The sequence below is a fragment of the Chlorocebus sabaeus genome, chromosome 21, assembly GCF_047675955.1.
Source record: "Chlorocebus sabaeus isolate Y175 chromosome 21, mChlSab1.0.hap1, whole genome shotgun sequence".
Classification (NCBI taxonomy): Eukaryota; Metazoa; Chordata; class Mammalia; order Primates; family Cercopithecidae; genus Chlorocebus; species Chlorocebus sabaeus.
The window spans coordinates 39,845,676-40,422,391 of NC_132924.1; the positions used below are offsets into that span (position 1 = coordinate 39,845,676).

The following is a 576,716-nucleotide window of genomic DNA, read 5'->3' on the forward strand; positions in this document are numbered from 1 at the left end:
TCAATGACGCTTGAGTTGTTTTCACCTTTGGCTAGCGTGAATCATGCTACTATAAACGTGGGTATACAATATCTCTTCAGTATCCTGCTTTTAATTCTTTTCAATATGTACTCAGACATGGAATTAATGAATCATACAGGAATTCAATTTTTAAATTTTTGAGGAACTGCCATATTATGCTATTTATCCCATTTTAAATCTGCACCATTTTATATTCACCAACAGAGCACAGAGTTCCAATGTATCTGTATCCTCACCAGTACTTAGTTTCTGTCTTTCTTACGGAAGCCATGGGTGTAAGGTGATATTTCATGTAGTGTTGATTTATAGTTCTCTAATGATTAGTGATGTTGAGCATCTTTTCATATGCTTCTTTAGGCCATTTTTATAAGATCTTTGGAGAAATGTCTATTCAAGTCCCATGCCCATTTTTTAATCAGGTTTTTGTTGTTGCTGAGTTGTAGAAATTCTTTATATATTCTGAATATCAACCCTTTATCAGATATATGATTTGCAAATATTTTCTCCCATTCCATAGGTTGCCTTTTCACTCAAAGGATTGTGCCCCTTGATGCAATGAAATTTTTAGTTTTGAGGTAGATTGATTTGTCTATGTTTACTTTTGTTGCCTGTGCTTTTTGGTGTCATATCCAGGAAATTCTTGCCAAATCCAGTGTCATGAAGCTTTTCCCCTGTGTTTTCTTCTAAGAGTTTTATAGTTACATATACACAATTCTTTAACAAGTTTGGCTATGTAGGAAAGGAGAAGGGGGGAGAATCTGAAACCAGGGAAGAATTATTTTGAGATGAGCAGAGATGTATCCTACTTCTAAGCTAAGAGAAAATACCAGAGCAGAGCTAGAACTTAAAGATACAGAAGAAAGAGAATAATGAGTGGGTCTCAGACATCATGGAGGTATGTGTGTGAGGGGGAAGAAGGTGATGTCCAAAGGCCAGAAGAAAGGGGTGAACCAGATATAAGAGAAGCATCTTTTCCTCTGACAGGAGGTGAAGGAGGTAGGATGAGTGTGGTGGAGCTGAGGTTGTTAATTGAAGGCATATTATGGCAAGATATGCTTCAAGAGGGCTTCCATTTTTTTCAGTGAATCAGTCCCAACATCATCTAATGAGAGTCATGGAAGAGATGATGGTAAATGGTGAAGTTGGGGAGAAGTTGCTTAGGGAAACAGGAAGGGGCTGCCCTTGGACATGTTAGAAGAACTGTGAAACCCATTAGGCCAATGGATGTGAATTGGTGCTGGTACCAACCCCACGTAGTTTTATCATACAGTCCCTAGCAGCTCAAGTGGAGGATGAAGAAGTCAGGCTGTTGGATTGAGGTTAGTGTCAGGGTTTTCATCTCTGACGTTGTATTTTTCATCTTTAGAAATTTAATTGAGTCTTTTAAAAAATATCTTTCACGTCTCTGTGTAATATGTACATGCTTTTGTCTATCTTAACATAATGTTGAATTGTCTTGTCTACAAATTTTATCATTAATGCCATTTCTAGGTCAGTTTCTATTGATTTTTTTTTCCTCCTCATTACAGACCATGTTTTCTTGCTTCTTAACATGCCCAGTAATTTTTTATATAATCCAAGTTGTGGTGGGTTTTATTTATACATTTTCCTTTTTTTTAGCTTTTATCACAAAGTTATCATTTAATATATGTCCAACACCAGAAATTCTGAAAGCATAGAAAGAAATATACATTTCTGACAGGTAATAGAGCACAACATTTTCATTTCATAGAAATTTAAACTTATAATTTAGACTCTTTGTATATTTATTTTAAACAATTGATATTATTACAGCTTTTATCTTTGATTAATACATACAATTTTTCAAGTAAATCAAAGCCTGAGATATATATTGTTTATGAAATTGCTCCAAATATACATGAAATTTTATTTTAAGAAGGAATAATCAGTAATTTTTCTCTCACCTTTTTTTTTTTTAAATATCTAAAGATACCGTATGGTACAGTGGAAACAGAAAGAGATTGGGGAAATTGAGAAATAGTTGAGTTTCAATCTTGCCTTCGTTTAATATTTCTCTGGGCTCAAATCAATTACCCTTCTGCATCTCATTCTCTTTATCTATAAAGTGATAAGATTGGAGTTAGTATACTGAAGTTTCCTTGTATATCTAAAAGTGCATGATTCTAACATAAATATTTTTAAAATATTGAATAATTCTTGAAAATATGTATATACACACGAATACCAAATAAACCCTATATAATTATCAGGAAAGCCATTGTAGATTCCAGTCTTCTTTCTTTCTTTTTTTTTTTTTTTTTTGAGACAGAGTTTCACTCTTGTTGCCCAGGCTGGAGTGCAATGGCACAATCTCGGCTCAATGCAACCTCCGCCTCCCGGGTTCAAGCGATTCTCCTGCCTCAGCCTCCCAAGTCGCTGGGATTACAGGCATGTACCACCACACCTGGCTGTATTTATACACTTTTCAAAATTTGTAAAAATAATCTTGAGTCTTGTTCTAAGATGCAGTTAACTTACTTCGTAACACCCATTTATTTAATCATTCATGTGTTTGCTCTTGCTGTGTTTAGGGAAGGCCATCAGGCAGGGACAGGGCGAAGGAGAAAGGACAGTACTACTTTACACTTTCTGGGAGTCTGTGCAGAGGTTTACCAGTAACGAACTGAGCAGACCTATATTGGGAAGGAGACCAGGGGGTTGATACCAGTGAAATGGCTGAGACATGTTATTTAAGATGTGACTTCATGCCCTGTGACCTACAAATATTGAGTGAGACCCCAAAATTCATGCTATGCTTAGTGTGATTGGGTTTCCTGTAGAATCCAGCAGGAGACGTCCATGTCGCCACAAGGCCAAACCAAGGTGGCCCATGAAGACTTAATTTGTGAAATAGAGAAGATTAGGAAGAAATAGGTCTGAGTTTGCAAAAATTATGAGGAGGATAGAAAAGGTACAGTTCTTCTGTTCTCACACATGAACGTGATGTTTGGATCTGCTCGTACACGGTAGATAAGCAGGGGAATAAACCAACAAAATGCGGTGTTAGTCTGAGTACCCCCGAGAAGGAGACATCACAACAGAATTAAACATGCAAGAAACTTACAAGGAGAAATGTCTGTCACAGAAAATGGGGAGGGAGAGGCTGGGAGAATCATCAGACCCTGAGTGAATCCCTAGTGCAGGAGAGAGGGAAGGAAGGAGGGGTGTGTGGGTGGAAGTGTCTGAGACTTCCTTAAATTCTATCAGGAATTTAAGATGTTTAAAACTAGGATCACATTTTTATTGGGCCGGGGGAACCTGGCAACACCACGAGGCAGTCTTCTAGCCAGAGTCACCTGATAGAGGATTCTTGTGTCTCCTGGAAATTAGCCTGCCTCGTTATCACTGTCACCAGAAAGAGCAGATAAGGAGGTGACCATGCTTTCTGCTTGTGTCAGCAGAACCAAAAAAACCCATGACCTCATTGAAGACATTGACCCATGGAGGAGTGGACCATGCACTGAGGCACACACGCAAGCACACAGAGCCTCATCTTTTTCTTCTTAGCCCAGTTCACCTTCCCTGTGGTTATCTCACATTGTTGTCTCACGTTTGTATAATTTTCTTGATGCAAATGTTTAATAAATGTGCCAATGTCAATTTCCTGGTTTGGATCACGTACGATAGATGTGTAAGTTATCACTGTGGTGAGGAGGTGGGGGCTATGTGAAGGTTCTCCTAATCTCTCTATTATTTTTGCAACTTCTAATTAGTCTATAATGATTTTGAAATAAAAAGTTTTTGAATAATGTTTAACACAGAATCCCAAACATGAGTAAGCCTGCTGGTTTTAAGAACACAATAAAAACACACAAAAAAGATAGCCTTCATTATGGAAGCAAATCTCGACATAATAAAAGACATCTGAAAGAAATGATAGAAGAATGAATGTCATACCACAGAGCAACAGGTCTAAAGGAATATATCGTGTGCCTTCAGAGACAAGGACGCAAACTTAGCAGAAAGGAGAATGGAACACATCACAGTTTTCCTGGCTTTAAGTGGGGTTGAACAGCATTTGAAGTGGATTGAAAATAATGACTATGATGTTAAGCCCAGCAGCCTACCATTTCGTGGAATCTAGTTTTGCTTGGAGCCATATAAGCTGCTGCTTTAAGAAAGGAAGAAACCGAAAACAACAAAAGCAGGATTTCTTTTTGAATCCAGACCAGAAGAAACAAAATCAGGGCAAATGAGTCATCTACCTCTGCTACTGCACATCTGGCTTCTAATATGACGGTCCTATTCACCACCTCTTTCTCCATCCTTTGGAAGCCACAACATCTCACCATATCACCATATCACTCTCAACAAGCAAACGTCACCTCTTTTTTTTTTTTTTTTTTTTTTTTTTTGAGACGGAGTCTCGCTCTGTCGCCCAGGCTGGAGTGCAGTGGCCGGATCTCAGCTCACTGCAAGCTCCGCCTCCCGGGTTTACGCCATTCTCCTGCCTCAGCCTCCCGAGTAGCTGGGACTACAGGTGCCCGCCACCTCGCCTGGCTAGTTTTCTGTATTTTTAGTAGAGATGGGGTTTCACCGTGTTAGCCAGGATGGTCTCGATCTTCTGACCTTGTGATCCACCCACCTCGGCCTCCCAAAGTGCTGGGATTACAGGCGTGAGCCACCAGGCCCGGCCACGTTACTTCTTTTATCCAGGCCTAGTCCTACATTTATTCTATTAGGAATTCAAACTGTTTAAAACTAGAGTCACATTTTTGTGGGAGTGGTTTATTTTAATTAGTTTTTTCACATATTACTCTTGAGATTTTACTGTTGAATTTTTATTTTTGAAGGGGGAGTTTATTTTTTGTTTGATTTAGAGCAAGGGTCTCACTCTGTCACCCAGGCTGGAGGGCAGTTGCCCAATCATAGCACGATACAGTTTCAAAATCCTGGGCTCAAGTGATCCTTCCACCTTAACCTCCCAAGTAGCCAGAACTATAGGCACATACCACCACAATCAGCTAATTTTAAAATTTATTTTAAAGATGGAGTCTCACTGTGTTGACCAGGCTAGTCTCAAACTCCTGGTCTCAAGTGATTCTCCCAGCCTCAGCCTCCCAAAGTGCTAGAATTACAGGCATGAGCCACCATGCCTGGCCAAACTTTATAGTTTTTAATGTTGTGTCTGTAATTCCTTTTTCCCATCAGCCTATTATTTATATTGTACAAGATCCAATAATAACATGGTGATTTTTAGTAATACATATCCCAGGTTACTATTTCTTCTTATATTTTAATTTGCATTTCCCTGGGTACTAAAGTCATCCTTTCTTGTATTTTCTGGCCATTTGTGTATCTCTTTTGTTGTGACACAGATAGCCTAAATTTTTCTCATTTTTCTATTGCCTTATTACCTTTCTAATGTGTCTGAGGTTTTTGTTTTTGTTTTTTGAGACAGAGTCTTGCTCTGTCGCCCAGGCTGGAGTGCAGTGGCATGATTTCGGCTCATTGCAACCTCCACCTCCCAGGTTCAAGTGATTCCCCTGCCTCAGCCTCCTGAGTAGCTGGGATTACAGGCACACGCCACCACGCCCAGCTAGTTTTTGTATTTTTAGTAGAGATGGGGTTTCACTGTGTTCATCAGGCTGGTCTCGAACTCCTGACCTTGTGATTTGCCCCCCTCAGCCTCCCAAAGTGCTGGGATTACAGGCGTGAGCCACCATGCCCAGCCATGTGTATGACTTTTTAAAAGTCTACTCTGCCTGTAATCCCAGTACTTTGGGAGGGTGAGGTTTGCAGATCACCTGAGACCAGCCTGGTCAACGTGGCGAAACCCCGTCTCTACTAAAAATGCAAAAATTAGCTGGGTGTGGTGATGCATGTCTATAATCCCAGCTACTTGGGAGGCTGAGGCAGGAAAATCGCTTGAACCTAGAAGGTGGAGGTTGCAGTGAGCCAAGATCGTGCCACTGCATTCCAGCCTGGGCAACTGAGAGAGACTCCCTCTCAAAAAAAAAAAAAAAAAAAATTCTACTCTGGAAGTTCATCTTTTATCTATCATATATGATCCAAATGTTTTAACAGTTCCTCTTTATTTAATGTACTCTTTTCTTGCCACTCTGCTTTTAATCAAGATATGTGCACACAGTTTAAAAAACAATAAGCTCATGCCTAGAAGTAGATTTCCCTTGACGCTAATGAAGCTTAAACTTCAGGGCCTTCACTTGCAAGGCCCTGGGAGAGGCTCTGTTATGAGGCCATAACAGTGTACCACATTGTCATGAGTTTTTGTAAAATTTGCAAAGCAAGATGTATATTAATTTCTATTTTTGTTTTGTGCAGGTTTGTTACAAGGGTATATGGTATTGATGCTGAGGTTTGGGCTTCTATTGATCCTGTTGCTCAGATACTGTGAACATAGTACCCAATAGGAAGTACTCAATAAAGTTCCCATCTTTATATCTGTGTGTATCCAAGATTTAGCTCCTACTTATAAGTGAGAACTTGTGATATTTGATTTTCTGTTTCTGCATTAATTTGCTTAAGATAATGGCCTCCAGCTACATTCATGTTGCTGCAGAGGATATTATTTCATTCTTTGCTGTGCCTGCATAGTTTTCTATGGTATATATATACCACATTTTCTTTATCCAATCCATGGTTGATGAGCACCTAGGTTGATTTCTTGTCTTTGCTATTGTGAACAGTGCTGCCATGAACATATGAGTACATGTGTCATTTTGGTAGAATGATTTATTTTCCTTTTGGTATATTGTGGGTCCAATGGTATTTCTATTTTTAGTTCTTTGAGAAATCTCTAAATTGCTTTGCACAGTGGCTGAGCTAATTTATATTCCCACCAACAGTGTATGAGTGTTCCCTTTTCTCCGCAGCCTCGCCAACATCTGTTATTTTTTGACTTTTTAATGATAGCCATTCTGACTGCTGTGAGATGGCCTATCATTGTGGTTCTGATTTGTATTTCCCTGATGATTAATAATGTTAAGCATTTTTTTATATGTCTGTTGGCTGACAAAGTAAGATATATTAATGACAATCTGTTGCGACTGCTGCCTCTTCCTTCCTTTGTGTTTAGTGGTGTTGGAGCAGCTGCTGGAATTATTGGGATCTGGCCAAGGGGATACTGAATTGGGGACATATGCTGTTTGGGTTTAGTGAGATACATTTATGTGGTTCACAGTCACTTCCACATATAGTAAAGTTATTGTTGGATATCTTGGTGTAGGTGTGGCTTTCAGAAATACATCTGCTCATCATGCTAACTCACTTAGCACTGTGACACTAAGGTTTGGGGCCAGAGGTCATACTGAGATATAAATGGGTTCTATTCTCCCAGCACTGGAAGTATGTGAGTAAGGGAGGAGAAATGAGGTTTGAAATTTCCATAGAAACTAGTCTATGGAAAATCCTTCCAATGTTCGGCTATGTAAATTATAAACAGAGGACAAGATTCTCATCCATGCCTGGTCAAAATGGAAGTTCTCAATTGTAATAATGAATCATTATATCAATACACAAAACAATACTACAAGGAGAACATAGATAACAAGTTGGTTTGTGAATAGTTTCAATTCAGAATATTAAGATTAATCACTACACAAGAAAACTTTAAATGCCCTGAAATTTTACTGTTCATGTATTAAAGAAAGTGAACAGAGCTTTTCAAAATTTTTCATAAATTCTATTAAATTAAATGGCATTACCAGTAGCAAGGTGTGAGCTTAGAGAAACTTTTCTGTCCTTTTCTTTTTTTTAAGAGATAGGTTCTTGCTCTGTCATCCAGGCTGGAGTACAGTGGTGTGATCATAGCACACTGCAGCCTCAACCTCCTGGGCTCAAGTGATCCTTTTTCTTCAACCTCTGAGTAGCTAGGACTATAGGCATGGACCACCATGCCCTGGTAATTTTTTTTTTTTTAATTTTCTGTTGTAGAGACAGGGTCTTGCTATGTTACACAGGCTGGTCATGAACTCCTGGCCTGAAGTGGCCCTCCTGCCTCAGCCTCCCAAAGTGCTGGAATTACAGGTGTGAGTCACTGCTCCTGGCAGAAACTTGACTAAACGGTCAATAGTAAAGAACAATTTCAGTTATCTGTGCTAAGTAAGGACTGTTTTATTCCTCCAAAAGAAATGGTGTGACATTATTTTTATATTACAAATGAAGAGGCAGTCAAAAAATGTGTACCAAAAAATCAGGAAATATTTTAAAGGAATGTGTCAGGTAGTTAATGAATAAAAATATGTTTTTTCCCCATATTTTGTGGTGTCTGTGGATTTGTATTTTTAAAAATTTGTAACTTTTGTGTTTTTTAAATTCTAAATATTCACTTTTATAACTATTTTTATTTATAAATGTTTACTGTTTTGTTTAAACAGGAATCCCCTCTCCCCATATTGTAAGAACCTCAAGTGCCATAGAACCCAGATGTGCCCTGGTAGTATTTCAAAAGCTTATAATAAAAACAAGAAGTCTCCTCTGCTACTTCTCCATCCTTCCCAATCCCTAGAGTCATATATATATATACATATTTGCATATATACACACACATATTTTTTTAGACAGTCTCGCTTTGTCACCCAGCTGTGATTCTATTAGTAATTTTCATATTCCAAAATAATACACTTATACTATTTCTTGATTTATCCAATTTTAGGTATTATGTAATGGCTTCTCCCTTGACAGATTCCAATTTAATCTAGTCATCCACTTTTACTCCTTTTACCATCTTTACATATTTCATCATTACTTTTAGTCAAATAAATAATGGTGCAATGGTGCAATCTCAGCTCACTGCAACTTCCGCCTCCCAGGTTCAAGTCATTCTCCTGCCTCAGCCTCCCAAGTAGCTGAGACTACAGGTGCCTGCCACCACACCAGGCTAGTTTTTTGTATTTTTAGTAGAGATGGGGTTTCACTGTATTAGCCAGAATGGTCTCGATCTCCTGACCTCATGATCTGCCCGCCTTAGCCTCCCAAAGTGCTGGGATTACAGGCGTGAGCCACCACGCCTGGCCCATATTTTTCTTTTTTTAAAGCTGTGATTCTATTAGTAATTTTCATATTCCAAAATAATATGCTTATACTATTTCTTGATTTATCAAGTTTTAGGCATTATCTAATGGCTTCTTCCTTGACAGATTCAAATTTAATCATCTACATTTACTTCTTTCACCATCTCTATGTATTTCATCATTACTGTTAGTCAAATAAATAATCAATATTTATGTCACAACTCTGCAAACATCATACATTTCAGAACCAAGACTTAAACCACAATTACAGCTTCTTTGTAATACAGCTTCCGTGTTTTTGTTGAAGTTTCAAGTTGCTCATCTCTTTCCTTGTATAATATGCTATTCTCTAGTTTCCCTAATGCTTCATTTGATCATTCGCAGTTTTCAATTTCCCCTCTTTTCTAGGGCTCTTCCCTTTGGAGTCCTCCCCTCTGCTCCAATCTGAGCTGTTACCTCCTCTGCCTGCTTTATAGCTCCTGTTCAAGATTTTCCTTTGACGTTGTCCTTATTGGATCCATATCTACTAGGTCTCTGTCTAATTTTCCTCCCGTTTTCCCTGAGATAATCCGCTAATATATGAGAAGTAAATTTTCATGTATCAAATAATGTCTTTATTTTATACTTATATCAAACTGCTAGTTTTGATAGGTATTTAATTACAGTTAAAAATCATTTTCTGACAGGGTGTGGTGGTTCATGGCTATAATCTCAGCATTTTGGGAGCCTGAGACAGGAGGATCATTTGAGGCCAGGAGTTCGAGGCCAGCCCGGGCAACATAGCAAGACCCCCCCCCCATCTCTATAAAACATTTTTTTTTTAATTAGCAAAACCAAAAAACAATAATTTTCTCTCTGTACTTTGGAAATATCGCTCCTTTTTCTTCTAGATCCAGACGACCTGCTAAGAAGTTTGATATTATTCTGATACTTGTGATCTGTTCTTTCTGTAAACTTTAGGATCTTTTTTTTTTTTTTTTTTTTTTTTTTTTTTTGAGATGCAATCTTGTTCCATCACCCAGGCTGAAGTTCAGCGGTGCAATCTCAGCTCACTGCAAGCTTACCTCCCGGGTTCACACCATTCTCCTGCCTCAGCCTCCTGAGTAGCTGGGACTACAGGTGCCCACCAACAAGCCCAGTTAATTTTTTGGTATTTTTAGTAGAGACGGGGTTTCACTGTGTTAGCCAGGATGGTCTCGATCTCCTGACCTCGTGATCCACTGGCCTCAGCCTTCCAAAGTGTTGGGATTACAGGCGTGAGCCAATGTACCCCACCAACTTTAGGATTTTCTTTTCATTCCTTGTGTTCTGAAATTCTGTGATGATTTAGAATTGCATGAAGGTGAGGATATATCATCACTTGTTATGTTAGCTAATCAGTGGATTCTTTCTGTCAGGATATTTAAGTTCCCATTTCTGGATTGATTTATTTGCCTGTTTGTCTATATATGCATCCATATATCCATTTATCTACCACTCTATCTATTTACTTACTTACGTAGTTCTTCCTTTTCTATTTTCTCTGTTCTCTCAAACTCCCTTAGTCAATATTGGAACTCCTGCATTCATTCTATACATTTCTCATCTTTTCTCTAATACTCTCTACCTCTTTTTCTTTTGCTTTACTTTGGGAAATTTCCTGGACCTTATCTTCAAAATCTTTCATTGAATGTTTCTTTTGACTGTTATATGTTTAATTTCTAAGAGCTCTGTCTTGTTCTATTTTGTTCCTTTTTCATAGCATCCTGTTCTTATATATGAGTATAATCTAACTTTTCTGAGGATATAAAACAAAGATTTTAAAAATGTTTCTTCTAGTGTCTATTATTTCCTTTTTTGGCGAGTTTATTTTTCCTATTGGTTTTGTCAAATTTGTTTCGTGCTGGAGCATTCCCAAAATTATCTGGTATTCCTTGTTGTATTGTATTGTTTATATTCAAGAGTAGCCCATATCATGCTGATTAGAAACTCTGGTGGCATGGAGCTGACATCTTGGCCACTGGGCTTCACTTTTGGACAACAGAAGAGAGCACTGAATATTTCACTTGAAGACCCACAGATGTCAGTGTGCGTGTGTTTTCCTCCCCCGTTGTCCAGCCTGCAGGTTGGATTCCAGACTACTGATATACTGCATGAGGAGTAAAGGAAGAAGTCTCGGGTCCAATCATAGTCCATGCAGACTTCGAATCAATTTCTCTGTTTTCAGAGCCTCACTTCTCCCTGCCCTAGGCCATACTTAGCCATACTAACCCTCTTCTGGTTGTTGGAGTAAATTGTATCTCTTCTCTTCCATATCCTTCTCAGGATTTTGGCTGCAAATTCTTCCACTATGCTAAATCAGTTACCAGCCATCCATTTGCTGTGATTCTTTGAAAAGTGGATTGAAATATCTCATCCTGATATCTTTTCTTCTATATATTTTTTTGCTCTTGTGGGTTTATACTTTTGTTTATAACTTCCCAATCATTTTAGTGAAGCCTTGAGAAAGAGGAAAGATAAAAACAGTCAATCTAGCATCTTTAATAGGAGGATTGCTTATCTTTTAACTTTGCTATGGTGATTTCTTAAATACAATTTTTAAAAATGTTAATATAAGTAAACTCGTCAGTTTAATGTAAAAAATTTCCCCCAAATGGCTCAACAATTTTCCCAACAATATTTGTCGTAGTCTTTACTGCCCCCATTAATTGTAAATGTTGATTTTTGTCGTATACTAAAATCCCTTATGTACGTGGTCCTCTTTCTCAATGTTCTATTATTTTCCCCGTAATAATGATGGCAGTGGTTGCTGCCATCATTCTGGCTGCAGCTGGGAGGGGTGCTGGGGTTGCATACTCCATGGAGCCTGTGGGAGCCCTGCCTCTTCTGAGTTGGGAGGGACCCTCCCTGTGCCACTGCAGCCATCCAAATCGCAGCGGCAGACCCAGGCCTCCTACTCTAAGGAGCAGGCAGGATCCCTGCCCTCCTGGGTGGGGCTACAGCCACCCAAACTGCAACTGTGGATCTGAGCCTCCCTGTGCTCTTGAGGGAGCTGGGAATAGGTAGGATCTGCCCTTTCAGGTGCAGCTGCAACCGCTGCACCCATGGCTGCAGACCTGGGCCTCTTGCTCCAGGAAGCAGGCAGGAGCTGGGGACAAGCGGAGCTCCTGGATGCAGCTGTGGCTGCCCTCCTGGGTGCAGGACCCAGGTGTCTCTGAAGCCTGCACCCTCAAGCGCCCCAGGAAGGACCCCCTGTCCCTTCAGGCTCAGGGGTGTCTGCTCCCACTACCTGGCCTCTCTCCACTCTCAGCGCTAATTTCCATCTGGGTTGGAATGGCAGCAGGAGGCAGACAGAGTCCTGGGTGGAAAGGGGTGGGGTCCCCAGTAAGGCCCCACCCTCAGGTTAGGGAGGTCCTGAAGGCTGGGGGCTGGGCTGCCAGTCCCAGGGACCTGAGTTGGGACTCGTGGTGCCTCTTCTGGGCCCACCCATGGCCACCCATGGATCAGTCGGCACACACGTCCTCCCCTCTGAGGTCCATAAAAGCCCTGGGCGCAGCTAGAACAGGGCAGAGGAAAGCCAGGGACAAAGAGAGCAGAGGTTGGAGGGACGAAGAGACGACCAGCTGCAGAAAGGAGTGGCCTCTCGGCTGATAGCTGGAGACGATGGGATGACCAGCTACAGAGAGGAATACCCTCTCCACTGAGAGCAGCAGCCGCAGCAGATAGCTGCAGAGACATCAAATGTCTTGTCTGCAGAGAGGAGCCACCCTCTCCAGGGCCTCCTTTCTGCTGATAGCTGAACACTAGAAGGAGGACCTGACTATAGAGAAGAGCTATCCACCCCTCTGAGCTGTTCTAACACTAAATGAAGCTCTTCTTCTTCACCCCTCACTTGTCTGCGTACCTCATTCTTCCTGGATGCAGGACAAGAACTCAGGCAAAGATACTGTGACCACAGTTTCTACCCAGAAAAATTGACACCCCAGAGATCCCGTAACACTGATACTATAATAATTACTCTATATAATATGTTTTGGTCTTTGGTGGGGTAAGTCTCCTCTTTTACAGTTCTTTTCAATTCCTGAAGTCTCTTCTCACATATAAATTTTAGAATTCAGGACAGACACAGTGGTTCATGCCTATAATCCCAGCACTTTGGGTGGTTGAAGTAGGAGGATTGCTCAAGGTCAGGTGTTTGAGACCAGCCCAGGCAACATAGCGAGACCTCGTAGCTACAACAAATATTAAAAAATTAGCCAGGCATGGTGGGTGAGGAGCCTTAGCTACTCGAGAAGCTGAGGTGGGAGGGTGGCTTGAGCCCAGGAGGTTGAGGCTACAGTGAGCTATGATCACCACTGTACTCTAGCCACTCCAAAGAGGAGGCCTTGGAGAAGGTGGCTCCTCTCTGCAGGCAAGTCATTCGGATGTCTCTGTAGGTCTCTAAAGCTCTCTGCTGTGGCTGCTGCTCTCAGTGGAGCAAGATCTTGTCTCAAAATATATATATATATACACACACACACACACATATACATACCCATATACACACACATATGTGTGTGTATATATATAATTTGTCAATTGACACACAGAATTTTGTTGTATTTTTAATTATGGTTATTTTACTTTACACATTAAATACAGGATTTTGACGAATGGAGTTTTCTCATTCATCAGTATAGTATATCTGTCCCTTTATTCAGATCTTCTTTTACATATTTCAGTAACACTTTTTTTGTCATATACTTCATTTATGTATAATGGTTTCATCATGTAGAGGCATTTAATAACCCATTTCAGTTTTCCAACAGCTCTTTTGATTTTTGAAGATAGGCTGTGTGACACAACCACTTGGCATTCTTTTGGGCCATGTTTTCTATTGTTGGCTGGTAGAACATGTACCCTAGATGGAATAACATTAGGTTCAAGGTCCTAATTAATTAAGATTTGCCCTGTATAATGCTAGCTGCAAAGCCTCTGAAATAAGAAACAAAATTCCAAATCCAAAGAGACACGGGCTTCATTCAGAACACAGCAGACTCCTCTTGCTCTGTGGACAGGGGCCTGATATAGTCCATCTGCCAGCAGCAGGGAATGCATATGCATTTGAGATTGTGCCTGATTATATTTGCTTTGTCCATGTTCTGTACCACCCTTTTGGTGTTTGACCAAAGAGACCTACCTCAGCATGACCTGCAGCCTGCCATGCCCTGACAGCCTATGAACCCACTTGACATTCTGCAGGTTAATAAAACATTCATTGTTATGTACTATTCAAACTCGACCTTGATAGGACCCCATTTTCCGCCCAGTAACTGTTGAGCTCAAATGCGGTCTATTTTATACTCCTCAATTGTTCATGTCCACTTGGCGTTATTGCACCTTTGGAAGTTATCCAGGAGTTGCTATGAACCTGTGCCAGATGGTCCACAATCATGGCTGGCCACACTTTGCCCTATAGGCTGACTGTCTTCTGTTCTTCCCACTTAGGTGCTACAAAGTTGGGCCACAGAGAGGCAGCTTTCCATGGACAGCCTAAGGCTATCAGTAAACCAAGCAAAGGCTATCAGTCTAAGGCTATCAGTAAACAAAGCTGTGGCTTGTAACTATTAAAGAAGAATCTCAGCCAGGCCCTGTGGCTCATGCCTGTAATTCCAGCACTTTGGGAGGCCAAGGTGGGTGGATCGCTTGAGCCCAGAAGTTCAGGACCAGCCTGGGCAACATGGTAAGACCCCCATCTCGATAAAACATACAGAAATTAGCTGAGCGTGGTGGCATATTCCTGTGGTCCCAGCTACTTAGGAGGCTGAGGTGGGAGGATCCGTTCAGCCTGGGAGGTCTAAGCTGTAGTGAACCATGACTGTTCCACTGCACTCCAGCCTGGGAGACAGAGCAAGACCCTGTCCTGTCCTCCAAAAAAAAAAAAAAAACACGAACAAATCTCAGTAGTATAGCCCATTGATCCGCAGATGGAGACCACCATTTGGATTTCATGAGACAGCACTACAGCGTCATCTCTGAGCTCTGCTGGGCCTTATTCAAGAGCCTGGTTCTCTCTACCTAGGACTCCCATTTGGCATGTTCCTGACTTCCTGGCAGCTCCTTCTTATGTTAAAGTTGCTCTGACATACCCAAGACATGACTGAAAACGGCGAGGAGAGTAATAAAATGCCCATCAGTAGTTAGTGTGAGCTCAAATGAAGCTTAGTAATAATCACAACAGTGATAATGAATGATAATATTGAAGGCTTACTCTGTGCCAGGTGCTGTTGTGTTTTATATACGTTAACTCATAAAATTCTCACAACTACCTCTATCATTATTCTAACTTTACAGATTATTAAATTGAGGTACAGAGGGCATAAGAAACTGGCCAAAGGTAACACAACCAGGAAGTACCAAAGGTAGAGTTTAAATCCAAGCCAGCTGGCTCCTGTGTCTTTAGATCGAACCACTTTCCTCCTTCCAGATTTAATGCAAATCGTGAATATCAGTTTCCGGGAGACACCGGGTTTGAAGCCACTGCTACGCTGCCCACTGTCAGGCTAAGAAGTCGCAGCTGATGCCCCAAGCTTCATAGGATCATGTGGTTTGGCTCCCGCAGTACAGCTCCTGTCATGGCCTTTTGGGAATACCCTAGAGCAGCTTCTACTCAGTTCCCCACACAGTCAGTCTTCTTTCCAACCTGGAGGTCAGGACCCAAAACAGTCCACGATCATGGGATACAATTTTGCCAAAATCGTAATGGTCTTACCAGGTGATGGGCTTATTGCATGGATTTGGGCAGAATCAGGGCTGAAAACTTATTCTTTTTTTTTTTTTTGGGACGGAGTCTTGCTCTGTCATCCCAGCTGGAGTGCAGTGGCACAATCTCGGCTCACTGCAGCCTCCGCCTCCCAGGTTCAAGTGATTCTCCTGTCTCAGCCTCCTGAGTAGCTGGGACTACAGGCATGCACCACCACACCCAGCTAGGTTTTGTATGTTTAGTAGAGACAGGATTTCAGCAAGTTGGCCAGGCTGGTCTCAAACTCCTGACCTCAGGTGATCCACCCATCTCGGCCTCCCAAAGTGCTGGGATGACAGGCATGAGCCACCGCACCCAGCCCTAATAACTCATTCTCGACTGCATGTCCCTCCTATTTTGTTCCCTAGAGCAGGGCTGACATCCACTGGGCACAGAAGGCTGAGGCCTGTGATACTTCAGGGCCTAAAAAAAATGTTTTAATTTTGTCTAAAATCAGAAGAAAAAAATGCATATAATAATAATGAATCCAGCCTTAATTATATTAATATTTGTCTTTATATCAACATAGTCACGAAATATCATTTTTAACATAGGTTATGGAGGAGGGCACCTACAAAGGCACAAGGGTCGAGGGTCCACAAAAGTCACCATGCAGCCCTGCCGGTGTGTATTAGTTAGTTATTTTTTGCTGAATTATCCTAAAATTCAGTAGCTTTACACAACACACATTTATTATTTCATGCTGTTCCTGAGGGTCAGGAATCCGGGAGTGGCTTAGCTCGATTGTTCAGGCTCGGGTTTGTCCTAAGGTAAGGTTGCAGTCACCTGAAGGCACTGCCCTGGGAAGATCTGCTTCTTAGCTCACTCCTGTGGTTGTTGGCCTCAATTTCCTCCTGCCTGTTGACCAAATACTTCAACTCCTCATCACTGAGCCTCCTCACAAACTGCCTGATGTGTTCACAAGGTGGCAGCCGGCTTCCCACAAAGGGAGTGAGCCGAGAGAGGGAGAGAGAGAGAGACAAAGATAGGAAAAGGAGAAGACACACAACTGTGACAGAAGCCAGTTTGTGCATTTGATGTTGTTTTTGTTATTGCTTTTGCTTAACACAGCAAAGCTTATTTCTCACGTCTGCCACATATATGTCGTGGGTGGCCAGTGAGGTTCTGCTCATCGCGGTTGCCCAGAGACCCAAGCTGATGTAAGTTCCATCTTGGCAATATGCATCCAGAACTGCAGAGCCCCAGAAAAGATGTTGAACCACATGCTGGTTTAAAACATTATTTTTTTTATGATTTGAAGTAATTATAGACTCACAGGATGTTATAAAAATAGTACTGAATTTTTAATGTTCCACTTAGAAAGCAAGTTCTTCCAAATAGAAAAGTGCCTTGCAAGACCCTGACCTCTGAACTCTGTTTTAAAACTCAGTTAGCTTCACCAAACCATATAGTTCCAAGGACTCCACTCATTTATTTATTTATTTATTTGTTTGCTTGTTTGTTTGTTTATTGGAGGCGAAGTCTGGTTCTGTCACCCAGGCTGGACTGCAGTGGCCCTATTTTTGCTCACTGCAAAAATAGCTGGGATTACAGGAGCATGCCATCATGCTCAGCTAATTTTTGTATTTTTAGTAGAGATGGGGTTTCACCAAGTTGGCCAAGCTGGTCTTGAACTCCTGACCTCAAGTGATCCGCCCACCTCAACCTCCCAAAGTACTGGGATTACAGGCATAAGCCACTGCACCTGATCTCTCTCTGTCTTTTTTTTTTTTTTTTTTCCTGAAGCTACAGGTTCAAATATGAAAAGAATGGGAAGATGGTTTCATAAACATTAAAACAGAAATTCTTCTTAAAAGTAATAATGTGACATATCTGTAAATACAGATGAAAAAGGCCTGGGCAGACACATACCTTTGATTCAAGATCCCCCCTGGGTGTCTGTGTGTGGGGGGGTGGGGAGTTGCGGGGAGAGGTGACCGAGGTAAAGAGGAACTGTAACGTTTTCTTACGCTTTGAGTAAGTTCATGCAAATGTCTTCGTGTGCTATATGTGTAACTAAATTTCTAAAGAAAAATATAGAGAAGTCAGTAAAACTTTCATTTTTTCATCCTAATCGAACTTCCTCTTTTTTTGATCAGTCACACAGGTAGAGTCACATCAATTAAAATATTTTTAGTTTCATTCTCATTTTACCTCAAAAACATCAGCAATTATCTAATTTCTGCCTGGAAGTCTCCATTCAGAAGTCTAATGGGGGCCTGAGGAGCCCTCAACCGCTAGATCTTTCCTAATATCATGGCCCAGGTTTCAGATATTGGCGTTCACTCAAGGTACCTGGTCCAAACTTTAAGCTTCCCCCTCACTTCAGGGATCCTTGGCTACTTGGCTGTGTGCTTCTGGGAAACCAGGGAACCATATCTGGGGTAACTCTGCCCTCAGCTCAGATCTCTTTAACCACTGAGCAGGACCCGTTGGAGTTAGGAGGAAACTGGGTAAATTCCATTAACACAATTCCTTCAGTGGCACAAAGGCTAGCCTGTCTCTACACAGGAGTCCTCGGCATTTTTTTCTTCAGCTTCCAGATGTTCCTTCCAAATATAACTGAGGGGAGGTGGGGGCTGGGGGTGAGGCCAACCCCAGTGATGACACCAAATACAACGTTTAGTGACTAAGGGGAGGACACACACACACACACAATTACCAATTTATGCTCCAAAGTCTTAACAGAAAGGAAGTGGCCATACGGGATAAGGGCAGATACAGATAAGATCATCTTATTTTAGGGCAGTTTCCCTTAATCCTTGAAATCCTCTACGAGGAATGTGAAGTAACCAGAGACATTGACAATGTCTGGTGAGAGGTTTGGGACAACTGGGAAGCCTCATTCTGTGCTTTACTGCTGACCTTTTTACATCACTGCTGAGGAAGAACTTGCCTAAATACAGTGCTCAATGCTTCTATTTAAGGAAGTGCTTTAAGACCTTGGGCTTTCCTATGTCTTCAACCAAGCTGAGCACCGGAAAGGTCTCCCTGTCACTGGAGGGAAAAAGCAGTCAATGTTGCTGTCTGAATCAGTATCTCTGCCTTCGGCTTTCCTGGGCTCAGGAAAGTCCACAGCCTGAACAGTATTTGCTCTTGTTTGCGTCCAGTGGTTCTTTATCTTTTCTCTCTTTTTGTCATCATCAGTCTTGTCAGAACTTTGTAGAAATTTGTGTCTTTTCTAAGAACTGGCTTGGTTTTTTACATTGCTTTTACTCTTTGCTTTGTTAGGTGTTATTTTTAATCCTTATTATTTCCTTGGAATTCATTCTGAAATGGGACAGTTCTCTAGCCCCCCCTCGCAGGACGTGTGACAGGGGTTTGGCTCTCTGTTCGGCCACCATGAGCTCAAACCCCTTACGCGAGGAGGAGCACACAGAGGAGCAGGTGCTGGAGCTGGGGTGAGCGCTTTGGGCTCCGGCCCCATGGTAGCATCTAGGGGTGGGTGTCTGTGACTCTCAAAGCCCAAGTGGGCATGTTACAGCGTCGCTTTTTTAGCTTTGCTGTCCGCAGATGGCTTAAGTGTTAACCTGTTTAGTCCCCTCTTGGTATCCGGGTCCTTGTGCAGAGTCCAGGAATAATCAGGTCACACACGGGCTTGAAGAGTGAATGCAGGGGTTTTACTGAGGGTTGAAGGTGGGATGGATGGAGAGCTGGAAGGGGGATGGAGTAGGAAGATGATCTTCCTGTGGAGTTTGGCTGTCCAGTGGCTGGTCTTCTCTCTGATAGTCCTCAGCTGAACTCCTCTGTGTTCAACATTCCTTCTCTTCTCTCCTTCTCTGTTGTGCTCTTCTGCTGTTTGCTTGTCTTCTCCTGGAGCTGGGGGTTTGGGGTTAATATGGGTACAGGTTGGGGGTGTGGCAGGCCAAAAGACAACATTTGGGGCTTGAAAACAGGAATGTCTGTAGCCATTTAGGGCCACGGGTTTCCAGGCTTGAGGGTGGGGTCTTTGCTGGGGAGCCACCCTCTTCTACCCAGTATTTCCCTGTCTCCTGTCTGTATCAATTCTATCCCTTTTTTTTTTTAACCTTCAGATGAAGATTAGCTCATTTATTTTAAATATGTATTGTATACTAATAGATGCATTTGAAGTTTTTGAAGTTTTACATTTTCCACAAGTTTGTCTTTAGCAGCATCCCCCAAGTTGTGACTGGCAATACTTTGGATACTTTTTGGTGCTATTTCATATTTTTTATTTTATTTCCTTTGAAATTATAAGTTAGTCAGAAGTAAGTTTTTGGTTTCTAAGAATCTGTTTTTGGTTTCTTTTTCTTCCTGTTACTGATTTCTTTTTTCTTTTCATTGAGACTAGAGAATATGATAGTTGTGATTCTGAGTCTTTGCAAATAATTGATACTTCCTTTATTCCTACTGAATTTTTAAATATGTTTTAGGATATGCATATTCTACATGTACACAAATGTATATTTTAGATCTTTCTTAATATTTTGTAAGCTTGATCAAAAACTTTCCAGAGATAGATTTAAAATTTCTCACACTAGCTTTATGGATGTGTCAGTTTCTGTATTAGGCTGTTCTTGCATTGCTACAAAGAAATACCTGAGACTGCGTAATTTATTTTAAAAAAGAAACTTGCTTGGCTCTTGTTTCTATAAATATCTCCCCAGCAATGTTTTTTCACCCAGGCAGCAGCAGTTCCTTCCCACAAAGGCAGCAGAATCCAGCTTGGGATTTTCTTTTTTTTTTTTTTTTTTTTTTGAGACGGAGTCTTGCTCTGTAGCCCGGGCTGGACTGCAGTGGCCGGATCTCAGCTCACTGCAAGCTCCGCCTCCCGGGTTTACGCCATTCTCCTGCCTCAGCCTCCGGAGTAGCTGGGACTACAGGCGCCCGCCACCTCGCCCGGCTAGGTTTTTTTTGTATTCTGACCCTTGTAGAACCAGGTGTATTGGGCCCACCTCAGCGACATCAGCATCAGCTGAGCAGCATGGCCCTTCAGGGTGTGTGAGTTTCATTCTTCAGGCCCTTGAATTGAATTGAATTGAACTGAATTGAATTGAATTGACATAAGATAGATTAACCAGGAGAAAAGCACACAAATCTATTTAACACAAGTTTTATGTGACAGGGGAGTCCTTATAAGGGAATGAAGACCTGAAGTTACAGTCAATCACTTACATGACAATTGGACAAAGAACAGTGAGGTGTGAAATAAGAGAAGACAAAGAGACTTGGGCTAAGGTAGTTAATTGGGTGGAGAAATGACTACGAAGATAAGAGTTGGTTTAACAAGGTTCATGGCATGCAATGGCTCACACCTGTAATCCCAGCACTTTGGGAGGCCAAGGCAGGTGGATCACCTGAGGTCAGGAGTTTAAGACCAGCCTGGCCAACATAGTGTAACCCCATCTCTACCAATAATACAAAGATTAGCCGGGCGTGGTCGCTCACGCCTGTAATCCCAGCTACTCAGGGGGCTGAGGTAGGAGAATCACTTGAGGAGGTTGCAGTGAGCCGAGATCACACAATTGCACTTCAGCCTGGGCAACAAGAGTGAAATTCTGTCTCAAAAAAACAAATAAATAAATAAAAAATAAACCAGATTTGTTTGTACAGATTTTCCTTGGCTTCAATTTTCCATCTTTGATAAGAATGCCACTTTCTTTTCAGGGTAGAGAGGGCATCTTCCACATGGGAATTTCATCCCTGGCTTTTGAGAAACAGCATGAAGGTCACAGTGATGTTCGTGTACCTACTATGTATTTTTTTAAAGTGCCTTTAACTTAAAATAGTGAATATGCCAGAGCAGCATATTTTGGAGTGACATATTCTAAACTCCCTTAATAGTGTGGGCTGGCTGACTGTACCAGGGGCCTTTTTCCCTGCGTGTGACCGATACATATTTGATGTATTAGTCAGCTTGAACTGCCTTAACAAAATACCATAGACTGAGTGGCTTAAATAACAGAAGTTTATTCTTTCACAGTTTTGGAGGTTGAAGTCCAAAATTAAAGTGTTGGCCAATTGGGTTTCTGATGAGGGCTCTCTTCCTGGCTTGTAGATGGTCACCTTCTCACTGTGTCCTCATATGGTGGTGGGTGGGGGGCGGGAAGTGGTGGGAGGGGGAGAGAAAGGGGGGAGGGGGAAAGAAAGGGGAGAGAAAGGGGGGAGGGGAGAGAGGGAGAGAGAAGGGAGAGAGAGAGAGGAAGGAGAGAAGGAGAGAGAAGAGAGAGAGAGAGAGGAGGGAGACAGGGAGAGAGAGAGGGAGAGAGGGAGGGAGGGAGGGAGGGGGAGTGGGGGGGAGAGAGAGAGAGAGAGAGAATATTTTCCTCCTCTTATAAGGCCACAGTCCTATCAGCTTAGGCTCCCACCCTCATGACTTTATTTAACCTTAATTGTCTCTTAAAAGCCCTGTCTCCAGATACAGTCACATTGTTCGGGCTTCAACATATAATTTGGGCATGGGTTGGCAGGGGCACAATTCAGTGACTCTAGTTCACAATTCATTCAAGCATTCATAATATCCGACACAAATGTATGAGTGTGCAGTTACCCCATACAATGGGGCCACAATGAAAACATATAAAATGCTTATTCATTCAACCCTGTAAGAAGCACTACATTGTTCATCCATTTTTTAAAAAACCACATCTGTGGACCACTATTTAACATTCTAAATAATGTCCAGGTGCCAGATGTTGTGGTCATCAAGAAGGAGAGAAGGCACATGAGACAGAAAGGTTGGAGAGGCATTTTGCTCTTTACCAGAGCCTAAAGCTAAAGTGAGAAGCATTTAGAAAATGCAAGCATTTTAAATGGCAGTGTTATTCAACATTGTACTAGCTATTGCAATAAGGCAAGAGAAAGAAATATAAGACCATTCGAAAAGGATAAAATAAAATTTTGTCTATTTGAAGATGAGATGATTGTCTACTTTGAAAATACCAAGGATTGCCGGGTGTGCTGGCTCATGCCTATAATCCCAGCATTTCGGGAGGCCAAGGCAGGCAGATCACAAGGTCAGGAGTTCAAGACCAGCCTGGCCAACATGGTGAAACCCCCATCTCTACTGAAAATACAAAAAATTAGCCGGCCGTGGTGGCACGCGCCTGTAATCCCAGCTACTTGGGAGGCTGAGGCAGGAGAATCACTTGAACCCAGGAGGCGGAGGTTGCAGTGAGCCAAGATTGCACCACCACGCTCCTGCCTGGGCAACACAGCAAGACTCTGTGTCAAATAAAAACAAAAAACAAAACAAAACAAAAACCCCAAGGAGTCTCCAAAAAACTTCTAGGACTAAGTTCAATCAGGTCATAGCATAAAAGATCAACATACAAAATCAACTGTTTTCTATATAGTAAGAATGAATGAGTGGAAACTGAAATTAAAAACTATAGGCCAAGCATGCTGGCTCACACCAGTAATCTTAGCACTTTGAGAAACTAAGGCAGGAGGATCCTGAAGCTCAAGAGTTCAAGACCATTCTGGACAACATGGCAAAATCCTGTCTCTACAAAAGAATAAAAAAATTAGCCAGGTGTGGTGGTGCATCCCTGTTGTCTTCCCAGCTACTCAGGAGGTTGAGGTGAAAGGATCGCTTGAGCCCAGGAAGTTGAGGCTGCAGTGAACCATGTTCATGCCACTGCACTTCTGCCTGAGTAACAGAGTGAGACCCTGCGTCAAAAGAAAAAAAAAGAGAAACTACTTATGATACTGTTGTAAAAGTACCACTTACAATTTCTCCAAAGAAAATAAATACTTAGGTATATACTTAAAGAGCATATACAACATGTATACTCAAAATTACAAAATGCTGATTAAAAAAATTAAAGAGGATGTCTTAGTCCATTTGTGTTGCTGTAAAGGAATACCTGAGGCTGGGTAATTTATAAAGAAAAGAGGTTTAATTGTCTTATGATTCTGCTTGCTAGATTGGGCATCTGGTGAAAACCTCAGGCTGCTTCCACTCATGGTGAAAGGCAGAAGGGTGTGCAGAGACCACATAGCAAGAGAGGAAGCAAGAGAGAGCAGGAGGGGTGCCAGGCTCTTTTTAACAACCAGCTCTAGCAGAAACAGAGTGAGAACTTGCTCATTACCACAAGGACACCACCATTCATGAGGCATCTACCCCTATGAGGCAAATACCTCCCATTAGGCCACACCTCCAACACTGGGAATCAAATTTTATTTTATTATTTATTTATTTATTTTTGAGATGGAGTCTTGCTCTGTCACCCGGGCTGGAGTGCAGTGGCTCGATCTCAGCTCACTGCAACCTCCGCCTCCCAGGTTCAAGTGATTCTTCTTCCCTCAGCCTCCTGAGTAGCTGGGATTACAGGTGCCTGCCACCACGCTCAGCTAATTTTTGTACTTTTAGTAGAGATGGAGTTTTACCTTGTTGACCAGGGTGGTCTTGAACTCCTGCCCTCGGGTGATCCACCCACCTCGGCCTCCCAAAGTGCTGGGATTACAGGCTTGAGCCACTGCGCCCGACTGGAATCAAATTTTAACATGAGGTTTAGCGGGGTCATATATCCAAACCATAGCAGAAGACATAAATTAACATACATACCTTGTTTATAAATTAAAAGAATCAACATAATAAAGATATAAATACTCTGCCAATTGATCTGTAGACATAATACGATTACTATCAAAATTCCAGTAAAGTTTTATGTAGACATAAGCAAACTTATTCTAAAATTTATATGGAAAGGCAGAGGCCCTAGAGTAACTAAAACAATCTAGACAAAGGTGAATTGAGTAGGAGAGCTCTATCTGAGGTTAAGGCCGAGCTACATAGCTGTAGTATTGAGACAGTGCGATATTGGTGGAGAGAGAGACACATAGATCAATGTGCCAGAACAGAGAACCCAGAAGTAGACCCACATAAATATGCTCAACTGATTTTTGACAAAAATGCTGATATAGTTTGGATTTATGTTCCCACCCAAATCTCATGTCGATTTATAATCCCCATTGTTGGAGGTGGGGCCTGGTGGAAGGTGATTGGATCATGGGGGTGGATTTCCTCCACTGGTGCTGTTCTCATGTGATCTGGTTGTTTAAAAGTGTGTAGCACTGGCTGGGCGCTGTGGCTCACGCCTGTAATCCCAGCACTTTGGGAGGATGAGGCAGGCAGATCAGTTGGTCACGAATTCAAGACCCGCCTGACCAACATGGTGAAACCCCATCTCTACTAAAAATACAAAAATCAGCCGGGCGTGGTGGCGGGCGCCGGTAATCCCAGCTACTCGGGAGGCTGAGGCGGAAGAATCACTTGAAACCGGAAGGCAGAGGTTGCAGTGAGCAGAGATCGAGCCAATGCACTCCAGTCTGGGCGAAAGAGCAAAACTCCCTCTCAAAAAAAAATAGAAAAAACTGTGTAGCACCTCCCCCTCTTTCTTCCTTCTGTTATGGCCACCTAAAACGTGCCTGCTTCCCTTTCTGCCATGGTTGTAAATTTCCGGAGGCCTTCCCAGCCATGCTTCCCGTACAGCCTGTGGAACTGTGAGCTAGTTAAACCTCTTTTCTTTATAAATTACCCAGTTTCAGGTGTTTTTTATAGCAGTGCAAGAACAGACTAACAAAAGCAATTCTACAGAAGAGAGATTTTGCCTTTTCACCCAATAATGTTTACACATTTCGATAAAAGCCAAAAATAAGCCTTAACCGAAACCTCATCTTATAAAAAATTAACATAAAATGGATGATGGACTTAAACATAAAATGTAAAATGATAAAAGTCAAAAAAAAGAAAGAGAGAGAAAATCTTCAGTATCTAGGTCTAGGCAAAGAGTTGACACCAAAAGCAGGATACTTAAAAGGGAAATTGGCCAGGCGCAGTGGCTCACACCTGTAATCCCAGCACTTTGGGAGGCCGAGGTGGGTGGATCACCTGAGGTCAGGAGCACCAGACCAGCCTGTCCAACATGATGAAACCCCGTCTCTACTAAAAATAGAAAACTTAGCCAGACGTGGTGGTGCGGGCCTGTAATCCCAGCTACTCAGAAGGCTGAGGCAGGAGAATCTCTTGAACTGGGGAGGCAGAGGTTGCAGTGAGCCAAGATCACACCACTGCACTCCAGCCTGGGCAAAAGAGCGAAACTCCGTCTCAAAAATAAATAAGTAAGTAAGTAAATAAATAAAATGGAAATTGATTAATTGAAGGTCATAAAATTGAAAACTTTTGCTCTTTGAAATCACCTGAAGAACATGAAAAGACAAACTAAAAATTGGCAGAAAATACTTGCAAACCATGTATCTGACAATGGACTAGTATCTAAAACATATAAAGAATTCCCGACTGTGCGTGGTGGCTCACGCCTGTAATTCCAGCACTTTGGGAGGCCGAGGTGGGTGGATCATGAGGTCAGATTGAGACCATCCTGGCTAACATGGTGAAACCCTGTCTCTACTAAAAATACAAAAAATTAGCTGGGTGTGGTGGCGGGCACCTGTAGTCTCAGCTACTGGGGAGGCTGAGGCAGGAGAATGGCGTGAACCTGGGAGGCGGAGCTTGCAGTAAGCCCAGATCCAGCCACTGCACTCCAGCCTGGCCGACAGAGCGAGACTCCATCTCAAAAAAAAAGAATTCTCAAAACTCAATAGTAAAAAGAAAATCCAATTAGAAAATGGGCAAAAGACATTGAATAGTCAATTAATCCAAGAAGATATACAGATGGCTAATAACAAATGGAAAGATCTTCAATATCATTAGCCATCAGGGAAATGCAAGCTAAAAACCACAGTAATCTATCACTACACATTTCTCAGAATGGTTAAAATGACAAATAGTGACAATACTGAATGCAGGAGAGGATGCATTTGGAGAAGGATATTGGAATCCTGGAGACTGGATAACTCATATATTTTAGTTGGGATGTAAAACAGTATTGCCACTCTGGAAAACAGTTCAGTAGTTTCATGTAAGACTAAATTTCAACTTTCATATGACCCAGTAACTACTCTTGGGCATTTACCCCAGAAAAATGAAAATTACATTCACACAGATATTCATACAAGCCTTATCTGCTATACCCCGAAACCAAAATCAGCCCAGATGCTCATCCACAGGTGAATGGTTAAAAACTGGTGGCACATATATACCATGGAATACTACAAAGGAACCAACTGACTAATATACATTGCTACTTGGATGAATCTCCAGAGAATTGTACTGAATTTTTTTTTAAAGCCAATTCCAAAATGTTATATACTGCATGATTCCATCCATGTAACATTTTTTAAATGAAAAGGTTTCTGAAATGGAGAATAAATTAATGGTTACCAGGGGTTAAGAAAGGAGGAGGGGATATGGGAGGAAGGTGGATGTGGGCAACAGGGGGAACCTTGTGTCCTCCTTGTGGTGGTGCATGGACAAACCTATACAGGTGGTGCCCACGACAGACAAGTAGAACTGAAGAAATCTGAGTAAGTTTGGTGGATCCTATCAATGTCAGTATCCTAGGTGGGACAGTGTACTGTTGTTTCCCAAAATGTTACCACTGGGGGAAACCCGGCAAAGTGTATACATAGAGTCTCTCTGTATTATTTCTTACAACTGTCTGTTAATCAGCAATTATCTCAATAAGTATTGTAATTAAAAAGGACACTTCTAGAGGTCTATGTCAACCTTAATATTTGCTCCCAAAGAGGATGAAATAAGAAACAGCTGACTTACAGCTTTTGCCACAGGAGTACAGGCTCTGTCATGTATTTGTAGCTGTAACTTGGGGATTTCTAAAGTTTAGAGATCTACAGTGAGTACCAAATGGTCAGTAAAAATAAGAAACAAGGTTGCACACCAGCCCTGTTGCTGGAAGTGATCAAGATGGAGACACTGAAGCAGAAGCTGTTAACACAACTGTTTTTGCTCACCTCCTGGGTTTCAGTTAAAAGATTTCATGAGGATGAAGAAAATCTAAACAGTTTCAAGCAATTATACTTTTGGCCAGAAGTTAATAAATTTCAAAACTGCTGATTTTAGCCTATGACTTCTGCCTAACCTAGTTTGATACATTTAGTTTGCTTTTTTTTTTTTTTTTTTTTTTTTTTTGAGGGAAAGGAGTAGAAAACCAAAGATAAATTTATGATGTCAAGTAAATGGCATGTTTACATTGCGGTTTCTTTCAGTTTTTCAGCCTTGTAGCTCAGTTCCTTTTTGTTTGTAACATAGATACTTCTTTACTTTCTCTTCTCTTGGAACATGGTCTATAAATGTCCCAGGCACTAGTAAGTCAGAGAACACAGGCAGTTTCTGGGGAAAAAAAAAAAAATAGAACTCCATCTCCAACTAATATTATTATCACTTTGACTTTGTTTGATTATCTCTTTTCTTTTCTTTTTCTGTTTTTTTTTTTAGACGGAGTCTCGCTCTGTCGCCAGGCTGGTGTGCAGTGGCACGATCTTGGCTCACTGCAACCTCCGCCTCCCTGGTTCAAGCAATTCCCCTGCCTCAGCCTCCCGAGTAGCTGGGACTACAGGTCCTCACCTCTAAGCCCAGCTAATTTTTTGTATTTTAGTAGAGATGGGGTTTCATCTTGTTGGCCAGGATGATCTTGATCTCCTGACCTCGTGATCTGCCCACCTCGGCCTCCCAAAGTGTTAGGATTACAAGCATGAGCCACTGCGCCTGGCCTGTTTTGTTTTTCTTATTACTTTGGGGAAGCTTGTTTCAAGTATGATAGATTTCTGTCTTGGCCCTCACATGCCCCACCTTTCCTAAGAAACTGCAAAACCTATGCTTCCTTCCAGAAAAAATTCATCTATGCCTCTCCTGATCCCTATGGAGAACTGCAAGTTCTCTTATAGAAAATGCTTGAGAGTTTCAGAGTGTTCTGAAAGAAAATGGAAGCGAGAGATGGAGTGGGAGCAACTGCAGGAATGAGGCAGGGAAGCTTTTGTTGCTTATGTTGCTTTTCTTTAAAAACAAAAAGACTCAGACTGTAACATCATTACATTTAAGTTTACTTGTTCAGAGTCTGATGGAAACAGAACACCTCCTGTTTGTAAGAGCACTGTGGAAAGGCTGAACATAACAAGCCAAATTTAACATGCTTTTAGACTAGCAGAATTTGTTATATTTCATATACAGATATGATTTGCTTTGGAAGTAATGGCCAGAAATGCCAAGTCCTGTTGTACTGAGCCCATCTCGGAATTTATGGTTATCAATTTCATGAATAGTCTTAAGATTAGGCCTTGAATTTTATACTGTCAGAAATCTCCTGGTGCTGGGCTATAGTTAGCAAGGTCAGGAGCTTGTTTGGATTCAAAAGCTATAAAAGAATCCAGACATGACTTGTAGGTCAGAGCTGAAAGCTGTTAAAGACATGATGATCAGATTATCAGATTCGAGTAACCAGCTGGGGCAAATTTTACAGCATTAAAGTCTAGACTATTTGTGGATTGCAGAAAAGAGAGCCAGGGGTGTGTGCGTGATGAAGTGGATAAAGTCTTTTGAAAAGAATTCAGGAATACTGTTAAAAATGGCCTATAAACAGATAAATAATCATTTTTAGAAAGAAATAGGGGGAAGGTATCAGAATTCTAGGCACAGTAAACAAACAGGTTGGGATGGTAGTATGTAAAGGACCTAGTTCCTTAATTTTATTATTTTGTTTATTAACTTGATCTTTTAATTTAATGCTTTTTGAGATTTATGCTTATTGATTGATAAATGTAGACCAATTTATTCATTTGAACTGATATACAGTATTCTAGTGTATAAATTAAACAGTTTACATCTATATGTCCTGATAGACAAATTAGGTTGTCATTAGCCTTTTAAATATTTTTAGTTGACATGTAATAATTGTACATATTTATGGGGTACAAAGGGATATTGGACACATTTTATACAATGTGCAATCCTCAAATCAGGGTATTTAGCATATCCATCACCTCAAACATTTATTATTTGTGTTGGGGACTTTCAAAACCTTCTCTTCAGCTTTTTAAACATATACAATAAATTGCTGTTGACTGTATTCACCCTACAGTGCTACAGAATGCATAGAACTTATTCTTCCTCTCTAGCTATAATCTTGTATCCATTCCCAGTCCCATTTTAATTCATTAATTATATATATTTTTGAGTCAGGGTCTTGCTCTGTCCCCCAGGCTGGAGTGAAGTGGTGCCATCACAGCTCACTGCAGCCTTAACCTACAGGGCTCAAGCGATCCACTTACCTCAGCCTCCTGAGTAGCTGGGACCACAAGGGCATGTTACCACACCTGGCTAATTTTTAAAAAACTTTTGGAGAGATGGGGGTCTCACAATGTTGCCCAGGCTCCATTTTTAAAATTGAAGTTTGAATCTCTTTTCCCTCTCTCTGAGGCTATCTGAAGAAAGGCAAAAATGTGAGAGGGTATAGCCTGATAGTAGCACAGATCTGAGTTCTAACTTGGCTCTGCTGGGTCACCCTGACCAAGTGTTTTAAACCCTCAAAGCCTCAGTTTCCTCATCTGAAATTTAAAAAAAAAGATGATATTCTGTACAACACATGTTTGTGGTAATGACTGAGTGGTATAATGTGTCAACAGGTTCTGGAACATGGTTAGTGATCAATAAATGGAAGGATTACAACTATTAATACTACTTTAGAAGTGTAAAACACTCTAGCTTTCTCAAAATACAATTGCATTTGATACTACGTGTTCATCTTTGTAAGAATACTGTCGAAAGGGGTGGGAGGACTGGGGAGATGTTGGTCAAATAATGCAAAATTTAGATTTGACAGGAGGAATGAGTTCAAGAGGGCTCTTGTACATCATGATGACTATAGTTAATAACAAAATATTGTGTATTTGAAAATGCTAAAAGGGCTGACTGTAAGGTTCACAAAAAGTGTCAACTATGCAAAGTAATGCATATGTTAAATAGCTTGATTTAGCCATGCCAAAATGTACACATATATCAAAAATCTCATGTTGTACACATATAAACATATACAATTTTTACTTGTCAAATAAATAAATGAGAACCTTCACACACATACAAAAAGAAGAATACTGTTGAGGGGGTTAGGCAGGTATATAGTATCCCGATTTTATAGATGAGAAAAATGAAGCTCAATGATTAGTCTCTAGATTGCCTGGTCGGTGAGCAGTACACCTTGGATTACAACTACAGAGGTTTGTAAATTTCAGTGAGGATAAGAATCACTAGAATGGTGACCAAAGTCCAGATTGCTGGGCTTCACCCCCAAAAGTTTCTGATTCAGTAGGTCCAGAAGGGGGCCCAAGAATGTGAATTTCTTACCATAGCTCAAGTGATATGGATGCTGCTGATCTTGGCACACTTTGCAAGCCACTGAGCTATACTACAGCAATGATTCTCAAATATGCCTGCTCATTAGAATCAGCTGGAGGCTTAAAAGGACTAAATAAACCCATAACTGCCTCACTTCCATACGTGTTCTGTTATCACAAATGCCATCCAGCCTTATCACTAGCATACAAATACTTGATTATTTCAGGAAGGATAAGTCTGTAACAACTTTGGAAATTCTGCAAAGCCTGGAAAGCTGTTTTTTTTTTTTTTTCTCTCAGGAATTTAGTATTACTATATTCCTTGGCCGGGCGCTGTGGCTCATGCCTGTAATCCCAGCACTTAGGGAGGCCAAGGCTGGTGGATCACTTGAGGTCAGGAGTTCGAGACCAGCCTGGCCAAAATGGTGAAACCCTATCTCTACTAAAGACACAAAAATTAGCCAGGCGTGGTGGGACGTGTCTGTAATTCCCACTATTCGGGAGGCTGAGCCAGGACAATCGCTTGAATGTGAGAGGCAGAGGTTGCAGTCAGCCAAGATCGCGCCATTGTATTCCAGCCTGGGTAACAGAGCAAGACGCCGTCTCAAAAGAAAAAAAAAAAAAAATATATATATATATATATATATATATATATATATATAGTATTATTCTATTTCTGATCCCAAATTTTCCATTTTATAACCCAAGATTTTCTATTTTTGCCTGTCAAATACTGAATTGGGGCTAGCAAATAGAGATTACTTACCATACCTGAAGCAATAAAGTTTTCCAAATATTATAACAAATATTAATACTTTGACTTTAGTTTCTGAAATACTATATGGTTGGTTATTTTAGCCTTGACAAAATAGAAATTAAAAACTGCTTTTTAAAATATCCTGCATTTATCTATTGAACTAATGAAATATTTTATGACTTTGTTATTTAAGAAGTAATTTAAAAGTCATTTTTATACATTTATTCTGAACTCTGTATATTGACATTTTATAGATTATTTTAAAGTATACTGCCTAAATGATTATGAAGAAAAATGTAGTTCTTTAAAATCTATGTACTAGAATGCTTTTGTTGATACCACTAATTGGAAATTAAAAATTTTCTTTTATAAGACCTAAATTCATAGAAAGATAAGAATTATTGAATAACATGTTTTCATTTTCACTCATTTATTGTCAGTGCCTAGTCAAAATAATATTTTATGTTCACATACTAAATGATAAATAATGCACTATCTATTGCAAAGACCTATGTAATACGGATTGCATTAATCGTATTTGGAGTTTACATAGCATCTTTAAGAAATCCCAGATACTTTAAAAATATTGTTTTACTTACTTTTACAGCACTAGTTTTGAAAAGATGTAGAACTCTCAGTTGAAGGATTCAAGGAGGGAACAGATTCAAAGGTTAATTCAGCGCAGGGCTTAGAGCATGGTGAGTACTCTTTAACTTAGCTGCTATTCTTGATATCACTATTACTATTGACTTTTTGAAAGACCACAGGCATTAAAGTTTCATCATGATGTGTATTTTTCTGCATCTGGTATATGGACAGATCTGATTATTGATTGTCCAGGTTATTTTGTCATAAGCCATAGGGCGATTTTCATCAGAGTGTACTTACATTGTGAGATTGTGACATCATCATCTTGACATGCCAAGTCAGGAAAATGGAATACCAGGTTGTAATAATAATAAAGAAAAACGTTTGAGAAAGGCACCCAGTCAGTATTAGATGATGATTTTACAAAAGGCTCAATTCTAGATCTTTGATTCTTAGCAACTTGGAAATTTTATATTTGAATGTTTCAAATTTAGGGAGGTCTCCCCCTTCTAGGGTAGGTGTTATCTAATCACAATGAGATGGAAGTTTCAAGAGACCAAGAGCTAGAGAACAACCAGTGATGCTTTCTTGTTTAACCGTCACTTTATTTATTCATGACCACATACAATGCTAAGTGGTACTCAGATACTGTTACCAGCTAGGTCCTAGTGTGTTCTTCCCTGAACAGTAAATCAATTACTGTGACAAGAGTTTTGCAATAGAAAAAAAAAGGTTTATTCACAAGGACATGGAGTGAGGAGGTGGGAGAAGAGCTCTGAAATAAGCCTCCCTGAAGATAAGGCTTAGGGATATTTATGGTTTAGGGAAATGGGGTGGTCTGAGGTATGGGGAAATGTAATTGGCACTGGGAAAAACTGAAGTAACAGGCTCATCCTGCACAAACGTAGCCAGAGTTCATGGCATTATATAGGACGTGTGTACAGAAAAATGGCAGTGTTAGCATAATCTGAGGTTGGAGTTTTTGACCCTCTGACATCTCTCAGGCACTTGAAGAATTGGTGGTCTCAACCAGTTTGAACTGGACAGAAGCTGGCCTAAGTTTCTGGAAAAAAAAAAAAAAAAAAAGGAAGCAACAATTACCTTGGTGACCTACGAATATTATCTATAAAGTAGCCAGTGAGGGTTAAGTTTCAGTGTTCAGTGGCCCGGTGTTCAGCAACTGCAGTCTTCAACTTCATGGGAAAAGGATACAACACCAAGAGGCAAATGACCAAAAGCAAGCAGGGGAGGCAGACCTAATGAAATTACCTCTCAGTTGCTCATGCTGCTTCCAGCTCTCTGCAGAAGGTAGATTCTCTGGTGAGTTGTCCAGAGCACCAAACCAGCACGATTTTCTGTTATGTGGGGAGGACTAGGGAGTTTGCCCACAACTAAGGTCTGTGGGGAAGGCAGAGATACTACTTCAGATAGAGGAGAGATGTTTGGGTTCCTTTCACAAAGCAAAAATTGTGGGCCAGGGTTGACATCCAATCACAGCTCTCTCACATCATTTAATGAGGTTAAATAATGGCTTTGTAGGGGAGTAAAACTTCATCTCCATCCTTTTGAGTCCTGGCTGGGTCTGAGGATTAAACTGACATAAAATAGATGAACAAGATAAAAGCATATAGATTTGTTTAATCGAAGTTTTATGTGGCATGAGTGCCTTCTTAGGGAAATGAAGACCCCAGGATGAAGTTCGAGTTGGACATTTATATAGTGAATTGCACAGAGTAGTAAAACTGAAAATGCAGTAAGGCAAAGGGGCATGGGCTAGTGTAGTTAATTGGATGGAGAAGTGTCTAAGAAGATAAGGGTTAGTGTAACAAGGTTTGTTTGTACAGATTTCCCTCAGCTTCAGTTTCCTGTCTTTGATAAGCATGTGGCTTTCCTTCTTGTGTAGGGAGGACATCTTTCACAGGGGAATTTTATCGCCTGCTTTTATGAAACAACATTAAGTTCAGAGTGATCTTCTTGTACCTGTTTTTTTTTCCCCTTTTAAGTGCTTTTAACTTAAAATAGTGAATATGCCAGAGCAGCATATTTTAGTGTGGTGTTATTAACTCCTTTGGCTTCTAATCACAAATTTCTTACCTTGTTCAAGGTACTGGGGACCAAGATTTTACTCTCTCATAGAAACATTTAAAAAGCAATCAAGCATAGATTTCTGACAGACTTCTTAAAGGAAGTTGCAAACATTATGTCTGCTTTTTCTCTGTTGCAATACGTACACTGTTGCATCTGGGAAGGGACACTCATTCTTGCAGTGCCATGATGAAACCCAGTGTTCACATCCTGGGAACCCTATCAATAATAATTATTAGAAAGTATTACTGCAGTGTGATGTTAAAATCTTCTGGTTCCTTAGGGATTTTCCCAAAGCCTGACCAAAACAAAACACACCACTATATAACCAATTACTAAATACCATCAAGGGTGCACAGGCTTTGCTAAGCCCAGGAAGAAAATTTCCGGGTTGTCATCTGAAGACTTAGGGCTGGTTATGGCAAATTTCTGAAGAGAAAGGCTCAACAGCTTATAGGTTTCCTGATATAAAAGTAGCTAGGCTACGCTGCTTCAAGTGCTTTGCAAAATCTGACCTCCTTCAAATTTGTGCTCCCTTTTCCAAAATGGATTTGATTTAACCTACAACGAAAAGGAGTGCAAATAAGATCAGTAGTTCCTGAGGAAGCAATTATCTAAAAAAAAACCCCAAAAAACAAACAAACAAAAAAACAAAAAACAACAAAACAAAACAAAACAAGGAAGAAGAGCTCTGATTGAATTAATTTTCACTCTAAGCTTCCTGGCAGCCAAAGGGAAAAACTACAAGAAAGGGAAAGAATGTTGGATCTGGAGGAATAAGGAATGGTTTTCAGTTTGGCAGTCTGCTGCTGTCACTTGGTGGCAGGGTGGCAGGGATCTCTTAATGTATTTTCTTAGATTCTGTTTCCTTATTTTAAAAATGTGGACAATAAGAATCTGGAAGGATATTGAGAGGATTCAAGGAGATACTGCATGTGAAGGAAAACTCTAAAGCATAATAAAAATGAAGTAGCTACAATGAATAATTAACATTATCCAACAAAAATAAAACATTTTAAGTTAGACAATGTTGTATTGGTCTTACTACTACCAGGAAGTAAGAACACTGAGGGCTGGAACATGAGAGTACATAACACATGTTGTTTGCTGAACTAACCAAAGGAAGGAAACCTTTTCCATGTTTTCTCTTAAAGCTTGAGTAAATGTTTAGCAAATTTCATTCACTCACTCAATAAAGATGAACGTCAGATCCTAAGCAGTTGAGAGGGGCTGCAGAAGGTCCTATGCATACAGGATGCTCTATTGTAAACCCATGACCACGGTTCTAAATAGGCGTTCGACACTGCCCAGCAAACCTGCTGTGATTTCAGGACAACTTCATTTACCATTCTCCCCACTCTCTACTTCAAGTCTTGCACAATTTCCACAAACTTAATTCCTCACTCTTCATACCTGAGATCTAAGAAGTATTCCCTGACCTCTCCCAGATTGTCTCCCTATTTTACACCACCATAATACCACTTGCCTTTTTTCTCATGGCATCATCGCTCCAAATTGACATTTATTTTCATCATCATTACATTTGTCATTGCTAGTGGTATCAAATTAATATTAATTATAAATCTAATTTATAAAATTTACATCATTGTTATTATTACGCTTGTTTGCATCATTGTTGTATTTATTTAGAATAATGCAATTAGGTTGGTAACTGGCTCTCAGGCTGTAAACTCCAACAGAGCAGGGGCCTGTTTTTGTTCACCCTTCTGTTCCTAGGACTAACCCAGTGCCTGATGCTTAGTAGGTGCCGGGGTCAATTCTGCTAAATTAATCAGCATTCCTGACCTCTTCAAACTCTGTTTGGTGGGTGTGGAGACCTACTGTGTAATGGCCGTTTAAAGTTTCAGGGGGGATTTGCAGTATCCACCTGGGCCCTGGTAAAGAAACCTGGGTTGCCTGTTTTGCAAAGTGAACCCTGTAGCAAATGTTTTGGGAGATGGAATCCTCCCAAAGAGAACGCTGCCTCTTTACAACAACAAAACAAAACAAGCCCCAAAACCGCCCTTCAATATTTTCCTGGATCAGAGACAGGGGTTGCAGCAGAAGCTCGAGCCCCGGGGCATGACCTGGAATAAACCCTGCCAAGTATCCTGCGCGCGTGCCAGCTGGAGGCTGCGCCGGGACAGCCCCCTCATTTCTCCCGCGCTAAACCCCGCCGGACGGCTCCACTCCCTCCCTCCGCTGCAGGGGGGAACCCGGCGCCCTAACACTGGTAACTGCTCATGCCGCCCCCAACTGCAGCCCCCTCTCGCGCCGCCTGCGAAGACAAGGTCAGTGGCCGCGAAGTTGGGACGGTGGTCGGAGCCACGAGGCCCAGTGAGGCGGCACCGAGCGGGCAGCGCGACGCGCTCCCCCTGTCCCGGGCGCCGAGTGCGCCCCTCCCGGGGCCCGCCTGTGCTCCGGGCGCTGCGCGTTGGCTGCTCGGGCGCGGGGCGTTCTTGGTGCGCCGGGCCGTGGCGAGTCCGGGCTCCGGTGGCCGCGTGCTGGGAGGAGACTGACGCCCCGTCAGGAAGCATGGAGTTGGCGACTCGGTACCAGGTGAGGGTCCGGCCGTCCGCCGCCGTCCGGAAGCACCCACAGTTTGACTTCCCTTTGCGACTCGGTCCTGCTGGCCTTGGGCTGGAAACGTGGCCCTTGGCTGCTGTGCTGGGAATCTGGCGCGCCCAGCCGAGTGAGTGCCGGAGTGGGCGCGCCCTGCAGGTGTGCGCGGTGGGTCACGTTTGTGCCACGCGGACCACAGAGCCCGGTCGCCCCGGCACACAACTGCGCTCAGCCTGGCGCTCTGCTCAGTCTCGGGTGGCTGCCGGGGGTGCAGGCGGGGAGCTAGCGGGGCGCAGCGCCTGCGTTTGCAGCCCTTCTGAGACGGGGGAGGGGCTTTTTTGTGCACTCCCCACGCTCTCCGGGAATTGGCACAGATCAGGAAGCTTAAGAAAGTTGTATTTTTTTTTTTTAAATAGTCGATCGCCAGACCAGTCCAACTTGGATAATGGAGTTTAAAAAGAATAACTTTAGTGTTTATTCTAGAACTTTTGTAAATGTTCTCAAGGAATTAGTAACCATTTGGGGGAAATGGTAACGTCATTGGGCCAAGTTAAACAAGCTGCAAGATCCCAAATCGTATGCACAGCACGACCCCAATTACACTTTAAGGGCCTAACTGTCCTTTAAAACTCATTAGCAAACAGTTGATTAAGTTCTCCCAAACGTTTCAGTGAGTGGTGGGAATGTGAACGTGACTTCAGTTTTCTCTTTTTACTTCTTAAAAGAGCTTTACTCTACGTTATCGTAATGGAGGTGTTTACTTAGAAGTAAGCAATAAAAACATTTATCAAAAGAACTAAAAATACAACCTTTAAAAAGGGAAACAAGCAGCCACGCCTCTGCTTGTGGGAGCACAGAGATGCTTTGTGCGAGGATTGTTTTTTTTTTTTTTTTCCCACTTGTTTTTGTGCGAGTCGCTAGACTCACTGCTTCCACTTTGCCTCCGACTGGTGTTTACTTTCCTCCACCTGCGTGCCTGGCCGGGGAGAAGGGGAGGCGGGGCCGCCAGCATTGGAAGGCGCAGAGTGCCAGGTGCCCGAGCCCAAGCCGTGTCACCTGCCCGAGTCTGGAGGCAAAGACCGAGCCACTAACGGTAGCTTTGGCCTTTTAGTAGTTTCTAAGCCTTCCTGAAAATGGTCGTTTGAGAAAAATCTGTTGTTGATGTTTCTGAGACTATTTAAAAAATGCCTCCTGTGAGAGAAACTATTAAAAGCAAGGGAAGCAAACAGTAAAGCCTAGGGAATGAGACAGGGTTCGATTTTTTAGTTTTTATTTTTTGCCATTAGCTTTTACCGTGCTAATTTTAATACCGTAAAACATTTAATTACCGTGCTAATTTTAATACCGTAAAAAATTTAATTACTGTGCTAATTTTAATACCGTAAAAAATTAGCATCCAATTTTTTTTTTTTTTGAGACGGAGTTTCTCTCTTGTCCAGAGTGGAGTGTAATGGCGCTCACTGCAACCTCCGCCTCCCAGGTTCAAGCAGTTTTCCTGCCTCAGCCTCCCGAGTAGCTGAGATTACAGGCGCCCGCCACCACGCCCAATTGTTTGTATTTGTATTTGTATTTTTTTTTTTTAAAGTAGAGACAGGGTTTCACAATGTTGTCCAAGCTGGTCTTGAACTGCTGACCTTAGGTGGTCCACCCGCCTCGGCCTCCCAAAGTGCTGGGATTACAGGCGTGAGCCACCACTCCCGGCCAGCGTCTTAACCTTCTAGGAGTTTCTGCTGCTACAGGACTCAAAACAAAACAAAACAAAAAACAAACGCTCTGGATGGAGATTTGAGCTCCTTGTGAGTTTAATTAGGAAATGTATCTGGAATTTATCCTGAGCTCCTTGTGAATGTAATCAGAAAATGTTTCTGGAATGTATCACTCCTGTTGTTAGGCTGGAGAATCCTTTGTACTTCCACCACTGATATTCATAATTCATGCTTAGGAAACTCAGAAGTCCCAGAATGTATAGTTGGAAGTGAACGTTTACTGCCACATAATGAGGCTAATTTTTGGTAGTTCTAAAATGTTAAATAAACTATTTATCATGTAGGGGTTACCCACAAATTATATCCGATCCATTATGCACCAATTAAGGCAAATTACTATATGTAAGATGATCAGGGTTTTTTTTTTTTCTTTTCTAAAGACCTAATTGGCAGTGCAAATCAAGATGTGTGATGATTTTTCCCGTGGAAATGTTCCTGTTCATTGTAATTTAAATGTGCACAGATTATAGTCGCTAAATTAGTGGAGAGTGGTTCTATGGGGTGGGCAGGTGACTGCAGATAAGAGCACTTAATGAACATTTCAGGCACAGCAAGATGATGTTAAATTCGTGTGGTTCCACCCTGTCTCCCAGCCTTATGAATAAAGCTATGTGATGAACCGCCCGAAGTGGCATTGCTGCACATCGAATGTCATTCAGCTCAGTGTGCAGTGGGTTCTAATCTCACATTGGAGTAAGTATAATTTCTATCGCTTGGAAAGCACTGAGCTAAGTGTTTCAGCAAAGCAGCTTAGGCCTAATGTTATGAGTAACAAGCAAACAAGGAGACTCATTTACTCTGAACTCCTTTCAAGTCTGCTTTCCTGTCATCCCACCAGTGTGTTGGATTTGATGTCCTCTGACAGTGATTATGCTTTCCACAGGCTGTAGTCTTGTTCTGACCACTGAGTCTTTGTGCTTTTATATGTAAAATGACAGAAATACCTCGTAAAGGCAAGGGTGTGATCTCTTACTAAGAGCTGTCAACAGTGCAGCTTCCTAGGAGAAAAACTGGTAGGCACTGAATGTCAGTGTTCTCCTGGTACTCTCTTCTAGCTCCGGAGTACAGGATGGCCCATTTGAGAAGGAAATGATGCTAAATGTTCTTGTAAATAGGCAGGAGCATGCTGTTGAAGGGGTAAAGGGGAATTTTTCTGGTATTGATCTCTCAGCTACAAAATGCTCCCATCTGATCCTGTTGCTTAACATGTAATCACGGAGCCCCAGAAGCTGGTCACAGAAAGGACAATGATTTGCCACTTTAATAGTCCTGTATTTAAAAGGCTCCTTAGTTGGTCTGTCTGTATTCTGCTGGCCACCCCATCCATAGCAGAGCAGGATTCTCAAAAATCAGGAGAAAACCTCAGAGATCATAACGATTCTGATCAGGTACACAGGCCAGGAAACAGTGAGATAATTGTGGCCTAAAACAATTATGAACATTAGAGTAAATTAATAAAAAAGATTAGAACATCATTGGAATAGAATAAGCCAGGCATATTACATTTAAACCACTCTTGAGAGTTTTCCTTTACTCAAAGTTATGGTTTAGAATTTTTACCTCCAGTATACAGTTTCGTTTTAGAAAAGACTCAGCTTTATTCACTAAAGTAGAATAGATACAGGCTACTGGAAGTAGGTGGGGATAGAGATAAGAAAGTATTACTGGGGCCATTTTGTTTTCTTTTTGTTTATGAAAAGCAGTGTTTTTTGGAGTTTTTTTGGAAATGGGACCATTCAGAGGCATATTTGGTAAATATCACTGAAGTTAACACTCAGAAAAATGTATCTTCCGTAGTAGTAAATGCTAGCACCCTGTATGCAGCACAGAAATAAGCTGCTGGAGTCTCACAGTGCAAGGGGCCTGAACTTTAGTTCAAATAAATAGATGGTGCTTCCTGCCTGTTTTCCTTCCTGATCATCAGCTGAGGACAGAGGGCTTGCTGATTAGTCCACTGATCACATACTCAATTGAGCACCTGTTATGTGCTAGGCATTGGTAGGGTGGAAGAACAAAGACACAGAAAACACTCCTCTTTCCCCACACTCTACCAGAAGGCCACGCTTGAACTCCCTTCCTCTTTTGCTTTTGCCAAAGCTTAGCTGGCTCCTGCTCTGTGCTATGGGGACCTGGGGGACCTTGGGTTTGCAGAGTAGAGGGAGACCTTAAGAGCCATCCATTTTTGCCCCCAAGGAATGGAAACTATCACTTCCTTTTAAAAGTCATGCTGTGCTAGGTGCTTAAAAGTCATCAAATTTAATCCCCACTGTAGTTCTGTGAAGTAGTTTGTGTTATCTGCATTTTAAAGATAAGGCTAAATTGACTAGTTTGCTCAGGGCAATTTGTAAGGAAGGTTACTCAGCCAGGATTCTGTCCCCAGAGCCTCTGCCTGGCCCTTGCTGCTGGAATCATGGGGCCTTGGCGAGTCAGGAAACTTGCCTTGTTCCCTCCTCCCTTTAACTGGAAGGGCTGGAGTTAACAGCAGCTAGCATGGTTCTTTTTAAGGAACGCACCAGATTATGCTTTATAAACTGCCTATAAAAGTCAGTTTGGGAATGTGAATAAGATACACCAAGCTTTTACATAGGAATGACTTTTATGTGAAATTTGCATTGTGCTAAACAATAACATGTTACTGTAAGCTGCACTGAACCACTTCTCTGCTTCCCCTACTCTCCATGCCCCATTTTCTGCAGTTTCCATGTAGTGTTTGCCTGTAGCACAATCGTCATCTTTGTCTAACCTTTACAGTATGATTGCTGTTGGAATCTGCTTTCCTTAGCACTGTCAGCATTACTTTTCCTAGTAGCTTAGAGGTCTTTACAGTTTTCATTTTTAGTGACTGTGTAGTGTTTCCAGATGTATATTTTATATCTTTTTCTGTTGAAAAAAATTTTTCTTTATTAGAGGAACTTTGGTAAATATCTCAGGGTGGTATACTGTATATCTTATGGCTTGTGTTGGAGTCTGCACTATTTTTAATCACTCTTTATAATGTATTTAATATGTCATAAAGGGAATGTGCCTGATTTTCAATGGTTAGGAGCCTCTGACACATTGTTTTCCTAGGGCATTTCCCGTTTTGTTGCACTGTATTAGCTGAGAGAAAGCAGTTTTTGCTGAGGTTAGAACCAAGCTTATGATAACTGGACTGAAAGAATGTTGTCTCCTTGAACTTAGAGCATCTCATAGAATGTTCTAGTTGGGGGGAAAGTGGAGAGTAGTCCTAGAGATCTGTTCTTTACATCTGGTCTGCCTAGAAAACCAAGAAAACCCATAAATGTGTCAGTGGACATTTAATGGAAGTGACTGGATTAGGGCTATGGGGAATTTGTGCAAGTTGGTCTCATTGACTTGGTGGAAGGCAGAGACACCCCATCCAGAGCTTCAACATTCATGCTTCCACCTGTGCATCTATAGCAGGTTCTCCAGGGTGACTGCATCCTGCAACTGTGTAGGTTACTGCTCTTGGAAGTCTTCCTGACCATTGCCCCCACCGCTGGCTCAGGTGCTTGCCCTGGGAACTTCTGGAGTACCTGGGCTGACTTCCCTGATCACATTTATCATACCACACTGAAATTGTTTTAAAGATTGTTTTCTTACCCTACCACTTACGACTCAGTTTTCATCAGATCTCTTAGCATGGTGTCTGGCATATATTTGATGCTTAGGAGATGATGTCCAGTACGTATTAGATGCTTAATAAGCATCCATTGAATGGATGGAAGGGCAAAGTAGTACTGTTACCAATACACTTGTAATTAACATTTATATAGCGTCTTCTACTTTTCAGAGCACTTTGCAGGCATGGTTTGGAAGTCATCAGGGCTGGTTCTTTTCTTTCCAGGTAAGTGGTAGGGTTGCACTTTCCTGGCCCTGAAGCAGACAAGACTATTTGACTTGCTTTGGCCAGTGGAATATGAGAAGTACTGTGTGTCACTTCTAAGTGAATTATTTAAATGCCAGCATACCACTTCCTGTATCTCATTCCCTCTGCCGCTGCATCTGCCAGCATTCTGCAGAGCGGTAGCTCTATCAGCCCAGGTTCTGGTGTGAGGACAGTGTGGAATAGAGCCTTGGGCTGGCCTGTGATGGACATGTAATGTGAACAAGACAGAAGCCTTTTTTTTGGTTTTAAGCCATTGATTGAGATTTAGAGTTGCTTGCTACTGCTCTATAGCTTGTCATATCCTAACAGACCAGGACGCTTATATTTCAGTTTTGGATTCATTCACTCTGAGTGATCTGGGGTCATGGTAGTCGTGGTAACAAACGTGGGTGGGTTTCTTTTTGATTGTTAGAGTGATGAGGGTGATGGGAATGCCCCTGGTAAGTGGTTTGGAGTTCAGGGATGTTAAGTACCATATGGCAGGCAGGAGAGTCCCACAGGATGAAGCAGTTGTTCTGTCCAAAATGTCAATTGCACCTTGTGGGAAAACACTGAGAACAGACTTGTCCAATTTGATAATCTTTTACTTAGACTCCAGAGAAATCTTAACATTGGCTTCACATGTCCTATCTGCTGACCTCCTTGGAGGAGGAAATTACTTCACACTTCCCAAGTGATTTGGTTCACTTCACTCCCAGGATCTCTGCCAAAATTCTGGTTCATTAGGTACTCATCTGCCGAATAGCTCTTCTAAGCCCTCTGTAAATACATGTCTGAAATGTCTCCCCATTTATACCTTCTCTTTTAAATGTAACATTGACAACCTTGCAGGGCTTTTTATTGTGGTAAGATATACATAATAAAATGTACTCTTTTACCCTTTCAGTGTTATTAAGTACAGTCGCATTGTTGTGCCACCATCACTGATCTCTCATGAGCTTTCTTCATCATTCTAAACTGAAACTCTCTATCTACTAAACAATTACCCCTGTGACCTCTTCCCCCAGCCCCTGGTTACTTCTATTTTAGTTTCTGCCTCTGAGGATATGACTATCCTGGTTATCTTATATAAGTGGAATCATATGGTATTTGTCCTTTTGTGACTGGCTCATTTCACTTAACATAATGTTAAGGTTTGTCCATATTGTAGTATATATCAGATTTTTTTTTTTTTTAATGATTTTTCTTTTGAGACAGGGTCTCACTCTGTTGCCCAGACTGGAGTGCAGTGGTGCTATCGTGGCTCACTGCAGCCTTGACCTCCTGGGCTCAAGTGGTCCTCCCACTGCAACCTCCCGAGTAGCTGGGACTACAGGCATGTACCACCCTACTTGGCGAATTTTTCTTTTTAAAATTCTTGTGGAGATGGAGTCTCTCTGTGTTGCCCAGGTTGGTCTGGAACTCCTGGGCTGAAGCAATCCTCCTGCCTTGGCTCCCAAAGTGCTGGGATTAGAGGCGTAAGCCACTGTGCCTGACCTCATTTCTTTTAAAGTCTGAATAATACTCTATTATATGTACATACCACTTTTATTTACTCATCTGTTTATGTTGTCAGTTGTTTCCACCTTTTGGCTATTGTAAATATCTATCCCGGCCCGCGGGATCGTCGAAGCAGGCCCTGGAGGAGGGAGTGGGAATTTGGGGAACAAGAGACACGAGAAATGGAGACAAGACAGTGCTCTGATCAAGTCTCGTTTAATGGCAGTAATGCAGTGCCTTATATACACTTGGAGAGGAAGGGGTTGGGCCAAGGCGGAAATGATCTCATTTCAGAGGGCGCGGCCAGGCAGGTTTCGGTTTCAACGGTCGTGCGCTTGCGCTAGGAAGTAACCATTTTGCTACGAAGTAACAATTTTCGCGCGCGCGGGAAAGATGGGTGAAGAAGAAGCAGGAAGAGCGCCATCTTGTGTGAGGTATTTAATACAGGGAAAAAGACAAATCTGGGAAGGAGGTGAGAGGTGGAAATGAATAGAGCTCAGGCGTCTAATCGTCAATAATTACTCGCTATGGCCGGGGCGCGCAGCTCCGGACAAATATCAATGAATAAACATTGGTATACAAATATCTGCTTGAGTCCCTGCTTTCAATTGTTCTGGGTGTATGTACCTAAAAGTAGAATTGCTGGGTTATATGATAATACTAAATTCAGTTTTTTCAGAAACCACTATACTGTTTGGCACAGTGGCTGTGTCATTTTATATCATCACCAGCAGTGCACGAGGGTTCCAGTTTCTTCACATTTTTGCCAGCCCTAGTTCTTTTCTGTTTTTTTGATGATAGCCATTCTGATGTGCATAAAGTGGTATCTCATCCTGATTTTGTTTTGCATTTCCCCAATGATTAGTGATGTTAAGCATTTTTTTCTTGCGCTGATTGGTCACCTGTATATCGTCTTTGAAGAAACGTTAATTCAAGTCCTGTGCCCATTTCTTAACTGGGTTTTTGTAGTTGTTAAGTGAGTTATTTATATATCCTGGATATTAATCCCTTATTAGATATTATGATTTACAAATATTTTCTCCTGTTCCTTAGATTGCCTTTTTACTGTCTTGATAGTGTCCTTTGCACAAAAGTTTTTCATGTTGATGGTCTAGTTTATTTTTCTTTGTTGCCATATCCAAGAAATTATTGCCAAATTCAGTGTCATGAAGCTTTTCCCCTATATTTTCTTCCATGAGTTTTATAGTTTTAGCTCTTATATTTAGATCTTTGATCCATCTTGAGTTAGTTTTTATAGATGGTTTAAGGTAAGGGTCCAACTTAACTGTTTTGCGTGTGGATATATCCAGTTTTCCCAGCACTGTTTGTTGAAAATACTGTTCTTTGCCATTAGTCTTGGCATCCTTGTTGAAAATCAGTTAACTGTATATGCAAGGGTTTGTATCTGGGCTCTTAATTCACTTCCATTGATATATATATCTGCCTTTATGCCAAGACCACACTGTTTTGATTACTATAGCTGTGTAGTAAGTATTGGAAGTCAGGAAATGTGAGTCCTCTAACACTGTTCTTCTTCTTCTTTTTTTTTTTTTTTTTTAAGAGATAGAGTCTTGCTCTGTCCCCCAGGCTAGGGTTCAGTGGCGTGATCTTGGCTCACTGCACCCTCTGCCTCCCAGGTTCAAGCAATTCTGTTTCAGCCTCCCAAGTAGCTGGGACTATAGGCGCATGCTGCCACACCTGGTTAATTTTTTTTTGTATTTCAGTAGAGACGGGGTTTCACCATGTTGCCCAGGGTGGTCTCGAACTCCTGAGCTCAGGCAGTCTGCCCACCTCAGCCTCCCAAAGTGCTAGGATTACAGGAGTGAGCCACCATGCCTGGCCTGTTCTTTTTTAAGATTGTTTTGGCTATTTAGGGTCCTTTGAGATTCCACATTAATTTTAGGATGGACTGTTTTTGTTTTTACAAAAGAGGTCGCTGAGATTTTGAGAAGAAATGCGTTGAGTCTGTACATAGCTTCAGTTAGAATTGTCATCTTATATTAAGCCTTCCAATTCATGAACATGGGCTGGTTCTCCATTTCCTTGTCTTCCTTGATTTTTTCGGAGATGTAGTTTTCAGTGTACAAGGCTTTTTTCAACTTTTTGGTTAAACTTATTTCTAAGTACTTTATTATTTTGATGCCACTGTAAATGGAATCATTTTCTTAATTTTCTTTTCATAGAAAAGATTCTTTCATACAATTCTTTTCATAATTGTTTATTGTCAGTGTGTAGAAACATAGTTGATTTTTGTGTTGATTTTGTGTTCTGCAATGTTGAATTGTTAGCTCTAACTACATTTTGTGTAATCTCTAGTGTTCTCTACATATACAATCATGTCTCTTATAGCAGAGATAAATTTTGCTGCTTCCTTTCCGATTTGGATGCATTATTTATTTTTCTTGCCTGATCGGTCTGGCTAGAGCTCACAATACTGCATTGAATAGAAGTGGTAAAAACAGGCATATTTGTCTTGTTCCTGATCTTAGGGGAAAAGCTTTCAATCTTTCATTCATCATTGAGTATCATGTTAGTTGTGAGTTTTTCATATATGGCCTTATGTTGGTGAGTTTAAGTTTCCTTCTATTTTTTTTTTTCCTGATGATGGAAGGGTGCTGAATTTTGTCAGATGTTTTTCTGCATCAATTGAGATGATCTTTGTTTTTCCCCTTTATTCTGTTCATATGGTGTACTACGTTAATTGATTTTTTTATGTTTGAACCATTTTGCATTCCTAGAATAAATGCCACTTGGTGATCTTGTATAATCCTTTTGCTACACTGCCAAATTTGTTTTACCCGCATTTTGTTGAGGATTCTTGTATCAGTATTCCTAAGGGATATTGCTGTATAGTTTTCTAGTATCTTTCTCTGGCTTTGGTATCAGGATAATGCTGGTCACATAGAATGAGTTTCAGGTGTTCCTCCTTCTTCAAGTTTTTGGAAGACTTTGAGAAAGACTGGTGTTAGTTCTTCTTTAAGTGTTTGGTAGAATTTACCTATGAAGCTATCTTGTCCTGGAATTTACTTTGTTGGGAGGTTTTTGATTACTACTTCAAATCCTTATTTCAAATATATTCAGATCTTCTATTTCTTCATAATTTAATCTAGGTTATTTCTAGGGATTTATCCACTGTATCTAGATAATCCAATTTGTTGGCATATGGTTGTTTATAGTACTCTTAAAATCCTATTTATTTATTTATTTATTTCGAGACGGAGTCTTGCTCTGTCGGCCAGGCTGGAGTGCAGTGGCACAGTCTCGGCTCACTGCAGCCTCTGCCTCCCGGGTTCAAACAATTCTCTGTGTCAGCCTCCCGAGTAGTTGGGATTACAGGTGCCTGCCACCATGCCTGGCTAATGTTTTTGTATTTTTAGTAGAGATGGAGTTTCACCATCTTGGCCAGGCGGGTCTTGAACTCCTGACCTTGTGATCCACGCACCTCTGCCTCCCAAAGTGTTGGGATTACAGGCATAAGCCACTGTGCCTGGCCAATCCTTTTTATTTATGTAAAATTGGTAGGGTAGTAATGTCCAATTTTATTACTAACGTTAGTAATTTGAGTTTGCTGTGTATATTTTCTAGTCATGTAGCTTAAGATTTGCCAATTTGTTGATTTTTTTTTTCGAAGGGTAAACTTTTGGTTTCATTGCTTTTTCTCTATTCTTATTCTATTATCTATTTTATTTATATCTGTTTTAATCTTTGTTTCCTTCCTTTTGCTAACTTTGGGTTTGGTGTGCTGTACATTTTCTATTCTTCTAATGTGTACAGTTTGTTTGTTGGTTGGAGATCTTCATTTTTATCGTGTTTACAGCTATAAATTTACCTCTTAGCAGTGCCTTTTGCAGCATCCCATACATTTTGGTAAATTTTGTTTTTGTTTACATTTGTTTCAAGGTATTTTCTAATTTCCCTTGTGATGTCTTCTTTGACCCATGGTTGTTTAGGAATATGTTATTTAATTTCCACATATTTGTGAATTTTTCATTTTTCCTTCTGTTACTGATTTCTATTTTCACTCTATTGTAACAAAGGATAGTTTTATTTCAGTCATTTTAAAATGTATTCACACTTGTTTTGTGGCCTAACATATAGTGTGTCCTGGAAAATTTTCCTTATGTACTTGAGAAAAGTGTTCATTCTGTTGTTGGGTCGAGTGCTCTCTGTATGTCTATTAGTTTTATTTGGTTTACAGTGTTGCTCAAGTCTTGTGTTTCCTTATTGCTCTGTCTTGTTCTGTTCACTATTGAAAGTGGAGTGTTGAAGTTTCCATCTCTTGTTGCAGAACAGTCTATTTCTTCATTCAGTTCCGTCAGTGTTTGCTTCATGTATTTGGGAGCTTTGATGTTTGGTGTGTGTATATATTTATAATCTATCTTTTAGTGAATTGGCTCTTTTATCAATCTGTAATGTCTTTGTCTTTTAAAACAGTTTTTGACTATCTATTTTGTCTCATATTAGTATAGCCACTGCATCTCTCTTTTGGTTACTATTTGCATTGAGTGTCTTTTTCTATCCTTTTACTTTCAACCTATTGGTGTCTTTAGATCTAAAGTGAGTCTGTTGTAGACAATGTATAGTTGTATCCTATTTTAAAAATATCCTTCCTGCCAATCAATTTCTTTTGATTTAGAGTTTAACACATTTAAATTTAAAGTAATTACTGGTGGGGAATTACTTAATCTTGTGATTTAAAAAATAAGTTTTCTGTATATCCTATGGCTTTTTTGTCCCTCATTTCCTCCGTTATTGCCTCCCTTTGAGTTTAGTTGATTTCTTGGTAGTGACACATTTTGACTCTCATTTCCTTTTCTTCTTAGATACTTTCTGTGTTACCATGGAGATTACGTATAACATTCTAAAGTTATAGCAATCTGGTTTGAATGATACCAGCTTCACTTCAGCGACATACAAAAATTCTACTCCTATTGTAGCTGTGTCTTTTTCCATCATTTTATGTAATTGAGATAAGAAATTACATCTTTATGTGTTGTGTATCCATTAACAGATTCATAAGTATTTTTAATCCTTTAGAAAATAGTGGAGTTATAAGCCAAATTTACAACAATACTCTAGTTTTTGTATTTGTCCATGTATTTACCTTTACCTGAGAACGTCATATTTTTGTATGGCTTTGACAAAGTTACAGTGTAGTGATTTTCATGTCAATGTGAAGTACTCCTTTCAGCATTTTCTGTTGCAAATGCCAGTAGTAATGAATTCCCTTGGCTTTTGTTTATTTGCGAATGTCTTAATTTTTATCTCATTTTTGAAGGGCAGGTTTTTGTTTTTTTCTTTTTTAACCAGATAGAGATTTTTTTTTTTCCCCTCAGCATTTTAAATATGTTATAAATGTATCATCCTACTGCTTTCTGGCCTTTAAGGTTTCTGTGATAAAACAGCTGATAATCTTTTTTTTTTTTTCTTTTTTTTATACTTTAAGTTCTGGTATACATGTGCTGAACGTGCAGGTTTGTTACATAGGTATACACATGCCATGGCAGTTTGCTGCACCCATCAACCCGTCATCTACATTAGGTATTTCTCCTAATGCTATCATACCTCCTGTAGTTCCCCACCCCCGACAGGCCCCCGTGTGTGATGTTCCTCTCCCCATGTCCGTGTGTTCTCATTGTTCAGCTGCCACCTATGAGTAAGAATATGTGGTGTTTGGTTTTCTGTTCTTGTGTTAGTTTGCTGATAATTTAGCTGGTTTCCCGCTTCATCCATGTCCCTACAAAGGACATGAACACATCCTTTTTCACGACTGCATAGTATTCCATGGTGTATATGTGCCACATTTTCTTTATCCAGTCTATCATTGATGGGCATTTGGGTTGAACAGTGCCACAATCAACATACGTATGCATGTGTCTTTATAGTAGAATTATTTATAATCCTTTGGGTATATACCCAGTGGTGGATTGCTGGGTCAAACGGTATTTCTGTTTCTAGATCCTTGAGGAATCGCCACACTGTCTTCCACAATGGTTGAACTTATTTACACTCCCACCAACAGTGTAAAAGTGTTCCTATTTCTCCACATCCTCTCCAGCATCTGATGTTTCCTGACTTTTTAATGTTCGCCATTCTAACTGGCATGAGATGGTATCTCATTGTGGTTTTGATTTGCGTTTCTTTAATGACCAGTGATGATGAGGTTTTTTTCATATGTTTGTTGGCTGCATAAATGTCTTCTTTTGAGAAGTGTCTGTTCATATCCTTTGCCCACTTTTCGATGGGGTTGTTCTTTTTTGTCTTATAAATTTGTTTAATTTCTTTGTAGATTCTGGATATTAGCCCTTTGTCAGATGGATAGATTGCAAAAATTTTCTCCCGTTCTGTAGAGTGCCTGTTCACTCTGATGGTAGTTTCTTTTGCTATGTAGAAGCTCTTTAGTTTAATTAGATCCCATTTGTCAATTTTGGCTTTTGTTGCCATTACTTTTGGTGTTTTAGTCATGAAGTCTTTGCCCCTGCCTATGTCCTGAATGGTATTGCCTAAGTTTTTTTCTAGGGTTTTTATGGTTTTAGGTTTTATAGTTAAGTATTTAATCCATCTTGAATTAATTTTTGTATAAAGTGTAAGGAAGGGGTCCAGTTTCAGTTTTCTGCATATGGCTAGCCAGTTTTCCCAACACCATTTGTTAAATAGGGAATCCTTTCCCCACTGCTTTTTTTGTCAGGTTTGTCAAAGATCAGATGGCTGTAGATGTCTTATTTCTGAGGCCTCTGTTCTGTTCCATTGGACTATATATCTGTTTCGGTACCAGTAGCATGCTGTGGTTACTGTAGCCTTGTAGTATAGATTGAAATCAGGTAGCGTGGTGCCTCTACTTTTGTTCTTTTTGCTTAGGATTGTCTTGGCTATACGGGCTCATTTTTTGGTTCCATATGAAATTTAAAGTAGATTTTTCTAATTCTGTGAAGAAAGTTAATGGTATCTTGATGGGGATAGCATTGAATCTATAAATTACTTTGGGCAGTATGGCCATTTTTACGATACTGATTCTTCCTATCCATGAGCATGGAACATTTTTCCATTTGTTTGTTTCCTCTCTTATTTCCTTGAGCAGTGGTTTGTAGTTTCTTTAAAGGGGTCCTTCACTTCCCTTGTAAGTAGTATTCCTAGTATTTTATTCTCTTTGTAGCAATTGTAAATCAGAGTTCACTCATGATTTGGCTGTTACTCGTGTACAGGAATGCTTGTGATTTTTGCACATTGATTTTGTATCCAGAGACTTTGCTGAAGTTGCTTATCAGCTTGAGGAGGTTTGGGGCTGAGATGATGGGTTTTCTAAATGTACAGTCATGTCATTTGCAAACAGAGACAATTGGACTTCCTCTTTTCCTATTTGAATACTTTTTATTTCTTTCTCTTGCCAGATTGCTGTGGCCAGAACTTCCAATACTATGTTGAATAGGAGTGGTGAGAGAGGACATCCTTGTCTTGTGCTGGTTTTCAAAGGGAATGCTTCCAGCTTTTGCCCATTCAGTATGATATTGGCTCTGGGTTTGTCATAAATAGCTGTTTATTTTGAGATCCGTTCCATCAATACCTAGTTTATTGAGAGTTTTTAGCATGAAGGGGTGTTGAATTTTATTGAAGGCCTTTTCTGCATCTATTGAGATAATCATGTGGTTTTTGTCATTGGTTCTATTTATGTGATGGATTATGTTTATTGATTTTCATATATTGAACCAGGCTTGCATCCCAGGGATGAAGCCAACTTGATCCTGGTGGGTAAGCTTTTTGGTGTGCTGCTGGATTCGGTTTGCCAGTATTTTATTGAGGATTTTGACATCAGTGTTTATCAGGGATATTATCCTGACATTTCCTTTTTTTTGTTGTGTCTGCCAGGTTTTGGTATCAGGATGATGCTGGCCTCATAAAATGAGTTCGGGAGGATTCCCTTTTTCTATTGTTTGGAATAGTTTAAGAAGGAATGGCACTAGCTCCTCTTTGTACCTCTGGTAGAATTCGGCTGTGAATCTGTCTGGTCCTGGACTTCTTTGGTTGGCAGGCTATTAATTACCGCCCCAATTTCTGAACTTGTTATTGATCCATTCAGGGATTCAAGTTCTTCCTGGTTTAGACTTGGGAGGGGGTATGTGTCCAGAAATGTATCCATTTCCTCTAGATTTTCTGGTTTATTTGTGTAGAGGTGTTTATAGTATTCTCTGTTGGTAGTTTGTATTTCTGTGGGATCAGTGGTGATATCTCCTTTATCATTTTTTTATCGCGTCTATTTGATTCTTCTCTCTTTTCTTCTTTGTCTGGCTAGGGGTCTATTTTGTTGATCTTTTCAAAAAACCAACTCCTGGATTCATTGATTTTTTTTGAAGGGTTTTTCGTGTCTCCTTATCTCCTTCAGTTCTACTGTGATCTTAGTTGTTTCTTGTCTTGTGCTAGCTTTTGAATTTAATGGCTCTTGCTTCTCTAGTTCTTTTTTTTTTGAGATGGAGTCTTGCACTGTCGTCTGGGCTGGAGTGTGCAGTGGCACAATCTCGGCTCACTGCAACCTCCGCCTCCCAGGTTCAAACGATTCTCTTTGCCTCAGCCTCCCAAGTGGCTGGGATTACAGGTGCCCACCACTACGCCCAGCTAATTTTTTTGTATTTTTAGTAGAGACGGGGTTTCACTATGTTGGCCAGGCTGGTCTTCAACTACTGACCTCATGATCTGCCCGCCTTGGCCTCCCAAAGTGCTGGGATTACAGGCATGAGCCACTGCACCCAGGTCACTCTCTAGATCTTTTGTGATGTTAGGGTGTCCATTTTAGATCTTTCCTGCTTTCTCTTGTGGGCATTTAGTGGTATAAATTTCCCTCTAAATGCTCCTTTAGCTGCGTCCCAGAGATTCTGGTATGTTGTTTTTGTTCTCATTGGTTTCAAAGAACTTATTTATTTCTGTCTTGATTTCATTAGTTACCCAGTAGTCATTCAGGAGCAGGTTGTTCCCTTTCAATGTAGTTGTGTAGTTTTGAGTGAGTTTCTTAATCCTGAGTTCCAATTTGATTGCACTGTGGTCTGAGAAACTGTTATGATTTCCGTTCTTTTGCATTTGCTGAGGAGTGTTTTACTTCCAGTTATGTGGTCAATTTTAGAATAAGTGTGATGTGGTAATGAGAAGAATGTATATTCTGTTGATTTGGGGTGGAGAGTTCTGTAGATGTCTATTAGGTCTGCTTGGTCCAGAGCTGAGTTCAAGTCCTGAATATCCTTGTTAATTTTCTGTCTCTTTGATCTGTCTAACAGTGACAGTGGGTGTTAAAGTCTCCCACTATTATTGTGTGGCAGTATGAGTCTCTTTGGAGGTCTGTAAGAACTTGCTTTATGAATCTGGGTGCTCCTGTATTGGGTGCATATATGTTTAGGATAGTTAGCTGCTCTTGTTGGATTGATCCCTTTACCATTATGTAATGCCCTTCTTTGTCTCTCTTGATTTTTGTTGGTTTAAAGTCTGTTTTATCAGAGACTAGGATTGCAATCTCTGCTTTTTTTTTTTTCTTTCCATTTCCTGGGTAAATATTCCTCCATCCTTTTATTTTGAGTCTGTGTGTGTCTTTGGGTGTGAGATGGGTCTCCTGAATACAGCACACTGATGGGTCTTGACTCTATCTAATTTGCCAGTCTGTGTCTTTTAATTGGGGCATTTAACCCATTTACACTTAAGATTAATATTGTTATGTGTGAATTTGATCCTGTTATTATGATGCTACCTGGTTATTTTGCCCGTTAGTTGATGCAGTTTATTCATAGTGTCGATGGTGTTTATAATTTGTATGTTTTTGCAGTGGCTGATACTGGTTTTTCCTTTCCATGTTTAGTGCTTCCTTCAGGAACTCTTGTAACGCAGGCCTGGTGATAACAACATCTCTCAGCATTTGCTTATCTGTAAAGGATTTTATTTCTGCTTCGCTTATGAAGCTTAGTTTGGCTGGATGTGAAATTCTGGGTTGAAAATTCTTTTCATAAAGAATGTTGAATATTGACCCCCACTCTCTTCTGGCTTGTAGGGTTTCTGCAGAGAGATCCACTGTTAGTCTGATGGGCTTCCCTTTGTGGGTAACCTGACCTTTCTGTCTGACTACCCTTAACCTTTTTTCCTTCATTTCAACCTTGGTGAATCTGATTGATGATTGTGTGTCGTGGGGTTGCTCTTCTCAAGGAGTATCTTTGTGGTGGTCTCTGTATTTCCTGAGTTTGAATGTGGGCCTGTCTTGCTAGGTTGGGGAAGTTCTCCTGGATAACATCCTGAAGAGTGTTTTCCAATTTGCTTCCATTCTTCTCGTCACTTTCAGGTACACCAGTCAAACGTAGGTTTGGTCTTTTCACATAGTCCCATATTTCTTGGAGGCTTTTCCTTCCTTTTTCATTCCTTTTTCACTCTTTTCTTCTCTAATGTTGTCTTCATGCTTTATTTCATTAAGTTGATCTTCAGTCTCTAATATCCTTTTTTCTGCCTGATCGATTTGGCTGTTGATACTTGTGTATGCTTCATGAAGTTTTCGTGCCATGTTTTTCAGCTCCATCAGGTCATTTATGTTCTCTAACCTGGTTATTCTCGTTAGCAATTCTTCTAACTTTTTTTCAAGGTTCTTAGCTTCCTTGTATTGGGTTAGAACATGCTCCTTTAGCTCGGAGGAATTTATTACCTACCTTCTGAAGCATACTTGTCAATTCATCAAACTCATTCTCCATCCAGTTTTGTTCCCTTGCTGGCGAGGAGTTGTGATCCTTTGGAGGAGAAGAGGCATTCTGGTTTTTGGAATTTTCAGCCTTTTTGCGCTGGTTTTCCCTCATCTTCATGGATTTATCTACCTTTGGTCTTTGATGTTGGTGACTTTCGGATGGGGTTTCCAAGTGGAAGTCCTTTTGTTGATGTTGATGCTATTCCTTTCTGTTTGTTAGTTTTCCTTCTAACAGTCCCCCCTTCTGCAGGTCTGCTGCAGTTAGTTTGCTGGAGGCCCACTCCAGACCCTGTTTGCAAGGTTGCAGAACAGCAAAGGATTGTTGCCTCTTTCTTCCTCTGGAAGCTTCATCCCAGGAGAGGGGCACCCACCAGATGCCAGCCAGAGTTCTGTATGAGGTGTCTGTTGACCCCTGCTGGGAAGTGTCTCCCAGTCAGGAGGCATGGAGTCAGGGACCCACTTGAGAAGGCAAGTCTGTCCCTTAGCAGAGCACGAACACTGTGCTGGGAGATCCGCTGCTCTCTTCAGAGCTAGCAGGCAGGGACGTTTAAGTCTGCTTAAGCAGCGCACACAGCTGCGCCTTTCCCCAGGTGCTCTGTCCCAGGGAGATGGGGGTTTTATCTATATGCCCCTGACTGGGGCTGAACAGTTGATAATCTTATTGAGCGTCACTTATATGTGACAAGTAGCTTTTTTCTTACTACTTTCAACATTGCCTTTAGGCTTTTCATATTTGATTATATGGTGTCTTTGTAAGGATCTCTTTCGACTTGTCCTACTTGGAATTCATTGAGCTTGGATGTATTCCAGTTCATGCCTTTCAGCCAGTTTGGGGAGTTTTTGCCCACTGTCATATCAAATAATATTTGTCTCTTTCTCTCTGTTTTCTTTCTGAGTCTCCCATCATTCCTATACTGGTGTGCCTAAAGAAGTATTTTAGGCTGTTTTCACTCTTCTGTATTCTTTTTAATTTTTTCTCCTCTAATTTTTTCACCTTTGACTCAGTATTTTCAAATGCATTATCTTCAAATTTGCAGATTTGCCTGCCTCCTCAAATCTGTTTTTAAACCACTCTAGTGAAGTTTTCAACTTGGTCATTCTATTTTTTTCAGCTCTATAGTTTCTTTTGGAGTCCTCCTTCATTTCTCTTTGTTGATAGGCTCATTTTGCCCGTTTTCCTGATTCACATTAGTTTTTTGTGTCTTTTGTTCTTTCAGCATAGGATAGTTGTCTTTGTCTAGTAGGTCCAGTGTCTGTCTAATAAGTCCAGTGTTTTCCTCTGGGAAAGTTTGTCAATTTATTTTGCTTCTTTGAATGGGCCAGGGTTTTCTTCTTTTTTATATGTCTTTGTTCTTTTGTTGAAAATTAGATATTTGAGAAAGTGGCCACCTCTTCCAATCTTTGCAGACTGTGACTCTGTGCTAGGGAAATCTTTAAAAGATTGACTGGGTATGTTCTGTGTCTGGAAACTGAAGATCATCTTAGATCTTTTCTGAACATTTTGTCTTGCCTGGACCTGTATGTGGCTTTTTTCAATTCCCCATGGCTTCTATTCAATGTCTTTATTATTATCGTTATTATTATTATTATTATTATTATTATTCCTCTGTCACCCAGGCTAAAGTGCAGTGCCTTGATCACAGTTCACTGCCGCCTCCAACTCCCGAGCTCAAGAGCTCCTTTTGCCTCAGCCTCCCAAGTAGCGGGGACTCTGTAGTCCATCCACGTAGTCCATGTGCGCCATCATGCCCAGCTAATTTTTAATTTTTTTTTTTTTTTAGAGATGAGGTCTTGCTACATTGCCCAGGCTGGTCTAGAACTGAGCTTAAGTGGTCCTCCTGCCTCAGCCTCCCAAAACGCTTGGATTACAGGCATGAGCCACTGTATCCAGCCAGTATTGCCTATTTTTGATTTGCAGTTCCTTAATGACCGCTGATGTGTGTATTTTTATGTACTCGTTTGTCATTTGTATATCTTCCTTGGAGAAAGGTCTATTCAAATTCTTCACCTATTTTTTGATTGGTTGTTTGCCTTTTTCTTGAGTTGTAAGAAATCTTTATATATTCTAGATAGTAGATCCTTATTGATACATGATTTGTAGCTATTCCTCCCATTCTGTAGATTTTCTTTTCACTTTCTTGCTGTCCTTTGATGCACAACAGTTTTTAATTTTGATGGAAGTCCAATTTATTATTTTCCTTGAATTGTTATTTGTGCTCTTGGTGTTAACATGAGTTTGTATTTTTTTTATTAACTGCTGAATACTAAATAATATATAGTTACAGAAAAACAGATGGTTTTCCTATGTAGATGCTTGGAAATGTTTTTATGTAAGGACATTAACAAGCTACATGCCTTTGAGTAAGTCCAACTGTGGTTGCCCTAATTTTATTTTATTTTTATTTCTTATAGAGATAGGGTCTTGCTTTGTTGCCCAGGCTGAAGTTGAACTGGACTCAAGCTATCCTGTCTAGGCCATCTGAGTAGCTGGGACTACAGGTGTGTGCCTCTGTGCCTGGCTGTCACTCCATTATATGAAGAGAGACGCACAAACTGATGGATGAGATCCCTGATGGATGATCTCCCTGATGGATGAGATCCATCTGATGATCTTTTTTTTTCTTCTTTAATTGTTTGAGATAGGGTCTTCCTCTGTTACAGTGGCAGATCATAGCTAACTGCAGCCTTGAACTCCTGGGCTCAATCAGTCCTCCCTCCTCATTCTCCCAGGTAGCTGGGACTGCAGGCACATGCCACTATGCCTGGCTAATTTTTTATGTTTTGTAGAGCTGGGGTCTTACTGTGTTGCCCAGGCTAGTCTTGAACTCCTGGGCTCAAATGATCCTCCTGCCTTGGTCTCCCACTGCACTGGGATTGCAGGCATGAGCCACCTCACACTTGGCCTGATAATCCTTGATTTTATGATTCTCTTAACTGCTAATAGTAATTCACGTACTCCTTCACCCTGAGTTTAGCCACATTTTCCTGGCAGTCTTGAAAATTGCACTGTATATAATTTTTTAAAAATTAACTTGCCCTATTTGAGATGTATATGATGATACTTAGTTTCTGAAGCCTTGGGTTCAGTGTCCTCATACCAGTTCTGTATAGGAGTGTTTGTCTCCTCACACCTTCCTCATCATTGAGCATGCCCTTAAAAACGGAACCAAAATGTTGCTAAATTGCTAGATGAAAAGAATACTTGTTTAACTTAACATTCTTTTCATTACTAGGTAGGTTGAGGACTTTTCAAGTGTTTTTAGCCTCTTTTGGTTTCCCTATTCAGTGAGTTTTCTTTGTTTTGCCATTTTGTCTGTGTGGCCTTGGTGTATATTTCATTTCATATGAGGTTTTTAGCAGTTTTAATAATTTGTCATATTTTTGTCAGATCTTTGCCCTACTTTTTTTGTTTGTTTTTGTTTCTGAGTTTTCTTCTTTTAAGTAAGAAGCTTTAAATTGTTACATGGTCAGTGATATACTTTTCCATTTTGGACTCCTTTACGTGGATGGTGAAAGTCCTCACCATTCAGAAGTCAGATGCATGTATGTGTTAATTTAATTCTCTTTTGTGCTCATTTACCATTTAACTCGTCGACCATCTGATTTATTTGTTTTCTTTTTATTGAGTTTTGAGCATTCTTTATATTTTCTGGGTGCACATCAGCAATAGCATTTTCAGATATTTTCTCCCAGTGTGGGACTTTCCTTTTCATTCTCTTAATGGTGTTTTCTGAAGAGCAGAAGTTCTTAATTTTGATTGTTTAATTTACACATTTTAAAGATCTGTATTGTGCTTCTGGTGTTGTATCTTAAGAATTCTTTGCCTAAGTTAAGGTCACAAAGATTTTCTCCTCTTCTAAAAGTTTTCCAGTTTTATATTCAAGTTTGTGATCCATTTTGAGTTAGTTCTTGTGATTGGTACATGGTATGTACTTTTCTTATGGGCCAACCAATTTAATTGTAAAAGATTTAAATAAATGATTTTGCATAAGAAAATAACACAGAGTTCTCACCCTTCATGGTGTGTTAAAGAGGAAGGAATGTTCTCCTCTTCATAGATGCAAGATAGTACACCCTGCAAATTCTGCTGTCATTGCTATCAAAATTGCTTTCAAAACACTTAATAACGAAAATGCAGTAGTGTGCATAAATATCTTTTGTCTGCTTTGTAAATCTTAAAATGGAGCTTGTTTCTAGGTGAAATGTACATTGAATATTCTTGGAGTATATAAAAATCAGCCCTTGTATCAGTTGGCCTAAAAAGTGAATCTTATTTTCTTTCTCTTCAAAAACTAATACTGATAAATGTGTTCCTTCTGGGTAGGAGGTTGTATTTTTTTAATCCAGGAAGGATAAATTTAGATATCATTGAGATATGGAAAAGCTTTAATTTAAAAACTATTATATTTATTTTCACTGTATAAAGTTTTAAATTAACAATACTTCACATTAAAATATTTTCAAAGGTAAATACTTGAAAACCAACTGACAGTTTGACCATCTTTTTATAGCTTATTAGTTTTTTAAACTGAATTTTAATGGAGACTCAGGCTGACAAAAGTCAAAATGATATGGAGACCTCCAAAGCACTGCTTTGTATGCCTGAAAGGCACCTACTCAAGGAGAAGCCAGCAGCAACTCAGCAGGGTTTATTTTTATTAGTATAGCTTAGCAGGGATAGAGCAAAGCTGGATTTCAGCCAAGTGTGGTTCTGCAAACAGCTCTGTCCTCCGGACTATCAGTTATCTTCTGGGCTTACAGGCTCAGATACCCGGTTGGTCAGACACTAAAGCTGAAGCCTTGGCACCTATGATAATGTATCTGAACCTTCCTTAGGTGAGAGAGTTGGGTTCTCAAGCCACATGCCCCTGAAGTGGCTTAAGTGGTAGCATTAAAACTAGGCTAAAGTCTGGACTTGTTCTGTCAGTTTGGAAGATTCCATTCACTTCAGGAAGGAAAAATTCCCCTCCACCCCAGTTTTTCTTTCTTTTTCTTTTAGAGACAGGGTCTCGCTGACGCCCTGACTGCAGTGTAGTGGTACGATCATGGCTGACTGCATGCAGCCTCTAACTCGTGGGCTCAACCGATCCTCCCATTTTAGCTTCATGAGTAGCTGGGACTACAGGCACAGGCCACCACAACCCGGCTACTTTTTGTATCTTTTTTGGCAGAAACGGGGTCTCACCATGTTGCCTAGGCTGGTCTCAGACCCCTGGGCTCAAGTGATCTTCCTGCCTCGGCCTCCCAGAGTGCTGGGATTACAGGTATGAACCACCATTCCTGGCTTAAATTGTCTTTCTTAATTTGCCTTTTTTCGTTTTACTCTTTTTAAATTGTGCTAAGATACATATAGAATCTACCATTTTAGCCATTTTTAAATGTATGGTTCAGTAGTGTTAAGCATATTTAAATTCCAGAACTCTCTTCATCTTGGAAACCTGAAACTCTGTATCCATTAAACAGTAACTCCACGTTTCTCCCTCCCCTCAGCATCTGGCAAGCACCATTCTGCTTTCTGTCTCCAGGAATTCAACCACTCTAGGTACCTGTTATAAGTAGAATCATACAGTTCTTGGTTTTATGGAGACTGGCTTATTATTTAGCATAATGTCTTCAAGGTTCATCCATGTGGTGGCGTGTGTCATAATTTCCTTCCTTTTTAATGATGAATAATATTCAATTATATGTATGTATCACATTTTGTTTATCCATTTATCCATCGATGGATACTTGGATTGCTTCCACTTTTTGGCTCTTGTGAACAATGCTGCCATGAACAAGGGAAAGGATATAGCGTTTTTCTTAATCTTCTTAACACTTTGATGCCCCCTACTGTTACTACTAAGCACTAGTAGATATATTAATACTGTTGGTAATATTTGGAATTCTGGCATTTACAGTTTCCTTGGTGTTCCACAAAGCCCTATGAGTTCCACTAAGCCCTATGAGTTCCACTGGGCGTGTTCCCTGAATAAGTTTGAGATCCAGTCTGTAGATGGGAAGTTTCTTACCAGCACTCAGATTCCCAGATTCTCTGGGAATGTTGGAGGTCAGGCACACTAGACCCCTGTTCCTGCAGGGCAGTGATCAGCTGGAGTGGAGGAGTGGCCTCCTTTCCTGGAGATATGTGTTCAGCCCACCAGTCAGCACCATCCCATATTTTCCTACAACTGACCTACCACCCTGTTGCCCACCTGCTTGGCCCCAAAGCCTGTTGAGTTTGCATGATCTATTTCAGAGAAAAGCTCTCAGGTAATCTGTATGGCTTATAAGGGAAACCTGCAGTCCTTTCTGAAAGGGGAGCTGTGAATATGACTGCTTTGTAGATAGATGTCCTAGGATTCTGGGTGAAAATTCTTAATTCCCCTCATGTAGGAATGTCACAGATTGTACCTTTTTGACTTAGTGTTTTCCTAGTAAAATACACCTTTCTTAAGAAAATGACCACAAAGTCAGATGCATGTAAATGCTTTCAGCCAGGGTTTATTGTTCATTTGCTTTAGGCTGGGCCCTGTGTTAGGTGCCCTGGGATTCCTTTCTAGTACCTGTGTTCTTAGGGAGTTGAATCCTGGTCCTCCACATGACTTTTGATGATACTCATACTGTTAATTCCAATAAAGACAGAGTAGACAAACAGAAACTGTGCATGAAAGTTAGGAATAGCATAAAGTTGTCGATTTTTAAAAAGTATTGTAAATAATGAAATGGTCTTTTCACTTTCAGATGAGAATTTTCCCTTTTTTTGGTTCACTAGATTGTAGTTATCCTAATTTTGTAGAAGTTCAACTAATGTAAATATCCAATGATTGAGAAATTTTGTATTTTTGTTGTTTTCAGTTACTTGCTGTAGTTTTCTTTTTGGTGAGTCTTACGATTGGCATTATTGTGATAGAATGGAACACAGACTTTGAAAAAAAAAAAAAAAGTCTGTTGCATTTTGTCTAGACTGTGCAGCTACCCAGTGGATCACTGCTGAATGGAACAGGAAAGTGACAGATCCTTGGGCCTAATGTATTGCTATGTTGTGGAACTGGTCATTCATTAGAAGAGGTCCCTGTGTATCCTTTCTATCAGGTCCTTCTCAAATAAATCTTGCTGCCTTTGTTGCATCTGTTAAACGAATCAGTTTGTTGCATTGAGGACACTTGAATATTTTACAGAGTTTTTTTTTTTTTTTTTTTTTTTTTTTCCCCAAATCCTGAAGCTTGTGACCATCTGAAACTCTTAATACGTTTTGAAGGATCGAGCCCTGCATATCCCAGGCATGCACCCTGTTTTTTTGAAAGTGTGCTCTTTCCTTTTGTTCCTAATCAGTAATTACAGCCCCCTAATGGTACCTCTGGAGCAGATGCAGAAGTCAAAGATGCAGGAGGAGGAATTAGCTAGGTGGACACAGGTTCGCAGCAGGGGTGGGGCTGAACACAGTACCACGGGGACTAATGCAGTTGCCGCTGGAAGCAGTTTATTCCTATCACCAACACTCTCCATTCCTTATATGTATTTCCATTAAATCCGTAAATGGGGTGCTCCTCCTCCTTTAAACCATTTATGTTAAAAGAAGCTTCTGGGCCAGCAGGGCTTTTTCATTTTTGTTGAATGCTGAGAATTTCAAAAGAAAAAGACTGAAGTTGACACACTGTCCCTCTCAGTGCCTCAGTGGCTATTATGTAACTACAATATGGGCACACTTTCATAAGTATTGTCTGTGTTTCTCTAGTCTGGGTGTTTTCCTTGTGTATTAGTTCTGAGTTCTGAGTGCTAAACAACAACAAAAGGTGTCTTTGAAAAGATAAGGTGGCAAACATTGTTTAACATACCGCCTAGAGAAGAGTTTTAATATTTTCCCCAAGAATGATGTCAGAGTTAGGCTTTGCTAGTGCTGCCCTACATGTGGCTGGTAAAAAAAATTGTTAGTGGAACTCTACTTCTGTAAGTGTTATTCTTGTGTGTCCCTTGCAGTGATTTTATTAGGTGGTGGGAAAGTGTTTGTATTAACCCTTCAGCATCACTGAACTTGGGGTATCCCATTTCTGTATTTATGTTATACTTCCTTTGATTGGACCATTATTTTCTAATTATTTTTAATCAAGAAGCATTAAAATAATGATGAAAGTAAATAGATTAAGGATTACCAATTTCTTAAATGGAACCTGACTAAATGTAAAATTAAGTCAACACACCCACACAGAGAATTCCAAGAAGCTAAGTAGCTTTTGAATACACAGCTCTGTGTATGCTAGCACAGTGGTCAAAGTGTGAGATGGAGGACCCTGAGACCCTTTCACGGGTCCATGAGGGCAAATGTAATGTCATAATAATACTAAGATGTTATTTGCCCTTTTTGCTGTGTTGATATTTGCACTGATTGTGCAAAAGCCAAAGTGAGAAAACTGCTGACCTTTAGCACGAATCCAGGTGGTAGCAGTAAACTATATTAGTAGTCATTGCATTATTCACTTCCATGCACTCAATTTACAAAGAAAATGTCAATTTCATATAAGAATGTTCTGATGAAACAGTAAAAATTATTAAATCTCAACTGTTAAGGACATCTTTTTAATATACTGCATGATGAAATGGGAAGTACACGTAAAACATTTCTGCATAACCATACTTTGTGCAGTGATCATCTGGTTAACTGAAGGAAAAGATCCTGTGTATAGTGAGACTATGTTCCAGGGCTAGAAAGAACCGCAAAGAAATCTTGAACTGCACTGTTTGTTGTTGGTATATATTGGTGGCGTCAGTTTGGCACTATTTTGTATTTATTGTAGATAGAGCACCACATGGATAAGTATATTAAAAATTTTGGGGATTGAGGGTTTTCCTTATGGTGGAGCGGCGATGCTAATGTGAAATGAGGGAGCAGAGGAAGAAGCCTCCGTGTTGGATTTGAATTCAAGGTGTCAGCATGAACTTATGATTTACCTATTTAAAATATCCTTGCTCTGTCCAAAGAGCCTACAAGCAATGATATTTCATTAACCGAGGTACACCGTGTTCTCCGATCTTGGTTTTTAAATGCCATTTCCCAGTGAAAGGTTTCAGGGCTCCTTGGAGAAATGGCTGATTTGAGGTCTGGGACAGGAAACATACAAGGTTAGTTTGCCATGCTCGTTGAGTCAGAAAGCAAGGAGGTGTTGAAAGACCCCTAGTGCCATGTCAGAAGGACAGAGGATGACTTAAAGGAGCTCCCAATGGCCAAATTTGGGATAGTCAGAAAGAATTATGAGAGTATGGATTATAACACATTGAATAATACTTTTAAAAAATCCATGGATGTGCATGGTAGAAGAAAAGGGGGAGAGTGAGAGAAACACTATGTTATATAAGAATGCCAGCTACTTTATGAAGGAGAGAGAAAATCTGAAAATTTCTCTTTTGCAGTTCCTAATGTAATAATTGATTCAGGGCTGCACTGGCTCATGCCTGTAATCCCAGCACTTTGGGAGGCTGAGGTGAGAGGATCACTTGAGGCAAGGAATTTGAGACCAGCCTGGGTAACATAGATCCTGTCTTTATTAAAATAAAAAATAATTTTAAAGAAAGCACTGTCAATGATTGCTGAAACTATTGAGCGAGATGTTATCAGGGAGGATATTCACAGAATCTCAAGTATCACTCTGCATATTCCTTATTAGTGACAAAGAAGAAAAGATGTTTTTTGTTGTTGTTGTTTTGTTTTATTTTTTTTAAAGCAAAGAACAAATCAGGCTGATTCCACTATAACTTATTGACGAAACAGCAACACCACTAAAAAAAGAGACAGCCAGACCTTACGTGCTTTCCAAAGGAAGAGCACAGCACTTCCTACAAAGTAGTCTTGGCAAAAGCAAGCAAACTAGAAGTGAGCCTCCAGATTCAACTCCCAAATTGTAAATCCAGATGAGTCTGTTACATGCCACCTTGGGGCTGCAAAAAAATAAAACTTCAGACTTGGACAAACTCCACAGTCAAATGACCCAGTTTCTTCAAAAATAAACTGCAAGAGAAAAAAAGATAAAGGAGTGAAGAGAAGGGATGTAAGAGCCATGTTGATCAGTGTGTGAACCTTATTTGGATCACGATGCAGATAAACTAAGTTTTTAAAAAATGAGGCAGAAGAACTGTGAATACAGACTGCACATTTGATGATACAGAGTGACATGATACTATGTCTACAGTTACTTCACAATAATTTGGAAGAACGGGAGTTGGGTCGGGATACGGGGGAAGCACAGTTAGCCTTGGGCAGATAGCTACTGGGAGGATCAATGTGTGCTCATTAAAATATCTTCCTGTCTACTTTTGAAATACCTTTGCAAGTTTTTATAATGAAAAATTAAAAATTAATTAATAGTGGGATAACTTGGTATTTTGTGCCCCCTTATGCAACGCATTGATGAGTACATGTCACCTATGTAGAATGGTGCCAAAAATACATAACCTGAATCTAATCATGAGGAAACACTCAGATAAGCTCAGAATACATGACATTCTACAAGGCAGTTGTCGTGGTCTATCTAAAAAAAAAAGTCAGTGTTGTGAAAAGCAACAAAAAACAGTGTCACAAAAATCAAATAGAATGCAAAACCTTGCTTGAGTGGATCTTATTGTCTCCAAAAAGTTATAAAAGACACTTTGGGAACAGTTGCAGGTATTAAAATATAGAATTACAGTAAATTGTACTATTAATGTTAATTATTTTCGGTACGATTATGGTTTTGTGGTTCTATGGGAGAATGTCCTTATCCGTGGGAGATATATGCTGAATTATGAGAGGGCCAATCAATACAATATCTGCAAATTACTTTAATGTGGGTATATATGGATTAGGTTGGCTCATATTAAATTGCTGTTTTCCTAAGTTAAAAACAGCCAAATATCAGCAAATGCCCATGGTTCAACCTAATATTTGTTGAAACAGAGAAAGAAAGCAAATGCAGTGACAAATAATGGGTCTAGATAAAGACTCGACAGGTGTTTGTACTATCTGTTCACCTTTGTGTGTGTGTGAACTTTTTTTAAAACAAAGAATTGGGAGAAAATAGTCAACTTACAAAAATGAACTCCAGCAGATACATATGTGTGGATTAAGTGTGCTGACACTGTTCCCTCTGGGATCAGTTATCCCCTAATAGCATTTGAATTCTGTTAGAATTAATCCCCAACTACTTACGTTGACTTACAATATAGAAAAGAAGGAAAACTACTTATTTCATTGTATGAACTTTCTACTTTCTGAATCAGCCTATGACAAAGAAGAGAAAAATAAATAGTGTAGCTGAACACTAAAAAAAGAGCTTAATAATATTTTATGGCATCTTTTTTATGTAGATGACATTTAAAGATGCATCCACTGTAGGAGAAAAAAGAGAACGTTGGTTCTCAAACAATTTTTCTTTTTGTCAAGAGATCAAAAATGTCTTCTCTATGGCCTGGTTTTAACATTCTCTGTAAAATAGGATATATCTAGAATTTTAAGTTTTATCTCCCCCACCCACCCCACACCTTATTTTGCCATGAGTTCTTAGCTGAAGCGTGTTTTGCTCAGGGTTACTGGGGACTTCTGGGCAACTGTGGCAGTTGGATGAAGTAATGAGATCTCTTACTCCCCTCCAGAAAATGTCCCTAAGTGATTAGCAAGAGCCCCTGGTTTAATCCTGCCTCTTTTGAATCCAAAACAGATCCCTAAAGAAGTGGCTGACATCTTTAACGCCCCCAGTGATGATGAAGAGTTTGTCGGCTTCCGAGATGATGTTCCCATGGAAACCGTCTCGTCAGAGGAGAGCTGCGATAGTTTTGACTCACTGGAGTCAGGGAAACAGGTACGGATGATTCCTTCCAAGTAGGTGTGCGCATCTGGAGGCCTGAATCTTGGTTTGGATGTTCTTTTATTTGAACATGGTGTGAGATTGGTGATATCCGTTCATTGTCTAGCATTTTATTTTAGAAACATTATGTCTTCCTGTTTTAAAAAACTGGTGAGAGAACCTAGTTCACTTTGTTGTGCTAATCCTTCCCTGTACCATAATTCTTTTTTTTTTTAAAATGGACTTCACGTGATCCAAGTGCATGTTCTTGGCTGCCTTGGGGCTGTAACCTGCGGCGAGGCTGTGTTCAGTCTTCCCATAGAGGCGAGGCTGCGGCGAGGCATGAGGGATCGTGTGGTTACGGGGAGACAATTGCACCTCTGTGGTCCTGTGGTGCAATTCTGTTGGCATGTCACTCTTGGGATTGCTGGGGAGAGCCTTATTCTTGCGTTAATTACTTTGATCTCTAGCACACGCAAGTTAGTTCTCTGAGAGGTGTAGATTCCTGGAGGGTCATATTGTGTCCTGTAGTAGAATGGCCAATCAAAATCTCTACCCTTCAGTGGCATTTTCTTCTGAGTTCATTGCAGCACTCAGAATTCCTCATTCTCCCTTGACCACGGGCCTCTCCAAAACGGCAGCAAATTAAATCCACCTTGCCTCCACTGGGCAAGTACAGGAAGGGGAGCAGTTAATTATGTAAGTGAAGTGCCTGCTTAGTTATGCGGGCCGCTGTAAGTTCTGGCCTGGGTGGGAGCTGTGCTTTCTGAGATCGCTGGGGGCTCCCTGGTCTGTGCTGTCCTCATCTCATTTGGCATCTCCACAGCAGTTGACCCCACCAGCCACCTCCTTCTAGCCCCCTGAGTTTCTTCCTCTCTCTTACACCTTTTTCTCTATTATTATTTTCTTTCTTTCCAAGATGGAGTATCACTTTGTCGCTCAGGCTTGAGTGCAGTGGTGTGATCTCAGCTCACTGCAACTTCCACCTCCCGGGTTCAAGCAATTCTCCCAGCCTCAGCCTCCCAAGTAGCTGGGATTACAGGCTCCCGCCACCATGCCTGGCTTCTTTTTGTATTTTTTTTTTTTTTTTTTTTTTAGTAGAGAAGGGGTTTTGCCATGTTGACCAGGCTGGTCTCGAGCTCCCGACCTCAGGTGATCCACCCGCCTCGGCCTCCCAAAGTGCTGGAATTACAGGCGAGAGCCACCGCACCCGGCCTGCTCTTTGTTACTATCGCTTGTTGTCCCTGTCCCTGTCCCTAAATGCGGATGTTCTCTAAGGTTTTGTCTTCAATCTTCTCACTTAGTGAACTTGTCTGTTGTCCTGCTTTGAGCTGTTACCGTATTGTTTTGTGGAGCTTGTCTTCTCTCTGCAGCCCCAGGTGGTTTCTGACTACCAGTTGGACTGGTCCTGGTTGCTAAGGGAGATCCAAAGCTCACTTCTCCTTCCCTTGGTTGTCTTTCTGGCTTCCCCCTTTCCCCATCTGGTTCTCCATCTTTTGTTGTTCTTGGACTTCCTTCGCCTCTTCCATCTCCTTGACTCCCGTCCAGGAGTTGATGAAACTTCTGCTGTGTTCCTGGTGTCCATCTTTCCCTTCCCTCTGCAGCTGCCGTAGCCCTCGTAGCTCTTACCTGAATGCTCATCCCTTCCTACTAGGATCTGTTATAGGATTGAGCTGTGGTCAGCTCCTCCCTTACTCAGCCCTCCATCTGAGCACAGTCAGGCAGTGGGGAGAGCAGAGCCTGTTGGATCCACCTTGAGGAGCATTTGAGCAGGGCAGAACATGTCTAAAGGGCCGAGGACGGAGCCTGGCAGGCACCGGGCATTAAGAAACAGAACAGCTGCTTCTGCTGCTATGATGACTACTTTTGTAGTCAGGCGTGTTCTCCCCGGGGAGGACAGTGTGCCAACTGCTTTTCATACAAATATTGCATTTAATCCACAGAACTCCCTGGGAAGCTGCAGGTGCTGTTACTATCCCCATTTTGCAAGTGATGAAACTGAAGTTCAGTAAGGTGTAATGACTTGCCCAAGGCCCCACATCTGGGAAGTCCCAAGCTGGGATGTTCCAAATCCAGGGCCACCACTTCTCAGCCTCTTACCCCCTGGGTCTCTTTTCTACCTGCTATGCTGCAGGACGCAGGAACTGAATTGACATGCTCATTATCACTGTTCTGCCCTTTCTGCCCACTGGTCCATGCTGTCCTTCCTGCCTATCTGTGCTGTCACCATTTTTCTAGCCTCTACTGTGGCTCTCATCCAGTTATGCTATTTCTTCCATGAAGTCTTACTGGATTTTCTTTCCCTCCATGTGCCATATTGCTTGTGTATCCCTTAGAGCACTGACCCTCACCAGGGTTATTTGTGGACCTATCTGCTTCCCTGTTAGATTGTAAACTCCTTGAAGAAGGGGGGACCTCGTACTTGAATGGTGCTTTGTAGCTTCCCTGGCTCTGACTTTTCGTCCCCATGTATTGTTCCTTTCCTCTCATTTCAGGCATCCAACACCCCACGTGACTGTATACAGTGAGCACGGGGGTTGTTGTTTGCTGGGTGCAGTTGAAATGGGGTGTTTGGCTGTCTGGTTCAACAGGCCATTGCTCTCTAGTGTGTTTCTTCATGTCACATGGATTTCAAAATAAGTTTATCTACCTATGTTAGCTTCTCCTCTGATGTGTTACTTGCTTATTGTCCTGATCATGGTAGATGACCAAGGCCCATAGCATAGTGCCCAGTATTGATTTTGAAGGAGAATGAACCAGTGCCAGAGAGCAATTAGCAGCGCAGGGGTTTCTAACTCAGAATGCAGTGGAGCAGTGTGGAGTGGAGGTTGGCATCATACAGACCCACATGAAAAACAGTATTTACACACTTTGGAGTAAGGAAACTAAAGCATAGGCCTCAGTTTAGGACAACGGTAAGTTGTTTTTCTCTATCAGGACTGACCATCAAAGATGGTGATCTCTCCCAGGATGCCCATTGCCCTGTGAGGCCAGCACACAAGATCAAAATAGCCAGAAAAACTGGAAGATGGGAACTCACTGCTTCAAGGCTTGCCCTGTTCTCTTCAGGCCCTAGGCAAGGGCTTTAGGTAGTTGGAAATGTACACACAGAAATACCGCCCTAAATTAGCCTGCAGGGGCTGGCCCAAGGCTCTGTGAGCCAGATGTTTCTTGCACTGAGAGGCCTCAGGTGCATGGTGGGTTTTCTTAGCAGCAGCTGTGTACCATTCTTCCTTAATAATCAAGCCCTGGCTGCTTCTCTATCCTGACCCCACACACTCATGATCCATTTTAACCAATAGAGAGAAGCTGTGCGAACTTGCACACAGTATGTGTATGCTAACTCTGGTCTCCCTTAAACACGATTTGAATTTCACTTTAAGAAACTTCCCTTTTGTGTGTGCAATTTTTTTTTTCAAGCAGCTGCACTACAGCTATCAACAAAGGAACAAAGTAATTTAGCTCTGAGCAAACTCACTCCAATTACCCATAATAATTCATAGGAGACATTTTTAAGCTTACAGAATGCTAGATGTAGGCATTTCTTTGTGTGCCCCTGTAAGTTTTTCCACTTGTCTATCTATTTTTCCCCAGAGATATATGAGCCCAAAAAAGTATATAATTAAAATCAGGGAAAGGCAGGGGTTAGATACAGATTCTCAGCCAAGTGTGGTGTTACAAGGGGTCATTGCTGTATCAGGGATGGAGGGAAGAGACGTCAGAGGAAACTGGGGACAGACTCGAACACTGATGAGGCGTGGCGGGCTTACAGGAGGCTGGTCTCATGGGTCTCCCTTTGGTCTGCAGTTTATTTCCTCTTTCTTTCAAGCATACTTTTAAGAGAGCTGAGTTTCCTTCTTTGCCCTATTTCAAAAGCAAGAAAAAGTATTAGAAAATGCCTTTTCTTAAAGAGTCACATTGCATCTTTCCTTCTGCTCACTTGCCACCTAACCATGGTGGTTCACCTCTCACCTCCTGCAGGAGAGAAACTCCTGGGGGTGACCTTGGGTGAGCTTTCCATCAGGCCGCCGTGGTGTCTGCTCATGGAGCAAGTCTAGGCTCTCTGGTGTTGGGCAGTGAGGGCTGGGAGAGGCCCCAGCCTTTTCCTACAGAGAAACTCACGGTTGGTGAATGGGAGGCATGCTCACCCACTTGGAGGAGACTCCGGCTTTGAAAGGCTGTTGGAAAGGGAAGCCAGCATGTGGGAGGGAGCCAGGTTTTCTCCTCATGTCTTCTTTCCATGTGTTTTGGTTCTGTGTGAAAGCAGACGTGTCTGGTTGCCAGCTTTGGCAGGAGAAGCTGAATTCCATGAGCACTTACCAGTCACATTAGAAGCTGATTGAGACTACACCCAATTTTTAAAAATTGTCTGATTTGTAGGTCTGAATTCTGTAAGCTTTAGAAAATGTGTATATATGTAATTTATCTATGTATGTGGGTTTTTTTGAAAGAGGGTCTCGCTCTGTCACCCAGGCTGGAGTGACAGTGGTGTAATCTCGGCTGCAACCCAGGCTGGAGTGCGGTGGTGTGCAGCTCACTGCTGCCTCGACCTCCCAGGGTTGGGTAATCCTCCCATCTTTGCCTCCCAAGTAACCGGGACTACAGGTACACGCCACCAGACCCCAGCTAATTTTTGTATTTTTTGCAGAGACGAGATCTCACTATGTTGCTCAGGCTTGAACTCCTGAGTTCAAGTGATCTGCCTGCCTTGGTCTCCCAAACTGCTGGGATTACAGGGTGAGCCACTGCACCCGGCCAGTGTTTGTTTTTTGTTTTTTTTTTTATTGTGGTAAAATACACATAACATGAAATATACCATTTCAGCTGTTTTTGATGTGTACAGTTCAGTGCATTAAGTACGTTCACATTGTTGTCCATCCATTTTCGTCATCTCCATCAGAAACTCTGCACCCGTTCAGTAGCTCCTCATTGTACCCTTCCCTGGTAACCTCTATTCTACTTTCTGTCTCTGATGTATGTGTGTCTTTAATTTAGCAGGATGTGCGCTTTCATTCCAAATACTTCACAGAAGAGCTAAGAAGAATTTTTATAGAGGACACTGACTCAGAGACTGAGGATTTTGCAGGATTTACGCAGAGTGATCTGAACGGAAAGACTAATCCAGAAGTAATGGTAATAATTACAACAGGAAGGGATGTGGGTGGTAATGTTTTTAATCCTGTTTCTGAATTAGAGTTTTACTTTCAAGAAGTCACTTCACAAGTGAAAAGATTTTACTTTTTCTTACATATTTCTTATAAGCAATTCACATAACCTAAAAAAATTGCTCCTGGAAGGCTAATCCCTGGTCCACCAGTCCATTATTCTCTTAGAGAAAATCCATTAATTTTCTCCTCATGACTGTGGGGTCTGGGGATGTGTCCCAGGCATCCTTTAATGTCCTTCTCAAATAATTTCTCTCTCTCGGTCAGGCGCGGTGGTTCATTCCTGTAATCCCAGCACTTTGGGAGGCCGAGCTGACCAATATGGTGAAACCCCGTCTCTACTCAAAATACAAAAATTAGCCAGGCATGGTGGTGGGCACCTGTAATTCAGGCTACTCAGGAGGCTGAGGCAGGAGGATTACTTGAACCTGGGAGGCGGAGGTTGCAGTGAGCTGAGATTGAGCCACTGCACTCCAGCCTGGGTGACAGAGTGAGACTCCATCTCAAAAAAAAAAAAAAAAAAAGAAAGAAAAACAGAAAACATTATCTCAAGAGTTTCTTAAACCTCTTTTATCTAAAAGTTTATCTTAGAGTGACAACTTCCTTGAGATACTTTCTTACTGTGTGTGAAGTGACAGTTTTTGGTTTGAAGTTAATTTGGCAAAAATGTGGCTGTGGTACAAGCTGGGTGTTCCCCATGCATTGTGGATTTGGATTTGTCATGCTTTTTAGTGTTAAAGGTGACCCAGGCCGGCCTGGATTCTGGAGGGAAGTCTACTCTCAGCACTTCCTATGAACAGACTTGTGAGTTGATTTGTTTTATCCTGCGCAGTTAGGCTAGTTTACTGCCCACTCGTGTTTGAATCTGAAGGTAACTTTAAGGCACAGCCTTCGGATTTAAGTGCAGAAATGTTTTCTGCTAAAAACAGCATACATTTATGCAAAAAATAAACATGCTACAGTATGAAGATGGAACGTAGAGTTTAAGCCTCTTCACAGTCAGAAGCTGCTAAGGACTAAGTTTTGGCAGAGACTCTGCAGAGGTTAAATAAGCTGTGACTCCTAGGCCTGTCTCATCCTTCACCTGTCCTAGGAGAGAATGTAGAGCATAAAAGCCCACATGGTAGGCTGCTTTGTTTGATGGTGATTTTTTGCTATGAGTAGCAACATAGAGCTGTGCCAGCCTGGAGGCCCCAGGTCTCCTTTGGCTTTCTTTGCAGAAGCTGTTTGTGTGGCAGTTCATCAGTTCTGGCCAGCAAGTCCCCAGTTTTTTGCCAGCACGATATTAAAATCCTTCTAAAACCCTAATGGGCATCATTTGTTAGCGACGTACTTATTTTCTGTTCTTTAGTGAAGTGATGTCTGGTTATTTGAAGCATTTGTGTTTCTAGTGAGAGAAAGTGAATTACCCCAGAAGTCTTCCCTCCCACCTGCCCCCAAGTCTGTGGACTGTGACGTGTTACATAGATCATGATATAGCTTACAGTTCAGCACAGGCCCCTGCAAATTTTATTTTAGAATCCAGTGAGAAGAAAAGCATTGTTGCCTCCCAGCCCAGCCCCCTACCCACCCCTGTGGGAACTGGCGAGCCTATCTTTCCTGATAATGGGATAGTGCTGTAACCTTGGTTTCCAGGGGTCTGCTGGCCGGATGCGAAATAGCCACAACCACGTGCTAGACTTGTGCTCTTCTGTCGGGTCTGATTCTGGGCTGCTGTGGACAATTTGTTCTTTCCTTCCTTCAGGCCTCTGTAGTGAGCCGTTCTACATCTGTTAAGGAGAGGCCTGTAGATGATGAGGATGGTAGATAAATAGATCAAAACTGAAGTTCTTTCCTGACAGTGTCCCCTAAAATTGGGTTCCTTTGCCGTACACCATTTTGAATTCTGAAGCTATTAATATGGAAAGTTCAGGGTATTAAAAAAAATAGGTAAATCAGTGCCGTATAGTCTTTTTTCTCACTTGGCTTGGTGTGGATATACCAGGGTTGGCAGTTATCTGCATTTTTTTTCTCCCTCTGTCTTATTTCTAACTTTAGTCCAACGAGAATTTGGGGTTGGTGGTGGTCACTGGGGAAGAAGCAGAGTCCCTGAACTGATCCTGGGCCCATATTGGTGCCATTCCACGCTCTTGGTAGATTTTCAGAATTCCCAGATAATGGTTCCCAAAGTTTTCTAACTTGTGGTCATGGAAGGATGCCCAGAAGATGTCCTGGATCTCACGTACTTAAACCTGTCTCTGTACCACTAAAAGTCCCGTCACATCTAAGCCGTCACCTAGGTGATGTAACCCTGTTACTGCCTTCCATATTTACTGTGTTCTCACTTGTAAAACGGAGCAATGTTTGAATGCTGGAGACCTCTACCATGTGGAATTTGAACACGTCAGGTGAGGATTTATGGAGTTTACTGAGTGGTGTTTTGCTACAACCTGTCGAGGTTCCTGACCTGGTTTCACCTCATGGCTCTGAGGGTTCCAGGGAAGGGAAAGGTGCCCCTTGACTGAGGACCCAGTGGCAGGTCATCTGCCTGTCCTGGGTCACTGCCCTGAGGTGCAGTCAGCTCTCCCGCCCCGTTACTCAGGAGTCTGGTTCCTGCATTAGAGGAGACCAGTCAGCATTTTCCCCCCATAGCACCCTTTCCTGTCTGAAGATCACATCTGTCAGGCATACCCTTTTTTGTGACTGTCTCTCCTCTTGCTGGCGCTCCTTGGTCGTCCCTCGGTGGAGGAGCCCACCCTGTCAGTGTTTCGCTTACAGCCCTCACGCTCCCAATGAAACCCAGTTCTGTCATGGGTATGACAGTGCACTGTTCGGTAGTAGGTTGCCTGCTCTTTGATTTTATTCATCAACCAATTTCTTGGACATTTAAAGGAAATTCAGAGGGAACTCATAATATGAAGGGAAAGCTTTTCATTTTTCATGTTTTTTTCTCATATGCTGTCAGAGTTGTTTTAAATGCATGTCTTTTTTGTGGGTCTGTAACAGTGTCTTTGTGCTTTTTCTTGCTCTTATTAGGTCGTGGAGTCAGATTTGAGTGATGATGGCAAAGCATCTTTGGTGAGTGAGGAAAAGGAAGATGAAAAAGAAGATAAGGCTACCCCAAGAAGAAGCAGGTCTAGAAGAAGTAGTATTGGTCTTCGAGTAGCCTTTCAGTTCCCCACCAAGAAGCTGGCTAACAAACCAGATAAAAACAGTTCTTCCGAGCAGTTGTTTTCTAGCTCACGCTTACAGAATGAGAAAGAAACAGTTCTTGGAAGAAAGAAAGGCCGTAGACAGGTGATGCAAAGGGAAGATTCTACCTCTGAGTCTGAGGACGACTCTCGGGATGAGAGCCAGGAGAGTTCGGATGCTCTGCTGAAAAGGACCATGAACATCAAGGAGAACAAAGCCATGGTGAGGCTTCACGGAGGGCGCCTTGGGAGTTGGCATCAGGCTCTGGCAGCAGTTGCTGGGCTCCCAGAACCACTTTGAACCACTTTGCTTCTATAGGTGCTGCTGTTGCTTTGGCTTCTGTCAGGAAAATGTACTCTGGGTATTGTGTATCCTTTTTCTTTTCCAGAACCCAGAGCGACTGTTACATGATCAGCTCTGGTTTGGGAACAGAAAGAGAATCCCCAGGACCATTTTTAGCCCTTACATGGTGCCATCATGCTGCTTACTGTTGACCAAGCTAAGTTCTAAGTATATAGTTGTGTTGGGGATGACAGGGGCTGAACAACTGGCCTGTTCCCAGCAGAGTAAAGCAGGGGAAGTGGGATGTCACCAAGTCCACTGAGGAGCTGTGAGGAGCAGGTTGGGCAGGTAGCTTTTCACCATGGAACCACTCTTCTGTGGTGACCGGCCCTGGTTCTGAGACTTCTCAAGGAATGGAAGAGGTCTAGGAATTAAAACAACCTCAACAGTGTTAATTCACTCTAAAATGTCTTCATTAGAACAACGAATGGAACAAGGTGAAATCTTTGTTACATATATTTGGTTTTTCTATATGTAATCAGTTACTGTTAATCTGATCATTGTAGAGAATCATTGTTTGCTTCACAATTGCTTATCTACAGAGTTTTTTTTTAAATAGTTCTACCACTTACCACTTTTAGCATTTTTGTGTTTTTTTAATCTTTTCCTTTTAAAAAAATAATGATGTAGTGATACTGTATATGCAAGCTTATATGTCTAATATAAATTACAAAAATGGAATGCCTACTTTTGGGTTATTTTTATCCTAAGAAACATTTTTACTTAGCTAAGGGAAATTTTCAGCACTGTATCCATCTACATCTTTAAAGTAAGAGCTATTTTCTTTATGATTTTTTTGGTGGCACTCATATAATTGTATAAACTAAAATGAATCCTAATTAAATTCTCTGGCATATTAATGCCTATTATTTGGTGTTATTAGTTGTTCACTTAGGAATATCTTCATAAATTACTTTGATAATTTATTTAAAGAATCAGATTTTTGGCGCTCTAACCATCGAAATAATCTTAATTGAGCTTTTTCTTTTTTGAACATCCTGAAACTTGAGACTCACATGTGCAAAATGAATTGTCCCAGGGTCACACTGCCTTGGATTAGCCTCCGAGTCAGGATCGGAACCTCATGCTCTAGGTCTTGATCATTCCAGGACTGTTTTCCTGGTGTTGTGTTGTCCTTATATATAAGGAATAGGCTAGTGTTCATTCATATGAATGATGACATCAGCATCTCAGGTCTGGAGATAAAATCTTTACATGTGAGGTTAAAAGTATAACTGTTGTGGGTTATGTAAACTATTCAAGTTAGGTTTCTTATGATAGCAAAATGGAAGACTTGAGATAGGTGTTGGATGACCTAACCCTGGAGCACTATTTATGTAGATCCTTTCTTATGTTCTGAACTTCAGCTTGCCCAGTTATTGGCGGAATTGAACTCAATGCCAGATTTCTTCCCAGTACGAACCCCGACCTCAGCTTCTGTAAGTAGAACTCCTTATAATTATACCAATACTGATATATGGTGATCAGCCACCAGATGGCTTTTATTCAAGAGAGTCCCCAGTTGCCTCTGTCTGTGCTCTTGATTTCAGAGGAAGAAAACAGTGAGGCGAACCTTCTCGGAGGGACAGATCACGCGGCGCATGAACCCGACCCGGAGTGCACGGCCTCCTGAGAAGTTTGCTCTAGAGAACTTCACTGTCTCAGCCGCCAAATTTGCAGAAGAGTTTTACAGCTTCCGAAGAAGGAAGACAATTAGTGGGGTATTTTCTGACTAATACGTGAATTCGTTTTGTCTGAGCTACCGTTCCTCCAAACGTGAACGCACATCACTGTCACCCCAGGGCTGTTTCTGACCCTGTGGGTCTGCAGCAGCTGAGAACTTGTATTTCTATCTGCTTCCCAGGTGATGCCATTGCTCCCGAGATCATACTTTGAGAAGCAGCCCTGGTCTAAGCTGGAGGTCACAGAGAGAGTCTTTTATCCAAGCCGAGCTGAGAAGCAGCTCATTTGTTAGGACCCTGCTTGGATCTCTGCTGCAGGCAGTAAAGGCCTGTCCACAGCTCCAGTTAGCTTTGTGGTGTCCACTTCGTGGAAAAGTGCAGTGATTCCTCCTTGCCTTTCTATTTTAGGCATGAGGCATTTCAAGCGATTTCAGTTTGGAGGGAGAAACTTTGGACTCATTTGTGGGTTTAGCTGATCAGTGTGGTTCACCTCTTCACAGAGTTTACAGCAAAGAACCAAAAACCTTGATTTTCTCCTTCATGACTGTATCGCCTTGCTGAGAAGGAAGCTTGGCAGGTGGCAGGAGCTCAGTAAATAACTAAATGAAATGGCTGCAGGGAAATAGAAGAGGGACAGGGTTAACATTAATGGATCTTTGAGAGTTTAAAATATTTATAATTTTTTTTATAACTGCTCAAAACATCTCACTCCAGGTTCTGCCTGTGTTCACTGTGCAGGGGAAATGCCGGGAGTATAGACGACGTCACCGTATATCTTCTTTTCGGCCAGTGGAGGATATCACCGAAGAAGACTTAGAAAATGTTGCCATAACTGTTCGAGATAAAATCTATGATAAAGTTCTGGTAAATTATATCTTATGGGTAATTTGCATGATTGTCATTCTTATTAGGAGTCTAAAGCATTGCTATTTGAAATCTCACTTGTTTTTAAACTCTATCAGGGCTTATGCCATCTCACCAAGGGCTCAGAGCCAGGTTCTGAATTGGAGGGTCAAGGGTCAGCTGTACCTGGGAGGCAGCCTAGTGCAGTAATTCCCATCAGGACAGCAGTCTCTCTTAGGGATGCGTACAGTCTGGGGGAAGGGAAGGGTATAGTTTAAAAGGGATTTTTGTATGTGACTTATGGTTTAAATATTTATATAGTTTTATGTTTTAAATACTGAAAAAAGTTAGTGTATTTGGGGGGTAATATAACCATAGAAAATAAAGTTTGGCAGAATATCTGGTAGGAAACAGGTTACATTTCTTGTAAATGGTGATTTAGAGGGAGGCTTTGTGTTTTGCATTTTTTTGTGTTTTTCTGGATAATGGGCCACTGTCAAGATAGTATTAAAATGCTTTAAATTTAGTTGTCAATATTAAAAAAAATAAATAGATTTCACATTGACGATATGCAGGTGTGCAGAGGTAGGCTGGGGCCAAGGTGATGCCACCCAAGGCTCATTGCCACTCAGTCACTTGTCACCTTTCAGGGGCTCTGCCACCCCTGACTTAAGCTTTTCTCTGGTCTCTCTTCCTGACAGCCTGATCATTTCATTCCTTCTGGGTCTCTGCTCAGCCTCATCTGACCTAATAAGCTTCTCTGGCCACAGACCTGTGATGGTTACATTCTAGAGTAGTAGTCCCCATCCTTTTTGGCACCAGGGACTGGTTTTGTGAAAGACAATTTTTCCATGGATTTGCGGGGTGGGCAGGGGATGGTTTCAGGATGAAACTGTTCCACCTCAGATCATCAGGCATTAGATTCTTTTAAAGGGTACACAACTCAGATCCCTCACATGCACAATTCACAATAGATGGTTTGTGCTCCTATGAGAATCTAATGGTGCCACTGATCTGACAGGAGGAGGCAGAGCGCAGGCGGTTATGCTCGCCCACCCGCTGCTCACTTCCTGCTGTGCAGCCCGGTTCCAAACAGGCCACAGACTGGTTCTAGCCTGGGGGCTCGGTACCCCTTGTCTAGAGACGATGCTATGGTTCTTAGGAAAACAGTCCTGCTTCATTTGAGGAGACAGGTGGTACTTCTTCATACACTTGGAAATGCACATGATGGCATCTGGCCTCAGTGGGCATCAGAATATCCCTGTGTTCACCTGCTCACTGCCTTCCCCCCGTAGGGTAACACGTGCCATCAGTGTCGCCAAAAGACCATCGACACCAAGACAGTGTGTCGGAACCAGGGTTGCTGTGGTGTGCGAGGACAGTTCTGTGGACCATGCCTGCGGAACCGCTATGGGGAGGATGTCAGGTCAGCGTTGCTGGACCCGGTAGGTGCAGTGTTTGCATTTGTTGTAAATTGTATTGATGAAGGAAGCAAGCTGAGGATGGGCTTCCTGGGTTCTCACTGGGAACTGGGAGGTCCAGAACTCTGGTTTTTCCCTTCCATTTGTGTCTTAAGGCTCCAGGGAAAATGAAAAATAGGGATTCATTCTGGAAAGAGAGCAAGCTGACCAGTGAATAGAAGAATTTGTTAGATTTTCCATTGTCAGAGCAAAACTTGCTTACAGTCCTCTAGTTTTAAACAAGTAATCCCTGTACCTGTCCTTCAGCAAAGTGATTTCCCTCTCATTTGTTTTTCTGGGCCAGGCTGAGAGGGAGGTGTACACTGCAATATTGAGTGCTTTCTGTGTGCCTGGCACTGTGCAAGCTGTCGCTCACTCTTATAAATTCGTTTAATCCCATGAAATAGGTGTATAACCTGTCTCTCTCTCAGCTCCCTTGGTAAAATGAGACATAGTATCATGGTGAGTAAGTACGACCTTGAGCCTGGGGCAGTCCTGCTCCCAAGTGTGGCATCTTAGGCAGCAGTCATGGGGTAAATATATCGTCCTCAATTGACTAGCATAAACTGCTGCTCAGGTTAGTCATTCAACAATAAGCACACATTGAAAGGGCTGAAATTCACACCTTGATCTTTTGGAAACCTTGTGTTCCTAAACCAGGGCTGACATCCTAGGCCTGTGACCTGCACACTCACACAGGGCCCTGTGCTTGGCCAAATGCTTGTGAAACTCTCCATAATTTTTAAGCTGGGAGCCCTGAAAGGTGTCATTTTTCAGTGTTTGCATGTGACGTGGGGTGATCAGCCTTCCTGCCTCGTGAGGAGCCCCCTGGGACGTAGACTGAAAGATGCCATGTGATTAAAGGTTGGAGGAGAGGCCAGCTGAGCCAGTCTGGATCCGAATCCCAGTTCTTGCCAGAGCCTGTAGATAATGAGCGAAGTGTCTGCTGTCATCTCTCTGTTAGGATTGGGTGTGTCCCCCCTGTCGTGGGATCTGCAATTGCAGCTACTGTCGGAAGCGTGATGGCCGCTGTGCCACAGGAATCCTCATTCATCTGGCCAAGTTTTATGGTTATAACAATGTTAAGGAATATCTGGAGAGGTAAGTCTCTAGCAGCTTAAAAACAGCTTGAAATCCCGAGGCTGAGCATGGGCGATCCTCTTGGCAAATAGTTGTTGCCTTCCTCTGTGACTTATATAAACCACGAGTGCCATCTATTCTGTATCTCTTTGCATTGGAAAAGCTCAGGCCTGATATTTTCCCTATTAGGGAATATTCTCCTTTGCTAGATTTTTCAACTCAACTCCATGTTGCCTGTAACCAAAATTTCTCCTTGAGGTGTATGACAGAAATGGAAGGAGTAAACAAGGCAGGCTGAGGGGAAACGACACAGATTATGAAAAGGCAGCCATAATCCTAGTGCAGAGAGAGAGTTCAGGGCAAGAGGACAGAATGTGAGCTACAAGTTTCATTAATGTGATAAACTCTGAATCGTGGTTCTGGAATGCGGGAGTGAGGCAAGTCGTGCTTTGAGCGTACTGTACCGGAGGGTGTACCGATATTGATGCAGAAAATGTCAGGATTTCGAGTGTCAGGAGATCTGGGTTCTGGCTTTGTACTCTTAGATGATTATAGAACCTCTCAAGCTTTGTACTAATTACTTACCAAATATTTCTCATCTTTTTCTCAGCTTACAAAAGGAGCTGGTAGAAGACAATTAAGAGGAAAACAGAACCAGCCACCTAACCATAGAGTACTCCAACAAGACATGCATACCATTTGTGCCTAAGATTTTTTACGGTTGTGTTTTTATACGGAAATTCTTTGTAGAGATTACCGTTTCTAAATACTATTTTTTTTAAGATTGTTTATATGCTTACAAAGATTTCTCAGGAAGACAGCAGAGCAGAGGAATCTATATAGATGTATGCACAGACCTATTTGTATACTGAACTTTGTTCAGTGATTAAAAAGCACAGTTTAAATGGGGTGGGGTTAAAGTTTGGATAAGTTAGAGAGAAAACATTGTATGAGCAGCTCCTGCCTTGATCTATCTTTGGCTTCCCAAACAGTAACTCCAGGCCAAGTTTGCCTTAAGCACAAGTGACCACAGTTTAATAGACCACACACATCGTTTAACCTGCTCTTGGTCATTGAAAATTTACACTGAACAAAGTGCAATTAACTGCAGAACAGTTTTATTAAAACTTGACTGAACAAAAGGGGACCGTCAACATTGTAGACACTGGAGGCCTCACAGAGTGCTAGCCTCTTCCTTCAGGACTCACCTGGGGCCTGCTGCTTTTATATTTTGAAAGAGTTTAAGGGCTAATAATTTTTAATTTAATTGGTTAAGAACTAAAATCTCCCTTCTTTCTGGCTGCATTGCTTTTGCATGTTCAGATGTGATATACGTTTTTTTGAGATGGAGTCTTGTTCTGTTGCCCAGGCTGGAGTACAGTGGCGCAACCTCGGCTCACTGCAACCTTTGCCTCCTGGGTTCAAGCGATTCTTCTGCCTCCTGAGTAACTGGAACTACAGTTGTGTGCCACCACACTCTGTTAATTTTTTGTAGTTCTGGTAGAGATGGGGTTTCACCATGTTAGCCAGGATGGTATCGATCTGACCTCGTGATCCACCTGCCTTAGCCTCCCAAAGTGCTGGGATTACAAGCGTGAGTCACCGTGCTCAGCCCTGAATAAGTTTCTAATATTTTGTCTGATTTTCACTCTCCTTTCTTCACTTTTTAAGGATAGCGTTGAAAAAACAATGCACGTGTGAGTTACTAAAAAGTTGTAATAGAATACATTAATGTGCATGGGAACAGTGCAGCAACACAACAGAAAATCCTCACTGCACTCCAGCCGAGGCTAGAGTTCTTACACTTCTAGCAGCAGAGCCACTCCGGCTAGAACCCATTTTGCGGTCTTCTCTTTGCTCTTCAGCCTAAAGGTCCAGATGTAGCTGGGGCCTCTCAGTTTGGTTCTGTATACAGGGCACTCATATGTCTGTTTCGTTTCTTGTCTCTCCACGGGGGTGGCTTTTGCAAAGATGACCGGCATAGGGCATGTCAGCTCCTTGAGACGGGCTTCGACAATGGTTCCTGATTGGGTGTCCCAGCGGGCGCCTATAGCAAAAACACAATGGTTGCAATTGTGTGGCAGGTTGCTACTGATGATCAAGTTGTTTGATGCAATAAACATTCTGGTTTTTGTCAGATTTTTTTGCTTGTCAGTGGTATTTTTACTGAGCTGGCCAGACTGAGCTTTGACAGGTAGGTTACCCTGCCTGCAGTGGAGGCGCCGCTTTGCTTCCATGCTTAGTGGCTAAACTTTCCTGTGGAAGTAAGCTGATTTTATGAAGTGGGATTCTAACAGAATTCACATACATTAAACTAGTTTGCCCTCCCTTTAAATCTGCAGTTCAACACATTCCCTCCCCGTCGCACCTTACTCTCTTACACCAAGTTCCAGTCGTTCATTTATGTCAGAACTTGTGGCACTTGCTTTAAAGTGAAAAAGGAACATCTTGGTGTAGGGACTAAATGTCCTATAGAATAAATACGTGGCCAGATAAATTTGGAAAATATTGCATAGTGTAGCCCCCTCTCAGAGATTCACCCTACACAGTTGCATCTTCAAGGCTTAGAGAAGTCTTGTAGTAAAATATTAGAGCAAATTTACGGACAGTTTTTAAACAGTAGAAAAAAGATTTTGAAATGATTATATTGAAAAGCCAAATAATGTGAATTCGGTCTAAGTCTAAAGTTATTCAGTGGCATTACCACCCAGATATATTTGCAAAATTTAAGTGGAAGAAATGAGATAATGACTAGCATAAGGTTACTGTGTGAGTGAGGAGATGCTGAGCAACAGTAAGAGGACAAACAACCGATCTGAACCTGAGTAAGAAAAGGTTCCCCACTTACTCCTTGGGGTGTCTTACCCTCCATGAAGAGTCCGTGGAGGTATGCACCTTCCCTTGGCGGGTGGCCATAATCTTCCTTTGTTTTTTTGGTAACATCAACAGTCAAGCACGTTTTATCCAGTGGCCACTCATTTTTTCGAGCCATCGTCTGCATGATTGCTTTGGAAACATAAACATTGAATAGGATAAAAATGTTGCATGTAAGGTTCCCAGGAGCTACCAGTAAATTGAGGCATCCTTTAGTCCCATAGGGTGTTTTAGGTTCTTGGGCATTTGCACGTGGCTGCGCTGCAGCAGGCTTTGACCAACTAAGGCCTGCAGGACAAGCTCGCTGTTTCTGTAAATAGTTTTATTGGAATAGCCACAGCCATTTGTGTATTGTCTGTGGTTTTTGCACTACAATAGAGTAGCTATGCGGCCCTTTCCAGAAAATGTTTACTAGAGGACACCGTGCCCCACCTCACTTGGCTGCTCTTGCTGCTATAGGAGGCCCTTTCCCTCCTGCTGCTACTCGCCTGTCCAGGACTTTGTTTCCTCTGTAGCTGCTGGTCCTTTCTGTAATGGCTGCTGCTTGAGGATTGGTTAGCAGGGCAAGGAGATGCCATCATAGGTAAACAGGGCAGGGCTTCTGGTAGGGTATGGTCCTGTCTGCATCAGGGACTGCACTGCCTCAGCCCTTACCCGTTAAGAAGGACTGAGGGTTGAAGAAGCCAGAGAGCCACACGACAGCCGGAAGGGCAAGGTCTTGTGTCCAAGTATCGAGTTCTCGGCATCGCAGGAGGAGGTCATTGAACCTAGTTTACGGGAGGTAGGAAGAAATAAACGTGTTCAGTAAAATAGCCATTTTCCAATATGTTCTGGTGGTGGGGGGCGGTTACGGCAGGGTGGTGGTAGAGAAGTATACCACTGGTAGCTGGTCAAATCCTTCCCTGACAATTTGCAGGGCACCACCCCTTTAAAGGGCTAGTTTGTTTCCCATTGGAGACATGATGCCTGTAGCTCTTAACAGTAGGGCAAGATACACTGAGGAGTGTGGAAAACTCATTTCCATTTATGCAACAACTTCTATTAGAGCCTCTTCATGCTATATGGTGACTGTACAAAGGTCCTCACCCTGTGACTTGGACTGACAAATGCCAACTTGGAGGGATGGACAGGGTGTCTGCGGACCAGGGATGGCAAGGCTGTGATGGTGGTTACAAGACCAGAGTTGCCAGGAAAGCCAATAGGCAGAGGGAACAACAAGTGCGGAGGCAGTGGAGCACGTGACAGCAGTCTAAGCACGTGCAGTAGCTGCCTGAAAGGGGGGAGGAAAAGGTTAATCAGGAAAACAAGTCAGCCACGAATGGCATGCCAGTGGTTTGAGAATTGCTGCTGTTACGTACATGTTCTCGGCTCCTCACAATTGGGCAAGGTAGGAAATATCTGCAGTTGACCTATAAGGAAGCTGGCTCACAGAGGCTAGGGACAGATGAACCTCTGATAAAATTAAGAGACAAGTGACACCTTGAATCGTCAGTTTCAGAGGCTGCCTAAAGGGGACCAGGAGAATGGAGTAGAGAGAGCATAGCCTCGGTGTAAAAGCCAGAGTTCTCCAGAAGGAAGGGCTGGCACTGAAGTTTTCTAGGACCATGTCTGCTTCAGAGTTGCAAAGGAAGTGGGGGTGAATGAGGAAACACCCTAACAAACCACATGGCAGAAAATGTCTGCCTGAGATACTTGGCTGACTAGGCTGTGAAGAAGAAAAGGTTCAGAATACTCACGTTCAAACTTATGTCACCACAAGGACAATTCCTGTGCCTGGACCTATATTAAATTCTTCCAGATAGCTAGATCAGAAAAAGCATACTTGACGGTAAGAAGAAGAAACAGCATAGGCACCACACAAAGGAAAAAGGCGAAGAACAAGAAAAGCAAAGGCAGGCAGCCATTTCTCTCAAAATGTTGCCATCATGAGGATAAACACTGCAGCCAATTTGTAACAACTAAAACAAGTGATTGTTGATACAAACAAGATCATGACTTAGAAGGGATCAGGTAGGAAAAAGTAAAGAAATTAAGTTTGAAGACCCCAGAAAAGAAGTAGAAAATATAGAAATGAAGCAAAAGGTGAAACAGCATAAGGGAGAATAACAAAAATAAATGGAAGTGAAGAGGTAAAGGGTTAGAGTGAAAGCAATAAAATGAAAGCTGAAATGAGGCCAGACGTGGTGGCTCACATCTGTAATCCCAGCACTTTGGGAGGCCGAGGCAGGTGGATCACTTGAGGTCAGGAGTTTGAGACCAGCCTGGCCAACATGGTGAAACCCCATCTCTACTAAAAATAACAAAGGTTGGCTGGGCATAGTGGCACATGCCTGTAATCCCAGCTACTAGGGAGGCTGAGGCAGGAGAATTGCTTAAACCCAAGTGGCAGAGGTTGCAATGAGCTGCGATCACGTCACTGCACTCCAGCCTAGGCAACAGAATGAGAATCTGTCTCAAAAAAAAAAAAAAAAGTAATTCTACAAAATTTGAGTTTTCCTAAATTATACCTTTGAATCTATATAATCAAGGGCACATCATGTTCCAAGAAAATTTGGTAGAGAGTAATCAATACTAATATAAAGAATAATATGAACAATAAAGATAAAGAATCCCTGGATGGCCAGGGGAAAACATGAAGCCATTTGTAAAGGGAAAAGAAGTATGCTAGCTTTTGACATCTCCATGGCAGCATTTGACAAGAGGAGAGTGATGGCTACAAAGGCCTCCAACTGAGGGTGTTACTATTTTTTAATAACTAACCAAACTGTCATTCGGGTATAGACAGAAAAGTATATGGCATGAAAAACCACCAGCAAATCCAACAAACAGGAAGGTTTATAACCTAGGAAGTAGAGAAGTCTTGAAGAAAATACTTATTTGTAAGTATATTTCAACTTCTCAGGAAAAGAGAATAGTCATAAGATAGTCATAAGAAGGAAAACAGGAAATTATGAAACTAGGCTGAGCACCCTTCCAAAAATATAAACAACCTGGAACTGAAAATTATGGGCAATGAAATACATTTTATTTTTTGAGACAGGGTCTTGCTCTGTCACCCAGGCTGGAGTGCAGTGGCATGATCATGGCTCATTGCACCCTTGACCTCTTGGGCTCAAGCAATCCTACCACCTCTACACCTTGAGTAGCTAGGACGGCAGTTGCATGCCACCACACCTGGCTAATTTTTATTTTATTTATTTTATTATTTTTTTTAGAGACAGGGTTTCATTATGTTGCCCAGGCTGGCTTCGAACTCCTGGGCTCAAGTGATCCTCCTGCCTTGCCCTCCCAAAGTGCTGGGCATGAGCCACTGCGCCCAACCTGGACAATGAAATGTAAATAATTAAGAGAAGAAACAGATTGGATACAGTTGAAGATATAATGAAGATCACCCGGAACTGATGAAGTCTGCAAGTATACAGCTAAGAGACACTGAAAACGTTAAGAGGTCTGGCAGATAAATGTAGACATGAGGAGAATAGGGACAAAAACGATATTCAGAGAAAAAAGTGCTAAGACTTTTTCAGAATACAAGCTATGGATGGAGTCTCACATTTATAACAGGACTTTAAAAATCCACACCTCAATACGATAGTAAAATTGTTGAACATCAAGGGTAAAGAGAAAACATTTTAAAACTTTACTTGGGAAGGAATGCAAATATTTAAGACCAGACCCACCCTCTACAATCAATGCTAGAAAACCATGGAGTTAGAACATCAAAGTCCTGAAGGAAAAATAATTGTGTCCTGGAATTCTACGTATAAGTAAACTATCAATCAAGAATGAGAGTGCGGTGAGGACAGTTTCAGATACACAAGATGATTGCATCCCCCGCCCCCCAAGCCCTGCTCTATATTTTATACTCTGATTTAAAAAAAAAAAAAAAAAGCCCAGAACAAGATACAAAAAAAGCAATGGTGAGCAAAGAAATCAGTACAGTATATTGAAGCAAAAATAATGATTGATCACAAGCAAAACAGAACAAAAATAATGTGGTTTAAAATAAGATGGAACTACAATTCCAGACCAGAAGGAGGCTGGTGTTCAGAGGGAAGCTGAAGGGTCTAACATTGTGTTAGGAAAATCAAAAGTGTGCGTGCTACAATGTACAGAGTCTCCACTAATATAATAGGAATGGTACAGGGATAGTTGAGGTTCATGGAATAATGATTCAGGAAAGCAGGGGGAAAGAAAGCGCTGAAAACCCAGGAATAAAGAGTTTTGTGAAACTTCCTGAATTGTCTGCCAAGACCAAGGAGCAATTAGGTGTAACACCAGCCTTCCGTGATCTGTGAATTTCTGCCCTAGCTTTGTGACACATCTCTGCAGTTATACCCCCAGTCTAGTTTACTGCATACTGCATACCATATTACAAACTTTCAAAAGTTGTCTATGAGAAGGCATAGGAATCTCAGGTTTGCAAAGTAAAGTTACAAGATGACACAAAGGCAAATTCAAGTTGCTTTCCATGGCCATTTAACTCTTACAACAACTCAGTGAGGGGATTCTATTGCCATGTACATTTTTCAGATTTAAAAAAGAGACAGATTATTTTGTCTAAGATCATATACCCAATGAGTGAGAGGCAGAATTTGAATCTTGCTCTGACCCTGTCTTTTAACTGATTTTTGCCTTTGATTCAATATGCCAAGTAAACTCAAATGAAATTAGTGGAAGAGTTTTTACAGTTACAGGTTGAGTACAGTCACAAAGCCCAGTCTGCACAGTTCTTAGGAAGCATTATTCAGAACACTAACCCAGCACTGAGGCTGCTCAGGGCCAGTGGCAGTGAGGGTGGGGTAGCTTACCACTGGGCCAGGCCATAAGTAGAAGGATAAGCCAGTTTGCTCCAAGTGTCTGGTACCGTGTCATAACTCAATGCAAACTGCTGGGCTTCCAGAGCAGGAGATAATGCCAGTTCCCCCTTGCATGGAGAAAAAAAGCCACATAGTGAGTATCTTCCAATGTGCTGAAGTCTGCTATAGCCTCACTTTGAGCTTACCTTCAAACTAAGGTCCAGTTGTTCAAGTGATATACGTATTTCCCGAATGAGAATATTCATCCTCTCACATTCTTGGAAGCAAACAAGAACATATGGGCTTCTATTTGAATTTTTTTGCATTATCTCTGCCATGTTGAACTCTTCTGGAAGTTTCTCCAAAATGTCATCCAAGACATTCTTAACCTTAAAATATTAAAACAAAGATTTAGCTCCTTTCTATTTCAGTTTTGGTCATGGTGACTATGAATATCCTCTACTTTTTGAAGTTCCAGAATATATCATACAACTTCTGAAGGTGCCTGCGAATGCATCTGAAAGATGCTTACGGCTCCCAGGAGGTGGGCGGCGTGTCAGTGCCAACTCCCTCAGCTGCCTCATTGGTGCTTCTGCACCAATGCCAGCACTCCCCCTTCCATGGAGCCGCAAATCTAGTCAAGAAGGAGCTACAGTTATTTGCAATTTATTCACTTAACATTTAGGGAGTACAGAACTGTCATCAACTACATGTTATTTATATGTAAAGATATCAGAGGAAGTAGAAACCTATTATTTGGGTACTGTATTTTATAATCTGCTAAATTAACAAGATCCTTTTAAAAGCCATGCAAACCAGGGGTCGGGCACAGTGGCTCACGCCTGTAATCCCAGCACTTTGGGAGGCCAAGATGGGCAGATCACGTGAGGTCAGGAGTTCGAGACCAGCCTGGCCAATCTGGTAAAATTCTGTCTCTACTAAAAATACAAAAATTAGCTGGGCATGGTGGAGCGTGTCTGTAATCCCAGCTATTTGGGTGACTGAGGCATGAGAATCGCTTGAATTTGGGAGGTAGAGGTTGCAATGAGCCAAGATGGTGCCAATGCACTCCAGCCTGGGCAACAGAATGAGACTCTGTCTCAAAAAATAAAAAATAAAAGTCACATAACCCAAATAAGCCTTTTAAGCATAAGCAAATTCTGGTGAACTATGATGCTGCCCTCCCAACCACGGCATCCTAAAATTCCTAGAGCAATTTAGATCAACATTTTTAACAAAGAAACTTCTATCTTCTGTAGTTGCTCTGAAGGAATGAAAGATTTATATATTAAAAGTATGAGTATGTACATGGTATTCATTCTATCTAAACAGTTCCACTGAGCTGGAGAAACCAGTCAGTATCTAGAAAGGTGAAAAGATGGAAGAACTTTGCCTGTCCTTAGCCTCAGGCAGCTTTCCTTCTTTCCTTGGTTTCTCAGACTACTGCCTCTGGTTCTGACATCATGCCTATCAGCTGGCATCACTCTGACAGGTAATTTATCTGGTCCTGAAATCTTAAACTTATTTACAGCAGGGGTAGGCAGTATATCCAAATGGCCATAAGCATGTGAAAAGATGCTCAATATTATTCCTCAACTGAGGACTGCAAAATTAAAACCACTATGAGATATGATTACCCTTACAAAATCACAAAAGATAGAGCAACTGGAACTCATATGCACTGCTGGTGGGAGAGTAACTGGTACAACCACTTGAGAAAACTGATTGGGAATACTATTAAAGCTAAACATTATACCCTATTATCTGGCAATTCCACTTCTGGGTATAGAGAAATGGGTAGTATGAATGGATGCCTTTGGGAGTTACCTTTGCATATTGACTGTAGAAGAATGTTCATGGTTGTGATATTTCTATAAAAGTGAAAAACAAGAAACAACCCAAACATCCATTCATAGTAGAATGAAGAATTTTATATTCATATGAAATTCAAAACAAAAATGAACCATTGGTACATGAGCAACATGGATAATCTCACAAATGTAATACAGAATGAAAGGAGTTAGACATGGATGAATGCACACTGTATGATTTCATATATTTGGAATTAGGTAAAGCTAATCTGTGATGATGGAGGTAAAGATACTGATTATCTCTGGGGGAGATGAGGGGTATGTTGACTGATAAGGGGCATGAGTATCCTGGAGTGTTGGAAATGTTATTTTCATCTAGATGGTGGTTAGATGAGTATAAACCTAGGTAAAAACTTATTGATTTGCACAATTAAGATTAGTACACTTCAGTACAAGTAAGTTATACCTCAATGAAAAAGAAAAGGAAGGAAAAGTTCTCTACCTTTTCTTCTGTAGACTGCCCCAGTTCATCACCACTGAGTACATTCCTGGGCTGCATCTCCAGCAAAGTTCTGAAGAGAATGTTGGACGTCACTGTCAGGAATTCTATTTCAGCATTTGGGTGGAGGCCGTACAGTGCCGGGCTTTCTGGAGGAAGCATCTCCTCTATGTACTGGTGGTAGCCTGCATAATCTAGGTAGGGTGGGGCAGCAAATCCTGGTGCCAGCATCAGTTCATCTTCAATCTTCAACCACAAAAGAAAAGTCAGTTATTCCAAATGTAGGTAGGCATCCATTTTCACTTCCTCAACACTTCGAGAAGACCCTGACGAGAAGGCCCCAGCACAACGCTGGCTGGGTAGCAGGCTCCCTAAACTGTTTTATAATCAACCATTCTGCTCTATATGCAACACCAGACTGATCTCTGGGGAGGATCCCAAGGAACACACATTAATCCTATCCCTAAGAAGACTCAGTTTGCAGTGTGCATGGGGCAGTGTGATACATGCACATAAAAGGAATGAGCCATCACAGAGCCTGGGCTACCCTATAACACACTCCTATTCATTGATTCTCCCAACCATCCCCATTCCCCAGAGAGGAAATCAAGACTCTGATTGAATTTGCTGAGGTAGACATTTGAATTAAATCTTAATTCTGAACTCATTTTAGTAGGACTCTATAGCCTGTACTTCCCCAGGGCACCACACTTCCCACAGTACTGCATCCCATCATTTTATATATTATGTGAATTTATATACCTGAATTTTATAAATACAAATAATGATACATGCATTTAATGAAAAATGTGTGTGTATAATAAGTACCATTTATAGGCCATATATACTAAGAGTCAAACGGATGCTACCTTCCCAGGACTTTGAGCTACTCACAGCAGAGTCTGTCTTGTTTAGGATCCACAGACCCTGAGAGCTAAATACAGTTACCTACTGAGTGAAAGGATGGAGAAAGTGGGCTTTTATCATGCCCACCTACTTTAATAAGGCTGGGGCAAGAGGGTAGACATTCCATTTAGAGGGAAGTTTTGAACAAAGGCAATGTGAATAGCAATAACAAACCCTCTAAACATTAGAACGTAGAACTTCAAAATGTAACAAAAGAATTTATGAGCCTGAGTCTCTGACCAGCCATAAACACAGAGTCAATCAAGTGCTTACAATTTTCTAAGTAACAGTATAATCTCAGATTTATTTTTCCCTGATTGCTCTTTGGGACCATTAACCCCTCTGTCTTAATTCTCCCAGTCTCTTGCACCATAAATCCTGTCTGTATGTGCACTTAAATGTACAGGGGAATGTTATTTTTAAACTATCACCTAATGTAACTATTTTCTGCCTAGTTTTCTAAGTGGGTTTCTGAAATGGATTTGTAACTGTGTATGCTACACTGTGGTCCCTTCACTATCACCTGGAGACAAAGTGAACATTCTTTAATTAATTTAGTAATATGTACTCACCACCCAGTACACTACAACAAACCTTAGAAGTACAAGCTCCATATGACCTCGTTATTAAGGAACTCGGAGTCTAAAGAGGACAAAGTAAGTGTGAATTTCCATACAATTATGTGTGTAACAGTGGTTTTCTCTTTCCTTCTTAAACCTGCAATCCAGGTTATGTAGAAAGCCTACATCCTTAATAAGGATGCTCGACTGCTTTCTGTGAATTCCAAGCGCATTTTAAATATTCGACTCAGCATATTTTTTTTTATTTTGTACCAGGAGGATTAAGTTATCTAATCCTTCATATTGCCAGAAATGGAAATCTTGACCCAATGAATATGGAAAGGAAGAAGTTGGACTGTTCCACCACCAGTATCCATTGGCTTGGTTTTATTTATTCACATTTGTATCATTTCATGTTTATATATGAGAATCATCAAAATTTAAATGTCACCTGGCTCAGGGTGACCAAAATAAAACCATGCAGGAGAGTTAAACTTGTCATTATTAGTCTACGATGGATAAAGTAGCCAGAATAAAAATATGAGCAAAATATGAATAAGAAAACCAAAACCTACGATCCACACATCCCAACTGAACATTGTTCCCTACAAACAAGTACTTGATCTTCTCTGTTTGTGCTTACTAGGAAATTGAAAGAAGTTTCGGAAGCCACAGTTAATCTGTCCTTAATAAAAACAAAAAGTTAAAAACAGAATTTCAAGCAAAGAAACTGACCAAAACCAAAACCACTTGGAAAGGTTAAGCTGCCATGGGGACATTTGTTTGAATGCATGCTCATGTACTGTTGATGGGACTGTAAATGACCCATGCTCTTTGGAAAGAAAATTAGTCTTTATAGACATGTGACAAGTGCCTTCCATATGGTAGGCAATGAGCAAAGCAAAAGAAAACAGCCAACTCGAAACGGCCTGAGGTTTACAGCTAGACAGCCTGGTTCAGCTCCCGTCACTTAATGGGTTGGTGGCCTTAAGAAATGACAATTTATCTGCATTTCAGTCTCTTTATCAGTAAAATGTTGCTCATAACAGCAACCTAATGGTTGTGGCTATAAGAATTTAATAAGCTATGCAAACAGCTCAGCACACAGCAGGCTCTTATGTTAGTTTTGGTTTTCCTCGTACCCTAGCAGCAGACTTGATTTTAGTACATCTTGATTTTTCTAGAAGGAAAAAAACAAAACCTGGGAAATGTCCTCCATATAGAGACTTGTGTTCCCTTTTACTTAAACTGTCAAGACGTTAATATACTCAAGGAGCCCAGTGAATCCTGAAGCCGAATCTAGACTTTCTCCTTTCCCACTTAAGAGTTTTTCTGAAAAGCTGCTTTTTGCCAAAGGGCACATAGTTGTAGAGCTCTCTCCACAGTGGTCAACTTTCTTGCCTTGGGGGAGGTTTGTTTGAGAAAGCTGTTATAAAGCCTCAAAGAAGCAAAAATTCTAAATAGACATTTCTCCAAAGAAGATAAACAAATAGCCAATAAGCACATGAAAAGATGTTCAACATTGTTAGTCTTCAGGGGCATGCAAATCAAAACTGTAATGTGACACCACTGCACCTCCACCGGAATGGCTAAAATAAAAAATGTGGACAGTAGCAGTGTTGGGGAGGATGTGGAGAAAATAGAACCGTCATACATTGCTGCAGGGAATATAAAATGGTGCAGCCACTATTTAAAAAACAGTTTGGTGGTACTTGCAAATGATAAACATAAAGTTATCACTTAGCCCAGCAATTCCACTCTAAGGTACATATACAAAAGAAAACATATGTCCACACAAAATTTGTACGTAAAAGTTCATAGCAGCATTATTCATAATAACCAAAAAGGAGAAATAACTCAAATGTCCACTGAGAGATGAGATAAACAAAATGTGGTATGTCCACACAATGGAACATTATTCGGACTTAGAAGGAATCGAGTACTGATACATGCTACAGCATGGCTGAAGCTTGAAAACATTATGCTAAATGAAAGAAGGCTACATACTGCATGAAACCATTCATATAAAATGCCCAGATCATGCAAATCTATACAGACAGAAAATAGATTAGTAGCTGCCATGGGCTGGGGAATAGGGGAATATGGGGTGGGAAATAAATGGTGACTGACTGTTAATGGTTACAGGGTTTTTTTTTTTTTGTGGGGGTGGGTAATAAAACTGTTCTAAAGCTGGTAATGGTTGCAGAATATACTAAAGACCTTTGAGTTGTGTAATTTAAATTGGTGTGCAAATTATATCTTAGTAAAACCTTTTAAAAAAATAATCAATAGAATCATGCTCACGCAGAAAGGACCTCCACATCATGAAAATATCATCAAAAATTTGGATGATATTTTTGGGCGTGCACAGTGGCTCATGCCTGTAATCCCAGCATTTTGGGAGGCCGAGGCGGGCAGATCACAAGGTCAGGAGTTTGAGACCAGCCTGACCAACGTGGTGAAACCCCATCTCTACTAAAAATACAAAAATTCACCCAGCATGGTGGTGCATTCCTGTAATCCCAGCTACTCGCAAGGCTGAGACAGGAGAATGACTTCAACCTGGGAGGCGGAGGTTGCAGTGAGCTGAGATCATGCCATTGCACTCCAGCCTGGGCAACAGAGTAAGACTCTGTCTCAAAAAGAAGGAAAAAAAAAAATTGAAATCATCTGTGTTGAAATCAGGGGCAGGGATAGTTACTAGAAACTGGAGAACCAGCATCCAGCCCCACTATGTTGGACTCCATGAGATTAGTGTCCTTTTTACATTTTCCTTTCTGGCATTTAATAAAAAACCGGCCCCCACTCCACTGCCTCTCCAAGTAGTGTTGGTAATGACAAGAAGCTCTAGTTCATTGTGAGTTTAAACACATGCGTTTGCCCTTGGCCTTTTGGGTCAAAAATGCCATGGCCCCAAAGTGCTGTTAGGGATTTTTAGATATTACTCAAGGTTGAATGATCATAGTGTCTTGAGAATGAAAAGGTACACTGGTGATTTTCCAGGCAATACCTTAATTTTACAAATGAATGAACTGAGGCACAGGAAAGCCATGCACAAAGCTAGACAGCAAGTCAGTAGTAGAGCCAGAACTCTGGTCTTCTGTATTGCCCGTGTTGTTCTCAGTGTCGGCCTGTACACCATCTACATACAGATACAAGTCATTGTTTTGGTGACCTGTGCTACAAACAGCTCAGCACTCCAGCCAGGGCAGTATGGTGCAGAGAAAGACCAGCCTTTGGAGTCTGACTGTGAGTTTAAATCCTGGTTCAGCTGCTTGACCTCTCTTAGCCTGAGGTTCTTTTTTGATTAAGTGGGATAATACTTATTCTTCCAGATTATAGTAAGAAGAAATCATACATATAAAGTGTGTGGTAATGACCCTTGGCAAAGAGCAGGTATTTACTAAAGGATTCCCATTGTTATCACAGATTAATGTACAGCCAGGTATTAAATATATATAATGAAAATGTATACTTCATAATAAAAAGATTTCCCATCTATTAAGCATATTGTTCTAGCATTGTACCAAAGTTTAAACCTGACAGCAAACCTGTAAGTTGATCATTCTTGTTTTGTAGATGATGAAACTGAGGTTAAGAGAGGGTCAATTACATCATACGGCAAATACATAGAGGTACAGAGAGGTACTTCAATGGTGTTTTTTGTTTTAGTTTTTTACTTCAAAGCCCAGATTCTTGTTATTCTATATTACTAAAATAGTATTATATAACTTTAAGATGACCTGGTACCTTATTCTCTGAAAGTTATTTACTGTATTTCTTAATTAACACTGCCAAATACATGCTTTATGTGAGAAAATGTTTTCTTTCTTAACTTTGGCTGGAGACCCTCTAAGGCCCATTGGAGAACTCTCTCTGAGCGCAAACTCATTCATTCAACAAGAAACTCACTGATCCTCCTAACAGCAAGATACCACTGAAAGCACTCTGATTCTTTTGATAAGAGCAGCAGAACTTTAAACCCCACACCATGAACGTGTTGCTTTTTGATCATGTTCCATTGCAACCAAAGACACTAATTTCCAAATATGTTAACCACTTGTGGGAAGTGGCAAAAAGATGTCCTGCAGATGAAGTGTTAGATCATGTTGCTAATCATATCAACAGCATGAACAGGAGAAATGTGCATGAGAACGAAATAACTGGGATTTGCAGCCTCTGACAGCAAGTCAGTTAAGTGCTTTAATTTCCTTTGGTGAGTTGAGGAGGTACCTCTCCAGTGAGGATGCCAGTTTGCAAATGAAGCATTTCAATCCTGAAAACCTCACCAGATCTGTATGGAAGGTCAGGTACCTAAATTTCTGAAGGGCTTACACACACCACTGATGCCCCTTCAGGTTTCATCACCTATATTTATTTTACAGTCATTTGAATGGGAGTTCAGGCTTGTGAAGGTTAATGGACTGCTGCATTTGACAACAGTAATTCTCCCCTCAGCCACAGGCCAGAGCCAGGGGAGGGACCATCCGCGGGAGCTCCTCGCGGGCCCCTTGCCCTCCACCATCATTCAGAGAAATCAGCCTCTGTAAAGGTCGCATGCCTGGCACTGTTTAGCTTTCCCATCTCCATGGTAACTTGCTCCCAGACCTCTCCTGAGGAGTGACTTCCAATTGTGCTAAATTGGAAGTCTCTCTCTGACATGTGAAGTCCTGCTCATTAGAACTAAGGAAAGACCATGAGACTCTCCATCAAAAGAAACAATTACATAACATTGTGCATTTTTTGCACTCTCTCCAAATTGTTCCACATTATTAAAATTAGTAACAAAATAATGTCCCCAGTTTTCTATATTAGACTAAAATACACTATGTTTTCCTGGTGTATTTTAGTCTAAAATAGAGTAAATATTAGACTAATATGATTTTAGTGATTTAATCTAATATAGACTAAATATTAGACTGATAATATGATTATATTACTTCTCAAAATGAACTCGAGGAAGGTAATCAAATCTATATAATGCTTCTCTGAGGTGAAAGTTTCAGAGAAACTATAAATAGGACATTGCTCAAACTGTTAAAAGCATTGCTTTAAACAGTTGGTGTCTCACCCAGCTGGAAATAGACATGATATGGTGTACGGGTGCTTTAGGTTTCCAAGAAATAACCAGGAATGGCCATGAACCTGGATGCCATGAGAGAGAGAGCATGAGAAAACTACAGCCACCACACTCAGCTTGTGCAGTATGAGAAGCAAAAATGGAGTACTTTTTCCAGAAAACACAGCCCCGGACTGGAACCATTTCTACATAGACACAGGATTACTAAGATGAGAAATGGGACAAGGATGCCTGGTCTTTAAAAACTCCACCTATAGGGGTGATCTGCCTCTTCCTCACGAGAGAAGGAAGAATGAGGCTCTCAAATCACCATACTTGTCTTTTTAACTGACACATAATAATTGTACATATTGATGGAGTACAATGGGATGTTTTGATACATGTATATGTTGTGTAATGATCAAATCAGGTAATTAGCAGGCACAGCATCTTAAATATTTCTTATTTCTTTGGGGTGGGAACATACAAAATCCTCTCTTCTAGCTATTTTTAGATATACAATATTGTATTGTTGACTGCAGTTACCCTGCTGTGCAAAAGGACAGACACCAGAACTTATTCTTCCTTTCTAGGGATGGTAACTTTGTATCCATTGACGATTCATTCCCCATTCTCTCCCTCCCCAGTCTCTGGTAACCACTGTTCTATTCACCACTTATAGGAGATCAGCTTTTTAGGAGTCTATGTGAATGAGAACATGTATTTGTCTTTCTGTGGCTGACTTATTTCATTTAACATAATGTCCTCCAGGTTCACCCTGGAGGATCTTTTCTCTTTTAAAAAAAAAAACTATATTACTTTATTATCACACATAAAATATTAACAGGAATTCTATATTACCATGATAGGTTAATGTTAATTTCCCATCGTGTCATAAATGTCTTTTTTTTTTTTTACAGTTCATTTGGAACAAGATCCAAATAAGGTTCTTACCTTGCACTTGGTTGATATAATCTTTTGGACTATCTTGTTAGATTTAATTTTATTTCAAATTGACAAATAATAATTATATATATTTATGGGGCACAGTGTGATATTTTGACACATGTGTACATCATGGAATGGTTAAGTCAAGCTAATTAACAAATCTATCACCTCACATACTTATTCACCACATTTTTCTAGAGCACATATTATAATCGAGTAACTGATACTGGTCAAACTGTAGACTATTCTCTAGGACTTCTATGACAGGCAAAAAAGAAACTTTAGTGAAACGAACTCTGGAATATAAATCAAAACACTTCTATCAAAAGACGCACACATCTCTTGCCCATGCCAACCTAGTGGCCTGGGGCAAATCCCCATGTTTCAGCATCTCGGCCTATAAAATGGAATAACAGCGTCAACTCTGCATACCTCATAGGGTTTTTATAAAGAACCGATGAGTCAGTGCATGTGAGGGTGCCTCACGCTGGTACACTCTCTAGCACGCACAGAAATCACCTGGAAGACTTGTGAAAATGCAGATTCTGATTCTGTAGGTCTGGGATGGACCCCGAGATTCTGCTCTGTTAAGAAATTTCCCAAGAGGCCAAGCATCCTCAATAACATTAAGAATTACCCATAGTATAATTCGTTTATAAAATTCTTACCAGAATTTTTTCCTCAGTGAAATTAATTTACAAATTAATTTACAAATATCTTACCAGAGATGGATTCATGAATTCTTCTAAATATACCCGACACAGTTTGCGATCCCAGTCATCTGTGATGTGGCCTCCATACATGATCTCACCAAAGAGATAACGGAGATCTTCCCATGGGACCTGGGGGGAGAACCACACAAATACTCACTGCTGGGTGCAGAGTCTGCCTCAGAGTAGCCAACCAGTGGCACGTGCCCCTTTAACATAATGCCCTCCAAGCCTCTGTCAATAGGAGGATTTAAAGGTGGTTCAGAAATTGTCTAAGTTTCTCAGATAATGTCTTGGGAGAATTATTTTCAGTGTCTTCTAATATAGTCAGTGAAAATTCACTAACATTGAGCTGTTTTTGAAGATTGTTTTTCTTTAAGAGATGAGGTCTGGTTTTGTTGCCTAAGCTGGAGTGCAGTGGCACAATCACAGATCACTGCAACCTTGAACTCTGGGCCTCCAGCAATCCTCTCGCCTCAGCCTCCCAAGTAACTAGGACTACAGGCACAAGACACCACATCTGGCTAATTTTTCAAAAATTTTGTAGAGACAGGGGTCTCACTACGGTGTCCAGGTTGGTCTCGAATTCCTGGCTTCAAGCCATCCTTCCTCCTTGGCCTCTCAAATTACTGGGATTTACAGGCTTGAGCTGCCACGCCCAGCCTTATGCAGATTTTAAAAGAAACTGAGTCATCCCTAGAACATGTTTGCAGGGAAAGTTTATACAGTCAAAATCTCATCTAAAAATTATGAAAGGATGTTGGTTCATAAGGCCTTTGAAGTGTGACATGTTTTTATTATCTGATTTATATCAGCTTGTATTATCAGATTCAGGAAAAGAAAGCAACATCCACACAAGGTGAATTTGGGGTGTATTTAGAATCCTAGTACTTTCCAAAAGTCCAGGCAAACAAATCCCCTTGCCACAGATGGGGTTGAGGGATTGTCTTATGGCATGACTGGCCTAATGATTGTTGTAAGGGTTGTAACTAATGATTCTACCATGTTTTATTCAAGAAATCACTGTATCTCCTCTTTATTTGGCTGAGCAGGGTTTGAAGCCTCTCTTTACTACCCTTTAGCTTCTTCTGGGTTTGCAAAACATGCCAGTGTGTGATGAAGCCTTTCTAGACAGGAACCTTTACACCCTCGGGGGCAGTATACTGCCTCCCAACAGTTCAAGTAAAAACGTAATTATAGCCTTTCGCTTGTTGCGTGATGTGACAGAACAGAACAAGTAAAATTGCTCCAACTATGCCAACGTACTTGCTACAAGTTTATTTGAATTTGAATAAATGAACTTCAAATATGTCTTTTAAGCTGGATTGAGGTGAATGAAAAATAAGAGAGGGGTGCCTAGACCACAACATGCTCTCTCAACCACTGCATGCACTACCTTCCAAATGGCTGAAATGGATGGAAAACAAAGGCTTCTGACTTTTAGTTCTTTTTCCGCTTACATTTAATTGATGCTTGCTACACATTTCAGTATTCGATATGTATCTTTTTTCAATTTTTATTTAACTAGGGATCTGTTCTTTTCAATAATTATTTATTTCAATAATTATCTGTTCTTTTTGATAATTACTTAGCTAAGGATTTGCTCTTTCCTCTTGTTTTTGAGACAGAGTTTTGTTCTGTTGCTCAGGCTGGAGTGCAGTAGTACAATCTCAGCTTACTGCAACCTCCACCTCCAGGGTTCAAGCAATCCTCTCACCTCAGCCTCCTAAATAGCCGGAACTACAGGCACACACCACCATGCCCAGCTAATCTTTTGTATTTTTTATAGAGACTGGGTTTCCCCATGTTGCCCAGGCTGGTGTAGAACTTCTGGACTCAAGCTATCCTCCCACCTTGGCCTCCAAAAGTGCTGGGATTATAGGCATGAGCCATCATGCCTGGCCTCAGATCTATTCTTTCTCAATAATAGATTCTCTTTCCCTCAATCCTGGTCTTTGTTTTTTACACATACTTTCTGGAAAAGGGCATTTTGTACAACTAAACATTTGCTCACAGGAATTTAATTCCCAAATCCTGATAAGTCGCTTTATGATGTGCAGAAAATGACTAAGCTCAAGACACCTGAGAAACATGAGAATGTGTTAAAAACTTAAGGCTGTGCTGATCCTGGAGCCACAGGATGAAAAAAAGTAGGACACAGTGCAACTCAGTTGGTCAACTGGTGTTTCCAAGACTCAGGATGTAAGAGCTGGAGAGAAACGCGTGTGTCCACTTCCCTCTTCCTCCCCTTCCTTTCCACCTCAACTGTGTATAGGATTCAGCTGAAATACGATTCTATTCCTGGTCTCAGCCTCACAGGACAGTTATGAAGGACTTGAATCAAAGTCTTAAATGGTCCATTCCTTTTTCTACCTAGAACTATTATTATTTTAAGTGCAATAGTTTAGACAAAATGTGCTGGGAATCAACACAAAACTAGTACTATTAGAATGGTCAAAATATGCCCAAAGTATTCAGAATTACTTTTTAATTCTATAAATTAAAAAATGAGGCCGGGCATGGTGTCTCATGCCTGTAATCCCAGCACTTTGGGAGGCCGAGGCAGGTGGATCATGAGGTCAGGAGATCAAGACCATCCTGGCTAACACAGTGAAACCCCATCTCTACTAAAAATACAAAAAAATTAGCCAGGCATGGTGGCAGGTGCCTGTAGTCCCAGCTACTCAGGAGGCTGAGGCAGGAGAACGGTGTGAACTGGGAGGCAGAGCTTGCAGTGAGCCGAGATCGAGCCACTGCACTCCAGCCTGTGAGACAGAGTGAGACTCTGTCTCAAAAAAAAAAAAAAAAAAAGAGAGAGAGAGAGAGATATGGAACACTGAACATTAAATACCATATTAAAACCATGTATTTTGGATATAACTTATTTAAAATTTGTTCCTTAGGAAAATACACCTATGTTAGGTACCAAGGATATCTATTCTAATAGCAATAAAATCACCACTGAAGCTTGAGAAAACTGACAACAAAAATTATAACAATTGTTGCTGAAGGAACATAAAACAATAGTTTCCATCTAGAAACAGGGACGGGTGATTTTTAAAACGCTTTATAGAAAATGTGGCCTAGAGTACAACACTTGATTGGTTTTGACACATGTATCCTAGTTTTAACGGATTTAACTTAATGAAAAAAGTCTCCCTTGTGAGGATTAAGCTAGAAAATCCTTAGGAATGAATGGTTCTTGCTTTTTGAAATCCAATCATTGGGTTTATGAGAATTTACACAAATGTTCTTGATGAGGCATTCCCATTCCCATCTGTAAAACACATTTTAGCTACGAAATAAAATCATTCATCTACCTTTAACTTCAAATCAAGGGGAACATTACTGAGAAAGTCACAACAAGGTGGCATCCTTAATACATAATAATGACATATGCAGGAAATGCACCATTATTTATACATGTGACGCGCTGTAAATTGCTTCCATCATCAGAACTAATTGTAGTGATTATTAATGCAGTGTTATGAACTGTCAGAATTGCTGTATGTAATTACATTTGTGCAAATGCTTCATTACCTGCCTAATGAATCTGGCATATACGCACATGTAAACCACTGTTTTTGTTAACATAATGAAGGACATTTTTTTTTTTTTTTGGCACTAAGCTGCTGATGTAGAACTGGTTTGACCTATCTTATGAAGTTCGAACATCCACTGCTGGAAAACCTTTGATCTGGTTTATTTTCACACTTGGCAGAAGATACAAACATAGTGTCGGCTATTTCAATAATAGCTTCAAAAGAGAAATTATGATCAATTTTGATAGTGCCCAAAGACTGACAGTTTTGTAAACTCCTTGGAAGAGGTTATTTGACCACCAGCACTTACTTTAGGGTTTGCCTCTAAGTAGTTGTAGAGGACATTGGCACAAATGGTGAGGTCTCCAGGATTAAAAGGATAGTTTCGGCTCCAGCCCTGGGGGCCAAACCTCAGTCTCCCAGCAACACAGGCATGGAAGTAGCAGAGAGAAAAGAGGATGCTTTTAAACTCCTGCTCCTTGGAGCATATTTCAAGTGTATCCTGGGAGAAAAGAGAAGAAATACTTGATTATTCATCCATCTGTATGGTTTCCAAGAGCAACGGTCTGAGTTTTCAATAATCTTGTAAAGAACTTAAGAGCAAGATGCTACAGAGGAAATACGTAGTTTTCAGCATGGCTACTTATCCTGTGAGAGCACAACAGGAGACGAATGGGCATTTGCCAGTCTGTTGGCTTAAGAGGAATACTTTTATTTTGCTTCAGTCATGCTTCTAAATGCTTCTAAGTTTACTAGAAAATGAGACACTTCATTTTAACCATTTCATACTGCTTGACATCATTTTCCCCTGCAAAACTTTCCTTGTAGAATCTGGATGACATAAAGCCATCATCTTGATTTCATCACTGTAGTAGAACGCTATTAGAGTTTGGAGAATGCTAGTTAACCACAGCTATCCATTCTTCCCTAGTTCCATTGCAGTAGAGATCGCCTGGGCACACGGACACCCATGACTGTTTCCCAGCCTCCCTTGAAGACATTTGTATCATAGGACCAAATTTTTGCCAACAGAATTTCAGCTGAAGTGTTGTGTATAACTTCCAGGTCATTTGCTGAAAATGAAATTGCTCGTGTTGTCACTCTTCCCTTTTTCCTGACCTTTTTTTTTTTTTTTTTTTTTTTTTTTTGAGATGGAGTCTTGCTCTGTCACCCAGGCTGGAAGGCAGCAGCACCATCTCAGCTCATTGCAACCTCTGCCTCCTGGGTTCAAATAATTCTACCTCAGCCTCCTGAGTAGCTAGGATTACAGGTGCATGCCACTACACCCAGCTACTTTTTGTATTTTTAGTAGAGATGGGTTTTCACCACATTGGCCAGGCTAGTCTTGAACTCCTGTCCTCAGGTGATCCACCCTGCTTGGCCTCCCAAGGTGCTGGGATTATAGGCATGAGCCACGGGGCCCAGCGAACTCTTTTCTTTTCTATGGCTACAAATGATGACGATTGGACAAGTCTGGAAACCTTGAGTCACGTATGGCAGAGGCACCCATCAGTCTGGGCGTGTGAATGATCTCATGGAACAAAGCTGCCTAATATGTGAGAGAAAAAAACTCCTATCTTGTTTGAATTCCTAGAACTTTGATTCTCTTTCTTACAGCAGCTTAGCCTGTACCTTTAATAAAATCATCTTAATGACACATTATTTCCTTCCAATGAACTAAAAGTAAAATTCATTGTTGGGATGGCTAGGTGACATATGGAAAATTGGGAAACACGTGTCTAGACCTGTGAGGTTTTTTTTTTGATTTTTGGTTTTGCTTTTTTGGGACGGAGCCTTGCTCTGTCACCCAGCGCCCAGGCTGGAGTACATTGGCACTATCTCGGCTTACTGCAACCTCTGTCTCCCGGGTTCAAGCGATTCTTCTGCCTCAGCCTACCGAGTAGCTGGGACTACAGGTATGCGCCACCATATCTGGATAATTTTTGTATATATTTTAAAATAGAGATGAGGTTTCACCGGATTGGCCAGGGTGATCTCAAACTCCTGACCTCATGATCCACCCACCTCGGCCTCCCTTAGTGCTGGGATTACAGACGTGAGTCACTGCGCCCAGCCTAGACCTGTGAGATTTTTTTTAGAATGCAGATGGAAAGTGGAATCCTGGAATGCTACATTGATATGGTTAATGCTCAACAGCCATAAACTTAAAAGGAGAAAAATAGCTGTCCAATCTATGGCTTAAAAGTCATATTTCACCCATGTTCAGATTTGGCAGTTCTGTGAGGCAAGGAAAGGAAGTTGAGGACTACTCCTTCAGTTGGCATTGAGCAATAGGGGAGGAAGAGGCCAAAATCTGCCCTTCCCTGCTTACTCCTTTAAAATGGGCAAACTATAGTCAGTTCACATTTGAAATGGATCTGACAACTTGGGCCATATATGAAGTATACGTAGAACCAGTGAGTAGGAGTTCAGACCTAGTCTTCCAGAGGACTTGTGGTAGTAAACCAAGACCAGATTTGTTCTGTGTAGGCCAGGACCAGAGAGCTTAGTTTCTTTAGACAGTGCTTTTAGCAGAATCCAGGGCTTCCACCAAATATGGTTCTAGAATTGGCCAGGAAGGATGTAGTGCAGATCCAATTAAATCACTAGGTCACTCTAAATCGTTAGGCCATTTTTAGGTCATTTATGGGGCTTGGAAATATACAATCATTAAAAAATAACTTTTCCACAAATAAAGGACAAGCTTGTGAAGGCAGAAAAGAGAATTTGTATAACTGGAATTAACCTTGAAGGGTATAAAAGAATATTACTTTTAAATGTAAGAAATTTCTAGGAGATCCATATAAGTATCAAAATTTCACTTTGGAATTATGATCTAACAAATCATTTAATACCTTTCTAAATTACAGGTAGTCCACATAAAACCCAAGGCACTACAATAATTAAGCACATCACTTCAATCTGTATTTTATATAACTGACTTGGCTTTATCCTCAGTGTTAAAAGAAACAAGTCAATCCATTTCATTGTGTTCTGATAACATAAATGATGTAGGAAGAAAATATGAATCAATCAGGCTTTCTGAAGAAAAGGTATGAGTGTACCTACCAATCCACATTTCAGGCCAGTAGTATTTTTGCAAACCAAGTGATAAGCAAATTAATATTTTACAAATACAGACTGCATTGTGAACAGAGAACAGGCATCTGCATACACATAATAGTGCTATTTGTATACAATCACCAATTTTATATGCACAATGATCAGTTACTTGTTTTTGCCTGCAAATTTTATAGAAACAGAAATCTATATTCTTACTCTAAAAAATATAGTTATCTGGGTGTGAAGGGAGCCAAAAGAGTACTCCTTTATGATATTTTCCTCAAGAGGCTCTTTAGCTGAAAGGTGTAGGTAGATGGCATCCTACAAGAAATGGTTCTTTATATCTTGGTCACTTAATTAAATTTACAAAAATATTATGCAATGCTCGGGATAATAAAGCACTAGTATTAAACGAACTGTTCATTTTGAATACACACGCCAAAGTTTGGAGGCAAATTCTAATTTGCGAGGAACGATTAAAAATATGGATTTAAAAATCAGCCAGGCATAGTGGCATATCCCTGCAGTCCCAGCTACTCAGGAGGCTGAGGTAGGAGGATTACTTGAGCCCAGGAGTTCAAGGCTGCAGTGTGCCACTGCACCTCAGCCTCGGTGACAGAGCAAAACAAAAAAAAAAAAAGAAAAAAAAATATTTAATTAGATTTGAAAAATATCCTAGCAGTACAGTTGGCTTGTATAAACCTCTTGGATATTTTACTCCACTGTGAGGGACACCCAGGCAACAGGAACAACTGGTCCTCATTTACCTAACCCATATGGGTAACAAGAGAGATAGCATTCATCACTCTATCCATAGACAGGCTTTAACAAGATTGGACCACGGCGGCAACACAGAAGACCCAGGATAATAAAAGGAGATGTGGGAAAGGACATCTGGGATGGAGACTGCTGACTGCCTTCCTTAAAAAATCTTCTTGCTAATTTTTAGCTGGGCATATGGTTGCTTAAGATAAATACACTTTTCCTAGCCTCTCTTGCAGCTAGGTAATGCAATGTGACTAAGTTTGACCAATGAGATTAAAGGAGAATTTCTATATGTTAACTTGTAGGAAGCACTTGCACACCAATGCAAACACAGTATTTTTTCTTTTGTCATCTTCTTTGTTTCTTCTTTCTTCCTCCTGTCAGGAATGTGGACATGGAGGCTGCAACTCCTGCAGTCACCTGGGACCATGACAAGCCCATACTAGAAATGGTGAACCATAAAGAGCCAGACTGATGACAATTTGTGGTAATACATGAGTTCTGAATGGACTATCTGTAAAACTCTTATGTGGCAGAACTACTTTTTGGCCTTGTGTATAAGCCACTGTTATTTTATAAGAACTTCTTTCAAAAGTAGCCAACCCAACATTCTAACTGATAAAAGGGTAATGGGAACTTATTCACAGAGAGCCAGGGAGCACAGGCTAAATCCCTTGAATTATATAATCTGATTAAAAACTGCATTTTGTTTTCTAACATAATGACAGGTCAGCATTCATAAAAGACTAACATTTTAGATTTTCTGCAGAGTTTTTATTTTTTTGGTTGGTTCTGGCTAAAACAGGTTTGATGAGAAGATTATTTAGTGAATCACTTTGGTTATCTTTGCTTTTGCTACTTATTATTAAATTCAGTCTTAATATTTCAGAGGATCCTCTCCACTAAATAAGAAACATTCTTCCTTGAAGTTCCTAAAAGTCTTTTCAATAAATGTAACCTTCAATTAATAAAAGTGGCTTTCCAGATAGCAGTCAAAAGAACTGACAGGTTCATGAAAAGACCAGAACAGGTGTTCTTAACTAGGGAATTCATGCATAGGCTTTGGGGGAATCTGTGAATCTTCATCATTATATGCAACATATTTTTAACAGTTATTATTTATTATTTTTTGAGACACTGTCCCACTCTGTTGCTCAGGCTGAAGCACAGTGGTGTGATCATAGCTCACTGCAGCCTCGAACTCCTGGGCTCAAGTGATCCTCCTCTCAGCCTCCTAAAGTGCTGGGATTGTAGGCGTGAGGCACTGTGTCTGGTCCAATATGCAGTACATCTTTGAATGTGTATTTCTCTGGGGAGAGTGTCCATAGTTTTATGAGATTCTCAAAGTGATCTTTACCAAGAAAACAAAACAAATGAACAAAAAAGCTGAAGGATAATTGGGCTGAAGCATATTTGTTCATGAAATGTTCACTTTCATGAATAAAGATAATTATTTCGGGGGGTAGATAAATCCTATTTTAAATAAATCAAATCAAATTCCTCTTTGTACTTACTTTGGGGAATAGCTTGAAAATGTCATAAATAGCCAGAAATTATAAATTAAGGGATGATTAAAAACATGTATGTCTGTCATAGTGGATTACATAAGGCATATTGCAAATATTTAATAGTTTCAAAAGATTTTTTGAGTCCTACTATTTACACAATCTTCTGTCTATATATAGGATACAAATTACTCAATTATTTAATGAAGTAATTAACTGCATTCTTCAACACTGTATTCTTAGGTAGTCAATTATCATAATTCCTTCATAATGTTGGTTTAGGTATTGACCCAAAAACTACTAGAAACGAAGTTAAGGATGTTGACATGCTTCACAGAAAACGATATTTCTAGGAGGGGGCTGAATATTTATCACCAAATCATATGTATTTCCTCTTTAGAGTTCATTCTACTCTCCTAACAAGAATGCGATTTATCAAGGATTTCCAAAAAATTCGAGGAAGGAAGGAAGATCTCAGAGCAATATCAAGAAAGGAAACTGAAAGACTTGATAATGATAGTGATAAATAGGATAGTTTGGGTAAAAAGAGTAATGGTAATAAAGGTATCATTAATTTATATATGTATTCAGCCAGATGTGGTGGCTTACACCTGTAATTCCAGCACTTTGGGAGGCCAAGGTGAGCAGATCACCTGAGGTCAGGAGTTTGAGACCAGCTTGGCCAACATGATGAAACCCTGTCTCTACTAAAAATACAAAAGTTAGCCAGGCATGGTGGTGGGCGCCTGTAATCCCAGCTACCTGGGAGGCTGAGGCAGGAGAATCACTTCAACCTGGGAGGCTGAGGTTGCAGTGAGCCAAGATTGTGCCATTGCACTCCAGCCTGGGCACAAGAGCAAAACTCTGTCTCAAAAAAATAAATACATACATACATACATACATACATACATACATACATGAATTTTTTTTGTCTTATCTTGCAAAAAACATGAAAATATAAATAAGGTGTCATAGATATAACCCGGAAAGCGGGCTTTAAATTTACTCATATCAAACCAGGGCTAAAACATTACACTGAAACTTTTACCATGTCATTACTGTCGCCATGATCAACAATAACAACAATGACTTCTCCTCTTTCTGTGGTCAGAGATACTAGTCTGCCACATTTGTTTTCAAGAAGCAAGTTCCGGCTGGGCGTGGTGGCTCATGTCTGCAATCCCAGCACTTTGGGAGGCTGAAGCAGGTGGATCACCTGAGGTCAGGAGTTCAAGACTAGTCTGGCCAGCATCGTGAAACCCCATCTCTACTAAAAATAAAAAATTAGCTGGGTGTGGTGGTGTGCACCTGTCACCACAGCTACTCAGGAGGCTGAGGCAGGAGAATTGCTTGAACCCGGGAGGCGGAAGTTGCAGTGAGCCAAGATCATGCCACTGCACTCCAGCCTGGGCAACAAAGTGAGACTCTATCTCAAAAAAAAAAAAAAAAGCAAGTTCCTTAAGAAGTTACCTAGTTTGCTTTCCCTACACAGTAGCTGAAGTTTTCTTAGCGTTAGGGTGAAACTGAAATATATTTACTGGTCATTAGAATAGGAAATGATGGGGCAATTCTTTCAAGAGATTAAAACACACCCACCCCAACCCCTCCACACGCGAACACTGAGAACTTGTTTCATCCCTCTCAATGACCTGCCTGGGTTGATGCTGGGCCCACAGTGAGAAAACTCTGACTTCATTGTCTGCCTAGCATGCTTCACTTTCTTACCTGATCAAAGTTGTAGAGGGCAGCATGCAAATTGGCCAGCATCCCTGTGGGGGGTTCATTAGTGATCTTAATGGAATTTTCCAGCAGTCCTTGAGGGATGATGTGCTCATCTGGTGTAGGTGCTGACTCGGCACTCATGAAAACCCTGTAATCTCTGTGGCTTCCTTGGCTGAATCTTTCAAGGAGCTTCTCCAAGGTTCCTAGCCACTTGGCTACCAGATGAACATTCTGAAAGACAGTATGGTGTGTAATTCCTGTGAAGGTGGAGGCATATTACTTGCATTATAAGATTACATTTTCCTATATATAATTGCACTGAAAACTCAGAGAACCATGATTCAGCATTTTCTTTATCAATACATCATAGAAAGGAAAAAAAAAAGCCAAAAGGAAATTGAACCTTGAACATATTAAATGTTGCCAATCAATACAGATTGTCTTTGTAACCCAAAATCTCATGCAATACACATACCTACTTCAAACACCCACCAGTCACTTCTGAGATGCAGTTGCCTAGTACTTTTCTTTGTTATGGTTCAAATCCAATTACTGAGATGTATCGGGGTTAGTTTGAGAAAATATGAAAACTAAAAGCCAGAAATGTGCCTGATCATCCACTTCATTGGTTTCTGATGGAAACCTCTTCTACTCAAACTCCTGCTCATAAGCATACGGACTTAAAAGGATACAAGGGAAGCAAGGCTAGCTGAAAGAAAGCAATCATTCATTGTTAAGATACTTTGTGTATTCCTAACAGATGATTTTCCTTAAATCCTAGGGCTGTCAGAAATCACACACAAAAAATTAAATGCCACCACCGTCATCATTCTTTGCTTTTCCATTTTATGATTCACATATTTGCTCCTGCAATACCAAACACCCACAGGGTATAGCTTGGTAGTTGGTGCTGGGAGGGAGGTATAAAGGCTGTACCTTACGCGCTCTCTGGCTTTGGAGAAACCCTTGATATAGTCATTGAAACATCACACCCAGATATATATAATTATTTCCAACAAAGAAAAACATTTAAGATCACGACAGCCACAAAAATACAGAGAATGAAGGCAAACATGGAACAAAATAATAATGCAGGTATTCTTTAAAATTTCTATTGCAAAAAGACCTAAGCCGACTCAGTCATTCACATTACTGGCTTTTATTCCCTTGGCAAATAATGAACATCGGTAGATGTGATGGGCTGAATTGTGTACCCTCAAATTCATATGTTGAAGTCTCAACCCCCAGCATCTCATAATGTGACTGTATTTGGAAATAGAGTCTTTACAGAGATGATGAAAGCTAAGTGTGGTCCTTATGAAGGGTCTTAAACCAATATGACTGATGTCTTTATGAGAAGAAGGGATTAGGACTCGAAGACACAAAAAATTGGCCGTCTACTCTAGCACAGTAATACAGTAGGTAAGGGCTCTAAGTTCCCTCCTTTACATGCTTGTTAACACGTTATAAGGAAAGAGTATTTCTCACTCCTAATTGTGCCAATCATAAAAGAAAACAAAAGAAACAATAATAAAGCCTGCTTTGTAAACTCAATTATATCTTCATTCTCTGTCTTATGGGGTACAGCAGTACCTTACTTGAAAAGTTTACTTGAAACAAATGTAAAAATATTCAAGGCAGTGACTTTGGAGTTACTGAAGGGGAGAGAAAAACCTCCAAGCGAGCCACCGTGGAGCACAGGCACATGTCGGAATCTAGCTTGGCAGCTATTCTTGAGGGTACTGGCTTCGGGACTGGCTAGATTCTTATGCCTATTTTTCCAAGAACAGCAATGCTTGTTTAGACAATCTATGTGTCTTGGAAACGCATGAAAAATGGTCATTTTGCCCTTGAAAAATGGTTTTTATGTTAATGGTTTTATGTTAATTCACAAACCTTCTGGTGTGCATATGAGATAAAGATAGTTGCCAGCCTGCTATTTTTATGATAGTTTTCTTTGGAACATAGACTTTTGATTAACTACTATCTAAACACCTTTAGAGGGCTCTATCTAATCATAAGAATTGATCATATTGGGGCTTGGGTAAGAACTAATTAACATGTACATACATATCATATACCCATGTTAATATAATTTAATGTAAATTATGAACAGTATAACAAGTTTCCATTATGTTTGTCTTCTCTTTCTTCAAAGTCCTGCTTCTCTTTTTCCTGCTGATCAAACGATACTAGAAACTTCTAGACACTGGGATGGCCTAAAGCCTGGTATAATCTCTCCTTACCAATTACTCTATGTGGGTACAGGGATGCCAAGTGAAGAGGTTTAAACAGTTACATTCTTGGTTACCGGCTTAGCCCTAAGAACAAAAATCAAAGGTCTGAAACAAATATCCAAAAGTAGATCCTTGACAAAATAAGATCTTTTACGTTTTTTTTTTTTTTATGTTACAACTTACAACTTGCAATTTTAGGGACAACAAGTAACTCAGCATAGGTACAAAAGTAATGGAAACAGTTATTTTGAATATGTTCTTTTGAGGATGACTATAGCCCTCCTAATGTTCTCTCCAGTCTGAGCCACTGGGAGCATGAGAACGCTCAAAGAGCTCTTTCCTTTCTGAGACAGTCTTAAAATTTACCAAACTGTCTAAGCCTCAACTGTTTTCTCTGAAAAAGCCAACCCTCCTGTGTTTCTGATTCTGAGCCTCAGAAGGGGATGCACCACACTGCCCTCAAGTCCCCTTACAAAGGTCTCTATGAAGGCCCCATCGAAGCAGTGGGTATTGTCCCAGAAGGTTACATTCCTGCAGTCATAAGCCTGCTTGGACTCTGGAAGCTTCTTTATGAATCCAGTTGCATTTCAAGCACAAATGCCAAAGGCACCGAGTCTGGATACTGGAGACACTAAGGGAGGCCAATGCTGTATCTTGCATGAGGGTGGCTATTTTCAGGACTGTCGCCTGCTGCCAAACAGACCTAGTCTCAAGTACTAGCTCTGCCATCCAACCAGCCATGTGGCCTTGAGGCTCTCCAGCTACTAGGGTGCTCGCTTTTCTCATCTTTATATGGAGAATGGCGACTCTACCCTTGGAGCTTTGTTGTAATGATCCGAGATAAGGTAGCCTGTGAATTGCCTACTGAACCTTTGCATGACTGAGCTGAAAACTAAACAGCCATTCCTAGACCTGCTGAGACAGCTAGCAGAGCGTGCTGTGGATGGAGTCAGCACATTTCTCAGGTGCCCCCTAATGCTGGCCTTTGCTCCACTGGTTCCTGTAATACTCAGCCAAGGGGGCCATCCCAGAGGACACTGGGGTGGGAGAACCATAGGTCTGTATGATGCTTGCCTGAGAAGGGATAAGGGAGTTTTCTACTCAAATTTCTTTAATTTTTAATCAAAGGGAATGTTACACACCAGGTAGGGGCAGAGTTGGGCTTGTATGAGATAATGATTAACGCAGGAGCCAGGTATCGGGGAGGGTCCCCAGAGAATCTCTGACCTGCCTGTGCATTGGGAGAACGCGGTGGAGCCGTAGGAAATTGGCACCATTTGCAGCGGGGAGGAGCCTGGCCTCTACAGCTCCTGTGCGGTGGCCTGGTATTCAATCTGTGAGGTCGGGGTGTGTTAGCAGGATCCCCTCTCACTTTGCTGAGATTATTTTTTTTCTTTTTCGCTCAATAAATTCCATTCCCCCCACCATTCAATGTGTCTGTGTTCCTAGTCCTTTCTGGTTGTGTGACAAGAACACGGTTTTAACTGAGCTGAGGTGCAAAATTCTGCAACAATAATATACATTAAAAAGAGTTCTGTCGACTCTAACGTCAACCCAGATACTATGATAACAGTGTTGGCAATCTAAACGAGCTTGTTTGTTCTCAGGCAGTATTGAGTGTTCCAGATATCTCTAAGTGAAGGGAATGATGAAGCTCTTCCTAACAGTTTTAATTTTAGAGCACAGTGGCGAGACAGTCTCTCAGAAGATGACAGCCATCACTGTCCGCAGAGCCCCTCACCGTCTTTGCAGGCCATCATGAACACTGACAGAATTGGCTGGACTCTGCAAATCGCCATGTTAGCGGGGCATTCTGATGGGCTGGACAGCTCTGCCCTGGCCCTCCTCTGTGTTTATGCCCAGTGTCTTCCCTGAAACTTAATACTCACTTGGAGGATGACCCAGTGTCCTCCTTTGGAAGCTTTCTCCAGTGCCATTTCTGCCACCGTCTCCTGACCTTGTCCTAAAGACACGTTGTGGAATTTTCCAGAGTCAATTGTAAAGCCAAGTCTTTTGCCTGTGGGAGAATACACCATGGTGAGAGGAAACATCTATGAAGGACGGTAAGAGGAGCCTGGAATTCTGTGGTCTAATGCACATCTGTGGTCACCACAGCCATCTTCTGGGTGACTGTCCTGAAGAATCCAAATGAAACTTCTGTTGTATCCACAAGCAGCATTTTGAGCTCTCCACAGCTGCCTCACTGCAAGCATTAGAAAAGCCTGTGGAAGCCAGTTCCTTAGGTTTTATGATAATGAAGCTTTTGACATTTTGATAGATGGCAGGCATTGTTATGGAGCTTTATAAACTCTTGCAGGAGTAGCAAAGCATTTCTCTCATAAAAAGGAGCAACATGTGGTAGATATCACATCATTTTTTTCAATGGATCTGTTCATTGGGTAAACGCACAAGCCTCTCACCTTGTGAGGCTGCATTTAAATTGAGCACAGTCAGGTCACAGCTATATTAACCTGGTATTCTTGGTGCAGGCCGTGGGGAATGGTAATCCAGAACACAAAGGCGACAGTGCCTTGTGCAATCAAATACACTTGCTCTAATGACCATTATTTAGTCACAGGGGGCACAAGATTACATGAGCATGGGGAAAATTGCCCTTTGGCCCTCATATAGTCAAAAGGTGGAAAACAGTACAAAGGAAACTTGCATTATGCCAGCCAGAGGAATGTTCCATTTCAACATTTCTTCAGACTATGGTGTTATTAGCTTTATATTTTCCATACATCCAATCTTCAACAACAACAAAAAAGAAACTAAGATCACCGTGAACTGAAAGGAAGGGAAGGGGGTGGCGGGTGAAAGGGAGGGAGGGAGAAAGGGCGGGCCGGTGAGCCTCCCTGCCACTCACCAAGAATCTCCAGGTCTTTAAGGGCATCTAGCCCTGGAGACAGGATGAAGAATATGGGGGTGGCCGGGCTGCTTTCTTTGAATGCTTTAACTAAGTCCAATCTGGTCCTCTCTACATACTTTGCACCCAGTTTTTCCTCTACAAAATTTCTATAAAAAACAAGAATACAAAAAAACATGATCAGTGGTTTTGACCTTGAAGAGAGTCACCATTTGGATAAGCTTAAACCACACAGGCACAGGATAGAAGTAACCATGTTTATTATGTGGGATGTCTTGTTAGAATAACAATATGAATCCAACTAGATGTATGGGGTAGGTGTGTTAATGAAATCCCTCTCTTCCTTAGAAGCTCTGAAAATCAGAAGCCTACAATTCCATTTTGGGGGGCTACTGAGACCCCCCTCTGAGTGTCATCAGCTGTCTGCTATGGCTTTGTATCCCCCAAATCCCCTGCCAGATTCCCCCATTACTTATTAACAGTTCATTAGATTTGCCACAGTGCAATTTTCCAGCCTGCTGGGCTTCTCATGAATATACAAATGCTTTTTGGGGTGTTTCTAACACAGGGAGGCTCAATTAAGCAAGTATTTTCCAGCAGCATCAGATTTAGCAGAAAGTAAGTACTACTAAGCAGAATTAACTTGTAAAGTAGAGTTCAGCAGAGGCTTCTGCAAAGGGAAAATTGGCTGAACTAGACAAAGCAAAGGAAAAAACCTGAGGCACATGAATATTACTGAAGAAACACAATAGGGAAGGAAGTTGAGAACTCTTTCGTTGGTGAATTCAAATTAGAATAAGACTTGTGTGAATTAAGCAGCACATTACCATTTAGAAGCCAAGAGGGCAAAGAAAAAGGACACTTAAACCAAGATGTAGACAAGGGTTTCTGCTTTGAAATTGCATTGGTTGTAAAGTTAGAGGGACTATGAGTGACTTCATGAAAGGAATTCATTTTGGTTTGACATGCAAAATCTTCAGAGCCAAAATGCCATCACTGAATGAAAACGATGGAAATTATACTTGGATAATGCATGAATGCATGTTCCTGGCCTCTGAACTCTGCTGACACCCATTTCTCTTCCAGGAGTATTTTCATCAGTCCCCTGTCTCCCCTCTACTGATTTCAGAATTAAGTTTTTCAGGAAGAATGTGCTGAGTCTGCCTAGCACATGGTTTAGTGTTTAGCAAATTTTAACAGTAGCAATGATTATAATATCAAAATCTCAGCAGAATCACTCCCCATCAATATGGATGGTAAACACTTCCACCAGATCCTCCTAACTCCTCAGACTACATTTCCTCTATGTTAACTTGTGTTTCCAAAAATGCTGACCACCCCACCTGAGAGCATATGTCATTCTGTCCGGGCGCATTGCTCTCAGAATAATCAGCTTCTGTATTAAACTTTTCTTCTTCCATTCTTGAGGTAATTTTTCTTTTTCTGGACACTCGGATTCTACCCACTTCCTCCACTGCTTGGCAGATCCTTCCACATCTCGGTCTATGCCTTGAAATTCTTCCAAGAGGGCAATTGCCTGTAATATGATAGGGAAACAAGTAGGAATGGTGTGAACGATACTTTATAGTTTGAGATGAAGACTTGTGAATGTATCTAATCTTATGTAAAAAAATCGTGCTGGATAGTGTTCACTTTCCTCTCCAGATTTCCTAGTTTTGCTTTTGTTTTTGTTTTTTGCTCTGTGGAGCGGGTGAGCTCAAAGGACACTTGAGCTAAGTTCCCTGGTTCCCTGACCTAGTTGGGTTTGGCCAACAAAATGCAATGACAGGAGCCTGGAAGACTGGAGAAGAGAGAGGTGGGGGTACTTCTGTCAGAGGCGTTTGAACCAGAGCAACTCCATCTTGAATAGGAGTTGGGTAAATTGAGGCTGAGACCTGCTGGGCTGCATTCCTAGGACGTTAAGGCATTCTAAGTCACAGGATGAGACAGGAAGTTGGCACAACATACAGGTCATAAGGATAAAACAGCCTGCAGTAAGGAAGCTGGCTAAAACCCAACAAAACCAAGATGGTGATGAGGGTGACCCCGGTCGTTGTCACTGCTACACTGCACCAGTGCCATGACAGTTTACAAATGCCATGGTAACGTTAGGAAGTTACCCTATATAGTCTAAAAAGGGGAGGTATGACTAATCCACCCTTTGTTTAGCATCAAGAAATAACCACAAAAATGGGCAACCAGCAATCTTCAGGGCTACTCTGCCTATGGAGTAGCCATTCTTTGTTCCTTTATTAACAGACTTGCTTTCACTTTACGGACTTACCCTGAATTCTTTCTTGCACGAGATCCAAGAGCCTCTCTTGGGGTCTGGATCAGGACTCCTTTCTGGGAACATTTCCACCCCAGCTCTTTCTCACAGGAATGTGGTTTGGCAGGGAATATGTTTCTCCGCCACAGGCCACAGATCCCCTACAGTTGGCTCTCTCCCATAACTTCATTTCTCAGTAGTTCCAGTAACTGTCCTTTTCCTCCTTTTTCCTACCCCATCCCCTGGCTGATTTCCTAATCCTTCTTGCCCATACTATGAAAATAGACTCTGGTTAAACTTTCTTCACCACCCTTTTGAATGTGCCATCTGTTTCCTGTTGACACCCTGACTGATACACATTTGAACTTGAATTTTGAATTCTAAAGTTACAATCTAATTACAAATACTAATTTAAAAAACTGAACATATATAAAAATAAGAGGTAACAGTTATTTTCAATGCAAAGAAAGGTTTCCTTCTTAGAAAAAAGAGTAGGGCAAAGCTTAGCATATGCTGAACATCATTAAGATACTCCAGATCCTGGGAGAATTAACTCCTAACAATAGGGCCTTTGACAGAAAAATGCAATGAGCATTGATGATTGAGGTTTAAGGCAACTGTCACTTTTTTCTCTACAATATTCTGTTTTGCTTAAACATTTTACAATGAGAATAAACGAACCTATTGTGGTGTAATTTAAAGAACTATTTAGAGAAATGGAGAAACAATTTAAAAAGAAAACAAAGTAGATTTAAGGAAATTTTAAACAATATTCATTTGTATCACTTGGCTTTTATCAAAGGTCCTGACAGATTGTATATGTTTATTAACTTTTCCACCCATACGTAAGTTAAAGGCTCCTTTACATCTAAATGAGAAATTAACCAATTTAATAATACAAAAATTAATAACATTACATGATATAGGGCATTTCTAAACTGAAATGGTGCTTAATACATCACCTGTATTCTTTAATGTTTACATTTCAACACTGGAGAGAGCTAGTATTTTAAATAAGATCCAGAAATTAAGAAACTGTATTCCAAACATACCTTGATAGCACTCCATGACTGAGAAGTTAGGAAGTCAACAGGACTCAGATGAGTGTGTTCAACAGTGAATCGAAGCAGGAAATCCAATTCAAGGGGGTCTATCTCTTTCTTTCTCAACAAAATCTTGAGAGTAGACAGAATTGAAAAGGATTATTTGGTTTACATCAAAATCATGACACAGGAAGTAGTCACACATTTAACAGACATGACTGAGTAGGTAGAACCACACCTGCTGGGAAGTCCAGTTGATATCTGTTCTACTGTTGAAATAGTGAATCTCAGATTATGTCAATGATCTCAAAACCATGATCAGAAATCTAACAGAAAATAATTATGAAGGCTGATTTACTCCAATTCTAACACCTATCTCTATTAGCAACATATTTAAAATAAGCATTCATAAGTGTTTTATTATTAGATCAAACTTGTCTTAACACATTCAAAATGAGAAAGCCTCTGGTGACAATGGATTAAATTACTAAACAGAAGGTAGAACCAGTATTATTAGTTAATTCTGGTATAGTAGTTATTCAATAAACTATGAGGTACATGAAGTTTAATATGTAAGATTATATTGAGAATGAGAAAACCTTTTACAGGTACAACTAAACACATTGTGAAGTGGAGTAAACTTTAGATATTCTGCTCACAGAACTGATAAAAAATCCATAGTATATTTTGGAGAGGACAAATGAAGTATTCCTAATTTTCATATAAAAACCGTAACACCCCACAAAGCTAAACAGGTAAAATTTTTGAGCTTTATCTTAAAATTCCACATATTTTCAAAAGGTGTTATGAGGATAACATGCATTAAAATATTTTATATTTTTTCTTGAGTTTATTTCAACAAACAAGTAATTGTCCATATAGTTATGAAACTTTGATTTATATAGATTGTCAGGACTTGAGGTTATGATACAGCTATGGCTTCCAAAAGGAAGTTTTAAATAGATGTTCATGTCATGTACTATCATCCCTGGCCTTTTCCTATTAATGAGCAGTACATACAAAACAAGTATTTCACGGCTGTAATCCCAGCACTTTGGGAGGCAGAGGCGGGTGGATCATGAGGTCAAGAGATCAAGACCATCCTGGCCAACATGGTGAAACCCCATCTCTACTACAAATACAAAAATTAGCTGGGTGTGGTGGTGCGTGCCTGTAGTCCCAGCTACTTGGGAGGCTGAGGAAGAATTGCTTGAACCTGGGAGGTGGAGGTTGCATAAGCTGAGATCGCACCACTGCACTCCAGCCTGGCAATAGAGCGAGACTCTGTCTCAAAACAAAGAAACAAAAAAACAAGTATTTCATTGTGTAATGCCTTGCTCCTGTTTATTAGATACATAGTTCATCATTAGCTGCGGGTGTGTATAAAGTGCCTTCTTTGGCACACACAGAATAGGTAAGACATAGACATTTCCTTAATATTTGGATAGAAAAAGACATAAAGCAAACTAGCTGATAAAAGGACAACCTGCTTATTTTATCTAGGAATGTAGTCTGCAAGGGTTTCTTTTTTCTTATCATGAACACTTTTTTTTTTTTTTTGAAGATGGAGTCTCCCTCTGTCACCCAGGCTGGAGTGCAGTGGAGCGATCTCGGCTCACTGCAAGCTCTGCCTCCCAGGTTCACACCATTCTCCTGCCTCAGCCTCCCGAGTAGCTGGGACTACAGGCGCCCGCCACCACGCCTGGCTAATTTTTTGTATTTTTAGTAGAGACGGGGTTTCGCCATGTTAGCCAGGATGGTCTCAATCTCCTGACCTTGTCATCCACCCACCTCAGCCTCCCAAAGTGCTGGGATTACAGGCGTGAGCCACTGCGCCTGGCCACAAATACTTTTATTTAAACAAAGTCTTTCATAGAAATTCATGTGAAAAAGGAAAAAAAAAAAAAAAGGAAGCAGGTTTCACTGAAGGTGTGGGCAAGAAACCTGGAGCTCTCTTTACCTATTCACTGCTGTCATTTTCCTAATTTTAATTGACAAATAATAATTATATATATTTAAGTGGTCCAGTGTGATGCTTTGATACATGTTTATGTTGTAGAATGGTTAAATTAAGCTAATTCATATATCCATCACGTCACATACTTATCTTTTTTGTGATGAGACTTAAAATCTCCTTTAGCAATTTAAAAATACACATTATTAACTACACACAATGGAAAAAAAGGAAAATTCAGTCATTTGTGACAACATGGATGAACCCAGTCGCTATTTTGTAAGGAGACTCTGAACAACTCCCAGCTCCACTCAGATCTGGACTCATAACCCTCATCTCAAAGAACCTTCCTGGTAGGGCCTGGACGGTTCTTTACAGGACCCGAGAAGGTGAGAAGAATGTCTCATGAATGTTTTTCAGGGTGACCACTGTGGTAGAAGTGTAATGTGTATACCCACCCCCCAGCGCCCACTCCCCAAACCAAAGCACTGGGACCTAGGAGAAGGCTGTCACACGCCCAAGTTCCCCGTGGGAGGCAAATTCTCCTCATGCCACCAAGAGCTTCTGAAAAAGGTGTCTATTATATTTTGCTTCAACAGAAAATATATAATATTTTATATATTATATAAAAATATATATACTATTTTACATAAAAATACATATATAATATTATATATATATTTTTTATATATATATATAGAGAGAGAGAGAGACACAGAGAGAGAGAGAGAAAGAGAGAGAGGCATCTGCCTTTGGTTCTGGGGATCCTTTTTCAAGTAACTGATCTCCTTACCTGAAAAGCCATCTGGGACAAGAAGGTGAGCTTGTCCTTCTCAAACAGCGCCTGGCTGGTGTAGAGGAAGACAGCGTGGGTGATGCTCTCCATCAGGATAGAGATGCGTCCCTGCATGTCTTCCACCTTGTCAGCCTGCTCAATCACTCTGTGGAATAGCACGTTAAATGCCTGGGAAATTTAATATGACCATTAAAATGTGACAATTGGCACCTGGATATCTAGCTAGCCCCAGATACACAGGGCGATGGTTTAAGTTTTATCAATAGGAAGTGAGAATGAGGCAAAATTTTTAGAAGGATTATAGTTTCTGGCACATGGTACATGCTCATTAAATGTTTGCTGTCATTACTGTTATTATGAATATGATTCCATGAAATCCATTCAGTCTCTTTCCAAGCAACTGAATTGCATCATTTTCTCTCCTTCTGCCCATGTACTTAAAACAATATTTTAATATTTAATTGTGGTAGGATACATATAACATAAAAGTTACCAACTTAACAATTTTAAGTGTACACACATTCAGTTCAATAGTGTTAAGTATATTCACACTCTTGTGTAACCAATCTCCGGAATTTTTTTTTTCATGAACATAAATTACACTGGTTAATGCAGACTCAAGGCCATACATTTTTGGGGGAGTAGGTTTTACTTGCAGTACAGATTCTCTTCACGTAAGATTACAAAAATACAACACAATGTGATGAGTCCAATTTAAACATTACGTGTGGCAGTCCATATTAACACAAATAGCTCCCAAAGAGGAACAAGAAAAGCTAAATCTTGTGTCACTAGGATGCCATAGCTTTTTCATTTTGCAAAACTGAAGCTCTGTACCCATTAAACAACTGTATATTCTTCCTTCCCCCCAACCCTGGCAACCACCTTTATTCTACTTTCTGTTTCTATGACTTTGACTATTATAGGTACCTCACTGATACGGTTTGGCTGTGTCCCCACCCGAATCTCATCTTAAATTATCGCTCCCATAATTCCCATGTGTTGTGGGAGGGACCTGGTGGGAAATAACCGAATCATGGGGGCGGTTTCCCCCATACTGTTCTGGTGGTAGTGAATAAGTCTCATGAGATCTGATGGTTTTATAAGGGGAAATCTCTTTCACTTGGCTCTCATTCTGTCTTGCCTGCTGCCATGTAAGAAGTGCCTTTCGCCTTCCGTGATGATTGTGAGGCCTCCCCAGCCACGTGGAACTGTGACTCTCTTTTTCTTTATGAATCACCCAGTCTCTTGGGTATGTCTTTATCAGCAGTGTGAAAACAGACTAATACACTCATACAAGCAGAGTCACAGTCTTACTGTGACTGGCTCATTTGAGTTAGGATAATATCCTCAAGGTTCATCCATGTTGTAGCATGTATGAGAAATTTGTTCATTTTTAAGGCAAAAGAATATTCAACTGCATGGATATACATTTGATCAATCTATTCATCCCCTGATGGACACTTGGGTTGCTTCCACCTTTTGACTATTGTAAGTAATGCTATTATGAATTTGGGTGTTTGGATATCTCCTAGAGACCCTCATTTGATTCTTTTGAATAAACAGCTGTAAGTGGAATTGCTTGATCATATGGTCATTCTATTTGTAATTTTTCTGAGGAACTGCTACACTGTTTTCCACAGCAGCTGTACCATTTTGCATTTCCACCAAAAGATTCCAATGTCTCCACGTCATCACCAACACTTGTTATTTATTTTTTTTATAGTAGCCATTCTAATGTGAGGTGATATCTCATTGTGGTTTTGATTTGCATTTCCCTAAAAATTGGTAATGTTGAGTATTTTTTCATATGTTTGTTGGTCTTTTTTTTGAGACAAACTTTCATTCTGTTATCCAGCCTGAAGTGCAGTGGAGTAATCATGGCTCATTGCAACCTCAGCCTCCTGGTCTTAAATAATACTCCCACCTCAGCCTCTTGGGTAGCTGAGACCACAGGCATGTGTCATCACACTTGGCTAATTTTTAAATTTTTTTGTATACACAAGGTTTCTCTGTGTTGCCCAGGCTTGTTGACCATTTTTATGACATCTTTGGAGAAATGTCCACTTACGTCCTTATCCTATTTTAAAATCTGGTTATTTGCCTCTTTTTTTTGGGGGGGGGGTTCCATGTACTTTCGGGATGCCCTTTGGTCATCTGTTCTTCCTTTAAGGATTACTCTTGATATTTATTACTCTCGTTCATGCCTTGGTGATAATGGCATTGTATGGATTGCTATATCTCTCTATATAAATATAAATTTGAAAAATATATCTATATATATATAAATAGCTGTCAATATAGAAATATTTATTTATTTTTGGATGATAGGGACCAGAGACCACAGATTAATTCACCTTGAAGTATGTATATTTGAGTGAAAGTAAAATCCTACAATGACAGATATATACAGTAAACACTGGTAAGAAGGCATTAATGAAGGATAGCTTGAATATGTCTTATCTGAAATGGTTGGGGCCAGAAGTGTTTCAGATTTTGGATTTTTTCAGATTTTTGAATATTTGCATATACATAATGAGATATCTTGGGGATGGAACCCAAGTTTAAACACAAAAGCATTTATAGGTTGGGCTTGGTGGTTCATGTCTATAATCTCAGCACTTTGGGAGGCCGAGGCAGGTGGATCACCTGAGGTCAGGAGTTTGTTACCAGCCTGGCCAACAGGGTGAAACTCCATCTCTACTAAAAATACGAAATTTAGCCAGGCATGGTGGTGGGTGCCTGTAGTCCCAGTTACTCGAAGGGCTGGGACAGGAGAATTGTTTCAACCTGGGAGGTGGAGGTTGCAGTGAGCCGAGATCGCGCCACTACATTCCAGTCTGGATGACAGAGTGAGACTCTATCTCAAAAAACAAAACAAAATGAAAAAACAAAATACATTTATGTTTCATATACACCTTATACACATAGCCTGAAGTTAATTTTATACAATATTTTAAATAATTTTGTGCAAGAAGTGCTTGAGGTCAGGTGTAGAATTTTCCACTTGCGGCATCTTGTCAGCATTCAAAAAATTTCGTATTTTGGAGCATTCTGGTTTTTGGATTAGGATGCTCAATCTGCACTAACCTGATATTTACACTTTTTTTGTTTTTGAGATGGAGTCTCGCTCTGTCACTGAAGCTGGAGTGCAGTAGGGCAGTCTCAGCTCACTACAAGCTCCGCCTCCCGGGTTTACGCTATTCTCCTGCCTCAGTCTCCTGAGTAGCTGAGACTACAGGCGTCCACCACCACACCCGGCTAATTTTTGTATTTTTAGTAGAGATGGGATTTCACCATGTTAGCCAGGATGGTCTCAATCTCCTGACCTTGTGATCCGCCCTCCTAGGCCTCCCAAAGTGCTGGGATTACAGGCATGAGCCACCATGCCCAGCTGATATTTACACTTTTTTAAAATCAGTTTTTCATTTACACACAATAAAATGTGCCTATTATATGTACAGTTTGATGAGTCTTGACAAATAGATATATTCTAATAACTGTAGCAACCAAGATATAGAACCTTTCTACTTACATCACCAGAAAAAGTTCTCACGTGCCTATTTACAGCCAATTTCCACCACCATCCCCAGCCCCAGTCAATTACTGACCTGCCTCTGTCCCTGTGGAATAATTTTGCCTTTTCAATAATTTCACATAAATAGCATCATATGGTATATACTCCTTGGTATCTGGCTGCTTCTTTTCAACATAATGTTTTGGTGACATATCCATGTTGTTGTGTACACCAACAATTCATACCTTTATGTTTTGAGTAATAGCCTACTGTGGGAACATGCAAAATCTGCATAACTATTAATGTGTCAGTCCTTTGAGTTGTCTTCATACTTTGACTTTTATGAATAAAGTGTCTCTGAACATTTGTTAACAAGCTGTTTGTAGGCATACATTTTTACTTCTCTTAGGTGAATGCCTGGAGTAAAAGTGTGAGATCATATTTTGTAACTGTATATTTACCTTTATAAGAAATTGCCAAACTGTTTTCCAAAATGGTTTATTGTGCTTCCTCCAGCAATGTGAGAGTTGTAGTACCATATCTGTGTTACACTTGCTATTAACAGTCTTCTAAACTTGTAGCCCCCCACATTCTACTTTTATTTTGAATTTTTCTGATGCCTGATGAGCATTTTTAATGAGCTTGTGGATAATTCATATGTATTATATGTCTGTTCAACTCTTATTACTGAGTTGTACAAGTTCTTTATATATCCTAATACAAATTCTTTGTTTTATATGTATGTATTGAGAATATTGTCTTTGCTTGTCTGTGGCCTAACTTTTCATCTTCATATCTTTTGAAAACCATAAACTTTTAAGTTAGATAAGGTTCAATTTATTAATTTTTTATTTTTCTATTGGGTCCTAAGAAACCTTTGCCTAACCCAAAGCCCAAAACTTTTCTCTTATTTTTTTCCTAGAAAATGTATAGTTTAATCAATTCATTTTGAATTTTTTATATAGTATAATAGTTTGAGGTTTATTTTATGTTATGTGGGTATCCAAGTGTCCCAGCAACATTTGTTGTAAAAACTAGCCTATCCTCATTGAATTGTCTTGGCACCCCTACTGAAAATCAACTGACCATGCATTTGTGGGTGTACTTCTGGATTCTCTAATCTGTTCCATAGATCTATGCATTTTTCTTCAGGCCAGTACTACAACATCTTGATTCGTGTAGATATGTCCTTTCATTTTTTGAGACGGAGTCTCACTCTGTTGCCCAGGCTGGAATGCAGTGGCATGATCTCATCTCACTGCAAGCTCCGCCTGACAGGTTCACGCCATTCTCTTGCCTCAACCTCCCGAGTAGCTGGGACCACAGGCATCCACCACCACGCCCAGCTAATTTTTTGTATTTTTAGTAGAGACGGGGTTTCACCGTGTTAGCCAGGATGGTCTCAATCTTGTGACCTCATGACGCCTCAGCCTCCCAAAGTGCTGCGATTACAGGCGTGAGCCAACGCACCTGGTCACAGATACAAGTCTTAAAAACAGAAATTGTAAGTCTTCCAACACTGTTTTTTTCTTTTTCAAAATTATTTAGCTATTTTAAGTCCTTTAAATTTTCACACAAATTTTTAGGATAAGCTTGCCAATTTCTACCAAAAGGAAAAAGGCAATGTCTTCTGGTGTTTTGATTGGGACTAAATTGAGTCTATCAGTTTGGAGCGAACTGACATCTTAATATTGAGCATTCCAATTGATAAACATGGTGTATCTATTTAGTTAAGCCTTCTTTAATTTTTCTCAACAATATTTTGTAGTTTTTAGAATACAAACCTTACATATATTTTAATAAAATTATTCCTAACAAGTTTTATGGCTTTGGAAGCCACTGTAAACAGTGCTAAGATACTGATTTTATTTTCCACTTGTTTCTCATGTATAGAAATACAAGGTACTTTGTATATCGACCTTATATCCTGCAACCTTGCTAAAAATTCACTTCTTAGTCCTAGCAGGGTTTTGGTGAGTTTCTTGGGAGTTTCTATATACATAATCAGGTCATCTGTGAAAATATAGAGTTTTCCTTTTTCTTTTAAATATCTTGCCTTCTATCGTCTTATATTACCAACTGTAACTTCCAGTGCAGTGTTGAATAGATGTGCTGAGAGAAAGATATCCTTGTCTTGTTCCTGATTTTAGGGAAAAGCATTTCATTTTCAACATTAAGTATAAACTTAGGTGTAGATTTTTTCTAGATGCATTTTATCATGTTGAGAAGTCACCATCTATTCATTAGTTGAGAGTTGGTTGTTGTTGTTTTTAACTAATTTGTTGAAATTTTTCAAGTTCTTTGCATCAATTAAAACGACCATATGAGCTTTTTTTCTTTTATTCTGTTAACTGATTAATTACACTTCGTGATTCTTGAATGTTAAACCAATTTGATTCTTGGCATACATTCCACTTGGTCATAATATGTTGTGCTTTTTGTATATGGTTGGATTCAATTTGTCAACATTTTCTGGAGGAGTTTACCAACAATGTTTACAAGGGGGACTGACTGCCCAGTATTTTTCTTTTATTGTAATGCCTTAGTGTAGTTTTGGAATTTGGGTAATACTGAGCTGACACTGATGATTTAGTTTTATCCTTCTCCTCATACACAGTTACTCTCAAACTCCAACCACACTGTGCTTGTTAAAAGTTTTGCATACTAGTTCTGTACTCTTAGGAAACCTGCTAGTTATGCTCGATCCTTTCCTCTTTATTATTGCCCATAACCAGTCCATCTCCAAGAGTCAATGATTCCAGGTTCAAATCATATCTCAGGTCTGTTCATGTATCTCTGAGTCTTTTGTCATCACATCAGTTATCTGCTTGAAATCATCCAATGGCTTCTTGTTGCACCCAGAATATAATCCCCAAATCCCACACACAGTGGTCTACAAAACTCTGTGTGATCAAGTCTTTCCCACCTCTCTAGATTCATTTCTTGCTACCTTTCCCCTTGCTCATTACCCTCCAACCACAGAAATTCACTCACTACCTGGAATCCCTGAATTCTTTCATCTCACATTCCTGTTTTCTCCAAACACTCTTTACATAGCTAAGTCCTACTTATCCTTCAGAAATAAATGTTACTTCCTCTGGGAGGCCTTCCCTGAGCCCCCAGTAAAGCAGCCTCTCCACCTCTATCATGCTCTCTTACAGTACTTTCTACTTTTATAAACTAATGTGTGTTCATAAAGGTGGAACTATATCTATGTGTACATATATATCTATATGTATCTACATATAGATATAGCTCCACCCTTATGTTTTTTCCAAAACTATACACTCAAGTGACAAACATCTGACATGATGATTGATCATAATAAACATTTGTCTAAAAATGGATTAACAGGTGAACAGAATGAATGAGCACTGCCCAGCAGGCAGCAGCATGACACAAGGTATGGAGCATGGGCTCTGGAAACAGTTACAGGTTGAAATGCTGGCTGTAAACAATAACAAATATAATTTCTTGGGCAATGTATTTAAAGTCTGAAAATGTCATCCTTATTTTTTTAATAGGGATGATATTATATTCTTTATTGAGATGTAACAGGGATAAAGAATGAGCCAAAGTATAAAAATGCCTTGCATGCAATAGTGACTTAATAAATAGTTGTTCTTATTATTTTTCTTTCTTTAGCAAAGAAATATAAGCATTCTCTTTCCAAGACACATTTTCACAAAGACAAAATAGGAGCCTCAAGAAAAATTCCCTTACAGTTAAGAGTCGGCTGGCCAGGCGCTGTGGCTCACACCTGTAATCCCAGCACTTTGGGAGGCCAAGGTGGGCGGATCACGAGGTTAGGAGATCAAGACCATCTCGGCTAACATGGTGAAACTCTGTCTCTACTAAAAATACAAAAAAATTAGCCAGGCGTGGTGGCGGGCACCTGTAGTCCCAGCTACTAGAGAAGTTGAGGCAGGAGAATGGCATGAACCCGGGAGGCAGAGCTTGCAGTGAGCCGAGATCGCACCACTGCCCTCCAGCCTAGGCAACAAAGGGAGACTCCGTCTCAAAAAAAAAAAAAACAAAAAACAAAATTAAGAGTCTACTCAGGAGCAATACACCAATATAATATGATACCATATCCATAGTTTAATTACTTCAAAGCCTTACTGAAAATTATAAATGAAAATTCCTGAGAATGAGGATTTCGCTTTTGTTATTTTGTTAACCAGATCCTCATGACTCCTTACTGGGTATACACTGATCGCTTAAAAATACATTCTGGCCACGCGCAGTGGGTCACGCCTGTACTCTCAGCACTTTGGGAGGCCGAAGCAGGGGGGATCACTTGAGGCCAGGAGTTCAAGACCAGCCTGGGCAACGTGGCAAAACCCTGTCTCTACTAAAAATACAAAAATTAGCCCGGCGTGGTGGCGCACTCCTGTAGTCTCAGCTACTCAGGTGACTGAGGCATGAGAATTGCTTGAACATGGGAGGCAGAGGCTGCAATGATCATGCCACTGCACTCCAGCCTAGTTACAGAGTGAGACTCTGTCTCAATAATAATAATAATAGTTATTATTAATAAAATAAATTCCAAATTTCCAGAAACAAATTGAACTCCTAAAGTTTTCCATATTTCTTAGCTTATTTAGCATTACCTTCAAAGAGAACTGGTAGATGGGGTTGATTTTTTGGAGGTCATTAATAACAAAATAAAGAAGAGATGCTCTTGCTGCCACTGGTCTGTAACATTCTCGGGCCTCGTTGATTTTTCTTTCATTTTCTTTGGCTTCAATCACCTATGGTGGGATCAAACAAAATAAGTAACTTATTTATTCTTCATATTCTCTACACATATCCAAGGAACGGAAGACGTACCTGAAATGAAAAATTATGAGTATTAAAATAGATAACATGCATGGCATCCATGTGCATGAGCTTTTCTAAAATGTTTACATTCATATTTTAAAATAATTTTTTAATAAACTGAGTTTCAGTGAGAATGGACATAACTCTAGTGGTTTTCTAGGATTAAACAAAAACCACTAGAGTTTCAGTGAGAATGGACATAACTCTAGTGGTTTTTACAGATTAAACAAACCTAGTTGTTTTCGGTTCTACAGAATTTGTTTCTGAGTAATGTCACCTTTCTGCTTCCTCTCTCTCTTTCAAGGCTTAATAACCCAGCTATATCACCTCCCAGGGATGGCTCTTAAAAGTCTGCTGGGTCAATTCAATGCCAATAACTTTATTAGGCAACAAGGCATACAAAAGCAGTCAAGGTCAATAATATATCCGGTAACTATGCTTACTAAAAAGCCTTAATATAAAGACTCTCATGCCTAATTCTAACTTTGCACTGAATCATCCATATGTCCATATATTTCCATTAGTTTATCTTTATGTATTAGCCTCTGGGCACATTCAGAGAGATAATTAAAAAAGAAAAACCACCACCACCATCAACCAATATATTCAGTTTTACCCAAGGCTCAAATATCTATTTATTTTATCCAGGACTACCGCTGGTCCCACAGGATACAGTATTTTCTCCAACCTTCTCTACAGACTTGACTCATAATATTTGTGTATAAAAGGAAATAAAATGTAGGGCAGAGAAGGAAGTCACTACATGGTGATATATGAAGAAGACAGGAAGACACATTTTAAGAGACAATTAGAAGTTAACTTCAAAGCTAAGTTAATTTACTTAATTGTTCTAACTTTACCATCTTAGGAGCTGCCTAATATTCACTTACTTGAAAAGATAGAGAAATTTGGGATTCCATTTCCTCACTTAATTTAAAACAAATATATAGGATGTGTAGTGACACAGCTTCTGCTGGGTAATTAATAGATTACTTAGTAATAAGGGTATTCCAGAAAGCAAATAAGGGTCTAATTCACATTGAAATGATGGAATTTTAAGGGTTAATAGTCATTTGTGAAAGTCCAAAGTGCACATCACACATAAGGCATATTGGGACTCATGCTGGATGTTAGCAGGAAGCCTATTTCATAAAAATTTCTACTAGCTTTTAGGAAATGTCATTTTTCCAGGGGTGAATAGTGCATTTGAATATAGCAGGAGACTATCATTTGCTCAGTATCCTGCCATGGTAGGCCAGTAAACAAAACTTCCACTCTAAGAATTTCTTTAAAATGTCCAACAGCTTGGAGAATCTGCAGAGAAGTTGTAGGATATAAGTTCGGTAGAGCCGGATGCTAAGGCTTTTCAGATTTTCAGCCATAGAAGCCAGCAGGCCTCAACTTTCTTTACATTTGATCACCCAGGAAAAATAGTAGCTGGACAGTGTCTGATTTGAATGAGATCTCTATGGAATTAGGAGAAGCACACATTCAACCATCTCCATCTCCATTTAGAATCCCACACAGTCCAGTTGCAGCTTATTAAATCACCTGAATTCCACACACTGGTCCTCTTAGAGGAATTACCAAGTCTGATTACACTGCCCGCCCCACGTGTCTCATTCAAATAGACCATTAGAATCTGCCAGGTATCCTCTGCCTTTCCTACCTTGTGCTCTATCTCTGCCGCAGTGGCCTTTGTTGCCTCCAACCTCTCTACCAGTTTGGTGTCATCCAGAAAGCTTCCCTCTGCTGCAGAAAGGCGCAAAAGGAGGTCGTCTTCCAGATACTTGAGCTCAATCTTAAAATCATTTTGGTGCTTTGTCAATACCAACTAATACAAACCAAGAAAAGTGTGAGAAATGGTGGTTAAGTACGTTTATTTATTTATTTATTTATTTTTTTTTTTTAATTTTTTTTTTTTTGAGAGGAAGTCTCGCTCTGTCACCCAGGCTGGAGTACAGTGGTATAATCTCGGCTCACTGTAACCTCTGCCTCCCAGGTTCAAGCGATTCTCCTGCCTCAGCCTCCTGAGTAGCTGAGATTATAGGCACCTGCCACCACAACCAGCTTTTTTTTTTGTATTTTAGTATAGACAGGGTTTCACCATGTTGGTCAAGCTGGTATCGAACTCCTAACCTCAAATGATCCACCCACCTTGGCCTCCCAAAGTGCTGGGATTACAGGCATCAGCCACCGCACCTGGACAAGTACTTATTTTTAAAGCAGTTTCCTTAATCACAAATTTCAAGAAATCAGTATATAATAAAACACCCTTAACATTGAAACCATACCAATCATAATTTTTAGAAGTTCTTTAAAAAACTTCAGAAGGTATGTTAAGATCTAGTTGCACTCCAGGGCGCAGAGTATAAACACTTACAATAATTTAACATCATGAACCATAGGAAGAATCTGTTTAAGAAAACATCAGAAACTTCTGGTTTCTGCTCAGATGTATAAAGGCTTAGAAGTCTCGTTTCCGTTCTCAAAATAGGAAAAACACTCATCAACAATTCTTCTTACATGCATCAGAAAACTGAGGTCACAGGGCAAATTGCCATCCTAAAAATAGGCAAACAGAATCACAACTTCTCACGAACACTGACATGGTAATTGGCTAATTGCTGAAGGTAGAACTTGAGTTAAAACTTCAGCGGGGCCCAGTCTTTGGAGTCTCTACACTTCTTTGAGTTTTACCTCCAGGAAACGCCATCAGGTTCTTACAGTGAAGGTCAGATAAAATCTACACCTGCTCTGGGCTCAGGATAGGAAAAGTAACCATTATGGCATAAGCTCAGAGGCAAAGTAATTATTTTAAATATGTCCAGAGCTTTCTGTTCTCCTTAACAAAATCCTGCCCACAAAGGAAACTACTTGGTCAGTGTCTAATATGACCTAGATGTATTAGTCTCTTCTCAAATTGTGATAAAGGATTTCCTGAGACGGGGTAATTTATAAAGAAAAGAGGTTTAATTGACTCATAGTTCCACATAGCTAGGGAGGCATCAGGAAACTTATAATCATGGCGGAAGGGAAGCAAACATGTCCTTCTTTCCTTGGCAGCAGGAGAGAGAAGTGCCCAGCAAAGGGGAAAAGCCCCTTATAAAACCATCAGATCTCATAAGAACTCACTCACTATCACAAGAACAGCATGGAGGAAACCAACCCCATGATTCAGTTACCTCCCACTGGGTCCCTGCCACAACATATGGGGATTATGGGAACTATAAGTCAAGATGAGATTTGGGTGGTATCATAGCCAAACCATATCTCTGGGGAAGGGCAGACTTCCTGTGCTTTAAAAAAGGCTAAGTAACTCTTCTGAAGGTCACATTCCAGTGATTCAGGGCTCCTAAAAAACCCTGAGATTTAATTATAAGATAAAAGAATGCTTCCCGTCCATAATACCTTACCAACACATTGACAGACTCCAGTATAATATCAGTGGATTATAACTGAGAGATTTGCCAAATCAGTTTTTAGGGAAACCTAAAGACAACAGAGGAGACAAAAACAAGGACACTAGATAAAACTGAAGTCTACAATATGAGCAGCTACAATGAACGTGAAACACAGCCTTAACTTCTAGCCCTAGAAACAAAACCTCACACTAAAATGGTATTTACTTCTGTGACAATTATCTAACACACCATGTCTGGCTTTCAACAAATAAGTACAAGGTGTACTAAAAAGCAAAAAAACAGAACAAAACAAAAAGAAAACAAAAGACAAACCAGAAGAGAGAATGCAAACCTCAGCACAAGACTCAGATGTGGCAGAAATTTTGGAATTATCAGACTGGGAGTTAAAAGTAACTACTTAATGTGCTAAGAGCTTTACTGGAAAAGTGAACACCATGAAAGACCACATGGGCAATATAAGTAGAGATAGAAATTCGATGAATAAAAAGGAAATGCTAGAAATAAAAAACAATGTAACAAAAATGAAGAATTTTTTTTTTTTTTTTTTGAGACGGAGTCTCGCTCTGTCACTCAGGCTGGAGTGCAGTGGCATAATCTCGGCTGGGTCTTGATCTCCTGACCTTGTGATCCACCCACCTCGGCTTCCCAAAGTGCTGGCATTACAGACATGAGCCACTGTGCCTGGTCAAAGAATGTTTTTGATGGGCTCATGAGTAAATTAGACACAGTGACAAAAATCAGTATGCTTAGACATGTCAGTAGATACTTGAAAAGAAAAAAAGAATAAAAATTAAAAAGGAAAGAATATCCAAGAACTGTGACATGCTTACAAGGAGAAGAAAGAAAAAAAATGATCAGAAGAAAGATTGGAAATAATGGTAGCTAAAAATTCTTCAAAATTAATGAAAGATACCAAACCATAGATCCAGGACACCCATAGCACGTTAAGCAGGATAAATGCCAAAAAATCAACTCCTAGGCATTTAATATTCAAACTGCGTATCAAAGACAATGAAAAAACCTTGAAGGAGTCCACAGGAAATAAATTACCTTACCTATGAAGGAACAAGGATAAGAATTACATGGAATTTCTCTTGAGAAACTATGCAAAAAGGAGAGTTGAGTAAAATATTTAAAATGTTTAAGGAAAAAAATTAACAAATAATTTTGTATCTTGTAAAATTATCCTTCAAAAGTAAAGCAGTAATAAAAAGCTTTCTTAGACAAACAAGACTGAGGGATTTTGTTGTTAGTAGACCTGCCTTACCAGAAATGTTAAAAACAAAAATTCTTCATAGAGAAGAAAAATGACATAGGTCAGAAATTCACATCTATGTAAAGAATGAAAGAGTACTAGAGAAGGAGTAAATGAAGATAAAATAAGTTAGTTTACTAATTGAGCTGTCTTTTCAAAACAGTAATAACAGCAATATAGTCAGTGATTATAACTTATGGAGAAATGAAATGAATGACAACAATGTTATAAAGGATGAGAGGAAGGAAATGAGAATAGTCTCATTTTACCTGCATTGGTAATGCGGTATTTTTTACCTGCATTACCAATGAGGCAGTAGTGTTATTTGAAAATGGAGTTAGAGGCTGGGCACAGTGGCTCATGCCTGTAATCCCAGCACTTTGGAAGGCTGAGACGGGTGGATCACCTGAGGTCAGGAGTTTGAGACTAGCCTGACCAACATGGCGAAAAACCATCTCTATTGAAAATACAAAATTAGCTGGGCATGGTGGTACATGCCTGTAATCCCAGCTACTTGGGAGGCTGACGCAGGAGAATTGTTTGAACTGGGGAGGCAGAGGTTGCAGTGAGCTGAGATTGTGCCATTGCACTCCAGCTGGGGCAACAAGAGCAAAACTTCATCTCAGAGAAAAAGAAGAAAGAAAAAAAAGAAAATTGAGTTAGATTAGTTGTAAATGTATACTGCAAATGCTAAGGTAACCACTAACAATTTTTTTAAAAAGAAATACAATTTATATTGTACTTATATATAGCAATATATTTTGTTAAGAGAAGATACACTAGAATCATATAAAATGCTTAATTAAAACCAAAGGAGGCAGAAGAGGAGGAAAAGAAAAATATTACACATATAAAATACATATATTTATACTGTAATATATAAATATTACAGCAATATATACATATATATAGAAAGAGTGCGTGAGAGTGAGCATGCAATATATACAGCTAAGACAGAAGAGACACTGGAATCATAGAAAGTGCTCATTTAAAACCAAAGATGGCAGAAAAAGAGAAAAAGACAAAAAAAAAACTAGTGAGAAACAAGTATAATGAATAAAAACCAATAAAATATGGTAGATATTGATGTGATTACACAAACAATCTCTTTAAATGTGAATTATATTGACATAGTGGATAAAAAACAAGACCTAACTATCTACTGTCTATAAAATCCATTTTAAATATAAAAATTAAAAGGAGAGAGAGAGAGAGAGAGAAAGATATATCATGTTAACACTAATCAAAAGAGAGTTGGGGTGGTTATATTAATTTAAGACAAAGTAGTTATCAGAATAAGAAAAATTATTGAGAAGAAGTGCATTACATAATAAAGGGGTCTACTCTCCATGAAAGCATAACAATCTTTAATGTGTATGCACCTAATAACAGAGTGTCAAAATACACAAGGCAAAACCTAAGAGTTGCAAGGAGAAATAAACAAGGCCACAATTATAGCTGGACAATTCAAAACCCTTATATCATAACTGACAGATCCAGCAGGCAAAAAATCAGCAAGGATGTAGCTGAACTGTGCAACATCATCAATCATCTGGATTGAATGTCACTGACTACTTCATCCACCTACAGAAGAATATACATTTTTCTCAAGCTCACATGGAACATTCACGAAGATGAACCAAATAACACACCAAAAAGGCTTAAAAGAATAGAAATCATACAAAGTATGTTCCAGACCACAATAAAATTAAATAAGAAATCAATAACGGAAAGCTTAAAATTCAAAAATATTTGGAGATTAAACGACACACTTTAAAATAACACATGGGTCAAAGAAGAAGTCTCAAGAGAAACTTAAAAATATTTTGAAAGAAATGCAAACAAAAATACAACATATCAAAATTTGTGAGATGCAGAAAAAGCAGTGGTTAAAGGGAAATTTATAGCATTGAATGCATATATTAGAAAAGTACAGAAGAAAACCTAAAGGTATTTATCTAAGCTTTTACCTCAGAAAATTAGATAAAGGAGCAATGTAAATCTAAAGCAAGCTTATGAATACATAATAAAAATCAGAGCAGAAGTCAGTAATATTTTAACCAGAAAATCAATAAAATCCAAAGCTGATTATTTGAAAGGATCAACAGAATGTATAATTCTCTAGCCAGGCTAGCCAAGAGACAAGAGGAGGCACCAATTATTGGTATGAGAAATGAAAGAGGGGCATAAACACCAATTCCATGAACATTAAAGGATAATAAAAGAATCTTATAAACCATTACATGCTTACAAATTTGATAACTTAGATGAAGCGAATTGATACTTTGGAGGGCAGAATCTACCAAAAACACATACATAATCTGAAAAGGCCTATATGCATTAAATGAATTTATATTCTTTCAAAACAGAAAGCACCAGGTCCAGATGATTCCACTGGAAGAAAAGAGTTAAGGGGGAAATAGTATCAATTCTCTACAATTTTTTTCTAGAAAACAGAAGCAGAAAGAACACTTCCTATCTCATTCTATAAGGCAAGCGTTACTCTAAGACCAAAACCAGATAAACCCACTACAGGAAAAAACGAAAAAACTACAGACCAGTATCTCTGATGAGCATAGATGTGAACATCCTCAAAAAATTAGCAAATCAAATCCAACAATGTACAAAAATAACGAAACACCACGACCAAGTGGAATTTATTCCAGGTATGCAAGTCTGGCTCAAAAGTGAAGTAATGATCTATAACAAGCTAAAGAAGAAAAAATGTAGTCATATCAATCGATATAGAAAAAACATTTGATAAAATTTAACAGTAATTTAATGATAAAAACTCTCAGCAAATTAGAAATAGAGGGGAACTTTCTTGATAAAGAACATCTAAAAGAAGAGAATCATAGCTAACATTGTACTTAATGGTGAGAAGCTAGAAGTTTTTGCCCTAAGATCAGGAATGAGGCAAGGTTCCACTCCTATTCAACGTTGTACTAGAAGTGCTAACTAATACAGTAAGACAAGAAAAGGAAATAAAAGGTATACAGAATAGGAAGGAAGAAACAAAAAATTGTCTTTGTTCACACATGACATGATAATCTATGTGGAAAATCCCAAAGTATGAACATAAGGCCTCTTGCAACCACTAAGCAGGTAGAGCACATTTGCAGGATACAGATTAATATACAAAAGCCATTGCTCTTCTATACACCAGCTTTGAACAATTGGAATTTGAAATTTAAAACACAATGCCATTCACATTAGTACCAAAAAACTGAAACACTTAGGTACAGATTTCACAAAGTATGTTGAAGATCTGTCTGGAGGAGTAAAAAACTCTGATGAAAGAAATCAAAGATCTAAACAACGGAGAGATATTGCATGTTCATGAATAGGAAGTCTCAATATTGTTAAGCCATTCATTATTCCTTTCTGAAATTCAGCACAATATTATTCAAAATACCTGTACATTATTTTGTAGATAGTGAAAATTTGATTCTAAAGTTTATATTAAAAAGCATAAGATCCAGAATCATCAAAAATATACAGAAAAACAAAGTCAGAGAATTGACACTACTTGGCTTCCAGACTATCAAGCTACAGTAATCAAGGTGGTGTGATATTGATGAAAGGATAGACAAACAGATCAATGGAATGAAACAGAGAACCCAGAAATATGAACAGATCCACAGAAATATGGCCAACGGATGTTTAACAAGGATCAAAGGCAATTTAAGGGAGAAAATATGGTCTTTTCAACAAATGGTGCTGGGACAACTAGATATCCACATGCGAAAGAATGAAGGTGTACCCCTACCTCACACCATGTACAAAAATTAACTCAAAATGTACAACAGAGCTAAATGTAAGCACTAAAACTACACAGCTCCTAAGAGAAAACATACATCTTCATGAACTGTCAGTTAATGATTTCTTAGATATGATACCAAAAACACAAGCAAGAAAAAATAGATAAATTGAACATTACCAATATTAAAAACTTTTGTGCTTCAAAGGACACTAACAAGAAAGTGAAAAGACAACCCACAGAATGGGAGAAAATTTTTATAAGTCATAGATCCAATAAGAATCTGACATTCAGAACACAAGAACTCCTGCAACTTTTTTATGCTAACAGAAAAAAAAAAATACTATTTTCTTATATGGTCTGGTGGTGCCTTGATTACAGACATGGTCCCTGATCCAGCCTGGCAATTAGTGCACAAGGCAGCAAGCCAGTGGTCCTTTGAATTCTGACTTGGTGGATGACTCACTCCTGGCATGTTGCAGTTCCACTGAATGTAGCACATTTGTAAGGTGGCCTCAGGGAACCATGTCCACTCATACCCAGCCTTGATCTCACAGCTGTCTTTGCCTACATGGCAACTGCTGCAGTGGCAAATCCAAGTAAAGCAGCCTCACAAAGAGTGTAAGCATGGACCAGAATTTCTTGCATGGCTTAGTAAAACATGATTGCTGGACCCCCAACCAGAGTTTCTCATTTAGTGGGATCTGGGCTGTGGCCAGATAATTTGCATTTAAAGCATATTTGTATCAGCACCAGCTGATAGTGATGCTGCTGCTCCAGGACCCCCAGTTTGAGAATCACTGATTTATACCAGGGTGGCAATCTTTTTCTGGAAAGGGCCAGATAGTAAATACTTTTGGCTTTGTAGGTCATAATGTATCTGTTGCAACTACTCAACTCTGCCATCATAGTGCAAAAGCAGTCATAGACAATATGTAAATATATGAACAAGTCAATTTTTTGTTTGCTTTTGTTTTTGTTTGGGACAGAGTCTTGCTCTGTCCTCCAGGCTGGAGTGTAGTGGCACTATCCCCGCACACTGCAACCTCTGCCCCTGGGTTCAAGTGGTTCTTGTGACTCAGCCTCCCCAGTAGCTGGGGCTACAGTTGTGCACTACCACACATGGGTAATTTTTTGTATTTTTAGTAGAGATAGGGTTTTGCCATGTTGGCCAGGCTGGTCTCAAACTCTTGGCCTCAAGTGATCCAGCCTCAGCTTTCCAAAGTGTTGTATTACAGGTGTGAGCCACTGTGTTTGGCGATGGCTGTGTTTCAATAAACTTTATTAACAAAAAGAGGTGATGGGCCAAATTAGGTATGGGAGCCACAGTTTGCAGACTCCTGATTTGTACTAAGAAAAAGTATTCTAGCTTAGTTTTTCAAAATATGAATAATGTTGTTCATCTGTGGGAAGAAATCCTTTCAAGTTCCAAAATGTAGGCCATGAATCTCTAACATGTGAAATATAAATCCTTGTTTTAATTCTTAATATATCTCATTTAAATTTTTGAGACACACTATTGCCAAATTTGCCCAGGTTAGCATGTAAATTCTTTTTAATTTTCACATCACCATTTCAATATTCAAATTTATTGTTAGAAAGCTGGGCACAGCATGACCAGGCATGGTGGCTCATGCCTGTAATCCTAGCACTTTGGGAGGCTGAGGCACGAGGATCACGAGGTCAGGAGTTTGAGACCAGCCTGGCAAATATGGTGAAACCCCATCACTACCCAAAATACAAAGATTAGCTGGGTGTGGTGGTGCATGCCTGTAGTCCCAGCTACTTGGGACACCGAGGCAGAAGAATTGCTTGAACCCGGGAGGTGGAGGTTGCAGTGAGCCAAGACCATGCCACTGCACTCCAGGCTTGGTGACAGAGCGAGACTCCCTCTCAAAAAAAAAAAAAAAAAAGGAAAAAAGAAAACTGAGCACAGCATTCCTTTATAGTTTATAACCTCTGTGTGTAGTTATGTGCCTTTGTCTTCTTTTACTTGCCTTTTATCTTTTATTCTTCACTAGTCCTTATGGAGGTATATCTACTATATCACTTCATCACCCCTTCTTGCCAAAGAACTAGCTTGTTTATTTTGTTAATCTTTTCTGTTTCTCTATTTTCTGATTTTATCTTTATTATTGCCTTTCTTCTACATTTTAAGGTTATGTTGTTTTCTGTATACAACACTAAATTTCATTATTTTCAGCATTGTTTCTTTTTTTTTTTTTTTTAAGATGGAGTCTCGCTCTGTCGCCCAGGCTGGAGTGCAGTGGCCAGATCTCGGCTCACTGCAAGCTCTGCCTCCTGGATTTACGCCATTCTCTTGCCTCAGCCTCCTGAGTAGCTGGGACTACAGGCGCCCGCCACCTCGCCCGGCTAGTTTTTTTTGTATTTTTTAGTAGAGACGGGGTTTCACTGTGTTAGCCAGGATGGCCTCGATCTCCTGACCTCGTGATCCGCCCGTCTCGGCCTCCCAATGTGCTGGGATTACAGGCTTGAGCCACCACGCCCGGCCCTTAGCATTGTTTCTTAATCTACTTAGGGCCACAAATGTCCCTTTGAATACTAGTCATAACTAGCTACCAGGTCCTTAATTTTTCCAAGTTTTCTTCATTACACCTCTTTTTTATTCTTTAGCCCAGGCTAAATTAGTCGATTACATTCCAACCTACCTGGGCATACCTCTATTTTACATGACTCGTATGCCTCTTTGTTTGCTGTCAGACAAGATCCAGAGCCACCCTATCTCCTACTTGTGGCATAACCGTAACAATCTAGCATTTATGAAGAGCAGCTTTGAATTGTTTAACTTTTAACATGTATACTTATTTTTCCCAATTAGATTGCAAGATGCTAGTGGGCAAGAATCCTATTTTATACTTCTGTGTCTAGCAGTATGATTTGTGCAAAGCAAGTGCCGAATAAGTGTTGGTGGTGACGCAAACATTTTTACCTTAAGTTTCTCCAAATCTGGCCTCTCAATACTGACAACCTCTGCCAGCAGCTGGGCTTCTAGACCATCTTCTGTGACTGTGAAATTGAGAAGAGTTGTCTGAGCCTGTAATTCCGGCTTGTAGTGAGGATTTGCCAATTTTGTGTGAAGGATAAGGCGAAAGTTCTTGTGAAATTCGCATTCTTTATCTCCAATCCTGATATACCTAAAGGGAGCAAAACACAGACTTTCAGGAGACTCCTATGACCCATAACTGATACTAAGGTGTCATTCCATTCCTGTATTCTTATAATGGACCTTGGCCAGAAGCTTAGGTGATTTAGAATTTTTCAGCTGCTCCCAAATTTCCTAAAGTACAGCAGAATCAGCAATCACCCACCAAATCTCTATATGATTTAGTTTCTTCATATGAGAAATATTGACAATAATAGTACTCACCTCATAGTGTCACTGTAACAATTAAATACAATCATATAAAAGACCTATAACAACAAGTAGTAGCTTTTATTATTATACAGTAAGTCCTTGATGTCACTGATAAACTTGCAAACTGTGACTTTAAGCAAAACAACATATGTAGAAACCAGTTTTACCACTGGCTAATTGATACAAACAAGAGTGAAGTTTCTACGGCATGTTCCTGGTCACAAAAACATCATCAAACTTCTAACTAAAGGCCCCAAACACTTCTAATATTAAACAGTGAAATAAATGTGAGCTACACATACATTTAAAAAGGTTAATAAAAACAAGTAAGATAATTATTTACTCAGTTTTTGGTGCGTTAATGAGAAATGGTGGGCATAATGGGGGTAGGTTAAATTGAGAAATAAATGTGTACGAAGCAGAAAATCTTAAGCAGCACCTCCTACCACCACACAGTTCAAAAGCAATGACAGATCTGGCAGGCTTGAGAAGGCCTTTCGTACTGCAATGTTTAGTGTCGTGCATTTGTATGATTATCGTCTAATTTACAAATTTTTATTTGACAACACTTTGTATTCACTCATTCATTCCTTTTCCAACCCACTGATTCCAGTGCAGGCTCATGGGTGACTGGAGACTACCCTGGCAGCTCAGGGCGCTGGGTGGGAACCAGCCCTGGACAGGATGTCATCCCATGGCAGGGCCATTCACACCACCCCCACCCCCCGACCGTCACTCACTCACACTGGGACCATATAGACATTCCAGCTCACCTAACGTGCTCAGCTGTGGGATATGGGAGGAAACAGGAGGACAAGAGAAAACCTAGGCAGACATGGGGAGCATGTGCAAACTCCACACAGACAGTGGTCCCAGCAAGCAGGAAGTGATTTGTTTTTTTTCCCTCATCAACATTAAAAGGAAAGGATGTTATTTCAGGACCAGCTCTACTTTCTGTGATTAAATGTACATTAAATACTGCTATTCTTTAAGGATAAGATAAAATGTGTATGTATGTGTTTATGTGTATCTGTATATATATGTATAATGCATCTTAAGTGTATATTTAATATACTTATGTATGTTAAATAATGTATTAAAATATTTTACTTTTATAAAGATGAAATGTTAAAAACACATATATTCTTTTTTTCTTTGGGACAGTGTCTCTCTCCTTCACCCAGGCTGAAATGCAATGGTACGATTTTGGCTCACTGCAACCTCCGCCTCCTGGGTTCAAGTGATTCTTGTGCCTCAGCCTCCTGAGTAGCTAAGATTACAGGTGCACACCACCACGTCCAGCTCATTTTTGTATATTTTTAGTAGATGTGGGGTTTTCCATGCTGGTCAGGCTGGTCTCGAACAACTGACCTCAGGTGATCCATCTGCCTTGGCCTTCCAAAGTGCTAGGATTACAGGTGTGGCCACCTTGCCCAGCCCAAAACACATACATTTAAAAAATTACTTTCCAATACTTTCTGCATTGGCTTCCTGTAACTGCAAATCCTTGGTTGCCTCAGCATTTTCCTCTGAAAATTATTTCTGTAAATAGTCACTAGGCTAATTCTATTCAAAGCTCCCAGCTTAATTCATGTTATTTTTTAAATTTAAGGGTACATAGTAATTGCATGTGTTTATGGGGTATATGAGATGTTTTCATACCAGCTTCATGGTCTCTTTCCTGCTAGGAACCTGCTGTGACGATCTAGTAAATTCTAATTTCTAATTCATGCAAGAGACAGAGAAGTCAAAACCACAAATACTGGAACTTCTCAAAGTGGCCTGAGCTGCTTAGAGTGAAACTTCTTATGAGACCTAGAGGCATGGTTGCAGCAAAAAGTCTCTTCTCAGTCTTCTATTTTACCTTACATATGAAAATTCTGGATTCTTCCTTCCTTCAGTGTATAAAATATTTAAATTGTATAGATACCACCATGACAGAAAATTAGACAGACCCTAATTATTTTAATTGAAATTACTTTAAATAGCCATGAGAAAAAAATATTTATTTCCCATCTCATTGACTTCCAGGTGAGATGTTAATTCACTGAATTTGTCAGTTTTGAACAACTGGGTCAATTCTAAAGCAAAGACATTCTATCACATTCAGACAGGGCTCCTTTTTATCAAAATGTCACAATATTAGCAACAATTTTTAATCTGAGAAGCAATATCCAGAATGCCATAAAGTGGCAATGTTTTATGTGGTTCTTGGAGGATGTTTTATAATTATGTCTTGCTCAGAGATTAGGTCTCTTGTGTCTATGGTAAGGAAAGTGCCTTTGAACCACTGGCTGTGTTATTTGACTGGAAACATTTTTAATGAGACAACTGGTTTTAACATGTGAAGACTATTTAAATATATAATTTTTCTTACATTACTAAAGCTTTTGTTGCCTGAATATGAATTTAAAATCCCAAATAACTGATCAGACTTATGACCTACTATCTTCATCTAACTCTCAAATTTTGTTTTCCCTGCAGAGTGATCTTACACCGGCAACAAAAACCTTCCGAGTTGTTGATTAAGTGCCTAAACTTGAAAAAATTCTGACAAATAAGCCACTTTTGAAAACCCTGTTAGTTGAATGGTGAATTTATTCACTTTATTCGGTTTGGATTTGTTTTTACCTTGTCAGTATCTCTTACTATTTAACTGTTTTCCAAGAGGAGAATAAGCAACTCGGTTAGCAACCCTCTTCTGTCCCAGCCAGTCCCTTTTTTTGTTTTGAGACAATCTCGCACTGTCACTGAGGCTGGAGTGCAATGGCACGATCCCGGCTCACTGCAACCTCTGCTTCCCGAGTTCAAGCTATTCTTCTGCCTTAGCCTCCCGAGTAGCTGGGATTACAGGCCTGTGCCTCCACGCCTGGCTAATTCTTTTGTATTTTTAGTAGAGACGGGGTTTCACCATGTTGTCCAGGCTGGTCTCAAACTCCTGACCTCATGATCCGCCCCCCCTTGGCCTACCAAAGTGCTGGGATTACAGGCGTGAGCCACCACATCCGGTCAGCATCAACTTTTAATATACTGATTTATTCTGTCATCTGTTCAGCCAATAAATATGTATTCAGTCTGAAACCCCGTCTCTACTAAAAAATACAAAAAAATAGCCGGGCGAAGTGGCGGACGCCTGTAGTCCCAGCTACACGGGAGGCTGAGGCAGGAGAATGGCGTGAACCCGGGAGGCGGAGCTTGCAGTGAGCCGAGATCCGGCCACTGCACTCCCGCCCGGGCGACAGAGCGAGACTCCATCTCAAAAAAAAAAAAAAAAAAAAAAATGTATTCAGTCATGTTTCTACAATTTGATAGGCATACAGGGATCAAACATCTGTACAAGTGAAAGATGGGTAAAAGAACTAAATAAATATTTCTCCAAAGAAGAAATGCAAATGACCAATAAGCATATGAAAAGATGCTTAATATCATTAGACATTAGGGAAATGCAAATCAAAGCCATAGTGAGGTACCACTTCACACCCATGAGAATGACTATAATAAAAAAACAAAGACAGTAACAAGTGTTGGTGAGGACATGGAGAAACTGGAGCCCTCATACACTGCTAATGGGAATGTAAAATTGTGCAACCGCATTGGCAAACGGTTTGGCCATTCCTTAAAATTAGCATGGTGTGGTGGCGTGCACCTGTAGTCCCAGGTACTTAGGAGGCTGAGGTAGGAGGATCACCTGAGCCTTGGGAAGTCGAGGCTGCAGTGAGCTGTCATCAGGTCACTGCACTCCAGCCTGGGCAACAGAGACCCTGTCTCATAAATAAATAAACAAACAAACAAATAAATAAATAAATAAAATAGTTTAAAAATCCAAACAATGAAATATTATGGAAAAACCCACAATTACTTTTGCACCAACCTAACATTTGGCCATAGAATGGAATGAAGTATTGATATATGCTATGACACAAATGAAACCTGAAAATGTACAAAGTGAAAGAAGTCACAAAAGATCACAAAAGATATTACATGACTCCACTTATGTGAAATGTCCAGAACAGGCAAATACAGAAAGACACAGGAATTTCAATTCTAAAACAGACTGTGCTGATGGTGGCCCAACTCTGCAAATATACTAAAAACCATTGAATTACACACTTTGAGTGGGCGAATTATATCATATGTGAATTATATCTTGCTGAGGATGCTACCAAAAAAATGGAACAATTATCAAGAGGTCAAATCATTAACATTTGGGCTTTTATCATTCTGTAAGTTACCATGCTAATATAGTTTCTCAGAGGTTCATGCTTGTCTTTTGAGTATAGCAATGTGTATCACAGGATGATCTTGTTTGATAAGGACACCTTTCTAAATTAACCTGCCTCTTTTGACTGACAATCTAGTCAAATATGTCTACAATGGAGAGCATCGTCGAAATTTCTCCTATTATTTGAGTTTCCTCTCTCCAAGGATTTCCAAAATGATCCCGTAAGTAGCTTTGAGAAAATCTCTGTTAGTGCTGTTCACTGTATAGTTCACTGCTAGTTCTGTTGACTCAGCCTAACTTCGGGATTTGTATGATTGACTTTTAAAAAAACTATTTTTAATTGACACATAATTGTACATATTTATGGGGCCCCATGTGATGTTTCAATACATGTATACATTGTATAATGATCAAACCATGGTATTCAGCATATCCATCATCTCATTGATCATTTCTTTGTGGTGGGAATATTCAGAATCCTCTCTTCTAGTTATTTTGAAATATACACTACAATATTGCTTACCATAGTCACCCTACTGTGCTATAGAACACAGAACATATTCCTCCTATCTAACTAAAAACCACTGAATTGCACACTTTAAGTGGGCGAATGGCATAGAGTATGTGATTTATATCTTGATAATGGTACTACCAAAAAAAAGTAACCACGATCTGTCAAAATGATCAATGGGCAATTTTGTAACCATTGACCAATCTCTCCCCACCATCCCCTCTCCTTTTCCCTCCCCTGTCTCTGGTAACCACTTTTCTACTCTGAGATCAGCTTTTTTAGATAAAAATGAATAAGATCATGCAGTGTTTATCTTTTTATGCCTGACTTATTTCACTTAACATAATGTCCTCCAGGTTCATCCATGTTGCCACAAATTACATGATTTTATTCTTTTTTATGACTGAGTAGTATTCTATTGTGTATATATACCACATTTTCATTATGCATTCAATTGTTGATAGGCTGATTCCAGATTTTGGCTAATGTGAACAATGCTGCAATAAACATGCAAATGCAGATATCTTTTTGACATGCTGATTTCATTTCCTTTTGATACATCATAATAGAAATGCTGGATCTTAAGAACTGGTAGTTCTTAGTTTTTTGAGGAATCTCTATAGTTCTTAGTTTTTTGAGGAATCTCTATACTCTTTTCCATAATGGCTATACCAATTTACATTTCCACCGATGGTGTAGAAGCATCCCCTTTTCTCCACATCCATTCTAGCAATTGTTAGTCTTTTTGATAATATCCATTCTAATTGGGGTGAAATGATATCTCATTGTGGTTTTGATTTGCATTTCCCTGATAATTAGTGATGTGGAATATTTTTCATGTACCTGTTGGTCATTTGTATGTTTTCTGAGAAATGTCTATTCAAGTCCTTTGCCTGTTTTAAAATCACATCCTTTTTTTTGTTGTTGTTACTAAATTGAGTTCCTTACATATTCTGGATATTAAGCTCTTGATTGTCAGAGACATATTTTGAAAACATTTTCTCCCGTTCTGCAGGTTGTCTCTTTGTTGGTTATTTCCTTTGTTGTGCAGAAGCTTTTTAGTCTGATGTAATCCCATTTGTCTATCTTTGCTTTTGCTGCCTGAGCCTCTGAGGTCTTATCCCAAAAATCTTTGTCCACATCAATGTTATAAAGCATTTCCCCAATGTTTTCTTCTAGTAGTTTTATAGTTTCAGGTATTACATTTAAGTGTTTCATCCACTTTGAGTTGATTTTTGTCATTGATGAGAAATAGGGGTCTAGTTTCATTTTTCTGCATGTGGCTATCATTTTTCCAACACCATTTATTGAAGAGACTGTTCTTTCCACAATATGCATTCTTGGTAACTTTGTTGAAAATCAGTTGGCTATAAGTGTGTGATTTCTGGGTTTTTTATTCTGTTTCATCTGTCTGTGTGTTTGTTTTTATGCAAGTGTCAAGCTCTTTTGGTTATACAGCTTTGTAGTATACTTTGAAGTCAGGTAGTGTGATGCCTCTAGCTTTGTTCTTTTTACTCAAGATTGGTTTGGCTATTTGGAGTCTTCTCTGATTCCATATACATTTTAGGATGGTTTTTTCTATTTCTGTGAAGAATGTCACTGGTATTTTCATAAGGATTATATTGAATTTGTAGATCACTTTGGGTAGTATGGACATTTTTACAATGTTAATTATTTCAACCCATGAACAGGAAATAATCTTTTCATTTGTTTGTGTCCTCTTCCAATTTATTTCATCAATGTTTCATAGTTTTCTTTGTAAGGATTTTTCACCTCCTTGGTTAAATTTCTTAGGTTTTTTATTTATTTGGTAGCTTTTGTAAATGGAATTGCTTTCTTGACTATTCAGATAATATTGGTGTATAGAAACACTACTGATTTATGTATGCTGATTTTGTATTCTACAACTTTACTGAATGTGTTTATTAGTTCTAACCTTTTTTTTTTTTTTTTTTTTTTTTTGAGGAGTCTTTAGGGCTTTCTATATATACAATCATGTCATCTGCAAACAGGGACAATTTGACTTTCTCCTTTCCAACTTGGATGCCCTTTATTTCTCGTACTTACTTCTGCCTAGAACTTCCAGTACTGCACTGAATAGAAGTGGTGGAAGTGAGAATCCTTGTCTTGTTTCAGATTTTACAGGAAAAGCTTTCAGTTTTTCCCTGTTCAATATGTTAGCTGTGGGTTTGTCACATATGGCCTTTATTGTTTTGAGGTATGTTCCTTCTATATACAATTTGTTGAGAATTTTCATCATGAAAGGATCTTGAATTTTATCAAAGTTTTTTCTGTGTTGATTGAAATAATTGTATGTTTTTTCACCTTGACTCTGTTAATGTGATGTATCACATTTATTGATTTGTATATGTTGAACCACTCTTGCATTCCTGGAATAAATTCCACTTGGTCATAGTGAATGATCTTTTTAATGTGCTGTTGAATTTTGATTGGTCTTATTTTGTTGAAGATTTTTATAGCTATGTTTATCAGGCATATTGGCCCACAGATTTTTGTGTATGTCCTTATCTGGTTTTAGTATCAGGGTGATGCTGGACTCAGGTTGAGTTTGGAAGAACTACTTCTTTTGTGGGTTTTTTTTTTTTCTTTTTTCTTTTTTTGGAATAGTCTGAAAAGGATTGCTATTAGTTTTTCTTTAAATGTTTGATAGAATTCTGCAGTAAATGCATCAGGTCCTAGGTTTTTCTTTGACGGGACACTTTTGACTATTGATTCAACCTAATTTCTCATTATTAGTTTGTTCAGATTTTCTATTTATTCATGATTCAATTTTGATAGGTTGTACATGTCTAGGAATTTATCCAGTTCTACATTTTCTATTTTGTTGGTATATACTTGTTCATAATAGTCTGTTATTACTGTGGTATCAGTTATGTTTTCTTTTTCATCTCTGATTTGAAACTTTTGAAAATTTTAGTCTAAGTAAAGGTTTGTTGATCTTGTTTATGCTTTTGGTTTTTTGGGACAGCATCTTGCTCTGTCACCCAGGCTGGAGTGCTAGACTGGTGTGCAGTGGTGTGATCATAGCTCACTGCAACCTTGAAATTTTAGGCTCAAGCTATCCCCCTGCCTTGACCTCCAAGTAGTTAGAGCTACAGGCATGCACCACTATGCCTGGCTAATTTATCTTACAATTTTTAAAATTTTTTGTAGAAATACGGTTTCTGTTGACCAGGTTGATCTCAAACTCCTGTCCTCAAGCGACCCTCCTGCCTTGGCCTCCCAAAGTGTTGGAATTGTAGGTGATTTTGTTTATCTTTTCAAAAAGCCAACTGTTTTGTTATCTTTCGTCTTTCTTTTAGTCTCTATTTTGTTATTTCTATTCCGATCTTCATTACTTCTTTTCTTCTACTAATTTTGGGTTTAGATTGTTCTTTTTTTTTTTTTTTTTTAAGATCCTTGAGGCATAACCATGGGTAGTTTGAGATCCTTTTCATTTTTTGATGTAGGAATTTATTCCCTCTTAGAACTGCTTTTGCTGTGTTCCATAGGTTTTGGTATGCTGTGCTTCTATTTTTCTGGTTTCAACAAATCTGTTTTAATTTCCTTTTTTGACCCATTTGTTGTTTAGGAGTACATTTTTTAATCTCCAAGTATTTGTATAGTTTCTAAAGTTTCTCCCGTTATTGATTTCTACTTTTATTCTGTGTGGTCACAAAAAAGACTTGACATAATTTCAATTTTGTAAAAAAATTGTGTTGGGACTTGTTTTGTGGCAAAACATATGTCCTATCCTGGAGAAACTTGCATTTGCTGATGAGAAGAATGTATATTCTGTGCTATTGGGTGCAATGTTCTGTAAACATCTGAGGTTCATTTCGTCTACAGTGTGGTTTAACTCTGATGTTTCTTTCTTGATTTTCTATCTGGATGTTCTGTCCATTGCTGAAAGTAAGGTGCTGAGGTCCCCTATTATTATCATTTTGCTGTATTGACTGACGTTTAAATGAAATTTCAAGAGTGAAGGTTTCAAGTAATTAGGGCCAAGGGTTCTCACAGATAAGCGATACCAACATTTATACTCATTTGCATCTCTACAATAAAACTTATATTTTAAATACACCTCTGTGTACATCCTGTGATTTCTTTTTTTTCTTTTTGAGGTGGAGTCTTGCTCTGTCACCCAGGCTGGAGAGCAGTGGCGTGATCTTGGCTCAGTGCAACCTCTACTTCCTGGGTTCAAGCGATTCGCCTGCCTCAGCCCCCCCAGTAGCTGGGATTACAGGTGTGTGCCATCGTGTTGGACTAATTTTTATCTAGTAGTAGAGATGGGGTTTCATCATGTTGTCCAGGCTGGTCTTGAACTCCTGACCTCAGGTGATCCATCCACCTTGGCTTCCCAAAGTGCTGGGATTACAGGCATGAGCCACTGCACCCAACCCATCCTGTGATCTTTTCATTGCCACTCTACCTTGGGTGGAATTCATTCCTCCTCTTGTGGAGAGTCTCAGAGAAATTCCAGTCTGTCACCACCTTCCATCATTTCAGGTTGTTTGAATATTTCCTCACTTGCTTAAGAATTTTCACCAGGTTTATGTTCATACTTCACAAACTTCCTGTTTCAACCAGTAACATATATTCCCCAATGAAAAGATAATTTATACATTCCTATAATTAAAAATTAAACAAATATAAAACGTAAATTTAGGTCAAGAACACTGAATCAGAGAAGACTAGAATTTTTGTTATTGTTCAAGGGGACAGTTCACTGTCATGGGATTAGGAACTGTGGTAAGAAGTCAGGTTTATTTAGAGATTTGTGTGGTATGTGTGTATGTGTTTGTGTTTATGTGTGTGTATTCACATAAGCATGAGAAGCAGCACAAACCACCAGCAAGATGATTAACTTATTTTTTAAAGTAGCAGGTGTTCAGGCTTCAGTGAGAAATCCCTCTAGAGCAGGGGTTGACAAATTTCCCTGTAAAGGGATCAGAGAGTAAATATTTTAGGCTTTGTGGGTCATATACATCTCTGCCATATATTCTTCTTGTTTCCAATCCTTTAAAAGCCATTCTTGGCTTCTGGGTTGCACCAAAACAGGCCCCTTGTTCAGTGCCACTCTAGAGGATCACATTGGCTAATGGTACTAGTGTAATCTCTTCTCAAAGCAATAGGAGCTAATTTTTCTAATTACCCACAATGTATAACGATGCTCTTTCCTCTAGGCTTTCAAGAATAAATGTGTGAGACTAGTCATCAGGAAGCATGAGGTTCTCAGACACAGTTTGCAAATTGGATAAAGAGTCAAGATCCATCAGTGTGCTGTATTCAGGAGACCCATTTCACGTGCAAAGACACACATAACCTCAAAATAAAGGGATGGACGAATATTTACCAACCAAATGGAAAGCCAGCCAAACTAAGCTTCATAAACAAAGGAGAAATAAAATCCTTTACAGACAAGCAAATGCTGAGAGATTTTGTCACCACCAGGCCTGCCTTACAAGAGCTCCTGAAGGAAGCACTAAACATGGAAAGGAACAACTGGTGCCAGCCACTACAAAAACATGCCATATTGTAAAGACCATCGACACTATGAAGAAACTACATTAACTAACAGGCAAAACAACCAGCTAGCATCATAATGACAGGATCAAATTCACACATAACAATACTAGCCTTAAATGTAAATGGGCTAAATGCCCCAATTAAAAGAAGCATGAGGTTCTCACACTTTTGCTTCTGTGTGCAAGTGACAGAAGCTTTTTTTGTTTTTTGTTTTTTTAGATGGGGTCTCACTTTGTCACCCAGGCTGCAGTGCAGTGGCGCAATCTCAGCTCACTGCAAGCTTTGCCTCCTGGGTTCAAGCAATTCTCCTGTCTCAGCCTCCTGTGTTGCTTGGACTACAGGTGCCTGCCACCACACCTGGCTAATTTTTGTATTTTTAGTAGAGATGGGGTTTCGCTTTGTTGGTTAAGCTGATCTTGAATCCTGACCTCAGGTGATCCACCTGCCTCAGCCTCCCAAAGTGCTGGGATTACAGGCATGAACCACTATGCCTGGCCAACAGAAGCTTTTAACTGGTTAAATGTTTAATTAAGTATCTGAGTTAACCTCCATAAGATGCTTCATGGATGACTTCCTCCCTCTGTGTCTCTCTTGCATATCTACATATACCCTGAAGCATTCAGAGATTCCAGTTTGAAAAGCAGAAATGCATCTGCTTGGGGAACAGGTTTGATTTTCTGTGTGAAAAGAGAGGTTGATAGAGGGGAGGAGGATGCTGCTGTGCTGTTGGAAATGAGAAGGATGTCTGCCTATAAAACTGGGTTTTATATCTTGCTCTGAAACATTATTTGATATGTTTAGATTTCCCAGGGATGGTAAATTATCCTCAATTGGGGTGTTTATGATCTATGAAAGGCAAAAATTGTATAATGACTCAGTGGGTTTTATCATTGCTGCTAAATTAATTTTTGGTTAATTTCTTATCTGGGAAAATTAAACAGACTGCTAATGTTCTCTCATGACTTGAAGGATCAAAAAGCAACAAAGTTAACCGGAGGGGTGGGAAAAGCAAACAGAATCACTTTGTTGTTTCTGCGAAAGACATGAATCCAGAGGTTATGACTTCTAGAACACTAAAGGTAGCTATGAGCTCTTGAACTTAAACTCCAAACAACAGCAACAGCAGGTGTGAAGAGTAACATAAAACTTGGAAGAGTGGCTACTTTCTTAAAAAGAGCTTCTTAATCCATCTTCCAGCTTCACCCCCCACAGGAACAAAATATACTGGCCCTTGTCACTGCATCACACTGAGAGTCAAGTGGGTGTGAATCTCCCAATCTGGCATGGGGCTCTGCTCCCATAGGATTTTTATACATCCCTCTGCAGGAGTGAGCTCCTCTGTCTCTTCCCACTGCCTGAGATTTGCTGGTTTGGAGGTGAGAAGCTGCTTATGCAATCTCAGAACAGAAATAAAATTATTTTTCTGAGTACAAATACCATGGTTTAATTGGCTAGGACATGGGGTGAGTAAAAGAACATGCTGTTTCATCTAGCAGAGCATAATTTTAGACCAAGAAGAGCCACTAGAGATCATCCAACTGATTTCTTTTTATGGACCTCAAGTGTTTATGGCTTGGCCAAGGTCGCTTAGCTCAGTGGCAGAGCTGGGACTAGAACCTGGGGTCTCTAGACTCCTAGTATAAAGTTCATTTCACTGCATAACATTGCAGGTTAATTTGCTCTGACAGTGGCAGCCTGTAATGTCAGCCTCTGTCAACCTGCCTGACTTTCTATCACAAGAGGGTACTGAGAGAATATGACTAACTCAGTACCAATCAACAGCCACTAGAGAAAAACAACAGACACAGTTCAGAGCACATGCCCTGCTGGTCTTTGGTCAGAAACTCTGTCCTTGTTTATGAAGGAGAACAGCACAACTACCGAAGCATTAAATCTTAATCTAAGATCTACAATTTCTGGTCAATAGATTCATAAATTGAATTATTAATTCATAATATTTTTTACAATAAATAATTCAACTTATATAAAAGTTTTCTCCTGTTTACCTCTCAGGGAAAGAAAATATATTAAGTGTGCCAAAATGTTTGCTAGTTAACCAGATGAATTATTTTATAATAACAACAGCCATCTTCAAACATAAATCATCTATAAATTAACCTTTCATACGTTAGGTTTGCATAAAAGCCAGGTACACTGGAAATATCAAAATGCTTTCAATGTTTATTTAAAACTCAGCCAAAAAGTGAGTGTCCTGGAACAAAAAAAGTGGTCTAACTTCAAATCGTGGACAGTTGTTACCGTTGTGGAAGATAGCTATGGAAATTACGTTAACAACACTTGGGAATGATTTCTTGCCTAGTTTTCAAAGGACTTCTGTGATAGAACAATTCAAACACTGGTCCCAATTATCAGTTTCCTGAAAACCAGAATCTCTGTGAGCTGAGAGAGGAACCATTATCTTAATATAACCAAGATGAGAATTTCAATTTAGCGATTACAATCTGAAATTCTTATTTCTAAAATCTTCATCTGAAAACGTCAGACGTCCCTTGTACTTTATTGGAAGTGTTCTCAAGATTTAGTATAGTTACTGTTGGAAATGCCATCAGTATTGATTATAAAACCAAAATGCATTTATTTAGCTATGAGATAGTCTGAGTATCTGAACAAACACCATCACTATTTTTCATTGCTATCTAAAACCAAACATGGAAAGCAACATATTTAATTTGGAATGAAGACTTACTACTGTGGCAGACCAGAGTCTAAAATAGCAGTGGCTTTATTAGAAATGGCTGCAGCAGGAATCTTTTCAAAAGATTTGCAAAACCCGCTGTTTGGAGAGAAATTTCCTAAGATATTGTATTATTATATTGAAGATTCTCACTCTAAGTTGGACAATTCAGATAGCCAACATGTTCTCTGAATAGGAGAAATTCCATTTTGGAGGCTTCAACAGAGCCATTTTGTCAAGGTAAAGAGATAGTAGCTGCTTTTTAAGATAAGCAAATAATATAGCCTACTAGTTGGTGGGGGTGGGGGGAACACATTTAGGAGAAGAAATAAACTTTTCAATGGACATCTAAAAGCCTTACTGCACACCCTGCTGTTTAAAATTAAAAGCTTCTAGATTAGACTTGGGAGTTCCAACAGCTACAGTCAAGAGTACAGCAGAAAAGATCAGGTGTAGCAAATGTAGCAAACCACAAGAGGGGAGTTGTTACTTAGCAACCTCAGCGGGAAGGGCTGTGCAAGTTGGTCAAACCCGTTTACCGAAGAAAGGTTTTGGTTGAAAGCTGCACAGCTGGCAAGATGTTCAAGGAAAAGAAGGAAAGAAAACCCTGAATAGAAATGAGTTAATTGTCTTGCTACTTCATACAGTTAATATAACCAACACGTCCTTCTAAGATAAAAGCAAACTTCAACCAGAATTAAAGGAAAAAAAACAAAACAACATTGGTGTTTCAGGATTCCAGGTAACATTGTACAGGAAAAAAAAAAAAGAAAAAAAAAACCCAGATAACTAAAAAAAAGTCATAGATTATTTCTCTTTTGATACACACATACACACACTTCAACATATCCATATTTAAACATCATAATGTAGCATCAAAAACAAAGAAAATTGCATTTGTTTGTTATTTTATTGGAAGATTGCTTTTTAAAAAGAAAATAAAAGAATCTGAGGATTCTTTATCTGAAGTCCTGTTTGGTATTTATTTTCAGATAAAGTCAAACAACTATTACCAAGATGACTGAATGTGAGAATGCTTTATCTGCAAACGCTAAAGATTACACTATTAAGGAAAAAAAAAACTTTACTAAATTTAGGAATAGAAAAGGTGTTGGAGATTTGTGGCAATTAAATTTTATTTTGAATTTGGAAATTAGAACAGACTAGAATGCTGAATTCTATTATAGGAGAGCATGAATGAACTTGAAAATAAGTCTATTCTTACCCGCAAAGGAAATAATGAGGGAACTACATAACTCTAGAGTTTATTTAAAATCCATAAGCTAGGCCAGGTGTGGTGGCTCATGCCTGTAATCCCAGCACTTTGGGAGACTGAGGAAGGCAGATCACCTGAGGTCAGGAGTTCTAGACAAGCCTGACCAACATAGTGAAACCCCGTCTCTACTAAAAATACAAAAATTAGCCAGGCATGGTGGTGCAGGCCTGTAGTTCCAGCTACTTGGGAGGCTGAGGCAGGGGAATTGTTTGAACCTGGGAGGCAGAGGTTGCAGTGAGCCAGGATTGTACCACTGCATTCCAGCCTAGGCAACAGAGCAAGACTCTGTCTCAAAAAAAAAAAAAAAAATTAAAATTAAAAAAAATTCATAAGCTTCTAGCTCAAGACAGTACAGTCTACTACAGCATAGGGTTCAGTTTAACATGGTCCTGTCTTAAATCTAACCTAATTTTTCATTTGAATAGATCTATAGTCAACTATAATCACATGGCATCAACTCCAAGAGCAGCAACATAATAATAGTTAATAAACTGGAAACTTGTTAACTGAAAGCAATTCTTCTTAATGTTAGCATAACTTTCAGGAAATCTAGTCATTATAAAATAAATATCTGTAAAATATCATCTCCCTCTTACCACTTCTATAAAAATATTTAAAAAATCATATAGCTAATATTTCTATTAGCCAATTTTAAGTTCCTTTCTAGGGCATGCTACTTTAAGACTTATTAAAATAATAACTGTATGAAAAGTAAATACAGAATGAAGTATAAAATATCTTTTAATAATATGTGTACATGCTCCAAAACAACCTGAAATACATATTGCAGTAAAGTTACTCCAGTCTTTAAAAAATTATAATACTTAATAGTTTAAAAAATTCGTTAACATTTAGGGGTATTTGAAAGATTAAAGAGAATTTTATGAAGATGCTTCACAGATCAGCAACTTCGCCAATATGTAAGCCAGTAAATTTGCTCTGGAAAAATTACATGTTGATAAATCTTTCCAGGTATGTTTTCTGTCGATTGATATAAAATATGTTTTATTTAAAATTAGGATTGTCTGGAGCTTGGTGGATTTAATTATTTGTAATTACCCAGCTGTTGTCGGCCTGTGGCCATTTTATGACAGTGGTATCCACTGTGTGGGCCAGGTTCACCTGTATATCTTCTCAAACACAGATTTAATGTGCTATTGATGAAACCATTACTCGAACCAAATTAAAGTCTGGGCTGATATATTGGTCCACAGGGAGCTGTCAGACATGAAAGGAGTAATTAGTATTCATTACTTCATACTCCACAACACTCCAATTATTAATGAACTTCAACTTTTGGACTATGCTGTATCTATCACAAACATTTCTCAGACATTCATTATTAGGAAGAATAAACTAATGCTGGTTTTAAAAAAAAAACACAACTCCCCCAAGCAAATAGAACTAGAATAAACAAAAACACTATTGATAGCCAAAAACTTTCTGAGGGATGTGAGTTTCTCAAAGGAGGATGGTGTTATCCCACCTGAGTTTGAGGATATGATAAAGATGTTCTGGGTGAATGTGGCAGATCAACAGTCCCTGCAGGCTGTTTTCCTTGCTCTCTCTCTTTTCAATGCTATCTCTTGTCTTTACAATACCAAGGAAAACGTTTGTAAACCCACAGGTTACATAGAGATAGAGTCACATAGGAAAAAAAAAAAAAAGAGGACAGAGAAATCAAGTAAAATGTTCATTGTTGGAAGTAAACAGGAAGATCCATTATAAAATTTACAAACATGTAGATTAATTTTCAAAAATTTTCTGTTCCTGTTATAACACTGCAAATCAGTACCTCTATTATTAATTTTAATTTTAGCAACATTTTCCCATTAATTTTCTTTTCTATTTTCTATTTTCTCCCAACTTCTATTGCATTGAAAAAAGAAAAATAATTCCTATTTGTACCAATCTAATTTTTATTTTACCATATCTCTTCCTACTTTGCATATGTATGAATACTTTTTAGTTTCTCTCCTTTCTTTTAAAGAGTTAGATGAGGAAATAAGAAAGCCTTTATTTTGTTTCAAAGATATTTCTTATCAGGCAAAAACAATGCAATAACAAAAATATCAAAATTTATTCAAAATGCATTTGATGAAAATGATTTTTATAGATTTAGGGGCTACAAGTGCAGCTTTGTCACCTGGATATATTGTGAGGTGGTGAAGTCTGTGCTTTCAATGTAACCATCATCCAAAAAATATACATTGTGCCCATTAGGTTACTTCTTATCCCTCACTCCTCTCCCATGGTCCACCTTTCAGAGTCTCCAATGTCTATTATTCCATTAAAGCACTTTTTAAGCATTTGTAACAAAACTATTTTGAAAGTTTAGAGTGCCCTCAATTTGTTCATTCAAAACTAAAAGTGGGGAAAAAAGGGAGGCAGGAATAGTTTGTCGAAGAGGTGGCTAATAGTATTAAATATGGGAAATTGTTTGGATTATAAAAACAGCAGAAGCATAAAAGTCCCTCTCAGTTCTCTGAAAGACTCCACAGTTCTTACACACTACTAGTGAGCATGTACATTTCTAAACACTTTGGAAAACAATTCGGCATTATCTTTTAAAGTTGATTGTGCATACGTTCTACAACCTATCTTACTACAGAATATAAACACTGAAGAATCTTGCTGTGTGTACCTGTAGTTGTATGCATGAATGTGCGTACCTGTAGATGTATATATGAATGTGTGTGCCTGTAGATGTATACAGGAATATTCAGTAATATTCACAGCAGTGTCATTAATAGCAAAAAATCTAAAAATAAACAAAATGATCTTCAATAAGAATGTTGAATAAATTGAGGAATAGTCATATCATTGAATATTACAGTAATAGACCTAGCGTGGTGGCTCATGCCTGTAATCTCAGCACTTTAGAGGACGAAGTAGGTAGATCACTTAAGGTCAGGAGTTCGAGACCAGCCTGGCCAACATGGCAAAACCTGTCTCTACTAAAACTACAAAAATTAGCCAGGCCTGGTGGCAGGCGCCTGTAATTCCAGCTACTTGGGAGGCTGAGGCAGGAGAATCGCTTGAACCTGGGAGGTGGAGGTTACAGTGAGCCCAGATTGCGCTACTGCACTCCAGCCTGGACAACAGAGCGAGACTCTGTTTCAAAAAGAATATTATAGTAATGAAATTGCAAGAACTAGAGCCAGAAGCAGCAATGTAGATTAAATCTTAGAAACATATGATTGAGGGAAAAAATCAAGTCCTTTTAAACTATATACACCATAATGGTGTTTTTATAAAGCTTCAAAAGAATATGTTGTTTCAGAATATACACACATATGATAAAACATTATTTTAAATAAAACAATGAAGTGATAAGCAACATTCAGAATCTTCACCTTCCTATGTCTTTGATTTGCATGTCCCTGATGACTAACAATGTTGAGCATATTTTCATGTGCTTATTAGCTATTTGTATTTCTTTGGAGAAATGTCTATTTAGATCTTTTACTTATCTTTTAATGGGAAAGATCTTTGATCTTTATATGCCAGTCACATTCTAGAAACTTGACTAAATACATATTTATTGATTGAATTAAAAATATATTTAATGTATGTTATTTAAAATATTAAATAAACAATATTTACTATGTCCTCTCTGTTAGGCCTTATGGAACTGATCATATCATTCCAATATATGAACACTGGTTACCTTTGGAAGTGGAGGCAGAATTGTCAAGGAGGGGAGCACAAAGGTAGCTTAAAGGATATCGTCAATAATTTGAATAGACATATACATGTCTAATTTATTATGCTTTATAACTTTATATATTATGTATTTTATAGGTATCAGTATTAAATAAAATTAAAGCACACTAAAAACCCAAAATACTTCTTCTAGGATGCAACTAGGATAGGACATTTTTTCTGCCTCTTCTCAGTGCCAAGCTAGAAAAGGAAAGTTTTATTGATTTAGTAATTATTTGTGTGTGTTTATTAACAAATTTACCCTTAAATGGAAGGAGTGTCCTCTAGCTTCATACAGGAATCTCTTAGCAGACTGCATATCCTGAATAGGCTCTAGCCTTCTCCAAGCTTTGTACATCAACAAAAGAGAACCCCAAGGTCATCAGTTTTTTAGCAGGCACCCTCAGGAAGGAAACCATCTTTGGTGTTCCTTGTCTCTCTGAGTTCCTGCTTTTTGGTTGTACTTTTTTTTTTTTGTCCACTCATAATACATTTCTAAAGGTGTTTTAAATATTTTAACTAACATATTTAGTTTTGTTTTTAGTATTTGAATACCTAATCCGCCATAGTAAGAGAAATAAAAGTTTTATGTTTGTATTGTTCTATTTTTGTTTTGGTTAACCATCTTTTTAAAGACATACAGTATATGATTCTTATCCATAAAGAACTTATAATCAATTACAGTTATGTATGAGTGAAAAAAATTAAGCATATTGTAAGGGGGAGAAAAAAACTACAAAATGACACAAGGAAAATATACTATGTAAAGGAGACATTAAATATGGAAAATTAAAATGTCCAGTTAACACTTAACTGCTATTGGCTAAATAGCAGTTAAATCCTGAATGTAGTGAATTTAGGTTGTGAAAAGAACAGTTAAGTAAAATAACATATCACAGGAGGGGGGATAATCTGTGGCATGAAGAAATGAAAGGCCTGGGCTATATTATAGGCAACTGTAGGTATGAAAAACATAGTTTCCAAAACAATGATGGGGAAATAAATGAGGCTTAGGAAAAAACTGAGGGGGGAAGAGTTAGACTGGCAACATGGCACTCATCAACACCCTACCAAAAGATAGTAGTGCCTGTTTATTTGCAAAAGCTTGCCAAAAGATAAAAGGTTTTGGGGATAAGACCTCAAGAAGAACAGCAACAAAAGCAACAATATATAAATGGGATTACATCAAGCTAAAAAACTTCTGTACAACAAAGGAAACAATCAATGCAGTGAAGAGACAACCTACAGAATGGGAGAAAATATTTGTAAACTATCCTTCTGATCAAGGATGAATAACTAGAATATATAAAGAACTCAAACAACCTGATAGCAAATAAATAAATAAATAAATAAAAATAAAAGCAAATAATCTGATTTAAAAATGGGTAAAAGAACCGAGTAGATCTTTCTCAAAAGAAGACATACAAATGGCCAACAGGTATATGAAATTGCCCAACATTATTAATCATCAGAGAAATGTAAATCAAAACCACAATGTGGTACCATCTCATCCCAGTTAGAATGGTTATTATCAAAAAGACAAAAAAATAACAAATGTGAGAAAGGGGAACACCTGTACACTGTTGGTGGGAATGTAAATTAGTACAGCCACTATGGAAAACAGTAGAGAGATTCCTCATGATCATGCCACATGATCCAGCAATATGGCTGCTGGGCATACATCCAAAATAAATGAAATCAGTATATCGCAAACGTATCTGCAATCCCATGTTCACTGCAGCAATATTCACAATAACCTAGATAAGAAACCCTTCTGAGTGTCCAATAATGGGTGAATTGTGATATGGTTTGGATATCTGTCCTCTCCAAATCTCATGTTGAAATGTGACTACCAATGAATGTCGGAGGTGGGCCTGGTGGGAAATGTTTGGGTCATGGGGGCAGATCTCTCATGAATGGCTTGGTGTCCTACCCTGTGAGAATGAGTTATCTTGAGATATGGTTGTTTAAAAGAGCCTGGCTCCTCCTTCCCACTCTCTATTGCTCCCTTTCTTGCTGTGTGACATGTCTGCTCCCCATTTACCTTCCACCATGACTGTAAGCCTCCTGAGGCTTCACCAGAAGCAGATGCAGGCACTATGCTTCTTGTATAGCCTACAGAACCATGAGCTAAATCAACCTCTTTAAAAAAAAATAATAAATTACCCAGTCTCAGGTATTCCTTTATAGCAATGCAAAACAGATGAACACAAATGGGTAAAGAAATTGTGGTACATATACACAGTGAAATACTCTTCATCCAGAAAAAGGAATGAAGCTGTCATTTGCAGCAACATGGATGGAACTGGAGGGTATTATGTTAAATGAAATAAGCCAGGCACAGAAAGACAAACATGGCATTTTCTTACTCATATGCAGGAGCTAAAAAATCGGATCTCATGGAGGCAAACAGCAAAATGGTGGTTACCAGAGGCCAGGAAGGGAAGTTGGCGGAGGAAGGGAAGTTGGTGGGGGAAGGGAAGTTGGTGGGGGAAAAGGAAGATAAGGAAAAGTTGGTTACTGGGTACAAAAATACAGTTAGAAAGAATAATTCTAGTATTCAATAGAATAGTAGGAAACTTACAGTTAATAATTTATTGTATAGTTTGATATAGCTAGAAGAGAAGAACTGTAATGTTCTCAACACAAAGGAAAGTATTTGACCCGATGGATATCCCAATCACCCTGACTTGATCATCACACATTGTATACATGTATCAAAATATCTCACGTACCCCCAAAATATGTACAACTATAAGGTAGCAATTAAAAAACACAAAAAAGAGAAAAACCTGTTTAAGAAACTAGGTTTTCACATAAACTTCATATAGTTATAAGGTATGCAAGAGGACATTAATGTCTCTGGGTCCCCATTTTTCTCATGGGAAAAGGGCAAAGGGTAGACAGGGTACCCCCTGTATTTTTCTGGCTATATAGAGTCTCCCTAGATAATCACATCCACCATGATGGCATAACTCCACCAGATAGATATTCCCCAATCTACATGGTCAACCAATATCCTTTTATTAAGCTCCATACTCACATATCCAACTGCTTTTCAGACTTCTGTTTTAGAAATGAGTGTTAAAGAAGTACCTCAACCTTTGCATATCTAGTAAGAGAAATTATTAGTTCTTTCCCTACACTTACTCTTATTCCTATATATACCTCACCATAAAGCACAGTATCATTTACCTGACAGAAGGCAGAAGAAAACATCCTCAAACCTCCTTTTTTACCACGAATAATATCCAATTAATTACCATAAACTGGTGGTACTAACTCCTTGATACCACACTGATTTGTCCTCTCCTCTCTTTCTACTGTGACTGCCTAAGTTTAGGCTCATACCATGTCTCAAATGGATTACTGCAATTATTTACTAACTAGACTCTGGCTCTAGGTCCACACCCTTTCAGTCAATACTTTCAGAAACATTAATCTGATCACATTGCTTCCAGTGTGCTCAAGAGTTCTTACTAGCTTCCCCACTAACTTATGATCATGATACTTGAGTGAAAATATGGAGACTCCAGGAAGGCATGGTCCTTTAGTTAAAAACAATTGGTATTACCAACTAGTGTAACTGATAGAAATAGGCCCCTTGAGCATACTTAGGAGGGGTTGGAAATTATCAACACATAGCAAAAGGCCAATGTAGGGATCAACCAAGGAAGTCTGTGTTCTGGGTCCTGCTCTCCTCTCTAGTCTCATCTGTCCCAGTCCACATCCTTCTCTCTTCCTCCCCAACACAGACTCTCCACCCATTTGGATTCTGTTTGCAGTTCCCCAAAGCTGTTGGATTGTTTTGTGTGTTTTACTATTTGAAATTAGGGCTCTCTGTCCAGGATTCTCTTTTCCCACTTGTCTACCTCACAAATACCTACTTAACTTTTGAGCCTTGCATTAAATAAAAATGTAATCAAAGGTAATTTTTTCCAAGAAGTCTTTCCAAGTCTCCACTATGGAACTGACAACTCCTTGCCATGTATACGTCAATCACCACACCAACGGTTCGCTTGATTGTTTATAGGTCTGTCTTTCCTTATGGAAATGTAGCTTCCTCAAGTGCAGGGTCTGTATCTTACCACACTAAATCTGCAGCCCCCAGTATAGTACCTGGCATATAGCAGTGCTCAGAGAAGGTTTACTCAATGACTGACAGGATATATAAGGACTCCACTGGCACTCATAGTCTCTGGGTGAAAATACTCTAAAAACGTCTGCATGGAAGAGGGAAGGAGGAAAAGCTGAGGATAAAGAGTTGAGATTTACTCACAAACAAGTGGTTTTTCCCACACATAAGGGTTTAAGAGCCAGGATTAAGGTAACAACTGCATGCAATCAACACCATTTGTTACATTCTTACAGATTATCTTTAATCTTCTGGGCCTTAAAAGAAATGCTAGAATGATATTAAGGGAGGAGACTACCCCTCATATTGTCTTATGCCGAATTTCTGCTTCCAAAGAAAGAAAAAGTAAAAACTAAAAGGCAGAAATGAAATCCACAAGCAGGCAGCCTGGCACCACACCCCGGGCCTGGTAGTTAAAGATCGACCCCTGACCTAATTGGTTATGTTATCTATAGATTACAGACTTTGCATACAAAAGCACTGTGAAAATCCCTCTCCTGTTTTGTTCTGAGCTAATTACCGGTGCAGGCAGCCCCCAGTCACGTACACCCTGCTTGCTCAGTTGATCACGACCCTCTCACACGCACCACCTTAGAATTGTGAGCCCTTAAAAGGGACAGGAATTGCTCACTTGGGAAGCTCAGCTCTTGAGACAGGAGTCTTGCTGATGCCCCCGGCCAAATAAACCCCCTTTTTTTTTTTTTTTGAGACGGAGTCTCGCTCTGTCGCCCAGGCTGGAGTGCAGTGGCGCTATCTCGGCTCACTGCAAGCTCCACCTCCCGGGTTCACACCATTCTCCTGCCTCAGCCTCCAGAGTAGCTGGGACTACAGTCGCCCACCACCTCGCCCGGCTAGTTTTTTGTATTTTTTTTAGTAGAGATGGGGTTTCACCCCTTCCTTCTTTAACTCGGTGTCTGAGGAGTTTTGTCTGCGGCTCGTCCTGCTACATTTCTTGGTTCCCTGACTTGGAAGCGAGGTGATTGGCGGATGGTCGAGGCAGCTCCTTAGGCAGCTAAAGCCTGCCCTGTGGAACACCTCTGCAGGGAACTCTGACCAGCCCCAGCGATGCGGATCCTGAGAGCACTTCTGGGTAAGCATTTGCCTCAGTGGGATGCCTCGCCAGAGCAGTGTGTGGCAGTGGCAGGCCCCCGTGGAGGATCAATGCAGTGGCTGAACACTGGGAAGGAACGGGCACTTAGAGTCTGGACATCTAAAACTTGGTAAGACTAGTCTTTGAAACTTGCCCACTCTGTTTGAGTGGAAGCGTGGCCTGATCACCCACGGTGTGCCTTTATTGGCACTTTTTGGTTTTGGTTTTGACTTGGTTTGAATTGCTTGACAGGACCGGTCTTGGAAACTTGCCCACTCCATTTGAGAGGAAGCATGGCCTGATCACCCATGGTGTGCCTGTACCAGCACTTTGGTTTTTGTTTTTGACTTGACTTGGATTGCTTGATACTTTGGTTTTGGTTTTGACCTGGCTTGGATTTCTGGATACTCTGATTTTGTTTTTGATTTTGGTTTGGTGCAAACTGCAAAAGTGTGTGTGTGCCCTTTTAACCTGTTCTTTGTTTTGTGGTGTGCGTGTGGTGTGAGCGCGATGTTTTGTCTCATAGAAGCATAGGTCAGACACAAATAAGCCCACCCTACTAGGAACTATGTTGAAAAATTTCAAAAAAGAATTTAAGGGACATTGGTCTCAGCAAGTGTCACTTGTCTTTTTACTGATTGAGTAAACCAGTACTTTTTACTGATGGAGTACTATGACACCAGGAAAACTTAAAACTTTGTGTAAGATAGACTAGCCAGCATTAGAGGTAGGTTGGCCATTAGAAGGAAGCCTGGACAGGTCTCTTGTTTCAAAGGTATGGCACAAGGTAACCTGTAAGCCAGGGAACCCAGACCAGTTCCTGCACATAGACACTTGGTTACAGCTGGTTTTAGATCCCCCGCCCCCAACACACAGTGATTGAGAGAAGAGCAGCATAAGCGGCTGGCAGAGGCAAGGAAAGACCAGCAGAGAGAGAGAAAGGAAAGAGACAGAGAGGAAAAGAGGCAAAGAGAGAGAGGAAAAGAGGCAAAGAGAGAGAGGAAGAGACAGAGAGGAAAAGACAAAGAGGGAGTCAGAGAGAGAGAGAGAAAGAGAGAAAGAAACAGGCAGAGATAGAAAGAGGAAGAGACAGAGGCAAAAGGAAAGTCAAAAAGAGACAAAGTCAAAATGAGAAAGAGAGATATGCAAGCAGTTAAGAAAAAAAAATAGTGTACCCTATTCCTTTAAAAGCCAAGTTAAATTTAAAACCTACAATTGATAATTGAAGGTATTCTCCAACCCTATAATACTCCAATACCACTTTGTTATCAGTGTAAACAAGGGCGTATCCCAAAAGCACTGATCCTTAACCTATCAAAAATCCTTAACCCAGTAACTATGGGATGGTCCAAATGCATTCAATCTGTAGCGGCAACTGCTTTGCTAACAAAAAAAAAAAAAAAAAAAAAAAAGTAAAAAAAAATAACGTTTAGAGGAAACCTCATTGTGAGCACACCTCACCAGTTCAGAAGTATCCTAAGGAAAAAAAAAAGGAAAAAAAAAAAAGGTGGGGGGTGGGGGTGGAATTTATATAAACAGAGTATTATATGGTAAATTCTTGTCCTGAAATAAATTAACTGCTTGTTTAAAGAAAAATTGTAATAAGTCAGAAAGTTGAGGCATGTCAAAGAATTGCAAAAGTCATGCAAGAGAAAAATGTTATAAAAAAGATTTTATGCAAGAAATGTTGTATAATTCAAAAGTAGGCCTCCTGCATGTAAAAATACTGAAAAAAACAAAAAAACAAAAAAAATAGTTTACATGCAAGATGTATAAGAAAAGTAAAATATACCTTTGGTAAAAGGATTATAAGGAGGCATAAGAATGTACATTTTTACCTACATTAAAAAGTCAAAAAATTACTGTTTTGAAGGTTTAAGCAAGTTTTAAAATGTTAATTGTAAAGAAAATTCTGTGTGTAAACATATTAGCTAAAGTTAAAGAAGTATCATCCAGTTTTTCTGTAAACTGGACATTAAAGTAAAAGCATAACAGGTTTTTCTTAAAGCACCAACCTGCTCTTTAGCAAAAATTATAAAAGGTTAAAAAGAGTCTATAAAGTCTTACCTTACGGTCAAACATTAAAAATTAGATAAATATGTCTACAAGGTTTTATTAACTAATAAAAATAGGTGCTAAAGGAAATTTCTCAGTAAAAATGCACTAAGGACTATGAAGTCCACTGCCAAGGTTCCCACATTTAAAACAAAAGGTCAATTTCTTAAAAATTATGTACTTGGTTTATCTTCCACTTTCCTTTCTCTCAAAAACTAAAAGTCATTTAGCACATGTACCACCCCTAAAATTTCCAGTAAACCAGCACCAGCCTGAAGATCATGTTCTCATCAAAGGGTGAAGAGAAAAAAAACTCGAGCCAGTCTGGGAAGGATCCTACCTTATGCTGCTAAGCACCAAGACTGCTGTTCGTACAGCAAAAAAAAAAAAAAAAAAAAAAGGATGGGCTAATAACACCTGAGTCAAGAAAGCGCCACCCCCTCCAGAGTTGTGGGCCACAGTCCCAGGGGAAAACCCTGCCAAACTAAAGCTAAGAAAAATTTAACTCTTTTCATCTATTCTATTACTGTTTCTTCTTTCCTCGTTCTAATGCTAACCATCAAGTTATTAACATAACCAAGTCAATTTCGCCTCAAACTATTGCATTTAATGCTTGCCTTGTTATGCCCTGTGGAGATTGCCAAGTCAAAGACAGCTTTCTACTTCAGAAAAGTACTTCTGTCCCTCCTGATTCTCCTCAGACTGGGCATTAGTAAACTAGGACCATTTAATCCAGTGAGATTTCGATAAAGACCCCAGTGCCAACCAGGAGTCTTGCCCCCTGATGTAGAGCTTTCATGCCATAGTTGGCTCAACGTTCTGTGGACCACTAAAGAGCAAGGATGGACTGCCCCAACCAGTATTTGTAATTTCCTAAAACCATACATTCATTTTACTAGAGGATCAAAGAAGTTAAAGACTTGAAACAAACTTTGGCAATTAAGACAAGATACCAAGATGCAAATGCCTGGTTAAAATGGATCAAATATTCCATCTGCACATTAAACAAAAGCAATTGTTACGCTTGTGCACATGGCAGGCCAGAGGCCCAGATTGTTCCCTTTCCACTAAGGTGGTCCTCTAGTGGATCAGGTGTAGGCTGCGTGGTAGCTCATTTCCAGGATTCTACAGCTTGGAGTAATAAGTTGTGCCAAGCTCTTTCTGCTATATCCCAAAGTCCGGCACCCTGCGGGTCAGCCCCCAAGGGGCATCCAGCCTCTATCTCCCAACACTAAGTTCACTTCGTGTCTCTCACAACAGGGAGGAAACTTAGCCTTCTTTGGAGACCTGAAAGGATGCAGTGAGTTTAAGAATTTTCAAGAGCTTATCAATCAGTCAGGCCTTGTTCATCCCTGAGCAGATGTGTGGTGGTATTGTGGTGGGCCTTTACAGGGCACTCTGCCGAATAACTGGAGTGGCACTTGTACTTTAGTCTAATTGGCTATCCCTTTCACCCTGGCATTTCATCAACCAGAAGGAAAAAACATAAGAAGACATTGTAAAGCGAGAGAAGCCCCTCATGAGTCTTTCAACTCTCATGGCTATTTAGGTGCAACTAGAGTCCCACAAGGAATACCAGATCAATTTAAAGCTTGAAATCAAATAGCTGCAGGATTTGAGTCAATATTTTAGTAGGTGACAGTTAACAAAAATGTAGATTAGATAAACTATATCTATTACAACCAATAGCAATGAGCTTTTCATGAGTTAAAAGAAAAACTCGTGTTGTCCCCAGCCCTGAGGCTACCATACCTGACAAAACTCTTTATACTCTATGTGTCAGAAAGATAAAAAATGGCAGTTGGACTTTTAACTCAGACTGTGGGGCCCTAGCCAAGGCCAGTGGCCTATCTTTCAAAACAAAGACAGGGTTTCCAAAGGCTGGCCCCCAGGTCTAAGGGCCCTAGCAGCAATGGCCCTGTTAGCACAAAAAGCAGATAAACTAACCCTTAGGCAAAACCTGAATATAAAGCCCCCCATGCTGTGGTAACTTTAATAACTACCAAAAGACATCATTGGTTAACAAATGCTAGAGTAACCAACTACCAAAGCTTGCTCCGTGGAAATCCCCACATAACCATTGAAGTTTGCGACACCCTGAACCCCACCACCTTGCTCCTGGTATCGGAGAGCTCAGTTGAACATAACTGTGTAGAGGTCTTGGACTCAGTTTATTTTAGCAGGTCCAACCTCCGAGACCATCCTTAAACATCAGTAGACTGTGAGTGGTACGTGGACGGAAGCAGCTTCGCCAACCCCTGCAAAGTGACTCTGAAGATGACAAGCCCTGTTCCAGTCACACCCGGAAGCTGACTGGTCCACGCATAGCCGAAGCATGAGGAAACTCATCACGGGACTCATTTTCCTTAAAATTTAGACTTTTACAGTAAGGACTTCAACAGACCTTCCTCAGATTGAGGACTGTTCCCAGTGTATACATCAAGTCACTGAGGTAGGAAAAAGGTTGTTACGGTCCTATTATTTTATGGTTATCAAGTGTACTGGAACTCTAAAAAGACTTTGTTTGTATAATGTTATTCTATACAAGGTATGTAGCCCAGGAAATGACCAACCTGATGTGTGTTATGACCCATCTGAGCCTCCCATGACCACAGTTTTTAAAATAAGATTAAGGACTGAAGACTGGTGGGAGCTCATAAACGATATGAATAAAGTGTTAGCCAAAACAGAAGAAAAAGGGGTGCCCAAACAAGTCACCTTAAAATTTGATGCCTGTGCTGTCATTAATAAGTTAGGAATAAGGTTTTTCTCTTAATTAGAAAAGAGGCTATATGGCAGAAAATAAGTACATCTGTCATAAATTAGGACTGTGTGGAAATAAATGTAAATACTGGTCTTGCGTCATTTAGGTCACTTGGATTAAAAAAAAAAAAATGAAAAAGATCCAGTTCACCTTCAGAAAGGAAAAAATGGCCCTTCCTGTACTAAAGGACAATGTAACCCCTTAGAGCTAGTAATAACCAATCCCCTTGATCCTCGCTGGAAAAAAGAGGAGTGTGTGACCTTAGGAATCGATAGGGCCGGACTGGATACTCCAGTAAATATCTTGGTTCGAGGTGAAGTTTACAAACGCTCTCCTGAGCCAGTGTTTCAAACTTTCTATGATGAACTAAATGTGCCAGTACCAGAAATTCCAGGAAAAACAAGAAATTTGTTTTTGCAATTAGCTGAGCATGTAGCCCAGTGTCTCAACGTCACTTCATGTTATGTATGTGGAGGAACTGTAATAGGAGATCAATGGCCATAAGAAGCCAGAGAATTAGTACCTACAGACCCGGTTCCTGATGAATTCCTGACTCAAAAGAATCACCCTGATAATTTCTGGGTCCTAAAAGCCTCAATTATTAGACAATATTGCATAGCTAGAGAAGGAAAAGAATTCACTCACCCCGTAGAATGACTTAGTTGTCTGAGACAGAAACTGTATAATGGTACCACAAAAACAGTCACTTGGTGGAGTTCAAATCACACAGAGAGAAATCCATTTAGTAAATTCCCAAAGTTGCAAACTGTGTGGACCCACCCGGAGTCCCACCGGCACTAGACAGCCCCCACTGGATTATAATGGATATGTGGGCATAGAGCTTACGCCAAATTACCTGACCAGTAGGCAGGTAGTTGTGTTACTGGCACTATTAAACCATCTTTCTTCCTACTGCCCATAAAAACAGGCAAACTCCTGGGCTTCCCTGTCTATGCTTCCCGTGAAAAGAGAAGCACAGCTATAGGAAATTGAAAAAAAATAATAAATGGCCCTGAGAGAATCATACAATATTATAGGCCTGCTACTTGGGCACAAGATGGCTCGTGGGGATGCCATACCCCCATTTACATGATCAACCGAATCATACGGTTACAAGCTGTCTTAAAAATAATCATTAATAAACCCGGCAGAGCCTTGACTATTCTGGCCCAGCAAGATACTCAGATGAGAAATGCTATCAAAATAGATCAGCTCTTGACTACTTGCTAGCAGCTGAAGGAGAGGTCTATAGGAAATTTAACCTTACTAATTGCTGCCTACATGTAGATAATCAAGGGCAAGTAGTTGAAGATATAAAGATATGACAAAACTGGCACATGTGCCCGTGCAAGTGTGGCATGGATTTGATCCTAGGGTCATGTTTAAGAAATGGTTCCCAGTGCTAGGAGGATTTAAAACTCTTATAATAAAAGGTATAATAGTAATAGGAACCTGCTTACTGCTCCCTTGTTTGCTATCTGTACTTCTTCAAATGATAAGAAGCTTCATCGCTACCTTAGTTCACCAAAATGTTTCAGCACAAGTGTACTATATGAATCACTATTGATCTGTCCTGCAAGAAGACATAAGTAGTAAAGATAAAAGTGAGAACTCCCACTATTGATTGAGAGTCTCAAAGAGGGGGAATAAGGGAGGAGACTACCCCTCATATTGTCTTATGCCCAATTTCTGCCTCCAGAGAAAGCAAAAGTAAAAATTAAAAGGCAGAAATGAAATCCACAAGCAGGCAGCCTGGCACCACATCCCGGGCCTGGTAGTTAAAGATCGACCCCTGACCTAATTGGTTATGTTATCTATAGATTACAGACATTGTACAGAAAAGCACTGTGAAAATCCCTATCCTGTTTCACTCCAATCTAATTATCAGTGCACGCAGCCCCCAGTCACATACCCTCTGCTTGCTCAATCAATCACGACCCTCTCATGCGTACCTCCTTAGAGTTGTGAGCCCTTAAAAGGGACAGGGATTGCTCACTTGGGGAGCTCGGCTCTTGAGACAGGAGTCTTGCCGATGCCCCCAGCAGAATAAACCCCTTCCTTCTTTAACTCGGTGTCTGAGGAGTTTTGTCTGTGGCTCGTCCTGCTACAATATGATCAATTTTACAAGGCTTAACAGAGAGTACATATTCAGTAAATATTATTAATTTGAATTAAATTGTTCTGGCCTGATATTTGTGATAAAGACTTGAAGCTCTATGTAAAATTTGTTTCTAAAATTGAAGACCTCTAGAATCCTCACTGATAGTTAACTACATCCATACTGAGAATCATGACTCAAATTTATCAGTCTTTGGAAATTTCAGATTGTCCAACTATATATGTAATAAGAGTCATCAAATTGCTTACACCTAAATTGTGCTATTGAAGTTGAAGTTGAAGATCAGAGAACATGCATTTCACTGATAAAAATTTTAGGTCTTCATAATAGAGTCAGAACCTTAATAACAAGGATTTCGCTTCAGTGACATTCAACATTTTACACTATATTTTTAACACATCAGACACAGCTACAATTATATTTATGTTAAGAGTTGCAGTTTGTCAAGTGGCTTGTTAGATTGTTCTAAATGTGTGCCTGGGTAAATTTTGGTTTATTAAACAATTATAAGTTGTCAGTCACTCTAAATGGATTTACTTAGTGAGTTGTATGATAAATACCACACTAATCAGTTAGAGACCAAGAAGTTAGTCATCCTGATGTAGGCCTATTTCCACTTAAAATTGACAAGAATAAGCTAGTGATGAAAAAGGGGACAGATACCTTAGAGGCAGAGCGTGGGCGTTAAGGAAGAACAGGGTGGGGAAAGTTCTGAAATTATATCTCTTTGAAGAAAAAAAGAAGAGAGGGAAGGAAATTCAGTGAATTAAGTCTAATGAATGTTGGTTGCTTGTGTGAAGAGGCATAAGGAGTCTCTGGAGTACCAGTTTCCCCTACGCCCACCCAGACTTGATTGCTGCACCTGATTGGTGCAGTTGACCAATCAGTTGCTGCACCTGACCTTTCACACACTCATAGGAAAGTGACATGATGACTCCTCAGAAATGGCTTCAAGGCCCCTGAGAGAATGTTCTGGAAAGTACATTGTCTTGGGGGAATGGCCACCTCTTAGAAAGTCACATATAGCTCCTGGAGGGGTAGGGGGAAGTATTTCTCTGTTGTTGATAATCCAATATTGCTGGCATAAGGGATGATTTCAGGGATCCACTAATTACCTCTCCTTTTCTGAATGGTTACATTTTAAATATATTAGGAAAAACAGAGCTAGCACAGTAAACCCATGCTGATTTTAAAAAATAGTGAATGGATTTAAAACCTAGTTAAAGAAAAATATTAAGTAAACAGGCACAAGTGATATGTAGATTGGCAGCCATATTCAAGGTGTTCTGCAAATTACTGAAGTTAGAGAAACGTTGGTATAAATTTTAAAAGAGGCAACTATTCTCAGATTTATAACAATGCATTTTTTTGGCCTATAGATCAGGAATTGGATAAAACAAATCTAAATCCACCAAATAAATACTCTGAAAGTCTGGATTATGTTGCGGTTGCTTTGGTCTTGGAGTGTAGGTGCATGAAATGGAAACTCAGAAATATCACTAAGATTTCAATAGACTGCTTGATTATGAAGCTGAGAAATAGATGCTGCTGCTGAAAATCATTTAGCACGATATATATGTTAAAAATTCAAGAATACTTACTTTCCTTTTTTAATTGTATTCCTGCCAAGTAGTGGATCCAGGACTGGATCTATTGTTTCCTCGAGATTTTCAATTAAGATGACATCACCAAAGGCCAAAGCAGTTTCAATGGCATTCACAAACCTTAAAAATCATTGGGATTTGAGATAATAAAATGTAAATTGGCACAAAATGTTCAAAATTTTTCATATGATCAAATTATATTTAATATAGATATTCTAAATGGGACAAACTTAGAGAAAACTGTTTTATAAAGTAGTAGTTTCCTTTAACTAGATTACACAGAAATTAAATATGAAATTTTAAGATACATTTTAGTTGTATCTTCCAAGTGAAATTTAATAGTTTGAACTAATAAATCTATATATAGATTAGTTGCTTGTAATAGCAACCATGGTTGAAATAAGTGTAAGTTACCCAAATATCATACATGTAAATTCATTTGATGGGTCTTTCTAAAGTAAAATTTCATGTATGAAATGCTTTATAACTTGATCAAACTTTTATTTTTTAAATCTTTAAGTTTAGTCACTTACAATGGTGAGATATCATTTTACTTTGGTCTTACTCTCCAACAAATATCTCCCTACCAAAAATAATTTTCTGCAAGTATTCAGATAAGCAAAAACTACATTAAAAAAAAAAAACAAAAACAAAAAACAAAAAGACAGAGATGGCAGTCTCACTCTGTTGTTCAGACTGGAGTGCAGTGGTATGTTTACGGTTCAATGTAGCCTCCATTTCCTGGGCTCAAGTGATCCTCCTGCCTCAGCCTCTCAAGTAGCTGGGACTACAGGTAGGCACCACCATACCTGCCTACATTTTTTGTTGTTGTTTTGGTAGAGATGGGGGGTCTCACTATGTTGCTTAGGCTGGTCTCAAACTCCTGGCTTTAAGCAATCCTCCTGTCTCAGCCTCCTAAAGTGCTGGGATTATAGGCATGAGCTACTGCACCTGGCCTAAGAACTACATTTCCTTGTATAACTACAGAAATTTATCATTTCACTCTATGTATAAAAAGAGGATGGAAGGGTCAAGTGAAATACCCACAGTTCTAAAATAATTTATTCAACATTAACTGAATAGCAACTGCATACAAGACAGCTTTCTATCTATCAGACAGCATTATCATGATGACTTAGTAACAGAAATTCTTGGAGTAGATTCAGTTCTCAAAAGTGACATGTAAATCTTGACTAAGATAATAAATTAACTTCAGGCATCCAATGTTGGGACTTGTAGCCATGTTAAGATCCTTCTATAGGCAGAGTATAGATTTAGAAATATGACCGTAAACATCATTAAGCCTGGAGGCACCATTGACAATTCTTGTGTTACTATCCAAACACTCCAGAGAAGGAATGTAATATACATCCATTGTTGGCTTTAGAAAATTCACATATTTTTCCCCACAGACACAATGTTTGTTCTAACCTTCAATTTTATCTCTTCTTCAGATAATTGGATGCCATTCAACAAGAATGCCTTTTCAACAGAGATACTTTATATGAAACACGAGCGAGATACTTTATATGAAACACAAGCAGGCAGATAAACAAATAGCACCAAATTGTAATACATCGGCGTGGTGGAGAGGTCTAAGAAACATCACGACTTTATACAAATGAGACTCACTTCACAGCAGGTAAACAGAAAGCCAATCTCTTCAAACTTCACATACCCTTTCTGGCCCAAATGTGTGACTTTCAGGTCCGTTCCATACTTATTCTTGATCCACTTAATTCCCTGTTGCTGGGGATCTATCAGCAGAGGCCAGCGCTCACAGTGTATTAGGATAGCAGCATTTTCGGTGGACATTCTGTCACTGGGCAGCCCTTCGTTATTCCAGGTGGCAACTGTGGCATCATCCGTCAACATGGAAATCAAGTCCAGGCCTTCAGTTAGTGGAATGGAAACCTTTAAATTCAGAGTTGAATGCAACAAATTGGCCATGTGGCAGAGAGAGCAGACAGACAAGAGAAGAAGAGAACAAAGCCATGAGAAAGTAACTCTAGGTAAACACATGATAATTTTCTGTGGATTCTCAGAAGCCAAACACAACTCATCATTAGATGCAATTTGACTTGATAAACCCAGTATTTTATATCTCAGAATTCTGTCAACTGTGGGATTCAACATCAGTTTTATCAATTGCATCTACTGGGCTTCAACTGAGAGAGACTTTGCCCCATACTTAGGTAAGAGAGAATTGACACACCAGGAAGAACGGCAGGACACCAGAAATGTATTTGCCCATGGAGCAATCCACACCCCCACCCCCGTATAAGCAATGCTAAAATTCAGTATCTTGTTCAGGTACTTCATTTTTTTTTCTACAGACCAATGCTACAAAGAGATGACCTCTCTTTCTGGGATGGGTTAATGAAAAGCACTCAGTTCCCTGGAACTCCATCCACTCCTCAGTTGTGCAAAGGAACTTAGGATGTCACTTCTAGGCTGAGAGGAAATTATCCTTGCCTTGATTGCATTGGAAACTAAGGGGCTGGGGAAGGGCAAGCAAGGAGGAAGGGGCAAGCGGGGTGGATAGAGTGATCCATTTTAAAGAATAAACATAATTCTTTATAAAAATTGACAACAAATAATGTTGTAGCAAAAATCGTATTAAAGAATGTATTTGTTCACTCCTCCAGTCATCAATCACCAAACATTTATTGAGCATTTTCCACATACATGAAACACTGTCCAGAGACACCAAAATGTGCAGGATGAATACCGAGCTAGTCCCCCAGCTTGGTGGGGTGGTTATGCCTCCATAAGAGACTGTAGTAAGAACCCTACCTGTAGTAGGTAGGGGAGGCTATATCAGCAGTAACAGTTTGGTTCATTGGTTTGTCACAGAGCTTCAAAACAAAATGCTGAAAGGATTCCCACATTAAGGCTGGGACGCAATTTGACATGAATATAGGAAAAGTAGCACAATATTCTTACTGCCTCTGACTACAATGTTATCTTAAAAATGAATCAAACCCTATCTCCTAGTGATATTGAACAAATCTTGGTATCTGACTTGATACATAGTTCCCTTAGAGACATAGGCAATTTGATCTTTTAGAATAAGCACTTTTCTATTGGCAAGAGATATGTGCTTTGTTACCTTCTACTTAATACAAACAGCTGAAACACTTGGGGGCTGTGAGTAGCTTTGATTTCTGAAGGTCTAAGGATTAACAGAAGGGGCACCTGCAGATTTCATATCCAAAATCAATGGTGTGAGTACCTATTCTGTGCAGAGTAGAGAGCCAGGGATCAAAGAGAATATCAATCTCCCCCTTTTTTCCTGGTCAGTAGGGGAAATAAAACCCATCTCAATATAAATGAAGAAATAAAACCCATCTTAATCTAAATGAAGACACCTACGTTAAAGAATATCATAACGACAATGACTACTTTGAGACTCAAATTTTTAGGATGTTTTAATAGTGTTGTGTCCAAATAACTAGGAGCATAGCCACATACAGAATTTTTTTCATCAAAATATTTTTTGATAGTTATAATACAGGCATCATTTTCACAATGAGTATTAACCGAAATGTAGGCTGAGGAAAATAAGCCTCATTTCATACACAGGCATGCGCCATATGATATTTTGGTCAACGATGGACTGCATATACAAAAGTGGTTTCATAAGATTATAATGGAGCCGAAAAATTCCTATCACCTAGTGACACTGTAGCCATCATGATGTTCTAGTACAATTACATTATTTTGAAAACAAATTTTGTGTAGACTAAGGGTACAGTGTTTACGAAGTCTACAGTAGTATACAGTAATGTCCTAGGCCTTCACATTCACTCACTGACTAAGCCAGAGCAATTTCCAGTTCTGCATGCTCCGTTCACGATAGGTGCTCTATACAGGTGTACCAATTTTAGTCTTTTATGCTATATTTTTTCTCCATCTTTTCTATGTTTGGATAGATTTAGATGCACAAATACTTATCATTGTGCTACAACTGCCTACCGCATTCAATAAAATAACATGCTGTGCAGGTTTGCAGCCTAGGAGCAATAGGCTATGCCATGTAGCCTAGGTGTGTAGTAGGCCGTCTCATCTAGGTCTATGCAAGTACAACAAAAGGCATTTCTCAGAACATATCCCCTTCATTAAGTGACATATTAGAGTACACCTTTTTATCATAATTAACTTGTCTTGTCAGAATTTCTTGGAGTCTGCAGCAAGGAAAATGGGTTTGGAAACCAAGTGTAAAGAGGGAACCCTTTAGTTCAAAGTCTGCTTCTACAGTTAGCCTGTTGCGAGGCTCCATCTAATTGCTCTATTAAGTAGGGTCAACATGTTGTGAGTCAGGATGTTACTATGAGGTGGAGCTGAAAGAAAAAAGGAGGCTCACTCTTTGGAAAAGAAGCATTTGCTAGAGAGAAAAGACAAGGCTGGAAGCACATGCCATGAGCCAAAGTGAAATTAGTCATAACACCAAATGCCCATCTGGCCTCTAGAAACTGACCAACTGGCATATTGCTAAGATAAAAGGGTAATTTCCTGTGGAGGTAATACTCCCAGTTTCTCCTAATGTTACAGTAACATAACAACTCATGTGTACATAAGGTTTTACCTGTTCACAAAATTTATTCATATAGATTCATTCTTGCCATTTTTTCATTTAACCCTTACAAGACTTCTTCAAGGTAAATATCTCTATTTTATTGCATAGGACACAGAGGCTTAGAATTAGTGCTTGTAATAACTAATTAATAACTAATAACTAATTATTGGCACAAATAACTCCACATATTTGCTCTGTCTGTAAACTGCTGGGTCAAAGCAATGAGTGGAGTGCAAAGGCTGCCTTGAACTTGCCTATGATTCTGTCCATCTGCCCAGCAAACAGCAATTTTGGATGGAAACAACTTTGGAAAACTGTAATTTGGACCCTCAAGGCTGTGCACGCCCACAGTCCCTGTCCTTTTCAGCCACTACCCTCTGTGTTACTGTTTTCTCCCTGTCCCATCCCTCAAACTCATGCCCCAGTGGTTGTACTTTCTGACAACCCTTCCCCCATACCCTTTAGTATCTTAGTCCTGTTTGGACCAAATTGCCTTATCTTCTCTACCTGCTTGTCTTAACCAAAACCAGGCTCTCCCCCAAGGGCAATGGCTGTCAACCTCAGGCTGGATATAGTACTTATGGGAGAACTTTAAAAAGCTGCCAACAGGCATAGCCCTTCCCCCAAGTGATTCAGTATCAATGGGCATCAATACATTTCAAAAGTTCTCTCTCACATGATTTTAATGAGAGGCTGGGGTGGGGTACAAGAGTCATTGTTCTAGAGTCTCATTTCACTTGAGGGCCTTCGGAAGTGGAAAGAGTTCATTTTCCTCCCTTCCCACCTCTCTCTCTCTCTCTCTTTTTCTTTCTTTCTGAAATAAGGTCTCACTCTGTCACCCAGCCTGAAGTTCAGTGGTGCCATCAAAGCTCACTGTAACCTCTAACTCCTGAACTCAAGTGATCCTCCCTCCTCAGCCTCTTTGCCACCACAACTGGCTGGGTTTAAAAAAATTTTTTTTGTATAGATAGGGTCTCACTGTGTAGCCCAGACTGGTCTCAAACTCCTGGCCTCAAGGGATCCTCTTGCCTTGGCCTCCCAAAGCACTGGGAGATGTGAGCCACCACACCCAGCAGACAGTTCATTTTCTTAATAATCCCATTGCTGAAAAGTGGGCATGGGAAAGAGTTGCCATTCCTCTTTCTTTCCTGTAAGTCAACCCAAATCATGATTCTTCCATCTTTAAGTCAAAATGCCACCTTTACGACCTGTGGACTCCAGATATACAATCTCCGATCTATTTCCTCATCTTTTGAATGATATAGCTATTGTTCCTTCTCGCCTTTCCAAGTTCTGCTTTCAATCCTTGACAACCTCAGTGCCCAAGTAGATGACGAATCCCCTCTCTGACCTTGACACCTTTCATGTTAAAGCACTGTACTTCCTTTCTGCTCCAGCATGCTGGGGGAATTGGGGGAGGAAGGGGATGATATCAGAATCACCTGGGAGGATTATACAACACCCCCATCCCTGGCTTCCGATATGCACACCCCCTCCTCCCATGATGGTGATATGTCTTTGGAGTGGTATTAGAGTGCCTCCTTTTTTGACGGGAAATGTTGTCCCAGACTTTGTAACAATCTGAAATTATTTCATCATTGAAAGCTAAAATTCCTGTACCCAACTCTTTGTGATTGTCTACATCTCTTTCACATCTTTAAACATAACATTTATTCTAACAAATACTATGAATACACCAGGCCTTTACCCTATTTACTGTTTTACTTTGGCAAAATATACTTCACGTAAAATTTGTCATTTTAACCATTCTAAGTGTACAGTTCAAGTGGCATTAAGTACATTCACATTGTTGTACAACCATCATCATTAGCTATCTCCAGAACTTTTTCATCTTCCCAAACTGAAACATACCTATTAAACAATAACTCCCCATTCCTCCCTCTCCCAGCCCCTGGTAACCACCATTCCACTTTCTGTCTCTATGAATGTGAATGCTGTAGGTCCCTCGTAAAGTGGAAGTATTTGTCCTTTTGTGACCGACTTATTTTAATTATTATTATTTTTTTGAGATGGCATCTCACTCTGTCGCCCAGGCTGGAGTACAGTGGCGCCATCTCGGCTCACTGCAACTTCCGCCTCCTGGGTTTAAGCAATTCTCCTGCCTCAGCCTCTTGAGTAGCTTGGATTACAGGTGTCCACCACCATGTCTGGCTAATTTTTAGTAGAGACAAGGTTTCACCCTGTTGGCCAGGCTGGTCTTGAACTCCTGACCTCAAGGGAGCCACCCGCCATGGCCACTCAAAGTGCTGGGATTACAGACATTAGACACCAGGCCCAGCTGTGACTGGCTAATTTCAGTTAGCTCAATATTGACAAGGTTCATCCATGTTGTAGCATGTACCAGAATTTCCTTCATTTTTGAGGCTGAATAACATTCTATTGTATGTTTATACCTTATAAACATAAGATAAAATCCATTCTGTCCATGGACACATGAATCACTTCCACCTTTTGACTATTGTGAATAGTGCTGCTATAAAAATGGCATGCAAACATCTGTTTGAATTCCTATTTTTACTTCTTTGGGGTATATAACGACAAGTAGAATTTCTGGATCATGTGGCAATTCCGTGTTTAAGGTTTTGGGAAACTTTACCATATTTTAACGTTAACTTCTGGCTAACCTCCCATCTCTTTTCAGCCGAAAGTGCTCCTCCCATTCCTTAACTGTTCTGCTAGTCACTGCAAGACTTTCCTCACCTCCTTTCTTTCTGGCTTACCTGCCTATAAACCTGGCTGGATTTGGCATTCTCTTTCCCCTTTTTTTACTCCTATACTTTGAATATTGCTGATGAAAACTTTATTACTGTGACTATAAACTCATCTTGTCCAAATACATCTTGGGTTTCTTAAAGCTGTGTGGCCACTCTTACCATCTACTCCCCTGTTGCCCTTCACAGGTATTTTTGATATTTTTACCACTCTCCTCAAAGCTGTTCTTCTAATTTCAATTTTCTTTGGTTTGGCCAGCTTGCATTGCATTTTCCTACTTCCCTGAAGTAACAGAGACTAGCAGGTGTGACTGCTTCAATTTTCTATTAATATCTGTACCCATGTCCATCTTTGTCTCCATACTCCAGAAAGGGCTAGATATATAAACTAAGAATCTGTTTTAATCAACTGAGATGACAGTGTTATATAGAAAATAGAGTCATGGAAATCAGGAGGTCTGATTTTCTATTCTCTATGACTGAAGTGGAGTCATTTGTCTGTTTTCTCATTTGTACAAGGAGTATCTTAAACTAGATGATTTTACACTGTGCAAATCTATTATTTCACTTGACTTATGGGTTTGAATTTTCAAATTTAGGGTAAGCTACTTTATACTTACATACAAAATGCTACACTTTAAGTCTGAAAGTAGCCTTTTAAAATCTCTAACAAATAACCCATAATATTAGTAAGAAAACAAGTTTCACGCTATTCAATAACATAATGATCTGAGTTTGTTTTCAGTTATCACTTCTGTTTAAAGCACTTTTCCAACTGTAACTCTGTAGTTTACATAATTAATTTTTATGTTCTTGTTGAAACCATCACTAAAATAAGAAAAACTATTTCCATCTTTCATCATAAGCAAAAATCAAATCAGGCCAGGTGTAGTGGCTCACACCTGTAATTCCAGCATTTTGGGAGGCTGAGGCTGGTGGAACACCTGAGGTCAGGAGTTTGAGACCAGCCTGGGCAAATGGTAAAACCCCATCTCTACTAAAAATACAAAAAAAATTAGCTGGGTGTGGTGGCAGGTGCCTGTAATCCCAGCTACTTGGGAGGCTGAGGCAGTAGAATCGCTTGAACCTTGGGGGCGGAGGTTGCAGTGGGCTGAGACCGCACCATTGCACTCCAGCCTGGGCAACAAGAGGGAAACTCCATCTCAAAAAAACAAAATGAAACAAACAAAAAGCAAAACAAAAACAGAGAATCAAATCAAAATGGATTAAAGACTGAAATGTAAGACCTGAAACTATAAAACTTCTATAGGAAAAATTGGGAAAATGCTTCAGGACATCTGGGCAAAGATGTTTTGGGTAAGACCTCAAACAAACGCAAAAATGGGATCGTATCAAGCTAAAAGGCTTCTGCCTAGCAAAGGAAACAACCAACAGAGTGAAAAGATAATCTAGAGAATAGAAGAAAATACTTGCAAACTATTCACCCAACAACGCACCAATAACCAGAATACATAAGGAACTCAAACAACTCAATAGCAAAAAAAAGCAAAAACTTGATTGTGAAATGGTCAAATGACTTGAATAGATATTTGTCTCAGAAGAAGATGTACAAATGGCCAATAGGTAACATGAAAAATGCTCAACATCACCGAGTCATCAGGGAAATGTAAATCCAAGCTACAATGAGATATCATTTCACCTCAGTTAGAATGGCTATTATTAAAAAGACAGAAAATATTAAATGCTGGTGGGGATGTAGAGAAAATGGAAAGCTTTTGTACTGCTGATGGAAATTTAAATTAGTATAGCTGCTACAGAAAACAGTATGGAGGTTCCTAAAAAAAATAAATAACTACCATATGATCCAGCAATCCAGTTGCTGAGCATATATGCAAAAGAAAGGAAATCAGTATGTCAAAGAGTATCTGCACTCCTATGTTTACTGCATCACTATTCACAAGAACCAAGATATGGAATCAACTTAAGTGTCCATCAACAGATGGGCAGATAAAGAAAATGTGATATATATGCACAATGGAATACTATTCAGCCATAAAAACAATGAAATCCTGTCATTTCCAGCCACATGAATGGAACTGGAGGACTTTATGTAAGTGAAATGAGCCAGGCACAAAAAGATAAATATCGTGTGTTCTTACTCACATGTGGGAGCTAAAAAAGTGGATCTTATGGAGGTAGAGAGTAGAATGATGGTTACCAGAGAACTAGAGGGAGGGAAATAGGTGAGAGGGGATGGAGAGAAGTTGGTTACCAGGTACAAAAATACAGTTAGATAGAAGAAGTAAGTGCTAGTATTCAATAGCACAGTAGGGAAATCGTAGTTCATAATTTATTGTATATTTCAAATAGCTAGAAAGGAAGAATTATAGTGTTCCTAACACAGAGAAAAAAATAAATGTTTCAGGTGATAGATATCTTACGTACCCTGACTTGACCATTACACATTGTATATAGGTATCAAACTATCACATTACCCCGAAAGACACATGAGTATTATATATCAATGAAAACATTTTTAAAATAATGAAATATGAATTTTGTATAAATAAGAAAAACTGCAGCACATAAGACACACCTTCACCGTGGAGTTTCTGGTCAGTTTTCGTTACAAAGGTCCAAAAGTGTCTGGCATACATGTGGGTTTTACTACTGAAATCTCAATATGATCTACCTGTTGGCAAGGTAAGGAATTGAACTTACCTTCTGTTGAAGAAAGGGAACCCACTCGCAGTGCACCAGCTCCTGGCGATACTGCTTTGTAAAGGGTCCGACATAAGACACAAATGCTGCCGTGAGAAGAACATCTCCACAGAGTGTCTTCTCTTGAGCTTCAAAGGACTTAATGGATTGACCCCAGCGAATCTTCTCTGACTGAAAGATGAAATTACTCAGCTGTAATTGCAGGGTGAACATCAACTCCACAAATGCTTAATGCAATTACCTTATGGCACAGTTTATGTCCTTCCACACAGTCACTAGAAGGAACAGAGTGTAATGGTTTGGTGTGACTATTACAATCTTTCATGTGTTTGAAACCCATCATTATGATGGAGTTCTCATACTCTCCTCAGTGGAGTTTATCACAAAGTGACATTAGTTCTTTAACATCTCTTCTCACTGGACATCCCAACTCTTCCATTATGATTGAGGTCCTTCTTGAAAGGCTGACAGTCTCTCCCCTGTCCCTCTGGGAGTGGAGGATGACCAAGAGCTGTGGCCAAGAATGAGTGATGTTAGGATTACTTATTTATTTGACAAGTTTTGGTTCTATCACCCGTGATGGAATGCCGTAGCACCATCTTAGCTCATGGCAACTTCTACCTCCTGGGCTCAAGCCATCTTCTCACTTCAGCCTCTCAAGTAACTGGGACTACAGGCATGCGCCACCATGCCTGGCAAATTTTTGTATTTTTTTTGTAGAGATGGGGCTTCGCCATGTTGCCCAGGCTGGTCTCACACTCATGAGCTCAAGCAATCCACCTGCCTTGGCCTCCCAAAGTGCTGGGATTACAGGCGTGAGCCACCACACCTGGCCTGATATCAGGATTTTTAATGTCAGCCTAGCTGCTCTCCATTCTTCCCACTACACTGCCCTAGTCAAACTTTTTATTTACTTACCTATTTTTAGCATGCTGGCAATGGTCTGATTACAGACAAAGGGAAATGACAAACACAACTCTTCTTGATTAGTTAAAACATAAAGCCAAAATAGCCATCTATCCTGGATTCTACCAATGAAAGAATAGCATTAGTAGTTACTAAAATCAGGTTAGTTTTCTAATATAATCATTAAATCAGTGGAGGAAGCTATGATCTATGTAAAAAGGTGGAAATCAGGACTTCACAACACTCTCCAAGAACGCTGTTGAAGTCCTTATATCTAGTTGGATGGCCATTTAAAATCTGATTTACAGGTTAAATATCTGAAGCCCTTAATATTGGATTTGAATAAAACTGCAATAAATATGTATGGATTGACTGAACTGAAGGGTAGTTTACTAATTTATTTTGTTTCAATGTACGCTAAAAATACAACATTTTAAGAACATGTAAATTAATGGAACCTGAAAAGAAATCAGCAATTTGTTAGTACAAGCAAAGAGGCACCCTATGAAATTTTGCTTTCCCCATGAAAGTAGATTGACCACAGAAAACAAAAATGATGTCATAATGGATTGGAATGCCAGTTCCCTGCAAGCCATCTTAATATCTACAACACTGAGGTCGGAGGTCATGAAATTAGCATGTGAAAATGGTTATCAAAGTGGTTTCAAGATCATCTCCTTGCTTTGCTTGATAAAGATCACCGCAAGTTAACTATATAATTAAACACTAAGGAACTTCAGCTCTCTAGCCCTCTACAGAATTTATTACTTTCCTTCCTCAGCCACAGACAACATATCCATTAATTTTCAGGAAGAATCTCTCATTCACCTACCCTCCATCTTTGTTGTTTTTGGTTTGTAAAGGATAAACAATAAAATGTACCCACCTCATTCTCCAAAACAGCTTTGAAATTTGAAGATTTACTAAACATAGACTTGTTGGCTATTGAAATCGTCAATAATTTTGCTATAGTATCCATGCAACATAAATCATTACTGACATTGGCTAAAAAGGGTTTAAGAGTTGGAACATGTCCTGTAATAAATTTCTAGACAGTTAAAAATCACTATAATTTTATTCTAATGCATTATAGATTGCCTGTAATGTCATCCTGGCTGGGGTGACCCATTTCTAATTTTGAACAGCTGCTCAACTCAGGAGTTAGTTAATGATTAAATATAAATTGCCTGATTTATTAGTCTGAATGGCTGAGCTTCCAGGTCAATGCTATATAGACAAAATCATCAGTCTTGATGTTTTTCAGAAGTTAACTGTCTCCTGTTCTAGTCAGAAAGAATTTATCCTGAAAGAAAAAGATCTGACATCTTCAATTAATCCTTTAAAAATATATATTTTTTCTTAGTTAACATACTACAATCTTCTTTTCCTTTCCTTGTCTAAATCATCATGAGTAAGTAAAGCCTTTGGAAATATTGCTATATGTTAGAGACACATGGTAGGACCTGCTTTCCCCTTGATAAAACTTGCAGACATTCTGTAACTAGTCCAGGAAAACAGTCTAATTATATGACACTTTTTCTCAGGTACCTCAGAAATGGTGAACTCTTCAAACTGCTTACCACTTTAAATGGCAGTAGTTTCTAAGTACTAGTACTGGTGAAATTTCTCAACTCACCTAAGAAAAGCAAGTCTTCAAAAGGCTCCAGAATTTTAATACAGGAGGCTCCCAAAACTCACCCATTTATTAATGTATTCATTCAGTAAATATCTTGTGATGCCGATGACACGCCGGGACTATTCTATATGCTTGGGATCAAGCAGTGCACAAAAAAGGTGAAGTTTCCTGTTCTTGAGAAGCTCATATTTCAGTCGGGAAAAAAAAAGACCGAAAAAAGTATTTGTGCGTGTGCATACATGTACAACTATGTTCATGCAATAAATGCTATCAAAAAATGGTAACAGAGCAAGTGGAGAAAATAGAGATGCGTATGTGTGCTTGTATGTGCATGTGTGAATGAGTGGGGGGACTCGTGTGTTGGATGAAGGCTCTTTTATGTGGGGAGGTCAGAGAAAACCAATTGATAATGAGAACTTTCAGCAGAGCCTGACAAAGTGAAGAGCCAGTGACGTGATTGCCTGGGAAAGGCTAAGGCACAAAGAAGGAGAGTGCCTGGAAGTATGAGGGAGAGACAGAAGGCCAGTGAAGACAGGGCAAGAGGGAAGTGGCAGAGGTGAGGACAGGGGGGTATCCAGGAGACAGATCATCATGTAGGGCCTAGTAGGTCAGTAAAGCCTTTAGACTGGACTTTGAGTGATTAATTAGTTATCGGGGAGTTCTGAGTGAAGGGGTGATGGGAATGTACTTAAGTCTGTAAAATATCACCCGGCTGCAATGAGGGAAATAAGCTTTAGGAGGTAATGGTGGGGCCTGCAGAGGCACCCTAGGGGAGACATGCCAGCAGTCTGGACCAGCATGGTGAGGTGAAGAGAATGCCAAGTGCTGGGATTTGGAATGAACCTGAAAAGCAGAGTCAACAGAAAATACTGATGGACTGGATGTCAGAAAGAGTCATGGGTGATTCAAAAGCTTTGGGCCAGAAAAACTGGAAGAACAGAATTGCAGTTACTGAGATGGAATGGAGAGGGGATTTGCAGGGTGAATTATGAGTTTCTGCATAATGAACTATGCATTTCAGAGAGAGAGTGTATTTCAACTTCTGGTGAATTAAATTTGTGGTAATAATTTAGGGTTTTAAAAATCTACTATAGGCTGGGTGTGGTGGCTCACTCCTGTAATCCTAGCACTTTGGGAGGCTGAGGTGGGCAGATCATGAGGTCAGGAGATCGAGACCATCCTGGCTAACACGGTGAAACCCCGCTCTACTAAAAATACAAAAAAGTTAGCTGGGCCTGGTGGCGGGTGCCTGTAGTCCCAGCTACTCGGGAGGCTGAGGCAGGAGAATGGCGTGAACCTAGGAGGCGGGGTGAGCCGAGATCGCGCCACTGCACTCCAGCCTGGGTGACAGAGCGAGACTCCTTCTCAAAAAAAAAATAAATAAATAAAAGGCCGGGCGCGGTGGCTCAAGCCTGTAATCCCAGCACTTCAGGAGGCCGAGACGGGCGGATCACGAGGTCAGGAGATCGAGACTATCCCGGCTAACACGGTGAAACCCCGTCTCTACTAAAAAATACAAAAAACTAGCCGAGCGAGGTGGCGGGCCCTGTAGTCCCAGCTACTCCGGAGGCTGAGGCAGGAGAATGGCCTGAACCCGGGAGGCGGAGCTTGCAGTGAGCTGAGATCCGGCCACTGCACTCCAGCCTGGGCGACAGAGCGAGACTCCCTCTCAAAAAAAAAATAAAAATAAAAATAAAAAAATAAAAAATAAATAAAAAATAAATAAAAAATCAAAAATCTACTACAAGAAATGAGGCTATCATCTAGCTATCCTAAAACACGTTTCTCCCTTTCTTGCTAAGAGAACCCTGAATCTGAATAGGATGGTAATGCGCCCAGTTCCATGAGATGAACGGTGACTTGCTAAGCCAATGATGATAGCCCCATTCCCCCTTTTTCAGACATTTTTTTTGGGGGGTGGGCAGGAGGTGTGGGGTGGAATTAAGAGTTTATCTAGTTCTGACTAAAGAAACTTAAGTGGGGGTCTGTCAGAGACATTTCCAGAAAAACATAAGATTTTCTCATAAATGGAGAAAACCCCAGCTGATACAGATTGTTCCCTTTCTCTATTGTGTCTCTGAATCTGAAGGTGTAGCAACTGTCTTGAGACCATGAGGCAAAATGCATGAGGGTGAATGACCACTTGCTAAGTGTGGAGAGGCAGAGGGCAACAAAGAGCCTAGGTGGCTGGTCACTAATCATCTGGATCAACACTGATAATGGTCTAGCCTTAGCATTTTTTGTAATATGTGAAAAATAAGCTCCCATTTGTTTGAGCCACTGTAAAAGTTAGATATCACCTCCAGCCAAATGCATTTTCTAATAGTGCAGTTACGTATTTTAGTGCAGTTATACGTTTGTCAGCTAAAGGCATTTCTAATAATACAATTATATACTTTTTAATTATACACTGTTACTACTTTTTAGTTATATATTTTATATACTTTCTAATAGTGCAGTTATAGACTTTATACTTTAAAAAGTAACTACTTTATTGAGATATAATTCACATACCATGAAATTCACCCTTTAAAATATACAGTAGAGTGGTTTTTACTATCTATATAAACTTGCACAATTATCTCCTCTAGCTCATTTTAGTACATTTCCCTCACCCCAAAGACAAACCGTGTATCCAGTAGTAGTCACTCCCCAAACCCTACACCCTTGTCCAGCCTCTGGCAACCATTAGTCTATTTTGCGTCTATAAATTAGCCTGTTCTGGACATTTCGTACACAGGCAGAATGTGCCTCTGTATGATATATGATATCACATATCATGTGATATGTGACCTTTTGTGTCTGGCTTCTTTCTTTTAGCATGATATTTTCAAGACTCATACATTGTAGCATAACTCAGTATTCATTTTTATAGATGCATACTATTACATTATAGGGATATACATTTTATTTATCCATTTATCAATTAATGGACATTTGGGTTGTTTCTATTTTTAGCTATTATGAATAATACTGCCATGAACATTTGCATATGAGCTTTTTAATGGGCGTTTATTTTCATTTATTTGGGGTATATACCTATGAGTAGATGATTGCATCACATGCTAACTTTATGTTTAATGTTTTGAAGAACTGCAGGACTGTTTTCCAAAGAGGCGGAACCATTTTACATTCCAACCAGCATTTCTCCATATCGTTTGCCAATACTATTACTGTCCATATTTTTTCTTATAGTCATCCTGGTGGTTATGAAGTGGTATCTTGTTGTGGTTTTAATTTGCATTTCCCTAATGACTAATGGAGTTGAGCATCTTTTCATGTGCTCTCTGCGTATCTTGTATGGCAAAATGTCTATTCGAATCCTTTTCTTATTGTAAAATTTGGTTATTTATCTCTTTGACTTTTGTTAGGAAATACTTGAACATACATTATTTCTTTTGAACATTATCGCAACCTTGTAAGGGAAACATTATCCACAACCCTGTTTTAGACACAAGAAAACAAAGTTGAAGACGTTCGGTGATTTCCCCAGAACTGTCGAATGCCACATTGTAGAGCAAACACAATCTGTGAACACTGATGTCACAGAACAGATGTTCCTCTACCACTCACTTTCAAGCAAGAGAATGTTAATAAGAATTATAAAAACCTTTACCTAATGGGATAACTATTAACATTAGCATGTCAGTTACCTATAAAAAGATGTAACAACAAAACCATAAGCCAACCAGGTTTAACTTGAAAGAAATCTTTTGCTGGTAGAATTCAATGGCAAATGTATATTAAAAGAATCAGACAACAAACAGTTAAATTTCACAATTATCTAGCAGCCATCCTGAGTTTTATAACCTACTTCAAGAAAACCATGCTTTCTTTTTGTTTTTAAAGGATTTTTTTCACAATGTGGTAAGAAAGGAAGGAAGGAAGGGAGAAAGTAGAATAAATAAATACATAACCCACCCACAGCTGATGTCCTCCATTGTCTTAAAGTGGATACAAGACCACTAACTTCTGATAAAGTATATGTCTTCCCTGTTTTCATTGGAGATCAGACTGATGGCACACTGAGTTCAGGACTATATATTAAAAGATACGTACTTGATCATTTCTTCCTTCTGGTGAGTTAGAGCCACAGTATGAGTGATTTTTAAATATTATCCTTTGTTGTTAATTCCATGTCTATTTAGTTATTATTGGTGGCAAATAATAAAATTCCCACGAGCGGATCTGAATATTTTAGTTAGAATGTTTGGAAGAAAAGGTTTAACTTGCCTCAAGTTCCTTGACAAGTCTGTTAGCTAATTTGATGGTTTTGTCGGTTTGGTTCACCTCCTCTTGACACCGGACTTTCTCAGCTGTTGCTTTTTCAAATGATGCTGTGAGTGTGCTCAGATTTCGATCCAGATCCTGAATCAGAATTGAATTAACTTTTCAGTCATTTTTAGTTAAAACAGAGAGATTACAATCATCGTAAAACATCTGTTACTGTAAGGTAAATGGACAAACCTCTTCCCCCCATTAACCTTTGTCCCTTTACCATACATATTTTAGGCAAGAAGGAAAAGAAGGATATAATGAAATAAACACATCAGTGCCACTATAAACTAACAGCTCACGATGTGGTCTTCTTCCCTTTCATCTCCACTGGGCAGAATGCAAGGAGCCACTGGGGTGAATGGATGCGCCCTGAAGATGCAAATGTGCTGTAGGTGCACTATCATTCCCCTCTGCTCTTCTTGCACCTAAGCCTCATCCTCCAATACCAGCTTTATTAAAGACAAGAGTGACTTGTTTGGTTTCTCCACCTACTGATTCTTTTCTCTTTGGGTTCATAATTCAGGCAGTGAAGAGGGGTGTTAATTACTAAGCCCTTTAGACCTGGCTAGGCCAATCAGATTTTTCTTTTTCTTTTTTTCTTTTTCTGGAATGAGTATTGCTCTGTTGCCCAGGCTGAGTGCAGTGGTGCAATCTCAGCTTGCTGCAACCTCTGCCCCCCAGGTTCAAGTGATTCCTGTGCCTCAGCCTCCTGAGTAGCTGGGATTACAGGTGTGCACCACCACGCCCAGCTAATTTTTGTAGATTTAGTGGAGATAAGGTTTCGCCATGTTGGCCAGGCTGGTCTTAAATTCCTGGCCTCAAGTGATCCACCCACCTCGGCCTCCCAAAGTGCTGGGATTACAGGCATGAGCCACCATGCCTGGCCCACATTTTTCTCTTCTGGAGGTAGGAATTGAAACGCAAGAGATAATCCATTGTCTTTAGCATTGAAAGATCTTGGAGGATGTGTGAATCAGAGGGCTTCATTTAAAAGGGAACACCTTCCACCAGGGCACAGAAAAAAAAGAGAAAACCATTGTGGAGAAAGAGAAAAGGATGAAAGGGACGTACAAACAGAAGCAAGATGAGAAGTCACACAGCCCTAGAGACTCCAAGAGAAGTTCATGGCAGCTTCTTGTTTCCTAGATCTCTTGGGGCCCCTGGTCACCTTTTGTCCAGGAGTTTGTCTTTGTGTCCTTTTTGGCTAAGGTGTTTTGAATGAGTTCATATCACTTATAGCCAGGAAGTCTTGACTGAGATGTCAAATGCTTGTGAGACTCCTCACTATGGTATCTTGCTAGCATATTAAGTTCCAACAAACCTAATAAGATTTATAACACTGCTTTTGTAGATGCATGTAAAGTTCCTAGAAACTTTAACAAGAAACTTGGCAGACTATAACCTATTAATAATTTAGAGACTATATTTGTCGATGACCCAGTTATTTCACCATTACTTTATATTGCTAAAGCAGTATATATATATACATAAATATGTATATACATCAAATTTAAGATTAATATGTAAAATAGCATCAAATTTATGAGAATTGATGGAGATATTATACATCATTAGTTAGAAATAAGTTTGAAATATGGCAGGGTGTGGTGGCTCATGCCTGTAATCCCAGCACTTTGGGAGGCCGAGGCGGGCGGATCACGAAGTCAGAAGTTCGAGACCAGCCTGGCCAACACGGTGAAATACCATCTCTACTAAAAATACAAAAATTAGCCAGGCGTGGCGGTGGGCACCTGTAATCCCAGCTACTCGGGAGGCTGAGGCAGGAGAATCGCTTGAGCCTGGGAGGCAGAGGTTGCAGTGAGCTGAGATCGAGCCATTGCACTGCAGCCTGGGAAACAAGAGCAAGATCCTGTCTCAAAAAAAAAAAAAAGAAAATTGAAATAAAAATATTACAGGTCTATTATGGGTTATTAAGGGTACTTACAGTTTTACCAAACACAGAAGCACATGAAAGCTCTAGTATCAGACTCCGTGGGTTGATATTTGAATGCTGCTACCAGCTAAGCAGTATCAAGTTGGGGCTATTTATTTACCTTCTCTATGCTTCAACTTCAGTATCTTAAAAATGGAATTAATAACATTACCTAGCTCAAAGGGGTGTTTTTTTGAGGATTAATTTTGATGATTCATAGAATAATACCTAGGACAGTGGAAGGCAATGGTTATTAAAATTTTTGGTCTCAAAACTCTTTTACATTTAGACGCCTACAGGGCACTGGTTCATACAGATGATATCAAGTAATATTTATGGTATTAGAAGTTAAAACTGACAAAAATTTAAAAATTAATTTAAGAATATGAATAAACTCACCATATATTAACATAATTTTATTAAAAATAACAATATTATCCAAACAAAATTAATAAAAAATGGAATTTAGATTTTTGTGAACCTAATTTTAATGTCTTATTTAACAGAAGACTGTCAGATTCTTACACCTGCTACTGCATTCAATCTGTTGAGGTGCTGCATGTCATACAGCTGCTGAAAAGCTCTGCTCTATGCTTGCTGGAGAATGAAGGTGAATAAAGCAGACAATGCGTTATATAACTTGCAGGAGAGGAAACCGAGACAAAAATCAGCTGAGTGATTTGCTATAGTTTCACTAGCTAGTGAGTGAAAAAAACAAGGCTATGAACCCAAACCTTCTGAGTCCTGGACCAATTTAATGGAAGGCATTTAACAAAATAGATGTTTGAGAAGGTCCAGTTGTGAAGAGACAGAGCAAATACTTCCAGGCTTCCCAGTCAGATCACACATGGTGTACTGTATAGTTAACAGTATCCAGCTTTGAGTTTAAAAATGTCTTGGTTCTGCCAGATATGGTGGCTCACACCTATAATCCCAGCACTTTTTGGGAGACTGAAGTGGGTGGATCACCTGAGGTCAGGACTTCAAGATCAGCTTAGCCAGCAGGGTGAGACTCCATCTCTACTAAAAACACAAAAAATTAGCCTGGTGTGGTGGCGCATGCCTGCAGTCCAGCTACCCGGGAGGCTGAGGCACAAGAATTGCTTGAACCTAGGGGTCAAGGTTGTAGTGAGCTGAGATTGTACCACTGTACTCCAACCTGGATGATGGAATGAGACTGTCTCAAATGAATGAATGAATGAATGAATGAGTGAATGAATGAATGTATGTATGTATGTCTTGGTTTTAGTTCTTCTACCTCTTACTGGTCCTGGTGGTGTGGGCTTATTTTTCACTTTATGTGAGCTTTATATTTTCTCATTTGTAAAATGGGACTACTACTACTAATACCTACTTCATAGATAGGTGTGCTATGGAATCAAATGTGTGTTAATGCATGTAAAATATGGACAGCACATTCAGCAAGCACATGTGAAGTTAGCTTGGTCTGCAAATATCACTGGAGTTTATTTCAAATGGGATACAAATTCACTCTGGTTCATTTTTTCATTGAATGAAAACATAACTTAATGGCAAATGTTTGAACCTGGGAGGTGGAGGTTGTAATGAGCTGAGAATGCGCCACTGCACTCCAGCCTAAGCAACAAGAACGAAACTCCATCTCAAAAGGAAAAAAAAAAAGTTCAAAGCAAATATATAATCATCAAGATGATTTTACTGTAAAATAAATAAGATTAGGTTTCCAAAATATTTTCTGAGGGTCTTAATATTGCTTGTACTTTTCTCCTTGTTTTCAAAAAATTTTTCTCTACAGAAAACTCTATTCTTGCTGTTTTTCTTTTCTTACCACCCATTCTCTCCTTCATCTATTTTAATCTGACTGTTATTTCTATCACTTTTTTCTTTTTCCCTACCATTTTACTGAAACATATGTGATACTAACCACCTATGAATCTGATAAACAAGCTTCATTCTCTCAAGTTATTAATCATTGTTTGAAAAACAAACCAACAAACAAATAACAACTAACAGTTACTGATCCTCTAGCAAGCACCCAGCACTATTCTAAGTATTTTCCATGTGTTAATGCATTTGATCAGTTTGGTAAGTCTCAGAGAGATTTTTTCATTTTATAGGTGAGGAAATTAGAGAGTTAATAAGGCAAAAAAGTTACTCAAGCTCACACAGACGGGAAGTACTGGGCTAAGATGTGACACGTGATGTTTGGCCCCACAGCCTATGCTCAGATGCACTGTGGTATCTGCCCTCTTTACTGTGTGTTCTAGGTGATGGTTCCCTTCGGCCCCCATGACAACAATCTCTCCTGGCCCCTCATTCACCTTCCTAATCATCTCTTTTTCTTGCTCTTTCAGGTATCATCATTCTGTATCCAGTTTATAAACTGTTTGTAACCCAAGTTTCTCTCCTTGACTTTGTTTTCATTCTGCTTCCCTCACCCATGTTCATTCTACCTCCAGTATCTTCCCCTTTGTTTGTTGGCCCACAGTTATCTTTCCAAAAGGTAAATGTGATCAGTTTATCCCTCCTGCCCCCAACGGCAGTTCTTCAATTGCTCTCCCTGTCTGACAGCGGCAGTTCTCGTATATGGCTCACAGATCCCTACTGGGGCTAGTTTATTCTGCTGCGGCTCACTGAATCTACGTTTGCCTTAGTCATTGTCTGTAACATGGTTAAAAGAAAATATAACTACTATTCATGACTGTCTGGGACTTTTTTTTGGCATTAAGAGTCTTCAATATTAGGGAGCTTAGTATATTCTGGCCTACAGGACAAATACTTACTTCTTAACCAACCCCTTGCAATTTCCTGTGTGATCATGTCCCTGCCTTGCTTTTTACCACAAGTGACCCCACACAGTGACATTTATACGCTACTCTTCAGCCATGTTGAGGTACTCATTGTCCACAGGACACAAGACCCTCTTTCTTGAAATACCCTTTCCCTATCTTCTGGGTGAAAACCTATTCATCTTTTAAGACTTGATTCACGAGGAAACTGCTTCTCCAAACCTTTCCTGAGCACCCAACCACAACCTCACCTGCAGAACTGACCAACGCCATTCTTTGTGCTCCAGTGGCAGCCAGTGTAACCTCCCTTGGCAGCACTTAGCAAATTAAACAGCATTTAGTAAATCTGTAAGATTTTTCAGAGCAGGGACTGAGCCTTCTGTGTCCCCCAGACTCCAGTGCCTAGTCCAGTGTTACAAAATGTTTGTTGACTGTTAAAAGAAAAGTGAGTCCTTCAACTAGAATAAACCTTTTAGTTAAAATATAAAATATGGTTCTGTTTGTCAATTTAACTAATAGTTTTTGAGTTCCTCTCATGTGTCAGGTGCTAGGCATAAATGTTAGAAGACTTTAAGGAGCTCACAGTGTGGAAGACAAAGGAAATGAAAGTTCACATGTTAGGATGAAGTGTACAACTGATGTGTAGGGTGTGGGGAATAACAGGGAAACGGATCAAGTATTTTCTCCAAGGAGTTCCCCTAAAGTCCAAGCTTGATCTAGGAGAACAGCGAGAATTAGCAGATGATAAAGTACCAGATCCCAAATAGCTTTCAGTGTTAGTACACAGCACAGGTCAGTACCCACTAGGTACTAGGTACTAAGACCCACACACGAAATCTAGCAGTCATCTGGTTTCATGTGGCCTATGAGTAAAGAATGGATTTTACATTTTTAAATGTTAAATGTAAAAAATATTAACCTTTACCTGAGAATAGTTGTGCAAAGATTTGAGAACACAGAGGGATATCACCAAAATGGCAGAGTCGAAGTAATCTGGCTTCACTCTCGCCTACAGAAAACCCAAAACAAATATCCAGAGCTAAGACTATCACCAGCAACATCCCAGAACTCTAATCTGAGGCGGAGACATTACCCAGAGCCACAGAGAAGTAAAAACTTTGAGCAGCAGAAGAAAGAACGTCTCTATTTGCAATGCCCCTACCCAAATTTACTCAGGCACTGCACGTAGAAAATGCCCCCCAGACTCATGGTTTCTACACTGGAGAAAGTGAGACTGAGGTGGGCAGTCATTTTCCCCACTCAGCCACCTTACATTCCCTTGCAGGAAAACTGCTTTTTACCTCAACCCGTGGGAAGTATTCCAAGTGTCTATAGAGATAAAAATCCCTGAAAGCATCTAGTGATAAAGAGGGAAGGTGAGACTAGCAACTGCAACCCATGAAACTCTGCTCTTTATCTCAGCCAAAGGAGATGCCAAATCAGAGTGGCTTTTCAACAGCACCACACTGTACGAGGACCACTCCATGGGTCTTCTGGGCACAAGGCCCCTAGCTAGCTTTTCCACAAAGTCAGAGTATTTTTGGGGTACCCCTTACCCTCAATTTAGTATGGTCAGTACTTCGAGCATTTCTAAGAGTCAAGGCAAACCTGGGCTTAATGTCCCATATAGTGCTGAAAAGGAAGCAGTGATCTAGAATTAAGGAACTCAACAGGCGAATACAAATAACCTCTAAGCAAACATACTCTAGAAAGACCAAAATAAGCCAGTCAGCAAAGACTGGCATAAATAACTGATCCTTCAGTGTAAAGCCATAGATGTATGTCCACAAGAAACAGCAGCAAACAGGGAGCCATGACCTCTCCAAACAAAGCAAGGAGTGAATGACCAACTCTAATAGGATGATGATATGGGAGCTCTCAGATCAATAATTCAAAATAGTAGTTTAAGAAAATTCAGCCGACTCCAAGATAATACAAAAAAGCAATTCATAAATTTATCAGTTTAAGAGATTGAAATAATTTTTAAAAAATCAAACAAATCCTGGAATTGAGACATACATTTGCTGAAGTAAAAAATGAATTTGAGGCTTTAAAGAGCAGAATGAGTAAAGCAGAAGAAATAATCAGTAATTTCAAAGACAGGCTATTTGAAAATATGCAGAGGGGAAAAAAGGAAAAATGATGAAACGAACAAATGTCTACAGAGAATTACCTCAAAAGAGCACATCTAACAGTCACTGGAGTTCAAGAGGGAGTTTGAAAAGAGAAAGATGCAGAAAGCTTGTTCAAAGAAAGAAGTATATGTAGTACATGAACGGATCTAAGTGGAGAGATAGACTGAAATACAGTAATAGTAGGGGACTTCAACACCCCACCCTCACTAATAGACAGATCATCCAGACATGAAATCAACAAAGAAACATCAATGATAAACTAAACACTAGACCACATATGTCTAAGTGACATTTATAGAACATTTCATTGAACAGCTGCAGAATACAAATTCTTTCCTTTTTTTGAGACAGAGTCCCACTCTGTCACCCAGGCTGGTGTGCAATGGCATGATCTCGGCTCACTGCAGCCTCCGCCTCCTGGCTTCAAGCGATTCTCCTGCCTCAGCCTCCTGAGTAGCTGGGACTACAAGCACATGCCACCATGCCCAGCTAATTTTTGTATTTTTAGTAGAGATAGGGTTTCACCATGTTGGCCAGGATGGTCTCTATCTCTTGACCTCGTGATCCGCCCACCTCAGCCTCCCAAAGTGCTGGGATTATAGGCGTGAGCCACTGCGCCCAGCCTGACAAATTCTTTTCATCAGCACATGGAACATTCTCCAGAACTGACCACATATTAGCCCACAAAACAAGTCTCGACAAATTCAAAGAAGTAAAAATCATATCAAGTACCTTTTCTGATCACAATGGAATAAAACTAGAAATCAATAACAAGAGGAACTTTGGCAACTATATGAACACAGGAAAGTTAAACACGTTCCTACTCAGTGGGTCAATGACATTAAGAAGGAAATTTAAAAATTTTTTGAGACAAATTAATATGGAAACCCAACATATTCAGTCTATGGAATACAGCAAAAGCAATACTAAGAGAGAAGTTTACAGCAATATATCAAATGCCTACATCGAAAAATAAAAAACATTAAAATAACAAACCTAATGATACACCTCAAGGAACTAAAATAGCAAGAACAAATCAAACCCAAAATTTTTAGAAGGAAAGAAATAAGAAATATCAGAGCATAAGTAAATGACTGAGATTAAAAAATACAAAATATCAATGAAATGAAAAGTTCATTTTTTGAAAAGATAAAATCAACTAACCTATAAAGAAAAAAAAAAAAAGGAGAGAAGACCCAAATAAAATAATAAATGAAAATGAATATATAACAACTGATACCACAGAAATATGAAGGATCATTAGAAACTATTATTAACATGTACATGCCAACATATTGGAAAACCTATAAGAAATAAATTCCTGCACATATACAATCCACCACGATTGAATTATGAAGAAATAGAAAACCTGAACAAACCAGTAATGAGTAATGAGATTGAAGCAATAATAAAAAGTCTCCATCAAAGAAAACCTAATGGCTTTACTGTTGAATTCTACCAAACAATTGAATAATACCAATTCTACTCAAACTTTTTCAAAAAATTGAAGAGGGAATACTTCCACACTCATTTGATGAGACCAGCATTACCTGACACCAAAACTAGACAAGCACACAACAAAAAACTACAGTCAGTATCTCAGATGAAGACAGATGCAAAAATTCTCAACAAAATACTAGCAAACTGAATATAACACACACTGAAAAGATTATTCAGCATGACCATGTGGGATTCAACCCAGGGATACAAGAACAGTTCATATGCAAATGAGTAAATGTGATACATCTTATTAAGAGAATAAAGAACAAAAACTGTATGATCATTTTAATAGATGCTAAAAACACTCAACAAAATTCAATATCCCTTTATGATAAAAATGCTCAACAAACTGGGTATGGAAGGCACATACCTCAACACAAAAAAGGCCATATATGACAAAGTCACAGCTAACATCATACTTAATGCAGAAAAATGAAATTTCTTTTCTCTAAGATGTGAAATAACACAGGACATTTTCACCACTTTTATTCAACATAGTACTGGAAGTTCCAGCCAGAGCACTTAGGCAAGAGAATGAAACAAAGGACATCTACGTTGGAAAAGAAGAAGTCAAATTAGTCTTGTTTACAGATAACCTGATCTTATTCCGAGAAAAACCTAAATAATTCACAAAAAAAACTGTTAGTAAAGTTGAAGGATACAAAATCAACATACATTAACATTTCTACACACTAACAATAAACAGTCTCAAAAAGAAATCAAGAAAACAATCCCACTTAAAACAGCTACAAAAAATATAAAATACCTAGTAATAAATTTGACCAAAGAAATAAAAAATCTCTACAGGAAAAACTACAAAATTTTGATAAAAGAAATTGAAAAGGAGACACAAAAATGGAAAAGTATCCTATGCTTATAGGTTAGAAGAATACAGTTAAAATGTCCATACTACCCAAAGCAATCTAAAGAGTCAACACAATCCCTATCAAAATACCAATGACATTCTTCACAGAAATAGAACCACCACCCTAAAATTCATACAGAACCACAGAAGACTCCAAATAGCCAAAGCAATCTTGAGCAAAAAGAATGAAGCTGGAGGCCTCACACTCTATGATTTCAAAGTATACTATAAAGCCATAATAACCAAATCAGCATGGTACTGGCACAAAACTGACACATAGACCAATGCAGCAGGACGGAGAACCCAGAAATAAATCCACACATTTATAGCCAATTCATTTTTGCCAAAGTCACAAAGAACATACACTAAGAAAAGGACAGTCTTCTCAGTATATGGTAGAGAGAAAATTAGATAACCACATACAGAAAGTGAGGCTAGACCTCTATCTCTCACCATACACAAAAATCAAATAAAAATGGATTAAAGACTTAAATCCAAGACTTAAAACTGTAAAACTACTAGAAGAAAACATTAGGGAAATGCTTCAGGACATTGGTCTGGGCAAAAATTTCCACTGTAAGACCTCAAAAGCATAGGCAGCAAAAGCAGAAAGAGACAAATGGGATCATATTAAGATCACACAGCAAAGGAGGTAATCAAAGTGAAGAGACAACCCACAGAGTAGGCAAAAGTATTTGCAAAGTATGTATCTGACATGGGGTTAATATCTGGAATATATAAGGAATTCAAACAACTGAACAGTAAAACAACAAATAACCTGATTTAAAAATGGGCAAAAGATCTGAAGAGATATTTTTCAAAAAAAGATACCAAAAAGGCCAACAGGTATATAAAAAATGCTGAACATCACTAATAATCAGGGAAATGCAAATCAAAATCACAATGAGATGTCACTTTACCCCAGTTAAAATAACTCTTATCAAAAACACAAAAAATAATGGATGTCAGTGAGTATGTGGAGAAAGAACATTTAAAAGGAAATCATCATATTAAAAAGATATCTGTGCTTCCATGTTCATTGTAACACTGTTCATAATATCCAAGATGTGGAATGAATCTAAATGCCCCTCAATGGATGGATAAGAAAATGTTGTATACTGACACAATGGAATATTATTTAGCCATTAAAAAATGAAATTCTGTTATTTGCAAACATGGATAGAATTGGAGGTCATTATACAAAGTGAAATAAGCCAGGCACAGAATGATAAATACTATATGTTCTCACTCATATGTGGGAGCTAAAAAAGTGGATCTCATGGAGGTAGAGAGCTGACTGATGGTTATCAGAACTTGGTAAGTGTAGGAGGAGGTGGGAGATAAAAAGAGGTTGATTAATGGGTACATAGTTAGAAAAAAATAAGATCTAGTGTTTGATAACATAGTAGGGGGACTACAGTTAAGAATAATTTGTTGCATAGTTGACAACAGCAGGAGGAGAGGAATTAGAATGCTCCCAAAATAAAGAAGGATAAATGTTTGTCGTGATCAATGTCCCGATTGCCCTGATTTGATCATTACAGACTGTATGCATATATCAAAATACCATGTACCCCAAAATATATGCATTATGTATCAATTTAAAAAGGTAGTAGAATATGTCCAAGCTAGCTCACGAATTAGCTAGCTAAATAAAGTTTTTAAAAAAGAGTTGAGAACATTGATTCCTGGCCTACAAAGCCTAATATATTTACGATTTACAGAAGAAATTTGGTTATCTGGTATAGAGTAACAGTCACCCATCACGGCAGACTGCCCTTGCTCCAATTCTAGCTCTATCTTCCTCCTTGTGATGTTCATCTGTAAACTGGAGCTGAAAACAGTTCTTTCTTCTTAAGGTTTTTGAAGATGACTCTATTAAATCACTGTATGCTTAGATCTGCATCTGGCACAGAGCAGGAGTCCTTTAAGTGTTAGCTATGATGATGATGATGACGACGACAATGACGACAACATACTAAATGAGATAGGATTTTGAAACCAAGGTCTAACCTGACTAGGTCCACCAAACTTTACTTGCCTCACTTGTTTTTAATCACTTGCTTTTTGTTGATTTAAAAACCCTATATAGCTAAAAGTCACATGGCTGAATAATATATATCTAAATTCCCACTAGCTTCCTTATAGATAACATCCCTGAGGTATAGGTCACCACAGTAATGCTTGTTTTTCAGGGACCTGGAGTCCACTCTTGCCCAGTTCAAACTGGCTGAGCCCCCCTATCATTCCACTGGGCTTGCATGAGTGTCTGATGGGTGACCTTTTGACATCAGTGTGCCCAAAACTCCACCCTCAGATCATGCTAACACTGCCATGTTCTGAACTTGTGTCCATGAAGAGCCATAAATTCTGACTATGCTTGTGAAGACTGCCAATTACCTCACTTTTCCTTACCTCCAATCACCTTCCCATCATAGACCATCCTGCTTCTTTATCCCATAAATATCCCTAAAACCTGTATTCAAGCAAGTAGATGTGCAACTTGTTCTCCCATTTCCTTACTTTGCTGCCTTGTGAATAAACCCTTTCTCTGCTGCAAAACTCATTGTATCAGTGATTGGCAAGCTGTGTGATGGGCAAAACATGCCTGGTTCAATAACAGTTTTACCAAGAGGATGGTATTGGCTGAATGGAATATTTTTTTTATATCCAAGTGATAGGGTCAAATTTGTACTGTATAAAAGTTCATTTGAAAGGACAAGAGACCGGCACTAGGGAAATCAGTGAGGAGGTTATTTTAGCAATCCAAATTAACATGAATCCAATTCACTGTAAATCAGAAGATGGTAGGGCCAAAGAGATTGAGATAGATACACAAGAGAGTCTTGACAGTGATTTCTTAGAGTGAAATCTCCTGACCTACTAGCATTGGGATCTTCTGGAATTCTTAATTAAAACTCAGATTCTGGAGCACCCAGTTGAAAACTTCAGAATCAGAGTTTATACTTGTGTGGCGTCTAGAAAAGTGTATTTTACAAGCTCCTTGGGTGTCTTTTTCTGCACACTAATATTGATGACCTCTACTTTGGGAGTTAAATTTATCAGACTTTGGTGACTAGCTCTCCAGTTTGAGGGAGAATAGAGGTTTTGCCTATGTTTCTTATTTGGGCACTGGAAACAGAATAGGATATGTGGTAGCTGTATAAGTCTCCATAGAAAGTGACATTAGTGACTCTGTTGCTTCACAGGAAATACCCTCCTAGCTCCACACTGAGATGCACAGCCCTTCAAGATTGAAACAGAATGACCTAAATACACATAGAGCTAAGGTATAAAATGACACGTGTCAGTTCCCTTCATAAAGTTGGAAAAAGGAGCTAGGTGTTGGGAGACCACAGTTTCCTTTGTTTCTGTGCCTCTCGTGAAGAAGAAATGGCAGCTCTTGTTCTGGATAATCTAACAATATTTGGAGAGATCATGGGCTTGAAAGACAGAGATGTTGTTTCCCTGGAAGTAGGAGACAGATTTGTTACCCAACCACAATACCAAAGATAATGTTTCCATCTGGGGCAAAGGTTCAGGAGGTTTGCCTGTGGTTCTCTTTATTCTGGGGTTTCCTAAGCTTGGGATTTCTCATCCATGACATAAACCCACTGTGTATGTAGCATCCACCTATCTTCTCTGCATCATTCCCACAGGACTTGGGAGGTAAGCGGAACTGGTATGAACACGAAGCTCAGTCTCCTTGCTGTGCTGTGAGTAATGAAATCCTTTGGTCTCTGACCTACGAGTCTCATGTCTTCTTCCATCATCCATGAAACTGTGGCAGACTAACTTGTTATTTTGCAAGTAGGGTAAAATGTTGGTGCCTTCACAGTTCTTGACAGACTCTGGCCTCTCAGGTTCTAGAAGTAAATAGAGTGAGGAAGGAGGGACTTGGCCCAAGGATTTGAGTGCACCAGAAACCCTAAACCAGTGGTTTTCAAACTTGAACATTCATCAGAACCACTCAAAGTGCTTGTTAAAACCAAGGTTCCTGGGCTTTACCACCAGAGTTTCTGATTCAGCAGGTCAGGGATTAGATCTGAGAATCAGTATGTCTAATAAGTTTCCAGGTGACATTGACACTGCTGGTCAGGGAACACACTTTGAGAAACACTGCCCTAAAGAGACTGAATTTGGATTTTACTCAGAGTAAGCCTTAGGCCCTGTATGTTTGCAAGACATGATGGTCTTTGTTCCACCCAGCTCAGCAATTTTTTTTTCACTTCAATATGAAGCCTTCTTTTAGTCCAAATTTAGAAACAAAGCCTCAAAAGAACAAATACAGAGAGATCAGCCCACTGGTATGAATGAATTTCCATTGCAGCATAGATGCTGAAATCAGGCATATCCTGGCTTTGTGAGGCATGAAGGCAACAGGAGGCATAAGATCAGCAGGAGGGAAAGTTCATGGAGGAGGAGAAACAAGAGGCTGGAGCAAATGAAGGCAAAGCTAGCAAAAATTATACCTTCACATGTGCTCAAACCTTTATCTGACTGCATCCCAACAGGCAGAAACTATTCAAAGGTACCTTGTCCTTAGCATAACCAGCCAAATGGCCTTGGTAGAGACTTAAACCTTGGTGGGAACTACAGCCAGAGGTTTTGTCATACTCATATCAAATCCACTCTTGGTAGGGGGACCGAGGTGACCCACTCTTCATAAAGCTATTTTGATTATTACTTTGTGCTCCTTTTCTCCATATTTGAAAAGTTAGTTCTGAGGCTTATTAATATGTAAACTTCTGTTTAAAATGTATATCTCTGAAAATAATTGGTATGAATAATTCTTTTCAGCCAGTTGCAGGCTACATCCAAAGGATTACTAGTTCTGTAATCACAGAAAAGTATTAACTGTATGGTTAACTTTATGGTTGTCTTAAGTATCCTCATATTTTTCCTATAAACATTTAATTACTTCTAATATTGATATGAAACCACTAAGAATAGATAACATTTTCTAAAGGTTTTAGTTAAGTTGAAAGGGAGAATTTTGACTAATGAACAAAGGTAATTTCTACAAAATTAATATGTTTATCCTAAACTCGTCTAAACCAGCAGTTGTTGTTGCCCACTTTTCTTTTACCAGTCACCAGGTATTTATTGAACAGTATGCTTCATGCTACAGTAGGAATATGCCCTGCCTGGAGAGAGAGGAGGGGATGGTCAGGTCACCTGGCCAGGGGGTGGTGGTCAGGAGGGCCTAATAGAAACAGGAGCCTTAAAAGATAAGAGGGAGTGCATTATTATGAGAGGGGCTGAAATTATCCATCTTGTAAGGAGAGAGCTTTCGGGACTGTTAACCATCTTATTAAAATAATGTCATAAAAAGATGCATTGTAATTATTGAAGGTCAAAACGAGAGTGGCAATTTAAGCCCTTTCTGGTATATTTGAGAAATCAGTCAATGCCTTGGGCTCTGCTCTGACAAGTTGATCTTATTCTTCTGCTTTTGATAACTTGCCCTGAAATCTTGGAGGTGCTGTTAGAAAATGTCCTTCACCTTATTTTTATTGCCAAGTTGCCAAGTAGTGGCCCCAGCCATAAGCAGGTCAAATTCAAACCCCATTCTATAGGAAGCCCGGCCTGGCTGCCTGGCCACTCTGGGCACCATATTCTAGACTGCAGTGGCTGCCGAGTTTACCTCCTCAGGGACCAATGGCAGGACTTACTTTGAGTTAGAAGCATCCTCCCTGAGGTCTACCCCAAGTTCCCATTGCTTCTTAATCTTCACATTTTCATTGGGCAATATTTCTACACACATGATCTTTACACCAACTAGTATGGTTTGAATCTCTGTCCCCATCAAATCCCAAGTCGAATTGTAATCCTTAATGTTGGTAGTGGGGCCTGGTGGGAGGCAATCGGATCATGAGGATGCTTAGCACCCCATGAATGGTTTAGTACCATCCTCTTGGTACTGTCCTTATGACAGTGAGTGAGTTCTTGTGAGATTTAGTCATTTAAAAGCCCCTCCCCATCTCTCACTCCTGCTTCTGCCACGTAAGATGCCTGATTCCCCTTTGCTTTCTGCCATGGTTGAAAGTTGCCTAAGGCCCCACCCAAAGCAGGAACTGTGATGCTTTCTGTACAGCCTGTAGAATCACGGGCCAATTAAACCCCTTTCTTTATAAGTTACCCAGTCTCAGGTATTTCTTTATAGCAATGCGAGAACAGATGAATACACCAACCATTCCCAAATATATACTCCTGACCCAGGCTTTTCTCTCAAACTCCAGTCATGACTGCTGCACACTTACATACGGATTTTTCTATAAGAAGAGGGTGGGAACTAAGATTTATGAAGTGTCTACTGTGTGCTGCACACTAAATAGTATCTTAATGCATCAGGAATCATAGGCGGGAATGATGGAAACCACTTCTAGCTAATTTAAGCTGAAGGGAGCTTGCCAGAAGTAGATGGGGGAGCTCTTAGGAGGGAAAGAAAGGCTGAGAACCACATATAGGCACCAAGGTGTTCCAGAGAGTCTTGGGAGCAGGAGCTGTTTACAAATCTCATCAGGACATTATCTCTGCAATGTCATGGACTCTGTTTTCAGTCTTTTATTCCTTTTGCTCACGACTCAAACCCTAGCGATGGGGAGATCAAGTTGGGAAAGGCTGGATCATATATCGAGTCTTTAGCTTGAAAAGGCAAGGTCATTCCTGCTAAAAGCTCCGCCTGAGTACATCCAATGCGGAGAGATTCTTCCCTAAAGAAAATCAAGCTGTTTTCACTCAAAGTTGGCAGACTGGATGCTGAGTAGTCCCAAATCACACATGGCCACCGTGAGAGGTAGTTTCTGTTACCACTACTTGACAGATGAGAAACTGAAGCTCCAGGGGTTTCTCTAAGCTGCCAGGGTTGTGCCGCCTCATCGCTCCGCTGGCTGTCCTCCATGCTGCCCTGCCAGGCACCTCACGCTCCTCATCCTGCTCCTGTATTCCTCCCATCTCTCTGTATCCCTTCAGCCAGGCTTGAGCGTATCTCCCTCCCTCCATCATGGCTGCTCCTGCCTGAGCTGAGGTCCTAACGGGATCCACAGCAGTGGCTTTCTCACTTGTCTGCCTGCCTCTAGGTTCTTTTCTTCTTCCAGCATCGATTCACTTCGGTTGTATCATTAACTTGTTAAAATCTTTCAGAGGCTCAGTGTCACCAATCAGATAAAATTTAAATTCTGTAGCATGAAAGGCAAAGAAAGCCTACGCTCACCTTTGCAAGTTCATTTTTCATGATTCCCTGCTACTCTCCAAAACCTTCATTGCAGGGCTCTGGCCTGCTGGACTCTTCAAGTGTCCCAACTGCTCCTTCCCTCTTTTCCTTGCTTTCTGTCAGGAAAACCTTTCCCATCCTAGTTATCCTGGTGGTTCCTAAGCAACATCTAAAGCCCATGCCAACCCACCTTCACTAAGTAACTTCCTCTAATTTCTTTGGGCTCAGTACTTTTTGGTGTGTTCTGTATATAGACACATATATAGATAATGCCAGACTAGGATGACTGGTTTACATATTTGTAAAAACAGTAGTGGTATTTAGTAGTACATATAATATTCATTGAAAATATTTTCTTTTTTTTTTTTTGAGATGGAGTCTCGCTCAGGCTGCAGTGCAGTAGCGCGATCTCGGCTCACTGCACGCTCCGCCTCCCAGGTTCACGCCATTCTCCTGCCTCAGCCTCTGGAGTAGCTGGGACTGCAGGTGCCCACCACCATGCCCGCATGTCCAGCTAATTTTTTTTAAAAATATTTTTAGTAGAGATGGGGTTTCACCATGTTAACCAGGACGGTCTCGATCTCCTGACCACGTGATCCACCCACCTCGGCCTCCCAAAGTGCTGGAATTACAGGCGTGAGCCACCACGCCTGGCCAAAAATATTTTCGAACCTCTTACTATGTGCCAAGTACCATGGCAAATTCTTAATATGAATTACTCTTATTTAATTCCCACAGTTCTATCTAAGAAATGGATGCTACTCCGAAAAAATAGCTAATGCATGATAGGTTTAATACCCAGGTGATGGGCTGATAGGTGCAGCAAACCACCATGGCACATATTTACCTGCATAACAAATCTGCACATCCACCCTAGAACTTAAAAAAAAAAGAAGGAAGGGAGGCAGGGAGGGGAAAAAGAAAGAAAGGAAAACAAAAGGAAGGAAGGAAAGAGAGAAAGAGAAAAAGAAATGAAAAGGAAGGAAGGAAGGAAGGAGAAAGAAAGAAAAAGAAAGAAAGAAGGAAGGAAGGAAGGAAGGAAGGAAGGAAGGAAGGAAGGAAAGAAAGAAAGAAAGAAAGAAAGAAAGAAAGAAAGAAAGAAAGAAAGAAAGAAAGAAAGAAAAAGAAAGAGAAAGAAAGAAAGAAAGGAAGAAAGGCTTATTATCATAATACCTATTTCGCAGATGAGAAAACAGAGGCTCATAGAGGTTAACTACTTTGTATGGGATGCAACAGTAAACACTGGAGCCAAGATATAAGCCAAATAGTCTGACTCCAGAAGACTTGCCTGGAATCACTATGTGCTGCCCTCCCCTTTCTGCTATCAGACTGCAAATGTTTCTTAGCTGTAGAAATCATGAACATTTGCACTTTCCCAGTTCAGTGTCTAGCATAGAGCAGATAAGAAATACCTACTGAATACTATATAAGGAAATACACTCATGGAAGATGGAATTCCTTTCTGCTTGATAGGAATCAGATATGGTGCTGTCTGAGGGTGGAATCCTAAGGTGGAGGCAGGGATCACCTCTTGGGAACCATTTCAATGTCATAGTTTGCACTTACCACAAGCTTTTTCCTGATAGCCTCTAGTTTTTCAGTAGCTGCAGCCAATTCTAAGTTTGCTTGGGCTAATGCTTGGCGTTTTGGCTCCACATCACAGTAGACCTGAAAATTCATGAATTCATAAAGATACAAAGAGGGTAAGTAATCATTGAATCCTAGATAGGATGGATGCTTTACAATTAAAATCTCTAATTCATTTAGCAATTTCTCTTTTTTTATTGAGATGGGGTCTTCTCATGTTGCTTAAACTGGTCTTTAACTCTGGGGCTCAAGGGGTCCTCCCACCTCAGTCTCCCAAAGTGCTGGGATTACAGGCATATGCCACCACACCTAGTCTGTTATTTTTCAGACATGGTACCACCTAAAGGCAGAGCACAATCCACATAGCCTTCCACATTCTCTCTGGTCCACCATTATTTTACTTACTTAATCTGGACCTTAGAGTTACAAGTACTTGCATAAAATGTGATGTAAATCAAACACCATTAAGATACTAAAATCAAGTGTCATAAAATGTGAAGATACTCCTCATATTACCAGAAATTACATCATGCAGAAACCATAGCCAAAGCCGAGATCATGTCTAGCCTTTAAGGCAGAAAATAACTGTGGGAAAATTCTCAACACAGAAAAGAGAGTGGGAGATATCCACACAACATCAACCACATTGTCACTTTCTTTTCTAAGTTCCCGACCACTTTAAGCACACGTTGTTTGAATGGACCATCTGAGAATTTAGGTGGATCAATTTTTCTGCTGGTAGGGAGAGAGGAAGACAATTAAATTTTCTTTCCTATTTTATAGCAAAATAAGACAGAATGCAGCCACAGTCAAGCTCTATGCTTGTCTTTTCTCCTATTGTACAAGTAGAAGACAGGGCTGAGACATTTCATTATGGAGAGAGGCTGTACATCAACCACAACCTGTCTAAACTCTTGCTTTATGAAGATTACCACTAAAGAGAGAGATCAAGACAGTCCTATTCTTATGGGCCCCACAGTATAAAGGAAATAGCCTGGCTTTATGAAAATTACTTTGGGAATTGAATTGACTATATTGACTTTTTCTAATTCCGTATTTGAATATAACATATGACCCTTCTAGACAAAGATGAGAGTTCTTCAGAGTCGTGGGCCATGCATGGTTCCCTTATTAGATCAAGTACTCTGCAAAGTGCTTGGGATACAGTTGGTTGGCGATAAATATTTGATAAATAAATGCATGAAATTATAATCTATCTCTACACTGCCGAAAAGTACAAATTTTAGATTAGATCACATATAGGCACAAAACTTACCTGTCATTAAAATACTAACACAAAGAAATGGTTATTTCCTTATCTCACTATGTCAACAATACAGATGGTTTGAATATTTGCTTTGAGTGGAGGGGCTACATTTAATTTGAGATGAATTCAGATTTGCAGTTGTTTTAAGTCAACAGGAATTAAATATTTAAATGTAAATAAGTAAAATTCATATATAAGTTTTCATCTAACTACTTATTGCTCTTTAATATAAAGCAGCCAATCACTCTACCCGAAAAAAAGAGTTTCTAACATTTCAAATAACCTCCTGTAGATAACTGTTTACTCTAACATGCTCATGTGTTATCCTTAGAACTATATATCCTTATTCAGAAAACAAAATAACAAATTTTACTCTTTTTGCTGACCTAGAAATTGATGTGTTTGTGGCCCTTTGTGGATAACATCTGTAAACACTCAATTTAGGATTGATACCTCATAGAATTTAATGATGTTGATGACCCAGGCACAGAGGCCAGCTGCTGCAAAAGATTTGGTTCGAATCAGGTTTGGATTAAACTCTGGGTCTTTCAAATACTGTTCATTCACCACTTTTAGACAGTTCTCTGGAATGTGCTCTTTGTCGTAGTTAATTAATGCTTGCAAAAAATCATCAACCTGCAAAGCAAAAAGATTTATTGCAATGAACCCATTTTGGCTGCAGAGAAAATTCCAAGATCGAAAGTTAAAATCAGCTTTTAGGACTCACATTACAAAAGCAAAATTGGCAAGCTGCATTTATCCTACTGTTCGACTTTTTCAGTCTTTATAGTATGAAGTTAGAATTAGCAATGGACACTTTTAAAACCTCTTCTATCCCGGGGTAAAATATTCAGTCCCAGCACAGGAGGTATTCACATTTTGAAGAAAAGGCAGGCAGAAAAGAAAAAGCAAAAACACACCAAAAAGCCCCTGTGCTTCACCTTCCTGTACATTAGTAACATTTTTCCAACCTAAGAAATCCATGTAATTTTCTCCCTCCTACACTTAACTGCTTTCATAATTTTGCAAATAATTAGCAACCTTCCACCTGCCGCTGGCATTGACTTAGGTATGCCATAACCCAAAGCTAACCTCCAACTTGGCAAACAAAAACTGTAAGTCTAGAGAACATATACAGTAGATTACATTCGGCAACTGTGAAGATGATTTCTTCTGACCTGAACATCTTTTGCTATTAAGCATAACCATAGTACTGAAAACAGTATGGAAATTATCAGGGTTTTCATCTTGCCAGGCTACGCTGATACCTTTCCCATGAAGACTTTAGCAGCTTTCCAACTTCGGTCTTTGGGCACTCTTCCCCGAGGAGCCAGAAGGACCATCACGGCTGCAGTAACATTGGTAACTGCAATGGGCGGGTTGGGAAAGGCTTTCAGCTCACTGAGGTTGACCTGAAGAAAAATACGCATGTGCGCACACACACATAGACAGACAGACAGGATTAGGGGAGGTCTGGTGAAGCTCTGTAAGTTGTCATGCTAGTCTTCAGTGGCCTACTCTCCTTATCAAACCAGTCTCAATTTGGCAATTCTTTGCCACCTGGGGACTCCACCTTGGAACTCCAGGAGGTTCAATTCTTGCTGGGAACTTCTCTGATACTCTGGAGACATCACTGCCCTTTCTTGCCTCCAAGAAAAATGATCTATATATCAGTCCTGCAGAGCTCTGCTCACTGAGACCAGGATACGCACACACGTGTGTGTATGTGTGTATATGTTGTAAGATACTTATAGGTTCTATCCCACTATGTAATAGATTTGCATCTTAACCAAACCCCTCCCAGACACATAATTCCTTAATTCAGTGTCTCTTAGGTTTGTTTTTCTGCCTTACATGTACAAGCAAGAAATATCTTCCATTACACTACAGGGACTCTCAACTAGGAGAGGGCCAAGATAGGCTGAACCTTCTTCTCCTTTATCTCCTCAGGTCAGACCATTGATTAATCCAACAGATGATGTTAATAGTATAAATTATATGGTATCAGGGCAAATACTTTGAGGCAGGAACTAGCACATATAAGAAGTTCATGTAGGCTTATGATATTTAATACATGATTTAAAAACCAAAACCAACCAGGTATTTCCTATGATATTTTATGTGCTACGTAATACACTCTTGCTTATAAAACCTTATCAAATGTTGAACCTGATTCTGCTCCCTTATCAGAAGCTGCCTATTTATTTGGTATATGATTACAAAGAATGGAAAGACAGTGAAAGCAAGAACAAAAACAAATACTTAAAATATGCTAATAACTGAGAGCTGGCTAACCAAGATTCTTTTATAATTTATAAATATACATAGCTTTATAAGTGGTGCTATTTTGCCTGAGTAAAGAGTAATTATTCAGAGAAAAATTTGCAAATTTAGAGAAACACAATAAAGAAAATAAATATTCCATTACTCAGAGATAACCAATTAATCTTACTTTTTGCCAGTCTTTCTGTGCACATATTCTTACCAAAAGAATTAGTCATGTAAAATACCCTATTTTATAATCTGCTTTATTCACTTAATATATCATGGTTAATGTGTCACATTGCTAATTAGCATTTAACAATATTATTTTAAAGGCATAAGGGTATTTGAAGGTGTAATAATTGGAATTCTATCATGGTATGTTTCCATTTAAAATTTTTCAGTTTTATGGATATACTGTAAGAAATACCCATGTAAGTATCTCTTTAGTCACAGTCAAAATTATTTTCTTCAAAAAAATACTTAGAAAACGAATTCAGTATTTCTATAAAGAACAGTGAAAATCTAGATTCTTTACTTTTTGAAATGAAATCTTGAGAATCTCAGGCCCAGTGATTTCCCGAGCTCTCCCCAGAGGACTGGGAGAAGACCCCAGGATGAGATTAGCTGCAGGCTCTTAAAAGAACATTGCCTTCCATTTCACTTTCCCTAACAATATGCTTGTGATGAACACAGCTTACTTTCTAAGAATTTGAGTGCTTAGGGAGGTTTCACCAACAACACGAAACTCAAAGAAATGGTGGGGACCAAACCTACGTATCTTTGCTCCTATTGTTCTTTCCATGAGGGTCTCTCATCGGTGCTACTCTTTATATTCCAGAGGAAATAAAGAATCCTTGGCCTAGTTCTTAAAGCAACACATGATATGAAAAATTGGATTTGGGTCAAATCCAGTTACCAACAATCCAGTTGCCTTTCATAAGAGTATAAATCCCATGCTGTTGGAAATATTCAAAAGGAGACTGCGTATTGGGTTGCTGTAGCACAGAGTCCTGGATGGCAAAAAAAAGTTGAACTATAATGACAACCTCAAAGGTTTGTTTCAACTTTAATATTTCATGGGTGTTTCTTTCCTTTTAAAATACTTTTTCGCTGCATGGGCTACACTCTCAGCTCAGTTATTCAAACTCTAATAAGCTTTAAATATTACTTTGAGGAAACTCAGGGACCAGTAAATCATCTTTACCCTGTTGAGTGTATTGAGTGCAGCTGTAGCAGCCACCAGTGCAGGCTCAGCCTTGAGTAAGTCAGCCTCACATTCTCTCTGTTTCTGGAACACTTCAGTCCGAATGGCTGTCACCTAATTAGAGACGAAAAGCACACAAAGCCATACAAATTATCACAGATATCTCTAAAGAGAAATGGAGGTTGACTCAGATGCACTGCTAAATAATTCATTTCTCTGTACTTTGAACAGGTGAGGAATTTGTTAAATAGACTAATTTTCCTTTAGACACAGTATCAAAATTTTGTAAATGTAAAAAACACACAGTAACAAATCTCAATATAAATGGATTCAAGTTTCAAAATGCTCCAAGAAAAGCTTTGACTCATTTAATTATAAGGTACCACTAATAGTAAAAGCAAGATTAAGTGATTCCTCTGTTCTTCAGTTTTCTTTTTCAGAGAGCCCTGGATTAACAAACATCTGGGTTAGCTTAGTAACCTAGACCACAAAATATTCTTGCTAGGATTCTCTAATTTTTGCTAACTTTTGCTTAGAAGCCATGTTGGCTATTACTAAAGAACAGATTTGAAGCTCTTTTGATCAACTGTCTACAATAGATTCTATTCTGTGGTTGTGGATTGCATGCCTAACTATAAATAAAATTTTAGTGAAGACTACTGGTTGCTCCAAGGACATGGTAAGAAACCACAGATGCAAGAGCCCACATCTGCCTTTGGTATTGGAACGATAACATTGATACCCACTCTCCTCTTGTGGATCCGGTGGCACCTCTTCCCAGGACACAGAGGGTGCTGCATCAGCCTTCTGACTTGATATATAATATAGAGGAAACTCAAACTGGTAAACCTGAACCAAACCAAAATGAGAAGCGAGGGCGGAGGTGGGAGGTGGCTTATCCTCCTCCCCTTAAGAGACCTATAGAATCTGAAAGGCCAGGAAGAGTGAATTTTTAGTCCTCAGTAGAAATTTGAATTTCAAAGCTGTGGCACTGGGCACCAGGATCTAGCCACCATGGGAGATGGTTCCTGTGGTGATGGTGATTGTGGAATATAAAGTGTGAACAAAAGTATATTTCTTCAGATGTGTTTGAAATGAACAAGTTTAACTATACCATAAAATTAAACACTGCTCACAACAAATTATGTTGTCTACTACAGCTTTATTAGCAGTAATTATGCTTCTCCTGATTAACCATTATTTTGCTGTGTACTGTACCTTTTATGAAGATAATTGGTTCGGGGTAGATATGTGACCTCCTGCTAATACACACACAGCTATCATTAATGTAAATAAGAAAACCCTGCATGCTTACTGAGAACTACTCAAAAACCACAACCCTAAAAAGCTGCCAGGAATGGACCATGAAAATTTTCTGTATGCTACAGAACACTGCTACAGATAAATGAGTTTATGTGAGCAAAGGAGTTATCACCTCAGGTTTATTTAATTACCATAAGGATACAGTGAATCTATAAATGCTATTTGTTACCATTTATAATGGCATCATTAAAAAATCATTTTAAATTGGACTCAGGATCATAGGTTTTTAGTACTGGATAAAACCTTAAAGAGTACTTCTTTTAAGTGCTCTTTCCTTTTTTTTTTTTTTTTTGAGACACAGTTTCGCTCTGTCACCCAGGCTGGAGTGCAGTAGCATGATCTTGGCTCACTGCAACCTCCACCTCTTGGATTCAAGTAATTCTCCTGTCTCAGCCTCCTGAGTAGCTGGCATTACAGTCACGCTCCACTATACCCAGCTGATTTTTTTATATTTTTACTAGAGGGGTTTCACCGTGTTGGCCAGGCTGGTCTTGAACTCCTGACTTCAAGTTATCCGCCTGCTTCAGCCTCCCAAAGTGCTGGGATTACAGGCATGGGCCACCACGCCTGACTAAAGTGCTATTTCTATCAGCCTAGTAGCTGCAACTCATTTCTGACTCCTTTACTGTTAATGGAGTATTTTTCGTTTGGATAATTTTTATAAACAAAACAATTTTGAACATTAAATAAAAACCCACTCATAAAAATGAAGAAAATTCTCAAGTTGGTCAACTTATTTCTCATTCTCAATACCTCTCACCCTAAGGTGCAACAATACTAGAGGAATGAAAATTCTGTATATCTCAGTAAGCTGTTAAGCCAGTGTACAATTTCCTTTGCCCAGTGGCTCCTGGTCAGCAATGCTCAACCTATAAAACAAGAGAAGAGTTGCATGGAGTGCCTAGAGAGCATGCTTTCCCCTTCCCACTGTAAGTTAAAGCAGGAATTTGGAGACAGTTTCACCCATGGGCAGACAAGAAATTCTCTGCCTTGCATTCATTGACAGCCCCTTGCAGAAGTTCTTAAGATTTAGTGGTGAACACAGGGAGAGGATAAAGAGAATAAAGTCCCAATAACTGCCTGTTATGAGCTAAACTGTGTCCCCCCCAAAATTCATATGTTGAAGACCCAAGCTCAGAATGTGACTGTATTTGGAGACAGGGCCTTTACAAGGTGATCAGGTTAAAGTGAGGTCATTAGGGTGAGCCCTAATCCAAACTGACTGGGGTGAGAAGTTCGGACACACACAAGAGACATCAGTGGAAATAATTATGGAGAAAAGATCACGTGAGGACACAGCAGAAGGCAGCCATCTGTAAGTCACAGAAGGAGAAATCTAACTTACCAATACTTTGATCTTGGACTTCCAGCCTCCAGAACTTGGAGAAAATAAACTTCTACTGTTTAAGCCTCCCAATCTCCCAAAAGACCCCATGTGGTATTTTTGTCATGGCAGCCTTGGCAAGCTGACACAGTACACTTATCTGCCTTTGGATTGTAAGAATTTCCTTATGATCCTCTAACACCCAGGCCCACCCACATTCAGAACAGAAACACACACAAAAACTGATAGCCATTCCAAATCAAGATTGATGCTCAACTTTTGAAGAGATGATATTAGCGCTTCAATTTAGAAGGTGCCTCTACTCATGAAGGTTTACACTCCACTCAAGGGAGAGCACAGTTTGAAAGCAATCAGAGAATTCTTAGCATTTTAGAATTTGGAGCTGAGAAGCCAAACCAAGGTGGAAGAAGAACTAATTTTCACAGGCTTGATGATGCTTGTGTGACTTGAAGTCATTGCTGGCAATGCCAGTGGTTCAAATCGCCCTTGATTACCTTCTAGATTTGAAGCAATGATTTCAACCTGCTTCTCCACATGGCTGTTGAGGTTCATGGCAAGACATTCTCTAACCCCAACATTTGTTTAGTCGTATTAAACGTGGCTGTGTACTTTGTGAGCTGTGCAGCATTACTTTTAAATTAGTGCTCGTGTTTGAAGACTTGAGACCCCAATTTCACAGGACCAGAAACAGTCCATATTCACCCCCTTTAGTATAGCATAGCATAGTATCTAGCACATTGCTGAACATATGACAAATGTGAGCCCACAGCATGGACTCAGGTGTTGATGAATTTCTAGATGCTTCCTAGTTTAATTACGAAAGAACTTTCTTCCATGAATACCCAATTCACAGTAGTTCCTTCCCACCATCATGTCTCTCTACTTGATTTTCATCAGAGCACCTATCTCGATATATCCAGCTTCTCAATGTGTGACTTGTCTCCTGTCAGTCTTTTCCATTGCAATGTAATCTACACGAGAGCACCCTGCTTGTCAAATATCCCTAATAGTCTACAACAGTGCCTGGTGAAAAAATAGACGTTAATATTTGTATTTATAATTAAATTAAGCTCCATGGATAAAATGAAAATGCTTAGAAGTATTATTTTTATGTCTTGGTATGGATTAAATATAAAAAATAGTATGTGCCTTCTTTGTGTTTGAAGTTCACTAAACAACCTGTCAGATGAGTTCTAATTTGCTAAAACTTCTTTCTCCTTTTATGAGGGTATTTTTTCCTTAAGAATTCACATGTAAAAATGCAAAAAAAAAACCCCTCTATTTACATTTTAGGTTTCCAAAAGTATCTGTGATGATAGGTTATGATATAATAACCACTAGAACATCACACGTTTGTGTAATACCTGAAAAATATTCCCTGGGTAGAATTAGCTCATGGTGATTGTATCATGTGTGATAACTAATTGCTCAATGTAATAATATACTTTGTCTTTTTTGCTCCTCTTTGATGGAGAATGGGGTCTCATTATGTTGTTCAGGCAGGTCTCAAACTCCTGGGCTGAAGCTATCCTCCTGCCTCTGCTTCCCTAAGTGCAGGGATTACAGGCATTAGCCACTGTGCCCAGTCCAATAATATACTTTTAAGGACATTCTCCACTTACCTGTAACTCAACAGAAACATTTACAACGCAAATTAGGAATTTTATGACCGCTGATCACATAGGGCATGCCAAATGTGTCTTATCTTCAATTTTAAATGCCATAATCTTATTTCTTAAAACTGTCTGTTTACAGTTTTGATGTTCAACAAACTTTTCAACTCTTTAGTTGTGCAAGGAAGACACGCTCAATACACATTGGAAAAAAAGAAAAACAACTCAATTGTATATGAATGGCAACACCACTAGAAAAACTCAAATATTTTCAGGTAACCTAAAAGGTAAGAAAAATGGCATAATCACTACCGATTCAATGGCTGTGAGAATGTTAGCAACTTACAACTTTTTATTAATTAGGCCCTGATTATAATCTTTTGTCTAAAATAAGAAATTTTTACTTTAAACATATACACTCAATTTTTAAATAAATATTTATTAAATTTTTTGTTTACTATGGTATTTCTTTTGAGAAATCAGATGTACAAAACTATGTCTTCCATTTGTAGCTGATGTTTTGGTAAAAGAAGATGACAAAAGACATTGTATTTATTTCAGAATTGCTAGAAACCTGAGTAGAAAGCAAGCAGAATCTATATAATGTTAAAAGGAATTATTTCCAACAATAAAACACAATACAGAATGCCAGGGCCTCAATCGAATCAAAAAGAACAAATTTAGCTTAGGACTTAATAATAAACTCCAGTTGTATTATTAAAATGCAAAATTTGAAAACCATCTTGCAAAGTGATGGAATGGGCTTTGTTAACAATTGAGTTGTTCAATTTGCCTAAAAAGTGGAAACCTTTAAAAACCTCAGAGGTGACTTCCTGACCTTTACTGTATTACAAATAGGCCTGATGTTCAAGATCCACATCCATTATATGCTTGAATGAGCTCAGTATTTATTGTTCTTTCATATCATTAAAAGAGCTAAAAGGTTGGGGAAATGCATAATGTAAAGAAAGGTCAAGTGGTAATCACGGTGTGAAATGCTGTTACATGTGTAACTATAATAATTCTTTAGACTTTACGCTCCCTGGAGAGGAAGTTGTTCAAAATTGTTCACCTACCAAGGTTTATTTTGTGCTAAATATAGCTCAGTACTCTAAATGGTGGAATTAGCCTGACCTTTCGCTCCTCAGCATCAGCGACGGTCTTTTCCCGGCTCACTTTCTCTGTCTGAAGGCCGATCTTTGTGATCAGAGCTTCCGCATCGTGATTTCTCAGTTGCAACTCGGCTTCTTGAGAGGCAAGTCTGGCTTTTAGATCTCCCACCTAAAGCAAAAGTCTTACATCACTGGCCTTGTTCACAACAAATCCCAGGTAGAGCTTATGATTGGGAATGAATTCAGGGATTCCTAACAATTTGTATCTTGCATCTGTCTCTACCCTGATTTTCACTGTCTTCTGATTTGCACAAATGCAGCCACATTGCTTTTCTCCACGTGAGAACAAACAGAAGAATATTTTCCAATGATTTTGCAGGACATATAATTATTTTTTGTCAGTACTAAGAGGTTGAGTCGGGAAGTTGCTCTTCCCTCCGTCTGACCGCATGCTCCTTCACCCATGTCTGCTTTTGGGTCCTAGGCAGCTCGGGCTCAAGGAAGCAGAGGTCGTGGGAAGACATACTTGGTCACGACCTGGAAGAACTATGCCTCTTCACTGTCCAACAGAAGGTTGCTGGAGGCTTCAGCAAGTTGAAGACATGAATACTCCTTGCCTGACTGCAGATTAATCGGCTGCATATTAAAATGCCCACTGTGGCCGCCGCGGTGGCTCACGCCTGTAATCCCAGCACTTTGGGAGGCAGAGTCGGGCAGATCACGAGGTCAGGAGATCCAGACCATCCTAGCGAACATGGTGAAACCCCGTCTCTACTGAAAATACAAAAAAATTAGCTGGGCGAGGTGGCGGGCGCCTGTAGTCCCAGCTTCTAGGGAGGCTGAGGCAGGAGAATGGCGTGAACCCGGGAGGCGGAGCTTGCAGTGAGTGGAGATCGCGCCACTGCACTCCAGCCTGGGTGACAGAGCAAGACTCCCGTCTCAAAATAAATAAATAAATAAATAAATAAATAAATAAACAAACCACATAAAATGCCCACTGATAGGTCTCACCTCTTCCCATCAAATGGAAAATGACCCTCTTGATTTTTTTCACCTCATTGATGATCGTGAAGCTAACCCAATATTCAACTTAATACCTACTAAGAAGAGCAAACCATGTGTTTGAGGTATTACTATGCTGTGGCCAAAACTCAGTGAGCTTCAGGGATATACATGTCTCCCATTGGTCTATCACTAAATAACCTTACTGAGCTCTTGGAGAACTTAGCCTTCCAAGGAATCCATAAATTCATCTGCTAAAAAGAACTGTCCACTTTTTTCAGCTAAAATTTCATTAGGTTCAGAAGGCATTACTAGGTTCCTCAGTTTGAAGGTCATGTAACTAAAAGCAGAAGTGAGGTAATAGAGAAAAAGACATGACTCAGTTCTCAGAAATATCTGAAAGCAGCTTTATACATCACAATAATTCTCTCTCCATTGCATTTCTCTTCCAAAAGTGTAAGTATTACCATTTTTAAAAATCACAGCAGCAAAGAACAATCATAACCATTTATTTTAACTCAATTGCTAAAGACATTTCAGTGGTTTCATCTTGTGGAACAACATCCCATTACTATATCCAAGTAATCTTGTAGTTTCCACCCAACACAGTATATTCACACTCTACCTAAAAAGCATGATTACTACTATGACTGCTACTTGTACTATTATAGATTAAGCTATGACTGATTTTTCAGTCTCTCTGTGAATTCAGGGTAACTTTGCATACTGACATGCTTCTCCATTCTTTTTAGCCATATGAAACTAGTGTTATGTTAGGCCATAGTCAAAAGAATCATCCATCAGGAAAATGCAAGTAAAAACACACCTATTAGAATGGGTAAAATAAAAATCAGAGATACCACCAAATTATTGCAAAGAAGCTGAGAAACTGGCTCTCTCATACACTGCTGGTAGTAATGTATAAAGTCACAGCCATTCTGGAAAGCATTTGCCTGTTTTCTATAAATGTAAACATGCAGTACCAAACAATTCATTTTTGGTCATTTGTGGATTTATGTCTACAAAAGGAAACCTATACATGAGTATTCATAACAGCTTTATTTATAATAGCCAAAACCCAGAAATAACCCAGATGCCCTTCAGCAGTTGAATGGTTAAACTGTGCTACCTTCATTCTGTGGAATACTACTCAATAAAAAAGGACAAATTATGGATACACCTAATACCTTGGCTGGATCTCAGGGAAATTATGCTGAGCGAAGAAAACCAATAACCAAAGGTTACATATTTTATGACTCCATTTGTATAGCATTTTTGAAATGACAAAATTACAGAAATGGAGAATAGATTTGTGATGGCCAGGAACTAGGATTCAGGAGGTGGGGAGGAAGTGGGGGTGACGTAGGTGTGGTTATAAAATGGTAACATGGAATATTTCTGTAGATGGAACTTTTCAGTGTCTTGACTGCGTGAGCACCCAGACCTACATGTGATAAAACTGCATAAAACTAAACACACACACACACACACACACACGTACGAGTAAAACAGGAAATCTGAATAAGGTCTGTGGATTGTACCAATGCCATTTTCCTGGTTTTGACATTGTACTAGTTATGCAGGATGAACCTACCATTGAACCCATAAGATGTGACAGGGACCTGTCTGTAGTATGTTTTGTAATTTCTTCTCAATCTATTATCATCTCAAAATAGAAATAAAGCAAAAAGAATCACCCAAGAGACTAGGACAAAATTATGTTATTTCAAGCCCTAATTTCAGTTTCTAAGGAAGCTGTTAACTCTGAAATATTCAAAGTGACTGAAGCTGTGGAAGCAAGGCTTTATCTATGAAGAAAGGTCACTAGGACTATCTGTGATGACCTAAGCTGACTTCTAGAGAGAGGTTATTTGGCTATAAAAGGGGCTTACAGCTTTACTGTAAAGAATGAGCATTGCTAAGGTTTTCAAATGACATGGCATTCCTTAAGGCAGACCCTTAGAGGATGCATGCCCCAATACATAGGCATTACGCTCTTCATACAACCTGATCTTACGCTATATGGCTCTCCAATTCTCCACATAGGAAACCACCCTTCCTTTTTATAACCCACTTATTTCTAAAACTGTCATGTAGCTGTTGAATATTCCAACCACGTTTTTGGTATTAGGAGCATTCTATGCACAAATACCTAATGAAAAGAAATCACCGTCAGTCTTTCCATCAAGACTTCATGTGTCAATCAAGACATCTTTTGTCTTTATAGACTTTCTGCCTGGGGTTCTTAGCTAAGGGGGAGTAAAGAGACTCAAGCAGCCCTGGACTTGGCAGACACAGTGAATTAGCTCTCCCTTCTCCTGCTCCTCGCCCATCCCCTTGACTCATCAATATATAACTGAGGTGATTATTAAGAAATCACAGTCTCTCTCCTCTTCTTTTTTCCTATGACTGAGATGCTGCCACCACTGCAATGGTTCAGGATGGTACCCCACTTACTTTTAGCTCTGTCATTTGGGAAAACAACCATTTAAGTATGGCAGAAGCACTTATTTCTTTGCCAAGGATGCCCCCACAGTATTGAAAGCTCAGTTTGGGTAACAACACTATCATTTCCTGATGGTGGGCAAAGTCAACAGGTTCAGTTTGGGATGACATTCAAAGGGATATAAATGCTTTGTGACACAGAGCTCCTTCCTTGTCTTACTTAGCACAACAAGACTCCAGGGAAAATCTTTCTTACAGAAAGCCGTCTTGATTTAAATGAGATAGACAGATAGAAGAAAACAGACATGGAGAGGGGCAAAAGACAAGAAAGTAAAATAAAGTATGAATAAAAAGAATCAGGAAAGACAGACTTTTTTTTTTTTTTTTAAGACAGGCTCTTGCTCTGTTGCTCAGGTTGGAGTTGAGTTACCCAATCAGCACACTGTAACCTCAAACTCTTGGGCTCAAGGGATTCTCCTGCCTCAACCTTTCAAGTGGCTGGGTGTACAGGTGCGCGCCACCATGCTTGGCTCATTTTAAAAAATTTTGTCGAGATTGGGTCTCATTTTGTTGTCCAGGCTGGTCTCAAACTCCTGGACTCAAGCAATCCTCCCCCTTCAGTCTCCCAAAGTGCTGGGATTAAAGGTGTGAGCCACCGTGCCTGGCCTAGATAGGCATCCTTTGAGAGGAAAGGAGAAGGTGCACAAACATGGATATGCTATTTGTGGGTTTCCTAGAAACTATTCTTAATGCCACTTGATCCCAACCATCGTGAAAACTTCCTCACTCTGGTTTCTCTTTCCTAATTGTGGTCCATCTACTCTCTATTAGTACAGATCACAGTGTTTTGAACACAGAGTCATTCTCGGTATAGAAAACTAAGAGGGAAAGAGGCAAGTGGTGCTTTGGCCCAGAGTGACTGAAGGACATGGCCAGAGAGCCCTTCAGAGTGAAAAGGTGCTCCCTCCTTCGGGTCTCAGTTTATTTCAAGCCTAGCCACAGCTGGGTTATCCAGGCCACTTGGGGAAACCACTGGCCCAATCCTTGTAAAGCATATCAGAGTCTGACCTGATAACATTCACTCTAAGAAGGCCACCAGTATTTCTAGTCTTGAGGTGATCACTAGAGAGAATTCTTCTCACTCCAGCTCTAAGTCCCGGCTGGCTCAGAGAAAGGCTGGGCCACTCTTCAAAGTCTCCAGAGTCTCTCATTCCAATCTCTTCTTTCCAGCCACAGAGAGGCAGCATGGTGCCATGGACAACTCACGGGCATCAGCGCACCACATACCTGGGTCTAAAACCCAACCTCACTGACTCTCTGGCCTTAAACTCTTTACGCCTCACATATAAAATTATAGTAGCAACACCTACTTCATGAAATCCTTTGTTTTTAAACAACTAAATAATGATGATATGTGTACAGACCCACACATGATTAACATCCTGTGCTGATTCTCTCCTGATTTACCCCTGCAAGTTAGAGACATCACCCTTTGAGGGAGCAGGGGCCTTAAGACTGAGGACACAGATGAGCCTGGACACTTTTATCTAAGAGAGCTGGTGGCTAAGAGGAGCAGACCAGTCACTGAGGTAGGAGAAACGACTCTACTTTGGGATCTCGCCACAGTCATTAGCCAGAAAATGATGCCCTCACTGGAGGTTGAGAATCTGAGACTAAAAAAGATACTGGTCCATCCTAGGATGATAAAAACTTTGACAACAAGTACCGTGCACTGAAGAAGTCACAGACAAGTGAGGCAATCCGCTGTGTCTGCTCCTTCAGTATTCCACATTGCCTTGCACTGAGTCAGGCCAAGAAGAGAAGGTTTCTCCCTAATTCAGCTGTGACACAGTAATCAGCCAATTCCATTGTAGGCTTTGGAAAGCAGTAGCAGTGTGTTCTTGGTGTCATGAAACTGTAAATTTCACCAGTTGGCATCTTATAGAAATGGATTTGGGGGGAGGGGGGAGGGATAGCATTAGGAGATATACCTAATGTAAATGACGAGTTGATGGGTGCAGCACACCAACATGGCACATGTATACATATGTAACAAACCTGCACGTTGTGCACATGTACCCTAGAACTTAAAGTATAATAATAATAATAATAATAATAAAATAAATAAATAAATGGATTTAGTAGTGCTTCAAAAGGAAATATATTTTTCTATTAAACAGCATAAATGTCACTCAGTAATAACACATCCTGGTCATACCTGAGAGGCTGTGGTTTTTAGTTTTTGGATGCCGTTCACCAGGTGTTCTTTTTTCTTGGATACCTCATTTTGCTTCTTCTTCAACAGGTTCTTAAACAGTGATATTTGCTCTAGAAAACTCTTTGGGGTGGTATAGTTGTGCCTTCTCTCATTCTGGTAATATCTGGTGCTCATTTCATTTACAGTGGTGTGAACATGTGCCATGAAAAGGCTAATAGAGTCTTTGTGCGGTGGCTGAAAACGTAAACATTACAGTTCATGTGAAATCCTTTCAAGTTAAAAATACAACTAAAAAAAAAACAGAAGAAAAATCAAGAAAATGATCATTTTTTTCCTAAAAGTCAGAAAAAGATTATAGTATAACCTAGGAAAACTTATTTAATCTTTAAGCATTATCCACAGGATTTGGGAGATTACAATAAAGCATTCAGCTTGACTAACCTTCTTCTTGCCAAGTAGGACAAAGGGTTTTTATGTGCTCCACATACCAAACGCAAAAGCCAACATATACAGCTCTTCACAACTTGATTTTTATCTACCAAGTGTGTGAAAGAGAAGGTGGAGAAACAGACATGACATCCTGAGAAATATTTCTGCCACTGCTTTCAAACTAAGCTTTAGACAAAGAGAAGCAATAACCCTGCAAAGTCACTGAAAAAAAAAAAAAAAAAAAAGCCAAAACTTAGAAACTCACAGTTTTGTGAGAAATCATGTAAACACAAACTGGATAGCAGGGTATAAATGTCACTGCTGCTGGGAGAAAAATGTCATGACCATTTCTATTCTTATTTGGCAAAGAAAACCCACAAAAGAGCAACTCTCCTTCAGTGAGTTACTGAAGACCCCCCACTATACATTCCTTCTATTTTGTCCTCTATGACTTCTGAAGTAGTTAACTTTTTAATTTGTGGAGTCACATCTCCCTCATTTTAATGATTATTTATTGCATTCTGTACAAGATGAACCAGGTTCAATTAATCAAGGGAAGCCTAAAAATCAATTAATATGAATTAAATGAGCTACACCAACTCTTAGGAAAGTCACACATAATTTACCAAAGTGTTGTCAATAATGCCCAGACATCTTTGGGAAAACTGCATGCAAGTGGCTGGTGATGCAGTTAAACGTTTCAAACCTGCACCATTAATATTACAAGCAGAGGGGTGAGGAGAGATAGGTCAATTCTTGTTGGTGAAAAACAACTGCTCCTGAACAATGTCTTTAAACAATCAACTTTCCAACATCGTGACAAATTCCCCAGTGGGTTTTAAATACCTCCATATTGGATTGTGCTGCGTATTAAAAATCCATCTCACTAGTAACTGAGATAATGTATTACTAAAACAAAAGTTAAAAATAACGTGATATAAATTCTGAATATTCTTGGTTTCTAGTGGACCCTATCGATACAAATATATTTCCAAACGGTGGACTCAGAAAAATAAAATTTATGAAGAAGTTTATATAAACTTCATATAAATCATAATCCTTTGGAGACTTTCTTTTTATAAGAGCTTGACTTCAATACAGACATGTGCAGGAATTTACTCCTGTCCTGTCTTGTTTTAATGGGAACTAAAGGTACATACATACCTTTCTACAATACAGATAAATAATTCCTCAGCCAAGTGTAACCACCTTACAGGAAGGGAAAAAAAAAAAAAAAAGAAAGAAAAAAAACCACTCTGGCCTCTGCCCAGCCATGATCCTTATGAGGAGGCTCCTTGGAGGCGCTGAAAGCTCTCTTTAACAGCAGTTTCATTTGTAAATCGGGGATGGAAGAAGTGGTTTCCGGTAGAGCTGAAAGTGGCCCGAGACAACTTGTCTCAATGGGGCAAAATAACTATTGTTATCGGGCTTAACAAAATGGCACAGCATGGGAGACTCGCTGAGCCAGGGAGCAGCTGGTTGTAATTCACACTGTTTTTCAGAAAACTCTAATCGTTCCAGAACAGACCTCTTTGATGACTGGTCTTCCCTGCATTCTCAATTTGTCACTTTCTCTTATGATAAGGTCAGTAGTGACAGCACTTCCTGACATTAACAGCTGTGGCTTTTAAAAGGGTCATTGTAGAACTACTAATTGCAGTAATTTCATTAGCATAAATTATTTATTCTGCCATTCATTTATCTCCAGTTTTTTTTTTTTTTTTTTTTTTTTTTTTTTTTGGTGGGGGGCGTGGGGGAGAGTTGAGAGGAGTTGCTGCTGGTGCCGCTGCAGCGAGGGCTACACAATGCTGTATTTTTCACTTTGAGAGACGTGAGGGGAGAATATCATTCCTGCTAGATTTGGCCTCTTAATAAAAACCAGTTGATAACCATTTATAGTCATTTAGCAGCTAATCATGATGATGGCAAAAATAAAAATAAGCACAGTGCCAGGATTGAATGGTTATAAACTCAAGGTTTCCTCACTAAGATGTTCTGGAAAGTGATGCTGTCTCCAACGCATAATCAAATGCAAAGATGAAACTGCTTTTCCCCACATTAAGAAAATGTGTTTAATTTCTGCTCTCTCAGTTGGCTCACTGTAAACACAAAAACAAACAGATCTCTGCTATTTGGTGTGACAGTTCTCGGGCAGTCGTAGTCTCTGCCACACCAAGTACTCCAACCACCTGGCACTTCAAGCAAGTGCCCAGTATATTCCTCTTGAAAATGACAAACAGCAGGGTAGAATGTAAACCAATACCCCGAGGTCAGTACTAAGTCAATTTAGGATTTGATACCTTCCCAAGACCAGTAAAGAAGACTACACTGGTCTGTAATCCTAAATTTGGGCTTTCAAAAGCATTGTATTCAAGGGAGGGAGGGAGGACGGGCAAAAGAGAAAGGGGCAGGTGAAAGAATCTACTTTCTCTCTATTTGAAGTTTAACTTGGGGACAATTTTGTCACATTAAATGCCATATACCTACAGTAAGTCTTGAACATTTTTCTCAGAAATTATTTCTGTGTTAATTTTTAAATATGTCAAACTGATGTGCTATACAATCTATCTGATCTTCTTGCTCTTTTTAGGGCTGGTAAAAGAATATATTAATAAGATATTTGTGGTTGTATGATGGCTTATAAAAGAAATAAAACTTACTAATGCATAAAATGAGCAGTGTTGCGTTTTAACACTTGTCCTAAGCTGTTCATAGCTGTTTCACCCTGAGAAGAAGATTCTGGAGGGAGCCAGGGACGCAGGGCTTGAATCCTAGGACCTGGGCTAGATTTCCAGTTCTGAAAAATCTAGTAAGATACTGCATATCCTCCTGTACTTCTTCCTGCCCACAAAATTGCTCCTTTAAAAATTCTGTTTCCTTTCTTCTTTTAGCAGGAACTGGTTGAGCATCCCTAATCTGAAAATTCAAAATCTGAAATCCTCCAAAAGCCAAAACTTTTTGAGTGCGAACTTAACACCACAAATGGAAAATTCCACATATGACCTCATGTAATGGGTCACAGTCAAAACTTTGTTTCATGCACAAAATTATTCAAAATCTTATATGAAATTACCTTCGGACTATGTGCATAAGGAGTATATAAAACAAAAATGAATTTTGTGTTTAGATTTAGGTCCCATCCCCATGATATCTCATTATGTAAATGCAAATATTCCAAAATAAAAGAAAATCTGAAACCCAAAATATTTCTGGTCCCAAGTATTTTGGATAGGGGATACTCAACCTGTATCAGTTCTGCTGCTGTGGTAGAAGTAGCACCAACAGCAGTTGCAGTAAGATTACTACCATTACACAGGGCAGCGACAAGTGTTAAATGTAGCACCAAGTACAATTTTCTAAATCGTATGCTGGTTTTTTTGTTTTGAGTTATCTGGTGAGTGCATTATATTGTTATTTGCTTATGTTTTTGTATCTTTCCTTTAATTCTGGAGCTCAACTACTGGTCAGAGGCAAGACAAAGTCCAACAGAAGCCAATAATTTCCTAGGTGAGTTTTCAGTCATTGAAAAACGTACCTTCAATGGTTCTCTGCCAGAAAGTTAAAACGAAGAAGCAATTGAAGACTCAGAAGGAGTGGAGGAAAAATGAAATCCAGGCCAGGCACGGTGGCTCACGCCTGTAATTCCAGCACTTTGGGAGGCGGAGGCAGGCAGATCACCTGAGGTCAGGAGTTTGAGACCAGCCTGGGCAACATGGCGAAACCCCTGTCTCTACTAAAAATACAAAAATCAGCAGGGCGTAGTGGTGTGCACCTGTGGTCCCAACTACTCAAGAGGCTGAGGCAGGAGAATCACTTGAACCCGAGAGGCGGAGGTTGCAGTGAGCCGAGATCGCGCCACTGCACTCCAGCCTGGGTGACAGAGTGAGACTCCGTCTCAAAAAAAAGAAAGAAAGAAAGAAAGAAAAAAAAAAAAACAAAGGAAAAAAAAAAAAAAAAAAAGAAATCCAGCTGCCTCTTTTATAAAAGAGCAGGAGATGGTGTGAATGGTGTGGCTGCTTCTGGTGAGGCCAGCACCTAGAGAAAAGCCTCAAAACTACAAACTTACGGTGACAGCTCCATTTAAGTCAATTACACTTTCAGCTGAATATGCATGTCCAGATTCCTAGGCAGCTACAAAGTCTGGACCCTACTTATGAGGTCAAGGCCTGAAGAATGGGGAAGGATGTTTACAACTACTTGGGTCTTTCCTCAGCCATCTGAAGATATGCTTAAGCCTGGGCAAGACTGCATTCATCAGGAATTATCTCAAAAATCCAGAACTGGCAGCCAGTGAGAGGTTCTTCTACACGGCTTTGCACCTCCCGCATGCTCTGGTCACAGACAGGACTGGGTTGGTAAGAGGGCCTGATGGAACCATGCCAGGCCCAGACACAAGTCTTAGAAGATTTAGGCAGAATCAAGATAAATTTGGTTGCATTTGTTTTTGTCTTAATATTTTTAAATGGCTTCAATATTCCTTAGAATGAGAATTATTTTCCTCAAATTCACACAATTTCTATTGCATAAGGTTATCTTTCTACTTTTTATTCATATTGAATAATCCTAATTTATATTTCAAGGAAAGAACTGTGCTTAAAGTCATTAATATAATAGAAACTCTGCTAATATGGCTATCACTGACAAAATGTTGTTTTATACCCTTTGTGTTTGGCATGCCATTTTAAAAATGAATTGACAGACCATTGGAGAAACAAGTCTTTAAATATAGCAGTAAAATAACTGTCCTCTTAGAGTGGACTTTCTCACAATCAGTTGTGGAAAACAGTAGTAAAATATTTCCTTCACAAGCTACCAAACTCTTCAACAATTGAAGGGGTGATTGCATGGAAAATAACTGCTTTTCCCTGAAAAAGCTGATGATACAGAGTTTGTGTCATTACTTTTAAGTGGCACCACATAAGGACAGAGAATTTTAACCCATTGGTTGGTCAACATGCCCCCAAAAGATGACCTCTTTCACCTTGCTTAGATCTACTCTACACCATCCAACACACATCTCACTCCTTCACCAGACAGCTCACTGTTTCATTTCCATTCAGTAACTTCTCCTTTCATTTGGCCCCACTTTCAAAGACGTTTATGATTCATTTTACCTTGAAAAGCAAAAACATCACTTGTTTTTTAACACCCCAGCTTCCCTTGAATTTTCGTTGTAGAACCCATGTACTAATCACCAAAGTCTTCACCCAATTCTCTCTCCAATGAGCTTCTCACAGCCTTTCCAACACTGTGGCCAGGTTTACCCAGAGGGCTTTTCCTTCTCTCCCTCCTTACACACCTCCTCCCATCTCCATTTCAAAATCTCCTTGGAGAGGTAGTGTGTGTTGACAAAGTCTTCAGATAAACACTTAAGTGTCAAACTGTTTCGGTCATTACTTGTCAGCTGTCATTTAGTTCAATATTAGGCAAGAGAAAAATAGCACAAACATTTATTTAGATGCAGTCAACCCGTACCCCTGGGTGCTGAGTGTGTACTGATGGAAAATTACATGTCAACACACACAAAACTGCTTGCCTTTAATGAATCCTTTCTCTGTGGCCAAAGGTGGTCACCTTGTATAAGTACCTTACGCTCAGCAAATGAGGTCAATAATTAAGAAGTGCCTAAATTATGCCGATACCTTTCAGTCTTAAAAAAGGAAATTAAGACTAAAAGGGTGATCAAATTGTACTCATTCAAAAAACTTAAAAACTGTTTTTGACCTCTACAGAAAAGACACCACACGTTTTTAGAAGACCATGGACACACTGTACTCTGAATTAGAATTATTGCTCCTGCGCAACAATTTAGGAAGGTGGGGAAGTTAAATAAGCACCTTGCACTGAAATGAAATCTAATTTGTTTTGAGGCACAATTCAGTTCATCAGAAATGGTAAAGTGCTTTTAAAATTCCTATTTGGCGCTCAGCATCCTATAGGAGGCGTTATGACACCATCAGATCGAGCTTAGCACCTGACGGGAGCCCTCTGCACTTAACATGATGCAAGTCCTGCCTCATCCAGCAGATGTCAACGGTCACTGGCATATCAAAGCTCCTTTAGCTGTTTTCAAAGCGGCGCCCACCTGGACAAGAAAAAGCCTGCAAAGAGCAGCAAAGGGAAGGAACTTCAAAAGGCACTGTGCCAAATGCCAACTTAAACCATGCTACTAGCTCTAATTTCCTATCATTTGAGAAAGCAATATGCAGAAACAAAGTGCCTTTCTCTTCTCTTCCTTACCAAACCAGCCTGATAAAACAGAACGTTGCTATCGGAAGATACATACTGACTCTCTCCCTGTAATAAAGCAGCATTTTGAACCCTTCTTGTAACTATCACAAGATAAAATGAGGCCCTAGAGAATTCCAGAAATGCAACAGACCTGGAAATTGCATAAGAAATTTGTGTTAATATTTATGACAATTATTTGTCATATTTAATGATTTTCCAGATGTTAGAGTACAAAATGTTCCTGGCAGACTTTAGAAGAGATAATTTCTTATTTTCATTTATTTGTGGAAATGTTTTAAGTGTAAGTGTAGAGGAGAGAAGGAGAGGGGAGGTAGTGGAATATCCTAAAGTTTCTACCATATATATAATATATGTGTATGTGCATATATATATGTGTGTGTATATATATGTATGTGTATATATGTGTGTGTGTATGTGTGTGTGTGTATATATACATATGTATCTTCCAAGTTAGACATTGCTTGACAGCTCTTCCCTAGCAATCCAGCACCAAATAATTAGATTAATAAACATTTCAGGAAAAGACTAAAGGAGAAGAGGTCTCCCTCCACAAAATTCTGTAGGTATTGGTGAATACCTGCATGTGTACTTACCTCTATAGCTGCTTTTTTTTGTAGTAGAAGCAAAGGAAAATGATATTATGAACAATAAAGCTAGCTGCATACAAACAATTAAATATGTAAATATGACCAGGTTTTTAACCATATGGCTGCCGAACGATACAATATACAACAAAATGTAAAAGGACTGCTTTGGAAAGGTGGCAGTTATGCCTTTTGGAGTAAGGGTGGGACTACAATGGGTTGTACCTGTTCATGATAATCTTTCAACTAGAAACAGACATCATTCCTTACATATCTCCAGTTCTGTGTTTGCCTCTGAGAGTCACTTTCAGTGTCTGACCTATTCTAGGAACCTTTCACCTTATCACTCAATGGAATGAGAAGACAAAGCTCCCCGGGAAATGTCCGCAATCACTTTTCCAAGCTATGTAATCAGAGAGGCACTAGACATGAATAAAACTTCATCTTCAGGAAATCTAAATGATAACCTCATATCTACATCCTTTTTCCCTCTGAATCTGAATGTTTGAAGTTTTTGTTGTTTTGTTTTGTACAACCATTTTAAAATGCCATGGGAGGTACAAATTTCATCATGAGGAAATGACAAATATAACCCATAAATCTGTAAAACCATAAGCAGATATATTATTTGACTTACTGGTTATGGGATATGGGGGCTGATTTTTCAACTATCGATACTATGAAAATAATCACAATTCATTGCCTTACTTGGTTAAGAAGCAAGCAGTGCATGGCTACGGTAACTACATTTCTGTTTGGGCTTTTAGTTTGGACTTAAAGGATTTATAATCAATAAGTCCCATTATGATTCAAGGAAGTAATGATCCTGAGCTTCCAGCGAGTCAGTGCAGAGTAAGGACATACTCAAGTGCTGTGTGCATGCCCGTGTTCACACACGTCTGCACATCCTCCTCAATACGTATGGCAAAAAAAAGGTCAGCCATCATATTCCTTAGAATGTAAACTAACGGCTAAGTTTAGCGTCTTAAACAAATCAGGATAACTTTCTGATAGGAGATGTATTTTGGAAAGTACTTATCTACTGAGGATTTTCAGTGTGTGTGTGTGTGTGTGTGTGTATGTGTGTGTGTGTGAGACGCAGGCTGACACAGCATACCTCAATACCCTTGGTTTCCTCAATGAACCTCCTGCTGACAGAGACCAGAGCCTCCTGCGGCCACGCATGAAACCAGTCAATAGCCGTGCAGTTAACTATGGCTGGGAACTTCCGAGCTCTAACTCTCAGCGTGTGACCAACTGGAGAGAAACACAAAATGATCTGTGGAGACACGGGGGCAAGGCAGAAACAGGCGGGTGATGAGTGAGCAGAGAATTACATTGCAGTCTTAGACAATGAGAGAAAGGAGTGCAGCCAACCGTGACATTAAACTACCCTAAAGCCCTAGAGAGTGGACAGCAACATTAACCTCCTTGCTAATCAAAGTATAAACCTGTCCAAAGAGGCTGCTCAACTGGACACACAGAAACACTGCTGTGTGCTTTCCTTAAAATTTGTCTCTCTGTGCTCAAATATTTTTGATGATTATCATTAATGGGGGGAAATTTTATTCATTTACATCACACAAGTAACATTATAATAAACAATAAAAATTAAAAAGAAATCGCCATGATACAATAATACCAATGTTTTCATCTTCTGTTCCTTCCATTTTGTAATTCATCAGGCTCCATAAAGCTGCATAATACACTTTATAAACAATGTTTTATCATCTTTAATGTTTATGTTTCCATTTAAAATGAAATAATCTATGTGAGCTCCATTTCAGATTTTTAAAGGAATTAAAAATTGTTTATACTATCACACTCGTCTTTAAGAAAAGAAATCAGTTTAAACATTCTCGTGCTGAGAATTTTTTAAGTTTCTGCTGTAAATCTAAAGTTTTGTATAGTCATGTAACAATTTAAAAGTTAATTTAAATCTAAATATATTTCCATAGTTTTTTTAGGGACACAAGGGATTCTGTCAGGAGTCGCGAGGGTGGCTGTGACATCTGGCTATGACAGTGGGTCACAGAAACTCAGTGAGAGGAGCACCTGGTCAGCTCCTGTGTGTTTCAGAAGGTTCATCAGAGACACCTTGTGTAAATGCTAAAATAAAGGAGGTGTTCAGTGAGCATCCTTTCCTTCTCTGCTTTTCTTCTCAAGTCCCTGTGTACGTGAGGACACTGGGAAGAGAACTGTCAATCGGGGTAAGGTCTGAGAGGGAGACTCTTGGTTTCCTCTTCTCTAGAAATGGCTCAGACCTGATGATCTCAAACCCCGTGGCTGCCTCTAAGTCTCTAACACTTTGAGATCGGGCAATTGATGAAATCATTTTTCAAAGGATGTGATTTTTTGTTTACCTACAGCATTTAAAAAATCCATGTCATAAAAAATTCCAGCATATATGAACCCATATAGTATCTCATTTAACAAGTGTTTTATGTTTATTTTATATGCCATGTGTATTCAACAATTCAAGCTATATAAACATTAAGATCAAAATGTTTTCTTTTATTGTTCAAAAAACATGAGATCTACCCCCTCACATTTTTAAGTGTATGGTACAGTTTTGTTAACTGTAAGCCCAGCATTGTGCAGCAGATCTCTAGAACTTTTTCACCTTGCATTACTGAAACTCTACACCCATTGAATGGAATCTCTCTATTTCCCCTCCCTCTAGTTCCTGGTAATCACCATTCTACTTTCTGTTTCTAGGAGTTGGACTACTCTCAATACTGCACACAAGCAGAATCATACAGTAATTGTCCTATGACTGGCTTATTTCACTTAGCATGATGTCCTCAAGGTTCATCCATGTTGACATATAACAAGATTTTGTTTTACAGATGAAAATATTCCATTGTGTGTGTGTGTGTGTGTATATATCACATTTTCTTTATCTAGTTGTCTGTTGATGGACATTTTTGTTGTTTGCATGTCTCAGCTATTGTGAAGTGAACATAAAAGTGTAGATATCTCTTCAAGATCCTAGTTTCAATGTCCTTGGCTATATACCTAGAAGAGGGATTGCTGGATCTTATGGCAATTCTGTTTTCAATTTTTTGAGGAACCACCAGACTGTTTTCCATAGTAGTTGCAGCATTTTACATTCCCACCAATAGGGCACAAGGGTTCCAATTTCTCCACAGCTTCACCAACACTTATTTTCTGCTTTTGTTTTTTTAATAATGACTATCCTACGTGAGGTGATGCTTCATCATGGTTTTAATTTGCATTCCCTGATTAATAGGGATGTTGTATATCTTTTCCTATATCTGTTGGACATTTGTATGTCTTTTTTTTTTTTTGAGACAGAGTCTCGCTCTGTTGCCCAGGCTGGAGTGCAATGGCGCAATCTCAGCTCACCGCAACCTCTGCCTCCTGAATTCAAGTGATTCTCCTGCCTCAGCCTCCTGAGTAGTTGGGACTACAGGTACGTGCCACCACGCTGGGCTAATTTTTGTATTTTTAGTAGAGACAGGGTTTCACTATGTTGGCCAGGCTGGTCTCAAACTCCTGACCTCATGATCCACCCACCTCAGCCTCCCAAAGTGCTGGGATTACAAGTGTGAGCCACTGCACCTGGCCTTGTATGTCTTCTTTAGAGATATGTCTACTCAAGTCCTTTGCCCATTTTAAAATCAGATTTTTAAACTTGAATTATAGGAGTTCCTTATATATTTTAAATATTAATTTCTTATCAAATATACAGTTGGCAAATATTTTCTCCCGTTTCACATAGGTTGTCTTTCATTCTGTTGATCATTTCCTTTGCTGTATAGAAGCTTTTTAGTTTGATGTAGTACACTTGTCTGTTTTTGCTTTTGTTTCCTGGGATTTTGACGTCATATCAAAGAAATCATTGACAAGATGAATCTTCTGAAGATTTCCCCTATATTACATTTAAGTCTTTAATTTATTTTGAGTTGATTCTTCCATAGGTTGTAAGATAAGGTTCAATTTCATTTTTTGCATGTGGTTTAATGGTTTTTAATGTTGCATAAGCTGACCGATCATTTTTTCATTATATAAAATTCTAATTACAAACTAAATAATTGCTGTAATATTTAATGTGCTAACTTAAAAAGTCTTAGTTAAAATGCATAGTTTTTACTTATATCTCAATTCTTCGGTTTCTTCTATCAGCTTTCCCCCATACTTGAATATTTATCCTTTCTTCCCAAGAAGTTGGTTTCCCACACCCAACTCATCTGTCATATGTGCCAATTTTAGAAATGTAATTTACACATAATGTTAGCAAAGGCAGAGGAAAAAAAAGCATCTTTTATTTGACAAGATCCCAAGTATTTCCATCACTTCTACACTTATTTCCACGCTTGTAACTGGCATAGTATCCGATCTTAGGAATGTGTTAGAAAATACTGTATCTGAACCATATTTGTTCAACCTCAGGCAAAAAAACTTTCCCTGAGTTACTTGAGTGATAAGCCTTCATTATTGGTATAGTTTGCCTCTGTGTCCATACCCAAACCTCATCTCGAGTTGAAATCTCCATAATCCTCATGTGTCGAGAGAGGGACCAGGTGCGAGGTGACTGGATCATGGGGGTGGTGCCCCCATGCTGTTCTCATGAGATATGATGGTTTTAAAAGCATCTGGCATTTCCCCTGCATGCACTTCTCTCTTCTGCTGCCATGTGAAGAAGGTTCTTGCTTCCCCTTCTGCCATGATTATAAGTTTCCTGAGGCCTCCCCAGCCATGTGGAACTGTGAGTCAATTAAACTTCTTTCCTTTATAAATTACCCAGTCTCAGGTATTTCTTTATAGCAGTGTGAGAATGGACTAATTATTTATTGAAAAATAATATAGAATGGTCACTTAGAGAACTATTTTTCTTTTCTACAATTTTATTATTGAAGATATTTTCTCCTATGTTATGTATTACTGCTTAAATAAGGATCCTTACAACACTATGTAAAATTGCATATTGTGAGTGGGCCTGGGAGGGTGGCATGGAGACCAGTTGTTCTCAAAGAACTGTCTAGGAGCTGGTTAGAAATGCAAATCCTTGGACTAACTCCAGACATAAATAATCAGAAACTCTGGGGGTGGGACTCAGCAATGTGTGCCTTCAACAAACACTCTCAGGTGATTCTGACACCCACAGTGACAGCCTGATAGTTTTAAATTGTCTACAGGAATACTTAAATGAAACATTGACTTTTTCCATGTTTTTGCAGTTCATTAAATATGCATAGAATCTAGGTCTCTACACACAGAGTAAGATGAAAAATTTAGAGAATTTTAAATACATAATTATATGTAATCTAAATTCTATCAGCTAAACTAGACTCTGGGAATTAAATTACAGAAATATACTTGTTCATTAGTAATTCCTTTGAAGGGAAAGGAGAGTGTCACGCTAGCCTTGAAAGTGCAGTAATTGACCCAATTCACTGCTCAGTAATTTCTAGTTTTGCTAAAAATTGAGCATAAAATTTCTCCTGCCATGCAGCTTTCCTTGGTAGTGGTGTCATGTGAGATTTTTCCAGAAACCCATGCTAATGTCTAGAAACCATTGGTTATTCTGCTCTTTTCTAAGATAGTTTACACAACTTTACAGATAACCTGAGGTAAACCCCAGTTGTCACAAGGAACATTACTGTGAGGGAAAAATCATTCCAAATAATTTTCCCATTATATTTCCCTTAATTTAATGAAAACTTAATATAGCAAAGGGCTTATAAGAAATAAAAACAAAATAAATAACTTTAAAAGGGTGTTATATTGTCTATAATTTAACTAGTAGTATAATATGCATGTGAATAGTCATTTTATTTTACACCTTAGGGGCTGTTGGTTAATATCTGGCATATACCACCAAGGGCTACACAGACTGGTGGGGAGGTGGCTAATCAGTCTTGCATGGACTCTAATGGAAGCCCACACTGCAGAGCCAGCTACCAGAAGCTCTTAGCCAACTACTTCTCTTATCAACATAAATGTTTGGTTAGGCAGCATCATGGATGGTAGACATGATTTTTCAGTGAGGAAATAAGTAATGTTCAAGATATATGAAGCAATATCTCCCCACCAAAAATGTGTGCATAGCTCTGCCAAGGTATGAACAAAATTCAAAAATCTAAGTATCAGGGTATCTCAATAATTATATTTTGGGCAGTGGCCCTTGGGATTTTGGAACTTGACCAGTCCTGTGGTAAACTGCTTATAAAGAGTCTAGCCTTTTGATGTGATTCCAACGAGATCAGCTGAATCTTTCCATGGAAATATTGCCACATCTGCCCCAAAGAAACCTCCAGGGATGGGCAACCCAGGTCCCCAGAAGAACAGAGCTGGGATTACACTAAGATTATAGGGCAGGTTGTAAGGCTTCTGTGTGTGTCTCCTTATTATCACCAATCAACTCTCTGTAGCAGGCTTCAGTCTGAGACATCCGTTCCTGGAAGCATACCTTGAGTTGGGAGATTTGGGGAAAAAGTCCTCTCCCTCACCCAACAGATATCATCTACCTTGAAGTACCTAAACTCACTGAACTACACCGTCCTTTCTCCTCCCACCCCCACCAAAAATTCTTGACAATTGCAAGTGCACAAATTGGCTTAAGTTAGTTTCCAACAGTGGGATTAGAAAGGAAAGTCAGTGGAAAAAAAAAAAAAAAGTTAAAAATGCCTCTGGCAGCTGTGCTTTTTTCTCAAAGAAAATTCTCACAAGTAAAAAGCAAACCCTGAAATCACCATCTATGTACTTCCTGCAGCTCTAACATTTGGATGTCAGGAACTTGCTTTTGGAATTCATACCATAGAATTTTCTATTCCTTTTTTTTTCTTTTGCCCACACAGGTGTTATGACTCATTTGCAGGAACACACTTTTCCCCATGCTTTGTAATATGTTTTCATTTCTTTTAGATAAGATCTCATCGTAAGTACGTATTTATTTGTAGATCACTAACGGGACTCAGTCCATTTCATCTGGTAATGAAAATGTGAATTGCTACAGTCACTCTGTATTTTTTTTCCAGTTGATACAGTTTATTCTCAGATGGTAGTAACCCTCCCACATATTTACTTCAGAAGCTTCTGTTCATCACTAACGTTTGCATTTATCCTCAAAAGTCTCAGTATTTTTCAAGAATAATCAAGTCTAAAACTGAGGAAACCCTCGCAGGAATGGAGGTTTAGTGGGGAAAACCTTCCCAGGTTTGACTGCTTCAGGGTCACTTTATCATGGTCCTCATATCTTCTTGTATCACCCCCCTATCTAATTACCTTTCAATTTCAATTTGTTCTTAAAAGATCCAATAGCTTCAACATGTGCACACTCAATACATTTTCTTATTTATTTCCCTTTTAGATAGCACACAATGAACTCATTCCCATAACCTTTGACTTGTGTAAATATTGGACATTACAGATTTTTGCTAGAAGAATGTTTGACATCAGGGAGTTTTAGTTAATTTTTCTTTCTTTTTCTGAACAAAAGTCTCCTATTCACAAAGAAAACTTTGTGAATATTTGTGTGGAATCCCAACAAATAGCAAAGAGCAAACCTATTACTGAGGGGGAAGACAGGAAGTAGAGCCCTTGTCTCAGCTGCCGTGCTTGTCACCAGCGCCTGCACTGGTCACAGACTGCGTTCCAAGCCAGTCTCTAGCCCCATAACAACGTATAAGTTTTGTTTTGTTTTTAAAGAAAATCAGATGCCTATTTTTCTTTCTTCTGGCTGGGGCTTTATTTGAATTGTGTCATGCCAAGTCTCTGGCTTCCGATCAGCACTGCTCTGTTAGAGTAGCCGGTGTTTCTGCTGATGCAGTGGGGTAACTCTACACACATGCATCATTGCAAGAACAGGCCTCAGACTCTACCAGCAAGCCCCACAGCTGAATGCTAGCAAAATGAGAAAAGCACGACATGCTTTCCAAAATGCAAAGGCTATTCAACACACAATGATATTCTTACTCAAGGGATTAAGGACTGGATTTCTGGTGTAAAAATTTTCTTTTACAATATAAAATAATAGAAAGACTTCTATTCATGCTTTGGAACTCTCTTCTTGATCACTATTTTTTCGTGACACCTTCCTTGCCCTGTCTTCTGTTATCCTACATAACCTTTATCTCTCAAGTACATCGTTGTGATTTTACTTTTTGTGTGTGATTACTGGATTGAATGAGGTGGCTCTAGGTGGGCAGTGGCTGGGTTAGCCTTTGCTCCCTGTCACATTCCAAGGACTCAGCACATCACGGGCACTCAGTGCATATTTGCTGAGTGATGAATGGCTAAATGAATGAGTAAACATATAGCAGCTTGAAAAAAGCTTTTCTGGGCAAAATAAAACATTGATATTAGTGTCCTAATTTTTTTGAGGTTTTGTTGTTTTATCTAATCTTAAAGAGGGTGAACCTCAGATACAGAGTACAAGGTTGCACCTTTTGTCTTTCTCTAAAGTTCTTTTCATTCTACTTACATCAAATAATAACAGAAAATGGGAGAACAGAAACTAGAGCACTGTATCCAGAGAGATGTGGTCCTGCAAAGCAAAACACAGTTGGCAGCATAGAAACTCACAGAGCTCTGGAACCAGTGATGGGCAAGCCGGCTATTAGATTGTTTCTTGTTCCTCATTAGTGCATGTGTCAGGATGTATGGCAGGAGGGGTGAAGAGTGCCCCCCTCATGAATGAAGCCGTCGAGATGGCTATCCGCATAAGGGAAAGAAGTCAAACGTTCTGCTCCTCAGCCAGAGGTAGGTTTGAAGAGACTCGACTACACAATCTTATAAGGATAAGGTTCTGTGATAACTGATTTTCCACTGGCCAGGTGAGTAGTTGAGGTTTTACACAAAATGAAAAACATACCCTGAAAATTACTCGCGTTACTACTAAGTCTTTTGGCTTATGCCATGTGTGTCTGTGTTAATCTGTTGCTTGCATACAAGTGGGCTTGACATTTTTGTTGACACTCTCAGGTCCCTGCACATGACGCAGCGTGAGCCAGGAGGAAATCACCCACCTTGTCTGTTGCCATACTTTAGCTGTGAATTGCTGTCTCTACTATCCAAGAAGGAAGAAGAGGGAAGAAGCCTAAGTGGAGCCAGAGGAAGAAATACTATAAAACCAAGAAAAACAGAAAAGCTCCTGCAGACTGAAAGGCAGCTAATTCCTCTGAAGTTGATTTAATATAAGAACCTGAAGAAAAGAATAAAAACTTGCATAGCACTCTCAAGAGGTTGGAAGGAAAGAAAATAATAGAAATCCATAGTAGAACTGGCCAAGATGAAGAAAGAAGATAAAAGAAGGGGGTTTAAATAAAAACGAATAGGATAAACTGCAACACCTTTTCCTAAAAAATATTTAAAATACCTCAGGCCAACATTTCATCCAATACTCAATGATGGAAAGTTAATGGCATTCCCATTACATAAATAAATAAATGAATAAAGATGATCACTATAGTTACTTAAAAATTTTAACTGTTATTCAGAAAGTATAACTGTCCCAAGATATAGGAAAGTGGTGATTATTAAAAGGATTAAAAATTAAAAGATGATCTGTCTACTCAGCAAACTCTAAAGAACAAAATGCAAAAGCTAGTGGAATTAATGTGTGCACTGAATTGGTTGGTAAAACAAACACATAACTAAATATCCATCATTCCTCCTTCCCTCCATCCAATGGCTTTCTTTTATGTCCACAGTGATCAGTTAGATATTTGGCAGGAGTGGAAAATGCTACAAAATATTGAGAAAAGAACTTAATGAGAAATGTGTAAAATGAATTGAAGACAATTAGTTGCTTTTTCAAAGCTCAAAGACATTTTGACTAAAGGAAGAGATGTGCCACATTCTTGGAAGAGGTCAATTATTATAAAGATGCTAATTCTTCCCATATTCATTAACAAATTTTAGGTGATTCTAATAATTCCCAACAGGATTAGCAGAATTTAGCAAAATGATTTTAAAGTTCAGCCAGAATAAAAACGAGTAAGAAGATCAAACGATATCTGGAAAAATATCCTTTGTGTTGTGAAAGAATTCACACTATCAAGAATAAACCTTAAATTATAACAAGGAAAACAGTGTAGGTGAATGAATAAAAATATTCAATATTGTAATTATATCCATTATCTCCCAAAATCAGTCTATACATTTTCATTGAATTTTTTTAAAAGCCGTCAAACTGATTTCATAGTTAATCCAGGATATTAAAGGTGCAAATAACTAAGTAAATGTGGAAAAGGAAGGTGATCTTGCTCTCCTAGATTCCAGAATATACTATAAGGCTATAATAAACACACCAATTATGTGTGTTTATTATGCAGTGTGGCAATTATGCAGAAACAAATTTATGGGACATAATAGACAGCCCCAAATAGAATCTTATATATTTAGGAATTTAATAGATGAGATAAATAGCATTTTGAATCAGTGATAAAAGAGAGTTTATATAATAAATGGCATTGAGGGTATTCAGGGGTGGAATAGTAGGAAAGCCATCTTATAATTTACACAAAACTGTCTGGCTGAACATTAAAAATATTATAAATTAATGTAAAGAAAATTCAGAATAATATTTTTATAACCATGGAGTGCAAAAATTGCTTCCTAAGAAAGCCGTAACACATGAAAGCCATAAAATAAAAATTTAACATTTTTAACACATATGAATGTAAAACAGGAGGTCATCATAAAGTTAGCAGAATTATGATAAATTAAAAAAAGAACTGGAAACACCATACCAGAACATTCTGGACATATAAATAATATCCACTATATAAAGTGCTCATATAAAACAATATGAAGTTACAGCAAACCAATAGGAAATTTGGAAAAAGCTATAAACGGATAAAGGATATTTTCTACAAAGAGTTGTTTAGAATAAAGTGCATTTCAGTTAAATAGTTCATTCCATTCACCAAATTCTTGAATCATTTGATTTTTACCCGCTATGGGAGCCTTCTAATCAGAAAAGGAAATGGGTAGGTAATTAAAGAAGACTGCGTGAGATGTGAATAAAAATTTTTTAGTTCTGAATATATACTTCATGTTTATATGCACTTAGAAAACTGAGAGGAAAGATACCAATATGTTATGTCTAGGCAATATTATTAAGGGTAGTTTAAAAATATTGTTTTCATGTTGTTTTGTATTTTTAAATTCTCTCCAATGAGTATATATTTTTTTAATGATCAGAAATGGATCCTATATATACACTTAAGTAGGTAGATAACGAGGCAAATATCTAAAATCTTGGGAGGGAATCAGAGGCTGCCACATAAATCAAGTGTCCTCTGCACTACAGCATCAGATGGTCAGGAAGGAAAGTAAGAAAGAAAAGTTACTGGGTTAACTAAGGTCCACCAGAGAGGAGACGGAAGTTCTGTGTTCTAGCTGTAAGATGAGAACTGTGTGGGAAAAGATGCACATAGACAAATGTGAAGGAGAGAAGGCATCTGGCATTGCTATTCATTGGCTTATTTGAGGCAATCCAAGGACACACATCTGATGGTTGTTAATGGGAACTGCCCTCTGGGATTCAGAGGTCACATTTTGCATGCCAACAGGTTCTCATTGTCTCTGCATTCCAAGTGGGAACTGACTTTGGGTGGTGAGCATGGGTAATGGGGTGGCAACTTCACATCATTTAGCTTGACCTGCCAGGTGTGCTCACCAACCCCTTGTAACACATTAAGCTTTCCATGGTGCCCGGCTTGGAATGTATGCAAAGGAGGTATCAGCTCATCAGAAATTCTGAGTCTTTAGTACACACTGGTGAGTATCATGCTATCTGAAAATAACATAGAGCAATTTGGAATTCTTCTTTAAAATTCCAAGGATGTGGGGGTAATATACATAAATTAAAAGAAAGAAGTTGGCATTTTCAGGCTAAAATACTACTCATTTTTACCATAATAGTTCTCCTTCAAGGTGAAGAGGTCATGGTGCTGACCATCAGCCTTCCGCAGGATGGATCGAACTAAGTGACAAGGCCAAAGGGGATCAGAAGTGGGATCCCTTCTTCTGACAGAGATATCCTATTTCTACTCGATGTTAAAAACAAAATAGCACATAACAAAAACAAAACCAACCTCCTACTCATTTTAGTAGGGAAGAGATAAGTCACTCAATTAATAGTCCTGTGATGATGGGGGGTAGGGGTGGAGAATTATCCAAATCTAACTCCAAAATAAATTCCATCTTGCATTGAGTTAAATACTAAAAAATGAGACCATAAAAAGGATTAGACAACAATAGAGATGAATATAAAATTGACCTCAGTTTCGGTAAGGTCTGCCTACACACAGACCCAAAGGAAACAAAGAAAAAGGCTGATGGATATAAAAATATAAAAATGTAAAACTTCCGTATATCATTCTGTATTATGTGAATATTAGTAAGTACAAGGAAAAAAACATATACATATCTCAATAGATGCTGAAAATGAATTTACTAGGTTGATACTTCTTTGACAAGATACATATTCTAAATCAAAAGCCAACATAAAACCTAACTGTGAAACATGAGACACATCCCCATTAAAGTAAGAATTAAGAGAGAATTCCCACTATTATCAAAATTACTTAATGGTCTGCAATATTTACCAATGCAATGAGGGAGGAGAGCAGAAAAGCAGAATAGCAGGAAAGACAAAATATCTTTACCTGCAGGCTATATGATATCAACCAACTACTAGAAACTATAAGAGAGACAGTAAGGTAGCTGATTATAAAGTTAAAAATCAATAGCTCTTCTATATACAAACAATACACCATTACAAAACTTTATGAAACAATCCTTCTATAAAAGCAATAAAAGACATTGTACCCTGAAGATTAAATTCTAATATAAAATAAGCATTCAGCATGATTTCAATCAAAGTTGACATGGAGTGTGTTGAGAATTTGACAAAATGATGCTAATACTTATCCAAACATATAAACACAGGAGAATAAGTAGAAAAAGCTTAACAAGAAAGAGCAACTGGAAATGAAAATAAATGATAAAGCTTTACTAATTTATAGTGCAATGCTGAAATCAGTAGCAGAGAGTTAACAAGAAAACAGAACAGAGAATTTAGAAACAGACGCAATTAATACGGCTATTGGACACACACTAAGGATGGTATTTGAAGCTGGTAAGGAAGCAACACATGGTATTTAGACAAGAAGACATCTTTTTGGGAAAAATAACCTGAAACCTCTCAGCTCACACTTCACCATATTTAATAAAAAATATATTTCAGAGGTAGCAAAGTTTTAAACAGAGCATGAAAGCATACAGGCACTGAAATGACTGATACTGCTTCTTTTTAAAACTATTCCAAAACCCATTTCAAATTTTACTCATAAAGGCAATGTCCCCAAATTAAATATTTACTCCCGCAGACCCCTTAGTAGCTGGAGACAGCATGGGAAGCATTTGAGGCCAGTCAGACATCAGCTTAGGGTTTTGGGGAGGAGCTTAGGTTTCCTGGTACAGAGTCTCCAGGTCCTCTTCCCCTTCCGTCCCCCTGCCTGGAACATAAACATACCCACCTGTGATCAGGAGGCAAGAGGCATCACGATGAAAGCAGGCAGAGGGGAAAGACAAGAGATGAGCATCTTTTCTAAGGGGCCTCTAAGGGTAATATTCAGCCAGTCTGGACTTGCTATTGTGAAAGGCTTCAAGAAACTGTTGAGTTTTCTCTTACTGTAGCTCAATGTGAGTTCCAGCTGCTTCTAGTAAAGATTATCTTGCTCATGCCTGTAATACCAGCACTTTGGGAGGCCAAGGCAGGTGGACATGAGGCCATGAGTTCGAGACCAGCCTGTCCAACATAGTGAAACCCTGTCTTTACTAAAAATACAAAAAATTAGCCAGGTGTGGTGGCCGGCACCTGTAATCCCAGCTACTTGGGAGGCTGAGGCAGGAGAATCGTTTGAACCCAGGAGGCGGAGGCTGCAGTGAGCTCAGATCATGCGATTGCATTCCAGCCTGGACAACAAGAATGAAACTCTGTCTCAAAAAATAAATAAGTAAATAAATAAAAACAAAAAATAAAAAGATTATCTTGAAGAGTAAAATACTTTTCTAAGAAATGGATCTGAGGATCCATTAAGGAAAAAACTGATTAATACATAAACCTTTAAAAAATTGGAAAGTTACAGACCTATAAATGAACATGTGCCATAAGTACATTTAAAAGACAAAAGAATAGGAAAAATATACATGAGACACATATATAAGAATAATTGCCTAAATACACAGAACTCTTATAAACAAAAATATGTACAATCCAATAGAAAATTGAGCCCTTTATGACTTAGCCTTAGTTGTTGCTCAGCATCACCTCTGACATACTGGATATTAGCTGAAGATTCATAAGCTCCCCACCCAAATTCAAGAAGAGGGGATCTAGATGCCACCTGTGAGTAAGACGAGCATCAAAGAATTTGAAGGTATGTTTTAAAACTACCACAAGCTGTAACTATTGAATCTAGCAATATCCATTCTAGGAATTTATCCTGTAGAAGCAAGCAAAGTTGAGCATGCGAGATATATACAATGTTCATTCTAGCACTATTTATAACAATGGCTCTTAAATTTCATCATGCCTCTGAATCACCTGGAGGCCTTGTTAAGAGAGATTTCTGGGGCCACCCAAAGTTTCTGCTTCAGGAAGTCTGGGGTGGAGTTGGAGAAACTACAATTTTCAAAAGTTTCTTGTTGATGTTGATTCTGCAGCTCTGAGCAATAGATTATGAGAACCACTGATTTATACTATTACTACCTCAAATTCTAACATTATACTTGTTTTCCCATTCAATAAAGAAAATTTGATTCTAGTATATCACAATGGAACAGGAAGAAATCCCTGGCCTTGTTCCTAGCTGACAAATGTATTCTTAGTCTATTTTTGATGGGGAGAAAGCTCTTTGGGCAACTGAACCTTAAGTTCTAACCTTCTAACCTCAGCCCAGAATTGCTTAGTAAAATTAATGTGAAACTTGAAATAGCAGAATGTTGGAGAAACTTAGTGACTCTGCTCCCTAACGTCCAATCAAAGGCATATTCAGGGCCAATGCCAGTCCCCATCTCCTGTCCTTAAATACTCCAGCACTATAGCTGCCACAGCCTGCCACTAACTTGACAGGCATAACAACATGAGAAGCAACAGTCAAGTAGCAGCTTTCCTAGATTACTAACCATTCCATACTAGACAGTCTGAATTTTCCTAGCAGCATTCTTAAATTGGCTTCCTGATGAGTTTGGAGGCTCTCCCTGTTATCTTGTGATACTTGACCTTTATTGTTCTATTATCTGGTTATATTGTCTGCCTATGTGATACACTATAGCACAGAGCAGCCAATGAGGAAGAACATTGGGGTAATCCTTCAGAACATCTGAGCATTACTTCTTTCGTTTTTGAGACAGAGTGTCACTCTGTCACCCAGGCTGGAGTATAATGGCCTGATCTTGGCTCACTGCAACCTCTGCCTCCTGGGTTCAAGTGATTCTCCTGCCTCAGCCATCCTAGTAGCTGGGATTACAGGCATATGCCACCAAACCTGGCTAATTTTTGTATTTTTAGTAGAGATGGGGTTTCATCACGTTGACCAGGTTGGTCTTGAACTCCTGACCTTAGGTGATCCTCCCGCCATGGCTTCTCAAAGTGCTGGGATTACAGGCGTGAGCCACTGCGCCTGGCCCATCTGAGTGTTACTTCTAAATTCCTTTCCCTGAAGTTACTGACATCATCATCACTTTCTTAATTCAAAACTCTCCTCACTATTCACTTCATGATTTAGAAACCTCTTATCTCATTCCAATTTACTTTTCCAGATTTATTGATCTCACTCTCCCTATAAGAACTCTATGTTCCAGGCCTTTAGAGGTAACTTGGGTTTCTCCAAATGTGTACCATGCACTTGACCTTTATATAAATGCCATTTCCCGTCCCTGAAAGCTCCTCCCTTTGAATTCTTCTCCATGCTTGACATGTGGCCCATCATTTCCTCCAGGATGACCAGCTCCAGTGACGAAGGATACTGCGCTCCTCTGTAATCCCACAGCACTGTTTACATTTATACTGTATGATAATTATTTGTGATGTCTCCTGTGTTCTATAATAGTTTAAGTTCTTCAAGGGCACAGACCACAGGCGCTTCAGCTGAGGACTGCACACACTGCTCAGCAGTGCTTTGCAGGAGCCCAGCATCATGGGACACTTCAGGAAGGTACACTCCAGATACAGGTGTGTAAAAATGCACACATCCTTTCAAAATGCATTACTGAAATCCAAACTCATAATAAAAAACTCAGAATAGAACCAGATAGTTGCAATAGCAGGTTTTAACTAATATGCCGATTAAGCAAGTATGTCTTACTTTGAGCTGTAGTCGCACCCTGGCCAAAAAGAATTTCCAACAGTTTTCTCTGGAGTCCACCATGCCCAGAGCATGAACTTCATTATGAATTCCAGAAATTATCTTGTCCACATCTTCATCGCTGAACAGATCTGGGATTTCTCCTGCCCCAAAGAATGAGTAGAATTACTAAAAGATCATTGCAATTTAAATTTTACATATAACTTTTAAACGTTTGAAATGTTTTACAAGACAAAGTTCAGCATAAATGATGAGTTTAAAATCAGAAATGTCATGTTTCTTTTTTATTTACAAGACATACAACACATATAAGCCATGATGAACACACCCTCTACACCCACACATGTAGGAATAACATTTACTTCACTGAAGGTCTTCTCATCCATAAACAGACTAAGAAAGCAATACACCTCAAATTAGTTATGTTTATGGGTTTCTCCCCAAAGACTGCCCAGCAAACATCTCAAAGACGAATTCTCTCTCTTTAAAGTTCACAGAAACTACAGATAATTTGTCATTGGGGAAGATCTTTCAAGAAATGTGTTGGTTTAATCACCTGATGCCAGCAAGTCATTAATCAGCATGAGGAAGCTCTCATCTAGAACCTGGGCATCTGTCAGCAGGAACACAGTGGGCATGTTCTTGGCTCCAGTTCGGACGTACAAATTGGCAAGATCTACCTGTAAGGAAAGGCCATCATTCATGTTTTGTTAAAATGCTGATGCGGCGTTGAGAGGATGCGTGTGAGTGCCGGGGAGAACTGAGTAACTGTATCGCCATAGCACTGTGGGGTGCCTTTCACCGGTTCACATATTCCTTCTCCGAGAGACCCCATTCTAGGGGACAGCAGTGCGACACCACCTCCATTTCCGACATGTGAGGATGAGTGTTGTGTTTCTGGCTTACTGCAGCAGAGAGATGAAAACAGGCTCAGATCACCAACTCCCTTCTCACTGAGTACAAGCGAATTCATTGACGTCTTTTTCAAGCAGTGCCATAAAAAGAAGTCCGCTCATTTTAACAACTGTCCTATTTTACTGAAAATGGGTTTTATTTCATTAGTAATATTAAAAATATGTGATTTTTTAAAAATTAAAATATCACTTGGCACAAATTGTAGGTACTATTTTGTAAGTACATTTGTTACTAAAAAGCAAAGCTTGAAAAACACACGAGAGTTTCCTGAACGTGTTATTCCTATTGCATCATCTTCTCCTATTCTTATCCAATGTGGAAGAAATCTATTTTCACTTGTGAAGTTAGTGTCTTTTTTCCCCAACCTGTCATATAGGAACACTAATGGCGATAAGCATCAGGTTTGATTAATAGAAAACAGAAAAATATTTGTGTAAGCAAGTATTTAAGTAAATATTTTCTAAGCCAGGTTTACATGTTATTAAACCTACATAAAACTTGTAAAAATTTATTATTACTAATTTGACCATAAAGGCAAAACTGCCAAAGGTCAATTACTGCTCTAAAGAGCTCCCGCTGTCCTGTGGTTGGGGAGGCCTTGGCCAAATCTGGGAGTCACAGCCCAGGTGGGCGCACTGGGAGCCTCGGCTTTATCTGCCGAGCAGAAGGGTCAGAAGAACTGCCTGTCTCCTTTACTCACCCGAAGTTCCTGGATTCCATAGCCCTCGGTCAGAGTGATCTGAAAGACCTCAAGGCCACAAAGGTAAGCTGCCAGCCTGGACAAACTCTGCTTGCCACTGCCCCCCACTCCAACCAAGAGAGCACAGCCCTGAGGGGTTCGTAAGATCCGGCTGATGCGACACCTGGGGAAAGAAAGCGCCCATCGTGGCACAGAATCAAAAATGCCCTGGGACTATGTCTGTTTTGTTTATTTTTATATATTTATTTATTTTTGAGATGGAGACTTGCTCTGTCGCCCAGGATGGAGTGCAGTGGTGTGATCTTGGCTCACTGCAGCATCTGCCTCCCGGATTCAAGTGATTCTCCTGCCTCAACCTCCCAAGTAGTCGGGATTACAGGCACCCACCACCATGCCCCGCGCATTTTTGTATTTTTAGTAGAGATGGGATTTCACTATATTGGCTAGGCTGGTCTTGAACTCCTGACCTCAAGTGATCCACCTGCCTTGGCCTCCCAAAGTGCGGAGATTACAGGAGTGAGCAACTGCACCTGGCCTACGTCTGTTTTGTTTATTCTTTAGATAAATAGTGAGAGACTAAATTCCAGTTTTTACTGGAAACCTCTAGTCCTTGTTCATTTGTTTCCCCATCAAAGATGGTATCTTCACCCTCACCCTTGAACTGCTCCCATGACAAACCATCCTATGCTAATAACATTTTGAATTCTCTTAGTGCTTTGCTATCACCACCAAAAGTCCAAAAAGAAAATATATGCAAAGGCCTTGTGTTAAAGTCTTCAAAATATTTTGATTGGCAAGAAAGATCCGAATTCCACACCAGCATCCAAGTATGAGGACATCAGAGGAGGAGTAGCCTTGTGCCAGAAATCTTTGCTGTAGAATTATTTTGGAAAGAATGGATTTGTTTAGACCAACAGATCTCTCCGTGTGACTTACTCAGCAAATGAAGCACTTGTTTCTTAATGTAATTTTTGCTTCCTTCACACTAGAGCCTTCCCTTGTAACTACACCATTCTAGAATAATTTTCTGAAGCCATTCAGTACCGCAAAGTTAAATTTCCACCAAGGCCAACTAATCCCTTGTTCTGTAATATCCAAGGCATTCTGAATGCTTAATCTATTTATACTACTGCTATATTTTACAGCTATAAATAAACTGGCTTTAACATTAACAAAAGATGGGTTTGGTTGAATAGTTCATAATTATGTGAAAAATATTAAGAAAATCAACAAAACAAAATATAAGCATGTAGATAGTAAAACACCCCAAATTTGATGCCATCATTTTGCTCTAGGTTGCTTTTCTGAAATGAACTTAAACTTCAGAACCTGAATAATCTACATAAATTGTTTTAAATAGTGCTTTTTGAAAAAAATTAAGTTGGGATCACTTATATTAGGACCAGCACATGTGAACATTTTCTGAAAACCTCCAATAACAGAAAAGATAGGTTATTTTTACAAGCTCAGTCATCACACTAAATTTTACTTCACATGACCACACAACAAAACAACCTTGGGGAAAGCTATAAAATTACTCTGACATGAGAGATACCCCAAGCTATAAAGCAGGGTTTTCATTTCATTTTAATGTATGCTTTGAGGTTTTTAACCTCACAAGATTCACTAAGTGGCAAAGTCCCTTTCTATAACACTCAAGGACATGCTCTTAAATCACCTCTAATGCTGAGTAAATCAGCTTCTAGCTCATAATCCCCGATCAAAGAAACAGCCTTACCTTTTAGGCCACTGAAAATTCCGTACTGAGGGATTATATGGGAAAGCGTCTCCTCAGTATCAATGGGAGGTTTCTGTTTCACCTGAGCCAGGACGCACATGCACAGTGACTGTATATTAACCCAATGACAGATAGCATTGCTAATAGTTGATTTAACACCACGGTCTTAGATTCCAATTGAAACTTCCTTTGCATAGTCAGAGGAAGGATCACAACTGCAAAGGGATCAATGAAACTACCAACACTTAATTGTGATGACAGGAAGGGCTCTACAATTTTTGTAGGTTCTGGGGCCCAACATAAGTTTAAAGATTAATTCTTCTAAAACCTGAATTCTCCACATCTTATTTTCTCTGGATTTTTCCTTCTTCTTTTCTTTTATTTTTGAGAGATAGGGTCTCACTCTGTTGCCTAGGCTAGAGTGCAGTGGCATAATCCTAGCCCACTGCAGCCTCAAACTCCTGGGCTCAAACAAGCCTCCCTCCTCAGCCTTCTGTGCAGCTGAGACTACAGGCACATGCTACCATACCCAGCTCATTAAAATAAAAAAAATTGTAGAGATGGGGTCTCACTACATCATCCAGGCTGGTCTCAAACTTCTGGCCTCAAGTGATCCTCCTGCCTCAGCCTCTCAAAGTGCTGGGATTATAGGTGTGAGCCACCACACTCAGCCTCTTCTTGTTTTCAATGATTTCTTTTTTCTTTCTCTTTTTAAGTCTTTGGCTGTTGTCACTTATTTAAGTCTTTGCTGGTGTCAATGAGAGATGAAGGTGACTTGGACTACCAGAGCAGTATCAGATGTAAACATGTGATCAACTTTCTATACAGCAGTGGCAATGTTAAGTTGTTTAGCCCAGACAATGAACTGTGTCATCCCCATGCTAAAATCCATCCAACCACTTCTCACTGCACTTAGAATAAAATCAAACTTCCTTCTTCCGGTTACAAGGAAATACTCCTTATTGGTAAGGCCATTTCCTGCCTCTCCATTTTTATCATATTTTTCTCTATGCTGCAGCCTAACAGGTCTTCTTTTCTGTAACTCAAACATTCTTGCCTTAGGGTCAGATGCAATCTTATCTCTGTCTAGAATGTTCTTCCTCCAGATCTTTCCATGCTTAGCACCTAGGTATCATTCAGGGATCACTTTAAATGTCACCTCTTCACAGAGATGCCCAGTCCCTCTTTGGAAATTTACATATTGTATTTCTCACAGAATCAACCTATTTTCCTTCTTGGCATGACACATCGCTTTCTGATATTTTTCTTGCTCACTCTCTTGCGTAGCGGTTCATGTCCTCATAGACGTCCATCTCCATCGCTAACATGTAAGCTCAACTACAGAGGGGACTGCATCGTGCTCACTGCTGCTGGATCTCAGCACCTAGAACAATGTCTGATAGGAGGGGCTGTAGATGGCTGCACAGTCTGTGCACTAAATGAGGTACCAGGTCTAGGAGGTGAGCCAGAACCTTATCAGCCATGCTCTAGCCAAGGACAGGTGCCTTTTTCTAATTTTCTGCCAACACAGCATGAGCCCTCCCCCATTTTAAATAATGTGCACAAAATTGCTGAACGGCTGGCAATATTCCTAGCTGGCACTCAACAAAACCTCCTTAATCAATGAAAATCAGTCCTTTGTCCCTGATGAACTATGTGACTTTGAACAAGTAATTTACGTTTCCACTTTCTTAATATTCAAGTAAAATAATGGATGTGATGGCATCTCAGAAAACAGTGTGCCTATGTAAGACATTATTAAGAATGTGACATTAAAAAGCAACCCTCTTATACTTTAAAATTATATGTCAAACAGCAGATAAGAACTGGTGGTTCAGAGTGCTTAGTATGATCTATTGAAAAATGACAGTTGTGGATACCCAGCCATTCTTCCTTTTATGAAAAAGCATCCTAACTCACACATGTTGCATGGCATCTTCAAATAAAACTAGGTGCATGGCAGCATTTAGTTCGTTGTAGTTGTCTAAGGTTTCCATAAGAATCATCTTCAGCACTTCCCAGTCCTTCACTGGCATGTAATGTGGGTCCTTCCCTCTGTTGGCAAAGTGGCAATAGATGAGGGGCTGTTGAAGTAGCATGTGACTATCTATACCCTGCAGGATGAGAAAGAGAAAAATACGGCATGTCAACCATCCACAGAGGTCCGGCTGCGGGCAGCACGGCCTAGCAAGAGAAATGCTTGCAGACCCATGCGTGGGTAGGTGGGTGGAATGTTCCCAAGCATAGACCAAGTGTATTCTGGAGTCACAGCCATTGCAGAAAGGTAAGCCCTTGTGCACCTCTCTCATATCCTCATCTAACTTTGGTCCCAATAACCAGTTGGAGTAAGTAGTGACCTCTGATATTCACACACTTACTTCAAAATATTTATAAGCAGTTTCCAGCATTTTTTTCTGAAACAAATCACAATCTTTTGTGTCTATTAGTTTGTCTCCATAAACACGGGCAGATTCATGAAGCCACAGACGTATTAAATCAAGTGGACCTTTTAAACACTCAGGAGAAGCAAATAAAATCCCCTACAAGGCAAAAATGGGGGAAAATAACTTAAATTCAGAGGTTGATGACATTCCAAACAAGTTTAACACTTTTTAAACTAAAATGTGAATTTAGCAAATGCTTAAGTTAAAAGAAATATCAATAGTAATGTGCATGTTTGTGTATAAAAGTAGGTTTACTTTTTGAAAAGTGCAATATTTTAAAATTTTAGTACGCTTATACCTATTTTTAGGTATGCAAGTAAGACCATTTCAAGAGCCAGCACAGGCGTGAAATATCACATCTGAGTACTTTAGCCTATTAAGCCTTACAATGGACTAAGTTTACAAAACCAAAGTACAAACAGAAAGTCACAGTACTAACATGAAAGTCACAGAATCGTTTTTTTTTTTTTACTATCAAATCATTTGATATCAGTCTAATCATTTCACAGATGAATACAAGACCCAAAGTAAAGTACCCAAATTCATACTTTATGGGTAGATCTGGGTCTAGCACCAACACACTGTGACTCCTGTGCCCACTCATGGTGCTTTCAGTATCTTAGGTTCACATCCACTCACTCCTCATGGAGAGAGGTAGCTTACTCTGGATGCACAGGAGAATAGTAAGGGGGTTGTAGAGAATTAAGTTGCAAAAGGCTAAAAACTTATTTGGCAGTGTCAGGTGCAGCTGACAGGCTGGATATGAAGAGTGAGGAGGCAGTCCTCTAGTCCCATTTCACCTATGACCTCTCTTCCCTGTCCTTCCGAGATTAAAATTCTGCTTTTAAACAGCATGGTATTAAGCAATCTTTCCGGCAGGAGCTAGATACACAGACATGAAAAGAGCTGCTCTGTGTTCTTAAGAAGCAACCGACTAATGCTGTGTTATGGACTTGAGGCAGTTGTGGAGTGATACCGAAAAGACGGTTATAAAAATATAAAGAAGTCCTACGGAGTTTTCATATTTAATCAATACACCACCTCTCTCACAAAAGAAATTTCAGCCATCCATTTGTACTGTACAGAGTAGACCGCATTAGTTGGATTTAAAAAAATAATTCCAGACTTTCAATTCCCTTTTCAGAATTTCCTAAGTCAAATACAAAAACACTGTCCTTTTACCAGGTAAGTAAGGAAAGTTTCAATATTAAACCAAAATGATCCAATAATTTAAAAATTACTATTTCTCTTAACATATGGTTAAAATCACACATAAATGCCTTATGCAAATACATGATCAATTATCCTTCTTACTTGGCACTCAGAACAGTAAGCACTCACTCACTCAATCTGAAGAGCCCAGACATCTACCTTTGCTTCCACTGCCAAGTCACCATATGCCTGGCCTGAATGGCCCCTACAATTCATGTCTTGAAACTTAATTGGCAATGTGACAATATTAAGAGGTGGGGCCTTTAGGAGGTGACTAAGTCATGAGGGCAACATGATCTTATGAAAGGGGTGCTGGGCATTTGCCCCATTTGCTCTGTCCCTTCTGCCCTGTGAGGATGCACCACGTAAAGCACCATTTTGGAAGCAGAGACCAGGCCCTCACCAGACACTGAATCTGCCAGTGCCTTAATCATGGACTTCCCAGCCTCCATAACTGTGAGAAATAAAATTCTATTATTTACGAATTACCCAATCTCAGGTATTTTGTCACAGCAGCACAGACAAAGACATTATATGACTTGAGGAGAAGCACTGTTCTCATTGATGCAATGGGAATAATAAACCTGCCATATTTACTTCCTGAGAAGTTTATGAGTAAAGTTAAAGAATACATATGAAAGTATATAACCATAGTTTTAAGCCGTTTTATAAATGAACACCGTTAACAGTATGGCATGGTTTGGATGTGTGCCCCTCCAAATCTCATGTTGAAATGTGATTCCCAGTGTTGGAGGAGGGGCCTGGTGGGAGGTGATTGAATCATGGGGGCAGATCCTTCATGAAAGGTTAGACCATCCCCTCTGTAATAAGTGAATTCTCACTCAGTTAGTTCATACAAGATCTGGTTGTTTAAAAGTTTGGGGACCTGCCCCGACTCACTCTCTTGCTCCTGCTCTTGCCATGCAAAATGTGAAATACTGGCTCCCCATGACCTTCCACCATGATTGTCAGCTCCTGAGGCCCTCACCAGAAGCAGATGCTGGGGCCATGCTAGTCCAGCCTGCAGAACCATAAGCAGTTAAACCTCCTTTCTTTATAAATTACCCAGCCTCAGGTGTTTCTCTACAGTGACACAAAAAGTGGGCTAATACATAGTATTATAATTATTTGTCTACTCAAGAGGCATAACATAGAGCAGTCAAGGTACCTGGAAGACGTTTGATAAATCTCTCAGATTAAAGATGTAGTGGAATTTAATAGCCGTGGGTAAAAAGTTACACATCATTGTCTGATGGAATGCTATTGTTGCCTGGATCAAAGTGGGGCCACTCCTGAGAACTGATGGAGCAAATGCTTGCCGTTGGAAGTGGAAACTAAAGATTTGGCCATAGATGGTGTTTAGTGCATCCAAAGATGGAAAATTGAATGCAAACACTGTGAAATGTCTCTGAAAAGAAAAACAAATATAAGAGTGTAAAGATTACGGTTGTATCAGAAAATTGCAAAGACCTGATTTTTTCACTCCTCCCTGTATCCAGGCCCATTACCATGTAGCTTTTCAGTGTTCCACTCTGACTCTGGGGCAGGCCATGTGATTTACTTAAGCCAACAGAAGGAGGTGGAAGTGACAGTGTGCCAGTCGTTGTCAGAGGTGTGTATTTCTACTTACTTTGTTAAGCCTCTGACTTTGCCATAAACTCTACAGGCCCTAAAGTACGAGAGACACATAAAGCAGGGCCATGTTGTCACAGTTACTCCAGCCAAAGCCACATCAAATTAACTGACAGTTTATCCCTAGCATGCACAGATGAGCCCAGCCAAGATCAGCAGTCACTGAGCTCAGTCTCAGCTGAGTCCAGATGAATAAGCAACCACTGTATGCTACTGAATGTATGTTGGTGGTAGCTGTTTCTGTTGTCATGATTAAAAAGCTTATATGCGTACACAGAACCTGCACACAAATGTTTGTAGCAGCTTCCTTCATGATTGTCAAAAGTGAAAGCAACCAAGGTGTCCTTCAGCAGATGAACGGACAAACAAGCTGTGATGCATTCATACAGTGACTACTGTTCAGCAATAAAAAGAGATGCACTATCAAGCCATGGAAAGACATGGAGAAATCTTAAGTGCACAGTTAAGCTAAGTGAAAAAAAGCCTATTTGGAAAGACTACATATCCTACGATTCTCACTACATGAAATTCTGGAAAAGGCAAAATTTATAGAAACAGAAAAAATATCAGTGCTTAAGGGATTAATATCCAGAATACATTGAGGCCTCCTAAAACTCAATGACAACAAAATAACCCAATTTAAACATGAGCACAAGACTTGAATAGACATTTCTCCAAAGAAGATACAAGAATGAACAACAAGCACATAAAAACATCACTAATCACTGGGAAAATGCAAATCATAACTACGAGATACTGCCTCACACTCAATAGCATGATTGCTGTCAAAAAATAAAACAAAACAGAAAATAAATGTGTGTGAGGATGTAGAGAAACTGGGACTCTGATGCACTGTCGATAGGGAATAAAATAAGGTATAGTTGTCATGGAAAACAGTATCATGATTTCTCAAAAAATTAAAAGTAGAATTCTGATACAATTCATTAATTGTATTGCTGGGTGTACACCCCAAAGAATTAAAAGCAGGATCTTGAAGATATATTTGTTCACCCATGTTCACAGCAGCATTATTTACATTAGCCAAAGTGTGAGAGCAACCCAAGTGTCCATCAACGAATGAATGACTAAGGCAAATGTGGTAAATACATGTACTAGAATATGACTCAGTCTCAAACAGGGAAAAAATTCTGCAACATGCCACAACTGGATGAACCCTGGATATTATGCTAAGTGAAATAAGCCAGCCACAAAAAGACAAATACTGGATAATTCCACTTATATGAGGTACTTAAAATAGCCAAAATCATAGACACAGAAAGTAGAATGGTGGTTGCCAGGGGAAAGTGGGGAGGAGAAAAAGGGGAGCTCAATGGATACAGAGTTTCAGTTTCACAAGACGAAGTTATGGAGATGGGTGGTGATCTTGGCTGCCCAACATTATGTATGTAGTTAATATTATTGAACTGTACACTTGAAATGGTTAATGTGGTAAATTTTATGTAACATATATTTTACAACAATAATAATAGTAAAGAAAAGACAAAAGATCAATTGTTACCAGGGACTCAGAGGGAAAAGAGAGAGGAATGAATTGGTTGAGTACAGAGATTTTGGGGCAGTGACACTATTCTATATGATATTGTTAACAGATGATACTTGTCATTATACATCTGTCAAAACCCATGGAATATATAATAGAAAGAAGGAATTCCAATGTAAACTCTGAACTTCAGTTAATAATACTGTGTCAGTATTGGCTGATCATTGCAACTAATGCAAGATGTTAATAATAGGGTAAAACAAGTGGGGGCATTAAGAGAGTACATAGGAATTATTTGTACTTCCAGCTGATTTTGCTATAAACTTTGATATAAAAAGTAAAGTCTACTAATTAAAACAAAAAGGCTTATTAGAACCCCTGTCTATTGTTAGTGGGAATAAAATATGGTACAGCTGCCATGAAAAACATGCTTAATCAGATGTCCCATAGGAATCCTAATCTGTACTCAAAAGCAATACAATACAGATCTACAGTTTTTGAGTGCAGTATTCAACACCCTACCTGTAGCCTAGGATTGATGGTGAAGCTGCCCACCATCGGATTCATGCAGGCGACATACTGGCAGTTGTGGATTTCTTTAAGCATCACCTTCTGTCTATCATACCTGAAAGACAGAAAATAGAACCTTAAATCCAAAAACTGGAGATGACAAAACAACAAAATATAACAGTTCATAAAGGACTTCATCACAGATTATCTCCTTATCTTTATAATCACTCTGTGAGGTTGACCTTGTGAGACTTATTTGAGAGACATCAAAACTGAAGCTCAAAAAACTGAAGGTGACTTAACTCCTTTGATGCCAAAATCAAGATCAAGAGCTGCATCAATATAAACTATTACTGCTTATTGATTCTCATGTTACTCTGTAGAAACTACCTTGTATCCACAGCAAGATTCCAATGGATGGGCTGGGGGCTGTCCCTATAGTTAACTGTCAGGGATTGATGACTACAGTGCCCAAACATTTACACCCTGCCAAATCTGATCAAGTTTCTCTTAAATAATTTGGTGTGAGTTAACACTTAAAGAGGACGTGATTTCTGGACAGTCTTAACATTTCTGAGATACTTTTCAATCCAATCTTCCAAAGATACAAAGGGAAACTATTCCATTTAATATAATGAAAAGAGATACAAAGTAAACCCAAAAGATATTCCTTAGAAGAAACTGGTGATAATTCCACTTGAATTCATCCATAATAATTATTCATAATAATTCATCCATAATTATTATACATAATAATTATCAGATTTTGGGAGAGAGTAAACTACAGAGAATTGCTTACCAATGTCCATAATCAATATGCTGCCGGATCAGGGTATGAGGCTGAACAGTGCCATATAAGTCCACTTCAGGCATGTTCATGTCATCGATAAAATAAATCAATTTTTTATTTCCTCCAGGACCATAGTTATGACCAGCTTTTTTCTCTAGGGGTTTCTCAAGAATTTCTGAAATAAACATATATTTCTGTCCACCAATCAATAGAATGTAAATGTTCTGTTTAGTCATTTTTATCTTGTTCTTACCTTCTTCTGTTGATTTCATCTACCCCATGGTTTCAGGTATCACCTCTTCATAGGTTAAGAGACCTGAGATGTGTCTCTGGCCCCTCCTTTTGTGTCATGCTCTCCTGCCAATCTCCCTCCTGTTGCCAGAAGTCACTCCACCTCTCCTTTATGGAGACTGCAACATATGCAGCATGACATCACCTTGTCCATCACAGCTGAAACAACCCAACTCCTGATCTGTGTACTTCCTCCCCTGTACCCATTCTATATGGCCACTGCTAGTCCAGCTATGGCCTGGTCTCTCAGTTCTCTTCTCTTATCATCTCTGCAGGAGAGTCTGAGAACAGCTCAGGAAAGTCTCCCATACCTGTCTTCTTAGGTGGCTGGAGTGCAGAAGCACAAGAACAGTGTACGTAGACACTATCCACAATGTAGACACCATCCGTGTATAAATAAAGTTACATTTCTTCCTATGTCTATATGACTTTGTGTCTATTTTTTAAAGTCCTGGGTGAAGGAAATCCAGAACAGTGTGTGTCTGAGATGTAGTATCTAATTATTTGTTGACTCTCCAAACAGACTGTAAGTATTTTGAGACCAAGGAACTATGTCATATTCGTTGCTATACCACCGACAATGGCCACAACAAATACTTTTTTAAAACGAGCAAACAAACGAATGAATGAACAAAGAATCATACAATAAATAAACACCTTTTCCAAGAGGCAGACCCACATTTCCAAACACTTGCTGAGCACTAATTCTTACTAGCCATTACCATCCAACGTTCAGCCAACACTAAATCTGCCTCTTTTCCAACTCAGCTTAACATCTTCTCTTCCTCACTCATAATTCACCTCTTCCCTTTTGCCTCTGTGCTCTTGCTTATGGGGTTAACACGCCCAGTCAGCCAGATGCAAAGCCTCCCAGTAATCTCTCTCTCCTAGTCCCGTGTTTTCCAACCACAGCCTATAAATGGTACTTCATGTCATTTCCATATGTTCCTAACTTGCCACCTCCTTTTCTACAACTCTGGTCCAGGGTCACATTACATATAGCTCTTATACTATTCAGGGGGACTGATCTCCCCACCTCAGATCTCTCTTCTCAAAAGACAGTGCCCAACTTGTCAGTTACTTGCTTCCCTATCAATAGTTCACAATCCCCTCATTTTGTGTCTCAGCATTCTCTCCAGTTGGTGTGATCAACCATCAGTGGTTGCCTGGGACCGTTCCAGTTTTAACACTACAAGTCCCATGTTCCAGAAAACACTTTGGTCTTTTGGCGAACTGGATAGGTGGTCACCCTATCTGCAGTATAACTCCACATCAATAGCTTAGCCTTTTCCGTATCTTCCACCCAATCACCATGCTTCAGGCATTACAGAGATTCAATTCATTGACTGTGTCCCACAATTTTCTTTCTTCCATGTCTTTCCTTAAGCTGGTCCTTCTATCCTAATCTTCTTCTTTGCCCAATTGTCGCCCCAACTCAAATGTTTGAAACCATAATTCTCTTTAGAAGTATACTGACAATCATAGCTCTTTCTACTCCTCATACTAATAGGCCATCTCTAAATCTTATTCATGCCTGTATTCCTTTTAGGAATTAGCAAGATGCCCTCACATCATAGTCAAGTAATTTGTTCAACTACTGAACTGTAGTCTAATCTTCCATTTATAAATCATAGAGTCTCTCTTTCATATCTGCAAATGAAAAACATATACCCCACACAATGCTTGGGAAAAAGTAGGTAAATAATATGTATTTTCTGAAGAGATGAATGAAATAACTGGCTCTTTTTGGGGGACAGGTATCTCAATACATTTCCCAAGCTGGACTCAAACTCCTGGGCTCAAACAATCCTCCGACCTCAGCCTCCTGAATAGCTGGGACTACCAGCATGTACCACCACACCTGGCTTGAGTTGACTTTCTAAGGGTTCCATTCATAAAGATAAGACCAAATGACTAATCAAAAGTTGATAGAAAAATCACTATTGGCTGTTAATGAGGTCAATGAGTAAGAAAATGTATTATTATTATTATTATTTTTTGAGATGGAGTCTCGCTCTGTCGCCCAGGCTGGGGTGCAGTGGCCGGATCTCAGCTCGCTGCAAGCTCCGCCTCCCGGGTTTACGCCATTCTCTTGCCTCAGCCTCCCGAGTAGCTGGGACTACAGGCGCCCGCCACCTCGCCTGGCTAGTTTTTTGTATTTTTTAGTATTATTAGTCTCCACTGATATAGCTAAGAAAACAACATATATCCACATATAAACAGACACCTCGGAAACCCACATTCAGGACAACTCAATGGTTTTAATAAACAACTGGACCTCAGAGAGTTTGGCTGCCCCCCAACAGAGCCCCCTTTCCCTGCTGGAGAGTGACTGGCTTTCCAACATCAGCTCTGTGATTTCCCCTCTACTTCCCATGTCTCTTGCTCACCCTACCTAACTCTGGGAATGCCCCAGATCTGTGAGGTTCTTTTGATTACATTGATTAGTTATTCAGTAGTTCAAAATTAGTTCTAGTGACTTTAAGATTCCATTAATGCCTCTTGGTTCTGTCATTTACTCAGTTTTAATGAATTTATCCTAAATTAATCTCTTACTTGAAAAAGTAGCCAGAACATACCTCCTTGAGTATACCCTTATATTGGTAAGACTCCATACAATTAAAGGCAACCAGTGGTTTTGAGGTACCACATTAACACTACTGATGTATATTCTTGCTGCTCTAAAGCATAATCACCCAAATAAAGCCACGAGTGACATAAAAAGCCAAAATCACAACAATATTTAAAGAACGTATATTTAACAAGGATGATAAGTACGAATTCGTCTGAGGCCCAAGCAACCACTCTAAATTCTAGGGAAAGGTATTATTAGTCTTTTGGGCCACATGTTCCCACCTTGATGATTTTTGATCCCTTGTTTCTGGAAAATAAACAGGTGCACTTACTTTGCAGAGCTGCGGATGTTGTGTAGTAGTTGAAAGGCACACGTGATACTATGTAATCCTGAGAGAGACTTGCCAATGTGTCACCTACAAAGACTGTTTTTCCCACTCCTGCATTTCCTACTAGCATTAGAGGTTTTCCTTTCTCAAGCAACAACTCCATGAAATATCTAAGACGAATTGTCTCTGATGTGTGAACCAGAACTGTCTGGGAGGAGAAACAGAATGGAACAAAAATCAGAAAGAGAGAGCAAGCTCATGTGAGCGAGAGGCATTTCAAAATTATTTATCAAACTCAACACAGTCACTTTAGAATTGAGATCCAAATAATTCATAGTTCAGATTAGCACCCAATGGGAGAGATTCCACCTTATTTTCAGTTTTGAATGGTCGTTGTTCAGACTTTGTAGCTTGAGGAGAGCAATTAGATAATGCCATCAACGTACCATAAAGTAAACAACTGATTTATCATTTCCAAATTAAGTACTAGCCCCCAAGGCTCCTTATTTCAGAATACCTACCCTACCCAACATTGTGGTAAGCACAGAAGGGAATACAGTAAACATATAAGAAACTATCTACAACATTTCAGGAGATGAGAAAATGTTCGAGAAGTCAAGACACACACAAACGAAAATGGGGACCAATTCCTTGGCCTCATTAGATTAAATGGCTAAATGATTCAGCATGCTAAAGGAGTTCAGTGTGGGAAGAGACCAGTTTAGGGAGAAATGATGGCTTTTAAGTAGAATATGAAGAAACCAAAACACATTTGAAACATATCATGCCTTGCTTTGTTAAAAACTAAAACTTAATTTTTATGTTTCAAAAATTGGCTATTTATGCACTATATTACTTTACAAACAATTTGAAGTGGCTTACCGGAACACAAATAAATAAAAATCAAACTCAGGGAACACATTACAATGTAAGATCAGAACAAGAAGTAGATGTAGATATGCAGTAAACAGAATTTTCCTCAGTGATTAAAAGATAGGTGATTCTGGGTTTTGGCACCAAAACAAAACTCAAAATACAAAAGATAATTAATGATTTGTTGCATTTCTTGGTGTTCAAATTTAAAAGTAGGGGAGAATCTACCTGCAAGATTCATATTGTTTGTAAGAAATCCACATAAAGTCTATAATGGATGCAATTCTTCTCTACCTGGCTAGCATATACTACACACAATGGAATATTGTGAGGTTTTCTTTTGTTTTTTGTTTTTTGTTGTTGTTGTTTTTGAGATGGAGTCTCACTCTGTCACCCAGGCTGGAGTGCAGTGGTGTGATCATGGCTCACTGCAGCCTTGACTTCCTGAGCTCAGGTTATTCTCCCACCTCAGCCTCCCAAGTTGCTGGGAATACAGGCACCTGCCACCACACCTGGCTAATTTTTTGTATTTTTAGTAAAACGAGGTTTCACCGTGTTAGCCAGGATGGTCTTGATCTCCTGACCTTGTGATCTCCCTGCCTCGGCCTCCCAAAGTGCTGGGATTACAGGCATGAGCCACCGTGCCCAGCCCCATGAGTTTTTTTAATGACTTTTTTTTTTGAGACAGGGTCTCACTCCTACACCCAGGCTGGAGTGCGGTGGCATGATCATGGCTAACTGCAGCCTCGACTTCCTGAGCTCAGGTTATTCTCTCACCTCAGCCTCCCAAGTAGCTGGGACTACAGGCATGCACCACCATGCCCAGATAATTATTTTGTATTTTTTGTAGAGACAGGGTTTTGCCATGTTGCCCAGACTGGTCTCAAACGCCTGGGCTGAAGCGATCACCTGCCTCAGCACCCCAAAGTGCTAGGATCACAGGTGTGAGCCACCAAGGCTGACCCAACTGAATATTTTATACACAATTCAAGATCATCTTCATGACTGAACATGTACTCTAGAACTTCATTTTAATTCAGCGATACTCTTAGGGTTTACTAAAAGACAGAACTGTTCTGTGCTACATTAAACAGTTCTAGACTACTCTTTAATAAACATTTGAGCTGCATCTCATATTTTTTTCTCCTTTCTTGCTGCTAGTTGTCATCATTTGCTTTTAAATTTGTCTGCTGGCCTTTTTTCATATACTAATACCAATAATTCACACTTACTGGGAAATAAGTATGTAGGTGTGGCAGGTACCATGCTAAGCACTTTACATGCATAATGTCATAAGACACCCATAACAAACCTATAAAGACAGTTGCTATTTTTATTTCAGAGGTGATGAAACTAAAGCTAAAAGAACATAACTGACTTGGTCAAGGTCATGGTTACTAGTAAGTGGCAGTACTTCGATTCAAACCCAAGTCTGTCAGAGCCTGACCTCTCTCTTATCTACACATAGAATGCTCTTCAGAGCATGGACTCTGGAGCCAGGCTGCCTGGCTGTGAATCCTGCTTTGCTTGTTTTAGTGTGACCAACTCTTGTTAGTTTGCTAGGGATTTCCCAGTTTTAAAATTTAAAGTCCAATGTTCCTGAAACTCCTTTAATCCCAGTCAAACTAGAACTGTTGGTCATCCTATACTTACTACCTGTATAGCTGTGGATATATTTCTTCTCTTCGTGCCTGTTTCTCCATATGTTTAAAAAAAAAGGGGGGGGGGGAGCTAGTGACAGTCCCTGCCTTAGAAGGTTGCTATAAGGATTGCTTTATGTACAGCATTCAGTAAAGCGCTTGACATATAACAGCATAATATTAGTATTTCTATTATTATTGACTGCCTATGGTTATCTTCCACTATATTAAGACGCTGTTAATTAAGTAATCACATTTAGTACAACTGTGTGGAAAGAAAGAGCACAAACTGCTCATAGGTTCTCTGTTGAATACAAGATATCATCACTAAGGTGCATCAACCTTGTGATAGCAGTTTTCAGGTCTTCAGCAGTTCTTGGTTGATTACAGGTTCTCAGCCTTCAACCAGCTAGATCATACTTGTAGATAGCTGAATTCTAGGTAGCTTGAACAAAAAGCAAGATTTTCAAATAGATAAAGTAGATGGAGCCAACACTTTTGACTTCTTTTTTTTTTTTTTGAAATGGAGTCTCGCTCTTGTTGCTCAGGCTGGAGTGCAATGGCACGATCTTGGCTCACTGCAACCTCTGCCTCCTGAGTTTAAGCGATTCTCTGCCTCAGCCTCCCAAGTAGCTGAGACTGCAGGCACCAGCCACCACGCCCAGTTAATTTTTTGTATTTTTAGTAGAGAAGAGATTTTACAATGTTGGCCAGGCTAGTCTCAAATTCCTGGCCTCAGGTGACCCAACCCAACTTGACCTCCCAAAGCGCTGGGATTATAGGCTAAGTCACTGCGCCCGGCCTTCCCTGCTTCTTCTTTGTTGGGAAAGACCCCACTTTGTCCAAGTCCTCACCCCTCCCCCACATAGCCATGTGCTCCACAGGAAGCTCTGCCTGGCTCCTGCAGGATGTGAGGACTCATCAAAGCCTATCACAGCAGCCCCGCTGCCGAGGCCTGAGACTGGATTAGAGGTGGCACATGGCCCAGTCTGTAGAATTAGATGCAGGAGGCAGTCAGCTCCAGACTTCTGAGGAAGGTTTCCTCACTCTTAATAAAAAGATATGAGAAAGTCCCTGCCTTCTTTGAAGTTGTTTTCTGGAACCACTAGAGACATCTTGAGACAAAAGGGATGACTGTCTTAAATTCAAGTCAATGTTAAGAAGAGCAGTACAGAAAGACGGGATGATCAGAATCCTTGGTGATGCCGCCAAGTCACAGAATTAATCTGCATTGTGGTTATTCGACCTCTGAATTCCTTGTTTGTGAAATAATAAATTTCCTCATTGTTTGGGGTTGAACTGTCTCCTCCCCAAATTTCTATGTTCAAGTCCTAATCTGCAGTATCTCAGAATGTGATGTTATTTGGGAATAGGGTTGCTGCAGATGTAAATGAGTTAGGATGAAGTCATACTGGAGTAATATTACAGGCTGATAATGTTGTGTCCCCACAACATTCATGTCATAAAGTCCTAACCCCGGTATTTCAGAATGAGACTGTATTTGGAGACAGAGGCTTTAAAGGGGCGATTAAGTTAAAATGAAGCCATTAGACTGAGTCCTAATCCAATCTGATAGGTGTCCTTATAAGAAAATTTGAACCCACAGGGAGACATCAGGGATACATATGCACAGAGAAAAGCCATGTGAGGATGCAGAGAGAAAGTGGCTATGAGGAGTGAGGCTTCAGGAGAAGCCAAACTTGCTGACATCTTGAGCTTAGAGCTGTGAAGAAAGAAACTTCTGTTGTTGAAGTTGCCCAGTCTATGGGATTTTGTTATGGCAGCCCTAGCAAACTAATACAGTTGTCCTCCTTTAACCTGGGCGAGGTATGTGCCAAGGCACCCAGGGAATGCCTGAAACCACAGATGGTACAGAACCCTATATATACTGTTTTTTCCTATACCTGTATACCTATGATGAAGTTTAATTTATAAATGAGGTACACTAAGAGATTAACAATAATAAAGTAGAACAATTCTGTCAGCAGCACTATTCTTGCACTTTGGGTCATTATTATGTAAAAGAAGGGTTACTTGAACACAAGCACTGCAATACGCAATAATTGACCTGGTCACCAAGACAGCTGGATGAAGGGATGGTTACCATCCTGGGTGGGATGAAGTGGGGTGGCACGAGATTTCATTCTGCTACTCAGATCAGTGTGCAATTTAACTTATAAATTGCTTATCTTTGGAATATTCCATTGAATATTTTTGGACCACTGTTGACCACAGGTAGCCAAAACCTCAGAAAGCCAAGCCATGGATAAGTGAGGGACTACTGTACAGATTTGCTTGTTTGTTTGAATTCTTATTTGTAAATTTATGCAACCAGTTTCAGAATATACAGATTATTCTGTAGTTTGCTTTTTTCAATCAACATTATACTTTTGAGATATGCTCATATTGGTGTATCTAGGTCTAGGTAATTTTGCTTACTGCTGTGTAGATTTCCATTCTACTAATACAACTTAGTTTTTCAATTTTCCTTTTTTTGGTTGTTGTCAGGAACAACATGACCATGATCATCTTTGTATGTGTGGTTGGGTTTCTCTAGGTTACAACTATAATTAATTTTTTTGGATCACAGAGCTAAAATATGCTTTTTTTTAAAAAAAGTTAATTTTTAATTGACAAAATTATATATATTTATTGTGTATAACCTGATACTTTGAAATATGTATACATTGTAAAATGGCTAAATCCAGCAAATTAACATACACTTACAATTCACATAGGTTTTTTTTTTTTTTTTTTTTTTTTTTTTGAGACGGAGTCTTGCGCTGTCGCCCAGGCTGGAGTGCAGTGGCCGGATCTCAGCTCACTGCAAGCTCCGCCTCCCGGGTTCCCGCCATTCTCCTGCCTCAACCTCCCGAGTAGCTGGGACTACAGGCGCCGCCACCACGCCCGGCTAGTTTTTTGTATTTTTAGTAGAGACGGGGTTTCACTGTGTTAGCCAGGATGGTCTCGATCTCCTGACCTCGTGATCCGCCCATCTCGGCCTCCCAAAGTGCTGGGATTACAGGCTTGAGCCACCGTGCCCTGCCAGGTTTTTTTTTTTTTTCCTGAGATATTTTCACCCTTGTTGCCCAGGCTGGAGTGCAATGGTGCAATCTTGGCTCACTGTAACCTCTGTCTCCCAGGTTCAAGCAATTCTCCTGCCTCAGCCTCCCATGTAGCTGGGATTACAGGCACATGCCACCACGCCCAGCTATTTTTTGTATTTTTAGTAGAGACGGTTTCGCCATGTTGGCCAGGTTGGTCTTGAACTCCTGACCTCAGGTGATCCACCTGCCTCAGCCTCCCAAAGTGCTGGGATTATAGGTGTGAGCCACCGTACCCAGCTCCACGTGTTTACTTTTTATGGGAAGAATACTTACAATTTTTTCTCTTAATGGCTTTTTAAAAATACTATACATTGTTATTAACTATAGTTACCATGTACAACAAATCTCTTGAACTTATTTCTCCTGCCTAACTGAAATTTTGTATTCTTTGACCAACATCTCCCCAACCTCCTAACTCCAGCCCCTGGTAGCCACCATACCACTCTCCACTTCTATGAGTTCAACTTTTAAAATTTCACAAATAAGTGAGATCATGCAGTATTTGTCTGTGTCTGACTTATTTCACTTAATGTACTCCAGGTTCATCCAAGTTGCTGCAAAGGACAGGATTTCCTTCTTTGTAAAGACTGAATGGTACAAGTTGAATATTCCTTATCTGAAATGCTTGTGATCACAAGTACTCTGGATTTCAATTTTTGGGGGTTTTGGGATATTTGCATTATACTTACTGGTTGAGCATTCCTAATCTGAAATGCAAACTATTCCAATGAACATTTTCTTTGAGCATCATGTCAGCCCTCTAAGTTTTCAATTTTGGAACATTTTAGATTTTTGAATTAGAGATGCTCAACCTATATGCCATTGTGTGTATGAACCTCATTTTTTTTGTCCGTTCATCCATTGATGGACACTTAGGTTAACTCCATATCTTGGCTATTGTGAATACTGCTGCAGTAAATATGTGAGTGCAGATATTTTGTTTCCTTAGGATATACACCCAGAAGTGGGATTGCTAGATTATACGGTAGCTCAATTTTTAATTTGAGGAACCTCCATACTGTTTTCCATAATGGCTGTACTAATTGATATTCTCACCAACAGTGTACAAAGGTTCCATTTTCTCATTTTTCTTGACAACACTTGTTATCTTTCATCTTTTTGATAACAGACATTCTAACAGGTGTGAGGTGGTATCTCATCATGGTTAACACAGATTTTGATTTTGAGAAGTGGGCTGCTGTTGTAACAGATACCTAAAAAAGTGGAAGTGACTTTGGAACAGCATAAGAAAACAGGATAGAATAGCCTTAAGGCGCAGGCAAGAAAATGCCTAGATTGCATTGAAGAGATTGTTGATGGAAATATGGACATTAAAGAGGCTTCTGGTGAGGCCTCAGATGGTAATAAGGAACATGCTACTTGACACTGGCAGAAAAGCAATTCTTGTCATAAAGTGGCAAAGAACATGGCTGAATTGCATTCTAGTGTTCTGTGGAAGATAGAATCTGTGAGTGATTCGCTCAAGTACTTAACTGAGGAGATTTCTAAGAAAAGTGTTGAAGGTGTGACCTAGTTTCTCCTTATTGCTGGCAAAATTAAAGAGGTGAAAGACATATTGAAGAAGTAACTGTTAAGCAGAAAGGAACTAAAAGATTTGGGAAATTCTCAGCATCTCCATATGCAGAACATGAGAAAGTGTATTCTGGAGAGAATACCAAAGTGTGGCCAGAAGATGACTCCATAAAGAAATTATGAGTGTAATTCTTAGACAAAATCAGCTATTTCAAAAGAAGTCAGAGATACAGATGTGGTTATACCAGCAGAAATATTGCCAGCTTGGGGTACAGAGGATGAAAACAGGACAAAATGAAGGAAGGTGAGAATTCTAGGTTCTACAGGACAAGACAATTTAGCAACCTGGCTGCAAATGTGTATTAACCTCCAAGAAAAGGGAAAGTAACTCCAACGGCAATTCAGAGATCAGCAGAACATCCACTGATGCCATCACTGGCCCAAAAGGTACAGATCAGGGAGATGAAGCTATTTCTCCCTCACTTTCAGGGAGTGGGGTCACTACTTCTGTCAGTGAGCTAGGATGCTATTGCCCAGTGCCCCAGGGACAGGGCTGCTGCCCAAGGCCATGGAGGTGGGGTTGCCCTCAAGGGCAACACTGCCGCCTCAATGGGTCCAGAGGCAGGGCCATCATCCCAGTGGGCCCTGGTATAGGGCACTGAGCCAAAGAAGATTATTCTGAAGTCTTAAGAATCTAAAGGAATTTGCTCTGCTAAGTTTTGGACTTCTGATTTCTCCCTTTACGAATGGAAAGGTCTATCCTATGCCTGTTCTACCACTGTATTTTGCAAGCAGGTAACTTCTCTGGTTTTGTAAGTTCACAGCTAGAGAGGAATTCTGCCCAGGATGAATTGTACCTCAATTTATTTCATGAATTGATAGATGAAATGTATCATGTAGATGATATTTGGATTATATTTGGGACTTAGAGTTGATACTAGAATGGATTAAGAATTCTGGGCTGTTGGTAGGCTGGGTGTGGTGGCTCATGGCTGTGATCCTAGCACTTTGGGAAGCCAAGGTGGGTGGATCACTTGAGGTCAGGAGTTCAAGACCAGCCTGGCCAACTTGGTGAAACCCTGTCTCTACTAAAAATACAAAAATTAGCCGGGCATGGTGGTGGGGTGCCTGTAATCCCATCTACTAGGGAGGCTGAGGCAGGTGAACTGCTTGAAACCGGGAGGCAGAGGTTGCAGTGAGCCAAGATTGCACCATTGTACTCCAGCCTGGGCAACAGAGTGAGACTGTCTCAAAAAAAAAAAAAAAAAAAAAAAAAGAATTTTGGGCTGTTGGAATGGGTGAATATATTTTGTATGTTAGTAGGACTTGAATTTTGGGAGTCAAGAGGGCACATTATTACAGGCTGAATTATGTCTCCTCCAAAATTAATCCCTTAAAGCCTCAACCCCTCATACCTCAGAATGTGACTGTATTTGGGAATAGGACTTATAAAAGAGATAATTAAGTTAAAATGAGGCTATTAGGGTAGGCCCTTATCCAATGTGACTGGTGTCCTTAGGAGAAGAGGAAATTTAGACATACAGGGAGACAGTGACCATGAATGTGCACAAAGAGAAAAGGCTATGTGAGGTCACAGCAAGAGATGCCTATCAGCAAACTGAGGAGAGAGGCCACAGGAGAAACAAAACCCCTTGGTATCTCCATCTTGGACTTCTAGCCTCTAGAACTAAGAGAAAAACACGTTTTTACTGTTTATGCCACCTGGTCTTTGGTCTTTTGTTATGGCAGCTCCAGGAAATGAATGCACTGGGCTTTCTGTTATTTGGCACTAACTGCCTCCTAATAAATGCCACAGAAATCACCTATATGCCACTCATACAGCACTCCCAAAATAATAAGCTCCAAAATGAATCAGAATGACATGATTTCGAGGAAGAAATAAAATGAAAAGGAAAACACATTGAGGCAGAATAAGATGATCAAAGAATAACTGAATCTAAGGGAAATGTAGAAGAGTGATCTATGCAAAGAAACAGTGAAGAGAGAAAGTTTCATTTGGAGCATCAGCTGTCACGTGACTTTGAAATGTGAGGAGATTAAACATATTCATTTGATAGCTGGAGGGTATAAGAAGAAAGTTATATGTGAAAAGCACTATCTAAGAAATTTACAATAAGTTCAGAAGAAAGAATCACTGAACAGAAATATGCCTTCAATGTTTACAAACTCACAAAGTTTCTAGGAAAATATAAAGAAATTATTTCTTTATATTTTATAGTTATTGCAGATTTAAGCTGTACTATTTTTTAAAAAGAGGATGCAGAAATATAACAGCCATCTCACTAAGCATTCTTATAGCTGCGATTCTTCTCTCCCAGTGATATATGTCATATGCTGAGCATATTAACACAATAACTTATTCATCAGGCAAGAAAGAAAAAAAAAGATTTTTTTTTTAAAGGGATCACATCAGCACACTTCACTTGAATATTGGTGATGTGGTTTGGATCCGTGACCCCACCAAATCTCAAGTTGAATTGTAATTCACAATGTTGGAGTTGGGGCCTGGTGGGGGCGTGACTGGGTCATGGGGGCAGTTTCTCATAAATGGTTTAGCACCATCCATCTTGGTACTGTTCTCATGATAGTGAATTCACTCTCATGAGATCTGGTCATTTAAAAGTGTGCAGCACCTGCCCCCTCAGTCTCTCTTGTTCCCGCCTTGGCCAAGTGAAGTGTCTGCTTCCCCTTCCCCTGTGATCTCTTGAGGCCTTCCCAGAAACCCAGCAGATGCCAGCATCATGCTTCCTGGGCAGCCTGTGGAATCATGAGCCAATTAAACCTCTTTTCTTTATAAATTACCCAGCTTCAGGGTTTTTAAAAAATATATATAGCAATATGAAAATGGACTAATACAATTGCTATGTTCCACACACCTACCTGCAGAGGCACATCTGGATCCATAGTAAATTGGGCAATTTTGTCAGCCCAAGGCAATAATTTCTTCGTTTTGTGGTCCACATAATAATCAAAGATTGTTCCCTGGGATGGAAATTTCACTGCTTTCATCTCTTTCTGCCACCACCGGCTGAAGTCAGCTTGATAATCAGAAAGCTAAGGAGAACAAGAGAAATACTTATTGTAGACTCAAAGGTAATTAAAACTATGAAAAAAAAACAAGAAACAAATTATCATAGGAGTAGAAGCCTAAAACTACCATATACCCATCAAGCACAAATTTTGTGAAATAATTAACTTAAAAAGCAAGGTAAAGTTAGGTGAATGCCAGATTATCTGTTGGTTATTCAATCTAATGACAACATATTATGGAAATTACTGTGCTAGGTAGTCACTATTGAACAGTGGTGTTCACTTCTACCAATGTTCACACCAATTTATGGGAAAATGGGAAAAATAAGAATGGAGTACTTTTAAAAAATTAATAACATTATTTGATTTAAATACTGTCCTTTGTTCTGAGCTTATAGCTTTCCTGGCCCTTTCAATAATAAAATAATTTTCCCTTATAAAATTATGGTGATAAATAGTTATTTTTATAAATGCTCTTGCTTAGAAAAGTAAACAACTGGCAACTCTATACCATTCCTACACATCATTATTGAAACTCTGTTGATCTCTGGAATTCTAAACCTGGGAATCCCTGCCATGAAAGATGGAGGAATGGAGAAACACATGGACCTGTTTTCCCACCAGACCAAATCTAAGGGTTGTAGTTGAAAACTGCATAGGGACCAACTTTCAGCCTCCAGAGAGATTCATAGTAGCACGAAACAGACTCTCTTTACTGGGAGGTGCTTGTTTTAATATGAGTATAGATATAAGTAATTTACTGCTAGATTAGGGTTTGGAAAATAAAGAGGAGGACAACTGTGTGCAACAACTAGAAAAACCCTTCTATATCAACAGGATGACCTGGCCCAGTGATGCCCATGTCCACAGGATGACCTGCCCCAGTGATGCCCATGTCCACAGGATGACCTGACCTGACCCAGTGACTCCTATATCCACAGGATAATCTGGCCCAGTGACTCCTATATCCATAGGATGATCTGTCCAGTCACTGCCATAGCCACATGATGACCTGGTCCAGTGACACCTCTATCCATCCACAGGAGACCTGGCCCAGTTACTCCCATATCCACAGACGACCTGGCCCAGTTACCCCCATATGCACAGATGACCTGCCCCAGTGACTCTTGTATTCATAGGATTACCTGGCTCAGTGCCTCTTATATCCACAGGAGACCTGGCCCAGTGTATCCTATATCCATAGCATGACCTGACAAAGTGAGTTTGATGAACTTTTAAAAATACTGTGTGTATCTACTGCTTTCAGCAATCTCATTTTTATCTATGACTTCAACTGTGATTTTTTCCCCAGAGAAGTTTTTAAACCTGCTTTTACTTTGATGTCCCTCTGTCATGGATTATGGCCTATAAATTGGGCAGGGGGGTGTGATCAGTGTTTGCAGGGAGAGCTTGCCCCACCATCTTCCAAACCAGCTGAGAGCATCCTTCTACCACCCCATGCCTGAGTTATGCATTTAAGTTCATTTAAATTATTTTCAGATTGGTGGCAGAAGACATTTCTTCATCCTATAAAAGTTGGTCTTGAGCCAGGACAGTTCAGATGATATCACTTATCTGGCACCATTCTCTGTAGGCAGACTACATTTAACTTTTACTTTACATCAAACTTTGCTTCACCTAACCACTACATAGGCAAAATGATTTTGGTGACAAATCTTTCATTCATTAATTCATTCAACTAAAGTGCATTTGTTCTAAAGTAGAAAAGAAAACAAACAGGGTCTCTCCTCTCACGGAGTTTATGGGGAAGATAGAGGGGAGGAACATGAAGATGTGTCATCCAGCTGAGGCTAAGTCAACAAATGCAGAAATCAACAGTTGCCTTGAAAGTGGTTTGCTATAAGTGAGAGTAACAGAGGCAATGTATTTTAATTGGATGCTCAGGGAAGTCATCTTTAAGTGCCATTTCAGGAAGAGTCCAGCACATACAAAGTTCCTGTGGGATGAAAGAACTTGGTGTGTTCAAGAAACTGGACCCCGTAGCTGGTGGGCGGGCGGGTGGCAGGCGGGGGGTAGGGGAGGGCGGGGAGTGGGGGAGGGAGTGGCAGAGGAAGAAACAGGAAGAGCTAAGCAGGGCTAGATTCAGAGGCCTTATAAATAGAATTAAAATTTGAAATGTTATCTTAAAGGCAATAAGGAGCCATTCAAGTGTTTTCAACTCTGGAGTGTATAATATGATTTCATGTGCATTTCAAAAAATCACCCTGACTGCTGAGTGGATGATGAATTATCAGAACAAATGTAGAAACAGAAAGCCCAGTGAAGAGGCTACTTCAGAAGCCACGTGAGAAATGATGGCGGTTTATGGGAGTTCAGATGAGCTTGAATTGAAACTCGTTTTGGAGGTTGGCTGCAATGACTAAAGAACACAGGTCCTAAGTCAGTCAGCTGCTGTTTGAACCTGGCTGAGGCATGGGTTAGCTTTGTACCTGGAAGCAGATTAATATACCTTTCTAAGCTTCAGTTCCTTATTTGTAAAAGAATAGTTGTACCAATCCATATAGGGTTTTATTGTTTTTGAAGATTAAATGAGGTACCCTATGAAAAGCTCTAAGCATATTCCCTGACACATATTAGGCACTCAGTTTGTTAAGCTACCAAGTGGCTATCCTGAGAACATTCCTTGTGTCTGTTTCACGCATATTGCCAACATCATGGCCTGTCTTTTGAATGCTTTGTAGTTAGAGCCCTTTTGAAAATTTTAAGCTGCTGCCGCTGCTCATGTTGACTATTAATTACTGAAAGGAAGGTGCCAGTGATATCCAGCTTCTAGCTTATATAACTAGCGGGGGGAAGGCTGATACATTTGGAAACTGGAAAGATTAAGAGGGTCAGCTGGGAGGGAGGTGAGGGGTTATGAGCAGGTGGGGGAAGATGTCTGCTGTCAACATCCCACTGATTTTATAGTCCTAGTAAGCGAGGAAACTTGTGGTAAATATTGAAAGAAATATCTGGTGGATGAGGAGGGTTGCCTTCTGTCTGCATGTGGCTTCCATAAACAAGAAACCCACACATGTTGTAAACCGTGCCTCTGAGAAAGCCACATGAAGTCCCTGACACAAACACTTGACTCTCACTCACATAGTATCGGCTGCTAATCTTTAGAGAGCACTTGGAAATTACAGAAGGAATCTGGCTTCTGAGAATGGCTGAAATAAGATCTAGGAAGCCAAGTGAATTCCAAATATATTATTATAATAATAGGCGCGAGTTATGGTAACTTAGTGGCGAGAAGTGGAACTGGCCAACAGATTATATCAATCATTTATTTTCTGATCTACAGTGAGCAAACCAACAGCAATATAGGTCACTCTTGGCTGTGATGCCTTTCAATGTAAATACCCCATTTACACATGGAAAGAGCAAGGAAGCCTGGAAAACGTGTTATCTATTTTTCGTGTAAAAATTCAGGGGGTACCCATAGAAGCACTATGAACCATGAGAGGCCCTGAGGTACCATGGAAGGTGTGGCTTTTGGAGAAAGACAAACTCGGGTGGGAATCCTGATGTTGCCATTTCCCATCAGTGTGACTTTGGACAAGTTACTTTGCCCCTCTGAGCTTTACTTTACTTGTGCAATGAGGATAGTTTGAAGAATCATAGTAAAGATCACAGGAGAAAAATTACACATAGAGGTACAAGGTGGCAATTAGATCTGCAAATTTCTAAAGTTGAATAATTCCCACTTTGCACTTTGGTAAAGTCTAAGCAGTTCGTGGGATATGTGTGCTGGTGCAAATGTTTGTCTCAAGTGTTAATCAGAAGCACAAAAGGGCTATGCAAGCAATCTGTACAGGCATGAATATTTCACTTTCAGCTAAAAAAAAAAAAAAAAAGACCAGCAAAAAAGAAATTGGCCCAGGGTTGACTATGGTTCACAAATGACTATCTGGGAATAGTGTGTGAGACTGGTTAGAAGCAAGAGGGACTGGAGACAGGGAGACCAATTTGAAGGTTATCATATGCTACAACCGAATTGTGCCCCCTCCATGTCCCACCCCCAAATCCATATTTTGAAGCCCTACCCCTCACTGTGATGGTATTTGGTGGTGCGGCCTTGGGACATAATTAGATTTAGACGATGTCATGAATATAGGGTTCTCATGATGGGTTTAGTGTCCTCGTCAAAAGAGAAACCAGTATGTCTTTCTCTCTCTGTCACTTGGGGACACAGCGGGAAAGTGGGGGTCTGAAAGGTGAGAAGAGAGTCCTTGCCGGAACTCAACCATGCTGACACCATAATCTTGGACTTTTAGTCCCCAGAACTGTGAGAAATAAATTTCTATTGCTTCAGCCACCCAATTTGTGGTATTTTGTTATGGCAATCTGAGCTAGTAAGACACTATGATAGCCAGGGCAACCTAAAGATGCATTGTCCCTGAATTTAGGCTGCAGGGATGGAGAAGAGGGAACAGGGTTGGCAGCTATTTTACAGGTGCAACTGAAAAGGGTCTGAGATCATAGGACACAGAAATCAGGAAGAGTGATGTCTCCCACGTTTTTAACTGGAGCTACTGGGAAGAATGTACCACTGAGCAAAAGAAAAGAAGGAAGAGCAGGGGCAAGTTGGAGTATGGGGCAGAGGAGACGGTCTGTCTCAGGCACACTGAGTGGGATTTCTTGTAGAAGAGCATGCTGGAGGTGAAGCCCCAGAGGCAGCTGGAACACAGAACTTTCAGTTCAGAAGACACAGCCAGGCTGGAGGGTATGGATTTGGCATCGTCAGCTGGGGTTAGAACCATCAGGGATGGGACTACCCAGAGAATGCACAGACTTAGGAGAGAACAGGGCAAGTAGTATAGACCTATAACATAACAAAAAGGTATGGATCACATATTTTAACCTCCCCCTGACCCTGTCCCACACAAGACTGGAAACTGGTCCTGTAAACTACTTCTAAACATACCTGATCTTGTAGCAGGGTGCCTCCAAAAGCCCAGATACAAGCAAATACAAAATAGACTTCATAAACTTCTTTTGGACTGTCAGAAGGTACATTTTCAGGAGTTAGCAAGCACTCCAAAAGAACACATATAGTCTAAAGAAAAAGAAATAGTCAAATAAGGCAACATCTTTCAAATAGTGGTGTAAGTTCAAAGAATATTTTTACAACTCCACTTTATCCTTAAGAGAGTACATCGTTTCCCAATTGTGATTTGCTACATTGGGAGAGACAAAAATTACCACCTTAGGTGTCTAAGTTAACAGTAGAAAACTTGTCACTTTCGGCCAGGCGCGGTGGCTCAAGCCTGTAATCCCAGCACTTTGGGAGTCCGAGGCGGGCGGATCACAAGGTCAGGAGATCGAGACCATCCTGGCTAACACAGTGAAACCCCGTCCCTACTAAAAAATACAAAAAACTAGCCGGGCGTGGTGGCGGGCGCCTGTAGTCCCAGCTACTCGGGAGGCTGAGGCGGGAGAATGGCGTGAACCCGGGGGGTGGAGCTTGCAGTGAGCCGATATCGCGCCACTGCACTCCAGCTTGGGGCACAGAGCAAGACTCCGTCTCAAAAAAAAAAAAAAAAAAAAAAAAAAAAAGAAAACTTGTCACTTTCAACCAAAATGATCTAGGTAATAACAAACTATTTTTTAAAAATAAAAATTTAAACATTCCAGTTAATAATCCGTATACAAACCAAAATCACATATAAGCAAAAAAAAGGGCATATATCTATATTCACTTCTTTATAAATAGGAAACCATTTTCTAAATAGTATTCTATAATCCACTTCCTCGACTAAAAACTGAAGACATCTTTCCTTATCAATAAGTGTTGCTCTACACCATCACTGGAATGGATGTAGAAGATTCCATTGGATGAACAGGCATTTATTTTACTATTTCCTTCTTGTTGGACATTTAGATAAACCACTTTCGGTAAGTGCTTTGGCAGCCACTTTCCCACCTGTTGTCATAAATTTAGAATGTTGGACTGGCAGCTTAACCCTGTGGCAGTTTTTTGGACACCGAACTAAATTTAACCTTGAAAGAAATGCTGTTCAGGAACTCAGGCACGTGTTCTTCATACCCTCCAGGTGAAATGGCAACATGCTGGGCGGTCCTAATAGACCTACCCCATGCTTAGGGCAGTTGCGTCAGCAACGAGGGGAATGCGGCTGCTACAGGGGACTTCACCATGTGAAATAATAACCAGTAATGAACAGGTTTGGGGGCTAGTTCTCTAAAGCACAGAAAGTTGTCATTAATTAGCACTGTTACAGATCCTAAAAACTCAAGAGACTTTTCCCCCAGTTTTTGCAGGCAAAGATAGATTTTCATCTCTATTATACACACAGCAACGCGAGCTATCACAAATCAGGTCAGCACTGTGTGTGTGCCTTTCCTTCCTTGCCACAAAAGATGGGGAAATACTTTTCATTTAAATTGTTAGCACTTACTACATTTTTAAATCTTCTTTCTTGATTTCTATTATTTCACGTTGTGCCACATTTGCCAATTTGAAATAATCTTTTAATAGAATAAAACTCACCAATTTGCTATTAAGAAACACAGTGTAGGCCGGGCGCGGTGGCTCAAGCCTGTAATCCTAGCACTTTGGGAGGCCGAGACGGGCGGATCACGAGGTCAGGAGATCGAGACCATCCTGGCTAACATGGTGAAACCCCGTCTCTACTAAAAAATACAAAAAACTAGCCGGGCGCGGTGGCGGGCGCCTGTAGTCCCAGCTACTCGGGAGGCTGAGGCAGGAGAATGGCGTAAACCCGGGAGGCGGAGCTTGCAGTGAGCTGAGATCGGCCACTGCACTCCAGCCTGGGCGACAGAGCGAGACTCCGTCTCAAAAAAAAAAAAAAAAAAAAAAAGAAACACAGTGTAAAACTGAGGCTTTGTTACTTTTTAGTAGAAGCCATGTTGTTCTAAGGAACTGTTGAAATCAAAACAAAAAAGACTGAAGGGTCTCAACGTGAGGCTATCTGCTGAGATGAACACATGAATAAGGCCATGTTTCTTCTATTTTCTCCCACAGTACTTGAAAAACATTTTGAGTTCTGTGTCAGCACTTAACATACTTTAATGCACAATCCAAAAGAGTTAATACACCTTACCAAATTTAAAGAGGCATCATACATCCGAAAACAGAGTGCATTAATTTCTCAAGATAGCCATTTCAGGTTACTATCTTCTTACTTTCATTTTTGTCTCAAATTTCCATACTTATTAGTAACCACAGAAGAGAAATTACTCTATAAAACAACAGCTTAAAAGGAGCTAAAAATTAAATGCCATTTCTGAATACAGTGAAAGAAAGAAGTAGAGCAGAAGTCATATTAATTCCTACTGACCTATTTTCACACTACTCTTGAATGGAAAAGTTCACACCACAGAGAATCACACAAATACATAAGTCAACTTGAGAAAGAACACGATCATGCTTTTTTGCAAGTATTACACCAGAGGAAGTCTAATTAGGCTAACTACATAATTAATTCATAATGGATAAATTCAGACCTGCTTTCAGAAATAAATTATACCTCAGATAATTACTGTTGAAGACTATCGTTTATTTAATTGGCGTGTGAATTATCAAAAAACCTGAACTTTCTCTTGTTATGCTTGTGACTATGTCTAATTTTGCATCAAACAAATTTGGTAAGGCACTCATTTAATGGTAACAAAGCACTTAGAAAGCAATTTTGCTCCTATAGGAAAAAAAGGGTGTGGGGGGTTTTCGAATTGTAAACCTTTCATAAAGTTTTTTCTTGTAAGGGCTGGGGATAGTTTCTCTTCATGCTGAGATTAAGATCACAGCCTTCATTTCTGTGTGCTGTGAATTATTTTCATTGGCTTCCATGACAACCTATCATGTGTGCCCTTCACTCTTATCATCTGTCTCTAGATGAGGATGAGAAAAAAATATATCCCTGGGATATTATGAACTCTTCATCCAGACTGACACGCCTCCATGAATATTTTTGGGAGGGGGAGGTCTGTGAGCGGTGGCACCTAGGTGTAGAATTCAGAGCCTTTCTCTTACTCACGGGCTGGCATCTTTACTTGCACAAATTTATTTTATTCAGAAAACATACTGAGCACCTTCTCTGGGCAAGTTACTTAGGAACCAGAAAAATAAATAAAGTTACTGAAACTTTGTTGTTCTAATTATGTGCAAAGACACTGGAAAGGAACACAATGGTTCAACAAACACATATCTGGCACCTACTATGTGCTAAGAGCTATCTGGGGATATTAAAAAAAAAAAAATCAATAGAACTTGGTTCCAACCTTCATTCACAAGATTGTGAAAAGAAGGACAGCACAAACTTAAACGCTAACAGAATGTGATAGAGGTTTGCAAAAAGCTCCAGAGAACACGGGGGGTGGGGGCAGGGGCTGGAGGGTTGGGGCAATCTAACAATTCCAGAAATCTTCTCATTTTCTTGGGCAAGCAAGAACTTCTGTTGTCTTGATCAACAAACACTACCGCATCAGGACTGGAATGTTAAATGGCGTAACCGAAGACAAACCTGCACCAGGCTACTCTCAGGAATTGAAGTGATGGTTTTAAAGCTTGTTCTCAGCTTATCCAAGCATGCGGGGACATATTTATCAAAAAGAATAGTCAAATTGGCCTTTTCTGATTGATGCCGCCTTCTGTCTATCCAACTGGCTACATACCTGAAAAGGAACACAGAAAAGCTTTTATTGAACACTAGGCTTGAAAAGCAGAATTTCACCAAGTCAAAAGTTTCCTCCTTCAACACAGCTTGGTGCAACAATTGAGGGACACGTTTAGTGAGTTCATTCTATTTCTCAAACTGCAAATATTTTAAAATGGTCTTTAAAATCTTGTTTTAATGGCCATTTTACCTTAATGAAAAGACTGTAAAAGAAACTCCTAATAGCACTTAGAAGCCAAACATAATGGAATATAAGTAGACCATTACTGAGCATTTATGAGGAAGTGCAGTGTGTCATTTCCTGAAGGGCTCAAACTATTCCCATAGTGTAGGCCTTATTTATGAAAACAGCTTGCGATTTTTCTTGATTAATCTTGGCATCAATTATTTAGTAATGAGAAATCAGCTACAAATAAAAAGATGAAAAATCCATAGGGGCTATTTCAAAGTGCCTCCTTTTTCAATGGACTGAATGTAACTCCAATCTGATAGCTGCAAACGAGTTTCCAATAGGTGGCTCTGATACGGCGTTTCATGCTTGGGGGTGTGTGTGTGTGTGTGTGTGTGTGTGTGTGTGTGTGTGTAATCTGAAACATAAAATGTTATCAATTTGATACATTAAATACCCTTAATGTATTAGTAAAATAATACTTATCAGTAAAACAAAGCATGACTTAGTAGCACCTATAGTAGTCTACAGGGCAAAAATGTATGATGTTAAACTAAAAATAATCCCTCAGAAAGTTCTCATTAAGGATGAAGCAGGGGGAATAAATCCATTTAGCAGTCAGCAGAGAAGCAGTATGACTACAGGTCAATTTCAGCTACACCTTGCATTTTGAGCATCAGGAGACATTAAGGCAAGATGATTATCTGACAAAAGGCCCCTTTCACTTTTCGCAAGGCTTCACAATAGTTTATTAAACAGTCAGTTATGTTACACTCTGATGAAATTTATAAAATGTCAACTGTCAAAACTTTTTCAGGTCTAAGATAAATGGGTTTCAGTAGAAGTCCAATTGTGTAAGAGTAACCTGATAGAGTGTCTCTGTGTGCTAGTGACAGTGGGAACTGCGGAATGATGGAAAGCAGGTGTCAGTGTCTGGGGACAAAGGAATGAAGGCCACCCTCTCAACTACTGATTTTACCCTATATCAGCTGCCAGAGTGGAAAGTGGAATTTTTGTATCTAGAGCTTATCAAGAAGGGGGAAAGAGGATTGCTCAGGGAAAGGAAAGTCTAAAGTGAGACTGCCTGGATACGCATCTCCGTTCCACCATTTTTAAATTGTGTTACCTTGGGCAACTTACTTAACCTCTCTGTGCCTCAATTTTCTCCTTTGTAAATGGAGATGGTAATAATATGAACCTCCTGGGGTGGCTGTGAGGATTGTGTAAGTTTGCATGTGCAAAGTGCTTACATTAGCATCTGACAAATTCTCAATAAATGTTACTCATTAGTACAGAGTTGGTGGCATTGGGAAACTCAGGATTAGATCACGGCTCCATCTCCCTGTGTTTCTCCTAAAGGCAGTAATGTCCCATTGGGCACAAGAGTTGGCATCCTGGATTCTGATGGATATAAGAAAACCCACACCCCACTTCCCAACAAAGTTTCTTCCAGGTTTCTGTGGGAGCAGAAAGCCATGGCAAGGATCACTAGGAGCAGTAACTTCAAAAAGTAGCCCAGAAGGAAGAAGTGGGCTTTGCACTTAGGGTGCAGGTAATAGCGACTTCATGGAGTCACATCAGCAGCAACTAAAGTCTCAGAGAAAATCCACCGAGCCCACTAGCAAATGATGCTTTTGCACAAATTACTTCCACAAGTGAGAGTTGCTCCAGAAAAAAGTCAGTCCAACCAAACCAGGAGATGTGGTAAGAGCTGATTCTGCTTGAGAGGAAAAAAAAAAGTGTGTGGGGGGGAGAATCAGATAAATGACCTCTACTAGGGATCAATCACACCACACAGCACAGGATAGAGAGTAAAAATGGCTATGTTGCTGGACAGCTTAAAAATTTATGTAGAAATTATTGCTAAACTTTCATAGCTTAGGAATAAAATACACATTAAAAGATGGTAAATTTAGAAGGAGAAACTGTTACCTTCAGCAAACACTGAAGCTATAGAGCTGCACTTGTGTGCAATTCTTGCAACACTGCTTCACAAAAAAACTTCCTTATGATTTTTAAAAGATGTGATAGATGTGAACATGACTACTATTATATTACATACAATTGAAAATGGCATACTAAAATGGCATATTTTTTCCTTGCCCACAGAAAAGATCACCCACATTGGTGCCCCACCTCAGGAAACGGGTACATTGTAATGCCCCAATGTATCATCTTAATGGCAACATGCAGGTTATTAACAGAGAATTTTGGCTTTCCAGAATTTGCAAAATGAGTCCTCCTATCTGCAGCTCAGTTGTTTCTCCTTCCTCCAGAACTGTTCCAGGTTTATTAAGTGAAGTCTAAAACCCTGTGGTTTCTAAACTTTCTAGAGTAGCCAAAGTTCTCAGATCTCTGAAAACTTTTTATTTATTACTTAGTCTTCTGGGGTTGGATCCTGTTGTATCGGATAGAAGGAATTGAACAGACTGTAAGTCTACCCTCAGAGCAAGCTTCGAGTTCTCTGTCATTCACCATGGCCTGGAAAAATGGTAGACAGTTAGCAGCACATGCTGACTAGCAGTGTATACCAATTATTTCTGAAGTTGCATGTTTATAATATATACAGTATCCAAAGATGAGACATTGGGATTGTAGGGAAAGAAGATAATACGCTCATTTGATATAGGTGAAAGTATTAGTGATACAAAGCCAGAAGAATATTTTAAGCTCAAGTAATAGAAGAAAGAGGATGATCTAAAGCTGTGGCTTCCAAGAGTCATCTAGCAGTATCTAGTCTTTCGTAATCAGACTTAGGGATGACTTTTTTTTGTTTTTGAGACGGAGTCTCGCTCTGTCGCCCAGGCTGGACTGCAGTGGCGTGATCTCGGCTCACTGCAAGCTTCACCTCCCGGGTTCACGCCATTCTCCTGCCTCAGCCTCCTGAGTAGGTGGGACTACAGGTGCCTGACACCACGCCTGGCTAATTTTTTGTATTTTCAATAGAGATGGGGTTTCACTGGGTTAGCCAGGATGGTCTCAATCTCCTGACCTCGTGATCCACCTGCCTCGGCCTCCCAAAGTGCTGGGATTACAGGCGTGAGTCACCGCACCCGGCCAGGATGACGTGTCTTAATGTCTCCATCTTAGTTTCACATATCTCAGCAAACATTAATAAAAGTAGAAAATGTGCCTCTATGCCAGAGAAAGAGAGAAAGAGAGATAGAGAAAGTAAAAGTGGTGAAATGGTTAGTGGTTGCAGGAAAAGCGCCTCTGCTGTGCATTGTACTACCTTTCCAACTTTTCTATAGCTTTGAACTTTATTTCAAAGTTTTGACTCTGAAAAAAGTATTGCTGAAAACTGAGACTTAAGAGATTCGCTTGGAAAACTGGGCTAATAATTATGTCTATTTCAGAAGGTAACTGAGTATTAAATGAATTAATATGTATAAAGCTATCATTTTGTTAATATAACTACATTGAAGTAAGATGTTAAGGTCTCCAATAACTATGGAGAGGAAAAAATACCCTTTATCCTAAAATAGCTATTTCCTGACTTATTGAAAGTTTATTGCAATGGGAGGTGAAAATAGAAAAATACCTTTTAGAGAAGATTTCCATTATTTTGGAAAATGACCTGGATGAATTCTTTGGTCACACCCATGAAAATTAACACCTACCCAATAATTTTGGATAAAACAAAACAAAAAAACCCAAAAGCAAAATCGAATGGTGAAGACAGAGTTGTTTGACTCTCTTAGGAATATAAATTGAGTGTCTCTTTAGCCAACCCATGACCTTTGATGTACTGCATGAAAGTCCTTCTTTAAACAGAGATTTGGACCAAGCTTTTGTTAGCACAAATCTCCACAGGATAGGATTGAGATTGAATGACATATGCCTCGGGAGCTGTGAGGTTCACTACTGCAATCAGAGCACACCCAGGAGGGGTAAGGGGTCTCATGAAGGAAATGAATGCTGCCATGCACTGCACTGCCCAGGTTCTCTGTACAGAGGGAGTCAGGGCTGCTGCAGAGACCCCCTCAGGTAGCTCCCAACCAATAGAAGCATCCCAGGAGACAGAATCCCAAGTGTGGAAAGGAGTTATTATCCCAAGAAAAACACTCCATTTAAGACTTTTGAAAATCACTCCTTCTCCGAAACATATCCAATAAAGACTTTGTCAAAAGCAAAAGCCTGGGCATGGCTCTACTATGCTGCAGAGGTAACGAACGAGACTTTTAGTGAGCACGTCAGTACACACAGGAAAGGCAGCCTGGAGAAGTACATCAGTTAGGCCTCTGGCAGGAAACAGATGTCATCCCCAAATCACGATAATAAGGGAAGGATCAATAAAAGGACTAGTTACAGAAGTGTGGGCAAGGAGTAGAGAAAACGGAAGGGACAGTACAATGCCAAGAGAGTAATTACAAGGAGTGCTTACTGTACCTATGCCCGTAGGGACAAGAGAATGAAGGATTGCCAGAATCTGGGAGGAAAGAGCCTTAATGGAGAGATATAAGAAGAGCTGTGACCTGCAGTCACAGAGGGACAGAACCATCCTGACATGACCCTGCTGGGAAGGAGAATAAATAGCTTGACCTCACTGTCCTCTCTCCCTCTCACTTCCTGCCAGGATTCATTAGCCAAACCAACCAGAAGCTGGAAAGCAAGGAGCCCACTAATGTGGTCCATACAGACCACAGAAGAGGGTAAGAAGGCTGGAGAGTGTGTCCAGAGAGGTAAACAAAAGATTTCTGACATAAGAAGCATGCCAGGCACAAGCATGGGTTCACTGGCAGAGCTCAGGGATTCCTACGGTTCTGAGTGCAAATGCTGGAGGTGACAAGTTACAACCAGAATGAACTGCAGAAAATGTAAGCATTTGAGGAGTAAGCAACTGGGCACCGTAAAGTTGCTCTAAATCAAAGCATTACAACTGTTCATATATGCATAGTATATATACATGCAAACATACATAACCTAAGTGATTTCTTTTTATATAAGTGTTCCATATAAGCTTTCATTATTTATTCACTTACTCAACAAATATTTACTGAATTCTTAACATCTTCAAGGTATGTGAATCAGGTAATGTCTAAGTAAAAATGACAAAGGCATTCCAGTGCTAACTTGATTACCTTTAAATTAGCCTAATTCATTAGTCTTAAATTTAATTGCTAATACCTTCAAGTGAGCATATAAATATTTATAATTTTATACTAAGATTTTAACAAGATCCAGGCACAATTTTAAAAAGTACTGAATAAAAATGGGCAAAGAACTGATGTGAACATTTTTTCAAAGAAGACGTACAAGCAGCCAATAAGCACATGAAAAGATGTTCAACATCACTAATCATCGGGGAAATGCAAATTAAAATGAGATATCACCTCATGCCCATTAGCACGGCTACTATTAGAAAAAAGGAAAATAACAAGTGCCGGCACAGATGTGGAGAGATTAGAAGCCTCGTCCACTGTTGATGGGAATATAAATGGGTAGCAGCTGTGGAAAACAATGTGTCAGTTTCTCAAAAAATTAAAATTAGAATTAACATATGATCTAGCAATTCTTCTGAGTTCTACCCAAAAGAATGGAAAGCAGGGTCTTGAAGAAATATTTGTACACCCATGTTTACAGCAGCATTATTCACAATAGCCAAAAGGTAGAAGAAACCCGTGTTCATTTATAGATGAATGGGTAAACAAAATACAGTATATACACATAATGGAGTACTATTCAGCCTTAAAAAAGGAAATACTGCAATATGCTGCTACGTGGATAAACTCTGAAGACATTATGCTAAGTGAAATAAACCTGTCACCAAAAGACAAACACTGTATGATTCCAATTATATGAGGTACCTAGAGTAGTCTAATTCATAGAGATAGAAAGTAGAAACAAGGTTCCCAAGAGCTGGGAGGGGACAATGAGGTGTTATTGTTTAGTGGATAAAGAGTTTCAGTTTGGGAAGATAAAAAACTTCCGGAGATGGATGGTGGTGATAGCTGTGCAACAACATGAATGTGCTTAAGCAAAATTTATTAATTACGTTACATACAATTTACTACAATAAACAAAAAAGAAATACTCACGGATTCCAGCCCAGATCTTGTGGGTTCACATACAGAATACCAGCTCTGGAAACAGTGGCTGGGGTTGCGCTCCTTAAGTGATGTATCTCAAACAGAAGCCTCATGAAGGGAGTGAGGGTGATGCGCTCATTGCTGGCGAGGGTCAGCACCTGGAGTGAGCAGCACAGCGGTGCACAGAGGTGCACTGTCACCCATGGGCAAAAGCAATGCTCCAAACATATAGAAGCAACAAGTACTTTCCCCTATCAGAAGTACCACAGACTGTGCATTCATTGTCCTGAATCAGAAGTGCAGTCTGAATAAAGATCTAAGCTCACCCCTGAGATGACCTGACTGACCCTTGAGGAACAAACTCACCTAAATGGGCTTGTGAATGGCAACCTTTACATAATTGTAGTAATTTTATTACCAAGCCAAATATAAGACTTTTATTATAAAAATTAATCACATGAAAGGACCTGAATACCATAAAAAAACTTTCTTTAGAATCTGAAATACCATGATTATCAATTGTCCAAAGAAACTTACACAAGTATAAAGATCCCAAACCTGTATTTTATGATGAACAGTGTCTCAGTTGAGTAAGCAGTAATTACTGTTAATTCAAGGTGGTTACTAAATCTATTCTGGAGTAATGATGATTACTGATCTCTCTCTGCTGACCCCAACAATAGACCCTGTGTTGCTTGAATGATATCTCACAGACCTGTACCATCACCTTTTGTTTTTGCTGGGAATGCTGAATTAACTATGGCAAAAAGCTTGGAAAAACATTTTAATTCAATCCATAGCCATAGGAACTAGTTAATTTCAATTATCATATGGCACAAACCCGTTCTTTCACTAAGTATTTATACTTAAAGATGACAAGACATAATAATTTATGCCTACCTCTTAGAAAGTGGTAAGATGTGTAAACTAAATTCTTAGATCTGTATCTAACTCTCAGTAAAGGTGGCTGCATTCAAAGAAACAAAGAGAACATATTCCTTGAAATTCTTTAATGGTGAAATTAAAAAAAATTATCAGGAAGACAGCACTTATTGAAATAATAGTTAAAGAATCCCAGGTTAATGAGCAAAAACTAGTATTAACACCAACAAGTGAATGGAACTTTTAATACACTCAGGATGTTATATTTAAGGTTTACAACTGAAGTTTTGTTCACCTTGTTATCATCCATTACAGTATTGAGTGATTCAATCCACATGGGGTCAATATCTCCATCCAGGACTATCCATTTTGGTCCATCATTCTTAAGATTTGCTTGTTCTCGCAGAATGGATGAAAAGAGACCTATAAAACAAGAGTAAACAATCCTAATATATAAAGTCATTGAGTGCTGTTTATTTCTACAATAGATTGTTATAATTCATCTTGGAAGCTCTTTTATTAACTAAATAAAAACGATTTTGCTGCCTCTTTCTAGCGAGCAGTGTGTAACACCTTTTGAGTCACACATGGGTTCCAGACCCAGCTCTATTATTTACCAATGTGCAAGCTTCACCCCACTGAGAAGGACCCTTAACTTCCACGACTGAGCTTCCCCATATGCCAAACAGAGATAACAAAAACTTTCCTTCATGAACAGTTGTGGGGATCTGTAGAAGGTAACGAATCTAAAACTCAAAACTTACACCAAATGAAGACATGATCCTTCTTCATACACGTATGCTCAGTATTCATTTTAGATCAAATATTTGTTTATTTTACCCTTTCTCCATTTTTCTATACCAATTTTCACGGGCACAATTCTGAAGCTAAAGCATTCAGAAGCACTATACATCTCTTACAGAAATGTGTTCATTGGGATAGTGACTCATCATTCCTTAACAAGATGTATACGCAATAACATTTTAAATCTACAGTCCTTTTTGCCATTAGTACATATCTAAGCATTGTGTGTTTGATGTGACAGATTTAACAGTTGCAAATTTTTCAAGCTCTAGTAAATCTAATAGCACTGTGAGCAAAATTGTTTTGATACATGTATGATGTTTCCTCTGTGACATATTTTGTGCCAAAAGTGACAGTATCTAATGGAACTTGCCACCACGATTCATAAAGCAGCCAGTAAACTTTTCTAATAGTCACTGATTTGAAGAGTTTCCACAGTTTTTCAGCCTAAACAGATATGGTTCTCTCCCTGCCATAGTTCTTTACAAAAAGACAGAAGCTAGCCTGAGACAGCAAAAACTGTGCCACAGAAAAAGGAGTGTACACAAGATGAGAGGATAGAGAATGACAAAGGGTGTCCTGCTTTATTATTACTGTGTTTTAAATTTCAACTTTTATTTTACGTTCAGATGATACACATGCAGGTGTGTTGCATGGGTACACTGTGTGACATTGAGGTTTGGGATACAAATGGTGCCATCGTCCAGGTAGTAAGCATAGGAACCAACAGGTAGTTTTTCATCCCGTGCTCCTCTCCTTTCCTCAAGCAAGCCAATAAGCACATGAAAAGATGTTCAACATCACTAATCATCGGGGAAATGCAAATTAAAATGAGATATCACCTCATGCCCATTAGCACGGCTACTATTAGAAAAAAGGAAAATAACAAGTGCTAAACGGATAAAAAACCCCTACTCACAGTGGCTTTGAAAAAACGGATAAAAAAAGGAAAATAACAAGTTCCTCTCCCACCTCTAGTAGGCCTCAGTGTCAATGGTTCCCATCTTTATGTCCACATGTACCCAATGTTTAGCTCCCACTTGTAAATGAGAACATGCAGTATTTGGTTTTCTGTTTCTGCATTAATTCACTTAGGATAATGGCCTCCAGCTACATCCATCTTGCTGCAAAAAACATGATGTTGTTCTTTTTTATGGCTACATACTATTCCATGGTGTATATGTACCACGTTTTATTTATCTAATCCACCATTAATGGGTACTTAGGTTGATTCCATGCCTTTGCTATTGTGAACAGTGCTGCAATGAACATACGAGTGCATGTGACTTTTTGGTAGAACAATTTGTTTTCCTTTAGGCATATACCCAGTAATGGGATTGCTGGGTCAAATGGTAGTTTCGTTTTAAATTTTTCGAGAAATCTCCAAACTGCTTTCCATAGTGACTGAACCACCAAGTCTATAAGTGGTTCCTTTTCTCCACAGCCTCACCAGCATCATTTGACTTTTCCATAATAGTCTTTCTGACTGGTGTGAGATTCTATCTCATTGTAATTTTGATTTGCATTTCTACTTTAGATCAGCCATCAGGGAAGTCTTCTCTGATGTGACGTTTGACCAGATGCTGAAATAAGATAAGGAAGCAAGTCATGCAGGCATCCAGAAGAGTGTTGCTGATGGCAGGAACATGAGGTGCTGAGGCCCCATGATGGGAACAAGTTCAAGGAATAGCAAAGAGGCCAGAATGAATGGATTATAGTAAGTGGTGGGAAACGAAGTCAGGGATGGTGGGATTTGGGGACGGGGGCAGGGATCCAATCACATAGAGCCTTAGAAGCCGTGGAAAAGGTGGGATTCTAAAGGTGATTGGAACCCACTTGAAATCAAAAGCAGAGAAGTAACATTTGAAGCCCCTCTGTCTGCTTTAGGTCAAATGAACTGCAGGGAAACCAGGAGGAGGAGATTACCCACTGCCGTAGTACAGGCGAGACATGATGGCGGCTTCGACTAATGTGGCATCTATGGAGAAGGTGAGAAGAACCGGAATTCACATACATGTTAAAGGTAAAGCCTATAGGATTTGCTGTGAGGTTGGATGTAGGGTGTGACAGGGAGACAGGCCTCAAGGATGATGCCAAGGTTAGTGCATTTACTGCAAAAGGAACTCCTAACAGATTGTCACAAAGGGATCTGTTTGCTCACAAATACTCTCAGGGCAGGAAACATGCCCTATTTACTTTTGTCTCTGGCACCTGGAATGTCTGCCTGAACTTCAGTCAGTGTCTCATATCAGGTACTTTATTGATGTTTCCTGAGGCATTCATGTTGACTTCACTCCTGATTTACAGGGAGCCCTGACATAATTGACGTGGGATAAAATACAACAGCTCTGAGTACAAATCTGCTGAATGCAAATCAAGTACTTATTGAAATCTAGTTTTAATTTATACATTATAAATGCTGTTGTGATCTGCTATATTTCCAATAATGCCAACATATAAACAGTGAGTCTGTGACTATGACTAAAATTGGCTTGTATTGAAAAACGGCTTTCTGGATAGAAAAAAAAATTTTAGCACTTCTAAAGGGGAAATACTACTTGCCATCTTTCCATTCTCGGGTAGCATGATGTATGAAACCAAAGAGTTCATCTGTTGTCACAGCTTTAGGGTTTAAGTCATTCCAAACCGGCTTCTGTTTCATGTTAACATATGTTCGGTTCAGTGTTCTCAAAATCTGAGGGGAAGGAGGAAAGAGCCAAAAAAAAAATTAATACTAACGTAAGCCAAATGGAAAGTAAAAGATTTCCGAAGAGTTTTCCTTATTCATTATATGCTCCTAGATGCTCTGTGTGTGCTAAGATCCAGAAGGGGAAAAATGCACATATGTGCATTTCCATTACCATCTTGAAAAGCTTCATCTTACAAATACTCAGCGAGACAGAATCAGTTCGACTCTTTGAACCATTTAGAGTAAAGGGAGTCACTTTCTCATTTGAGATTTTTAATCATGTGTGCCAAGTGGAGGACCATACATAAATAAGCATTCATGTTGATTACAAAATCTGCCCCGCCTGCTGCACTCCAGCCTGGGTGACAGAGCGAGACGGGGAAAAAAAAAAAAAAAAAAAAAAAAAAAAATTCTACCCTGCCTGAATCAGCAAGATTGGTTTCTCTCAAAATGTAGCCTACATCAGAATTGCTTGGAGGGTGTTAAAATACAGATTGCTGGGCCCAATCCCAGAGCTTCTGTTTCAGTAGGTCTGAGGTGGGGCCAGTAATGTGCAGTTCCAACAAGGGCCCAGCTGATGCCAATGATGCTGGTCTGGCCATGCTTTGAGACCTAGCAACTTAGGGCAGTGGTTCTCAAAAACAGACTGTCTTGACTAGGGGGAAGAAAGGGGAAGGGGCTTCTGGGTATCTAGTGGATAGAGACCAGGGAAGTTGCTAAATATCTTTCAATGCACAGGATAGCCCCCTATAGCAGAGTTACCCAGTCCAGAATGTCAACAGTGCTGAGGCTGAGAAACACTGATCCTGATAACTGAGGAAAAGCCTTGAGAATGCGAACTCACAGAACAGGTGCTCAGTGTATGTCTATTCAATTAATTGATACTTTCACTCAAATATCTGCCCTTACTCTCCCTTTTGCTCCTTTGAAAAGCTGTGGCTTTTGTCTTAGATATTTATCATGCTGACAAAACCCCTACTCACAGGGGCTTTGAAAAAACGGATAAACAATTGACAAACACTTTGAAATGATAAGATGCTACAGAACATCACCCTGAGCTTCAGTGGTCCGGGTATCTTGGGTTACGTATCTGTTGAGTAGAACAGAACTGGTGAAGACTAGAAGAAAGAAAGTAAATGCCTTAGGAATATTAAGCTTATATTTTTAGAAACCATTAATCTACTGGAAAGTATGGAATTTAATTTTATCCTTCCTTGAACTGTGGCCTACATCTGTAACTTACTCTAACAAAATAATTACAGGTCTATCAGTTATCTACTTTAATATTTCATTTATTATATTTTTCACTAGAAAAATGTCTACACAGAGATTTTTTTTTATCTTACAGTTGTTCCACTTTGGGTTCTGATCTAAATACTGGCAAGTTCCATATACTGCCATCCTCTAAAATCTCATATGCTCAATCTGATTATTTTTAGCTGTTGGCTACCAAGTATGTTTATACCCAAGCATCCTGAATTAAAATGCATGCAGTTCTGCATATACCGTCTGCCAACCAAGAAAATAAGTATGTTGCCAGGACTGTCAGTAAGACCAAACAAAATCAAGCGGTGAACTAAAAATGGGGATAATAACACCCATAGTATATCATTGTTGTGCAGAGTAAATCATACATAATGCACCTAGCACAGCATGTAATAGGTACCTCAAAAATGTGGGTTTTGCCACTTCCTTTTATTTTTAGGTTTTGTTTGGCCATATAGAGGGTTATATTTCTGAGGGAGTACTGAAGGAAAATATTTGGGTTTGTTTTTCTGAATGATATGGGGAGGAGAATCAAGGATGACTTGGAAAAGAAAATAGGTTTGATAAAAGTGGCTAGGGCCAATCAAATCTTCCAGCCAGATATCTTATTCAACAGTCTCTTAATATGTTTATCTTTGATAAAAGAATCCAAGCATAAATGTACTGAAAGGTGCATAAGGTAGGATGGCGTGTATTGAAATGCCTTCATCTGATGCTGAAAATCTCATGTGGAAAGCTCAGTCTTCATGTTGGCTTGCTTTTCCTATGTGAATGCAATGCTCTATTTGTTTCTTGTTCTCCCCACTGCTGACCCAATATAAAGGAAAAGATCAGTTGATCAAGCAGCAAGATTAGAGTCTCAGATTCTGACCCCAAATTATGGCAGGCTTCATGGTGGGGAATTCTTTTGAGTAGCATTGAAAATAGGCCAAACCACAATAACGGCAAATGTTCTTTCCATAGCTGTAAGCTATTAGGCAATTTACTATACCTTACTCTTCCCTGTGCCTGCATTTCCAACCACAAAGACCGAGTGCCGCACAGCCAACAGTTCCTCAAGCTGGACAACCTGCAGAGCAAACAGCCAGTTGCTGGTTTCCTTTAATGAGTTAGTGACAAAAAGATAACCTACCATTTTTGCCCAATTCTTCTTTCCTTACACCCAGACCAGCCCCCACTGACAATAGTACATTCACAGAAAGTTAAAATAGACCATAAGTGAAAAGTATAGTTTTTCCTGGATTTCCCATGTAGACCACAGGGATAAGACTAAAGCCAAACCGTGATTTTATGCAGTACTCAGTATATGGCAGGTGTTACTTACAAAAATCGTTAACTCTTCATGAAGTTTTGAACAAACACTGTACATAGCCAATCACCATCTACAACTGAGTAATGATTTATATCGTATAAAATATCTAAAATGGATAATGTGTACAGTGTTTAATGTCCATGCATTCACTGAATTCAAACTGAATAATATGCACAAGGCTTTGATATGTCAGATAATATCTATCTAACTTATTCTCATACATGTTGTCATTCTTCCCTCATTAAAAGCATACACTAATGATTTTACTTCCAATGTTCTCTAAAAAGGAGGAAAGAACAAAGTAAATTTTTAGTGCATGTCTCCAAGAACCAACAAGTTTTTAAACCTAACTAAAAGTATGCTTACATTTAAAGCCATGTCAATCATATCTGTTTTCACCTTACAGAGTGGGGCTACTAAAATACTTATGTCTACTTAATCCTGCCATATGAAAATGCTTGAAAGCATATATTAAGATCCTATTAAGCTTAGGGTACAAGTTAACATCTTGCTTTAGCATCAGTTAGCCACAATTATTTCAACTGACAATCCCAACAGCTGCCACGAAAAGCAAATGCTCCTTTTACTTTGAGGATGAAGCTCTCTTCAGGCTGCAGGCGGAGCTCCAGGGTAGACTGCCTGACCATCTGTTCAAAGTGCAGCTTCCTCCTCCGGGGCACATCCAGGGTTGGACACAGGTCACCGACCAGGCCGAGAAACACTGGGATGTCGTCAGTCACTATCTTAGGCATATTGAAATCCCTTAATGCTCTCATGAGTACCTAGGGGAAAAAAAAATTTATAAAAAAGCCAAAACAAGTTCTAACAAACACCTGAAGAACTAAAGATGTTTGTTATTTTTAATCCTCATATGTGAAGCATGAGATATTGGTACTGTTCTCCATTAAGATGGCATTCTATCAATAGGGAGGTTAAATGTTTAAAACTGAGGTATCAGAACATGAGAAGGCTGAACTGATACCATGGACAATCCTTAGAATAAGAACAGCAAAGAGGCCTTTTCCTTCCCTGCCAATGATCTGTTTTGATCTTTAGGAACAATCTAAGGGCCTTCTCTCTTGAATCCTCAAACTCCAGAATTTAAATTAATCAAGCTCATCAGATCATTTTCTCCAAAGTCCTCTGCAAATCTTAGAATGATAATCTCAAACATTTTTAGTTTTGTTGTTGTTGTTCTATCTGAGCTGTAAGCCAAAGATTTTAAAAGCAGTAACTCAAACGTCAGGATAACTTTTACAGAAAGAGCTAAGCATTCCAACAAAAATTTTAAAAAGCAAGATAACAAATAAACGAAAGAAAATCTTGACCTAGTACTAAATTACAAGGAAATTAAGAGGAAAAGAGAGAAATATTGGCAAAGTAGAAAAATACATAATAAATATCCCTCAATTAAAAAAGGACACAGATTTTTTTTTTTTTTTTTTGCTATTTCTCTAGTCATATTGCACATACACATGGTGATACATATTGATATGGTTTAGATTTGTGTCCCCACCCAAATCTCCTGTCAAATTGGAGGGCTTAGTGGGAGGTGATTGGATCATCAAGGGGGTAGATTTCCTCCTTGCTGTTCTCACGAGATCTGATGGTTTTAAAGTGTGTGGCACTTTCCCCTTCACTCTCTCTCTCCCCTGGCACCATGTGAAGAAGGTCCGTGCTTCCCCCTTGCCTTCCTCCATGATTGTCAGTTTCCTGAGTTCTCCCAGTTACGCTTCCTGTTAAGCCTGTGGAATTGTGAATCAATCAAACCTCTTTATAAATTTCCCAGTCTCAGGTAGTTATTTGTAACAGTGTGAAAATGGACTGATAACACATAAATCCATTGCTCTCGCTACTTAAGGGAAAAATCCATGATGTGTTATCATTTCTCTCCAGGAATGAGAGCAGAACATTTCTCCAGTAGCTCTGACCAACCAATCAAGCATTTCATTGGTGTTAGGCACCCTCCTTTCCTGTTTCATTCTGCAAGCCCATCTTACATCCCATGAAATGGATGTTCTTTCTCCCATTATGTCTTCACTGACTTTCCAGGATTAACATCCCAACTCACTCAGATTTCTTAAATGTTCCTCAGAGGAAATCAGTGATTACTGGATTACTTGATTATGACTGTCAAAATACTTTTTGGGGCTATTTCAAAAGTACTTGTAAAATCACATTTTCTTTTCCAGATTCATATCTTTGTACTCAAGAACACTTGTGACCTCTTATAAGGAATGCCAATCCTCACATCTCCTGCATTAACAATAGATGTTATGCTTTTTAAAAGTTGTGCTGTGCATGCCCCACCATCTAGGCATATACTTTCATTTCTGTGAAGCTGGCCAGCTACTCACTCAACAAAATCATATTAGCATTGCAGTACCTGATCTTCAGGTCTATTTTTATCTCCTCGTTTCAGAGAGCCAGCCACAACCAAGACAGATTTAATAGCACGAAGTCCCCAATCATAATGATCCTAAAATCAAAACATAGGTTTATTTTCTCAAAAATTGTATGAGGGAATAAGATTCTCGTTCCAGAGGTAAGAGCTGAAAGTTTAAAAAAAGGAGTTCAGATAAATACACCCTTTAATAATTCAAAATACCATTTTCTTCTCCTCTTTGAAATTTTGAAAATCATGTCCCCGTAGTGTCGTCCTGTTTCTTTCGCCTGTGTTTTTTTGGTTGGTTGGTTGTTTTTGGCCTCTGTCAGCAAATCTCTTCTTTCCATAGCACTTAACTGCAACATTTGCCCAAGGCTCCATCCACCTCCCTTGCTGTACTCTCTCAATAGACCTGCTAACTCAGTAGCTCAACAAATTCCACCTTTTCACCTCCAACCAGAAGCACATTTCTCCACCTGTGCTGCTTTCATCAAGGGCCCTGATATTCTACTTCTCCCCAGACTTCGATCCCTAATGGCTCTAATTACTCCATCTCTTAATCAGACACTTCTGCCTAGATGCCAGCACATAATATAATAAAAACCATGTCCTTAAGATTCAATTATCTTTTTATGAGACTTCAACATTATCCCTAAGACTCCTCCCACAGGGTCTGGGCTCCTGGAGGATCTCAGAATATTACTTCTGAGATTGGATACAATTGCAACTCCATGCTCCCTGGGTCCAGTTACATTTTTTCTTCTGTTTTTTTCTCATGCTAAACTTATTTCCCATATATTCACTGTCTTCTTGGGGATAGCACAGTGCATGGCACAGGGTAGGTGCTCAGTAAAGGTATTCCAAATGAACTAACTGCTTACACGGGACTGGCCTTCTCTTTTTCGCCATCCAGCTACAATCCACATAGTAACAACCCATCTCACAAATGTCTCTCAGCTGTGTCTGTGGGAAAGCCACTTTACCTCCCAGAGCCTCAGAATCATCATCTATAAAAAGGCAGATAAAAGCATCCACCTACTTTATAAGTGGTTGTAGGAGTAAAGTGAATTAATGTGAGTACAATCTTTTTTTTGTGGGCAGTGAAACAATGTTACATGCGTAAATATCCCATTTACTACATTAGTGGATAATAAAATCAGTTTAGTAGGTCTTGACCATCATTTTTGTAATAAAATGGAACGAAATGAAAAACACCGTGGTGTGGTGCAAATAAGAGCAAAAAGTGGCTGAGTGTGGTGGCTCATGCCTGTCATCTCAGCACTTTGGGAGGCTGAGGCGGGCCGATTGCTTCAGCCCAGGAGTTCCAGACCAGCCTGGGCAACAGGGGGAAACCTCACCACTGCAAAAAATAGAAAAATTAGCCGGGTGTGATGGTGCACACCTAGAGTCTCAGTTACTTAGGAGGCTGGGATGGAAAGATCGCTTGAGCCAGGGAGGTCGAGGCTGCGGTGAGCTATGATCACATTACTGTACTCCAGCCTGGGTAACAAAGCGAGACTCTCTCTCAAAATAATAATAACAAAAAAAAGGAAAAAGTGTTTGGTGAAATGTATGGTTCAGTTGTATATGTATGTATACACTGAGTCGCGACAGAAGAAGTATTTTTTACTGTGGGTCATGGTAAAGACCATTTGAAAGCCACCGATGGAGTAGGATGAGGCTTGAAGAGGAAAGGGAGGGGAAAGAACCAGAGGTTTTGTTGTTGTTGTTTACTTTAAGTTCTGGGATACATGTGCACAATGTGCATGTTTGTTACACAGGTATACACGTACCATGGTGGTTTGCTGTACCCATCAACCTGTTATCTACATTAGGTATTTCTCCTAATGCTATCCCTCCCCTAGCCCTCCACCTCACAACAGGCTCCAGTGTGTGATGTTCCCCTCCTTGTGCCCGTATGTTCTCACTGTTCAACTCCTACTTACGAGTGACAACGTGCGGTGTTTGGTTTCCTGTTCCTGTGTTAGTTTGCTGAGAATGATGGTTTCCATCCTCATCCATGTCCCTGCAAAGGACATGTCCTTATCCTTTTTTACAGCTTCATAGTATTCCATGGTGTATATGTACCATATTTTCTTTATCCAGTCTATCATTGAGGGGCATTTGGGTTGGTTCTAAGTCTTTGCTATTGTGAATAGTGCTGCAATAAACATATGTGTGCATGTGTCTTTATAGCAGAATGATTTATAATCCTTTGGATATATACCTAGTAAGGGGATTGCTGGGTCAAATGGTATTTCTGAGAATCAGAACTTTGAGGACTCAATGGGAAGTCGCTAATTTATGCAGTAACAATAAAAGGAGTGGATGCAGAAGAAATTTTGGACCACAGATTTCAGAGGACTTGGTGCCTCTGCTAAAAGTTTAAACAATGCAAATTGCTAAAAGTATCTTCACAATTTTCATCATATCATTCTATTGGTCAAAAATGTCTACTGATTCTTTTCCCAAATCCATTTCTATAGCACAGAAAGGTATCCTTGAATTGTGTTCCTAACACAGCTCTTCTGTCCTGGCTAGATTTCTTTCTGCACATCTCACTTGTGACATTTCTGAGTTAGCAAACTCTTTTCTTCTTTGTTCTACCTGTACTCCTAACACCTTCCTCTTGTAATTGGCCACAGGTGTGTCTTAGACAGAATTAGAAAGAATTGAAGTCAAATCTTGCTCTTACCACTTGTTAGCTATACAGACTTGGGACAGGTTGCTTTGCTCAGTTTTCTCATATGTAAAACAGGGCTAATAAAATCAAACTTGTAAACTTCTTTTGACAATCTTGTAACATAACACATAGTACCCATTCAATAAGTACTGGTTCCTTTCTCCCTTGAAAACTCTGATAATCTTTTCATTCTCCATTGTCTCCCAATTTTTATGTCATGTAAACTGAATTACCTAAATTCTTCAAAGTCATAAATCTGGGTATGTGTTTCATTTGTTTTGAATCTTACCCATTCATCATGGTCAGCAAAAAGCACATTACTTAGATATACTAGACGCTCATTAAATGTTTAAATATTACTACTGAAAATGGATACAGTTGAAACGCCACATTCCCTGGGCTCTATTACATTTTTTCTTCTGACTTTTTACCATGATAAAATTAAAATTGGCTCATTAAAAGACAAGAATAAGGAAAAAAAATACCCATAATCTTACCATCCAGAGACAACTGTTAAAAATTATGATTCCACCCACTCAATGTAAATTCACAGTTACTAAAAGGACAACATAAATCACTCTCACATTCCATATTTTGCCCTAACAATGAGCAAGTTAAAATGAATATGTGGCAGTAAGGTAACTAAGTGGTTGCAACTGTGGTATTTTGATACTTTCATTTTGACTACAGAATAATGTCACCAGTAATTAATGAAATGTTATCAAAAGATCAAAAGTCAAAAATGATCATACAGCTAAATTTTAAAATATTGATGCTGACATATACATAATTTCTGTGGCTTATCAGCAGCTTCAATACATCTTCAAGAAGCTTATGATTGGAGAGTAGAGAGTATGTAAATTTGACCCATTTTAGAGACAAGGAAATTGTAGAGCAAAAATTTAAAAGAACAGAGAATCAGTCAACCCTACCTTTAAATAAAGAATTACCAATAAAAGAGAATAATTTTAACATTCCCTGAGATATTCTTCAGAAAATTATCCTTATCTTACTCTTATGAATACTCCTGCCCTATCTTACTAGAAAATATTTTCACGAAGAAAGGGAGGCAACATAAAATTCCATTTATAATTACAAAATTGACAAAGCTAAAGAAAATCACACAGCTTGTTGGTTTAAAAAAGTATTAATACAAATAAAGTATCAGAACTAAAATATCTCAAATTTAACTTCAGAAAAAAATAAAAATTATAAAATAAGGTTTTCAAAATTTGTAGAAAATATAAAAATATTTCTAACATCAAATCAAATGGTAGTTCTAGTTTTTAAAGGAATCCCCATTTGATCCAGCAATCCCACTACTGGGTATCTTCCCAGAGGAAAAGTAGTCATTATATGAAAAAGACACTTGCACACGCCTATTTATAGCAGCACAATTTGCAATTGCAAAAACACAGACTAGCCTAAATTTCCATCAGCCAATGAGTGGATAAAGAAAATGTGGTATATACACACCATGAAATATTACTCAGTCATAAAAAGGAATGAAATAATGGCATTTGCAGCAACCTGGATGGAGGTGGAGACCATTATTCTAAATGAAGTAACTCAGGAATGGAAAGTCAAATATCATATGTTCTCACTTATAAGTGGGAGCTAAGCTATGAGGATGCAAAGGCATAAGAATGATATAATGGCCTACAGGGACTTGGGAGAAAGGTGGGAGGTGGGTGAGGGATAAAAGACTACACACTGTGTACAGTGTACACTCCTCAGGTGATGGGTGCACCAAGATCTCAAAAATCACCACTAAAGAACTTATCCATGTAACCAAAAAACATCTGTTCCCCCAAACTATTGAATATTTTTTGAAGTACAAAAAATTTTTAATATCTAATGTAATATGAATGATAAATTACCTAAAATCCATACTTCAAAAGCTTTTTCAATTGCATGTAAAAACCAAGAAAATGTAACAAATGATCCCTCACCTGCTTGGAGAGGAGCTCCTTGCAAAGCGTGTACAACATAATGAACTTTCTGGCTAATGCACGTGCATCCACAAAACCTTCAGCAACTAACATGATTTCACAGATTAGTTCAATGTCTGGGGCCACCATGGCACAGGGTCTAAAACGTAAATATGAATTTTAGTTTTAAAATGTGACAAGGTGATAAGCACAAATTGCTGAAATCAACTGATTATTTCGTACCAACATTGTAACCATTCCTAAGCAGATCATAATTATGTCTGTCAATCACAGCTAATAAGACCCTTCATTTCAACTTAAAAAATGTCCACTCGTTACTGGACACAAAAAATGATAGAAAGTCTGGAATGGCAGAAGCACAGGTGTAGGAGTTCAAATAAAATCCATGAATACATTCCATAAACTTCTGGTATAAGTTGTCACTGCAGAAAGAGGAATAATGATGTTTTGAGCTAGGGCCAAGGCTTTACCTGTGGTTAATGGTGTGCTAGTTAATGTTTTCACAACCGGCTGTCTAGAAAATAGCATTTGCTTATTTCCATGGAATAAACCCTTCCACTATGGCTGATTCCAGGATACCAACACAGCATCACTAAATGTGGAGCTGAGAAGTATACCACCATATATAGACACAACAGACAGAAATAACCTCAAGAGCCTAAATCTCAGTAAAATAAAGTGACCAGTTTGGAGTGTTTATCACCTTTGTTTTTAATACAACTTATTGAATCAAAAGTTGATATAATTTAGTTTTCATTAAAGAACCAACTCAGAACATTCATGAAAACTTAACCATCAGCTACCAAAAGCTTGTACCAGCCATCGCCAGCACACCACTACCTAGGACCAACTTGGATAGACTTTTAAAGGGACTTTCAGAAAAACACAACTTCAAATCTCCTTTCTTTTGGTGAGGGACTTCCAAAAAGTCCCTCTCCAAAGACAATTGCTATTCATAGCAATGTTTGAAAACACTCCACTCAACTGAAGTCAAGTGCAAAGAAGAAGGAAGAGTAAATAAATAAGCTCATTATTTTAGACTTCGTAAAGTATACATTCCAATACCTACCTACCTGTTTTTGTAAATATAATTGTAGTCTACTTCTTGCATACCTAATTTTCATCCCAAACATCCAACCTTAGAGTATCTTTGGATCTAGGTTATTCTACATCTCTTCTATGTAAACTAACCCCATATTTCTTCACACATTAATTACTCTTCGTGTGACACCAGAAGATGAAGAGTAAACGGAGAGAGAAAAGGCTAGCATATCTACATATTTTATATTTACATTAATAGAGGCAACTAATTTTTACTGAGCACTTCATACCATATTGGGTGCTAAAATCTTTTTATGCATTCTCACTTAATCCCCACAACACTATGAGGTGTCCACTCCTCTTATCTTCATTTTACAGAGATGCAGTCTGATGTTCTCAGAAGTTCGAGCACATGCTGTAGGCCTCATGGTTGGTGATTGGTGGAATCAGAATACTCCAAAGGCACAAGCATATGGCCTCCATGCGTGAGTAATACTTTCATCACCCACTAAAGTTATTAAAAAATTCACAAAACAATTTCAAATTTCAAGACCCAAATGAAAGAAAGTATGAGATAAGTTGGGTCACAAATAGGATACTGGAAAGGCACACAGTTTTCAAACAAAGCTATTCTGTAGTTATTACATTTATTTCTAGAATGGTTATTCTCGATCTAGAATTTTTCAAGAAAGTTAGACATTATAAAATCATTATGCTAGAGAAAGTGGTTATTATGAGGAAAGAAAAACATTCAATACACAATGTTAGAATAATTGATTAACTATTAGGGAAAATAATTGTTTAAACATTCATTTCGTATTATCAACCAAAATAAGTTCTCATCAGATTAAATTTAATAAGTACAGTAATACTATAAAAATTAGAAGAAAATACAAATAAAATATGGTTAAATATCCAGATGGATGGACAAGCAACTTTAAGTTTGAAAGAATGGAAGGAGATCACACTAAAAACTGTAGAGGTTCTTAGATTATATGTGAAGTGGATTATTATTATTTTAAAAGCACACTGAATAGTATTGAGCACACATATTGAGCACCCTAATAAAAACCCAAAATAAAACTGATAATCCTCTAGCTTATCATGGAGGAAAAAGGAAGAGAGACAAAATACAAGTTACCCATGTATCAGGCATGGAATTCAAGACATCACTACAGATAATAAGGGAATACTGGCCACATGAATGTCTCCTTTTGAGAAGTGTCTGTTCATATCCTTCATTCACTTTTTGATGGGATTTTTTTCCTCGTAAAATTTAAGTTCCTTGTATTCTGGATATTAGACCTTTGTCAGATGAGTAGATGGCAAAAATTTTCTCCCGTTCTGTAGGTTGCCTGTTCACTCTGATGATAGTTTCTTTTGCTGTGCAGATGCATTTTAGTTTAATTAGATCCCATTTGTCAATTTTGGCTTTTGTTGCAATTGCTTTGGTGTTTTAGTCATGAAGTCTTTGTCCATGCCTATGTCCTGAATGGTATTGCCTAGGTTTTTTTCTAGGGCTTTTATGGTTTTAGGTTTTATGTTTAAGTCTTTAAGCCATCTTGAGTTAATTTTTGTGTAAGGAAGGAGTCCAGTTTGTTTTCTGCATGTGAATAGCCAGTTTTACCAGCACCATTTGTTAAATAGGGAATCCTTTCCCCATTGCTTGTTTTTGTCAGGTTTGTCAAAGATCAGATGGTTGTAGATGTGTGGCATTATTTCTGAGACCTCTGTTCTGTTCTATTGGTCTATATATCTGTTGTGGTACCAGTACCATGCTGTTTTGGTTACTGTAGCCTTGAAGTACAGTTTGAAATCAGGTAGCGTGATGCCTCCAGTTTTATCCTTTTTGCTTAGAATTGTCTTGGCTATACAGGCTCTTTTTTGGGTCCATGTGAAATTTAAAGTAGTTTTTTCTAATTCTGTGAAGAAAGTCAATGATAGTTTGATGGGAATAGCATTGAATATATAAATTACTTTGAGCAGTATGGCCATTTTCAAGATATTGATTCTTCCCATTCATGAGCATGGAATGTTTTTCTATTTGTTTGTGTCCTCTCTTATTTCCTTGAGCAGTGGTTTGTAGTTCTCCTTGAAGAGGTCCTTCACATCCCTTGTAAGTTGTATTCCTAGGTATTTTATTCTCTTTGTAGCAATTGTGAATGGGAGTTCAAATTTATGGAAAAAAGTTCATCTTCACTGGTCATCAAATGGAAATCAAAACCACAATGAGATACCATCTCACGCCAGTTAAAATGACAATCATTAAAAAGTCGGGAAACAACAGATGCTGGCGAGAATGTGGAGAAATAGGAATGCTTTTAAACTGTTGGTGGGAGTGTAAATTAGTTCAACCATTGTGGAAGACAGTGTGGCAATTCCTCAAGGATCTACAACCAGAAATACCATTTGACCCAGCAATCCCATTACTGGACATATACCCAAGGGATTATAAATCATTCTACTATAAAGACACATGCATGTGTATGTTTATTGCAGTACTATTTACAATAGCAACGACTTGGAACCAACCCAAATGTTCATCAGTGATAAACTGGATAAAGAAAACGTGGCACATACACACCATGGAATACTAAGAAGCCATAAAAAGGAATGAGTTCATGTCTTTTACAGGGACATGGATGAAGCTGGAAACCATCATTCTCAGCAAACTAACACAAGAACAGAAAACCAAACACCACATGTTCTCACTCATAAGTGGGAGTTGAACAGCGAGAACACATGGACACAGGGAGGGGAACATCACACACCAGGGCCTGTCAGGGGGTGGGGGGCAAGAGAAGGGAGATCATTAGGACAAATGCCTAATGCATGGGCGGCTTAAAACCTAGATGATGGGTTTAAGGGTGCAGCAAACCACCACTGCACATGTATACCTATGTAAAAACCTGCACATTCTGCACGTGTGTCCCAGAACTTAAAGTATAATAAAAGTAAAAATTAAAAAATAATAATAAGGGAATATTAAAATGATATGGTTTGGTTCTGTGTCCCCACCCAAATCTCATGTTGAATTGCAGTTCAATGTTGGGGGAGGGTGAAAGGTGACTGGATCATGGGAGCAGATTTTCCCCATGCTTCATGAATGGTGGTTTTCATGATGGTGAGTAAGTTCTCATGAAATATGTGGGCTGAAAGTGCATGGCACTTCCCCACCTCACGCATGTTCTCTTTCTCTCCTGCTCCACCTTGTAAGACATGCTTGCTTCCCCTTAGCCTTCTGCCATCAGTGTAAGTTTCTTGAGGCCTCCTAGCCATGCTTTCTGTACAGCCTCTGGAACTTTGAGTCAATTAAACGTCTTTTCTTCATAAATTACCCATTCGCAGGTAGTTACTTATAGCAATGTGAGAATGGACTAATACAATGAACGAATGTGTGCCAATAGATTCAACTAGATAACACCAATAAGTTCCTTAAAAGATTTAAATTATCAAAATCAAATCAAGAAAAAATTAAAAATCAGAAAAACCCTATATCTATTAAAGAAACTAAATTCATTATTAAAAAGATTCCAATAAAAATCTCTAGGTCCAAATGGCCTGATTAATTCAATCAAATACTTCAGGATTAAATAATAGCAATTCTACACAAACTCATGGCCTGATTAATTCAATCAAATACTTCAGGATTAAATAATAGCAATTCTACACAAACTCTTAAGAAGATGGAGAAGAAAACACTTGCCAACTTATTTCATGATGTCAGCACTACTCTGATGCCAAAGCCAGAAAAAAATTTTATAAGTACACTGTAGAACAATATCCCTCATGGCATAGATTTTTAAAAATTTCTTAACAAAAGAGTGTCATATTGAATCCAGCAGTACCTATTAATAAAATACCTCCTGACCAAGTGGAGCTTATCTCTGGAATGCAACACTGTAGGACTGTTTAGCCTTTGAAAATCAATCAATATAGTTCAGCACACTGAATAAAGGAGAAAACCCATATGAAAACTATAAAACAACAAAGCTTATAAAATAAAACATACTTAAAAAATTTTGCAAGCTTGGGCTAAGCACATTTTCTCGAATAGGATATTAAAAACAAAAACAAATTGATAAATTGTATTTCATCACATTTAAAACTTCTATCTTTGATGGGCACAAGAAAATGAAAAGGCAAGCCACAAATTGAGGGAAAAAATATTTGCAATGTATGTATCTAACAAAGGAACTGTATGCAGAATACAGCATTTCACAAAAGATGGTATAGCAATAGACAACAAGTATGTAAAAGAGGCTCAACATCATTAGCCATCAGGGAAATTCAAACTCAACCTACGATGACACACTACTACCTATCTATTAGATTGGCTAAAAATAAAAAAAGGCTGACAATATCAATTTTTGACAAGAAATTCTCATACATTGATGGTGAGGATGTAAACTTGTAAAATCACTTTGGAAACCAGACTGGCAGATTCTTATGAGTAAAACATACATTTGCCATGTAGACTAGCAATTCCAGCCATAGATATCTGTCCCAATAAAAATACATGTTCATATAAAGATTGCACATGAATGTTCATAGCCGCTTTATTCATAATAGCCCCAAACTGGAAACAGCCCAAGTGTCCATCAACTAGTGAATGGATCAACAAATTGCAGTAGGTCTATATAATAGAATACTAATCAGTGAGAAAGAGGGGCAAACTACTGATACGCTCAACAACTTGGATAAATCTCAAAATCACAATGCTCAAAGAAGCCAGATGCAAATAAGTACATATTGTCTGCTTTCATTTACATGAACTCTAGGAATGACAAATTTAATCTATAATCACAGAAAGTACATCATTGGTATGGCAGGCTCACTTCAAAGAGGCAGAAGAGAATTTCTGGGGGTGTGAAAATATTCTGTACTTTGATTGTGGTTATGCTTTCACCAACTGTACACTTGATTGTATTAAATTATACCTGAATGTTTTTACTATCATCTGGGATGGTGATAAACTTTATAATTTTATCTCTAAACCTGATCTCTCATTCTCTAATAAAACATAAACCATATTTCAATTCTGTAAAGTTGTAATACAGAGTTTTCTGGAAAACTGAACCAAAAAAAGTGATACCTGAATGAAGTTGACTTAAATTATAAATGAATCATAACTGATACTAGATGTAGTAATACGTGTTCTCTTATAGACTCCTGCTAAGTGCATTGGCAGAGTACTTTTGAAAAGGAGGTCATCAATAGAGATTTTAATCATTCACTTAAGTAATTCTACATTTAGAAATCTATTCTGAAATAAGAGTAATTTTTCATGTGAATAGAAGTTTACAGTCTGCTACTTCATTATAATAAGAAAAAGGAAAAGAGAAACCCTACGTGACAGACAACAGTGAATGGTTAAGACATTTATGAACGAGGCATTTCTAAAGGTTTTTTAATAATACGATAAAATATGTATGTCAAAATATTAAATGAAGAGAACTAAGGAAAAATCGTGCCTACTGTAATATCTTAATCCCACAAAATATAAATTATAAAAGAGGCTAGAAAACATAACAATCATTATTTCTGGATGGTGATGTAATTTTTTCTTTATTCTTTTCTATATTTTCCAAATAGTTCATAATTTATGAAAATTATGTTTATAATAAAAATATACATTACAAAATAGCTAACAGTAAATATGCAAATATACCACGTAACTTTTAAGTACAGATTTTGAGTCCTGGTTTTATAATTCAAAAGGGTTAATTTATAGTAGTGAAAGTTCTATCTGTAAAAGGAGCCCAAAGAAATAATACAGGGTTTTCCTTAGGAATTTTCAAGCGAAAGCAAATCACTTAACAGTGCAGACCAACAACATTAGGTGGCATGAGTGCACCAGATGCTAAGCCACAAAGCATAACACTTGCCTGAAAAGAGCTTTGAGATTTTCCGGTAATTCGGTTCGACCAGCATAACCCGGGTTCATAGTAATAAATATTCCAACTGATGGCTTCAGTGCGATAGCTTCCCCAAGAAATACAAATCTACCATAAAAAGAATGTTGATGAAATTAAATGTGTTCATTGAATATGAATGCACATTGACAAATGCAAACCACTGCAAAATGCAAATTATTAGGAAGCTGTTTATTCTGTGTAATTTTCTTTAAAATTCATAAGCATACATATTTTGAATATGTTTTGAAGCATATTTATTAAAAATACCCTCCCTTTTCCCAGAGGAATTACAAAAATGGGAAGTATTCTTTTTTTATTTTAGCATAGCCTTACTTGATTATTTTAACATTTAATGGAAGGTGATGTCATTTTTACCTTCAACATGGGCTGCAATTCCTTGAATGGGATGCTGCATAGAGAGAGAATGCCCAAACTAAGAGGAGAAAGGCATGTCCTATTCAGTCTTAAATTTTGTCTATTTCTTCAACTTCTCTCTCTTCCTCTTTCCCTCCATACCTTCCACTGACTCAAGAAAAATCCATTAAATATCACTAAGAGGTACAATAGCTCTGGAGCCAGACTGTGAGTATTCAGATACCAGCCATATCACTTTAGGCAAGTTGATTATCCTATGTTCCAATTCCCTCATCTACTAAAAATAATAATCATATTACCCACCTTATTGGATTATGCAAGGATTTAAAGGGATTATAAATATAAACGGGTAAAAGTACAATGCCTAGAACATGGAAAATACTCAAGAGATGTTAGCTATGACTAATGCTATTACTGTCACTTAAAGGCATTGGAGAAACAGTGAAAGATTTGCATTGGAGAAATAGTGAAAGGTTTTCACAAAGATTTGCGAGGACCCAAGTGGGTTGTTGCTGGCCAGGGCAATGAATGGTAATGTGCTATGGGAGCCATATTGAGAGATAGGTAGAAGGAAACTTTCCAATGAGGGTAAATGAGACAAAATATAAGGCTGATCTCTTGCATTGCTGAGAGGGAAGGGCTGAAACAGTTAAGGAGCTCGGTCTGCATCATGAAAGAGAGAAGACAGAAACCACAGTTTTTAGGACTAAGAGTGTCTTAGATACTAGGTAATTAGGAGCAGGTGGATTTTGTATAGTCAAGATAAAAATGGGGAAAACTTCATTTCCCAGAATGTCAGGCTAGGGAAGGTAGATAGGCTGACAGAGCTGCTCACACACAGAGAGGTGGCTCTTGCCACAGGATAACTGCCTCCTCTCCCACTGTACACAGGAGAGACAGCCACGGTCAAAGGTGTGGACCTCCAGAGGGTAGAGCTGGCAAGGCACTAGAAGGCTTTGTAACCGAGGCATGGTCCCATCTCTTAAATCTTCACGTGTAAAGAGAATTTAATAAGCTCATGAAATAAGAAGGAGCAGAGCTGTCTGCATATGGGCTAAAATAAGATGAAGAGAGAAGACCCACAGACATTCAGACAAGAGGAGACTACCAAAGAGTATTCTTGGCAATTTTCAGAAATCAGTACATGGATCAGTTACATAAATCTCCATAAGAAAGGATGGCCTCAAATGACACTGGGTTACAGCAAATAAAAAGATTTTGACTAAAAGCTAGATAAAATATAGCTGGAGATCTAAGAAGAAAGAACTGAGCTTCTCTGTCACGGCCTTAGAGATGGGGCAGGTCAGGAAACAGACACCTGAACATGTAAAACTGGGGCCCAAGGTCCACGTGGCAGAAGGGCTGAGTGAGATATTTTCTAGAAGGCAGAAATATCCAAATATATCTACTGATAACCTGGAAACTTCTACAACAGGTACACAGTCCAAGAAGCTAGATAATCCCTGGGAGACTGAAAATGTTCCTATGGACAAGATAGCTAGCTGAGAAAAATATTCTAAAAACTAAGAGGGCACAGGTAGGCCAGATAAATAAGATTGCCCTGTTGATAAAAATGTTAAAAAGAGAACCAGATTTGTGCTGCGTACTATATTAATTTATTTCTCAAATTAAGTCATCAAAGGTAAGTGCCAGTTGTGTTTCGCTTTTTGGAGTGTGGCATCGTGTTGAGAAGCATTTAGATTTCAAATATAATTTGAAAGGTCTTGGCCCAAGTTACTGGAAGAACATGAAGGTATAACCTATTGGGATGAGACAACTAGCAAAGAAGGAGTTGGTGTAAGGACTAAGATTTTGATTTTGGATATATTAAATATGAGAAGCCTAGGAGACCTCCAGTAGAGTCTTGTGATGCTCCAGGCAGTTGTTTAGGTCAGTCCAGAGATGAGGAGAAAGGAGGCCTGGGCATCTGGTACTCAGCAGCATTGACAGAGTTTTTTAAAGCCCTGGGACTAGTTGAAATCAACGAGGGGAGAAAATATAAAGAAAATAAATCCAAATAAGGGCCTGTGATGTCTAACATGAATTGGCCAGGAAATAACAACAATAAAACATAATAGCAAACATAGATATGGTGCTTACTATGTGGTAGGCATTTGTCCAGGTACTTTGCATTTAATCATCACAGTAGTCTATAAGGCAGGTACTCTTCTTTCCCCCATTTTATAGATGAGAAGAAACCAGCAATGAAGCAGCTGTGAGGGGAGAGAGATGTAGGAGAGGTGTTGTCCTCAACCCACGTGAAGAAAGTGTATCACGCAGTGGAGAATGACCAACTGCATCAGATGCTGCCAGAGGTCAAGAAAGATGAGGACTGAGAACTGATCAGTGGAATGAGCATCTTAGAAGTCTTTTGGAATTTTGGAGAAAGGGTCTTGCTCTGTCTCCCAGGCTGGAGCTCAGTGGCACAAACATAGCTCACTGCAGCCTTGACCTCCTGGGCTCAAGCAGTCCTCTTGCCTCAGCCTCAAAAACAACTGGGACTATAGGCACATGCTACCATGCCTGGCTAATTTTTAAAATTTATTTATTTTGTAGACACCAGGTCTCGCTATATTGCCTAGACTGGTGTTGAACTTCTGGGCTCAAACAATCCTCTCACCTCAAACTCCCAAAGTGCTGGGATTACAAGCGTGAGTCACTGTGTCTGGGCAATCCTAGAAGTTGTTTGTTTTTTAAGTGATTAAAGCAATGTAATACACATGGGTTGTACTCAACACTTAGAAACCACTAATAAAAATGGGAGACCATTCAAAATAATTCCCCCAAATCAACCAGACTCTTCCTTTATCTATTTCATGAGACAGGGAGAGGTAGCAATAGACAGTGAAGGGGAGGTTACCTTCGTGGCTCCATGCTTTTCTATTTGTAACAAGAGACAACCTACATGGCACTCACCTCTTTTTCCTGTTTCGGATGGCATCATGAATCATTTTCACCTGCACTGCCACCACTGACAGAACTTCCACAGAGATTCGGTTGAACTCATCAAAGCAGCCCCAAGCTCCTGTCTGCACCAATCCCTTATAGATATTTCCTATGGACTAAATGATAAAGTGAGGCACTCAGAATTTAACAGAAGGGGTTTTTACGCTGTTATACTGAATAATTCCCAATCAGGAATAACGTTATAGAATACGGTTTTACACATTATTACTAACTTACTTTGTAGTCCATTTGCTCTGAACAGTTGAATACATAAACCATCATGCCAAGGGCACGTCCTAGGTCTTTGGTGGTCTCTGTTTTCCCGGTACCTGCGGGGCCCGCAGGAGCCCCACTCATGGTTAGATGAAGTGATTGAGTTAAAGTAATATAACACCTTTAAGCAACAGAAAACACAAATATCAAAGTCTAATATGAGATTTTCGTAAAACATCAGAGGCAAAACATTAGGAAAAAAAGTTTACGAAGCTCTAGAATGTGACAGTAGCATCAAATACTGATATACTTCTCATTTGTTCATGGCAATAACGAATCAGAATATTTTCTATCACATTTATTTTTAGGCTAGCTGTCTAAAAATACAAGAATGTATTTCTTTGTTTATTGATCTCATTTCCTAAGAGCTGTGTAGTTGAATACCAATAACACTGGATTGTACTACTATTAAATTTCTGATATTTCTAGGTGAAGATACTATTAATACAGCAGACAACATCTCAAACTATTGTTTATAAAGGAAAAGTAGAAGAGAAGTCTTAGATGATGAATGAATTAAACATTGGCTGAATTAAACTGCTACTTAATACATTAAGAAATATGTAATGTCTATAAATACATAGCATACAAATAATATATCCCTATTTCAATATATAAAGCAAATATAAAAGGGCAATTTATTGTATTTAAATATATTTTAGAAATTGCTTTGGAATGTGTTGCTACATGCACTTAGATTACCATAATACTTATTTTTGCAGCAAAGACTCAGAGGTTCTTAGAAAATCATGAAATAAGAATATCTAATAAAAGAAGACAAAACACATAGCAAGGACATCAAATGGCTGTATTCTTTATCTGGGGTTTCCTCCAATGCATAAATTGTTTTTCTCTTAGTACAGACAGCAGGTCTAGTGAAATGATACACACACGGAGGTCAGGAGACGAGAGACTAATGTCTCCTTTGCCAATCATCAGATGCTAATATTAAATAAGTCTTTTGACATCAACACACCTCAGTATTCTCCTCCATTAAATGAGGTTAATTGTAGGAAAATATTCAGAAGGCCAAAGGTAAATGCCTTAAAAAATTGAAAGTACTATGCAAATAGAAGTAATTAATTATGAAAACAGAAAGTGTTTCTGCATTTTATATCCATTGCATGTTTAAGTGTATCTTACAATGAATGAGTGAAAAGGCTCCCAGACTAGGAATCAGGGTACTTTTTGTAGTAGAGATTTTCGCCTTGTAATTTTCTCCAGTGGTTCCAAGTTTTGGGTAGGCATATGGCAGCCAGTGCTTCGAGGCTACATTTCCTGCCTTCCTTCCAGTCAGGAGTTGCCAAGTGACCAAACTCCAACCAATGGTATATGTGCAGAAATGATTAGTGCCATTCTTAGAACACTTCCTTGGAGATATTTGACCTGGACTCTCTTTTTTCCCTTTTCACTGGCTAAAACACATGTGGAAACCATGTTTAGCATGTCAACCAACTGCCAGTCTGTACTGCTGTCCCACTCACCTCTGGATTGTGAGACACCCGCTTCTGTGTTATTTCAGCCATTGTGTTTTGTTTGGAATATCTAACAGCAGCTTAACTGGCATCCTCCTAGCCAATACATAGTTGACTTAAGTCTCTGAACCTGCCCACATATGGAAGGAGACACTCTCCCCTGCCTACCTCACAAAGGGATGGTCAGCATCAAATGAAATATAATGGAAGAATTTGAAGGGCATCATTTTGTCAATGTAAACAATTAGTAAATAATTCAAAGAATGAAATGGAAATGGAATCATTTTATCCAATGCAATTCACACTATTAAAAGGAACATTCATCTTCCTTTTAGCTCCCAAAAAACCCACATAGTGATTCTTCTAATTTTGAAGTTAATAAACTATCAGGCCTCACATAACTATAAACTTTAAAATGCCTCTTCCCTTTTTCTCCCATACCCTGGGCCTCCCTTTCCTCCTTCTCTATGGACAATGGGATGCATACAGTAGACTCTTCACATTTGCAGTTTTGACTATTCTCAAGTGACTTTGTCAAGCTCCAATTTTAATCCCTCTCACTGAAAGCAGTGCATAAATTAACTAATGAGGACAGTGAATGCTGACTTTTAATCAGAGACAAGTTAGAACTGAATTAGATACAATTATAGAAACTATACAATTCACAAATGTTGCAATTATGAGATTAATATGTGCAAGAACAATCACAAATGTAGTGTGAGGATCCTACCAGCCTCTCAGGACTGCCATAACAAACCAGCTTTATAGACTTACATTTGAAACTGTCTACACTTCGGTGATAGTGGACAATTGGGCCTGCTGCTGTGACCTTGAGGTGCGATTTCTGCTTCATGAATGCCAAAGATTAAATGTGCTGTCTCCCATCAAACAGGTCAGCAGAGATTGGAATACTAACAAAGAAATTTCTCTCGATGTGACATATTCTTATCTCTGCAATATTCTAAGTATGTATTTACTTGGAGTCAAGTGGAAATGAACTATTAATAATAGTAACCTCTTGCCCCCTTGAAGTACTTGAGCCACACTGGCTTTCTTTCTATCCCTGGAACTGGCCACGTGTCTCCCCACCTTGGAAACTTTGTCCTTGCTGTTGCCTGTAACTTTCTGACCCAGGATCCCTGCCTAACTGGTTCCTCATTTTTTAGGTTCCAGCTCAAGCTCTCCACAATGGTAGGCTCTCCCTTCAAGATAATTTTAAACACACTGACCTTTTTAAAATTTTTGTCATAGCATATATTACAGCCTAAAATAATTATATTAGTTAATTTATTTGTTCATTGTTTCCCTTTATCCCCACTTATTAGAAAGTAATCTCTGTGACAGCAGGAACTCTGTCTGTTCAACACTGGAATAGTACTTAGCAGAGTACTTCAGAAGTACTTGTTGAATCATTTAATGAATGCTTTGTTCTTCCCCTTCCCTTCCTTTCACTGTATGCAATTCCTCAAATATGAATTTGAACACAGGCAATTCCTAGTTATTTTTACGCTTTCAATAAAGGAATCCTGTGGGGATGGAGGGAGGTGGTGATAGATCCTGATACCAGAATGTTAGTTGTAGATAACTGGGCAGAACCAAAAATGTTTCCTTGAGCCATATTAATCCACTCATGATTTCATCATTTGTGCATTGTGCAGCTTCTGTAATTCTGTTTCTCTAATTCAGTTCTCTTCACCTTTTCCTAAAGTCAACATTCACTACCTTACATTATTTATTACTTTACATACCACTTTTGCATAGTTCATTGTTTGTTCATGGTTTCCTCCCATTCCTTCCTTTTTATTCTCACACATCTCTGCTCAATCTAGGGGACTTTTTTGGGTTGGTTTTTCCCATCTGGATGGAAACTTAGAATTGTTACCTGTCAGTCAGAGGAGTGATCACCAGTCGAGGACTGTTGCCTAAGTATTCATAGAAGTACTGGAATTGGGCATCACAAATATTAACAAAGCAGTGTTTCTGGGTATCCTCCCATCGGTGACGAAGTTGAGACAGCCATGTAAAAGTTTGGGGACTGACAACCTAAAGGCATTGCATAATCATCACACGCAGGACACTGGTAGTTTGGGGGCAACAAATTATTAATCTAATCAACTCTACTGCTTCACACTTTATTTCTAAAATTATCACAAATGGGAAATCTCTTGCATGTTATTGCAAATTATAATGGCACATACATGGTTAACTACTTAATAAGAAATATGCATGTAATAAATCTTCATTTTAAACTTTTATATAAAACAATATGAATTTCTTCAAGCAATGCTTTTTCCCCCTTTTATGAATCGCCCCAGGGGATTAGATAAATTTTGTAACTTTATACTCATATCACTGAAGTCAGATGGAAAAATACACTATCCATATTTAAATGATACATAATCCATAATTTCTGCATTGCAGAGGCATAAATAAACTACACTTTCAACCAAGTTCAGTCTAAAACCAATCTGCTTTTAGTACAGAGATTTTCTGCTTCATTTTTAATCACATCAAATAACAGTATTTTTCATTGCTATTCTTTCCTATCTACTCAATCCTAACCATCTTCCAGTTAAAAATCCCTGTCTCTTTCAAGATAAATGTGACCCTTGGATTTCTTGAGAATCAGTTGAACTTACCAAAATTACTGTATACTAATTTGTCTGATGACTACATAGGTTTCAGCATTGCATATTCATGTATATAAGATGGTTTGGAATTAGACAAAAGTATTTTTAGTACAAAATAAAGGACATATTTTAAATCAGAATTTATCCTACTGCAAATCATCAGACTTATAAAACAGAATAAAATATATAAGAAGATACAAGACCATATTAAAGGAGTAGTTATCAACAGTTCATTATTAAAATGAGAACACATGGTAAGTGATGTTTTGCAAGGAAAAGTTTTGGACTAGCAATTAAAGAATATCACTCACTAGTGGTCCTGAAGCTGGATCAAGGAATATTAATGTATGTTTATGGTTTACACGAAGAAGCATTTTCTTGCACTTTATACAAATAATTTAAATTCACTTTGCTTTTAATAAATTGAGAAAAAGAAACAGAAAAACCACAGAAATATTTCACAATACATACAGGCATTCGAATTGTGAAAGGAATTGCCTTGTTTTAGTACTACCAAACAAGTGTAACCCAGTAGACAAGCATATTCCTGACTTCTGTAAATAGGAATATATTTTGGAAAGAAGGATGACAAAATTCTCCTTTCACGTTAAACACTGCCAACACTTAAAGATACACAGACATTTTAAAGATATGTAAAAGAAAGGTTATTAGTATACTAAAAGAATTAGAAAATAACTTCTTACAAGACAATAATTTAGTTGTTCAAGGAAGAGACAAAGGATTACCCAAATGACAACCTAGAATTATGACCAACACCTCTTTCGTCAAAGGGGAAATGTATCAAAGGCACACAGACATGGTTTAAATTACATACACATAATCTCACTGCTATTGGCTGTGTAAATCACAGAGGTGAGGCTCACAGGCCAGTGACCAAGATGGTCACACACAGAGAGATGAACACAGTGATTTCTCATGGTTCTTCCATTGTGATAAAATTTTTTTGATGATCTGATGTTCCTAACTTGGCAAAACCTTTTGGGATATCACTTGGAATAAGTCTCATCAGGATAATATATTGGCTAACCAAAACCAAATGCACCCAAGTAAACCACAACCTTTCAGGACTAATTAAAACATACGAACTTTCAAAAAACAATGACTTTCTTGGAACTACTCTGGCAATAAACATCACTTTCAGGAAACAATAATGAATACATAAAATTTCTACAAACAACTTGCCTTCTGAGAAATAAGTTTTGCCACCACGTCTCTGGCATGGACATCTATGGTACAAATTGTCATGATCTTCTGTCTGTCTCCAGGTGGAAGTTCTCCCAGCAAAAGTGTAATCAGTGTATTCAGCTGAGAAATCTAGAAGGAATCATTTTTTAAAAAGGAGGGAAGGGTTACAAATATAAAATTTAAGAGCCCCAAATTCTTCATATTTGTAAAGACTGATTTAGTTTGCAAAACAATTTCTTCCTTTCTTTTTTTCTTCTTCGAGATGGAGTCTCACTCTGTCACCCAGGCTGGAGTGCAGTGGCACGATCTCAGCTCACTGCAACCTCTGCATCCTGGGTTCAAGCAATTCTCCTGCCTCAGCTTCCCTAGTAGTTGGGATTGCAGGTGCCCGCCACCACACCCAGCTAATTTTTATATTTTTGGTAGGGACACGATTTCACCATTTTGGCCAGGCTTGTCTCAAAACTCTTGATCTCAAGTGATCTGCCTACCTCGGCCTCCCAAAATGCTGGGATTACAGGCATGAGCCACCATGCCTGGCCACAAAACAATTTCAAATGTGTTACCCCAGCTGGTCCTCAAAGAACCTTGGTATAGGAATGACAATATTATCATCCCCTCACACAGATGAAGGACAAGAGAACCTGTGAATAATGACAAAGCCGGTGCAGACACAGGGTTTCCTGGCTGCACTGAACTGACCCTCTACCCTAATGATAATCTGGTCCATAACATTGTTGAAATGGAAATGACCACAAATCTTAAAAGGCCAAATTAGACTAAAAAAGCATAGTAAGAGCTAAATGACAAATTCTATTTTTCTTTAGAGAAGCATTCACCTAGCAATCTGTGTTTGCTTTGGTTTTTAAAAATACAAGATAGTGATGATTACTGAAAAAATATTTAAAATGTAGAGCTGAAGAATGTCCTCCTTTACTCGTATTTACATCCCTATTCTTGTTTAGGTCCATCGAACTCGTAGATAAGTATTTTTCAAACTGCTGGTCTTTTTTTCATAGAATGGAAAGGAATAAAATGGAATGCCACGAATAACAATTCATTGAAGTGACTGGAATAGAAAATACAGCATTACAGGTAGTAAGAGAATGTATTGTTTCATGCTGTTTTATTTCTGTTTTGACTACCTACATAAACATGTGAGCTTGGATCTGATAGAAAATATTTCTTATGGTGAATTGTGGTCAGAGAGGTTTGAAAGATTCTGTCTTAGGTGGTCATTTTGTTAGTATGGTTATTTACACAAAAAGATTTCTGCCTTACTCAAGCCTTATTTACAAAAACAGTATTTCTGCCTTATTCCAGGTATCATACTGTGAAACAATACCATCCCCTTTTCTCTTCAGCTCTGCAAAAGGACAGTCAATGACGAACTGCTAGCACCTGAGAAAGCTGGCGGTAAGTGAATATGACAGATCACCAGAGACTCAACCCTTTGTAGCCTACTGTCAAATACAGGTTCGCTATTGTACTACTATCACGCCCCGGAAAATGCAAAAACCTGCACACTTCCCTGAGATTGCCGTGCAGCTGGAGGCCGGAGAAAGTCATACAGCTGGAATAAGAAGGGAGAAGAAAGGCAGGAAGAGACAACCGTAACATGCGCAATTTCCATGAAATGAGAACACAGAAGGTTCCAGGCACTGACTAAGCACGTTGCTGATCTCATTGCACTTAATCTTAAGACAATCTGTTATCCGAACTTTGCAGATGAGAAAATTGAGTCAAAGGCCTATTAACCACATTTGCCAATCCAGGGAGGGGAAATTCAAATTCCAACAGTCTGACTTCAGATTCATCACATAGACCCTCTCCAGCCTCCATAAGACCTACCCAACCCTTCAGGTCTGAGAAACTGTAGCTGTGCAAGAAGCATTCAGGACAGACTCAAAGTCAAACACAAAGGAAAGCTGGCTTAAAGAAATAAAAATATTATTATAGATCCCCTAGACACTCAGGATACACGACAGCTTTAGCATTTGTCCTATTTCCCCCACCCTCTGGCTTTATTGAGGTATGATTGAAAAATAAAAATTGTATAAATTTAAGATATACAATGTGATATTTTGATATATGTATATATTGTGAAACTATTACCCCAAGGAAGCTAATCGACATATCCATCAGTTCACATATCTTTTAAGTGAGAATATTTGATATTTACTGTCTCAGCAAATTTCAAGTGTATACTACATTATTATTAACTATAGTTGCCATATGCTACATTAGGTCTCTAGAACTTATTCATGCTATAACTGGAAGTTTGTACACTTTGACCAATATCTTCTGTTTTCCTCCCCCGCATCCTCTGGTAACCACCATTCTACTGTTACTATGTGTTAGACTTTTTAAAAAAATCCACTTATAAGTGAGATCATGCAGTATTTGTCTGTCTGTGTTTAGCTTGTTTTACATAGAATAACGCCCTTCAGATTCATCCAGGTTGTCACAAATGGTAGGATTCCTTCTTTGTAAAGGCTAAATCATATTCCTTGCTGTGTGTGTGTGTGCATGGGTGCTTGCATGAGTGTCTACACATTTTCTTTATCCATCTATCAATGAATACTTGGTTTTTTTTCCACATCTTGGTGATTGTGAATAAAGTTGCAATGAACACGGGAGTGCACATATCTTGTCAAAATAGTGATTTTATTTCCTTTACCTATATATCCAGAAGTGAGATTTTTGGATCATATGGTAGTTCCATTTTTAATATTTTGAGGAATGTTCATAATGTTTTCCATAATGGCTATACTACTTCCTACCGACCACCAAGGAGGTCAAAGATCTGTACACTGAAAACTACAAAACTCAAAGGAAAAAAATTAAAAACAAAAATAAATGGAATGATCCTATGCCCTTGGGTTAGAGGAATTTATGTTTGTTAAAATCTCTGTACTGCCCAGAATTCTCTGTAGACTTAATGCAACTGCATCAAGATTTCAATGGCATTTTTTTTTTTTTTGCAGTTGTAGAAAAAACAATCTTAAAATTTGTATGGAATCACCAAGGACTCCGAATAGCCAAAGCAATCTTAAGCAAGAAAAACAAAGCTGGAGGCAGCACATCTCCTGATTTCAAATTATATTACAAAGCTATAGTAATCAAAACAGTGTAGTACTGGCATACAAAAAGGCACAAAGACCAATGGAACAGAATAGAGAGTTAAAAAATAAATTTTTCAACTAATTGTTAGCATAGGAACCAAAAACAGTGAAGAAAGAAGGCTCTTACATAAACGGTGTTGGAAAAAACTGGATGTCACATGCAAAAGAATGAAATTGGACCCTTACACTATACACACACACACACAAAAACAACTCAAAATGGGTCTAAGACTTAAAGATAAGACCTGAAACTGTAAAACTCATTAAAAAATGTGGGAAAAGCTTCATGACTTTGGTCTTGACAATGGTTTTTTGGACTTGACACCAAAAGTATAGACAACAAAATAAAAAAATAAAAAACAAGTGAACTATATCAAACTAAAAAGTTTCTGTACATCAACAGAAAAAATCAACAAAATGAAAAGGTACCCTATAGAATGGAAGAAAATATTTACAAACAATATATCTGATAAGGGGTTAATATCTAAAATATATAAGGAGCTCATACAACTCAATGGCAACAAATAGCCTGATTAGCAATGGGCAAAGGACCAGAATAGCCATTTTCCCAAAGAAAACATACAAATGGCTAACTAGTATATGAAAAGATGCTCAAAATCACTAATCATTAGAGAAATCAAAACCACAATGAGCTATCACCTCACACCTACTACAGTGGCTATAATAAAAAAAGTCAAAAGATATTGTTGGTAATGATGTGCCTTAACCTACTACGAGAGTGACATAAAAGAGCACTGATCACAGGCCGGCCGTGATGGCTCACGCCTGTAATCCCAGCACTTTGGGAGGCTGAGGTAGGTGGATCCTTGAGGTCAGGAGTTCAAGACTAGCCTGGCCAATGGGGTGAGACCCCATCTCTACTAAAAATACAAAAATATCAGCCAGGCATAGTGATGTGTACCTGTAATCCCAGCTACACGGGAGGCTGAGGCAGGAGAATCACTTGAATCTGGGCGGTCTAGTCTGCAGTGAGCTGACATCACACTACTGCAATCCAGCCTGGGTGACAGAGTGAGATTCTGTCTCAAAAAATAAAAAAGATTACTGATCACAGATCACTATGATAGATACAATGATAAAAAATTTAAATATTCCAAGAATTACTAAAATGTGATGCAAAGACACAAAGCAAGTTCATGTTGTTTGAATAATAATGTCAATGCCCAGCATAGAGGGGGTTGCCACAAATCTTACAAAAATAAAGCAGTATCTGCAAAGCACAGTAAAGCAAATCACAGTAAAATGAGATACACCTGTATTTTAATAAACTGCATCTTTAAAAAGTAGTTAAATGCTTAAAAAGCAGATGTGATTATTGTTTTATGTCTAATATGTTCACTGCTCATCATCCCCTAGATTTTATGTTCCATAAAGTCAAGGACAGCATCTATCTTATTCGGTGCCTTTTCCCAGAGCCACTGAAGAACTGTCAGAGTGTGGGTGCTCAATGTGTATCTGCTGAAAAGATGAATTAATGTACAATAACAACCCATGCCTACACAAGTTTCTAAGGAAAATTAATATACACTTTAGTGAGAAAAGAGTTATTTAGGCCTTGGATATTTTCTCACCTGGGTCAAGATATCCGGTCTTTGCAGTATCCAATCTTATACCGCTATCAGTATTTGGTTAAAAAGAAAAAGTTGATTGCAACAACAGTAATAATATCGTATACCTTATAAGAACATTTATAATTTTAAGTGCATTCACATGCATTGTCTTATCTGAGCCTCCCAACAACCTGTGATTTCTGCATTATTGATTCATTTTTCACAGAAGTGCAGTCAAATGGAAGATGATTAAAAACACAGCTTGTCAACATAATCTGCACAGCATCATATGTTGGGGATCTTATACTGTATATCAAGATTAAACCTTCTCTGATGATACTCTTTAGTAAGTAATAAAATTCTGTACCCATAGTTATGTAATGTAGTTAAAAAATGTCTGTAGTATTTGGGCAGTGGCAACAGGTAGCAATCATCATGGTCAGTACTGTACTTGCATATAAGTTTATGGTATGTGACATATAAAACATTCCTTAGCAACTTTAAGAAAATATACCCTATCGTGTAATCAGTACATATTCTTGCCACTGATTGCAATAGTGTTACATGATTTTCTACCGGATCAAGGATGTCTGGCTCAAGTCTACCTACGTCCCTTTGAAACTCAAGTGTCTGTTTTCCTGGTACATCTTGGCTTCATTAGAGTGCAAGTACAGCATATATCTTGAACTAGAAATAAGCCCAACTTAGAGTAAAATCCAAACTTTTGTTCCTGGAGTACAAAGTCTTCCATGACCTCACACCACTCCTTTCCTATCTCACTTCAGTAACCATGCTGGCCTTCCCTCTGTTCTCCTATCACAGCTGCTTTAACGCCACAGCAACCATTTCATGTGCCTGGAGTCATCTTCCTTCTAATCCTTGTATGATTGGCTTCCTCTCATTATTCAAAGTTGTAGTTCAAATTTACCTCCTCAAATTGGCCTTCCCTGGCCATTCTATTTACTATTACCCCCTATTTATTCTAAATGCTTCTATTTTATTATCTTTATGGAACTTATGAGCATCCTACCAATCATGTATTTCTTTGTCTGTCTCCTCCACCCTAAGCTCTAAAGGAGCAAGGCCCATATCTATCTTATTCTGGGCTGTATTCCCATGCTTACCATAGCAGCCAGCATAAAGAATGTGTCCAAGTCAACACTCGCTGTATGAATTGATGAAGGAAGAAATGAACAAATGAACAATAGCAACAATACACACCAGAACAACAGTTTTTTGTTCTCTCATTCACTCATTCATACAAGATGACAAATGTGGTTCTTGTTTCCAGACCTTACAGGACAACAAGGAATGCAGATAAATAATTAAAATTGTTTTGCTAGGGCAAGTAGAAAGTACTCTGACAGCACACAGAAATAGGGCTTGCCTGATCTAGGGCTTAGAAAGGCACTTTAGAGGAATGTATACTAAGACCTAAAGAATGAGCAAGATTTAGGTTGAGAAGAATTTAGGGGTTGGCCAACAGGGAGGCAGTGGTTAAGCCACTGGGAGCAGCCTGCGGAAAGGCCCTGAATGGACAGGTGGCTCTGTGGAAGAACTGAAAGAGGTCACCCATGGCAGGAGTGGGTGGCAGAGGAAGGACAGGTGTTTAAAGATGCTGCAGAGGAAAGCAAGTGCCCAAGTGTGCAGGGCTTACCCAGCTCAGTTAGGACAATGAGATGGTGCTGAAAGGTCTAGAAGGCAGGGTGATAATGAGATTTGTGTTATTAAATGATCTCTCTGGCTATGCTGTAAATAATGAATTGGAGGAAAGTAAGACTGGAAGAAAAAAGACCTGAGAGGAGGATGCTAGTCATTTAGATGAGAAAAGAGAGTGGCTTGGTCTAGGATATTATCAAAGCAGCTGGAGAAGGCAGTGAGAATAGGGATCTTCAGGACAGTTAAAGAGATTTGGTGGTTGATTGGCTATTGAGCAAAAACAGAGTCAAGCGGGCTTCTAGTGTGAGCAACTAGTGAAGAATGTTGGGGTTTTTGTTGTTGTTGTTCTTCTTCTTCTTCCCGCAGCTGGGCACATTGGGAGGCAAGTTTGAGAAGAGCAAATGTACACTGGATCTTTTAGGTTGGGTGTGCCTATAGGACTTCAGTGAAAAATCCCTATCTGTTTCTGGCTGTGCTTCAGGAGAGAGATGCAGACTGGGGTAAAGGAAACTGAGTAGCCATAAAAGTGGATGAAATTAGTCAGGGATGTGTGGAGAAAGAAAAGAGGAAAAGAAAAGAGGAAAAGAAAAGGGAAGGAAAAAGAAAGATTGTGGGAGGCTAAAGCAGATCTAGTGATCCATCTCTTGATCAGGCCAGCATGGTGAACATGGCAAAACCCTGTATCTACTAAAAACACAAAAACACTAGCTGGGCATGGTGGTGCACACTTGTAACTCGTTACTTGGGAGGCTGAGGTACAAGAATTTTTGAAGCTGGGAGGCAGAGGTTGCAGTGAGCCAAGATCACACCACTGCACTCCAGCCTGGACGACAGAGCAAGACCCTGTCTCCAACAAAACAAAACAAAACAAAACAAAACACAAAAACAGGTCAGGCACAGTGGTTCACATCTGTAATCTCGGCACTTTGGGAGACCAGGCAGGGGGATCACCTGAGATCAGGAGTTCAAGACCAGTCTGGCCAAGATGGTGAAGCCCCGTCTCTACTAAAAATACAAAAATTAGCTAGGCATGATCACGCCTGTAATTCCAGGTACTTGGGAGGCTGAGGCAGGAGAATTGCTTGAACCTGGGAGGCAGAGGTTGCAGGGAGCCGAGATTGCACCACCTCATTCCAGCCTGGGTGACGTTGTCAAACTCCATCAAAAACAAAACGAAACAAAACAACCCCCCACCCCCACCCCACACACACACACAAACCAAAACAGAATACAGCCATAAGGAACAGGAATATTTAAGGAGCAGGAGGAAGACCAGCCAGGTGAAGTAAAGAGCAGCCCAAGTTTTCTAGTTAGAAAACTAGAATTCAAAAAAACATGAATATAAAGGAAGAGAGTATGTCAAGAAGTAGGAAGTGTTTTCTAAGTTAAAGAAAATAGAAATAGACTCAATCAAGTGGTAGAAATAGGTTGTGGTGAGGAGAAAAAGGAAAGAACAAGTATAGACATTAGGTCAGCAAGCTTGATTATAAAAAAGGTTACAGAGATAAGGCAGGAAATAAAAGATGTGTCATGAATGAACAATTTTTAGTTATTTTGAGTAATGAGGGAGTTGGGCATGTTAATTACTGATGGGAATGAGCAAGAGGGAGAAATTGAAGAAACGGGAGGAAAGTCAGGGCAGCCTTGAGAGAGGTCAGAGCAGAAGGGACCCAGAGCAGAGGTGGAGAAATGCTCTGGAAAGTGGAGGTCACCCTTGCCTCCTACCTGGAGGATGGTATCGGGGGAGGGACATCAGCCTGATGGCCATTGCTCTAGTTCCTCTCTGATGATGTCAGCAGATAATAAAAGCACTGACTGACAGGCATTGTATGTGTACATGTGTACTGTGTGTTTTCTAATTTAATCATCACAACTTTATGAAGTACGCACGATTAGTATTCCAGTTTTACATATGAGAATATGAGATAATCTGCCCGAGATCACATAGTTATAAATGGTGGAGCCAGGGGCTAGTACACAATTCTAAGATCTTACTGTTTATTTTACAAATACAAAACCTTCTTATGTGGATAACACAGCATCAGACCAGGCAAGTGCTCGCCTCCAATGACTGTGGTGAGGAGAGAGAGATAACTCAGTATACCCCACCTATGAATTCTCTTATTTATATAAACATAGAAATGCTTCCTAACAAAAAGAAAAGATCTTACACCTTGTACGTCACACACCATGAAAAAAAGAAAAAGGAAAAGGCACGATCTTGACCACCATTGGGGTTTATAGGATACACATATCTAAGGGACTACAGTGTTCCCAAAGAGGGCCAGAGAGCGTGGTAGGATGATGGTGCGTTCACCATGTAGGACAATGTCAGACCTAGAAAGTAACAGACTCAAGGTCAGAGAGAAGCAGTGATTCCTGATACATAGTGGTGGCTGGTCCCCCATTTTTTTCCGTCCTGGCTCCTATGGCATCATGGTAGAAAGAGGCCATACTGTGAATTTAAAGAGTGTATCCCTAAATAATATAGGTTTAAATCAGGCAACAAAGAAAAATAAAGTCTTCCTTGCAGCAGAAGCATTGCAGTTTTGCCAGCATCAGTCATGGCATATCTCCCAACATGGGGACACCCAAGCCATGGTGGCAAAGAAGCTGGAAGAGGCCACTCTGCAGAAAAGTTGAGATCTGGAGGTCAGATTTGGTGGCTCATGCCTCTAATCCCTGTGCTTCTGGAGGCCAAGGAGCAAGGATTCCTTGAGGCCAGGAGTTTGAGACCAGCCTAGGCAACACAGCAAGACCCCATCTCTACAAAAAATTTAAAAATTAGCCAGACATGGTGTCAAGCCTCTGTAGTCCTAGCTACTTGGGAGACTGAGGCAGGAGGACTGTTTGAGTCCAGAAGTTTGAGACGGCAGTGAGCTATGATCACGTCACTGCACTCTAGCCTGGACAATAGAGCGAGACTCAGTCTCTTAAAAATAGAAAAGTAGTCTGGAGCTAGAAGTCCTCAGCTTAGCAGATCAAAGTGAACATTACAATATAACTAGTATAGCACCTTGGGGATCAGCTACCAGAACTCTCAATCCCTTTCTAAGAGGACATAACACTGAAGTTCTTCTTGTTTTATAACAGCAACAAGGACCTCTAATCTTGAAACCTACCAGTTTCACCTTCAGCAATATCAGAAACAATGAATTTTCATTTCCACCAGCCAGAGCAAAGGAAATGACAAAGAGACCAAGTCCCATGCTCTTAAAACTATCAGAACATGGGTTGTTGAATCTCAGTTTGTTGTCCTCCTTTCCAATGCTCGCTTCCTACTTCTCCTTTAATACTACTGCTAAAACTACTAGTGCAAAATTGAGTAATGAACGTCAGAGATAGTGAGCTTAATTACCTCATTCTTGACACTAATGGAAACGGTTCTAATGTTTCACCATTAAGTATGATTTTCTCTGCAGGTTTCTGGCAGATATTTTTCAAGTTTTAAAAGTTCCTTTAAATGCTTATATTCGAATAGAAAAAGGTATAAAGTCAATAAGCACCCATCTTAAGAAACTTGAAGAAAAGGCACAAATTAAGCTCAAAGTAAGAAGAGGAAAGGAAATAATCAAAATAAGGGCAGAAATAAGTGAAATATAAAACAAACTATAGAGAAAACCAATAACGTCAAAGGTTAGTTCTTCGAAAACAGAAATAAAATTGATAAACACCTAGAAAACCGAATCAAGAAAAAAAGGAGAAAAAAATTACCAACCCCAGAAATGAAAGTAGGACATCTAGGCAGACCTTCCAGATGTTCTGAGGATAATACTGAAATAGCACGACCAACTTACATCAATAAATTGAAAAGCGTAGACCAAGAGTGACCCCTTTTCTGTGAAGGACTAGATAGTAAATATTTTTGGATTTGTAGACCATGTAGTCTCTGTCACAGCCACTCTACTCTGCCATTGTGATGTGAAAATAGCCACAGACAATAGACACTGGGCCAGATTTGGCCAGAGGTCTGTAATTTGCCACATGCTGAATTACTTAAAATGGGCAAATATCTTGAAAAATACAAACTTCCAAAACTGACACAAGAAAAGAAGAAGCCCAAAAAAAACTAAACAGCTGCATATGTATAAAAGAAATCAATTTATGATAAAAAATGTTCTACAAAGAAAACTTCAGGCCCAGATGCATCTCAAGTGATGTCTATCATAAACTCTTTCACAAAACAGATATAAATGGATCACTTTCCAACTCCTTCTAAGAGTATACCCTGATTTCAAAATCTGGCAAAGATATCATAGAAAAAGAAAATTACACACAAATGTCCCTGATAAACATAAATGTAGAATTTGTTAACAAAATAATAGCAAATAGAATCCAGCCAAAGATACACACACACACACACACACACACACACCCCTACACACTTAAAGGATAATTCATAACCAAGTGTTTATTATTCAGGAACGCAAAGTTGGCTTCACTTTCGAAAATTCACCACAATAACAGAATGGCATGGTCATCTCATGAGATTTGAGAAAGCTCAATGCTGATTTAAGATGCAAACTCTCTGCATGTGGTAATGGGAAGGACTTTCCTCTATCTGATAAGGGGCATCTCCAAGAAACATTCAATTAACATCATATTTACTGGAGAAACATTATTCTTCCCAAAGAATGTAAATGGACAAGGATGTCTCACTACCTCTATTCAACATTGTGCTGGAGGCCCAGTCAATTCAATAACTCAAAAAAAGGAAATAAAAAACAAAAGGAAAAAGAATGGAAGAGAAGAAAACTGTCATTATTTACAGATGATGTATTTCTGTACATAGGAAGCCCTGTAGAGTATACATATATATATATATTTAAAAACTACTAAATGTAGTAAGTAAATTTAGCAAAGCCCCAAGATATAAGGTGAATATTTAAAAATCAATAAATTTCTATATACCAGCCAAAAACACTGGGAAATAAAATTTTAAAATTAGTATATAAAATAGAATAAAAAAACATATCAGCTATCTAAAAATAAATCTAATGAGAAATGTGCAAGACTTCTACATTGAACACTAAAGAAAATATTGTTGAGAGAAGGTAGAAAAAACTTATATAAAGAGATATACCATGTTCTTTGGTTATAAGAACCATAATTATTGAGATGTTCATTCTTCCAAAATTTATATTTAGAGGCTGCCCCAGTCACAATTTAATTAGGCTAAAAATTAATTAGGTTTGTAAAAATAAACAACGTGATTGTAAAATTTATATAGAAAAGAACCTCAAATAGTCAAAACAATCTTGGGGAAAAAAATGAACAAAGTTGAAGGATATATATAAAATGACTTTAAGGATTACTATAAAGCTACGGTAATTAAGAAAGGTGGATTTGGCATGAAGGCAGAAAAATAGATCAACGGAACAAGAGAATCTGAAAATAGACCCACATAAATATATAGTCAGTTGACTATTGACCAAGGTGTCACATTAACTCAATAGAAAAAGGAAAGAGGTAAGGACTGTAGACCTAATGGGAAAAACCCAGAACCATGAAGCACCTTGAAAGAAATAGAAGTATATTTTCATGACTTTTGGACAGGCAGTAACATCTATCTCTCTCTCTCACACCCACACACATACACACGCACACACAACACACAAAAAGAAAAAAATGTTTAAAAAGACACAAAAAGCACTAGCCATGAAAAAAAAAATTTGATATACTACACTGCATCAAAATTATACCTTTCTGATAAAATATGCCATTAAGAAAATTAGTCCATTTTGTAACAGAAAACTTGTATCCCAATAAATAAAGAAATCCTACAATCAACAATTTAAAAAGACCAGGCACCGTGGCTCACACCTTTAATTCCAACACTTTGGGAGGCTGAGGCAGGAGGATTACTTGAGGTCAGGAGCTCTAGAGAACCTGAGAAACACAGCAAAACCTGCAAAAATAATTTTTAAAATGTTTAACTGAATATGGTGGTGCTTGCCTCTACTCCTAGCTACAAAAGAGGCTAAGGCAGGAGAATCGTTTGAGCCCAGGAGTTTGAGGCTGCAGACTATGCCACTGCACTCCAGCCTGGTTGACAGAGTGAGACCCTGTCTTAAAAATGTATCAGGAAAATCATCCAATTACTTGAACAAGGAGCAAAAGATCAAAAGATCTTAATAGATGCTTCACAATAGAGGATGTACGAATACTAATTGCCCCATGAGAAGTTGCTCAACATTTTTAGACATTAGAAAAATGCCAATTAAAATCACAATGATATACTATTTTATACCCACTGGAATGGTTGCAATTATAAAGACCGACAATATGAATATGGGCAAATATGTAAAGCAGCTGAAATTCTGTTACATTGTTCATAGGAGTATAACAATAGAGAACTGTTTGGCTGTTTCTTAAATGGTTAAATGTATACTTTCACTGTGATCCAGCAATTTCACTTTTAGGTTTCTACCCAGGAGATATGAAAATGTATGTTCACAAAAAGACTTTATGTTTAAAGCAGCCTTAGAAACAATAACCTCAAACTGGAAACCCAAACATCAAGTAACAGGATGGGTAGAAAAATTGTGGTACATGTATACAATGTAATATTAGTAAGCAATAAAAAATAATGAACAGCAAATACATGAAACAACAGAGATGAATCTCAAAAATATGTTCATTGAAAAATGTGAGGGATCTGAAATTTTATCCTACTTGCAGGCTAACAAGTCATGGATGCTGGCAGAAGACATGAGACTCCTGGGTCAGAGATAAAGGACAGTTTATTACAGCAATATCATGAGTAATAGTAGAACATAAGCATTTGTACTATCTCTGAGTACAAATTTTCAAAGGATATTCAAAGAGGGCTAGCACATGCAGTGAGCTGTGTTACAAGAGAAACGTTCTGGATTTAGGGAGTGCAAATCTTTTATAAAAGACAGCATGTCTGACATTTGCCCTAGGAAGAGATATTATTTTTATTATACTAAATAATAAGTCAACATACCCTTTGCTCTGGAGAGAGATAGTGTCTCTATTTTCAAGAATGTTCACTATAAAAATATATCTGGAACAAAGGGCAGTCATTACCTCTGTTCATAAGATGTATACAAATTTAAGACCCATAAGGACTGTCTCCCAATGTTAAGTAAAAAATCCACACAAAAAAGAAGATATGCTAACTTAGGAGATTTGCGGAAAGAATTTTCCTTTGTATTTTATCATTGTGTGGCTTTTGTATCAAGTGTATTAGAACTTTATAGAAGGAGTGGAAAATCCTTACGTCTCTGTTTACATTCCAGAACAGTTGATGTAACATGGTGTTTATCTTTCCCATGACAAAATCACTGAAAAAGGGTCCTTTTTAGGAAGGAGTGCCCATCTTTGACTACCATGACTACCATTTCAATTATTCCATTGTTAATGGTCTACTTGAGTTTTCTAAATTATTTTGATTCTAGAAAAAGTATTCATAGAAAAACATCCATTTACTTTAGATTTCAACTTAATTATCAGCAAAAAAAAAAAAAAAAAAAAAAAAAATCACATACTTACACAGTCATTTAAAAATCTCTTACTTACAAGGAGGATTTTTCCCTATCCCTTTATTGTATGTTTTTTTATTTCTTCTCTGAACTGCAAAAATTTGTCGGCATTATTGGTCTGTTCAAAGAACCAACTCTCATGTTAATGGATCATATTGAAATCAAATGGCATATATGGGTGACAAATCCTTTTTTCTCTTACCTCCATCTCTCATTGTGGGGATTTTCAGTTACTTCAGGATTTGTTCTGCTTCTTTCTCTAAAGCAAAGGTGGTAAACTATAGGCCATGAACCAAATTTGGCCCACCACCTGTTTACACAAATACCATTTTATTAGAACCCAGCTATACCTATTCACTTACAAATTACCAATTGCTTCTTTGCAACCACCACAATAGACATGCATGCATGCAAAATACACTATGTGGCCTACAAAGACAAAAATAATTACTACCTGATTCTTCCCAGAAAAAGTAGGCCAACTCCTGCTCTTCAGTCGAGACATATTCATGACAGAAGCCCTCTATAAATGGCTCACTTTGCTTGCAAAGCATTTCTCAGGGCTTTGTACTGGGGACAAACACTTCTACTAATAGCCTCTTGGGATATATAGGGGAGAGAAGCGGCTCCAGTTGTCCATTTCTTCTAGATTTAATCCTTATCACTAACCATAAATTCCACGTTTCTTATATTTGTTTAAGTTGAGTTCATAATTTATCTGAAATTTTGCTGGGTGAAAATTGGCTTACCATTGCAATAGCTTCCTCTTTTTATAGGTTTGGACTGATTTTCTCTGTTCTTAGTCAGCTATCAAATCAATTTCATATGTTTCCTGGCATTCCTCAAATCATATGTTCCTGTATTTCTAGGAACAATATGTTTTTTTTCATATATCTTACCTGTCATTCAATGTAATATTTGATGAGAGGGGATGTAGAGACTATGTGCTCTACTCATGATCTTGTGAGTTACTGCTAGATTATAAAGCATAAAGCTATCAGATCACGTTGTTATATAAAGGTCAAAAAAAAAAAAAAAAATACTTGTGTCCAGTATACACTTCGTAGCTCCAGGCTTGACAGGCCTCTCTATTCAGGTAATAGGGCTGAAACAAGATAAGAATGCTACCAATATTGTATCCAAATTTTTTAAAAGAATTTCTTAGCAACTAAAAGTGAGGCCAAAAATTGACTTTCAGCAGCAAAATGAGGGTCTCTTTCTTATATGTATACTGGTATTTCTGAGTCTTTGTTGAGAGGGAGAGGATGGTTAATGAGAAAAATTTTATATTATTTATCATGAGTTCTTAGCAAAAGTCTCTGGGTAATGTCACTGCACACTACAGATATTAATTTTTTCAAGTTTAAAACACTTCTATCTCTCTTTTGATGATTTTCACACAGCTCAACAATAAAAGCGGAGTAGAGAAACTTTCTTACCATATCCCAAGCCTCCAAAACAAAACACTTTCACCAAGGAACCTTCAAATTTGAGAAATTAAATTGATCATACTTGCCACTTTTTTCAAAGACTCTGACAAGGCAGTGTGTGTGTGTGTGTGTATATATATATATATATATGATCGATATATATTCAAAATGCAGTATTTTTGCCTTTAATCCCAATACTAATATGCAATCACCATAGATCCAGGGGGAAATAGAGCTTAAAATTATTACCTTGGTTTATTTATCTCACTACAATTTGGGATAACCAAGGAAAGGAATTACTTATAATCATCAATTATATACAACTCTGATACAAGTTTTAAAATTAAGTTATTTTAAACCACTAAAGCTCATTAAACAAACTGCTTGCAGTATTAGTAAGAATAATTTTAATTAAAAGTACACTCCAGCAGATGGTTACATTCATTTTGAAAGGAAGAAAACTGAAAAGGTTTCAACTTAGATGCAAATATTTCTCATGACCCAAACCACAGCTTTAGTAGAGTTCAAATATTAGCTTCTGTAATATACATGTTAGTGCCAGTCACAAAACTGAAACACTGTAGTAAAGGCATCTGTTTGTCTGTTCTGTCAAACACTTCAATTCATGCGAGAAGTGTTTTATAATTATGTGGATAAATGCTTTCTTCACAAATCATCCCCCCTTTCTCTACTTCTCATCCAACATGAAAAAAGAAGCACTGTATAACTCTTGAACAAAGTGGAAAACTTTTAAAAGATTTTAAGAGATGAACACTAAATTCTATGAGTCAGTTGAACAAGCCAAAGCTACCGGGATATGAATACCTTTATAAGAATGAGAAGAAAAAAAAGAACCAGTCCAATGTTGCTGACAGGGGAAGGAGTGGACACTTCTTATACACTGATATTGGGAAAGTAAATTTGGCACTATCTTGCAAAGGCTTTGATCTAGCAATTTTACATCTGGAAATTTATCCCGAATAAATAAAAATACATGTGACATGTCTACACAAGGCTGTTCCTTGCAGTATTATTAACGATAACCAAAAATGAAAAAGCAACCCAACTAGCCAGTATTATCAACAATAATAATAATCATCATAATAGGTGGTATTGCAATATATTAGATTAAATGAGCACGGACAATTTATTAACACAGAAATATTAAATAAAACAGAACATACCTAAATACAAAGTACATAGCCAAACATGAGAAAGGTGGAAAGGGAGAGGAGAGAGAAAAAGGGGGAGAGGTCAATAGTGGAGTGAGAGAGAGGGAGTAAAAGGGAGGGAGAGGGAGGGAGAGGGAGGGAGAGGGAGGGAGAGGGAGGGAGAGGGAGGGGGAAAGAGAGAGAGAGTGAGTGAGGAGCAAGTGAGTGAGTGAGTGAGTGAGTGAGAGAGAGAGAGAGAGAGGAGATTGATCCCTTCCTGACAATAGGAATGAGCCTCAAAGTGAAGAGGTACGATGAGGTTGATAAGTGAATGCCATGGCAGCTCAAAGAATTTGTATAGAGAGTCAAACATCCAAAGCTGAGGTTTAAACTGCCACATAGGAACAGAAATGTTCCCATTTCAGTTGTGCTCATACTCCCTCGAGCAAGGCAGAAAGTTGGAACTGAGATGTTGAACATAAAGTTGAGATACTGAAAGTGTTACAATTCTAGAAAAACTCTACCCGTCAGCTCAAGGAGCAACATGAAAGCTGGAAGTATCTGGAGGCTTTGGACCAGAAAATATCTCTTAAATCAAAATATCACATTTATACCATGTGAAGCTGTGGCATCCAAATTAACCCTGCTAATGTGATCAGAAAATCCTAAACTGAGTAACTGGAAAATTAATCTACAACTGGCCAAGGCAGTGGTTCACGCCTGTAATCCCAGCACTTTGAGAGACTGGGGTGGGAGGACAGCTTGAGGTCTGGGGTTCAAAACCAGCCTGGTCAACATAGTTAGACCACCTCTCTACAAGAAAAAAACAAAAATTAGCTAGGTGTGGTAGTATGCACCTGTGGTCCTAGCTACTCAGGAACATGAGCTAGGAGGTGAGAGGTCAGCTTGAGCCCCGCAGTTTGAGGCTGCAGTGAACCATGATCACTCCACTGAAATCCAGCCCAGGAAAAAGAGCAAGACTGTCTCAATCATAATCCTAACCATCATCCAGAACGTACAAGATCTATAGAGACCTGAAAGAATTGCGGGGCCGGGGGAGGGGAGATACACTGCAGGGATATTTGCTCAGTTTAGGGAAGAAAATTCCTACAGAAAAAAAACAAACATAAAGATAACCTTTAAAAATGAACATTTAAAAACAAATCAAATTTAACAGGAGATCCAGCCTCAGAACTAGAGCTAGTAGAACAATCTAAGTAAAACTATTAAACATCTCTTTAAAATAATTAATGAGATTAAAGAATAGAAACCACAATGAAAAGATAGGTCATCATAAAATTGATTTTTAAAGAAGCAAAAAAAAACAAACAAAAAACAAACAAAAAAAAAACCAACTTTGGGAAACTGAGATACAATAACTGAATTTAAACTGAAGAATTGGGTATGTAAATTGAAGTGTTTGAAAAGGGAATCCTTGTACACTGTTGGTGGGAACGTAAGTTAGTGCAGCCATTATGAAAACTAGCATAAGGTTTTCTCAAAAAATTAAAAATAGAATTACCATATGATCCAGCAATCTGACTAATGGAGATACATACAGAGAACTGAAATCAATATGTTGAAGAGATGTCTGTATCTCTTCAGCATTATTCAGAATAACCAACTATGGAATCAACCTAGGTGTCCATCAATGGATGAATAAAGAAAATATGGTAAATATACACAATGAAATACTATTCCACCTTTTAAAAAAAAGGAAATCCTGTCATTTGTGACAACCAGGAGGACATTATGTCAATTGAAATAAGCCAGGCATAGAAAAACAAATACTGTATGATCTCACTTATATGTGGAATATAAAAATGCCAAACTCTATAAATAGACATTTTTCAAAAGAAGATATACAAAAACCAAAGGACACATGAAAAAATGCTCAACATCACTAATCATCAGGGAAACGCAAATTGAAACCACAATGAGATACTATAACAGAAAGAATGGCTATTAAAAAGACCAACAATGATAACAACACAGATGTTGGTTAGGATGCAGAAAAAAGGGAACTCTTATACACTCTTGGTGAGAACATAAATCAGTATAAGCCCTGTGGAAAACAGTACGGAGATTTCTCAAAGAACTAATAACAGAACTAGCATTTGACCCAGCAATTCCATTACCAAGTATCTACTGAATGGAAGATAAGTCATTGCATTAAAAAGATATCTGCACTCCTATGTTTATTGTAACACTATATACAATAGCAAAGTTATGGAATCAACCTAAGTGGCCATTGATGGACGAATGGAAAAAGAAAATGTGACATATATACACAATGGAATACTACTCCACCATAAAAAAAGAATAAAATCACGTCTTTTGTAGCGACATGGATGGAACTAGAGGTCATTATCTTCAATGAAACAAGTGAGACATAGACAAATATCACATGTTCTCACTTATAAGTGGGAGCTAAACGATGTGTACACGTAGATATTGAGTGTGGAATGATAGACAATGGAGACTGGGAATCGTTAGGGGGTGGTAAGGGGTGGATGATGAGAAATTAATGGACACAGTATACACTGTTCAGATGAAAGATACCCTAAAAGCCTTAAATTCACCATTACAAATTCAATGCAGGTAGCAAGATTGAACTTGTACTTCATACATTTATGCCAATAAAATTTTTTAAAATTTTAAATGAGAAAGTCCAATTTATATAAACAGCAAAATAGTGGTTACCAGAGGCTGAGGGGTAGAAGGTTTGGGGAGATATTAGTCAAAGGACACAAAATTTCAGATGGGAGGAGTAAGTTCAAGAGGTCTATTGTACATCACGGTTACCTCAGTTAGTAAGAAAATAACATATTTTTGAAAAGTGCTAAGAAAGTACCTTTAAACATACCACACAAAAAAGTATGTGAGGTAATGCATATGTTAAATACCCTGATTTAGGCATTCCATGATACATACAGATATCAAAACATTATGTGTACCCATAAATATACATGGTGTTTACCTTTAAATTAAAATGTAAAATTTAAAATAATGAAATATTTAGGGGTAAAGATTATGGTATCTGTAACTTCCTTTGAAATGATTCACAGATACAAAATGAATTGATGGATGGTTATAGGGTTTGATAAATGACATGTGATAAAGAAAATAAAACAAGATAGTAATTATAGAATCTAAGTGGTAGGCATACATGTTACAAAATTCTTTCAGCTTTTCTGTATGTTTGAAAACTTTTATTACAAATTACTGAGAAAAATCTATTAAATGAGTTGTGTATCACACTGGACACCATCGTCATTATTATCATAGCACTAACAACAGCAGCAATAGCCAGCCCTTATATAGCACATCAACACTATTTAAAAATAGTATTTGGCTGGGCATGGTGGCTCACATCTATAATCCCAGCACTTTGGGAGGCCAAGGCAGGTGGATCATCTGAGGTCAGGAGTTCGAGAACAGCCTGGCTAACATAGTGAAACCCTGTCTCTACTAAAAATACAAAAATTAGCTGAGCATAGTGGCAGGAGCCTGTAATCTCAGCTACTCAGGAGGCTGAGGCAGGAGAATTGCTTGAGCCTGGGAGGCTGAGGTTGTAATGAGTTGAGATTACGCCATTGCACTCCAGACTGGGCAACAAGAGTGAGTGAAACTCTGTCTCAAAAAAAAAAATTATTTTCCATATACTAACTAAGTAATCCTTCTAATGATCCTATGATCCAAGTACTGTCATTGTCCGTGTTTTGCAGATGATGAAACTAAGGCACAGAGTAGTTAAATAACTTGTCCATAGTCACACAGCTAATAAATAGTAGAAGCTGAGATTTGAGTCTACTTAATCTGGCCCTGGATTCCTCTTTCTTCTTGATCGTATGCTACAAGGAAAAAAAGTTTTATCAGAACCACAAAAAGAAAGAAATCTTAAAATTATTCCAAAACAAGACAGACAGCTTATAATGGAAAAATACTTTGAATGACATAAGATTTTACAATAACAACAATAAAAGCCATAAGATAAATGGAAAAATATTTTTAAGGTATTAAAAAAATTATCAACTTAGAATTATATACCCAGCTACATTATTAAAAAGGAAGTCAAAATAAAGACAAGGAACCAGAAATTTTCCTGTAACAATTCATCACTGCACAAACTGCTAAAATATATTCTATAGAAAGAAGACAGCTGAATTCGCAAATAGGGAATCAGGTGAAAAATAAATAGAAAATGAGCAAAGTCATTGGTAAATATGTTGGTGAATCTAATTAAGATCTGAAATAATACCACTCCCACCCTAATTAATGGATAAATTTTTAAAAATAAGGTTTAAATGACTGCATGTAAGATGGGGAGTGGAGAAGAGAGTAAATGATCCTAAGATTCTTGAGGAGAGACGTAAGATCTATTAACAATTAATTAGAATGTAAGTGTCTGAGTGGAGGAACATCACTGCTAGAACCACAGAACCTAGAACAGTACCTGATAAGAAGTTCGACAGAGTAAACTGAAAGAAAGGAGAAGAAAGAAAATGAATTCTGGTATACCTATATAAAGAAATAATATTCAGTCACTTTTAGTGTGGATCGATGTATATTTATGACAAGAAAAAATGTAGATAATATATTGAGTGAAAATATACAGTAATCAAATAAATGTATGGAATGTAAAAGAATTTTTAAAAATGTATATATATAGACACAGATACATAGCTACATAAATAACTACACTAATATATAAATAGCTAGAGATTTACACATGCTTATACCTATAAATAGGGATGTCTATACATACGTAGGGAAATACAGATAAACAGTAAATAGAGAAAAAACTTTTGATGTTTGCATGCTGAAATGTTAATAATTTTTCTCCTGAAAATGAATTTATGGATGTTGTTTAAATGTTATGTCCCTTCTTTTCATTTTCTGTGACTATTTTTGCTTTATCATCTTTAACAGCAAACAATAACAAAGAAACCATAAAATAAAAATAAAGCTGACATAAATAATACCCATAAAACATCATTTAACCTTGTAAGCAATAAAATAGTCTAGCAACAAAAAAAGACAAGTTGGAGATAAGAGTTAAGAGAAAAATAACAGAGTAAAATAAGTAGGAATATGCTTGTAGAAAGATTTAAGTTTGAGTAGTGATTGATAATAGCTGAAATTTAAAAGAGGATATTATTTTAACCAAGTATTTTTAAATGTCCTTAAATGCATAATGTAAATGGTCATAATAAAAGCATAAATATCAATAAATTAACCAGAGGCTATTTTATAAGAAAGGCATAATAGAATTGCATTTAATTATCTCAGTTATTTATGTCCATGAAAAAAAATTTAACTACTCAGCTTCAGCAACCAAGTGGCAGTTACTAGAATTGCAAAGATGGCACCCTAGGAAGAAACCAGCCACTTCTTTAAATTGAATCCTGTAACTTCAAGTCTATTAAACAGAAACCATTACCTTACCTTCCTAAAAGTGTAAAATCAAGAATTTCTTTTTCTCCAAAAGTAAGTGGTACAAAAACTTCTTTAGTATTATAAATAAGCTGGGTGGTCACTATGCAAGATTGAAAGAGCAAAATTAAAAGGAATAACCTACACTGGAATCTTCAAATGTGTTAACAATACAAGGATCACTCGCTATCTAAATCCATTTGATTCTTAAGGTATTGAAGTAAAAGTACTGCTAAGGCAGAAAAGGGGTGATAAGGAACATTGGGAAGCATTTTAACTCAGTACCAGGAAGAGGGTGCAATCCCACCAGGTTCACTTATAAACTGTGCAACATTGGGAAAGCCACTTCATATTTCTGGATTCAGATTTTATCCACTGATAACCAGAAGAGTAGACGAACTAATACTTAAACTCCTTTTCAAGCCTAATATACTCTGATTCTATAAGCTCAAAGAAAGACTACATCTCTGAACTGTTATATAGCTCACAGCACACAGTAAGATGAAAGACTTAAGGAAAGGTCACAGGGTAACTGGGATCAACAGAATTCGAAACAGATTATTTTTCAAAGTTCTCATCTGTAATTTATAATTAACAGAAAACCAAAGCCCATGAAAATATTTGCTCTTGCTAAGCCACCCTCCACCATTTTGAATAATGCAAATCATGCACATGTTTTCTAATAAATACATGATCTGCCTAGTTGGAGAGTCTTACATAGAAGAAAATAAGTATGTACAGTATCTAGGATGAGTGCTATCCTAGAGTCTTAGAAGACAATAGACATGATGTACTTTTTAAAAACCCATATAGAAATTTAGAAGGATACCACAAAGGTAAAAAAATGATTTAACGACTGATTGCTAAAATGTTCCCAGCATAGTATTTTGCACACAGAAGACACTCTGTAAATGAATGACTAAAAGAATGAATGAAGCAAGCTTACATCTTGAAGTTCCTTTATGTCTCAAAATCACAAATCTATAAAATACCTGTTTTTTATGGAAATCCTTCAGGGCTGTTTCGTAGCCTTCTTCCAGTCTACTGAAGGCTATTCCTACATCTGTGGTCCACCATATTTGTGAGCTGGTTAGTGCAACTTGAGCCGGGAAATCAAAAATCCACAGTTCCCTAGGTTTTTCCTCATAGGCCACTATGGCTTCTGTGATAGAATGACGCACTGTGTCTTGCATAGTCTGTTCAAGTTGCAGAAGCCATGTTTCCACCTTTGGAAGCAAGTTGAAATGTTATAACCCAGGATTAACTACGGAAGGATAATTTCATCCTCCTACTGGCTCTAAGGCCATGCAGCAGGTAATACCCCAGGTGGATTCATTTTAAACCCAGGTAGAAAACTGCAAGAGGGATAACTCATAGAGGAAAGTGAACAACTGATGGTGAAATCTTTCTCCTACATGAACCTGTCTTCTCCCAGGAATAATGCTCATCTTACTTTACCCACCAGCTGGCTAACAACTTTCAACAGCTTAAACAGAAAAGGGGTTCTCCATTACTCATTTCTCAGCTTTGAAAGCAAGGAGGTTCTAGACCAAGATTCCCCTCTGGTAACACACAGTGTTTTCAGAAACCAAATGTCACAGACACCTGTAGAGGTATGCGTCATATTCTAGAGCTTTAATAATACAAATTCAGTTAAAATTTTTTCCTATTAATTTTTAAATCTACTGAACTCTTCTTTAAAATCTTCATAGTTCATAGTTTTAAGATAAAATGTTTTCAGCAAGTACCTTATTATATCCCCTACTGGTTCTAATCTTCACACTTGTCAGAAATTAGACCACAGGAGAGTATGATAGGACAACTGCTGACTTGTCAAACTTAATCTTTTTTTTTTTTAATTGAAGCTTACTTTGCTCCCACAAATACAACTTAGCCCGTTTTCCATCCTGTCAAATGTATTTTGTTGTTTCCTTGGGATATCATATAATTAAAAAGATACACATATTATTTGCAAATAATTGACCATAGCAATAAAAGTGACTATAATAAATAAATACCAAGAATCACATGAGATTCTTAAGATGATACAACTGATTTCTTCCTCCACCCCTGTGAAGAGAGCAGCAGCATTCCTAGAACCTCTGGAGAATTGGGATGGAGTGATACGTGGTTAACAAGCTGACAACCTCCTCTCTTCAAAGAAACAGGAAACACTGCCCTGGCAACAGCCTCAGTATCTCTTCTTAAGGGCCTTCCCTCTGGCTTCACACTGTGCTTTGTTAACAAGCGGGAGTTCAGATTAATCGAATTAGATCAGGTTGTTCTGATCTAACCAATGGGGTCTGGTATCTCTGCCTTAATAACTAAGGGTAACTCTTAATGTCACCAAGCAAAAAGTTCCCTCACTAATTCAGTCATTATTGGACATCTCCTGGATACCCTGGGATCCACATCCTCCACACGGCCACCTGTTCTCAAGAACTCTGCAGTCCATTTGGGAAGACCAAACACACGTATATGTCAATACGTCAGCTCACATACAGATGACTGTGCCAACAATGACAACCTAACTCAGTATGCTTTGAGAACGAAGCTCTGATGAGGTGCTTGCTGGATCCTTCCCTTTTTGGTACTTCTCAACCAACCCCCATAACAACAATTGCTACCGCCATTATTATGTGCATATCCATTTTCTCAATGGGCCTAAGAGCTCCTCGAAGACAAGGGCCATTTCTGAACTCCCAAAAGCCTGGCCTAGCATCTGATGCACAGTAGGTATTCAATACTTGCTGAAGAATATACTAATGGACTAAAGTGGGGGGAATCCAATTAAAAGAGTGCAGAAATAAAAAAAAAGCACCAAATTAAAAGCATCTTTTTATAAAAGGCAGGCAATTAGAGGGTGAATTTGTATATGTTTACAAGTCTCTAGCATAAGTTGCTTATACAGAATAAATTACAGCACTATAAAAACTTTCAATATCAAGGGTTCCTGCTAGTGACAAACACATCCATCAATTGGACTACCCCCTCCGGGCATTATGCCAGTCAGCGAGCAGTTTGCTGGGAGGGAGCAGACAGCAACACACTTTTGTCAAGAGAGTTTATGGCAACTTTTTCTAATCATTATAATATCATCCTAAAAAGCCCAAGAGATCAAAAAATATATTTTAATCAAAGTATTCCACCATCTGCTTCTCCTTCATTTGGCAGGATTTTTCTGGTACAATATTAAAAAGGAACAGAAAGGAGTAAAGAAAACCCTTGTAAAACAAGGTTGTAACTCGCATTTCTGCAAATACTTTAAGGAACACCTGCCACAACCCAAATGGTTCTCCAATAGATGCTATTCCTTCAGTCACTCTGTGGATTAACCCAAGCTATGCGAGCATCATCATAAAAAGATGCAATTCCCCTAAATCAGATGAAAACACCAGAAATGCTTTCATAAATCATAATGAGCCATTCTTGTGGATAACTGTTAAGAATATTTTTGAGGTATTTGGCTGCGAGAGGAGAGAATATGCTAACTTAATTCTGTGCACATGGTAATTAGAGTATAGGACATCAGCTTGCTAGACTCAATCAACTGTATTTACGAGGAGCCATTTATAACATTCACAATGGACTACTGAACCACAAAGCCGCTTTAAAACAAGCTTTATTGCAAGGTGCTGCTTCACTATAACCCTTCTCTGTTCTCTGAGCAGTGGTGAAAACAGAATACGCTTTGTAGGAGACTCAGTCACTGAGTTGCATTTGCCACTAATTCTGGGGTCACTCATTCAATCTGTGACAGTTGCTTCCGTCTAGTTCAATTCCTAGCATCTCTGAGACCCCGCTGGGTGCCAAAGCCACATGAGTAGAAACTGGGACGCATGGCAGAAGAGCCCTCTGTCACAGTGGATACAGGTAAAAAGGAACCTCCCAGCCCAAAACTAAGCAGAGCCTGATTTGACCTGAGTTGAATTTTTTTCTTGTTTAATTCAACCTTCTAAGAGTATGCTGAAAATACTCCCCTAACATGAAAAACCTCATAATCAAATCTTACATGGCCCACACATTCACACTCGGCTTGGAATGGGACATACTCCTTTTCTTTGCTGTACATTCCAACTGCCCTGTGTGCGGAAACATCCTGATTGTCTTCAAACTGCAGATCTGCAATGCTGTCGAAAAGTTTGGCAAGGTGATGTGTTACCTAAAATGAGAATATTAGAAAAGATAAGAGCATTTCTTACTGTAGGTGTATTCTGATAATCTAGAGATGATGCCATATGAAGTCATGAAACTTTATGGAGTTAGAGTTTTCTCAAAATGTTTTCCCTCAAGATAAAAGTTACTTCTAAAATGTCAGAGCTTGAAAGGATCTTGGTGGAGAAGTGGCCAGGCACTCTGGTCAAATCATCACATAGTGGCTGACTAATGTTTACCATGAAAAGTGACCTATTTTCTACTTGATGACTGGAGGTTTACTGACTTCTCTATCTCTACCGTATTCCTGTAGACGTGCATCCTGCTGGGCCTTCTGTAGTCAAGTTTTAAAAATTCAAATTCACAGCATTAGTGTACACTATGAAAAAGCTATTAAAGTGTCTGAAATGAAAAATGTCAATTAGAAAGAATCTTACTTTTTGGGGGGTTGTCTGTTAACATGCACTTGCCTTGATACTTTTGTGAGCCCCACAGTATCCTTGGTGCATAAGAAAGGTGAGTAGGATTTCCCCCCTTTTCATTGATAAGGAAATTGAAACTAAAATATTAAGTAAATTCTCCAAGTTGACATATAAAAGTAAGTGGCAGTTAAACATTGAATCTATAATTCTAGGCCACACCTATACAGATCAAGTTCTTCTGGTGTCATAACCTCTTACATCCTAAGTTTTGCATTCTCCAGTACAAAACCAGTAGATAGCACATTGAACTCTATGCAGGTTCCAGACAATTTGGGAAAAAAAACCCACAAAAACCAACAACAAAGATCAGATGAAAGACAAAATATTAGCATTTATTTTGCAGAAGTCAGTTTGAAGAACAAAATCTAACTGGCCTCCAACCGCAATCCCAGCATGTACAACACTTATTCATCTCATTATGTTAGCACAGACCAGAGGAAGCCTCCTCTGGGGAGCACTGTCCTATGTTTTTGTCATGGAGGAAAGGAAACAATGACATGTGTTGTGTAGGTAAATTGACACCCAAGGGGACAAAAGAGAACAGACTTTATTAATCAGAGAAGTTACTCTATCATCTCTCTTGGAGTAGACTGAGTAAAGGGCAGGGGTCGGCCCAGAGGAAGTATCAGAAATGGGAATACATGTTCCCTTGTTATCATGGTGCAAATAAAAGCTGCTAAGTGGAAAACAGTTTTGTGGTTCCTCAAAAACTTAAACAGAATTACCAATGATCCAGCAATTCCTCTCCTAGGTATATACCCATAGAGGTGAAAATGGGAACTCAGACAGGTATTTGCACATCTCTGCTCATCGAAGCATCATTCACAATAGCCAAAAGGTGGAAACAACCTAAATGTCCATCAAATGATGAATGGATAAACAAAATGTGGTATATCCATACAATGGAATATTGTTCAGTCATTAAAAGGAATATTACTGATACACGCTGCAACTTGGATGAACCTTGAAAACATAAGCTAAATGAAAGAAACCAGTCACAACATACCACATGTCATACCTTATATTATCCAGTTTAAATGAAATATCCACAGCAGATAAATCCATAGATACAGACAGCAGATTGGTGGCTGCTAGGGGCAGGAGGGAGGGGTATGAGAAGCTACTGCTTAATGGATAGGCGGTTTTACTTTCGGCTTGATGAAAATGTTTTGGAATTAGATTAAAGGTGGTTGCATGACACTGAATGCACAAAATGCTATTAAATTGCATACTTAAAACAGTTAATTTTATGTTAAATTTTACCTCAACAGAAAAAAATAAATACGAGCTGCTGATAACCAGAAGATAGGGTTTAGCAATACAAAACATTTCCAAGCATATAGGCTCCATTGCTGTAACAAACTTTTCTTGAAATGCAGTTTAACCAGACATGGTAAGTATATCACAGCAGCTTCTAGAAACAATAGCAACCTGCCTAAATTTTCCGCATGACAAGACCAACACCAATATTGGTAAGGAACTTCTTTAGGGTGATTTAATCTTTGACGCTTTCAGCCTTTTCATTTTTGCTGTACATGCAGTTTTAGTATCAAAGAAAATCACAGCAAGAAGTCCTCTGAGTTTAAAATAGATGAGTTTTTGAGACTCTCGCTTACTTTAAACACAGATAGAGTGGTAGCTGCCTGATCACAGCTTGGGTTCTGTTTTCCTCCATCCCTGTACATTACCCAGAGGATATTAATATAGAGAAAGTCTCCAATAATCTCATAAATCACTCTCACAGCTGAAGTGGCCAGGAAGTACACAGATGTTGAATGGCTTCTACTGTGTAATGGGCCTAGATAATACTCAACTGAAAAGCCTTCGGATAAATGAGACTTCAGCCATCAGACACCCTCACACATTATTGCTTGGGTGAGAAAATAATTTCGAGAACTTCTAGCTCTGTAGTAACTCAATGACCAGGAAGCACAAACCTTAGGCAGAGTTTTCCTATTTCTTATATATGGCATAGTTGAAGTTAGATGTTTTCATATTGTCTTCTATTTAAACTTTCTGAGGGAACAAGACTATTTTTTTTAACTGGTGTGGACCCTGTTGCCCTCAGATTTGTTCTATTTTTAATGAGATCTCTTTGTATTTGTTAACCCAAAATTAAAATTCCTTCTTCCCAGTGAGCTGTTTGGAAAGGCCTTTCATTTTACAACTTAAAAGAATAAATTAGGCTGGGTGCTGTGGCACATACCTGTAATCCCAGCACTTTGGGAGGCCAAGGCGTGTTTATCACCTGAGGTCAGGAGTTCAAGACCAGCCTGACCAACACAGTGAAACCCCGTTCCTGCTACAAATACAAAATTATCCGGGCATGGTGGCGCATGCCTGTAATACCAGCTACTTGGGAGGCTGAGGCAGGAGAATCACTTGAACCCAGGAGGCAGAGGTTGCAGTGAGCTGAGAAGGCACCACTGCACTCCAGCCTAAGCAACAACAGCAAAACTCCATCTCAAAATAAATAAATAAATAAATAATACTTCGTAGGCCCCTCTTTTGATAGAGAAAGGATATGAGCACTTCAAATCATTTTTTATAAAGAACCAATAACTCATCATGTATTTTAAGTAGGTTTCTAAAAGATTAGTGCAAAAATTGAATACACTTAGTCCTGGCTTTGCAGAATAGTACAAAATCATAAAAATGACCACACCGGCTGAAATCACATTATGCAATCTGAATGATCAATGGGAGAAACCTATGATGGGACAACAACCTTTACAAATTTTTGTCAAAACATATAAAGCTTCTCACTGTTTGTTATAAACATACAGGGTGATCAAAAAAATCCTTCAACTAATATTTTGTCGACTGCATTTTAAAACACTAAACAGTTTTCTCTGCAGAAAACTTAAGTTATTTGAATAGCACTTGCCTCCTTCTCATCTTACTACTTAAGGTCCAGAACAAGCATCTTTTCTCTGCCTTGACAAACTCATACTCCCCTTGAATTTGTATCCTGCCATCAACATTTTATCTTTCAAGCATTCAATGTCATGAAGTTTCTTGTAAATCTCTTTAAGGTGAAGTCAGTTTTTGTTGTTTGGGGGGGTTTGTTTTATTTAATGTGTTTGTTTTTGCTGGCATCATTTTCTCTGGTACATTTTCATCCTTTGTGTCAAAACCACTGTTGTCATTCATGTTCCCAAGTTTATCTTCACTAAGTTCCCCTGGCTGCATATCACTCTCTCCAGTGGTGTTCGGTTGTCACTGCCCATCATCTCTCTCTTCTGTGACTCCCATCTATGTTCAATTCCATTTCTGCTTCTAGCATTATCAATTTTCATTTCTTTGCTATACTTCCAACTTTGTTACTATTTCCTTCTGTCCATTAACTAATGAAAAATGTCATGTAGGTTCATCATAGAACTAACTACAAGCTTAGCTGCCTGTGTGTGGAGTAAAAGCAGCACAGTGGCTGATCACTGACAGAATTAGAAAGATGTGACATGACTGTCACTGATCATGATGCACATCTGTTACTTAGGCAGTGATTTTTGTGGGCTGAAGAGTTAGTAATCAAGTATGTGCTTTATGCAATCACTCAGAGTTAATATACCATAGTATCTGAAATGTGAACCGTGTTGTCAGGCACTAGCGTTATTTAATCAAACCTTAGTAACTGAAATTCATAAATATCAGAACTGTGCACAGGGAGAACCTCTTATGAAATAAAAGAATTTACATTTATCTAATTGTAAGTAAACTGAAAATACTTAATCACTAGGTAATTTTATAATTTAAAATGCATACCAGTACAGTGATCAGTTGATCTACGTTCATGACTTACAGCTACTGTTCACTTAGAAAACAAAGGGAAAAAAGATGAAATTACAACAGCTTACAATTATATTCTCAAACCTTAATGCTTGCTTTCTGCCTATATCTAAGTTCGTATTTGCCCTATCTACCTAAAGATGCAGCTGCTGCTTATAAATGGGATAAAATATACACCAAGTCTAGTGCCACTCCTGGCCCGGTGAGCACCTCAGGACTCATTCATATGTCTTAACTGATTTATTCATAATGACAATACTCACAATAATAATATTTGTAACAATATAAATCACGACCCAAATATGGGCAACCCTGGTCTTTTGTGGATGATATCTCTAGAATGAGATAAAGTGAGTCCATGATTTTTACTTGTGTAAAAACTTAAGTCAATGTGTCAAAATAGTAAATGGTTGCGTGTGTGTGTGTGTGTGTGTGTGTGTTTTAAATAACAGTTTTGGGCCAGGTGCGGTGGCTCACGCCTATAATCCCAGCACTTTGGGAGGCAGAGGCAGGTGGATCACCTGAGGTCAGGAGTTTGAGACCAGCCTGGCCAATATGGTGAAACCCCATCTCTACTAAAAATACAAAAATTTGCTGGGTGTTGTGGCGTGCACCTACTCTGGAGGCTGAGGCAGGAGAGTCGCTTGAACCCGGGAGGCAGAGGTCGCAGTGAGCTGAGATTGCACCACTGCACTCCAGCCTGGGCGACAAGAATGAAACTCCATCTTCAGAGAAAAAAAAAATAATAATAATAATAATAAAATTAAATAACAGTTTTGGTCATGGTACAGGGAAATAGGCATGCAATATGGTTAAGAGACTAAATCTAAAAAAAAAAAAAAAAAGCCTTCTAGAAACTAGTTAAATCAGTATGGCACATTCATAAAAATGAAATCTCTTATAGCTACAAAACATCAAATTATAGAGGAATATTACAATTTTGATTAAGTATATATGTTATAACTCACAAACACAGACACATTTAAAAAACTATGATCACTCAAAAATAGCAATTAGTATATTAATCTCATTTTTAATGTATTTCTATATTTTTCAAACTTTCAATAATGAACATCCAATTACTTACATAATTCAGATTTGCTTTTACCAAAAATAAAATCACAGTATAATATTTTGTAATTTGATTTTTCACTTACTACTGTAACTTAAACATATCCATGTATCATCAGTGCATATAGGATTGATTTTGTGTTTCTTTCATAAAATGTTTACATGTATGAATTATATAATTTTGTATAAATGTGTTCACAACACAAATGCTGGCTTTTTAAAATAAACTTTTGGAAATTGGAATACATATGCAGAAAAACGGGAAAATATCATGTGTGTACAACTTAATAAATTTTAACAAAGCAAGCACAACTCTTGTGATTACCACAAGATTAAGGAATAGAATAGTGGCTGGGCATGGTGGCTCATGCCTATAATCCCAGCACTTTGGGATTACAGGCCAATGCAGTCAGATCATCTGAGGCCAGGAGTTTGAGACCAGCCTGGTCAACATGGCAAAACCCTGTCTCTACTAAAAATACAAAAATTAGCTGGCCGTGGTGGTGCACACCTATAATCCCAGCTACTCAGGTGGCTGAGGCATGAGAATTGCTTGAACCAAGGAGGTGGAGTTTGCAGTGAGTTGAGATTGCACTATTGCACTCCAGCACTCCAGCCTGGGTGACAGAGTGAGGCTCTGTCTCCAGAAAAAAAAAAAAAGAAAAAGAATAGGATACCAGCACCCATAAGACTCCTCATGATGCATGCCAGTTACTATTTCTCTAAAAGGGACATTATCTCTACAGAAGTGAATTCACATAGTATGCACTCTTTTGCATCTGCCTCCTATGGTTCAATATTATGTCACTTGAATTCATTCATGTTATTTGGTATAGCACTAGGTTTTTTTCATTTTTATTACTACATGGTATTCCACTGTATAAAGACAATACAATATATACACTATATTTAGCCATTCCACTGTTAAGGGACATTTAAATTGCTTCCCGTTTGGGACTATTATAAAAAAGCGGCTATGAAAATTCTTGTATACTTCTTTTGGTCCATCTATGTATGTATCTCTGCTGAATGTACACTGAGAAGGTGAACTGCTAGATAAAAATGTATGATATATTCCTATTTAGAAGATGCTGTTAAACAGTTTCCCTAAGTAGTTGTGTTAATTTATAATCCTGATGGCTAGATATGAACATTCTCATTACTCCACATCCTTTCCATTGTTTAGTGAGTTTTAATTTTAGCCTTTGGTGAGTTTGATCTTGATATCTCATTGTATTAGCAAGCATACGTGTTTTCTGAATCCCAAATCATATCAACAATTTAGGAAATATCCACGCAAATTAAAAAGAGAAGGGAAAATGAATACTAGGCAGAGTATTTCAGTCTAGTAAAGAGAAATACATTAACTTATGATGTTTTCACCAATCTTCCCAAACTCACTGATGTCAAAACAATGATATCAATGTATTCAAGAAGGGAAAAATAAAAGAAAATAAAAACTTGAATTAGTACTTGATTTTAATAAATTTTTTGCTTTGTTTTTAAATTCCAAGTAAAATATTTTAAATCAGTAGCACATAAAGTCTTTGATATTGATGACTATATATCCACATACACATATATAAATATGTAAACACATAACATATATTAATTAACCTTGCAGTATAACAAAATACCCCAAGATTTACTGGCTTCTTCATGAGCCACAATTCTGTGTGTTGGTTTTGGGTTGCCCCAGCTAGTCCAGCTGGGCTCTCCCACACATTTGTAGTCTGCTGGTGATCGATGGCTTCTCTCACATGTGTGATGGTTGCCTAGCTGGTAGCTTGGGTACGGGCATGTTCATCTCATTATCCAGCAGGCTAGTGTTGACTCATCCATGATGGGGTGATTACAGGTTTCCAAAGAGCAGCAAAAGGGCAAGTGCTGGTATACAAAAACTTTTCAAGCTTTTGCTAATGACACAGTGGCCAAAACAAGTGATATGGCAACCCAAATGGAGAATTAGTATCTAGCCTTGATAAATACTGCCACATCACATTGAAAGGGCATGGATACAGGAAAGCAAAGAATTTGTGGCCAATTTTACAATATTATATGTTATGTACTTTTACTGGTTCTTTATGCACTTTGTTTTGCCTGTTACTTAGAAGCCAAAGAGACAATACCTAATGCTTTCCCCATTTGGTATATAAGGATATTGAGGTTCAGAAACGTTAAGCAGTAACATTGCCAGTAATCAATAGGGCCAGTATTTAAACTTACATATATATTATTTCAATGTTCCTATTTTTTTGGTACCATTCCATCTTCTAGTGATTGGCTAATGCTCCAATTTTGTCTACTTCCATACAGTTGACATTTCAGTGTTCATAATTTTTTGGTATAGATCCAAATTTCCATCTAGTGTCATCTTCCTTTTGTTTGAAGAACTTCCTCTAACATTTCTTGTAGTGCCAGTCTGGTGGTGATGAAATCTTTGAGTTTTTGAATGTGTTAAAACATCTTTATTTTGCTATCATTTTTTAAAAAGGTATTTTTACTGGGTATAAAATTCTAGGGTTACAGGCGTTTTTTTCTTTCAGTACATTGAAATTGCTACTCCATTGTAGGCCATGCATGGTGGCTCACATCTGCAATCCCAGCACTTTGGGAGGCCAGGGCAGGTGGATCACAAGTTCAGGAGATGGAGACCATCCTGGCTAACACGGTGAAACCCTGTCTCTACTAAAAATACAAAAAAATTAGGTGTGGTGGTGGGTGCCTGCAGTCCAAGCTACTTGGGAGGCTGAGGCAGGAGAATGGTGTGAAACTGGGAGGTGTAGCTTGCAGTGAACTGAGATCAGGCCACTGCACTCCAGCCTGGGCAACAGAGCGAGACTCTGTCTCAAAAAAAAAAAAAAAAAAAAAAGAAAAGAAAAAAGAAATTGCTACTCCACTGTCTGCTCACTTGCATTGTTTCCAATGTGAAGTCTGTTGTCAGCCTTATGTTTGCTCACTTGTATAAAATTTGGTTTTATGGATGATTTTGAGAATTCCATATTGTTTTGACCAATTTGAGCAATTTGGTGTAGTTTTCTTCCTGTTTTTGTGTGTTTGGGCTCATTAAGTTTCAGGCAAGAAGGTAAATCCAGTTCCTTTCATCTTGGCCAGAAACAGAAAATATACCTCTTGTTGTGGTTTTAATTTGCATTTTTCCCCGATAACTTTTGAAGTTGAGCAACCATTCTTATGTTTACTAACCATTAGAATCTTTTTTTGTGAACTGTCTAAGGATTCTGCCCACTTTTATATTAGATTATGTGCCTTTGTTCTTTTGTAGGAATTCTTTATATATTCCATATATGAGTCTTTTGTTTGTATTGCAAACACCTTTTCCCACTTTGCAGCTTGCATTGTTATTCTCTTAACAGTATATTTTGATAAGCTAAAGTTTTAAAATTTTAACATAGTCAAATTTATCCAATATTTCCTTTGTAGTTAGGACTTTTGTGTCCAGCTTAAGATATTTTGCTTATTCCAAGATCATGAAGATATCCTTCCTCACACGTTGTATATTGTTTCATTGTTTTACTTGTCACATTTAGATCTACATCCATCTCGAACTGATTTTTAGATATGGTAGAGATCTAATTTTTAGATATCTGATTTAGATATCTGATTTTTAGATCTAGTAGATTTCTCCTCCCCCAACCCTGGCAAATTTCTATCCAATCCACCTTAGAGCCATTTATTATTATTGTTTGATTATCTGTATAATATCCTCCTTAACAGGGTCTGAGTTCCAGTTTTTATTTTATTTTCCTCCTTCTTTCAAGTTCCATGAGCCTCCTGAAACCTCTGATCAGCTTCTCATGCCGTTGGCCACATCTATGAATTATCAAATGTCTCAAGGAGAAAAGCAGCATCAAACATTAGGCAAATCTCTTTGTGCTTTCTTCTGCTGCTATCTTAGCCCCTGAAACACTAACTTCTTCAATGCTCTTTAAATGTTCTTCAGTGCATTTAAACAGATTTAGTTAAATATTTTAGCCACTTTTCTAGTTGTTCCCAAAAAGAACGGTACTCTGTTAAAAGCTAATTTGTTATAGCTGGAAGCTCTACCCACTGAGTTTAAGCTAGAACTGGACAACCTTCATCAAGTGGCATCAAAGCAAGGCTGAGACCAGAACAATTTCATATTCCATACAAGGGCCTAGAACTCCTTGCTGGCAGGACCCCACATTCACAACATTTAATTTTTGGATCTCATAACATTGAAGTGATATTTTACTTTAACCTCACATTATAATAACCCTAATGTTGTTGTATAACTTATACATTGGCCATGGAGAGAATTCCGAAGGGGCTACGACAGAATACAATGCAGTGGCAACACATATGTGAAATGAAGAAAAAATTGTGCATATTGTTATACAATTTGTGATTAACCACATATTTATGATTTTGAGAAGATAATCAAGGATAATCTCCATGGGATATATAATTTGACATTTATTTTGAAAGTAGATTCTCTATTTTCTTGTCATATACCTAAATACCTGAACCTCTAAGTGAATCAGGCTGCATTTTTATTAAGGTATCCATTTAAAATATTACACATTCCTAAGTCATGACAAGTAGAGTTGCTCTTATGCTGCACTTTCTGTGACAGACTACCCTTTCACGAGCAGCTTCTAATCCTTGCTCCTCAGCTGCAGGTACATAGAGCCAATGGCAAGATGGTCAAAACCACGACCCCTTTTCTGTGCCCTTTTGCTCCTTCTTTCTCATTCCTTCTTCAGCCCCAACTTAAACTCAGGAGCAACCGCTTCCTCCACTTTAGACACCTCATATCTTTCCAGCTTTCTAGTTCCTTTAGGAAAGTTAGAAGTTTTTTATTGATTTCATTTTAACTAAAATTCATTCTTGCATGCCCTCAACTTACCATGTACATTTTGAGTCCTTTTCCTATTAATTTTCTAAAGAAGAATCTCCTCCTGTCAGCAAAGGTTTTGGTATACTATGAATGATCATTGAGCTCCATCCTCTTGAAATTCATATGCTGAGACACTTTTACTCCATCAGGAAGATAACCAAATGGAAGCTCTGCATAAAAACATACTGTGCTTGTGGGAATGTGGGGTCTAGATATTTGCTCCTTTAAGATCCAATGGTGCTTTTCATCACCTAATATAAAGCTCATTTCTCACAAGCACCTTTTTGAATGCCAATATTTACAGTCTATTAGAGGTATCAGTTGAGTGCCATCTGTCTCATCACTGCAATTTAGGAGATTTCTCCAAAGACAAGTTGGCAGATTTCCTTGTGTGTAGACTGATGCAGATGCCCTTGAAGGGCATTTCTTCACGCAAACATTCAGCATTCCTGAGTGTATGTATCTTGTCATTTTAGAGAATGCATTGTGGCTTCAATTTGCACAGCTACAACCATCTAACAGCCACATTAAGTCATATTTTAAAAACGTGAAATTAATTTTAATGTATATTTAATCCAGTATATCCCAAAATATTATCATTCAACATGTGAGTAATATAAAAAGTGAGATCTTTTCCATTATTTTATTTGCGGCAAGTCTTTGAAACCAGGTATGTATTTTATATTTACAGCACAGCTCAATTTGGATTTTTCATCTATGAAAATGCTACACCTGTATTTTCATTTCATAGAATACGCAGGGGCAAAGGTAGATTCACACACCCAAGTTGTTTCAAACACACAATGTTTTCCGACAACTGAATCAAATATCAAGGTTTAGATTTAAATCAATTGCAATTCATTACAATAAAAAGTCAGTTCCTTAGCTGCCACATTTCAAGTGCTCAGTGGCCATGTAAGGGTCACAGCTACCCCATTAGAAGCACAAGTAGAGCCGATCACGTTGACAGCAAGTCTTTCTTTAGTATAAGCTCCATTGTGGGTTAGCTTCTCCAGACCTCACCTTCATGGAGAAGTTAAATGTTTCATAGACGAGAGAAAGAAAATGTGTAAACTGTTCTCAGACAAAAAGACCTTTCACATTAGGAATCAGTGGCTACAAGCACCTTGATTGCCCAAAGTTTTCAGTTATTTTAAGGTAGTATATAACAACCTGAAAGGATGCAAAGGGGTAAACTGATATTATTTTGTCTAACTTTAGCCACTGTACTAATTCAGTTAAAAAATACAAATTTTTTCTGAAAGGGGAAAAAAATACCAAAGAACGTTAATACTGAATCCCATAAGGATTCAGGTCAGTTGTCCATAACTATTGTACCATGTCAATGAATCGTGCAAATACACCTTTAAGTTTTATTTCTACAGTAACTACGAGAGAGTTTTACCACTGAAGTTAAGCAGCACCTGTATCCACCATCCTTTAGTTAACTGATAACCTTGGGAGGTCAGGCTGAATTTGGGGGGAAGAAAATTTTTAAAACTTGATGTTAACCAAACTTACCAAAACCTAATAATTACTGACAGCATTCTAGACACACCAATTTTATCCCTCTACCATTCCAACTCTTGTATCATAAACTGGGGGTTTCTGCTTACAGAATGCGGGTTGTAGTGGTTATCAGACCTCCCTGGCTGGTCTATTCAAGCTGATCACATTCCACAATTAACTACAGAAACTCTCACTTGGACCAACACTCTTAAATGGAGTGTGGGTGGGTAAAGGAGGGGGGGCTGGAAAATTCAAGTCATTCACAAGATGTCAAGATGAGTTATCTACCCACAAAGGGCGCCTTTTATGGGAAAATTGCATTGTTGCTCCACAAGCTGCAGTTGCCATGTTATCTCGGTCACACTACAGGGAGCACATTCAGGAATGTTAGCACACAAGGCATAGACGGAAAGACTAAGTCTGGTGGTCTGAAACTGATTCTAATATTGAAAAGAGGGTAAGAGAGTGTGGCAAGATCACACTATCTGGCGTTAACAGCCTGTAGCATTAACTATTCCATAGTTAGTGAGCAAGAATTAAGAATGCATGTTGAATTTGCAGAACCATTTCTTTCAGGGAAAGAAGCCGGCTATTACTCTAGATGACTCAAATGGCCCTTAGCTCCTTTTCAACATCCACTTTTGGATGGTTATTTGTACCACAAAGGCTGCTAAACACTTCTTCCAATAATAGACCTTTAGTAACAGTGTGATAGCATTTTATGTAAATTTTAATTGTTCAAAATTTAAGTAGTGTACACAAAAAGACCTCAATGAAATCACATTTTGAGCACAACTTGAAATACAAATTTTCTCAAAATTTCAAAATACACCAAAAATATATCTAACCACTTCAAATCTGTGTGTCAGAACTGTAAGCATGTTTATACTGTGGCCACAGGGCTAGATCCTATTAGCTGGCAAGAAGAAATACCCACCTCCCTTTGTTAGCGTGGTGGCATTTATCAGCACAGCTGTGAGGGAGTTTGGAGAGCTCCATGCTGTGATTTTAACATTCAGCTTCATCATAATTTCAAATGTTTCAAAAGCCTTATATAATCTAGTCATTCATTAAGGAGGGGTACTAGTACTGAGCAATGTACCTGGAATTCACGGATTTAGAACTCATGGCTAAAATGCTATGAATGTGGTAGGTGAGGACACATCCACAGTAAGTCACACTGATAAAGGAGAAGATAGCACTCTGTAAAATATGGAAGTCATGTTGTGAAAATTTTTTTAAAGGGTTTAAAAAACACATCATTGAAATCTGAAAAATAAACCGGCATCAGGGATGCAGAGACTGTGAGTCAATACGTAGTTTAGCTAAGGCACGAAGGATTTTTTGAGGATTTAAAAGGAGGGTGAACAGAGTTGGTGACAAGAATTCATTGAGAGATCGTTTCCTCTAGCACAGAGTAGGACATCAATTAAGGACAAAAAGGTAGTGAGTATGTGCACATTCTGAAGGTAACGGATGTAGGTTAGGACAGTTAGTCGCTCCAGGGTTTGGTAAGACACATCTCAATACCCCACCCTCCTCTACCTCCATGCACGCCCTCTACAGAAAGTACCATAGGGAGGAAGAGGGCAAAGGAGGCCATCTGCACAGTGTGAGTTATCAGCCACGATGGGGAGGCCATGGCATCTCCCTCCCCTTTTGTGGGTAAGATAGAAGACTGGGTCCCCCAACCTCCACTCTAAGGTCAAGCAAGAGGAATAGGAGAATCTATCATAAAAACTCTGGGTACCAGTAGGAAGTGAATCTTTGATGTGCCCCTTGTTTGGACACCTACCTAGGTAGAAAAGGAGAAGGAAGATGGAACCAGGTGGCTGGTTACACTGCCAGGAGCAAGAACTGGAAGGATTAAAGTGGGGGTGGCTCTGGCATATACATCCCTGGGGAGGTTCCCTTTGTCCAGAGGACCTGCACACATGTTCCACCAGAAACCCAGCATGTGGATCCTTGCTGTTAAGGGTGAAGATGGACAGTCACTGCTGGCGAGGGAAGCAGGAGAAGTCATTAAGAAAGGGCAACAACAGACAGATCACACCCCTAAACCCCTCTCCATGATAAATGGGCAGAGACGGGGGAGGAAAGGGCCAAAGTCTCCCTCTCAACCCCAAGTTATTAAATGAAAGCTTAGCCTTGACATGGAGTGAGATGGAAATTTCCAACTAGAATATGATGAGTTGCTTTTGGTTTATTTTTTAAGTTTTTAATAAGAAAGGAAGACCAGGAAATTACAATACCTGCCCGAGATATTATAAAGGGGTCTGCTACGGGTGCAAAGAGATTCAGAAGGGCACATGTGAGATTAGTAATTGCAGAAAGATAAAACTGTTTCATGACTGTTATTCCATGGAATTAATATTATTCAATAAACCAGTCACATTGGTGTTTGTTGTGTTTAAATAATATGATTAAAAGAAAAAGAACGCTTACCTATTTACAGATTTATGTACCTCTCTGCTAACTTACTTATTGAAAATTCATTTGGCATTGTAAGCATGTCAGATTTGAAAAGTATTCAGAAACATGTACTTTAATGAAATATAATACCTGCTACCCTCATATAGTCACCCTGGGCAGAGGGTTCAGCTGCTGGTCATGAGGATACCCTCAGGGGCTTATGGAAGCATAGTGTAGTTACAACTATTATGTTTCAAAATAATTTTTTAAAAGACATCTAACTGTGTGCTAATAAGTATGTAAAAGACGGATATAGTAGATTCATAGTCAGTTTAATCACAGAGATTTTATTTGCAAAGCCATCTGGAAATTAGCATGAATATACAAAACAATACTACCTGAGTGGTGACCCTGAACACGTTGCCCAAACTGTCCAACAATTCTGTTACTAATAGCACAACTGCACTTATATTACCAACAACAAGAATAGCCAACCAATTGAATTTAGGTTCAAAGTTAAATGACGAAGAGAGAAATCATTAAGATAAATACTGCGCCCAAAGAACAGCAAAATTCAGGGAACTGCAGTGTGAAGAGACACACATTCCAAAGAAAATGGCATAAAAAATATCTAGAGAAAAGTTTTTCCAAGGAAAAAAAACTGGAGAAAACTCCACAATTATATAGCACAAGCTTGAGTTTCAAAATAATCTGTAATACACAGTCAATTCTAGGAGCGCCCAGCTACGTCAGCCACAACAACTGTAAGATCTTAGTGAATAGGAAAGATTGAGTAGGTCTAAATGAAAGACAACATTCTCTTAAAGTTTATAGGAAGTAGTGCTTTGGAATTTGTACAAAGTTTGTCTCTGATCTGAGCTCCCAGATTACACATGATAATATCTGTTTTGATTTGCTTTAAATATTGACATGGGAATCAGCAAAAAAGTGATGCACTATTTTTGCACAGATCGGGGAAAATTCGAGGGTTAATTCAGGATGATCCTGAAATTACACAAATCTAACTTGGACAGCACTGAAGATTAGCCCAATGTCGTAATTATGAAGGTGACTCTGGAGGGAGGAGTAAGAAGGTACCAGCCATGATCTCTTTCCAAGTGACCCTTTCTCCCCTAGGAAAGCTGCTAACCAGGCAATGGATGCCCCAGCTCTTGTCCCAGAATTCTGGGGGTTTTGGCGATAGTGTTTCTTTCCATCAACTTCTTTCAGCACTGTAAGCCTTACACATTTAATATCGTTCCTCTTTACTGAGCACCAGACAGTTATTCTTCCTACTCCCTTTTGCACAGCCTCTCACATCCCTCTGATCCTGCATTACAAATTTTAACTGCAGATTTTCTAGTTCCTGGCCCACGTGACATGACAGGTAGCATCTGACAATGATAGAGACACTATGACTTTCCTCTGCTAACACAGTATAATACGAGACTTTCAAAGAAATATTACCTGTTTAGGCTGAGCTCCTTTTGAGAGAATATCAAGTAAATCACCAGAAGAGATGAAATAGAAGCGAGGAAAGGCTATGCGCTTGGTTTCCAAGTATTCAGTGAGAGCTTTTTCACAAAGAGAAAGCCTATATGAATGAAAAATCTTTTTAAGCATATCTTGTCCATTCAGTCATTAAAACTTCAGCAAAACAAAACTCAAATCCTGTCCATTCATTACAGTAAACTTACTGTTTAACAGGTAGCTTACTTCCTTCTTTTTGACACCATCATCTATCTTGCTTATGACTAATATACAAGTTATGCCAAGTAGAAGAGGACTATGCCAAATACACACACACACACACACACGCACGCGCACACACACACACCCCATTAGTTGTGGCTAAATATGAATTAGACTTAGGATTACGTTATTCATTGCTTTTCTGAATGACACTCCTAAGCAGCAGTGGAGAAGACCAGGTTGCCATCCTTCAACCTGAGAGCAAAATGCACTAGTAAGATGTAATTGGTTTACAGTCTTCTTTTCCCCCACTGGATGTCTACAAAACACAAGTGACTTCCCTCCTGTCAGGTATTCAGAGGAGTCATAAGATCCAGAATTGGTTCCACTTTATTGCCCTCAGCAGAGCAGAAATGACCCAGAGGCAGAGCCCCGAAGCCCCAAAGAGCATCACTCAACTGAAATAATTAACTTTGCCCTTTTCATTACCAAAAAAACTTTCAGACTCTAAAACTGCTTTGTTTATGTAATATAAAATTTTATCTAGGTCTTTCCTTACCTTGCAATAAAAAAAGGATCGCAGTTCCACAACCCATCATTTTAGTAGCAGATCTGACCATTTTTAATCAAAAGCCAGAATTAAATGTGAAAATTATTTTACAAATGGCCCTTGGGACCATGATTTCAAAAGTGCTACTGTGCTGCCTCAGGATAATTTCTAATCAAATGAAACGGTACAGAAATTAAAGGACTACATCAACAGAGTGCAATCCCAGTTCCTGGCACCAGTAGGTGCTCAATCAATATTTACAGGATAGTTTGATGAAAGAATTGATCAATCAACCATGTCAATTCTCTTGATAAGAAGATATATTAGCATAATACTCCTTTCAGAAAACAAATATTTTTGGATTTACATTAACTTACTATATGTATGTTCCATGTACAAGACAACTAGACAATTATAAGCAAAATTACAAAATAATTTACAAGAGGTTGCACCTCCATAACACAGTATTAAACACTATTAGGTATGTGAAAGAGACTTCATAAAATTACAGTAAATTGATCATCTTCGATAGCTTTATTCTTACCTGGACTGTAAATCTTTAAGTTTTTCATAGAGATTAGGTCTGCATGTTGCTTCTAACACATTTTCTACTTTGGCTGTCTTGAACATTAACTCCTGTATGAAAGTGCAATACGGAGCCGTGGATATTAGAACAATCTTTTCTAAACTTTTAAACGTTTCGAGAATTAAAAAATGAAGAACAAAGAATGAAGAGGCAAGGTTAAAGATACTTCTAAGAATGTCTGATACCACATCTGTTTACTTTTGCTTTTCAACTCTTAGATGAAGATCAAAAGCATGTATAAGCACACCGTTTTTATCAAAATAAATGTGAGAAACTCTGTCACCACTTTAGGCCCACACAGAATTTTTCTCTTCTAAATCAAACGAAACAGAATAAAGAAAGGCAAAAGGAGAAAGGGAACGGAGAATGGGAAGAGGAAAGAGAAGAGAAAGGGAGACAGGTAGGAGCAGTGTGGGGGAGGAGAGGGAGAGGAAAAGGGAGAAAGGGAGAGGAAAAGGGAGAAAGGGAGAGGAAAAGGGAGAAAGGGAGAGGAAAAGGGAGAAAGGGAGAGGAAAAGGGAGAAAGGGAGAGAAAAAGGGAGAAAGGGAGAGAAAAAGGGAGAAAGGGGGAGAAAGAGAGAGGGAGAAAGAGAGAGAGAGAACACGAGAGCACCCAGAATCTTAAAAAGCACACCTACATATAAAAATGAGAGAGACCTAAACAATCTATTTTTCTTCCTCAAAAGTGAAATGAATTAAAATTTATCTGTGACTTCTACTTTAGGTAGAAAGAAAAAACATTTAATCTCAATTTTTATGAGAAAGAAATAGTCATTATCCTTTGCTAGAAATCTCTCCAATCAATTATCATTATGTGCACCATGCCACGTGCTTTCTATGGCTTTTACAGAAGAGAAAAACCGACACTAGTAGTATTACTTTCTACCTGTTGTCTTTTCTCAGTCTTTCACCTCTGAGGATGAATCTGTTTACCTTTATTACCACAAGGGTCGGCAATCTATGGTACCTGGGACAAATATGGCCTGATGTTTGTTTTGCATGACCTAGAAGCTAAAAATGGTTTTTACATTTATTTTGGAGATAGGGTCTCATTCTGTCACCTGGGCTAGAGTGCAGTGCTGCAGTCATAGCTCACTGTAACCTCAAACTACCTTGGCTCAAGTGATCCTCCCACCTCAGCCTCCTGAGTAGCTAGACAAGCGTGGGCCACCTTGCCCAGCTAATTATTACAAAGGTTTTAGTAGAGAAGGGGTCTCACTATATTGTCTAGACTTGTCTCGAACTCCTAGCCTCAAGTCATCCTCCTACCTTGGACTCCCAAAAGGCTAGGATTATAGGTGTGAGCCACCAAGCCTAGCCTACATTTTTAAATCACTGAAAAAAATAACCGGCCGGGTGCAGTGGCTCACTCCTGTAACCCCAGCACTTTGGGATGCCAAGGTGGGCGGATCACAAGGTCAGGAGTTCGAGACCAGCCTGGCCAATATGGTGAAACCCCGCCTCTACTAAAAACACAAAAATTAGCCAGAAGTGGTGGCGGACGCCTGTAGTCCCAGCTACTCAGGAGGCTGAGGCAGGAGAATCGCTTGAACCAGGGAGGCAGAGGTTGTAGTGAGCTGAGATTGGGCCATTGCACTCCAGCCTGGGAGACAGAGCAAGACTCTGCCTCAAAATAAACAAATAAATAAATAAATAAAAATAAAAATAAAAAACAGTATATTTTGGGACACATGAAAACTATGCGAAATTCAAATTTCAGTGTCTACATGTAAAGCTTTATTGGCATACAATCATATCCATTTGTTTATATATTACCCATGTCTTCTTTCATGTTATAATAGCAGCATTCAGAAGGTGTTACAGAGGCTTCATGATCCACGCAGCCTGAAATATTTATTACCTGACCCTTTGCAGGAAAAGTATCCTGACTCCTGCTTACTCATGCAAAAATAGATTCATTTTTATAAATACGATGCTCCAAATCATGTTTCTTTACAAAACTTTGCTAGAATAGCATACAACCTGTCTTTGACAAACCTTAAATTCAGCATCCACCCCATCAAATCTTCTAGCATCTTTCACAAGCTGGATTCGAATATCTTCTGAACAGACAAAAATGCTTTCCAGGTGAGACCAAGTTCGCTGGACTTCCATCCAGGTGAAGATGACCGAGTCTGCTATGTTTAATTTATTTTGCCAGCTTAACACTTGCTCAATGAAATATTCTATATACTTGCTTTGAAGAAGAGTCTGCAACTGAACCTAAAATAAAGGCGAAGAATTTTAAATAGTAGCTAAATTTAGTAGAATGTGAGTGCTATGAGGGAGGCACTATATCTGTTTATTGCCGGATTCTTAGATGTAGCATGTACTATCTGGAACTGGCATTTAATAAGTTTTTGCTAAATGAGTGAATGAGTGAATTAATGGTAGTAAATATTCATATTAACATTTTTCCAAAAAGAAAAAAGATAAATATAAGCAGCTGTATCTCATATATCTTCCTCAAAAAGGCCCAGGATCTACTGCCACAAAAAAATTGTGTATCGGGGTTCAGCATTGGGAATTAAACTGTTTCTTTCATTGCTCTTCCCCTCATCCCTGCCTATTAGTCATGCCAAGATTGTGTAGGTATGTGTTTATTAATCTTAAAAAAATAGGCTGGGCGTGGTGGCTCACGCCTGTAATCCCAGCACTTTGGGAGGCTGAGGTGGGCGGATCACAAGGTCAGGAGACTGAGACCATCCTGGCTAACACGGTGAAATCCTGTCTCTACTGAAAATACAAAAAATTAGCTGGGCATGGTGGCGGGCGCCTGTAGTCCCAGCTACTCCGGAGGCTGAGGCAGGAGAATGAAGTGAACCCGGGAGGCGGAGCTTGCAGTGAGCTGAGATCAGGCCACTGCACTCCAGCCTGGGCGACAAAGCGAGACTTCGTCTCAAATAAATAAATAAAAAAATAAAATAAAATAAAACAAAACTGCCCCCCACCAGCCTGCTAGGCCCTCGAGCTTTCACTTTCCTCCCTTTTCAGTTACTGCTAAGCTCCACAGCTCTCCTATCACCAGTGCTTGTTTTTGTTTTTTGTTTTTTTTCAATTATTGGTTGCAGTTTTATTTTGAAAAGAATGCTATAATTAATGTGGTTTTTGTTTCTCATGTTTATATTAAAAGAAAAGCTAACAAATTAGATTTTAATTAAAATAAGTCTAGTACGTCTGAAACGCTTCTATCACAGAGCATTACATATCTGCCTAACTTAAATGTTTTAAGTCTGTCCTCATATGTCTTTTTTTCCCTTCCAATATTTATTTTGGGTTTGGGGGGCACATATGCAGGCTTGTTACACAGGTAAATTGCATGTTGTGGGGGTTTGGTGTACAGATGGTTTCATCAGCAACGTAATGAGCATAGTACCTGTCAGGTAGGTTTTTGATCCTCACCCTCCTCCTGCCCTCCACCCTCAAGTAGGCCCCAGTGTGTATCATTCCCTACTTTGTGTCCATGGGTACTCAATATTTAGCCCAGCAGCACTTGTTTTAATGCCATGCAGTCTAGCTAGTACTTCTCACCATTCTATGACATTGAAATCTCAGAAAGTCACTGAGTAGAATGACCTCTACTCCTCATTTTTCTCTACTCTAGGTATTTAACATTCTTGACTCCTCTTTGAGGGAAATCCCTTGACTTTTCTATGATATTACAGTATCCTGTTTCAACTATTTCTCTTACCACTCTCTTGCTGCCTCATTTTTGTCTTCTCCTCTTGTTCACCAAATTCAGCCTTTTCCAATGCTCTATCCTCAGCTGGCTTATCTCCTTTACTCTCTATCTAGTTCATCAAGTCTCAAATACTGACAGTGAACTCCCAGACACCAGTTCTTGGCTGAACCTCTGTGTTGAGCTGTGGTCTGGTTTCACCTTTGCATAAACGGCTCTCACACTGAATAAACCAATAACAACAGTGCCATCTCTCCAAACCAGTTTCTTTTCCTAAATATCTCACATCTAGTAATAATACTACTGTTATTTCCTCTGAATAGTTTGTCTCTTCCACATTTCTTCTCATGTCTGAAGAGACGCTAACACCTACGATTTTAGAATTCAAGACCATACAGCACGTGCTCAGACTATCTGTCCAGGCCTACCTTTTACTATCCCCATAAAGAAAATCTGTATTTCAAGGAAACTAGAGTCTTAACATTACCTTTGAACGCTAGAGACATCCTGTCATTCCAAGGTGCTACTAATATTGTCCTCATTGCCTAAACACCCTTTCCTGACTGTCATTTTTTGAAGAATAATAGACTGAATAATAGAGTATCCGTCAAGTCTCAGCATAAGCACCATCATCTTCTAAGGCCCTCCCTGGGTCTTTCACCCACCTTAATCACAAAGCCTCCCTGTCTCCTCTGAGACTCCTTGGAGTCCTTTTGCTTGTCTCCCTACTCAAGTGCATCTTCCTAGAGAACAAGTGTTCATAACTTTAGATCACAAATGGTATCATACTGGAGCCGGTAACAGTTAGATGCTCAATGAATAAATAAATACATGTTGAGTATTAGAACTAGAAAAAAGTAAAAAATCACAATTTAAAATAAAATCTGATTTAAACTGCATATGCAACCAACATCAGAGAACCTAAATATATAAATCAAATATGAACAGATCTTCAGTATGAGATAGACTGCAATACAATAATAGTAGGGGACTACAATATTCCACTTTCAACAATGAATAGATCATCTGGACAGACAAGAGAGAAACAGTGGACTTGAACACCTTAGGCCAAATAGACCTGATGGACATAGACAGACTATTTCATCCAATAGCAGAATGCAGATTTTTCTCAAGTGCAAATGAAACATTCTCCAAAACAGATCATGTGTTAGGCCAGTGATATGGTTTGGCTGTGTCCCCACCCAAATGTCATCTTGAATTCCCATGTATTGTAGGAGGGACTCAGCAGGAGGTAATTGAATCACGGGGGCAGGTCTTTCCCATGCAGTTCTCATGATTGTGAATAAGTCTTGCAAGATCTGATGGTTTTAAAAAGGGGAGTTTGCAGGCACATGCTCTCTTCTCTTGTCTGCCGCTATGGAAGACGTGCCTTTCACCTTCTGCCATGATTTTGAGGCCTCCCCAGCCACATGGAACTGTAAGTCCAATAAATCTCTTTCTTTTGTAAATTGCCCAATCTTGGATATGTCTTTATCAGCAGCATGAAAACGAACTAATACAATAAACTGGTTCCAGTAGGGTGGGGTGCTGCTGAAAATATACCTGAAAATGTGGAAGCAACTTTGGAACTGGGTAACAGGCAGAGGTTGTAAGTTTGGAGGGCTCAAAAGAAGACGGGAAAATGCCCAGGCAGAAGTTTGCTGTAGGGGCAGTATCCTCATGGAGAACCTCTGCTATGGCAGTGCAGAAAGAAAACGTGGGGTCAGGGCCCCACACACAAAGGGAACATTTGGAACTTCCTAGAGACTTGAATGGCTTTGACCCAAATGCTGACAATGACATGGACAATGAAATCCAGGCTGAGGTGGTCTCAGATGGAGATGAAAAACTTGTCGGGAACTGGAGCAAAGGTGACTCTTTTCATGTTTGAGCAAAGAGACTGGTGGCATTTTTCCCCTGCCCTAGAGATTTGTGGCACTTTGAACTTGAGAGAGATAATTTAGGGTATCTGCAGAAAAAATTTCTAAGCAACAAAGCATTCAAGAAGTGACTTGTGTGCTGTTAAAGGCATTCAGTTTTATAAGGGAAGCAGAGTATAGAAGTTCAGAAAATTTGCAGCCTGACAATGTGATAGAAAAGAAAATCCCATTTTCTGAGGAGAAATTCAAGCTGACTGAAGAAATTTGCAAAAGTAACCAGGAACTGAATGTTAATCCCCAAGGCAATGGAGAAAATGTGTCCAGGGCATCAGAGACCTTTATGGCAGGCCCTCCCATCACAGGCCTGGAGGCCTAGGAGGAAAAAGGGGTTTCCTGGGCCAGGCCCAGGGTTCCCATGCTGTGTGCAGCCTAGAGACTTGGTGCCCTGCATCCCAGCCACTCCAGCCATGGCTGAAAGGGGCCAACATAGAGCTCAGTATGTGGCTTCAGAGAATGCAAACCTCAAGCATTGGCAGCTTCCAAGTGGTGTTGATCCTGCCAGTGCACAGAAGTCAAGAATTGAGGTTTGGGAACCTCTGCATAGATTTCACAAGATGTATGGAAATGCCTGGATGCCCAGGCAGAAGTTTGCTGTCGGGGCAGTATCCTCAAGGAGAACCTCTACTATGGCAGAGCAGAAAGAAAATGTGGGGTCAGGGCCCCCACACAAAGTCCCTACTGGGGTACCACCTAGTGAAGCCATGAGAAGAGGGCCACTGTCTTCCAGATCCCAGAATGGTAGATCCACTGACAGCTTGCACTATATCCCTGGAAAAGCCACAGACCCTCAACACCAGCCTATGAAAGCAGGTGGGAGGGAGGCTGTACCCTGCAAAGTCACAAGGGTGGAGCTGCCCAAGACTGTGGCAACCCACTTCTTGTATCAGCGTGACCTGGATGTGAGACATGGAGTCAAAGGAGATCATTCTGGAGCTTTAAGATTTGACTGCCCTGCTGGATTTCAGACTTGCATGAGGCCCGTAGCCCCTCTGTTTTGGCCCATTTCTCACATTTGGAATGGCTGTATTTACCCAATAGCTGTATCCCCATTTTATCTAGGAAGTAACTCGCTTTTGATTTTACAGGCTTATAGGTGGGAGGGACTTGCCTTGTCTTGGATGAGACTTTGAACTATGGACTCTTGAGTTAATGCTGAAATGAGTTAAGACTTTGGGGGACTGTTGGGAAGGCAAGATTGGTTTTGAGATGTGAGGACATGATATGGGAGGGGCCGGGGCAGAATGATATGGTGTGGCTGTCTCCCTACCCAAATCTCATCTTGAATTCCCATATGTTGTGGGAGGGACCCAGTGGGAGGTAATTGAATCATGGGGGCAGGCCCTTCCCGTGCTGTTCTCCTGACTGTGAAGAAGTCTCAAGAGATTTGATGGTTTTAGAAATGGAAGTCTGCCTGCACAGCTTTCTTCTCTTGTCTGCTGCCATGTGAGACATGCCTTTCACCCTCCACCACGATTGGGAAGCCTCCCTAGCCACATGGAACTGTAAGTCCAATAAATCTCTTTCTCTTGTAAATTGCCCAGTCCTGGGTATGTCTTTATCAACAGCATGAAAACAGACTAATACAGCCACAAAACAAGTCTTAACAAATTTAAGAGAAAAAAGAATGAAAAGCAGTAAAGATTATCTACAAGATAAATAATATTAAAAACTTTTGAAAACCTGAGAAAGATATAAATATCCAGGTACAAGAAGGTCAGAGAACACCAAATAGAATGGACCCAAATAATACTACTCCAAGTCATATAATAATCAAACTCTCAAAGGTCAAGGACAGATAGAGAATCCTAAAGCAACAAAAGAAGCGAAGCAAATAAGATATAAAGGAGCTCCAATTTGACAAGCGACATCTCAACAGAAAGAATACAGGCCAGCAGAGTGGAATGACATTTTCAAAGTGCTAAATGTAACAAAAAAACAACCCTGCTAACCAAGAATACTGTGTCCAGAAAACTTATCCTTCAAATATGTGGGAGAGATTAAAGTCTTTTCCCCAACAAACAAAAGCTGAGCTAATTCACTACCACCAGACTAGTTTTACACAAAATGCTAAAGGAAATTCTTCTCTTTGAAACAGAAAAACACTGACATTAAACAATTTGTTTAAAGCCATAAAACCCACTGGTAAAATTAAATACATGAATGAACATAGGATATTCTAGTACTATAACTATGGTGTGTAATCCACTCATACCTCTAGCATGAAGCCCAAAAGACAAATCTATCAAAAACAATAGCTACAGCAAACTGTTAAGAGGTAGATGATATTAAAATATGCAAATTGAGACAACTAAAGTGCAAAATGTGGGGTAGGGGGAAGGAATGGAGTTTCTTCTTCATTTTTTCCTTAGTTTTTTTTTCTTTGTGATCTAACAGAAGTTGTCATCTCTTTAAAATAACTTGTTATATTTTTTCTAAGCCTCGTGGTAACCACAATGCAAAAACCTATAATAGATTCACTAAAAATAAAAAGCAATTAATTAAAACATACTACCAGAGAAAATCACTTAACCATAAAGGAAAACAGTAAGAACGTAAAAAAGAGGAATTACAAAGCAACGAGAAGATCAGTAACAAAACGGCAGTAATAAGTCTTTAATAACACTGACCATAAATGGACTCAATTCTCCAATTAAATGCATAAAGTGGCTGAACAGCTAAAGAAATATAACAGAACTATACAGTGCCTACAAGAAGCCCACTTCACCTATAAAGACACACATAGACTGAAAGTGAAAGGGTGGAAAATGATATACCATGCACCTAGAAACCAAAAAAGAATAGGAGTAGCTACAATTAGATCAGATAAAATACATTACAATCAAGACTGTAAAAAGAGACAAAGAAGGTGACTACATAATGATAAAGGAATCAATTAGGCAAGAGAATATAATAATTACAAATATTAAATATCTGTGCACCCAACACCTAAATTCCCAAGTACATAAAACAAACTTTAATAGACCTAAAGGGATAAAGGGAAAGATAGACTGCAACACAATAATAGTACAGGACTTTAACACCCATTCTCAGTAATGGACAGATCTTCCAGATTTCAAAAACCAACAAAGAAACATCAAACTACACACTAGACCTAGTAGGCCTGACTGACACAGAGCATTCTGCCCAACTGCTGCAGAATACACATTCTTTTTGTCAGCACATGGATTCTCCAGAATAGATTATATCTTAGGGCACAAAACAAGTTCCAAAAAATTCTAAAAAGTAGAAATCATATTGAGTACCTTTTCTGATTACAATGAAATAAAACTAGAAATCATAACAAGAGGAACCTTAGAAACATCACAAACACATGGAAATTAAACAACATGCTCCTAACCAACCAATAAATCAATGAAGAAATTAAGAAGGAAATGTAAAAATTTTCACTCTTCATATTCAATATAGTACTAAAAGTCCTGGTCAGAGCAAATAGGCAAGAGAAAGAAATAAAAGGCATTCAAATTGGAAGGTAGAAGTCAAATTAGCCTTGTTCTCAGATTACATGATCTTGTACCTAGAAAAACCTGAAGATTCCACCAAAAAAAACTGTTAGAACTGATAAACAAGTTTAGGAAAGTTGCAGGATATAAAGTAGACATACAAAAAACAGTTGCATTTATATGTACCAACAGAAAACATTTGAAAAAAGAAATCAATAAGACAATCACATTTACAGTAGCTACAAATAATATCAAATATGTAAGAATCAAATTAACCAAAGAAGTGAAAGATGAAAAGTGAAAGTTTCTATATGAGAAACATTATGAAACACTAATGAAAGAAACTGAAGACACACACAAAAAAAGAGAAAGATATTCCATGCTCATGGATTGGAAGAGTATTGTTAAAATGACAATACTACCAAAGCAATGTCTAAATTCAATGCAATCTCTATCAAAATACCAATGACTTTTTTCCCACAGAAATAGAAAAAGTTTCAAAATTTATATGGAATCATAGAAGACCCTGAATAGTCAAAGCATCCTGAGCAAAAAGAACAAAACTAGAGGCATCAAACTACCTGTCTTTGAAATTTACTACAAAGCTATAGTAGCCAAATCAGAATAGTACTGGCATAATAACAGACACAGAGACCAATGGAACGGAATAGAGACCCAAGATATAAACCCATACATTTACACCCAATTAATCTTCAATAAAGGTGCCAAGAACATACAATTGGGGAAAGGACAGTATTTTCAATAAATGGTGCTGGGAAAACTGGATAACCATATGCAGAAGAATGAAACTAGATTCCTATTTCTCAATGTAAACAAAAATCAAATCAAAATGGATTAAGAGTTGAATCTAAGACCTGAAACTATAAAACTACTAGAAGAAAACACTGGAGAAATGCTCCAGGACATTGGTGTGGGCAAAGGTTTGTGTGTGTGTGTGTAAGACTTCAAAAGGCCAGGCAACAAAAGCAAAACTGGACAAATAGGATCATGCCAAGACAAAATGATTCTGCCCAGCAATAGAAACAATTAATGAAGTGAAGAAGCAACCTACAGAATGGGAGAAAATATTTGCAAACTACTCATCTGATAAAGGATTAATAACCAGAATACATACGAAATTCAAACAACCCAGTGGCAAAACAAAACAAAACAAAACAAAATCCCAATCCGATTTAAAAATTGCCAAAAAATTTGAATAGGCATTTCTCAAAAGAAGACATACAGGCTGGGCTCGGTGACTCACACCTGTAATCCCAGCACTTTGGGAGGCTGAGGCAGACAGATCACGAGGTCAGGAGATCAAGACAATCCTGGCTAACACAGTGAAACCCCGTCTCTACTAAAAATACAAAAAATTAGCCAGGTATGGTGGCGGGTGCCTGTAGTCCCAGCTACTCAGGAGGCTGAGGTAGGAGAATGGTGTGAACCCGGAAGGCAGAGCTTGCAGTAAGCTGAGATCGCGCCACTGCACTCCATCTGGGCGACAGAGCGAGACTCTGTCTCAAAAAAAAAGACATACAAATGGCCAACAGTTATATGAAAAAAATGCTCAACATCACTAATCATCAGAGAAATGCAAATCATAATACAATGAGATATGATCTCACCCCGATTAAATGGCTTTTACCAAAAAGATAAGCAACAATGGATGCTGCTGGCAAGGATGTGGAGAAGGGGAAATGCTTTTACACTGTTGGTAGAAATGTAAATTAGTATAGCCACTATGGAGAACAGTATGGAGAGTTTTCAAAGAACTAAAAATATAATCCAGCAATCCCATTACTAGGTATATACCCAAAAGAAAGAAAATCAATATGTTGAAAAAACATCTGCATTTCTATGTTTTTTACAGTACTAATTTATAATAGCCAAAGTATAGAATTGACCTCAGTGCCCACTAACAGATTCCAGAATGGTATATACAGTAGAATACTATTCAGCCATAAAAATAATAATGAAGTCATGTCATTTGCAGCAATGTGGATGGAAATTATGTTAAGTGAAATAAGGCAAGTATAGAAAGACAAATATCACATATTCCCACTCATATGTGGGAAATTTTTTTAAAAAGTGGATCTCATAAGACCCACTGTTAGATAGATCAGTAGGGTGGCTACAGTTTACAATAATCTATTGTGTATTTCAAAAGAGCTAGAAGAGAAAAATTCCAATAGTTTTAGCACAAAGAAAAGACAAATATTAAAATGATGGCCATCCGAATTACACTGATTTGATCTTTATGTTTTATATGAATATATTAAATTATCACATGTACCTCCAAATTATGAACATCTCTTATGCATCCATATGAAAAACCATAAATGTTTTTTAAATCTGCCAGATAATCTTAGATAAAAACTTAAGAAGATCAAAAATAACATCAAGTATTTTTCCAGTCACAGTGGCATAAAAGTAGAAATTAATAACAGGAAGAATTTTGGAAACTCACCAATACATGAAAATTAATAACATGCTACTGAACAACCAATGAGTCAAAGAAGAAATCAAGAGAGAAATTTTTAAATATATTGACACAAATAAAAACAGAAACACAACATACTAAAACTTATGGAATGCAGCAAAACCAGTTCTAAGAGGGAAGTTTTTAGCAATGAATGTTTACAACAACAAGAAAATCTCAAATAAACAACTTAATGCTAACCCTTCAGGAACTAGAAAAAGAAGAACAAACTAAGCCCACAATCAATAGTAGGAAAAAATGATAAAGATCAGAGCAGTAATCAATGAAATAGAGACTACAAAGACAACAAAAAGACCAATGGAATGAAGAATTGGTTTTTTGAATAGTAAACAAAATCAACAAACCTTTAGCCAGACTAAGGAAAAAAGGGAGATAACTCAAAATCAGAAATGAAAGAAGAGTTATGACAACTGATACGACACAAATGCATAAGAGACTACTATGAACAGTTATACACCAACAAATTGAAAAGGTTAAGTTCCTAGAAACACACAATCTACAGTGTCTGAATCAAGAAGAAATAAAAGGTCTGAACAGATGAGTAAAGACACTGATTTGATACTAAAATATTTCCCCTCAAAAGAAAGGCCTAGAACAGAAGGGCTTCATGGTGGAATTCTGCCAAACATTTAAAGAAGAACTAATACTAATCCTTCTCAAACTCGTGCAAAAAAACTTAAGGAGAAATACTTGCAAACTCACTTTATGAGGCCATCATTATCCTGATACCAAAGCCAAACAAACACTCCACAAGAAAAGAAAATTAGAAGCTAATATCCCTGATGAATATACATTTTAAAAATCCTCAGCAAAATACTAGCAAACTGATTTTAATAGTACACTAAAAAGGATCATTCACCATGATCCATGGGATTTATCTCAGGAATGCAAGGATATGCAAATCAACCAATGGGATATACCATATTTAAAAGGACAAAATGATATGAACATCTGAATATATGCAGAAAAGGCATTTGATGAAATTCAACATCACTTCATGATTAAAAACTCCCAACAAATCTGGCATAGAAAGAATGTACTTCAGCACAATAAAGGCTGAACATGAAAAGCACACAGCTAATATACTCAACGGCAAAAAATCGAAAGCTTTTCGTCTAAGGGCAGGAATAAGAGAAGGCTGCCCACTCTCATGCTTCTATTCAATACAGTACTGGAAGTTCTAGCCAGAGCAATCAGACAAAGGACCCAAACAGATACTTCTCAAAAGGTGACTTACAAATGACCAACAGATATTTGAAAAAATGTTCATCATCCACGATCATCAGGGTAATGCAAATTTAACACAATAAGATATCACTTCACACCTGTTAGAATGGCTATTATCAAAAAGACAAAAGATAAGTGTAGGTGAGAGTGTAGAGAAAAGAGAACCCTTCTGCACTGTTGGTAGGAATGTAAATTAATACAGCTATTACAGCAAACAGGATGGAGGCTCCTCAGAAAACTCAAAATAGATTTACCATATGATTTGACAATCTCACCTCTGGGTATATACCCAAAGGAAATGAAATCAGTAGACTGAAGACATATCTGTACTCTCAGGTTCACTGCAGCATTATTCACAGTAGCTAAGATATGAAAGCCACCTAGGTGTCCATTGTGAGATGAATGGATAAAGAACATGTGGTATATAAACACAATGGAATACCACCCAGCCTTTAAAAGGAAGAAAATCCTGATTTGCAACAACATGGATGACCCTAAAGGACATTATGCTAAGCAAAATAAGCCAGGAACAAAAAGACAAATAATGCATGATGTCACTTATACATGAAATCTAAAAAAGTTGAACTCATAGAGAGTAGAATGATGGTTACCAGAGCCTGGGGGAGGGGGAAAGAGGAGCTGTTGATCAAAGGGTACAAATTTTCAGTTAGACAGGAGGAATAAGCTTTAGTGATCTATTGCACAGTTGGTGACTATAATAAATAATAACACATTGTAAGTTTCAAAATTCCTAAAGGAGATTTTAAGTGTTTCACCACAAAAAAAAAAGTTAAGTATGTGAGACTGATTTAATCACTTTACATTGTAAACATGTATCAAAATATCACATTCTACCCTATAAATATATACAATTATTTGTTAAATAAAAATAAAATTTAAAAAACATGTGCAATAAAAATATCCATCTTACTTGGTTATGCTCTAGAGTTTCAAAAAGTTGTTCATCAGACTTTAGTAATGGAATGCCTGTTCGATAGTGAACTTCATAAGAAAACTTCATGGTTGCCCAGGTCTGACTGATTTCATTAATAACCTAGTAATCAACAATATAAATTAATTAATGTGCACAAAATTTAATTGAGAATCAACATCTAGGCTATTATCTGGAATTAATTATTTTTCGATTTTCAAAAATGCAAACTGATATCAAATATTATTGGCTTCAGTTTTTTCCTCCAAGTAATTCACAGTGATGGGGTTTGAAGAATGAATATTATCACATCAAAGGAATGAGCATCACACGGATATCAAACTTCTATTGAATGTGAGTTTATCATCCCTAACCAAAACAGAATTTGAGAGCAAGAAGGGACTTAAATGATTACCTAAATGTTTGGTAGATATTATTTACAAATTAGCCAGCATGAAATAGGTAACGCCTTAAATGTGAATCTCAGTGTTCTGTGTGAATCTGGGTAAGTTAATTACCTCTGTATACCTCAGTTCCCCATCTGTAAAATAGAGATACTATTACTTACCTCAGAAGATTAAATGGGTTAATATAAATAAAGTACTTAGAGTGGTGCTTTATTTATATTAAGGCACTTAGAGTGGTGCTTTATTTATATTAAGGATATGTAAGTAATTTCTGCTATAATCATCATCATCAACAGGACCAATCCTCCTGTTTTACTATGGCTTAGAATGATCCTAGTTCCTGCTCATCCCACACCTAATGAACAGCAAGGAACAAAGTGGGACTCATCTCTCCAGGCTCCCAGGACATCAAAAGGACTTTTCTCTAAGTTGGCTTCTATGCAAATACCCAAAATTAACCAAGTAGAAATGACCCAGCCCAAGGACACTACCTTCTCAGTCCCCAGCTCTTTCACTGCTTTGTCCACAATCCTTCGGACATCATCTTCTGCTCTGTGTAACTGCAGTGCTAACAAATCTGCCAAAGTTGTGGCTTCATTTATTAAAAACTTGACCTGATTGGGGTGAAAAAAAGGTAGACTTTATATTCCACATACATTAACGGTTCCTTTTGCCTAAAGGCTGGTAAAATGAACCCTAACTAAAATATACTCAAGTCAAGTGCTGAATACATCTTTCGTCTTGAAAGATGTGGACAATCTAAGACATTCCTTTTTAACTCACAATTCCTGAGGCGTCACCTGCCAGAAGCAAGGGCCAAAGTTTAGTCACTTTTGTGCTACCCTATTTTCTTTGTTTCATATCTTTCCCTTGTCAGCACGTTTCTTAGCTCCTTTGCCCATAAAACCCATTTTTAAAGAGAATCTCATTGTTCATTTATTATAATTTGGTTGAAATCCCAGGAATCAGTGGCTCATTTGTCTTTTCTTCCTAAAGAACCCTATTCACTGAACATAATTCCCAGCTGCTTCTGTGATTTAACCTAGTTTTACCACTAATTTTAATCTCAGTTCATTGGCAAAAAATACTCTTACTCCTAGTGTCATTATTCATATTTACCATGTGAAAAATAATTCTCATTTCCACATTGCCTTGTGACAATGACTCCTCTTCTCTCACATTGACTCCCCTTCCCTACCCTATATTTGGTCTTGAAGACATCCTCAGCTCTTTGACATACCCAAACTCACTCATGTCTCCTGTAAGTGAAGAGTTGAGACAGCCACAGGGTTGCAGGAAAGCCGTTTTCTTTCCTGCTTTTGCTAAGAATATCCAGAATCTGCTTCTGGGAAGCTGCCACTGTCTGCTCTGCCCCTCCCTACCCTCTAACATTCTTCAGTACCATCCATCCCTCTGCATAAGAGGACCAAACGCCCTGATTTGCTCAGGACTGAGGGGTTTCTAGCAAGTGGATTTCAGAGATGTAAGACTTTCAGTGCTAAAACCTGGAAAGTCCTGAGAAAACCAGATGAGTTTTGCCAGGCTATCTCTGTGTCAATTTTGGCCTCACTCTAGAGTTGCTGGGACCAGGGAGCTAGGTCTGCCCTTGAGAAAGAATGAGCAGAGATGTGTAATAGGGCCACCCTGATTAGTTGTGCCATTTGTGTACTGAACATGGACACCAGCCCAGATGACAAATGGAGAGGGACGCCAGCCTCTGCTCTGCTGTCCTGGGGACAGCCTGGAAGAGGGTGCCTTTTTCTAAATTGTCTGTCAGAGCAGGCGACTTTTTCTAGCTGGCAAAAAGGCATAACACAGGCAAGTAGAGGCTATGCTGAGACAAAATTTTATTGGCAGAAATATGAGAAGGGGATGGGGAGCAGAGCACATAGTCTACTACACATTCAAAGATTCGATAAAAATTTTCTGAATGCACAAATTAATTACAAAGTCTAAATAGCCAATGTCTAAAAGACTCTATAAAAAATACAATAGTGACAATAGCTTCAGAGACCCATTTATTGAGCACTTACTACATACTAGGTCCTTTATATATAGTCATTCATCACTTAACAATGGGGATATGTTCTGAGGAATGTATTGTTAGGTGATTTTTGTCATTGTGTAAACACTATGGAGTGAACTTGCAGAAACCTAGATAGCATAGCCTACTATGCAACTAGGGTAGATGGTGTGTAGTAGGCTATGCCATTTATGCTATGCTCCTAGGCTACAAACCTATACAGCACGTTACTGAACACTGCAGGCAATTATAACACAGTGCTAAGTAGTTGTGTATCTAAACATACTTAAACATATAAAAGCTACAGTAAAAATACAGTATCTTTTTATGGGACCAGTATAGTATATGTGGTCCAGCACTGACTGAAATGTCATTATGCAGTGCATGACTATGTGTATGCATATGTGTGTTTTAAATATATGTGTATATATATGTGTACATCTATATTTTATATATTATATATACATATGTGTATATGTGTGGGTGTGTATATATATACACACATATATATAAAATTTCCAATGTGTTCACCCAGTCTGCATGGGAAGTATTATATTTATTTTATAAAAGGGCCAACCGAGTCATAAAGAACAGGCAACTTGTCGCAGATCCCAGAGCTGCTAAGTGTTAGGGTTAGAACCACAAAGCCCAGGCTGTCCCCACTTCTCCACAATGCCCTTGCCCATTTTCCTACTCTGCAACACCCCTTCACATCCTGAGAGCCTTTCTTCAGTGTGCCCCTCAAACTCTTGATTTGCTTAATGAAAACATACACACATTAGACTTTTTATATATTTTAAACTCATAAAGGTCATCTTCCCTGAAGAGTGCATAAGGTTGTTATACTTGCTTTCAATAGACATAGAAAGGCAAGAAAATAGAAGCTCAAGTGGCATGGACACATGAGAAACCACTTTATGCCTTGCAATAAAACCAAAATCATCAAAAGACCATGAAAAAAAAGGCACCATTATTAAATGAATTATGGGTGAAAAAGAAATCACAATTTTGGATTCCTTTTTCCCACAAATTCACTTTTATGCTTTCTGACCCTTTCCATAGAAAGATTCTTTGCAGCCATCTCACCAGATGGCTAGCTCTATAAAATGTTTTCATATTATCTCACTTATTCCTTGCAAGATTCCCCTAATGTATAAGAGCAGATAGCATCCCTTCTCATTTGATTACTAAAAAGCAAAACTCAAATGAAAGAGGTTAAGTGACTTGCTTAAGGTCACATAGCCAGTAAGAGAAAAAAGGGGAGCAAGAACTAGGACCTTGGGCATCCAGACCACTGGTCCCCTCAAAGAGCTTGATCTCCTATGTCTGACCAGAGACCTTTTCATAAATTACACTTCATCCTGGATGATGCAAACCAAGAAGTAACACTTCATAGTCACAAAAACATTCGATTAGTGAGACCGAGGATACTGACCCCAATAGCTTTCATCAGCTGGTGCCAATGCCTGTCCCTGAGGGCAGGGCTCTGTAACTCTGTGATGGCCCTCAGGAAGGCTGTCATATCCTTAACCGTGCCTTCCAGGCCTGTGTAAGCATCCCAGATGCGGACTTCCTTGTTGAGTGACCCAATTTCCTAAAGAAAAGTGGAGGATAAAACCTAGCTCCAAAGATATAATAACAAGTATATATTAATAATTTGCCTCCTTTGGAAGAATAAATATACATTTCCCAACTCCCGGATTAGAAAAGAGTGAAAGCATTTGAACTCCTAGACCAAGAACCAAAACCAGAGAAACGGAAAGGGATCCACTCATTTGTACATTACAAGTCTACTATGTACAAGCCACTTGGATACATTGCTTTCTCATTCACAAGATCTAACTGAATGTCCCATGAGGAAACACAGGTAAGTAACAGAGTTCACAGGACACTTGCAATAAAGAATGTTTCCTCTATAAACATAAATAAATGGAAACAGACTGTTATTGGATTACTAAGACCTCCTTCGGAATACATGACTCATTTAAACAATAGCTTTGGAATGATGATTACCTTTGAGTGCCTGTTTCTTGAAACTTAAATATTTCACCATCTTAAAATGCCAAATAGGTCCCTTGACTTGGCTGGTCCTCTCAGCCCAAGGAACGACATCAGCAATTGTGAATGAGAAAACCCATAAGAAAATAACTAGAACTCAGCACAAAATAAAGGGCAATGTGACCCCATGACATCCAAAAGAATGAAGGGACATTTTAGTTTGGGTCTTTGGGACTGGCATAATATAGGGGAAAATACAGGCGAGAGTGGGTAGGAGCCGAAGCAAAGAAGTCCTGGGGTGGAAAAAAGCAAATGGCCCTGTCACTTTTAACTGCCTTTCACTGATATGCATTTTGGCTTTATCCAAAGATGCTCTGTCTTCAGAGGGCATACTGCTATGCAGAAAAGATATCAAAGTCCAGTAAGTACCAAATTACAGTCGGCTCAGTTCTGTATATATTGAGCTCCCTTGGGAAACCAGAGTCATTAATAAGAACAGAGATCACAGTATTCCACATAAATCCAGAGGTGGCATACTCCTATTAGTTGCCCCAAATTCCAGAACCAAAAGGTACCTTTTCAGATACAAAATGTTTATGGTTGCTAAGTAAAGAAATCAAAAGCTTTCAGAAGCCTGACCCCTTGGCCCTGATAATGTTCCTCTCTGTTCTAGGAAGCTGTAGGAAGCTCATAATTAGAGTAGCTTCTCATAAATTCATTAACCCTAATATGCTTCTATCAATTCACTCACAGAAAGGCAGGCTTGATTAGAAGTGCAACTGACTAAGGGTGAAAAAAACACTGTCTGTTATCACTCTGTTAGAAGTAAATAAGTACATGCAGCCCAATACACCAGATACTAGGTTAGGGAAGATGGAAGGAGGTGGTGCTGAGAAAGATAAATTGTTGTAATAGACAGTTATGGAACTCGCCTTGGCAAACCTTCTGAGTTCTACATCCATCTGTTCCACATTAATCTGTCTCCACTGGGTTTTAGTCCAATTATCAATGCTTCTCTGAAAACGCAAAAGCAGATAAAAGTGTCAACAACATTTGGTGAAAGCAAGTCTCTGCAGCAAAATATATAAACTGATGATACACAGTAACTCTATCATCCAGCGGAGAGTCAATTTTTTAAATATTAACTGCACTTGTCAAAACTTCCCTATCACCAAAACAAAAAAGTTGTCAGAACGTGTCAAACTAAAGGCTAAAACATTATGATATATTAATTTCTAGTAGTGATGATAAATTCCATACACATACCATCATTATCACTTAATCCTGTGTACTTTGAATAAACTGATAAGTAGATTAAATCACAGACTTTTACAATTCTACATGTAATAAGCTTTCACATGAAAATTTTCATCCATTATAAACAAAACTCTCATTAACCATTTCTTGACCATATTTTATAATTATATTTCTATATGGCTTTCAATTACCTTAAAAGATTATAGTGCTTGTTGCAATATGCCTCATTCCCTAGAACTTATTTTTTCACTTAAGTTTTTAACTTAATTAACCATATACAAATTATTTTTAGTAAGGGTCTATTTGTATATGCCCAGGCATGTAAGTATAAGCATAGGTATATGTATGAGTTGGTATACACAGATGACTACATGTGTAATATATATTTATATATTAATTTTTATTTATATTCTATACAATCTCCCCAAAGGATTTGAGGCAGTTAGCTTATTATACAAAGTTTCATCCTGAACTAAAAATAAAAACAACTGCTATTCAAAGAATAATAATCCACTAACAGAGATATATGAATTCTAATTTGGGGCTGGGGTGGGGAGCTAATTTCCACATATTTCAAGGCATTACAAAACCCAAACAGAATGCCCAGGCTCTACAAACTGCATATATAAAAGAACTACTAAATAAAAAGCAGATTTTGAAAAAGCACATCTTACTCGAACATAAATGATGACATCCCACAGTCCCTTGAGCAATTTTATTTCTTTGCGACACTGTTTCATTTGTTTGTACTCTGGAAGAGCCACTTCAAAAAGACGAGTAGATTCTTGCATCTGCAACATTTCTTCTTCTAAGGCCTCGAGCTCTTGATTTGCCTAAGGAGAGAACATAAACACCTGCATACAAACTGCCAGAGAAAGAGAAGACACGCAGTTCTGGAGTTCTGGTTATCTTGACATTTCAATCTTTGATTTTTAAAAGGAAAATAAAAAGAAATCTGCAGCATAATTATTGGCATAATGTAGAAGGTTTTAGAAGAGCAAACTCAGCTACTCAAAAAGTGAGAATAGACTACTATTAAACACAGTAACTTAACAATACTCTCCCTATGCACGTATTTTAGCAAAATTTCCTCCTCATCAGATTTCTCTGAATACAATTTTTCCTCTTGGTTTTTGTACTGAGAACTGGGGAATTCTCTGAGGAACAAAAGGTGGGGCTCTAGAAACTTCCACGTAAGAATGAATTATCTTTTTAATAATGACTTAGTTTATTAAAACTTTTAGATTTAAAAAATACCCTACAGATTATCAATAATATCAAATGCACTGAAGAGAATTTGTGAAATAAAGCACAAAGCTAAAAACACAGTCCAGTATGAAAACATCACCATGTGACTATCTTTATCAAGGTTCACTTATATATGCCATCTATGTAGAACAATTTACATTTTACACCAAACTTAAATACTGGCATGTTTTTTCTTTTGTGATGAACCAACTCTTAATTTTCATCTTTAATTAACAAAATGGTACTATGTTTACATGGTAAAAGTTCAAGGTGTAGAGGAGCATTTGCAAGGCAGGAAAGCAATCCTTCAGGTTCACTCTCATTCTTTCGGATGATATTTCTGTAACTCCCAATTCTGTGCTCAAGTTGCGCTTTCTTGATTGATCACATTTAGACATTATATTAGGTTACTACTGGCTTTGCAAAAGAAGGATTTGACTTTGTTTTTCCACTTTCTATTTTCTCCCATCCTCCTCCCAAGATTCAACAATTGTATGGCTTCAGTTTCTTTGAATTTTAAATACCCATACTTAATGCTTTTGTGTTCCATCAACCTTCAACTCTTTTTCAATTGACAAATAAAAATTGTACATATTTATCACGTACAACATGATGCTTTGAAATTGCGAGACCGGACACAGTGGCTCATGCCTGTAATCCCAGCACTTTGGGAAGTCATAGTGAGTGGATCACTTGAGCCCAGGAGTTTGAGACCAGCCTGGGCAACGTGGCGAAACCCCATCTCTATTAAAAGTGCAAAAAAATAAAAATAAAAATAAATTAGCTGGGCATGGTGGCATGTGCCTGTAGTCCCAGCTACTCGGGAGGCTGAGGTGGGAGAATGACCTGAGACCAGGGAAGGTTGGGGCTGCAGTGAGTTGAAATCGTGCCACTGCACTACAGCCTGGTCAGAGTGAGACCCTGTCTCAACAAAACGAAACAAAACAAATCTATATATTGTGAAATGGCTCTATAGAGCTAATTAATATATGCATTACCTCACATACTTCATCATCTCACACTTTTTATGGTAAGAACACTTAAAATGTACTCAGCAATTTTCAAAATACAATATGTTGCTATTAACTATAGTCACCATGTTGTACAAGAAGTCTTGTGAACTTATTCCTAACTGAAATTTTCTGCCCTTGCCTAACATCTTCCCAACCCCAGCTCTGCTCTCTTCATTTCCTACTATGTAAAGAAGAATATTAGTATCCTGCTTTCATTTTCACAAGTTATATCTTCACAAACAAGAACTGCAATTCTTTGTTTTAAAATGTTTTAGTATGAAACATTTTATAAATGTAAAAAGATATATGAGTTTGCTCCCCATCTAGCCTAAGAAATATGACTAATAATTTTTAATGCCTTTCTCAATTTTATCCCTCTTTTCCCTATTTAACCACAAAACCTAATTTTTTATTTAATAGTCTAATTTTTATATTTTCACATTAATGTACTGCTAAATGCTAGATATTAAAATTTATGTTTGTGAAATGTAGTTTACTATATATGTCACGTTTCAATTGATATTTATGTTCACCTATATGTTCACGATGATGTGTGTGAAGCTCATTTCCTCTACTGCACAGTACTACATTATATGATATGCACTTTTTTTTTACTTCTAATAGTCATTTTGGCTTTTCCTATATTTCACCCGTATTACTAACGCTACTAGGAACTTTCATGTTCCCTATCGTATAGTATTTTACGTAGAGGTTTAATTCTTTTATTAGGTAAAAAATGTCTTCTAAGTGTTTCTATCATGAATGAATGTTGAATGATAGCTAATGTTCTTTTGACATTTCTTGCGATAATCATATGATTTTTTCTTCCTAATTTGTTAATGCAATTAATTATACTGATTTTCTAATGTTAAGTGAAACTTATTTTCCTTAAATGAAAACTTGTATATTAGTATTTGATTGCTTTGTTTAGTATGTTTGTATCTACATGTACATGAGAAAGACTGATCTATATTTTTTTCCTTTCTTATACTATGGTTTTATAAAAATCAGACATGCTTCATAAAATAATTTTTGAGTGTTCATTCTTCTTCAGGTTGCTGGAATCATGTGAATGAGATGTTTCTTGAAAGCTTCTTAAGATTCACCTGTAAAGCCATCAGGGCTTCTTAGTCTCTCTTTTGAAACTTTTTTTTTTTTTCGTGTTTTAATAACTGGTTAATGTTTTTCTTTTTATTTTCGTGCTGGCTAAGTTTGAATTGTTATATGACTACTCAGATTTACTGAGACAGTTTTGGTAAATTCTATTTTTCTAAACATTTATCCATTTTGTTTAAGTTTTTAAGCTTCTTGTTAATAGTGCTCTATATTTTTGAATGTCTGCTGTTTCTGTACAATCATTCCCTATTTTATTCTAATACTGTTAATTTTCCTTTTTTTCTGTTTTTCCCTTGATGATTTCACCAGAGGTTTGTCCACAGAGTTAGTCTTTTCTAAGAACCAAATTTGGCATTGTTTGGAGTAAAACTAGTTATTCATCACTATAAATAACTAGAGCTATTTTAGTGATGGTTTATTGGTGGTAAATATATTACATTTTTGTTTACCTGAAATATCTTCATTTCACTGTTATTGAGATATAATTTTTCCCAGTAGAATTGAAAGACATCATCCACTACCTTCTGGCTCTCATTTTTGCTAATGAGAAGCATGCCCTTCGCCTAATCATCATTTCTAACAAGTGACCAGTCTTTTCTATCTGGTTGCTTTGAAAATCTTTTTGCTTTTGGTATTCTGCAGTTCACTGTGATGTGTCTACATGCAGTCTTTGTATTTATCCTGGTTGGGAGTCAGTGAATTTCCTGTACCTATTGATTCATGTTTTGACCAGTGTATTAGTCACGGTTCTCCAGAAAGATAGACCCAACAGGGAAAAACAAATAGATATATGAGGGAAGTTTTATTAGGGGTATTGACTCACATGATTATGAAGGCTGAGAAGTCTCACAATAAGCCATCTGCAAGCTGGAAATCCAGTAGTGTGGCTCAGTGCAAGTTCAAAGGCCTCAGAACCAGGAAAGCTGATAGTACAATCCTCAGTCTGGGGCCAAAGGCCTAAGAACCAGATGCTGAGGGTGGGGGGCTGTAGGTTCAAGTCCAGGAGTCCAAGTCCAGGGACACTGGAATTCTGATGTCCAAGACCAGGAGAAAGGTATTCCTTTTCCAGGGGAGAGAGTGAATTTGCCTCTCCTCTGCCTTTTTCTTCTATCTGGGCCCCCAGCCAATTGGACAATGTCCACCCACACTGCAGGTAGATCTTCCCCACTCAGTCCACCAACTCACAAACCAGTCACTCCTGTGTCCTCACAGACACACCCAGAAATAATGTTTTACCAGCTCTGTAGGTAGCCCTTAATCTAGTCAAGTTGACACCTAAATTTAACCATCACAACTAGTCTTTAAAAGTCTCAGCTATTGTCTTGCAGACTATATTCTGTTCATTCTCTCTTCCAGGAAGTACCAATAGAAGAGCTGGATGGCATTCTAACTTCTTTCTGTGTGTCCTTTAAGCTCTTTTATATTTTCCATCTCCTTACACCTATTCCTGCATTCTAAGTGATTTCTTCCAATGTAATTTGTATTTCACTAATTCTCTTTCCAATTTTAATGAGCTCTTTAACCCATCTGCTGAGTTGTATTTTTTTTCACAACTGCATTTTTCATTTCCATAAGTATCTGGCCCTTTTTCAAATTCAACTGATCACTGTTGATAGTCTCAAAACTGAGAACTTGTTCATTTTATTCAATATTATCTTTTATTTCCTTCTAATATCTAAAGCTTTGTATGGATCCATATGTGTGGTTTATTTCAACTGACTCTTATGCGTAATGGTGTGTTTATTGTTTTATTGTGGACTCATATTTGACTGAACTTAATCTGTTGGACCTCCTAAAGATACTGAATGAGAGTGCTTTTTTCCAGAGATGATTTAGGTTTGCTTCTACTAGTTGCCAGGAAGATACTTGTAACCATTTCAATTTCCTGGCTTAGAAATTCCTTAATCATATGGGTAGTATAAAACTGGACCACAGACCCTTGTGAGAACAGGAATATGTTAACAAACTCCCAGAGCATCATTTTCTGTTTTTTTCACCCTACTCTGAGCATTAGTGAAGACCCATAGAGACTCATAGGCTTCCTTTGCAGGCTGCAGACCTTCCCTAGCTCACTCTCCAATGAGGGTATCACCCCTAAGAGCATCTTCTATTTCTCCATGAGAAACTTAACCTCATAGTTCTAGACTTCTGATATTTTCATTTTCACTACAGCAGCCCAGGCTTCTGCATTTGCCTCTACTTTTTCTTGTCCTTTAGAGATTTGTCTTCTGTTCTTGTGAGCTCAGCAATAGATTAAAAATTATACATTTGTGAGTATGTGTTCAGCATCTGTTTTGTGAAAGAGGGCTTTTCAAAATGTCTGGTCTACCATAATCTCCAAAGTCAATATCCCTTTGATTTATTTTTAATCATTTTTTTCCTATTATGTATACTAATTCCATTATTCCTAGAAATATATACCCAGTTATGGCCGGGCACAGTGGCTCACGCTTATATTCCCAGCACGTTGGGAGGCTGAGGCAGGCAGATCACTGGAGGTCAGGAGTTCAAGACCAGTCTGGCCAACACGGCAAAACCCCATCTCTACCAAAAATACAAAAATTATCCAGGTGTGGTGATGCGTGCCTGTCTGTGGTCCCAGCTACTTGGGACGTTGAGGCAGGAGAATCACTTGAACCTGGGAGGCAGAGGTTGTAGTGAGCTGAGATCATGCCGCCGTACTCCAGCCCGTGCAACAGAGTGAGACTCTGTCAAAGAAAGAAAAGGAAAGGAAAACAAAAGGAAAAGGAAAGGAAAGGAAAGGAAGAAATATCCAGTTATGTTAATTTAGCTGGTTATTAGATGGTTACTATATCTTTGGCTGTGAAGAAATGGTAGCAGTTTACCAGGGGGCCTCATTTTAAAGGCAGGGATTTGCTGCACTGTTCCCCTTATTTGTGGAAAGTCAGTGGTTTCTGTCTTGTGGACTGAGATGCCTTCAGTACCAGGGTCCACTATACCAGCCCAGAGCAAGAATTCATATGACTTTCGCTGAGTCTAACTAGATCAACATATGTCTGCTGAACAAATACACCAACAACATGACTTTAAGAAAAAGTTCACCCAGCCCTACTACATTCAAAATATTCCTGTAGTTACAAGCATAAGCATCTCTGACTTTTAAATATGTAACTATACGCTGTTATAGTATAGCAGGAACATGATAAAATTCAATAAATAACTGTAGTAAATGTTTACATACAGCATGTTGGTTAGTCAAGTAAAAACGTTTCCCTATCCACAATCTGTTCAGACCACCTGCAATTTAGACATAATCTTAAAAAAATAAAAAATAAAACCAAGTATATTAGCATACTCTAACCTACTCCCTTTTCAATGAATATGTTAACCAATTTTCTTCTGCCAAGTGAAAGAGGCAACATGATGCTATAGAATGGTGTTTTCTGAATAAGTTTAAAGCAATTAAATCTAAATTCAACCCAAAATTTGGAAAGAGAGGTAAGGGCTCTGTCAGCTGCACCCGGCGAAGGAGTTAAGACTATCTCCAGCATGAAGTGAATTCAGAATGACAGGCTAGATGAGCAACACAGAAAGGTGCCCAGCGCCTAAATCTAAACTTCACACAATTATTTTCTTATTTTGGTTGCTAGGTAAAGTTCCTAGAGAAACAAAGACATCATTTTTCTAACAAAATTTTAAAGCATCTTTTTAAGTGTTCTGTGAATTACTTATCATTTGGATTCTTTGTCCACCATATTCATTCTTATAGTCAACTATAATAAAGTACAGTTGCTCATTATAAACTAGGATTGAATGACTCAACAATCTTCATGTCCAGGGTTAAGTATAAGTTATGGGCTTCCTTGACTATGGTTAAAAGTTATAAGTAAAAGAATCACAAGAGAAGGGGTATAGTGTTTAAAATTTCTGATTAAAAAAAAAGAAAAGTTTAGATAGCCAGAATGTTAATCCTAGTTCTGTCACTTACTAACAGAAATCTGTAAGGAATTACTTAATTATACAAGCCTTTTTTTTTTTGAGATGAAGTCTTGCTCTTCACCAGGCTGGAGTACAGTGGCGCAATCTCAGCTCACCGCACCTCCACCTCCCAGGTTCAAGCGATTCTCCTGCCTCAGCCTCCTGAGTAGTTTGAATTACAGGCACCCACCACCACGTCCGGCTAATTTTTTCTTTTTAATATGTATTTTAGTAGAGATGGGGTTTCACCATGTTGGCCAGGATGGTCTTGATCTCCTGACCTCGTGATACGCCTGCCTCGAATCCCAAAGTGCCTGGGTTACAGGTGTGAGCCACTGTACCCGGCCACAAGTTTGTTTTTTTATTTGAAATAGGAAAAGTAATATAAGTCATATCATAAGGAGACTGTGAGAATTTAAAAGAAATAATGTAAGTCATATGCTTAACAAAATTCTTGACATATAGTAAGGACTCAAAAAATAGTAGTAGTTGTTACTCTCTCTAGTATGATTACTACGATGATTGTGATGGTTAATACTGAGTGTCAACTTGATTGGATTGAAGGATACAAAGTATTGTTCCTGGGTGTGTCTGTGCAGGTGTTGACAAAGGAGATTAACAATTGAGTCAGTAGACTGGGAGAGGCAGACCCACCCTCAATCTGGGTGGGTACCATCTAATCAGCTGCCAGCACAGCTAGGATAAAGCAGGCAGAGGAACGTGGAAGGCCTAGACTGGCTGAGTCTTCTGGCCTCCATCTTTCTCCCATGCTAGATGCTTCCTGTCCTCGAACACTGGACTCCAAGTTCTTCAGCTTCTGGTCTCTTGGACCTACACCAGGGGCTTGCTAGGGACTCTGGGGCCTTTGGCCACAGACTGAAGGCTGCAATGTTGGTTTCCCTACTTTTGAGATTTTGGGACTCAGAGCAGCTTCCCTGTTCCTCAGCTTGCAGATAGCCTACTGTGGGACTTCCCCTTGTGATGGTGTGAGTCAATACTCCTTAATAAATGCCCTTTCATATATACATCTATCCTATTAGTCCTGTCCCTCTAGAGAACCCTAATACAATGATGATGGTGGTTTTGAGAGGCATGATTTGAAATACAATACAATTTACTTAAGGGGAAATTGCTTATAACTGGGTTTTAAATAAATCAATTCCTATTACAGCAAAATAAAGACAAAATGTGGCAGTATTTTGTGTCTAAACTTACATTTTTTAAAGTAGCTATTTTAAGGCACATAGGATATTTGAGATCTGTATTACCTTATCAAGTGCTGTGTATGGATTTTCTGCATTAAATCCAAGAGGGGCGTAGCGTCTGAATCTCTCTCTGAACTCGGCCTGCTTTCCCTGATCAGTGCAAAAAAAAAAAAAAAAAAAAAAAAAAAATCACAAAGTGAATTTCAAACAAATACTTCAATTATCCTTGTAAAACCTTTCTTAAAGCAAAAACTTGGTAACTAGCTTACGTCAAACAAAATACATTTTTTCCTTATAAGAGTGACTTCCGCATTATGGAGAGGCGAGACTTCCTGTCTGACAGTTGCTGCGATCTTTTTGGTAGTTTCCCATGTTTCAGGTAATTCCTGCAAAAGCAAAGGTACAAATGAGAAATTACTTCAATTCCTAAAACAAATCAACCCTATAGGATTAAATTACTCTAATTTCTTTCTTTTTTTTTTTTTCCCCTCTTGAGACGAGGTCTGGCTCTATCACCTAGACTGGAGTGCACTGGCATGATCTCAGCTCACTGAAACCTTCGCCTCCCAGGCTCAAGTAATCCTCCCAGCTCAGCCTCCCCAGTAGCTGGAACTACAGGCACATACCACCATGCCCGGATAATTTTCATATTTTTTGAAGAGACAGGGTTTCAGCATGTTGTCTGGGCTGGTCTTGAACTAGTGAATTCAAGCGATTCACCTGCCTCTGGCTCCCAAAGTGCTGGGATTACAGGCATGAGCCACCACGTCCAGGTAAATGATTCTAATTTCTTTACACTAACCCATGACATCTCTTCATTCTTATATAATGAGTTTATTAAAAGAAAAAAAAAAAAAAAGGATGAAAGTGATAAAAAGGCTTAGAACCAGGGCTGCAGTACAGGCTGATTCACTGGCACTGCTGGGTTCAGAACTCTAAAACATGTACCAGAACTGTTTTCATCTCAGAATCCATGGAAATCTTTTTAAAATAAACACAAATCTCCCAATTGCTTTGCTGCTGTGGGAATAAAATTAAAGTGCTCTGGAAATGACTTTGTTGATCTCTAACAACTAGAAATGGAAGCCAGCCATATTTAGTAATCTAGCAAGTGAAAAAAGATGCTTTGAAAATGCTGGGCCAAGGATGAAAATGTGAATCAATCTCATCCTCAGCTTTTCTCTAGCTCCCAAAGCTCCGTACATTCTCCTTCTTGTTGAGGAGTTTGAGGATTGAGGTTGGGTTTATTTTAGGGGACTAGGAGTTTTTGAAGGGAGAAGAGGCAAAGGGAAGAAAGGTGAATTCCTACTCTATGTAGGACAAAAGACACAATAAATAGTTCAGGTACCAACTCAACTCTGCTCTCCCTGCCTACAATGCAAATAGGACAAAATCAAGTTATTTTCTTTGAGGAGCTGTGCATGGGGCATAATTACTGTTGAAAAGCATTCCTTGCGTCCCAACTAACAAAGCACTGTTCCTCTGGGTCATCTCCCGGGACACTGAAATTGTTTTGTCATACAAAACCACCCATAGTGATGGAACTCTTCCTGTGTAGCTGAAGTGCAAAACTCAAAGGTTCTAAAGACTATTTTGTAACCCTCAATAAATATTTGATGAATGATTCAGTAACTGCCAATTATGAAGAACGCACTGTGCTAAGTCTAAATACTATTTGTGTGGTGAACGGGTGCTAAAAAGGTAAAACACATTCTCTGACTTAAATTGTTTTATAATCTGTCAGAGTGAGCAGGAGGCACACACAGTAACTATTCTACACAACAGAATGTGTTAACTATCAGGATGTCTATGTGTTATGGAATCAAAACAGCTGGGAGACAATATGGTGACATGACAGGAATACCAAACTAGCTCAGGAAACAAGGGACCTGGGCTCTAAACCCCCTTGTCCTTCCTTCTTGTGGCTTCTCAACAAAACTCTGCATTCTCCCTCTGTACAGAGTCTCACTTTGCATTTCCAATTCCATTCCATGGAACCTAAGTATTCCATGGAGTCCCTCAGAGGCCATGGCTGGGAAGCCAGGAAGAAGTTACATCCATGAGCTCAGGCCCCTTTATCCCTCTTCAAACACAGCAAACCTGCTTTATATTTGGGGATCCCAAACAACTTTTACTTGATAAAAATTTGAAACCCAAAAGATCAGATGATCTCCAAAGCCTCTCGAAGTCAGATGATCCACTCAAGGAGAAGGTAACATTGAAACTGAGGCTTAACGAAATGACTAGGTTTCAACAGGCAGAGATTAGGGTGAGATCCCTTGAGGTATGACGACCAATATAGGATGGTGTGAGTGTGTGAGCTCTTATGGAAGCTGGACAGCATTTGGGAAGTAGGGGCAGTTAGTGAAGGTTTCTGAACAGAAAAGGGACGGGATAAGTCCTGCAGATTAGAATTCATCTTGTTTCAGAGTATATTGTGGGTGTGGTGTGAGGAAGAATGGGATGCATTAAGGAGCTATTGCTGGGAGGTGAGAAGTAACAAGAGCTTAAATTAAATTAAAGCGGGTGTAACAGCAATGAAAAGAGGCAAAAGACTGAAGAGATGCTCCACCAACAGAAAGATCATCTTGCTGGTAGTGACTCCCCATGACTTTAAGGAAGTAATACTTCAACTCTTAATAGGCACAGCCAGACTTTAAGGTGTTTTCACACAGAACTAAGCATAGACAACTATTTGAAAAATGTTATGACTTCTCATAATAATAAAGGAGAAACTGAAAGTAACTATCACTTGAAGTTGCTTAAATTATAATAAAATTGGGCCCCGTCACCCTCCAAATACACCACATGCCACCCATGAATCTTATTTTTCCTCCTGACAAGTCTAAATTACTGACACAGAGCTAAAATTGTACCCTGCTTCTGAAATGTTGAAAAGCCCAATACTTTCAAATACTACCATCACTTGAAGGAGTGAACCAAACTTTTATAACACAAATTCTGGAGGCCATATCTAAACTTCCCTCATCAATTACTTATGTTATGACTACTTTCTCTATGATATATAGTTTAAGGTTCAACATCTGATTCAAGGAATATATAAATCTTCCTAGAAACAAGAAATATTTATAGATGCTTCCACTGTGACTGTTTTATTTCTTGGTCTTGTTATGTATCTATCTGTCTAGAACTTGTCATCTTGCTCCATGTCTAACTGACTTGCAAGCTATAAGGGCAGTTTTATACTTAAATAGAATTTAACAATTCACATACAGTAATTCTCATAGTCTCTATAGTCAAGAGAACACTTGTAAATACCCTGCTGCATTTAATCCTCACAAAGCAAAATGACAGAATATAAAACAAAACAGCCACTGTGAAAAATATCTTGGCAATGGCTCAAAAAGTTAAATATAGAATTACCAGATTACCCAGCAATTCCATTCCTAAGTGTACTGAAAAGAATTGAAAACAGATACTCAAATAAATACACATCAATGTTCACAGCAGCACTATTGACAATAGCCCAAAGATGGAAACATCCCAAATGTCCATTGACAGATGAGTGGATAAGCCAATGGTGGTATGGACATACAATGGAATGTTATTCAGCCATAAAAAGAAATGAAGTACCAATACATGCTACAATGTGAATGAACCTGGAAAACATTATACCAAGTGAAAGAAGCCCAACAAAATAGGTCACATATTGTATGATTCCATCTATAGGAAATATCTAGAGTAAGTGAACCCATAAAGGCAGAAATAGATTGGCAATTGCCAAGGGTTGGTGGGTAGGGCTTGGCAGGGCATGGAGGAGGATAATGGGGAGAGACAGAGAAGTGGTATGGGATTTCTTTCTGGGAGTGATGAAAATTTCTGGAACTAGAGAGAGGTGGTAGTTACACAATATTGTACTAAATTGTACATTTTATAATGGTTACTTTTATATGTTATCTGAATAGTAAATTTCACCTCAATAAAAAAAGGAAAAAACAGAAATTGATGGGAGCGAGTGTAGAGAAATTGTTTAAATGAGGGATCACGAGGCATATTTTACCAAAAGGAAGTGTGGTCTCAGACATTAACAAACTTGCCAAGGCAAGCAGAAAAGATGAACTCAAACAGTACTTCAAAACAAATCTAAATTTGAGTTCTGTGCTCTGACTACTAAACTAGATCAACTAGAATCCAGTGAAAGCTTTTTGGTTAATGCGTCCACTAATCACACTTGCAAAATTCAAGTACATATGTGAACACACACACACACACACACACAATCTATAAAATATCAATATTGGCATACAAAAAGAACCTCAATTTTGAGACTGTGGTTCATGGTTTCAGTTATAATTAAAGAAGCTTTGTTGGTAAAAATCCCCCAAATCTTTCCACAGCATGGAAACAGGTGGATGGCATAGAAATCTGTTCAGAAAACACAGTGATTTCCCCATTCAAATTGAGTTTCATTTACTTATTACTATTATTGTGAGACGGAGTCTCACTCTGTCCCCATGCTAGAGTGCAGTGGTATGATCTCAGCTCGCTGCAACCTTCACCTCCCGAGTTCAAATGATTCTCCTGCCTCAGCCTCTTGAATAGCTGGACTACAGGTGCGTGTCACCACGCCCAGCTAATTTTTGTATTTTTAGTAGTGATGGGGTTTCACCATGTTGGCGAGGCTGGTCCTGAACTCTGGACCTCAGGTGATCTGCCTGCCTCAGCCCCTCACAGTGCTGGGATTACAGGTGTGAGCCACCATGCCTTGCCTATTTATTCTTTATTAACATGTCCATGATATGTTTGGAAGACTAGGACACTTCTTGACTGACAGGTAGTTTTTTTGAATGAAAAAAAAAAGTATGGATGTATTTCATATGCGAAAATGATGGTAAAACTGAACTCAAAAAAGCAACTCATGGGTTCTTTACAATCTACATTGTTTCTAATAAGAAGGCAGTGGAGCACAGTGGTTAAGAGTATTTTGTCATAAAACACACTTAGAGTGTTGGCTGGCTTTACTATTTGTGTGACCTTGACAAAGTTATTAAATCTCCTTAAGTATCAGATTCCTAATTTGTACACTGAAAACATCAAATGTGTACAGTATAGATTGTTGTAAGGACATCATAAGGGAGTACATGTAAAGTACTTTAATAAAAGAGATGCTCAATTTATGGTAATTACGATTATTTCACCTCTGCACTTACCTGTAGCTGAATATAGACTTGCTCAGGCATCTTCTGGCCATAGCTTTCCAAGAGGGTGATGGTTTCTTTTAGAGGTTCAAAGAGTTCATCAGTAGCTCTCTGTCGGCTTCTTACAGCCAGAAGATTCCCCATGATGTCAACTAAACCATCATGATCACCTTCATTTAATTCTCTTTGAAGTCCTGCATCTGTCTCCTTTATAAATTCTTGTAGCTCATTCAGACTATTAAATATATATGTACATACACAAAAAATAAGTTTATTAAAACATTTAGTATAAGACTTCTGATTGAATCTTATTTTCATTATGTACCTCATTAAACATTATTTATCTCTATCATGAAATTGGCAACATTAATACTCTTAAAAGTAACATCTCAGTTTTAGAAAGCAGTTTAGAAAGTTATAATTCCAAATACCAAAGTACAAAGGCTACCTGTCAATGACAAATCTCAAAAGATGCTCCTGAAACATCCAGCTCCATTTCTTAATTATGGCTAACAAGCTCACTTTGAAAGGCTTCATGTCCACCTTGAACCAACTATCAAACACTCTGAAGTCATCAAATTTGCTCATCTGAACGTACAAAGCTTCATAAATGTCGATCTGTAGTTAGAAAAAAATTAACTAGAACAACTCAATGAAAAGCCAGTTCACTGCATTAAATGCTAAGGGTTTTCCTTGCCTGTTCTTTGAATTGCTCAAGAGTTGGTGGTTGTTTGGGAATGTCTTCATTTGCACGAGCATCCATTTCTTCGGAAGATACAGTGTGGCCATACAAGAGAAAATGCTTCATAAACTCAGCTCGATCATCCACCCAGAGGTAAGCATGGGTCTCCAGGGTGTTTCTGAAATCTAAGACTTTGTTGATGACATTCGACACTCTGTTCATGATCTCCTGCCTGACCTCTGCCAGGCCTAACATGTTATCCATATCATTCTAAATGAGAGGAAAACACAGCACTTATTCAAACCAACCTTGCTTTATCAATTATCTACAACATAACATTACCAAGGTAATTCTTCAAAGGGAAAGTAGTTAGAAAAATTAAAAATCATGTTGCTTTTTCCAACTTCTTTTTTCCCTGTGCTTACCATTATTCTAATTTGTTCTGGGTTTTATTTTCTGGTGTTTTTTTGTTTTTTTTTTCAGACAGGGTTTCGCCTTGTCGCTCAAGCTACAGTGCACTGGCTTTATCACAGCTCACTGCAGCCTCTAACTCCTGGGCTCAAGAAATCCTCCTGCCTGAGCTTCCTGAGTAACTGGGACTACAAGTGCATGCCACCACACCCAGCTAATTTTTTAATGTTTTGTAGAGACGGTCTTCCTATGCTGCTTAGGCTGGTCTTGACCTCTTGGGCTCAAGCAATCCTCTTGCCTCAGCCTCACAAAGTTCTAGGATTCCAGGCATGAGCTACCACACCCAGCCATAATTTGTTTTTGAATCATTAATATAAAAGCTAAATACCCATTAACTAAGAAAATACCTGATAATTTTTAATTTCCAGGTGTGTTGCTATTCGGTTCATCTGGGCAGACATTCTAAAACTATTGCATAACATTTCTTCTACCAGATCATAGAAGCCATCCCCAGCCTCTCTGTCTAGAGAAGGTTTAAACACAATCTCAGGAGGCAACAAGATCATTTGTGCTTGAAAAAATGGTGCTGGTTTCAACTGTTTCTCTGTATTCTTCAGAAAGAAGTCTAAGTCGTGCATTATAGCCTGAAAAAAGCCTTCCACCACAATGTCATCAATGAATTCTAAATAAATTTTCCAGTTATCCAGAGAGGGATCAGCTTTGAAGAGCTTCCTATTTTCCTAGAAACAGACAAGTATTAGTAGATGAATATAAACAAATAATTAGCATAAAAATTAAAACTTTCCATTTAAATAGTTTGTAAAAGAAGAGACTGCATTTTTGTGCACAAGACAGGAACATTCAAATACTAAGTTGCAGAACCTTAAGCTAGATGTCAAAGATCTAAGCAGGAATTAAAACATTAAGTTCACACATGAAATACATTCAAAAGTCATTTTTTCAAGGAAAGTTCTCTATGAAGATTGCTATCTTCAGATGCAGACAGGAAATACACTAGTTCCCAATGAATTCTAGACATATCGGACCCGGGCTCTAGTTCTTGCTCTATCACTAACTCTGTGTCCTTAGACTTTGCCTTCCAGGGCCTTCCCTATCATAAAGAGATCTGTCGAACTGGTCCTTCAGAGAACATTATTCTGGAACATCTGAAGATTATCAAGTCAGGAAAGTACTATGTACTCTATGCCATTCTTGGAGACTCACAATGTATGTATTCTATTAAAGTCCATTAAGGCTATTATTAAAAAGTCAAAATAACAGACGCTGGTGAGGTTGCACAGAGAAAGGAATGTTTATATACTGTTGGTAGAAGTGTTAATCAGTTCAACCACTGTGGAAGACGGTGTGAAAATTCCTCAAAGACCCAAAACCAGAAATATCATTTGACCCAGCAATCCCATCACTGGGTATACACCAAAAGGGATATAAATCATTCTATTATAAAGACACATACATGTATGTTCACTGTAGCACTATTCACAGTAGCAAAGACATGGAATCAACCTACATGCCTATCAATGATACACTGGATAAAGAAAATGTGGTACATGTACACCATGGAATACTAACTAGCCATAAAAAAGAATGAGATCATGTCCTTTGCAGGAACATGGATGGAGCTGGAGGCCATCATACTCAGCAAACTAATGCAGGACCAGAAAACCAAATACTGCATTTTCTCACTTATAAGTGGGAGCTAAATTATGAGAACACATGGACCCATAGAGGGGAACAACATGCACTGGGATCTCTAAAGGAGGATGGAGGTTGGAAGGAGGGAGAGGATCAGGAAAAGTAAATAATGGGTACTAGGCTTAATACCTGGGTGATAAAATAATCTGTACACCAAACCTTCATGACACAAGTTTACCTATCTAACAAACCTGCACATATTCCCCTGAACTTAAAAGTTTATTTTACTTTTTTGCTCTACTTTAAGTCCATTAAATGTGGTTTAGCCCAATTGTTTTCAGACCTTGTTTAAGAACAAATATTTTGTTTGTATGTACGTATGTATGTATGTATGTATATTTACTTTGCAAACCATCTCTAATAAGCAACCTGTGGAATAGACCCAGTTTGGAAAACATTGGACTGGGGAAGTTCTAAGCTCCCTTCTTGCATCAACAATATGAGATTCTTGCACCTTAGTGTCTCCCAAGAGTTTGGGTGACATAATGGACAAGTCAGTTGGCACAAAACAGGACCTGAAGGCAGAAGTGTGGTTAAAGATGACTATAGGCTGAGCATGTGGTGTGCATGGCCCAGAGACACAGGTTTCAAAAGGTCAGGTGGGCAGCAAAGTTGATTCCAGAGAGGCTATCTGAGTGGCTAAACTAGTCTATACAGATCAGACAGCAGATGCCCAAGGGAGGTACTGTAGCACAGAGCAAAGATGACGTTGGAATAAGATCTGATTATAAGGTGGACTATACTCTGTTTTGATTATTCTTTACTATGGATATATGATCCAGGATGCAAAGGTGTATGCTCTAAGCAAGAATCGAAACTAGAAAGGTGAGTATAGATTCTAATAAGGCAGGGCAGAGATGAGAGAATCCTAGCCTTCAAACAAATTTAAGAACTGCTCCTTCTCAGGAATGCTGTGTTGCCCATCAGCCAGGTGGAACCATTCAAATCTGGGTAATCATGTGACATGCACACCTGGAATTGTGCAGTACACATCCTAGGAAGTACACACAGCTGCCCTGGGAAAAGTATAGATATTACAGCTAAAGAAAAATCCTTAGAGACCATCATCTTAGAGATATTAATATGGTTTGACTCTGTGTCCTCACCCAAATCTAATCTTGAATTGTAATCCCCACGTGTTGGGAGAGTTGCTTGGTGGAAGGTGATTGAATCATGGGGACAGACTCCCTGCCCCAATCCCCCACTTGCTGTTCTCGTGATAGAGTTCTCATGAGATCTGGTTGTTTGATAAGTGCGTGTATCTTCCCCTTTTCTCTCTCTCCTGCCACCATGTAAGATGGACCTTGTTTCCCCTTTGCCTTCTGCCATGATTGTAAGTTTCCTGAGGTCTCCCCAGCCATATGGAACTGTGAGTCAATTAAATCTCTTTTCTTCATAAATGACCCTGTCTCAGGTAGTTCTTTTTTTTCACAGCAGTGTGAAAACAGCCTAACACAGACATGAAAACAAAGACCTAATACACATTCAGCGTCACACTAGTAGGAAGTTAACAGCTGAGCTAGGACTAGAAACCAGCCCTCTTAACCTCCCAGAGTAGGGCCTTTCCCATCATGTCACAGTCATATACACTTTTTCATACCAAGAGATCCACTTTATATCACTACAGTCACATTGATGAGAAATGCTGTATCTTCAGCACACTAGGATAAAGGGAGCAAAAGGAAGAGAAAGGAGAGCTTTAGACAACTGAATGATCACTCAGGTCCCTTCCAGACCCAATATTCCATGGTCCTGTTCCTCTCTCTTCTCTCCATCTTTAACTCTGACTCCAGACCACTCGCTGACATCCCACTGACCAGAAAACATGTAAAAGGCAGAACTGACTCACCCTTGGCCATATTTCTACAGCTTTTCCCCAAACCACGTTCCTCAAGTCAAGAGGAAAATAATCACTTAAAAGACCCAACTAAAGGAAATAAATAATAATTTCATTTCCATTTTAAAGCTGGCTTACATTCCCTCAAGGCAGAAGCTCTCTTCCATTCTCAGATTGAGAATGGTGATTTCAAAGCTTCTTAGTTTTTGCCTGAAGGACAAAAATAGGAGGATCCACTTATTAATAGAACAAATTCTAACATTTTTCTCTGAGATGACAATGCAAAATCTTGTTTTATGATGATTTCTAGTCATGTCTTGGCCACACTTTTAAAACATTTTCATGAGGATTCATAAATCTTAATGGTTTAAAATCCTTGGAGTTTGGGGAGTATATTTTTTTATTACCAAGAAAATGTAACAGAAAAAAACTAATTGTAATCCATCATCTGTCCCCTATGAGACAGATTCTAACACATAAACGGTTGTAGAGGTGTCTTAAAAGTCACAGAACAATTCACAGCATTTCAGTGAACAACTAGAAATAGTCCATGGCGTGACTTAGTTAAGATACTGCTGAAAAACAAATTAATTTCCAGATAAATGCCTCCTTTACATGTCAGGACACCCCTGAGATTCTCTCCAGGCTACCCAGGTCTTTGGCAGAGCCTTCCAAGGGAGAAGTGCACTGCCCACACTTTGATTTCAGATTTCTAGCCTCTAGACTATGAGAGAATAAACTTCTTTCATTTCAAGACAGCCTGTTTGTGGACCTTGTCATAGCGATCTTGGGATGCTATTCCAGGCAGTACTTAAGGAAGATAGAAACAAAGTCTTTGCCCTAACAAACTGTCATCGACGGGAAAATTAAAACTTTCTTAGAAATTTCAGAAAATGTTGGAAGTCAACAGAAACATTGAAACCCATGTTAATTATGTACTTCTTTTTATTTTCTTCTAGAAAATATGCTCTATCCACTAGAGCATATCAAATGTACTGTACTTTGCTTTTTGGTAAGAAAATCTGTTACCCTTCAAAGCCTTTCTTCACTCAGCTTCCTGCCCTGGTTTTCCTCCTCCTGTCTCAGCCTTTCCTTTTCTGCATCTTTGGCTGGTCCTTCTTCTCCCCAGTCTCCTAAGGGAAGAATGGTGGTCCAGCCAATAGTCCTTGATTTTCATCTATTCTCTAGCTAAACTCATGTTCTCAGTGATCTCATCTAGTCTCCTGGCTTAAATATCATTGCCACCCACTCCTCTTTCATTTGTGTTTTCAGTTTGGACCCCTCTCATTTACTCTAAATGAGTAAATCCAATAGCCCACTCAATTCCTCTACTTGGCGAATTAACATCTCAAATTCAAAAAGGCCAAAACTGAAATCTTGACCTTTCTTGCTAAGTCTCTTCCTCTCACACCCTTCCACATCCGAATAGATTGCAACTTCACCTTTCCAGTTGATCATGACAAAATGTGTAGGATAATCTTTAATGTGTCTTTCTTTCATGCTCCACATCCAGTCTTCAGGAAATTCTGTTTGCTCCACTTAATTCAAAATATACACAGAATCCAACTACTTCTAATCACTTTCATTGCTACCACCCTGGTCCAGCACCATCATCTGTTACGTGCCTGTGCCATGGTCTGAATGCTTATGTCCTCCCAAAATTCAAATGTGAAAATCCTAACCCCCAAGGGGATGGTATTAGGAGGAGGGGTTTAGGAGGAGGTGACTAGGTCCTGAGGGCAGGGCCTTCATGAATGGGAGTACTGCCTATATAAAACAGGCCCAGGGGAACTTCTTCCATTCAAGGACACAGTGAAAAGTTGGCAGTCTGCAACCTAGAAGAGGGGCCTTGCCAGAAACTGATCATGCTGGCACCTGGACCTCCAGAACTATGAGAAAACCATTTCTATTGTTTTTAAGTTACCCAGTTTTCAGTATTTTGCTATAGCAGCCTGAACATACTGAACCCTTAGATTACTAGTAAGAACTGCAACCTACCAGGTCACCCTGCCTCTTCCCTTGCCTCCCTACAGAGGGTCTCAACACAACAGCCAGAAATCCTTTTAGAATGAAAGTCAGATTGTATTTACTCCCCTCCTCAAAATTCTGCAGTGTCTTTCACGTACCGGAGTGAGCCAAACCAGAGTCTGCACAAAGGCCTGTGAAGCCTCCCCTGAGCTGCCAGTCCCTCCCTACGCAGCTTAGCATCTGACCTCACCTCAACAACTCTCCACTCAGCTCCCTCCACTCGCCCCCCCACACTTCCCTGCTCTTCCTCAAGCATGCCCAGGGAGCCCCTGCCCAACAGCTATCTCCTCTCCCTGGAACACTCTTCACCAAAGGTCTGCTTGGCTGACTCTATCACCTTTATCAAGTCTTTGTTCAAATTTCACCTTTTGGTTGAGGCCTACACTGATCATCTTACTTAAAACTGCATCTTCGACCCCACCCTCCAGAATTCCCTTGCCCTGCTCCAACTTGATCTTTTTCCTGCAGCATGTACCAGTTCTAACACACCATGACTTACTATGTCACTGCTTATTATCTCTCTCCCCTCACTAGATTCAAGTTCCATGAGAGCAAGGATCTTTATCTGCTCTGCTCTCTTTCATATTTCAAAAACCTAGAAAAGTGGTGGGTACACGCAAGGCTCACAATAAATATTTCTCAAATAAGTGAATGATGATGGACTGCAGAGACAAGACAGATAATGGGTTGCATACAATTCCCAGCAGGAAAACCATAATCTATTTCTTGTTCTGCTGAGAATTAGCCAAGAGACAAGGACCTTCATTTTACACATGAGAAAATTCAGGCCCAGTCTCTGGAAGACTCTGGTTTCCAGCCTTTACCAAGGACACTTTCCCCACCCCACACTGTGCTACTTCATGACGGCTTCAGAGTATGTGTGTGTGTGTGTGTGCATGAGGGAGAAAGAGTGTGTGTGAGAGTGAGAGAGATTTTGTGTGTTTGTGGGTGGCAGGGGAGGTCTGTCTGCCTTGCCCAAAGGAGAGTACTCATGGTTTAAGGACCGTGCCTATCTATAGAGAAGACTCCACATAACAAGGATGCTCAGAGGAAACATGAAATACGCTCTTTCATTCCCATCCCTTTTTTCCTTAAAAAATAGGAAAGACAAGAAATCAACTCCCCATGTTCCCATCATCAGCACTGCACATCTGTGAGCACCACATTGCTACCTTTGCCTTCCCTCCATCCTGTACTACAGATGAATGCTTCATGCTTCTATCTTAAGACACCTTCTATAGGTATTTATTGAATCCCATTCCCTCAATGGCTTTCTTCCAACAATTTTTTCTCCTTCCTAGATTACTGCAGTTAACACACAAACATCCTGAAACATCAACCACTATTAAAAAGAAAACCCTCCCTACCCTGATATACAGGCCCCAGGTACTGCCCAGTTGTTGGTTTGCCCCAGAGCAGAGCTCCTCAGGATCTCCTCAGCTGCCTCCACTCACATTTCCCCATTCTCTCATCAGCCCACTCCCATCAGGCTTCCACTCCACCACCATATGAAATCGACTCTTCTCATCCCAATGACTTCCATGTTGCCAGATCTGAGGGTTAGCCTCCGTCTTTATTTTCGGGTCCTACATCAGGATGGGAAAGAGTTGAGCTCTTCCTCCTCCTTGAAATTCCTTCTTTATTGGTTTCCAGGGCATCACTCTCTCTTTTTCAGCATCCTGTGCAGGATTTTTCTCTTCTCCCTGACCTAGGGAGGACTTTGAGGCTAGTTTTTGGGCCTCTTTTCTATCTATAATTCCAACATGTTCTTAATTATATGCCTCTAAATACCATATATATGTGCATGAATCTCAATTCTCTGCTACTTACCTGGATTTTGCCCTGAACACAAAACACATGTGCAATTCTAGTCTACTCAAAATTGTCCCTTAGGACGAGCATCTCTATCTCTCTTGTCCAAAAGCAAACCCTTTTTTTTCCCCTACAAAATCTGCTCACAACAGTCTTCCTCATATCTGCCCTCATATTAAAGGGCAACTCCAGTCCAGTCCAATCACTCAGATCAAAAACCTTGAAATCATCCTCTCTCCTCTGATTCCTCAAAGCAAATTCTGCTGGCCCTGCCTTCAAAATATATGCAGGATATGAACTGCCTTGATCACTAGCACTGTGACCCAAGGCAGCGTCATTTCTCACCTGGATTATTAGCGTAGGCTCTGAAGAGTCCCCCTGCCAACCACTTCTTTGCTCCCCTGTGGCTTACCCTCCGCAGGGAAAGCCTTTGAGCAGAAAGTCTCTGGCTGTTCTTTTTCCCCTTACAGTAAAATCCAAAGTCCTCATAACAGCCTGCTAACCCCACGTAATGTGCCATTAGTCTCTTCTACCTCATCCTCCACTACCACTCCCCTTGCAAATTCTGCTCCCAGTTTGCTGACTGATCTTGGGACAGGACAGGCTGCTCCCGCCTCGAAGTGTCTACACTTTTGCTCTCCAGAATGTCCTTCTCCTGATATCCGTATGCTTTGTTCCCTGTCAGTTCTCTGCAGAAATACTATCTTAGGAAAGAGGCCTGCCCAACCACCCTACCCCCAAGCGACTCCCTATTCCACCTGCTCAGCTCTATTTTTCATCATTACTCCTATCACAACTGACATATTATCTATTTGTTCATTTCTCTTGCTAACTTCCTCTGACTAGAGTGTAAGCTCCATGAAATAAAGGATTTTGGCTGGGGAGTGGGGGGGGTTGTTTGCTTTTATTTTCCTGCCTTCTGCCTTTTGTGTTAGTTTTTTTTTTTTTTTTTTTTTCTGTTTTTCCTTGAATTCATAACCCTAGATTAGTGCCTGTTACTGTTTTAGGAACTCAAATCTTTGTTAAAAGGAGAGGAATTATTGTTGTCATCCTCAGGAGATGGTTGAGAGGGTTCCTTGAGATGACCTAAGCAAGGTGTTTGTTTGGCACATAGGCAGTCAACAAACAGTGGTAGCTATTAGGAGCATCCAAAAGAGGATGCAACTGTGACATGGTAAAGATTCTATCACTAGCCTTTGTGTTTCATCAACACATCTCACATCCTGATCTCTTCCCTCAGGAACGAGTAGTGAGGGCTACAGAAATTGTAGGCAAGTAACACAAATTCCCCCACTTCAAATGCCTAATAAAACCATTCATAAAGTTCTTTCAGGCTTGATAAAAGAGTCCCACATTATTAGGTTAAGTATTTTTGCTCTTCTCTGAACTCAATGAAAAGATCTATAAATCTTGAAAGCTTAAAAGCCGTTACCTCGACCAAGTTGTGGATCTTGCAGCCATCTTCTTGGATTAACTTGTATTTTTTTGTAAACAAATCACTCTTGTCCTCCAAGGTGAAGGCCACCTCTCGTCTGTGCTCTCTCCTGGGAGGTAGCACGCATCCGGCCCAGGCCCTCATGGTCTGCTGGATCACCTTCACGTTGCTCTGCGTGCGCTCAACTCTGTGCTCCAACTCGGACGTGGCCGCCCTCACCCTCTCGATGTAGCCCCAGCAGTCATCCTGCCACGTCAGCCACACTGTGGCTGCTGTCAGCTGCTCATCAATAGCCCTCAGCTCATCTTCAATCAGAGGGTATTCAACTTCCAGGAGCGTCTGTTTAAGCTTATTATACCCTTGCACAAGAAGGTCAAGATTTCCAATGTACTGAGCAAAGAAAAAACAAAACAAAAAGTGCCAAATATGTTAGCTATTTTCTCTGTCTTAAAGGCGTAAAAATGTCATATAGGTCTATATAATAATTACAATTCAAAATATTTATATTCATAATAGGCTCTAGTATCTTTTTTTTTTTTTTAACAAAAAACACAAACCTTTAAAATAGTGTTCCTTTTATTGAAGATGGCTAAAGCTGAATCTGGTATGTCTTGTTTCTTCAACATCAGAAGATATTTCACTTCTCTCAATATAGCCACTAGCTATTAAAACAACAATTATTAAAATTATCACATATTTTAATAATGTCACCCTATTTTAACTCAAGTTTAACTTGAAACACTTAGGATGTTATCCAAGGATTACTATATTTCCAAATCAACAAGGTAAATGGGCTTTTGTTTCATATATTTTTTAAAAACAAAAATCATACATTCCATAATATAGTAAAGGTATATGAATTATCCCTAAAACATCTCAAGAAATTAGTTTCTATAAATTGGTTTTATGAAATCAGAAAGTAGAAGGAATCTTCAGTTTACTGTGTCATATATTTAGGTACGTGTGCTGAGTTTTACTAACAAAATAAAGTCAATTATTCTCTGTATATGTTTTAGGGAAACAGATCAGAATTCGGGTACAGAGTGTGCTTATCCAACTCAGTGAGGCTAACTTTCCCACTTCCCAGGCATGCATATGGACTGTCATGAGAGACTCCAGGTAATCACTAAGAGTGAATGTATAATCTTCACCCCCTAAAAATCCAGCCAGATGTTTAAGGCATTTTGTGTTTTGTCATGGAAATTACAAACAGATAGTCTTATAAGCTTGCCCCTTACCCTAAAGCATATCCATGGTGGTAAACAGAAAAGAAAGCTTATTTTGTGTCTCATGTCTAGCAAGCTGCCAGACTTGGAGATTGTTTGTTTAAAAAATATACAATGCATATACATATGTACATGTACGTCTAGCATTTAAATATTTGCACATATAATTATGTACACATACACATATATGAATGGTAACAAAGTCCCATTGTTACATAACATGTAATGAAATTATGAGAAAATGAATTGAGAAAATATATGAAATTTCCTTTGTTACATGATTTACCATGCAGTAACAAAAGACCTGTTTAATAAATAAAATATTCATCCTGGATATTATTTAACTGTTAATATTTTTATATTATTTTATGTTTTTTAAAATTACCATCAATTTAATTACCATATACAAGCTTACTGTCCCTTTGAAAGAAATGACGATAAGTTAAAATTTACCAGTGCTCATCAAAAACGTGACATGTCTTTCATTCCGTGTATTCTGTTGATTCCCCAAATCTTAACTTATATGATGAAATTTTAACAAAAACACTGGTGTATGTTATGAATATATTTAAGTCAGAAACTATCTGGTAAAGACAAATGATTCAATTCAGTGGAGCTATCATTTACTAAGTGTAACCAAGCACCAGACACTAAACTAGAGAAACAGAGTATAAAGACGCAATGAAATGGATGCTACTCTCGGTGGCTCATTATCTAGTGAGGGTAGAGTGGTAAAGAAATAATTACAATACAAATTAATAGAGTAATGAGTAGAATTTGAGAAATCTCTACAACAAAGACCTACAAGAAATTGTTTACAGTTATAGTCCTCGCAACTCTGACATTTTCCCAAATGTAAATTACAAATGACTGGAAATACCAGAAACATGCTTATAATAAAAATGGCACTTGTAAATCATCTTAAAAAATGAAATCCCTACCTTTGGGTCAAAATTGACACAGAGAAGACCATTTATGGCACTGAATTTAACCAAGGGTTGATTCAAATTGAATTCACAGATTTCATCCACATTACTTTTCCATTCATTATAGACATGATTTTCAAATTGATCAAGCAAAGTGGTCATTTCAACATACTTTTGATAAACTAAGGCATTATCAGGATTGCCCAAAAATCTGTAGGAATAAGGTTTTTCTACTGGTTTATACATATATTAGATAGATTTCAGCTTAATAATTGTATAGTAATACAATACACAATATAAAATATATAAAATATGATAATGCACTATAAACAACCAGGAAGAGAAATAGTCAAGACCAAATTATGCCTATGAGTTGCTTTTGCTTTAAAAGATAAAGTTATAAGATGAATGAAACTCAGGATGTTACTAAATGTTGATAGCAACAAGCTACTGGCTCCTATGAAGAGAAGAAAAAGGCACAAAGACTGCATAGTAAAAGCAGTGTTACTTATTGGAAAAAGGAAAAACAGTAACAGAAGAAACTCCAAACATGGTGGGTGGAAAGGACAAGTGAAAAGAAAAAAGGTCCAGAAAACATGTAAGCATATGAAATCCTAAGAGTCCCATTATAAATATTCCAAAACCATGGGAATGAATCCCTCTCCACAAACCCAACCAGTGAGAGAAGTGAACAGGGCAATGGCTTCCTAAGTGCTAATATGAACAGCTCACTCTCTTATATAAAACGTCACCCATACCATTAGAATAATTTGCCATGACCTAAGCTTAACTACTTACAGATAACGGAGAGATGCAAAGTTTGACCAAAACATTTGAAGTCGTTGGAGGACCTGTTGGGCCCATCTGATATTTCCTGAGGTAAATGGCATGTTCTTGTTAAGAACTACATGTCCACGTTCAATCTGCAAGTTGATATTTTGGTGAAGAGAAAGAAAGGGAACATTTAGTCAGAATGGTTCCCAACCTTGTAACCAATTGTTCATTTTAGTATTTTTACAGTAGTATAAAACATATGTGTTTAATCACTTGATTACTAGAAGAGTTACCGTCCTAAAGCAAGTTTACCATCTCCATGAGGAAACCAGTTAAATAAAAGCACAAAAAGGTAGTGCCTATATCTAGTCTTTAGATATAATCACATAGAGTTCTAGTTGATGGTCATTATCTGCAAAAATGATGCTGTGAATGTGTGCAACCTTATCCACCACTTACCTGTTTCATGTGTTCATTATACAATTGCTTACACACATCCAGCTCTGTATTAAACATATGCACTAGTGTGCTGTAATGTAGGCTGAAAATTTCCATGACAACTGGCTTCTCTAGAAAATTTCCAAATACGGTCAAAAGCTATAAAAATCAAAGTTAAGGCAACGTTAAGCACTGTGAGTTTTTAACACAAATACCCAGCTCACAATGTCCCCCTTCAAATCTCTTCCATGACTAAAGTTTAGAATCTTAAAAGTATCCTGTGATGCTTCAAAATGTAAAATATATTTTTTGCATCTCCCTAAAATTTCTGTACATCCAATAAACCAATTCTAGATGTAAAATTATTTCCCTTTCTCAGCAGAAAGGAACCATGGTCTGTCTGCAATTTCTGCCCCCAGCTAAAACTATTTCCTGTTGGGTGGCAGGTAACGTTTCAGAAGACGCTTTGCAGACACAAGAATAGAAACAAGATTCATGTGCTTGTTATTGTTCTTCCCTCCTACATATGTATTCTTTAGATATGAATATCCATATATCCATATTGAGGCCCTCTAGGTCACAGCATGAATAATTATACCGGATGTGCCAGTCACCATGGATGCATGCCTATGGCCCCTGGTACATCCACGTGACCCAGCCACCCCTAACAGTGTCCTGGGGCTACAGTGGTGACTGTTACAAGGACAACCACACCACAGGTGGACGACTCCTTTGACATGAGTGTCCTGGCTCAAATCAATGCCTTGAGCTAATCAGATTCTTTCTCAGCGTCAGGGCCTGGCTGAATCCATGCTGGCTAAAATTATCAGTGAGCAGAAACTACTAGCAAGCAGAGGAAGCCAACTGATGGTGGGACAGCAGAAAGCAGACACACAGACTGAACAGGATCACATCACCAGCAAAGCAGGAGTGAAGTCTCACAAGCTCCTCTTGTTCAGTCAGTGGAGCCCCCTAGATTTCAAACTTACCTTCACTGCCAGTGTTCACAAAGCTTAGTTATCCAGTGAGTCAGATTTTGGATTCCCATTAGTCTCTTGTTTACTACCCAGTGTGGATTCTTTTGTGTGCTAGCATAAAATAGCTCTTTCCTTGCAAGCAAAATGACATTTATTTGTATATAAATTTGTATAAAACAAATTTTATTTGTATATAACCAGTGTTTCTATAGTGCTATGTCCCAGGAACTATACGTCAAGGGCTTTAAAAGTGCTGTTAATTACACACTCCAGGTGAGGAAACTGAGTTACAAGGAGGGAACGATTTCCCCAAATTCATAACAGCTAGTGGCGGAGCTGGGATTTGAAACCAGACAGTCTAGCATTTGGGTTTCTGTTTCACTGTGTAGCTTCTCATCAGCTAATATGCCATTGAAAGTTATATCATTTTGTCATCTGATCATTCTGTGTGGGCTTCATAATACGTTAGTCACTAAGCCTGTCATACAGATATTTTCTTTGAAAGAAGACATATCAAAACAATTAAGTATATTTACAGTGGCAGATAAACTGTATCCAAGGTCACGCCTTGTTTAGCAATATGGCAAAGGAGGGGGCTTTATTCTTTTTAAGGAAATAATAGGTGTTCCCTAAAACGTGTTTCACTTAAAAAACAGCTTTATAATAAAAATTTGCAAATATTTCCATAAACTACATTCACTGAAAATAAAATTACCATGAAAAAATTATAGAAACTAAAATGTAACTATAACTATACCTTAGGGGTCAATTTAGACAAACACATTCTGACTTTTTCTGGTAATATCAATTACAACTGCAGTAGAAACTGCTAAATATTTTTAAATCTACTATTCAGCTGCTACCTAGCAAAATGTAACTGATTAACTTTCTTCCCACAGTCATTGTTTTGTTGAGTTTGGGTTTCAAATAAAATTTCTAAAGTAAACATTGTCTCATATATTTACCAAAAAAGTATACTCCAACAAGAATTTATAAGTATATTTATTTCACAACATTATTTTTTAAACACTTATCATATTGACCACAATGGAAAGAATAGTAGAAGTTTCCTAGCTACATCACATCTTGCCTACCAGCTTAGCAGTCCTTAACTCCAAATTTTCAAGAGAAAATATTCTGAGGCAAGGTTGTAAAGCCAAAAAGTAGTAGGAAAAGTCTCAAAGTTTTAGGCAGTATACATTATTGTAATTGTTTGTCATCCAAAATGTATAAAAATTACCCTCCAGGAGGAGAGTAAAGGTCATTTCAAGCTCTTGCTTCTTTGTTCACAGTAAAACTAAAAGCTATTTTATGAAGAGTAGAGATGTTTTCTTTCCCATTGACTTCAAGACTAAAGAGTAATTCCCACCACATGCTTCTCTTTCCAAATATCCTGTCTGAGATCTGCAAGGTTTCCCTTAATTTTGCTCCACTTCTTTCATTGCATAATACAGCTTTTCATAACACTATTGCCATTGTTCAGTGTGGTACATATTTATATTTTTCCTGGGTGTGCCACTTTCAATGATTTTTAAAAATCTGTGGCCACCTAAACCATATACACTTCATATTTTAATAGTTTTCAAAGCTGAAGTCCTTTCTAGACTCATTTTTTTACACACTTCGGTTTGCTTTCGTGTAAATTTTAGAGAGCCATTCAGTAGTATTTGTTTTTGTTTTTTTGGTAAGCACACCTAGCACTTTAGATTTTGAAGTACTATACTTTTATATTAGAGTAGAACAGCCCTCAGTTCCGGTGCCCTTCCTGGCCACATCTTGACAATAGCAGGTATTGTTACAGTAGTCTTCAGAGAACAGTCTACAAATATTTTTCTTCCCAGGGACTAACAGTAAACGGTCAGAGCTCATCATCCTATCCCTATAGGTGAAATATTTTTCTCTGTAAGTACACGGCCTTGTAATTTCTTCCTCTGCCATTACACTTGCAACAGTTTACCCTTATCAGTATGTTATTTCATTACTTGAACTACCAGTCAGTCCACCTCACCTCAAGCAGTTATTAAATGCCACTTTGTACAAGTCACCATGGAAGGCAATCTACACAGAAGCTGTAAGATGATGCCACACCTCCGCCAAGCTTATGACAGTAGGATCTCATATTTGTTCAGTAAACAGGTCAAATATGTGAAAAGTTAAAGAAAAAAACCTTTTACCTAAGAGATTAAATTGTTTAGAAAAAAATTAACTGGCAGCTACTATAACAGAATTCATATTAATGGTTGTGAGAAAGAGAGACTTGAACTGAAAATGGCAGGAGTCTCTGTAATGGAGATTTCATTCTACATTCTTTTTTTGGTTATTTATAAAAGCATGAAAGAAAACTAGTTCCAGTAGCAAAGAATATGACAGACTATCACACAGACATTTTAAAAAATAATAGTTGAATTCTGTTATAAAGGCAAGAAAAAATTGTATGACTCTTTGTTAAGTGAAGATTACAGTAGAGGATGAAAATATAATGTCATTTTTGTCAAAGAGAAACAAGTATGCATATCTAGACAAAAAACAGTGGCAGTATTAAATATAATAATTATATACGACTATTATAGATGTTAGATATATTAGATTACAGGTCATTTTATAACAACAGGCTGTATATTGTGGCTGATGGCACCTGAGTTTCACTGAAGAGTTCTTATAAAACAAAGAACTATTTGATGCTAATGAATTCTTTATTTTTTTAATACTTTAAGTTCTGGGATACATGCGCACAATGTGCAGGTTACATAGGCATACATGTGCCATGGTGGTTTGCTGCACTCATCAACCCATCATCTACATTAGGTATTTCTCCTAATGCTATCCCTCCATTAGCCCCCCACTCCCTGACAGGCCCCAGTGTGTGATGTTCCCCTTCCTATGTGCACGTGTTCTCATTGTTTAACTCCCACTTATGAGTGAGAACATGTGGTGTTTGGTTTTCTGTTCCTGTGTTAGTTTGCTGAGAATGATGGTTTCCAGTTTCATCCATGTCCCTGCAAAGGACATGAACTCATCCTTTTTTATGGCTGCATAGCATTCCATGGTGTATATGTGCCACATTTTCTTTATCCAGTTTATCATTGATGGGCATTTGGGTTGGTTCCAAGTCTTTGCTATTGTGAACAGTGCTGCAATAAACATACTTGTGCAGGGGTATGGAACGATTTATAATCCTTTGTGTATATACCCAGTAATGGGATTGCTGGGTCAAATGGTATTTCTGGTTCTAGATCCTTGAGGAATCACCACACTGTCTTCCACAATGGTTGAACTAATTTGCACTCCCACCAACAGTGTAAAAGCATTCCTATTTCTCCACATCCTCTCTAGCATCTGTTGTTTCCTGACTTTTTAATGATTGCCATTCTAACTGGCGTGAGGTAGTATCTCATTGTGTTCTTGATTTGCATTTCTCTAATGACCAGTGATGATGAGGTTTTTTTCATGTTTCTTGGCCACATAAATGTCTCCTTTTGAGAAGCGTCTGTTCATATCCTTCACCCACTTTCTGATGGGGTATTTTGTTTTCTTGTAAATTTGTTTCAGTTCCTTGTAGATTCTGGATATTAGACCTTTGTCAGATGGATTGCAAAAATTTTCTCCCATTCTGTAGGTTGCCTGTTCACTCTGATGGTAGTTTCTTTTACTGTGTAGATGCATGTTAGTCTAATTAGATCCCATTTGTCAATTTTGGCTTTCGTTGCAATTGCTTTGGTGTTTTAGTCATGAAGTCTTTGCCTGTGCCTATGTCCTGAATGGTACTGCCTAGGTTTTCTTCTAGGGGTTTTATGGTTTTAGGTCATCATCCTATCCCTTACATTTAAGTCTTTAATCCATCTTAATTTTTCTATAAGATGTAAGGAAGAGGTCCAGCTTCAGTTTTCTGCATATGGCTAGCCAGTTTTCCCAACACCATTTATTAAATAGGGAATCCTTTCCCCATTGCTTGTTTTTGTCAGGTTTGTCAAAGATCCGATGGTTGTAGATGTGTGGCATTATTTCTGTTCCATTGGTCTACATACCTGGTTTGGTACCAGAACCATACTGTTTTGGTTACTGTAGCCTTGTAGTATAGTTTGAAGTCAGGTAGCATGATACCTCCAGCTTTGTTCTTTTTGCTTAGGATTGTCTTGGCTATAACGTGCTCTTTCTTGGCTCCATATGAAATTTAAAGTAGTTTTTTCTAATTCTGTGAAGAAAATCAATGGTAGCTTGATAGGGATAACATTGAATCTATAAATTACTTTGGGCAGTATGGCCATTTTCACAACATTGATTCTTCCTATCCAGATCCTCATGAATTCTTTATGTTAAAATGTTCAACTGGGGCCAGAGAAAGCTGATGGCTTCACCACTGACTAGCCAACTCATTTACAGGACAAAATCAAACAATATCTTTAAAAAATCTGTGTCTGCTATATTGTTTGACACTGTCATTCTCAATGAATTATACCCATGATTTCTTAGCTCTTTTTCTTCTGATATTGAACCCTCCATCCCTCTTTTGGGATGTTATCTGATTATTAATTTATACTTGATTTGTAATTTTTTTTGTCAAGCAAGTTTTACATGGTGTTCCTATTCCCCATATTATAAGCTTTTCATATGGGGACACTATTGAGATGCTTTTCTTTTATGTAACTCTTAACTGTATTTCATCAGTTCTGTGACAAGCATACTTTTATGTTTCAAAATCTCTGCAATTAAAATACATTATGCAATCAATGAAATTATAATTATTTGGCAGCATTTTTTAATTGTTACACAAAATAATGGTGTGTCTGATCATCAGTGATGTCTTATGCCTGGGTAAATACAGTATATAAATTGCTATTTGTTTCAGTCAGAAAAATAAAATAGGCAGATGAACCTAACATATCTAAACAATGGTAAATAAAAGAAATTTCCGAATTAAGGTATTTTTCACTTTTTACTGTGACTTAATTTTGAATCAGTATTTCAGTGGCCAGGCCAAATTTTCTGTGAAGATAATGAGAGCTAAAACACTGTGAATGCAAGAAAAAAACAGTAACTAAATGTCCTAAAATCATCTTGTACAAAGTGTCATTATTCATTAGCACATTAGTCAAAGTTTATTATTCAGTGAGCTGAATTTGAAGGGAATATGACTAGTTAACCTAGTTAATACTCTACCTGAATAAGAATTCACCGCTTTCATCTTACAGCCTATATTATTCATTAGTAAAACATTTTTTATGATAGCTTCTTCAGAACTAACCTTAAATGCAGCTTCTAAGCCATTGCAGTTAAAGAAAGCTTCACAAATAATTGTCCCAAGCCTTCTGTCAAATTCCAGAGTTTTGGACTTAAATGCCACATAATCACTTTCAAATTCCTGTAAAATTCAAAGTGAAATATTAGTGCATTGGAAAGAATCTAACAGTGAAAATAGCAATCACACAAGCGTGACCTTACTTTAGCTCTCTCTCGCTCTCTGAGTGAATTTATTTTTCATAGCAGGATTCCAGGGAAGATCAAGAAAGAGCTATATCTGACTGACTGCAAGTGCCACCTTACAGAATCACTGAAAGCTTAGTACTTTTCCCCTATGCTTTCCCAGTGCTTTTCAGTGGCTCAGGCCCCAACAGCAGTGCTTTGGTCCACGTGCTCACATAGAAGCCTCAGTCTCTCCTCCTTATCCCAATTCATTTTGATTATAAATGAAAAAGTGAAGTTTTTCAGAAAATAAAAAAGAAGCTATCCTCATTATAACTTTAGTCCATCTATAAGTTTAAATAGGAAGGATTTTTGTTTGCTTTTTCACGGAGTTGAAAATCTACATGGAAACACTATTTCTTCAGGTGTGAACTGAAATCCACAGGTAAGAAAACATCATTAGTGATACAGAGGAAACAAATACTCTTACATTTTCCCAGTTTTTTACTAGTATGCAGTTAACATCCCTCAGTTTCCTCCTAATACATAACCATCCACTCCCATAGTTAGAAAGAATGAAACGGTGAAAGAATAACTATGATCTTCATAGCATTACAGTTGAGTCTCCAGTAAAGAAATCCCAGGATTTCAGAAACATTTTGGTGCTTTACAGTCAAAAGGCCTCTGAAGTACACACAACAGATCTCTCAAAATGAAGGCCTTTGCCACCTCTGTAAACTGAGCCTCCATCTATTAACAGTAATAACAGTAATAGAATAAATGACAGCTAGCATGTAAGTAATTCTGTTCTAAATGTTTCACATGATTAACTCACCTCTTACAACATCTCATGTAGGTAATATTTTTTTCTGCATTATAGGTGACAAACTCAGAGAAGTTAAATGATTCACCTAAAATCACACCACTGGTAAATGTCAGGGCTGGAATTTAAAGCCAGGCAACCTGGCTCCTGATTCCAGATGCTATGTTTCTTTGAAGGAATATACCTGCTAGGGTCTGAATGTTTTATGTCTTTGCAAAATTTTATTTTGAAATCCTAACCCTCAATACGATGATATCAAGAAGTGGTGCTTTCAAGGGTGACTAGGTAATAAGTGTGGGATCTTCATGAATGGGATCAGTGCCCACACAAAAGAGGCCTGACAGAGACCCCTCCATCCTTCTGCCAAGTAAGGACATGGCTAGAAAGTGCCATCTGTGAACCAGGACATAGCCCTCCCCAGACACTGAATCTGTGGGAGCCTTGCTCTTGGACTTCTCAGCCTCTAAAACTCTGAAAAATAATTTTCTGTCATTTACAAGCTACCCGGCTTATCGTATTTTGTTATAGCAACCTAAACAGAGGGCACCTTATGCTGAATTTCACACACGGAAAAGCAGTGTAACAGCAAAGTTCCAGGACACCATGTGTCACACACCACAATGTTATATTTAGCATCAAGAAGAAGTTTCCACTTCTGAATTAGAGCCAAGCAATCTCTTCATTCAAGGCTCGTTGGCTAATAAAGTAAACACAACTTCCCAACAAGTTTTAACAAGTTTTAACATCCCTCTTCTTAGTATGGTAATAGAGAACGTATGGCTTAAGGTCACCAAACATTAATTGAATATTTAGAAATAAATATCTCAGGGAGAGAAAAATATGCTAGTCTTCCTCCCTGATATCTCTCCCTCACCCCCCTCCCTCCTCACTCACTCATTCCTGAAAACAAATTTAGAACTGCACATGGGCCCTCTCCCTTGGAAAGTCCCACAGAAAATTCACACTTAATTTGTTCAAGTACAAATCTGAACTCGTTATCTTCTCTACAAAGCTGCTCTTCTTTTTATACACCCTAATAGAAACTTGGGCAACCTCCTTGACTTCTCTGTCAAATGCTCTTCTAACTACCTCTGGAGTCTCTCTACTATTCTCCATCTCTCCAGGATGCCCTTGGCCCAGGTCACCATTATTGCTCATCTGAACATCTGTTAACCACTTTCTACTCTTTGCCTCTAGTCTTATCTCTGATTCATCCTCCAATGGCTGACTAAATAATCTTTTTAAAAATAGAAATCTTATATCACTTTCTTATTTAGAATCCTTTAACTCACAATCTTAATTCAGAATTGTCATTTTCTCAGGATAATGTCCAAAGGTCTTAGCATAATCTATTACATAAGACCCTATGTGGTCTGGATGCCACTTACTGCTAACTATTCTGCCACCTCTCCCAATTTCACACTCTCGGATCCAGCCACAGAGCCTTATCACATTTTGTCTCTCTCCTTCACCCACTTCTCACCTGCTTCATTTCTATTTATGTTACAGGTCTCAGTTTACATTTCACCTCCTCTGGAAAGGAGGCCAATGTAAATGTTCTCAGAGCACTCTGTACTCTTCATACCCCAGCACCGGGCACCCATATGACAACTGCCTATCTTCATTCTCCCTTGGATTTTAATCTCTGAGCATAACTGCTAGGTTTATTTAGTTTTTCACAATTACAGTACCAATATTTAATAGAGTTCCCAGGACATACTTGTTTCTCAATAAATATGTATTACAGAATAAATGATGTGCTAATATTATTCAGAAATCATTATAAAAATGTTTCTGTATTCTGAAAACTGCATAATTGCCTTTATTAGCATCATGAGAAGCTATTGAAGGGTTGTAATTAGAGAAAAGCCATGGTTTGACTTAGTATCTAAAAGGCACTCAGGCTGCCGTGTGGAGAATAAACTAACAAATCCAAGATGGGGAAGAGGGAGCAGTTTGGAGGCAAGCACAATAATCCAAGTCACAGAAAAGACTTGGAAATACTTTCAAGGCATATCTGAAAGAACTGGATGTTTGTTGTGAGAAAATGAGCACGATCACAGATGACTCAAAGGTTTCTCACTAAGTAGTCCATTACATATGCCATTTAATGAGTTGGAGAGACAGGCAAGAGTAGGTTTGGGGAGGGATAGGCAGGGGTTTAGATCTGAATGTGATTTTGAGATGTATATGAAATATCTCAGTGGAGACGTTGAGTAGGCAATTGTGTTTAGCATGTGTTTGGCATGTGTTTCTGTGGGTACATAGAAGCCAAGAGTTGAGGCTTCAGAACCTCCACCTAGATTTCAGAGAATGTGTGGAAACACCTGGATGTCTAGGCTGAAGTCAGCTGCAGGAGCACAGCTCTCATGGAGAACCTCTACTAGGGCAGTGTGGGGTTGGAGAAGGGAAATGTGGGGTTGGAGCCCCCACATAGAGTCCCCACTGGGGTACTGCCTAGTGGAGCCACGGGAAGAGCGTCACTGTCCTCCAGACCCCAGAATGGTAGATCCACTGACAGCTTACACCACACACCTGAAAAAGTTGCAGGCACTTGACACCAGCCCATGAAAGCAGTTGTGGGGGCTGTACCCTGCAGAGCCACAGGGATGGAGCTGCCTAAGGCCTTGGAAGCCCACCTCTTGCATCAGCATGCCCTAGATGTGAGACATATAGTCAAAGGAGATTATTTTGGAGCTTTAAGACGTAATGACTGTCTTGCTGGGTTTCAGACTTGCACGGGGCCTGTAGCCCCTTTGTTTTGGCCAATTTCTCCCATTTGGAAGGGGAACATTCACCCATTGCCTGTACCTTCATTATATCTTGGATAACTAACTTGTTTTTGATTTTACAGGCTCATAGACAGAAGGGACTTACTTTGCCTCAGGTGAGAATCTGGACTGTGGACTTTTGTTTTGATGCTGAAATAAGACTGGGGGACTGTTGAGAAGGGATCATTTTATTTTGCAATATGAGAAGTGCATGAGATTTGAGAGGGGCCAGGGGTGGACTGATATGGTTTGGATTTGTATTCCTGCCCAAATCTCATGTCAAATTGGAAGAAGGGCCTGGTGGGAGGTGACTGGATCATGGAGGGTGAATTTCCTCTGTTGTTCTCATGACAGTGAGTTTTCATGAGATTTGATGGTTTAAAAGTATGTGATACTTCCCCCTTTGCTCTCTCTCTCTCTGAACACTATTGAAGAAGGTCCTTGCTTCCCCCCTTCATCTTCCAACATGATTGTAAGTTTCCTGAGGCCTCCCAGTCATGCTTTCTGTTAAGTCTGTGGAACTGTGAGTCAATTAAACCTCTTTTCTTCATAAATTACCCAGTCTCAGGTAGTTCTTTGTAGCAATGTGAAAATAGACTAATACACTACTTTAAAATCTTTTTCAAGTAATTCCAAAATATCTATTATATTGGCATTCGCATCTAATGGTTGTCTTTTTTCCACTCAGTTGAGATCTTCCTGGTTCTTGGTATACTAACTGATATTCTACTGAAATTTCATATTGTTATAAGACTCTGACTCTTATTTAAACCTTTTGCTTTGCTGACTTTCTCTGATACTGCTCCAGCCTCATTACAAAAAAGTAGAGACAGAAGTCCAGGTTCTCCACTTGGCATCTATTCATCCCCAAGGGTGGGCAGGGCTCCTTGTTACAGCTGGGCTGGGACTTCCAGTTCCCCATGTGGTCTCTACTGGTGCCACAAGTACAGGTGGCCTTGTTACCACTTGACCTCAGGGTGATAGTCTGGACTCTCCATCAGGTTTGCTCCAATATCAGGCTGGGTGAAGAAGGAAATCCAGGGTTCCCACATGGTCTCCAGACACCATAGAGAATGAAGTTAATTCCTGGCCAGCAGGGATGAAAATCATGGCTTCCTATGTAGTCATCTCTGACACCACCCCAGCAAGGGTGGGAGTTGGAGCATTTTCAGACAGACAGGGTGTAAGTCTAGGTTCCCCATTCACATTTTCCTGGCAAGGGGAGGGGTGGGGCACAGTTTCTTCCGTGGTGTTTGGCTAGAGTGGAGAGATTATGGTTTGACAAATCTTCTTTTGTGCTAAGTTCTCTCCTTCTTGAGCCTTTGGCTAGGGAGAGATCAGGCTTTTACTGGGCTTTTTTTCTGGTCTGTGCCCACTGGCATTTCCTGGTTGCCAGTGTCTTCAGCTCCAAGTCTGGATTACTTCCGGCAACAGGAAAATCCAGGGAACTCATCACGTTGTTGTTTCTTGAGTCCCAATATCCTTAGCCACTCTGCCTTTTTATTTTCACCTTTCAGATTCCTCTTATGTCTGTTTTATATATAATTGCCAGTGGATTTTTTTGTCTTTTTTTTGCTCAGATACTGTTATTTCATTTCAGAAATAAGTAACACATATAGACACATTTCTCTTCCTGCCTGCCCAGAAAACCACTACCCCAAAGTAAGTTTCAATCTTTCCCATGTATGTTTTTATACTTTTGTTATAAACATCATAATATATATACATAAGTATGCATTGAACACTTTGTCTTTACAACATTTCCTTGAAATACACTTAAGAATTCTGTCTTTCTTAATTGCTTACAGCACAAAGACCAGGCCTTCATGAGTAAACTGAAATAGTGCACTGACACTGATATTAGACTAATTTATGCCCACAAAATGCTTTGGCCTAAAATATTCTAAGAAGCAAGGAGAACATCTGTCTTACCTCAAAAGAGCTGTTTATAAGCACAATCTCCCACTTACTTGCTTGATAGGGTCTTGGCTTAAGCCCCAGAAAGGATCAAACACATCATCCATACCCTCTATCAGAGTTTACATCTTTCAAGAGGGTCTTGAGTCAATATTAACATCTTCTGGGATCTCATATCTTGACTTCCTTTTATCTCCTCTTCCCTACAGCCCCAAGAACACTCCCTTAAACCAACTTGGTGCTTCCTTTCTGGGCTTCCTGCAATAGACATTTTCAAGGGCTGTTTGTGGCGGCCAAGCTTGCTGAGGCCTTTCGGGCAGGCAAGGAAGACACATTCTTGGAACATGTATCAATCCTATACAAGATGAATTGCTGTCCTTCTTGGGTAATTACCTTCCCGTCAAGCAGCTGTTTGGTCTCCTCAAGGGATAATACCATGTTGGAGCCTCAGAGTTAATCTCCATTGCTAGCAGGTAGGATAATCAGCAGCAACAAGAGCTAGAGGAGTCTCAGTGACAGGTGAACCATGCTATTGTATAATGGCCAGTGTTTTAGTTGCACTTAGTGGGAGGAATAGGGAAAAGTACATCTCCCTCTTTCCAGAAGCAGACGTTTCTAATTAAAATTTTAAACAACGATATCTACTAAACAACATTTTAAAATAAATAAGACAAACTTTAGTATACAAATCTGATGGAATGTGCAGTTGTTTTAAGATGAGCAATGCTATTGTAGTGATACAGAATGACTGCTAAAATATAGTAAGTGATAAAAGCAAGATATAAATGCTATTAATGCAAAAGCAGAAAACAATGTATATGCCAGTGCATGCACCAAACATCTCTGGAACATCATATAAGAAATTTTTAATAGAGATGCCTTTGGGGAGGACAAATGGAAGACTAGGGAAAAGGCTATAGGGTGAGAAAAAGAGGACCAAGTTTTTACAAATGTTACCTTTCCAAAAGAATTACTAAGGAAGGTTGCTAAATAATTCATTTCATCTTGAATAATATGCAGGCAAAACATGGCAATGCTGTGTATGACTAATAAAGATGAAATGTGTATAATTAAAATGAGAAAACACTACATAAAGTAATAGCAAAAGAATAGTTCAGTGGGTGACAGCAGAACAACAGACTCGTTCTAGGAATTAGAATACAACCTAGTACAGGTGAACTAAATAACTACTTTTAAAATGTATTTTAGATTCTGATATCATGGTGAGCTAGGCACCTGAATAAAGCTTCCCACTGAAAATCAGCAGAAAAACAGACACAGCAACCTGGATCACTCCATCTCAGGGCACAGGTCCTCAGGTGAGTTCCCCCAGATGAACTTATTCCTTTCATTTCAATGAGGACACAACAGGCAAGATAAATACTAACAACAGGCAAGATAAATACTAACAGGGTGGTGTAGTGAAAAGAATGCAGGGGTTGGGCATGGTGGCTCATGCCTGTAATCCCAGCACTTTTGGAGGCCGAGGCAGGTGGATCACTTGAGGCCAGGAGTTTAAGACTGGCCTGGCCAACATGGTGAAACCTCATCTCTATTAAAAATACAAAAGTTAGTTGGGCGTGGTAGCACACTCCTGTAATCCCAGCTACTCAGGAGGCTGAGGCAGGAGAATCATTTGGACCTGGGAGGCAGAGGTTGCAATGAGCTGAGATCATGCCACTGCACTCCAACCAGGGTGACAGAGTGAGACTGTCTCAAAAAAAAAAAAAAAAAAGCAAGCCCAGGTGCAGTGGCTCACGCTTCTAATCTCAGCACTTTGGGAGGCCAAGGCGGGTGGATCATCTGAGGTCAGGAGTTTGAGACCAACCTGGCCAACATGGCGAAACCCCGTCTCTACTAAAAGTACAAAAAAATTACCTGGGCGTAGTGGTGCGTGCCTGTAATCCCAGCTACTCAGGAGGCTGAGGCAGGAGAATCACTTGAAGCTGGGAGGTAGAGGTTGGAGTGAGCTGAGATGGCACCATTGCACTCCAGCCTGGGCGACAGAGTGAGACTCTGTCTTTACAAAACAAACAAACAAAAACAAAACAAAAAAGGAAGGAAGGGAGAGAGGGAAAATAAAAGTATGCAGGGATTGTGGTTGAGAGTTCTGGATTCAAACTTCCATTCCACCAACTGGAAACTATAATCTCAGATAATTTAGTGAAACTGTCATTTGCCTGGGGGACCACTTTCTGGGTTATAGTGAGAATTAAGCAGGTATATAAAGTGGGAAAACTCTGGCACAATGCCTGGCACCCAGCACTTGTTCCGTAAATATTAATTGGCTGTCATTAGCAGAGACTAAGTGGAGACAAGAGGTTACCCTCAACAAGAATAGCGACCATCTTTGCTTAGGTATCTGAGGGATTTCATCAAGAAACACCACACAATGACAGAAAAATTACTGAGTCTAATATTGCTGGACTAACTGTTCAACATCAATTATGAAAAAAGCAATTTCTTCTCATAATTGTCTACATTTCAAACAGTCCCCTAAGAAGATGTCAAAGAAAATACCTAAAGTAACATTCAGTAACTGAGAAACCCAAAACCATTTTTGTGGGTACACCTGATAATATCCCCACATTCTGTAAATGGACCACAGCAGCAAACCTTTTGGTACACCAAGGCTCAAAGCCTAATAGGCTTGAGATTGATAAGAAGACAAATAAACAACAGCATTTCAAACAGCAAATTACCAGCGATCATTTCTTTAATTTACTGGAACATATTTAAACCATGTATATACCAAAGGGCAGAATGGCTGACCCTGACACACTTCCCTGTTACATAAGCACTAGTCTGTAGTCAGAGGGGATGGAGCAGCAGCAGTAACGTGGGGCTGTATGCAATGGGAGGGGAAGGGCAGGGTTTGGGCATGTATTCATATGTACATACAAATACATGCATACACTAGGTTGGAAGTCGTTTGTTGAAATAATGTCTCAAAAATTACCAACTGATTTCATCATGAAGTCAAAGTACAGGGAACTCAGCTAAAAAGCACCAAAATGAACAGCTTATTAAGCAAAAATATATGATAAATGCAGTATTTTAAAGTAATAATGAGAGCCAAGACACGTTTTTTAAAAAAGCAATGGTCATCTTCAACGTTAAGTATGCTGGTTAAGTTAACTTTTAGTTAATTCATGTTTTAATTTTAGGGAATGACCAAACTCAAGGAGCTTCTACACTCTAAGGCAAGAATCAGACAGGAGGATGAAGGGAACTTCAGGGGAAGGTTATGATGTCTCCAACCAGACTGAAGATCAGAGGTAAACACTGCCCACCTTCTCTGCAAAATAGAAGGGGCTTCCAAAATACAAATACTAAGCAGGTATACACCTCAAGAGCAAATGACCTTTCTATTCCTACATGTTTGTGGCTATGCAGGCCTTAGGCAGAGACAGGAGTAAAATCAGGACCTTTGGCATTGCCAAGGCAGTGACGTCAATCAAACCTGGCCACATTCTCTAATTCTGGCACTCTGAAAACTTGCCAGTTTTTGCAGTTGTAACAAAATCAAGACTCTCTTGCTATTCAAATGTCCCCAAGGATCTTGTGCAGGCTCAGTCTCACACTCCTCCTCCACTAGCTCATTCAGCGGGGCTAACCTAGAGGCTCTCTGAAGAATCCCATTCTGTACATATTTATTGAATGCCTTCCAAGTGCCAGGCATCTTACAAGGCTTTGGGGATGAGCTCACTCAAATTATTCATCACCATGATCCTATATTCCTCATACATTTTCACAAACTGTAGGACACTGGTTTAGCAAAGAGTCACCCACTAGAGCAGTGTCCTACCATTCACTCCACTTTCCAAAACTGACTACAATTCAGAGGGCTTAAGTTTGCTAACTACATCCTTATAAAGCTATCATGCTGCACTCGTACATCAAAGAATCGATTGTTTGGCCAAATATAAACAACAGTGAATACACTCACGTATAAAATAATAAGAACAAGAGCTAAATCCTCATTCTTTTGGACTTGGGCTTCACTGTTCTTGGCAAACTACTAAAATGAAGCTATTTTTATCCTAGAACTGTAGGGATGCTCACAGGTAGCTCCCTGGCTACTAACATGCTGGAACTGGCAGAGCACAGAAGCAGCTTAACTCAGAAAGCTTCCCCCTTTCCTGTGGTTGGAAATACGAAATTATAATCAGCTCTCAAGAATAACAAAAATTATAAGAAACAACCAACATGCTAATGATACACGTAATGAATGGGGTGAAACCAAGTGTTCAGGTGAAAAAAAAAATATCCAGTGATTCAAGAAAAGGCTAAAATAAAGCACGTGAGTTACATGGACATCAGATCAAAATGAGTTAGTGTGGAAAGTTTCTGTTTAGTATACACAAACAAGATACAAATCCAGACTGAGGTCTGCAGTTTTATCAGCCATCATTCTGAACTGAAAACGCAAAAGCTTAAGTTCTGATCCCTGATCTACTAACTAAGTAGCTACAAGACTTCAGCAAGTCATTTAACCTCTTCTGGTCCTAGAGATGCTGGAATGAATGGTTCCTATTATTACTGAGACTGATCTTCCTTTTCAGCTATGAAATTATAGGATTCCATGAAATGAAAATGCAACGGTACAACATTACCATGTTATTGCAATCAGATGGGTCATAAGTGCTCTGTTTAAAAACTTTATAGAGTTCCATAAATTCTTCATTCATCTCATGAACTTGTCCATTTAAAATTGCTCCTTTGGTACCACCGAATTCCAGTCTTTCCAGCTTTTCAAATTCCAAAGTGCTCACAAATATATCCTTTGTAAAAAACACAGTAAAGACCTTTCCACTACATTGAGCAGCAAAATATTTTAAAGTTTCAAATCAAGAACATTTTCAAGTGTTCAAAATCAATGAGTCAATGGACACTTAAATGACAGAAAATAAATATTAATTATTTAATTAACAAAGTCATTGCTAATTTTTAAAATTACTCTCCCATTTTCATATTTATTAAAAATTAACTCTCACTGGCCAGGCGCAGTGGCTCACGCTTGTAATCCCAGCACTTTGGGAGGCCAAGGCAGGAGGATTGCTTGAGCCCAGCAGTTTGAAACCAACCTGGGCAACAAGGCAAGACTCTGTCTCTACGAAACACAAAAAAGTGAACTAGGCATGGTGGCATGCACCTGTAGTCCTAGCTACTTGAGAAGCTGAGGCGGGAGGATCACTTGAACCAAGAGGTCAAGGCTGCAGTGAGCTGTGTTCACACCACCACACTTAAGCCTGGGCGACAGTATGAGACCCTGTCTCTACAAAAAAACAACAAAAAAAGAATCTCTCAGTGTAAGCAACCTCTAATTCACCATAGCTAGACATATAACTCCCCCAGTTTTATATCCTCCTAAATGTAATTCAGATCCCCAGGTAGTATCCAAAACTCCTGTTTTCATCTCCCCATACTTTGCAGTGAGTCAGCTGCTTTACTGAAAGTGAGCCCAGGAAACTGTTAAGGAAGGGATATGTAAGCTGCCCTTCATTAGGTATTTCACATTCAGAGACAGAAGAGGCATTCAGACTCATTTAAGTGACTATGAGAATTCTCAAGACATAAAGCTCTAATTTTGAATGAAATAAAACAAATCTTATATCAATGACAATGTCCAAAATTCTTACAGCTTTACAAAGAAAATAAGGCAGTGTCATCAATTTAAACTTCTTTTAAAAAAATCTAAGCCAATAGGCACCATACAAGTGTAAGAGTTTGTGTGTTGTGTTTAATTTACAGAGCACATATTTCCATGTTTTATTTTTACCAGCGGTTTAAATATTTTTATAGTATAGCATATATTCATATACTAAAAAATAGTGTGATAATTTAAATTATCCAATGGGTTTTAGGGTATGAAATAGCAATTTTAAGGATTAAATATATAAAAGGAAAAGTGGATTTATTTACAGAGGATTAGTTTACTGCTTCCTGATTTACAACACTCTTCCAGATTAGTAAATTCTAACAGTCACTGATATATAAAGAGATTTACTTATACTCAGTGTAATAACAGAATCAAAAATGAACTTTTAAAAAATCAAAATGAAAGATTTAAAAATTGCCCTTGTATCACCATAGCATTGGCCTGCTGAGCTCCTTATTGAGAATCACTGGGAAAGGAGGCCTCCACCTATGATGTAAAGTAAACCGTTCCATGAATCATGTGAAAAGCTAATGCCTTTTTGAACCCACCTTCAACATGAATAAGTGCAAGAAAAAAAGAATACCTCTATTTTTATCAAACGATCAAGAAACTTGTCAAATCTGCAAAACACCAGATGAGACTGGAAATCCCATGGTCTCAGCTTACTTCCCATAAAATAGCTTGCCAATTTTTTTCTATAGTTGAAAAAGCAGTTTCTGAAAGTCTTTAAGATGTTAACAGCCACCTGCACCTTTTCCAGTGACTCCTCTATTTCTCCCTTCAAAAGGTCCTCAGGTGAAAGGAAAGCTGTTGCCTAGGATTTAACAAAAGGGAACAATGATTAAAACTGTGTTTAGTAATTCTTCCCTGTAACTGTCTTTGTTTCGAAGAATCATTTTTAAATGCCAGTATCTAAAGGTAGGCCAGCAATGCTGAAAGAAAGAAAGCACAAATTCTAGAAATTCAGCTACTTGGACTTCGATTACATACTTGTATAAGTTAGAATTATATACAGGAGACCCTACTATTTCTGGATTTTTACATTCTAGCAAATGACTAAATTGTTGCTAAGCCTCATTATATGACAACTGTCATGTAATTTGCATGAGTGTGCCTGCCAGCAAATATTCTGAACAATCATTTTCTCATATAAAGAATATAAAGAATATATAAGCCAGACAAGGAAATCTATCAGAACATGAATTTTGAAAGTACACTCACTTTATCTGGTAGTTCAGGGCCACTTGCAAAGGGAAAGACCTGATTAGGAGTGTGTAACAGTGGAAATTCTTTCAAGTTAGCAAACTTCTCTTCTAGGGGCTTAAGTAACATTACAGGACATACAGTCTAGCTGACATGTCCCACATGAACTAGTTTTGAATAGAGGAAAAGAAAGGAAGAGAAGAGAAGGGTAAAAGAGAAAGAAAAGACTAGAAGATCCATGTGGCACTGGTCAAATTCTCATGGGACCAACCAACACTCCCAACTTCTTCTCCCTTCATATTTGATACCCACATTCCGAATTCCCCTCTTCAAGGACCAAGAACCTGTGCATTCTGAAGGTTCTTTTGTATGCTACCTCTTCCTGATGCATCTTAACCTCATATAAATTATAGGTTTAATTTGTGTGCCTTCAATTTTGTAGTTGCTTAGAAAGTTGTTCAAGATGTCAATGGATAATGTAATGAAAGCCCTGAGTTCAAAATAGCAGAGGGAAGCACTTCTTCCTTAAATGTAGGCATATGACCTTCCATTTCCCATTAATGAAAACAGTTTTACAGGCAATATAGGCCCTGTGCCATGAATTTGTAAGGCAATAAGAAAATCATTCATTTAGTGTCTAAAACCCCTACTGATTAGACTCCTTCCCAATCTATGCTTTTATTTCCCAATCACGTTAGATAGAAAATTAAGCTCCACATGAGGGCTGCTATAATAGCAAGTTATTCAGGACAGTGAAGAGAACCACCAGGAATCCCTTAGCAATGTGAATTTTAAAGGAGTTTACACTTTGATATGGTATATGGTGTATTCCATACACCTTTATCTCTATGTATTCTTTATAGTAAATGTATCTTTTTAGGATGCTGAAAAATCTATGGCAAACAACTCCATCTTTTGCTTGAGTGGCCCCTTCTGCTTTAGCAGCCCCCTGTTACCTAATTACTTGTGTTTAAAGTAACGTCCCTAGGACAATCCATGCTTAATGTTTATTCCTGTGCTTCCTGGCTGGCCCTCACACAGATGAGGCAATCATAGACAAGGAACCTCCTGTTCATACAGACCACTGTTGAGTAAGGCCTCCTAAGACAGGTTATAGTACTTAATGTCCTAAATGAAAACACCCAGTCTGTCTCCTTGCATGGGGAGGCAGAATGTGTGAGAGAAAAAGCATGACCTGAGGCAGGGGCTGGCTGTGATCCTTCTGGGGGCCACGAACTACTTTTGTGATACTAGTTAAGTTGTCTCAGAGGATCTATTTCCTTAGCTGCAAAATGAGGGAAATGAATTAGGTGAATCTCAAAATCCCTTTTAGCTCATAAACTCTAAATTCTTTTCGACCTCTCACAGTACCCGCTCTGGAACATGCCTAACCACAGCAGTTCTATCGTCGCATACTTAATGGTACCAGCACAAACAAGCTAAAAGCCACCAGATTTAGGATGAACTGGTCCCACTTCAGAGCCCTTATAAACTAAAATACTGTTAACCAACTTATTTATCAATAAGCTGATCGATTAACCAATTTACCAATGATATTGTTAGTTTGAGGCTTGTCTCTCTGCTGCTGCTTCTCTATTCTTTTGCATGTGTTTTTATGGACTGTTGTTTTAGCTCAATCCTGACAGCTCTACTCCACACTCGACTACTCAGACTTAAACTCTTCCTCACCTAGGATCTTGTAGGTGACAATGTCTACAACAGATACACCAAGCCATGGAATAGACAAGGTAGTGGCTAGAGTGGTAATGACACACAAGGACCAGGGAGTAGAGTCAGGTTACCAGAGAAGAAAGGCAAGGCATTAAGACCCCATTAGCAAAGCCTGTGCTAGCATGCAAGGTGAACAGGTGATGCCTTTTATGTGTCTAGCCTAAATAATGATGTTAGTGGTCACCACTAGAAAACAAGAGAAAAGAAATACATTTGTTTTTAAAGTAACAAAGGGTTTCTGACTCTGACTGGCATTCCAGTCATAGGGTCAGGCATATAATGAAACTGAGTAAAGTAGATCAGAAACGACAGTGAACGGAGAAGGTCATGGTCATCTAGACAGCACCTGCTTCACCTAAAGCGGCATTTGAAGCTATAGTCACTGGCTGCGCCTACGGGGATGGCGCAAGCACTGTAGTAGCAAGATCTCTGAGTTTTCAGTGGAGGTTGAAATGCTGGCATTTAAATGAGATCTATCCAATTTAAGTATTAACAACAATTTTTAAATTAAAAAAATATTATACAAAATAAAAACATTGCATTGATCTTTGGGCCAAATGAGCTGATAGCATGTCAGCTTATGACCTCTAATATGTAACACAGGAAGGGTTTGAATTTTCACAAAAAGTTGATCAATAAATTCATGAAAGCAAAGAACATGTAGGTGACAAGAGGAAATACAATTATAGAAAACATAAAATGTGTAATCACACATATCATGCAAGGTACCAATTTAAAAACATGTTACCACTATAACACAATAAATGACCTCCAATTTTTTTTAAAGATGGCAATGCTCCAAGTTGACAGGTCATAGTGAAACCTTTTACACATTGATAATAGCAACGTAATTAATATAAGCTTTTAGAAAATAATTTGTAAGTATTAAATATTGCTCAAGAGCCATGAAAAGATTGTACCTTTTGACCAACATCAGGAATTTATAGTAAGCCAATTATTCCAGTCAAAACAGGGGATCTTTGTATAGTTTTCTGCATGTTGTTTATAATCAAGGAGGCTGGAAGCAACTTACATATACAGCAGTAACAAAATCGTCTTTCAAGAAGTTAGTACAAAATTGTACGTATGATAAAATGTATAAATGCTTAATAGAGTGATAAAACTGCAGAACTATTTCCACTGTTCCAACACTATGCAATGAGAAGACTTTACAATTATCATTAGCATACCATGTATTAGGTCACATTTAGACATGAAAAAAACTTATTTTAAAATATGGAGCATGGTATAATGGTGGAGAACTCTATTATTGACTTGCTGCATTGGAAAGTGACTTACCTTCTTAGGCTTCAGGGTTTTTTTTTCATTATAAAATGAAGCTACTAATAATACCTAGGTCGTAGTGTTGCTATGAGGACTTAACTTCTGAATTTTTGTAAAGGGCTTGGAAAAGCTCCTGAACAAAATAAGCATTATATAGTGTTTGTTAAATAACTATATAAAAGTAGTAAAATTGGTGGCTGGTGGTGAGTGTTTCAGGGAACTAGCTATGGACACTGGCTAATTGTTAACTTTTGACTCCTAATATGTTGGGCATATTTACCGCAAAGTCTGAAATCTGCCGTTCATAGAATCAAAGGAATCGGGTCAATGAAACCTTTGGATAGAAGCCAGAACTAAGGAACAAGAGAAGCCACATTATTTTATCAGGAGCTTGGCAGAATCTGGTTGTTGACACAGACTAGAAGCCAGACATGAGAAGTTTACAGGCTTACAGATAACCAGGACTTAAAATAAGTCACCTGTGCTAACAAATAGTCTTCTCCATGATTTATACATTAACAAGGATTTGCAGTGAAACAGTTTAAATTATTCTCAAAATAAGAAACAGGTCCCTAAAAAGGGGTTTGGGGGAAGTGGTGGTTATAGTTTTTGACCCTGAAACAGTGATTGTGGTGTTTTACATAGAGATCCAAGCCATTAGGGCCCAGGGAACCTGTTTAACAAAAGGGCAAAACTGAGTTTGCCCAACAGAGTAACAGAAATTGAACAAAACCAGAGGAGATGATGATAAAATATAGCAAGGGATCGACCTGTTGTTATCTCCTACCAACAGCTGCAACTAGCCTGTAAGTCAACAGTTTGTCAAAAGAACAAAAGGCAACTAACATTTACTGAAACTCAATTAAACACCAAGCAATGCTGGAGACTTCACTTAGGTTATCTTTTAATCCTCGCAATAGCCATGGACTAGGCATTATCCCCACCGACAGATGTGGAAACTGAGGAGTAATTTAACTTCCCTTAAGTGGGTCAATTAGATTTGAATCCAGGTTGGTCTGGTTCCAAAGCCTTTCCCACACAGCACTCCATCTTTTCAGCATCAGAGAGGGAAAGAGATGAAAAACATTAACAGTGCAATTTCATACTCCAGAAACTCTAAGCTACAAGTCTGCAGACCTGTTCTCTGGTCTGGCTTTCCTCCTAACTTCTCAGGGAAATTGAGCAAATAACATCATTTTTCAAGTCTTGGTTAATTCATTTGAAAAATATCTGAATTGTGTCCCTTCAAATTGATACGTTGAAAGCCTAACTCCCAATGTGACTGTATCTGGATATAGGGTCTTTAGGAGGTAACTGTGATTAAATGAGATTATAAAGATGGGGACTTAATCCGATAGGACTGTGGTCTTACAAGAGGAAGATGGCCGGGCGCGGTGGCTCACACCTGTAATCCCAGCACTTTGGAAGGCCGACGTGGGTGGATCACGAGGTCAGAAGATCCAAGACCATCCTGGCTGACACAGTGAAACCCCGTCTCTACTAAAAATACAAAAAAACTAGCCGGGCGTGGTGGCGGGCGCCTGTAGTCCCAGTTACTCGGGAGGCTGAGGCAGGAGAATGGCGTGAACCCGGGAGGCAGAGCTTGCAGTGAACTGAGATCCGGCCACTGCACTCCAGCCTGGGTGACAGAGCAGGACTCCAACTCAAAAAATAAAAAATAAAAAATAAAATTAAAAATAAATAAAAAAGAGGAAGATGGCCAAGTGAGGACACAGTGAGAAGGCAGCCAGTCATCAGCAAGCCAGGAAGAGGGCCCTCACCAGAACCTGAGCACGCTGGCACTCTAATCTCAGACTTTCAGCCTCTAGAAATACGAGAAAAAATAAATTTCTGACGCTTAACCTACCCAGTCCATAGTACTTTGCTATGGAAGCCTGAGCAGACTAAGACACACCTCCAAATAAGAACCACTGGATTATGTAGCATCCAAGTATCTTTTAGCTCTCAAATTACCTAATACCCTGTGGTACTGTAAGCATGGAAGAATCCACATTCACATAGACAGGATGAGGACACAGAGGGAGCTGGTCCTTTTTTTTTTTTTTTTTTTTTTTTTAACATTTTGCAGGTTGAGTAAGGAATAGAGAAGCAATTATAAAAGAGATTTTAAAAGACCAACAATGAATCATAAGTTTTTCAATACAATTCTACTACTATATTTTTAGGATTTTCTTTTTGCCAGATGCTCTTAACTTACCACACTTTCCAAAAGGCTTTTATCAGTCAGTGTTTCTGTGAAAACGAAAGGAAGGCTACAAAGAAGGTACTACACATCTGTCTTTTACTGGAAACTGCCTTAAAGCCTTTTGAAGAAAGGTACAGATATTAAACAAACAAAACCCGCCAACAACTTGTCCTTTATGTCTGACTTATTTTCATAGCTTTCTGCCATTTAGGATTAAAAGGTTACTTGGCCTTTGTTACCATAAATGTCCTTTCTCAAAAAAGAAAAAGAAAGATGGTGTTCTTACTGTATTACTAGATTATTCTTCACTAGTCTAGTAAAACCTACCTCACAGCAACAATTCTTATTGTTCCTGTTTTTTGATGCTTCATACCTGGTTAATGAAGAGATTACAAAACTCTTGCAATAAAACTATAACCCGAGCAGGGGTGTTATAAAACTTGGAATGACTCCAGATCAGACAGATGGTATGAAATAATGGAGCGATTAATATGCGGGTCTGTGAGAATTCCGTCTCCTGGAGACATTGGATGTGTCTCCTCAGAGGTCTCAGGTAAAGTTCCACATCTTGGGCTTCGAGAAGGGCTGAAAGCAAAGAACCATCATTAACGTGATTCCAGTTTATTATTTTTCTTTTCTAAATTCACTTTACATGTAAAAGAGAGCCACGTAAAACAACACGGCCACACTTAAATGCTGTCATAGTTCCCTTTATATTACTTATCCTATAATCTACACATGAGCAATGTGGAAGACTTTAGACACTGTCCATCTGTAACTCAGTCATTTGGGAGAGCACTGATCTAGTTACCCACATAGCATAAATAAATTGTGATGGAAAAAACAAGGGAAAATACCCCTGGAGTCTAAAGAAATTTACTCAACCCTGTGGAAACTGTGGGAATAAAACCTCTCTGCAATGTTGTCACTTCATGGCTTGGATTACAAACTTCATCACTAGAATGTTAATTCCTTCTAAGAACTTGGTATAAGCACAATTAAATTGTTTACTCTCTCATTCCGGTTTCCTATGACAGTAACTCATGCAATGACTGAGAAAAATTATATCATTAATAAAGGTTTAAAATTGTTAAGAACAGTGATGAAAGTACTTTGAAACTCGACAGAGGTGAGGTTGTACAACATCATGAATGTATTAAAACTTGAATGAATTATACACTTTAAAATTGTTAATTTATGTTATGTGAATTTTATTTCAATAAAAAAATGTTAAGCATGGTAAATATTTTTTTTCACATGCTATAGAGGGCCAATCCCAGCACTTTGGAAGGATTAGTTGAGTCCAGGAGTTCGAAACCAGCCTGGGCAACATAGCAAGACTTCATCTCTACAAAAAACTTAAAAATTAGCTGGGCATGGTGGCAGTTGCCTGTGGTCCCAGCTCCTCAGGAGACTGAGGTGGAAGGATCACTTGAGCCTGGGAGGTCGAGGCTGCAGTGAGCCATAATCATACCACTGCACTCCAGCCTGGTGACAGAGCAAGACCCTGTCTCCAAAAAAGAAAAAGGAAGAAAAAAATCAAACCAAAGAATGCTATAGATATGAAGAAACATTTAAATATTTAACTCTCATTAATGACTGCTTAATCGAATCCAAAGTTTTCTCTTGCTTAGCACTGGTCCTTTTAATATACCCTAAGTGGATTTCCATGATATTCCATTTTGCTCCCAAGGCTACAAATACCCCTGATGAAGTGAGAACAAATTTTATTATGAAAGTAGGGAACAAGGTCCAGTAAATTCTAGTTTTTGGTGTTAACCCAAAACACCTGTGTCAAGAACAAAGAAACCCTGCTGAATTTTGTCACCAGGAGTCAAGGATGCACCCAGCCACTTGATGTGTAACCAGTTAATCTGTCTATGTAACAATAAAGCCCTGAGAATAAGAAGGATGTTCAGGAATTATTTTCTTTTCAAGATGTACTCATGTTTCAAAATTAGCATTTTTATCAATGTTTATGTCAACATTAAATAACTGTATCTAGTAGGTAAGTGCTCTGAAATATTAAGTGTCCTTAAAATGTGATCAGCATGTCTGGTGACTCCACAATGCCTGAACTATGTCTTTGAGAAGAGCTTTCTTCCTCCAGCTTGACCATGGGTTTGGGCCACTTGTTCTATTGAGAAGTGTTTTATTTCTGTATCTCCAGGCCACACGCACATAAGGCTCAGAGGACCCCGGGATTCATTCCTGCAGAAGCTGCATCCGGAGAAAATTTTCATCCTATGCTAACATAGGATGAAAAAAAAAAAGCCAACAGTTTCTATGTATTGAAGCATACTTAATACATGTCCAGTACCTCGTATAGTGTATAATATGCTATCCCTAACCCAGTGGTTCTCCACCAGGAGAAATCTTGCCACCAGGGGACATTTGGCCATGTCTGGAGACATTTATGATCACCACAACAGGGATGGCACCAGCAGGCAAAGGCCAGAGATACTGCTAAATATCCTACAATATGTAAGATGGCCCCCCCACAACAAAAAATTACCTAACCCAAAATGTTGATTGTGACAAGATTGAGAAATACTAAATCCACATAGCAATTCTTCAAGGAAGGTGTTAACAGGCCAATACAAACCAGAGGCTTAGCAAATTTAAAATGCTCAGTAAGCGGGGTTGGGACAGGAATTCAGATCTTACAGAGCCCCTGCTGTATATATTCCTCCTTATCTTATGCCCTCTTTTTAAACCGAATTCATGCAGAAAACCCTAAAGATGTATTAAAACATATTTGAAGTGAATTTTCAGTATTTCCTAACTTTCCAAAGTCACATGGGAAAAATAAACTTTTTACTGTTAGAGATAAAAAAAGTTACTTGTCCATATTACCTCCAATTGTATTATTAAAACCTCAGTATCGTGTATATCCATAAGTAAATGCTTATCCATGTGCAAAGAAACATGAACAGAAATCAAGGAACTGAGCAGGATTGTCATCTTTGGATGGGGCTGAAACTAGATAGTGGAAGGACAAGGATGGTGAGAAGACTGTCAACTGGATATCATTTTATGATTCCTGGTTTGTAATAAGATGCATGCATTGTCTATTCAAAATTCAACAAGCCCTCCACTCTGTACATTTCATCTTCACCAAACTTCAATGATGGCTTTGAGTGTTTGCAAGCTAAATAACTGGTGGATATCAAACACACTCAGAGAACTGAACTGGTGAATAACTAGACTCATCATAGCCCAATCTGTTGGCTGGAAAACCTCTATCCAGAGTTTTTTTTCCTCTGCTAAATACTGAAGGCCTCACTCCTCCACAAACAGTCTAATTAAAATTTCAATCTGGAGCCACTTTGGCAGGTATCTACCACATACCAGATAAACTAAAAGTAGTTTAGTATGGGTGGAGAATAAAGTACAAAGGGCGAGATGAATTTATCATCAGAAGAGCCAAGAGCAATCACTCCCCGAACATGGCGGAAGGGTAAATGTCAAGGCCAAGCAGGCAAGGGTTGGATCATGAGCAGATGGTGATATTGATGCCAGGCTGAGGAACAAGAGTCTTACCATTTTCCACAGCCAGAAAAATGTCCTTCAGAGTAGGAAAATAGCTGCTTTGTTTAGTTGTCAGGATCTTAACCATTTTGAGGACAATAGGTGCCTGAAGCTAAGTTAAAGGAAAAAAAAAAAAAAAAAAAAACTTTAATAAATATAAACTCGATTACTAAATACATCATTCTGTAATAAAATATTTAAATGCTATTTCACTCACAAGTGATTCAGTATTTAATACTCAAAGTGATATCTGGTTTCAAGTTGAAAATAATTTTTAAAATACATTGTTTTCTTAGCCTCATATTTTATTTTGCATTTAAGTGTTTAAATTTGGATCTATATTATTATATGTGATAGTTATAATTGAGTGTCAACTTGATTGGATTGAAGGATGCAAAGTATTGTTCCTGGGTGTGTCTGTGAGGGTGTTGCCAAAGGAGATTAACATTTTGAGTCAATGGACTGGGAGAGGCAGACCCACCCTCAATCTGGGTGGGCACCATCTAATCAGCTGCCAGAGCAGCAAGAATAGAGCAGGCAGGCAGAAGATGGAAAAGCAGAACTGCTGAGTCTTCTGGCCTTCATCTTTCTCCCATGCTGGATGCTTCCTGCCCTCAAAGATCAGAATCCAAGTTCTTCAGCTTTTGGACTCTTGGACTTACACCAGTGGTTTGCCAGGGGCTCTTGGGCCTTTGGCGACCGACTGAAGGCTGCACTGTAAGCTTCCCTACTTTTGAGGTTTTGGGACTCAGACTGATTCACCACTGGCTTCCCTGCTCCTCAACTTACAGGCAGCCTATTGTAGAAGTTTACCTTGTGATCCTTTTGAGTCAATTCTCCTTAATAAACTCCCTTTCCTATATACATATATGCTATAGTTGTATCCTTCTAGAGAACCTAATACATTATATATGTAAAATATTAATTTTGCCATATGAAATTTGTTTCAGAAAATCTCCAAAAGCCATGTGAATGGATGTCTTAACTTTTAGAACCCTAAGTAAGTAATTTGTATGGCAAGCACCCAGCAGAGGAACCGAAGTTAGTCCTTCCAAAGCTGTGTCTCTCTACCAAGCAAGACCTCACTCCTTCCCAAATCAATTAAGTTGACTAATTACATTTTCCAGTCTTCACCATTTCCCTGGGGAAGTACTGCTCTTCCAGGGTAGCACAATATTTCCAATCATCTCAAATGCTGTCAAAATATTCTCATAAAGGCAAAGTTACTTTAATGTCAAAAGTGCACACCATACATACAGAACTCTGGATTAAGAAAAGAGGGCAGACCAGTAAATTATACAGTGTGTTAAACCTTTAAAACTATTGGTCATTGCTGCTCAGGAGACTTTGCTAATTTAATTTACAATTTCTAGGGCTATCTACTTACTTGATCATAAATGCATGACAGATTTTCTCTCCTCATCATCCAGAAATCTAGCTCTGCTTGAGGAGACAAGTGAAGACCATTCAACAAAGGCTGCACTGAATCTCTTTCTATAATTTCTTGGATTTGATGTGACCATTCAATAATCACAGATTCAATTGCATGAAGTATTATCCTTTCATTTGACTGTGATGGCCTACAAACATTAAAATAAAATAATTCAAAGATGAATCACTTTATCCAAAGACACAGATTTTAAAAGTTATTTTAGGCATCCATAAACTAGTTTCCTAAAAATAAATTCTTCAAAATCCATTATGTTTATAGTCTTGAGTTGTGGGGTTATGTTATTCTGTCATTGACATGTCTCTAACCTCAAAAAACACAAAGAATTATATCCTCAAAACCCATTTTATTAAAGGAATACTGCTATTGGCATGGCAATTACTATAGTTTGCTTTTTGTATAATTTGCTTTTTAAAAGCGTACTTTGAAAGGAAATAATACACATGGTGTTTCTGCACTTATTTTAAAAATATGATGTAGTTGTAATTCTCTATTTGCTAATGAATTTGCTAGGGGTGTGATATTAAATGGGTATGCTGACTTTCCATTTTATTTTATTATTTGATTTTATTTGTAGAGATGAAATCTCACTATGTTGCCCAGACTAGTCTTGAACTCTTGGTCTCAAGCAACCCTCCCATCTCGGCCTCCAAACTGCTTGGGATTACAGTCATGAGCCACCATGCTGGCCTGGCTCTCCATTTTAATATCCTGTATATACTGTACTGTTACGTACTTGTTCTCTGAATAATTCTGATCCAGATCAATCTTTCCTGCAACAGTGGGAATTGGTAGAAGAGTTCTTCTAGACATTTTGCCCCTAAAAATATACATCTTATTTTTCATGACTTCTATGTGATATTCCATATCTTGTGAAGTAAAACAGGACCAGGACTTATGGTTGTTCTTATTAGAAAGAACTGGCACTAAAATCTAGAGAAAGAGAAACATTGTTAAAAGCAGTTATATTAATTTACAGAAAATGTGTTCCTTCAAAGATTTTCTTGTCATACAAAATTGGCAACAAAACCACCCAATTTCATAAATATCATCCAATAATATGAAATCTACAAAGAGAGGACAAAGTCAGTGACCCATTTAGACTTAATCAATTAGACATAAATTCTGTCAAAGTGGAATTAGCATACTGCCTGTTCATTCACTTACCCATTTATCAAACATTTGTGGAGGTTCCCAATAACTCAAACACTACATGAAATAAGCAGCCATGTCAAGTAAGTAAACTGCCCTCATAATGCAAACTGAGCACATTGGCAGGCACATTAATGAAAACAATCTTTCTGAATCATATGGAAGCTAGAAGTAAATTAATCTTCTCAAGCCCTGGGTGGCATCACAGAGGATTAAAGTTTGGATAGTCAGAAACATGTTTATTCAGCCTCATGGACCTTATTCAGAACTTCTTCCACCATGAAACGGGAAACATCAATGAAACTATGTGAAAACTCTCAAAAAGTATTTTTTCCATTTCCAGAGTCTGGAATATATTATGCAATCAATAAGAGAATGCTGCATTAATGAAGTTGGTCTCTTCTTGCTTTCCCTTAAAGTATCTATTCATTTTAAACTTTTTTTTCATTTTCCTTATATATAATCTATATGTAATCTGACCAATTTATAAACATTTTACTATAAAGTTTGAATTAGCCAAAATGCTCAGAAAATGTTTATTCTACCTTTTTAGAGTTTAGTTTGATGATACAATCTTCTAGTTAACTAAAAACAAGCTGAAAATTCACTTTCATTTTTGAATGGTGTTGAAACAAATGTCTCCAAATGTTGTTATTATTATCTTTTCCTACTTAGCACCCATTACGTGTCAAGCTAGTAATACAGAAATTAGTACAAAATAGTCCCCGCCCTCAGTGAGCTCAGTAGGTGAGATCCTGCAACTGTGACGCTCAAGATAAGACGTGCCATGATTATATAGAATGAGACCACCACTTCTCCTGTTGTCCTTCCCAGCTTTTCCCCATCTCCCCTTTTCCCTAGTTTATAAGACAGGAGAAGGGGGAGAAAGCAAAAAGTTGGAAAGAAACAGAAGATAAATAGCTAGACGACCTTGGCGCCACCACCTGGCCCTGGTCGTTAAAATAATAATAATATTAACCCCTGACCAAAACTACTAGTGTTATCTGTAAATTCCAGACATTGTATGAGAAAGCACTGTAAAACTTTTTGTTGTGTTAGCTGATGCATGTAGCCCCCCGTCACGTTTTCCACGCTTGCTTGATTCATCATGACTCTTTTACATGGATCCCTTAAAGTTGTATGCCTTTAAAAAGGCCAAGTATTTCTTCTTCAGGGAGCTCGGCTCTTAAGACGCGAGTCTGCCGACGCTCCCGGAAGAATAAAAGCCTCTTCCTTCTTTGATCCGGTGTCTGAGGAGTTTTGTCTGCGGCTCGTCCTGCTACAATTAGAGGTATGTCCAGGATGCATATGAAAACATGGGAGAAATATGTGCCTCTGGGAGAGAATGGTTTTAAGAAAGATTTGCCAGAGAAGTCATTACTTGGTTTGAATCTTTAAGATGAAAGAACAGGGCAAGGCAGGTGTTATGGTGTGAATATATATGTCCTCTGAAAATTCATATATTGAAATCCTAACCCCCAAAACGATGGTATTAGGAAGTGGCATGTTTGGGAGGTGATTAATCATGAAGGCCGAGTCCTCATGAATGGGATTAGTGTCCCTATAAAATAGGCCCAACAGAGCTTGTTCGCTCCTTCCACCATGTGAAGAAATAGCTAGAAGGGACCATCTATAAACCATGAAGCAGCCTTCAGACACCTGAATTTACTACTGCCTTGATTTTGAACTTCCCACTCCAGAACTGTGAGAAATAAATGTCCAGTGTTTATACCCCACCAAGTCTGTGGTATTTCATGATAGTAACCTGAACAAAGTAAGACAACAAGCATTCCAGAAATCAGAACACTGATAAAATCATGGGGACTCAGGGAGTATGGTGCTTGTAGGAAACTGCCAGTATGACCATCCTGGAAATAGAGCCAGCATCCCTGAGAGAAACGGCAATACTTGGGCTGTGAGGAAGGCAGGGGTAGTTTGTGAAGAACTTTGCAAACAGGCTGAAGAGTTTAGGTTTAAGCAAACTAACACAGGAACAGAAAAACCAAATACTGTTATGTTCTCACTTTTCTTTTCTTTTTTTTTTTTTTTGAGACAGAGTCTCACTTTGTCACTGAGGTTGAAGTGCAGTGGCAAGATCTCGGGTCACCCCAACCTCCATGTCTCCTGGGTTCAAGTGATTCTCCTGCCTCAGCCTCCTGAGTAGCTGGAATTACAAGCATGTGCCACCATGCCCAGCTAATTTTTGTATTTTAGTAGAGACGAGATTTTGCAGTGCTGGTCAGGCTGGTTTCAAACTCCTGGCCTCAAGTTATCTGCCCACATTGGCCTTCCAAAGTGGTAGGACTACAGGTGTGAGCCACTGCACCCGGCCATCCATGTTCTCACTTATATTAATAACTAGGAGCTAAACATTGAGTACACATGGACACGAAGAAAAGAACAACAGACACTGTGGCCTTCTTGAAGGTGGAGGGTGGGAGGAGGGTGAGGACTAAAGAACCACCTATCAGATACTATGCTGATTACCTGGGTAACAAACTCTCTGTATACCAAACTCCCATGACACACAATTTACCCAGGTAACAAACCAGTACATGTACCCCTTGAATCTAAGATAAAAATTGGAAAGAAAAAAGAGTTTAGATTTGTTGGACTGAACATGCATTACCTACTGGGAGACTGTTTTCTAGATTAAATCACTGACATCAATAGCTTTTTCTAAAAGTCAAGCTGAAAGAAAATTATTCAACATTTCTAATGTATTGGGTACTGTTTCAGACTTCACTCTATTTACTATTCTGAGAAAACATTTTAACCGTTTTTGAGGCATAATAAATTTAAGTACTGGCAGCCAGCCTGCAGATGTGACAAATCGCACAGCTCATGCACCTAGAAAGTCACAAAAAGTGAACAGAATGTAGAGAATGGATCAGTCCCTAAAAGGGAAGAAAGTTTCATTGTTGAGAAATCGAAACTTAAGCGGAGAAGGGACCAGGGTATAACCTTATAAGGGGGATAATGAAACTTAGGCAACATCTGTGAGAATTGTAACCCCATTGTACTCAACTAACGAGGAACTGGGGGAAGAACTTGCATGATAGGAGATAAATGACCTGCTACAACTGCCCCAGGTGTGCCTGCCTACCAGACACCCAATCTTGCAAGACCGCCATTAAAAGTCTTTCTTCCACTGTACTTCGTGTCTCCAAGTCCATTCTTTGGGTTCGGAAGGGTAAATGTGTTTCTCACAAACTTGGGGACTCGTCTGGGGACTCTGTGCCTGTGTAGAATAGGACTCCAGCCGAGAGTGGAAACACGTCCCACACAATTTAAGTGGCCCGCTCTGTCCAGGCATCCTGGATCCCTGCAGAGGCCATAAACAAACCCAAGACTGTTATTCAGGAGGCAGTGGAGGCAACACAGGGAGAAAAGCAGGCACCATGGCAACCAGGCAACGTCATGCGTGAGGCAAGGGAGGAAAATTGAACTATAAGTACTGCCTTGGTGGTTGGGCATTTTCAGAAGTCAAGTGTGTGTGACTAAGATGTAACCTAGATATGAAGAAAGTGCGGAGTTCAAATCCCAATCCGTAGTTCTGTTCTCCCATGAGGGAAATGTCCACAGACAGGCAAAGCAATTGAGGTGTGCAAGAAACCTCCAGTAGTGGGGGGCTGAGTACACAGGGAAAAGCTTGGACACAAAGACTGACCAAAAATGGGATACAGAAATTGTAGGCCTATGGGCCAAAGGAAAGAGGGAGCCAAAGAGACTCCCTCTGACATTCCCCCGGATAGTCCTTTGGGAAGAATGAGGATTGAAGGGACAACCCTTGAATCAGGGACAAAGAAAAGCAAAAAATGATAAAGTATTGCTGCTTATCTGGCCTAAAGACCCCATTCGTAAGCCTTTGGTCTTTTGGCCTAAGTTTGGCTCAGATAAAAGTGGGGTATGCCAAGCTTTAATTCTCTATGTGAATGATAAAACCCCATCCTCACAAGAGGAGATGGGTTACACTCTCTGCTGGATCAAGGAATTAGGCACCATGTTCCCCTTCAAAGAAGAAGAAAAAAAGCCTAGTAAAAAGCTCCTGCCCAGTGAAAAGCCCTGGGACCCCCTATCATCCATATGCCTCCATGTGTCTCACAAAATAGGGGACAGGAAAATCAAGGGGCAGCAGGAGGGTTAGGAATGAAGACCTACAGACTATGGCGGAGTCAAACCAACTGCTCCTTTAAATCCTTATCCAAATTTGAAAAAAGAATTAGAACAGTGTAAGAGGGATATTGAGACTTCCCTATCCCTTCCACACAGCAGACATCTAGCATATTCCCTCTTAGGGAAGTTCCCATAGATAGGGAGAGATTGGCTTTGTAAATGCTCCTCTTACAAGTACTGAAGTTACAAATTTCAAGAAGGAAATGAAACCACTTCTAAAACATCCCCTGGGTTTAGCAAACCAGCTGAAATCAATTCCTAGAACCCAGCTTTTACACCTGGGCTGAAATGATGTCTAGCATAAGTATCCTTTATCACAGGAAAAGAAAGGGGAATGATTAGGAGAGGGGCCATAGCCATCTGGGAGAGGTAACAACCACGTGGACAAGAAGTCTTACCAGCTGAACAAAAATTTCCAAATGTCAATCGCAAACGAGATAATAATGATCTCAGGGGCCAGGTGTGTGGCTCATGCCTATAATCCCAGCACGTTGGGAGGCCGAGGTGGGTGGATCACCTGAGGTCAGGGCCTTGAGACCAGCCTAGCCAACATGGCAAAACCTCATATCTACTAAAAATACAAAAATTAGCCAGGCATGGTGGTACGCACCTGTAATCTCAGCTACCCAGGAGGCTGAGGCAGGAGAATCACTTAAACCTGGGAGATGGAGGTTGCAGTGAGCCAAGATTGCACCACTGCTCTCCAGCTTGGGCAACAGAGTGTGACTCCATCTCAAAAAAAAAAAAAAAAAAAAAAAAAAATACCAGAGAACAGACACAAATGCAGAACCTCAGGGAACTAATCATAAAAAAGATCAAAAAGTCCACCACTAGGACACAAAAGGTCTCAAAGGCATTGGAGATTCAACAAAAACCAAAAGAGGAAACTTCCTCTACATTCCTGCAGAAGGTCAGAGAATACTCCAGATTAGATCCAGAGGACCCAGTAGGGCAAGGCCTTTTGAAAGTTTTAATATTCTTACTTTGTAAAGAAAGAGCTGGCCTGACATTTAAAAAAAATTACAAAGGACTAATGGATGGAATGAGAAACCATTTGAGAAATTACTAAGGGAGGCTCAGAAGGTCTTTGTAAGGAGAGAGGAAGAGAAGCATTAAAAAAAAGTGAAAGTGAAACTCATGGTTCCACTGTGGAAGACGTAGTCAAAAAAAAGGTTAGATCAAGATCCCCCTCGAAAGATACAAGGGGAATGATAGATTTCGACACAAAGAAAGAAGGGAAATACATGGAAAAACTCCTAAGACTATGAGTGGATGTTACAAGTATGTAAAGCCAGGGCATTTTAAAAGAGAATGTCCTAAATGGAAAAAAGAAATGGGGATCCACCTCGTGACTGCTAATGAAGACTGGGTGAGAGTGTCTTCCGAGTAGGTCCCACCAGGAACCCTGAATAAATTTGAAGGTGGGACCCGAGAGAGAAGAAGTGACATTTTTGGTTGGTACTGGTGTGGATCGCTCGTCCCTAATTCACCAATCAAGGGGTACAGGACTCTCTAAGGAAAAATTGATAGGATCCGGTAAAGAGGAGGGATTTCAGGTTCCAATAGTCAAGAAAATGTTAATTTGATTCGGACCAAAACAAATTGGTCACTTTTATATGTTCCTAAAGCAGAAACTAACAGCCTGGGTCGAAACCTGATTGTGAGATTGGGTTTAGGATTACGAATAAAGGAAGGACAAATAAAAGTAATAATGGGCCTCCCAAAAGAGGAAGAAGAAAGAAAATTAATAACCTTGTGTGGGTTAGAAAAGGCAATGGGGAGGGTTAAAAATCACACCCTTACAAATTAAACTAAAACGACCAAGAGAAGTAGTTTGCAAAAAAAAAAAAAAAAAAAAAAAAAAAAATCCCATTTATACTGAAGGGAGAAAATATCTCTAACCAACTGGTAATAAAGGGATTAATGAAAGATGGACTATTAAAGTCCTGCATGTCACCCGTACAATACTCCAGTTGTCTCAGTCAAAAAACCTAATGGGTCGTTGAGGTTGGTGCAAGATCTAAAGACTATGTATCAGACTGTCCAGACCCACCACCCTGTGGTGCCTACCCCCTACACCCTCCTCAGTAAGATATCCTATGAACACAAGTGGTTCAGTGTGGTGGATCTAAAAGATGTATTCTGGGCATGTCATCAGACTTTAGGAGTAGAGAACTCTTTGCCTTTAAATAGGAAAATCCTATAACTGGGAGAAAATAATGGTACCACTGGACTGTGCTACCACAAGGTTTTTTTTGTTTTTTTTGTTTTTGTTTTTGAGACAGAGTCTCACTCTGTCACCCAGGTTGGAGTGCAGTGGTGCGATCTCGGCTCACTGCACGCTCCGACTCCCAGGTTCATGCCATTCTCCTGCCTCAGCCTCCTGAGTAGCTGGGACTACAGGTGCCCGCCACCACGCCCGGCTAATTTTTTGTATTTTTTTTTTAGTAGAGATGGGGTTTCACCGTGTTAGCCAGGATAGTCTCGATCTCCTGACCTCGTTATCCACCTGCCTCGGTTTCCCAAAGTGCTGGGATTAAAGGCATAAGCCACCATGCCCGGCCTGCTGCCACAAGGATTCATGGAAGCCCCAAACGTATTTGGTCAAATCTTAGAAAACGTCCTGGAGAAATTCCAAACTTCCAGGGGAACCCAGTTGTTACGATACATAGAAAATCTTTTAATTTCTGGGGAGAAGAGGGCCAAGGTATCAGAAACCACCATAAGCCTACTTAATTTCCTAGACAAATGGGGATTGCGAGTCTCTAAGAACAAATTGCAGTTTGTAGAAAAAGAAGTTAAATATTTAGGACACCTAATTACTAAAGGGAAGTGAAGACTAAATCTGGAAAGAATATCGGCAATAGTGGGTCTGCCTTTGCCTAAGACAAAGAGAACTCCAAAAGTTTTTAAGTTTATTTGGCTACTGTAGGTAATAAATTAACTCATATGCTCAAAAAAAGATTCTGTATCTCAAGTTACTAGAAGAGAAACCCGATCCCTTGCAATGGTCCCAAAGGAAATTCAAGCAGTAAAAAAGCTACAGCAGGCCTTCATTACTGCCCTGGTCCTGGCCCTCCCATCTTTAGAGAAACCATTCCATCTGTTCGTAACAATGGACCAGGGCATGGCCACTGGGGTCCTCACTCAAACCTGGGGAGGGAAGAGAGAATCTGTTGCTTTTGTCTCCAAGCTTCTTGATCCTGTCTCTCAGGGGCAGCCCAAATGTGTGCAAGCAGTGCTGCCACAGTCCTGCTGCTAGGAGAGTGGAAAGCTAACCTTTGGTTGGACCCTAATAGTGAGCGTCCCACACCAGGTCAGGAATATATTAAACCAAGAGCCGGTAGATAGTTTGAACAGATTCTCAGACTCTAAAATATGAAGCCATAGTAGTTAAAAAAAAAAAAAATGATTTGCTCATAACAACAAATATTTGCCTAAATCCAGCTGGTTTCCTATGGAAAGGAGAGGAGAAAAAGAGAGACATCAGACCAGAACTGCTTAGATATCATAGAATACCAAACAAAAGTTAGACCAAACCTTAGGGAAGCTCCACTACATGATGGGATAAGGCTGTTTGTGGATAGTTCATCCTGAGTGATAGATGGCAAGAGACATAATGGCCATGCTGTCATTGATGGGAATAAATACTCCTTGTGTGAGAAAGGTAGATTACCTAATGGGTGGTCAGCCCAAACCTGTGAATTATATGGTTTTAACCAGCCCCTAAAGCTCCTTGAAGCCCAAGAAGGCACGGTATGTACTGATTCTAAATATGCCTGTGGGGTGGTACACACTTTTGGAAAAATCTGGACAGAGTAGGGCCTAACAAATAGCAGGGGAAAAGAATTGGTACATGGGGGAACTGGTCAAACAGGTTTTAGAAAGCCTCCTGCTTCCAGCAGAGGTAACCATAGTTCATGTAAATGGTCATCAGAAAGGGAACACCATAGAAGCTACAGGAAACAAGCTTGCAGATGGCACTGCTGAGCAAGCCTCCCTGGAGGAAGAAATTAGAAGACGATTTAGTCTGATCCCAGACATCCCTAAGGTAGTATTAAGGCCCCAGTTTACCAGAGAGAAGAAGAAGAGTTAGACAGGATAGGGGTCAAACTGAAGACATCAAATGGGTACTTCTTGATGGGAGAGAAATAAGTAAACTCCATGAGAAAACGAATATCTTTATTACACAAAGGGAGTCTTTGGGGAGCCCAGGCTCTGTGTGATGCAACACTTAGGAATTATGGGTGTATAGGGATTTATATTCTCGCTAAGTATGTGGAAGTAGTGCAACTTGTCAAAAGACAAACAAAAAGGTGATTAGAAAACAGGCCATGGGAGAAAGACCTCCCAGACTAAGATTATTTGAAAGCACTGAAGTCCAAAGTAGAAAGACTAAAGAATTTACTAGTAATCATAAATCACCTTTCTGGCTGGGTGGAAGCCTTTGCCTTCCACAGTCACCACTGGGAATGAGGTCAAAATAATATTAAAACAGGTTGTACCTAGATTTGGCCTCATGGAAAATATTAATTCTGATAATGGGAGCCACTTTACCTCAAGGGTGTTAATGGGACTTATGGAAGGTTTTCGAATTAAGTGGGATTATCCCACCCCTTGGCATCCCCCTTCCTCTGGAAAGGTAGAAAGAATGAATCAAACTCTCACAAAGCATATCGCTAAACTAATCTTAAAAACTAAAATGCCTTGGACCAAATGTCTCCCAATAGCACTCCTTAGGATTAGAACAGCCTCAAGAAAAGACTTGGGATTGTCCCTCTACAAGTTATTATATGAGATCCTGTATTTGGGCACAGCTAGAGATCTCCCTACTATGGAAACCAAGGATCAATTCTTAAGAAATTATATACTGGCCATATACTCCACCCTGGTATCCCTTAGGTTAAAAGGACTTCTGACTCAAACTTCACCTCTTGAGTTCATGGCTCACCACTTCCAGCCTGGCAACTTGGTGCTGATCAAGACTTGGAAAGAAGACAAGCTCCACCTAAACTCGAAAGGTCCCTGTTAAGTGCTACTGACCACTGAGCTTGCTGTGCAAACAGCTAAACTGGGGTGAACTCACTATACTCAAGTCAAGAGATTGGTTTAAAAAAAAAAAAAAAAGGAAGGGAGAAAAAAAAAAAATCAGTGGAAAGTGCACAGATCACGTAAGGAACCCTTAAAGTTAACTCTGAGAGAAACCTAAAAAGAAAACATGGGCTGGCCCCATTTTGGAAGTTAATATGGCTGGGATGGGCTACTATACAAAGAGCAGGTCAAAACGGCAACTGGCAGGGGACTCCTCCCTACCCAATCAGGTTGCTAATTAATGTAACCAAGACAGTTGCACCCCAGACTATAAGATTTAATGCCTGCCAGGTTTTACCTTGTGGGAATGTGGAAAATCAGAAACAGCTCTCTCAGGTGGATAAATATCTTTGCCCTGAAACAAATACAGGTTACAGTAGAGTATCATCCTGCCCCAGCTGGGATAATATATGGTGGACTACCCAATTTCAGGGTTGGATAGTAAACATGGGGTGGGTAACTCCAACTTGGAGACCCTTAAAGAATAAATTACATCTGTCCAAGGGCTCCCCATCAAATAACTGCCAGAATTTAAAATGCAATCCTATACTCATCACCATTGATAATCCAGCTGTTCTAAACCAAGAACCAAAAGTAGCATCTCGGTTATATGGGTTGGGGCAAATATCACAGGGAAAAACCCCTACAGCAATTTGTTCTCAAACTAACACAAAACTCAACCTGCCATTTGCCTGGGACTACTCCAACATCAAACCCTAATAAACACTTTAGTTCGCCAAATAATGACCCTAAAAGGGTAAAAATAATTAAGGTAAAAGATTTAAGGCAAACCTTAGAAATCGAAACAGAGTACAGAAATATGAATGCCTGAGTCAAATTTTCAGTACAAGCCCTCAACAAGAGTAGTTGTTATGCGTGTACAGTAGAACAACTTCAGGCACAGGTGGTTCTGTTTCCTCTAGGATGCAATACCAATCTTAAAGAAATGCACCGTGTGTTGGCTCTATACCAGGACAAGGATGCATGGGGAAATGAGACTTATGAGAGTCTGTCATTGGCCAGGCACGGTGACTCACGCCTGTATTCCCAGCACTTTGGGAGGCCAAGGTGAGTGGATCACCTGAGGTCAAGACCAGCCTGGCCAACATGGTGAAACCCTGTCTCTACTAAAAATACAAAGAATTAGCCAGGCACAGTGGCAAGTGCCTGTAATCCCAGCTACTCAGGAGATTGAGGCAGGAGAATCGCTTGAACCCAGCAGTCAGAGATTGGAGTGAGCCGAGATTGTGCCACTGCACTCTAGCCTGGGCAACAAGAGCAAAACTCTGTTTCCAAAAGAAAAAAAGTCTGTCATTGCTCTTTCCCGCATTGCGGAGGTCAGATCCCAGAGCAATTCCCTCGTTCTCCATAGGCAATATGAACCACTCCTCTTGCCTCTCTAGGCAGCGGGCAAAGTTCAATAAGCCCATGGGAGAACTCTCAATTGTACCCACTTCCTAAATATCACAAGTGAGTCAAGCAATGGCAATTACCCAGGTATCCATATGCCCCAGGCTAATGTCTGGTGGTATTGTGGGAAAAGGAACCTCTGTAAACTCTTACCCTCCAGTTGGATAAGGACTTGTACTTTAGTCCAACTGCCCTCACTCTGGCATTTCCTAAGATACCCAAAAATACACATGGCCACCAAAACCGGAGATATTTGACAAATTCTTTTAATCCCAATATATATGTCAACTCAGTAGGAGTCCTTAGGGAGGTGCCTAATACATTTAAGGCCCAAAACCAAAGGGCTCTGGGTTTAAGTTAGCACTCTTTCAGTGGTCAACTATTAATAAAAATATGGATTAAATTAACTATATCTATTATATTCAACAAAAATTCATCAATTATACTCAGGACGCCCTCAAAGGGGTAGCTAGCCAGTTAAATGCCACCAGCCAAACAGCCTGAGAAAACAGTCTTGCACTCGACATACCAGCAGAAAAAGGGGGTGTATGTGTTATGTTGGGTGGGAAGTGTTGTATTTTCATTCCCAAGAATACCGTCCCAGATGGCACCATCACAAAAGCTTTACAAGAACAACCCTAGCCTACAAACTAGCAAAAAATGTTGAAATTAATAACCCATTAATGGGTTGGGCAGGTTGTTTCAAAATATGAAAAGGGTATAATAGGTTCAATCCCTACATCTCTCATAAATGGGGCAGGAGTCTTAACAGCAGTGGGATGTTGTATTCCCCCTGTGTAAGGCGACTAGCACAAAAAGTAAAATAGCTATTAATAAACAAATGTGCATAACTTACTAGCAAAATAACCTGTACTATTAGAAACCAAATTAAACTTGCTCTCCTATAAAGAAAAAAGTAAACAACTTCTAGAGTGATTCAAGAACCAAAAGCGTTTGGATAAAAATAAAGCCAAAGAAAGTAAATAGAAAAGAGGAGGGAATTTGTGAGAAAACATTTTAAATGGTCCATTTTCAAGCCATGATAAATCTAAGTACTAGCAGCCAGCCTGCGGATATGACAAACCTCATGGCTCATGCACCTAGAAAGTTATGATAAGTGAACGGAATGTAGAAGAGGAGTCAGTCCATAAAAGGGAAGAAAGCTTCATTATTGGGAAATCAAAACGTAAGTGAGGAAGGGGGCCAGGGTATAAACTTACAAGGGGCATAATGAAACGTAGCCAATGTCCAGGAAGATTGTAACCCCATAGTACTCAACCAGTGAGGAACTGGGAGAGGGGCTTATGTGCTAGGAGATAAATTACCTGCTGTAGTTGCCCCGGGTGTGCCTGCCTACCAAACACCCGATCTTGCAAGACCGCCATTAAAAGTCTTGCTTCTGCTGTTCTGCGTGTCTCCGAGTCCACCCTTTGGGTTTGGAAGGATAAATGTGTTTCTCACATTCTTCTACGACAAAGCCAACTTCTTTTAAAACTTAATGTTTGTATCATAAGCTGTTGATAAAACACTAGGAAATTCTGAGCCACATGTTTTGGAAAGCAATTAGTAACTCAAACAGCTAAAGTATCTCTAGAAATATCATTTAAAGCAAATAGACCTGGGATGTACTTATTAATTACAATAAATTTTATCAAATATATACAAAGTAAGTCAATTAATTTGAGGTTTTGTCTTATTTTAGGTGAAAGTTTGTGGAGTTTTTGCATTTGTAAGAAAAATAAACTTTCTCTATGAACCAAAGTAAGATTCACCGAGCACATATACACCTGTAGATAAAGGAGCAAATGTGCCTTTGCTGTGGATCTATTTACCTTCTGTTTCTTTTTTTAAACTCTGGGGTTTCCCTTTATGATGGTTCTTAAACCATTCAATACAATTACTGAGGAATCACTTTCAAAATACAGGAGCCTGGGCCCCTCTAGATTTTTTAAATTGGAATTTCCAAGGATGGGGCCCAGATATTGACTGAGAAGAACCAAATGATTTTTCCTTTATGCCTTGGTAAGCATTCACAATTATTGTTTCTTTTGAAATGTGGGCCAGCATGATACATAAAGAAATAACCATATGACATTTTAATTACTTTTGCTAAGTATAATTATATAATACAATCCGGTGACAAATAACAACATACAGAAACAAATCATAATGTTGAGGGGCAGGCATACCGTTTTCAGAATGTTATGCAGATCCTGGTACTGAGATAAAGAAAGAGTAGAGAAATTTGGAAAAGGCTTGTATCTTCTGTTGCCAGACACAGATAGTAGACCCAGAATCTCATAATGTAACCCTGCCCCTCCAAGTTCTAGTTGATAGTGGTCTAGATTCACATAATGAACTGAAGTCATCAGATTCAGTTCAATTAAAATCTGAGCACTTGTTGCATACCAGAAATTGTTCCTGGCACTGAAGTTAAAAGAGTGTCTTCCTAGCACCTCCCTGAAATCAGTTAAAGTCAATTAAATTCAACAGGAGCAAAGGGAAACCCAGGCAGGGTATGGAAGTTAGGGGTGAGAGACTTTGGTTAGTCCAGCAGGAAAACACGTCCCTTGAAAAAGACAGAAGACACTCAAAAAGTAGAAGAGGTGTGATCATGAGAGACTGCTAAATAACTAGTAATAAATATGTCAGCAATTTTTCCTACCTTAAATATCGGCCTTGGCAGGACTACACTGATTAAAGAGATCTGATTTAGAAATTGGCCTGTTAGACAGATATCTAACCAGGCAGTTCCCAAAGCTCACTGTACATTAGAATCACCTGGGGATCTTAAACAACTGCTGCCACCTGGCTCCCATTCAGGACGTTCTAAATTAATTGGTGAGGGGTGACCCGGGGCATTGTGTTAAAAGCTCCCCTAGGTGATTCTAATGTTCAGCAAAGTTTGAGAGCCGAGGTTCTAGTTCCATGGAACCTGGTTATTTGGTAGTTGCTCTTCCAAGCTAGTCCATGAACAAACAGCATCAGCATCAGGTTAGAAATGCGGAACCTCGGGCTCCACTCTAGACTGAATGAACCAGCCTCTTTCACAAAATCCCCAGGCAGTTCTTACGCACATTCAAGTGTCAGTAACATTGGTTGAAGAGTATTTCTTTAATTTAAGAGGAGAAAAAGAAATTTTAAGAACATTTCTAGCACTTTCATCACCTTTTCCCATTATCTGCCATGAATGAAACTTAAGTCTTTGACTGTTAGTTTCTAACAAGTATAAAAAAGAACTGATAATACTCGTTTTCAAAGTATAAATTTGTCTCTACTCTGAATGTGAACTTTAAAACCTACTGCTAAGGTGCAAGAGCCTATTCAAGTTGCTTTTTATTTGCTTCTATTATCTTGGAAGAAAGAAAGGGAGAGAATGATCCCTGCAACGGCCACCTATTGAATATTAACATCTGTAAGCATGAGCTCCTTTCAGGAACAGTGTAGATGTTATGACTCCATTCACCTGGCTAGAGACTCCTGGCTTCTACAAGCTTTCCCCGCCCCCACCATCCCCTTCCCTTCCCCTCCCCATCCTAGCTCTTCTTTTAATTATAAGAGTTGTCCTAAATAATTCCAAATGTCACAGAGATAAGTGAAAGCTTTAAATATTAAAGACAGACCAGTACAGTACCTCATCGAGGAAAGCAGATACATGTCCAAGAGACAATGTGGGTAATCCTCCAAATAAAACCACTTGAGAAAAGTCATTCACTCCAATGCTTTCAGTAATCTTCTTAGAAATAAAAACAAGTTTATGGTTTGCATCTCTTGTAATCTAAAACAAGAGCAGGATAATTAGTTCTAGTTCACCATGTCGTGTTCTTGTTAACGAGCAGGATTTACTATATCCAACTTGTAGCTGTATTGCTAGCAGAAGAAACAAAACCTGGTGTCTTGCCTGCTCTATGAACAAGGTCCTTCTACCGCTCTTCCCTATTATGCAGAGTATACAGTTTTCTTCGTTCTTTTATAATGCTAATTTCACAGCATTACTGGTGTGGAAATATCACCTTTTTAAAGGCATGTCAATTATACCAGATCATTATATATATAAAAAAAATCCTATAACTAAAAACAAGTAAGGAGCATGTAGGCATGTAGAATGTTTCAATCCTAATGGGTTTTTATAATCTTCTCTGGTTTGGAAATAAGCCAAACTGAGATAAAGACAAGGCACAAGAGGTTAATTTGTATTTCTATCAAAGAATAGAAATGTATAACCAAAACATGCTAACATTTCCACAACTACTGAGTCATTTTATTGAACATTATAATAACTATTTAACTTAGGTAATACTAGAGTTAAGTGTTCTATCGTCTTATCTACTGACAAACTTATTTTTTAAAAAATTACAATTAGGAGAGTACTAAAACAAAAGAATTCAAAATTCACAATACCCTAAGGCCGCCTTCCTGTTTCTCTCTTATCTGAGATCCTATTTCCCAACTATTATAATGACCACAGCTAGTGATAAAAACGATATAACATGTTAAACTGAGCACGGCGCTATTTAAAAATTGTGAATCTTGCTCCTAACTCATCATACTTGAAAAATACTAAATACAAGTGCTGTACGTTAGATGATACGTTAACCTTTTAGTGGACAAGTAATCTAAATTCAAGAAGAAAAAGAGAGGAAGGAAGGAGGGAACTGCTCCCCCTAAATGGTCAGCAAACACCCATGTGTGCGAAGACTGCATGGGCATTCCTTAAGGACTCAATGTTTTTGCCTGGGGTGAAGCGTGGTTGGCACGTAGTCAAAATACGTGACAAGTTATATGCGCTCTGCCAAACACCACCTTTTTAAAAGGATGTGACTCCAGGGAGACCCAAGAGCAATTGAAACGCAAGTTTTTTGGCACAGAAAGCCCACCTTGCGCCTAACACCCAAGCAGCTAAAGAAAGCGCTGGTTTTCTTGCATTACCCTGGTCGAACAGGCTCAACCGAGGATTCTCCGTCAGATACAAACAGCTGACCTAGGAAACTAACCTGAAGCTGCTGAACTGCAGAGTGGGTGCACGTGGGGAGCAGCTCTGCGGGCCTCAGGATGGGGACTTCAAGCCAAGTTTGTCAAAGTGCCCAAGTGAGCGCCCCGCGGGAATGCAAAGGGGCCCGACTGGGCTATCTCCCCTGGGTAGTTTTGTTGGGTGGCCTGGTCCCCTTGCCCGTCGTCTCTTACCTCCTGGGACGCCGCAAGGCGCCCCGCGGCGGCGACGCTAAACACAAGGCAAGCCGGGCTAGTGCTTTCCAGAAACTCCCCAAGAATCTGCCGGTTGTCCTCGCTTTCCAAATACTGGCTCCATTTCTCCTCCGTGAACCCCAGCATCATCTCCAGGCGGCCGCCGAGGAAGCGCACCCGCGCGTCTTGGGCGAAACTCCGCGCTCTCCTGGCCGCCGCCTCCTCCTCGTTCTCCTCCTCCTCTTCCTCCTCGAGCTCCACAGCGCCCACTGCCTCCAGGCCGGCCCCCGACGTTAAGCGAAGGGTCGGGGCTTCTCGGAAGTCTCGCGCCTCCCGGGCTACCACCGGGGCTGCCATTGGGCAACCGTCCGAGGGAACGTGGGGCCGGCTGGCTCCTCACCCGAGACTCTGGGCCAGCCCGAAGTGAGCGAGGACACCTCGGGAGGCGCCCACCCTCCTCCGCGGTTGCCGGGAGCGCAGATCCTAGTCTCCCACCTGCTGCTACTTAGCCGCGCCACTTGCGCACAGCGGTAGCTTAGCAGGCCGAGGCGAAGGCCTGGGACAAGCAGCGCGTCCCGTTTCCCGGGGGACGGTGTCCCCGCCCCAGCCCGCTGGGGGCGGAGTGAGCGCACCGCGCCACTGTCCAGTAGACGCCAAGGCCAAGGCCGAGGGGAGCGGCCCTCGGGCTCTAGGTCCAGAACCTGGCAGAGAAGACGCGTGTCCGGGTCGGTCTGAGCTCCCCCGTGCGCTAGCTCCACTGCCCTCAGGCTCCTTCGCCTACTGGACACTTGATGGGGATCCCAGCATTGGTTAAGTGCTCTGGATGAAGCAATGCTCTCTTGTGCCGAGCTCCGTGCTAAATCTCTTACCTTGACCGTAGAATAATCCGTAGAAAGCCAGGTCTCTGACTAGTCAGTCTTTGTTTTATGGGCAAGGGACTAAGTTACAAAAATAAGTAACAGAGAAGTTTCGGGGCTCAAGTTGAAGGCTGTTATTCACCTTTCCCAAGGTGTCCAAATATTACCAGAAAAGAGCCAGTCCTGCAATTCAACTTTCCTAGTTGTGGGAATCCAAGATCTAAGTACTCGAAGTCCTCCTGATTTCCATCCTCAACCTGACACTTACTGGAATGTCCATACACCCAGTAAGAGAACTCACAGTGCCCTTCCGTGATCTCCAAAACGTTCCGAAAATCTATAGATTTATCATTTAATTCAAGAGTAAAAAAGTCAAAGAGGAAAAGCTTCAAATTAAAAACAGTTTCATGATACTGAAATAGGATTTCATTGTGGTCCATTAGTGGCTTTTGTTGAGCCTAATATGGAAATTCTAGTTATTAAAGTAACCAGAATTTTGAGGAGGAGTCCTCACACTAAACTTTTAAGTCTCCTTTGTTAATTGTTTATTTCAAACTAAAATCTTCAACCCCCACCTCTTCGATGGGGGCTACTGAAGGACCGTTGCCCACAATAGTCCATTTAATACCTGAATGTTGATAAACATTTCCAGAAGATGGGGCTTCAAATTTTTTTTTTCTTTTCAGGATATTAACTGCCCCTGAAAACCATCTACACATTTCCAGTTATATGATCAGAATCTTGAAATAACACAGGCCCTTGGAAAACTTTGATAATGGCTTCTAGCCTGTCAAGGCTGCTTTATATCATCCATATTAGTCTTTGGGGCTCCCAGTTGCTGGTATACAAGGCTAGCAATCACCAGTTCCTTCTCTCCCCTCTTATATTCCAGCTTCACATCCTGTACCTTAGAAAACCAGGAATTCTGTAAATAATAGTTGAATTAAATTGAAAGTGAATAACCACTTTCAAATCTAGCAGGAAAATTGTTTAAATAATGCTAACTTTAAAGTGTAATTTCCAAAAAGTTAAATATGTAACTCGAAATATAGGATGAAGACATGTCAACGATTTATTTAACTCATAAATGAGGAAAGCAACAAAATGATGTAAGTTCCAAAGACAGTTAGAGAAAGAAATTTAGCAGCATTGGAGAAAGACAGGGTGAGTCAGATTGCTAGGTTCAATACAATACCACTAATGCCATACAGGGCAAAATAATCCTTTGTTTTTTAAAAAATAATTTGTTTTTCTGAAATAAATTACATCTGTAATGAACAAAAATCTGTAAATAAAAACATAACTTCACAGAGTTTGAGCCTTTGATCAATAGTAGTTAATGAGTCCAAAAAAGATACTTTTCCCTAAATAATTAATAATCCTTTCATTGGCCAGTGAAGCAGTGTTTCAATGTGACAATGAATGAATATGCCTTTACCTTGTTCCCAAGTTTTATACATTTTTTCTCAATAATAATAGCTAACATTGATCAAATACCAACTATGTGCCATGTATTGTGCTGAGTTCTTTCATTTGTCTAACAAATCTTTACTGAATGCCTACTAAGTGCCAAGCACTGTTCTAGGTGTTGAGAAATATAACAGAAAACAAAGCCGATTAAGTTTCTACCCTCATATTGGTGATACAGGCTAGATTCTACTGGATAGAGTGGAGCTATACCAACTGAATTTGTATTCCATTTCTGTTTTCTAGGTGCCTGAATTTCCTCACCTGAAATAGGAAAAATAAAATGGTAGATGAGATTAGTTTTTAGCAAATATCTCTCCCCCAACCCCACCTTCATGGAAAGAGTATGCTTATATCTTTTTGTGCTATTAAAGTTGTGGCTGGTCATGTGACTTGCTTTGGTCCATAGGATATTGGCAGACATAACAAACAAGAAGCATCACTTCTTTTGGCTAAGATCAAGTGTAGTAGCAAACAGAGGCTTGGAATGTCTTTGCATGGTGAGGCTTGCCTTCTTGTGCCTCTGCCACTGTCTTGAGAAGAACATCCCTAGTTAGCTTGCTAATGCAAGGAACCAGCCTGGACCCGACTTTTGTAGCTCAGAGGCAAGTCCAGCGAGGGCTAGTCTTGATCAGTCTACCCTCAGTCAGCCCACAGATGCATGTAAATAATGAATGATTATTGTTTTAAGCTACATAGTTGTGGTGAGGTTTGTTATGTAGTGATAGTATGGTAATAGTAAATGATATACCACATAGAGTTGTTGTGAGAAATAATTCGGCTTAAATATGTTAAAAGCACAAACACTTAGGCCATGCCTGGCACATTTATTATTAGTTGTGGAGGGGAAATATGAGAAACTAGGCAAGCAAAGATATAATATGTTTATTATGTCACATGTGAAAGGAAATTAAATTTTGGGACTCTAAACTCATTTAGCCAATGGGAAAAGTCAAGCTGGGAACTGGGTCATGCAAACCTGCCTCCCCCTTTTGGTTCCAAAATAAGATGGCTACAAGATGAAAGGCTACATGCCTCCCCCATACTTTGCCCACAGGGAAATTATTGGTGAGCTGTTAAAACTTCACCATGGTAATGCAAATTGATAGCTTGTCTTTCCAGGCGCAATCACCCACCAGACACAAATGAGTATCTGATTGTTCCCCTACCCCATTTTGTTATGTAAAATGCGATTCCTCACATTCTTCCTCTGCCCCCTTTTGTTTATGTGAAAACTGTGTGCTTCTCAATATCCTGCCCTTTCCCCTTTAAATTTGGAGCCCTCAAATTTCTCTTTGGAGAAAAGCATAGACTTGTCTCCCAGCGTGTCTTTAACTTTGGCAAACAAATCTCCTAAAATGATTGAGACTTGTCTCGTCATTTTCCTTGATTGACACAGATGATAAATTCTAAGAAAAAAAGCAACAGACTGTAAAAGGTTGGGTATGGAGAGCATGTTAATTACCATCAGTGTTTAAGGAAGGGCTTACTTTTGAGCAGAATTCTGAGAGAGCCATGGGTTCTGGAAGAACATTTCAGGCAGAGGGAAGAGCAAGTAGACCCACAAGAGAGGATGCTTGATTTTTGGAGAAACAGCAAGAATGCCAGTAAGAGGGAGAATAGCAAGAGATAAGGACAAAGAAGAAATATGAGACAAAAATCTCATAGGGCTGTGATAACAGCTAGGATTTTCTTAAAAGAAGATGATGTAGCAGAAACTGCTAACTGTCCCCAGTGTCCATTCACCTTTTCCTTCTCTTGGTAATACAACATTTACCCCTATTCCAAGTTTTAATGGGACTCATGTTCACCCAAACTGTATACCTCATTTACGTTCACTTCACATTAGCTAAAAGGGAAACTAGGAAATTTTCTTTGTAGCTAATGTGAAGTGAAAGTAAATGAGGTATAAAATGCTTGTATCATACCCTTAGAATTTCCCAGTTCTCCATTTCCTCTTGTCTTTCCAACTTGCTGACTAGTATATCAACATGAAATGCTGAACCATGTTCAATTATGCAAATGTCCCTTAAACATATAACAAGATGCTCAACTTCCCTCACAAAAGAAAAATACAAATTCAAACAAGAGTACAATACTACTTTTTCACTTATTAGCTTTAAGATTGATATCATATTATTGGCATGACTGGGGAAACAGGCACTTTCGTACATCACTTCTGGAAATTCAAAATGATATAACCCCATAGAATTCACTGATTTCTAGAAAAAATCCTATGCATCTTTATTCTAGAAATCTATACACAAGGTTAGTTATTATAGCACTAGTGGTAAGAGTAAAAGACGGGAAATAAGCCAAATATCCAGCCATAGGAGAGGAGTTCAATAAACTATCTAACATTCAAACAATGGAGTAATATACAGCTAAGAAAAGAGAATGCAGCCAGCTGGGGCCTCCTGGCACCCCCACCCATGTTCTACAGCCAACAGAGTTCTAAATTCCCCCTGGGATGGATTGCCCAGAGTGCAGGACAGGCTACCACCTTGGCTGTTTGGGTGTCTCAGTCAGTCAAGTCTATGGGTCTTGGAGAGCTCAAACCAATCAGGAGCTGAAGGGATCCCCAACACAGCACAGCTACTCTACCAAAAAGCAGCCAGACTGCTTCTTTAAGTGGGTCCCTGATCCTGTTCCTCCTGACTGGGTGAGACTTCCCAAGTGGGGTCTCCAGCCACCTCCTACAGGTATGTTTGGGCCAGCAAAAGGTCAGTACGCATCTGGGATTGAGCTTCCAGAGGAAAGGGCAGGCTGCCATCTTTGCTGTTTTGCAGCCTTCACTGGTGTTACCTCTAGGTAAAGAAAAAGTTGAGGTAACTAGGGTCTGGAGCAGACCCCCAGCAAACCACAGCAGCCCTACGGAAGAGTGGCTAGACTCAAACAACCCCTTTTCATCCAAATGACTGCAACACTCCTCCAGCAAGGGCTCAGAACTGGGCTGAGGCTAAGATGGCTGAAATGACAGAAGTAGCCATCAGAATGTGGATAAAAATATAAAAATGAACTTTGCTCAGCTAAAGGAGCATGTCGTAACCCAATGCAAAGAAGCTAAGGATCATGATAAAAACAATGCAGGAGCTATGCATGGTGGCTCACACCTGTAATCCCAGCACTTTAGGAGGCCGATGCAGGCAGATGACATGAGGTCAGAAGTTCAAGACCAGCCTGGCCAACATGGTGAAACCCCATCTCTACTAAAAATATAAAATGTATCCAGGCCTGGTGGTACATGCCTATAATCCCAGCTACTCAGGAGGCTGAGGCAGGAGAATCACTTGAACCTGGGAAGTGGAGACTGTAGTGAGCCTAGATTATGCCAGTGCACTCCAGCATGGGTGACACAGCGAGACTCCATCTCAAAACAAACAAACAAACAAAAAACAACGCAGGAGGTGACAGCCAAAACAACCAGTTTAGAGAGGAACATAACCAACCTGATAGAACTGAAAAACCCACTACAAGAACTTCACAATGCAATCACAAGTATTAACAGGAGAGTAGACCAAGCAGAGGAAAGAATCTCAGAGCTTGAAGACTATCTTTCTGAAATAAGACAGGCAGATTAAGAATAGAGAAAAAAGAATGAAAAGGAATGAACAAAACTTCTGAGAAATATAGGATTATATAAAGAGACTATGACTAATTGATGTCCCTGAAGGATATGGAGAGAATGAAACTAAATTGGAAAACATATGTTAGGACCTCATCCAGGAGAACTTTCCCAACCTAGCAAGACAGGCCAATGTTCAAATTCAGGAAATCCAGAGAACCACAGTAAGGTATTCCACAAGAAGATCATCCTCAAGACACATAATCATCAAATTTTCCAAGGAAAAAGTGTTAAGGGCAGCCAGAGAGAAAGGCCAGGTCACCTACAAAAGGACGCCCTTCAGACGAACAGCAGACCTCTCAGTAGAAACCCTACAAACCAGAAGAGATTGAGGGCCAATATTAAACATTCTTAAAGAAAAGTACTTCCAACCCAGAATTTTATATCTGGCCAAACTAAGCTTTATAAGCAAAGGAGAAATAAGATCCTTTTTAGACAAGCAAATATTGAGGGAATTTGTTACCACCAGACCTCCCTTACAAGAGCTCTTAAAGGAAGCAGTAAATATGGTAAGAAAAACCATTACCAACCACGACAAAAGCACACTGAAGTACATACACAGACCAGTGACACTATGAAGCAACCACATAAGCCTGCAAAATAGCCAGTTAGCATCATGATGACAGGATCAAATCCACACATAACAATACTAACCTTAAATGTAAATGTGCTAAATGCCCCAATTAAAAGACATAGAATGGCCAGCTAGATAAAGGACCAGGACCCATCAGTATGCTGTCTTCAAGAGACCATTTCACCTGCAAAGATGCACATAGGCTCAAAATAAAGGGATGGAGTAAAATGTACCACGCAAGTGGAAAGCAGAGAAAAGCAGGGGTTTCAATCCTAGTTTCTCACAAAACAGACTTTAAACCAACAGAAACCAAAAAAGACAAAGAAGGGCATTACATAATGGTAAAGGATTCAATTCAACAAGAAGACCTAACTATCCTAAATATATATGCACCCAATACAGGAGCACCCAGATTCATAAAGCAAGTTCTTATAGACCTACAAAAAGACTTAAATTCCCACAATAGTAGTGGGAAACTTTAACACCCCACTGACAATATTAGGCAGATCATTGAGACAGAAAATTGACAAAGATATTCAGGACCTGACCTCAGCTCTCGATCAAGGGTTCCTGATAGACATCTACAGAACTCTCCACCCCAAAACAACAGAATTTACATTCTTGTCATTGCCACATGGCACACTTACTCTAAAATTGATCACATAATCGGAAGTAAAACACTCCTCAGCAATTGCAAAAGGACTGAAATCATAACAAACAGTCTCTCAGACCACAGCACGATCCAATTAGAACTCAAGATTAAGAAATTCACTCAAGACTGAGGGCGGTGACTCATACCTTTAATCCTAGCATTTTGGGAGGCCAAGGCAGGTGGATCACTTGATGCCAGGAGTTCGAGACCAGCCTGGCCAACATGGCGAAACCTCATCTGTACTAAAAATACAAAAATTACCCAGGCATGGTGGTGCATGCCTATAATCCCAGCTACTTAGAAGGCTGAGGCAGAAGAATCACTTGAACTCAGGAGGCAGAGGTTGCAGTGAGCTGAGATTGTGCCACTACACTCCAGCCTAGGCAACAGAGCAAGATTCTGTCTGAAAAAAGAAAAGAAATTCACTTAAAACCGCAAAATGACACGGAAATTGAACAATCCACTCCTGACTGATTCTTGGGTAAAAATAATGAAATGTAGGTAGAAATCCAGAAGTTCTTTGAAACTAAGAGAACAAAGAGAAGGTACCAGAATCTCTGGGACACAGCTAAAACAGTGTTAAGAGAAATTTACAGCACTAAATGCCCACATCAAAAAGCTAGAAAGTTCTCAACTTAACAACCTAACATCACAACTAAAAGAACTAGAGAACCAAGAGCAAACAAACTCCAAAGCTAGCAGAAGACAAGAAATAACCAATATTGGAGCTGAACCACGGAGATAGAGGCCTGAAAAACCCTTCAAAAAAATCAATGAATCCAGAAGCTGTTTTTTAATTGAAAAAATAACAATAAAATAGACTGCTAGATAGCCCAATAAGAAAAGAGAGAAGATTCAGATAAACATAATCAGAAATGATAAGGGGAATATCATCACTGACCACACAGAAATACACACAACCAGCAGAGAATACTATAAACACCTCTATGCACATAAACTAGAAAATCTAGAAGAAAGAAGAAATTGCCTCCCCTAATAGACTAATAATAAGTTCTAAAACTGAGTCAGTAATAAATAGCCTACCAACCAAAAAAGCTCAGGACCAGATGGATTCACAGCTGGATTCTACCAGAGGTAGAAAGAAGAGCTGGTACCATTCCTACTGAAATCATTCCAAAAAATTGAAAAGGAGGGACTCCTCCCTAACTCATTCTATGAGGCCAGCATTATCCTGATGCTAAAACCTGTCGGAGATACAACAAAAAAAGAAAACTTTAGGCCAATTCCTTGATCAATATTGATGGAAAAATCCTTAACAAAATACTGCAAACCAAATCCAGCATCACATCAAAAAGCTTATCCACCATGATCCAGTAGACTTCATCCCTGTGATGCAAGGCTTGTTCAACATATGCAAATCGATAAGTGTGATTCATCACATAAAGAGAACTAAAGATAAAAAGCACATGATTATCTCAATAAATGCAGAAAAGACCGTCAATAAAATTCAACACCACTTCATGTTAAAAACTCTTAATAAACTGGGTATTGAAGGAACATGCCTCAAAATAATAGCCATTTATGACAAACCCTCAGCCAATATCATACTAAATGGGCAAAAACTGGAAGCATTCCCCTTGAAAACTGGTACAAGACAAGTTTGCCCTCTCTCACTGCTCCTATTCAACATAGTATTGGAATTTCTGGCCAGGGCAATCAAGCAAGAGAAAGAAATAAAGGTATTCAAATAGGAAAAGAGGAAGTCAAACTATCTTTGTTTGCAGATGACATGATCCAATATCTAGAAAACTCTATTGTCTCAGCCCAAAAGCTTCTTAAGCAGATAAGCAACTTCAACAAAGTCTCAGAATACAAAATCAATGTGCAAAGATCACTAGCATTCCTATACACCAACAATAGGCAAGGTGAGAGCCAAACCATGAATGAACTCCCGTTCACAATTGCTGCAAAGATAATAAAATACCTAGGAATACAGCTAACAAGGGATATGATGGACCTCTCGAGGAGAACTATAAACCACTGATCAAAGAAATCAGAGAGGACACAAACAAATGGAAAAGCATTTCATGCTTATGGATGGAAAGAATCAATATCATGAAAATGACCATACTGCCAAAAACAATTTATAGATTCAATGCTATTCCCATTAAACTACCATTGACATTCTTCACAGAACTGAAAACAAAATATTTAAAAATTCTTATGAAACCAAAAAGGATCCTGAATATCCAAGACAATCCTAAGCAAAAAAACAAAAAACAAACAAACAAAGCTGGAGGCATCACACTACCTAACTTCAAACTATCCTACAGGGCTACTTACTGCAGCCAAAACAGGTACTGGTACAGAAACAGATACAAACACACAAAGACCAATGGAACAGAATAGAGAACCCAGAAATAAGACCACACACTTACAACCAGCTGATTTTCGACAAACCTGTCAAAAACAAGCAATAGGGAAAGGATTCCCTATTTCGTAAATGGTGCTGGGAGAATTAACTGGCTAGCCATATGCAGAAAATTGAAACAGGACCCCTCCTTATACCATATACAAAAATCAACTCAACATGGATTAAAGATTTAAATGCAAAATGTGAAATTATAAACAAAAGTCAGAAGAAAATCTAGGCAATACCATTCACGATATAGGCACAGGGAAAGATTTCATGATGAAGACACCAAAAGCAATTGCAACAAAAGCAAAAATAGACAAATTAAATCTAATTAAATGAAAGAGCTTCTGCACAGCAAAAGAAACTATCCTCAGAGTAAACAGACAACCTACAAAATGGGAGAAAATTTTTGCAATCTATCCATCTGACAAAGGTCTAATACCTAGCATCTATAAAGAACTTAAATAAATTTAAAAGAAAAAAAACAACCCCATTAAAAAGTGGACAAAGGACAAGAACAGACGCTTCTCAAAAGAAGACATATAGGCAGCCAACAAACATATGAAGAAAACCTCAACATCACTGATAATTAGAGAAACGCAAATCAAAACCACAATGAGATACTATCTCACATAAGTCAGAATGGCTATTATTAAAAAGTCAGAAAACAACAGATGCTGGTGAGATTGTGGAGAAAAAGGAATGCTCTTAGACTGTTGGTGGGAGAGTAAATTAGTTCAACCATTGTGAGAGACAGTGTGGCAATTCCTCAAAGACCTAGAGGCAGAAATACCATTTGACCCAGCAATCGTATTACTGGGTAAATGCCCAAAGGAATATAAATCATTATATTATACATGCATGTGTATGTTCATATGTTCATTGCAGCACTGTTCACAACACTAAAGACATGAAATCAACATAAATGCCTATCAATAATAGACTGGATAAAGAAAATATGGTACATATACACCATGGAATACTGTGCAGCCATAAAAAGGAATGAGATCATGTCCTTTGCAGGGACATGGATAGAGTTGGATATCATTATCCTTAGCAAACTAATGCAGGAACAGAAAACCAAATACTGCATCCTCACTTACAAGTGGGAGTTGAATTATAAGAATACCTGAACACACTTAGGGAATGACACATACTGGGGCCTATCAGAGGGTGGGGTGTGGGAGGAGGGAGAGCATCAGGAAGAATAGCTAATGGATGCTGGACTTAATACCTGGGCGATGGGATGATCTGTGCAGCAAAGCACCATGGCACACATTTAACTGTGTAACAAACCTGCACATCCTACACATGTACCAATGAACTTAAAGTTGGAATTTTTTTAAAAGGGAGAGAGAAGTTATGAGATGTGGTTAGATTCTGAATATGTTTTTAAAGTGAAGCCACAAGGAGTTGTTAATGATTTGAATATAAGATACATAAAAAGTAATGAGTATGAATTAATATAATTTTTTTCTGACAAAGTAAAGGATAACTTTAAAATGTGATGAGAGGCTGGGTGCAGTGCTCATGCCTGTAATCCTAGCTCTTTGGCAGGCTGAGGCAGGAGGATTGCTTGAGGCCAGGAGTTTGAGAACCACCTGGGAAACATAGTGAAATCCCATCTCTAGTAAAAATAAGTTTTAAAAAGATTACCTGAGCATGGTGCCATGCGCTTATACTTCCAGCTACTCAGGAGGTTGAAGCAGGAGAATTGCTTGAGCCCAGGATGTTGAGGCTGCAGGAAGCCACACTCACAACACTGTATTCTAGCCTGGGCAACAGAGTGAGACCCTGTCTTGAAAAAAAAATGCTGAGATAAGGAAACCTGCAGAATAAAATATATTTGAGGAAGGAAATGAAGAATTGGCTTTGGGTATGTTAAATGTGAGGTGTCTATTAAACATTCACATGGAGATAGTGAAATGACAAATGGATTTATAGTAGAGGTTCAGGAAAGAGGTCCAACTTAGATAAATAAATTCGGAAATCATCAGCACAGAAATTATATTTGAAGTTATGAGACTAGATGAGGTTACCTAAGGTTGTATAAAGACCAAACCCTGAGGCTGAGGAGGCACCAGTAAAGAACGCTGAAAAGAAAACTGGTAAGCACTTTGGGAGGCGGAGACGGGTGGATCACGAGGTCAGGAGATCGAGACCATCCTGGCTAACACGGTGAAACCCCATCTCTACTAAATATTACAAAAAACTAGCCGGGCGAGGTGGCGGGTGCCTGTAGTCCCAGCTACTCGGGAGGCTGAGGCAGGAGAATGGCGTGAACCCGGGAGGCGGAGCTTGCAGTGAGCCGAGATCTGGCCACTGCACTCCAGCCTGGGCGACAGAGCAAGACTCTGTCTCAAAAAAAAAAAAAAAAAAACAAAAAAAAAAAAACAAAAAAAAAGATAGGGGGTAGCAGCGAGAGTGTGTATCGATTAGCAATGAAATAATGGAGTAGTTACTTACAGTTGTCAGAAATGAAGAAGCCTCTGGTAAGACCATGACGGTGAGTAGCTGAGGTAGAGTGGGAAATAAAAAGCATATGATGTACAAAGAGAACCAAGTGAAAGCAGAGTTCTAGACACCAACAGAAAAAAAAAGGACTTCCAGAAAAAGGGAGTAGCCAACTGTGCAAATGCTGAGGGGTCAAGTAAGATGAAGACTTGAATGAACTGCTGGACCTCATTACACAGAGCAGTCACTTATGACTTTGAAAAGAAGTCTGTCAATGGAGCAGTAGGGTCAAAAGTCTGGTTGGAATAAGTTTAAGAGAGAATGGAAGAAGAAAATTTAGAGTAAATGTGGAAAACTCTTTCTAGAAGGAACAGAGAAATGGAGTAGAAAGTAGGTCTAGAAACAAAACAGTTTTCTTTTTATAGGGATTTTCTTATTTTTAAAATATATCTCTGCATTTTCTTTTTCTGATGAAAGTGATTCAATAGAGAGGGAAAAGTTGCTGATGCTGGAGAGAAAAGGAAGGAATTGCTATCTTTGAGTAGGTAAGAAAAGGATGCAATCTAGCCTTAAATAGAGATTAACCTTTAGAAACACAGATTTCATCCATAGAAGCAGGAGGAAAGGCAGAGTAAGATACAGGTAGCTTGATAAAAGTGGGGATGGGAGTTTGTGGAGGTTCTCTTCTGCTTATGTCTATTTTCAACTTCTTTTTTTTTCTTTTATTGGTACAGATGGGGTTTTACCCTATTGCCCAGGCTGGTCTAGAACTCCTAGACTCATGCCTCAAGTGATCCTCCACCTCAGCCTCCCAAAATGCTGGGATTTGTGAGCCACCATGCTAGCCCTGATTGTGTCTATTTTCTAACGAAATAAAAGCAAAGTATCAACTAAGAATGCAAAATGGGAGGAAGTGTTCAGGAGACTGGAAAAGTGAATAAACTATGGAATATAGTATATTTGCAGAGCAGCAATAAAGGCCCACTTGAGTGTAATTATCATGGATTTGGATGTTTTCCTCCAACCTTATTCAACTGCATGGTTATTTGAGCTATGTTGGCTGGATTTAACCATGACTGGTTTGGATTTTGCCAGGATAGTGTGATTGAGAGACATTAGGGCAGGAGAATTCAGGGGATATAAAAGTGACTCATTAATATTTTACTATAATAGCTAAACTGGGTAAGGAGGGAAGTGAAGACATGAAGAAATTGAGAGGCAATAAAAAGGCAATGACATCAATGGATTGCTCAACCAGATGGGGTCAAAGATTTTTGAAGTGTGAGTAGTTGAGTAAGTGAGCTAGAAAGATAGGAGGTAGCAGCAATAATATAATGGTTAGAAGTGAATTAATGTAATGGGGTTACTTACTTACAGTTACTGGAAATGAAGAGGTCTAGGGTAAGACCAGTGGGGTCAGTAGCTGAGGTAGGGTGAACTTGAGGACCACTATAAGAGAAGAGGTCATGTAATTAAGGCTTTAGAAGAATCATCTCTATGGCTATTTAAAGCATTAAAAATTGTTACAGAAGTGGTGTTGGACAGAGTGATAGTGTGCCAAGAGCTCTGTGAAGGAGTGGCCAGGGGTCTGGGGATGACTACAAGTTTGTGTGATTATGTGACTTTTCTCACATAATTCTCACAGTGAGTCTAGAGATATTGCAGTTATTATCTCCATTTAACATACAAGGCAGCTGACACTCAGATTAAATAACTCATCTAATGTATGGTAAATATGCAATCTCTTGTTTGGGAAAATAGTATTCATGCTGAACACCCCAAGGATGAATTCATACTTAGCTTTCAGTACCAGACTAATAAATAACAATATATAATTATTTCCAGTCTCCTATTATTCTATAAGGATGAATAATCCAATCTCACAACTCTAAAATTTGATGGGCAGAGAATTTTAAAATAGGAAGGTTCTGAATAACTGAAAGGGAAAAGACTGCCCTGAGGAGAAAGGAAAAGGGCAATGTATTAGTCCGTTCTCACACTGCTATAAAGAATGACCTGTGATTTATAAAGAAAACAGGTATAATTGGCTCACAGTTCTGCAGGCTATACAGGAAGCATGGCTGGGAGGCCTCAGGAAACCTACAATCATGGTGGAGGGTGAAGGGGAAGCCAGCATGTTCTACAGGGCTGGAGCAGGAAGAATAGAGTGCAGGGGGAAGTGCCACACACTTATAAACAACAGATCTGATGAGAACTCACTATCATGAGAACAGCAAGGGGGAAATCTGCCCCCATGGTCCAATCACCTCCCATCAGGCCCCTCTGCCAACATTAGGGATCACAATTTGATATAAGATTTGGGTAGGGACACAAATCCAAACCATATCATTTTGCCCCTGACCCCTCTCAAATCTTACGTCCTTCTAACATTTCAAAATATGATCATGCCTTCCCAATAGACCCCCAAAGTCTTAACTCATGCCAGCATTAACTTAAAAGTTCACAGTCCAAAATCTCATCTGAAACAAGGCAAGTCCCTTCCACCTATGAGCTTGTAAAATCAAAACCAGTTGTTACTTCCAAGGTACAATTTGGGTACAAGCATTAGCTAAATACTCCCATTCCAAAAAAGAGAAACTGGCCAAAAACAAAGAGACTACAGGCCCCATGCAAGTCTGAAACCCAGCAGGGCTGTCATTAAATATTAAAGCTCCAAAATCATCTCCTTTGACTTCATGTCTCACATCCAGGTAATACTGATGCAAGTGGTGGGCTCCCAAGGCCTTGGGAAGCTCCTCCCCTGTTGCTCTGCAGTGTATAGACCCCTTTGCTGCATTCATGGGGTGGCACTAAGTGCATGCAGCTTTTCTAGGCACACAGTGCAAGTCAATGGTGGATCTACCATTCCGGGATCTGGAGGACAGTGGCCCTCTTCTTACAGCTCTACTAGGCAGGACCCCAGTGGAGACTCTGTGGGGGCTCTCCAACACACACATTGCCCCTCCAAACTGCCCTAGTAGAAGTTCTCCAGTAGAGTTCTGCCCCTACAGCACACTTTTGCCTGGACATCCAGGTGTTTCCATACATCTTCTTAAATCTAGACAGAGGCTCTGAAGCCTGAATTCTTGCCCTCTGTGCACCTGCACGCTTAAAACCACATGGAAGATATCAAGGCTTATTGCACCCTCTGGAGCAGCAACCTGAGGCGTATCTGGAGTACTCTTAGCTACAGATGGAGCTGGTGTGGCTGGGATACAGGGAGCAGTGTCCCAAGTTTGCACAGGGCAGCAGGGCCTTGGGTCCAGCCAGCAAAACCATTCTTCCCTCCTAGGCCTCTAGGCCTGTGATGGAAGGGGCTGCTGTGAAGGTCTCTGAAATGTCTTCAAGGCATTTTCCCCATTCTCTTGGCCATTAACATTTGGCCCCTCTTTACTTATGCAAATTTCTGTAACCACTTGAATTCCTCCCCAGAAAATGAGTTTTTCTTTTCTACCACATGGTCAGGTTGCAAATTTTCCAAACTTTTATGCTATTTCCCTTTAAAATGTAAGTTCCAGTTTCAGGCCATCTCTTTGTGAATGCATCTGACCATATGCTGTTAGAAGCAGCTGTTAGAACAGCTTTTGCTGTTCGAAAACAGACCACATTTTGAATGCTTTGCTGCTTAGAAATTTCTTCCACCAGATATCCTAAATCATCACTCTCAAGTTCAAGATTCATCTCCAGCCACCTCCTAAGAATACGGCCACTAGGAGGAGCTTGAGGAAAATCCGGGTTCTCTTAGTGAGGGAAGGGGAAAAAGCATTCATTTGATAGTCAACCAAGAGAGGTATGAAGGTGTTTTTGTCTCAGATGCCACTGCTACATATATAACATCATTGGAAATACCACTTTACACTAACATGCTTTCCCATAAATGATGAATACTTTATTACTATTTTTTTTAAGTATGGCTAAATGTTAAAGGAACTTTATTCTAGCAGAAGCCCCTGACTGAGGTCAACTTAAGGTTTTGCAAAGAGAAAAAGAAAAACAAGGTAAAATTGAGAAAACCATGTGACTTGAGGAATTTTAATATCTGGTTTAGAGACAGAAATAAGTAGGTAAAGGACAAATATAACAGGGAGCTATTGTTTAGGTCATCAGATACATAACGTGGACAAGGGTGGAGGGAGAGAAGGATTTTCCACCAATAGAAGATGCATGCAGATCACAGGCAGGAAAGTCAACTCATAAGGTAAAGACCACTCAAAGCAGAAATAAAATTAAAGTGATATGGTCTTACCACTGCTGGTTTTGATAGAATAATTAAAAAAAACAAAAACAGCCAAGCATAGTGGCTCATGCCTGTAATCCCAGCATTTTGAGAGGACGAGGTGGTGGATCACCTGAGGTCAGGAGTTCGAGACCAGACTGGCCAACATGACAAAAACCATCTCTACTAAAAATATAAAAAAATTAGCTGGGTGTGGTGGTGTGCGCCTGTAATCCCAGCTACTCGGGAGGCTGAAGCAGGAGAATCGTTTGAACTCAGGAGGCAGAGGTTGCAGTGAGCCGAGATTGTGCCACTGCACTCCAGCCTGGGTGACAGCTAGGCTCTGTCTCAAAGCAAACAAACAAACAAAACAAAACAAACTGAAGCATCTCTGTATAATATAACATGAATTTAAGAGTTAAAGGAGGAAAAATAGTAAAGAAAAACTGACGAATTTATAGGAAAGAATAATGTTGCAATATCTACAGAGAAAAAAACTGTGGTGTACTAAAACTGTCAAAAGCAAGCAATCAAGGCCAGGCACAGTGGCTCAGGCCTGTAATCCCAGCACTTTGGGAGGCTGAGGCAGGTGGATCGCTTGAGCCCAGGAGTTCAAGACCAGCCTGAGCAACATGGCAAAACCTCATTTCCACAAAAAAATAGTTTAAAAATTAGATAGGCATGGTGACATGCACCTGTAGTCCCAGCTACTGGGGAGGCTGAGGTGGGAGAATCAGCTAAGCCCGGGAGGTCAAGGCTGCAGTGAGCCATGATGGTACCACTGCATTCTTGCTTGGGTGACAGAACAAGAGCCTATCTTAAAAATAAATAAATAAATAAATAAATAAATAAATAAATAAATAAATAAGGTAAGCGATCAAGAAAGGAAACAACCACAAGAATCTCAGGAGAGGAAGTCCTCATCTAGTACTTGTCTTCTTTTTCTTTACCAATATAATACACATTACCCTACATTATATGTAATTGTATAGTTTTCTTAGTTTTCCTTGTAAGTATCCAAGCCCTTTGAAGGCAGGCACTATCAGGGACTGGGTCATTTTGTTAAATCCCTTGCAGCATCTAACCTAGGCCCTCTAGCAATACTGTTGTTCATATATTTGTTGAATTGAAAGAAGCACTACAAAGATGTTAAGGAGGGAGGGACTTCTGTGACCCAAGAAATTCCAGTCAGGGAAAGAGTTAGAGTCCCTGAAGGAAAAAAGGGGAAGGATAAATCTGTAAAACGAGATTTAAATTACAGGTGATCAGAACAAGAAAGAAGCTTTATTTTGGGAGTATTAGCTCCAGAGAAGGAAGAAGATTTAGGGATTAAATAAATTCATCCAAAGAATATGAAAGATAGTTAAGTTGTAGGGGGTATAAGCACAATTATCTCTGAACTTCTTCGAAATCGTATTAAACGTCATTATTTCTATTTCTGTTCCTTATACCTTTCCTAGAAATCAGAAATGAAGAGAGAGCTCAGACAAAGTACTCAAAGTCAGGCACAGGTGGGAATTAAATGAGGATCTGCAACTCCTCTCAGCATGGAGGCAGCACACATACATAATTAAAGCGTACATTTGTCTGATGCTTAATAGTTTAAAAGTCTTTCCATATGTGATATCTCACTTATTGGAGAAAGATTAAAGGAGGATATCAGTGTGGTTAGGTCAGGTAAATCTCTGTCTTTATGTTTACTTTAACTATGCACCCGTTGTGTGTGACACTGCTGATTGTTTGCATTCTTACTTCTCTCTCTCTCTCTCTCTCCATATATATATATATATATATATATATATGCATTACCTAATATGCTGGTAATGAATTGTTGCGATATAGACTATTACATGTAACTGAAACATTCCCAGTTCTTTAAAGATTAATATGCTCTCTTTAACACCCCAAATTCCACCAGCATCATAAGCTCCTTCCCCAACATCCACCATCACCATTTAACCAGCAATTTCAGGACCCCACAAAGAAGGTATTCCCCTTTGTGACACTCATAGCAAAGGAGGCTTGGGCTGGGAAATGTTTGAGTTAACAAAGCATTCTTTCAGTTCACACCAACAGTTTTTCCCTCCATAACCATACAAGCCCTGTGCGGTGCATGTAAAGTGGAGGATGTGAATACAGTAACCCCCTACAAACCTCAGGTTTGTCCTGAAATGGACAAGATCAAGTTCTTAGGGAAGGAAAGGAGTTGGTGGAGGCAGAAGGGATATAATAAACATGACCTAAAATGTCTTTCACTGATTCTATGATGCACATTTTTCCCTCGTATTTTAACATCTTTGAAAGTGAGATGGGTCTCTCATTTGTGGTCTGCCAACAGGCAGGTCTGTTATAGTTATTATTGCCCATACATCTCCAGCAAAACTTGCAGAATGTATATCATTAGTGTAGAGAAAATTCTCAAAGATAATAATGGAGCCTCCTTTTAAGAAATGCTGCATCATTTATGCTTTTAAGGGTACAGAACGTATTGGTCAAAAATTGTTGATTCATGGTATGTTAGTTATCTATTATTGCATAACAAATGACCCCAAAATGTAGCAGTTTGAAACAACAAACATTTATTCATTTCTGTTTGTCAAGAATCTAGGACCAGCTTAGTTGGGTTTGCCAGTTCAGGGTCTCTCATGAGATGTAGTCAAAATGTTGGCTGGAGCTGCAGCCATCTGAATACTTGACTGGGCTGGAGGACCACTTCCAAGCTCACTTAGGTGGCTATTGCCCAGATACCTGAGTTCCTCTCCATATTGGGCCTCTTGATAGGATTATGTATGACATAGTGTCTGGCCTCCCTGAAGCAAATAATCCAAGAGAACAACTAAGAGGGAAGCCACTGTGATGTTTTACGACCTAGTGCCTGAAATCACAGCTGTCACATCCACTTTATGCTATTCATTAGAAGCCAGTCATTAAGTCCCTGCCACACCCAAGTGGAGAGGAATTAGGCTCCATTTATTGAAGGAAGGAGTATAAAAAAAATTGTGAACATAGTTTTAAAACTACCACTCGTGGGCAAAAACATGATAAGGTTATCACTGGCCGGGCATGGTGGCTCATACCTATAACCCCAACACTTTGAGAGGCGGAGGCAGGAGGATCACTTGAACCCAAGAGTTTGAGACCAGCCTGGAAAACATGGTGAGACCCTGTCTTTACAAAAAATTTAAAAATAACTAGGCATGGTGCACCTACAGTCCCAGCTACTCAGGAGGCTAGGGTGGGAAGATCACTTGAGCCCAGGAGGTCAAGCCTGCAGTGAGTTGAGATCATGCCACTGCACTCTACTCTGGGCAACAGAGTGAAACTCTGTCCCAAAAACAAACAAACAAACAAACAAAAAGTCACTGATGTGAAGAAACTATTTCATTTATATATGTATATATTTTAAATTGGGACATAATTGTATGTATTGTGTAATGATCAAATCAGGGTAATTGACACATCCATCACTGCAGATATTTACCATTTATTTGTGTAGAGAACATTCAAAATCCTCTCTTCTAGCTATTTTAAAATATACCATAATTTATTGTTAATTATAGCCACTCTGCTGTGCTATAGAATTTATTACTCTTACCTAACTTTAATTTTGTATCAATTAACCAATCTCTCTATCCCTCCCCCAACCCTCTACCTGCCCCCCCGCCCCAGCCTCTGGTAACCTCTATTCTCCTCTCTAATTCTATGAGATCAACTTTTTAAACTCCCACATATGAGTGAGAATGTGCAAGGTTTTTCTGTGCTTAGCTTATTTCACTTACCATAATATCCTCCAGGATCATCCATGTTGCCAAAAATTACAAATCATTTTATTACAGCTAAATAATATTCCATTGTGTATATATACCACATTTTCTTTATCCATCCGTACATTGATGGGCACTTTGGTTGATTCCATATTTTTGCTATTGTAAACAGTGCTGCAATAAACATGGGAGTACAAATATCTCTTCAACATTCTGATTTCCTTTCCTTTGAATATACACTCAGTAGCAGAATTGCTGAATTAAATGCTATTTCTATTTTTAGTTTTTTGAGGAACTTCCATACTGTTTTTTATAATGACTGTACTAATTTGCATTCCTACCAACAGTATATAAGATATCTTCTTTTTCTGCATCCCTGTCAGCATTTGTTATTTTTTGTTTTTTTGATAACAGCCATTTTAACTGGGATGAGATGATATCTCATTGTCATTTTGACTTGCATTTTCCTGATGATTAGCGATGTTGAGTATTTTTTTCATACACCTGTTGGCCATTTGCATGTCTTCTCTTGAGAAATGTCGATTCAGATTATTTTGCCCATTTTTAAATCAAATTATTTGCTTTTTGGCTGTTGGTTGAGTTCCTTATACATTTTGGATATGAATCCCTTACATGGATAGCTTGCAAATATTTTCTCCCATCTTTTAGGTTGTCTCTTCACTCTGTTAATTGTTTGCCTTTGCTCTGCAGAAGCATTTTAGTTTAATATAATCCCATTTGTCTATTTTTGCTTTTGTTAACTGTGTTTTTGAGGTCTTATCCAAAAAATCTTTGCCTAGACCAATGGCTTGATGTGTTTCCCCCATGTTTTCTTCTAGTGATTTCACAGTTGTCGGTCTTACCTGAAATTCTTTAATCCATTTTGAGTTGATTTTTGTATATGGTAAGAGATAGGGGTCTAGTTTTATTCTTCTTCATATGGATAGTTTTCCCAGTACCATTTATCGAAGAGACTGTCCTTTCCCCATTTTATGTTCTTGAACTCCTGGCCTCAAGTGATCTTCCCACTGCAGACTCCCAAAGTGCTGGGATTACAGGCATGAGCCACCACACCCAGCCTCCAGTTAAATGTTACTGGAGCCTTTGTTGAAAGCCAGTTGGCTGTGAATATGTGGATTTATTTCTGGGTTCTCTATTTTGTTCCATGGGTCTGCATAGACTGTTTTTAGGTCAGTATCTTTCTGTTTGGGGTACTATAGCTTTGTAATATATTTCAACATCTGGTAGTGTGATGCCTCCCAGTTTTGTTCTGTTTGTTTAAATTGCTTTGGCTATTCAGGGTCTTTTGTGGTTCCATACAAATCTCAGCATTGTTTTTTTCGATTTCTGTGAGAATGTCGTTGGTGTTTTGATAGAGGTTGCGTTGAATCCACAGATTGCTTTGGGTAATATATTTCACTTGTATTTCTAATGTAGAAAGAATTATATATGATAAAATATACCAATAAGTCTAACAGCTCTTTCATAAGTTTAAAAAAGCTTTTAAATGATATTAAAGTAGTGGATTACAGTGTAATTGGCAGAGTTTTTTAGTGGCATATGAAATAATCAATTGTGTCTTATATTCAACAAATACAGTTAACAGACGTTTTTGAAAAATCACTGAAAAGACAGTTTAGGAAGTAATCACATTTGTTGACGTAACAAACCAGCTGTAATCGTTTCCCTTTCTCTGATTTGCCTTTTAAGATGGTTTGAGGTATCATAATCCACTGAAGCTGCATCTTACATACATTTTACAGGAATTTTTGAGTCAGTCTTAAGTATCCTGAAGTGAAATGACTTTACCACTTGCATTTTCCCTTGATTTTCATGTGTCTCAGCAAAATCTTTATGTAACTACATGGGCCTTTTTATTATCTTAATAATTAAAATAATGGTTGTGGGATTGGGTTTTTCAACCCACATACTGGAAGTCTGAAGCATGGGCAGAGAATAAACACACCTACTCAGGGTGCACATTCTGGGACACCAGTATAACCACACTGGTTAGTTATTAAAATATTGAGATAATTCCATACAAGGAGGTAATTCCATACAAGAAACTTCTAGTTCCTGATTCCCATACTAACACCCCATGACCTCCCCAGAACCCAGCAACTAAGGGGAGGGGAGGGAAATTGCTCTAGGACCTTCCTCCACTACTATGTCCAGCACCCCTTCTGATTGATGAATGCTGTGCTGTGTCCCTTATTAAATATTTTGACTGTTACTCCTTGTTTTAGTACATTCGGGTGGCTATAACAAAAATACAATTAACTGAGCAACTAATAAGCAACAAATTTATTTCTCACAGCTCTAGAGGCTGGGAAGTCCAAGATCAAGGTGCCCACAGACTTGGTGTCTCCTGAAGGCTCATTCTCTGGTTTACAGATGGCACCTTCTCTCTGCTTCCTCACATGGTAGAAAGAGCTAGCTGACTCTTTGTGGCCTCTTTACAAGTACACTAATCTCATTTATAAGGGCCCTGATTTCAGGACCTAATCCGATACCAAAGACCCAACCTCTTAATACTATGATATTGGAGATTAAGTTTCAACATACAAATTTTGGAGGGATGCAAACATTCAGACCATAGAACTCTTGTATTCATAATAATGAGAACCAATCATTGCTTTTATATTCTACTGTTTGAGGGGAATGAATGGAATTTGAACTGAATTTGTACCTCTCAGTTTGATATCTAAGTATGTCTAAATTTTGACTGACTGTTATAGATTTTTAAGAACAGAGCAATGTCCTCTGGGTTCACAAAATGGATGTATTTTAAACCTAGTTATACTTCAGGCACAAAAACACTCAAGCAGGAGAGTTATTTGATTTTAAAAAGTAACTATTTTGGAAGTATTCTGAACAATGTCAGAGTTAAATGACATCTTATATTTTTCTTAGTAAGAGACATAAATATTTAAATAATAAATCTGATCAATATTTCTATTAGAACAAAATATATAAACTGAAGACAAATATTTTCTGAATATAATCTCTGGTGATTATCATCTCTTTTCACATAGCACTAATTCTTTAGAGAATTGTCAAAACCATGGATTCAAACAAACAATGGTTTAATAAAAATTAATATTTAAAAACGTTTTAAAACAAGGTAACATTTTTCCTAAAAATACAGACTACTACTCATATCTGCAAAATGGTCAATTTAAAAAGTTCTCTAGCTTTGCCCTTTTTTTCTTTAGGTTCATGTTTACATTTACAATTGGACACAAGAATAAAAGTACTTCCAGCTACTTATCAAATTGGTGGACATATTTATCAAATTGGTGGACATATTTACATAGACTTTTAGTTCAAATTGGCATCCACAATACTGTGAAAAACAGAGCAAAACAAGGAGAAATGAGTTTTTTTCTATAGAACCCAAAACCCTGTTCTAGTCATAACCTACTCCATAAAAATGAAAATTTAGGCCAAGCACGGTGGCTCACGCCTGTAATCCTAGCACTTTGGGAGGCCGACGTGGGCAGATCACAAGGTCAGGAGTTCTAGACCAGCCTGGCCAAAATGGTAAAACTCTGTCTCTACTAAAAATACAAAAATTATCCAGGCACCTGTAGTCCCAGCTACTTGGGAGGCTAAGACAGAAGAATCACCATCGCTTGAACTGCAACCCCAGGAGGCAGAGGTTTCAGTGAGCCAAGATCGTGCCACTGCACTCCAGTCTGGGCAACAAAGCAAGACTCCATCTCAAAAAAAAAAAAAAAAAAAAAAAAGAAAAGAAAAAGAAATTTAAATAAAGTTATAAATGATAATCAGAATAGGGTTTAATTTTCTAACAATTTTATGTCTGTCCACATAATTAGGGCCAGTAAGAATAAGCAACTACAATGCCAAACCATAATAACATAAATTTAATTCTGACTTATAAACTATAAACATATATGATGCTCCACCTAACATGTACACACATATCTTTCATGTATACATATATGAACTTGACAAAGAATAAGCTAACGTAAAGAGCTGCAAAAACATAAAATAGTTACATTAAGGTGGTAACCGTTTACAGTATTACTGAATTGGGTTGGAATCTTTTTTTCAGCTAGCTTATTGTTTGCCATTAGATTATTTTCCTCAACAGTGATTTTCTTTTCTCTTTTTTTTTTTTTTTTTTTTTTTGAGACAGAGTCTTGCTGTCTCCCAGGCTGGTGCGATCTCGGCTCACTGCAAGCTCTGCCTCCCGGGTTCATGCCATTCTCCTGCCTCAGCCTCACAAGTAAGTGGGACTACAGGTGCCCGCCAGCACGCCCGGAAAATTTTATGTATTTTTAGTACAGATGGGGTTTCACTGTGTTAGCCAGGATGGTCTCGATCTCCTGACCTTGTGATCCACCCGCCTTGGCCTCCCACAGTGCTGGGATTACAAGCGTGAGCCACTGTGCCCGGCACTCAACAGTGATTTTCAAACTTGTTCAGGTGACCAAATACTTGGAAGCCATAATACCCTTTACATAGCACCGTGAATTACTGATGTGTTTAATTCCAGCATAACATTATACAAGCAAGGAACAATTTTACCAGCAGAAAATATAACTTTATTATGGTTCCACATCTAAACATCTAAAAAATACTACTACTATACATAAAATATTTATGAAACCACACTTCATAGCAGGATAATAAATAACAAAATTTGAACCAAGCCAACCATCTAGAAAGACATGATTCAAAGACAAACTGGCGTTTATGACAACTGCTCGTTTAATTTCCTCCTCTTCCCTATAATTTGCTTTTGTCTGATCTTAATACTCACATCTGATTTCTTAAGTCCCTGACCCTGACCTGAAACCTGTTATCTTCACTCGCTTCAGATTACCTGAGCCTGGGCTCCTCCCCGTAGATATGGTCTGAATGCACTCCAGTATCTCTGCAACTGCTGACCTGCCCATTCCTAGGCATAGGGCAAATGGATCTCAAGGAACTCCAGAAATCCAGCTGAGGTTGGGATGCAAGAAGGCAGAGTTAGCATAGAAAAGAAAAATGGCGTTCCTTGTGCCTGAATCTGGCACACAATAAGTGCTCAATAAATGTATTAATTGGAAAAAGCATCTCCAACAAAGGTGAGCTTGGGAATGAGGAGAGCAGCTCAGTTAAGAACAGGATCTGAAGCAAAGGTAGGAGTTAAACGGGCAAGAAGGCTGTAATTGGACAAATGGGCAACTGAAGCTACAGCCAGCAGAGATGCCTCAGCCTTGCAGGGCATTGTAAGTTTAGACATTTATTCTATATCCCATCTTATTTCACAAAGAATCTAAAAAGCAAAGTAAATGTAGAACATCTTATTATCCTTTTCTGAACCAAGTCTGAGAGGAAGTTGTCTAAGAAACTTTTGAACACCAAATTGCATGTTTTCTTTTTGTGGCTGCAATTTGGTAGGTAGCTGAAAAGAGGGGTACTTTTGCCCTGTATGCCTGGGTTTATTTAACAAATATATTTCTAAATATAGAGAATGCTTTTAAATATAGAAAATCATCCACACATATATCCACAAAAGTTAGTGAACAACATATGAGCAGCTGTTTTTCAGTAATTCGTTTGCTTCTTGTTCACTGGTTTGCTTGTCTGCTATCACTTTGAGGTAGGCAAACAATAATTGTAATTAATGTTTAAAAATTAGGAAATAGGCCAGGCGCGGTGACTCATGCTCGTAATTCCAGTACGTTGTGAGGCAGAGGCGGGTGGATCACTTGAACCCAGGAGTTCAAGACCCACTGGGCATGGTGGTGTGTGCCTGGGTGACAGAGTGAGACCTTGTCTCAAGGAAAAAAAAAAAAAAAAAAGATTTAAACCTTTAATTTTTCTTAGAATTGGAAAAAGACTCATAAAATTTTGAGGTAGAGTATGGCAAAGTAGCTCACAGTTTGAGAAAAATACGTTTGAATTTGGAAATTCCCACTGAAATTTCATTTTTAAAATGGGATTTGAGAATTAACTTTTTGATGTATTGTTGCCCATTTTCAAGACATTTCAGCATTGGTCCAGCTGGGAACTATTCCATGCCCTCTGCTATGGTCTGAACAGTTATGCCTCTCAAAAATTCATGTTGAAACCCAATTACCAATAATATTGCCAGTGATATTAGGAGGTGGAACCTTTGAGAAATGATTAGATCATGATAATAGAGCTCTCATGAATGGGATTAGTGTCATTACAAAAGAGGCCCCAGAAAATTGTCTTGTCCCTTTCACCATGTGAAGACACAGCTAGAAGTCACCATCTATGAACCAGTGAATGAACACTGAATCTGCCAGCATCTTGACCTTGGGCTTCCTGGCTCCGGAAGTGAGAAATAAATTTCTGTTGTTTATATGCTACCTAGTCTAGTGTATCTTGTTACAGCAGCCCGAATGGACTAAGACACCCTCTGCCTTTTGGGTTAACTTATTAATAACTTAATGTATTAAACACAACTATGTGTTACTCAATACAGTTTTCTTATTTGATCTTAACAGACCTATGTATTATTCATAATGCTTACCATTAATAAGCATTGCTCTTTTATTCTACGAAGTAGAAAAAGAGAGGTGCTGAAAGGTTCAATAACTTCCCACGGTTGTGTGCCTACTAAGTGGCTGAACCAGGAATCCAGCCTGAAATCGTCAAGACTCTCCGTTGATCTCTCTTGGCACGGTGCTTAGCTATTAACCAGGGAGATCAACCCTCTGCACTACAAATAGGCCTTTATGCTCTTCCTTCTCTCCCTCCCTTCCTTCCACTATTTCTACTTGAGATTACTCTCAGGTATCCAAAAATAAATTATTTCATTGCCACCTGTTATTAAGGGTAACAGAGACCAAAGTTTATGCTAATCAGTCAATCTTAAAAGAATGGAAAATACATGCCTTAAAAGTCCTGCTACCGAATTACAAGTTGATTGTGTGTATATTAAGCAGGCATTACTGTTCGGGCAGTAAATATAGCAATATATTTTTCAGATTCACAAAGGAATAAAGTATTTCAAATTTGCTGTGACACTTGAAGTCTCTGCACCCTTATCATTAAGCATCTGGACTTTTAATTAAAAAATAAACAATACTGTATATTTTTTCTATCAAGTTGTCATTACCAATGGCATTGTAAACCACACCCTATTAGTGTTGCTTTTAGCACTACTTCAACTTTCCTAACTTACTACACCAACAGCTGTCAATTTTTAAGATGATTTATCCCTTTTTCTTTGATTGTCTTGTTCATGTGGCTGAAATTCCTAGAAGTACAAGAACCAAACTATATTAAAAATTGAAAAACACAATGAAGTTTTCTAATCGCATTAGCCTTTTTTCTGAGATAGAGTCTTGCTCTGTCGCCCAGGCTGGAGTGCAGTGGCGTTATCTCAGCTCACTGCAAACTCCACCTTCTGGGTTCAAGCAATTCTGCCTCAGCCTCCTGAGCAGCTGGGACTACAGGTGTGCACCACCAGGCCTGCCTAATTTTTGTATTTTTAGTAGAGACGAGGTTTCACCATGTTGGCCAGGCTGGTCTTGAACTCCTGACCTCGTGTTCCACCCACCTCGGCCTCCCAAAGTGCTGGGATTACAGGCGTGAGCCACCATGCCTGGCCTGCATTACCCCTTTATACAATATCATCCTGATGCTTTCTAATGCGAATTTTTCAGGTAATTGAAGTGTATCTTTACTTTGGATAGAAAACATCCTTTGACAATTCCTGTCTTATTTGACAGAGTAACAAATTCTTTGATTCAGTCACTGTTATTAACAAATTATTTTACAAAGTTGTAACATAACTATGCCTTTAGGACCTTGCTGTACAAGGTTCTCTATCCAAACACCTTATAGCCCCTGCTTACTACCTAAAACCTAGAGTCTTTGGAGTCTTCTGTCAGTGGGCCAGAGTACTTTTCTTGTGGCCTAACATCCTACCCCCGCCACCCTGGCCACCAAACCCTCGCTTTGCTATGTCTATATCTGCTGCTGAGTTTGGAAATGTGTTAGCTGAAGTTGTTACAATAATGTATTCATCACCTTACTGAAGGTCTTCATGAGATTTTTAGGGCTCTCCCAGAAGGGAAAGACAGTTTCTGCTTGTCGTCTTTGTGGCATCTATGCGGCCTATATTGCTTCTCAGTGATTCTGTGAGCTTAAATAATATTTTAATTATGTTTTTCATTTTCAGGTCTTCCTACAATTTCCTAACATTGATTGCTTAAAATATTTAAGTAAAAAGTGTCTCTAAATCAAATTTTAATTTCCATAAATGTCTAGAGCAATGGCTACAAATTAACATGCAATTTGAATTGGTGTTCTTTGGCGATATGTTCAGATAAATGGTGACCAGATCTCAATACGAGGAATTATGAAGGGTTGCCAATGTGTTCTCCAGTGAGAAGCATTTAACTCTCCGGTGTTCATGATAAGAAGGTTGATAGTTCAAATAATTTATTGCTGTTTTATAGTATACATAATTAAATGAAACATGTTAAACTCAAGGGAATTTTTAATAGGTTACTTGCAATTGTTATTGCAGGCAACAACTTGTACATGATTTTATTTCCAAATCCACAAAAAACAAATTTTATACAAATCAGCACTGTAAAAATGTCAATTACAGCCCCAGAGGCTTTGCTGGCAGAATAATTGTCTAAATTCTAGAATATGGGAAACAGGTTTTTTTCTGGATTCTTCTTTTTTTTTTTCATTTTTTTTTTTTTACAAAAAAAATTTACAAGTGAAATGTTACTACAAAACTTTTTATAAGGAATTTTTGCAAAACATTTACATTTTACCATCAACTATTTCTGTTTTAAAATCATTATGTAGATTTAATACCCTATGCTGCACATCAATTTATGTGGGATGACAACTTAGTGACATGCATAAAAAAACACCACAAGGCATTAAAATGGAGACTTAAATACAAATATTGTTGCAATAAAACAGTTATAAAATTGAAAAATAGGACCTAAACATCATGCTTATCTAAGTTTGACAAATTAACTTTTTCTCCTAGATTACACATTTTTATTACTGCTCTCATGAGAGTGTGATAAATAATGACTTAACATCAAGTTCTAATGTAATCAGCAACACATACACAAACCTAACCAAAGAAAGTATACTGTAAGAAAAAACTATTCTAACACTGGAGTTTTACCATGATAAATACATAGCTTTGCACTGATAATTACAATAAAGAAAAGTTTTATAACGGCGGTAAAGGGAATGAACAGTGAAATGCCATTAAACAAGACTCTACTGCACATCTGTGCCCTATTACTTATAACAGCTATATCCCACTGAGTCAAATAAAGGACATTGAAATTTACGATTCTTCTAAAGACAGAAAAGTAGACTCAGAATGGTATGCAGAACAGACTGTCAAAATATTTCTAATTTCAGTGGTGAAATGTGCACCTGCTAACACAAATTAACATATTTTATATGCTATAAAGCTATCCAGATTCATTTGATAAATTTATAATAGGCCTCATTGTTGATTAAAAAATAACTTCCATTTCTAATGGACATACATAGGTTTGCATTAGAACTGGTTCATGGAATAATGATGCAGAGTGTTCATACTTGGTATTAACAACAACAAAAAGTGTCACTCTGAGGAAACATGATTAAAACATTAAGAAAGTTTCTTTGCGTAAAAAAATTTATAGCACTGATTGTGTAGCATAATGATAGATAAAATATATATTTGATGTTTCAGCTCCTATATAATAAAATTAAAATTAACACTACCAAATGCTCCTCTGTACCAAACAAAACAACAAACCAATTCTGATGTTTTAAAGCCAGATACATCAGTTGTTAAGAGTACATTAAATAAAATATACAAAACAATTTACAAAATCCAACTAAAATTTAAAGACTCTGTTACAAGTCTACAAAAGCTTTAAGAAACTTGAAATTTATAACCACAGTGTAAAAATTTTTTTTCCTTTAATCTCAAAGCTTTTTTATACAAACTGAAAGCACAAAAGACCTTCAGTTTTATATAACGCTACAAAGGGCTGGCCTAAAGTGTACATAGTGTAAACAGTGATCATTACAGTATTTCTCCTTCATCAAAAATACAAGAAACATCACAATTTTGGAAGATAATTCGCATGAGTAGTACTTTTCCTGAAATTATAGAGAATGCACAAGAAAACACGTACCTATATTCAAACAGTCCCCAAAGTAATGATGTTAATAAATTGAGCAGGTAGGTAAAAACTTTAGTTTTCAAATGGTCAATTTCACTGATTATGATTCTGTGTAAATACTTTTTTAAAACATAAAATATCCTTATTAATATTTAAGTTACTGGTATAATCCAGATTTTTTCATATGAAACTTTTGGCCATCTTTCCTAACAACACCATTTCCTAGCCGGGCACGGTGGCTCATGCCTGTAATCCCAGCACTTTGGGAGGCCGAGGTGGACGGATCACCTGAGGTCAGGAGTTTGAAACCAGCCTGGCCAACATGGCGAAACCCTATCTCTACTAAAAATACAAATATTAGCCAGTGGTGGTGGTGGACGCCTGTAATCCCAGCTACTCAGGAGGTTAAGACAGGAGAATCGCTTGAACCCGGGAGGCAGTGTTTGCAGTGAGCTGAGATCGTGCCACTGCACTCCAGCCTGGGCGAGAGTGCGAGACTCCATCTCAAAAAAAAAAGACCCTTTCCTGTAAGACCCTTGCATAAACCATATATTTTTTTCTTTAGTCACTTACTTCACTGAAAATTATTCTGCCTTTTCAAAAATAAAAGTTTTGCTTCATAATATATCTATTATATATTAGGCTAATTTTTAGGGAAAATTCAGTTATTGATGTAACATAAAAACATTACTGTGTTATAATTTCTAATTACCTTCTAACACAGCACTAGAAATAAAATGGGACTGGCCAATTTTTAGTAGAGGAAAACAAGAATTACAATGTAGTTAAAAGATAATTTTCTGCTGGCCTTGGAAAAAAGTATAATTCTTTCTTTGGCTACCAAGTCAAAGCATAAAGAATTCTGCACATTGTCAACATAACTCATATTTACAAAATACGAAACTACAGAACAATTTACACTCTATGCAAATATTTCCAATATAAACATATTAAATGAAATTTTGTGGTTCAACCTACGGTTAGGAATATAATCAATCCTAACTTCAGAACATTGCATGTTAAGATGTTTCATTTTATTTTTCTGAAGCTATGATGAGTTCTGTTTTAACATTTTTTTCCCCAGCATTTTCCTAAGGTGTCAACCTTAAATTTAACCTAAGATTTAACTCTAAGTTCCTCTTGTGTCTCCAAATGGAGAAAGTAATTGGACTTCACTGATTGTCTGCATACACACTACTATAATGTAGTGGTAATAAAGATCTGAGATGCATCTCAGATTACTGTTTTAGAACTTACCTAATTCAGCTGTTGAAGAATTTCTAACATTTAGAAAAGACGGCCAAAACTATTTTCGGTTGATTTTCCAAAAATCAAGCTAAGGAAATACGGTATTATCCCTATCATCAGTTAACTATCTGTTTTCTGTGCTATAGAGAAAAAGAAAACATGTAAATTATTACTGACTGAATTTATAACAAAGTACTTTCAAAGAAAATAAGTTCAATTAAGGTCCAGCCTGCAAACTACTAAGGTCTTTTTAAACATGTTAACACATGATATTAAGAGATGGGAAGATTCTGTCTAAAGGTTATGTGATATATTTCCAAACAACTACAACTTATAGTATGGAGGAAATACTTTTCTGTTTCCAGTACATCAGTTTACTTTTTGTATTTTTTAAAATTCAACTGTTCATGTGTTGACCCCAAACCCTGGAATACTTAAAGAAGCCAAGAATGAAAACATAATTTCCTACTCTGTAATCCACTTGACCAGCCCATTTCCAGATTTCAAAGGTGTGTAAACAAGTGCAGCACTAGAGGTCTCTGTTATAAATAACTTTTCAGAATTCTTCCATGTTGGTTGAAACATTGGGAGTTGCTGGATTCGAATCTTGAGAAATGGCTGCAACTGTGACAATTCTTGGGGAGCCAAGCACCTCTGTAACAGATGAGTCCAGTTCTCCCGAGGTAACAATGGCAAGAGCTGTCCCACCACCTTTTTTATTCTGGTGCGTTTTGACATGTTTGGAGAGATGATCACTCCGCATAAACCTTTTAGAACATTCTGGGCATTCAAATCTCTTTTCACCTACATAGAAAAACAGTAAATGAAGTTATACACATTTTACTTAAGTGAAATTATAATTTTTAACAATCTTCCTTCTGGTCATATTATATATGAGTTTTTGTACAGTTTCACTAGTTGCAAAATATTTTATTTAAAAATGTTATGAAACAAGCAATGCAAAGAGAAAGACCATGTGATTGCAACAAAAAGACCTGAAGTTTAAGTCCTGCTTCTGCTATGAACTGGAAATAAAAGCTGGAGCAAGTAAATAGCCACCGGACCCTCAGTTTCCCATCTACAAAGCAAGAGGGCTTTTAGCAGGCAATTTAAAATCTCTATCAGATGTAACAAATATATATAATGTTCAAGGCTCATGTCCACTGTTCTTCCAAACTGCTAACCTGGGTTTTAGTTTTAATCATGGTGGCATGAAATATCTTAGAACCATTTCAAATAAACTAAGTTAATAATTTAATAGTGTACTGAGTTCTTTACAAGGCAAAAATGGGAGGCAGGCACATGCTACATTTAGAATTTAATAGAGTTTTTAGGTTTCATAAGATAACACTTAGTTTCTGTTGTCCAAAGAAATTCTTAAATATGCTTTCTTCAAAATATAACGTAGTTCTACTGGACCGACTTCTTTGTTTTGGAATAAAAGCTAGTTTAATGTTAACTAAAAAGAAAAAAGCCATTTTGTTTTTGTGTATAATAAATGAGGCATATCAAAATTTGGTTAACTGGTTTATCCTGATGTGCTCAATGAATAACTGTTAGCTGTAGATCTTCCCTCTAAAACTGTTACTTAAGGGACTGAAATGTTGTTTTCCCAGTCCGATAAAACTTGGATAATAAGTGATAGGGTTTGGCTCTGTGTCCCCACCCAAACCTCTCTTGAATTATACTTCCATAATTCCCACATGTTGTGGGAGGAACCCAGTGGGAGATCACTGAATCATGGGGGTGGGTTCCCCATACTGTTCTTGCGGCAGTGAATAAGTCTCACAGGATCTGAGAGTTTTATCAGGGATTTCTGCTTTTGTGTCTTTTTTGTTTCTTTGCCTGCCACCATCCACATGAGATTTGATTTGCTCCTCTTTGCCTTCTGCCATAATTGTGAGGCCTCCCCAGCCATGTGGAATTGTGTCTTTATCAGCAGCGTGAAAACAGACTAATACAATAAGAAAATTCAATTTGGATAATTTCTTTTCTTGGCCCTGCTTTTGACTCACCAATAAAAAAATCTATAGGCTCAAGTTGGTTCACATCAGATACTCTCTCTTTTTCTTTACATTCTCTTTTTCTTTACGTGTGTGCTTTTACTTTTTCATACCCTTTGAAAAAACCATTAGTCTTCCTTATTATTATTATAAACAAATATTAACACTTATAGGACCACTGCACTCAATACAATATTGTATTAAACATCCATGTGAAGTAACACAAAGAAGTTTCACCTCCGTGTCATACCACACACCAAAATACATGTTATAAAGATTTAAAACCAAGTATTAAAAAAAAAAAAAGGAAAACATTTCTATAACCTAGAGCTTGGTGATACTTTAAAAAGTACAACAGGTTATTTAGAAACTATAAAGGAGAAAACAGACAAATCTGACTACACAAAAATACAATACTTTGTATGACTTAAGATCCCATAAAGTTAAAGGAGAGAAAAAAAAGATCAACAGAAGCATAAAAACAATGTGATAAAATTTAACACATTTTGATAAGCGCTCTTGGCAAACCAGGAATAAAAAGTTATTCTTTTACCTGCTAAAAGTCATTGGCACCCTATACTGCTACATATAATTAATGGAGAAACTTCTGAACTATTACTTTATACATCAGGAACAAGATAGGAGTGCTATTATATATATCATTACTACTTTCAACATAATACGAAACATTCTTACCAAGCCTACATATAAGACAGTAAAATGAAATGAGGTACAATCATTGGAAGGAAAAAAATTGAAATATATTATTATTTACAGTTATTATTATTTACATAAAAAATCTGAGAAAATAAACAATTAGAATAAATTTGTCGAGTGGCAAGATTCATGATCAATCGATAATAAGCAACACCATCCATTAATTACATAAATCAACATGTAATGCAAATGTTGAGACTACAGTGAGCCACTGCACTCTAGCCTGGATGAGAGAGCCAGGACTTGTCTCAAAAAAAAAAAAAAAAAGTGTGTAGACAAGGCCCTGACCCCAGGTCAGACACAAACTCTATGCGAAGCCACACTTGGCAAGTCTGGTCTTGGTATCTTACTCCAGGGTCTAGCTAGGTTCCAACAGGAGGAAGCTGGGATTTCTCTGTACAAAGGTGGAGGTAGTGGACTACTTTAAAAAAAAAAAAAAATGTATTTAGGCTGGGCACGGTGGCTCATACGTGTAATCCCAGCACTTTGGGAGGCCGAAGTGGGTGGATCGCCTGAGGTCAGGAGTTTGAGACCAGCCTGGCCAACACAGTGAAATCCTGTCTCTACTAAAAATACAAAAAAAAGTAGCTGGGTATGGTGGTGCACACCTGTAATCCCGGCTACTTGGGAGGCTGAGGCAGGAGAACCACTTGAACCTGGGGGGTGGAGGTGGCAGTAAGCACTGCATGCTAGGAGATAAATTACCTGCTATAACTGCCCCAGGTGTGCCTGCCTACCAGACACCCCATCTTGCAAGACCACCATTAAAAGTCTCGCTTCCATTGTTCGTGTCTCCATTCTTTGGGTTTGGACAGGTAAATGTGTATGTCTCACAAACCTGGGGGCCTGTCTGGGATCTCTGTACGTGCATGGAGTGGGACTCCAGCTGAGAGGGGAGAGGCGTCCCGCCCGATTTAGGTGGCCCGCTCTGTCCGGGCATCCTGGCTCCCCACAGAAGACACAGACAAACCTGAGACTGTTATTCAGGAGGCAGCAGAGGTGACACACGGAGAAAAGCAGGCACTGCAGTAACCAAGCAACCTTGTGTAGGAGCCAAGGGAGGAAAACTGGACTATAAGTACTGTCTTGGTGGTTGGGCATTTTTAGAGGTTGAGTGAGTGTGACTGAGATGTACCCTACATTTGAAGCAACAGCAGAGTCTCAATCCATGGTTCTGTTCTCCCATGAGGAAAATGGACAAAGAATGGACAAAGAATGGTCGGAGAATGGATGAAGTGATTCTCGGGGTGTGCAAGAAACCTCCAGTAGGGGGTGCTGAGAACACAGGGAAAAGCTCAGACACAGACTGACCGAAAATGGGAAACCGAAATTCTAGGCCTAGGGGACAAGGGAAAGAGGGAGCCAAAGAGACTCCCTCTGACATTTACCAGGATAGTCCTATGGCCTAAGTTTGGCTCAGATTAAATATTGGGTGTGCCAAGCTTTAATTCTCTATGTGAATAATAAAACCCCAATCTCACAAGAAGAGATGGGTTATGCTCTCTGCTGGACGAAGGAATTAGCCCCCATATTCCCGCTTAAAGAAGAAAAAGAGCCTAGTAAAAACCCCTCACCCAGTGAAAAGCCCTGGGACCTCCTGTCATGCATGCCCCTCCATACATCTCAAAAAATAGGGGACAGGAAAGTCAAGGGGAAACAAGAGGGTTAGAAGAGGAAAGACCTGGATACCATGGAGGTTAAACCAACTGTTCCTCTAAATCCTTATCCAAATTTAAGAAAAGAACTAGAACACTGTAAGAGGGATATTGAAAACTTCCCTATTCCTTCCACACAGCAGGCACCTAGCATGTTCCCTCTTAGGGGAGTTCCCATGGAACAGGGAGAGACTGGCTTTGTAAATGCTCCTAAGTATTGAAATTAGGAATTTCAAGAAAAAAATGAAACCACTCCCAGAAGATCCCCTCAGTTTAGCAGACCATCTGGACCAATTCCTAGGATCCAGTTTTTATACCTGGGCTGAAACGATGTCCATCAAGAATATCCTGCCCATAGGAAAAGAAAGGGGAATGATTAGGAGAGTGGACGTGACCATCTGGGAGAGGCAACACCCTCCCAGGCAAGGAGTCTCACCAGCTGAACAAAAATTTCCAAATGTTAATCCTGAATGGGACAATAATGATCCCAGGGACTGCGCCCAAATATAGGACCTTCGGGAACTGATAATTAAAGGGATCAAGGAATCCACTCGTGGGACACACTCAAGATTCAACAAGCAAAAGAGGAAACTCCCTCTGCATTCCTACATAGGCTCAGAGATCAGATGAGAAAATGCTCCAGATTAGATCTAGAGGACCCAGTAGGGCAAAGTCTTTTGAAGGTTAACTTTGTAATTAAGAGCTGGCCTGACATTACCAAAAAATTATAAAAGATTGATGGATGGAAAGAGAAACCAACTGAGGATTTACTGAGGCAAACTCAGAAGGTCTTGTAAGGAGAAAGGAAGAGAAGCAGAAACAAAAAGCAAAAATCAAGGTTTCCACTGTGGAAGAGGTATTCAGAAAAGGGTTACATCAAGATCCCCCACTTAGGAAACAAGGGAATTATAGACTTCGACACACAGAAAGAAGGGAAATGCAGGGAAAAGGTCCTAAGACTATGAGTGGATGTTGCAAGTGTGGAAAGACAGCACATTTTAAGAGAGGATATCCTAAATGGAAAAAAGAAAAGGTGATACCCTTCAAGATGGTTGATGAAGATGGGGGGGGGGGCAGGAGCTCCTTCTGAGTAGGTCCCACCAGGAACCCTCAATAAATGTGAAGGTGGGACCTGAGGGAAGAAGTGACATTTTGATTGATACTGGGGCAGCTCACTCCTCCCTGATTCACCAAGGGGTACTCTGTAAGGAAAAATTGACAGTATCAGGGATAAAAGAGGAGGGATTTCAGGTTCTAATATCTAAGAAAATGTTAATTACATCAGGACCAAAACAAACTGAGGGGTCACTCATATGTTCCTGAAGTAGGAACTAACCTCCTGCGTCGAGATCTGATTGTGAGATTGGGTTTAGGATTAGGAATAGAGGAAGGACAAAGAAAAGTAGTGATGAGCCTCCTAACAGAGGAGGAAGAAAGAAAAATTAATCCCCTTGTAAGGGTTAGGGAAGGCAACAGAGGGTTAAAAATCACACCCTTACAGATTAAACTAAAACAACCAGAAGTAGTTTGCAGAGAACAATATCCCATTTCTACTGAAGGGAGAAAAGGTCTCCAACTGGTAATAGAGGGATTGATTAATGATGGACAATTAGAACCCTGCATGTTACAATATTCCAATTCTCCCAAAGAGCCTGACGGGTTGTATAGATTGGTGTAAGACCTAAGGGCTATAGATCAAATTGTCCAGACCTACCACCCTGTGGTGCCTAACCCCTACACCCTCTTTAATAAGATACCCTATGAACGTTAAGTGGTTCAATGTGGTGGATCCAAAAGATGCATTCTGGGCATGTACCCCAGACTTTAGGAGTAGGGAAACTCTTTGCCTTTGCATGGGAAGATTCTATAACTAGGAGAAAACAACAGTACCCCTGGACTGTGCTGCCACAAGATTTCATGGAAGCCCCAAACGTATTTGGTCAAATCTTAGAAAAAGTCCTGGAGGAATTTCAACCTTCCAGGGGAACACAGTTGTTACAATACGTAGATAATCTTTTAATTTCTGGGGAGAGAAGGCCGAGGTATCAGAAGCCACCACAAGCTTAATTTCCTAAGAGAAAGGGGATTGCAAGTCTCTAAGAACAAACTGCAGTTTGTAGAAAAAGAAGTTAAATATTTAGGACACCTGATTAGTGAAGGGACGTGAAGAATAAACCCAGAGAGAATACTGGGAATAGTGGGTCTGCTTTTGCCTAAGACAGAGAGAACTCCAAAAATTTTTAGATTTAACTGGCTACTATAGGTTATGAATTGATTCATACGCTCAAAAGACAAAGATTCTATATATCAAGTTACTAGAAGAACCTGATCCCTTGCACTGTCCTCAAAGGAAATTCAGGTGGTGAAAGAGCTAAAGCAGGCCCTCATTCAGCCCCGGTCCTGGCCCTCCCATCTTTAGAGAAACCATTCCATCTGTTGGTAACAGTGGACCACCCTTGGGGTCCTCACTGAAACCTGGAGAGGGAAGAGAGAATCTGTTGCTTTTGTCTCCAAGCTTCTTGATCCTGTATCTTGGGGGCAGCCCAAATGTGTGCAAGCAGTGCTGCCACAGCCCTGCTGCTAGGAGAGTGGAAAGTTAACATTTGGTGGGGCCCTAATAGTAAGCGCCCTATACCAGATCAGGAAAATATTAAACCAAGAGCCGGGAGATAGTTTGAACAGATTCTCAGATTCTAAAATATGAAGCCATATTAGTAAGAAAAAAAATCATTTGCTTGTAACCATAAATATTTGCCTAACTGCAGCCAATTTCCTATGGAAAGGAGAGGAGAACAAAGACATCAGACCAGAAATGCTTAGATATCATAGAATAATAAACTAAAGTAGGACCAAACCTTAGGGAAGCTCCACTACATGATGGGATAAGGCTGTTTGTGGATGAGTCGTGACGAGTGATAAATGGCAATGCTGTCACTGATGGAAATAAACACTCCTTATGTGAGAAAGGTAGATTACCTAATGGCTGGTCAGCCCAAAACTATAAATCATATGGTCTTAACCAGGCCATAAAGTTCCTTAAAGCCCAAGAAGGCACTATATATACTGATTCTAAATATGCTTATGGGGTAGTATACACTTTTGATAAAATCTGGACAGAGCGAGGTCTAATAAATAGCAGGGGAAAATAACTGGTTCATGGGGGAACTGGTCAAACAGGTTTTAGAAAGCCGCCTGCTTCCAGCAGAGGTAGCCATAGTTCATGTAAATGGTCATCAGAAAGGGAACACTATAGAAGCTACAGGAAACAAGCTTGCAGATGAAGCTGCTAAGCAAGCTTCTCTGGACAAAGAAATTAGACTACATAGCCTGCTCCCAGACATCCCTCAGCTAGTATTAAGGCCCCAGTTTACCAGAGAGAAAGAGGAAGAATTAGACTGGACAGGGGTCACTCAGACTGAAGATGGCAAAAGGGTACTTCCTGAAATAAGTAAACCCCTAAGAAGAAAACTAATATCTATATTACACAAATGGAGTCAGTGGGGACCCCAGGCTTTGTGTGAGACAATACTTAGAAATTATGGGTGTGTAGGGATTTATACCCTTGCTAAACAAGCATGTGGAAATTGTGTAACTTGTCAAAAGATAGACAAAAAGGTAATTAGAAAACAGGAAGACCTCCCGGAGTAAGACCACTTCAAAGCATTCAAGTAGATTTCACAGAAATGCCCAAAGTACGAAGACTAAAGTATTTACTAGTGATAGCAGATTACCTTTCAGGCTGGGTAGAAGCCTTTCCCCTTCCAACAGCCACTGCTGGAAATGTGGTCAAAATAATATAAAACAGATTGTACCTAGCTTTGGACTGGTGGAAAATATTAATTCAGACAATGGGAGTCACTTTACCTCAAGGGTGTTAAGGTGAATTACGGAAGGTTTACAAATTAAATGGGATTATCACACCCCTTGGCATCTCCCTTCCTCTGGAAAGGTAGAAAGAATGAATCAAACTCTCACAAAGCATATCATCAAACTCATCTTAAAAACTAAAACACCTTGCACCAAATGCCCCCCAATAGCACTCCTTAGGATTAGAAAAGCCCCAATAAAAGACTTGGAATTGTCCCTCTATGAGTCATTATATGGGCTCCCATATTTGGGCAGAGCTACAGATCTTCTGGCTATGGAAACCAAGGATCAATTCTTAAAGAAACTATATACTGGCCCTATACTCCACCCTGTCATCCCTTAGGTTAAAAGGACTTCTGTAAAATACCTAGGAATCCAACTTACAAGGGATGTAAAGGACCTCTTCAAGGAGAACTACAAACCACTGCTCAGTGAAATAAAAGAGGACACAAACAAATAGAAGAACATACCATGCTCATGGATAGGAAGAATCAATATCGTGAAAATGGCCATACTGCCCAAGGTAATTTATAGATTCAATGCCATCCCCATCAAGCTACCAATGAGCTTCTTCACAGAACTGGAAAAAACTGCTTTAAAGTTCATATGGAACCAAAAAAGAGCCCGCATCTCCAAGACAATCCTAAGTCAAAAGAACAAAGCCGGAGGCATCATGCTACCTGACTTCAAACTATACTACAAGGCTACAGTAACCAAAACAGCATGGTACTGGTACCAAAACAGAGATATAGACCAATGGAACAGAACAGAGTCCTCAGAAATAATACCACACATCTACAGCCATCTGATCTTTGACAAACCTGAGAGAAACAAGAAATGGGGAAAGGATTCCCTATTTAATAAATGGTGCTGGGATAATTGGCTAGCCATAAGTAGAAAGCTGAAACTGGATCCTTTCCTTACTCCTTATATGAAAATTAATTCAAGATGGATTAGAGACTTAAATGTTAGACCTAATACCATAAAAGTCCTAGAGGAAAACCTAGGTAGTACCATTCAGGACATAGGCATGGGCAAAGACTTCATGTCTAAAACACCAAAAGCAATGGCAGCAAAAGCCAAAATTGACAAATGGGATCTCATTAAACTAAAGAGCTTCTGCACAGCAAAAGAAACTACCATCAGAGTGAACAGGCAACCTACAGAATGGGAGAAAATTTTTGCAATCTACTCATCTGACAAAGGGCTAATATCCAGAACCTACAAAGAACTCAAACAAATTTACAAGAAAAAAACAACCCCATCAAAAAGTGGGCAAAGGATATGAACAGACACTTGTCAAAAGAAGACATTCATACAGCCAACAGACACATGAAAAAATGCTCATCATCACTGGCCATCAGAGAAATGCAAATCAAAACCACAATGAGATACCATCTCACACCAGTTAGAATGGCGATCATTAAAAAGTCAGGAAACAACAGGTGCTGGAGAGGATGTGGAGAAATAGGAACTTTTACACTGTTGGTGGGATTGTAAACTAGTTCAACCATTATGGAAAACAGTATGGCGATTCCTCAAGGATCTAGAACTAGATGTACCATATGACCCAGCCATCCCATTACTGGGTATATACCCAAAGGATTATAAATTATGCTGCTATAAAGACACATGCACACGTATGTTTATTGCAGCACTATTCACAATAGCAAAGACTTGGAATCAACCCAAATGTCCATCAGTGACAGATTGGATTAAGAAAATGTGGCACATATACACCATGGAATACTATGCAGCCATAAAAAAGGATGAGTTTGTGTCCTTTGTAGGGACACGGATGCAGCTGGAAACCATCATTCTTAGCAAACTATCACAAGAACAGAAAACCAAACACCGCATGTTCTCACTCATAGGTGGGAACTGAACAATGAGATCACTTGGACTCGGGAAGGGGAACATCACACACCGGGGCCTATCATGGGGAGGGGGGAGGGGGGAGGGATTGCATTGGGAGTTATACCTGATGTAAATGATGAGTTGATGGGTGCAGCACAGCAACATGGCACAAGTATACATATGTAACAAACCTGCACGTTATGCACATGTACCCTACAACTTAAAGTATAATAATAATAAATAAATTTAAAAAAAAAAAAAAAAAAAGGACTTCTGACTCAAACTTCACCTCTTGAGTTCATGGTTCACCACTTTCAGCCTGGTGATTTGGTGCAGATTAAGACTTGGAAAGAAGACAAGCTCCACCCAAGCTGGGAAGGTCCCTATCAAGGGCTCCTGACCACTGAGACAATCATGTAAACAGCTGCATGAGGTGGACTCACTATACTCAAGTCAAGGGACTGGTAAAGGAGATCCTGGAGAGGTGGGGAAAATACCAGTGGAAAGGGCATGGGTCACCTGAGGAACCCTTAACTCTGAGAAAAATCTGAAAAGAAACCATGGACTGGCCCCAGTTCTGGAAGAGTCTTGGTTATGTGGGTTAGGGGCAGACATCACAGGGAAAGACCCCCTAGGGTGATTTATTCTTAAACTCATCAAAAACTCAACCCTCCATGTGCCTGGTACTACTCCAAGCCCAGGCCTTAGTAAACACTTTAGTCCACCAAATAATGATCCTAAAAGGTTAAAAATAATTGAGGTAAAGGATGTAAAGCAAACCTCAAAAACTGAGGGTATGGGGATGTGAATGCCTGGGTTGAGTGGGTCAAATTTCTGGTACAAGCCCTGAACAAGAGTAATTACTATGCATGTGCTGTGGGAGGACCTCAGGCACAGGTGGCTCCATTTCCCCTAGGATGGAATAATGATACTGACGGAATGCGTTCCATATTGGCTCTATACCAAGACAATGATGCATGGGGAAATGAGACTTGTAAGAGTCTGTCATTGCTCTTTCCCGCATTGCAGAGAGGGGTCAGAACCCCTCATTCTCTACAGGGAATATCAACTACTACTCTTGCGTCTCTAGGCAGGGGTCAGAGTTCAATAAGCCCATGGGAGAACTCTCAACTTGTACCCACATCCTAAGCATCACAGGTGAGTCAGGCAATGGCAATTACTCAGCTCTCCATACACCACAGCTGATGTCTGGTGGTATTATGGGAAAAAAGGAGGATAAGTTGTTACCATCCAATTGGACTGGGACTTATGCTTAGGCCAGTTGGCCATTCCCTTCATCCTGGTATTTCGTAAGATACCTGAAAATACACAGGCCACCAAAACCAGAGAGATTTGACATATCTTTTGATCCCAATATATACGTTAACTCTATAGGAATTCCCGGGTGGTGCCTAATGAATTTAAGGCCCAAAACCAAATAGCAGCTCCGTTTAAGTCAGCACTCTTCTGGTGGTCAACTATTAAGAATGAGGACTGGATTAACTACATACATCTATTATAATCAACAGAGATTCATCAAGTATACTCGGGACATCCTAAAAGGGGTGGCTAGCCAGTTAAATGCCACCAGCCAAATGGCCTGGGAAAACAGGCTTGCGCTAGACATGATACTAGCAGAAAAAGGGGGCATATGTGTTATGCTGGGTGGGAAATGTCGTACTTTCATTGCCAACAAAACTGCCCCAGATGGGACCATCAGAAAAGCTTTACAAGGACAAACAACTCTGGCCAATGAACTGGCAGAAAATGCTGGAATTGACGACCCATTTATGGGCTGGCTAGAAGATTGGTTTGGAAAATGGAAAGACATGGTAGCTTCAATCCTTACATCTCTCATAATTGTGGCAGAAGTCTTAATAGCAGTGGGATTTTGTATTATCCCTTGTGTGGGGGAACTAGCACAGAGATTAAAACAGCTATTAATAAACACATGCCCATGACATAACCAGCAAAACAACCTGCTACTATTAAAAACGAAATTAAACTCACTCTCCTATGAAGGAGAAAGTAAACGACTTCTAGAGCAATTCGAGGACAAAAAGGATTTAGACGAAAATGAGACCGAAGGAAGTAAACAGAAAAGAGGAGGGAATTTGTGAGAAAATGTTTTAAATGATCTATTTTCAAGGCATGATAAATCTAAATACTGGCAACTAGCCTGCGGATGTAACAAACCACACGGCTCATGCACCTAGAAGGTCACAATGAGCAAGCAGAATGTAGAGAACGGGTCAGCCCATAAAAGGGAAGAAAGTTTCATTATTGGGAAATCAAAACTTAAGCGGGGAAGGGAAGGTTATACCCTTATTAGGGGAATAATGAAACTTAGACAATGTCCGGGAAGATTGTAACCCCATAATACTTGACCAATGAGGAACTGGGGGAGGGATTTGTGTGCTAGGGGGTAAATTAACTGCTGTAACTGCCCTGGGTGTGCCTGCCTACCATACACCCGATCTTGCAAGACCGCCATTAACTCTCGCTTTTGCTGTTCTTTGTGTCTCCAAGTGAATTCTTTGGGTTCAGACAGGTGAATGTGTTTCTCACATTAAGGAACATGGTAAAAGGGACTTTGCAGATTTAGCTAAGGTTATGGAGCTTAATATAAGCTCTGAATTATCCAGTAGCGCATAATCACATCAACTCTTAAAAGCAAAGAGTTTTCTGTAGCTGGAATCAGGGAGATCAGAAGTGTGAGGGGAAACATGCCCTGCTGTTGCTGGAGGGGGCCACACGGACAGTATGAGAAGGAGTGTGGGCAGCCTCCAAGTGTAAACACTGGCTCCCGACTGCCAGCTGGCAAGGAAACAAGGACCTACATTCTACAACAGAAAGGAACTGAATTTAGCTGACAATTCAAATGACTTTGGAAGCAAGTTTCTCCCCAGGGCCTTCAGTAAGGAATGCAGTCCCACTGATGCCTTGATTTTGGCTCTGTGAGAAACTAAGCAGAGCACCCAGCTGAGCCCCCTTGAACTCCTGACCTAGAGAAACTATGAGGTAATAAATGTGTGTTATTTTAAGCGGCTAAATTTGTGGTAATTTGTTGTGGCAGCAATAGAAAACTAAGCTAGTTACTATGATATAACCTTATAAAAAATGTAAAGCCCAACACATTATAGCTGACCTAATATATGGCTCAAGGTATGTAAAACATCTTCATTACAAGTATCCAAAGTATGTCAAGAACAAATTTCAAATTTCATTTCTTCATGAAAATCTCAATGTAATTTTTAATAAAGAAATTTTTAATAAACTTGGGTATAGGAAAAAAATGCTTCTTTTGTCTAGAATATCTAAGAGAATATCATGCTTTATCACATTAAGAAAATGTAGCCTTTTAAAAGGATTTAAATATAATGTTCATATTTAGAAACTACATTACACTACTTACTATTATAATATTCTTAAGAGTAATTTCCCTTGGAAAAAATTTGCTGAGATTTCAAATGGAATGATAGATTGGAATGGATGAGTGGAATAAATCAGATCTTTTAAGCTTTCTGTATGTGAAGCACCTATCAAGAGTCAGCTATCTGGCTGTCAGAGTTCTGCCTAAAATCTGTTTTTCAAGTTGCTACTCTCGAAACTAAGCTACTATAATGTATGAAACATACTTTTAAAATTACTAATGCTATTTGTAAGTTTGTCATTTGATAATATATCTCCATATTTAGAAATTAAAATTAATTTCAAGAGCAAATTAAGGTAATGTATTAGTTTCCTGGGGCTTCTATAAGAAAATACCACAAACTGGGTGGCTTAAAACAACATAAATTTATTTTTTCACAGTTCTGGAGGCCAGAAGTACAAAATTAAGATCTCAGTACAGCCTTGCTCTCTCCAAGGACTCCAGAGAAGAGTCCTTTCTTGCTTCACCCTAGCTTCTGCTGACTGCTAGCAGCCCTTGGCATTCCTTGGTTTGTAGCTGCACTGCTTCAATCCCTGCCTTTGTCTTTGCCTGGGCTTTTCCCCTGTGTCTTCTCCTCTTATAAGGACATCAGCTACTGAGTTTAGGGCCCACCCTAATCCAGTATGGCTTCGTTTTAACTTCATTTCATCTGCAAAGACCCTATTTCCAAATAAGGTCACATTCACAGATACTAGGATTAGGATTTAAACAATATTTTAGAAGAAAATTCAACCCACTAAAGGGACATTTTTTAATGTGTGGCATTTAGAGACCCTAAGACCAATCCTTTCTCTTCCTCCGCAAATTCCTATGTAATTTGAAGACAAGGATGAAGTCCTTTATGAAAACCCACTTCCACATAATGAATAGTAAATATATTTTTTATCCCTTATGACTTTCTTAACAGTTTCTTTTCTCTAGTTTACTTTAAGAATCTGGTTTATTATACATATAACATGTAAAATATGTGTTAATTGACTGTCATCGGTAAGGCTTCTAGTTAATAGCAGGCTATTAGTAGTTAAGTTTTAGGGGAGTCAGAAGTTACACACAAATTTTCAAATGCATGGGGGTTGACATGCCTCACCTCTGTGTTGTTCGAGAGTTAACTGTAATCATTCTTGAATCTAAGGACTCAAGTTATTCAAACTGAGCGCCATGTAGTTCCTGAAATCCACCAACACCCCTACCTGACTCCCAGTCTATCAGTCCCTCCTACACTCTCTTTCTTACCTATGCAGCATGGAATATCTAAAGTCTTTTCATGAGTACCCTAAATTCTCCAGTATCATTTACCTGGGGGGAAAAGTAGATAGTTGCCCTTGGTATACACTAGGATTGGTCCCAGGATCCCAAATCATTTGATGCTCAAGTTTCTTATATAAAATGGTGGATACAGCATTTGCATATAACCTACACACATCCTTCCAAATACTTTAAATCATCTCTAGATTAATTTTATGACTAATACAATATAAATAGTTGTTATATTATTTAATTTATATTATTTTTCATTGTTTTTATTTTTTTCAAAAATTTTCAATCTCTAGTTGGCTGAATCTGAGGATGTGGAATCCACATATAAGGAGGGCTGGTTGTAATAAGGGAGGAAAGATGATAATTTGAGAAGTCGTGCTTTAATTTCCTTGAAGTAGAAAACAGAGTAAGGGAGGTTGAAAGGGAGTGACAAGGGATATAAGAAGACTTGAGGTTTAGATAATAATTAAGTTAATGAGAAAACCGACAACGAAGATTGATAGGCAGTTCTGAGAAACTGGTTGAGATTTGAGACCATGAATTTATAGGGACACCAATTTGCATAATGAGTGATTTTTCATTTTTTCCTGTAGCAATTATCAACTCAAATATAGAAGCTCTTTGGTTATTTCATTATAAATGCTTTATTTAGGCTATTTAATCCACTTTAATAGTCTTAACTATCATCTATAAATAGATGACTACACCAAGATCCAGATTCTGAAACTCAGCTGTGAATTAGACATTTCCTGGATATGCTACAGACAGCATCATTCAACATGTCACAAAGAGAACTCATCAACACAACACAAGGGTCATTCTAATCCTTATGATGCTTCAGAAAGAAAGCGGGGCCAGAAGCAAAAACAAGAGATGATATCACTGAACATGGTGAAGAACCTCCAAAACTTTGCTCTTCCATAAAAGCAACAAAAACCTATGGGAAAAAAAAATGTCAAAAGCAACCATTTCAGATTCTGGCAATTAATCAAGGCTTACAGCAATCCACGGAAGTGTTTATTCAAGAAAAATGGCTGAATTTCTGTAAGAACAGCAAGATTTGTGGTATTTTAACTTACTAGTCTCATTTTCCACTCCCCAGCGCTGTGGCAGCCTTGAAAAGTAACAGCCAGAATTCTTGGCAACGTCTGGCAGCCACCAGAGGGAGTGGAACACAGTTGAGGCTCTTTCAAAGCCTAATTCCCAATTAATCATTCCCTGAAGACTCCACTTATAAAACTGTCATATTTCATCTGAGTCTGTGAGGTAGCCCTATGTGAAATGCCTTCTCCCAGAAGTAAGGCAGGGCATGTGTTTGTCTAAAACAATTAGAAGCAAGTATTTTAACTTCATGGATGCCCAAAACAGGGGATATTATTTGGGACAAACAACAGACTAACCAAAAGGCTTTAAAGGAAAAGCTAGCTGAGAGCCAAGACATTCAGAAGAGCTTTAAAAACCTCTGACATATACATGGGAATCCAGAAGGTCACACATACGTTTAGGGCTGTGAGCCTGCTCAGAATAGCCTAAGAAGGCCCTAACTAATCTGGGCCTAATCCTGAGGCTCTAGGTAAGCAGAAAGTGAAGGCTAAGGCAGAGATGTCAAATGACTGGCTGAGTGTTGAAGGCAAGCTGCAACATGCACAAAGAACCTTTCAGCACAGGCTGAAAGACTCATTGGTTCCAAGGTGTTTAAAGAAAGAATATTTGAAAAATAGGTAAAAACTTCCCCGATTAAAAAAAAAAAATTGCATATCTAAGAAGCTCAATGAACTCAAGTAGGTTAAATGCAGAAAGTCACATGGAGTCACATTATAATCAAACTGCTGAAAGACAAAGAGAAAATCTAGAAAGCAGCAAGAGTAACTACATTTAGAGCCTTGGAAGACAATTAGCCTCTTGAGCCTTCAGTTTACTTATTTATGAAATGATGGGGTTAAACAAAATAATTTTCAGGAGTCCCTTTGGCTCTAAATCCTATTATCCTTGGCAGAGTTAACAGAAGTGTTTGCCTGATACTGAGGCATGCACATGAGGCTTAACAGAAAACTGTTTTGAATTCTTAAAATATAAAATAGTAAATCTCTCTCCCTTTTTACATTGCAGTCTCTCAAAATGAGTTTGTTTCCACTTTTTAACATTTATGTTTTAATTTATATACAGTAAAATTCATTTTTTTGGTATAGAATTCTATGAGTTTTGACAAATGCATTCAGTCACATAATCGCCACCAAAATAAAAACACAGAAGAGTTGCTATCACTTCCAAAAATTCCTTTGTAGTGTCTCTTTGTAGTTGAACTCTCCCTGCTCCTTGCTATGCCCTAGAAAACACAAATCTGTTCTCTGTCCTTATAGTTTTGATTTCTTCAGAATATCATATAAATGATATCATATATTATGCAGTCTTTTGATTCTGAGATCTTTCACTTAGCATAATGCATCTGAGTTTCATCCATGTGGCTGTTTATTAATAATTCATTCCTTTATGTTGGGGAGCACTCCAATATATGGGTATTTTTATCCATTCACCAGTTGAAGGACATTTGGGTTACTTCCAATTTTGAGTAATAAATAAATAAATCTGCTACACACACACACGCACACTCATAGCTTTTTTGTGTGAACACAGTTCTTAGTTCTCTTGGGTAAATACTCAGGATTAGATTTGCTAGATCATATGGTAATTGTACGTTTATAAGAAAATGCCAAACTGGTTTCCAAAGGCAGTGTGTCATTTTGCATTACCACCAGCAATATTTGAGAATTCCAATTGCTCTGCATCCTCACCAGTACTTGCAGTTACCATGTTCTCATGGTTCTTGCTTTGATTTTAGCCATTCTAATAAGTGTACAGTAGTATTTCATTATGGTTTTATTTTCCATTTCCTTGATAATATATGTCAGATATCTTTTCATGTGCTTTTCTGTCACATATATATGTTCTTTGGTGAAGTGTCAAATTCTTTGCTCATTAAAAAAAAAAAAAACAAAACAAAAAAAACGTTAAGTTTGTTCACACTGAGTTTAAAACTTAAGGTGTTCAGCATAAAAGTACTTTGTCGGATATGTGATTTTCAAATACTTTCTCCCAGTCTGTATCTTGTGTTTTCATTCTCTTAACAGGATCCACCACAGAGCAAAAGTTTTAAGTTTTCATCAAGTCCCATTTACTGATTTTTCTTTTATGGATTATGCTTTTGGGGTTGTGTTAAAGCACTCGTAGCCTATCTCAGGGTTGCAAAGATTTTGTCCTATATTTTATTCAAAAAGCTTTGTTGTTTTAGGGTTTGGATTTAAGTCTCTGAATCATTTGGAGTTAGTTTTTGTAAAAGACTTGAGAAACACAGGTCAAAGGTTTTGCATATGGCTAACTCTTCCATACCATTTATTGAAAAGACTAGTTTTTCTCTACTGAATTGTGTTTGCATCCTGTGTGTGGAGGGGAATTTCTGGACTCTATATTCTGTCTTACTTATCTATGTGTCCTTCAAAACCACACAGTGTTGATTAGTGTAGCTTTACAGGAATACCTAAAATTATGCAGTGTAAATCAGCCAATTATGCTATTTTTGAAATTGTTTTGGCTATTCCAATTGCTTTGCCTTCATATAATTTTAGAATCAGTTTGTTATCTACAAAAATGCTGCTGGAATTACGAGAAGGATTATACTGAATCTGTAGATATGTTTGGAGAGAAATTACATGGAAACGATATTGGGCCATCCAATCCTTGAACGCAATGGGTATCTCTGCATTAACGTAGTTCTTCATTACATTCTTTCATCAATGTTTTAGTTTTAGCTTACATATCTTGCATATATTTTGTTAGATTTATGGCAAAATGTTTTCACTGTTTTCATCATATTACAAATGGCACTGTTTTTATATACTACTTATATCCAGTTGTTCACTGCTAGTATGTAGAAATACAATTCACTGTTGTACATTTATCTTGTATCTGGCAACCTTGCCAAACTCACTCACTAGTTCAAAAAGCTTTTTGGTAGGCACCATAGATTTGTTATACAGACGACCTGGTGTTTGCAGATAAAGATAGTTTTATTTCTTGCATTAGAATCTGTATGTCTTTTATGACATTTTCCTGCTTTCCTGCACTGGGTAGAAATTCCAGTACGACGGTGAATAAGAATGATAAAATCAGATGTCTTTACCTTATTCCTGATTCTACAGGGAAGCAATAGGTCCTTCATCATTAAGTATAACATTAACTGTAGATTTTAGCAAATGCCCTCTACCTGGTTAATGATGTTTCCTTCAACTCTTAGTTTGCTGAGAATTTTTACAGAAATATATGCAGAATTTTGCCAAATATTGTGTGTTTGCTGTCATGTGGTTTTTTTTCTTCTTTTGTCATTATTAGTGAATTACATTGACTTTTTAAAATATTCAAACAGCTTTTCATTCTTGGAATAAACCATACTACATAACAATGCATTATCCTTTTTATATATTGCTGGATTTGCTAATATTTTGTTAAGAATTTTGACAACTATACTTATGATATTGGTCTAAGTTTTCTTTTCTTTGGTATCATGATAATGTGAGCCTCATAGAATAAACTGAGAAGTGTTCCTTATTTATGAAAGAGATTGTAGAATTTGGCATTATTTATTCCTTAATAATTGTAGAATTTGTCAATGAAACCATATGGGCCCAGAGTTTTCTTTCTCAAAAGTTTAGAATTACAAACCCGATTTCTTTAACAGATATAGGAGCATTCATGGTATCTATTTCTTCTTGAGCCAGTGTTGGTAGCTTGTATCTTTCAAGGAGTTATTCCATTTTATCTAAGTTCTCAAATTTAGGTTGTAGAGTTATGCATAGCATTCTTTTTATTTCTACTCTTTATTATTTCTCAACTTCTTGTTTTGAATTTAATTGGCTCTTCATTTTCTAGTTTCCTAAGGTGGAAGTTTAGATTATTGACAGAAGACCTTTACTTTTTACCAATAAAAGCATTTAATGCTATGAATTTCCTCTAAGCACTGCTTTACCTGCATCCCACAAATTTTATGGTGTATTTTCATTTAATTGGAAATATTTTCTAATTTCCCTTGAAACATTTTCTTGGCCCATGTGTTGTTTTATTTCTAGATATTTAGGGATTTCCTAGATATTTTTGTTATTTGATTTCTAGCTTAATGATCTAAGAACATACTTTGTATGATTTTTTTTTTTTTTTTCCAGATGGTATCTCACTGTCATCCAGGCTGGAGTGCAATGGCGCAATCTTAGCTCACTGTAACTTCTACCTCCAGGGATCAAGCAGTGTTCCTGTCCCAGCCTTCCAATTAGGTGGGACTACAGACGCATGCCACCATGTCTGGCTAATTTTTGTATTTTTAGTAGAGATGGGGTTTTACCATGTTGGCCAGGCTGGTCTCAAACTCCTGACCTCAGGTGATCCACCTGCCTTGGCCTCCCAAAGTGCTGGGATTACAGGCATGAGCCACCATGCCAGTCTGATTTTTATTCTTTTAAATTTGTTAAGGAGTGTTTCGTGGTCCAGAATATGGTCTACCTCTGTGAATGTTCCATGTGCTCTTGAATAAAATACATATTCTGCTGGGATATTCTTTAAAGTGGAGTGTTATCCAGATACTCTCTTTATCCAGAGTATATAGCTGGAACCTTTTTAAAAATGTCATTTGACAATATCTCCCTTTAGATTAGTATAATTTATACTACTTGCAATTAGTGTAATGATTGATTTGATTAGATTGTAAGTCTATCATTTTATCATCTGTTTTCAAATTGTCTGTTTTTCACGCTTCTGTTTTCCCTTTTCTCCATTTTTTTTTTTTTTCCAGATTACAGTCAAGTACCCCTTACCTGAAATGCTTGGGCCTATAAGTGTTTCAGATTTTTGATGTTTTTTTTTTCAGATATTTGAATATTTGCAGAATACATACTGACTAAGCATCCTAAACTAAAAAACAAAACACTCCAATGACAATTTCTTTTGAGCCTCATGCTGGTGCTGAAAAAGTTTCAGATTTTGGAGCATTGTGATTTAGAGATTCTCAACCTGTATTTGAATGTTGTTTAGTATTCTCATTTAATTTACAAAATTGTTAAAGTCTATAATAACTTATCAGTCCTATATACAGGAGATATTTAGGTGAGTATCTCCTCCCCACCCTCTCTGCAGTGGTTGGTATACAATATACATCTAACTTTTTAAAATATACATAACAACTTCTATATTTTCAGGGTACACAAAGCAGCTTTTCAACTACTGGCTTCCTTACCCTCCCTTTCTGTTATATTGGCCATATGTATTACATCAACATACAATGACAATCTACCAATTTTTTTTTTTTTTTTTACTGTAAATAGACACATGTTAAAGGATTTCAGCAGAAGAAAAACAGTCTGCTCTATTTACTCAGGTATTTAGCATTTATTTTGGCAAATGGCTGAGAAAACAGAGAAGACTATTTTTATGTTTTGCCCTTCCTTCATTATTCAATTTCAAATTTCTCTCTGGTATAATTTATTTTTACCTTGAAGAACTTCCTTGGCATTTCTTTGGGGGTAGATCCGATAGCAGCAAATTCTCTTAGTTTTCCTTTGAAAGTATCTTTACTTTGCTCTTGTTACTATACTGTTCCAAGGATATTTTCCTTGGACATAAAATGGTGAGTTGATAGTTCTTTTTTTCCTCTGTCCTCCACAGTTTCTAAGAAGAAATCTGCCATAATTTGAATTTTTGTTCCCCTGCATATAATGTGTCATTCTATTCCGGCTTCTTTAAAGATTTTTTCTTTATCTTTGATTTATAGCAGATTGATTACAATATATATGATACGGTTTTCTTTCAGTTTCTGTTTGGGATTCAATGAACTTCTTGAATCTATAATTTATACCTAACATGGGAAGTCCCACGCATTATTTCTTCAAATTTTGTCTTAGAGCAGTATTTTTCCTCTCCTTCTGGGAGCCCAATGACACAAATTTTAGACCTTTTATTATTGTCCCACAGATCCATGCAATCCAGTTTTTTTCTGACCCCCCCCAATCTTCCTTTCAGTTCTTCAGACTTTATAACTTCCAGTGGTCTATCTTCAATCTCACTGACTCTTTCCTCTATTATCTCCACTTAGCTACTGAGTATCTGATAAACTTATTTTTAATATTGTATTTTTCTAGTTCTAAAATTTCTATTTAGTTCTTTTTTATAGATTTTATAGCAGATTTCTCTGCTAAAAACATCTGCCTTTCCATTCATTTCAGTTACACTTATCTTTAGTCCAAGGATCATGGTTATAAGAGCCACTTTAAAGGTGTTATCTGATAATTCCGAAATCTAGATCATCTTGACATGTTATCTTCTCTCTTAATAAAAAGTCAGCTTTACGTGGCTCATAGTATGTTGAGTAATTTTGGATTGTGTCCTGGACATTTTGGACATTATATTGTAGAGATTTTAGGTCCTGTTAAAAATCCTCCGGAGAATGTTTTCGTTTTAGCAGGCACTCAACCTATTTAGGTTCAGACTAAAAGTTCCATCTTGCCCTCTTTGAGCAGCAGTTCCAACATTAATTCACTTTTCAAAGGCTTTGTTATGCTTTTTGTCTGTGCTCAGCGCATGCTGGGAATTGGATGGTGGTTTTTAAGATGTTCAGTTCTTGAGGCCTTGGCTGTGGTTCTTTGTGTCTGTGCTGTGCACACAATGCTCAAGGTTGAGTCCAGCGCAAGGTTGAACCCAGGACTTCTTTTGATCCACACATAGAATTAGGGAGCATCTTTTATATCGCTCTCAAAATTTCCCCTATGCCTTTCCAACCTGCAGTTGTCTCTCTTTCTAGTTCTTCCGACTAGAAAAGCCAAGTTACTGGGGGCTCCCATAATGTTCTGCACTTATACCACGACTGGGATCACATTTAGAGTAGAAGTGGCAAGACAGAAAAATGACGTTGATTTCCCTCAGATTTGTTGAAAAACAGTCTCTATCTTCTAGTTCCTCTAGCCAGAGATATGGGTATTTTCTAGAGTTTTTTTGGTGCCTATGCTGCTACTATTTCAGTGTAACCTGCAAATGGAACTGGTTTTGGAGCACAAAGGCCCCTTTTCTTGCTTTTCTGGCTAGATACAAGAGGTTTCTCTTAGATTGTTTGCTACCTGTACCTCCTATGCAGTGCCCACAGAGTCAAACCTGGGAGACAAAGGAGGGAAAAAGATCTCAATGAAATGAACACATATGATACACTGTTATTCAAATTCAAGTTTTGAATTCATTTTTCAATTGCCTGCTATAGTTTGCTTTTCACTGTCCTCATTTAGATACTTAAGAAAGCAAATAAGTAAAGTTGTTTAGAGTTTTTGGTGTAGTAAATGGAACACACAAGTTGTAGATAACTTGGCCCATTTTGGCCGACAGTACACTCAAAGGGCAACAGGTTTGACTGTTTCACATACTAATTAGAACATTTATATAAGAAAATTCTGGGGATGGGCACTGTGGCTCACACCTATAATCCCAGTACTTTGAGAGGCTGAGGTGGGAGGATCACTTGAGGCTAGGAGTTTAAGACCAGCCTGGCCAACATAGCAAAACCCCATCTTTACAAAAAAAAAAATTTGCTGGGTGTAGTGGTGTGGGCCTGTAAGTCCCAGCTACTCAGGAGGCTGAGGTGGGAGGATTGCTTGAGCCCAGGAGGTCAAGGCTGAAGTGAGCTATGATCACATCACTGCGTTCTGGCCTGGCTGACAGAGTGATATGGTCTCAGCAGCAACAAAAACAACAAAATTCTGGGAGAAAACATCAATGTAATTGATGGAGTTTTCTGTTTCATCTGTTTTGATCAAATATTCCTTATTTTGTTTAAAAAAAATGGAAGTTTCATTCCCAAATGAATTTTACAGAATCTGTTTCATTTCCACTTAAGTTTATAATTATTGATACAATTATAAATACATTTAACTTTATATAAAATTGTATCCTGGCTAAAACTCTCAGTCATCATATAGAACCTATATTGAGGTACACAAGATTTTTTAGGGACTCTTCTGAAAAAGATTTTTTCTTAGCTGGTGAAAAAGAATTTGAGGTATGGTTAAAGGTGTAACCTCCCTATAACACTAGTTACTAAAAATCATTCCTAGATTGCCTTACTGCTAAGCGGACTATGAATGGCAAATAAAACGGTCCAGTAAGTAGGCAAAGTATCTACAATAAAATATTCACAAAGTACACGATATTAACACATGTAACATAAAGTGTGCATATCTATATGACATCTTATTATAGACATTATCCATTAGTTATACCATTATAGTATTTCCAAGTCAAGGTAGTTTTTTTTTCTAAGAGACAGGATCTCGTTATATTGCCCAGACTAGAGTACAGCGGCTATTCATGGGATCACCGGCACTATAACCTCGAACTCCTAGCACGAGCAGTTCTCCCGCCTCAGCCTCCTGAGTAGCTGGGGCTATAGGAGTGCACCACTGCACCTGGATAAATGTAACCCTTTAAAGTTTAAGAGAGCAGCACAATTACATCTGTTTATTTATTCTCCCCACTGAGACACCCATTAAAATAATAGCAAAGGCATAAAAGGGTTAAATCTACAATAACAAAAAAAAAAAAAAAAGGAAAAGAAGTCCATCAACAAAAGAATGATTGTATCAAATGTCTGCAAACTAGAATAGAAATTATCAAGGAAGAGAATATGTTCTAGAAGAGTCAATGTGTCTTCTGCTGGGTGGGAGACATGGAACATAAAACAGAAAATTAAAGTCCGTACATAGACTATAACTACTATCAAAAAATTGGGGCTGCACAGCATATTATTGTATTTTGGTAATTAGGCAACCTCCAGTGTAACACAGTGTCCCACCCAGTTGCCTAAAATAAAAGCCACTAGCTCGGCAGAGGCAGTGGTTTACACTTATAACACCAACACTGTGGGAGGCTGAGGAGGATGGATTGCTTGAGCTCAGGAGTTCAAGACCAGCCTGGGCAACACTGAGAAAATATGTCTCTGCAAAAATTAAGAAAATCAGCCAGGTGTGGTGGTGTGCACCTGCGGTCCCAACTACTCAGAAGGCTGAGGTGTGAGGATCACCTGAGCCTGGGAGGTGGAGGAGGTTGCAGTGAGCTGTGATGGTGCCAATGAACTCCAGCCTGGGTGACAGAGAGAGACTCTGTCTCAAAAATACTAGCTCATAAGTTTTCAACATCTTTCACTTAAGATTTCATCAAATCACCACCACCACCACTATCATCATCAACTTGAACAAAAACCAAGAATCACTGGACAATTCAGGAACGCCTACAACACTGGAAAAAGCAAGATACAGACAAATCATCCTGGAGGAAACATAAAGTTCTAGATTAAAAACTCAGATAATTTCAGCAATTACCTGCATTCATACAGTAAGAACAAGATACAGTAAAACAAAACAAAACAAAACCCACCAACGATGGAATGCTCTACTGGAAATCAAAATGCAATTCAATAGAAATATCTGAAGGTAAAGTTAAGAAATTTCATGGAAAATAAAATGGTAAAGAGACAAAATATGTAAGAGAAAAGTTGTAAGACCAAAAAAAAATCAACCTAGAGATTCCAAAATATGTCTACTAAGAGCCGAGAGAGAGAGACAGAGAGACAGAGGGGGAGAGAGAGAGAGAGAGAGACAGAGAGAGAGAGAGAGAGAGAGGTGGCCCAGAGTACAACTCATTAGCACAACAAATAAAAACCTATTCTTAACATACATCATTATGAAATTAGCAGAACACCACAGATTATAAGGTGCCCTTAGAGTTAAAAACAAAACAGGGGCACTTCAAGAAGACACAGGAAATAATGTGAAAGACCTTCCAATGGCCAAAGGCGAAACAATTTGAGCAAGAAAATGATAGAATTGAATTGTAACCCAAAGAACAAAAGAAATACTCATGAGACCATACCAATGTAAATAAATGATTGCATAAATAAATAATTGGAGAAGAAAGTATAAGTGGTACAAAGAACAAGGAAAATTGAAAATGACCCTTAAAACATCACAGTAATAACTGCTGCAGGCAAGATCCACTGAGGCATGCTAAAAGTGAAGCTTTAGTATTTTATTTGTAAAAAAGCCCCCCAAACTCCTCTAAAATAGTAATTATTGTGGTGGTTTTAACATATGTCCACAAATTCTTTGCTACTTCTCCCTTCAGAAGGTGAAGCTTAATTCTGTTCCCCTTGAATGTGGACTGAATTTAGTGACTTGCTTCTAACAAACAATATGGAGAGAGAGAAACCGTAACTTTACAGTGAAGAAATGTGGCACACTCTACATTAACCAATGCATCAGGGTTAACATCACCAATAATGAGACAGTCACATTACATACCTCCTCTTATATGATGTGATGACAAAGACACTAATGTGCTATTCTTCTCATGACAATTCACAACCTTAGTCTAATCATTAGAAAACATTAGACAAACCCAAATTGAGAGTCATTCTAAAAATACAGAACCTACTAACTTTCAAATGTGTCCAGGTGATAAAAGACAAGGACTAGGAAAAGTCACGGATTGCAGGAGACTAAGGAAACATGACAAATAAATGCAGCGTGTTATTCCAGACTGAATCCTGGAAAATAAAAGGTATATTGGTGGAAAGTGTAATTAATAGTATTGTAACAATGTTAATTTCTTAATTTTCATAAGGTACTGTGGTTATACAAGAAGTTTACATTAAGGGAAACTTGGTGAATGATATGAGAACTCTATGCTACCTTTGCAACTCTTCTCTAAGTGTAAAATTATTTCAAAATAAAAATAAAGTTGCAGGGGAGAAATCAGGTCACCTACAGGAAAAAAAAAAAAAAATAACAAACCTCTTGTTGATAAAACATATGAAAGAAAACAATAGAGCTGTGACAATGTTTTAAGAGAATATAATTTTCAATCTAGATTACTGTATTAGTCAAACAACCAAATTAAGCAGAAAGACAAAATAAAGAATTCTTTAAACAAATTTACTTCCCCATACTTTTTGTATTTCAGCACTTCAGCACGTTTTCCAGCAATGAAGAGAGTAGACTAAGAAAAATGAAAACATGAGATCTTGAGAACCAATATGAGATCCAAATGAACAGAGAAGAAAAATCTCAAGATAATACCCGTGCAACAGGTCTACAGAAGAAACTGTTCATTTTCATTAGAAAGATGGAAGGTTCCAGAAAAAAAGGAAAATGTGAATGGAATCCACATTGTTCTTAAAAACTTGAAATAACTAAAGATTATTTCAGGTAAAGTTAAACAATACAAGGAAAAAAAAAGACATAGTCTAACTCTATTGGAAACAGAGTGGTAAGTTAAGAGAGAATGTCTGGCCTGCACACAGTTTTTCAAAGGAATCTTAATGTCTTCAGATGGTGCAAAGTGAAGTAAATCTTCAATTCTATATGAAAGAACTCAATAGAATCAAATATTGATAGACCAATAAATAACAGCATATAAGTATATGATTTAGATACGTGGCAGTCATCCTAGAAAGAACAAAAAAGCAAAAAATAGTTAAAATAATTAGGTATGATTTTCTCTGGAAAGCAGGACAGGGGTGGGGCAAACAGCCTCCTTACTACAGTAAGCTCTTCTGTGATTTTTAAATACCATACGCATGTATTGTTTTGAAAACCTTTTAAAATTTTTTAAAAAGCAAACAGATCACTATTTTCAGCAGTGAATACAAATAACTCCATTCATTCATAGCCAAGTCAGTAAGTTTCTATTTATAGTAGTGGTTAGACATCAAATAAAGCATAGTTCTTGCTATGAATGGTTAAGGCTTTCAACTTAACATATTAAATGCTTAATCAATACTTATTTCAAAATATATTTTTCATATTCTTTTAGACAAATTTAACAAACACTTAGGATTTACTGTGTTAAATCTTTAAAAGTAACAATGTTAAGTATAGTGATATTAAACTTAATATTTTTTAGTGTCAACCTGTTTTAATTAAACAATTTTATGTATATTTAAGACGTCTGAACCACTGAAAGTAAGCTTAAAGTATATTCGATTATGAATTGTCAATCCAGTAGATGATAACAATGGTGTGAATCTTTTTTTTTTTAAAGATATGCCCCAAATCATAACATGTGGTTTTGAAGTATATGTATATATAAATTATTGAATAAATTTGCTTTGTGCATCTGCAAGTGTGTGGATGTGTAAGAGAGAGGGACTTTACCAACTCATCATTTCTCAGACAAAATGATGCAATCATTTTGTAAGGTTCCAAATCAAACAAAGCAGCAAATATTCTTAGCTTTCCTAATTTATCCCACTGCTAATCTGGGGTGGAAACACTATATCCTTTCATACAGACATAAATAGTAGAGTATTTTTCTAAAACAGATGTCAACAATTGGTATGGGATTAACTTTTAATCAATCATATTTGAAAACGTCAATGGTGTGGTATAATGCTATACAGAAAGAATTCAAATTATCTTTTTTAAAATTAAAATTCATAGCTTTACTATAATGCTAACTTTTTCAGGGATTGCAACGCTATACTAACACAGGGTGAGCATTCCTAATACAAAAATCTAAAATCCAAATTGCTCTAAAATCTGAAACTTTTTGAGTGTTCACATGATTCCACAAGTAGAAAATTCCACACATAAGTACTTAATACAAACTTTGTTTCACACATAAAATTATTAAAAATATTGTATAAGATCACCTTCAGTCTATATGTATAAGGTACATATGAAACACAAATGAATCCCCAAAGTATTGCACTGTGTACACGCAAAATCTGAAAAAATCCAAAACCCAAACATTTCTAGTCCCAAGCATTTCAGATAAGGGGTACTCAATCTGTACTCATGTGTATTACTACTTTATGTGTATATCAAATTAACTTTATATTTACCATTTTTAATAGATTTCATAATTTTTCTTTTCTAATACTACTTTCTAATCATAAAATGCAGCTAATTTCTATGCCAGTGTTGCTGTTAGAACAGAATGAAATCATATATTCAAAATATTTGACTATAATATAGCAGCTAATTTAGAAATGTCAGTTTGATTCCTCCTTTTGTGCCACATGTATCTTGGTACAGGTTTAAAGTATAATTCAATAATTTATTGAAATTAATTTATTCAATAATGAAATACTGAGTCCCAAATTCTAAATATTCTGAAAAGGGTAGATGTTCTGGGGGAAAAAAAAAAAGAAAAAGAGAGAAAGAAAAAGAGAGAGAGAGAGAGAGAGAGAGAGAAAGGAAAGAAAGAAAGAAAGAAAGAAAGAAAGAAAGAAAGAAAGAAAGAAAGAAAGAAAGAGAAAGAAAGAGAAAGAAAGAAAGAGAGAAAGAGAAAGAAAGAAAGAAAGAAAGAAAGAAAGAAAGAAAGAAAGAAAGAAAGAAAGAAAGAAAGAAAGAAAGAAAGAAAAGAAAGAAAAGAAAGAAAGATTGCCCAACCAGAAGTTGAGACTTAATATAAAACCACAGTTATTAATATAGTAAGGGCACTGGTGTAGGAACTGGCAGATAGATAAACACTTCAAAATACAGAAACCAGAAATTGAACCACACTTAAAAGAGACATTATGTAAAAGAGGACAATCAATAGAGACAGAACGGGCTATTTAAGAAATGGTTTTCCATATGGAAGAAAAATAAAATTATACCCTCATTTCATTCCATCAACAAAAAGAATCTTGAGCTGATAAGACTAGCAATAGTCCTTTACTGAAAGGGAAAAGTATAACCTGCAAATCATATAAATAAGGAAAACCTCTGAAAGAAAAATGAGAACCAGAATAATAAACAAAGCCATAAATGACCAATATACATATGAAAGATGCTTAATCTCATGGATAAACATGAAAAACGCAAATTTTAAAAATGAGAAACAATTTTAGATTGACAAAAACTTTCAAGGCCTGACACTACTGGGTACTGGTGAGCACAAAGTGGAAACTATCAATCATTCCTAGTGAAATAGCCACTGTAGAGACTCTTTAGCCATTACCTAGCAAAACCAAACATATACATTCTCTATGATCCAATAATTTCACTTCTCATACATGTTCTCATCATCTAAGTCTGTGATAGCACACACACACAAAAACCCTAGCAATAACTTCAAACAGTATGGGAATGAATACAGTGTGGTAGACTCATGTGATAAAATATTATGTAGCAGTTCAAGGAAATACATATATGCAAATATACATATATGTACAAACTTATAGATATCAAAACAAGTGAAATTTATAATTCTGCAACATTGTAACATTTCATAATATACACAAAACATTTTACATGTAGATCCATTAATCATACACGAAAGAGTATAAAAAGTGTACGTAAAACTTAGACACATTAGACTTATAGTAGCTGTAGTCTTTGAAAGGTGAAAGGGTAAAGATGATGTTCACTTTACAAGTGCTTTGCTTTATTTAAAACAAAATCCAGAAAATATAATATTAACAACTGTCCATTCTGAGTGAGGGTTGTTAGACAGATGTTTATTATACTATTCTTGACACTGGTGAATTTTCTGGAATTGTTTAAAAAAAAAAAAAAACTAAATGAAAGTTCCTATTAAGATCATAATTCAACTCTTTTCACCTATTTAAACACTTATGAAAAATAATGTAGTATGATTTCAACATGCTAAGAATACAATATAAACAAATGGAATAAATTCTCAGTCTCATAAATATGCTGATAAAGTTTACAAAAAGTAGAATAAAATGTATCTCAGAAATGAGGTTAAAAAGGTTCATCTTAAACATCTTCCATATAACTGCTAAAGTAAATGCCTTCTCCTCCATTTGCATATTTCCAATGTGATAGCTAAACTATCACTAAAACTAACATGTAAAAACTGAAGAAATAAGTAAAAAGTACAAGTCCTAAAATAAACCAACTAACCTGTATGGGTTCTTCTATGTCTCTGGAGCTCATCACTCCTTGTGAATCTTTTGCCGCAAAACATCCAGTTGCATATAAAAGGTCTTTCTCCAGTATGCCAGCGAAGATGTGCTCGTAAATGAGATGTTTTGCCATAAACTTTACCACATCCTTCAATATGACAGATATGTTGCTTCTTTTTTCCTGGTTCATTACTGCCTCTAGCAAAAAGAAAAACCAAACATTAATTACACTGCCAAATAACAGACTTACAATTACAGGAGAATTAGAAAGAATCAAGGTAATTAAATGGTACTTCTCTGAATAGGTTTGTTGGATCATGATGCCATAACTGTAGCTAAAATCAGAAAATTTTCAATTAAAGAAAAAACAAAACAGGTCTGTGTACCAAACTGCTACGAAAATGTGTTACCCTCACCGAGTTTATGCTCTACTGGACTCATGTTCCTTTCATAGTGGGCTCTTCCCTTGGGAAAAAATTTCTCTAAGCCTTTCAAAACACTTGAAACTTCTCTAAAATTTCAAAAGGATGGCTAAATCCAGTTAGAAGTGTAAGATGCAGAGTTTCGTTTCCAGCAGGACAGTGTGAAGAGTTTCATGGATGTTTCCCAGAGAAAATTATAAAAAAGTAAAAAATACCATTTAAAGTCTCTGGAAATGGTCCTAAAAGCAAATAAAGAAACATTTATTCAAGAAAATCTCACAGAAATTGGTAAGAACAGTACAAGTCTGTGGTATCTGAACCAAGACTCTCTCCTTCCCTACTTCCTCCCACCTCCACACAGGAACATTAGACACTGGTGCAGCCAAGAATATGATTCCTACTCTTCCCACCTCCCGGTCAGAGAGCTATGGCCCTAGGAGGGTCAAGATATCTGCATTTCTTATTTTACTCTTGGTTGCCTGTTGCTAAGTTCCAGGCAAGTGTAGCAGAACCCAGTCCTTAGCCCTGGGACATAGGCTCTACTTTGGATGCGGCATGATGAAAATACTGGAGTCTAGGTTGCCGTTGACCTGGCCCATTCATAGTTCATAAAGTCAAAGTTCTAAGCCAGGAGAGGCCAGTTGAGAAGACCTGAGGCTATTGCTGCCCCTGCAACCAGGCACTCAGCTTTTAAAGGAGAGTTGTCACTCAGAGAGAAATGAGCCACTGTCTCAACCTCTAGCTCAAGAGCCATAACCCAGAAACACCATAAAACAAAGAGCTCCAAATCTCTTCCCAAAGGAACTGACTTCATTTGCAAGACAATGTGAAGAAGTTCAAGCCTAAGGGTACCCTCAAAAAAAGTAGAGATTGTTCCAAAGGCAGTTAATTGGGAGAAGACGAACAGATTCACTGGAAATAAAGGCTTAACTACAGGCTGGCTAGTTTGCTAGACAGAAGTGAGAAGAGGCTGTGAAGAACCTTCTTAGGGTCAGAATAAATGTCAAACATTGAGATTCTTGGGAAAAGTAAGCAAAACTAACAAACTAACAAGCTAGAATGACCAAGAAAATAAGACTCTAATTATTAGAATCAGAAATCAAAGAGGAGATATCACCACCAACCTTACAGAAACAAAAAGGATTGCAAAAGAATACCATGAACAATTCTATGCCAATTACTTGGGTAACTCAGATGAGATGGACAAATTCCTGGAAAAATATGGACCAAAATACTAAAACTGACTCAGGAACAAATAATCAATCAGAATAAACCCACAACAAGCAACTAGACTGAATTAGTAATTAAAACTACCCATATGAAAAGCCCAAGAACAGACAGCTTCACTGGTAAATTCCACAAAACAGTTTGGAGGGAATACTTTCCAATTCATTCTATGAGGCTGGTATTATTATCAAAATCAGATAAAAACATTACAAAAAAAGAAAACCACAGACGTATCTCTTATGAATATGGATGCAAAAAGCCTCAAAAAAAATACAAGCACACTGTCAACATTGTACCAGAGGTTCCAGACAGAGAAATTAAGTAAGAAAAGAAACAGAACTCCTGCAGCGTAGAAAGGAAAAAGTAAAAGTTATCTCTGTTCACAGATTCCATGACCTCATACATAGAAATTCTAGACTCCACTAAAAAAAAACAAAAACAAAAAAACCCTGTTATAAATAATCAAAAGGTTCAGCAAAAGTTGCAGGATACAAGATTAATACATTTAAAAAATACATTTCTTCACAGTTGTAATGAACAACCAAGAAAACAGTTCAACTTATAACAGTATCAGAAATAAAACTGGAATTTAACAAAAGTACAAAATGTATACTCTGAAAACTATAAACCATTGATGAAAGAAGTTAAAGATTAAATAACCAGAAATACCTCCCATGTGCATGGACCAAAAGATGAAATATTGTTAAGCAGGCAACAGTCCCCAAAGTGATCTACAGATTCAATGCAATTCCCATCAGAATACCATCTGGCTTCTTTGTAGAAATTGACAAACTGATTATAAAATTCACATGGAATTGCAAGTGTCCCTAAAGAGTCAATACAATTTCGAAAAATAACAAAGTTGCAGGACTCACATTTCTCGATTTCAAAAGTTATTACAAATCCAAAGTACTCAAGACACTGTGGTACTGATATAAAGACAGATATACAGATCAATGGAATAGAATTGAAAGTCCTGAAATAAATCCATGTTCTATGGTCAACTGATTTTTGACATGGGTGCCAAGAACATTCAATGGAGAAAGGAGAGTCTTTTCAACAAATGGTGTTTGATGAACCCTTACCTAACACCATATAAAAATTAACCCCAAATTCATCAAAGACCTAAATGTAAGAGTAAAAACTATAAAATTATCTTAAAAAAAAAAACACAAAAAACCTAGGAATCTTAATGACTTTGGATTTGGCAATGAATTCTGACACAATACCAAAAGCAGAAGCAATAAAGGAAAATAGAAAACTCTAGACTTCAAAATCAAAACTTTGGTGCAAAGGCACTATCAAGAAAGTATAAAGGCAATTCACACAATGGGAGACAATATTTTCCTCTTTTTTTTTTTTTTTTTTTAGATGGAGTTTTGCTCTTTCACCCAGGCTGGAGTGCAGTGGCACGATCTCGGCTCACCGCAACCTCTGCCTCCTGGGTTCAAGCAATTCTCCTCCCTCAGCCTCCCGAGTTGCTGGGATTACAGGTACGCGCCACCATGCTTGGCTAATTTTGTATTTTTAGTAGAGATGGGGTTTCTCCATGTCGGTCAGGCTGGTCTCCAACTCCTGACCTCAGGTGATCCACCTGCCTTGGCATCCCAAAGTGCTGGGATTACAGGCATGAGCCACCATGCCCAGCCGGGAGACAATATTCTGAAATCATATATCTGATAAGGAACTTGTATCTAGAATATATAAAGAGACAATTCCATAATGAAAAATAATATAATTTAAAATGGGCAAAAGATCCAAATAAATATTTATCCAAAGATACAAACATGGCCAATAAGAACAAGAAAATATGCTTAATATCACTAGTAATCGGGAAAAACAAAACTGCCGTGAGGTATCACTTCAAACCCACTAGGATAGCTTTAATCATAAAGTCAGATAATGACAAGTACTGGCAATGATCTAGAGACTGGAACCCTCATACCCTACTGATGGAAATGTTAAATGGTACAGCCATTTTGGAAAATAATCTTTAAGTTCCTCAAATGGTTAAACATAGAGATACAATATGACCCAGAAATTCCATTTCTAGGTAATTTCATAAAAATACAAGAGAAATGAAAACATATGTCCACACAAACACTTGTACACAAATGTTTACTGCAGTATTATTCATAATGGTCAGTGGGTGGATAAAACCAAATGTCCTTCAAGTGACAGGATAAACTAAATATTGTATATCCATACAGAGAAATATTATTTGTCCCTAAAAAGGAATGAAGTACTGATCATGCTGTAATACAGGTGAACCTTGAAAACATTATGCTAAAAGAAACCAGTCACAAAAGTCATGATTCTATTTATATGAATTGTCCAGAATAGATAAATCTATAAAGACACAAATTAGTTGTTTAGGATGGAAGGGTTGGGAGGATAAGGGGGTGATGCTTAAAAGATATAGAATTTATTCTGGGGATGATGAAAACATTCTAAAATTGATTGTAGTCATGTCTACACAGCTCTGAATATATTAAAAACCACTGAATTGTACACTTTAAATGGGTGAACTATAGGGTGTATGAGCGAATTTTATATCAATAAAGTTATGTAAAAATTTTATGAAAAAAAAATGGGCTGGGCACAGTGGCTCACACCTGTAATCCCAGCACTTGGGGGGCTGAGCTGGGCGGATCACCTGAGGTCAGGAGTTTGAGACTATACTGGCCGACATGGTGAAACCCTGTCTCTACTAAAAATACAAAAATTAGCCGGGTGTGGTGGCAGGCGCCTATAATTAATCCCAGCTACTCGGAAGGCTGAGGCAGGAGAATCGCTTGAACCCGGGAAGTAGACGTTGCAGTGAGCCGAGATCACACCGTTGCACTCCAGCCTGGGCAGCAGAGTGAAACTCCATCTCGTTGGGGGGGGCGGGGGGGGGAGGGCAGAAAAAAGAAAGAAAAAATATATTTTTAAAGTGTAAGGAACAAGGCAGAGGACCACTCAAATTTCATTCCTAAAATAGCCTAACTTAATTCCCTTTCTAATATTATATATCAACTTCTAGGCTATGAAGGTAATGAGGTTCTTGTGACCATCATTCCCAGCCAATTACTTGGTTTTAACTCCTGTTTTATGCCTTCCAAATGGACACAGTTGAAAAATAGAGCATTTACCTTCCTTCTCCTTCCCTACAATTAGGACAGGAACAGGCAACTCTTCGAAGCCTCTTGCCAGGTTGTACCTCTTGATCAGAAGTTTGCTGGCCTTGCTGCAAATGCACTTGTGTGAGTTGGTCAGGACTAACAGCACCTATCGTGGCATTAGCAATTCCTCCAACTGCTACAGTTACAGGAGCTATAGTAGCTTGCTGGACTTTTACTCCATCTTGTCCTTGCTGCTGACCTAAAAAGGAAGAAAAAAAAAAAAAGAAGTATTGTAATGTTTTCTACATCTAAAGAAAGGATTAAAAAAAATTCCATGTGCATAAATTTTTTCTAACAATCTGTAAAGTATAAAAACTAAGGGGTTAATGGCTTATACTATGTCAATCCTTCTAAAATACAGTATTCTTACTTTAGTGGCTCAGGTTGCCTATGTATCTAGATGACGGAACTATATACATAAATCATTTAACCCACTTTGGGACTTAATTTCTCTCTCCATCTATAAAATGAAGATAATAATACTTGCTACTTACCTACTCACTAAAATACTATGAGGATACACGAGTCTAAAAGCATTTTGAGATCCTAAGATAAAAGACGTTATATAAACACAAAGCTTTATTACCATTTCCACAGTAAGCAACATATCTCATCACAACAAGAAAATACAGGAGTGAAAAGTCACTAAACAAAGGATTAAGTTTTATGGACATCTTGCATTCCTAAATAGTTTAAATAAACATCTCTTTATTGATTTGACTTTTTTAATTGTATACATAAAGTGGTTTTTAAAATGCAAAACCACCCAAGATTACTACATACTGTCACTGTAATCATAAAAAGACATTTAAGATATTATTACTTTATTCACTCAAGTTATATAGCTTACACTTCATTGCTCAGATTAGTATATATACCAGCGTGGCTTCTTCACTTTGGGAAAAATATAATAAATAATGCACAATAAAACAACAAAAAAATGTATTTGCATGGCTTAACATTATCCTGAAATACAATGCCTTTTTTTTTTTTTTTTTTTTTTGAGAAGGAGTCTTGCTCTGTCACCCAGGCTGGAGTGCAGTAGCACGACCTCAGCTCACTGCAACCTCTACCTCCTGAATTCAAGCAATTCTCCTGCTTCAGCCTCCCTAGTAGCTGGGATAACAGGTGCGTGCCAACATGCCCAGCTAGTTTTTTTTGTATTTTTAGTAGAGACAGGGTTTCGCAATGTTTGCCAGGCTAGTCTCAAACTCCTCACCTCAGGTGATTCACCTGCTTCGGCCTCCCAAAGTGCTGGTATTACAGGTGTGAGCCACCACGCCCAGCCTATGATGCCTTATAATTACCTTTTCTTTCACACAGTTCTACATTCTCTCCGTCAGATGTGGGAATAACAAGTATGTGAATGGACTGAAAAGAAAATACCAATTTATGAAAGAATGTTTCCACCTCAGAAAATTGATGTAAGTATTAAGTAAGTTAATTTATAAATCCTCTACCACAGTGCCGGCACAGAATTGCTCATTACATAGTAGCTACTGTTACTAATTCATCTCTGTTGAGTTCAGGGGCAATACAAGAATAAAATAAGTCACTTTGGGAGGTCAAGATGGAGGATCACAAAGTCAGGAGATCGAGATCATCCTGGTTAACATGGTGAAACCCCGTCTCTACTAAAAATACAAAAAAATTAGTTGGGCATGGTGGCGGGCACCTGTAGTCCCAGCTACTCGCTATTCACAAGGCTGAGGCAGGAGAATGGCGTGAACCCGGGAGGCAGAGCTTACAGTGAGCCGAGATCATGCAGCCTGGGCGACAGAGCGAGACTTCATCCCAAAAAAAAAGAAAAAAAAAAAAAGAATAAAATATGCTAGCAGAAATAAACATGCCAGTCCTGCATATAAAATGGTTTCTTTCAGGCTGGGCATGGTGGCTCATGCCTGTAATCCCAGCATTTTCGGAGGCTGAGGTGGGTGAATCACGAGGTCAAGAGATGGAGACCATCCTAGCTAACACAGTGAAACCCCATCTCTACTAAAAAGTCCAGTGATTGCACCACTGCACTTCAACAAAAAATTAGCCAGGTGTGGTTGCACACGCCTGTAGTCCCAGCTACTTGGGAGGCTGAGACAGGAGAATCGCTTGAACCCGGGAGGCAGAGGTTTCAGTGAGTCGAAATTGTGCCACTGCACTCCAGCCTGGGAGACAAGAGCGAGACTCTGTCTCAAAAAAAAAAAAAAAAAAAAAAAAAAGGCGGGGGTGGGGGTGGTTATTTCAAAGCTGCATATGTAGTACCTTAAAAGTACGGGGCAACCAACAAGAAGCAATAAAAATTACCAAGTAAGAAAATAGTACACATTTTCTAAACAAAATTAAACCTCTGACTCTCCCAGCCAAAGTCAATCTCACCATCCTCTGCATATCCACAGCACCCTTAATTCCTTTTGGTAGCACCCATAACTAAGATACACATTAAAAAATACATTTTGTCACTGTTTCAGTAAGGATACAAACCCTCTACTAAAGTTTACATTTTTGTACACCTTTGAATTAGCATGGTGTGGTAAGTAAAGCAATGCAAGTGAAGTCAGAGTTGTAAATTTATGACTGTGCACTCAGGGATCCTCAGTTTCCTCAACTCTAAAAGAGTAACACTGACTTCCGTAAAATTTCTGCTCCCTATCTACTTTAAAGAGCTGTTTCTGAGGATCAAGTTGATTTTCCAGGGGTAAAGGCTATATAAATTATAAAGCAATACATAAACAAAAGGTATAATTATTTTGTTTCAGTGTTCTTGAACACGTATTTAGGAAAACCAGATGCCTTAAGGATGACCGTGGCTACACAATCTATTCAAACTACTTGTGTACCAAGAAGCACAATGATACACACACTTTCTGTTTACTACAAAAACATCCGCATTTCTAGAAATGAGAGCACTGTCTGAACAAGCACTCTACAAAATCTACAGCATGGTCCCTATGGAGCTGCAGGTATTTTAAGTTGGCAAATACCCTTCACATCCCCTGAAGACACAGGTATTTTCGGCCACAATTTTTTGACTACTTTTCTCATAACATTTATATAACAGTCATTACTTTAAAGGTCGCAATATTTAAGATGACCTTTATTTTGGTAAAGAACTGCTAGATGAGTTTCAAGTCAAAGCTAAGTTGGGGGGTGAGGGGTGGGGAAGAACTGCTAGAGATTCCTGATCCCTCTGGTCCCTTGACCATGTCCTTGACATACTCCTCAAGCCTCCATATTGTGAGCCTTTCCTTGTTCAATGCCTAAACAACTTGGAAAGTTATTTCAATGAATAATAGAGGCAAATTATATTTGAGTTTGTATACTGAAGCCTGTTAATTGACTTCATCTAGATGTTTCACAGACAGCTAAGTTCAACAATTACTTTATTTCCACTGCCATCAGTAAGCCACCAAACTCCAGAGCAAGACCTCTGAGGCCCCACTTAAGTTTAATTCTATTGCCTTCTCAGACCTCATCTCTTTTAGTCTCTCCCTTGCTCACTCTGCACTTGATATACTGGCCTCTCTTCTGGCCCTCAAACAAATCAAGCTCATTTCCTTCTTAGGGACTTTGCACATACTCTCCAGTCTAAGTGGGGATGCCTTTGCACACAGGTCTTTACATAGTTGATTCCTTTGTAATATTCTGGTCTAAGTTCAAATCTCTCCTCTTTAGAAATGCCATTCCTGACCTTCCCATCTAAAAGTGGTTCCCCTCAGTATATCACTGTATCACCACCTAGTTTTGTCTTGTCTTACTTTGTCCTTTTATAATTTGGTCTTCAACTCACTTCTGAAGGTAAAGTGCCATGAAAGTAGGGATCTTGCCTATTGTGTTCACTGCTGTATCACTAGTATAACAGTGCCTAATAACTCAATAACAATGCCACTCAATAACATATGTTTAATAAATCAAAGTTTAAAAATAAAAAATGATTTCATCTTCCAGTCTTGCTTCTGCTAATGTCCCTGTTTCAGTAAATGCTACTCCCACTCTCCGTATTATCCACACTGAAAACCTTAAAATGTCATCTTTTAGGCTACTTCTTTACTCATTACATCCAGTGATGACCGAATTATGGAGACACTACTGCATAATAATAGCTCTTACACTAATCTGTTTCCAAGCAAGATTATCATCTTGATCCAAGTCCTTGTTAATCTGTGCCTCTACCAACCTAAATGAAGCTTTCCCTCCTTTCTCATCCTTCAAACTGCTGCCAGAAAAATAAAAAAGTCGTGTTCTGATCGTCTCACTTTCATGCTCAGTAACATTTAATCATTCCTCCACTGACCAAAGTCTGGCATTCAAAGCACTCTACCACAAGGACTTACTTAGCTCCTGGTTCACAGTCTTTCTCCTAATGACCGATTAAATCTATTGTGCATTTTCTCAGTGACCATTACAGGACTGCTCTGCTGCATTTGACACCACATGCCACTCCATCCTTATCCAACATTTACTCTGTGAGCTAACTTCCCACATTTCAGAAACCCCTTCTTCTCTGTCAGCTCCTTTTTGGTTTTTTTTGTTTGTTTGTTTGTTTGTTTGTTTTTTTAAGAGATAGGGGTCTTACTCTGCTGCTCAGACTAGCCTTGAACTCTTGGGCTCAAGCAATTCTCCTGCCTTGGACTTCCAAGTAGCTGAGATTACAGGTGTGCACCACCATGTATGGCCTTAGCAATTTTTTAAAATCAGCACTTAAATCTAAACTTATGTCACATTCTTAAAAGATGTTATCAGCCAGGTGCGGTGGCTCACACCTGTAATCCCCACACTTTGGGAGGCAGAGGCAGGAGGACTGCTTGAGCCCAGGAGTTCAAGACCAACCGAGGCAATATAGTGAGACCCCATCTCTTAAAAAAATTAAAAAATTAATCGGGCATGGTGGCATGTGCCTGTAGTCCCAGCTACTCATGAGACTGAGGTGCTGAGGTGAGAGGATCGCTTGAGCCCTGGGGATCAAGACTTCAGTGAGCCGTGATTGCACCACTGCACTTCAACTTTAGCCTGGGTGACAGAGCAAGACCCTCTCAAAAACAAACAAACAAACAAACAAACAAACATCCTCTACTCTTCCTAGGCTACTCTCCAGGGATCTGACTTCTCATTCTCACTCTCTTTTTGGGGGACCTTATCTACTTTCGTAACTTTTACTGCTATGCATAAGGTGATTATCTCGCAGATCTGTGCCTTCTACTCAGAAGTGTCATACTCCTACTGTCAACTGCCAGTGAACACTTCCACCTCAGATTCCTCACAAGCAATCTAAGAACCAGACAGCTTAGCCCACTTTCCTAATACAGCTCTTTTTCACCATTCAAATAGAAAACTTGGAAGCCATTCTTGATTCCTCTCTATCTTCTTCATCTCTGACAACAAGAACAACTATTGTTTTATATCTACTATGTGGTAAGGCACTTTACTGGATGCTTTCCATACATTGTTTCACTTACTCCTCATATCCCTATGGGCTGAATATTACTGTCCCAACTTTTTATTTTTAAGAAATGGAGTCTTGCTCTCTTGCCCAGGCTAGAGTACAGTGGCACAATCATGGCTTACTGTAGCCTCTAACTCTCGGACTCAAGTAATCCTCCTGCCTCTGCCTCCTGAGTAGCTGGGACTACAGATGCATGCCACCACACCTAGTTAATTTTTAAAATTCTTTTAGAGATTATATCTCACTATGTTGCCCACGCTAGAATCAAACTCCTGACCTCAAGTGACCCTCCTGCCTCAGCCTCCCAAATAGCCGGGACTACAGGCACAAGCCATGGCAGCCAGCTTACTGTCCCAATTAAGATGAGAAAACTAAGGTTCTGAGGGGTATGTAAAACACCCAGGATCCTAAAATGGAAAAGTGACAGAGCTGGGATTTGAACCCAGGCTTAGCCAACTCAAAAAGCTATTCTCTTTCCACCATACACATTATCTACGTTGATCGTAAGTCCCTATTGAGTCTACCTCTTCAAAATATCTCAAATGTCTTCATTTCATCATACCTACTGCTTGCACATTAGTGCAAGCCCTTATCACCATTATGTCAGTTTTGCCCCTAATTATATTCACATTGCAGACCTAGCTCCCCAAAAAGCCAATGGGCCCTCCATACATTCACAATAAGGTCAGTATTTCTTAGCAGAGTACATAAAGTTCTTCATGATCTAACTCTTGCTTAGTTTTATAACTTCATCTCTGGGCACTCCTGCTCCATGCCCACTCTCACCATCACCTACAGTGAACTCCTATCTTCTCTAATGTTCTGTGTCTCCGAACATTTGAGTAATACAGCTGGAATCCAACATATTCTCCCACCCCAAATCTCCATCTCCCTTGGTCTGACAAAAGCCTATTCATCTTTCAGATTTTAGTCTTTAATCCTTCTCTTACCAATGAAACTGCTTTGTAAAATAATTTTTTTAATAACTTTTTTTAATAACTCAAAATTTCTTGGTATTGTAACTACACATTATGGTGAAACAGACTGAGAATGGCCATTCTTTTATTTTTCTTCCACATTACCAGAGGCAAAACATTACAAGGCCGCTTGGAGTAGCCAAGCCATCTTTCTTACTCCTTTTTCGGTTCTGCTTTTTTTTTTTTTTTTTTTTTTAATATGTTTTCCAAACATAGAAACTGGGCCAAGGTAATGGAGGGGGACAGTTTGTTGGTAGGTAGTAAGATTTTTTTTTTTTTTTTTGAGATGGAGTCTCGCTCTGTCGCCTAGGCTGCAGTGCAGTGGCCGGATCTCAGCTTACTGCAAGCTCCGCCTCCCAGGTTCACGCCATTCTCCTGCCTCAGCCTCCGGAGTAGCTGGGACTACAGGCACCCGCCACCTCGCCCGGCTAGTTTTTTGTATTTTTTTAGTAGAGACGGGGTTTCACCGTGCTAGCCAGGATGGTCTTGATCTCCTGACCTCGTGATCCACCCGTCTCGGCCTCCCAAAGTGCTGGGATTACAGGCTTGAGCCACCGCGCCCGGCTGGTAGTAAGATATTAGAATCACTAACTATTCAACAAGATCTAGCTTGTTGGGCATTTCTTGCTCATTTTCTTTTAGTACCAGTAGTCTTTTGCCTCAGTAGAGGAGTAAAAGTTGAGACGATTTGAATTTAAGCTAACAGGAAGAAAGGAAAGTCAGGTTTAGCTAGTAAAGGAAAAAGGCATATTCCATAAAGAATAACCTAGTTCCCTGGATTGTGAGACAGGGGCCTATGCCTAAGCCAACAAATTCTGACTTGAATTTTGGTATACGTAGCTCCCTAAGAGACCTCAAGAATTGGTTGAATTAGAATTTAAGTATTTCTGGTCTTACCAGTAAGATACCATCTCATTCCATCGTAATATTTGTCATAAATTATTTCCAACAAAACCTGCTCAAAAAACAGGCCATCTGTGTGGTTTTTATGTCATTTGTCCTTTGGCTACCAAAGTTCCTGGCACACTGAAAGTACTTAATGAATGTTTCTTAAATAAAGCGAATGATAATCTAAAATCCATACAAACATAGAAGCTTTCTTATGAAACTCGGCCAGCAGTATATCACAGGACTGCTAGATGACAGCTAGTTTACAATACATATGCACACAGGTGACAAGACAGTAAGAAACCAAATCAAGTGGGTATCTGCTACAATTCCTCCCTGACTCACTGATATGGCAGTCAGATCATTTAGGAGCAGATCCCAGAGCATAACTATCAACCTTGGTACTGAAACTATGTACTACTCTCTCAAGTATCAGATTTATCCGATGACATTTGCTATCTACATTCAGCAAGGTTTTTTTGGAAAGAGTATTACAAAAATGTTAACTTTAAAAAAGTATAGGCCAGGCGTGGTGGCTCACGACTGTAATCCCAGCACTTTGGGAGGCTGAGGTGGGCGGATCACAAGGTCAGGGGTTTGAGACCAACTAGTCCTAGCCTGGCCAATATGATGAAATCCTGTCTCTACTAAAAATACAAAAAAATTAGCCAGGCATGGTGGCAGGCACCTATAGTCCCAACTACTCAGGAGGCTGAGACAGGAGAATCGCTTGAACCTGGGAGGCAGAGGTTGCAGTGAGCCAAGATCTCACCACTGCACTCCAGCCTGGGCAACAGAGCAAGACTCTGTCTTAAAAAAAAAAAAAAAAAAAAAAAAAAGTCGGACACAGTGGCTCAAGCCTGTAATCGCAGCACTTTGGGAGGCCGAGATGCGCGGATCACGAGGTCAGGAGATCGAGACCATCCTGGCTAACACGGTGAAACCCTGTCTCTAATACAAAATACAAAAAAAAAAAAAAAACTAGCCGGGCGAGGTGGCGGGCGCCTGTAGTCCCAGCTACTCGGGAGGCTGAGGCAGGAGTATGGCGTAAACCTGGGAGGCGGAGCTTGCAGTGAGCTGAGATCCGGCCACTGCACCCCAGCCTGGGCGACAAAGCGAGACTCCGTCCAAAAAAAAAAAAAAAAAATCATAACTAAACTTGCCATTTAGGGAATAGGCTAAGATTTCTCCCTTTCTCCCTATTTTGATGAAAGTAAATAGTTTAGTATTACAAACACATACGCTTTAAGTTTCTTTCTCTTCTGATTTTAAGAACAAAGCATGCTCACCATAGAAAACTATGAATAAGGAAATGAAATAATCCAGAAAGTAATTACCCATAGATTACCACTATTATCATTTTGATGTGATGATCTAAGTTCTGTTTTAATCTTTGTTCAATGCATTCTGATGCTGATACAACTTTACTACATAAAAATTCTGTATTAGCCTCTTTTACTTATTTAATAAGTACTTCTAAGTTATTAATATTACAAATTATTTTAATATAATGGTTGTGCAATATTTCATCATATACCATAATTTACAAAGCCATTACTGTACTATTAGATATTTATTTCCAAATACGTGTTATAAGTAACAAAGTAATGAGCAACTTGAACTAAAATATTGTTTATTATTTCCAAGGGATAGTCCTAGAAGTGAGATTACTAAATCAAAGGACATGAAACATTTGTAAGACTATCTAGATTATAAAATTACAGGAGTATATATAAACAGCTGCATTCATTTACATTTCCACCAGAAGTATGGGAGAATGCTGTTTCATCTCATGGAGCAAGAGAAACTCAGTAAAAATTATAAAATCATTTAATAAAAAAATCAGATTATCTCACTGTAGTTTCTAATAGAAGTGATTACTGCTCTCACCTCTAATATTGTATATTTCCTTAAGGTGCAAGCCAATGTAGTAAGGCAAGAAATAACAAATCTATATAAGCAATAAAGACTGAAAAAGAAGTAACGAAACTGTCATGATTTACAAAAGATATAATTGCATTATTTAGAAAACTACAGAAAAATCAACAAATTATTATAATATGACACCTGGCCATCAGCAAGATGACCAAATACAAGATCAACATAAAAAAGCAACAGTTCCCAACCATATAAGCAACAAGCACTTGAAAAAGAAAAAAACAAAACAAAACAATTCCTTTCATAATAGCAACAATAACCACAAATACCTGAGAAATCAGTCTAATTAGAAGTATGCAAGATCTTGAGGAAGATTTAATAAAGGAAATAAAACAAGACCTCAATAGAGAGAAATACATGTTCTTGGATAGGAAGAATCATTAAACTAAATGTGTCAATTCTTCCAAAATTATTATATGAAGTGAATACAATCACAAATTTAATTCGAAACTTTTCCATGAAACTCTGCTAATCTGACAAGTGAAAAATCAACTAAGAAAACTCTGAAAAAGCAGAATAGTAGAATAAAGATATGTTATGCAGCTACAGTAATTAAAATAAGGAGCTGTCAGCTTAGGAATAGGGACAGAAATGAACACACAGTTTAAAACAGATGTGTGTGTGTACAACTGTGCCTTATTTCTTCTTTTGGAAAAGACGATTTGCAAGGTTTTTTCTTATAGTAAATAGTAAGTAACATTACTCTGTAAGTAAGATAGATCTGCAAATTTGAAAAACAAAACAAAACAACTTATCTACCTATAAATAAACTCACCTACCAATAAACTGAAAATGACTATTTAATAATAGTCATACAGCAGGTTCAAAGTACATGTGTTTCTTAATAACCTTTTGTGCATATAACCTAGGGAACAAGGTTTTCTAAGATCAGGAAAAACAAAAACTGCTGACTTCTATGATACAAAACTTGCCATGGGGGCCAGTGGCATTTTTTCTGTTCTGAATAATACTAAAATGATTCTTAACTGAGCCTACTTAGATTGACTTCCTTTACAGATTAAACTTGGAATCTGCCTAAGCAAATGTCTAAGGTCCTCTCAAAGAATATGTCTCCTAACATTGCAAATAACTTTCAATAAACACACTCTAAAATAGGATTTGGTTTACATAATGATCTGACTTAAAATAAGCAAGGAGGCTGTATATTCCTAAACATAAAAAGATAACCAAATATGCTTAGGGCTGGAGAGGATAGAGACGAGAAATGGGGAATGACTGCTAATAAGGGTTTCTTTATGAGGTCATGTGAATGTTCTAAAACTAGATTGTGGTGAAAGCTGCAAAACTCTACCAATATACCAAAAGCCATTGAATATACACTTAAAGTTGTTGTATAATATGGTATGTGTATATATAAAGTTGTTTTTTTAAAAGTAACTAGATTTAAAAAAAATTTTTTTTTAAATTCTACTTTTGTTGGCTATGAGTACCTTTAAGCCAGTGGTTCCCAAAAGGAGGTAATTTTGCCTTCCAGGAGATACTTAGCAATGTCTGGAGACATTTTTGGTCGTCACAAAGTGTGAGATTACTAGTATATAGTGAGTAGAGGCCTAGGATGCTGCTAAACATCTTACAAGGCACAAAACATATCCCAAAAACAAAGAATTACCTGGCCTAAAATGTCAATAACGCTGAGGTTAAGAAATCCGCTGAAACTCAGCATTGGAATAACTCAACTAACATTTATGCCTATCATTCATATCATTATAAACAGCTATAACAAAATATATGAAAAATTAAAATATGGTACATTTGTGTGATCCCTATAAAAACTACATGAGTCTCCACAAAAACAGAAACTATATGACTCTGAATTAAAGCCTTTGAAAAGAGAGCTATACAAATTTGGGAATAGGCTGTGACAGTTTTGACAGACATATGACTAGAGAGATTCCATGGTACAGTGGTGGTAAAAAAAAATCCTTGACTGGAAAATTATGCTTATTAATTATAAAATACTTCTTTGCCTTATGCAAGAGCTTCAATGACATGTTTTCCTACAGATGAACTACAAATGAAAATACTAAGAAACAACTGAGTACCTTCTGTATCTCTTAAATGAAGGTGAACCATATTAGCCAATGACTTCCAGGACTATTTACATACTATGGGTCATGTACAATCTGTGAACCAATACTGAGTTACTGAACAGGCACAACAGTTTAGTAGAGCCAGTTTAAATAGAACTTTCACGTCAAGCAGACCTGTTTCTGAGTTCTGATTCTCACTGCAGTTTCTTCCTTTGAGGACCTGGGAGCTGTAGGAGTTGACTGAAACAGTGTATATAGCACACATCTTAGCATAATGTCTGGAATGTGATAAATACTCAAGAGAAATGTTGACTACAGTAAAACAAACTGCAAACATATTAAGTACAAATACTTAACAGCCATTCACATTTCCTTAAGTCCTAGGACTTTGGATGTGAACTTAGTATACAAGTGAGATTTATTTATTCAGCAAACATCTACTGAGTACCTGCTATGTGCTTAATGCTGCTGGAGAAATGATAAATAAGATCTGACCAGAAGCCCTCACCTGTAGGGAAGACACACTCAAATAAATAACTATAATATGTACAATAACAAAAACGTGCATAAAATGCTTAATAGAGACGACAGTGATTTACTGTCAAAAAAAAAAAAAAACACAATGAAGGCTTCACAGAGGAGATGAAACCATTGATGGGTGGAAAGAAAAAACGCAAATGGGAAAGGCAGTGGGAAGGTTATATTTAAAGGCATAACCCTGAGACAGCATACCACTGAAGTAAAGTTCAAGGAAGTGAGGGGGCTAAAGATGGGGTTGGAAGGATAGATCAGGAAGGGCCTTAATTAATTTTTTTTTTTTTTTAAGAGACAGGGTCTCACTCTGTTGCCCAGGCTGCAGTGCAGTAGTGCAATCATAGCTCACTGTAATCTCAAACCCCTAGGCTCAAGAAATCATCCTACATCAGCCCTCTCAAGTAGGACAACAGGCAAGTGCCACCATACCCAGCTAAATTTTTTATGGGGACAGGATCTTGCTATGTTGTCCAGGCTGTCAATTTCTTAAAGAAGGGACTTTCTGGGCTAGGAGCGAGGGAATCCTTGTTAAGGTATTATGCCCATCCTTCCCATCCCCAATCCAGAATAGCTGCCACACAATAATTATTTGCATTTACTCAATTTACTAAATGGCTAGAATTGAACTAAACTACTTTACACTTATACTTTGTCCAATGCTCTCTTCTAAGACTTGTAGAGGTTATGTACATTTCCCAGATTACGCAGCTGCTATTAAGTTGTAAAGACAAGATGTGGACCTAGGTCAGCCTGAATCCAGAGCCCTACACTCTTTCCCGGTTGCCTATATTCTCTCCTTGTGCACTAAGGATATTATTTGGACTTTGGAGGCAACAGGGAGTTAGTGGTAAACATAGTAACACCTGTCTATCAATCCTAATGCCTGAAGGTATTGCTCTTAACTTCCCTGAGCTAGGAAGGAAAGGCAACTCTAGTCATCTGGTGTTGGAGAGAAAAGCTTAGGAAAACAAAGACATACACTCCTCTTTAATATCTAGTTATTTCTATTTATTCTAATCTTGCTCCAGATAACTGTCAACTATTCTCAACTCTGTTTATGTTGAAGAAATCCTTCCTAGCCGACAAACCCTAGAAAGATCTGAATACTTTTCTTAAATAGAATTTGCAATATTTAAAACAACAAAAAACTTTCTAATTTTCCCTCATTCTATGTTGAATCATATTTGCCTAAGTTGATGGTGAAAAATAAATCAAAAAAGGAAAATCTGGCTAATTCTATGTGAAATTTTAAATAATCTTTAAAAGTTTTAAAGCTACTTTCAGTCCTTTAGATGTATAATGAGTCACCAGAGTAGTAATGCATTTATAGCCTCTATCACCAACTTTTATTCTACATTGGGCTCTATTACCTCTTCAGTTTTTCTAATTTACATTACCTGAGCCATCACTGTTGCTTGGTAACCTTTCATTCATCCTATAGTTGGCAATGTACATAGCCCTTTACTGGCTGTTCCAGTTTTTTTCCCTCTGTCCTCAAATCCTCATTTCCCTTTCCTTGTACCTTACAATCTGTAGATGATTTTGCCTTCTAATTTACTAAGAAGTCACCCAGAAGTATCTTTATTCTTCCTTCTATTAACAGCATCAGCATCTGACTAGTTCTCCAAATGTTGACTCATCTTTTTAAAATCTCATTTTAGAAGCACTTTCAATTGGGTGACAGAACCTATCTCAAAAAAAAAAAAAGTTATATATCAGTGCTGTCCAATATGATAGCCTCTTGCCACATGTGGTTATTAGCACTTTAAATGTAGTTAATCCAACTGAGGAAATAAATTTTTAATTTTAATTAATTTTAGGTTTATAAGCCACATGAGACCAGTGGCTTTCATACTGAACAACACAGTTCTTAGGTCTCATCAAATGATTCAAACACAAAACCTGCTGAACTTTTCTCAATACTCTTTAACTTTTCTCAATACTCTTCTTTTCTCAATACTCTCAATACAAGTCAACATTCAATACCATCTGAGATTCCTCTTACCTGCTGACATACTACCCTGTTCTCTTTCTATTTCTCTGATGGTTCTCACTTTTCTTAACTTTCTGCTTTTGGCCCCCAAAGACAGGTGTAACCCTAAGTTCAGTTCTCATAATTCTCCAATCAAATGCAACATTGTCTGCCTCAATTTCATACGCTGACATAATATCAACCATCATCTCCACACAAAAGACTTTCAAATCTAGACTGTTGATTTTGATCTCTTCTCAGGCCCAATCTCCAGATACAAACCAGACACTTTCAATATACTATTAGCTCAGACTTATTAACAAATATCAAAATTCAGGTTCATCACTTTCATTTTCTAAAAGTCATTTCTTTGAATGGCACAAGCACTTTCATGGTCATCCAGATTCAAAATCTACAGAATTACCCTTAAAATGTTTTTCCTCTCTCCTTTCATACATCAAATCCTGTCTTTTTTATTTTTATTTAAGACTCGAGAACCACATACTTTACAGTGAAGTTCGGATTTCCCATCACTGATATCTAAGTCAATACTATGGTCACGAAACTAGCTTCCCCATTTCTCCTATGTCTGTTAAAAAATAAAACTAACTAGCTTGGGCAACATGGCAAAACTCCGTCTCTACAAAATACAAAAATTAGCTGGGCATGGTGGCAGCATACCTGCAGTCTCAGCTACTTGGGAGGCTGAGGTGGGAGGACTGTTTGAGCCTGGGAGGTGGAGGTTGCAGCAAGCCAATATCACCCCACTGCACTGCCTGGGGAACACAGTGAGATACTGTCTTTAAAACAAAACAAAACAAAACAAAAAACCTAAAACACTACTTTATAAATGAAACTTCCTGTCCCCTACCCCTCAAAAATACACACATTCACATATCCTTTTCACCTGTCCTTGGTCTGACATTGCCATTCTACAATCAAACTTCTACCAACCTTGAGAACTTCATTTTCTAACATTCTCCTCAAAGTCTCCACTACAACTTTAAAGGTCTATCCATTCTTTCTGAAATACACAAAGCATATTCCAACTTCCTATCTTTGTACAATGCCTTCCTTCTTTATTCTTGTTAGGGTTCTCCTTTTCTCAAAGAGTCAGTTCAAGCCTCCCAGGCTTCATGGAGTCTTTTATTTCTGCCCTGGCTCTCAGAGGATTCATCTTACTCTTAATTTTAATATTACCATCTTTTACTATTCATCTCTCTTTTAGCATATACCACTTGTATTACACTTCTATGCACTACCTTTTATTTTAATGAATATTCTGTCTCCTCAATTGGAACATAAGTTTTTAGAAGGCAAAGACTTCTACCTTTATGCTCTCAGAACTTAGCCCTGTGATTACACCTAGTAGGAATTTAAGGAATAAATCACAAAGAAATGGATATGCAGTTGAGAAGTGGTAAGAGGACAAAGTTAGTAAACAGGACCACTAACAATTAAACGGATAAAATAGGAAATAATGGTAAAAAGCAATCTGCCATGACAGCAGAAAATATGAGCAAAGGCAATCACAGAATCATGTATTAGTGTACTAACCATCTAAAAACAGCATAATCCTATTACAGTGATCATCAAACCATTCTTGGGACTTTTCTGTTTTATAGGCGGTTCATCCAAACAAGTAATGCTCAAAATATATTACTTGGGTAAAACACACAGTTTATGGTTAATATCTTTCCCCTCTACCTAGTATTTATTTTAATGGAATCTGATATACCAAGGCAAGCAGGCAACTTGTGTAGGTGGGTATAAGAATTCCCAAAACATGCTGGCTCATGCCTGTTATCCCAGCACTTTGGGAGGCCGAGGCAGGTGGATCACGAGGTCAGGAGATCGAGACCAGCCTGGCTAACACGGTGAAATCCTGTCTCTACTAAACATACACAAAGTTAGCCAGGTGTGGTGGTACATGCCTGTAGTCCCAGCTACTCAGGAGGCTGAGGCAGGAGAATTGCTTGAATGCGGGAAGCAGAGGTTGCAGTGAGCCAGTGAGCTGAGATTGCACCACTGCACTCCAGCCTGGCGACAGACTGAGACTCTGTGTCAAAAAAAAAAAAAAAAAAAGAATTCCCAAAACATTACAATGATAACTTCAACTCTATAGAAGTTTAAATCAGTCCAGCTCTGAAAATACAGAACTAATGCTCAGTGCTAAGAGGGTACAGTATGCCCTGTTAGTTCTTAGGGTCATAGCTTAAAATAGTTGCATAGTTTAGGGCCAAGAGAGGTTGGTCCAACACTGTTAAGTGTCATGGATCAGTCTAACTCCATAGATGGCTATTTTAAGCTGCATCTCTAAACAGCAAATTGAACAACCAGAAAATACTAGATTTCTACATTCAAGTGTAAATGAACTGGCTACAAATTTTTCTCTAAAAGTGTGTGTGTGTGTGTGTGTGTGTGTGTTGGGGGGGGGGTGCCATCTAAGAACCATCCTGCATATTCTACCAAGCAATCCAGATCTATCTTCAGTAGTATGGAATTCAGCTTTTCACCTCCAATTAAGGTGAAAAGAGTATGAGCACTTATTGGGGGAAAAGGAGGATTTTAAAAAATTATTGTATTAACTTTCTTGGACACAAATGACTTTTGGCATTTCTGTGGTGAAGGGAGAAGAGATGAGAACACAGGCAAAGAAAATGTTTCATTCACTTATGTGATGAATTCACAATATGGTTTTTAAAAACTCATTTACAGAAATAAACTGGCTGGACGCAGTGGCTCACGGCTGTACCCCCAGCACTTTGGGAGGCTGAGGCAGGTGGATCACCTGAGGTCAGGAGTTCAAGACCACCCTGGCCAACATGGTGAAACCCTGCCTTTACAAAAATTCAAACATCAGCCAGGCATGATGGTGGGTGCCTGTAATCCCAGCTACTCGGGAGGCTGGGGCGGAAGAATCGCTTGAACTCGGGAGGCAAAGGTTGCAGTAAGCCAAGATTGTGCCATTGTACTCCAGTCTGGGTGACAGAGTAAGACTCCACTCCCCCCGCCCCCACCAAAAAAAAGACATAAACCTTGACAGAAAAACTGTACTTGATGGAAAAGACTTATTTAAATAATTTAAAGACGTGGTCAGACAAGAAATGAACTTCACTGTAAAGCTATAATCAAAGCCAAATCCTTTTAACAAATGATCCCTGCATTTCTTCTTCAAAAGTTATAAGAACTCTTAAGAATAATTTAGCCTTTTAATTTCATCACAATAAACCCCCAAAAGATCATGAATTTATAATACCTATATTACTATTTCTAAAAATAGTGATGTATTATATTAATTGCTCATAGCTAAGATAGTTCCAGATTATTTCTATGTACGTGCAACTGCACTCCAGCTTGGCCAACCGAGCAAGACCTCAATTCCTAAACACAAACACACATGCATACACACACACACACCCCTAATAAAAAAAATAAGCAGCAGTGGGTCATGGTCATACCGCTTACCCCTTTGTCACACTGGGGGATTTAATTATTATTTTGTATTGCTATGTTGTTGGTTCCTTTGAAAAACTCAATGTGCTTCATCATCTTAGCAGACAATGATCTGTTAATGATCAAAAATACTCTTGGCCTGCTTACTCTAGATGATTCTGAAAAGGAAAGGAACATGCAATTGTTCTTATTTCTAGATATAGTAAAAACTACAACTGTATAAAAAACGGAACCAAATAATTAAATACAAAGCAAGTTTTTTTTCAACAGAGCTTCATCTACTCAGTCAAGTATTCATTAAGCACCAAACACATGCAAGGCACAATCTATACACTGGAGGAAGCAAAGATGATAGCACTACTGAAGTGTCGGAGGTAGTATAACGAACCATTACTTAGCTACCATTTATACTGTATGTTTTCCATTACAAAAGCTGAAAGTTGTAGCCATAAGAGCATCTCAGGGCCTCATGCAGACCAAGCATAAGAGTTGGCAAGAAAAAGGAAATCTGACAGGGAATGGATGATTTAATAAAAAAACCTCCCTGAGTTTCCAAATCAGATTATTCTTTATCATTCTCCTATGATAAAAGGTTGTACTATAAAGTTGCTAAATGCTTTACTCAATATAGTAATTAAAAAAACAAAAACAAACTTGTTTTATTTAGGAAGTTACAGACTCCCTGGGGAGCAGATACATACTTTGGTGCCATGTGACTCGGATATGTTTCCCAGTGGTAAGATACCTCTACATCTTGCCTTCTTAGGCTGGAGGCATTCAACCCCTGTACAAGGTTTTCCTCTTCCTTTCACTCTCCTGCTTACTAACCAACCCCTAGAATGATTCCTCTTGGCCACAGTGGCCCTGCTTCCCCTCCACTGGGCATGATGATCTCTCAGCTCACCCTGACAGATGGCTTGCGGGGATAGGAAGGACCTTGGGATCCACACTAGGCAGACCTGAGACATTTTATTTGAAAAAGGAGAGGAAATTCCAGACGTATCACTGACAGGAGGCTTGTGAGAATGGTAAGGCTAAAGCCTAAGACTGTGTGCTGTCTGGGATTTCCTCTGCTTTTTCAACTAAAATCAGCTCTTTCCCAAAAACTCACACCAACTTTTCTCCTGTTTTCCCCGTGGGTATTCTGAAATGGCCTTGCACACCCGCCAGACTGCCTGCCTCAGGGGCAAGTCTGCCTCTTCCTTTTCACTTCACATGCCACCTGACTTCTTAAACACACACTCCCTGTTATTCATGTGTCCGCAGCTTTTGCTGTGTGTGTAGCAGCAGACAGGGGCTCCTTTATGGATATTCCAAGATTTATACTTGTTTTTACCCTACCAGCTCAGATGACCTCCAACCCTTTCTGTCTGTTGGTACATTGCTAAGACTAACACTAATCGGAACCCTGGCTCTGCGAGCTCCTTATGACTTACCATATATCTTTTGATCCTGTTAATGCCCCAGGGCCAAGTGTTCCAGTGGCTTTTGAAGCAGTTTGCCTGCCTGCACAGGGCCTCACTCTGAGGCCCTTTAAGGACCTTACCCGCTTGCGTTTTTGGAGTTAGCAACCCTTTGGGATGAGAAGAAATTATTCTTTTGCCACTTGTGACTTCTTACCCCAAGCCCAAGTCCTCCAGAGGTTCCTCCTTTAGGTCAAGAGGGTCAATAAATGTTGCCCTCTTGAATCCAAGGGCTGCTGTTTTTGCAAGCATATGAAGGCTTTCCATGAGTATTCCTCTCGCTTCTTCCCACTTCCTCCTGTAGCCTCCATTTCAGCAATTACTTCCATGACCTTCCCAATATGCATCAAGATCTTCAGGGTCATATTTGAAGAGAGGGAAGTCTAGCCCCTCGTGGGAGTTAGCTGGAAAAGCAGGCTTCTCATTTACTTGAAGAATATGGAAAATGGGAATCTGAGAAAAGAGAGCATCATTTTGTTGCTAAAATGCTCTGAGCGAGAGTCACTCTAAGGTTATGAAGACAAGGATATAGGCCGGTCCAAGACTGCAGGCAAAAGGGTCCCGTAAGACAGAGATGAAGGTTGGTTCCAGGCTAACAAATTACCATTAGAACAGGGATGAAGGCACAATGATGGGTACACAGTAAGACAGGTTCATTCTGGAATCCCAAGGATGAACTGGGGGGCCCTGTTCATATTGTTGTCTCCAATGTTCAAAAGTGGATAATTCTGACAAGATGTGACAAAGGTTAAGGGTACATGGTAAGACCAGTTCATTATGGAACCCTAAGGATGAATGGGGGATGTCCTATTCAGGATATAGGAAAGTAGGAAAGTAAGAGGGGACACCTTCTTTTTCTTTTTCCTTCTCTGATCTCGCTTCCATACCCCAGGACATGCCCCATGGATGTATCCTCAAAAAACTGGGACAAGTTTGATCCTTCAAACCTTAAAACAAAAAACTAGTTTTCCTTTGTAATATACTGTTTGACCTAAAAATAAACTGGACAAAAATTACAAAAGCCTACTCCTTCAGGTAACTGCAAGTGGTGTGGGAAGCCAGGCTACTGGAAGGCAAACTTCCCTAATGGGATAAACATGGAAAAATCCCTGCAGCCCCTCTGCCACAAGCTCGGCCACTGGAAACAGGACATCCCTGAGGGCTGAAGCACGCCCCCACCCCCAAGACAAAATCTGAACTCCTGATGGCCTTGAGCTGAAGGGGCTCTCTGCTTTGGCTGGCTTCCAAATCAGACATTGTTGCCATCAACAATACAAAGCCAAGGGAAACTCTAGATGCGGCAAGTAAAAATTATAAATTTCCCTTTTGGGTTCAAAAGCTGCCTACTCTGTGCTAACATCCTGCTCTGATCAACTCTTCTCCAAATCCTGTCAGGTAATGGGGGCATATGGCACCCCTTCCCTAAAAAGAAAAGATTCAACCCTTTTGGAGTAAAAACATACTTTCAAAGATGGTTGCCCAACCTGTGAATTCATCTGTCTAACAGCCCCATTTCTCTTCAGAAAGCTACCTAAATCTTTAACCAATAACTTCAACCTGGAAAGTCCTACCTCAGAGGTTTAGAGAGAGCCCACAAGTATTGGGAAAAGCCTTAGTAAAAATCTAACCAAGCGATCTTCTGAGGGGGGATAACTTCTGCAGTATATAGATAACCTCATCTGCTCCCTCTTTGCAGGACTCACATGGCAACAAATCATAACTTCCTAATAGAAGGAAAATGACTTCTGTCTAATTCAAAGGTTATAAAGGTAAAGAGATATTTTTGGTAAGGAAGGTTATGAAGAAAAGATATTTTATATGAGAAAGGATCTTATATGGTAAATTATTGTCCTAAAGTAAAATGGCTGTATAAAAAGAGGGATGTTTATTAGACCAAGTGAGAGAGTCCAAGTATGTTGTAGATGGTCTGCATAAGTTGTAAAAAAAAAAAAAAAAAAAAGTTAGTAAAAGAGAATTTATAAAGAAATGTTATATAACTTTAAAGGTTATTAAGCCCACTAAATGCTTCCTAAACTGCTACTATGACTCTTAACTGGACAACTTGCCTGCTTTAAAGCTAGGTAAGGCCTGAAGACATACAGAGTTAGCCATGTCCCCTAGTTATGTTGGAAAGAGTCAGACCTTATCTACATTTCTGTCTGGTGTCCTAGGCTCCACACCTAGTATATAATTAGAATATCTTACTTACCAGGTTTTCATCCAAAGTAAAAAGCTGCTAAGAGTTAGCAGTGAAACATGTACTTGAGACTACTGAAAAAAATAATTTTACATGCAAAACATGTAAGGAAAGTAAAATGCACTTTTGGTAAAATATCGTAAGAAGGCATGGGAATATAGATTTTTTTGGCCTAGTTTAGGGTTAAAGAATGTTTTAAGTTAGATAGGATAAAGCTAAAGGTTTGAGCAAGTTGTAGAAGATTTGTAAAAGATTAATCTTGTAAAAGAAATCCTGTGTGAACATGTTAGATAACATTAAAGGGGTATTATTCAGACTATCCATAAATTAAACATTGGAATAAAAGCATAACACAGTTTTCTTAGAGAATTATTCTGGTCTTTAACAAAAAAAATTGTAAAGGGTTATAAAAGGTTTATGAGAATCTTACCTTATGGGCAAACTGATTAAGATTGAATAGATTTGTCTACAGGGTTTCATTAAAAACTGGGTTTGACATCAATAGTACACCAATGCAAAAGTGAAATCCAGCTTTCTTTGGACTGTATTTGTGTAAGTGTGTTATTGGTATGGGTTCCAGAATTATGTGAACTCCTATAATTCTGATATGACTAGGCATACATTATCAGTAATAATTATAATTGTTGTGTTACAAGGGCTAACAAATTTCCTTGTGAACTGTGTCTGGCTGTGGCTGCCCTAACACTTTCTATCATCCACAGATAATTGTTATCTTGTTCTAATCCTCTTTAAAAGGTGGAAATTATCCATAGGCTTAAATGCAGGTTTCTGATAACTGGAGATTGTGACATAGGACAAAGAAAAAACCTTTCAGGACTCTCATGAAAGCTGAAATGTTCATGAATATAAAGCAGAACAAGAGTTAACTGCATGGACTGAACTAATAGAAAACTAAAATAATCCTTTTATGACTTTTTGCTTAAAACATTGCTAATTCTTTGTTTTTCAATGCCAAGAAAACTTCTGAGCTATTTACAGCTTTTAACAATCAAGTAGGCTGGGCGCAGTGGCTCACGTCGGTAATCCCGACTTTAGGAGACCCAGGCGGGCGGATCACAAGGTCAGGAGGTCAAGACCAGCCTGGCCAATATGGTGAAACCCCGTCTCTACTAAAAATATAAAAATATAAAAATTAGCCAGTGTGGTGGCAGGCGCCTGTAATCCCAGCTACTCAGAAGGCTGAGGCATGAGAATCGCTTGAACTTGGGAGGCGGAGGTTGCAGTGAGCTGAGATCGCGTCACTGCACTCCAGCCTGGGTGACAGAGTGAGACTCTGTCTCAAAAAAAAAAAAAATTGAGTAAAGTATACTTCCATAGACAAAATTTGGAGCATACTTCTCTCAGATTTCTGCAGAATTTGGAAACCATTTGTGAGTATTCTTAACTAATGGCAATATAGTTACTTGCGTAAGTGCAATAAAAATCTAGTGTTTTTTTTTTTTTTGCAACAGGACACAATTGGATAAACTGGTTATTTTACCAAGGCTTTGACTGGAATGGCATGCTTTCCTTTAAGAATCAAAATTGACTCAGAAAGCCAAGAAAAGCCCCTTGGAAAAACTGAACTCATACCTTGTCAACACAGTCCTGTACAGGATACCTGACCTGTGGTAAGTAAAGAATGTCACTTTTGAGAGGCCCAGAAGCCCCAAGCAAGACAAGGGGAATTTGTCCAATTCATATAGGTATTTGATGGCACCAACTGATAGATGGGCTTAAGGTTTTAAAAAGCCTTATCTGAGATTCCTTATGGAATGAAGTTCCATCAAAGCCATTTTAAAAAGGAGCCTATATGGCAAATAATTATTCTTGCTGTGCTTTATGCAACTCATCAGGCCAAGTATAATAGGACTAAAGCTTATTTTGCAAACAAATCAATCCTATCATAATTTGTTTTTAATAAAAATGAGGACTGGAAAGAAAAATCATGTTTCAAGAACTATGGTACTACTGTTATTTTAGTCTCATCAGTTCTTATTAATTTTCTGCAATTTAGAATAGATCTGCTCATTCCTGTGAACCAACCAGTGATCTCTGGCTACAGCTCAGAAGAAACAAAAGGGATGGGTAATATAAAAATCCGGGTCAATATTCTAATTCTGGGCACATATTAGAATTGGTTAGCAACCCCACGCACCCAGGTCTCAAAACGGCATGACTACAGCTAGCATGACTGGAGCCACCTGCCTGGCATGTCGGGAGTCTCAGAATTCTCAGAATTCTTTAATCTGTCCTCATCCCCTTATTTTATCTTAACATCTCTACTTGTCCTTTTTGGCCTGTCTTCTAAATCTAATAACCGGATTTGTCTCCTCACCTTCAGGCCATCCAGCTCCAGATGATCCTCAGTAAAGAATACCATCCTCTCAATATTCAAGAGTCACCCTTCTATAGAGGACTCCTAGACTGCCCATCAGCGGGACATGACAGAAGCAAAACCCTGCCCCTGTCTCCCTTGGACCTGGCTGAATTCAGCTTTCATCAACCCACAGAGCCACCCTGCCCTGACAGCCAGCAAGAGGCCAAGACCCACAGAACCACCACCATCACCCCTGTCAGCAGGAAGCAGCTACAGAAGACTGACCATCCATTCTCCCCAAAGAATTGGGATCTTGGACTCTTGAGGGAGGAAATGTTACAGTAGGTAGTCAGACGTGAGCAGGACAGAGAGCACCCCCTGATCCCGCAACCAAGAATATCAGGTGGTCAAGCAGTTGTTAAACTGTCGCTCTAAAATAGTAATTGGTCACAGCCAGCACCAAGGAAAGGCAGTCTCCCAATAGCTAGAAACACCTGAAGCTGGCAATCAGCAGCTTCCTGATAAGATCTCAGGAGTTGGGTGAGTGAGCTCAAGCATGCACACTAAGACGCAAAATGGCAGAGTTTAACTGGTATATGAAAACTAGACTGCTAAGGGAACAAACAGCTCAAGTGAGCATGCATAAAACTTCAGCAAACACACTGCACATGCAGCCCCTCCCAAGTGCTGGCAGGCCACTGCCCATATGGACAGCCCAACCCAAGGGAAGAATCAGGAAAGAAGTAACACAACCCCAGAAGCATGCCAACATATAAGACCCCAAGTCAAAGGTCAAGACTCTCATTTTGCCTGCTTGGCCCATTTCCATGTACTTTACTTCCTTTCATTCCTGTCCTAAAACTTTCTAATAAACTTTCACTCCTGCTCTAAAACGTGCTTCAGTCTCTCCCTCTGCCTTATGCCCCTTGGTTAAATTATTTCTTCCGAGGCGGCAAGAATTGAGGTTGCTGCAGACCTGTACGGATTCACAACCACTAACAAAATGACATGCAATTCCAGAATAAGCTACTATGTAGTATAGGAAAGATTTTCACAGGCAGAGAGTTAATAACCTTCCTCAGTAAGTTATACCCTGTTTAAGCACTTGCATTATTAATAATGTATTTCTTTAACCTAAATTTATTCTTCTGTCATAATTACATCACAATTTGTTCACTTTTCTGAGGAAATGGAGAACTATCACAAGTGTCTGTATGGAGGACCATTTTTAAGCCACTTCTCAGGCTTCATCTCTCTCTTCCTTAAAATGTGGAACACCAAACCGGATCCAATACTTACATGAAGGCCAAATGAAAGAGAATACAACAGAAACCTATTTCACCCCAAAGCACGTATATTTACCTCAATATTACTACGCCCACTAAAAAAGCCCCTTAAAATTTAAAAAAAAAAAAATTACTTTAAAAAATCCACCCAATTTCCTAAATCATTTTTGTTTCACTATAAATTATTGATATCTCTAGTCAGCAATTTTTCATGTTGGCTCTGTTCACAAAATGCTATTTGACCCAGTCAAATTTACCATAAAAGCAGAAATCCTGGAAAATCTTTACAACGAAGTACCTAGCTTAAAGGCTGCTACAAGTTTCCAAGCTTACAAATCTAATACCAAAAGCCAAATAAAACAAAGTAAGAAAAAAACATAAAAACAAGCTGAGATACAAATGGGTAGATTCGGGACATAAAATAAGTATCTGGGATCTATTAGTAAAAATAGTTTTATAAAATAAAATAACTATATTAAATTTTAAATTTTAGTTTTGTTAGATGCAGAAACTGTATCAATTGGAACAATTACTTAGCAACCAAACCACTGCCACTTGGAATAGGAGAAAACAAAATTAACTTTAATACCTTATTCCCTTGAGAAAGGCAAGAAGAAAGAAAGACTTGGCTATAATTTTCTTCGCAATAAAAAATGCCTACATTTGAATGTCTACTTAAGCCTGAAGGAATCATACCTAGGTTATCCTGGTTTTGCCAATAACTAAAGGTGTGATTTGGGTAAATCATATATCCACACTGGGCCTTAGTTTTTCCATTTATAAACAAAGAGAGCGGAACCAAAGATGATCTGTAAAGTGAGCTTATAGATGAGAATTTGTCATCTTCCAAATCAAGTTTGAAGTTTTTTATACACATGCATTATACATATATGTGCATATATACATATACTTAAACATATGTACATATTTACCTATATGCATATATCTATTTCAATACCATTCTGAATCTCTCCAAGTTACTTCCAAAAAAAGCTTTAAATCTAACAATATTTAATACTGTCTTAACAATAAGATTCTTTGGCACAAGGATTGAAAAAAAAAAAAAATCAGTAGCCCAAAGTTTTAAAAGGTAGTGTATTAATAGAAAATTGGTTGCCACTGAAAAGACAGTGTGTTACAGTTCCCAAGAGGAGACAGCACAACCTGCCATAGGATGTGGGGCATATGGGTCAGTCAGGAGACAAAAGCAGGGGGAGAAACTGTGGGCAAGGTCCTTTACTGTGGTTTCCACCAGAAGGAACAGGCAAGGCAGGGTAAACAGGCTTAGGATTGGCTAGTTTGAATAGCTTTAGAAGACTGTGGGGCATAGAGGCTGTCCCTAGGTGTTTGGTACCTAGCCCTGGGGGGTGATTAGAGCAGGTGGTCTAAAGTATGAGAACCTAATATAGGAGGTGGGTAGGATGCAGGCTCTGGATTGGTTGGTGTGTGTTTTGAAAAGCGCATTTGCAGAATTGTTTACTGTCTTTAGGAATTGGTTAACCCCAGAAGAGGTAGCCCTTCCAAAGTCAGCAGACCTCAGATGTCAAAGCATTATGATACATAAAATAAAAGGTTAATATACTCAATCAAGCCAAGTAATAAAGGAGTCTTATTTCCACTGGCTATTTACTGAACATGCACTATATATATCAGCATTGTTGTATGTTCCAGGTGTAAAAATGACCATGTAATAGAATATAAGACTATAAAATGTTAAACATACACACATAGTAATTTAGAAGAAAAGAGCAAAGGTAAACATAATGATATAACAACACTTTACACCTATTCAGTACTCTGGCACTTAAAATACATTGTCGCACATATTACTCCATTTAATCCTCAGAAAAACCCTGTCTAGTAGGCAGATTATCTTCATTATATAGGTGTTTATTACTGAGGCTTGTGAAAGCTAAAGGAGATTCCCACATCACAGACGGTAACTAAAAGAACAGGGAATTGAACCCATGTCTCATTCTTGTCCTTTTCTATTTTCACCAACACCACAATGTCACCTTCATTTTAAGTTAAATCTATATAATTATCATGTAGAAACAAACAGCTATTCCTAACCACTGAGGATTGATTGCTCAACGTTCTTTAATAAGAATGGGCCAATATTACGTTAAAAAACACGTAGGATTCTTAATAATTAATGAAACACAAATTCTTTACTAAGAGTACTTGCCAGTGGTACTGGAAAGCACAATTTTCTTTTTTAAAAAATTTATATATAGTAGTAGTGAGCTAGACCTCAACTAAACTTTCTAAGACATTACTTCCAAACCAGCTCTTTTATTTCTCAGTAATCATGGGTAATTAAATATTTGTTAAAGTGTTTCAATAAATTTAGATTAACCTACAAAATGAAATCTAAGCAAATACTGTATTTTAAATTCCTATATTTTATTGTTAATTTAAAAAATTCTTCATGGGGGTCATTCTGTACATGCATCCTTTGACTTTCATGCAATCCTATTATTTAGAGAAGTACTTTTTTCCAGGCCAGGCACAGTGGTTCACACCTGTAATCCCAGCACTTTGGGAGGCCGAAGAGGGAAGATCATTTGAAGTCAGGAATTCGAGACCAGCCTAGCCAAGATGGTGAAACCCAACTCTACTAAAAATACAAAAATTAGCCAGATGTGGTAGCACATGCCTGCAGTCCCAGCTACTTCGGAGGCTGAGACATGAGAATCGCTTGAACCTGGGAGGTGGAGGTTGCAGTGAGCTGAGATCACGCCACTGCATTCCAGTCTGGATCACACAGCGAGACTCTGGCTCAAAAAGAGTACTTTCTTTCTAAGATAGCAGCTAGAATCCAACATTAAACTCTATGTGTGCCAGTAGTTGTGAGGCTGAAAATGGTATTCTCCCTGCCTTAACACTCCAGCAGAAAATTCAACAGGTCCAGTAGTTTCCACTGTTCTAATGAGACCTCTTGGACAATAAATCAGCTATGATATTCTTCAACTTCTAGAATATTAGAAAGTTGTCTCCTTTGAAACCGAAATACAAAGATCCATCTAACTCTTCTACTTCTAAATTTCTAGATTTTACACTACTGTTCCTGGGGCACACTGACCAGAAGTCCAAGTCATAAGGTGCTAAGGTGAGAAAATGGTTAGGTAGGTTAGGATGGTTACCAAAAGTGAGATGGCAAGAAGGCAGCAAGGACTATGGTAAAACCTTTGGTATAAAGTACTGGGTTTTGGAAAGGTTAGGAGGTAATATTAAACAGGAGAGCTCTATATTACAGGGTTATACTGCTTGTAAGCTAGAGATGCTCAGGCCTAAGCAATCACACTCTGTGGCTTTAAAGGGCAGCTGGTTTCTAACTAGGCATCTTCAAGGTCTGTATCCGCTGGCAAGGGCATTTTGAATAGTCAGATGAGGTCCCAGATGGCAATCTACATGCCCAAGGGTTTAGGGGCCTGGCCCCCATCTTTGCTGTTGCTGAAGGCTGGACACGTGGCTCGTCACAAGGGCGCTAGTGAATGAACCATATTCTAAAACATTCTGTGAATCCTAAAAATGGCTTAAACCTAGAGACTAAACTTCTTTAATGGAGAATAGCATTAGACTCAATATTAGACTTGGCCTCAAGAATCTGTCAAAACATTTTTTGGAACCCAGGCTTGGGGGAAAAAAAAAGAATTTGTCAAAACAAACAAACCCTTATACGAACATGCTCCATTCACAGTTTAAAAAGAAATCAATTTGATTTTAAAACTAGCAATATTAGTAAATAGTATTTTCCCATTGGCTCACTGAAATAAAATTAAGCTAAATTTAGTATCTACATATTTGTGCCTTATAGAATTCTAATACTAAATGAAAGTACCTATAGAATTCTAACACTAAATGAAAGTACCTATAGAATTCTAACAATAAATCAAAGTACCTCAACTATTTAATTTTACCAAACACACTACACACACATACATTCACTGTACAAAAGAAAAAAATCAAGACCTCCATTCCCAAAGGTTACAAAATTGTTTAATGGCAGAGGCAAACTGCTACCTAGCACAGAGCTCTTTTTTTTAAGTATGTCATAGTTACACTCTGCTCATCACAAACCACTTATGGAATAAAACATGTTTGCCTTCCAGTTTGAAAATTATACATAGTTACCACTACCAGTTCAGACAGCTGCCAAATAATCATTTTTAAAGTGCTGAAGACTGTGTAAGCACTTTGATTTCAACAATCAAGTTTTCTTTGTGGCTTAGGGTAAGGATAGGAGTATGAAGAGGTAGGCTAATTTTTAGAAATATCTCCAAATGGGCTGGTATTCTTCATTATAGGGAAGGTGTGGGAGAACAAGAAAGGTGATGAATAGGTATAGAATATTAAGTTTTTCCTGAATGTGTTTATAATGAGTAAACATATACACTAAGTGTGCACACACAACACACACACATATATGTACCTACATATGTGTGCGCGCATACACACAGACACACACACACAAAGATACACAAAATGAACTCAATCATATGTTTTGGAAATATGGACTAAATTAACTATTTTTGTATACTGTGAATGCACTCTGATGTATCAAACTCTTGCAAAATGTAAATTGGTCTTCAATTATCTTTGGTAGCTTGTTACTAAAAAAAGAGAAAATCCTTTTAAAACTTTTCAGGGAAACCATGATTTCCTTGGCCTCAAGGATTTGTGATGAACCAGCAGAAACAGTTTTGAAGCCACACAAACTCTGGGTTCTTTTCTCAATACTCCCCATGTATCAATCCTGTAACCTTAGGCAAATTATTTAAACCTTCTAAGCCTTGATTTTCTCATCTACTAAAAACAGCAATAATCTAAGATCAAGATAAAACACAACTCACCCAGAACGAAGTATAGTCTCCATGAATAAAGAACATGTCTGTTTTGTTTCCCCAGCACCCAGAACAATATGCGATGTATGCAATGGCAGATACTAAATATTATTTATCCAGCAGAAAACAATAAACTTGCAGGACCAACCCTGTCAACTAAGCTAATGCTACATAAAAATTACATGCAGGATTAGCTAAAGAACATAAATTCTACACATATACTAATTCTTAGGGTCTCTGGGTTTTCTTAATGTTACTTCCTTCAGAAAATGGGCATAAATTCCTATCTAATGACATGTCACATCCTCATCAAGAAGCAAGTCATGAAATGTAAGCCTTACAAAGTATATTCTTATTGGAGTTTTACAACAATTAATCAAAATGAGATAGAAGACTCCCTCTTTTGGCCCTTTTCTTCAAAAAATAAAAGAAAGGAAAAAAAGAATGGAGACTCTTATTTGGCTTATATTCTTAGAATCTTTGTTTTGCTTTTAATTTATTCAAAATTAGTTTGTGATACACAAATATTTAGTCAGGAAGATGTTATTACTAGCCTCAAATTCCCAATCAACACAGTCCATCAAATAAAAACTTTCTTTTTCTAATTCCCTTTGTCGCATATGTACCCCAAACCCCCAAAAGAACACAAAGAGTGAAGCAGTCAGCTAAAGATCTAGGAATCCCTTCCTTATTGAGTATATCACAGTAATTACAATAAGATACTTAAAGTAGTGGTGGTTAGCTGTAAAGGGAGATTACAGTCCTATTCACCTGGACTTGTTTTATAAAGAATTTGTACTTACTAGCACCCTAACTTACTGGCTGTATGATCTTGGCCAAGTAAATTAACCTCTGACAGCCTTCATTTCCTGTTCTATAATTTGAGGTCACCACCAACACTTTCTTCATAGGATTGTGAAAAATAAACAAGTTAATACATACAAAGTGCTTAAACAGTGGCATATAAGAGACAAACAATAAACTGAGTCCATAAATGATCACAGAAAACAAACACTACAGTAAACAGAGTACACAGTTTAGGGCAGTAAGTGGCAATAGTACAAGTATGTTTAGTCTCTGGTTCCATCATTCACTATGTCACCATGAGCAAATTATTTAACCTCTATAGGCCTCAGTTTTTATACCTGAAAGGAGAGATGTCAGCAATACTTACCTTACAGTGTATTGTTAAGATTAAATGAGTTAATAGATCAAGTGCTGCATACATTATCTGGTATACTATAAACATGCAGTAAATGTCAGTCAAAATATAAAACAAACATAAGGTTCAAAGAAGTACCCTTTTACTTCTTGTTTCATTCATTAAAGAAAACTGCGTAATTTCTCTCCCCACTAGAATATTATGGATGCAGGAGTTCACTCCCATATTATTCAATCACCTAAGGAACACATCAAGCCGCACAATATAGACGCTAAGTATTTACTTGCTGACTGAATTCATGGATGCGATCTGCCAGTAGGGAGTACAGGTAATAGATGAAAGTCTATCAAGGGGATATTAAAACCATTTACCTGCCCTATAATTAAAATCAGTAAAGGCAGTGACATCCTATCAATAAGAACAACAGGTGAGATAAATTCTGAAAATAAAAATATAATACGCTTTAACTTTAAAAACCTACACTAACAAAATCAGAAATAATCAAAGTTTGCTTCAACAAGCATGTTATCATAGTTTGTAGTATTTATGACAAATATCGTCAAATGTTTGTCTCAACCTGGTTCATATGTAGATTTAAATATTTGGAAAAACCTGCAGAATTCACAAACCCCTTTAAGCCTTTCTTTCTCTTATATAAATCCAGTTAGTACTTGTCATCATATTCACCTAGTCTCTTCCTCTTCCCTCTTCTCCTTCAACTCTCTGGCATAGATATCCTCAACTAGACTGGAAAAAGGATTTTCCACCCCTTCCCCAGCCCCACACCAGGCACAGATACCCACTTACCATAGCACAGATCACTATCTCGTTCCTATACTCCTGTGCAAAAGCAGCTCCGCTTCTGTGAACAAAAAGCTATGGTGACTTGACTCATTATTTACAGAACTGTACTAAACCCTTTCTGACCGGCCACATTATGAGGCATCTACATAATAATATCAGAGGGACAGAATCAACCTGGAAATTTTACACACCTTCAATTTCTTCTCAAAGTTCCCCTAACTGGTGAGATTCCCACCTTCAACTGTCTACAAAAACATATGAAGCAATCAGATTTAAATTCCCTTTATTTCACTTTACTCATCACTTTTCCTTTTATGATCACAAACTCTCTCACTCCTTTAATATGTATCTCGAGTCTACTCCAAGGATCTGTCCATCCCATTCTCCTATGAAATCAAAGTTTTCCACCTGTGTCCTTTCTTCTGGTTCAGAATCAGAATGTCAGATACTGAGCAATGCTCATCAAGGTGTGAGAAAAAATAAAATTATAAATTCAAACACATATTTACACATATGACACAGACTCTACTTACATGAAGCTTACAATTCAACTTTTATATGAATACTCCTTGAGCTAAGTCTGAATTTTGTAATGAGCTGGGCGTGGTGGCTCACACCTGTAATCCCAGCACTTTGGGAGGCTGAGATGGGTGGATCACCTGAGGTCAGGAGTTAGAGAACAGCCTGGCCAACCTGGTGAAACCCCATCTCTACTAAAAATAGAAAAATTAGCTGGGCATGACGGCAGGCGCCTATAATCCCAGCTACTCACGAGGCTGAGGCAGGAGAATCACTTGAATCTGGGAGACAGAGGCTGCAGTGAGCCAAGATCGTGCCATTGCACTCTACCCTGGGCGACAGAGTGAGACTCCGTCTCAAAAACAAAACAAAACAAAAAACTAACTGAATTTCAAATTACATGTCAAATCCAACATAACCTGAAGTGGCCCTTCTCTTCCTTCTGACATGATAAACTTTTTAGTCATCCTTTAAGTCTCAGCTCAGTTATCACCCTTTCCATGAAAACATTCCCAGAACCCTACAAGCAGAACTAGTTCTTCCTTCCTCTGGGCTTCTGTAACATTTCATTCATAGCTTTTATAAACCAAATACCACAAAGTAATTTAGTTAGCTCTCTCTCTATATATATATATATATAAAATATACAGATATATAGATAATATCTATCATATACCATTGAGTCTAAGATGCAAGTGATCATAAGAAAGAAAAAAGTTCTGCTAATTAAACTACAACATGCCTTTGATTATAAGGTGTGTTTTAATTTCAAAGATTTAAAATGGGCCCGGGCGTGGTGGCTTATGCCTGTAATCGCAGCACTTAGGAAGGCCAAGGTGGGTGGATTACCTGAGGTCAGGAGTTCAAGACCAGCCTGGCCAACATGGCGAAATGCCCTCTCTACTAAAAATACAAAAATTGGCTGGACATGGTGGCGGATGCCCATAATCCCAGCTACTCGGGAGGCTGGGAGGGAGGAGAATTACTTGAATCCAGGTGCCAGAGGCTGCAGTGAGCCGAGATCGTGGCACTGCACTCCAGCCTGGGTGATAGAACAAGACTCCATCTTAAAAAAAAAAATATATATATATATGTATATAAACATATATGTAAAATGAAATAAAAATAAAATGTAAAAAGCATGTCCTAGAAGCAGAGAAATACACTGTGTCTCCCACAACAGATAATATATCGTATGAGAGCAGAAAACATGTCTCACTTCATCTTTAGTTTCTCAATGCCCATTTACCATGCTTGATACAGAGTAGGGGAAAAGAACAAACAAACCTTACGTTTTTACCCAATCCCTTACCATTTCTTTCACGTCACCAGTGTGGGTCCTAGAGAAGTTTAATAAGCTGTTTTTTATATTTAGTAACCATTTACTTTGCCGCCACAGCCTTTCTAGGGACCATTGTGAATTCATAACTAAATTACTCCAACATGCTTTTATCTGAGCTCCTGATTTCTAACTTTCTACACTTTTATCTACAAAGAAACACTCTAGTAAGTATCATCTGCATTGCAAATATTTTTACTCAATACCTCCAATCCACTAGATTCAAGTTTTTTCAAATTTTATTTTTTATTATTATTTTGGTAGAATCTCTTCTTCAAACAAAATGTTAGGAAATGGTTCAACAAACACGCTTCTGCGGCTGATGCAGGAGTGGCAGGCTGTTTGATTGGCAAACCCTGAGCTGCTCTGTGAGACCACTAAGCCTCTAGGAAGCACACAGAAGAGAACCCATCATTCTCTGTGTTAGTTATAAGCTTCCACATGATAGCTTTACACTTTTCCAATCTTTGGTCCCCATCAAGCTCATTCCAAGTTTAGCAGCTTGACTCAAGTCATCCTCACTCTTCACCTGTCACCCCCAAAGTCTCAAATGTCTACTTTCCAAACCAATCTTTAAGGCCTATTTCAAGTTCTATCTCCACCAGAAAAAGCCTTTCTTGTTTACTTCCCACTAACCTCACTGACTTCTGATCTCTCACACTTGTTTTCCATGCCTCAAAACCCAGTATTTAAGTATAAACTCTCATATGTAGTTGCAGCTGCCATATAATGGTTTCATGTATGTAAGTCTTTCTCCTGAACCTAAGCATCATTTTAAGACAGGTTTAGTTAGTATCTTCAGAACCTAACAAGGGTTAATCAGACAGCAGACATTGAGTTCTTACTATACTAAAATACACCACCTGTTTTTTTGTTGTTGTTATTTTGAGACAGGGTCTCGTTCTGTTGCCCAGGCTGAAGTGCAGTGGCACAATAGCTCACTAAAACCTTCGACTTCCAGGCTCAAGCAATTCTCCCCCCTCGGTCTCCCAGAGTAGCTGGGACTACAGGCATGCAACACTATGCCCAGCTAATTTTTATATTTTTAGTAGAGATTGGTTTCACGACATTTCCCAGGCTGGTCTCAAACTCCTGAGCTCAAGTGATCTGCCTGCCTCAGCCTCCCAAAGTGCTGGGATTACAGGTGTGAACCACCATGCCTGGCCACACCACTTCTTTTCCACCTGTAAATACACCTCTCTCCATATACCTCACCTCACCCTTGCTTGCACTTTACGAAAGCTTTCTGACATTCCTCTTATACAAATTTCTCGTTTACCTCTGACATATAACTCAAGCGAACATCCATACCTAAAATATTTCATTCTCCCACTTTACTAATTCACATTCTTCCAGTGGGTGTCACTATGTAGAGATGTCACCGGGTTACCACCTCCCGCATACAGTTTTATTTACATTATTCAAAGACTTTTCTTACATATCTTATCTAATCTTTGAGACTCTATGAGGTAAAGAAGGTAGGAACTAATATCACTATTTTGCAAATGAAAAAAAAAAAGAAATGGAACTACAATTATGATGTTTGCCCAGAGTGGTACAACTAATTGGTGGAGGCGGGGAGCACCCAAGCGAAAATGTGAGTTTTAATTCTTAGTGTTGTGCTCTATGAAGCCTCTAGGTACATGTGGTCTGCACTAATAATAAATCTACTATAAGAACCATACCTCTGATCAAGCACAGATATTTCCTACCTCCTTAACTTCATTATCATCCCTCAGGAAAAGAGAAGCTTCATATATTTGAATTATCACTTTTCCTATTCAAAAGATTCTTGAGTCTTAAACATTTTACATGCATATAGACATATTTTTAAGACACAAGGTCTCACTCTCTCACCCAGACTGGAGTGCAGTGACGATCACAGGTTACTATAACCTTGAATAGAACTCTTGAGTTCAAGCAATCCTCCCGCCTCAGTCACTTGAGTGGCTGGGACTACAAACATGGGCCACCACATCTAGCTGATTTTTTACTTTTTCCTTTTTTCGTAGAGGTACACTCTCACTATGTTGCCCAGGCTGATCTCAAGCTCCTGGGCTCACGTGATCCTCCTCCCTCAGCCTTCCAAAAGTGCTGAGATTACAGGATGAGCCACTGCACTTAGCCTCAAACATTTTCAAAAAACACCTTTGTACCAGATATTCTGAGCCAAAAAAAAAAAAAGGGGGACTACTGCAGCAGGACTGTTCATGGAACAAAAGAAAAGAAAGAAAGAAAAGAAAGGAGGGTGTGAGGGGAGCAGAGAATGTGAAATTACTTAATGGGTACAATGTACATTACTGCAGTATAAAAGCCCTGCCTTCACCACTATACAACATATCAGTGTAACAAAACTGTACTTGTACCTCACAAATTTATACACAAAAAAGATCAGCATAAATACCTAAAAAATAAATAAATAAAAAGGCATGCTGGATTTTACTTACTCCATAGGGAAAATTGACAAATTTAAAGCCATGAGTGCTTCCCAGAATTTGGGCTCCTTTAGGATCCTAGATTTTCCAACTGTTTTCTAATTCCACTCAAGAAAAAGTAATCACATTATTCACACTAAAGTGATAGTATCAGAAACACAATTATGGTTAAAGAGCTGGAGCAGTTCCCCCTTATCAGAGTGGGGAATATGTTCCAAGACCCCCACTGGATCCCTGAAACCATGGATCGAACCCTATACATAGTTTTTTCATACATACATACATACATACACACCTGTGATAAAGTTTAATTTATACATTACACAAAGTATGAAATAACAACTTCTCTTTGGCATATATTTGGCTTATCTTAGACATATCCAAATTGCCAGCATTACTACTTTTGCACTTTGAGGCCATAAATATGTAAAGTAAAAATACTCGAACACACTGTGATATCACAGCAGTTGAGAAGGCTACTAAGTGACTCGTTAGCAGATACAGAGGGTATAACTGGACAAAGAGAAGATTCCCATTCGCCCTGGACAGACTGAGATTTCACCACACTACTCAGAAAGGCATGCAATTTAAAACTTGTGAATCGTTTTCTTCTAGAATATTCCGTTTAATATTTTTGGACCATGGTTGACCACAGGTAACAGAAACCATGGATAAAAGGAGGCTACTATACCGAGATAAAATATCCAAACTACAAATTCAGTGTCAGAACTAAAGTATATGTTTAAAATACTAATGTATTGGTATTCACCAAATAAAGGAGCAAATGACATAGAAAAATAGCACCTAAGCACATAGTAAATTTAAGAATGAACAGAAATATATTAATTTATGAATTAAAGTGCTACATTTATTGCTTAATAGAATTCACCCTAATTATACAGCCTCTATAAGAAAAATGGTAAATATCACCCTAAATCTCCCTCACTTAAATACTCACTTAAATACTCACTTAAATACTCCCTAACTACTTAATCATGTAAGTTTAAGACTTACAGAGAACTCTGACCATGTGCTGGATGGGAGTACCCAGAACAAAATAAAATATATATTCTAATTTCACGGATCTTAAATTTTAGAATTAGAATAAGACTCAAGAGTTTATAGTTTAATCAAGTTTTCTATATGGTACAAGAAATTCTTTTGCAGTCTACAGAATCTTTGACAGATGAACATCCAATCTTCAATGAATTATCACTACTTAATGAAACAAACCATTCCACTGTGTGTAACTCTAGTCTGTCTTTGTGTGTACATATACATATGTTTTTCCAGGGCCAAACAAAATTATAGAACTATGTCAGAGAAAAAAAAAAAAAAGAAAGCCCTTTATACATCTAAAGACAGCTATCACAATTTCTTGTTTTCTTTTAAAGACAAAACTCCGTTCTTTGATTATTGCTAGTATGAAATGTTTTCTACATTCTTCATTCTGGGAATCCTTCTTCATACATTTGTGAGTCTGTCAATGTCCCATTTAAAATGTGCCACCCAGTACTGCGCACAATATTGCAGAAGTGTCTGACAAGCACAAGGTACAGAAGAAGCTTTATTCTACTCTCAGTTCATTTTAAGCCAATAAATTCCAAATCATTTTCACAAGTCCTCCTGCGAAGCCAGGTTTTTTACCTTGTAGGTATGTAATTCACTCCATCTTAAGTAGAGGATCTTACCTGTTAATTATATCTTACTAATTCTGGCCCACCATTTCAGCCTGTTAAGATCACTCTGAATCTCAGTTCTATCATATTAGCACCATCTACCAGCTCTGTCTCATATTTGAATTCAGTAAATTCAGCCATCCTTCAACCTGGTATCTGAAAAAAAAATGCCATACTACATCAAAATTAGAACCCCATGCCATAGTGTGAGACCTCTTACGGAGGTGAATAATCAATTACCACTTTTCATACAATTGTGCAACCAGCTGTGAGCCTTTAAAGAGGCCACAACTATCAATACTAAAATCAAGATAAATTATGTTAACATTATTTCCTTTGGATACTCATCTGGAAACCCTAAAGAAAGAAGATATGAACCTAGTTTCTTAGTGAACCCATACTGGCTCCCAGTGATTCCTCAGTTCTTTTTTAAAATGGTCAAGAGCCAACTACTCAATAATTCACTCAAGGACTTTGCTAAGGATAGTTATCAAGCTCATTTGTCTGAAGTTAAGAATATTTTAAAAATTGAGGTGTTATTCATGTGAAATTTTCTGGTACTTTTTAACCACGCAGCATAAATTTTAAGTTATTGATACTAGCCTGAAACTGAATCTGAAAGTTCCTTCTGACCCTAGGATAACATCCATTTTTATTGTCTTGACTTCCAAAAAGCAAACCCAGAAATGCAGTAGAAAGACAACTGGAGGAGAAGTCAAGATTCTAGCCCTCACTTTGCCATCAAATATAAGAGGGTCATTTAACCTTTCTGGGCTTCAATTTCTTCATTTCTAAAATAGGGCTAAGGAAAGAGGGTGGGAGAAAGAGGCTCATTGATTTTTAAGTTACCTTAGTAACTACAATTTCATTAAGCCCTCATCTCACCACATACTTAAATAAGCAATTTGTGGTTCAACAGGTTTCCTTTGCCACAATTTCCTTATTCACTAGGTAGCAAAATGACAAGCATTATGAACATCCAATCTTAACTCAACATCCAATCTTAACTCAAACCCACATCAGAAAAGTACAGAAGAGCACATATATGTATACAGTCTGATATTAGGCCAGGTTCCCCCATTACTGTCAATCCTTACTGTGTCACCCCCAAGTACTTAATGTAGCAATGCAGAACCTTCGACCCGTATTTCTGCTTTCACTTCAAACAGTAAAAACACAAAATGCCTTTATAAATAGACTTTACCAGCAGTATCAAAAGGTTACAACTGCTCAGCCATAATCGCCAAGATTCTTCCCACCTACAACTGCTCAGCCATAATCGCCAAGATTCTTCCCACCTACAATTCTATCATTTTGTAAGTCTTGTTATTTCAGCAAGATCTATGTGTAGCACCATTCCCTATCTTCTCTCTTGATTAAGCAAATTTAGAGCTGTGAGTGCTTTCATGCCTGCCCCAATATTCTCAACCTGCTTTCATGCCTGCCCCAATATTCCCTATTATTCATTATATATTCCCTGATTCAGAATTTGAAAAGCAGGTGATTAAAACTCTATTTTCAGTCAGACACGGTGCCTCACGTCTGTAATCCCAGCACTCTGAGAGGCTGAAGTGGGGAGATCACCTGAGGTCAGGAGTTCGAGACCAGCCTGGCCAACATGGCAAAACCCCATCTCTACTAAAATTAGCCAGGTGTGGTAACACGTGCCTGTAGTCCCTGCTACTTGGACAGCTGAGGCCGGAGAATTGCTTGAACCCAGGAGGTGGAGGTTGCAGTGAATAGATATCGTGCCACTGCACTCCAGCCTGGGCGACAGAATGAGACTCCATCTCAAATACAAACAAACAAACAAAAAACTCTATTTTCCTTTGCTACTCTATTCTGAAATACTTCTAAAAAAAAAAATGCCCTTTTAAAAAATTAACGTGGCTCTACATTGAGTACTTTTCATCTTCTATGAAAAAATCATTTAATAGGTAAAGCCAGCTTGGTAGTTCAGAATCTAAGTCATTTGTATTGAGTATAAGATTTAAGTTTCTAATAATGAATTCCAATCTATAACAAACAGTATTAGAAAATTTTAAAGTAGTAAGATTACTTGAGTAAATCTGACTCCTCTGGAAAAAGAGGAGCCAAACACAGGAGTACATGAGTATGTATATATACAGATGCTCATTAGGGAAATCCAAATTAATAAAACATACATGGCAAAGGAAAACCATATTTGTATTAAACGTCAAGCCAATTTTCCACCTTTAGTAGCTCTGGAAAAAAAGATCAGTGTAAGAAGTTAATTCTACTGGATTAAATTGTTTTAAAATTAAATATAAATTTTAATTATTTTCTTTGTTACCTATTTTTACCAATAATGAAGCATTGGTCCTCCCATTTCTGGTTTCATACTATATCCCCAGGTTTCATATTTTAATTCCCTGGAGAAGTAAAGAAATTAGGTAAGAGAGTCAAGTTCTTGAAGGGTCAGCAGTATCTTATCATTAAGTCTGAACTTCCTCTGTGGGAGAACCAGCATAAAACCGCTAAGTTCCACTAAAATTGACAAAGAAATATTAATTCATCAATCAAAAGGCTTACAGTATGAGCTCTGTTACTACATATGATGATTACTGCCAAAAATAAGTCACATTGTGGGCCACTCCAAGTTAATTACAGATTTAGATATCAATTGTTCCTACAAGCTCTAAATTCTTTAAGGAAATGTAACACCTGAAATTCACTTTATTTAGGGCTCTCTGACTACTAGAAAACACTGTGAAAACAGGTAGTTAACTCTCCTCACTTAGTTAAAATAAAGGAGCTTAAGCCAGAGGTACAATTAGTTGTCTTTGAGCTTAAAATAAGGTTTCTGCTTTTCCTTTGAAGTCAAACTCAGCATGTTCTCACTTACAAGTGGGAGCTTAAAAAAAAAAAAAAGATTACACAAGGACATACAGGTGGAACAACAGACACTGGGGACTACAAAAGGTGGGGGGTGGGGTGAGGGTGGAAAAAATACCTATTGGGTACAAGGTTCACTATTTCGGTGATGGGTACACTAAAATCCCAGACTTCACCACTATGCAATATATCCATGTAACATAACTGCGCTTGTACCCCCAAATCTACTTTTTTTTTTAAAAGTAAAAGTAAAAAAATTTTAAGTCAAAGTCAGAATCCCAATAACAAAACAAAAAGAATGCAGAGCATACACATATCTAGTTCCTACTACAATTCTAACTAATGCTCAGCATGAAGGTCAGGATTTACAGCTGAGACCAAAGCACAGAAACACATTATACTGAACACATTATTAATGGGAATAGGATCCCCCTAGGTTGTCACTAACATTCTCATTTCATAAAACTAAGTATGAAGCTCCCCAGCTTCAAGTACTGGTTTCATTAGATTTACGTTGTATGATTTTACTTTTTTTCTGTCCATATCATCCAGACTTCCCCTAACCTCCTGAAGAGTAAAATGAGAATGGTGGATGGTGGAGAGTTTTAGCTCATTGTCCTTGAGCTAGCAATTACATCTGTCAAAGCCACTAATTTTTTCAAGACTTGTCATAAAAATTTAGAGCAAAATTTTCCCCACAGATTAAACAATACCATTCTCCTGGGGAACACAATGAACCGACCAAGAAAGTACTTACAGATGAATGGGGACATCAAGTAAAAGATCTGAACTTTCAGGGCTCATTTATAAAAGGGTGATATGGGTACGCATTTCTCCTTCTCCCCTTTGTCAAGACAGTAAAGTTCCTGGTGTCCCACTCTTAGTGTCTTTTTTCTTTTTTTTTTTTTTTGAGACGGAGTTTTGTTCTTGTTGCCCAGGCTGGAGTGCAACAGCGCGATCTAGGCTCACTGCAACCTCCGCCTCCTGGGTTCAAGTGATTCTCCTGTCTCAGCCTCCCGAGTAGCTGGGACTACAGGCATGTGCCACCATGCCCGGCTAATTTTGTATTTTTAGTAGAGATGGGGTTTCTCCATGTTGGTCAGGCTGGTCTCGAACTCCCGACCTCAGGTGATCCGCCTGCCTTGGCGTCCCAAAGTGTCAGGATTAAAGGCGTGAGCAATAACACCTGGCCCACTCTTAGTGTCTTAAAAATGCAAAGTCAAAAGAAATCAATGAAAACAAAGTTGTTTCATTCGCTTCATTAAAACCATTCCAAGGCATTGCTCCTAATTACAAACTGCTATTTTCTTCATCATCTTTTATACCTTCGTTCAAGGAGCATTTGTCAAGCACCTACTATGTTAGGCAATGGGGTAAAATCTGCAAACAACTAGGCCTAGATTCACTGTATTGACTTGTAGACATCAAGCAAGGTACATTTCTGGTCTTTGTCAGACGGCTGTCTTTTTAAAATGATTGAGCATATTTATTAGAACATAAACAACATCGACAAAATTTTAAATCTTTGGTTTCAGGGGGAAAAAAATCCAACTATACAGAGTTCAAATTTTCTCCTATACTTAAACAGAACCACCCAAATCATGTAAATCCTTTAAGTGAAAAAATTATCCCTGAAAATGAAGGAATAACCACACCTATTGGCAGTGTTCAGCATACAGTAGCCGTCTCAATACACACTTGTAAAATAAAAACTAAAAAGTTGTAGTTGCCACCAAAATCCATTCTCTGAGGCACAAATGAACTAGCTCAACACCCCCACCTGCTTCCATATTCTGTCTTCTGGTTCACTGCTGATGACCAGACACTTGATTCTCAAACTTCAGTGAGTTTGTCTGTTTGAGACAGGGTCTCACGGTCACTCAGGTGGGAGTGCAGTGAGGCAATCAGCTCACTGCAGCCTGGATCCCCCAGGCACAAGCAATCCTCCTACTTCAGCCTCCCAAAAAGCTGAGACCACAGGTGTGCCACCACACCCAGCTAATTTTTGTTTAATTTTTTGTAGAGACGGGGTCTCCCTATGTTGCCCAGGCTGGTCTTGGACTAGTGCGCTCAAGCAATCCTCCCACTCTGGCCTCCCAAAGTGCTGGGATTACAGGGATGAGCCACCACAGCCAGCCACTTCAATGAGTTTTAGAATCACCTGGAAAGTTTGTTTGAAAGGCAAATCCCTTGACCCCCACAATTCAAAACTTATACTACCAAAAACTGGATCCTGCGTTTATGATAATGCACCATTCATGTTAATCTAAGTTTGGGTGGCCAAAACATTTGTTTACCCTCACAATGGCTAAGGGAAAACCTCTGCATTGCAAAAGATAACAACCAGAGAGCAGAAAAATTGATTACTTCTAACCTAAATTATAAGTTACTCAATTCTCTTAATCACAACTCACTAATGTTTAATAAGCAAGATGAAATGGAGGTGAAGTAACTTCTGCTTTGACAATGCAAACTGTCATTCAACCCACCAAAAACAAAAAGTTTTCTGAAATACTATAATTATTGTCAAAGTTTTTAGCAAAGAAATAGAAACAAAGCAAGTTAAGGATTGTAATCCAGAGAAACACTTATGTAATTATGTTGTAATAGTTTTAAGAGAAAAAGTACCACAATCAAAACACTAACTAGATGACTGTGCTTGCCAATATAGGGGCCACTAGCCACATGTTGCTACTTAAATTAAATTTAAAATTCAGTTCCTCAGTTGCCCCAGACACATTTAACTGCTTAAGAGCCACATGTAGCCTGTGGCTAACATTTTAGATAGGGCACATAAACATTTCCAACATCACAGAAAGTTCTGCTGGATAGCGCTGGCCTAGAATCAGTGGTATCTGGATAAAAAATATAATCTCAGTTCTCCTGAATCAGATGGCTTTATCTGGCAATTTACAATTTTACATATATATGTCCACTTTAGGTATTAACCATAAAAGAAGGCCCTAGTGTAACTTTTCAGCAACTTGTTTCAAGAAAGATCATTCAAAAGTGATAAACTTATTTATCTCAGATTATCAAAATAGAAATATTTAACTAACAAGTTCTGGAAGTATCAAAGGCACTAAAACATAACGAGGTTTTCATCAAATCAGAAATCAATGAAAAGGGTTTAATTACTAGAAAACAAAAGTTATTAGATACAATAAGACTGGTCCAAAAAAGATTAAAACTACTTCCCAAGTACTTTAGAAGTATCTATTTATATGCATAACAAATAACAACTGCTTTTACAATTGGTTTAAAAATAACTTTACCACAATTCAAATTAGTGATTTTACTGTCAACATTTTTCATCGCTTTCCACCAATCTTATATTAAACATCTACAAATCACACAATGACCATAAGATGTAATTAAATATAATTCTATAAAAGAAGGATTATTTGTTCAAATCCTGATATTAGCATAAAAGTAGACATAAAAGTTAACCAAACAATTTACAACTTAAAATTATCTCTCAACTGTATCAGTATCTAGTTTAAAACAGTCCAGTGTAATAAAACACAAAAGCATGGGTGACAAGATGCTGAAGCTTGAGAAATAACTTGCACGAAAAAAAAGTTAGCCTTATCACACCACAGAATTAAAAGTTCAACAGACTCACAATTATATATACCAACTCAATTTAAAATTACTTTCCCTCAAAGAGAATATCATTTTGACTAGGCTTCTTTCTGAAGAGTTCGAATGTATTCAAATAAGACCACTAAACTACAGAAGGCAATTATGTTTCTAATCAGAAAGCTTTGTCCCATAAAATAATACTTTTAAAAAACTAACAAATTTAACACATTATAAAATCTACAAAAGTGAACATGTCACACTGATTACTATAGAGCTATGTTTGTTAGTATAATATTCCTGTTTCTGGTTCCTTATGATTCTGTGTTTACTTCAGAGGTTTAAGTCAAACCTAAGAATTAGCAAAGAAAAGCAGTAATTGTTAGGAAAAACTATTTAAAAGGTACTTAAAAAGATGTCATAACTTACCTGCAACACTAGTGATTGTAACGGGAACTCCCTGCACTTGAACACCTGCAGCACCCAGGTTGGCAACGCTCACTGTCTGAAGGTTAGGCACTGATGCAAGCTGGGCAGTATTCAAAGTTATTGGGGCACCAGCAACAGCCACCGGAGCAATCTGAGCAAGAGTTGTGCCACCGCTTGAAGACACTGGGGTGATGGTTAATTGTTGGGATAACCCAGCATTCTGAACTTGCAAATTTGAAAGACTCTGAATATTCTGAACCTGTACAGTTTGCCAACTGATTTGCCCTGAAGGTGTTAAAGTTGGAGCCCTGATAAGCACCTGAGTCGGATTTACTGCTTGAAGCTGAACATTCTGTAAAGGCTGCTGCTGGATGGTCTGAATTGTCTGCCCTGACTGGAGTTGAAATGACTGTGGTGGAATAGCCTGAATGATCTGTTGCTGAGGCTGTTGGATCTGGATCTGTTGTAAGATAGGTTGGCCTACAATTTGCACCTGCTGAAGAGAATTTGATTGATCCTGTGCATTCTGCATTCCATTAGGCTGAAGCTGACTGGAGCTCTGGGCTTCAGACTCAGTAGTAGCAGGTGTTTGAGATTCTTCAATGGTGCGTTCAGAACTACTGGCTGACGTGCTTGCATACTGGCCCGTATCTGCTGAGCTCACTAATGTGTCACTGCTTGTCAAAGATGTTGAAGCAGTGGTTGTGCAGGTAGTGGAGGAGGAGGGAGATTCCGGCATAGTACTGGCAGAAGTAGTGGTGTTGGTGGGTGTGGAAACTAATTGATTCCCATTGGAAGTCCCACTATCAGTAGTAGTAGCAGGCTGGCCAACCTGCCCAGTCCCTCCTCCGGCAGCCACGTTGTTTATCACTGGCAAAGCTAGAGTCACTCCTCCAATGTTAATTGGTAGGGTTGTTACAACTTGAGCCTGAGTACCAGGAAGAGTCTGTAACTGCAGTGGTATTGAAACACCAGGTCTAATTTGGACTGGAACTGTCTGATTTGCCAGGTTTTGAGCAAGAATATTCCCAGAAGCTGTCCTGTTAGCAGCTGTAAGTATAGCTTGATTATTACCTGCAGAAATGAGCTGAATTTGACCCTGCAAATCCTGTAGAGATGAACTACTAGTTGGATTGATTTGAATTTGTTGACCTTCCACTGTCTGAAGTTGTGGAATTACTTGGTACTGTACACTACCACTTGGATTTTGTACTTGTATGACTTGAAATTGACCAGGGGTGGAAGAATTACCTGATTTAGTTTTTGTAGGAGATGCACTCCCGTTATTACTGCTGGAAGAACTAGACGAACTAGAAGCTGGTTGAGAAACGTTATTCTCTTTTGAAGCAGGAGGAGTGGAGGCAACAAGTTGCCAAGCGTTTCCAGCAAGTTGCGTTGTTACCAGTTCTAGCTGTTGTGGTTGATTCTGAAGTTGCACCAATCCTTGACTTGGATCTATAATAATTTGTTGCTGTCCAGTTGCTTGATTTTCACCAGGAGTCCCTATTTTGCTGCAAGTAGCTGCCAGTAAAGCCAGAGGAGAGGGCTGAGAGTCCTACCCAAAATGGGATGGTAAAGGAGAGGGGGGGGAAAAAAAGTGGGCGGATTTAGTGGAGGCCAGTAGTTGCCAGGGGGTTACTTATTTTGACAGCTCTACATAACAGAATTTAGGAAGCAGCAGAAATCAAAAAGAAATACAAACGAAAGTAGATAAGAACTATATGAATAAGGAAGCAAGTCCTATAATATAAAGTTTAAATAAAAGGAAATTTCTTTAAAACTTTGTAAAGTGTTATGTTCCTAAACTCAAAATGCCATTAGGAACACACACACCCTTTTCTTATAGTCTGAATTCCTGATGTAATTTTAAACAGCGTTATACCCTTAAAGAGGTGAAATCTTGATGAATTTACAATTTAAGTTCCACACTCTCAGAAAGATGTTTTGAGTGGATAAACATTTTTATTGTTACTTCTGGGCATTTAAAGGGCATAACTCCCTCTCTCTCCTAATGTGTCGTGATGAATTTTTTTTATTTGCTTGCTTTTACCTGGGAGCCTGAGGTTTTGGGTTTTTTATTGTTATTCTCTGGCTCAGAGGTTTTCCCTCCTTCTGTAGCCATCGCCGCTGCCGCTGCCGCCTCCTCCTCCTCCTCCTTCTTCTGATCTGCAACAAACCCCCCCACCACACACACACACGACAACAGGTTATTAGGATTATTATTATTCGTCTTCTTCCTCTCCTCTTTTCCCCCCTCCCCCCGAACATTAATCTCCATAAACCCGCGATCCACGCACACCGGCAGGGGGTGGGGGAGAAGGAGGGAAGGGAGGAGGGGGATATCACAAAACGTGGTTTGAAACCCGACCCATCGGCTCCAGAGCAACACCCAGAAGGAGGTTGTTCTCTCTCAGACATTAAGACAAAACACAACCCTCCTTCCCTCCCCCTGATTCCCTCCCGCCCTCTCCTCCTCCCCTTAAAGCATCTCAGCGGCCCCGGGGGAGGGGGAAGAACCGAGCAGGGTCTGGGGAGGGAGGGAGAGAGGGAGGTGGCGAAGGAGACTGAGGGGGGTGGAGAATACGTACCGCTCATCCCGCATTAACAGGACAAACCCTCAGACGGAGACACTGGGATAGAGGTGGGTGGGGGTGGGGGCGAGGCGGGAGGAGAGGCCGGTCCCGCCCGCCCGCGGTGGCTCGGAGGAGGCTGTAGCTGGCACAGGCTCTGCCTCTTTTTCCGCGAATGGCCGCCGCTGGGCTGTGGCGTAGCAGCTCCTCTCTCCGCCCGAGCCCGGCTGACTCGCCCTTGATTGACAGCGGCGGCGCGCGGCGCGGGCGGCGGCGCGGGTCGGGGGCGGGGCCAGGGCGGTGCGAGCCTGGCCGACTCCCCACCCCCCTCGGCCTCTCTCCGCCGGAGCCTCCGACTCTCCACCCCTTCCCCCAGCGGATTGGCCGCCGACCTGCCGGGGGCCGGGGCGCTGGGGCCGCCTCCTCTCCACCCCCTTTCTCGGGGTTATTCTTTTAGCAGCTCTTCTCCTCCTCCCCGGCTGCTCAGGGGCTCTTTCTGTCGGCGTTCTAGCTCAGGAGCGCTGTCGGTAGGCCCTCCATACACCCAAACTTGTTGTCTCAGGATATCCCGCCCCCTACTCATTTCCCAGCGCCCTCCACTCAAAAACCCGCTCCAGCAATCCCTCCAGTTGCCACTAAAGAAAAAAGTAGGGCCTTTGCCCCAGGCAAGCGAGAGGGGCGGACGTGGGCGCGCGCAGACCACCGACAGATCGGCGCGCCGGCTGAACTGCCCGCTGCCCCCGCGTAGGGAGCATGGCTTTCCTGAGGCGCATCCGGACCCGGGCGCCCTTTTTCCCTGGCTCGGTCTCCATTGGCTGAGCCCACGGTGACGCGCGCTGAGTGGTGGGAGAAAGGGGGGGTGGGGTACTGCCGCGAAGGCTCTCGGTACTCGTAGTTTCCGGCGGCCGCGGTGCCTTCTTCGAGGCACCGCCTCTCTCCCGCCCCCGACCGAGGCCTGGCTGCCGAGCGGAAAGCTGCCCGAGGGGGCGGTGGCGACAGGGCGTGGCCGGGGCCGAGTGGGAGTTGAACTGAGCGAGGAGGAGGGGGAATGGGTGTTGTTTGCCTGGGCCTATCCGCCGCGCGGGGCTGCCCAAAGCACCTCTGCCACCGCCTCCTCGGCTCCAAGCCGCTCCCCGCGGGGCGAGCTCACACCCGGAGCGCTCGGCGATTGAGCGGGCGGCGGCGTGGGGAGGCGGGGTTTGCTGTCCTCGGGGTTTGAATGAACCCGGCTTCTTGAAGCAGCGCCCTTGCCTTGCCTTTCTTTGCTCACCTTCCCCTCAGGCCCCCCGCTTTGATTCCGAGGCCTGTTTTCTCACAGAGAAGGATCTTCCATTTTTATTTGTTGTCTCTCTGGCTGACAGCTGGTGCAGAACAGTGACCTGCCTTCTAGGGTTGTATCGCGTTTTGCCTAAAAGCCTAAGTGGTTGGCAGAGTTCTAAGCCTTAGCTGACAAGAGAGTCTCCCGGCAGAGAAAAGCCCAGCTCCATAAGGGTCAGCCCCGCTTACGGTTTAGCATGAGCATAAGGGCAAGTGGAATTTACATCTGGCTGCACAAAGCATTTTATTGTCAAATGCACTTGAGCAGTGTCCTGCCTCAGCTTTCCTACAAAGTCCTGAAGTCAGGATGATGCCATGGAACGTAATCAGCGCCTGATTAACTGTACCAAAGGTGAAAGTGACCCCACATGTAAATACTGGCCTTGGGAACAAGGCATGCTTACACACCAGGCTCAAAGTCATTCTCTCTCTTTTTACCTGGGCTCCACACTCAGCCTTGGGCATTTTTGTCTCCTGCCTGAGGCCTGACATGTTGCAAGGGCGAGGAAGTCCCAGATGCTGAACTTGACTGGCATTTCCTCTGCTTGTTAAAGTAATTGCAAAATCAGCTAGTGACAAAGCCATGCAGCAAGACAAAGCAATTCGAATAAAGAATTACATGGTATTGTCTACCCCATCTTATAAAATGAGCCAGAGATCCCTGAACAACATGTTTTTTCCCCATCGTGTACAATATAGAAAGCTCAAAAGTGCTTCTTGCAGTTACGTATATACTGTCTCTATCCTCAGGTCCCCTCCTCCCCCCAGTTCACCATGATAAATGAAGACTTTTTTCAGTCTTATGAATTGGGGTTTTCATTGTCGTTTTCGTTTAGAAAACTTGCTTCAGAGAGGCAATGTCACTGACTCTGAACCATAGATTAAAAATAATACTTTGGAAGGGTGAGGCAGGCGGATCAGGAGGTCAGGAGTTCGAGACCAGTCTGGCCAACATAGTGAAACCCCGTCTCTACTAAAAATACAAAAAATTAGCCAGGTGTGGTGGTGTGTGTCTGTAAGCCCATCTACTCAGGAGGCTGAGGCAGGAGAATTGCGTGAACCTGGGAGGTGGAGGTTGCAGTGAGCTGAGATCTAGTCATCGCACTCCAACCCCAGGCGACAGTGTGAGACTCCGTCTCAAAAAATATATATGATGATAATAATAATCATCATCATAATAATAATGCTTACCATCAGTATGAATCCACAAAGTCCTAAATATTCTCCACCCTATAGGTAAGTGGCAATACTAGTATCCATGAAACGTTAAGTCCTGCTTTTTATGGTGGACCAAAGTCTTCTAGTTCCTGGCTGTTATGGACTGAATGTTTATGTTCTCTGCCCCTTTCCCCATCCATGTGTTGAAATTCTATGTGGGGCGCGGCTCACGCCTGTAATCCTAGCTCTTTGGGAGGCCAAGGCGGGCGGATCACTTGAACCCAGCAGTTCCAGACCAGTTTAGGCAACATGGTGAAACCCAGGCTCTACAAAAATTAGCTGGCATGGTGGTGCCATCCCGTAATCCCAGCTTCTTGTGAGGCTGAGGCGGGAGGATCGCTTGAGCCCAGGAAGCGGAGGTTGCAATGGGCCAAGATGGCGCCACTGCACTCCAGCCTGGGCAACAGGCTGTCTTAAAAAGAAGAAGAAGGGAGGGACGGCTGGGTGAAGGATGGATAGGAAGGAAAAATTCTACCCTTTAGTGTGATGGTATTAGAAATTAGAAGGTAGGGTCTTTGGGAGATAATTAGGATTAAATATGGAGCCCTCATGAATGAGGTTAGTGACCTTAGAAGAATCAGGAAAGAGCTTGCTTCTCCTCCCTCTGCTCTCTTCCATTTGAAGATAACAACCAAAAGTCCTCAGTGTGATACCCAGTGGAAAGCTAGTTTTGCTAGGGAGGTAATATTGACAAAGACTCTCTCCTTTGACCAAACTTTAATCAGGTTCGTCTGAGTCCTCTTTCTGACTAGGTCCTGACCTGGAACTGTCCTTAGTTTAGTGGCTTTGTCCATTTAGTCCAGTTTTAGCAAGAATCTTGCTGCCTCGGTTGGGTAAAAACGCCTCACCCTTAGTATTTAACCATACTTGATATCCAATAAAATTCCTTATCCCCTGTTCTCGATATCTTAGCACCCTGGCCTGCCTTCAGCAATAATCCCATTAAATTGGTTTAGCCAGAATCCTCCTTTATTCTGGAAATTTCCCCTTAGTAATTTTCCATCCACTGACTCCATCCTGCTCCTTGGCTTCAGATCTCTAGTTGTCTTTGTATTCATAGTTGAGTCCAGTCTTTCTCTCCCACTGCAAGACCACATTGGATAGTCTCTCCTTGACTAAAGTCTTTATTGCTGTCTTTAACAAGTATCCTGAATTATTTTTTTCTTCAACAATGTAAATATAAATTCAACAAAATAGCCTCAGGCCTGCGAGGGTGGTCTCTTCCCTGAGGAAGAAGTGGTCTAAAAACATTCCTTCCTACGCTCATTATTGCCTAGAAAACAGTGACTTTCAAACTTTTAAAAAACTATGACCCACAGAAATATATATATTTTACATCATGGCTGGCCCAGTGTGTACTTTTTAAAAATATATGACCCTAGGCCAGGCGCGGTGGCTCATGTCTGTAAGCCCGGCACTTTGGGAGCCCAAGGTGGGCTGAATTGCTTGAGGTCAGGAGTTCAAGACCAGCCTGGGTGAATCATTTAAGGTCAGAAGTTCAAGACCAGACTGGACAACATGGTGAAATCCCATCTCTACTAAAAATACAAAAATTAGCCAGCCATGGTGGCGAGTGCCTTGGGAGGCTGAGGCAGGAGAATCACTTGAACCTGGGAGTCAGGGGTTGCAGTGAGCTGGGGGCTATAGTAAGCTGAGATCATGCCACTGCACTCCAGCCTGGGTGACAGAACAAGACTCTGTCTCAAAGAAAAAAAAAGGAATAAGTATATTTTATATTATGGCCCAGTATGTACACACACAGAGGAAATCAGCATTTGTATGTGAAATATTTAACGACACTGAGCACTGACCATTCAGCTCAAACACTTCCATAAAGCTGAAATAGTGTCCTAGAGGTAGAAGTCCTCTGCCACGAATTATCCTTGTAGTTATGGAGTTGAGAGACCCAGAGGGTGGGGGAACAATGAGGGGACTTGGCAAGGAGGGGACACTGGTTGACACCTGAATGAATGTGACAGAAGGAGCTCCAGAGGTTACTTAGTACTTCAAAAGAAGAAACTTAGGCCCAAACATGGCATAAATGAGAAAAGGGGACTGTATTTGAGTGTCTCTTTTAGGAAGTTCCTTTTTTTTTTTTTTTTTTTTTTTTTTTTTGGAGATGAAGTCTTGTTCTTGTGCCCCAGGCTGCAATGCAATGGTTCCCTCTTGGCTCACTGCAACCTCCGCCTCCCAGGTTCAAGCGATTCTCCTGCCTCAGTCTCCCAAGTAGCTGGGATTATAGGCGCCTGCCACCACGCCTGGCTACTTTTTGTATTTTTAGTAGAGAGGGGGTTTCACCATGTTGGCCAGGCTGGTCTCGATCTCCTGACCTCAGGGTATCCACCAGCCTTGGCCTCCTGAAGTGCTGGGATTACAGGTGTGAGCCACTGCCCCCAGCCAGGAAGCTACTTTTTAAATAACCGTTAAGCTGCTTCATTTTTTTTTTTTTTCTTTTTTTCTCCTAGCACCCTCTGAAAGTTACACAAATCGTTTTGTATTTGGGAAGCAGATAGCAAAGATTTGGAGAGACCATAAGCCAGAGAATAGTCAAAGCTTAATATCCACTTTTGCTCAAAAATGTATTAACTGAGAGTATAGCCAACCAGAAATTAGACATAGGACTTAGTGAACATATTTCACTTAGAACAAATAGCCTCATTAGTACATCTGGACCATGCATAGTTGTTACCATAGTAAAACCCTGGTAGAATATAAAATCGCATTAAAAATAAATTCCTTAGCCAACAATAATTGGTTTCAGGAAGCAGAGAAAGTTTTACAGTTTAAGTGTAATGTAATTTGGATATTCATATACATATACATATATAACTGACACCGGCAAGTGAATCAAGATAAACCTGCAGAGTGCTGTGTTCAGCAGATAAGTAGATGGCCTTGCTATTCCTCACATGTATGCATTTAGCTCTCTCATAGTCTGCCCATGTACAACTTCAGAGAAGATTTAATTCAGAATTTTTAAATGTATAAAGTTTATTATTTCAGCCCCGTTACATGTATAGTTAATTCACATTAGAACACAATTAATAGCTATTGGCAGTTATTGGAACATAGCATATACAACTGTTCAATATTTTATATCAATCTATATGTGCAAAGGAGTATTATATGGCTTATTATTGTTGCCATAAAATAAAAGATATTTGGTCAATGTGGAAGTTAAGACATAGATGAATTAATTTTCCTAAGGTTATATATGAACTGGTGATTGCCAAGTGCAGTGGCTCATTTCTGTAATCCCAACAGTTTGGCAGTCTGAGGTGGGAGGATCACTTGAGCTCAGGAGTTCAAGACCAGCCTGGGTAATATAGTAACACTATGTCTCTAGAAAAACTAAAAAAGAAAAAAAAAAAAAGTAACTGGGTGTGGTGGCGTGTACCTGTTGTTACAACTACTAAGGAGACTGAGGTGGGAGGATCGCTGGGGCCTGGGAGGTTGAGGCTGCAGTGAGCCATGATGATACCACTGCACTCCAGTCTGGGTGACAGAGCAAGACCCTGTCTCAAAAATAAATAAAAAATAAAGTCGATAATTAAAAATCATGAAAATATAGAACAAAAATGCCTAGTGTATTTGCAATTGTAACTTTCTAAAACATGCCAATTCCAGATACTCAATTTATTATTTTTTTGTTAATAATCTTTCATTGGATAAAACTACTCAGATTTATATTCTAGTCTGCTGCTTATTAAAAGTGCAGCCTTTGAGCAAGTGACTTCAACCCTTCTGAGCCTCATTCCTTCATCTATAAAACAGTGAAGATGATAGTATTACCATCTCATGAGGCTGTTTCGGGAATTGAATGAGATTAAAAGATTCTAGAATAGTCTCTGGTAAACTCTCATTCAATGTTGGCTGTCATTTTTATCATTATTATTAAAGTTATTACTAAATTATGCCAGTTTTCACAAGCCATACACAGAGGTGTATGAGTGAAAAGCCTCTCTATTCTATCTACCACTATTCCAAACACTGAATTCATCAATGTTAACTGATAGTATATCCTTTCTCACTTTTCTCTAGTTTACACAAATCATATGTGTTTATGAGATTTTTAACATAAAATTGCACACACACACACACACACACAACATATATATGCAAACTTGGATTTTTTACCTTAATATATTATGGCCATCTCACCAGGTTAAAAAATATATAAATTGAAATTACTATTTTAATACAACATACTGCTCTATGATATGAACATGTTTTATTCAATAAAAATACCTGGATTAATAGCCACTATTTTCACCTACCATAAATTGTAATAAATCATAAATTGTAATAAACCATAAATTGTAATAAACTTAGTTATACCAGTACTTGCAAAATATTCTTTTATGTTGGCACCTTTATTTTACTAGAGAGGTTTCCAACAGTGGAATTGCTGTCACAAAGTGGATCTGTAAAATTTTCATATATACTGTAAGGTTACTACTGCATGAAAAAGTTTTTTATTTCATGTAGTCACCCAGTAAGTGTGAAAGTGCTCATTTTCCTGTAGTTTTACCAGCATAGATTATTCCCAACCCCTCAAATTACTGTAGCTCTGATGGGTGAAGAACGTATTGACCTGACTGCTTGAGGGGTTGAGCATCTTGGCATTTGCTTTTTGGCCATGTACAATTCCCACTGCAGCAAACTGCCTGTTCATATTCTTGCCTCTTTTATTTTTTTTAGTATTATTTGTATTTCTCTTACCCATTTTTAGGAGCTAAATGTATTTTGTGAGATTAAGCCTTTGCTTGTCATTAGTATTGCTAATATATTTTTCCAATATTTATTTATTTATTTATTTATTTATTTATTTATTTAGAGATGGAGTCTGGCTCCATTGCCCAGGTTGGAGTTCAGTGGCGCAATCTTGGCTCACTGTGGTCTCCGCCTCCCGGGTTCCAGTGATCCTCCTGCCTCAGCCTCCTGAGTAGCTGGGATTACAGGCACCCACCACCCTGCCCAGCTAATTTTTGTATTTTTAGTAGAGATGGGGTTTCGCCATATTGGCCAGGCTGGTCTCAAACTCAGCCTTCCAAAGTGCTGGGATTACAGGCGTGAGCCACCACGCCCAGCCCCAATTTATTAACTTTTGTCTTTTGCCACATATTTGGTATAATGTATTTTGAGCCCTGTTTTAGACAGGTTATTCTTAACGTAAATGAATGCTTTTCATAGTTTATTAAAATGTGTTTATATCCCAGCACTTTGGGAGGCCAAGGTGGGTGGATCACAAGGTCAGGTGTTTGAGACCAGCCTGACCAACATGGTGAAACCCCGTCTCTACTAAAACTACAAAAATTAGCTGGGTATGGTGGCGCACGCCTGTAACCCCAGCTACTCAGGAGGCTGAGGCAGGAGAATTGCTTGAAACCAGGGGTTGGAGGTTGCAGTGAGCCAAGATCACGCCACTGCACTCCAGCCTGGGTGACAGAGTGAGACTCCGTCTCAAAAACAAAAACAAAACAAAACAAAAGTTTATATAGTGTATATACAGGGATATGTTACCTTTTGTACTATTTAGGCAGAATCCACTATAATAGGAGTGGGTAATTATTTTCTGCTTCCTCTACCTACTACCCCTCCACCATAAGCCCGCCCATGCCCCTGGCATATGCACATAAATCCTAAATGCCTAGAAGAATGCCTGGCCCATGGTAGGCATTTGATACATGCTTATTGAATCAATGAATTTTAGTTTTATTAGAACTACACAAATGAAATGGAGTTACCCCATCACAGCAAAATTACAGCAATTTTTCTTTTTATCAGATTTGGAAAAAAAAAAGGAATGGCCTGAATTAAAACATAAACTATGAAATTCAGTAAGAAGGGAGCTAGAGGAATGTATCCCAAAGGAAGCACTCCCAATATTATTAACAGATATTCTCCCTAGCAGCTGCAAGCATTAATTTTTAATGGTAGTTATGGATTCTCTTAACTGTCCAAGGGCAGCCAGTAATAATGCCATTCAGGTTCTATTTCCTGATTTATTTGCACTGATGACATTTTTCTTTTCAAAAGAACTTGAGTCATAGATAATAAAATAGTAAAATACAAATTGAAATAGAAAATCAGTTCCAATGAAAAAGAAAAAACAAACATGACCAATAGTGTCAATGTATATGTTTTATCTGAGCTTTAATTTTGACCCTGAGCTTCCTAGCAGCCACAGCAAATAGAGAAACATGATTGGTTTTGAAATTTCATATCAGAAAGAAAAAAATTGCCAGTTTCTCAGAGCTAGCAAAGCATTTCCTTGCTCCAAAGACTGATAGCTATTTCATAAAAGTCACTTGAATGTTAGGGCTATGAATTTGCCATTTCAGGCGTTTAAAATGCTTGGAAGAGGGCACATGTTCTCCTGAGGGCTGTGTCACAGGTAAAAAAAAAATATATTTTTTAGAAAAAGGCTTGGAAGAATATAATTGTATGAAATTTAGGAAAGTAGTTTGAACTAATTAATAAATTACCTACATGAAATTATTTTTAAAATTTTTGTGTTTATTTTGAGATTAATAGAGCATTAATCAAATATTGGGTGAAAAATTATTATTTTATTCAAATACTTATAGACTTAAAAATTGACCAATAAGATGTGAAAATTGGACTTGAAGACCTGAGGAACAAAACTGTGACTTTAATAAATTGAATGTTAATTTAAAACCCAAGGGTCTGTAAGTTTGTTATTCCAAACTGTTCAAAAGTGTCCCTTGGATCAGTCATACCCCAATCTCAGCACCATGCAATAGACCCATGTAACCAACCTGCACATGTAACCCCCTGAATCTAGAATCAAAGTTGAAATTATTTAAAAACAAAAAAGAAGACAAAAGTTGCCCTTGGACATTTATAGAATTTATACCAATACCCCTAAAATAACTAAATGAATCCACTGGAAACTAGATACTTAAGAATTTCTGCCATTGCCAGAGATTTTACTCTTTAGATTTTAGTTTAATTCTTCTAATAACAAAAACAGTTGTGTACTAGGGCTACTCGGTTTTTTAATAACACAGATTCTTAGTTTAAGTATAGTAGTCAAACAAGGCTCAGGGGAACAATTATCAAGTTCATCTATGAGTGAATTCAAAGTTTAAAAATGAAATGTAAAGAAGATGGAAAGTATTCATTTTAAACTACTCAGGATTGTTTTCTGGTTTGTCAAGCCACTACCCTTTAAGCCTACTCGTATTTTTGTGGGGCCATGAAAATACAAGTTTTTTTAGAGTATCATTAATAGAGTTCATGCAGCTTGGCTGACAGCCGTTCCAGAGTGAGTGAGGTCAAGTAGGGTGAAACTTAGCTGGCTTCGAAATCAGGCAAGCAAGGGCTACCATCTCAGTTCTCAAGTGAGTCACTTAACCTCTCAGAGTTTCCTCATTAGTATGTAAAAATCTTCACAATAATTTTTACCATATAGAGTTATTAAGAAGGTTAAATAAGGTAATCTCGATGGCAGGTGCTTAATAATTAATTTGGATTTCTTTCCTTCTGGTTTACAGTGTTTATATCATCTTTCATGAAAATTAAATCTTGATTTGCTGTTCCCCTACATACTACACATATGTAGTGAGCAAATAATAGCTTCAGGGGTCATCAGCCTTTTTGGGCTTCAGGGTCTATATGCATTTTAGTTTTTTGAAAGCAATTTACTATAAAGCTTGCAGAAAGCAGTTCACTTAAAATTTAAGGTAGGAGGGTGGGGAAGTCTCCTCTTATCTCCAAAACAATCTGAACTCTGAAGTTTTCTAACTTCTAGACCTAAAACACTTGAGTTTGTCTAACAAAAGGAAAAGGCATTAGGGAGATGAGAAGGGCTCTTTAAGGTAATGTAGAAGAAAAGTGGGAGAAGAAGGGCTGGGATGCAGGGGAGGGACTGTGGCAAGGAGAGCAGCAAGGCTGAAAACTGAAGGCATACATGATTTGGCTTCCCTCCAAAGGGGCATATCACCTGAGTGTGGCTTGTGCACTCAAGGAACATGACACAGGAGTTGGGGTGCTTCTCCATCTCTACACACCAGGGAAGGTAATGAGTTTCTAGACAAAAACAGATGGAATATTGAGAAAAAAACAAAAACAGAAGGCAAAAGGTTGAGATAAATCCATGTAGAAAAGGATATAAATGGCAAATGTGACCAAAAAAGAAAAAAAATGTATAATTACCCTGTTCAATGAGCTCTGCCCGCAGAGATTTTTTTCCAAAGATGGTAAGTGGTTTGAGAACATTTGGGTTAAAGTATGATTATGAAAAGGGTAATGCCTGTCATGCATTATAGACACAGTGGTGTTTTGTGCGAGGACAGTTGTAGGTGTGCTGTCTTCCCAGATAATGTGTCTGGAATATGCCAAGAAGCCTTCTTGTTAAGTTCTGCCAAATCTTTGGTCAACTCCTGACAGATCACGTGGATGTGAACAACATAACCAAAAGAAAAGTAGGAAGCATTTCTCGGGACTTTGAAGGCTGGGGTGGAAATAAAATCAGGGTACCATGTAATTTGGCAAGTTGCAACAGTTAGTCAAATATAATATCAGTAATACATTTCCATAGTGATGAATGCAAAGTCTTCAACAAATTAATATAGCAGTTGGGTTATTTTGTTCTTTGTCAGTCAAGCCAAATCCAGAATGTTTTTTAAGAAGGACATCAACAACTGGAAGAAAAGATGGGCCAGGGTGGCAAGAGACAAGAATGGTTCTAAGGATGGTGGATGGGTTTGGAAAAGGTACTATAACAGTCTTCAAATATTTCAGGCCTATTCATGAAGAGGGATTAGGTTTAGTTTAGGTACAGCAGATCCTCAAATAATGCTGTTTCGTTCAGCATTGTTTTATTATAACACTGATGAGAAAAAGAAATGAATTCTCAGCAAGGCCACGCTATGTGGAGTTTGCACGTGCTCTCCATGACCATATGGGTTTTCTGCAGTCCTCTGGTTTTCCTCCCACATCCCACAATTCTGCCCGTTAGGCGAATTGGCATATCTACATAGTCTCGGTGTGAGTGAGTGTGGGTGTGTGTATGAGTGCACTCTGCCATAGGAAGGCATCCTGTCCAGGGTTAGTTCCCACCTTGGCTCTGAGCTTTGGGGAGAAGCTCCAACCACCTTTGACCCTGCACTGAAATAAGCAGGTAAACATTATATTGTTTTATTAATCTTTCTTAAATGTATATGTAGCTCACATTTATTTCAGTGTTCAATATTAGAAGTGTCTGGTCTTGCTCTGACCCCAGGCTGGAGTGCAGTGGCATGATCA

General features: G+C 38.9%; 3 protein-coding genes across 7 annotated transcripts; 1 reads left to right on the top strand and 2 right to left on the bottom strand.

The window, feature by feature from the left end:
• Positions 1-36,818: 36,818 nt before the first annotated feature.
• CDCA7L (cell division cycle associated 7 like) lies at positions 36,819-82,486 on the top strand. Of its 4 annotated transcripts, none has more exons than XM_007981906.3 (10): positions 36,819-36,979; positions 66,479-66,619; positions 71,600-71,737; positions 74,785-75,162; positions 76,650-76,721; positions 76,833-77,003; positions 77,679-77,828; positions 79,103-79,252; positions 80,232-80,368; positions 80,958-82,486. In XM_007981906.3, exons 1-10 carry the CDS (start codon positions 36,956-36,958, stop codon positions 80,986-80,988), a joined length of 1,392 nt encoding a protein of 463 aa, XP_007980097.2. In that variant the 5' UTR covers positions 36,819-36,955; the 3' UTR covers positions 80,989-82,486. The 4 variants fall into 4 exon arrangements, with proteins under 4 accessions (XP_007980097.2, XP_007980099.2, XP_007980098.2 ...); XM_007981908.3 differs by having other exon boundaries at positions 77,703-77,828; XM_007981907.3 differs by having other exon boundaries at positions 36,845-36,979; positions 71,603-71,737.
• On the bottom strand, positions 81,699-451,823 carry DNAH11 (dynein axonemal heavy chain 11). The gene is made up of 82 exons (XM_038004732.2): positions 451,253-451,823; positions 449,703-449,846; positions 434,976-435,172; positions 434,177-434,369; positions 432,802-432,901; positions 429,632-429,843; positions 423,418-423,648; positions 421,789-421,956; positions 411,504-411,620; positions 405,306-405,443; positions 404,871-404,995; positions 404,088-404,283; positions 402,478-402,582; positions 401,918-402,310; positions 393,503-393,835; positions 392,700-392,954; positions 392,451-392,620; positions 392,015-392,237; positions 387,113-387,229; positions 386,907-386,993; positions 378,997-379,155; positions 377,998-378,081; positions 376,503-376,661; positions 373,536-373,658; positions 372,638-372,760; positions 360,895-361,119; positions 358,856-358,947; positions 357,537-357,663; positions 341,785-341,934; positions 338,765-338,998; positions 315,890-316,021; positions 313,939-314,099; positions 310,546-310,702; positions 310,279-310,424; positions 306,958-307,074; positions 300,029-300,167; positions 295,394-295,486; positions 293,595-293,789; positions 292,687-292,764; positions 290,299-290,435; positions 287,232-287,382; positions 286,064-286,212; positions 279,704-279,854; positions 276,127-276,258; positions 271,050-271,223; positions 260,999-261,203; positions 257,811-257,976; positions 257,024-257,126; positions 254,537-254,776; positions 252,091-252,252; positions 251,633-251,826; positions 247,975-248,137; positions 246,916-247,039; positions 246,360-246,502; positions 231,131-231,292; positions 222,749-222,982; positions 217,106-217,252; positions 211,691-211,804; positions 209,490-209,633; positions 208,675-208,857; positions 206,934-207,035; positions 188,902-189,040; positions 182,131-182,297; positions 173,816-174,051; positions 172,135-172,257; positions 140,007-140,211; positions 130,286-130,450; positions 128,406-128,546; positions 120,273-120,443; positions 117,535-117,657; positions 115,557-115,750; positions 114,214-114,362; positions 113,237-113,364; positions 109,114-109,341; positions 102,366-102,557; positions 98,526-98,645; positions 90,334-90,576; positions 88,227-88,409; positions 88,033-88,148; positions 83,876-83,988; positions 83,213-83,353; positions 81,699-82,394 (listed from the first exon to the last, which is right to left on the bottom strand). The coding sequence occupies exons 1-82, from the start codon at positions 451,607-451,609 to the stop codon at positions 82,147-82,149; spliced, it is 13,560 nt and encodes a 4,519-aa protein (XP_037860660.2). The 5' UTR covers positions 451,610-451,823; the 3' UTR covers positions 81,699-82,146.
• Positions 451,824-479,654: 27,831 nt separating this feature from the next.
• On the bottom strand, positions 479,655-565,656 carry SP4 (Sp4 transcription factor). Of its 2 annotated transcripts, none has more exons than XM_007981921.3 (6): positions 564,927-565,656; positions 564,389-564,499; positions 562,339-563,893; positions 518,141-518,369; positions 513,356-513,555; positions 479,655-483,441 (listed from the first exon to the last, which is right to left on the bottom strand). In XM_007981921.3, exons 2-6 carry the CDS (start codon positions 564,458-564,460, stop codon positions 483,194-483,196), a joined length of 2,304 nt encoding a protein of 767 aa, XP_007980112.2. In that variant the 5' UTR covers positions 564,461-564,499; positions 564,927-565,656; the 3' UTR covers positions 479,655-483,193. The 2 variants fall into 2 exon arrangements, with proteins under 2 accessions (XP_007980112.2, XP_007980111.2); XM_007981920.3 differs by having other exon boundaries at positions 564,389-564,504.
• Between the last annotated feature and the right edge of the window lie 11,060 nt (positions 565,657-576,716).

Excerpts from the sequence above, each read along its gene's own strand:
- CDCA7L (XM_007981906.3), top strand. The coding sequence starts at position 36,956 with ATGGAGTTGGCGACTCGGTACCAG. Across the intron at positions 76,722-76,832 it reads GAACCCCGACCTCAGCTTCT|AGGAAGAAAACAGTGAGGCG; the intron begins GTAAGTAGAACT and ends TCTTGATTTCAG. Across the intron at positions 80,369-80,957 it reads GTTAAGGAATATCTGGAGAG|CTTACAAAAGGAGCTGGTAG; the intron begins GTAAGTCTCTAG and ends TCTTTTTCTCAG.
- SP4 (XM_007981920.3), bottom strand. Across the intron at positions 563,894-564,388 it reads CCAAAACCTCAGGCTCCCAG|GACTCTCAGCCCTCTCCTCT; the intron begins GTAAAAGCAAGC and ends CATTTTGGGTAG. Across the intron at positions 513,556-518,140 it reads TGTAGGGAAGGAGAAGGAAG|AGGCAGTAATGAACCAGGAA; the intron begins GTAAATGCTCTA and ends TCTTTTTGCTAG.
- DNAH11 (XM_038004732.2), bottom strand. The coding sequence starts at position 451,609 with ATGGCAGCCCCGGTGGTAGCCCGGGAGGCGCGAGACTTCCGAGAAGCC. Across the intron at positions 128,547-130,285 it reads CGGCAGAGATAGAGCACAAG|GTGATTGAAGCCAAAGAAAA; the intron begins GTAGGAAAGGCA and ends ATCCCACCATAG. Across the intron at positions 120,444-128,405 it reads TCTACCAGTTCTCTTTGAAG|GCATTTAACGTGCTATTCCA; the intron begins GTAATGCTAAAT and ends TAAATTTCCCAG.